The 539050-nt window shown below is 46.2% G+C and overlaps 1 protein-coding gene across 1 annotated transcript; it reads right to left on the bottom strand.

The window, feature by feature from the left end:
- Positions 1–260143: 260143 nt before the first annotated feature.
- On the bottom strand, positions 260144–538673 carry SETBP1 (SET binding protein 1). The gene is made up of 5 exons (XM_044431478.1): positions 538444–538673; positions 515595–516246; positions 339528–342978; positions 270746–270916; positions 260144–267783 (listed from the first exon to the last, which is right to left on the bottom strand). The coding sequence occupies exons 2-5, from the start codon at positions 516102–516104 to the stop codon at positions 267242–267244; spliced, it is 4674 nt and encodes a 1557-aa protein (XP_044287413.1). The 5' UTR covers positions 516105–516246; positions 538444–538673; the 3' UTR covers positions 260144–267241.
- Positions 538674–539050: the final 377 nt, after the last annotated feature.

Genomic DNA, 539050 nt, shown 5'->3' with positions numbered 1-539050 from the left:
TCTCTCTCTCTCTCTCTCTCTCTCTTTGTGTGTGTGTGTGTGTGTGTGTGTGTGTGTGTTAGGGGGGTTGCCCTCACTCTCTTTGCCTGGTGGCCTTTCCTTCTGCCTTAAGCTCCACTTCCCAGTGCAAACCAACTGAGAGCATGTCCAAGATACAATTTCACCTGCGAGTTGAAAGGGGGTCCCTCAAGCCTTCCAGAGAGGGAAAAGGGGAAATGAGTCAGGGAGCCCAGGAAAGGGGTTGGCAGGCATTTGACAAAGCAGCAGGCCAGTGGGATAGCTCAGGGAGAGCTAAGAAAGGAAGACTGGAACAAGAAGTTGTTTGGGATAAAGGATAGAAGATTGGAGTCCAAGGGGAGAGAAGCATGGGAGACAGAAGAGTAAAAAAGCTTGTGTGAATGTGTGCGCGCGCACGCGCGCGTGCGCACACACACTTATGATCTGGGGCCTTAGAATCCAGGAAGGCTGACATTCATGTATTGCATTGGAATAGCCAAGAATGTAAGAATAAAAGAGAGATGGCAGAAAAGCCATGCTGGATCCATCTGAAGATGTGCCTAGCAAAGCATTCTAGTCACCACATGCCACTGGGAAGCCCTCTAGGAGAAACATAAGCATAGAAACAGAACGAGTCAGAAGGGGTCTCCTGGGCCATCTAGTCTGACCCCCGGCTCCAGCCAGCTCCTCTCACGACATGACCACCATGCTCATGTCCAGCCTATCCTTGAACACCTGCACCGATGGGGCCCCAACCACCTCCCGTGGAAGCCCATTCCACACCCTCGGGGCCCTAACTGTCAGGAAGTACCTCCCGGCATCCAAATTGAACCTTGGTTCCCTGAGCTTTGCTCCGTTGGAGAAGATGAGAGCAACAACCTTGCTATGAGATACTGTCTGAGTACTGCAGATGGATTTCGTATTCTCACCAGTATGGGGGCATCATTCAAATTTTCTGCACTGAGATGGCCCGGGATCAACCTGAAGATGCATTTTTGTTTAGCAAAACATTAGTTGAGCTTCAGAGATAGAGAAGTGTGATTAGATCCAGCATGGCTGGACAAACCTTCAGCTCCTGAGCCATGTGGCGATGGCCAGTGGTTCAAGGTCACATACCTATGGTGAGCATGACCAAAAGGTGGTGAATGTGGCCAGGACCACCTTCCTCTCACCCCACCCACCCATTTTTACATGTGGTCCAGAATAGATCATTCTGTCGGTGCCAGGCGAGCCTCTTCAGAAGAAGGCAACCCATAAATGGGGCAGCACAACGAAGAAGGCCCATTTTCTTGCAGCTGCCCACCTAACTTCCTTGGGTGGGGGCACCTGAAGGTAACATAAGGGTCTGAGCAGACACAGGTGGGAAGAGATGTCCCTTTAGATGCTCTGTTTTCTAGCTGATTAGAGCTTCAAAAGTCAACACCAACATTTTGTATTGGCCCTGGAAATGGGCTTGGAGCCAGGGCCGCATTGGCAACTCGGTAGCCTGCCAGCGCTGCCTGGAATGCTGTGACGCTTCTGAGCCATCCTCAACGGCAGCGAATGCCCAACACGGTCCAGTAACGAAACTGGAAGCTCCTCAGGGCGTGGGTCACTGTCGCCAGTCTGGTTCTGCCTAGATATGGTCACCCTTGGTCTATCAACCTACCTCTTTCCCACCGTCCCCCCAGTTTCCAGCATCGGTTGACAGGGCAGGGGATGAGTTGGCGAAGGTGGCGGGGCTGGGGGCAGTGGTGTAGCAGCGACTTTGCTCGAGGAGGACCTGAGAGGCAGGCCAGGTCTGCACATGCGTGAACGTGCCTCGCTCTCCATGCATCCGATGCCTGCCCGCCCAGTGGCTGGACTGAGTCCCTCTAGAGGCCTTGAGTCCGATGGGCTCAGGCATTCCGTGGGTGGGGCGTTATCTGTGCCGACCCACCCAGGCAAGCCAGACTGAGTCAACATCACACCACAAAGTGGTCCATGTGCCAACATGGGCCAGCCCTTCTGGGTCCCTGTGAGTATCAACGCGTCTTGGAGCTGCCTGACCTCTCACAGCCTTTTCATTTCCTTGTGAAGGTAAGTGGCTGACATCTCTAGTTCACTGGGAGGCTGAGAATTGGGCGAAATTTCTCGGGGTGCAGGGCTTCTGCACTTACCTTACAGGGAAGCACTGGGGCCTGGCCTCCTGAGAAATCTCTCCCAAATGCTCACCCCTGCCCCCAAATTTTGGGTGTGGTTTCCTTGGCACGGAGCTAGGGGCGAATAACAGCTGAACAGAATGCACACAAACTTAGAATTCACAGGTGGAAAACACCAGATAATGCTGTCTGTTTGGCTGATAGATTAACCTTTGGCTCTAACAGGCTTGACATTAAAAGAAATGGCTGTACCTTGGTGGAGAACAGCACGTTTAATAAACAAAAGAAGCACAGAGGTCTGTTCTCTCCACAACAACCCAGACTCGAGCTGAATTGTGCGGACTGTCAATCCATCCCCTTTCAGAAAGACCAATTTATTTTTTAATGTACTTCAGCTATCGCTCCAACCTGCCAAACCAGATGTCTACTCTCCATGCTGCAGTCCATAAAAATAAAAGGTCAGCTATTAATTGCCTTCAGATTAGCTTTCGTGACTTCAAGATAGACCTTTTCACAGCCACCGTGTTTAATTTATTTCTTATATTCAGAAAACTCGCTATCCAAAAAACAGAACTGTCTGCTTCTCCCCACCTCCTGGCCCCCCGTCACTGATTTCCATCAAAGAGATCATAAAAGCAAAATGAGCGTGGAGATGCAAATGGAGAAACGATGGCGGGGAAGTAATAAACATTACAATGATATTATATATAAACAACCCCATAAACCTCCCCAAACCCTGAAGATATCTGAAGTGTATCATTTCATTTTTATAACTTGCACTTCCTAATGCATCACTTCCAAAGAAAATGAATTTAATTATGCCACTAACCTTACCTAACCCCAATCAAGTCCTAGGTAGTAATGAAAGCAATTACGCTCATCCATGGCAAGAAGACTGGAGAGTTTATAATGGGGTGGGGAGAGGGAAAGAGAGAGAGAAAGAGAGATTTGGGTCACAGTCCACCACTAAGGTTAGTGGGCACAGCTAGCTTCCTAAGGGCTGAGGCAGGAATGATTGCTTTAGAGACGGGTGGCAGATTTGGAAGCGTCTCCTCTGCAAATTCATTCCAAATGCACCTTTCTCTTCCCATGACTGAGCTCCAGGGTGGAGAAGCAGCCATGGCTGGTGTGGACGGAGCAGTGCCTGGGATGTCACCAAGACACCCAGTCCCCCAGTCCCTGGTTTAGCAGTGTTTGCACAGGAATGGATAGCTTTTCTTTTAAACATTGGGGCAAAAGGTGGGTCAAAAAATAAAGAAGGGGGTCAACACACCTCAGTCATGGAAGGAGGGTCAAGGCTGATTGTTAGAATGGCGCTTGAGATGCCTGTCATTCAAGGGTCCAAATTGGCTGAGGAATCCTCTGCCTTACATATGTCTTATGTCAGTCTTTATCCTCTGGGGCGGGCAGGATGTCTGTCTGTCTGTCTGTCCGTCCCTCTGTCTGTCCTCCTCCCTCCCGCCTCTCTCATGTACACCCTCGGCTCCATTCTTCAAGGAATGGGAATGGCCAATATGTGGCTGGCAGGACTCACGGAAGACATGTGGGCACTTTCGCAGCCCTCCACAACTCCTGAAATTGGCACAGTAGCAGCAAACATTTGCTGTGATTTGGCAAGGAAAGAAGCCGTGTTTTGTGACCAGAGTCACAGAGTATTTTACTTTGGTGATGAAAAACTCTAGTGTTAACACATGGGGCATTTGACTGAGAAACATAGAAACAGAGCGAGTCAGAAGGGGCCTCCCGGGCCATCTAGTCTGACCTCCGGCACCAGCTGGCTCCACTCACGACATGCCCACCATGTGCATGTCCAGCCTATCCTTGAACACCCACACCGATGGGGCCTCAACAACCTCTCGTGGAAGCCCATTCCACACCCTCGGGGTCCTGACTGTCAGAAAGGGCTTCCTGGCATCCAAATGGAACCTTGGCTCCCTGAGCTTTGCTCTGTTGGAGCGTGTCCTGCCTTCCTCTGCAGGGGAGAACAGGTCTCTACCCACCTCCGTGTGACGTCCCCTCACATACCTGTATGTCGCCAACAGATCCCCTTTGAGTCTCCTCCTCTCCAGGCTGAAAAGACCCAGTTCCCTCAGTCTCACCTCATACCCCGTCACCTGCAAACTGGCCACCATCCTTGTGGCCCTACACTGCACTGACTCTAACCTGGCTCAATCCTTCTTGTAATGAGGAGCCCAGAACTGAACACAGTTGTGGGCACATCAGGGTCATATAGAGTGGCAGTAATACCTCTCTCGATCTAGAAGCCACACTTCTGGCTATGCAACCAAGGGTGGCATTCACCCCCTTGACCACCACATCACACTGCTGACTCATGTTTAGCCTGCAGTCAACCAGCACCCCGAGGTCCCTTTCACAAGTGCTCCCCCTCCTCTTCTTATGGCAGTGGAGCAAGGTTCTGAAAGTGATTGGCTGATTGCTGTGATGGCATAGAATGACCATAATTTGAGTTGTTGAACTGCTGAAGGGAGCATGCCTTGCTGGCAGAACTGCTGGTCACATCTGACATGGTTGGGAACCTGCTGAAGAAAGGGAGTGGGAGTGAGGAAAGCGGGAGGAATTGGATAGGGGGATGATGATTTGACTGAGTGCCGAAGAACTGAGGCCTTTGAATTGTGATGCTGGAGGAGACTCCTGCGAGTCCCTTGGACCGCAAGGCGATCCAACCGATCAGTCCTAGAGGAGATCAACCCAGACTGCTCTTTAGAAGGCCAGAACCTGAAGATGAAACTCAGATACTGTGGCCACCGAATGAGAAGGAAGGACTCCCTGGAGAAGACCCTGATGCTGGGAACAACTGATGGCAAAAGGAGAAGGGGACGGCAGAGGATGAGGTGGCTGGATGGAGTCACTGAAGCAGTCGGCATGAGCTTGAGTGAACTCCGGGGGTTGGTGGAGGACAGGAAGGCCTGGAGGTTTGTTGCCTTGGGGTAGCGATGGGTTGGACACTACTTCACGACTAACAACAACAACAACTACAAATTATGATTCAATGGGTTTCCATGATTCTGTCTGCCAGGTTCTGGTTCTGAGCTGGTGCTGACTCATGGTGGTATGAATTATGCCAGCTTGTGGACTTCTAAGACAGACAGCAATTTCCACATTTTTTTCCATCCAATTTTGTACAAATAGCATGAGATCCATTTGGTTTTCAGGTGTTTGTTTATATAAATATCATTAGTGGCTTAAAATGTGCAAATTGTAGTCCAATTTAGAGATGGAAGTCTGCAAGAACCAACCAACCAACCAACCAATGAAAAAGGAAAACAGAAAACATTGCAGCTGGTGAAAATTACCTGGCAAAATATCTGGGGAGATCCCTATTTTAGGCTCTTGAAGAAAAAAAGGTGTTTTGGGGTGAGGTGCATTATAAGGAATGTTCCCCATCTTTCCCAGTAGAGGGCTAGCTATATCTCTAGTGCTTTTATCAAGGATGCCTGTGATGGGCTTAGCCATTCAGCTCGATTTTCCATACTTTTCCATAAATGAGGAGGTCTGGAGGAAGCTCGGCTAAACTCAGCCCTGGCCAAGGCTGAATATCCAGCCTAGTGACAAAAGAAACATCTTGCTCTCTCACTGCAGTCCTACTTTTGATTGCTTTGCTCCCTGGCACAAGAAGGATGCCTCTTGTAAGATGATCTAGATCTCATGAAGGACCACCAGGAAAACCCGATTTGGCTTGCGCCTACTCATCAGATCAGAAATGGGCAGGAAAGCTGCTGAGCTGCTGTCATCACCTCCCTTCAGGAAGGAGAGAACCAGACTGTTGGATATGCAGGACTTCAAAATTTATGCCAGGGCCCCTTCAAGGGCAGGCCAGGACATCCATCACTGGGGTTGACGCCACAGGAAGCATGCTCGGGATTGCAGCCTGAGGGCCAAACCACAGGGCACGTTAAGCAGGCTTTTAAAGAAGAAGCCTGCTAAATGCCTCCACGTTTTATCCTGAAGGAAAGGCAGCTCCACCGGACCTCGAGCATTGCCCCAGAAGGCAATTTGTTCCCAACGAAGCTATTTGCAGTAATTAGGGGTAGGGGAACGTTTCTGGCAGAAAACCCATCCTAGCATTCCACACACACAATCCAGATGAGCCTAGCAAGTTCAACTTCCGTTCGAAAGCTCAGTGGTAGGGCCACGCATGCCTTAATGCGCCGTTTCCCCATATCCTAGAGGACACGATCCAGCCTGTGTTCCAATGCTGATGGCAATGACTCCTGGCCTTAATTGTTGGAAGCCACCCATGGGGACCCTGTACAATGAGTGCATATTACCTAAAGCACATGAGGATTTTACTTGCAGGATCAGAGCACAGGACTCGAGGTATCTGCTCTTTTTGATTCTTTGCAGCCTGAAAGCTTACAGTTTCAATTCATTTTCGTTTCCAGCAGACATTTTTTTTCCTAAGTCCTTTTAAAGGAGGCATTATTAAAATCCTTACATCTCCGGGTATCGTATGATTTGCACATGTGAGTGATTGTAATTGCCTGTATCCCAGGGATAGTTTTAACAACAAAGTGATTCACCTCAAGGGACTTCCTTCTTTCTGCCATTAAAACTGGAAAAAAAGAAAAAGAAGCAACAACTTTGCATGTTATGCTTTTTATGATGTGAGTTATAGCTCAATAGGAAATGAACAAAGAATATCAAACTGCTTTCAGTCAAATAGGGAGTTTCTGTATTAAGAGGTGCTTTTCTTGGACTATTTGGCCTCCGCTTTTAGTTAGAGACAAGTGGGTTGAAGATTAGTACATTCCAAAAGGGGAAAGGTCAGCTTTCATTCTGCTGAACATCAGGAGTCCGTGTGGATTTTAATTGCTCACGAGGCTGTTGTGAATGCAGAATATAAAAAGGCCATAGGAAAACAAAGCATAAGACGCCAGACTTAGGCCAAAAATAAGTTCTGCATTGATTCAGAAACTGCAAACACACACATTCAATGAAGTGGAAAGCAGGGGAATCATGCAATCTGCTCTAAGGAGTAACTGTCAAGCTAACCTTTCAACAAGGTGAAGTCATTTCAAATCCATTTTGCCCTGTCAGGTTTGCATGACTATTGAAGCTATCCCTGTATGGTCACAATTAACATTTCTCTTATTGGAGGACAGGCTTACTATGTTCACTAGTGAACTAGTGAACATTTTCAGTGCCAAAGTGTGGTTTCAGTGGGCATGATATTGTCCCAGAACTGTTCTGAAATATTCACCTTTTTGTATTGTTGCATGGTTCTTTGTTGCTTTTTTTGACAATGTGAAGCCATCAGTATTTTTTGCTTGGGAAACAGGGCTGTTCCCTTCCTGTTGGCCATGTGACTCCATCTGATTAAAGTTCCCTTTACCAATTAAATAAATTGCATTGCTGTGTGGCCAGTCAGATTTGACTTTGTGGTGCCACACAAAAGTACTTGAAAGGCTGTCACAAAGAGGAAGGCCAGAATCTCCTCCCATCATCCCAAACGGTAGGCCATGAAATAACAGGCTCAAGATACAGGAAGGCAGATTCCTGTTAGATATCAGGACAAATTTCCTGACATTGAGAGTGGTATGTTAATGGAAAGGATGGCCTGGGGAGGTGGTGGGCTCTCCCACACTCAAGATGGACAGTCAGCTGAGAGGAACGGGAGTCCTGCACTGAGCAGGGGTTGGACCCGATGGCCCTCTGGCCCCTTCCAACTCTGCTGTTCTATGAGTCTATGAATCCAACTCAGAGTAAGGGCAAAGTTCCCTGCTATCACTCTGAATTGGCTTTTGTGATTGTGCTATGTAACTAATAGGATTGACTCTTATTCTGAATGGTCAAAGACTTTTACCACTGTTAATCACCTCTCTGCAAAGTGCCAGAAATGTGGAGCGAGGGCAACATTAAATGTTTGTAAAAAGTACCTCTTGTTTCATCTCAGCTTTGCCACTAGCTCACTCCTGACACGGAAAATGCAACCTGCTACCATATTGGGGTAGAAATGTGCACTACACAACACTGTCTTTCCTTTCAGTTACAAGCACTCTCTTAGGGCACCATCCTGGGTCTACTCAGAAGTAAGACCTATTGTGTTCAATGGACTTTCTTTCAGGTAAGTGTGCATAGAAGTACAATCTTTGTGCTTCGACTTGTTATCGGGGAGTGCCAGAAATCCCTAACCAAACATTGAGATAAAATATGTTGGGACAAATGCCTTTTAAAAGAGGGAACTGTCATAAGGAGATGCACCATCTATGTACTTTTGTTCTTTTTATTACTATTCACATGACACATTCCTGTGCATTTCATTTAGGCATATTTATTTAGTAATAAGGAGCTTGCACTTCCTCTGTAGACACGACACAAAAGGGCTTCTGCCTACAGTGGAGATCTGGAAAAAGTGCACAATTCTCTTCATTGATTAAAAAAAGCTTTATTATGTTTAATAAAACCAGTTATTAACAATATCAAGCATGCAGACAGCAGAGTTCTTCCTGCAAAAGGACAGGCACCTTGGGAACATCAAGGGGCTCAAAGGAACCCAAAGTTTAGCTCCCAGAACATTATGCCTCACTGGCTCCTAGTGACTTCTTAAACATCGGAGTTGCCGCTAAATTTCACCTCAAGAGAAATTTGGGTGAATTTGGAGGGTGGTTTCCAGCCAGAACATCTGTGGGAATGCTGAGCCATGTCCAATGAATATACATAGAATTAAGGAAAGGTCTCAGGGGAGTTCTGTGCACATCAGCCAGACATTCTGTGGTTGTGTTGGAAACAGCCAGGTGTGTGGAGAGAAGGGATAAAGGCAGACATTGGAGGATTCTGGGGTTTCTTCATTGCAGTTGGACAGGAAAATAAAACAAAACAGAACATCATAGCCGGAAGGGAAGCTGCTGCTGCTTAGAGCTTTCTCACATTTTCTATCACTCTCATTCTGGGTGGTGTTGGTGGGAAAAAGGAAATGGCACTGCGGGATGGGCAAAGGCCAGCCAGGCTGGTGGAAATCGCATGGCAGTGGACCTGGAAAGGGTTAAGAAAGTGGGAGACTCGCCGCTTCTACAACCTGGTGCCCCACTGATCATAGAATCACAGAAGAGCTGAGCTGGAAGGGGCCATGAAGGCCGTCAAGCGCAACCCCTGCTGTTGCAGGACACCAACTCCCACCCTCCCACTCGGATGCCTGGGCCTAGAATGCTGATCAGTTCTTCCCAGACCCAAATGGAAGCCAAGCACCCACCTTTCCCTATGTCATCTGCAGGTCCAAAGGGTCACGGTCTTTTCTGGAATTGCTCTGGATTCCAGCCATTGCTCCTTGGGGTAGGTTACGATCCAACTCTTTTGGCATTAGGGTGGATACAGGGCACAACTTGAGGGGAGAACTCCTGCTGGTATCCCATTAAATTGGATAGGACATGTGCAAGAGAGCAGTAACTTTCTATACCTTGCAGTGGCCCATGTGCACGAGTCTTGTGCTGGCTCTTAGCCCAGATAAGCAGACACCAGGAATACCTTTTAGGGTACCATCTCTCCTTTGTGTCAGGATGGAACTCTCCAGATAACTTTTTGGACTACTTACAGCCACAGTGATCAGCTTCAAGGTATGGGCAATCCGGGCCACAGAGCAATTAAAAGAGCAAAAGGAAAAACAACAACACCACCACAAAGCTATATATAATCACACCTAATATTGGGCCACTGAGAAACAGGAGCTTCACCGTACTTCGGAAAATCCAAAGTTTTGCAAAGAGAATATTTAAAAGCAAACAAATGGGCAACCTCCCACCAATAATGGCCCGATGGGAGCCAGGCATGATCAGGGGCCATCCAGTGTTGGTGGTCCTTTGAGAGGCTGTCTGGAAGTCTACATAGATGTGATTCTGCCAGGGTATTCCCTTGTCAAATGAAATATATTATTTCATACAGCAGGGAAACAGCCCCCAAGAGGCCAGCATGGCTTGTGGAAGGTGGGCCTGAGCATTGCTGAGATGATTTATTGATTTGCATTTATTTCAAGTTTTTATAGTCCATCACTATAGCCACATGGCTTTCCGGACTGTTTACAGCAAAGTGGTGGCATTTCTCCATATGGGCCAAACCGTATGTTGTTTGGGATATGGGCAGAATTTGTAGCCATGGGAAACAGGTTGGAGTTTCCTGTTGTTGATTGTTAACTGTCCATTCAGTTTCCTCAGAAGTATTGGGAATGGAAGGATAGGATCATAGAATCACAGAATAGGGTTGAAAGGGGCCAAGAAGGCCATTGGGTCCAACTCCCTGCTGTTGCAGGTCACCAATCTCACTCAGAGGGCTGTCCAGTTTCTTTTTGAATGTCTCTAGAGTAGGAGAGCTTATCACCTTTCCAGGCAACTGGTCCCACTGTCATACCTGTTGTCACAACCTGAGTTGATTATTCCATGCCCTACATTCCAGTACCAGCGAGAAGAAGTCTTTTCCTCCTCTTTGTGACAGCCTTTGAGGTACTTGTAGAGGGATACCATGTTCCCCTCAGCCTTCTCTTCTCAAGGTTGAACATGCCCAGTTCTCCCAGTCTCTCCTCATAGGGCAGTGTTGCCAAACTCTGGATCATTTTTCGTGCTCTCCTCTGGTCCCTTTCTAATTTTTCTTCATCTTTCTTAAATCGTGGTGCCCAGAACTAGACACAGATGAGGTCCTACTAGTGAAGACTACAAGGGAACTAGTGCTTCTCCTAATAGTTTTATGCATTCATTAAACATATTCCTGGCAGAACATTTAATGCAGTTGCTAAGGAACGGCAGCGTGTCTCCGTGTCTTATAGGCCAGTGGCCCAGTGCGACGTGGCTCTCCTTGGGTTAACACCCATGACAGTCAGAGGAAGAAACAGGAGGAGGAATCTGGAGACTAAGTTGTCCTGAAAGGGGAAGCACAAACTTAATTCACTCTTCCTGAACACAGCATATGCAAAGCTTCACTTCTGACATCATAGAAGGGAATGGCAGCCATTTATTTACATGGGAAAAGTCAGGAGGTGCACTGTGGAGCAGTTCTTGTGATTGAGCAGTACCTCTCCTGTGTGTGTGGTGGACCCGGCATCCGGGGTGAGGGGCATGTTTTAGCCCAGAAGTCACCTTGGAGGCTTGGGTGGAAGGAAAGGAAGTGGAACCGGTCCCCACCTCTCTGCCGCACCCACCCATCTGCGTGGCTCCATCCCGGGCTCTGATCCTTGGAGCAGTGGAGTGTTTGGAGAATCGTGAGCTTTTAGCAGCAGGATCAAGAGATCAAATGTTGAGAACTGGCTATTCTATATTGTGATCATCTAATAAACAATATGATAAAGTAGAGCAATCTGGAATATAAAAGAGCCAGCTAAATTCAATCTTCAGGGATAGTTCAATAGAAAGTTACCCTGGAAAAAATGCAGTGTATCGTATTTCATGCCTTTAATAGGGTTTTCATGATTTTACAAAGTGCTTCAACCAGACAGACTCAGCTGGAGGTTACACAGCGGGAGACCCTAAAAACAGTGCATCTGTGTTTTTCAACTCCTGCCAAGATCTCTTGAATCTGATCCGGAATGACTATGCATCTTTGGAATGCACCTTCACTTTTCTTCAGCCTTGTCCAAATAATAAGAGAGAGAGAGGGAGGGAGGGAAGGAGGGAGGAAGAGAGGAGAGAGAGGAGGAGAGGAGAGGAGAAGGGAGAGGAGAGGAGAAGAGAAGAGAAGAGAGGAGAAGGGAGAGGAGAGGAGAGGAGAGGAGAGGAGAGGAGAGGAGAGGAGAATCGTGGGAGAATTCCATATGGAAACACTAAACCAACATTATAAAGGATTTCCTATAAACAAAATTATGGCCACAAAATTTGGATGTGGACCATGTTGAAAACAAAGGCCTCTTTGTGGTTCTTTTTTATATAGATGACAGATATACAGAGAGACACACACAGAGTCATCTAGAGGTTCACTTGTAGCCTCCCATTTCTGAAGATTGTCAAAGTGTTCTTAACAAGAAGAAACTTTAATCGTTCTGTGCATTAAATCGCTTGAAAATAAATATCCAGAGGAACTTTAAAAAACCCCTTAATTAGAATCACATGTGCTATGCTACACATTTCTGACTGTGGCAGGCAGCCAAGTTGTAATTTAATGATCTGCAGTAAATATTAGCTATAATGAACAGACTTTGCCTTACACTCCTGTGTGTCAGATAGTAACATTCATTTACTGTCTGGTTTTGTTCAAGCATCAAATCTTTAAGATAAGTTCCCTTGTGCCTACAATTAAAGGACAAACACAAACACACAAAAGCAGGTCTAATAGGAAAAGTGGATGATCATTATGGTAAAGAGAATGACACTTTTGGTTTGAACTGGATATATCCTGCGATTCCATACCCACTTCCTTGGAATAAGATCCACTGAATCCAGGGGCTCTTATTTCTGAGCAAACATATAGAATTGCACTGTCAGTTGTGCTTAGATTGGGTCAGTTAAAATCAGTGGATCTTAACTTAGTCATGATTAGCACATCCCATTGATTTCAGTAGGTCTATCTTAACCTTGGCTAATCTGGATCCAACCCCTTGTAGTTAATTTGCTGCAGTTTTGCAACATAGCAATAAGTACATGTCTGAAACAGAAGGTGGCAGAACAAGGGTAAGTAGAGAGAGGGTACTAAAACATTAAGCAGTTATGCTTAAAAGAATTTTTTTAAAATTACATATTATAATGATACCTACATAACCGTTGCAAATTATCACTAGCAACAGAAAGCAGGTAAAAAGGGGGTTTAGGTTCAGTCAGGACTGAGTATGGGTTGTTGAATTGTATGCATGAACAAGCCATAGTTTGGTAGTGTGGCTGGATTCACACAACACAGCAAGCCAGGATGCAGTGACAGCCCATGATTCAGCAACAGTGAGACTCAATTCCATAATCTGGGTTGCCAGTCACTGCTGGGTAACTAGTAGGGTAGGTAATACAGACCTCTTTCAAGTGGCCAGGGACTACTCCCTCAGAAGAAGGCATTAATCACCTCCTTGACCACTTCAAAACCCCGAACATTGAAAAGCCCATCACAGAGTACCACAAAACTGGGACAACATGTTTGCCCAAGTTCTGTGGTAGTCTCAAGATGTGACTTTCACTTGGTGTTATGTAAAAAAAAGTGTGTTGGTGAAGTTCTACCATCCTGGTCCGTACACATTTCCCTGGATAATCATGAAATGATTTGGGAACCGACTGGGCTGCCTGTTACTAGAATGGGTGAGGAACAGGACTAAGTCCCCAGTGCTGCTTCAGCCAAGTTCACTTCAACCATTATTATTATTATTATTATTATTATTATTATTATTATTATTATTATTAAACATTTCTATGCCGCCCCTTGCCGAAACCTCGGGGCGGCTTACAACCTTGCTGGTGAGATCACGAGGGGACCAAATCCCATACTCCGTATGTACTCTATTCAGCTTTTCTAGCTAGGGCAGTCACTTAAGGTTTACCAAAAAAGAGGGCAAAACATGACAGTGATTCGAATGACAATTGCATATGCTAATTTGTACACACAAATATACATATAGAAACAATTATATTTGATTTAGGTGTACAGTGTGTCTTATCATACCATGAAGGCCTGCAGCCAGGTGACCAATTTTCTTGCTTGTTCAACCTATTGCCCGGGTGCTAACAGTGGATGGTATTCAATTCTGATAGTTTTTCATTTTCAAATTGGTCATGGACAAGACAGCCCTTCAACAGAGGACTGTTCTCTGCAAAGAAGTCACCCAAATACCCTAGACCTTCCACAGAATCACAGAAGGCACAGATTCCCCCTGGTCATTCTTCCATCTGATCTTATGATAGAGCCATCAAAAGGGCACTTTGAAGAAGTGAGCTCTTGCTCGCAGGTCTGGCTGCAGCCACCCTAGAAACAGGATGGCCGCATGGTTCCTTCTTTAGCAAAGAGGTCGGGAAGAAGTTTGGGGCAAGCTGATTTCACGCTGTAGGGCTTGCTTCAAGATTCAGAGCATTGGCTCAAATGTTTCAATAGGATTAATCTCTTCGATAATATAAAAACCCTTGTAAACATTACAGATAAGATGTCTTTCTTTGGGCTTCTTTCAGAAAAGTGCTCTACAGAAGATACCGAGAAGAGAGCTATAACAGCTCTTCTTTGCCACCCTGCAATTTTCATTGTCTTTTCACTTTTCTAGAATTCAACCAGCATCCACAAGGAAATGTCATTGTACTGACCTTTTATATTATTATTATTATTATTATTATTATTATTTAATTTTCGTGGTCATTGTCATCATTCTTTTTACTTGCTGTCAAGTTGTGTCCAGCTTATGGCCACCCCATGAATGAGTATTCTGCAGAATGTTCTTTCTTTGGCAGCTCTGCTCAGCTTTTGTGGACTCAAGGCTGTGGCTCCCATCTCATTTTGTTATTTTTTATTATTTTTATTCTGCCTTCAACATGATTGACTTCTCCAGTGAGTCTTTCCGTCCCATAATATGCCCAAATTATGACAAGTGCAGTTTCCAAGGCAAGTTTTGGGTTGATTTGGTCTAGAACCCACATGTTTTCCTTCCTGTCAGTCTAGAGTAGAATAGTAGAATCACAGAATAGTAGAGTTGGAAGGCCAGTGGGTTCAACTGCCTGCACAGTGCAGGACACCAAGTTATATGCCCTTCCACCCCTTGAGATTGGCGACAGAGGCCCTCCTCCGGGAACCCTCCGTGAAAGACATTGGGAGAATGAGTACCCAGAGGAGGGCTTTCTCTGCGGTGGCACCCTACCTATGGAATGCGCTCCCCAGAGAGGTCCGCCTGGTGCCATCGTTACTTATTTTTTGGTGCCAGGCCAATACCTTTTTATTTAAAAGTTATTTTAATGTTTAATTATGGATTGTATTTATTGGGTTTTTATGCTTGTGCTGTGATGTTTCTGGATTTTTTATGACTAATTATATGATTGTTTATTTATTTTGTAAGCCACCCCAAGGCTTTTTGCGAATGGGGTGGCATAGAAATGGTCTAAATAAATAAATAAACCATTCCTCTCAGATGGCTGTCTAGTTGCATCTTGAATGCCTCCAATGTGGGAGAGCTCACAACCTCCCTGGGTCATCAGTTCCAATGTCATAGTGCTCTAACAGGCAGGAATTTTTTCCTGTCCTCCTTCTTTGTGACAGCCTTTCAAGGACTGAGAAAATAGAAACAGAGTGAGTCAGAAGGTGCCTCCCAGGCAATCTAGTCTGACCCCTGGCTTCAGCTGGCTCTACTCATGACATGCCTACCAAGAAGAGTGTTATTTTGAACAGTGCTATCCTCAGTCTTCTCTAGGCTAAACATGCCCCGTTCTTTCCATCTTTCCCCACAGGGCTCTTTTTCCAGTCTTGCTGCCCTCCTCTGAACCCTGTGATTCGGAAGTGATACTTCTGTTAATGCAACCAAAAATAGAGTTTGCCCTTTTTGTAGCCACATCACATCGTTAACTCATATTCGGCTTCTGATCTGAAAAAATTCCAAGATTGTTTTCAGTTGCAGGACTGTTGAGCCAAGGATTCCCCAGCTTGTAATGATGCATTTGGTTTCTTTTTCCTAAGCAGAGAACTTTTCCCCTGCTGAATTTCATTCTGTTGCTTTCAGCCCAGTGCTCCAACCTTTCAAGATCCCCTTGAATCTTTTTTCTGTCTTCCAAAGTTTTAGCTATGGCACTCAGTTGGATGAGCACTTCCTCATCCAAATCATTAATAAACACGTTGAAGAGCACTGGGCCCAGGACTGGACCCTGCGGGACCCCACTTGCTACCTCTCCCCAGTCCGAGAAGGTGCCGTTGATGAGCACTCCTTGAGTCCCGTTCTGTCGCCAACTGTGGATCCACCTGATGGTTGTTCCATCAAGCCCAATTTAGCTACTTTGCTAATCAGGAGATCATGGGGCACTTTGTCCAAAGCTTTGCTAAAGTCAAGATAGATTATGGCCACAGCATTCCCACAGTCCATCAGGGAGGTTACTCAATTAAAAAAAAAATCAGATCGGACTGGCAGGATTTGTTCTTGAGAAATCCATGTTGGCTTCTAGGAATCACTGCATTGTCTTCAAGGTGTTTGCAGATGGACTGCTTTATAATCTGCTCCAGAGTTTTCCCAGGGAAAGATGTCAGACTGACTGCTCTGTGGTTCCCAGGTTCTTCTTTTTTCCTTTCCTGAAGATGGGGACAACATTTGCTCTTCTCCAGTCATGTGGCACTTTCACTGTACTCCATGGTAACACACAATAGTACTGAGTTTTTTCACCAGCTCCTTTATGACTCTAGGATGGAGTTCATTGGGCCTTGGGGATTTGAACTCATTCAGTCCTATAGATAATCTTTGACTATTTGCCTATCAATCTTGCGCTTCCACCCTGCTCCATCAGCTTGTAGTTTCCCTTCTTCAGGGAGGTCATAGATCCTTTTTTGGGAAAGGACTGAGCCAAAGTATCGAGCAATTCTACCTATCCTTTGTCACCTGTTATCATTGCAAACCTCTCCTCCAGTACCATGTTTTGAACACATCAGTTTTCTTCCTTCCAGCTTTCTTCACTGTCCAGCTTTCATATCCAAGCTTAGCAACTCAGGATGTAATAGTGTGGATGACCTGGACTCAGCATAGCATGGATTATCCAAAACATCCTTCCACTTGATGCTCTTTTCTATTTCCTTCACTGCTGCCCTTCCAAGCATCAACCTTCTTCTCATTTCTTGGCCGCAGTCTCAGTTTGAACTGCGTCAAGGTATGAAAAAGCTTTCACAATTTCTTAATCGTGACCATTAAAGTCGTGGAATTCTTCTGGAGTCATGCTTTTCACTTTCTTAATCTTCACGTTTATATTGCTGAAGAGCCAAAGCTCTCTGGGCGGTTTACAATGATTTAGATATTTTCTCAGCTGCATCATTTTGGCTTAGACAATATTTAAACAACTGTGCACTGCCAGTCAGATATGTGTGAATCCACATGTTTAATTCATACACATGGATGGAGTCTTTTGGAGTCAACACGCACTACTTGGAAAAGGCAGGTTCCATAAGAGAAGGAAATTAGAAACAAGGATTCAACAACAACAACAGCAGGGTTTTTTTTAGAGTCACAGAAGGTAAAACAGCAGATTTAAGCTTTAAATGAGAACTTATATTTACAGAGCTAAAAATACCACACACACACACACACACACACATATATATAATTTATTTTATTTATTTAAAACATTTCTATGCTGCCCCATTCACCGAAGCCTTGAGCTCACAACATAAAATTAAAATATAATCCAAATATACAACAAATTAACAATATAAAATAAGTCTCCCTGGCCAGATAAAATAAGCAAATAATATTAACAATTAAAATGACGTTTAAATAAAAAGGTCTTTGTCTGGAGCCGAAAAACAAGTATGCATTAACAGAGAGATTTGTGAATTAGCAAAACCTGTTTGTCCATGTCCTCTGAATCCCATCCTTCATTCTGTTCTAACTCAGTCTCTATCAGATTGCAAACTTAGTTTTATCTGCTTGTACAAAAAAATCACGTTCATTTTCTTGTACATTTCCCCAACTGTACACTTTAATTCTGCACCTTTTTGGAACACATACATTTTCCTCCCATTATAGCATGTTTGTAAGGTCTGGGGTGAGAGTGGCAGGTAAGCTACAACAGGAATGCCAGGGCCAGGTTGCAGGTGCTGGGCGGAGCCTGTGGTGGGTTCAGGGGACCAGAGGCAAGAGGGACATTTGTGCAACGGTCCAGAGTGAAGCCAGGAAGATGAAAGATTCCACGATTTCACAGGCCAAAAGCACAGTCCATGGATTGAGTTCCAGAAAAGCAAGGAAAGGTCAGGGAGGATGGGTGAAGGTACTTGGAATGGCAGGGTTGGGCTGGAGACAAGGACTGGAGGAAGAACAGGCTGGAGAAAGGCAGAGGGCAGGTGGGCAGGCACTGGGATTTAGGCAAGGCAGTGCAGGAGCCGAGCACAAGGGAGTCACCAAGACGGCTCGTGTTGCGGTGGCGAAGGGCAGCAGTGCAGGGAGGCCTCCGAGGCTGTTTTCCAGGTCCTCCTGTTGCCCTGGATCATTGCTCCTCACCTGCTCCCTGCAAGCGTCTGCAAAGGTGACCCAGGTTCTGCAGGCACTTGCAGGGTCCCTGGGCTGTGATCTTGACAAAGTTTGAGTACATGTTTCAAAAGTGCAAATTTTTCAGACTTATTTTTCTGTGTTGAGGAATGCATTTCTGAGGGTTTCTAAATCACGTCCCAAGCTAGCAATCTGCAACCCTTATCTGTGGATTATATTTATATCTACATTTGGGTCAATGAATTTATTCAGAATTTGGATAAATTCTGGTCAAACCTAAACTGAAGGGAGTGTCTTGTGCATCCCTACAGAAGAATGATTTGGTAGAAAGAGGGAGAGATCCCTGTTTTTGGCTTTTTAAGAAAAAATAGTGCTTTTGGGGGGGGTGGAGGAGGCAAAATATAAGCAATGCTCCCCATCTTTCTATCTCTCTAGTGCTTTTCTCGAGGATGCCTGTGATGGGCTTAGCCATTCAGCAAAATTTTCCATACTTTTCCATAAATGAGGAGGTCTGGAGGAAGCTTGGCTAACTTCAGCCCTGGCCAAGGCTGAAAATCCAGTCGAGTATCAAAAGAAACATTTTGCTTTCTCACTGCAGTCCTACTTTTGATAGCTTAGCTCCCTGGCACAAGAAGGATGTCTCTTTTAAGATGATCTAGATATCATCAAGGACCATCAGCTCAGCTTAACGGGTCCTGCCGGTGAGATAAATCGCCTGGCGGAGAGCTGCCTTGGCATCCCTTATAAAGAATGCTGTCCATGTCATGCTTTGCTTAGCCTGCTAATCAAAACGTGTCGCTCTGAGCACTTCTCATTTACGGCGGCATATGAAAATCAAGCTTCATTATGGCTGCCTGACGCATTATCAGCCAACAGCCGGATAATGGGCAAAACCCGTCACTGGGTTTCGAGTGAGCACGGCTCTGAATTGTTATGTAGGGGGGGAAATAATAATAATAAGCGCCAGAGATGTAGCTGGTTATTCATTAGATGCATTCGACGCAATGTACTGAAAGCAGTAAAGAATACATTTCAATTAATAAAGTTGGTTAGGCATGGAATTCATCAAAAGCAAGACATGACACGTCGTGGCGAAGATTCTGAGAGAGAGAAAGGGAGCTCAGCTTCTCCGGTTTTGGAAAAGGAAGGGAGAACATTCTCTGGGCGAAGATGAAGGCAGGCCCAAGAGGCAGTGGTGTTTTTGTCTTCTTTAGAAGAGTGGCGCAAAGAAAGAGATGGGTTGGGTGTGGGTTATTATTAAGATTAACATGTTGTCTGAATGCAGTTGTTAACCACAAACAACGCATGAAGAAAGTCCATGTTATATTGCTGGGTTGTGAACTATGGGTTGTTTACGGTGGTTTCTTATCTTGGCTTGATGCAGACAACATGACAACCATGTTTCAAGAAGAAGCCACGATTCCATAACAAGTCACACTTGTGTCATCTGCGGAATCCATTCACCATCTTACAAGCGCTTGTTAAAACCCCTGGCATTTCCAAACTGGGTTGCCATGTGCGATGGGAGGGGCACTGTTTGGAAAGCCCCAGCCTAAAATCCTCTCCTGCATTGCAGAATGAGTTGTTTGGTTCTTAAGTGTTGTCTTTTCAAAGTAGTGGCTACTCTGAGTAGAAATTTGTGGCTGCTCCTGAGAAAGGGAGCTGGTGAAAGATGCTTATGATGTTCTTAATACCCATAACCTGAATAATAAGATGCAATTAAGACAAATAAGAAAATTAAATGTTGGATCAAGTAGACATTTTGGAAATGATATGAGGATGAGAAAAATGCCCTTTTATTTTACGAAGAGGGGAAAAAAAGTCCAACAAAAGCATAGCTATCAGAATGGAGTTGGTAATCAAAGCTATGTTTCATGGAGACTGGGAAAATAATTAGCCATGGGTAAGTTATAAGTACATTTCAGTCCATGCTTCAGTGCTCCAAAGCTTACTTTGACCAAAGGGGTCCCATCTCATCACAAATGGATCTATCACAAATGCAAAAATGTAATAATTTTTGATTTTGAAAGTCTTTGTGTTTCAGGAGGTTATATATACTACACATACACATATACATGTGTTCATGTGCACACACACACACACACACACAGAGAACACTATCATATCTTAAGGAAATTATTAGTTGCTCAGAAAGAAATTTAGAGCTAAGTAGTGAAAATTAAGGAAGAAGAGGGCTTTCAAAGAGAGTTTCAGAAGCTCAGGAAAGCCCTCAGCTATTTTGATTTATATTTAAACATTTAAAAGATTGGCACTTTTGATTAGTTCAGACTCTCCCAGGTTCTTACTCAGGACTGATTTACGGGATGACTGAATCTTAGCAAAATGAAAGCTAAATGAGGATTTCTTAAAAAAAAAAAAAAAAACTTTGAATGCTTAAAGAAGTCAAAGAAGAGGGCGGCCTGGATAACACCAAGATGAAAGGGAATGGAATATGGAAACATCCACTTTTAAAATCCAAAGGCTTTCAACTATCGGGGTGAAAAAGTATATAAGGATGATTCAAAGGACTGCATATGGTGTGTGTGTGTGTGTGTGTATGGTTATTATCTATGAAAAGAGCAATCAATGGCCTAGAAAGGGTTCAGGCAATTCACTACTTTGCTCGAAGAGGAATAATGTATGGATTGGTTTAATTCTGAGTGTAGGCAACTTAAACAAAGGGTCACATCATCATGAACTACAACCCAGCACTGATATCATACCTTTAAAGCTTCTCTTGCACCTGTGCTTTGGACGGATGGTGTTCTTTGAGGGTGTAGCAGGGTTAAAATTTTGCTTGGATACTAAATATGTCTCCAGAACCTAAAAGGAGTCAAGAAGCACCCACCCCTGGCCCAGCTTTTTTTTTTTACCTAGACCACTGAATATTTGGTACTTTCCTGGCTTTTTTGTAGATCCCCCCCCCGCCCGATTCAAAAAAGTTGAAATGTTTCCATTAAGATTTATCTGCTAGCAAGAAGAGTTTCACACTGCAATATTCTGGCATGTTGTGAAATTGGCCCCTCTCATCTTGCCTTCAGCCCCACTCACTGCTGGAATGCAGCCCCCGGGGGCTTCTCCAGAATTTAATTTGGCCCTTGAGTCGAAGGGTTCCTCACCCCTGCTTTAGCTGGTGTAAGCGTGTGTCATTATCCTCAGGCTGTGATGGGAACCTCATTTACACGGTTCTCAACTGGTCCTCCTTATGGGTGTTCATCAACCTCCCCTGGTTTGACAAGGAGAGCCATTTCTGCTTCAGAAAATATTCACCACGTGGAGCCGGCCTGTTTCGACTTGATACCAGTGAGTGGGGAGGAGGTTTAGTCACCAGGAATGGCAGCTGGGGATGGCTGCTGGTGGTCCACGAGCATTCGCTGACTTCCTCTTAGCTTGGTTTACTTGCTGGACCAGGCTAAGCACACAAGGAAGTCCATGGATTCTGGAGGGATGGATTCTGAAAGGATTCATCCCAACCCAACTGTCACGTTCCCTTCCACTCACGTTCTCATCTTTCCAAGTTCATTTCATACAATTTTCACAGCCATTTGTGCCTTCATGTCACCGAAAATGATGCATTTTCCAAATTAGGTGCATTATTTGTTTTTGAAGACATTTTCCTCTGAGAGAAAGCCTTCTTGTGTGTGCTTTTGTATGCATTATTTCTGCACTTTCTGGAGTGCATTTTGAGATGTGTGAACTTTGGTTGCAACATTCAGAAAATACAGATACTGACATATAATTGCATTCCATTTCATGTATGGCTCCAAGTAATGCCAAGCTGGTATGCTTGCATAAACATGTTGGGATGGGATATGTGAAGACTGGACATCCCAGGGGCTACCCTGACCCAAAGCAGAGACAACACTGGTAGCTTTAGGATGAGCTGGTGTGTAAAGCCTTTGCTTAGCTCTCAGAATGGAGTTTGATTCCACAGGCCTTGAGGTCTCCTCCTTTTGTATTAAGTCCTGTCTCAAGCCCCCATCCTAGTAAAACTCTACCCCCCCCCCCAATTTAAATGTCTGGGAAACAGGGAGCTGTCTTGTCCCTCATGTCCAGTCCTCAGGATATGGGCAAACAATGGCATTCCACTTAAAAAACAAAACATCAGCAAAGTATCAGTGCTATTGATCCCTAAAGACAAAGCTTCCCCTTTCCTACCATGGACTAGATGTGCCAGTGGAAGCCACACTTCAAAGGAGTAGGAGTTCCACAAAGATGCAACCATTTGAGAGTGTTGCACTATAATCCTGTCCCAGTTAGAATGACAGCACATTTGGTGTGTGGAAATATTCTCCGGCCAGCAGGTGGCAGCAGAAAGGTTGATTTGGTTTGGTCACTCTGCCACTCCAAGCCAACAGGACTGGTAGTGCCAGATCAGAACTGCCAGGGTAGGTTAACACCTGCCATCCGACTATCGATTCCAGCCAGGAAGGAGAAGTGCAGTTATATGTGATTTCAGTCAATAGGCAGGCAGGTGTGCGATGTCTAAAGCAACGCTTGAGCAGCTCTGCATTTCAGGATCCCACTATGATAGTCTCTACATGGCAGCGGCCATCACAAGATTCCACACACCAGTCAACACTAATCACCACTTCACAAAGGTAAAGGAACCTTCCGTGCTTCAGCCTCTTTTCCTGACCTGGTCTGCAAGCGCGGTGTTCCCAGGTCTCTTTGTGTGCGATGGCAACCCTGAACCTGAACTTTTGCTCACTGAGGGTGGTTGGGGAGAAGGCAAGAATGCCACTGATACAATGCAACATGATGCTCTGTGAACACTTTTTGATGATTGCAATAATGCATAAAGTGCACCTCCATCCAACATGCAAAGGGACTCATTCCAGGGATGCAGCTGGGGTTTTTTACATTGTGGAAAGGTAACAGATTACCTGCACACCTGCTGAAGCAATAACTATATACTACTTCTCCCCCTTACTTTCTTTCTCTCCATTGCTTCCTCCTTGTCTACCCATTTGCACACCTGGATGCATGCATGTGCACGCGTGCACACGCGCACACACACACACACACACACACACACACACTGACCTACAAAAATAATGTGTCACTAGTAGCATCCCTTCCTCTCTCACACAGAGCTTTAATAGTTAGAAGCAAATGACTATTGTGTAAGAATACATTTTATTATAAGTTCTTTCTTTTTTCCTTTCTTCTCTCCCACATCTCTTCCTTGCTTTCCTTACCCCATTCTTGTTGTTTTGGTATTCTTGCATTTGAAAATAATGTAAAAAAGTATATAAAGCCAGACAGTGACAAATTGACCAGGTTTCGACCATGTGGTAACTGACATCAAGAGCTGTATGTGCAATGTTGTTGAACTGTGGGTTGTTCTTGAAACATGGCTTATCATGTGGTCTGAACCCAGTGAGATAACAAACCATGGTGAACAACCAATAGCACAGAACCCAGCACCAAGTCATGGGTTCTCTTCATAGGTTGTTGATAGTTAACAATTCATGGCTTGTTAGCACAGTGGAGTTTGAACAACATGATAACCTACAGCTGATGGCAACCCACACTCAACCCATGTTCAAGCCTTCAGTGGCAACCCACACTCAACCCATGTTCAAGCCTTCAGTGGCAACCCACACTCAACCCATGGCCAAGCCTTCAGTGGCAACCCACACTCAACCCATGTTCATGCCTTCAGTTACTGTGCCGCCTGAACCCCCCCTACTTTGTCATTGCCTAGCTCCATGTTCCAAGCTTTCCCCACTTTTTGCTATTTGCATTTTTCTTTTATTGCCTGTTATGGAGTTCTCTCATTCTTTGAGCTACAGGAAAGTTTAGCGAGACTTGTCAGTGATTAAATCTTGCAATATTTATTGAAATTCTGCATGACTGGAGAACAGATTATTTAAACATTTCCTTTTGCAGCTGGATACCCACAGAAGTAAAGGGATGTGAATCATTGCAAATATGATGTAATCTCATTTAATGAATGGAGGACTAGGCTTGTTTAGGACTTGTGCCTTAAAGTGGTATTTCCTTTGGGATAATTATGTATTTCCAGCCTTGTTTTGTTTCTTCTCCCATTCTTCTCCTGTGGTCCTTCTGGGGGTGTCATTTGCCTCACCTAAAGCACCTCTAGTTCAATTCCAGTTAATGTAAAATTCTATCCCTTTCCATATTTTTAAAGAAATGAGAAACAGGTGTAGCTTTTTGTTCATTCCAGAGAAAATTATCCAGCAAATTCTATCCTTAATCCATCTTGATTTGGAATTGGAGGGCTGGCATCGAATTCAGTTGGCTGTGGCTACCAGGGGAATAAACACGATAAGGATAATAATAGATATCCATAGTCAATAATAGTGGATATAGTATATCTATGTACTTTTTCTTATAAAAACCAAAGAAGTCAGTATTCATGACATAAGCATTAAGATGTGTGTTACGGCAAAATCCCAACTTCAGTATTGATGGGATCTGAGCTAGGAACTACTGAGCAGGAAAGCTGTCTTGGGATAGTGGTGGACATGTCAGCCCAGGGCGCAACTGCCATGAAAAAGGTAAATTCCATGCTAGGCACAATTAGGAATGGAACCTAAAATAAAACTGCCGAAATCTTACTTTCCTTATACAAATCTTTGGTGTGACCAGTTAGAATATTGTGTTCAGTTCTGGTTGCCTTACCTGGAAAAGGGCAGTGTTGAGTTGGAAAAACTATGGAGAAAGGAAAAAAAGGTCAGGAAGCTGGAGCAACTCCTTTGCAAGGAGTGGTTACAACCATTTGGATTGTTCAGCTTAGAAAAGAGGCAAGAAAGGGGAGACGTGATGGAGGCTGTTCAAGTTCATGCAAGGTGTGCAGAAAGTAGAGAGGGAGACATTATTCTCCTTGCGCCGTAACTCAAACCCAGGGCCAACCCTTGAAGTGGGTTGGTGTGAGGCTTAGGAGAGATAAAAGGAAGTACTTCTTCACCGAATGCACTATGGAATTCCCTGCCATGGGAAGTGGTGATGGCCCCCGACTTGGATGGCTTTAAAAGGGGACTGGAGAGATTCCAGAAGGAAGAGGCTACCTGTGGCTACTAGCCCTGCTGGCTAAGTGCTTCCTCCTCTGGCAGAAGTGGCTTTTCTTATGTCCTTCTTATGTTTTAAGCTCATCTACCTATTTATGCTAAAGCTTCTATCAGCACTGGAATTAACAATGACAGGCTTTCGCCAGAGGGAATGCTTTAGCCTTCTTTCTCAATTCTAATGGGTTAGACATTTGCATGCGTCACTAATGGTGGGTTTCTTTAAAAATGGGGCAACCAATGAAAAGAACCTCTTCCTTGTCCTTCCAGATACAATTTTTCATGGAAGAACTCAGAACTGGGTGGCCTCTGTGGATGGAACGGCTCCTTTGGCCTCAGCCCTTCATGTTGCAGAAACTTCCAGGTTAGACTACTGTAATTACTTCCATTTGGGGCTCCTCTTGAAGACAGAGTCCACAGTCTTCAATTGCTTCAAGTATGTAGTCGCCAAAGATCTGATTTTATTATGCCAGTGCTTTACTGGCTGCTAATAAGGTTCATTTTTAAATACTTATGTAAACTTAACAATGAGTTTTCTAGCTTTTGAAAGCAGTTTGTAAAGCGATGATGATAATGATGAACCTCCAGTAAGACAAACCAATCAAATCAACAAAATAAACTCTATAAAGGAGGGGGTGGCAATGCTGCAGCACCATTCAAATCTTGGAAAAGCACGGCATCCTACACAGACCTGATCTGCGGCATGCATGTTAGGTATTTGTTTTAGCCTTATTGATTGGTTAGGGCTGCAGACACCTAGCGCAGCAGCCCTGCTAGGAATGTGTCTGAGAAACGCTGTTCTTCACCCCACGGGAAGAAATTCCAGCAAGGGGCACTTCTTGTTCTATAGATTAAACAGCATAGTCAATATGTACACAAAGGGCTGCATTTTATAACTTTTATTGACTGAAAGTGGCACAGAAATATTAATACGTGACAAATGTAAAGGAACAAGCACCAAGGGATTGTTTAATACAGGGTAGAACAGGTGATGAATGTAAGTTGAAAGGAAACATAGTTCACAAATGACTCGTTACAGCAATTTCTAGAGTGACAACCCCCTGCCCGGAGAGAACCTTACATTCTCCTTCTGTTCTGTATTTATTTTATTCATTTATTTGGAACATTTATATGCCGCCCCATTCGCAACAGCCTCGGGGCGGCTTCCAAAACAAATAAACAACTATACAATTACATTAAAATCAGGAGACATCTCGGCACAGGTATAAAATCAATAAATACATTTAACAATTAAAATAACATTTAAATAGAAAGGTCTTGGCCTGGCGCTGAAAAACAAATAATGATGGCGCCAGGCGGACCTCTCTGGGGAGCGCATTCCATAGATGAGGTGCCACCACAGAGAAGGCCCTCCTCTGGGTACTCACCCTCCTAATATCTTTCACGGAGGGCTCCCGGAGAAGGGCCTCTGCCACCAATCTCAGGCGGTGGGAGGGCAAATAGGGATGCAGGTGCTCCTTTAGATAACCAGGCCCCAAGCCGTTAAGGGCTTTATAGGTGATAACCAGCACCTTGAATTGGGCCCGGACTTCGATGGGGAACCAGTGAAGCTGATGGAGGACTGGGGTTATATGAGAACAACACCCAGTCCCCACCAGCAGCCTGGCAGCTCTATTCTGCACCAACTGAAGTATCCGGACCATCTTCAAGGGTAGCCCCATGTAGAGCACGTTACAGAAGTCTAATCGGGAAGTTACCAGGGCATGTGTCACTGTTGCCAGGCAATCATTTGCCAGGTAGGGACGCAGCTGATGGATCAGCCGAAGCTGATGGAAAGTGCTCCTCGCCACCTCCGACACTTGAGCTTCCAAAGTCAGCTCTGGGTCGAGGAGCACTCCCAAGCTGCGGACCCTGTCCTTAAGAGGGAGTGCAACCCCATTCAGGACAAGGTCCAGGTCCCCCACCCCGAAGCCCGACCCGCCTACTAACAGGACCTCCGTCTTGTCTGGATTGAGCTTCAGTTTATTGGCCCTCATCCAGCCCATTACCTCGGCCAGGCACCGGTTCAGTACAGCCACTGCCTCACCTGGATTGGTGGAAAATGAGAGGTAGAGCTTGAAGGGTCTGATCCTGCCTAATCTTGGCTGCTAAGCAGGGTCGGACCTGGTTGAAATTGGGATGGCAGACTTAAATGTTGTGAACTGCCCAGAGAGCTTTGGCTAAGGGCAGTACAGGCATGTAATGTAATAATAATAATTCCTTAATTTACTTTTCCCTGGAAGTAAAATTTGTTTATGGCATCTCTTTCAATCAAAGATTATTCTAGCCCATCTATACTTCTATCCTCCACATGTCAACATTTTTCACCTCATCTCCAGTCTCTGGATTTCTTTGCCCAGACTTGCTCTCTCACCAGTTACCACCTCCCCATCTGTGGTTTTTAAGCTTTTTGTACTATCCATACCATTTCCATACTGTTCTGTCTCTTCAGTGTTCTGAGTGTGGTTATTAAAGTCCTGGAAGCCGGAAAAATGGATATGTTGACAGATGCCAGCTGGAGAAGTTCTGGATCTCACTGACTTCATGGGCACCTGGACTGTTGTTCTTGTTATATGCTGTCACATCATCTCAATTTATGGTGACCATGTGAATGAGTGCACTGGTCATTAATTGCAGGAATATGTATTGTGACAATACAGGACTGGGGAGAAATGTGTTTATGCAGCTCTCACTGGATCTGTTTTGTCTTGGAGATTTGATAAAGAGGGAAAGGGCATGCAAGGGTTCATAGGAAGCCCCCATATTCCAGGTGAGGCCACTGGTCCACCTGGCTCAGCCACTATGTCAGGGTAGCCCTGTGTGGTCCTTCACAAGGGCCCGCAGGTGATGGGAGCAAGACATGGAGATCAGGCCCAACTGGCCTGTAAAAGATGTCAGGGGATGTCACATGAAGGTGGGCCGAGACCTCCCCTGCAGAGGAAGGCAGGACGCGCCCCAACGGAGCAAAGCTCAGGGAGCCAAGGTTCCATTTAGATGCCAGGAAGCACTTCCTGACAGTCAGGACCCCCAGGGTGTGGAATGGGCTTCCACGAGAGGTCGTTGAGGCCCCATCAGTGAGGGTGTTCAAGGATAGGCTGGACGTCCACATGGTGGGCATGTCGTGAACAGAGCCGGGTGGAGCCGGGGATCAGACTAGATGACTCAGGAGACCCCTTCTGACTTGCATTGTTTCTATGTTTTTTTCTATGTTTCACTTGTCTTGTGCTCAGAACACACCGCCTACATTTCCTGGGCAGTTCTTACAACGAACCTGCAAGGAAGTCAATGCCATGATTGACGGAGGCTGAGAGAGAATTGCTTGCTGAAGTCCACTTGGAAAGTTCACAGAAGAGCCAAGATTCAGAATGGGGCCCTCTTGCTTTGCAGCCTCAGCTCTTAACCACTATGGTGTTGTAGATGGACAACTTCAAGACCCAGCTCTCCCTCTTTATCTTTAAATCGAACTTGGATTGGATAGTCCTTCAGACAGAGGGCAGCTTTGAAGCCTTTAAATGGGGACACACGGAAGTCACCGTCTGAACCTCTAAATAGAGGAGACAACAGAAAGGAGAAAAGTAGGGGCCAAACCGAGAAAAATAAGGGCAAGAAGGAAATACCATGTGCTAATCCATACATCTGTTGCTTTTTATATGCAGCAGTTACATAGTGCCCATAATTAATGTTTGCATGCATTCACTGTTTTTAATACCAAGTTTATTGTTCTAAAGTGTCATTGTTTTAAATTGTTGCAGACTGCCTTGGTTGCTTTTTTGCAGAAATGGCAGTATTTATATGTTAATTAATAAACAAGGGTTGGATCCCAGATCTGCCTTCAGAGAGTGGAGGGGACCTATGCCCAAGTTTGGGGGATCCCCCCTCTCTCCCACACCCCAGTTCACCCAGTACAGCCAGCTGTCTTGATTCTCTGAGTAGCACTTTCAGGAGGCTGGATTGCTGGATCAAGTTAGAGGAATGTTCACAGGAAGGAAAGGGAAGAGAAATCTACTTCTGTCAGGGCTGTGGATTCAGCGTAAATCTGGATTCAGCCTTAAATGCACGGAGAACTTTGTTTCTGCCTGGGCATGGGGAAGACTGAGGAATGAAGCCAACATTCCTGGAGGAGATGGGTTTTAGGCTGGGATCTAGCAAAAGAGCAAGGGAGATGTTTATGGCGTAAGTGTCTGAAGCCAGATCTTCCCTTGCCACAAAATTTCCAGGGTGAAAAAAGCGGTCCTTCCTTGGAGTAACAGAAGATGCTGCAGAGCACCAGGAAAGAGCATCTCTTCTGAACAGGATGGGGTAGGTCATGTGAAATAATAGCAGCTTTCACGGTGTGTGTTGTGCATTAGGAACAGGGCCATTGTTTTGGGCCGGGGCTGAGTGGTCATCACAAAACTGTTTGACATTTTGATCTAATTGAGTGGCAGGACTGAGTGGAAAATGCACAAAGATGGCATGAGTTAAGAGCGGTGAAAGATGCTTTTGGAATGAACAAGCATCTCAGGAAAAGCAGCATAGCGCCTTTTGCTTTGCTCCCTCGTCATGTTTATAGATTTGTTCCATAATCCATCAAAGTCACTGGGATTCTACTCTCCCACCCACTAACTTTAATGGGCTTTTGGTCTGGCTGGCAACAGATGAAGTGCACAATTTCTTGGTGCGTCCAATCATTTTAACGTGTTAATGAGACTGATGCGCTTTTGTAAAGCAAAGTAGAGCAAACAAACAGCACGCATGCAAACAAGCCCTCTCCTCCGCATTCCCTGCTGGCAATTATTTCCTTCTCAAGTCGTCGCAGGTTGGTTGCAGGACGGCGGGTGGGTGATAAAAAGGCCAGGAAACAAATGTTTAAATTGAAAAGGAAAACTCTCAAAAGACTTAAGATCAACAAGGCCAAAAATCGGAATGGAACAATGTTGGTCTGAACAGGGCTCTTGAATGCTTGTTGGAAGTAATTTGACACTGCAGCTTTAAGACTGTAGGTGTGTGAGGTCAGCTGTGGGGCAGTGGAAATTTCTTCCAACACACTTACCCTTTTTTTTAAGCCCAATGAATATTTTCATTGTAAGTGGCTTTAACTGAAATATGAAGGCGCTCCAGGGAATTAGAAAAAGGGTTGGCCCCAAGTTGTCACTACCCCAACCTGCAAAATTCAGAATTCAGGCTGAATATTGATGTTCAGTCACTTCTGTGATCTGAAACTTCTTGTGACCATTCTGAAAACCACTATTTTTTCAACAAATCCATTTTAAGCCACACTGAGAGAGGGTCTTGATGATCCTGCATCTGATGTACTTTTCTTGCACTATTACAAAAAAACAGAAATGGAATCAAGGATCTTTATTTGCGCAGGTGAACCAGTCTGCTTATGCAACACCAAGACTACACAAACCATACTGCAGCGGCATTGCAACGAAAAGGAATGTGAGAATGGAATGAAACGGAATTTAATGAGGCAGATTGATTTTCTTTTCTACAGAAATCTAATAGCTGCACTGGCAACCTGAAAATGGCTTTCTTCCTGCAGCTTTTACACACGCCTAGCCTGGAGGACCTTGGTGCTGGGACTTGGTATCGTCTGGGATCGCATTTTGGTGGCCTTGCAAATGATATTTTTGGCACTACTTTGGCTTGTAACTGCTCTGCAATGGCAAGGCAGGAGTTGGAAGACACTCTCCCCTAGGGGTTTGGTTGCGTATTGTGGCTCAGGGTGGGCTATGAAAGGGACAATATGGGTAGATTTAAACTGATTTTAGGAGAAGGATGAAGAATGACGGGAACCCCTGGGCCTCACATCACAGAGGGCATGGGCTACCATCTGGTCCACAGACTTTTAGTCCAGAATTATGGGCCTTTGTCTGGAGCACAGGACGCCTTCACACACCTGGTTGTATCAGAACCAAAGTCTCCTTCAAGGAGACAGTTACTGGGGAGCACTGGTTGGCTGAGATGTTCTGAGGGCCCGTGGGACCAACCCCAGTCTGGCTGCAGGAACACAACTTGGAACGGAGAGTCTAAAACTGAGCCCAATGAAGCAGGGCTCATGGTCGCAGTCTGACAAGACTGGGGGTTCGAGGGATCCTTGAGGGCAGGGTGTGCACATTTGCACACATCCCCCACTCCTTTTAGCCCGGCCTGTGTTCTAGGTGGGTTCCTACTGCTTGGGCTGAGGAGCTGGGGTGACGCCAGTCAAATACCAAAATATCCTATGCTTGCACAAAACCTCCCATTAACCCGTCATGATTATTTATTTCATTAATTAACCTCTATGCCACCCAAGATCCAAAACCATCCACCAAACTTACAAACCACAAATACAAGGCAAAGGAAACAGTGTCGCATCTACCACAACAAAAGTTAAAGTAACAGAAATAGCAACACAATCCCATGGCCTCCCTACTTCATCTGGAGATCATGCTGGAGCAAGGCAGAGTGGGGAGAACGATCCGTCATGTGGGGCACTGCCATGGAGAGGACCTCCTCCTGGTTGCCACCTCTCAGGGCTTCTGATGCCAGTGGTAATGTTCTGGTTGGCTCGCCTCTCCTGCGGGTCCTCCACAAACTGTAAGCCAACCTTAGCTCTGTCCCTGCGTGCTGTGGAAGTCTTCCTGGTTCACAGGCAAAACCCTTTCCCACTCCCAACTTCCCGATCCGTTGAACAGGAGAGGCAGTCCACCCAACCCTACTCCAGAGGTGTAGAATCACTTTCAACCAACGTCAGAATTCCATCGTGGAGACATTCCTGGGCAGCATCCCAAGGGTAGGTGTGGCCAAAGGCAAAAGGGGTGGGGCTATACCCAAAGGGGCATGGCCAGAAAATGGAAACAGGATGTCACATTTTAGTTTAAAGCCCTAGGAAAGACATTTGACCCTTTAAGAAAAGGGGAAAACTACCAAAGCCAGGAAGCCACCAAACCACCAATGTTTGAGGAGCAGGGGTGAAGCCAGAGGAAGGGAGTTTCCTTCTGGGGAACCCCAGAAGTCCAGACTGACCACCCCAGAGAGGTGGATTGAACCTCGCGGCTTGGAAGTCTGCATCCCTGCCCTACGGGGCAAAATCGGCATAGCAGGGATAGATCTGGCTAGAACCCCTCCTTGGACTCCCCACATGGAGGGAATTTTTCTCCTCTTTCTTCGCTGGTATAGTTACTCACGTGAGCCCACATCTGCAGCCTAAAGTGGGAAATCCCAGGGACAAGTTAACCCCTCTGAGAGAGAGCTACACTTCTGTCCCTGCAGGGCAGGTTTTTTCCCATATCATACTTTCCAAAGATGTGTCCCCCTTCTTCAAGAATGCCTGCAAACCATTTCAGTGTAATTTATGTTCCCTTTACGTTTTCCTCGCCTTTCCTTCTTCCCCTGCCCCACACGCCATGTGCTTCTCATTTCAGCTTTTCTAATGAACTGGTCTTTGAGATCCCCTTTGCCTCTTCCACCCAGTCAATGGAGAGGCTCCCTTCTTCATTAGGGTGGCTTTAAAATCTGCCCAGAGCCCTTTTCCAGATGTGGATCTCGCACAGGCAGTAATTGCTCTGCGGTGATCACTTCCAGCTGCCAGCGAGCTCTTGCCAACAAATCCCCCGTAAGGCGTGCGTGGTTTGTGCCACAAATCAGGGAGAGCTTTGTAAAATGAGAATGTGTTACACTGTGCAGGACCTATGAGAATGATAGGCTTCATAACTGAACTAATTGGCTGGATGGGGGTGGGGTGGGGACCTGCAAGGTCAGAGGAGTGACAAAAAGATCCCCCCACCTCCAATACGTTGGACTGGTTTTTGTTTGTTGGTTTTTGCATGTGGAAAGACGATGGACCCTTTTGGGATGCTCATGAGCAATGATGGCTTGGCTTTGCCACTGCATGCGCCTCCTGGGACTGGAAGAGGAAGGTTTGATCCAACCATTAGACTGGCCAAACTGGGAGAAGGTGATTCTCACTTTTGCTCAAAGATTCTCATCTTTGTACAGAAAGACTTTGCCTGGGTGCAGATGGCAGAGTAAGCCAACATAATTTACTACCCAACCCAATTTCCCTGAGGTGACTGATTCATGGGCAACAACCCATGGGCTACAGGTGGGTATGCTGCATCCTGTGAACCTGGGCAACCCGTTCCATTGTGGGTGCATGGAATCGGCCCCTGAGCCCTGCAGCAAGAGTGGCAAAGCCCCCTTGGCAACCCAGGGAGATGCTAGTCAATGCAGTGTCAGCTGGAACAGCTGGCTTGTGCTTGCTCACACCCTGCTGTCCTCATAAGCTGTTTTGGGCTTGTTGTGGCTGCTTTCCCCACTCACTCTCTTCATAGAAACATAAAAACAGGGCAAGTCAGAAGGGGACTCCTGGGCCATCTACTCTGACCCCTGGCTCTAGCCAGCTTCATTCATGATATGCCTACCATAGGCATGACCACCCTATCCTTAAAAACTGTCCCTGAAGAGGCTTCAACCACCTCTCGTGGAAGCCCATTCCATACCCTAGGGGTCCTAACTGTCAGGAAGTACTTCCTGGCATCCATCTTGAATCTTGGTTCCCTGAGCTTTATTCCACTGGAACGCGTCCTGCCCTCCACTGCAGGGGGGAAAAGGTCACAACCCACCTATGCATGACACCCCCTCATATACCTGTATGTCACTAACAGGTCCCCTCTGAGCCTCCTCTTCTCAAGGCTGAAACGACCCAGCTCCCTCAGTCCTTCCTCATATGGCTTACCCAGCAAACCAGCTCCATCCTAGTGGCCCTTCGCTGCACTAATTCGAACTTTGCTACATCCCTCTTGTAATGAGGGGCCCAGAATTGAACACAATATTCCAGCTGTGGGCACACCTGAGTCGTTTAGGAATTACTCTCTGATAGAAGATAGAACATAGAAACAGGGTGAGTCAGAATAGGTCTCCTGGGCCATCTAGTCTGACCCCTGGCTCCCCTCGTGACATGCCCGCCATGTGCATGACCAGCCTATCCTTAAACACCCTCACTGATGGGGCTTCAAGCACCTCCCGTGGGAGCCCATTCCATGCTTCAAGGGGGCTGTTGGTGGTCCAACATGCGGACTGCAAGGGTTGGCTGCCAAGCTGATTTTCACAATCTCTTGGGGTCCAAAAAGGAAAGAAAAACAGCTGAAATTAAAAAGCGTGGTGAGCCAAAAATGGGAGTGGGGAGGCCACTTGGTTTTCCCACAATGCCCTCTGGATTACCCATGGGAGAACTGAGGGGGAGGCGGCAGGGAGGGGCCACCAACCCGTGGTGAGTCCCGTTGTTTGCCAGGCTCACTGTGGGATTTGCATGGCAACACGACCCCCCATGTGCATTATTGCGAGACTGTGTTAGCACAGGATGTGCAAATGTACCTTCCGTTGGGTACAACCGACTGCCACACTTTCCAATCGCTGCAGGGTGGCCCCTCATCGCTTCCTGTATCCCTGCTCCATCCAACTGATGGATCTCAAGAGACTATTAAAAAAAAGGAGATTGCATCAGCCTAAAGTCTCCCCTCCCCTTCCCTGAACAATAATCTCTCCTTAGTCTAGAGTATGGTCCGAAGGCATGTAGGACATTCACCATGTTGAAGCTAAGCAGGTCTGGGGATGGCCTAAGCTTGGAAGGGAGACCACCTGGGAACCGCCTGGAGCCACGCTGAGTTCCACAATGGGAGAAAGGTGGGATAGAAATGCAATAGAGAGAAAAATAAATAGTGTTCACAGTGGTTCACCTGCTGTCACATAGGCCTGTGGCCACTTTTGCTCTGTGCTACAGGCCCTTGTTAAAGCAGTCAAAAAATGTAGGCAGCTACAGTGCCCATAACAACTGCCCAGTTCTATCGATTTTTGTCTCTACCAGGGGCCAGTTTTCTCTGAAGCACATGAGTATTAATTGTCCCTTCACAACCAACCACTCCAAAGTGCTTTGCATTATGACGCGGAACAATTGTTGCTGGAAAAGTTCATTTCCCACAAATGTTCCAGCATGTTAATTAATTAATTAATTAATTAATTAATTTTTATACCACCCAATATCCAAAGCTGCCTGGGCAGATCACAGCTATTTATAAACCACAGGTACAGTAAAATGCAGCACAAGATATATCTTCAATAAATGACAACATACAAGTGTTGCTGTTAAAGTAATATATATTATTAAACCTGATCTCTGAATATTATGCTTTTTAACCAGTTTATATCACTGACCAATTTTTTAAAATAATTTTTGCTGCATGTCTTTTGGAATTATACAGAATGCAGCTTGAGTACAAGGGCTACGGATGAATTCAGGTGTTTTCGGGTGTGCGTGTGTTTTTTTAACAGCTAAAGGGGCAGAAAGCTATTTATTACAAGTATTGCTTCAATCAGTGCTGGCTTTAAGGACTTAGTTTTCTCTTCAATGATAATCCGAAACTTGATCACAAGTAAAGGAACAAGCAAGTTCTTAAGTTCTCCTGTTTGTCCTCCAGTGCTCGAGTTCTTCTGAAAGAGCAGTTCATGAACTGTACACCAGTAAAGGTCACTCTTGCCAGCTGCATTGCTAGCGGCAGAACTGGAAAGAGATGCTAGACTGGGTCTACAGCCACTCCAGAGAAGGCTGATGTATAAATAATAGATTTCTGAACATGGTGGGGATTCTGAAGAGTGTCCACTTATCACTTCTAAGCCAAAAAATCAATAGCAATTTTTCTCCTTGCTGAAAGGACAAAACTGTCCGCTCGCTTAGGCATAAACTGGCTTCACGACTGCTCCCCGCCAGGTGAGGTCCCCATCAAATGGGAATGGAGCCTGCAGAGGTGGGTTTGACGCAACCACCCTCAACAAGCCTCAATAGGAGGATTAGGACCGATGATTGGTTCAAATTAGAGAAGATGCTTCCATTACCTACCATGGACTAAAGGGGGGTGTGGTGGGGGGAGGAGAGGCTCTTGAAAATTAGAAAACCTTTGCACATTGCTTAGTTCCTTTAGCAGGACCTTTGTAGAAACATGACTACGTTAGATCATCTTCTCAAACATCTCTCTCTTCCCAACAGAAAGCTGTAATGTAGTGCAGCGCAGGGCCACAAGGATGGTGGCTGGATTGCAGGGGGAGCTGAGTGAGGCGAGACTGAGGGAACTGGGTCTCTTCAGCCTGGAGAAGAGGAGACTCCGAGGGGATCTGTTGGCAACATACAGGTATGTGAGGGGATGTCACATGGAGGTGGGTAGAGACCTGTTCTCCCCTGCAGAGGAAGGCAGGACGTGCCCCATCGGAGCAAAGCTCAGGGAACCAAGGTTCAGTTTGGATGCCAGGAAGCATTTTCTGACAGTTAGGACCCCGAGGGTGTGGAATGGGCTTCCACGAGAGGTCATTGAGGCCCCATCGGTGCGGGTGTTCAAGAATAGGCTGGACATGCACATGGTGGGCATGTCGTGAGCAGAGCTGGCTGGAGCCGGGGGTCAGACTAGATGGCCCAGGAGACCCCTTCTGACTTGCTCTGTTTCTATGCTTCTGTTTCTAATCTTGTACCATTGCCTTAGAAAGGGTGCCTCATCAAATGTAGAGCGCTATTGCAGAAGAGGCCATTCACAAGGACTGTGGCACCTATCCACAAAGCACCTGGCAGGGAGAGCACAAGGTACGTGATTTTAGAACCTGGATTTAATGGTCTTACGGGGATCCTGTTTAGACGGCCACATGTCTTCATTCAGCGGCGAAGCACGCAAACCACATTCCCCTCTTGCTGCCCCCACCCTCTTCACACCACGCCTCTTCTGAGTTTCACAAGCATTTCTGCAGTTCTGAGAGGGCAGAGCAAAACAAAGCAAAAATGAACAGACAAGCAGCAAAGCTGTTTGCCGAAGAAATGCATCCTGTTTTCTGAACTCACTTAGATCAGGGCACTATCAAGATTACAGGAATAAAAGGGAGTTTTCCTCTGCTGCCCCGATGCTAAAAGCATTAAACTGGGAAGAAGCACCATTTGGTTGTGAAAAAGGATAATTTCCCTTTTTGATAAAAGTCATATAACGGACATCTGGAGCCATGTACGAGGGTTCTTCAAAAAGTTTCCACACTTTTAAAAACTCTATTTATTAAGAATTTCAAAAACAAACTTTCTACATAATCATCTTCCATTGTGATGCATTTTCCCAGCATCGTACCAACTTTTAAAAGCAAAAAATATATAAAATATATTTATAAAATATTGAAGTGCAGAAACCTTTTGAAGACCCCTTGTACATGCCCAGTTATTATTACATTGTGCTTATATCCTACCTCCCCCTTCTTATGAGTAAACCAAGGTTGCTTACATAGCTCTATTTTATCCTCATTTTATCCCAACAACCCTGTGAGGTAGGGTGGGCTGAGAGTCTAGCACTGGCTCAGAGTTACCCAGCAAGCTTCATGGCCCAGTGGGGACTAGAACCTGGGTCTCCCAGCTGCCCAGTCCAATGCTTTCACCACCATGCCACATGGCTCCCAGTTGGATGTTCCCCAAATAGAAAATGTTCTCAGGAATGGAGGGAGGAGAGAAGGGGAAAGCAAGAGCAAGCTGCAGCTGGGTTTATTGCAGCCCCAATCCCCTGCCGCTCTCTGGGTGGCCATTGGGTCCCCCTGGGCTGCAGGAACCTGGACCTCACCTCCAGGCCTTGGCATATTGCTTTATCTTAGTATACCGCGTTCACCTTTCAGACCATCATGAATGGCTCTGTCTCCTTCCAAGACCACATTTTGGTAAGTTCTGATCAAAGCTGAACTGAAATTAAAATCTTGCCCGTGTCTTGGACTTGCATGTGGTGGGCATGGCATGAGCGGAGCTGGCTGGAGCCGGGGGTCAGACTAGATGGCCCAGGAGACCCCTTCTGACTCGCTTTGTCTATATGTCTCTGTGTCTACTGCTTGGTGATGCCAACTCCATGGTCATTTTTGAATAAAGAATCGAATAAGGACTCCTGCCATGTAGGTATCTTTCTGGGGAATTATTGGCATCTGATAATGCACAAACTGGCCCACCATGCCCTATTGGAGATCAAAGATGGGCAACCTGGCATTGAAAGATGTTCTGGACAATGGCAGGTATAATCCTGGGCGTGCTGGTTGGGTTTATGGGAGCCACAGTGTGGCCTTCCCTGATCTAGGTTTTCTAAGGAGGATGTGTGCTTATTCTTCTCTGGCTTCCGGCATTTCTCTCCTGCTAGTTCCTCCTCCCCACTGCACTTTTAATGGCTTGAAAGCTTGTGTGGCAGCCAGCTGATGCCGAGGGATCTTGCCATGCAGTATTTTAAGACAGAAGAAGCATTTTCAGCAAGAAAAAGTGACAAACGCTGTGAAATGGATTCTGACTCATGGCGAGGGTTGACATCAATCTTGGGAATATTTTTCCCGACATTGTGAGATGAAGGTTCCGTCAAGCGAGAATGGCTCTGCCTATTATTAGCTGCGGGGAGGACAGGAAGCAGTGGCCCTCCAGTTGTTTTGGACTTCAACTATCCGGACTATTCTACATGCTGGCTTTGGCTGATGGGAGTTGAAGTCCAAGATACCTGAGGGGTACCAGATTGGACAAAGTTCATTTAAGCGGAGTCATCTGCAGCTGTCAGAACTATGGCTGACTCCAAGATTCCTGGCTAAGTATGTGGGAATGAAATTTACTCCCCCTCCACAAATACATTAGGAAAACCCCAGGATACTTCAGGACAGGATGCCTGGATTTCTTTCAGCCATAAATTCATTCGGGAGAAGCTCTGGGGGCCCACACAGGGCTGAGGGCAAAAGAGATGGGGCAAAAGAGAGAGGATTTGGTCTCCAGGTGCCTCTTGCTTCAGAAGAACCTTTGGTCCAGGTGATGCTCTTTCCCTCTGCCTGTTCTTGCTGCTTCTTCTGCCATTTTTCCTGCTACGGTGTCCCAAAGGGATGCTGCATCTGGGCCATTCTGAGAAACAGAAGAACAAAGAACCATTGACCAGTGCTGACTTACAAATAAATCCATCCCCTGTCCCCAAATTTCCAAGATGACACCTCTGTCTCCATCCCCTGTTGTTATGTGCTGTCAAATTGTATCCAGCTTATGGTGACCCCCTGAGTGAAAGCCCTCCAAAAGGTCCTGTCCATTCAGCTCTTCCAAGGTCAAGGCTCTGGCTTCCTGTATGGATCCAATCGATCTCACATGTGGCCTTTCCCTTTGTCTTCTGCATCCAACTTTCTCTAACTCAATTATCTTCTTCAGTGAATGTTGCCTTCTCATGATGTGTCTGAAGACGGAAACCCCCGTTTTTGTTAGCTTTGCTTCTAGGGAAAGTTCTGGCTTGATATTGATCCAGGATCCATTTGTTTTTCCAGGATCCACTTAGGGTTGTCAGTTCAGGGTATTCACAATGACCCTGTGCCATAATCACCCTTCTTGGGAGCCACCAAAGAAAGCTCTTGGGAGCCACCCAAAAAGTAGGAGGGCAAATTTATCCATTCTGCAGACATTTTTAAGATACCAGTGTGACCTGTTCTTTAATTATTTGTTTGCAAAACCCTTGGTGGGGGGCGGCAAAAGCAATTTAGGAAGATCCAGAGCCCTCCAGATGACCCACAGCATGGCTGCAACTAGGCTGGTTTTCCATCCAAAAGGGCTCTAAAGATGTCCTCTTCAGGCTGGCCAGTGACAGTCCTTGTGGACCCTCTTCTGGTTGCCCAGTTCTGGCTTCCCTGTGTCTGCTCCTGAATCACTTGACCTCTGCCTGTGATTCAGCTCTGACACTTGCTGCCAAACTTTGCCCCAAGGAAAAAAAAAAGTAGCCCAGGGTTTGTGTTCCTATCATTAGGATGGAACAGTTCCAACTCCCGTCCCAAAGCTCCTGATGTGTTGTTATTGTTGTCATGTGGCATCAAGTCATCTCCAATTTATGGTGATCCTATGAATAGAAGCCCTCCATGACACCCCTGACCGGAAGGATGCGGCTTCGTTCATGGAGTCAAAGTTGGTCTGCCTCTTCTGTTTCATCCTTTGACTTTCCCTAGCATGATTGTCTTCTCCAGGGAGTCTTGCCTTCTCATGATATGTCTAAAGTCTCAGTTTTGTCCTTCTTGCTTCTGGGAAAAGCTTTGGTTTGGGTTGATCTAGGACCCACTCGTTCTTCTTTCGGTCAGCCCAGGATATTCACAAAGCTCTCCTCCAGCACCATATTTCAGACACATCTTCTGGTCAGCTTTCTTCCTTGTCCAGTTTTCACCCCCATACTTAGTGATCAGGAATACGATCATGTTAATGATCTTGGCCTTGGTCTCCAGGGAAACATCCCTACACTTGATGGTCTTTTCCAGTTCCTTCATCGCTGCCCTTCCAAGTCTCAGTCTTCTGGAATTTCTTGGCTGCAGTCTCCCTTGGAATTGACGACTGAGTCAAGCTGGTCCTGAAGTGAATTGGGGTCTCATTCACACACTTACTTTAGAGTAAGATAGAATGGCAGGCAGTATCCAGGACTGGCAGGCAACCTCTTTCAGTTTTGTTGTACTTACGGAAATTACCACTTGCACAATGGATAATTAGTCATTCTAAAGCAATCTAGAAACAAACAGAAATGCTCATTCCTGGAATGAGAGCTCTGCTTGTCTGCACCATTCCAGAAATGAGCATTTCCATTTTTTTTAGTTTGCTAGGTGCCTAGTATGCCAAAGGTGGGTCCCCCTGGGCACAGGTAGCACCAAATACTGCCCATTATTCAGAACTACTTGTTAAACAATTAATGTACCATATAGTTTGACCCTGAAAACCATTATGAGCATCTCATGCAAAGGTGGAAAAGCCCTGAAATGGGACGTTTTCTTTTACCTGTAGCTGAGCTTGAGAAAGATCTTGGCAAATTGGAGCAAGTTCAGGGTAGGAGAATCTAAAGGATCATGCAGCTGAAGGGACTGATTTATTAGGAAGGCTGAAAAAGAGCTAAAATACGTAGCTAGCTATTCAAAGAGGCAATTAAGGAGGAAGGCTATGAGAACAGTCAACAAGTATTTTTGAAGGGTGCTAACAATGTGGAAGAAGAGGAATTATTTAATGTGATAGATGGGAGCATAGCAGAGCAGCATGATTAAATTAAGAGAAGGAAAATTTATGCTGAGTACCAGGGAAAACATACTGACAGCAAGATGCATCTAAAATATGTTGCAGAATAATACGAAAGGAAAGTGGCAAATAGGAAGCTGGGGAAAGCAGAAGCACAGATAGAAATTCCCACACTAGCAGCCAGACCCTAGACTCAGACGTTCTGTTAAACTTGATGGGTCTTGATAGAATTAAAACTGCTGGTTTAAGATTAAGGCTCCATTACTTCCAATTAACAGATGGATGTGCATCTGGGATATATAGCATGCAGGTGGATACTCCACAAAGCTCCATAAATGCCCAAGAAGAGCTGGGCTGGATCACACCCAAAGGCTGGCTGGCCCAGGATCCTGTTTGCAACGATGTTTAGGAGATATGCATGGGAAGCCTATGACCAGGACCTGAGTGCAATGGCATTAGTGTCCAGGGCATGAGTGTCTGACCAGAACCAAGGCAGCGAAACCGAAGTCCATCCAAATTTTAACCCACTGTCCAAGTTCAGTGCCAGTAGTAGTAGAAGAGCATGGTAAGTCCAGTCCAAGAGGCAGAAGTGTAGTCAAGCAAGCCAGGGGTCAGGAAACAAAGGCATCAGCGTAGACAGAGCAGGGGTGTTTTTATTTATTTATTTACAATTTTTTTACCCGTCCTTTACAAATGTCCCAGGATGGCTTTCAACAGGACAATCGGGGGCCACGGACAGAAGCGAGGTTCAAGAGTCCAAGTCACAATGCACGAGAAGTTCAGCAAGACTGCAAACCCTTGTTGCCAAGGTAGCTTCTGGAAGGAAGAGCCCGGACTCCTAGGTGGTGCTCACGGGAGCCCTTGCAGATGCAGGAGACTGGTGGAGCAATCCTGCAACCACCAGGGCTGCTGTGCTGGTCCATGGCCAGCAGATGGAGCCCAGGAGCTGCCTCAGAGCCTGACACAATAGCACCCTTCTAGTCAGGCTCCTTAGCAAGTGCTGTTCAGAGAAATGCTGCCTCTGTTACTTGAGGAAGCATCTGGTCTCCATGACTACCAGCCATGGGTCGCCTTCTTCTCCTAGTCCCCTTCTGAAGCCACCTGGGTTGGTGGTCATCACTGCATCTTCTGGTAGCAACTTCCATTGTTTCGCTGTGTGGAAGGGCCCTTCCTTTGGATTCTGCTGAACCTCGCATCAATGGGCTTCATGGGACTGACCCTTGGGGTCCTACGATTACAAGAACTAGTGCTATCCACTTTCTCCAAAACCTTCTCATGCAACAAAGAAACGAACAACTCCAATGCACGCAGAAAACTAGAAAGCCCTGCTCCCTATCCTTCCAGGAAGGCAGTATAGCCCTAAACATTGGCATGTCCTTGGGCTTCTCCAATGAGAGAGGAACAGCTGTGTGTACTCTTTTACAGAAGATGGTCCTCTATATGGAATGTGTTTATGGTGCAGTCCAAAGGAGAGAAAAACTTGCCTTGCTGCAAGATATGTGAGGAGGAAGGCCCTCCTCCGTTTATCTCTAGCCACCATAGAACCCCTGAGAACTTTGGGCTCAGTCCTAAGCTACAGGCATGATTTGTAGCAAGTGGTGATTCTGGTGGAACATGTAAAGGGCCAAATCTTAGGTTGGGCCAGTGCCCAGTCTGCCGTGCTTGCTGGAGAAGAACCAACTTTTCTTTGACATAAACTTTCCAGTTCTTATTGCCCTAACTTGAATCTGATCCTTGCTCCATCTTTCTGCTTCTTCCTTTTCACTGTTATTTCTCAGTTGTTTTTTAAAGGTTGCTTTTTAATTTTGCCTTTCTTCTCAGATACATGAAATCATTTGCTTGTTAGTACATTCTGTTGTCTCCCCCGAAGGCTAGCCACTTGGCAGATGGATGCATTGTTTTTAATTAGTTTTTTTTGGAGGTGGGGGGAGGGAAGAAATAATTATTATTCTTGGCTTTTAGGAGATGATTGTTGTTCTTTTAATGATTATTCCTCCTGGTGTATTTTCAGTTTCCAATTACAATGTATGCATAGGCTCTAAACTCCTGTGTTATTTGAAAAAAATGGATGGAAGCATTCGTAGTTGACTTTGATTCCCTGGACATTTTCTTGGGAATGTGTTGTTGTTATTGTGAGTGCTGCTTGCAACTAATACATATTTTCCTCTTTATACCTATGAGCAAGTGCCATGTAATGGAGGAAAGGACTTGCCAAAATTCCTTTAGGAAGACAAATTTTGCACGTTAAAAAAGCAAGCCCATGTCCTCCTAGACAATGCTGGGAAGGGGTGGGCCAGGAGTCAGGGCATGTGGTCAGGGCCAAGCTTTGCAGTCACAATTTCAAAGGGGACCACCAAATACGAAGCCACGGCTCTGAACTGCTCCATGGCAACCATCTTTCTGGTGGTCAGAGCTCGGATCTTGGGAAGCATCCGAAGGAGGGATGGCGTGTGCCGGTGGGGTGGAATGGGGTGGGGTAGGTCGAAGCCATGCATTCACCAGGTCCAATAGACTCTTAGCCCTTTCTCCCCCCACCCCCCCAGCAGACCATCTCAGCCAGATGGGCCAAAGCCCACCAAGTCAAGAACTGCAGAAAAGGATCCAGAGGCCAAAAAGCCTCCGACTCCACTCCTGCCAAACTGGCTAAAGTCCAGCCTAACCCAAGGTGATCGGAAGCCCCTGGTCTCTGAGCTTTCTATAATTCAGGGATCAGCCCCATAGACTTTGCAGTGTGGGCAAATGCTACTTAATGATTTGACTGAGTGCATCGACTTGGTTTGCTGCGTGGGATGTGAGCTCCATTTCAACTGAGCCGCAGCGATGTGAGATGGTGCTGTCTGTGTGAGGCCAGTCTGGTGTAGTGGTTCGTGTTTTAGCTTAGACTGAGAGGCGAGGTTCAAATCCTTACTTCATAGGTCCTCAAACTATGGCCTGTGGGCCGGATCCAGTCCGCCATGCCCACTTATCCAGCCTGCCTCATCGGTTTTGGACATGCCGCGCCCGCCACCGCCAGCCTCGCCTTGGGGAGGCAGCAGCTTGCTTGTGCGGAGATCGTTTTGGGCTCGCTCAGAGAAAACGATCTCCAAGCAAGCAAGCAAGCGGCTGCCTCCGCACCGGCCCGTGTGCGCCGCCGGCACCAGCTTTCCAGCCCGCGCCCAGCACTGGCACCTTTCGACTGGCCCCCTGGTGAAAACGCTTGAGGACCCCTGCCTTACCTGGTCATGAATCCAGGGAGCAGTCTTCTCTCCCTCTCCCTCTCCTTGTGACTTACCTTACAGGACTGCTTGGGCGACCATGCTGAGCATTTTTGGACCCTGGAAGACAGAAGCAAAATGAGGTTGGAACACTGGGCTGAAAGCAGCAGAATGAAATTCAAGAGGGACAGATGCCAAGTTATGCACCTGGAAAAAGCAAATCAAATGCAACGTTACGTGATGCAGAATACTTGACTCAATAATACTGCGAATGAGAAGGATCTTGGGATTGTTGCAGATCAGATGCTGAATAAAAGTCAGTGAGGCGATGTGGGTGCAAAGAAGGCAAGTGCTATGTCGGGCGGCATGAAGGGAGAGGCACTTCTAAACCGTATGAACTTCTGGTCCCCTCCACTCAGCACTGGTCGGGCCTCATCCGGAGTGGCGTCCAGTTCTGGACACCACCGTTCAAGAAAGATGTAGACAAGCTGAACAGGGTTCAGAGGAGGGCAATGAGGGGAGAACTGGAAACAAAACCACGTGAGGAGAGCTTGGAAGAACTGACCATGCAAGCGAAGACAGAGGGGAGATGAGGTAGCATTTTACAAGTACTTGGAAGCCGTCACAAAGAGGAAGGCCGGGATCTGGAATCCCAAGGAGGTGTGCCTGGTCCCAACCCTTTGTACATTTCAGCACCCGGTTTTTTATTTGTCCGTTATTTTAATTGTTGAATAGGATGTTCTGTTTTTATATTAGTGTGTATTCATTGACGATTGGTGCTGTGGATTAGTTGTTATATTGTGTTATGCATTATTATTCTCCTCCTCCTTCTTCTCCTCCTGCTTAATTGTTGTTGATTATATTTGATCTTCTATTATTGTGTTATTGATATGATATGATTTGCTTTGTTTTAAATGTTTGGACTGATTGTGTACCCTTCTGAGAGTTTTAGCTATAGAAAAATACATAAATGTTCTAAATGAATAAATATTTTCTTGTGCATCTCAGAGTGCAGGACACAGAATAACAGACTTAAATTACAGGAAGCCAGATTCCAGCTAGATATCAGGAAAAACTTCCTGACAGCCAGAGCAGTACAACAATGGAACCCATGACCTAGGGGGGTTGTGGGCCCTCCCACACTGGAGGCACTCAAGATGCAGCTGGGCAGCCATTGGCAGGAATGGCTTGGGGTCCTACACTGACCAATGGTTAGACTCAATGGTCTTCTCACCACTTCCAACTCTACCAGTCTGATTCTTAACCTCAGTAATCTTATTCCATGATAATCCATTTCATCAAGGTTCCCATGAAGCTGAAATGTGCCATCCCATAGACTCATATGCCTGCTTTGGGATGGCACATGGCAAAGCAAGTGGAAGGCTAAAACACCAGAACATTTATCTATTTATGGGTTTACTACATTTTATGCCACCCAATAATTGAAGTTCTCTGGGCCTTTACGACAATCTGAGCACTGGTGGATCATCTCAAGGGTTCATCTCCTCCTGAATTCTGCTCACAGAGAGGCCAACTATCTGCCCAGGGGAAACCTAAAAGAGCACCCTCCTGTCCATGATCAACCAAAACAGGTGCATTGCCTCCGATCCTGAAAGTAGCGCAAAGCCATCAGAAGCGGCAGCCACGGATAACCTTTTCAACCAGGAATTTCTCCAATCCCCCCCCCCTTCAAGCCATCCAAATTGGTGGCCACCCGTGCATCACCAAAAGTGAATTCTGAGAAGTACTTCCTTTCTCTGTCCTGAATTTCGCACCAGTCACCTTCACAGGATACCCCAAGTTCATTTGTGAGAAGGAGAGCAAAAGAGCTCCTTCTAGTGTGGAATTATCCAAAGGTATGGATCTAGAGAGACCTTGTTTAAAACAGGGTTCAGAAGAGCTACCTTCAGGCTGATGGCATTCCTCCTTCCTCCAGCTATGCAGTTGCTACTTCCTGTGCCCGCTTGACTCGTCCTCCACTGGATGCCTCGCTCTGCAAAGGATGACAGTGATCAGGCATGGTCAGGATCTCCCACCTCCAAGGATCTTGTCCACATCCTCAGGCTGCAAAATTTGGAAAGCACCAACAGGACAAGCAGGAGCCAAAGATTCATTATTAGCATCTGCAGTAAGGACAGAATCCAAGAGGAACCAAGTACAAGTGATTTTATCCCAATAAGCATTTGTGTGCCTTTTTGTGTATTCTTCAAAAACGTGGATTTTTGTATGCATTTCAGCCTATTAGATGCATTGTGCAAGCACTTTCCCTATAATATAACATTATCATATCATAGATCAAAACTGCTAATGTTTTCCCCGCTATGCACATTTTTGTATATGTGTGTTTGGCTTAGAGATCGCCATTGCTAAATTTGTAGTGTGAATTTTGAAGGATAACTAGTTTGAGTTCTTACACTGGTTTGAAATTGCAAAATATTTCTCCTGCTAAATGTCAGACAGACAGACAGACAACTGCAGTTAAGTGTTCAACACAGGATGCAAGACATCCATCTTGCAGAGATCGCCCATGTGAAAAACACTTTTTCCTTATTGAATTTTCTGAATACTCTTTGCAGGACAAATAAAAGCTCTTTCTGAGCAGCTGTGAGAACTCTTTGGAGCTCTTTAAGACCAGATAACTACTTAGATCAGATTGGAAAGTGACATCCAAGATTTACCCAAACTTTGTTTGGTGATGAAGAGCACGTATTCCAGTAAATTCCCATTATCTGATCTGAGGCCATCAAAGCTTAAGTCATCGAAAAAGCAAGGGTCTTGATCTAGGTCCGAGGACTGGAATGTTTTAGGATAGGAGCCAAGTAGATACAAGAAAAAAGATGTTGGTTTTCCATTATCCCACCTCTTACTGGTGTTGTCTTTTCTCCAGCCAACCAGTATTATGAGAAATAGAAAAAAAAAAAAAAAAAAAAACCAAACTGATTCTCTAAAGGCTGGTCAGATCAGATGGTGGTGACAGAATGAATTTATTTATTATTTATTATTATTTTTATTAAAACATTTTTATGCCGCCCCATTCGCCGAAGCCTCGGGGCAGCTTACAACAATAAATTAAAATAATTATAATCTTAAATTAAAAAATATAAGCATTAAATTAAAAATACAAAAATAAAATATAAAATAAGCCGCCCTGGCCAGATAAAATCCAATAATATTAACAGTTAAAATGCCGCTTGAATAAAAAGGTCTTGGCCTGGCGCCGAAAAACAAATAATGACGGCGCCGGGCGGACCTCTCTGGGGAGCGCATTCCATAGATGGGGCGCCACCACAGAGAAGGCCTTCCTCCAAGTAGCCACCCTCCTAATTTCTTTGAATGGCAGTGGAGCGTGCATATCTGGTGGGTAAACAGCCGTGTATCAACTATTCACATATAAAATATACAGAATAATACATGGCATTTATATGAAGCTACAGGGTACTGTCCGGGTATTGATGTCCAGTTATTTGGGACAGCATGACCTGGGTAATCAATCGTAGATTTCTAACGATCGTTAATGAGTGACATGAAGATTTGCATTTTATCCCAAACCGAGCTGTGTCTGAATCAATATGAGGTGAAATGGGCTATATTCCAAAGGGCATGTTCCAGGTTGGACACCTGAACCCATCTGAAAAGTAAACAGGTAGTGGGATGGGAAATCTGGAGAAAGATCTGGCCCAGGATTCCCTGCTCAGAATAGGTAATACTGGACAGATGGACAAGCAGTCCCACCCGCCTTAACTCACCTGTTTCCATGCAACCTGATCCTGTCTGACCAGGCCTTGGGGGCACAACAATGGCTTAATTGGGTGCCAAAATAATAGTGATGAAGGTGCCACTTGGGTTTATTTGGGGGGGAACTTACATGAACATCTCAGGATTGCTGAAAATGCTTCACTCAAAGGTTCATCTCACCTTTGAGGACAGGCAATCCCTGGAGAAGGTAATTGTGGGTCACCTCACTAGATGGGGAAGAGAGTCCTCTAGCTCACCTTCTCCAACTGGATATGCTTCATGACATCTGCCATCCTGCCCAGCCCATTGTTTTCTGAGACCCTCTCAGATGTTGCCTTTTGACAAGGATTTGCGTACCTCTTTGCTGAGAATGAAGCTGACTAAACCAGAGTTGGGCTTTCATACCTGCCTTCATTTAGATCATAGTCCTACTCAGGATGTCAGCTGTGTTCAGCCCCATCAGGAACTTCTAAAAGCAGGGAAAGTGTGGAAAGTGGGGTAGAATCTCTCTGGGAGTTCCAGCCAGTGGGTGAAAACTGCCCAATAGACTTGGATTCAGATAATACGAAATTATACACCTTCAGTCTGATGGCGGTGAAGGTCACCTTGTCAGAGGCTCCATATTTAACATATAGCCCACTCTTGCATTCATAACAATAGCAACAGCCATTCATCTGTTCCCCTGGCACCTTGATAATGGATTAAAATTTGCAATGTGGACCCAGCTCACGAAATATATTCAAATACGCTTCCCTCTGAAACCAGGAGCGACTCGGCAACAAATCAAGCACAACGGCAATACCTCCCCAGCCATCCCACTCCGTCTGGCTTTGATCCATGGACCACTCGCTCCCTAATGGAGCGGTGGAACCTGTGAACGACCCGGGTGCAGCCTTTTCTGCTGCAGTAGGCAACTTTAAATGTTGTCCTCCTCCCACCCAGGTCTTAATCATATTCTGAGCAGCATAACCCTGGCACATGAAATTAGCAAGAGCTGTCAAAGATAATCTTCTCTCATTTTAATTTGTAATGTGTCCGTCACTCCTCTACTCCCTTGGCCCTAACCTGCACTTGCAGGCCAAATGGGATGTCATTACATAAGTTGCAGTGATGTATCTTCCTTTTGCTTAATAAGTTACAGCTGTATGTGGGGATTATTCTTGCTAGGAAGGCCGTGTGTGGGGTGGGAAGGCTCTCTTTTCCTGTGGAGATATAAGCACTTAGCATTGGCTTGCAAACAATCTGAGCAAGTCCTGTTTGGGCCCTGAAGACAGTCATAAGCAGGTGTCCATGAAAGGTTTTAGCAACACTTGGACATGTGCTTGCATTCAGTTTGCACCATTTTCCCAGTTTAGCTTCGTGCAAATTTGCACAAATTCCACTGTAGACTGTCAGCCCCACTTCAGCCTCCGAAGGAAAGTTCTACACATTTCCCTGTTCATGTTGAGTGAGCAATGATCACAAATGCACACAGGCCTGAGGATTAGCAGTGGTGTCAAACGGGGCTTGTTCACCCATCCCTGTGCCTTCCCTGGGTAACCAGAAGCAAAATCGTCCCACCCCACAAATCCTAATGACACCAATTAGAACGTTTCCCCTAAACTTTCTAGCTATGCAGAGAAGGGTAATTTTAATTCCAATTCCACTGGGAAAAGAAGACATATATCTCCCTTCTTGAGCAGCTACATTCTCAGTAAGGATCTCCGTCCCACGTAGCTGTAATTTATAAACAACAGAAGATGCATAGCTGTGGGCGGCATTCCAAGTGATCTCGTACTTTGTCCAAAGGCTCTGTCTTGAGGAAGGCAGCGGAAGGCAGATGGCAATGAACAGCCGTGTGGGCTAGCTGGGTGCGTCAACTCGTAGATGGATGGCCACGTTGCCTCTCCTTGCCCATCCGAGTGTGCCAGTCGTATCTTCCTTTCCAATCTATTTGCAGACCGGAGGGATACTTCTCTGGAACACTGGCATAGCAGGCTGCTTCCTCAGTTGCCTCTATCAGATGGCTGGCTCTGCTCCCCGGTTTGCTCTTTCTCGCGCCCCTAACCTGACTCAGTCCAGCAATGGGAGCAGGTTTGTGGCCCTCACCAAACCCCTTTTCCTTTCTCCTCCGAGAGAAAAACGGGGTGCACTCCAGGCCCTGCTTTGCCACCCTGCACCCAAGGGAGCCCCAGCACTGCTCTTCAGGAAGACTCCCAAATTATCTGCAGCCCCACGTGTCTGCGTCAACTTTTTATCCTATAAACTGCCTACCACACAGTTTGAGGACTCTCCCTCACCCTGCAGTCCTTTTGCATCTCCAACCGGAGCCCAAACGGCCAATGCAAGACCATTGCAACGTCTGACTTGTTGGCTTGCAGCTGCAGCTGGGGAGAACCACCCCATGCTCCTTCTTGGCTCTGCGTAGACCTCCATCCCTCCTCCAACACCATTCCACACAACACCATTCGGGTGCAAACGAGTTGTTGACTGTCTCCTCTCCTGCGCCAAAGTGCAAGCATGGGAAAGAGGTGTGCTTGTCTTGGGTGCAATTTTACTCTCCAAGGGGGTAAAATCTGGCCCACAATTGGAGGATAGGAAGTGTTAGATTTGATCCGGCGCTGCTGAAATGGGCGTGCACTTTTCCTCTGTGGCACAAAATGTACTCAAAAGCTCTGACTTACCTGGCCTCAAGCATTCCTTGCTGGTAACTGCCAAATCAGACCACTGTTTACATGGGGTTCCTTCTGAAGATGGTCTGGAAACTGTGGCTGATTCAAGCATTGCTGCAAGTTTGTTCATGTTTAGAATGCGAAACACACCTTTCAAGCCTTTAATGTCGTCATTTTTTAATTTAGGGAAGTTTGAATTTAGTGTCTCAATGGACTCTTCACTTCTGCTTCTCCACCAACCCCTCTTGTACATTTTCTTTTAAACTTGGGAAATGGTGATAGAACAAGATCATCTTGTGCTCAGTTCCTGTTCAGGCTTGAGATTGTCACTCGCTCTGCACAGATGGGAAATTTGTGCCGATCAAACCATGACTGAGTGTGCAATTTGTGCAACCCCCCCCCCACACATTGGTACACATTATCTCCCTAGATGAAAAGGGGGCCATCAGCCTGCTTTCTGGGTGAAGTTAGTACTCATGAAGCATTTGGGCAAATTCAGATAGAGAAAGCTGCACACACTAAATGTGAGCACATGTCCAGAAATTTGAGATTGCAGTAGATGTTGGTTCATGTTTGAGGCTTTCAGTCTGGTGCATTCACATGTTCTGTGATGAAAAAAATGGATCCTCAAGCATTCCTGTTCTTACTTTCTTGTTTGTCTGGGAACATGGGAAGCTGCCATAAGCCAGATCAGGTTATTGGCTCAACAGATTTGTCTCTTCTGCTGAGATCTTGAAGCAGAAACACCTCTGAGATGGAAGGATCTCACAAGTGTTGTAGCTGGAATAGAGGTTACTATTTTGTCAAGACTTTGGTTTTTGGTATGATTCCCTGCTCAAGGAGGAGTCTTTCTGGGATCTGAGTGACAAGGATGTTCCCTGAACTAATAGATACACAGCAAATCTATAACCCCAGGCATTAAGATCTTCATCAGAGATTCACAATCTTTTTCTTACCAGTTAGCCAAATGTATCATCATTGGGTGCCATGTGAAGAACACATTGCTTATTAAGCAGACTTAAAAAAGCAAAGCAAAACAGCATTTAGGCTTTTCCAGCAGAAATGGTAGTTGCTGTAAATATGCTGTTTTAATTGTGCAACAACAGCAACAGCATAAATATCAAACACTGGGTGATAATGCCAGATAATCAGTTGGATTTTGGGTTGCATATAATTTCCCCAGATCCCTTTTTAAAGTTGATTCTACATGGCAGAATTTGGAACTGCCCCCAGAAAATTAGTGCCCAGAGCTCAGAAGGTCACCACAGTTAAGAAGACTTCTCTCTAATCAATTAATAAGTTTTCAACTGAGTCTCACTACATTCTTTGCACTGAATTCTCACTACTGCTGCATCTCCCCCCAGAAATTAGACATGCACAAAGAAACAGGCAACATGGTAGGAATGTTTCATCAAGAGGATAGAAAGGGGAATGATTCCACTGATATAGCACACCTCTCTTTTCTCTTTTTCTTTCTCAAAAACATGGAATGAATATTGGGATTGAATATAAGAGACCCAGTCTCCAATCACCGTTTATCACTTCTTGCATGGCTCTGGGCAAATCACATTAAATCTCAGCCTGATCTGCTTTGCAGGGTTGTGAGGAAAAGCAGGATTCAAAATAATAAGACATTTTGTAATGTGCATAAGAGTGCATGTATGCATAGAAACATAGAAAACAGAGCGAGTCAGAAGGGGTCTCCCGGGCCATCTAGTCTGGCCTCCAGCACCAGCTGGCTCCGCTCACAAAATGCCCACCATGTGGACGTCCAGCCTATCCTTGAACACCCGCACCGATGGGGCCTCAACGACCTCTCGTGGAAGCCCATTCCACACCCTCGGGGTCCTGACTGTCAGGAAGTGCTTCCTGGCATCCAAATGGAACCTTGGCTCCCTGAGCTTTGCTCCGTTGGAGCGCATTCTGCCTTCCTCCTCAGGGGAGAACAGGTCTCTACCCATCTCCATGTGACATCCCCTCACATACCTGTATGTTGCAAATGCATCTAGGAAGGAGAGAACGAATCAAACTGTTTTCAGGCCCAGATCTTTATTCTCCAAGCATTGTTTGTAATAAATGGAACCCAGGGCTGGGGGCAGGAAAACAACCTCTTCAAATGTGAATGCTGTTAAGAAGTTAGGTGATAGAAATAAAACTCAAAGTTCTGAAAAAGTGAAAGTTGACAAGCTGATACTTAAAGTTATTGTTTCATTTGCATATCAAGGAGTACATGTTAAGTTTTTAATTTTTTAAAGCAAAAGAAAGTCTAAAAATAGTTGCCCAGTATTTCCAAATATTGCATGCACCCATATCAAAAATACATCATAAAGTATGAAAGGTTTGGCTATCTTAAAAAGGTTGTGGCATTTCCAGAACTACCAGTTTTATGTGCAACTGCTGGAGAGTTTCGGGATGGAAGCCCCCCAAGCCCCCCTTTTTTTGCATAGTCACAAAGTCATGCCTGACCCATCGTGATCCCATGGACAACATTCCTCCAGGCTCTCCTGTCTTCCACCATCCCTCAGAGTCCTCTTGAGCTCACGCCGACTGCTTCAGGGACTCCATCCAGCCCCCTTATCCTCTGCCGTCTTCTGCGCCTTGTGCTGTCAATCGTTCCCAGCATCAAGCACCTTTTAGATGGCTGATAATCATTTCACAATGTGCCCCACTACCAGAAGCAGCACCATTTCAGGAACAGTGCACACTCAGACATGACTGCGTTGGGCTGTACCTCTTTCTAATTCCTCCAAAAAGGGAGCCCTTAATTAAGCATAAGGTGGCACCTGAACCCGAGAATCAGTCTCTGCCTACAGGTCTATGATGGCGAATTTGTTTGAGCATTTACACCAAAGCAGTGGCGGCAACCATGCTGCCAGTAGAAACTCCACTGGGTTCAAATGAATTTGGACTTCTATGAATCTAAATTACAGATTCTGGAGCAAGCTGGCTTTTCCTCTGCCCCATGGATTTTGTGGATGTGTGGACCATTTCCTTATTTGGGATTTGTGCAATTCTGTTCGTTCACACACTTGTGCTCATGTGACAATCCAAGAAACTCAGGCAGAATGAACTGAACAAAATCGGAGCTTTTGTAATGACAGCATGTTGCGCAGCAGGGTGATGCCGAGCGCAAGTCAGCAAGTGCCAACTGAGGTTGCCTTTTCCCTTGTTCAAAGCAAAGCATCGAAGGCTCCTGGAGCTGGGCGTGTTTTCTCCAAAGCTCTTCTCTGGATGGCACAGTGTGGTGCGTGCAGCTTTAGCTTCTCCTCCTCTACCTTTGAAAGGTTGCATCACAATCAGACTTCTTGTCAAGCACATCACAAACTCTTGGGGGATCACCCCCTTCTTCTGCCTTCAGGGACCTCAACCCTGGGAGCTCTTCACCCAATCCAGACACAGCCCTGTGCTGTCACATTGGCTGAGCCCAAAAGCAGGAGAGTCTCTCTCAGTCTTACCTGTTTATGAAGCATTCACCCCAGACTTTCTACCCTGCTTTCCTTCCCTCCATAGAAGAAGGTTAAACATGCACAGGAAATGGTGATAGATGGAGGACAGGTCTGGGCATTGTATAACATTGCTGATTCCAATCGAAACATCATGAAGCGCTCGGTGATCACTGATAGTGTGCAGAATCTAAAGTGTGCAACATGGCCTTTTGTGAAATGTCAGCTGGTAATAACATGGCGTGGTGCACCAGCGAACATGGAAGGTCGTGGTTGGGTGAGATCCATCTGCTGCTGCCTGATAAAGGAAATGTGTCCCAGCTTAAAAAACAAAACAGAAATTAGACGCAGCTCCTCTTGCAAAATGCTATTGCCAGCAATCCAGGAAAAAGAAAGGGGCATCTTGCCAGGGGGTTGTCCTGACATCTCCACTCACACAAACTGGAAGGCTGGAGGTCGGATATATTTCCCACAAGCCCCTGATGTAGCAGGGCATTGTGGGGAATTGCACTGGTGGTCCTAAGCCTCCAGCATGAAATGTCGCAGTGCTGCTCTCATCAAGGAACCTGCTGAGCACTAACAAGACATGCGGGGACCCATAGAGCATCTCCTTGAACCCTGAGCCAGCCCTGCCTATGTTGTGAGAATGGAAGAATATCCCAAAGCACCATGGTGCCACACTGCTGTAATACATGCCTATAGATTATGCTTTTTTCTTTACCAGCTTTCATTTGGTTTCTGGGTTCTAGAACAGTTAACATAAGTTAAGCACTCTGGGTTCTGGGTTCTAGAACAATTCCCATGAACAACTTTGCTCCTTGGGATCAGGTGAATAAAGAACAGTGTGTTATTTAGGATAACATGACGCCGTGTTGCCCGTGTGGCACAAACCAGGTGTGGTTTGTCAATTGCCAAGTTCTTGCAAGGCTCTATGGGGAAGATCCAACTCTGTGCTTTAAGGTGGCTGCCTCTGCCAGCTTCTTATGGGACCACATTCACTCCCCACCTTTCTGAGGCTCCAGTTTCATTTCCCAGATAGGGCTAGGAAGGAATCCTGCGGGGAATCTGGTGAATGGCAACCACACTGGTTTAGATGGACCATCTGGTTCAGAATTTGGCAGCTTTCAAGGCTGTCACATCCACAGAATGATGAAGCAATGAGTATTGGGATGGTTCTGCAGTAATTGCAGCTGGGAATCCTCATTTGGACTACTTGGAAAGGTCTGGAGCTGAATGGTGGAAAGAAGTGTAATGAGGTCAAAGCACAGGGAGATTCTCAGGAGCAAGGCCAGTGATGCAATTGTTCTCATTGCGATTGCAACCCCAAGGTCGAATGTTCCTTTAAGTGTGTTGCTGTTGTTACAGGATGTCAAATTGTCTCTGACTTATGGCGACCCTATGAATGGGGGCCCTCCACCAAGTCCTGTTCTTGACAGCCCTGCTCAGCTCCTGTCAGCTCAAGGCTGTGCTTCCTGTCCATCTCACAGATGGTGGTGGTGGTGGTGGTGGTCTTCTTCTTCTCCCTCCTCCTCCTCCCCCTTTCCCTAGCATGATTGCCTTCTTTGGAAAGCCTTGCCAAAGTACAACAGACTCAGTTTCAACATTTTTGCTTCCAGGGAAACGTCTAGCTTGATTTGATCTTGCACCCATTTTCTGGTCTTTCTTCAGTCTGGAGTATTTGCAAAGCTCTCCTCCAGCACCGTATTTTAATGCAACAATTTTCTTCTTATTGGCTTTCTTCACTGACCAGCTTTCACACCCTTTCATTGTTACCAGGAATACAATGGTGTGGACGATCTTGGCCTTGGTCTCCGGGGAAACAATCTTAGACTTGATGATCTCTCCTAGTTCCTTCATTGTGGCCCTTCCGAGTCTCAGTCTTCTAATTTCTTGGCTGCAGTCTCTCCTTGAATTGAGGATTGAGCTAAGGTATACATATGTTTTGCCTTCCCAAACTCACTCGTTAATATAAGGGAGCCTTATGGCTAATGGGGTGGGATAAAAATCTAATAAATCAATAGTAAATATTATTTTGGGAATGAAAGGATTTACACTTCTGACCATGTCTTCATCTCATGGAAGTCTGCCCCATTTCAGAGGAAGGGGTTAAGAGCCTCGTTAGGAGCTTGATTAACAATTGGCTTAACGCTTGGCCAGCCTGCCATGTAGCTTGGCAATCATTTTGTGTTTCTGTCATGTCTTCCTAACCCCAGTTCTGAAAACCCTGCAAATGAATAGCATAGTGGGAAATGGGGTGGGTGGGAAGTGCTTGGCTTAGATGGGCTGAAAACCCCTTGGCAGGTGGTGTTTCCCAAAGCAAAGGGGCATTTTTTTAAAAGTGACCCAGGACACAGGGCCGTTTCAATCCCAAACTGATGGGAGAGTTGGAACATACACTTCCCTAGGTCTGGGTTTGCAGTTAGTCATAAGACTGCTAACATATTACTAGGAATGGGGAGAAATTTTGTACCAAAATGCAAACTGAAGCTGAATTATCTGTTCTCTAGTTCAAATTTTGCAATGGAGTTATTTAAATGCAGTTTTTTAAAAAGTTATTTAATTTTTAAAAAGTATACAAAATCACATATCAAGGAAAATAATGTTAAAACGGGCATTATATGAGGGAAATGCCTGGTAAGAATGTGTATATTATGCAGGAACCACATATAAAATGCATATTTTAGTAGAAATATGCATGCAAATGAATTTTTCATACAGGTTTTCAAAAATGATGTTCAGGGTGAATCAGACTTAGGCTGGAGAAATCTGCGTTCAAACTGAAACAAATTTAAAATTGGAAAAATTGTTGTTAAGTTAATTTCTATACTGATCAATAGCTGAAGCTCTCTGGGCAATTTATAACTCCAAACAGAGAGAAATCAACCCTAATGAAACCCCAAAAGCAGCCTCGCCAGTTGAAAAGGATTGGAGGTAATTTCGGGGGAGACCAAAGAAAGTGCTTCTTTAAACAATGCCATACTTCATTATACAGATGAAGATATGTGGGGGGGGGGGGTAAAGAGGAGATCGTGACGTAGGGAAGGCACTAGGAAATTGCATGCAGGTAGCCCAGTTTGGTTCTTGGCATGAGTGCTACAAAACTCTTGCCAAGGTGGACTGGAAAGAGACAAGCACTGGAGAGCTGGGTCTTTCTCTGGAGATTTTCTGCAAAGTGGTGAGTCTGTTTCTGTACAGTGGTGTTTTGTTGCTTGCCTCCTTCTATTCTCAGCATGCAGCTACACAACGACACCCAGACATTACAAAGTGCCACCAACCTCGCTTGGTTGCCTGTGAGCTTGCCTCGTGTCGTGAGCGGTGTTTGTTTATTTATTTTAGACCGTCCCTTACTGAAGTCTCAGGGCAATTTAACAATAAGACAAAAAAATAAAACAAAACACAGCATCCTAATCGATTTCTGACAATAAAGTCATATTAAAATAACAGTCAAACCTTAAAATATTGGGAAAATAAAAAGGTTTTGGCCTGGAGCCAAAAAAGAATAAAGTGACGGTGCCAGGCAGACCTCCCTGGGAAGCGTACTCCACCGTTAGGCCTTTCCACTGAAGCAGAAGGGTGTTTTCCACCCTTTGTGCATTCAAAGCCACAGATCGTTCCTTTGTAAAACTTGTTCATTCAGCAAAGTATATCCAGTAAACTCAATCACCACAGAATGAATCTCGAGCACGCAGAGGGGCTTGCTCAACCAAAATTAGACAACTACTTCTGGAAACCCTCCTTCTGAGTATGTCCCATCCCAATCCCTTTGAGAGGGCCCATGCGGAGGTGAGCGTGACATTTCTCCTCCAGGTGGGTAGCTCTCTTCTCCCAACATCGCATCATGGGGTCAAGAGTCCTGCAGCTTCATCTCCCTCTGAGAGCTCCTCTCCCATGCCCTCTCCTGACACCTGTACCGCTTACCTTGGCACCTGCAGAGAATGGGCTTGAGATAAGCTCCTCTGAGACACCCATCTCAGAGTCTGAAGTTCTCACTCCCTGCGTCTGCTCCACCTCCTCCTCTGATGAGTCCGGATCAGTAAGACCTGGGAGTGTCCACCAAGCACCACTGTCCCTTCCATCCACCATACCTGCTCCTATGTAGTGCAAGTCAGTGTTGTTGTTGTTGTTGTTATATTTCTATACCACCCATAAGATGAAGCTGCCTGGGCAGTTTATAACAATCATCATAGACTCATACATTCAAGTCACCCATCCAGATTCTAAGCAGACCTGACCCTGCTTAGCTTCCAAGACTGGCTGAAGAACTGGACTAGTTCACTGAAACCCAATCTCACTTCCCCACTCTGCCACGGAGCACCCCTGAGTGACTTCCAGCCAGTCATATCCTCCGAGTTGACACCACCTTGCAGGGTTGTTTTCAGGGTCAAAGGAAGGAAAGCAGCACAGGCATAACCTTGAACACCTACAAGGAAAGGTACGTTGAAAAGTGATGCATGTGTATAAAAAAAGACATCCCTCCTTCCAAAGAATGCCCTCCCAAGGTGAAGCTTCTCACTGTCTGGGGAAGTGAGCACAGAAGACGCTGGTCCCTAGGAGTAGGCTGGGATATCTTGTGGAAAAGAACTGCTTAAAAATTATCCCTGTGTGAAATGCATTTAAGCAGGAGATGAAGGAGATGGAATGAAATGGGGAGGCTGAGGAATTCTTCCTGGATAATGATAAGGCAAGACTATCCGACCAAAACTAAAAAAGGAAACAGAGATGACATGCATTTTTTACAAGCCTTGCCTTGAGGGCTTTGGTTCCTGGTTGTTTACATCCTCAACTGTCAGAGCTTTTCCATACATGATTTATGGGTGAATAATAAAGATGTTGTGAGTCAGGAACTGATCTTGGATTTCCCAGCAGCACTGAAACAGAAGGTTTAAGAGAAATCTGCAAAGAGAATTCAGAGGGTAGATTCAGCATGGATAATAATAAGCAACATATTATAAGAGAAGTGAATCACACAAAGACATACACACTAATACTAACACATCCCAAAGACTGATTCTGAAATGGAAAAAAACAATTTCAACTTGGGGGAAAAAATCTGAGGGAAAAACGGGAATTGATAGATTTGTCTGCACCTTCTGTGAGCTTTCCATTTAAAAGCTCTCACTTGTTCGGGTTGGAGCAGATCACAGCCTGGAGTCATGTGCAGCCATTGCACTCCAGAATAGGCAACAAGAGGGATTGAACAAATGCAAAACCATCAGCAAGTGTGCCATCAACTTGTCGCTGACTTATGGTGACCCTATAAATGGGAAGGCCTCCAAAACATCCTGTCCTTAGCAGCCCCGCTTAGCTTTTGTAAACTCAAGGCCGTGGCTTCCAGTTTGGAGTCAATCCACCTCATAGTCGATCTCCTCCTCCTCCTTCTACTTCCGACTTTCCCTAGCATGATTGTCTCTTCCAGGGAGTCTTGGCTTCTCAGGAAGTGCCTGAAGTACAACAATAACCTCAGTTTTGTCATTTTTACTCATAGGGAACATTCTAGCTTACGCTGTGTAGAAACACTGACTATTCCCTCAATATATTTATTTTCAATTTATATCCTGCCTTTTTCCTACAAAAGACTCAAGGCAGCTTACATCTCTTCCTCCATCTTATCCCCACAACAACAACCCTGCGAGGTAGGTTGGGCTGAGAGTCTGCAACTGGCCCAAAGTCACCCACTTGGCTCCATGGCCGAGCGGGGACTAGAACCCAGATCATTTGAGTCCCAGTCCCATGCTCTTAACCACTACACCACACTGGCTCTCTAAGACAACGTCTTCATCCAGAGGTGGACTCTTCACCATTAAAATGGTGTTTTCCCTGAATGACATAACATTAAGCAGTGTTTAATAACATTCAGAAGTAAGTCCCGTTGAATTTAATCAAACTTGCTACCAAGTTTCAGTGGGGAAATTTCAGGCTGGGCCCAGCAAAACTTCTGCATTACAACTCTACCCCCCTGGCCACAAGTTCCAAGAAGATGAACAAATCTGAGAGTTTTATTTTCTTTGTAAAGGCTGAAACTCTTGACAAACAGTACATCTTGAAAGAATTTGGGAAGGAAGGACCCTTTTCCAACACAGATGTTTGCTGTGTGTCCTTCCACCCCAAACAGTCCTTGGTTAGAGCAGCCAACTGTTTTGCTTATGTGAGGAAACTGCTTATGCTCTTACACTGGCCCCAAAACACACAGTAAACACACATTCTGGAAACACAATTTTCAGAGGCTCCACAAGCATAGCTGTCACCTGTTTTTCAAATATTATTGGAAACAAAAGGCACATTTGCTATCCTCTTCGTATCCCTCTTTGCTCAGATGCATGGGAGAATGTAAGGATTTGCAAACCTTAGCAAACTCTTAAAGGGGGAAATACCTGACAGCAGTCAGCCTCCTCTCCTTCTGGAGACTAAGGCAGGGATGCACGAGAATTCCATTTGGAAGCTGAAAACTCAGCAGATTTTTCTGTTTCATTCTATTCTCCTCCACTAGCCTTGGTTTAATTTGTAACTAGTGGATGCAATGTCTGTTTTTGATTTTTAAAGACTCTCAGAGATCAGGTTTAATTACTTTGAAAAAGAATAGCAGTGTTGCACATGTGTATGATCACAACTTCACCTGTCTAATAGGGTAGCCATTGCAGCTTATTTGTCTTTTGTCAGTATCTTTGTCAGTTTTTATGGCTTCCATGCCCATCTTCCTTTAGTGCTGCAGCCGTATTCCCTTTGCAATGTGCAAGTCTCTACGTCAGGTAGCTTGCCAAGTTTGTTTTGTAGGTAATGTTCAAGGGCAACTTCAAGGCCCATCAAGCTCTTCCTTTGGATGGTTCTTGCTTCCTCTACCAGACTTTCATGTGTTGACCATGAAAAATGGGAGTTACGTTGCATGGCAAGAAGAAAAAGATATAGGAAACCTACAGGGATAGTCCAAAGAGTTAACCAGCAAGGTCTAAGTCATGGTGAAAAAGGGGAAAAGATAATTTCCCGGTAGCCTCTAAACTTATTTTAATTATCTTATACTGTACTTATTGGAGTCCTGGGGAAACAGTGTGCTGAGAAGCCCCCTGCCTGATGGAAGCAAAGCCGCAGGAGGAAAGGAGAAAGAGTACCTGCTGCTACCCCACTGAGCTTTTTCCAGAAAAGGCTCTGCTTTTAGGGCCTTCATTTCCTTTGAGAACTACCTGGAGGGTCAAATGGTAATGAAACACAAAAGCAGAATTCCATGGGAAATCCGGCTATTGCAAAACAGAAGAGCTTTAATTGTTTTCAAAAATGCTTCCCAGGATAGTCTTTGCCACGGAGTGACAGGAGTGCTTGCTCTTTGAGTGGCCCAGACAAGGATGCGAAGTGGACATCAACAATCATGTCATATATACCTGCCTGCCCCCTAAGATTTGGGTTGGAGGTCCTTCTTCAGGAGCCCCCTTTGAAAGAGATCAGAACAGTGGCTACCTGGAGAAGGAACATGTTACTGGAACATGCTCCCCAGAGAGGTGTGCCTGGCACTGATACTGTGCTCCTTTTGGTACCAGGCCAAACCCTTTTAATTTCCCCAATTTTTAAAGTGTTAAAGTGTTTTCAGATGGGTTTTTAGTTGAATGTGTTGCTGATGCTGCATTTTTACTTCACTGCACTACTGCCCTGGGACTTTTAGTGAAGGACGGTATATAAAAGCATTAAATAAATAAAATAAATAAATATTTGTCAGTTCTGAGAGCAATGTTCCTATTCATTATGCAATATTTCCCCAGTGGGTTAGATTGAGCAGGGCTGTACCTGTTCTTTCTGCCCCCCCACCCCAAACTTTCACAGATGCACCCTAAATGATTATGGGAGAAGCAGGATATACCTCCTTGTCCCTCGTCTGGGAATTAAATGCGGTTCTTGAAGCCAGGGGAGGAGGCTGTAGATTCTGGTCTGAATGTAGCTTGCCCGGCCTGTTCAATTCTGAGAGCAGCTCTCACCACTTGTGGAATGGCATCTTGGTGAAAGACGCTGGCCAGCAACAACCAGAAGGTCTGGAGCTTCTTGGCACAGGTTTTTCTAATACGCATCATGAAAAAAAGAGGAAATGAATGATAAAAAGGGCATGGATTTGCATGCAATTTGCATGTGGTAATTTATATGTAGTGATGCCAACTTAGGAATGTTGGTAGTTGCAAAGTCGTGCCCGATCCATCACAACTCCATGGACAACATTTCTCAAGGCTCTCCTGTCCTCCACTGTCCCCCGGAGTCCACCTAAGCTCATGCTGACTGCTTCAGTGACTCCATCCAGCCACCTCATCCTCTGCCGTCCCCTTCTTCTTTTGCCCTCAATTGTTCCCAGCATTAGGCTCTTCTCCAGGGAGTCCTTCCTTCTCGTTAGGTGGCCAAAGTATTTGAGTTTCATCTTAAGGATCTGGCCTTCTAAAGAGCAGTCAGGGTTGATCTCTTCTAGGACTGACCGGTTTGATCACCTTGTGGTCCAAGGGACTCGCAGGAGTCTCCTCCGGCACCACAATTCAAAGGCCTCAATTCTTCAGTGCTCAGCCTTCCTTAAGGTCCAGCTTTCCCAGCCATACATTGCAACTGTGTGAAATGAAAACCATAGCTTTGAAATGTAGGAATAATTCTCCTAATTTATTTATTTATTATTTATTAAAAGCTTTTGTATGCCATCCTATTATACAAGATCTCAGAATTTAAAGAGAAATGAAATACATCTCACCGTCTTGGGGATGACCCTGACGAGATGGCCTGCTTTCTGCTATCTAAATTGTAACGACTGATGGGAAACCCCAAGGCTGCTGCTCTTCCCTTTTGGGGTTCTTCCTCTTTGAACTGGACAGCACTCGGAACAGAGAACACCTTCCAAAAGAGGACTGTCTGGCATGGTCACCGTGCTTCCTAAGTAGGAACAGTGTTTCTGGCAGGAGGAACTTAACATTCAGCATCAGAATTCTCCAGAGTCACCAACCATTCTCAACTTGCTCCGGGGGTGATGGAAATATAAAATTCAGGTTTGGTCCCAGGATTGCAATGACTACTTCCATTAACAGCATTTTTTTAAATTTTCCAAAATATGTTTTTGGCTAACGTCACTAAAGATGATGATGTAGATCAAACATGGGCCTTGAATGCTTTGGGCTTATTCGAAAGGTGAGATTTCTTCACAAAAGTCATTACACTTAATATTGTAAAACCAATCATAATTAGGCTTTGGATTTGGGGAAGGCAAGCTCTAAAATAAACACAGTTGCTTGTGCTCGCCTTCCCACCTGAATACAGCACAGACCCGTCTTTTCATAACACAGCTGTGTAGCATTTACCCTGTATGAAAACCATTTTCTTTCTACCAATTCTGGCTGGAGCTCTTACAAATCCAGAAGAGTAACAAACAGATGTGGGATCCTTTCCATTCCTGGGTCCAGCTGAAACAGAAGTTGATCACAGAGCTAGAACAGCGATGGCTTTGATGTCCCATAAAAAGGAATAGAACTAGCTGAAAACATTCAATGGGATGGATCAGTTTGATTCATTCTTCAGGCCAGTGAACTAAAAATCTTGCCATAGAAATGTCTGTCCTTCTAATGAAGTGATTAGAAGGTTGGTTGAATTTTGGATTGTAAACCTTTGAGGAGAGGGTATTGGTATTACCTGGTCCACCGATATGAACAATACATTAGTAATGGAGAAATACTGTGCCATGAAAGGTACCAGAGAGTTATACAGCAGTGTTGTATGCATGGTTCAGGCATTGCAATGACCTTCCCACCAGTGGCTGGATGATGGCAGGCATGCTAAGTGACGGAATAAGGACAAGTGCCCTGAACACAAAATTGGAATGAAGTGGCTGACACAGGAGAGACCAACAGACCTCAGTACCTGATGGAACACTTCTCCTGACCTCCGTCTACCTGGATCCTATGATCTTCATCTAGAACCTTCCTCCAACTGCCACCTCTAAGGGAGGCCCAGAAGTGGGCAACCAGGAGAAGATCCTTAGAGTGGCCCCTGAAGTGTGGAGTGGTGTCCCCACTGAGGCCCACCTGGTGCCAACGTTGCCATCTTTTCAGCTTCAAGTTAAAATTGCTCTCTATGCCAGGCATTGAACGGCATATTATGGGGTCTGTCAGCTGTCCTAAATAGGTCTGGTTCTTAATGGAAATGTTTTAGATGTTAAACTGCTTTTTATTTTTCCGTTTTGGAATGTTTAGCCATTTTAAATTTGCATGTTGGAATGTATACTGTGTTTTCTTGCATCTATGTTTCTATTGTATTTGATTAATTGTTGTGAAGTGCCCAGAGCACTTTGGTATTGGGTGGCATAGAAATGAATGGATGAATGATTTAAAAAAGGAAGCCTATGAAAGAAGGGGATCTGTTCATGCATCTCAAAGCTGCTTGATATTCACATCTCTTTGAGCATCCTTGTGATGTGCAGCAAAGATGTGGAGTGAAAGAAAGGAAGGGGTGGCACAGAGGGCAGAGGTCCCATCAGCCTCTCCGAATGGCTGCCAGGCCTCCCTTCTCTTTTCCAGGTTTCTGTCACTCCCAGACTCTTCCTTCTGCCCCTGCCTCTTCACACCACTTTTCTGACAGCCAGCTTTGCTTTCTTAGTCTTGTGTTCCTTGGAGGAGCCCCTGCCTGCCAAGCCCATCATTCTGGTCAGAGACATTCAGCCAGGGATTGCCTGAAAGCCGGAGGGGGTGTTAGGCAGTGGCAGAGTGCAAGCCGTAGGCAGAGAGCACCTCTGTTCGCAGCACTGAGACCCCCTTGAAAAATGGCACGGCTGAGACATGGTCATGTTGAGCATTTCCCTGCCTCTCTCCCAGCCCATCCCCAACTCAGGGGATGGGGAAAAGTGGAACAAGATGCCGTGACATCATGGGCCCATTTACTAGGCATTGCCTGAGACGCTGGGGCTGGCAGGCACCGAGCATCTCCTGTATTGTTGAATTAGGTCCGGTGTCGATCACTGCCAGGAATTTCATCATTGTTTGTGTGTATGAAATGGAAACACCCATGTCAGGATTACAAAGCTTAACACACTGCTGTAATGATGGAGGCAATGGAGAATGCACCAGCATTGCCAAATGGATGCGCACATCCAACGCTTATTCCTCCTCTCTGAATAGGTTTGCTCTTCTCCCTCTTGTAATTCTCTCTCTCCCCTTTTGCACCCCTCCTTGCTGGTGGATCAGAATTGCTCCATGCCTGTGACTGTGTGCAGCAGAAGGCAGAAAGGGGTTATTCGATCTGAAAAAGATGGACTCCGCCAAGCTACTCTCCGTCTTTCCCACTGACGGCAATTATCCGGAGTTTGGCATCCGTCCCAGAAACCTGCAGCTCGGCAATCCTGCTGCCGGGGGCGGGGGCTGCTCCACAAAGCCAGCAGTCCTGAGGGGATCGCTTGGTGTGGTGCCCAGGAAATGACAAACAGAAAAGGTCACACATTCTCCAAAAAGATATACTGCTCGGCAAATGTAATTGACATTGTGAGGTTTCTCTCTCCCCCCTGCCTCGTTCCCCCTCCCCTCCACACCACCCTGCCCGTCCTCTTTGCCACTAACATCTCTGTAAGTGCACAGAGACTTCCTAACATTTCGCAGATGCAGCTAACAACAGCTAAACAGCAGGCCTTGAAAATAAATTATAATTTTTTAAATACGCACGCACACTCCTCACATTGCTTGCTCTCATTCCTACAGGAAATAATTTCACACTTGGATAATATACTTAGTACGTTTGCAATGGCTAATGTGTTGTTGCCACAGCCGCGGCTTATAAATTGGTCAAGCTTTCTGTCTTTCTTGTTGCATCCCAGCTTTTAAATCGACACATTCTCGCCGAGGGGGACGCTCCCTGTCTTTCCTGATAGCAAACTCAGAATCACCTAAACATGCCTGCAGTGATTCTGTGTCAAGAGCATGCTAGCCTGTGCATTGGGTGTTCCCTGGAAATTATCCTGCCATAAGCCAGTGCTCTTTGGTCCCAGAGAGAGCTTTGCATCTTTGGGTCCCCCCTGCCTTTATAGCGAAACATGTGGAAGTCGGACAAGGTATCTCGCACCTGCAACAACATGGGGATGGTGGCAGAGGAAGAGCAAAAGGGATCAATGTGAAGAGAGAAGCGCCTTCAGTGTTTAGATGACACACAGTTTCCATTTGTTTGAATGCCATTATGTGCACGGCAATTAAAAACCACGGTTGGACTGTTTTTCCTTCCACCCTGCCAAATCCGGATGGATTGGCAGACTGGGAGACACCACTAAAATCATGAAAGCAAACCGAGAACAGAGGACAAAGAGAGCGCATAATGTGCTAAAACACAAAATGATTCTCAGCATGATTGGCTGAAATTTTGGAAGGCCTGGTGGAAGTTTTTATTGCTGGGATGACAGCATGAATATTACAGGTTAATAGGCAGTTACTGGTGGTACATCAAGGTGTTTTTCCTCTTTTTATTTTTCAGCAAAGGCTTAAGGCAAGATGCAGGGTAGGTTGCCTTTAAAAACGGCATTCACAGAGTCCACTTAATTGGCCCAGGGTGGTAATGGATGCAAGCACAACAGCTGGGTCTTGCTGTCAGATCGGCCCACTCTCTCCCTCTTTCTCCTGCAATCCCACCTTTTCTGTGAAGCCCTGGTTAATTGTTGCTAGCTGCCCAAGTGATACATAAGCACCAGATGGATGGCAAATAAATTTTCCTATGTAGAGGAACAAACAACCCAAAAACAAACACAAACAAACCAACAATCCTTTAGTTCTCAACTAACAAGAAGTCTAAATATGTGTAAATGAGGGGACATGGTATCCCTCAAAGGCTGTCACAAAGAGGAAGGTCAAGATCTCTTCTCGCTGATGCCAGAGTGTAGGACATGGAGAGCCAGTGTGGTACAGTGGTTAAGAGCATGGGACTGGGAATCAGGAGATCCGGGTTCCAGTCCCCTGCTCAGCCATGGAGCCAACTGGGTGACTTTGGGCCAGTCATAGACTCTCAGCCCAACCTACCTCACAGGGTTGTTGTTGTGGGGATAAGATGGAGGAGGAGAATGATGTAAGCTGCCTTGAGCACTTTGTAGGAAAAAGGCAGGATATAAATTGAAAAATAAATAAATAAATAAAAACTCAAGTTGTGACAACCCAGATTCAGGTTGGACATCAGGAAGAGCTTCCTCACTGTCAGACAGTGGAACCAGCTGCCTGGAGAGGTGGTGGGCTCTCCCACACTGGAGACATTCAAGAGGAAACTGGGCAGCCATCTGACTGGGATGGTGTAACATGGCGTCCTGCAACAGCTGGGGGTTGGACTCGATGGCCTTCATGGCCCCTTCCAACTCTACTCTTCTATGATTCATTCACAAAGACTTCTGCCTTTACTGGTTCTTCTACTCAGCACTGGTCCAAGATATTTTGCTACCTGAAATGGAGCCAACATGGAATCCTCACCCACCTCACCCCAGCTGGGCTCAGCACTTTCAAGGATCCTACTGTGCCATCTGGATCTGAATCCTTCTGCTGCATCTCCAGGTTGCTTCATCCTTTGCTGTGGCAGGACCAGCGTGTGGGAATTTATTGCAGTCTCCTTGGAGCAGGAAACTGTGGTGTTGTCGTTGGCCTTGCTATGCTGTAATGTGATTATCAGATTCTCATGCTGATGCTGTTGATCATTTCTGCAAAAGTTAGTCCTTTCAAGCAGGCACTAGGCCTTACTCTTTTGTTCTGAAATGAGAAGAGCTAAGGGCCCATATAGTTTTTGATACAGCGGTTGAATGCCTTATAGTAAAATATATTATGGCAAGTTAAACTTGTCAGATGGATACATGTTTCTAAAAACTTTTGAATATGGCATGAAGTCTCTGTGTATTTATCTGCCCTTTTCAAAGTAAAGGCCAAAGTGCACCATTATGAGGCCAAGATGTTGAAGTGAGAATATCACTTAAAGAAATCATGAATTTCGGTGATTGCTTCAGATTCACACGTCCCACCCCGGCTGGGTGCAGCATTGCCGATATATTCGGGAAGCTTTTTCAGCTTTGCATACTGAATTAAAGGTTGCAGCTCTCTTGTGAGGTTGCGTTTCATCCAGGCTCGACCTGCTTCTCTCCTCTTTCAAAGGCACTTTGTGAAAAATGAATCAAAATGAATGTCAGGTTAAAAGAGGCAACTTTCCTCGCACTGCCCTGTTGTCTCTTGTGCAGTGACTGTGAAGATGACTTGAGTAGTTTAATTAACACCCACTCTGGCTAGTGGGGGGACAAGGCCTTCCAAAATACCCAGCTACCTTTGTCACCAGAGTTGTGGAGAAAGTGGCAGGGAAGCCTATGGGAGAAATCAGGCGCTGCTTGCTGGCATTTTGATTCTATCATGATGCGACTGATCTGTGCCAAAATTATGCCTTTTGAACGTTTGATCAACACATACATGTTCGAAGACACAGAACATTCCATCAAATGAAGCTCAGCCAAAAGCAGGGTGAGGTCTGTTACCCATCCCATGAGCAGGAGGAGTGTTCTGATGGGAATAGAGGAAGCGGGAGGCTATTTCAGCCTAAATGTGGAATTCCATTTCGGAGAAATTTGGGGGCTCTGTATTCCAACAGCAGATGAAGCCAAAGGCAAAAGGGTGGGGATGAAATACCAAAAATACCAGTGCATTTTAACGTAAAGCTTTTACTGCCAGAAGCTGTACCTTGGGAAAGGGATTTCAGCCTTTTAGAACAGGGAGAGAATTGTGCCAGAATTGACAAACCACTGAGTTTTGAGAAAGGGAGTGGGACCAGAGTGGCAAGACATGGATGGCTGCATGGTGCCCTGGGTAGACCAGATTGGGCTCACAGAGATGAAGCGCTGCTTCCTGGAGATAAAGGGACTCCTCCCCAGCTTTCATTCAGACAGTTTAGTGAGCTTGGCTGAGCTCCTGTGATCCCATGGCTTGCAGTAGGGTTGTGATGAATCTGAATCCGGCTTACTTACGTTCATCAGGCATCTTTCTCATGCTCAGTCCTGGCTTAGGAAGTAAGCCAAGCTGAGCAGAAGTCTGTGAATGCTCACAAATGCTAGCGGAACTCGTCTTGTGCAAAAAAGCATGTGAGTCATGCATGGAGGAGGAACATGCGTGTGCATCATTTGTGCAAGCACCCATCCAGCATGCTCAGGGCCAAGTTGGACTCTGCAGGCCAGAGTCCATTGAGTTGAGCTGAGGGAACCTGGTGGATTCCCCCACCCAAACTGGATTCCTCACACATCCTGAGCTAGGAGCCTTCTGGAAACCGTGCCTTAGCCTGTGGATTAAGAAATAAGGAGCTTTTTGAAACAGGGAAGATGAGAATTATCCCCACTCCCCTCTTAATGTGCAAGGAGCGTTCATCCGAATAGCCCCCTGGAGAAGGCGTGAAGAATCCCTTTCAGTCTGAGGGCTTCATTTCCTTTGGGAGAAATGGGGTCTGTGTTCCATTGGTGGGCAGGGCTGGAGGCAAAGGAGGGAGGAGCCAAAGTGAAAAGGGGCGGGGCTACACTGGTGCATGCTGTCATATTGTTGTATGTTGTAAGCCGCCCCGAGGCTTCGGCGAATGGGGCGGCATAAAAATGTTTTAATAAATAAATAAATAAATAAATATTGTCACTTGAAGGGCGGGCTGCTGTTAATTAACCCTTGGGGCAGGCCTTCTAGGACAGCCGTAAAAAATGGCACAAAAACCAGGAAACTAATTTGTGGTTGTGGGAAAGGGGGGTTGGCAAGGTCTCCATCTGGGGAACTCTGGAAGTCTAGTCTGGGACTGCAGGTGGGCTGGTTTGGGACCCAAGGAATGATATTCTGCACTGATGCCGCGTGCCCTGAATTAATAGAAAGTTGGCTTAGCAACTCCTTTGCATCCCCTGCCCCTGGAAATAAAAGCAACATTTTAATACATTGAAAAGCAGCACGAATGGATTCAGCATGCTGACTGAACGTCCTCCTCCAAAGTATTAGGCCTGCGCTCAGCACATTTCCATGCAAAATAGCAGCATTATGTCTTGCTGTGCTGGAAATGTCAAGTTATTATTTTGAAGAAGCCACAGAAAACAAGACCCTGAAATGGCAGTTTAAGAAGATTTCTAGCACCTAGAGAGCTGATTTTGGACATGGCTCCAAGGCATATGCTGGAGGTTCAACCTCCTTTGGGCCTGATGGTCACTGCTATGGTCATTCGCAGTCTTGACTGTACCACGTCCAATGACAGAACACAGTTTGCATGGCTGAGTGCTTTTCCATATAAAAATAACATAAAATGAAAAACCCTTGCACAGAGAAAACTAGCATGTTAGACAGGAAGCTAGGTTTGCATCCATCTCCCTTACAGGGTAGCTTCTGGGCTGCAAGGAGTTCTATCATGTAAACCCTGATCTTCAGAATCAAGCACTACAGTCCCAGACAGAGGTGGGCATCTCAGTGAGAACTAGATCCCTGTCCTAGACAGAAAGGTGCTCTGTATATGCTCACTTTTCTATCTTTCCACTCCTTTGCTCTTTTCAGAACTGAGCCCGAGCACCCAGACTCCCCACATCTAACCCATGGTTCATGTAATGCTTGTTTCCACCAAATAGTCTCTTCATTTGCAGTTTTGGTAGCTTCTCTGGGTGTTTCATAAGCATAGCTGGCTGGAGCCGGGGGTCAGACTAAATGGCCTGGGAGCCCCTTCTGACTCACCATGTTTCTGCTTCAATGTTTCTATGTCTTAAGGATGCACCTTTTGCAAATGGAAGGGATTGTTCCACAATGTTCCCTGCATTTCATATGCCATGTACTGGTTTGAAGAATTCTTCCATAAAGTGACTGGGTTCGGACAACACCACAAAACCATGGTGGATTTTTGCTATGGTTGGCCTGCTGCGTTGTCCAAATCTAGGTGTGGTGTTTCACCATGGTAAGCCTGGGCTTTAGGAACCGTGATAAGAAACAAAGGATTGTTCGATAGTTTCTCTGAACCACCATGGTTTGTCGTGCTGTCTGAACCCAGGATTGTGGTTTCCACATTCCTGGTACACAAAGAGCAGCAATTGCACAATTGTAGCAGCTTCTCCAGCCATCCAGCCGCTGCATGTGGACCACAGAGGCAGATGACAAAACCTAGGACAATGCATTTTGGGACTGAATTTTAGGTGCAGATACATGCAGTTTTGCACGTTTGAATGTTATTTTCCTAGTACAGGCATTCTGGGTCTGCACGTTTTGATTGGAAAATTCCACTGCAACATTGAAAGAAATGCAGTTTTTGAAGGAGAGCTAAGTTTTGGCACACACAGTAGTTCAGCCCTACAACATGTGGTACATTTGCATTAAAATGTGAACTGAATTAATTTCACATTTGTTCCTACATCTAACATACATTCCCCTGATACCAATTTCCCCCCACTTCTCCCAATACACGGAACCACTTCAGAGCAGTGATTTTCCTCAGTATTACAGCAGGTGAAGAAAGGAGTCCTAACAGCTTCCACTTAGTTGTGATCCTGAAAATTAGCTGATATTATTTCCATTTTTTTTGCACGCATTGGATGGAAAGATGCATGCAACATTACCCCAAGTTTAATTAAGAAGTTATAAACAGCCAGGAGCAAAGGGAAGAAGCATGAGACCTCCAAATCCAGGCAGTGTCATGGAATGCCAGGAGGAGGAAAATGTGCTAACGGTATACTGATGGGGTTTTTTTGAATTTTGTTGTTAAATAACCAAAGGGAACTGCAAAATATATTGCAGTCTTATTCGCTTTGTTGGAGGATTGGAGCATTCTCTTCCTGTCTCTGTCTTTCTCAGCTGCATTCTCTGATGATCAGCCCTGTAGTAATGTTTATAAGCTCTCAGACTCAGGGGGTTGTGGAAGGGTTGGAATGAACCTTTCCAGAATCCATCCCTCCAGCACCTGTGGGCTTCCTCTTGTGTTTGGCCCAGTCCCGCTAAGCAAGGCAGGTCAAGAGGAAGTGGACCTCCGTTTGCTCGACGAGAAGACCTCCCCCTCAGGAGCCGCTGCTGGAAAAGGGGCACCATGAATGGACATCTCACTACCATTCCTGGCGGCCAACCTTCCTTTCTTCTCACAGCTGCACTGCTTGTATTCAGTTTTCATATGATTTCTCCAAGGCTTGGCAGCTGAAATCTGAAGATCCAGGACACAAAAGATCAGAAGCAGCGGCAGAGTCCAATATTAAAACGGGCATTTTGAAAGTAAAAGCTAAATTTGAAATGGGCATTTTGAAAGTAGAAGTAAAGGTAGAATTAAACTGGCTGTGAAAATAACCCCATCACAGCTATCCAGTGTAGAATGTCTGGGAGAGAAGGACTCGTCTCTCCGTGTATCGTCTTTAACGTTTTAGTGATAATTAATATGTTAACACAATCTACCAAGACAACTGTGACTGTTTTCAAACATAGGCCATGGTTATTTGATAAAATCTGAAAGCTCCTGCGCCCCATCCCTGTTGCTGTCCATCACTTATTACTTGCCTAATAAATACTTTAATTACATTTAATAAATAATGTATCCTGGCTCACTGAAATGGTAATTCTTTTAAATTAATTATTAACTGCAAGCAAAAAGGTTTATTGCAAGTACTACGAAAGGAAATTTCTGCCTTTAATCTAACGTGATCATTCATTATGCACAGTAAAGCCTCCATTTGCATATTATTAGCAAGGTAACCTTTCGCCTTTCCGGCAACCATTACAACGTGTCTTAATAGTGAAGTGCATTAGTGGCCCTGATCAGGGTTCCAATCCACACACAATGATAAACAATATGTTTTAACGGCATTGTTTATGGGCTTCTGCCAGCCGCTTTTTAACAAAAGTATCTCCTTAATATACTGCAATGACAAAATGTCCAGTAAATGTATTATGTCAAGTAGTTAAAGGTGGAGCTGCAGATGGTAAATTGATGAGAAGCAGTAAATGCTGGGCTGTTTAATTCCCTGGAGGGGCTCCACAGTAAAATAATCCCAACAAGGTTTAAAGCAAAAACCGTTTAATGGACTTTGAAGTACTGGGTTGCCCCATGCAAGTTTGATTATGCCTTGCCAATTACACAGATCCATCGCTGGCGGGGTTCCAGGGAAGTGCATGTCCCTTGCGCATTTCTCAAAGGTGGCAAAGCATGCAGGCAGCAGACTCGAGGGGCAAATGCCCTGTCCTTTACCTTTGGAGACTGTTGGGGTGGGATTGCATTTGACTGCTCCTTCATTCTTATTTTTAATATCCCCAGGAATACGAAAAGCGGGGGGTGGGCAAGCCTGGAGCAGCCGTGTTTACTGTTCCACCTTCAGTAGCTGACACCGCCCATTTGGGATGCCAGCAGAGACCTTGCTTAAAGTTGGCTCTGGTTGGAATAGATCAGATTCCCTCGGTCCCTGATGTGCTGGATGACAATTCCCATTATCCCCAGTCACAACCATGTTGGAATAGTTGTACCAGACTAGATCTTAAATTCAGCAAGATGGCTCAGAAAGAGTGAGCGCTAGAAGGTCTTAGCCGGTCCTTTTGGTTTGATGCAGTCATTTGGTATGGCTAGGGCTGGGGTGGGAGGTATTAGATCAGGGGTCTCAGACTCAACTGACCTGGGGGCTGCTGGAAGGAGAGCCTGGGTGAGGCTGGGCCGCATCAAGTATTCCACCACCGCGGCGGTGGTGGTGGGGGGCCGCTCGCCCCGCGGCCGGCGCTTTGAAGGCCGCAGGGCCCCTCCCCCGTGCCCCACCCATCCCAGCAATTGACCCGCGGGCCGCGCATTGGAGACCCCTGTATTAGATAATGGAACATCCCAAGATGGGAGTCCACTGCCTACAGTCTAGGGCGGTCCAGTCCACAGAGCATCCAAAATGGCACAGTCTGATTGCTATGCTGATTGCTTCCTTCTGTCCATAGAGACAAAGTCCTAAATGGCTGGAAACCCTTCTTCCAGAAATGCTGCAGAGCTGCTGCCAGTCCGTGTCTGCAGTGCTGGGTTGCATGGCCAGCCATGTGTCAGGCAGCGTCCAATATTCCTATGAGCTGCAGCACTGGATTGGCCAGAGCTAAGGAAAGGAGTGCCTTTTCTGAATGCTGAGCCTCTGAAACCCTTTGACAAGCACTTGAGATCTTTGGCCCCAGCAGTGGCTTAGGGGACTCATCCATCCTGATGTGGGGAGGATTTCTGTTGAATTCACCTCGCTTCTTATAGAATCATAGGACAGTAGAGTTGGAAGGGGCCATGAAGGCCGTCGAGTCCAACCCCCTGCTGCTGCAGGACACCATGTTACACCATCCCACTCAGATAGCTGTCCAGTTTCACCTTGAATGTCTCTCGTGTGGGAGAGCCCACCACATCTCTGAGCAGCTGGTTCCACCGTTGTATTGCTCTGGCAGTGAGGAAGCTTTTCCTGATGTCCAGCCTGAATCTGGGTTGTTGCAAGTTGAATTCATTATTCCATGTCCTACACTCTGGCATCAGCAAGAAGAGATCTTGACCTTCCGCTTTGTGACAGCATTTGAGGCACTTATAGAGGGATATCATGTCCCCACTCAGGCTTCTCTTCTGAAGGCTGAACTTGCCCAGTTCTCTCTGTTTCTCCTCACAGTGCAGTGTTTCCAAAGCCTGGATCATTTCTGTTACCCTCTGCTGGACCCTTTCTAATTTTCCTGCATCTTTCTTAAATCTTGGTGCCCAGAACTGGACATAATATTCCAGGTGAGGTCTGATGAGTAAGGAGTATAGAGGAACTACTACTACTCATGATTTGGAAGTGATACTTCTGTTAATGCATCCCAAAATAGCATCCACCCTTTTGGCAGCTGTCTGTTTTTCACTGCCATTGCACATGAGTCTGCTGCCACCTTTGAAAACTATTTTCTTACCATGTTGTTCTAAGAAAATGGCAAATGCTGTTCTTATTTGTCTGCACAGTGTCTAGTACCAGTTAGAGTTTTGGACTGGGGACCTAGAAGATCTGGGTTCTAGTCCTCACTTGGGCATGAAGCTCACTCGGTGACTTTGAGCCAACCACAGATGCTCCGCCTAACCTATCTCCCAGGGTAGTCATTGTGGGGATAAAGCAGAGTGGAGAAAAACAATGCAAGCCCACCCCCGCAACCCATATCTGTCTGCGGACTTTAGAGGCATAGGGTGCTCCCTGAGGGCTGCCCTCCTGTGCCCCATGGGAGGAAAGGAGAGCCTCTACTAAGAGGGGCAGGTACAATGTCTTCCATGATCTGAGGTCCTCCATAAAGTCTCAGAAGGTGCATCCCTCCAAACCAGGGGTGTGCAAACCTGAAGGCCACACCAGGTACACATGTGTGCACACATGGATGCAGTGCTTGTACACACTTGCACGCAGATTCATATACAACTCATGTGCTTCGTATACACACAACACTCGAATCCAGCTCTAGCGGTCCAAGGGCATCTCTACATTCCGATCCTCAGGAAAGGAGATGCTAAAGAGACATCGCCACACTCATTTCCCACACAAGTACACGGATGCTCAAGGTGTTGCAGTGAAGAATTTTCCCTGACAGGGAATGAGAAATTCTGAGTTGGATGCTGAAAAGGAGGAGGCATTCAGGAGCATATTGCAAATCTACTTTGGCTACTGGGGTGCCACAAAGATTTCAGAAGAGCATGCCTTACAGATGACTGCAAAGTCTTTGACTGCATGAGCCACGAGAAGCTCCTTTCAGATTGTCCCGACGTGTAACCCAGCATCAGGGACAAGAAGCCGCTGTTAAGACAGATATGGAGCAGCAGAATGGATCCCTATAGGCAAAGCATCCGGCATAGGTGCCTTTCATCTCCCTCTCTGTTCGGTCTGTACACAGAATGTGTTTTAAGGAAAGCTGGATTAGGATCGGAGGAATAAATTAAAAGAAGTGGACGGCATCAATAATTTAAGATATGCAGATGATATGATCTTACTGGCAGAAAGCAGCAGTGCGTTGAAATGTGTCCTCTTGAAAAAGAAAGTCCAAAAGCAGGACTGCAGCTGAATAGAAAGGAAAAAATCACGACTACAGAAGAGTTACAGAATTTTACTGTTAACAATGAAGAAACTGAAATTGTGAATGATTTTGGTCACTTCGGCTCAGTCATCAGTTCAGGTGAAGACTATGGTCAAGAAATCAAAGGCTGCGGCTCGGAAGGAGAAGCAGCGATGAATGGATCATTGTGTGTGTGCACATCATAGGACAGAAGAAAAGGAAGGACGGATAGGAGATGGCCGGTCCCCTTAAGGAAGCCACAGCCTTGCATTTAGAAGAGCTGAGCAGAGTTGTCCCGAATGGGACATTTTGGAGGATTCTCATTCATAGGGTCAACCTACGTCGGGGACCGTGTGATGGCACATGACAACCACAAGGAGCATCTCGGAGAAGTGATGCGTGAGAAATCCGTTAGAGACCATGTGCATACGGTTGTGAGGATAGGTGGTCTCCGTTCAGACAGCACAGACATCAGGGATGGCCTGCAAATCCTGTTGCCCCCTTTGAAATGCCATGTGGGCAGTTACGCTGTGTGAATAGGGCTCATGGTGGAGTTTATGGGTCCCCCTAGGACTCAGGCCAATGGGGGTGCCCCGAGCCCTCTGAACAGGGGTGACCTTCCCCTCCTGCTCTGCTCCTCCTGCTTTGCAAAGTGGCCACATGGGCCGATTCTGGCCATTCGTCTGTGGTGCTTCGCAGTGTGAGGGAAGGAGGTTGTGGAGCTGCTAGGATGCAAGACTTCCCAGCAGCGCCCTCTTCTCCCCAGTCCCTGGAACATCCTGTGAACCCCGTCTGCGAGATCGCTGTGAGGACTTCAGAGAAGCTGCTGGTGGGGAAAAGGGACCGAAGAGTTGATCTCCCAGTCCAAGGTGGAGCTTCTGGCCCTGATCCAATTCCGCATCTCCCCTGATGCCATCTCCCTGATCAGCACTGGGTCTTCCAACAGGACTTGGTTTTCCTCAGTCCTGAAAATGATGGGGCTTCAACCGGAGGTGTTCTGCATACAGAATATGTGCTCCATCTGTGAGCTACAGCCCTCTGCCCCATGTTCTCCTCATACCAATATCCCCTAAACCTACCTTCTTTTCTCACCCCACCCCTTCCTTTCTCTGCTTTTCATTTTAATAGAGAAATCCCTTTAGCGGGAAAGAAATCACTGTGGGACAATTTGTTTGCTTGCCACACGTACATTAGCTATAAAGTAGCCAAAAGCACATTGCACATTAGAAAGGACTTCAGAGAAATGTAATGCCACTGATTGTCCCTAAAGGGGTTTTAAGATGATGAGACACCAAGCCAATTAAATTTATTTGCCTTATAGAAAATTGGTTGAATCATGTTCAGGTTTCCAATATTTGCATTTGGGGACCTTGCAACATCTGTGTAATGCCAGAGATTTATTTGTGAAAAAGTATAATTGTCTACGGATATATGTATCACAGTCATTCAGTTTCCTCTTGGGAAAAGAAGAAACATTTTATGGTCTGCCATACTTGGGGTAGGGGTGGGGGTGAGGTTGGGGGGGGTGGATCGCACCTACAATTTTTATGACAAACTAGAAAATCTCCATGCATGGGCAAAAAGCGATTGTGAGAACAAAGCAATGCCAGAACAAAACTGTGATTAACTCCACAAAACTAAAGGTTCTTGGGGTTTGCATTCTGAGTGACAAAATCGATCTTATGTTAAAATTCGTTATTGCAGCTAAAATGAAAGAGAGTTTGATTCTAGGAATCTGACCTGTGGATTATTCAGAAAAAAAAAATTGGGGGGTCATATCACAGGAAGGCAAAGTTCACTGAAGAAGATAATCATGCTAGGGAAAGTCAAAGGCAGAAGGAGAATGGGAAGGCATAGAAACAGAGAAACAGAGCGAGTCAGAAGGGGCCTCCCAGGCCATCTAGTCTGACCCCCGGCTCCAGCCGGCTCCGCTCACCATATGCCCACCACGTGCATATCTAGCCTATCCTTGAACACCCGCACCGATGGGGCCTCAACGACCTCCCGTGGAAGCCCATTCCACACCCTCGGGGTCCCAACTGTCAGGAAGTGCTTCCTGGCATCTAAATGGAACCTTGGAAATAGACCAAATACTTTTATGACCAAATATGATATGGCTTGAACCAGTGAAGGAAGTCACAGCATTGAATTTAGGAGTGGGGCTGTCATGAATGGGCCATTTTGAGGGTTTTCATTCATGGACAAGTCAGAGATGACTTGATGCCACTTAACAGGAACAACAACATGAATTCTGTGGACAAGAAGACATTTAAAAAACAAAACAAACAAAAATACATTTCCACTTGCACAAATGCACACTAGGGCTAATGCACACTTGTGTGAGTAGGATGAAATTGCCCCTTCACTGTAATTAGCAACACAGACTTAAAATAAATGAAAAACACTGAAGTTTTCATGTGTGAGGAAGTGGCAGAAGGTCAGCCTGGGAACCAGATTACTTTTTAAGGACGCATGTGAATTTCATGCCTCTTGCACAAGTGTGCAGGAGTGCTTAATGTGGATTTGTGCAAGTGCAAATTTGCACAAATCCCCCTAAGTTGTTTTTAAATGCTCTTCAAGTCCACAGCATCCTTAGGATTGCGCCCCCCCCCCCAAAAAAAAAAATTCCCCTCCAAACTCTCTGAATTCCACAGAGATTCCAGCTCTGTGTGGAATCCACAGGTCATATTCCTAGAAATCCAAACTTACTAGGCTCTGTGGCAGATTTCTCAAGATACCTGCCTGCACCCTCTGGATGCACATTGACGGATTCTAGCTCTCTTTTATTTTATCATGGACAAGGAATTCTACACACCTTTGACCATGAGAATGCAAAGGAATGCCACCTTCCACCTGCAGATTCACTGCCCCTGTGGTTGAACATCCTCAGCCAGGAAGCCATTGTGGGAAGGACGCTGCTCAGTGAGGCCTTTTCTGCCCAGCTGTCCTGCCTGGCTCATGGAATTTTACAAATCTTCCATTTGTTGCCCTTCCAAGATGTTTGGACTGGGACTGAGAGGCGCTTTCCAGTCTCGTGTGCATCCCCAGTGTGGCCTCTTATTCCTGAAACTGCTTGGACCTTGGAGTAGGTTGGGGCAGAGAACTTGCTCAGCCTTGCAAATCTTGCTGGACTGTAACTCCCATCTGCCCCAGCCAGCAGGCCAGTGGCGAAGGATGCTGTCAGTGATTAGTACCACTGTCATTCCGTGTTTTTGTGTACACGAGTTGCTGAACAACATGGGCAAACAACAGGGCATCCATGGCCTGCCTGCAACTTCCCATGGGCAGCTGGTGGCTACAGTGTGACCAAAATCATAGCATCATAGGATAGTAGAGTTGGCAGGATTCAAGAAGGCCATTGGGTCCAACCCCCTGCTGTTGCAGGACACCAATTTACACCATACTGTCCAGTTTCTTTCTGAATGTCTCCAGTGTGGGAGAGCCCACCACCTCTCCAGGCAGCTGGCCCCACCGCTGCATTGCTCCGACAGTGAGGAAGCTCTTCCTGATGTCCAGCCTGAATCTGGGTTGTCACCACTTGAACTGATTATTTCGTGTCCTACACTCTGGCATCAGCGGCAAGAGATCTTGACCTTGCTCTCTGTGACAGACTTTGGAGTACTTATAGAGTACATACTTATCTCGAACCCCCTCAACCTTCTCTTCTCAAGGCTGAACGTGCCCAGTCCTCCCAGTCTCTCCTCACAGGGCAGTGTTTCCAAACCCTGGATCATTTTTGTTGCCCTCCTCTGGACCCTTTCTAACTGTTCTGCATCTTTCTTAATGCTGGACTAGAAGGGCACTTGGTCTGATCCGTTGGGGCGTGTCTTACATTCTTTTGTTCTAACATCAGAAGGGCCTCATGTTCCAATCCCCTGCCCTGGATGGTGGTGCAACCCACTTTCACTGTTGGATTTATTTCTCTGCCCATCAACAGCAACTGTTTTGACTTTTGGAAACATCCAGTCAGCAGACAACTCTTCAGATATTTTTAGAAATGTTCCCTGAAGAAAGCCCTGGTGGGGTGAAATGCTGGGCTTATTAAAAGTATATCTTTCAGCACCCTGACATTGGTTTTTCTTCTGCCACCCCACCCCTTCAATCTGACGTCATGAACAGGCATCCTAAATTGTGGGGGATTAGAGCCCTCATAACCCCCAGATGCACACCATGCTGGTGGGGATTTTTTTTTTTACCCTCCTTTTAATTTTTTTTTAATACAGAGAAAAAAAAACATAAATACAAACATCTGAAATACAAATATCCAAAATAATAATATAACACATAAAACCAAACTAATGAGTAAAAAAGTAACTCTGTGCCCCACCACCCATGAGACCAATAATACCTCCATTTCATTTCATATATTATAACAATTAACAGTATATAATATACTTCAATTATATGCACATCCCCCCACCCCACAATTTCATATAATTTTGATTAGGCTTACGACATTTACCTTCTACCAATACACGCTGGTGTGGATGATGGGAATTGCAGTCCTCCACATCCAGAAGGCAGCAGCTTGCCTACCCCTGAATTTCTATCATTCTCAATTGGGTAAACCTCTCTTGTGTCCTTTGTTCTTTTTCCTTTCTCTCAGCTAAAAAACACCACATGCTTTTTTTGCCTTTCTTCATAAGACATGCACCATATACTGTGCTTTCTTTGGCTCCTTTTGAATAATTTTCCTCGTGGAAGGCCTTTTCCTCCCCCGGCATCTCCAGGCTCAGATACACCTTTGGCTATTTTTAGAAATGGCTTCACCGTGTGTATCACACCAACCTTTCCCTCTCTGGGACACGAGGCCTTAATTTGTATGAATTATGTTCATCCCCTGAAGCAAAAAGATAGGCGCCGGGCAATAAATTCTAACTACCTTGGAGGAGATGCAGTACTGGAAAGGCAAAGGGGATTGCCCCACCTCGTGCTGACCCTTCCAGACCGGAGCACCAGGGAATACACTAACGACGCCCTCAGAACAGAGGCTTCGATTCCAGGCTGCTTGGAATGCCTCCTCCGGGGAAGCAAGCCATCGATTCGCAATGCTAGATTAGAATTTGGATCAACGCATCCATCAGCCAAGGTGCCAGGGCTGGGCCACGGGCAACAGGGTGAGGTGAACACAGAGTCAAGCTTTCTGGGCCCATGGCTCCTTTGGCGCCACCCCAAAATGCCACGGGAGGCGTGGCGACCAGCAAACCACACCTGTCCCAATGAGCACCCACGAGGCAGAGGTCGGGCTTCCTCTGAGGGTTAGTTAGGGCAGGAAGCCAGACAGAAGGAGCCTTTGCAGCTTTCCATTGCCTCTGCACCTTCAGGCTGGGAGAGGAGCAGCCTGGGGTGGCCAGAGCAATGCTGAAACTTTGACAGAGTCGGCCTGCCATTTCTCACAGTAGCAGCAGGAGGAAGACGGCAGCCCCGTGGTGGGAAACTGCAGCCTCTCAGCCCAGGCATCTTTAAAGCCCTACAACGACTTGGGAGCCATCCCATCCCTTTCAGGCTTCCTCCATGTAGGACCCATTCCTGGGTTAGCAACACTGTTACCCTGGGATAACGGCGAAGTGCAGGACTGGGGCTTGAGAGGACCAGATTCTAGTCCCCATTGAGTCATGCAACTCACAGGACGACGTTGGGCCAGTCACAGACTCTCAGCCCAACCTACCTCAGAGGGTTGTTGTTGTGAGGATATGATTGAGGGGAGGAGGAGAATTATGGAAACTGCCTCGAGCTCCTTGAAAGAAAAAAAAGACAGGATATAAATGTATTTATTTATTTAACATTTTTCTATAGTCTCAATCTTTTAAAAAACTCATGATGGTTTACACATTTTTTAAAAAAAACCCAATTACATCAACAATAAAACAATTAAAATCTCCTCGGTGCCAGTACTTGATCCTAAAATAATTAAAATATTTAACAATTTAAAAACTGGGAAAATAAAATGGTTTTGACCTAGCACTGGAACAAATAGATGGAAGGAGACGTTCCCTTAGATAAACCATGTTGGGCTTTATGGGTCATCATTAGCACCTTAAATAAGGCCTGGACTCCCACTGGCAGCCAACGTAGCTGATACAGGACTGGCATAATACGTGTACAGGTCCCAGTCAGCAATGTGGTAGCTCTTTTTTGAACCAACTGCAGGGAGAAATGTTTCTCCCTCTTAGAATGGGAGATAAACCATGCCAAAGCCAGAGAGCCAACAACTGGCAGTGGAGGAAAGGGGCTGGGGCCAGAGGAAGGGGCGTGTGGCCATCTGACCCCCCCTATGTTGGGACCTCAGGTAGGCTGGTCATGGGGCAGTGGGGATGGGTGAGAAAGCAACTTGTCCAAGCTAGCAGTGCCATGGTTTGTTGCTACAGAGCTAGCAAGGACTATGAGCCATGGAGGCCACTCTCTTCAACCTTAACCACCCTTTCCTCTGATATGGAGCCATGACTGTGGGCCAAGTGCCAGAAGCTCTAGGAGATGAGCTTTTAGCAGGTATGGGACCTGCATTTCACAGTGCCCCCTGCACCTGCTCTGCAGTATTCCACTGGACAGGTAAAAGGAAGAGAAAATCCTCCCTCTTTTGTCCATCTCACTTCTGCCCCCAGATTTAGGAAAAAGGAAAACTGGAGAGAGATTGGAATGGACAGATCCAGCCTCCTGAGGCGGGGCTGCCCAGGGAGCCTGATCCCCTTACAGGGGCAGCATGAGACAAGACAGATACACCTGGACCAGGGCAAGACAGAGCCCAAACTCCTACAGCGAAATTCAACAGCAAGTCCAAGTCATAGTCACAGAATAGGCCAAGGTCAGGAATCAGAAGCACAGTTCGGGAAAAGACAAGGTCCCCGACCTGAGCAAGCCAAAGGTAAGGAACCAGGAAGGTACACAGAGCTGTGGGTACCATGAGGCAGGACAGGACACAGAGCAAGGGTCAGGCAAGAGGAGGCAGAAGCTGAACCACAACTTGCAGGAAGCCCTGTTGCTGAGGAAAGACAGCAAGGCAAGATAAATACAAAGGGCAGGGCACTAAGGCAAACGGGAAGACTTGTGTGGTCCAGAAAAGCTCTGGAAGGATGAGCTGGCTCTTGGATCACTCTTCTCCCAGGGCTCTCAGCCAGTGCTCATCAGGGGGCTGAGAGCTCCAGCAGGGCCTGGGATCAGCTCTGCAAATACTGAGGTGGGTGTCCTGGTTCCGGCCACCACATGGAGCCCCAGAGCAGCCTAGATCCTGAGGGCCATGCTCCAGGTTGGAGGTGACTTGGGCAGGGGAGGGCATCTTGGGAGCCACACTCCAATAATGAGCAGATCCAAGAGCAGAAGGAGCAGAACAAAAATACAAAACAATGCCAGCATCATCTAACTTAGCAACTAAGTCTCAGGAGAAGCATCTTGTTACTTTAGGCTGCAAAACATGCACAAATTTTAGGAACTACCAAGGGGATGTGACCTTCTAAGGAACCCCCGGGGCTAGATCTGGACCCCCATCAGGCTGGATTTCACCCCAGGAATGAAGTTCTGCTGCATCCACAGACAATGGCTTTCTCAAGGACATTAATATTTTTCTGTTTCTTAGAATAAAAACAAAGATATGGGAAATGCTCTTTTGAAGAATGTCATGGAAATGGAATAGAAATTATTCTCCTGACCACCTTCCCTCTCCAAAGTACCAGGCCTTCTGCTTGCAATGGAACACCAGCCAATTTTAAAATTTAAAGTGTGGTATCTCAAAAGAGCAATTTATTTTGAGTAGGTGGCAATTTCCTGGCCTCCCCTCACTGAAAAGTGTAATATTTTAAAGCTATTTGCCTCTTGTCAGTTTTCATCCAGATTATTATTTTAAAAACCCATGGCAGCCTTTCAGGCATTCGGGTATTTTCAACTGGAGTCTTTCTGAGCTTTTCAATCTCTTTTCAACTGTTGCACAAATTGCCTGATATCCAGGAATCTATCACCATCTCGATTCTGTGGATATTTTTTTGCCCTCCAGAGATGTAATTAGTGGCTTGACCTGCTCCACATGTTAGGTATCTCTATACTGAGGTGATTTCTGCATTGTTCTCACCTGGGCCGGTGCTGCAGTTGGGCTGTAGCTCTGATCTGTGGCTGCTGCAGGCTGGGATCCTTTCCTCTCTGGTTCTTCTCTTTGCTCCATCGCTGGCTGTCTGATACGGTGAAGGTGAGGGCTGGGACGGACCCTCCTGGAATCTGTCCCTTTAAGCAGTTGCAGGCTTGCTTCTGTGCTCATCCTGGGCTTCCAAAGTGAGCTGAGCTGAGGGGCAACCTGTGAATGTTTGCAGAGCCCTCGTTGAGCAAGAGTCCAGGGTGCTGAGACCACGACTGATGCCCAGCCCTGGATGGATTCATCACACATCCCCATTGATGGCGTCAACTCATGTGCTTGGTCACAGATAGACAGTGCCATCTGTAGGTGTAGGTTTTGTGTAGGTTTTGCAGAGCTCTTAGACAAGGCCCCCCCTCCTTAGTGGCCCCCCTCAGTGAGTCCACCTTTGCACTGCCATTGTGATTACTGCAATGCACTCTGTGTGGGGCTGCCCTTGAAGACCATCTGGAAGCCGCAACTTGTGCAAAACACAGCTGCCAGACTAATAACAAGGACCAGGACGTCTGATCATACAACACCAGTTCTGGCCCTCTTGCACTGCCTGCTTACATGCTTCCTAGCACAATTCAAGGGGTTGGTTTTAAGCAACACAGCTTAGTAACACAATACCTGGCAGAACGCCTCTCCCAGCCACCATATCACTGGACACCACAATCCACCTCTGGGCCTGCCTGCCTCCAGCTCACACCTCCAGGGGAGACTTGGTTGGTGGCTACAAGGAGAAGGGCCTTTTCAGTGGTGGCTCCTCAGTCATGGAACAAGCTCCCCACAGTGACCCGCCTGGGGCAACCTTGCTGTCTTTTCAGCACCCGGTCAAGACTTTCCCCTACCTCAGGGCATTAAATTAGTTGGGGTTTTGTTATTTTTTCTAAATCCAGGTCAAACAGATTTCATCTCGTTGTCATAATTTTATATTTAAATGTGGTATTATTATTTTATTTATTTATTTATTATTTTATTTTTTCATTCATATCCTGCCTTTTTCCTACAAAGGGCTCAAGGCAGCTTACATCTCCTCCTCCGTCTTACCCCCACAACAACAACCCTGTGAGGTAGGTTGGGCTGAGAGTCTGTGACTGGCCCAAAGTCACCCAGTTGGCTCCATGGCTGAGCGGGGACTCGAACCCAGATCGTCTGAGTCCCAGTCCCATGCTCTTAACCACCACGCCACACTGGCTATTACATTTTGTTTGATAGGGAAATTTCCTCCCCCTACCCCGTGTTTTTATATCGTGGTGCATTTTAGACTGTGTTTTCATGGAATGTTGTAAACTGCCCAGAAAGCTTCCGCTGTTGGGTGGTATAGAAATGGAAGAAATAGAACAAATAATCTCCACCAGCTCTGCCTGCCCCTGCCCCCTTTCTTCTTCACTGCCATCACTTCTGCGTGTGCCAGGCAGGGGCATCTCCTCCCCCTCCTCTTCTTCACCAGCAACGGTATTTGAGCCCGAGTCAAAGGCTGGAGAAGAGGCAGGTTGCCATGCCGAAGAAGAGGGGCAGTTCCAGGAGGCCTGGTGTCAGCATCCGGGACATAGGCAGCTGACTAAACGACACGGGCAGCAGGATCCAGACAACCAGGCTAATGCCTAAGCTCCAATCCCAAACAATTCTGAGTCCTTGTCCAGCAGCCAGAGTCAGCACCAGGAGTAGACAGAGAAACGGGGTAAGTCCAGTCCAAGAGGCAAAACTGCAGTCCAGCAGGCCAGGGGCTGAAGCAGAGGAAACAACATGAACAAGAACAGGTACCATAGGGCTGAAGAAGAGCATGAGCAGGGCCAGGGGTGACAAGCAGGGTGAGATCCAGGAGCAGGAACAGGAATGGGAGCAAGGTCTAGGAGTTCCTCGCAAGGAGCACCAGAGCCAGTCAGGAACCCCTCATTGCTGAGGCAGCTTCTGGAGGGAAGAGCCAATTCTTATACTGAACTTCCCCCAGGTGGCTCCCAGGTGCTGCTCATGAGGGCCCTGAAAACCGCAGTCTATTGGGGGAGTAATCCTGCAACTACCAGGGCTGCTATGCTGGTCCATGGCCAGCAGATGGAGCTCTGGAACTACCTCTGATCCTGACACTTTCTCAGCATGCCTCCCCTTGGATGCGGGCCCTTGGAAGGGCCCAATCATGTTGACCCTTGACAGCAGCTCTTTGTCCTTTGAGAACTGCCTTCTCTGAGACTCTCCCTCTTTCTTATTGTCACCCAGGGGATGGGTTCACACCACATGACAAGCCATGGTGGTATATCTCGGTTTTAGAAACCATGGTGAGACACTATGGAAGCATGGTTTCCATGCTTCACCATGGTTTTTCTGGTTGCCCCAACCTGGCATGATGGTTTCCATGGTCCTAGCATGCAACTATCACAGATGCCCCTGGAAAGAGCCACGGCTTCAGGAGCTGCTCCAGCGATCCAGTGCCAGGTTGAATGTTAGGTGTGGGGGTTGCCAGCAGCAGGAGGCCAAGCAAGGAGGGTGGAAACCATGCTAGCGTAACAGCCACTTGATCTGTAATCAGGCACATCCAGGCCAAAAACTGCCTTCCATGGAAACCACGGAGGAGGAGGCTGGCGGCATCTGGAGCAAGTCTAGCTCCTTGCCCTGAATGTGACAAAGAACTATGAGCAGGAGCATATAATCGCCTTTCTTTGTACACAAAGAAAAGTGGGGAGGAGTCTACAAGCTAGGGGTTTTCTGCTTTTATTTTATTTATTTTTCCATTTTTTCTCATAATGCATTTCTTCTCACTTTTCATTCTCACAATGCAAATCCTGCTTTGAATTGCCTTCTACTTCTGTGTTTTCAAGAGGAACTTGCAACAACAAATATCTTACTTACAGGAATGAAAGTATCCTCTCCACTTTCCCCCACCACAATATCTTGAGAAGGTGAAACTGATCTCAATTAGGTTTCCATCAGTAAAATACCTTTCTCTTTGTTCAGAAGAAACATCAAGAAGTCTTTGATTTGTTGGGTTATTGGCTAACGATCCTCAGTCAATAAGCAGTAATTAGCCTCTGTCTTACCTTCACCTTTACCCAAAGGGTCACATTTCATTTCATTTTCAATTGCTGCTCTAGGTCAGTGAATTGATATCAGCCATACTTCATAATGTGCCATGTGAGACGAAGGTGGAACTTGGGGGATTATGACAAACATGGTAAAATGCAAGCAGCAAACTGCTTCTTCTTTTCAGAGAAGCCACTCATTGTAGACAAAAGGATTTTGATTCTGTCTTTATATTCCATAAGAGCAACGGCAGCACAAAGGCTGAGTGTGTGTGTGTGTGCGCAATTCCAGTTAGCCATGCTCTGCGTAGTCTCGTCATTCTCCCTCGATTTATTTCCCACTGCGTTTTAGCCTGGGATCTTGGTTCCTCCGAATGCATGCCAGCCATTGCTTCACTTGCAGAAATTGTGCATTCAGAGTGAAGCCAGAAGCTATAGCCTGCCGGGTAGATGAACCATGCGAGTTCCTTGCAGGGCACCAGGTTTTGAGGGCCTCCTGAGCAAGGGACCCCAGTGGCCCTCCAGAATTAAAAGGAGCTTTGGCAGAGCAGGTGGCTCCCCACCATCTACAGATGGTGAACTGCAGTGAGAAAAGGAGGTCAATGTGGCTGCCCTGCCACCCTCATTTCTATGTCCCCAGAATCCCTCCGGGTTCCTTGAATTGTGCGCTGGGCAGGACCCAGAGGCGTCGCTGGTAATGGAGATGATTTATTTGCTTATTTAATTTGCAGCCCAGATTAAGGCACTCAAGGTGGACATGCACATGGTGGGCGTGTCATGAGTGGAGCTGGCTGACTAGATAACCCAGGAGGCCCCTTCTGGCTTGCTGTGTTTCTAAGGTGGCTTGCAACCAAAGATTTAAAAAAATGCCTGGACAGGATTAAGAGAGTCGCATTAAAAGACAGCATTTCCAACAGCCTGGCACATCTCATCAGAGTGCTGGGCCATGAAGACGTCAACAATATGGCAGGAAGTTCCTCAAGATGTGGTGATGGACACCAGCCAGCTTGGATTTGGGCTATTGCTGTCCATTCAGAGCTTTCTTTTATTTTCTTGGGTGAGTAAATGTGCGCTTTACTCACTGCCTTTCGGGGGCAGAGTGGCCACGTTAATCAGCTCTGAGAGGCCACGTTAGACAGCCTGTGAGGAAGAGGACACTTAGCATGAGGATGCATCACGACATGACGCACTGTGTGTTTCCAGACTGCAGCTCCCAAGATGCACCTTGATATTGTACATGCACAAAAGTTCACTCACCTGAGCCGACATGGGTGCCTTTGTCATGACGTACCTGAGAAAATCTCAGATCCACCGGGAATAAATTTGCCCATCATTAGCTGATGATCATCAGTGACAATATAATCATCATTCACTATTGATGATGATGATCATTCTTCTGCAGTATTAGTAAAGGTGTGTGTGTGTGTGTGTGTGTGTGTGTGTGTGTGTGTGTGTGTGTGTGGAGGGGGCTGCCTTCTTCATCTGTCTACCCTGTGTTTGAGTCCTGCAGTCCCTGGCTTTGGTGGTGCTCCATGGATCAGGACCAGGGTTCAAATGTTCTCAGCTGAAAAGACAATTTGCATCTCATGCCACTAGAGCTTATTGCTTTCTTTTCCAGACTTGGTGTCCTCCCCATGAATTGGACCATAACTCCCATTATTCCTAGCCAGTTCGGTCTAGTTACTCTTGGAAGTAGACACTTTCTGACAATAGGGTAAGGGAAGGAATGCCACCCTCCTCCTCCTCCTCCTCCTCCTCCTCCTCCTCCTCCTCCTCCTCCTCCTCTTCTTCAAGGCAAGGCTGTTCACACTCCGATGATGGTAGATGCTGGGGACACCTGTGAAGAAGCTCTCTTCCCATGCTGGAGAGCCAACTGGCGCAGAATGCCTTTTTAAATTAAACCTCCTCCTCTTGACATTTAGCTGCTGCCAGCATGTAAGCGCTCGTGCTTCAGACTCACCCTGTGCCAGCGGTTTGAGAAAGCTCACTGTGGAACCAGAAGAATTGGACAGGACAGCAAGCAGATTGCTGTCAGATGCTTCTATGCAGGGAGGGGGCAGCAAAGAGGGCTTTGGTGGCATCCCACAACATGGGTGGAGAGACCACGGAAGCAACAGCAGGATCAGAAGCAAAAAAGGGGCTGCATACTCTTATTTCAGGAATAGCATATAATATACCCTAGAATAACATATCTGGGTATATTTCTGCAAATGAATGCATCCAGAAGAATCACAGTACTGGAAATTTCCACCCCTATCACTTTATTCTTGGGATTTTTCTAACGTACCTCTGAAATTCACTAAATTCCTGTCGTCACCAACACCACCACCATCATGAAGTGGGACCCGAAACAAAACATTGCTGTGAGGAATGTTCCTTGTTAGAGAGAGCCAGCCAGCCATGCCCTGCTCCAGAGGTGAGCTGTAGAGGGAACCCCAGATGTTTCGAACTTCAATTTCCAGAAGGCCCTGTCAGCATGGGCAATGGCAGGAGTGCTGGGAGTTGAAGTCCAAATGTCTGGAGATTTTCTCCCTATTCCTTCTCCCCTGGCTTTCCTTCCCAGAGCCAGCTGGATTTCTATGAACACTGAATGTGTGCCATCTTGTTTTGGGTGCTCCCTCCCCTCCCCTCCCCTCCACGGATGCTCTTTTCAGTGCCATCTGGTCAAGGACGTTAGGATAGGGAGTGCTGGACCACATATAAGCCACTGGTCTAATCCAGCAGGGTTCTTCTTATGGTCCTGGTAGTTCTCCAGTCATTCATACAGTCTTCATGCTTATGTGTGGTGAACCTATTGGAACCTTCCTCCATGGGATGAAGGTCAGTACATCTGGTACCAGTCTGAGTAGCCAAGATGAGGACAAAGGAGGGTACTGGTGGGACCGCAGAATGGCCGATGGCATCCATGTTGGGTCTTGTGGCACAAATGCTGCACGAGTCACTCCCTGTACCTCAGCCTTGCTTTACCCCAGAGTCCCCCAAATTTACCCTGACGGGACACCGGGGTGGGGCATCTGCCCTCCCAGCCCGGTCCAGGAACTTTGGCACACCAAGCAGGTGCAGCATCAATGAATCAGAACTCATCCTTATTCCTGTTATTTATGCATAATCAGAATGTTACTAAATATTACTAAGTAAACTCTTTACAGGGTGAAAACCGGAGTTAAAGATAGACACCCAGGGCAAGCACTGAAAGTGTAACAGAGATCAAAAGAAATTATCTGATGAGGAGATCCATAGCTAGATATCCTGCGTTTCTCATCAGTTACTCCTTTCTACCCTTCTCATAACTTTTTGCCAGGGTTGGTGTGTGGCAAGGAATTTTCCTGACCTCTGGGCAACCCCCAGTTCTCCTGCAAGCTACACAACAAGGGTTTGTGCTTGCCCAGTGCAGCGTGCGCACCTGAAGCTGGGTCACCCCCTCAAAGCCATCGCTCTGTGTTCTGTTTTGCCATGTCATTGGAAAGCTCACCTGTGCTTTCATTGGGCCTAGATTCTGGATTACAAGCATGAAGTAAAACAGGCTCTGCAGAATTTCCTAGCAACTGATTGATTAAGTACAAAGCCATTGTGTGTGTGTGTGTGTGTGTGTGTTGGGTTTCCTGAAAGCTTTGGGAGAATGTCTTTGGAGAAGTGCACACGCCCAGCTCTTTCTGTCCTGTTGTCCCCCCCCCCCACTACTGTCATTGCTATAAATCTATTGAAGATAAGCTATTAAAAGCACAGTTTACAAAGAAGTATCTGAGTGCCATAAAAAGGGTTGAGATAAATGTTTCTCATTCATTTTCTCATCTGATTTGCTCCGTATAAGATATCTGCTTAGAATTAGGTCACTGTCTGTGCATTTCTTTGCTCTTTTCCATTCACCGTATTAACCTTTCATGTTTTCAGATTCTGCCCTACAGTTTTAAACATGTGAACTTTTCACTTTTCCTTCCAGACATGCCTTCCATCGTATCCAATTTTCGCAAGACGCGCGGCTCCCCTCGATGGCAGTTGAACTTGATTTTCGAACCGTTTGGCCTGTCTTTCAAATGCCACTTCAAGCAAACAGCTTTCAGCAATGACAGGGCAGCACAATAAACCGACTGTAAAATGGATCATAAAAATATGAAGGCGGCTTTTGTGTTATGTGCTTTCAATTAAAGATCTTTGATAGCAGTTTCACACCAGTTTTAGGAAGGGGCATCAGGATAACATGTGCTAAAAACAGAGTCCTGAGCACAGAGGACAAGGCGGCTTGCTGGAGGGGGGCTCCCAGGGACAAAGTGCCAGCACTGCTTTACTGGCAGGGTCGCCGCTGCCATTCGCCACCCTCTCAGGATTCCCTGCTCCTTCTTAACTTAGCTGCCATCTATGCAGTAGCTGGGAGGAAATAGCAACCATATATTGTTCGCTTATGTGATGCAACACACACACACACACTTGTGCCAGGAGAAATACCTGCTCCTGGAAGAGATGCAAACTGTAAGAAGGGTGGAGATGGGCCAGGAGTATCTGCACTTCAAGTGCTCCACCACTGAGAAAAGGAGTCCAGGATCTCTTTCCGACTGAGGCCAAGATCCTATCCTGGAAAAGCTCTCAGGTACCAGAATCCAGCAGTGGACAGGGGCTGAAGCAAACAGGGAAGAATCAAAGTCAGAAGAGTAAAATACCCTAAACTCTTTCCACCCTAAACTCTTTTAGCTTAAAGGTCTCACTGCCATCAACTAGCACTTAAGATGGATAACACAACCATCTGAAGCGGGGAAAACATGAAACCACTGAGTGATTCGTGGTTGGGAGAAAGGGGATGTGACCAGAGGGAGTGCCAAGGAGGGAGGTCTCCACCTTTAGACTTCTGCAGCAGATCATGGTGACAGGCAGAATTCCTCATTCTGCCGAGGAAATGACAGAGAGGATCCAAAGCTTTCCTCACAAGTCCAACAAAAATTCCCATGGGAGCTCAATAACTCTTGGATACCCCAGTCCATGTTATTCCTGGACTGATACATACAACTTCTGCAATGTCTCTTGTGTTTGCACCTAACTGTGACCTACAAGAGCTCGACATCCATGGTTTGAGAACATCAAACTGGAAGAAACACTGTGATTCTCCTTAAAACAAGTTGTGACCAGCTTTGAGTCCTGTCACTCCCCCTCCCCCCGTTGAAGTGGGGATACATCAGGGAACTTGGTTTTCTTGGAAGAAGCAAATGCTTCTTTCAAATGAAGGGATATGCCAACCAGGGCAGAATTGAGTTGATTCACTAGTTTGAGAAGAATGATGGAGGTATGATATTACACCAATCACTAATCCCTCAGAAGTCTCTAATCCCCTGCCCCCAATCAAAACTACCCATTAGAAACACACTGTTGTTCTAGGATGTGTTTTCAAACATGAACATCTGAGGAAAGTCAGGTTAAACTTGTTTCCTTGCTCGTACAAGGATTCCTGCTGGGTCACTTGAACTATCCGTTGGGAACAGCAGTGGCAATCAGTGTGGAACTTTACCATGGGCTTCACCAATTTCCTTTAAAATAACCCCAGAAATTCCACTTCTCATAAAAGATGGTTGCAAGAAGCAAGAAAATCTTTCCCAGGCCAGCTTTGCAATGACGTCTCCCCAGCAGTTATGGGATGAGAGGATCTTTGATGGATCAATTACTAGGAGGAGATTTTTCTCCCTCACTCATAGTACTGGAAGGCGGAGGGGTCAACCCATGAATCTAATGGGTGGGAGTTTCGGGTCGGATAAAGGGAAGGACTTCTCCATACACTGCACAATTGGAGTCCACTTCTGTAAGGTGTCCCCCTTTGGACAGCTCTAAAAGAGGATTGCACAAACACATGGAGAAGAAGGAGAACAGTGGTTCTATGCTACATCCACTGTCAGAGACAGTGTGCCTATGGACACCAGTTGCTGGGGAAGATGGGCAGGAGGGTGCTGCAACATTCATGTCCCACTTTTGAATCTCCAGAGGTGGTTTGTTAGGAATGGCAGAAGCAGAACGCTGGACTTGACGTACCCTGGGCCTGACCCAGTGTGGCTAATCTGATGTTCTTAAAGAAGCAGAAGCAGGGAGCAGGTGGGGTAAATGGAGGATTCTCACCAAGGAAGGGAGCAAGAAACAGGATTCTTCAACACCTGTATTTGGAACAGTCCTTCCTTCTAGCCGTACAAGGAAGGGATTAGCCACTGGGCTTGGTCTAGCAGTGCTGTGCACAACTGGAGCTGTCCTAAAACCTGCACCTTAGCTAGAAGTCCTGCAAGTTATGTGTCCATGTGCCTGAGAAGGTGCTCTATGAAATTGCACAGGGTCTGTGCTTGCACAGATCAGGTATGTATGGATGCCAGGAGTCAAGAACATGGGCAGCCACCAAGGTCCCTGATAGCATCTGCCAAGACTGCTTCTTCACCTGCTGTTCTCTCGGTCAGCCTCCCCTTCAATATTTCACCTCTGCCGCGTCTCCCTCTCTCAGCATCCAGAAAGCTGGAGGCTGGCAGCCCAGAGATGCTGGAGGCTGGAGGCCATGGGCTGGGCTGGGCGGGCAAAAGGTGGTGCAAAAGAGGCAGCAGGGCAAGAGGAGGACGGGCATGGGTGCAGGCAGGCAGGAGGTGCAGGTGGGTGTTGGGATCCTGGTTCTCCTCTTATAGCCTTCAGGTTCTAAAATACCAGATGAGTCTCTGTGCAGTGCAGATCTTCGTTGGCACCCCACAGCTACAAGGCAAAGTAACTCTAGAAAACACTCTAGTGAGCTGGAAGATAAATCCCTGCTCATCTTAGGAGTGTTGAACCCAAACTTGGGAATGCTTCCCAAATCCATCCCTTTCAGTAGCCTTGTGGATTCCACCCTTGGGAGCTCCCATGGCTGAAGGGCCAGCCAGAAACACCTACACAAGCCCTCCAACTGGGCAGCTCATCTCTCCTGGTGCCTCATCATGGGGTCAGGGATGAGCAAGGCAACATCTCCCTCCTCCCCTTCTTTGACCTCTCCCATCCCTTCCAAAACTCCCTGCTTTCCTTGTTGGCCTGGGAGCCTGTGGACAGTGACCTGAGGGTGCTTCAAAGGCCTGCGCCTCCCCTGGGTTCCCGGAACTCCCATCTTGTCTTCATCAGAATCCTAGTCACAGTGACCTGGGATGTCCATCAGGGTGGCAGCCGCCTTCACTCACTGCGGTAGATGAGCGTGGCCATGGCAGTGTGGAAAGGAGATGGTAGGTGGGCCAGGAGAAGGAGGAGGAGGTGGAAGCAGCCAATGTCCCTGCCGGTCCATAAGGGAATGCGCTCCTGCAGGACAAGTGTGGACGCACTCTGGCAGATTCATGCATGTGCACTTCTAATGTCCAACTCTCCCAGCAGTTGTGTAATCTCCATTTAGCGCCATCTGAGCCTGGCGTAGGCAGAAGGCACATGGGCATCTGCTGGGAGAGCTCCAGCGGATTTCAAGTCGATGGGCACAAATGCCTTCCTCCTATCTGATTGTTAATCAACAGCACAACTGAACAACTCCCCCTGCTCCACCCATGCCAGATTAAAGGGCCGGCATGAAGAAAAGCTTGTGCTAGATAGGAATATTCTATGAGGAAGGACGGGGGCGAGGGGAGGGGTCCATCTAGATCTGGTATTCCAAGCAAATCCCTGAGCTCAGAATTTTTTGATTATAAGCAGATCTCTTTTGCATGAATGCCATAATCTCGGGGTTCTAATAAAGAAACAAACAGGCCCTGTAAACCAGAAGTCGGTGTAGCCCTGAGCTAAGTACTCTGTGAGCACAGACAGATCAGGGAACAGGACTGGGGAAGATATCTGCCCAAGTCCAAGGACTTCCTGAATGTTTGAGCAAAACAACAATGGTGCCCATGACCCAGGGAGGTGGGGGGCTCTCCCACACTGGAGGTATTCAGGATGCAGCTGGACAGCCATCTGAAAGGGATGGATTAAGTTGGCCCCTTCTTGGCCGCTTCCATCGCTAGTATTCTACGGTTCTAAGTCCTTGGAGAGCTGTTGCCAAAGTACGTTCCCAAAGCATCAGCCCCTCATTTCTACACCACACGATAGCGGAAGCTGTTAAAGAGGCACTTCCGCTGCATGTTTGCCAGTGGATGTTTGTGGTTCCAATGTTCATCTGCTCCAGATTTCATGCCAAATGTTCCAGGAGTTCTCCAGGGTGCTGAACCTAAAGGGGGTTGTTTCAGCACTTGGATAGCTCCTTTGGAGCTCAGGCAAAAGTCTGGTGGATAGAGAGCACCACCAATCCTCAGCAGTGGCCAACAGGGATTCCACCAAGCCCTCGCTTTTATCCCTCGATGAAGATTCAGGAGAGCTGGGGAGCTCTTGGAACATGGCCTTACCTGGAGGGCTGTATTCTCTGGTTCTCCTCTTATAGCCTTCAGGTATGTTCTGGAGGGCTGTATTCATCTTTGTGGGTATCCTGAGTTGTGAAGCCCCAATGCCATTAACCCTCAGCTGGCTGGGCCAGTGAGAAGTGCTGATGAGAACAGCCATCCTGGCAAGTTGGGGCTAGTCAAGAGGGAGGCTGAGCTGCTTTCCATCCAAGTCAGGGGGCTCGATAATTTGGGATGCGGACTCATACCACTGCAGGCTGGGAGCGATGAATATGCAGGCAGCCCTCCTGCTGTGTCGGCAATGAGCACGCAGAGCAGCCCCGCACCTGATGATGTGAGTGTGATAAATGCACACATGACCAAGGTTATTTGGTGCAGAGCCGCTGGAGTGGTTGCCACGGCAACCAGTCCACTCTGCCCATTAATCTGGCATGTAGTTATCCTAACTGCGTATGTAAAATGCACCCATACACAAAAGCAAATCGATTCCTTTCTATTCTGTTCCTTCACAAGGAGTGTGTGTGTGTGTGTAGAGAGAGAGAGCGCGCGCAAGTGAGCAAGAATGAGCGAGAGCAAACAATCTCATGAAAGCCAAGCATGCTCTGGCTAATTATTAAAATGTGGCATCACACATGCACACACGGGAATTGTGGTTTGTGGGGGAAATTATCCAGGGGAGAGAGGGATGTCATAGTATCCAGGACCAGTGTCTGCAGTGTCTCTCATGTGTTCAACCTCCTGGTGACAGAGACCGTGGGATCCAGCCTCACCTGCTGCCAGCCTGCTTCCAGTAAAGGTGAGAAGATGCTCATGGCATTCACACATGCTCTGACTTCCTTTGTGCAGCTCAGTGAGGGGCACCTGGGCAGCTTCAGGCACTGCATTTGCATTGGGTCCCTCCTCACACCTGCCAGGCTGGTGGGAAAGGGGCCAGGGGCTCTGGCTGGCAGGTGCTGCCCCACACACCTTTCAACCCCTTTCCTTCTGATATGCAAACTGAATACTCAGTGCTGGCAAATAGTTTCTCAAGGAAGCAGCAAAGCTTGGGACTATTGCTATCCGGTCTCTCCCTCATTCTTTTTCTCTCTATGTGTCTGAGTTGAGGCAGGAGTTAATTCCATCCATTCTGCTCAAACGGAAAGATGGTAGAGAAAAATTACAAATCCAGAAAAATCTAAGGTTTTTATTTGGGATTGTATAAAAGAGGATCTGAGAATGCCAGTCCCCCACCCCGTTTCCAATGTATATCTGGGTCCCATCACACACATTGTAGTTTTCGGTCCATTAGTCTCCAAACTCCCCCTGTTGTGCCAAGCTGCTTAAGTTCCAGGCTTTTGCAGAAAAACTATTTCCAAGAGGGCTCTTGCCGCACACCGAGAAAAATCCATTTTTTCTGCTGTCACCAGTTTGGGCAGAAATCCACCAAATGCCTGGCATCCATCAATGCATGTGGGTGGTCTTTAACTGGTAATGTAAATTGCATCATCTGGTGTGAATGGATGTCTAGAGGAAGGGGTAGGAACATAGCAAAGAAATTGTCTTGGAGTAGAAAGTGAATGCATTTATCTTCCCTGCGTGATAACTCTTCCATAAGTATCTGTTAAATTTAACACTGAGTTGCACCTAAAAGGAAATTTTAAGGTGGATTTGGAGGGTCCTGCCTGCATGAGAAACAGCCTTAGAAGGCAGCAGATGCACTTCAGAGCTGCTGAAAGAGTTGCACCTTCCTTCTTTTACCTCTCATCTCCCTCTCTCTGCTCCAAGCCCTCTCTGGGTGTCCTCAGCAGGGGCTCCTTAAAACTAAGCAAGTTAGTCGACAAGAAGCTGTCATGAACATCCACCTGGAGGTCTGCCTGCAGATGAAAGTGCATTAAATTCCCCCCAAGTGGGAGGGAATATGTTGCCTGAAGTGAGCTTCTGCACAAAGTGAAATTGAGTACTTCAAAGCTGTCCCATTCTGTTCAATGGCTTGGCACCTTCGACATTGCGTTCAAGATTCAGGATGTGGAAACCAGCAAAAGTGGAGATGACTGATGTTCTCCAGTTTCCTCCTGGAAGCTTGGTCTGCCTCAAGTCTATCACCAGGGTTGGGAGCCTCTTTCAATCTGTGAGAGGATTTCCATATCAGAGAAGCTCTCGGGAGAGTCACTTCAAGAATGCAAAGCATATCAGCACACGGTAGCTTAATGTTCATAGCGCTGGTCAGTAAGACTGGCTTTGGGCAATATGGATAACTCACATTCATGGGTAGATTGTGGGATAAACATGAGCAGTTGTTGAACTTGGGTTTATCATTGAGACTGGGCTATTGTACTGTCTGAACCCAGCTATGCTAACCAACCGTAGCTCCTTAACCATGAACAGCCCATGAGATGAACCCATGGTTTGTTGTTGGGTTGCAAACTGAGGGTTGCTTATAGCTAATAAACCATGGTTGGTTAGCATGGCTGAGTTCAGACAACACAATAATCCATGTTTGAACAACAGTCCATGATTCAGCAACAATCTGGATTCAAGTCATATTCATTCCTTGACTGAGGGTCCTGATGTCTAAGAAAGGGATTTTCACCTTTTAGAAAGGGGGAAAGAGCAAACAAGCTTGGAAACAGTTAGTGGTTCAGGGAAATGGTTTGGGCGGAGAAAAGCGAATGTGCTGATCTGGAGAGCCACACAAGGGAGGTGGATAAAGCACCCAGACAAGTGTGCATTCAGGAAACCCATTGATTAAAGTATCATTGCATGCATTTTTTCAAAGTATGCATTTTAATTCACTGATATTATTTCACATTTATATTCCACCTGATCTGCTAAAAAGCCAGCAAGGTTGTGTATCAAAATGAAAAACACAATAAAGCAGTAATGCAGACAAAGAGGATTAAATAGCACATTAAAGCAGACCATCAGCAGAAACCATGGCTGGGCCTCTCAGGGAAGTCCCCCTGAAGGATGTTTTCTGGAGCTGCTGGAAACGACAGTGTTGCTGCCAGATGGACCTCCCGAGGCAGGGAGGTCTCACAGCAGAGGAGCCACCGCTGGTGGGCTCCATAGGTCCATGCAGATCAGCCAGCAGAGGCCGATATGGGAGAATAGATGCATTTTTCTAATGCATGCATTTGTGAAACACATCTCCTTGCCCCCTGTGAACAGTGTTGCACAACTGGGAAGGTATGAATTTTGCTCTGAGTGCATTTGGGTCAAGGATCAGGAGGTGTGAATGGGATGAATTCTGCTCATGAACACACCAAAATGAATTTCTTCTACATCCCTATTAATGATAGACCAGTGAAACCTGCTCATGTTCTGCAGATTCATTCTCTGTTTATGGTTCACCAGATACTCCTTGCCCCAGATACTGGTTCAACACCCTGGCGTATCTTCCACATCTCTCACAGAAAGGAGAGGAGGATCCCAGCATTGGCCTGTGTCCTGGAGTCAAGCAAATCCACCCTCCCTGTTAAGATTTAATTTGGGGATAGACCAATAGGATCCCTGGGTGTGTGCCTGTAAGCAAGAGCATCCTTGGGCCAGGTTCCCCTTATTCCATGTGAACATGCCCCCAGTGGAATTCGCTTCCCATTCCTTCCTGCAGATAGTGCCTGCCCAAGATCCGTGAAGGCAAAAGTCTTCTCTGCCCACTCCAACAGACCTGGCAATTGAGTCTTCTTTCAATGCTGGTGGTAGGAGAAATGCCTTTAATGGAGGACTTCAGACTAGGTAGAGAATGTACCAGGCAGGGCAAGTGGCACGCAGCCATGTCTGTCCCGAGCCCATCAGCAATGTACAAATGTCATTTTGCACTTTCTTTAAACTCAGACTTGCCTCCTCTGCACCTCCGAATGCCAACACAACCATGTGTGCATTCTGGAATTCAACATTTCCCAGAAAAATATTCAGGTGTCTTTGTATTTGCATTAAAAATGTGCAACTCAAAAGAAAATGCACTTTTAAAATGCATTTTTTTAAAAAAAGAGAGCATTTTACTCATTCAGCTAAGGAGGAAATGTGCATTTGGGTGCACACTTTCAGAATGTGTTCCAAAATGTCCCCTTCTCCCACTTGAATGTTAAAAAAGAGCCAATTTTAATCAGAAGCAAAGGTAAGGTGACCCAGGGTTTGAGGTGGAGCTCCAAGGTTCTTGAGGAGTTTACCTCCAAGAGTCTGCTACAAATGAGGTGATCAAGGAGAGGACGCTTTCATTGGTGGAGCCCTGGTTATCGAATAAACCCCCTAACAGCAGGTTTGGTTAGCATTAATGCTTTCATCAGCCCAGATAACCGGCTGTTCCATTTTGCAAAGAACTGCACTCTCCGAGGCTTTTAGTGGTGCTTTGTGGTCACTGCCTTTATTGATCTGGTTTTCTGATTTTATTTGACTGTCAGTTGCTGCTGCTGTTTGCAGCTGCCGCTCTTCAAATTATTTTATGATGGCATTCCTTTGAATAGTGATCCCAGGAATTTCAAAAGCATATGTAAATATTTTAAATAAATACCTATGTTCTGGAAGAAGGGGCCCTAACATTTCCCTCCGAGATGTAAAGAAGGAGAGCATTTTATTATGAAACAGGGCCAGAAGTAGGAGCAGCCACTGGTAAACCAGCCTCCAACCACAGCCCATGTATTCTGGAGCAGCCCTGTTTAATCTAGAGTCAACAAGATTCACTTTGGTCAGCCTTCACGTTCTCCGATTAACCTTTGGTTGCTCTGTGCTTTGGAAAAAGTCTCTCAGATTCCTGGAAGGAAGCAATGATTACCCACAGGGAAAGGCATGCGGTATGAAGAAGAAAATGGCTGGAAACCAATCCTGTGTCCTCTGATGATAACCGCATCGAATAGAGCCAGGGATCGTTCTGCAGATGCTCGGGTGGCGCATGGTGCAAGCAGAGGGGCGGGAGGGGCTGCAGAATGTTTAAACAGCTGTCCAGACTTTCCCAGAAGAATCCTATGTGGCTCTCCCATATATGGGCTGGAGGCCCTGGGGTACCGTGCCTGATAAGGCAGGGGGCATGTGGCATGTCAGTTCCTTCACAGCTGGGAATGGGAAAATAAGATACCTTCTGTCCCTGACGGACAAACCCGCTCCTTCTTTTTATATTACCGTAACAACCACTCTAAACGTATGAGCTCATACAGGCCTGTGTTACCAAAATAGCAAGTGTGTGGAGATGTGATCTTGCCCTGCTTGCGAGGCATCTGAGATGCGGGTGGCCTTGGAAGCACAACTGGCTCCCATGGATAGCTAGCCTCCACTCTGATGAATGGGGATGCTCCAGCCATCAGACTGGGATGTACTCAGCTGCCTCGGTGATGTGGAGCCCACGGTCCTCTAGATGCTGTTGGAGTACAAGTCCCACAGTCCCTGTCCTTGGACTGGTGCAACAGCTGGAAGGCAGAGCCACCCTGGACCTGATCAGCATAGTCCAGTATTCAGTCTTTGGGAGCCCATGAAAATATAAGAGCATTGGAGGCATCGGGGACAAAGCAGGAAGTCCTTCTTGTTTGTTGTCTGACCGTGAGAGGGACAGACGACACCAGCAAATAATTCCATTTTAAAAAGACTCCTTATTGTAGGTGCACAGTAGCAATATGGAGTGAGCATATCACGTCCACAGTCATCATACATAGTGAATTCATACAGTGATTAAAAACAGAAAACGTTGCAGCAGAAAACATTCAGTTATTTTTCTACATGGTTATCATAAACTACAAGTCTTTCAAGGACATTTAGTGTTGAAACATGAGCTTCCAGGCTTATCTGTACAAAATCTGACTCTCTTGACAGAGGTTTATTTTATATTCTCAACCCTTTTGTGTCTCTCTGGTAAAGCACTAAGTAACTGACCCCTTGTTGTTTGGTTAATGGGGAAAATTATTTTCTTTGGAAGAGGAATCAGACTGACAGTCCACCAAGCCCAGCATTCTGTCCACCAGCCTCCAACCAGCTTCCCACAAGGAATCCATGAGCAGCGGATGAGTGGAACAACCCAAACCCTAGCTCATGCTCCTTAGCAACAGGTGTACAAAGGTTACTGCCATGGAAATAGCATGTGGCCATCGGGACTAGTAGCCACTGAGCACCCGTTCTTCCATGAATTTGTCCAATTCCCATTTAAAGCTATCCAAAATGGTGGGCATGACTACATCTCATGGAAGCAAATTCTATAGTTCAAGTGTAAGTGGTGTGGAGGAGGTCTTTCTTGCATCTCTCATCCATCACCTTCATTGGCTACCCCAGGTTCTAGTATTATGGGAGAGGGAGAGGGAGAAAAAGTTCTTCCTCCACACCATCCATGGTTCTGTGCATCTCCAACTGCTCTCTTGCAAGGCCTCCCAACCGGTTTTCCTACTTTTGCAAGGCGGTGTTGAGAGGAGAGTTTGTGCACAGGTGGCATCTCAAAATTCCCCACCCTATTTGTGGGCTGAGACCCTGGGGGAAGAATTTTCCAGGAGAAGGAGGAATTCTCAAGCGGTTCCTTGGAGATGGTTCCCCCCACGAGCAGTGACTGCAAACTTCTTTCCTTTCTCTTCAGGGCTTTTGTGATTGTGCTCCTGCTGCACATCAACACCAGAAAACATGTGGGTCGTCTGCTCAGCATCTTACAGCCTTGTCTAGCACCATCAAGGGCTTTGAAAGTGGATCATGACCACAGTGCCTGCTCTTTCGTAATAATGAAGATAGAAATTGAACCTTGGTTCCAACGGAGCCAAACTCAAGGAACCAAGATTCAGTTTGGATGCCAGGAAGAACTTCCTGACAGTTTGGACCCCAAGGGGATGGAATGGGCTTCCATGGGAGGTGGTTGAAGCCTCATTGGTGAGGGTGTTCAAGGATAGGCTGGACATGCACATGGTAGGCATGTCGCAAGCGGAGCCGGCTGGAGCCAGGGGTCAGACTAGATGGCCTGGGAGACCCCCCTTTGACTTGCTCTGTTTCTCTGTTTTTAAATTCTCTGTATTCAAAGTCATGTCTGGCATGGTCCTGATACTAGAGGTCATGGGTGGCTTTTATGGTTAATAGATCTCCCTAGCCTTATCCTTCAAATAGCTCAGGGCCTTCTGAGTCCCTAAAATGGCATTGGCTAGGGAAGGGCCAGAGCATCCTTATGTCCTGGTGCCCATTCTTGCTACAACAATATGTTTTCAGAGCAAACGGCTTAGCATCAGAGGCTCCCAAGAGCTTTTTCCCAAGAGGGATGACTTGCCCAAGCTAGGCATCAAGTGTGGGCAGAAATTGTTCCAACTTTTCATTAGCCATTGAAAATAGTCCTGTAATAGTAATAATCTGAAGGTTTTATTATTTTTTAAAATGAAAAGACTATTTAATGCAAGATTGGAGTCAATTCCTTCTTCACTTTGGTTTAGTCTTGTCAGGGGAAATGAAGAATATAGGATGGCTGAACTAGATTTGGTCAATCTGAAGATGCCGAAATACTCATGGGCAATCGCATTACACAGAAAGCAACTAAGATGGACTTCTCTGGTACATCAAAGAATCACACACTTATTGCAGGCTGGCTAGTCTTTCAAGCACTCAGGTTCACCTCATCGTACATGAGTTATTATTTTACTTATATATTTATGGTATTTGTATACCATTCCCTATCCAAGCAAATTCTGGAGTGGTGAACTATACAAAGTTAAAATAAACACATTAAAAACAACATAGTATTTAAACCATGGCTGGCCATCAAGAAAGGATCCCTGGAACAAGATGTTTTTAGCAGCAGTGGAAAACAGCCTGACCTCTGAGGCAAGGAATTCCATAGAAATGGGACTACTGGCCAAAGGCTCTTGTTCTCTGTGGCTGGAACTTGCTGGGAATTATAGGACTTCCTTCTGTCTAAGCACGCATATGATTGCACCCTAAATAAATCAGTAAGGAAACATTCATTCTGACACACAAACACACAGGAAACAAAACACAAGGATTTCCCCACCTTTTTAGTTCATACTAATGTTATGAATATATTGGTTTGTATACTAAATATTGGAAGTGTTTATTAGGGCTGGGTTGTTGGAAAAGCCTTACAGAAAAAAATGAGTTCTCTTTCACTGTCTCCCAATATTGAAACATAGAAACAGAGCGAGTCAAAAGGGGTCTCCTGGGCCATCTAGTCTGACTCCCGGCTCCACCTGGCTCTGCTCATGACATGCCCACCATGTGCACGTCCAGCCTATCTTTGAACACCCTCACTGATGGGGCCTCCACGATCTCTCGTGGAAGCCCATTCCACGCCCTCGGAGTCCTAACAGTCAGGAAGTGCTTCCTGGCATCTAAATGGCACCTTGGTTCCCTGAGCTTTGCCCCGTTGGAGGGCGTCCTGCCTTCCTCTGCAGGGGAGAACAGCTCTCTCCCCACCTCCGTGTGACACCCCCTCACATACCTGTATGTTGCCAACATATCCCTTCTGAGTGTCCTCTTCTCCAGGCTGAAGAGATCCAGTTCCCTCAGTCTCGCCTCATACGGCATCCCCTGCGAACCGGCCACCAACCTTGTGGCCCTACACTGCACTGACTAACCTGGATGAATCCTTCCTGTAATGTGGAGAAATGCAGCTTTCGTATTTTCTAGGGAGGCTGTAAAAACTATCCCAAAGGTGTTGAGCCTCTTTCAGAATGAAGACCAGATTCACTTGGGGGGGGGGGCACATGACAACGGTGGCAGTCAGTCCTTCCCAAAGTGTGTGCTAGTTCTTGTGTGGACGGAGGCTGAAAGCAAGAGAGGTGCCAGTGACAGTCTACCTAATTAATGCAATGTACTTTTTGACTTGGAAATTTTCAACCCACAGAAGGAAAAAAAAATGCAAATCTTGCCTGTAGCAGTTAGACCAAGCCCATAATTTATGCACTGAGACAGAATTAGTTCACTCCCTTACTGAAGTATTGGGGCCCACGTTGGGATAGGGGACAAATTTTTGTCCTAAGGCTGAGTTGGCACCCTGGAGAGGTATCCAGGGGTCATGCCAGCAGGAAGTGGGGCCACAACTCAAATGGAGATGCCACTTCTGCATGCATATCCACCATTCATATTGGGTGAATGTGGCCAGGAGCTCCAGATCTCTCTCAACAATATTGCATAAAGACTTCAAAATAGTTTGGGCAGAAATAGAACATCCTAGAGAAAATTTCTTACATTGTTTCTTCTTGCCCAGCACTGACAGCAATACATCCACATTACAAAACGCTTTTTAAAATTCCAATTTGCCGATTTGGAATAAATGGGGCAAATATTTAATGCCCCGAATTTTACCACTTATGTAAGCCCCTTTGTATCCATCCTCCCCGCCCTTTTCCCACCCAGATAAAATAGCTCAATTTACTGGTTGGGTAAAATTACATAAGTTGTTTGATTGCCTTCCAAAGAGATTATTTTTAACAGGGCAACAAATGAAAGATAGGATTTTTAGTCTCTTTAATACATGGCTCCAAGTCCACTAAATACCTCACTTTTTAAAGCTTCCATTGGTTGTACAGCCAGCTACAAGACAGCTTACACAGTCTGAAACTTACCTCCTTAGGCATGCATTGGCATCTAAAGGAATTGTCTCAAAATCTAAAAATGCCACCTTGATATTGTTAATTATAAGCTAAGACATTTAAAGATAGCCTGAGAGCAAGATCTTGGATACGACATAAATGATAAAAACTGGCAAACAGTTGGTCTTCCCATCCACTGAAATCAATCTCAGCACATACTAGAGAAAGTTCAATCAAGGTGATCTATAGATGGCATTTTACTCTGGTGAACTTGCAATTACTAAATTACAAAAAGTAATTCTCCATTATGTTGGAGTGGGTATAGAGTGTTAAGTATGTACTTTCCCCATTGGTTGATATGCCCATTTGCTTAACACTTCTGGGGAAAGTTTAAGAATGAAATTAATAAAATCACTAACCAATCAATCATTCTAGATCCAGGTTATGCTTTGCATAAAGTAGCTAATGAACTTGACATTAAATATTTGCAGAAAGATCTGATTTATTTTCTGTTGTTGCCTGCTACACAAATTTTTGTCCAAAGTTGGAAAGGAGATAGAATTAGATAGCTCTAATGGAGAAACTGACCCAGCTAGTTAAGTATCTAAAACATCATTTCAATATTGACACATGTGAGCGTATCTGGTCACCTTTTATGAACTTCATGGACTGAGAAGGCGATGGAATTTGCTGTGTCCCAGAAACACATGGCAAGATATGGAGAGGGGATTTGCACATTTTTAATTGCCGTTTTGATTTTGTGTACTTTTCTGTGCTAAATTTGCAGAAAAATAGGCCAAGTATAAATTGGTTTACAAGCCTCATGCACTCTGCATGACCTGAGTCAGCTGATCTGCTACAGAATCCTTGGGCGCTGAGAAACCTCCACTTGTTTTAGTCCGTGGCAGATTTCTCTGGCATCCCTAATCAAAACAAGCACAGGACTGAGTCTTTACTGACTTGTGCCCTGAGAGTTGGATAGTCACATTTCTTGTTTTTTCCCCGGGAAAGTCAAGTCCACATGGGCTCTTGTGGAATGAAGAGAATAAATGCTATGGAAGACCAGAACCAAACAAGGGACAAAAGTTTTTCTGAACTACAGAAGCCTGAAAATGTTGTCTTCATCCCATGATCAGGTCATGGGATGCTACAGTTTTGTTGGGAGAGAAACCAAGGCAAATCAAGAAACCAAATCAAACAGAAGAGATCAAAAGGGATGGGAACAGAAGGCCATTCCCAAAGGGCTGAGCCTGTGAAAGACGGTGCGGAAAAGACACATTTGTTATTGTCTGCTAGGCCTCTTGGTTCATTTTTCTTAGGAGCCGAGTGGCACCCGCTAACATTTGATGGCTGTTGCAGGCATCAAATGGAAGAATAGACCCCCTAAGAAAACATTAATTCATACCTGAAGACATTGTTCATATTTTACAGTTTTGTGGAGGCCGGCTGCAAAATCCCATATCGATTTCAAGGTTTTTATGGCTTTCTTTTTAAGCCACTCAGTGGTTGTGGGCCAATATTTCTGATGGATCTTTTGTCACCAAGCACTCCTGAGGTTAGAATCAGCAGGGTTATTAAGTCTGTGCAAACGATAGCCTTCAGGGAGCAATTCACTGCCTAGTTACTCAGTGTAGTCCTACTGAAGTCAATAGAAATCACACTTCTGGAAAGGGGTCCTTTTATGAGAGCTAAACCTTTCAGAAGCAGAGGCTTCTGGCTCTGACTGGGCAGCATCATGAAGGGAACTTCTTGGAAACACTTCGAACTTCTGCGGAAATGTGAGGGACGGGCAAGGCAGCTCTGCCATTTACCTACCTGAAGTGTATGAACATAGATTCTAAATGGGGTGCTTTTGAGATAATCTCCATTTATATTAGTTGTTAATTGTGCAGCTTTTTGATTATAAATGTATGCAATATTTTACAGTTATGGAATTTTTAGACATAAGTGATGTTATTGATTTTATTGTATTCTGTATTTCTTGACCTATTGGATGGTATTATTGTTGTGGTTTTTAAAATTCTTCCCTGTTTTGAGAAGCTGATCTTATAGTTACAGATTAGCTTGTAATGTGATTGGCTTTATTGATCTTCAGCTTAGCTATGCTTTGATGAATTGCTTGATAGATTCTCTGCTACATTCTTTAAATTAAACATGTGGGGATTTAATTTAATAGATTTTTTAAAAATGTATCTACTGTATTTAAAATATGTACATAATTAGTTCATTTAAACTATTGGTATAACTATGTGAATACAATGAAATCAGTTTATTTTTACTTTCTATTTCTTTTCACTGGCTCCCTTTTACTTTTACATTCAATTTAAGATTTTGCCACACATGTACCTTCAAAATCATTAGTTCTCAGGTCCCTGGTTGTTGTTCACATTTAATTTTTCTGTAGGCTTTCCTTTGATGCCTTCTGAAGCTCTGTTGCTTGTCATGCTCCATATCTCTTCCTCCATTTCATGCGGACATGGTAAGCCACAAATGACTCTCTCTCTCTCTCTCTCTCTCTCTCTCTCTCTCTCTCTCTCTCTCAAATGCCTTGAGATACATTTCTTTCAGCCAGCCACCGTCTAATGACTTTTCGTCTTCTCCAGTTAGATGATCTTATTTTTAGCTTTACTTCTGACACCATTTTTTCCTCAAGTAGTTTGTGCACTTTGGCTTTTTACGTGCTTGCAGCCCAGTATTTTAGCACCTCCAAACTGACGTCAGTCCCTTCCAATACAGCCTTCCAGTGTCTTGACTCCGACGACTGTATGGCTGGAAAGGCAGCACCAGTCACAGAAGATGAGGGGGTCCCTCTGTTTTCTGCAGATCCTCATAGTCGCAGCTCCCTGAGCTTTACTGATGGACTGCCACCCCTCAGCAACAGCAAAGGACACTCAGCCCAAGCGAAGTCCTGACCTGGACAGTTCCAAGAACCCTAAGAAGGGAGATCCTTGCAGTTGTCCATCGCCAGTAAACACCTGAGCAAGAGACAGGGCAGGCCTACAAGCCGCCTGGTTGTTGTCTTCTCTGTTGCGGTGAGCTGTTTTTCATTTATATTTCTATTTAAATTATAGCAGTTCTCTCCAAATTTGCATCTATAACTACAACGTATAGAGTGTGATGCTAACAGGTGGCTTTTAAATAAATCCAATGAACCAATAAATGACTTGCATATGCAGTTTTATGTAAAATTGTTACCGCTGTTTGTTCTCCTTTTGGATGTTACAAAAGCTGTTACCCTTGGCCTGATCCAGTTCAGGCAAATTGTGAATAGGATGATTATGATTTATCATTTATTTAATTTGTATTTATTAGATTTTTGGCCTACCCAATTATCCATAAGGCTCCCTGGGTGAGTTACAGATAAGAATAGAATCATAGAATAAAACATTAAAATTACAATATTAAAATCTAATCATAAGACAGTTTAAAAATGCACTAGTAACAGAAACCAGGATTATATAAAGGGCAAGACCCCCACTCTGTAACAGAATACAAAATTTTAAGACCATTCTAACAATTGAAATACCTGGAAACTAAAATGGGTTTTGCCCATCGCTGAAAAGAATTCAAAGAAGGCATCTGGTGAACCTCTCTGGGAAGTTCCTTCCAAATTATATTAATGATATTTAAGGTAAAGGCAAAGGTTTCCCCTTGACAAGAAGTCCAGTCATGCCTGACTCTCAGGGGCAGTGGTCATCTCCGTTTCCTAGCCGAGGCAGCCAGCGTTTGTCCGCAGACAGTCTCCGTGGTCATGTGGCCGGCATGATTAAACACGGAAACTCACCCCGTTGTTCAGTTTCGAACCAGCGACCTTTCGATCAACCAGCCCAGCAGCCCAGCAGTTTAAATCACCGCGCCACCTGCAGTCCAGGATATTTATTAGGGAGCAATTCCACTGAATGTTGTGAGCCCCAAACATCCTTCGGATTATGCTGCATGTCCCACTGAAAGCAATGGGACTTAACTAATTCCAGGTGACTCAGGGTGTAACGGGAATTTTGCTACTGTACCCTTAGTCTACAATCCTATATGCACTTACTTGAGTGTGTTTCCCCACAAAATTAGGTGGATGTGCATCCTAGCAAGCATGCATAGGTTTGAGTTCTGTGGCATAACTCTATTTTAGCTAGTTCTGAACCAACTTACTTTATGAAAGTGACATTTTGTGCCCAAGGAAATTTCCATCTGCCAAACTCCAGTTTTAAAACTATGAGCTTCAGGACACAGAACAATCTGGCTGTAAACATATTATCCCAAAAAACCCTCTTTTCAAGTGTAAAAATGGTTAAGTTGCCTGTATCAGTCACCTGTTACTGAAATAGTTTTAAGCTTTCCTTCTTACTTATAGATATCTGGATGGTAACACAGGGCATGCTCAATCCTTAAGCATGCCAATAAAAGGAAAGAAATATTCAATACAATAATACAATATTGGGGAAAAGTATGGGCATGCCAATAGCTTTATAGGAGTGTATTCCATTGGCAGGATGTGAGCACCAGAAAAACTCTTTTCCTATTGTTATGAAATGTACATCACCTGGCAAAGCTACTCAGCGAATATTAAGTGCAGATCTTAAGGCAAAAGCAAGTTTGGTATAGGGAGAAGGACCTATTCAGGTAATTGGGAAGCAAGCCATTTAGTGCCTGAGATGTAAGGACCAGAATCATGAATTGAAGGGTGTAAAAGAATTTTGCTGGAAGCCAGACTTGCTGGTGAGTAGCAATGAACTGCAAAGAGATCGGATCAGTCAATCCTAAAGGAAATCAGCCCTGACTGCTCTTTAGAAGGTCAGGTTCTAAAGCTGAAGCTCAAATACTTTGGCCACCTAATGAAAAGGAAGGACTCTCTGGAGAAGAGCCTAATGCTGGGAACAACTGATGGCAAAAGAAGGAGATGGCAGCAGTTGAGGTGGCTGGATGGGGTCACTGGAGAGGAGGGTGTGGGCTTGGGTGAACTCCAGGGGATGGTGGAGGACAGGAGAGCCTGGAGGAATGGTGTCCATGGGGTCGTGAAGAGTCGGGCACAGCTTTGCGACTGAGCAACAACAACCAAGCAATGAATGCTGAATGACCCTAAGAACCACAACAGTGTGCGAGTAGCTTGCCAGAGCCTGGCCTATATACATAACCTGCAAAACAGGTCGCTCAAGGGATTCCTGCGGAGTGTCAAGGACATGCAATTGTTAGGGTGACTCAAGCTTTAGACAGGTGCTTGAAACGTCTAAACCTGTGATTTTGGGGTATGCACAATCCGACTATAGAGGGATTGTGCAAATACAATTGCAACATCAAAGAAACTGAAATTGTGAAAGGTTTTGCATATTTTGGCTCAGTCCCCAGTTCAAAGGGAGACTGCAGCCAAGAAATTAGAAGAAGACTGAGACTCGGAAGGGCCACAATGAAGGAACTAGGAGATATCATCAAGTCTAAGGATGTTTCCCCGGAGACCAAGGCCAAGATCATCCACACCATTGTATTCCTGGTAACAACGAAAGGGTGTGAAAGCTGGAAAGCTCATGGGGGGTGGGGGGATGGCTTAATTTGGATAATGGTGCAAGGGGAGAGCTTTGTGAATACCCTGGACCAACAAGAAGATGAACAGGTGGGTCATAGATCAAAGCAAGCCAAAGCTCTTCCTGGAAGGAAGATTGACAAAACCGAGGCTCCTGTGTTTTAGAAGGGAAGACTCACTGGGGCAAGTTGCAGAAGAGCACAGAAACACAGAAACTGAGCGAGTCAGAAGGGGCCTCCCGGACCATCCAATCCTGACCTGATTTTCCAGTATAAAAACAGCAATGGCAATTGTAGATGTTAAATTCATGGATTCCCAGCCATCTTGTCTAATAGGCTTAATTTGGCAGGAATTGCTCACTAGACATTGGAGCTCCTTTGATTTGGACTTTCCCCTGCAGTGTCTACAGCATTGGAAGAGTTCTGTGCACTTTAACATGTGTATAACCTTGTTATTTAACTAGAAAGTCAAGGGCAGATTAAAAGCACTAGAGAAGCTGCTATACTTTCCATTTTCCTGTGCATGGGCTTCCAAAATACATAAATGGAGAAACAAGGGAGCAGTTGAAGAAGGAATTCAACATCAGGCTGCAACAAGATGGACCAGTTTGACTTTCCAAGATCTGATATCTGTCTCTAATGTGTGTCAGGCTTTTGTTCCTGATGATGATGATGATGATGGTGGTGGTATAAAAGAAAGCTAAGAAAAATGTTGGGCTCCTTTAAGCTGTGAAAACAAACAGTTTGAAAAACACCATTCTTTCTACTTGGTGGTTTCTATTAAATGCAGAAAGACCTGGGCAGAGAGGCAAGATTCCATTTTGAGATGGACATGAGACCCTGATGAGAGTTTGAGGCAATGTATCTGTTTCATTCATGATTTTGGTATTTGGGGTGTGGGTGCTTTTGTTTAATTTATCACATGCTTACTGAGCATGCTCACTACAATCGTTGTGTTTTTGTTTTTGCTTTAATGAATCTTGACTTTCAGCTTAAACCTTTTAAGGAGAAGCTTTTCCAGGATGAGAAAGCTGGGTCCAAATGAACCCCACGGCATCTTAGACTTTGTTCTGTGATGACTTTTGGCCAAAAAGCCCTCCTCCCCCTCCCCAGGGGCTGCTCACAAAGGTTAATATAAATATGACATTCAAACAATGCAAGAAAATCAACCAACAACTAATTTAAAACAGTGCTTTAAAACCAACCAACAAAAAACTTTAAACACAAACACATCTTCCCTCTACACAAGAGCTGAAAACAGAAAGGGGGAGAGGAGGGGAGGGGAGGGGAGGGGAGAGGAAAAGCAAAGAGTCAAGAGCCAAGAGTACTTCAAAGGACTGCTCATTGACAGATGTCTTCCAGTTAGCAGCTTTTCCAGAAAGATGCAGGTGGGTGTGGTGGGGGACTAGAACATGTGGGAAAACTGAGGGCGGGGTGGGGGGGTCTCTTTTTTCTCTTTTCTACCTGCAATGCGTGATGAAGCCCATTTCCTGGATGTGTCGTCTCAAGGAACTTAATAATCAAATGTGTCTTGTTACTGGAGAATTGACAGGTAGAAGTGAATTAATGCCCCCCTCCCCAAATTGCTTAAAATTCAGTGTATAATCCAGGCATCTTTAGACAGAAAATGTTTCCACAACTCCCACAAAGTGGATGGATGCTGGATACACCCCAGGGAAACTTTGTAATCCAGTTTCTCTGAGCTCCTAAAAGTCTTATATGTAAAACACAAACACATTTGAGCAGTTGAAAAGCAGGGCATTAAAAGACAATGTAAGAAACACTGACAAGAAAATCTAAAAATTATAGCTAGAAAGATAAAAATATATGAAAAGCTTGGCAGAATAAAAGTATTAAGAGCCAATGGGGGTGCTGGTGAGAGTGATGGATTAGCAACCTGGGAGACGTGGGTTCTAGCCCCCACCCATCCATGAAGCTTTCTGGGCAGCTTGGTTCAGAGTATCAGCCCAGTGTTCCTCACCTTGTTGTTCTGAGGCTAAAATCACAAGGGAAAAAAGCAAAATACGAATGCAGTGTAATAATCCTGACCACACATCTAGCAGACAACAGAGATGGGGCTGCTCTAATCTTCTTTAGGGAGGAATTCCTCAGCTGGGGGCACCCACCAAAGAATATCTGCTCAGCAGTCCAGTCTGTCAGAGTTCTCTTGGCCGTGGAACATGATCCAGGATCTTTGAAGACGCCTCCAACCAACAGGCAGACTGGGGAGACAGAGGCAGGTTTTGGGAGAACCTGGACCTTTCCAGTTGGGACATTGTCTGCAATAACCAGAACGTTTCATGAAACCTGATCACTTCAGAAACCAGTAGAATTGGGTGTAAAACAGTCAGAAAAGACGACCCCAGAAATGGCTGTGTCAGCAAAGCTTTTCTCAGCACTTTTCCAGGGTGCACAGGCATACAGGGCATTGTAGTCATCGGAACAACACTCGGAGAGGGCAAATGGAGCAGAAAGGTCTGCTCTCTGCAGCGAGGGACACAATGGGGCCGTGGTGCAGCCTCGGCATAATCTATCTAGACTTCAGCAGAGCCTTTGACAAAGTGCCCCATGACATTCTGACGACCAAACTAGCAGAAAGCAGGCTAGACAGGGGAGCCATTCGGTGGCTGCGAAATCAGACTCAAAGCGTGCTCATCGGTGGCACATTCTCAAACCGAGGCAAAGTGACAGGTAGGAGTCCGTCCTGGGACCAGCGCTCTTCAACAATTTCATTATTGATTTAGATGAGAAAGTACAAGGAAAGATAATTAAATTTGCAGATGACACAAAGCTGGGTGGAATAGCAAATATCCTGGAAGACAGAGATAGGATACACAGCGATCTGGATAGAGAAGAATGCTGGGCAGAGACACACAGAACAAAATCCAGTAGGGACAAATGCCAAAGTTCTCCTCTTAGGAACAAGAAACCAAATGTACTGCTACAAGATGAGGAACGCTTACGGGAAGAGCTGCCACATAGCCTGAAGTGCCCAATCCTGCCTAAACTTGGAAGCTAAGCAGGATTCGGCCTGGTTAGAATCTGGATGAGTGACTTGAGTGTATGCTTCTATGATTACTGTTGTAAACTGTCCAGAGAGCTTCTGCTATGGGTGGTATAGAAATGTTAATACTAACAACAATAACACTTGGCTCAACAATACTGCAGATGAGAAGGATCTTGGGGTTGTTGTAGATCACAAGCTAAATACAAGCCACCAATGTAATGTGGCTTCAAAATGGCAATTTAAGAGAAGTATCACCTCAAAGCATGTGAAGTACTAGTTCCTCGGACCTTACCCAGAGTCCTGTGTCCAGTTCTAGGCACCTAAGTTTTAAAAAGATGCAGAAAAGCTGGAAAGGGTAGAGAGGAGGGCAGCAATGTTGATTCAGGGACTGGAGACAAGCCTTGTGTGGAGAGATGGAAAGAGCTGGGCATGTTTAGCCTTGATACGAGAAAATTGAAGGGAGGTAACATAGCACTCTACACATCCTTGAAAGGCTGTCACAAAGAGGAAGGCCACGATCTCTTCTTGATGACCTAGAGTGAAAGACATGGGATAACTGGCTCAAGTTACACGAAGCCAGAACCCTGCTAAATATCAGGAAAAATTCCTGACGGCTAGGGTAAGACCTAGGTTGTGGGAGGCTGTGAGCTCTCCCACACTGAAGGTATTCAAGATGCAACTGGACAGCCATCTAAGAAGGATTTAACTGGTTTAACTGGGAGTCCTGCACTGAACAGAGGGTTGGACCCAGTGGCCTTTTGGCCCCTTCCAACTCTACTATTCTATACTTCCATGATTCTTTTAAAATGTGGAAAGATTGAGAGAACTGGGCATGGTCAGCCTTGGGAAGGGAAGACTGATGGGAGATGCGATGACACTCTATAAGTACCTGAAAGGCTGTCACAAAGAGGAAGGCCACGATCTCTTCTTGTTCATTCCAGAGTAAAGGACATGGAATAATGGACTTACATTAAAAGAAGCCAGACTTAGACTAGACACCGGGAAGAATTTCCTCACTGTCAGAGCAGCATGACAGTGGAAGCTTTTACCTGGGGGAGTTGTGGCCCTCCCTTGCTGGAGACATGCAAAAAGTGTTTGGGCATTCATCTGAATTGAATGGTGTGACGTGGTGTCCTGCAGCAGCAGGGCGCTGGACCTGATGGCCTTCCGGCCCCTTCCAGCTCCAGCATTCTACGATTCCATGACCTTCGGAGACCGGAATGGAACCCTCCCTCCAAACGGACTGCACTTCCTCTGCACGGGGTGTAAGTGAAGGCAGGTTAGAAGTTGCAGAACGAGGCAGCTGCTTGTACTGAGCTCCACTCACACCACCAGCCACCATGGAGACGCCCCAGTCCCAAGCACTCTCCATCCAGCGGACCAAAGACCCCCCCCGGCTCCTTCGTGCTGGGCTTCTTTGCGGCCCATCCATGTCCTTAAAGGAGCACAGAGAGGGTGCAGGTGGCACTGGGCACATGGGTGTTGCCACGGTGTGGTGTGACTCTGAAACTTGGGGAACCTTTTGGGGACCTCCCCCCTTTTAACTCTCCTCCCAAAAAAAAAAAAAAAGCACAGGGTCTGGGTTGTGGTGAAAACAGGGTAAGAGTTTTATTTAAGGTTAAGGACAAAGGTACAGAGCTGGGAGAAGGTTGGTCAGATCCTGGGCCCAAAACAAGACACAGTTTAAAATAGAAAACTATTTTGTGCAAAGGACAAGCAAAAGGGAGAAATACTGGCCGACTTGCACAGCCACACACTAAACTGTATCCTCGACTCCTTGTCCATGATGAAGCTCTCCTGGTGCCTGAACCAGGCTTTTCCTTCCTTTGGCTGGGAGAACCTACACCTGGGTTCCTGTGCTGGGAACCTTGGAAAAGACCTTCTGAGACGTGCTCCTGGCGCTGGACAGACCTCCTGGCCCGATTTCCTTCTCCATGGAGTCCAACTCATCTGGCCACTCTTCTCCTGCTTGGGTGGAGATTTCAGAGGAACCTTTCGTCTTTGTGTGTTGTGTGTCCTCTCCTGGGGTGGAGGGTGGAGGCTTCCTTTTGCTCAGTCTTCTCAGGACTTCACGTCACTAGGTGGCAGTGCTTGGCCTACGAGGGACCTCAGCCGGGTCATCTGCATTGGAAAAGAGAGTCTCATGGATCAGGGCAAGATGGAATCTGTAAAGTTCAGGTGGACCATAACTCCCTATCAGAGGATACTGATCAGGGCTGGGAGGAAACTCAGCAGAATCCATCCCTGTCGCGTTTCAGGATTCCCCATGTCCGGCCCTGCTCTTAGAGAGCCAGCTGGACAGAGGCGAAGCCCCGCAGCATCCTTCTTCCACATCAGGTGGAGCAGCAAGGTTGCTGGGTGTAGCACAGGTGTTGCTAGTGCAGTACGGGAGGCTCAGTCACGGGAGTCCCCATGAGTATGGGGGGCACTCACCAAGGACTTGGTCCCAGGGTCGTGACCAAGTGGACTGGATTCCAGCCAGCTGAGCCCAGGGAATGTGATGGAGCCCTGCTTTCAGAATGGGTTCCTCACACTGCCCTAGTGCACATGAGTGAGTCTATGGCTCGAGCACAGCATCAGTACCGGAGAGAAGGGAAACCATCTCACTGTGCGGAGGTATTTTGGAAACGTGATTCACTGATGCTTCAAACACATTTTGAGACATGCAGAGAAGCTCCACTGCAGAGGATGCCGAGCGCTCCGTGGAATCGCTCGTCTTTCCTCCCCCTTGTTCCTCCTAAGCAGTGGTGAATAGCTGACATTCCTTCACGACCTTCTTCAGAGGGACCGCTGTGGGTTGTTTCTTTCCAGCAGCCTCTCAGCTGACAATGCGAAGATGCTTTTCCCACATCCCTGAAAGGGATTTCTGATTATGTGCAAAGGATGACAGCGGCAGCAATGGCTTGGATGTCATCCAAGCACTGCTGGATGTGCAGATGCCGCTTCAGGCTTCTCCCCAGCCCCCACGGCCCTGTTATTTGTGAGCTTTCTGCTCCCTTTTTCTGAACAAGATTTCTGGAGATAATGCGCTGCAGATAAGATGGCCTAGTTTTATAGCCTGAAGGACATGGCTTGAAGCAGAAGAGAGTTTTCTTTTGGGAGTTGATGATGATGATAGCTTTATTTTGGGTTCTACCTTTGGATAGTCATTTCTGGCCCCGTGAATTGCATGGCAACTGAACTGTGCTGCCATGTATGACCCTGAACTGTTCTGCAAAGGTTGATCACTTGCTGTTTGCTTTTAAGAAGAACTGAGGGAGCAGGCCAAGAGAATATCAGGCTTGCTTCAGCTGGACTGATGGTTCCACCTGGGGGCAAACTCAATATCAATCAGCAGCAGGAGCAAAACAGGGCCATTCCACCAGCCCAGCCGAAAATCTGCTTTCCTCTTTCCTCTGCAAATTCCTTTTTCTTTGTGTGCTGTATCATTTAGATTGTATGCCAGTGGGCAGTTGTTGTTATGTGACATCCATTTTTCTCTGACTTATGGTGACTTTATGAATGGAAGTCCTAAAATGTCCCATCCATGACTGCTCCATTCAGCTCTTCTAAGCTCAAGGCTGTGACTTCTTTTACGGAGTCCATCCATCTCATATTTGGTCTTTCCTTTTGTCTTTCCCTAGCATGGTCTTCAGGGAAAGTTCTGGCTTGATTGATCCAGGACGCACTTGTTTGCCTCTGTGCCAGGTCAGGATATTTTCAAAGTTCTCCTCCAGCACCATGTTTTGAATACATCCATTTTTTTCCTGTCTGCTTTCTTTACTGTCCAGCTTTCATACCCATAGTTTGTGATTGGGAATACAATAGCTTGGATGATCTTTACCTTGGTCTGCAGGTCAAGATTATATAGATTGCTCGTGGACAGCTTTGGGAGCCCTTCTGGAAGCTGAGGAGCAGCTTAAAAATAGTTCAGGTGGATAACCCAGATAAAGTTATGGAAGTTATTTGTTTTTTGGAGCCAGGCAAAGACCTTTTTATTTAAGCAACATTTTAATTTTTAATACCACTGAATTTTATCTGGCCAGGGCGGCTTATTTTATATTGTGTGTTTTAAATTATTATGATTATTTATATGTCTATTTTAACTTATTGGTTTTATTTATTGTTGTAAGCCGCCCCGAGGCTTCGGCAAATGGGGCGGCATAAAAATCTTTTAATAAATAAAATAAAATAAATAAAATATTTAGGGTGGTTCTTGTGCATCAGAAGCACACAGAAGCCTGGAGAAGAGGTCCTTCTGAGTTTTCTGGACATTTTGCCTTCTGTTAAAGAAGAAAGCGGCAGATGCCCCAGCCGGCATTCCCCAAAAGTGGCCACTGACGTCCCTTCTGTCTGAGTCCCCAAATCATTCCTCTGGTCTGTGGGTGCAGATCCCAATGTGGGAGTGAAATGGATGTGCTCCGATCCTGAGCTGAGAGGATTTCGCTTGGTGCCACTGGAACTACTGCACGATTTCATCACTCGTTGCTCTGTTAGTTGTATGAGTCTGAGTGGATGAATAGATCATTTCACTGATTAAACCAGCATACATTCCCCAGTGAGTGAAACAATGGCCGAAAGGAAGAGAATACTTTATCTGGTAAGATCCATGCATGTGTTGTACTGGGCCTCATCATGCCGAAACTTAAACAAGCCTTTCCTTCATGTGCTGAGGAGATTAGTACTCATAGATGCTTCCTTCTGCGAGGCTGCCTGCAATTACTCACAAAGGGTTCTTTGTTTATATCCGTATGAAAAATCACTTCTTTGAAAAAATGTTGTGCCTGAATAATCAGCAACATCTTTTGAGTTGAGTGATGGGTTTAATCAAGTGATTTTCAGATTAATTTTCATTTCAAAATCTCCAGGCCCTTTTTTGTAAAGAACACCAAAGGGAAAGACTTTCCATGGTTTGAAACAGTTCCTCTGCTACTTTTCCCAAACAGAAGAAAACAGGCAAGATCCGGCGAAACCTGTTCTAGGACCACAACTTGCAGGGTGCAATCCTGCGAGGAAGAGCACAAGTCCCTGAACCGGAAACTTCATGGGTATCCAGGGCTGAACTGTGAATGCAATCTTCCCCTTTCTATTCCTTATTATTTATTTAGAATTTTTGTATGCCGTCCCTTTCGCATGAGCCTTGGGACGGCTTACATACAATAAATAAACAAAATACAAATAGTGCACATAAAATCCAGATTCACCCTGGCTACAAAATAAAAACCTATAGATGATGTTAAAATTGTTAAAATATTGTTTAAATAAAAAGGTCTTAGCCTGGTACTGAAAAACAAATAGGACTTAGCCTCCTAATGTCTTTCATGGAGGGTTCCCGGAGGAGGGCCTCTGCTGCCGATCCCGGGGGGCGGGAGGGCAAACATGGACAATATTCCTTCCGCTGCACATGTTGATAAGCCTTAGGAGAGGCATTTCAGAGGGAGAGGGAAAGAGGGTGGAGAATCCCCAAGATGGCCTTGTTTCCTGGCCTCCTGTATCATCTCCTCCCATCGCAATCCCTGAGAGGCAGCACAGACGGTTCTTCCCATCCTGGTTGTGAGGGGCTGGTGGAGGGCACAGAAAGCTCAACAGCTAGTAGAACTATCTCCATCGAGAATCCAAGCTCTCCTAATGGCTGCTCAGACGGCTAAGGGATTGTCCCTGTACCAAATGTGTGCTTAGATTAAGCACTGCATAACGAAGAGATCCTAAGGCAGGGTGAGAAGGTCTGTCCCTCAAGAAGTTGTGGGACTCCAACTTTTCCTCTCGCCACTGCTGCAGGCAGTATTCTGAGCTTGCAGGGATGCTCCATCGGGTTGGCTTGGCTAAAAGCACCCTTTATAGTTTAAAGAAAAGAGAAATAAATGTTGAGCCACAGCATTAGAAATAGGTTGACTTTCATGATTTCTTGTCATAAATGCTTTTTTAGGGAAAGGGCTGAGAGGTGGGGAAGATGGTTTTTAGAAAAGCCAACTTGGTTGTGTTTTCAGATGGAAGTAGGGAAAGGATCACAGGGAAAAGGACAGAAAGAGAATTACTTCTTTCTAGGTGGTTCTTTTCAGCTTGGAAGTAGAGACCACACATGGGAAGTGGCGGAGGGGAAAACCAGCCCATACCACTATATGACCAGAAACAAAATATTTACTGGATGGGCAATAAACTTTGTGCTAGCAGGTAGTGCCAATAAAAATGTGTTCTTGATGTGTTCAGTGCTTATTGGTAGAAGCATTAAAACCATCTATCAGAATTTGGAGACCTAGTAAAAATGTAGTCTTTTAAAACGAGGTTTATAATATGAGGGTATAGGGAAGGCATGTGAAGGGCCAGTCTTAAACTCCTGATTGGAAGGTCCACTGCAGAAGTCTCTGTGTGTGGGTGGTCAGGGAAAGGCACACGAGGGACAGATTTAACTCTGGACATATAAACCAGCAAGGTGAACTTTGGAACCAACTCCAGTTAAAGTACAATATTTCCAGTGCAGTATTTCCACCTCCTCTTCCTCTTGTGCCTGGATCTTTTCTGCAGGGATGGGTTCAGACAACCACAATAATCCACATTCAAGGGTTGAGTATCTGTGAATTCTTGTTGAAAGGTAGGTTCTTGTATTGTCTGAGTCCAGCTGTGCTCACAAGCCATGGGTTGTTAACCAGGATGGATCCACACCAAGAACCCCTGGTTGTTGTCAGGTTGTGAACTGCGGGTTGCTCACCAGGATCCATTATCTTGGCTGGGTTTAGCCAACACAATGTCCACATTTCAACAGTAACTTGTGGTTCAACAACAACCTGCAACCTAATCTTACTCAGTCCTTTGGTGTGAGTTACTGTGTTTTTGGAGTGCAATCTACTGTATGTTGTATCTGATTGTTTATATTTTTTTATTCTGTTTATCCTGTCTTTCAACAAAGATCTCAAAAAACAACTTGTAACAAAAAGTTCTTCCTATAAGGAAAAAGAAATCCCTCTGCACTTAGAAAATCACAATATCAGAGAGGAAAGTGTAGTCCAGAGATGCTCTGATTATGACTGGTCTTTATCTCTGGACAGTAACAGTAGTTTTCCATCTTCTTTGGGGGGGGGTGCTTTTATCTGTGATCCAGCAGGAAGTTGTTAGGTTCAGTTACGGTCAGGATTAGTTTGGTTAGGCTGTCTGAATAGTGAGCTCAAACAGCTAAGTTGGTTGCTTATCTGGCCTTCAAGAATAAAGAGGGTTCTTGGAGTCATCCTGACCCCTGCTGCTTCTTGGCCATCTGGAAGAAAGTTAGAAGGTCACGTTATACAGTGGCCCAGTTGGTCTGATGAGTGTGGCCAGAATGAGGCTTAATTGTCCATGGTGACTTACTTAAGTTGTGAAGCATATCAGGTGCCGTTTCTCTTTCCAGCTCACCTCTGAAACATCCAAGGTCTGCAATTGGACTCTACAAATGTTGCTTCCCCCTCCAACAAGCCATGTCCCCTGGGTTCAGTCAACACAACAATCCATGCCTGGTTGCATAATTAGGTAATTAGTGCTTGGCGCAAGCTGCAATTTAAACAGGCCCCCGCGACGAGCATTCCCCTGCAAACTCACAGAACTAACCAGGAAACAGCACAAAAGTTATTTTTATTTATTTTTTATTTATTTAAAGTTTTATATGCCGTCCCCTTGCTACATAGCCTCAGGATGGCTCACAGAAATAAATAAATAAATAAGACAATAACAGTTAAAACCTGGAAACACACTGGCTGCACAATTAAAATATATAAATATTAAACATTATTAAAATACTGTTTGAATAAAAAGGCCAAATTTTTTTTGGCCTGGCGCCGAAAAACAAATAATGACAGCACCAGGCAGACCTCTCTGGGGAGCGCATTCCACAGATGGGGTGCCACCACAGAGAAAGCTCTCCTCCGGGTACTTTGCTTCCTGATATCTCTCACAGAAGGCTCCCGGAGGAGAACCTCTGCTGCCGATCTCAAGGGGCAGGAGGGCAAATATGGCCACAGGCGTTCCTTTAGGTTCCTTTAGGAAGAAGTTAGCCTTCTTCCTGACTTCTGGTCATCAATAAGCAAAGCATAGTTTTGTTCTGCTCACAGAGATTCCAGTGGGTGAGCTGTACCTGCCCCCATGCACTGGTGCAGCAACATATCAGAGCTTAGCAACTTGAGCCTGGAGCATCTTTGAACAAGCATTGCTCCCTGCTCTGGTGGTGCGAAGTAGCGCTTTGTCTAGTGACATCATGGGGCCCGGGTATCCGTCCATTTTGGGCTTTACAGGGTTAAGAGCCAGCCCATTCCATGGCATTAAAGCTGCCATCTTCATTGGTTTGGCCCAGAGAAGCACCTGCAGGACTACCAAATCTATTTCAGGCTCCCGGAACCATGAAATAAAATACTGAAACCTTGCTCAGCTATAACTCATTTTAATGTTTCCCTCACAGACTATTAAAAGTGAAACTTTATGAAATATGTACAGCTGCTTTCTCACTGCAGGTGTTGAGGCTGGGTGTTAGCATTCCATCAACTCATAATATGGCTGAAATCCCCCCTCACCACCCACCTGAATTCACCCACCTTTCAGGTGAACTCCTTTTAAGATTAAGCAAATGCCCATTTTCCCATTATGCATGGCAGGGAGAGAACAAAATGGAGAGTGGATTGGCATCTTTGTATAATTTCACAGCCTAGGTGCAGAGCAGACTGTTCTGCATTTGGGTCATGAAGAGAAAAGCGGAGAGATGATATATCTCCTGCTTTTGCTCACTGTTTGGAGCTGCAGCATAGGAGTCCTGTCCTGTCGGCTTCCTACTTTGACCAGAGCGGAACTTCAACCAGGGCTGGGATCACGAGACCTTCTTAGAACAGAAGGTTCTTACCATCAGCTCTGGCATACACAGAAATTCAGAGGAATCAGCGGACAGAGATAAATCCCCTGGTATTACCATCCAGTGATATTACCTCTTCCTCTTGGGGAGGCTGCAGATATATGGGGAGCCAATGGTTCCAGAACTTCCAAATTCATCCTGAGGATCCAAGCTGCAGGCACAGCACTGAGTCCCATCAGAAGCTCAAAACCAAAAGCACAGTGCCTGTCTGGCAGTGCAGGGCCTCTTTCCCAGAACCCTGCTCAAGAGATGGAAGCCAAAACCAACATCTGGTCCAGATCAGGGCCCTGCTGAGCTCCAGGAAAGGGTGGGATTGCAGGGTGAGCCATTAAGTTCCTCAGTTGGTCTGCAGCCATTGATGATGCAACACCTCATGTGACTTGGCCCACTGTGACTCTGTTGCTGGGCAGCTTCCCAGCTCTCTTGGAGCTCGTGCTTTCCGATCTGTTGGACAGCTTCTTGGTTGGCCACTATGGAGAAAATCTAAGCTTTGCAGTTGCAGGGATGGAAAGGGAGCATAGAAGGTTGCCAACTTCTGACTTCCAACATATTGCCCCTCTAAACAGGGCCACGGACTGGAGCTCAAAAATGGAGGGTTTTAGAGAGAACCTGAAAGAATATGAACTGGGTTTCCTTTTCAGTTGCCAAGTAGGACATAGTTCTCATAGTTTTGGCCGGGAGAATATTGGCTGTTTTTTTCCCTCCTGGGAAAAAGGCTGAGGTGGGTGGGTGGGTTGGTTTCAAACTGTTGGAGAGGCTGCCCAATTTGACTACTTGGCTGCACTTGGCTGGGTGGGACACAAGATGGTTCGGCTTCCTAGAAGGCCAGTGTGGGGAGCAGCAGAGGGCTGAATGGATGGCTCAGCCAAGACATGGCATGCAGACTGATGTCTTTGTCCATCCCAAAAAGGAGAGCAAAAGAAATGACTGCTTTGCCCCGCAGGGTCTAGCCTGCCTACCGTGGTCATTAGTGGAAGACTTGGGTTGTTCTACCATGATTAGATGGTCACTTGGAGGTGTAGTAGGACATAACATTTCTTCAGAAGCTGCACCTGGGCTATGATGCTCCATGCTCCAGGTTTCTGCAACTGTGGTGCTGAGACCTTATTTCACTGTTCTTTGGAGCTGGCTTGGTTCTTCTTTCCCTTCTGATGATTTCAGCTGCTGACTTTTAGCTTGTTTGTATGCCTTTAGCAGATAAATACATTCGTGTGTGTGGGAGAGAGAGTGCTAGAGAGAGTGAGTCTGTCCCAGCTGTTCTTGGCAAGGGAGAAAGTCAGAATGGCAAGGGAAAATGCCAACTAGGAAATTTTGACGTCAGATTTCTAGGATCTAGGTGTGATCAAAGATCAAGCAGGCAACAGGGCCAGGCTGCACAGGGAAGTGGGTGTGAGAGTGATACGCCTTTGCTCAGATTGGCCCTCCAGAGCATGGGCGCATTGCTGAATTTTGCACAAATGTTCTGGTCTGTCTGGGGATGATGGACTGAGTTGCAGCTCACCCTCGCAGCAAGGAAATTTATTTATTTATTTATTTAAAACTTTGATATGCTGTCACCACACGCCTCAGCATCTCGGAACGGCTTACAAATGCCACTCAGGGAAACTTACAACATAGCAATGAATTCTTATTTCTGACTTATATGCAAACATATTGTGTGAACTGGCTTGGAGACCAAAAGAAATAGACCTGGAGTCTGGCCAAAGTGTTAGCGGTGGCCACTGGGGAATAACAACAGCTGCCATTGTGATGATCGGGGCAACAATAGGAAGGGACAATGACAACCTGTGCTGAACCCTAGACTATGGTTATCCCATTGACTAAATGCAGTCATGGACTGGAGGCGTTGCAGGGCCTCAGCTGGGATTTTTCAACCCAAGCAGGAGATACCTGGGCCTTCTACATAAAAAACAGGTTCTGCATTGAGCGCCAGTCTGATCCTGCTTGAAGCAGAGAGACAATGCTGACATTACCCACATTGCCCTGGAGTGATGTAAAAACTGGAAAGGTGGCTCTGTGAAAGCACAGTTGTTGCCTCTTGCTTCCACTGCCAGGGGGAAACCCACCAATGCCAGGAGATCCACTAGAAGCCCCCTTAGATCTGAAGCTGACCCTGTGAAATGGTAGCACCAAACACTGACAACGACACTGCATGGGAGGACGCGGGGTGTGCATCCGGTGACCAGGCGCCATTCCACAGCTTGGATGGCTACTGAGGACAACCTTCTGGGAGGAGTGACCCAACAATTCCTTTCCGTCATACATACATCTTCTCTGCAGAAATGACATCAGCCAGATTGATGGAGACAGAATCAAACAGCGACCAATGGGCAGATGTGCCTAGTAGGCAATGCCCCTGCTCAGTTTCAGCCACCTAAATGTTCTCCTCTTCCTCAGGAGGGGTAAGGCACTGCCTGGATTTGGTGGGAGGCCGCGTTGGTTTGCCCTCCCTTCCCAACACTTCTCCCAAGGACGGTCATCTGCCTTTGGGGACTCAGCTGGAATGGAAGCAACAGTGCTCTCTGACAGGGTGGAGGGCGGGCACATTGCTACCTCAGAAAGTTTTGCCTTTTCCTACATTTTTTGTCTTCATCTTCGCTTTGGGTTTTGCATTTGAGTTTGTTTGCTACCAGCACCAAGGGACAATGAATCAGTCACAGGTATTTTAATCCTACTGGTTCCTTCAGAAGCCTTGCAAATGACGGAGGTGTGTGATGCCCGGTGTAGAACTATGACTTCTTAAATGGGTCATAGTAGGAAAATATGAATAATTCTGGACATTTATAAGATCTCTTTAAACCTTCCAGTATATGTAATCATGTCAGAGGCGTCTGAGTGGATTTTCTGAACTATTAGTAAGACTTTCAAGTGAGATTAAAACCACCTCGGGGCATTCTGCATTTAACTTGAAAGTGGGACAAAAGGAATGTTGTTACTCTTACAGCTATAAAATTGAGATCTGTTGTTAGCATATTTTAGTTACGTAGCTGAAATTGGTGTCTTCATGGGAACAAGAGAAGAACTGAAGCAGGGGAGCTACAATACCCACTTTTTGGCAAAAGTGACATCAGGAAAAGTTAGCGCTTACTGACAGTCAGAAAGGTCTTGTGCAGCTATTTCGGTGTTTTTTATTAAAAGGAAAAAGTTGTGAAAGCATGGGAGGGTCTCAGACCGAAGACTCCATCATCCAGCACCACACCAAGCTGCAAAATAAACCCCTTGTCCAGAACCCCTCTTCGCTGTGCAGTCTTTACATGGCCTTCCCCAGCCTGAGACTTTCCAGAAGGGCCATATTGCAAATCCCATCATCTGCAGCTATCATGGTCATTGGCCATGCTAGGTAGGGAAGGTGGGAGTTGTAGTCCAGCAGAGCTGGAAAGACTGGACTGGGAAAGAGAATTATCTTGTCAGTGTGCGGTTGGCTCTGATTTTGCTATTTGTCTGGTGGAAGGTGTCAGGTCAATTCACACATGACAAACTTCACGGTGCACACCTCTGATTTTTTCAGGTACACCTGGAATGCAATATGGGCATGGGATGCTTGCATTAGGGTGCCATAGTTCCTAGGAAACATGGCATGTTGGTTAGAGCTCAGGATTGGGACTCAGGAGTTCTGGGTTCTAGCCCCCAGGCAACCATGGAGCTCACTGGCAACTTTGGGTCAGTCCCAGTCTGGCCTACCTCAGAGGGTGTTTGTGAGGGTAAAATGAAGAGGACAACGATGATGATGATGATGATGATATGGTCCATAGCTGAAGTTCTCCAGGTGGCTCACAACAAGGGTTAACTATAGTACATAAACAGTTAACTATAGTACATAAAACAATGCTAAAAGTTAAAAAATAGTGTAAAACAGCATTAAAATACAATGAAAATACAATAAAAAGACCTGGCTAAGAAGAAAGGAAAAAGGCACCTGGATAAACTCATCAGGTCCCGGGATGACCAGGGAGATCTTTAAAGTCCACTGCAAAGAAGGCTGCCTTAACCTGGCACCAAAAAATAGCAAATTTGGGGGCTGGCACTTGGAGGAAGGCCCCAAAGTTTGAGCAGAGTGTCCAGAATTATGTAAAGATTATGTACACTGCCTTGGGTTCCTGGCAGGAAAAAGGTGGGGTGTAGATATAACAAATAAATAAGATAAATGAACTCCAGTATTTATGAACAATGATAGATCAACTCAATTACCATTGGCCATAGAACTACAATTGACTAGCAAGTGCATCTCTGGTATGTTCCTCAGCATATCAGCTCGTGCACAATTTGCACTTCCCAGCACTGGCTAGAGAACTTGCAACTTTGGCGACAAGAAGACCCAAAGCCTCCTTTGCGGGGCTGGTGAGTCTTGCGAATGTGCCCTTCTTTGCTGTTCCAGACCTCCCGACATGTTGAGGCGACCTGATGGACACCCAGCACCCAGGGAGTCATGACTGAGTCGCAGGCTTGCATCTGAGTAATGTGCCAGCCAAACCCAGCACAAGCCCCTCGGAACCTCACGAGAGCCATACATTTTGCAGCGTTCCTTCTTCATTTTCCATCTGCATCATTTACCTCGATGGCAGTTCTCTGAAGATTAAGGTTTACCACTCATTAGCATGGGCGGCCAAGGACACGATTTATTGCCTTTTGTGTTACAGTACATCTGCCAGAAAGAAACCTCAGCGGAGCCTCTATCTTGCTCTTCAAACCACATATTGCCTCATTTATATTCTGCAAACTTTCCCAGTATTTTTTTAAATCCCGTCTCCTTTCCTATGAAGCAGGCATTTCATTGAGTCTGCAATGGTACAATTTAGAAATGAAACGGTGATTGCTATTCAGAGGCTGAATCAATTCTCACAAGCTTCTCAAGCCAGAGCTTAAGCCTTTTAGCTCCCCGCCTCTTTGTCTTGTAAAGTTCGTAGTGGCCGGAGTGCCAAGTTCAGGAAGGTTCCGATTCCCCAGGGTTTCACAGGGACTGCCTATTAGGAGCTTTCTATTTCTGAAACTATAGAAACAATTATGAGGAATTCTCTTGCTTTCACTTTTTTGTATGGCCATATTGAATGAAGGTATAAATGGAGATTCTAAGACCGAGAAAGTGAGATACTTAATAGAAGTTCAGCTTCTGTAGTTAATTAGATTTGGATGGCTTTAGCAGAGCAGCTGTTTTTTTCTTTCTCTTTTTTTCTTTTTAAAGAAAAGTGAGTTTAAAAAGGGACTTTCAATGTAAATCAGGAAAGGGAAGAGGGATGGGATATAAGAAAGTCACTCAGAAAAGGAGTTTGGGAATCCCACCTTCTCTACTTTCTCTTCCATCTTTCTCTTTACCTTCCTTTTTCAAAAAGAAATGAGCAGGGTGGGCCAGGAAAGGTCACATCCCTGTAGAGGAAATAACTTTTGCAAAAATAATGCTGCATTGGAGAAGGAATAGGCAGCAGACACAAATCATACTACAAGACTTCTGCTTCAGAAACAGTTACCTGGAAGACACCTGACTCCAGAGATGGAGTTCTGAATAAGGATGGGGGTGGATTCCAATTTGCCTATATTTCTGAGTGAGCCCACTTAATTTGCAGTTCCGGGAGATCTGTATGGCTCAGAATGCAGATCATCAGCTTGTCTCAACATTGCAATGCAGTGTGTGCTCCAGAGAACATGTACAAAAATCCTTCTTTTAGGGAAAATGGAACACAAAAATAAACGAACATTTCCATTGATTTTTTAAATCATATACTGCTGTGGAAATGGTATAGCATGCACTTGGATGAAATTAACATGGACCAATTCATTCATGTGTAGCAGTAAATATTATGGACTGGAGGAACCCAATTCAAGCTTTTCTGGGTGGGGTTGTACTCTCCCTAAAGGACAAGGTTTGTCTATCTATCACAAGTGTGCTCGGTGGCACGGAGCACCTTTTATCAGTGGAAACTGGCGTATCAGCTACAACCCTGCCTGGACAGAGATAGTCTTGCTGCAGTTCTCCACTCTCTGGTAGCCCCTTGTTTGGACTACAGCAATGCACCATGCAAGGGGCTGCCTTTGAAAATGCTCCGGAGACTGCAGCTCATCCAAAACAAGGCGGTGGGGCTGCTAATGGGCACTGGCTGGTTCACACATTGCACTGGTCCTCTTCCAACTGCATTGGCTGCCAGTGGAAGTCTGGGCTCGATTCGAAGTACCAGTAGCCCTAACTGGGCTGGGCCCAGGTTATCTGAGGGGACGCCTTGTCCTGTATGAACCTGTCTGGACCCAAAGCTAGGCTTCAGGGGTCCTTCTCCAGGAGTCCCCTCCAAAGGAAGTAAGGAGGGTGGCTACCAGGGGAAGGGCATTTTGGGTTGTGGCACCCCAGCTATGGAATGAGCTCTCCAGGGTGTGCTTGGTGCTTACTCTCCATTCCTTTCAGCAGCAGGTGAAAACCGTTTTATTTGTCCAGCTTTTTAGTAGTAGACTTTCAAACTTTTTAAAAACAATATTTCATTTTATATTGTACCACTGCTATACCTCTGGGCTGATTTGGATGCCATTGCTGCAGTTTTACTGTCTCATGTCTTTTTTGCCTGTGTTGCTTTAAACGTTTGTTAACTGCCCAGAGAGCTCTGGCCATTGGATGGTATAAAAATAAATAAATACATACATAAATTAATAGCCTAAATTTGGTATCTTGACTTTATAGGCCTGACTCTCTAGTAGGTCACATTACACACCTCAAACTGTCCTTGTGCCAGGACTGATATTATGTCCCAGATGTTTAAAGACCAGTCGTGCAGGTTTCATTTCCCCCATGGAACATATTTCAGTGTGTGCTAAATTTGTGGTACTGCTCTGTGTGGGTGGTGGGACGGAGTGGGTTCGATGTATTGGCCCAGCAGGAGGAAGTCTCCATTTTTGACAAGTTGATCGACCTTTTGTAATTTTCTTAACTCCTTTGATCCCCCCCCTGGACTTGCCCGAGTGAACCGGAGAATGAATGCAATGCTGTTAGCTGCTTCCCTCCCTTTTCCTTTTCCTTTGAATAATTGAATAATTTATTTTTTTTTCTTTTCTTATATTTTGTATTGTTAAACCATCCTGAGACTTCGGTAATTGGATGAGCTACAAAAGTTTAAAATAAATAAATAACATTTGCAATGTCTTTTCAAGTCTTTCCAATTCTCTCTTTTGTCCTCTTATCTCAAGGAACAACTAGCTGAAACATATGTCTATTCAGAAGTAAATCACATTGCGTTTATGACCTTACATAGAAGAAAATCCATTGGGTTCACTGTGGGAAAGTCAGCATGGGACAAGGGTGGATGGGAATGGGGGTTCTGGACCTGCTGGCTTCCCTCCCTGGAAGGACTGTCTCAAGTACTACCATAGTTTCTCTGTCACTGCTCTCTTCCCCTTCCCCTTGACTTTTTGTGAGGGAGCAAAAGAAGCTGCAATTCCCCTTTCTTTTTTTAAGTCGCCACTCCTTTGCACTTGCACCTAGCTGATAAGTTTTTAAAGCCCTTCTTCCATCCCCTTTCCAGCTCCTTCTACTTCTTACACATTTATATTTGTGTGTCACACAAAATCACGTTTCACCACAGTGGAAACCGCTCTGTATTCCTTAGCATGTGCCCCAACAGTGACACACATTTTGCATAAATGCTGCAACCGTGTCCCATCATCAGCCCAAGGGAGCCTGGTGCAGCGTTCCCCCAGGTGCCTTTGTAGAATCAGTAAAATCTTTCAGAGGGCCTGCGGTTTATAAATAGGCTAACATTCCATAACTCCAAAAGCAAAGACAATAATAGATCCTTCTACATTATACTGTCTGAATGGGAATAGGAAGCTGATTCCAAAATGGAGGACCCCCACCTGCCTGCCTTCCCCAAAAGGCTTGGCTCCATCCTCAGGGAGGTTGTGCTCCTCCAGGGCCAGATGGACATGACTCCACTGACCTGCTCCTTTGGCCTGATGACTTATCTCGGGGTTGAGCCCCTCCGTCTCAGACCTTCCTTGTTCTGCAGTGCCTCCCCCAAACCAGAGGCAGCGTGGTTCTCACCAGTCACTCAGCTAACCTTGGTTGTTAACCTTGACATTTCAGTAACACATTCCAACGCCTCCTCTCCTTCAACTAACTCACTTTCCAAGGCTGAACTTCCTATCTTGGAATGCTGGAGTTTGGGAGAAGCAGGCCCGATCCCTTTGCACTGGCTTCTCTAAGAGCTACACTAGAGACCACACTTCCGACTCTTAGCAGTTCCATTCCATCAGCTGTAGCTATTATACATCTCCAGCAGAATGTTTGGTAGCTGAGGGTATTTCAGTCTGAAATGGGAGAATGAAAATATTATATGTAATTCCATCCTTACAGGAGGAAACCAGGCACGTCAGTGCCTTGCTGATTGCAGTATTGGACACAGATGACTCTGTGACCCAAAACTGCAGACGCTTTCTTTACCTTTGCAATATAAGAACCCTGATTCCTTCCTTGCATTAATCAGTGGCCTTGTACACCCATTAGAAACTGCGACCCAGGACTAACAAGCAGTAGAAAAATCAATATGGAATGGTAAACTTGTAACAAAGGCTAAAACCAGATAGGTTTCCTGCAATTTCCTGCTTTCACCAGCCACATTACTTATTAGTAATAAGCCCTTGCGCAAGTCTGAGAAAGCTATGCAGAAAGAACATGCAACAACGTACAGACTAAATGAGTGCCAAAGGGGGAAAAAGTAACTTCATAATAAAGTTTTTTTTTTTTAATCCAACAGGCCTTACTACTAATCCTGGCCTATTCTAGCTTGGTTTCTCATTCCCCTGCTAAGGATAATTCTTTGGTGATTCCCACTCCCAGGAGTGGTGAAACCTCAGAAGAGTTTGTACAGAATCAGGAGAAAGGAGCATAGACACCCATGGTAGCCGTTACAATGATTGGGCTGTTTATGAGTGTACCCGTTGATCCGGCATCACCCAAGGGATTCAGACACAAGCAGCAGCTATTCTTGTATGACTTCAACACTGGCAAACAGAAATCCATTGCTTCCAAGGCATCCTCTTACCATAGCAGGGGTTTTCCCAGCCCTTGTTCACATGCGCTCAGTTCACTCCAGTGTCTTGGGGAAGTGAGTACCTTCCCACACTAACTGACCATTACTGAGCGTGCACTGCCCCATACATTTTCACTCTGCGTCAGAACTGAGAAAGGTGCAAATGCACAGAAAAACTTGGATGGCCGTAGCAATCTTGATCCCTAGGAGCACTCCACCGAGACAGCTCTTAATAACTCCCTAGCTCTTCGTACTGCCACATCTCAGTGCTTCTACTCCACCCTTGATCTCTTTGGCCTTTCTGAAGCCTTTGAGACAGGTGATTAGCCTCTTCTGCTTGAGTGCTTTCTCGCCTTAGTTTTCTGCGACCCTGTTCTTCGTAGCTCTTTTGCTTATTGGTCAAATCTATTCATTTAATGGTTCCACTCGGAGAAACTCCTCTGCTGGCTTTCCCCTTACTTTTGGGTCCTGCGGCATTCTGTTCTGCCTTTGTCAAAAACTAAACACACCTGGACTATAGAAGTCCTTCTGCAAAGCAAAAACAAACAGGGCTTTCAGAGTTTTAGAAAATCCCTATTCATGCTTGCAGCAGCAGAGAGCTCTCTGCAGAGACATTCAGGAGCTTCTGCAAGGCTGCAAGCCTTTCTGCAGACAGCTGCTGCAAGGCCCTGTAATGGCCCCATTTGTTCTTGCTTGCAACAGCCTGGGATTCTGCAGCCCATCCTGAATGCCTATGAAAAAGGGTGATGCCATGTGGTCATGAGGAAGTCCTGCCAGGTTGGAAAAGCCTCTCTGTAAAGCATCTTGTGCTGTTGCAAGTGCATGAAACATTTTGAAATGGGAGGGGGGATAAAAATAACATTTATCCACCTCCTAAAGTTAAAAATGGTATGTGGAAATCCTGTTCCCCTTCCCAGGAGGAATAAATATTCAAAATTCTCCCTTTCCTGTGACGGAGGCAATAAAAACAGCATCTCTTTACAGGGATAGGGAAACATCCTGATAAAAGAAGCAGTGCTCAGCCCAACTCTACTCAAATACCAGCTCTGGGTGGGGCTATTCCTGGGCTAGGCTGTCGCCTACACAATCCAAGGCTCCTAAAGACTCCAGCCCCAGTGCCATGTCCTTTGCCTTTCATCTCTCTAGAGACTTTCTGCCTGCTTGCCTGTTTCCCTCCCTCCCTCCCTCCTTCCTTCCTTCCGTCCTTCCTTCCTTCCCTCTCTATACACACATTTCAGTGTGGCTGGCACTGCTGAAATTGGTACAGTGGCAGCAAAAATCTGCTGTGATAAAGACGGTGTGTTTTGTGAGCAGAGGCACAGAGTGTGTTATTGGGCTGACCGCCACCAGTTCTAAGAAGATCAGGCGAGCCCTGCTGGATCCCAGTGGCCAGGCAGCTGTCCACAGGATCCCACAAGCAGGACAGGAGTGCAGCAGTCACACTGCCTCTGATATGGGGGCAACACAGAGCCAAGTGGCCATTGATAGCCCCTTTCTGCATGGATTTCCCAGTCCCCGTTTAAAGCTATCAGAACTGGTGGCTGCCTCTGTCATGTGGACAGTGCTGAGCACATGGGAAAAATCTGTTTCCAGTGCCAGTGTGGAAGCAGACACTGACTTCTTTCTTGGCCCCTAAGCGGCCAGCTCATCTTAGACTATAACATTAAGGTGTGTGGGTGCTTGGGACACCAAGAAGAGGCAAAAAGAAGTTGGCTACAGTCAGGATTCAATTCAATACGATGCGATGCTGTGCAATGCAATTTGGCTCAGCCTGGCTCGGCTCGGCTCAACTCATCTTGGTTCAGTTCAGTTCAGTTCAGTTCGACTCTATTCTGTTCTCTGCCTGCCTGCCTGCCTGCCTGCCTGCCTGCCTTCCTGCCTTCCTTCCTTCCATCCGTTAGTCCTTTTAGATCTATTCTGCCGAAAGCTGAAGTTTCTTGGGTGGGTCACAATAATGGTTTTGTATGAACTGCCCAAACTCTGCTCCCAGTCAGTGTTGGGATAGAATATGTACCTGCATGTTCTCCCCACCAGAACTCCAACCCATCCTAGCTGGCCACAAGATTGGTCCAGTTCAAACCTGTCATTATTTATTCTTTGGGGCTCACTCCAATTGGATCCCCCCACCCCACAACCTCCATGGGGCTAAGGGATGCCAACTGCCCCATGGGTTAGAGGAAGGAACAAGGAAGACAGGAGCAAGCAAGAGAAACTTCCTGTCCTGACCCAATGTGACCTTCCCTGGAAGAGGAGAGAGGGAGGAAGACCATGCCACCGCTCCTCCTGACTTAACTAATTTTTACTTCTTCCTTAATTCCTTCTTCCTTCTTCTACTTAATTTTTCTTTTTCCCTGCGGATCCTCTTTCCCTTTCATGTTGTGACTTTTTAAATTATAAACCTGCAAACAAGAATTGCCTTTTTAAATGACAGATTGTAAGCCACTCTGGCAGCCTTTTAGGCTGAGAAATGGGAGGGGGAAATTAATTGATTACATAAATAAATAATACTAGTAAGAACAACAAGGCAACCCCTGAGCATACTTAAATTAACAAACTGAGGAATTAAACCAACCAGTTCTGGTGCAGCAGCATCATACCAGCTGAGTGGAGAATCCAACCGAGGGCTTCCCTTGGGCCAGTCTGAAATGCAAAGACTCTGCCTGGGAACATGGCACATGCTTAATGCGCAGAGAATTTCCCTTTCGGCAGGCAGCTGCTGTGTGAAAAGGAGAATCGCATTCCAGCCTGGTTTTCCTGGGTTTCTCAGCAGGAGCAAATGTGTGGCAAGGTTCTCCTTACTGCATGTGAGGCTGGTGGTTGGAGCTTTACTACTCCATGAATGGTTTCATTTATGTTGTAGTAGGTTTCAGGCATATGAAAGGCATACAAAATCTGTCCCCCCTGCCCCACCTCGCTCGCTCTCGCGCTCTCTCTCTCTCTCTCTCTCTCTCTCTCTCTCTCTCTCTCTGTGTGTGTGTGTGTGTGTGTCTGTGTGTGTTTCTAATGCACATTCAAAGGAGTATGGAAGAATGGGAGGAAGAGAGATGCCTCTGTACTAATAAAGATATTTGCTTCCCCAGAAATATTCTGGAGAATTTGTGGAGGAAAATGTTGGCAACTACATTCACTGGATTTCTGGTCCTGAGGTGGTTCTAGTATCCTATATTTTCACATGGTTTTCTTGGGGGCTGCCTTATTAATTTGCTTAGCATTTTGCTTTGGGAAGGAAGGAAGGAAGGTAGGCAGGCAGGCAGGAGAGGAACAATCTGTAACTTGCCCAGTTCAGGATTAATGCAGGGGTGGCCAAAAAGGCCCAGGAAGAAAGAAAGCCTCTCTTTGCTCTGCTATTTAAACCCCGCATCGTATGTGACCTTCTGCCAGGACTGGAAAATGAAACAAGACTGCAGGAATCATTGTGGGTTGAGCAGTCGCAGGCCTACCCACAGGAAGATATGTTGGTGGGACAAAAATAATAGCTCAAAAGGTTTTTCAGCTAGGGGTGAAGGGTGGGAGATCTTGATGGCCAGGAGTGTTGTTCATGGGGAGAGAACAACCTCCTCTTTTTTCTAAGCCCTTCTAAAAGGGTGGCTGACCTTGCAGTTGAATGGTTTCTATGAATGTGAAGAAAAAGAGGGAATTTCAGCAAGCCTGACTTGTTATGGAAAGTCTTGAGGGCCAAGATATTTTCCTTTACATACTTTCGAACAAACTGGAGTCTTGGGCTGCTAACCTGTGCACACATTTCTTGGAGTCAATGCCATGGAATACCATGGCACTTTGAGAATCGTAGAGAATCATAGAATAGTAGAGTTGGAAGGGGACATGAAGGCCATTGGCTCCAACCCCCTGCTATTGCAGGACACCAGGTCACACCATCCCACTCAGAGGGCTGCCCAGATTCACCTTGAATGCTTCCAGTGTGGGAGAGCCCACCACCTCTCTGGTCCCACTGTTGAATTGCTCTGACACTGAGGAAGCTTTTCCTGATGTTCAGCCTGAATCTGGGTTGTTGCATCAGCAAGAAGCGATCTTAATTTGGGGTAAGCATGCCAGATTAATTTATCTGATAACGCTGAGAAATTAGTGTGTCCTGCCATAGGATCACCCACCTATGTGGATGAAGAGTGGTCTAGAAAATATTAAAACAAATAAACTAAAATAGACAGAAGCCCCCTTTTGCCAGTGTTCTTTGTACATTTTCACATGGTTTTCTTGGGGGCTGCCTTATTAATTTGCTTAGCATTTTGCTTTGGGAAGACAGGCAGGCAGGCAGGCAGGAGAGGAACAATCTGTAACTTGCCCAGTTCAGGATTAATGCAGGGGTGGCCAAAAAGGCCCAGGAAGAAAGAAAGCCTCTCTTTGCTCTGCTATCTAAACCTCGCATCGGATGTGACCTTTGCAATGGACATTTGCAAGTACAATGAATCTGCTTTGGCAAAGGAGCATTGCAGGACCGTAGTCTGTCGAGCGTTGCAATGCATCTGCCAAGTGCCAGGGCAATTTCTTCTGACCTTCGGATGAGCACACCTAGGCTGAGCCTCTAATGCCCCTCCTCAAGCCACTCACACTGGCGATTCCCCAGTGGGACTGCGGCCACTGAGTCCAAACACCTCATCAAACTGCCTCTGCACTATGTCTGAGGGCCTTTGGGCAAGACCCCCGCAATGGGTGCCCTCTTTCAGCGAGTCCCAGTTCTCACCTTCTCTTCACTTCACTGCCATGCCTCCTCTGCCTCTTTCTGGTCATTGGCTCTGCCTGCTTGCAGAGCAGGGAGCCAGTGGGCAAGGAGCCCATGGGATGATCCGCTTTCTCACCACCACTGGTGCCTGAGTTGTAGAGAGCTTCAGGTGACCAAGCACAGAGAGGTGTCACACGGAGAAGGTGTTTGACCATCAGTGCCTGACAGCAGACAAGGATGACCGCGGAGATAGGCTGGCAAATGACTCCAGTGAAGCCTTCTGGGTTTCAAGACCCTTTGGTTCTATGTGGACATCCACCAGACAGCTGGGGCTGTCATTTCACATCTGCAGCTTTCCAGGACTTGCTCAACGATTGCATGCTTATCAAACACAAGTCACTGATAGTTGAGCTCCATAAAAGACTCTGACCCATGCGATCACGGCGCAAGCAGCATCCCTCTTCCACGCCTTTGTGCTGCTGTGTCTGACACAGAAGAAGGTTCCTGGTAAGGCAACCTTCCTTCTGCAAATGTTCTGATTGGTCTGATCTTCTTATGTTTTGTGGATGCTTCCTAAAGCAATGAGGGACCAAGACGAGATGCAGCATCTTCAGTGATCCCTGAGATATAATCAGTGCTCAGCCAGCCCTAAGTACGTACCAGTTACTTCCTTATATCAGACTGAAAGAAGATACCCCTCTCCTTGCTTCGCACAACCAAAGCAGCGTGTCTGTAATACAGTTGCGGTCCTGTTTTGCTGAGTGCAACAAGGCTCTTTAAAACATTCCACTGCTGTTAGATAAAGTACAGTGTGGCCTCTAGGTAACAGAAACACGCAATTAACAGAATTAGAAGGCTGAAACAACTAAACAGCTATCACTTGGCACACTGTGAGGAGAGGGAAAGTACGATAATTGCCCCCAGGCATGTTTGAAGGATGGTACGTGAAGAGGTGAAGGTTCCTCAGAGGGAGGCAATTAGACGTAATAGAATAAGATAAAGCACTGAAGAATTGATGCTATCGTGGGAAAAAGAATGCTAGCAGAGGGGTCATTGCTGGAATCCCAAGTCTTCACATCAAGTTTTGTTAGGGATAAGTGGAATGCAAGTTCACATCCCTGGCTTTGCTAGTTACACCAATGGTCCTGCACAATATCCGAGGGGCAATGCCTTCCCAAAGACCTCCCACATGATCAGGCACAGGAAGGAGAAAATACATGTGCAGCCTGGCATAGAATCATGGAATCATAGAATAGTAGAGTTAGAAGGAGCCATGAAGGTCATCGGGTCCAACCCCCCACTCAGATGGCTGTCTAGTTTCTTTCTGAATGTCTCCAGTGTGGGAGAGCCCACCACCTCTCCAGGCAGCTGGTTCCACTGTTGAATTGCTCTGACTGTGAGGAAGCTTTTCCTGATGTTCAGCCTGAATTCGAGTTGTTGCAATTTGACATGATAATTCCGTGTCCTACACTCTGGCATCAGCAAGATCTTGACCTTTCTCTTTCTGTCAGCCTTTATTTATTTATTTTTTAAATGTATATTGCGATTTATATCCTGCTTTTTTCCTACAAAGGGCTCAAGGCAGCTTACATCATCTCCTCCTCCATCTTATCCCCACAACAACCCTGTGAGGTAGGTTGGGCTGAGAGTCTGTGACTGGCCCAGAGTCACCCAGTTGGCTCCATGGCTGAGTGGGGACTAGAACCCAGATCCTCTGAGTCCCAGTCCCATGCTCTTAACCACTACACCACACTGGCTCACCACACAGCCTTTGAGGTACTTCTAGGGGAGGGGTCTCAAACTCGCGGCCCGCAGGCCAATTGCTGGGACAGGTGGGGCACGGTGAGGGGCCCTGCAGCCTTCAAAGCGCCGGCCACAGGATGAGCGGCCCACCACCACCGCGGGAGTGGAATGCTTGATGCGGCCCAGCCTCACCCAGACTCTCCTTCCAGTGGCCCCCAGGTAAGTTGAGTTTGAGACCATAAATTCCTCCAAGGGTTCACGTCCAACCATTTCCTGAAGGAATCTCTACTTTCAGCTCGGATCTGTGATCAGGGACAACAGAAGGATTCACTCTGTGCTCTGATAGAGGGTGGATAATAGCTGGAGTTCCAACTGGGATGAGGAGAGGCATGGAAAGCAAGCATTCCTTGATGATGGGATGAGTCAGAATGTATGGAAATCCATTGGTTTGGTTTTAATCAGGATTTACCCAGTTCACACCTTCCAGACTAATCTCACGCTTGGGTACAACCTGCAGTTGAGTTCCATAATTTTCAGCCTTGGGATCTGTGGATCCCAAAAGTGTGCTTCACAGCATACCTGCACTTGAAATATGCATACAAAAATGCACAGTTTTGAAGAAAATGAACTTAACCATGGTTTGATCAATGGGCAATGATGTCCACATCATGAAGATCCATACAATGAATATGTATGATTAGGTGAAATATTCCTGATGTCGTGAACTAGGCATTCCCTCCCAAGCAAAACAGACTCTCCTGCATATTTTGTAAGATCTTTATTCTGAATAGAAGACTCTAAGCATACACAAGTCGCTGAGCATACACACAGTGAGATGTTGAACCCTTTCTGCCCCCCTTTACTCAAAGCTTTGCTTATGGGCACTTTGGGGGACCTGTCTCTGGAAGGAGGGGTGCTGTGGAACTGGACATGCCTGCTTTCTGCATTCTGAGCCCCTAATTGGGCCAGCCTGTGGCTGTGAAGATGGATCCTTAGCTCCTCAGGAGGCTGGTGTTCTCCATCTGAGAGACTACCCATTTCCAAATGGGCATGTCATGAGTGGAACTGGCTGGAGCCGGAGGACAGACTAGGTGGCCCGGGAGTTCTTTTCTGACTCGCTTTGTTTCTATGTTTCTGTATCTCTTCCCTCTGAATGCTTTTGTCCTTCTTCTCCCTCATTACCACAGGCAGGGGGACTGGGACTCAAGGGTGTCCTTGAGCTTCTTTAATCCAGAGCAGGCTCAGACTAGTACTGAGAGACTGGGCCTGCAGGCGCAGACCTGCCTGTTACAACCACAAGATCGTTATCTGAGTTTGAGCTCTGGTCTTCATCTGGTTCAGCCAGCTCCGGTCATCCTGAGACTCTGAGCTATCAGTCCCACCAAGATGCTCAGCTTCTCATGCGTGTCTGGGAATCTCATCAGAGTGCATGCACACGGTACCTGAAGTTTTGTGTGAAAAGAAAAGACAACCTAATCGATGGAATGAGCTTCAGCATGGAACATAGGCAGACTTGCCAGGCTGATTCGCACTTCCCAAGGGCGTTCCGTGCCACGTGGAGAGAAGCAAAATGGCCAGCTGGGGTCATGGCATCAGTGGGCAAAGCCAATGCAGCACGTGGAAGGCCAGAGGGGAACAGTTTGGCTCCATCACCTTAAAATGTGCAGGCCGGTGATTCCTATGTCAGAGGGGTGCCCAATCCATTGCAGAGCCTATTGGAAGAGGGGGTTCAGAACCATGGATAGCTCTGATAAAGCTCAAGAGAAAAGCTGCAATGAATCAGGAGCTCCACTGATATAGCAGTAACCAGCCACCCCTGGGAAGTATTCAGCTCATTGCTTTTGTTGGTATTATGTACATTGATATTTATTGCTTTGTTTATTAATTGTTATAATTCTTGCAAGCTGTCCTGAGATGATTTTTGTATAGGATGGGTAGAAATATTTTAAATAAATAAACAAACAAATAAATAAATGTCACCCTTAAAAAATAGGACACTTTCCACTCTCTTCTGTTGGGGAGAATGTAGTTGTAGAGAGTTGTAATGGATAGCTTGGGCCAGCCTACCCTTACTCAAATCAATGTTGGGTTATGTAATCAAGGACAGTTTCATTCCATGAAAGTAACTAAAGAGTCAAAGGAAGGAAGTGAACGTGCATGGACAAAGTTACTGTGCTCAAGCTGTACAGAATCCTGGACTTCAGTAGAGTTGGAGGGCCTGTAGGCCCTTGAGTCCAACCCCCTGCTCAATGCAGGACTCGGGGTTCAAGTCTGCCTGCAGGTGGCTGTCAAGCTGCTTCTTGGATGCCTCCAAGGGCATCGATTCCATTGCTGTACTGTTCAAACACTCAAGAAGTGTTTCCTAATTTCCAGCCGGAATCTGGATTCCCATAATGCGATCCCATTTTTCTGCATCCTGCACTCTGGGATCAGTGAGAAGAGAGCCTCTCCTTCCTCGTCATGGCAGCCTTCCAAGTATTTCAACAGTGCTACCCTATCTCCCCTCTGCCGTTTCTCCTCTAGGCTAAACATGCCCAGTTTTTCAATCTCTCTTCACAGGGCTTTGTTTCCAGTCTGTTGAATGAATGCCACAGTTCTGGCTTCAGTACACATCGGGCTGTGTATCTTATCCAGGCAGTTAAACTCACTCACGATCCGCCTGTGTGTGACTCAGAAACTTCATCTTAACCACAACCCAACGTGAACAACAAACAACTAATCGATGCTTAATAGCTGAGGCTGATGTACAGATGAGCCGGATGGATGGCTGAGCTGAGATGATGAGGACTGCTGGAGTGAAAAGGCAATACATGGCAGCCTCCGAGCCACAATTTAGAGCAGCAACAGAGCACCAGGCCTGAGGAAGGATTCTTCCAGAACTGCAAAAGAGCTGGTACCAACTGGAGAGTAATTCTCCCTGGGGACAACTAATCAATGTGTGGCATCAAGACCTGATCAGGTGGCAACTGATACATAGAAAGTCAATTATAAATGCCAGGCCTTGGAGCAACATAACGAAAGAATATAATGCCCCATTGGAGCAAAATAACTGACCACACAGACCCCAAACAGGAGCAATGGACCACCAAAAGAGCGGAAAAGAAAAAAAGGCAAGCTGGAAACTTGTGATATAGGCCACGGATATGGTCCCAAGCCCATCCATGTTAATTGGAAGCAAGCTTCCAGGTTAGTGGGTATCATATTGCAGGTTTACTTATGAGCAGAACAAAAGTGTTTGCATAATCGAGCTTAGCCTCAATTGCACGCATGCACAATGAGCAGACTAGCTTGACTTCCCAAACTGCTTGTTATGTGTTCTGAGATCCTCGTGGATCCTCATGATTCCTCAGCCAAAAGCCATGGGACTTGCAGGCACTGAAAACAAGTCTGGTAGCAATGGTGGATACATTTTTGCTTGCAACCCCAATTTCTGCATTTCTTTCTGTTTCTGGGCAGATGGGGCCATGATCTCTCTCCCCACCCCCATGTGCTTCGCATATTGACATGTGCTCAGAACTGCATCACAGCACTGAAGGAGAGGTGCAGTTGAGCGCATAACCAGCTCCGCATCTACTCCGAGGTCTGAGAAGTGCAAATGCTTTATTTGTTTTTTGGCACCAGGCTAAGACCTTTTTATTTAAAACTTATTTTGATTGTTAAATTATTTGAATTAATAGGATTTTAATAGGATTAACAATTGTTAATTGTTAAATTATTTGAATTAATAGGATTTTAAATTTTTAGCCGAGATGCACTGGGGGCTTTTAAACGATTTTTATTTTTTTAATTGTTATATTATTATTATTTATGTAGTTATGTATTTATCTACTTTGTATCCTGCTGTGAGCCACCCCGAGGCTTCATTGCAATGGGGGCAGCATAAAAATGTTTTAAATAAATAAATAAATAAATTGAGATAGTTCCTCTTGGAATTCACAAAAGATGAGTTCTGCCAAGTACAGATAAGGATATTAAGGGTCCCACCCTCCACATATTTAGATAGAAAAAAAGCTCTACACTTCTTAGCAGTGCTTTTTTTGTCATAGAATGCACCGGAATGGAGTTCCGGCACCTTTTTTCGACACATTTTCCAAGTTTTAAAAGTAACTTTTGAAAATTTGATGTTTGGTCCATGTGGATTTGAATCGCCCTGTCGAGCGTAGCAGGTCGGCAGCAAAATCATTAAAACGGCGCATGTGGGCTGCTTGTGTGTCGAATCCGATGCGTGCGCACTTCATCTGCGCGGGTTGTGATGGCGCTGCTCGGCTTGTGATTGGTCGTGTGGTTGAGCACTGAGTGCTTACAGTGGGTGGCAACCGTTATGTTTCGTTACACAACTGAAGTGTGTGGGTGTGTGTACAGGGATTGACTACATGCGAAAGGTAAATAATTCCATGAGTTCCAGCACCTTTTTTCTTACAAAAAAAGCACTGCTTCTCAGTATTCCCCAGTCAGCCGTGCAGGCTGGCAAATGCTGGGAACTGAAGGACATTATTTTCCTGTCTAGACAGGCATAAGGTTGCACCCTAGTCCCTTCCTTTCCTCCTTAGCTTGGTTCGTCTTTCTTCTACTTCCACCATTTCTCTGATTTTCTTTAACTTCCCCATTCTCTTAAAAAGGCGATCGCACTAAGATAACCCCAGCTGCAGGTCACCACCAGCTGAAAACTGGAGAAGTACCAGAGAAAGGCAAAGGGGAACCATCTAAAATGGAAGAAAGAGAAGATTTTAACAGACATTTAAATCCAATGTTTCCCTTGCCGGGACCAAGATGGTACAGCTACAAAGTAGTCTTTGTTTACAGGTTGGTCATCTTGTTGCCTTTGAAGCCTCATGGCTATTGATACCACCACCAGCACCACCACCATCTTCATCTTCATCCAAGGTCCCCTCTTTTTAGCCAGGAAGGAGGCTAAAGGGAAGAGGTTACTTCTCAGGTTGGCTCCAGAGCCAACTGGCATTTGGTCTAAATGTCAATAAATACCTAGATAATGATGAGTGGCCAAGTGATCTTGGCGAACACTCAGATTCCCCTTCTGCCTCCTTCTAGAAGCTCGCCTTCTTTCATTTCCAGTGTCCTTTTCTCTCTGTTTTTCATTTTGATTGAATTGTTAACATTGCCCTTCAAATGGCAAAACATGCTTTTTATTTAGAAAAAATGTACCAAATATGCACACTCCCCACCCCCAGTACCGAATCTGAAATGTAAGCCTTTTAGAAATGTAGACCTTTGAAGTACACGTGGATGTTACAAATTTGTGAGCATTTTCGAAGAAGACGGTTTTCTGCTCACAGGGTTGCAAATGGGAGACGACTGCATGTTTTGCAAACATAAGGAAACTCATCCATCCCTGTTTCAGGAAGGTGCAGGGAGAAATGCCTGTAGGAAGCTCTGGGGAGCAGAGATGTTTGGACTAGAATAGAAGCATTTCAAAAAAACAATTACAAGTGCCATTCCCGGAAAGGCTCAGCCATTCCCCTGCACCCTTCCAAAGTCATTCCATCTTCGTCCAAGGCTACCTAGACCACAGACTGAGACTTTCCAGCCTGGCCCAACAAGCTTCTGTGGGAGAGGCTTTCCAGTAGAAGAGGCTATTCTGTTGGGAAAGCCACAGTGGGACGACGGACAATGCCATGTGGCCTGATGATCCTCCAAGTTCCCACCAGAGTGCAGCTCAGCAGTTGGGGCCCTGTGCCCCAGCGTTTCCCCAGCCCCTGACTTAGGGAATAAAGCATCACAAAGGTTCCCCCATGATAATCCTTCATGTGACCATAACCTTCTCTTGAGTAGAGCTCTCCGGGCACATTTCCACCTGCAAGCTTCATTCAATTCCATCAGTGCTCCTCTACTTTCTCCAAGCTGGAGAGGAGCAAAATCTTTGGGATTAGTCTGCAGCATCTGAGCTTTTTGCACTCAAGGCCTGTGCCCAAGCAGCTAGAACTGGGTTTGCTTCGGGCCAACCAAGCCCTGTTCCTTGCCTTCATTGGCTGCAGCTGCTCTCATGTAAAGTAAGATCAGGTGGCATGCAAGGTCTAAATCCTGTGCAAAGGCCTTCAGGGGGATAAAATCTAGGTAGAGGTCCCCTGACGCTTTTTGCTAGTGATAATTCGCCTGCTACATTTTTCAAGCACTATTGGACATGCCAACTAGATAGAATGCCCATGTTTGGAAGAGCCTTGCTGCTTCCTACCAAAGGACTGCCTAGCGGAGGATTCTTCTTGCATGGTCACCAGCCCACTGCCTTTGTCTTGTGATGTTTGGTCGCAAAGTCGTGTCCGACCCATCGCGACCCCATGGACAACATTCCCCCAGGCCATCCTGTCCTCCACCATACCCCGGAGTCCACCCAAGCCCATACCCAGCGCCCCAGTGACTCCATCCAGCCACCTCATTCTCTGTCGTCCCCTTCTTCTTTTGCCATCAATTGTTCCCAGCATCAGGGTCTTCTCCAGGGAGTCCTTCCTTCTCATTAGATGAACAAAGTATTTGAGCTTCATCTTCAGGATCTGGCCTTCTAAAGAGCAGTCAGGGTTGATCTCCTCTAGGACTGACTGGTTTGATCGCCTTGTGGTCCAAGGGACTCGCAGGAGTCTCCTCCAGCACAATTCAAAGGCCGCAATTCTTCGGCGCTCAACCTTCCTTATGGTCCAACTCTCACAGCCTTACATTGCAACTGGGGAAACCATCGCCTTGACTATACGCACTTTTGTTGGCAGGGTGATGTCTCTGCTTTTTAGTATGCTGTCTAGATTTGCCATAGCTTTCCTGCCCAGGAGCAAGCGTCTTTTAATTTCTTGGCTGCAGTTGCCATCTGAGGTGATCTTGGAGCCCAGGAAAATAAAATCTGTCACTGCCTCCATTTCTTCCCCATCTCTTTGCTAGGAAGTGAGAGGACCGGATGCCATGATCTTAGTTTCAAGTTGAGTTTCAAGCCAACTTTTGCACTCTCCTCCTTCACCCACATCAAGAGGCTCTTTAGTTCCTCTGAAGAGGACACATGTTCCTAAGGAACTATTCTATATAGGTATCCTGCCCCCAGCACTGAAAGTTGCATAGAACATAACTTAATAGAATCATAGAATAGTAAAGATGGAAGGGGTCATGAAGGCCATCGGGTCCAAACCCTGCTATTGCAGGACACCACGTTACACCATCCCGCTCAGCTGGCTGTCCAGTTTCACCTTGAATGTCTCCAGTGTGGGAGAGCCCTCCACCTCTCTGGTTCCATGGTTGTATTGCTCTGACCATACAACCATGGACCGCGCCGAGGCTTTGTTGCGATGGGGGCGGCATAGAAATGTTTTAAATGAATGAATGAATGAATGAATGAATGAATGAATGAATGAATGAGGGATCTTTTCCTGATGTCCAGTCTGAATCTGGGCTGTTGCAACCTGAATTGATTATTCCATGCCCTGCACTCTGGCTTCAGCAAGAAGAGATCTTGACCTTCCTCCTTGGGACAGCCTTTGAGGTACTGAGAGAGAGATATCATGTCCCCGCTCAGTCTTCTCTTCTCAAGGCTGAACGTGCCCAGTTCCTTCAGTCTCTCCTCACAGGGCAGTGTTTCCAAACCCTGGACCCTTTTTGTTGCTCTCTGCTGAAGCTTTTCTAATTTGCCTGCATCTTTCCTAAATCCTGGTGCCCAGAATTTCCTCCTGTCCATCTCCTGTGGCCATCTACCACATTCCTGCTCTGGAAGCCACCGCCAAAGGACATGGAATGGTTGTCATTTTCCCTTGTGGCACTTGCATCCTGCCATGGGCTTCCCCGGGCCTCTCTCTGTTCAGCGCCAGGCACTTCAGCAGAGCAGTTCTGTATTAAATCTGGCACTGTATTTAGGTGCTAGTTCTACTTGGTTATTATTTCGATTTTAAATGTTTTAGACGTTGCGCTGGTCGTTTGTCATGTCGCATTTGTGGATTTTAATTGTTTTGAATCTCCTGGAGCACTTCAGCTATTGGGTGGTATAGAAATGCGATAAGTAAATAAATAAACATAGTCGTGGTGACCAGTAGCCACTGACTGCCTTATCATTCAGGCATGTGCATGGATATTCCATGCGGACCAGGCAGGGAAACTTTCCATTGCCAATAGTGACCAGAAAGAGACTTTCAAGTGACCCCAAGCAGCCTTCGAAGATCATGGCCCTCCACTCCAGTTTGTCTTTCGGAGATGCACTGCGCTGCTTCCAAACCTGGCAGCCCCACGGAGGGCATCTCTTCCGTCCACCAGCTTCACTCACCCACCCAGGCTAGTGGCCCTCTCTTTTTCTTATGGTAAGTGAATTGTTTACATTAATGAATCATCCAGTGAGTCTACAATTTGAAATGCAACAACTTCCTGTTCAGCAACTTCCTAAGGCTTTTGCTTTTGAGCATGACAATTGTGGCTGACTCTCATCATTTTCTTCAGCTTCCGGACTTGAGGACTAGAGCACCCAAAGGGGAATGCGGGAGATGGGTCTGAGCAGAGTCCCACATCCTGAGGTTTTTCCAGATGTGCTGAACTGCAGCTCCCATAATCCCACAAAACTACTGCCTTAATTATGGGAATTGTAGTCCATTATATCTCCAAGACACCTGGTTGGAAAGGCTGTTCTGATTTTATCTGTTTCTTGGTCTTTCAGAACTGACAGTATCAACTCTTTGATTAGGCAAAGAAGGAGGTTATGGGAAACATCTCTCTAGGTCAGTCATTCTTAAGTGATACGAAAGTGGAGCAGGTTAAAAAAGGCGGGGATGCATACAGATAGAACCTTTCAAGGAAAAATTAAATCAGGGCATTCCTTTTTTATAATCAGTAACTCTCCGTCACCCCTCTCTTCAACACCATCATGAAAATCCAGAAAGTGGGAATCCAATTACAAAGGCTAGATAAAAGGGGGAGATAGTAAAATCATAATAATACTAATTGGATGGTAAAGACATGGAATGTGTGCTAGTGAGAGCTCCTTTCGCGCTGGTTTCACAGCTCCGGGAGCAAAAGGTCACTGCAGATGGAAAGATAAGTCAGCGGAGAAATCGAGGGATTGCCACTCCAGCCCTCCATCAAAAGGCGCTGCTTGGATGCTTAGCAGAATCAATTCCTTTTTGGATAATAGTGGCCAAACGAAATCAGGTTGCACTATTATTTTATTTCATTTATTATTTTACTTCATTCTATTCTATTGATCTGTTCACCTACTAAAAAGGAACAGTCCAACTGGAGCTGAGGGGAAGTGGAAATACCTGCATTCTGAATATCAGATTTCACTGCAACGTTCATAGTGGCACCTTGGATCCTTCCCCGTGGAGCAGCACAGGCCTGCAGCTCACAACGAGCTGAAAGGCCCACCAGAGAGCTGCAAACAGGCCCAGCTTCAGGGTCTGGGTCATCCCTCCTCCTCCTCCTCCTCCTCCTCCATACATTTCATAGTCGGGGCTGGCTAGCTGGGCATGCATATTGGTCCAGGTGCTCATTTAATTATTTTTGCTTTAAAATATAGTATTCATTTCTTCAGCAAAGCACTTATTCCTATGTATGTATGTAGGTTTTATGATGCTAAAATTTAGATCCCACTTCCCCCCTGTCCTTGCAAAGAACCCAAGGCAGCTAGCTGTGGAGGTCCCATTCCTCTCCATTTTCACTTCACAACAACCCTGCAAGGTAGGTTGCGGTGAGAGTCAGTGACTAGAGCAAAGGTACTGATTGGACCAGTGGGGCAAGATCCAGCCCAACTGCTACATCACCCTGGCCTAGCGGGAATCAGGGCAGCTGCAGAAAAGTCGATTTCATAATGCGGCTCACAGGGGTTCTGCGACTGAAATAAGCTTAAAAGGAGAAGCTAAGCATCTTGCAGGGCCTCCTTTCTGTCCCTGTTAGAGGGACATGTGGCCAGAATTGCAGATGTTCCAGATGCTGTGGCACGGTGACACAGCAACTATCACAAACAGTGAGTCAAATGCTAGAGGTCGATGTATAACCAGACAAGTACTATCAGCTTCTTCATACTACTAAATGCCATTGCATGCACAGCACCTAATCCTATTCACTATTGCATGCCAACAAACTCATACGTCAAAGTGTTGTTGTGTGGCAACTGTCCATTGCTGTCAGGTGTGGCTATTCCATGTCAACTATTGCAATAATATCAATTGCTGAAAAGTATTTTCTGCCAACTACCCCAAGTAGCCAAAAAGGAGCCAGAGAATTTACGAAGATTATTTCAGGGGGAAATTCTGCAGAGGAGAATTTACAAGGAGCACGTATTCATTTTGGCTCTGGAACACAATATTTTGATTTCCCTCGCAAAAATACCTGGTGGGCAAAAATGTCACAAACTGATTTTTTTATAAAGAAAATGGAAGATTCTCAAGCAACCTGCCATGTACAAAAATCATAGAAATGCGTGGACTTGTGATAAGGCAAACAAAAAAAAAATTGGGCTAAAATACATTATAGCTTGAGGGAATCTTACAAAAATCTTTAATATTTAAACCTGAAGTTTTCTTATTAGGCATGGTACCTGATGATGTTGATAATCAAGCAATGTATTTGACTCTGCATGTAACTGCTGAGGCGAGGATTGCATTTGCCCAACATTGGAGGAGTGAAGAGCCACCTACCAACAAACTGATTCTAAAAAAGATCTTGGACTGTGCAGAAATGGACAGATTGACGTTGTCTTTGAAGGAGGAAGAGGATACAGACTTCTATCAAACTTGGAATTCCTTTTATTATTGGCTAGAGAAACAGGACTATGCATAGCTCTAAATATGTTTACGGATTGCTATTAAAAAAAAGTACGGGGGGCTGGCCCAGTAGGTCTGATGTTTCTGATGACTGATGTTTTTTAGTTTCTTTTTGTTAGTTGGTAGAAAACTAATAATAAAACTTACTTTAAAAAGATGATACAAATGCAAAAATGGTTAAAAGGGCCAAGGAGCATTCACACGCAACCTGCTGCCCACTACTTCACTTGAAAACCTCTCTGCTCAACACACCCCAGCACTTTTAACAGGCCTTTGGTGCCCACAAGTCGTACCCAACTCTCGGCAACCCCAGTGCAGCATCAAACATCAGCCAGCAGGGGGCAGTGTAGCCTAATGAGAGGAAGCTTAGGCTAGGCCTGGGGACCAAAACAAATGAGCATTTCACACTTCCAAAGGATACCTCTTGGCAAAACCCAGCCTCACGCTGCTTGGCCGTCTTCTGCTCTGGACCTCGGCAGCTTGTGACCCACCTTGCTGTCAATCATGGTGAAACAGGAACATGTCTCCTAAAATGGCCAGTCTCATCCAAATGGAAATGGGAATTGCAGAGGACAATGGCAGAAGGCAAAAAGTGGCATTGATCTGAAAAACAAAACATAGGTTGGGACAAAAGGGACACATCAAGGTTCAGTACAGTACTTCCTTCCACTCGCTGACTCATTCCTTGGAAATATGTATGACTCACTTATCCACTAGACATCCCAAAGTGACGCTCAGTGGCAAGCATTGCAATTCTCTTTTAAAAACATCTGAAATGAAAGCTTCCCAAATAAATCTAGAAGAATGGAGTGAATCCTAACAACAAGGAGGCCTAGGATAACTGCATCATTGGTATGTTTAAGGGGGATATTCCAAAGATGGGAAGCCACTAAGGGACCTTCTTCCTCATTGTCCACTCTGTCTAGTGGGCACAGTCCTTGTACAGGATGTGGGAGACATTGGTTCAGACTGCTGTTCAATCCTGAATCATGTGGCCTTCAAGTTGGCCATAGGTTGCCCAAAGAACATTCAAGGCTGACATGATGAGTTATTGTTTGGAAGAGTTGTTGTTGTTGTTGTTGTTGTATGCTATCAAGTCATCTCTGACTTATGGTGACCCTCTCGGATGCCCTGTCATGACAGCTCCGTTCGGCTCTTCCAAGTTCAGGGCTGTGGAGTCCATCCATCTCATATTTCATCTTCCCTTTCATCTCTTGCCTTTGACATTCCCTAGCATGATGGTCTCCAGGGAGTCTTGCCTTCTCATGATGTGTCTGAAGTACGACAGCTTCAGTTCTGTCATTGTTGCTTTTAGGAAAAGCTCTGGCTTGATTTGATCTGGGACCTGCTTGTTTGTCTGCTGGACCAGGATATTCACAAAGCTCTCCTCCAGCACCATGTTTCAAATGCATCCATTTTCTTCCTTTTGACTTTCTTCACTGTCCAGCTTCCACACCAATAGATTGTGATTGGGAATACAATAGTTTGGATGATATTGACCTTGATTTCCAGAAAAACATTCTTGGAAGAAATGCATAGTACATAGTAGTCTCCATGACTACAAACTCAAAAGCAAAAATTAATAGGGGTTTGGCCTACCACCCTAACAAACCATCTCTTGCCCATGTCATCTCTGACCTAGAATGCTGCAGTCTCCTCCTTCTTGGTCTTTTGTAGTCTCACCTGGATCCTGTCAGAGCTAAATAGTACTTGGCTGTAAAAAACCATCCAGCCTTCTTGGTCTCTCATCCTATGGTGCCCCATGAAATCCTTATGTTGGCTCATTGTCCACTCCTGATTCTTGTACAAATTTACTGTCCTTGAACTTCTAAAGTCCTCTGCAGCTCCCCCAGTCTCTGTCTCTCTGCCCTCATGTCCCGATCCATCTCTTCTTCAAGATACATCTGCAGTACCTGCCCTGTGCTTATTGAATGCTTTCAAGAAAATAAAATTGTAAATAAGACAATGTATGATTTTTAAGGTACTATATACTCAGTAGTTACTGACTTAGTAAATTCAGTTTCTTAAAAGTAAGCCATATTGGGTGAGGAAAGGAAAACAAGTCTCTTGTTCAATCAAGCAAGCATCAGTGGAAACCTTCGACTGTTGACTGGCTTGACTGTCAGAGAGAGATAACTCCCAGAATTCCCCTTTCTAATGCAATCAAATGATCCGTTCCACTAAACTCTGTCCCTTGACTACACTGAGAATTTTGGCTTCTCCCTTTGTCCTTTAGCTAGACTACACAACTCTGCCTTAACCCTTCACCGGACAATCAATTTAAAAATCCTCTCTGCAGATTTCGCAACCTTTTGTCACCTAGCGCAGCAGCAGAGATAGTGACAACAGCCGCTCAAGCTTCACACAACCGTTATTTTCTGGATCAGGATAAGAGGCAGGTGAACAAGCAGGTTGCAGCGGTGGTGAGGAGGGGCAGATCCAGAGGTCTCTTGTCGGCGGACCTCTGCTGGCGTGTGAACCCCTTGCAGGTGCCGTCCTGGATTCTCCCTTGATGCTCGCCCTGCCTCTAACAAAGACTAGGCAGGTGTCCATGAGACGCCTTGTATCTCTGTCTGCCTCTGCCTCCACTTCCCCCCTGTTCCTTTATCCTCCCCTTTCAACTTGTGGATTGCTAGTTCCTTGAGGCAGGGATTTGTCCTTTTGAATTCTGCAAACTACTATGCACAGCGATGGTGCGGTAAAAGTCTGTCAGTTCATCCACCCGCCCACCCACCCATCATCTATCTGCCAGCCAGCCAACCTTTATAATAAATATAAACACTACTTTTTGACTTCATTGTTATTGACCTTGACTTGGGGTAGAAATCTTTAAGGCCGTCACATCCCGTTCAAAGGACATGATTGTGGTGTTGCACTGAAGAGTAAGTCCTATTGAAGTCAATGGGACCGATTTGGATTGGTCTGTGCCTTTTCGTTCCCCTCCTCCACATTTGCTCTGCTTGCAGTTTTCAAATATTTTAAACTCCATTTGCATTGTGGAATGAAGATCAAATGATATGCCGGTTCTACGGCATTGTTTCCAGTTCCATCCCTTTCCTGAAACAAAGCTTCGGAAACCCAAACAAGGAGACTCACAAGAGAGCAAGGATTCTGCAGAGTTTTTGAAAAATGCCACTGAAGGGTGGATGAACTGACAGAAAATGAGGGCATGAGGAGCGACGAAATAGGCAAATTTGTCTGCTGTCGTGGCTTCTGTCAAAGAAACTTGCAAACTGCAGTTTGTGAGGATGTTAGAAAGACCTTAGAATAAGGCTGGTGATGTGTGTGCTACAGACGAGCAAGGACAACTCTTGTCCAATCCAGGAATTGGTGATCTGCCAGTCGATCGATGGATTGATTGAGTGATAACTTTTATAACCCATCCACCACGGAAGTCTCGGGAAGACTTACAACAAAAGCAACAAATGAAATAAATAAATAAATAAATAAATAAATAAATAAATAAAATATAGCAAAGCAAAGCAATGCGATAAAACAAAGCACAGCGTCTGACATCTCAACGTGAGATGCAATGGATACAAGTGAAAGTCTTGTACCACTGAAAAGAACAGAAGAACAGTCCTGATGGATCAGAGGACAGGTGGAAATGGTCGTTTCGCTGTGTCTTTTGAATATGCTTTTTACCAGGTGGCTCTTGCAATTGTATCTTCTGATTCTAAGGGCTTTTAATAGAATCATGGAAGTATAGAATAGTCGAGCTGGAAGGGGCCAGAAGGCCATTGGGTTCCACGCTCTGTTCAGTGCAGGACTGCCAGTTAAACCATCCCTCTCAGTCGGCTGTCCAGTTGCATCTTGAATACCTTCACTATGGGAGAGCCCATCACCTCCCCAATTCATGCTGTAGCTGTCAGGATTTTTTTTCTTGATATCTAGCTGGAATCCGGCTTCCTGTAACTTGAGCCGGTTTTTCCATGTCCTGACTCTGGGGAGATCAAGAAGAGATCCTGGCCTTCCTCTCTGTGACAGCCTTTCAAGTAGTTGTCTATCTTGCTCCAGTCTTCTCTTCGCAAGACCAAGCAAGTCCAGCTCTTTCCATCTCTGCTCACAGGGCTTTGTCTCCAGTCCCTGGATCACCCTCATTGCTCTCCTCTGGACCCTTTCCAGCCTGTCTGCATCTTTCTTCAACTGTGGTGCCCAGCACTGAACACGGCACTCCAGACGAGGCAAAAGTCAGTGCTGAGTAGAGGAGAACTAGCCCTTTACATGATTTTAGCCTTGCATGTCTTATTTATAAATACGATTCCACTCTATTATGACATTTAAGGTCCTGTATTTATTTTTAATTCTTTTGATTCCTTGCAATCCTTAAAGGCCCCGAGCTGAGGTGGGTAATAGAAATCTACTAGAAAAATAAAGCTCCGTCTAGAATAGGTTGCCCCAGCCTGGTGCTTTGCAGATGTGTCAAACTAAAACTCCCAGCTGGGTGAGAGTTGCAGCTGGAAGGCAACAGGTTGGGGCAGGCCAAACTGGAAGGACGATCTTCTAGGGACAGATAAGCCTATCCGTTTCATTCCCTCACATATTCAAATGCTTAAAATCTTGAGTTCTTTTTTCCCAATTATAAAGGAGTGTTACCTTTTCTGGTATTGCTTTGAATGCACAGAACTGGCATTCTCATCCATCTACAGTGGCCAAATTCAGGAGATGGAGCTTTTTCTGACATGGAAAGGACCACTCCATACTTGCCTCTGGATAAACCAGTGCAAGATGAGGAACCTTTCAGAAGAAAAGAGATGGAGACACTAACTACTAACATAGTTGAATATACAAGGATTCAGATCCAGAATTTTTAAAGCTAAGGCTCAAACTAGAGGGTTAAAATTGCCAGTTTGTTTTTCTTACATTCATAGGTAAACACACCAGCACACGCACGCACACTCACACGCAGACGGGTGTGAAAACTGATCAGGGAAGAAAACTGATGGGAAGAAAATCGATGTATTTGAAACATGGTGCTGGGAGAGAAATTTGTGAATATCCTGGACTTGACAGAAAGATGAACAAGTGGGTCCTAGATAATAACAAGTCAAAACATTCTCTGGGATCAAAAATGAAAATAATTGAGGCTGTAGCATTTTGGGCACATCATAAGAAGGTAAGGCTCTCTGGAAAAGACAATTATGCTAGGGAGAGTCGAAGGCAGAAAAAGAGGAGAAAGGCCAGCAATGAAATGGGTTATAGCAGTAGCCAGAGCCCTGGGTGTATATGAGTGGAACAGGGCTTTTATGGACAGGACATTCCGGAGGGCTTTCAATCACGGGGCCACCATAAGTAGGAGACAACTTGATGCCATATAACAGCAACATAATCTTGAATGGAGGGGTTGTCCTGAATATGGGGAATTTTGTCCAAACTGAACTCAAATGAAATTCTCATCCATCCCTTCCCGTTTCCCATAATAGAGGCCAATGACTTGAGCTTGAAGGCTGTTTGGTCCTCATAAATAGTACTGCTAATTGGGATGCAGGAAGCTGCCTTGATGAACATGATGTCACAAGCTTGGAAGAAAGGTCTGTTAGAAGAAGATGCTGTTGGACCTGGCCAAGATGTGGATTGAGAGAGAGCTGGGCATTCATCTTTCCCTGGTTTTCCTGTTGACTGAAAGCAAGGGAGGAAAGCTGATCCTTCTTGAGGACTGCCAGACCAGGCCATGGAGAAACATCTGGAGGTCTCAAGCAGGTGGGTATCCCTTGATAAGGGAGCAAAAGTCAGATTTGACCAAGCTCAGTGTTGTCTTGTACAGAATGATGCCGACTTAATAGACAAGAGGAGAGGAGACCAACCCAATGATCACATTTTCAGCCTAAGTGTTCCAACCAAGTTGGATGAACAAGCAAGGATCTCCAGTTGATCTGCTCTTCATAAAAACATGAAGGCAAAACTGTTTTGTGAATACAGAGTTGCTACGACCAGATATTTCTTTGCCTGGAATTCTCAAATTCTGTGCTTGGGACCCTGCTTTGGATTGCAAAGCTGGACTTCCAGATCCTGTCATTCCAAGGTCAAAATGACTCTGCAACCTAACAACCACTTCCCAAAATATGTCAGGGCTCAGTTGAGGCCTACAGAACAAAACTTCAATTTGAGCTATAGATTCAAACTTTGGCTCTGATAGCTATTGCGCTGTATGCATCTGCAAAACTCCTCTTTATAGGAAAAAAAACTTATGGCAAGTTCACAAAGACTTTTCCCTTAAATACACTCTATTATATTGCCTTTTAAATTCCTTCACTAACCCAGAGATGCCAAGAATTGAAGCCGGTCCTTTCAGCAGCATACAGAGCTGTAACCTTGACTTTCCTGTTAAATATCTCTCAAATTGCAGCCCTGATTTGGTTATGGGTAACAAGCTGGCAAATCCCATGTTGTTTTTTAACAGAAACTCTTGTACTTATTTAATTCTTTTCACTCCTTATTCCATTTGTTCTTTGCAAGGTATCCACTCTCCTCTGAAAATACTCTTTCTGTTTATAAGCAGATTTCTCCCCTAGATATGTCTGCACAGTGGTGCTTGGACTATGCGTCATTTTTATAGGCTCTTAAACTTGGATTTAGTCTAAGTATCTGGTTAAAGTTTTCTGCAACCATTCAGACTTTCTTGTTAGATCATGGCTGCAGGAACTGTTGGTTTCTGCAGCATTTTCTCTCTGGGATTTAGCTCTTGACAATAACTTTCTAAACTATTACACTCCGGGGATTTAGCTCTCTCCACTGTGTGTCCTTGTTTCGGCTTCAGCTGATGATTTATGAGTTTAAATGATGACCTGAGTGAATAAAACAAAAATAAAAAACAAATGGGTAGCATTTACTGCTCCGCACCCAGATGCTTAACTCATGTGCCTGGTTCTCTTCTTGTTTTTGTTTTTTGTTTTTGCCTTGACACTTTATCACCAGAGCTTCTCCTCAGCTCCACAGACAATGCGTAAAGACAGAGTAACGATGGAAAAGAATTGCAAAAACCAAAATGCAACTTTGTCCATTGAATGGATGCTGAAATGAGTGTGATCTTCATAAACTGGTTACAATGCAAGAATGTTTTGATAACAAAAATGAAATTTATGCATTGCCATTTATCTAATTCACTTATATTCCACCTTGGAGCCAGAAAATCTTCCAGATGACTTAAGGATTCAATACAATAATAACAAGGAATTCCCTACCATCAGGTTCATAGTCTTTTCTTTTCTGACTGTACAGAAAAAAAGGGATGGAACAATGCAGAGAAAGGAAACTCTTGTCAAGGGGTTGGAGTGACCCTGATACTGGGAAAGATTACAATGGCTGGGGTTGACTAGCTTGGGAAAAAAGTGGGAATAAGGGGAGACAGAAGAAAGATGCATAAAATTACTCAAGGTTTGGAGAAGGTGAATATGGAGACAACATTCTCCCTCTCTCATGAACCAGGGGGCCTTTCCATGCAGGTGTTGGGCAGCAGATTCAGGGCAGAGAAAAGGACGACTTCTTCATGCAATGCTTAGTTAAACTATGCAATGCACTTTCACAAGATGCATCAACGACCATCCCTTTGGACAGTCTTGTGCAAATTCATGATGGAGAAGGCCGTCCATGGCTACTAGTCCTGGTGGCTCTCTGCTCCCTCCAGGGCCAGAGGTGATGTGCCCGGGCACCCCAATTGCTGGGGAAGATGGGTGGGACAGTGCTGTAACCCACATGTCCTGCTTGTGGGCTTCCAGCGGGCAGGCGCTGGCCCCTGTGTGAAAAGAATGCTGGTCAGATGGATTCTTGGTTCAATTCCACAGGAAGCTTCTTATGGTAACGGAATCCCTGCAGATTTTATTCCGTATAGCCAGCAGCTCATAGGGGGCAGTGCTCATCTCCATTTCTAAGGCTGTGAGCCAGCATAGTCTGAAGATGATCCCCTGGTCCTGTGGCCAGCATGGCACCACAGGGGCTCTTTCCTTCCCACTGAAGTGGCACCGATTTATCTACTCCCACTGCATGCTTTTGAATGGCTACATCGGCTAGAAGCTAGGGGTGAATGATGGGAGCTCACTCCGTCTGGCGGAGGCTGGGCTCGAACCACTGGAATGCCGACCATTTCTGGCCTGATAGTACCAGTGTCATTAAGCCGCTGCACCACTGCTTCCCCTTCTTATGGAGGAGAAAGGAAAATGTGAAAAGCAAGGACTTAGCTCTTAATCTAATACAGGTTGTATAATAAGCAGGCATAACACTGCAACGATTTTGATGGAGATGGGCATTGTTGGCCTTCTTAACACAACTGGTTAGAGCCAAACTGTTCAGAAAGAGGAGGCGGTAATGTGGCTTGTCTCATAGCTGAACCAGCAGAGGGACTTCCTCTCTCCAGGCTGATGAGTGCCATGGAAACTGGAGAAGATGGAAGGCCTGATGGAGATGGCCTCCAAGCCGAGCTGGCAGTGGCCCGCCTTCCTTGTCTGCCCTTACGGCAACTTGGTCACGGTCGTTACTGTTATCGTCATTGTCATCGTCCTCATTGTCGTCCTCATTATATTTCTTTACTACCCAATAGCTGAAACTCTCTATGCTTAAAAATGAACCCGGTCTATTGTCTTGAATGCCCTCAGTGAAAACAGAGGAAGCTGTGGAGATGGAGAATTTTCCTGGTACTCTGGGAAAATCTGGAAAAAATTAAACTTGTGAGATAGAACGGAGGTGAACAAAGTGTGGGGAGAAAGAAGAAATGCACACAGGAGTTTTTACTGCTATGTTTTGAAGGACCAGAAACCTTTTTAATAGCATGCACAAAAGCATGGAGATGTTTGTTACTATAAAATGAGAGAAGTTAAAAATAGCCTCTAGTTTCACCCACTGAAGTAAAGCAGAATATAGCAACACACACACACACACACACACACACACACAGAGAGAGAGAGAGAGAGAGAGAGAGAGAGAGACTCTTACTGCCACCCCCAACCATCACAATTTTCCATCATAGTTTAGATGGTCTCCGTTTTCTCCAAACTTTGGAAAGAATGTGAGTTTTTGCTCCTTTGAAAACATTTGGAATGAATTATGGCTACTTCTGGAATCTCAATAAAGGAAAAGTTGCTCTCAAAGGAGAAATAGCAACGCAGAATTGGATTCCCAGAAGGTTTGTGGATTGTCCCTTAAAACAATTTTAAAGAAATAGAGACAGAAGCAACCCAAGAAGAGTTTTAGCATGTCAGAAACTGCTATCAAGAGCACAGTTGTTGAAAACATGGGAAGTCTTCGCTATCCATCTCTGGAAAATCCCAGGTAATCCAGTCTGTCTGTAGGTCTCCTGCAGGTCAGAAATTCTGGGATGAAATGATATGGGGCAGCTAACAGGTGACCTGCGCTTCTGCCCAGGGACTCCCCATCCTGCTAGGAGCTATCTGGATATGTGCATGTTCCAAAGTCATACTGCATAAGTGGAAGGCATCTGAAAGCCAAATAGGTGTATCTCAGCAAGGTCAAATGCTCCTAGTTCTTTGGAAGACTAACTTTACTCTGGAAGTAGTGTTGCTGAAATCTCATCCAGAGTTCCCAGCTGTTCTCAAAGAAGCCATCACTCAGCCAGCTCCAACCGGTTGTGCTCCAATGCACATCATCCCACTCGTGGTGTGATCTTCGATTGCGTGGGTTTGCCCATGTGGCAACTTCAGGAAGAATGAGGCACCTGGGATGCAGTAGCACTGAAGCACCAACTGCTGGGAGAAACTATTATGGAACCGGACGGAGAAAGAATGCATAGTCACAAGATCTCTCCTGTCCTTTCTCTCGGTGTGCAATCGCTACCCCATGGAACTTCCAACATTCTACAGAAAACGTCCAATGCTTTTGCATGATCAGTTTAAGCTTGCATCTCTCTCCTGCTAACCCCTCCATCCAAAATTGCAGATTTGTTTTCTTAGCCCGCTCGCTAAGTCAGGAAACACTTTCTGCCCTTTGTCCAAGTTCCCGGAGTTGTTGCTTTGCATCTGTTAAATTAGGGTTTGCTGTTTGGTCGTACGTTCTTGCTGCTTCAGCTGATGAAAAAAAAAAAAAAACCTGTACCTCAGAATCTTCATCTGTGCCCAAAGCTGCCCTTCAGCTAACGAGATGGCTGTCACCTAAATTCTCATTGTTTTAAGAGCAAGTGGCTGCTGACAGTTCTCTTTCAAGCTTGAATGATGAAAGGGAAACGCCACATGGCCTCATCTGGGTAGCTTGCTGGGAGCTAACGAGCCCACGGCTGCACCCATCTTTGCGAGCCTGTCATGACCCCACGTCTGCTAATGCACAGGGAAGGAGTGAAAAATGTACTGCTAGTTCTCTTCAACAGTCCCCTGGGGATATCTTGAATGTGCCAAACAATTTAGTAAATAGATATTGAGTTACTGTGTCGAAACGCAGCCGGCATATTGCAACACTGAACAGCTCAATTGAAAGATCATACTTTAGTTTTAGGTGCAAAACACATTTGTTAAAAAACGTAATTGATAACCAAAACCAAGATGAAAATCCCTGGTATGTGTCTCTTTTCCTCCTTGACTGCATAAAAGAAATTAATTAGGAATCGAATCCCTGTACTCTATGGAAGCTCCCATTGGATCTGCTGGGTAGAAAAGTAAATTCGCAGCAACAAGAACAACAGGTTTCTTGCAATGTTTTCACTTGAAATCTAACTGGGCAGACCAGGTAGATACTTGATTATTTCAGCACGGAAAAAGGAGGCCAACACAGCTGAGAGAATGCAGTAGATAGAGGAAGGATAATGAATGCCAAATGCAGCAGTTCTGTTCAGCTGTTGCCCAATATGCATGGAGAATGGACTGGGAATGAGCTTATGCCTGTAAGTCCCACCCTGATGCTAAACTCAGATTGGCCCGATCTATTGACCTGCACTTGTGCAATAGTAAGGGCACCAATGCGCCCACCGTGGGGTAACAATTCCCGTTTATGCTCATTCAGCAAGGGAAGAGGAAGTTTCTGATGGGAATCAAGCCAGAAGCATGAAGTAAAACCTGGTAGCTGGTCCAAGAGCTAAAGGGTCTCACGTGAAAAGACACAGGTCAGAGAGCCTGGGAGAGACATTTCCATGTAGAAGTGTGCTGGTGTTTCTATGTTGCACTGGAGTTTGCATGCTGATGCTAGACGTTTCTGAGCCAAGCCAAGAGACCCTGATAGGTTTCAGCTGGGCTAATGTGGACCTCAACAGGAAACTCAAACCCTTGCACTTTAAGAGGACACAATAAAGTTTATGAGCAGATATTTCTGCACAACTATTTATTTTCTGGGGAAGTGCATGTTGTTAAAGGAGAAAGTAGATACAGTTGGCGTACTGGAAGCCTGGTAGAATGGAGATAACCACTGGGAGAACATCATCTCTGGTTATCAATACTGTAGGAAGGACAGAAAATGGATTATTGGAGTAGTGTTGCTGTCTGTAAAAGATGGCGTCTCCTTCTCGTCTCCTTCGCCTTCTCCTCCTCCTCCTCCTCTATCCCTGCTTCTTTTCCTCAAAGAAACCCAAGATACATTACCCAAGGTCCTCTCCATGTCAGTTTCATAATAAGGTAGGTTAAACAGAGTCAGTGATTGGCTCAGAGTTACCCTTTGTGTTTCATGGACACGTGGAGACTAGAACCTGGATCAATCAAGTCCCAGATCTCATGCTATAACCACTACTAAAGCTAACTAAAAAGTGGGCCACGTTCTCTACAGAATCTCTGTGGGTAGCAATACCAGGCTATTAAAATAATTTAGTAAGGAGGACATGGCATTATCCCCTGTGTGGTTGAGACTGAAACCACGGAGGCATCCAAATGTTGTATCCAAGTATTGCAGCAATGGATGAGTTACATTACTGTCATGCAGGCTAGATAAATGCATGTTTCAGGTAAAAGGAAGCAGTTCTTCATATAACCCATAGTTAAAATGTGGAAGACATCACCAAAAGTTGTTGAGATGGCCACCAAACTGAAAAGCTTTAAAATGAGGATTAGACGAATTCCTCAGCTTGTCAATGGCTACTAGTCATGTTGACTACATACTGCCTGCAGTACAAGGTTGTCAAGTGTAAGGGTGTTCCACTGGAGACCAAGAGCAAGATCACCCAAACTATTGCATTCCCAGTTACTATGTATACATGTGAAAGCTGGACAGTGAAGATGGCTGACGGGGAGAAAACGGAGGTGTTCAAAACATGGTGCTGAAAGGGAGCTTTGCAAATACTCTTGACTGACAGAAAAACAAACAAACAAGGCCTAGATCAAATCAACCCAAAACTAGTCCTGGGAGCAAAAATGATGAAACTGAGGCTGTTTGTTGTACTTCAAGAACTTCATGAGAAGGTAAGACTCATAATTACGCTAGGGCAAATTGAAGGAGAAAGCGGAGGTGGAGGCGGAGGAGACCCTCTATGAGATGGATCGGTTCCGTAAAGGAAGCCACAATCTTGAAAGTTCACAAGAGCTGAGCAGGGTTGTTAAGGGCAGGACATTTGGGAAGTCACTCACCCATGGAGTCGCCATAAGCATTAATGAATGCTTCTTTGTACCAGTTGATGGGGAACATGAGTGGGATGGTCCTGTCCCACTTGTGGGCCACCAATAGGCAGCTGGTTGGCCAATGTGGCATGAAAATGCTGGATCAGGTTGGCCTTTGCTCTGATCTAGCACGGCTTTTTACTCGTACTTTAATCTTTATGTACTTGCTCTGCTTCCCAGCAATGGGAGCCGCCATTGCATTTTGGTTTGGTTTGCGGATTCATCTATCAGTAGACAGAAATGGGGGTTGTGCGTTCTATTGATCATTATTCGGGTTAACAAGCTTGGCAAAATGTGATCCCCTACCCTCTTATTTTTCTGTTCAGACAGCGGAAATATTTGTAATGAATTCTTTCAGCTAGATTTGCCCACTTTGCATTTCACTTCCATAAATGCAGTCCTAATCCATGCTATCTGTTTCATATTTTCTTCAAATACCCCTTTCAAAATATAAAGTATCTCTCGCTTGCTCACTTTCTCCCCATTGAACGAATATTCAGCTCTGAGACCGAACGTGTTGAAAATAAACAGAAACACATTCTCTAACAACCCCCTGCTCTGAGGTATCCCATCAAGCCAAAGCACCCATTCTTAAAACTACATTGGAAGGAAGTGGATTTTGCCACAGGAATAAGGCAATATGTACTTAGCAAAACCATCACACAGCTGCAAATGATTCTGCATGCAATGCCTGCCCCGCATCCTCCCATCGCATGGTGAAAATAAAGCATATCAATTTTGGATGGGTGGGCAGGTTGCCCAAGGCATCGGATCACTCCCAGAACCTCCAGAATCAGGATTGGATTGGCGAGACAGCCAACAAAGGGCTCAGGGGGCAAGGGGCAGCAAGGGCTATACCATCCTCAGTATGTTCACCAAAATAACACCACTGAACTGAATAGAGATTCTGTGGAAGAGCACCCCAAGGTTTATATCCTGAAACATTTGGGACCTGTGTCCCCCAGAGTTAAATTGGATTAAGAATAATTTCCTCCATGTAGGGACAGTTACTCGGTAGATTTAGAACCCTTAATCCATCACTGCCTTGCCCCAGGGAAGCTTGGGGATTGTAATTCTTGGATAAGGGAATATGCCTTCTCTATGGAGAATCCTGAGTCCTCTCAACTAACTACAGCTCCCAGAAGTCTCTTGAGAGAGCCATGGTGTTAAGCTGATATCAATCTCGTCACTTTAGATTGGTACAAAATCAATCAACATTTGTAGTGTGGATATTTTTTGAGATGGCATGAGGGAACCTCATGGGTCAAACTGAGACCACCAGGATTCTGGATCTCTGAAACTCTTGAGACATCTTTGGCCCAGTTTCAAGTTTTATTGTTATTATTTATGCCATCTACCAGCTTCAAAGTACAAGGAAAGAACCTTCCATCCATTAAGGAAGGTGAATGCTAAGGATGAGCAATTATTTCAGTGTGTGTTATGACCAGGATTTACCAAATTTACAACCTCTAGGCTATACACAGACTTGGAGATCATGGTCAGCCTCAGTACAGTTCTGAGCTTGCGATGTGATGCATGGACTCCCAAATTCATTTGCGGGTATTGTGTAGATGTAGAAAATGTCAGGAAATAACATGTGAAAATATACTTTAGTCATTGGGGAAGAATTTGTAGATTTCAAAGATGCACACAATTGATGCACACATTTTGAAAAATATGCACAAAAGAAAAAAAAAGAACAGCTCACAATCTGATATGGAATTGGATCAGAACAAACTGTGTGATAGAATATGAGGAACTTTGATGAGCTTGAGTTTTGCTAATTTGCTAATTATTCTGCTTGGGCCTGCAAGTTGTGAAACAGGCCTTAAGATTTTCTTCAAGTGATTCATCTATTTTAAATTAAGTTTTAAATTTTGTATTTAAACAGTCTAGAAGGCGTGAGCAGCCCACAAAAGTCTTCAATTGGCTTTAGTTTCCTGCTGAGACAACATCTTCCTATTAAGAAGAGCAGAATCCTAGCCAGCAGGACTTGGAGCTAGTCAAGGTCCTACGTTCTTTCTGCCTAGATCTTGCTACCAGCTTAGCTACTGGACCTAGAATATTTGGTATAAGAATCAACTGTTGGCACATCCATAGCATCCTGAGTAAGAGCGTACATGACTTCCTAACAGAATAGCAGGATGCCCTCAGACAGATGTAACCCAGTGTCAGTTATGTAGTAGGTCAAATCGATTGTCAACTTTCTTGGGACAACAGAGTGCCCCCTCCCATTTTCTTTACTGTTAACTTCCACCAGGTACTCATTTTGAATCTGCTGTGCTTAGTACGTGGCACAACCCAGTTGGAGTAGCGGTTATCTCTGTAATTTGATTTTGCTTTAATGTAAAAAGACATCAAGTAATTAAAGTCACATGCTTTCAGAGAAATTTGGGAAGTATTTTATTATATTAATTAGTGACCATGTACACATAACTGGCTACCTTTAGGAAGAAAGTTCATTTAGCACATGGGATTCAAATAGACTGTAAATATATGGGAAGTAGGGCTGCTCTGAAAGACAGCCTAGAAATATTTTAAATACATCTTAATTAATCTGAAAATTTACATTGCAATAAGACTAAAAATATGGCTGAATATCTGTTTATATCTGGCTACCACATATATAGGACTGCAGGTGGCACAGTGGCTTAAACCGCTGTGCTGCTGGGCTGGTTGATCGAAAGGTCATCAGTTCGAATCTGCACAATGGGGTGAGTTCCCATTGCTCCGTCCCAGCTCCTGCCAACCTTGCAGCTCAAAAGCAAGCAAATGCAAGTAGATAAAAAGGTACCACTTCGGTGGGCAGGTAACAGCGCCCTGTGCACTTTGGTGTTTAGTCATGCCAGCCACATGACCATGGAGACTGTCTGCGGACAAACGCTGGCTCCCTTGGCTAGGAAATGGAGATGAGCACCCCCCCCTAGAGTCAGGCATGACTGGACTTAATGTCAAGGGGAAACCTTTACCTTTATCTTTACCACATATATAGCAGACCCAAAGAGAAATCTTACATTGATCCTATTGACCCAAAGTTGGTAAGAATTTTAAAATTAAAAAGCAACCACAACGAATATGGTTCTTGGTTCTCTCTGTTGTTACTACCCAGAATGAGGCTGGTGGACTGGCAGCTGAAAAGGTTTACATTTGCTCCTCAAGGTCATTTTATTTGGGCCATGGTAGCTCAGCAAAAACTGGATCAAGGTATGGTAAATGTTTCACTTTCAATGTTATCTAGGAAGGACTTTCATGGCATCTTAATAATAGCTGAGCATCTGATTTGCACATATAAGGACATATTAGTTCAAGGGCTGAATTCAGTTTTGGAGAAGATCATGGCATCTGGTCCTATCACTTCCTGGCAAATAGATGGGGAAGGAATGGAGGTAGTGACAGAATTTATTTTCCTGGGCTCCAAGAATACCGCAGACGGGGACTGCATCCAAGAAATTAAAAGACACTTGCTCCTGGGGAAGAAAGGTATGGCAAATCTAAACAGCATACTAAAAAGCAGAGACATCACCCTGCCGACAAAAGTGCGTATAGTCAAGGCTATGGTTTTCCCAGTTGCAATGTATGGCTGTGAAAGCTGGACCATAAGGAAGGCTGAGTGCCAAAGAATTGAAGCCTTTGAATTGTGGTGCTGGAGGAGACTCCTGCGAGTCCCTTGGATAGCAAGGCAATCAAACCAGTCAGTCCTAGAGAAGATCAACCCTGACTCCTCTTTAGAAGTCCAGATACTGAAGATGAAACTCAAATACTTTGACCACTTAATGAGAAGGAAGGACTCCCTGGAGAAGAGCCTAATGCTGGGAACAATTGATGGCAAAAGAAGAAGGGGACGGCAGAGAATGAGGTGGCTGGATGGAGTCACTGAAGCAGTTGGTGTGAGCTTAAGTGGACTCCGGGGGATGGTGGAGGACAGGAAGGTCTGGAGGAATGTTGTCCATGGGGTCGCGATGGGTCAAACATGACTTCGTGACTAATAACAGCAGCAGGAACTGCATTCCATTGTGGATGGAGCTGAGGACAAAATGCTAATACTACTGGAATATTTTAGTGGAAAGCTTTTACTACCAGATATTAAGCCTTAGAAGGGGCATTTCAATTTATCATGAGAAAAAAATCACCACGCAAAAGCTGCAAAACTCTGTTACAAGATCAGCTAACTCTTGTTTGGAAAGCAGACCAAGCCAAGTCCAGTTCCCACCCCCAGGTTCACTTCCTTTCCAGTAAACTTTCTGCTACAATGAAGAGGAATTCCTTATTTTTCCTGGCTACCAATGTGGGATTTTGCCTTTTAGAGTTTCCTAAAAAGTATTGTTATTAGGGAAAAAGTTTCTTGGCATTTGTGTGCTTACAACAGGCATATACATACCCAAACCCATAAGGTAAGAAAATAACCAAGAAAAAAGCATCCAATTAAACTTCACTAGGTAGTGCCACTATTTTCTAAGTTCTCCCCAGAAATATTTCACATTTAGAGATGATTATTATTGTAATATTTATCCTGTCTGTTCCTAGTATTGGACCTTTACGTGGTTTTGGAAAGTTTGCAGCTTCTCCTAAGCAGCTCTCTGAGTTTCCCTTTCTTCCAATCATTCTTTCTCTTTCAACTTTCCTCTACCAAATCTTCCTTCTTGTCTCAAAGTTTATATGTTGAAGCTATAATGCGCTCTTGTCATTCTAGCCAATCAGGGCTCACTTTTGCCCTGCACATCTTCTGCTGAGCTCTTTGCAATAATATTTGCAGAAAGGAAACTTGTTTTGATCTACAGATATTTTGACACCATAATTTACATAAAACTCTCACTACTAGCTCCTTCATCATCATCATCTGGACAATTTCGTACCTTCTTCTTGATTTCCAGACCTTGTGGCATGGCTCAATGCAATATTTGTTGAACCTTTAACCATCTGGGCCCTACACTGAGTGATACACAAAGAAGAACACACACATTAGACTCCTAATACCAAAACCAAACTGCATACAAAATCAGCAAGTCGTTCCGTTCCTTCACACCATATCTAGTTGGGAAAGAAGGTGGGCCTTCTGGAGAACTTGGGAAGAGCCAGATCAGCAATCCAGGCAGAACTGAAATTCAGTGACCCTTCTCTAGCGGTCCAGCTAACACCTTGAAGCAACATGTTTTAATTATGAAGGGATTTTTCTATTGTTGTGTTCCTGTAATTGCATTACAGGATAGTTGATAGTAAATGGATTGTAAGTGTCTCTACATAGCATGAAAAGTGGTAGAAAGATATATTCTTAATATATAGATTTGCAGGAATAAATAGGAAGGTGAGAAGCTGGGCCAGGACATTGGTCAGTGTATCTCAGTATTGTTGACGAGGAGTAGCAGAAGTTCTTCAGCCACTGGGCCATAGACTGGAGTCTAAGAATCCCAAGATGGTGACTATCTCTGGCCTGAATGGGACATTTCCAAAAGATGCTCCAGGTTGATATTGGAGATTGCTAAAGGTAAGGGCTTTAAGTGGCTTAAGGTGTGCCCCCGTACATGTCTAGACTCAAACATGATCTGGCTTTCCCTGCCTATGGAAGGGTGGGGACTAGAGGGCTCTTTTCATCTAACCAGGCATAAAATCATTGAATTATCAGATCTTAGAGTAGTAGAGTTGGAAGGGTCCGACTCATTGCTATTGCAGGACTCCAAATTCAGGCATCCGCAAGAGATGGCTGTCCAGCTGCCTCTTGAATGCCACCAGTGTGGGAGAGCCCACAACCTCCCTAGGTCATAGGTTCCATTTCGTACTGCTCTAATAGTCAGGAAATTTTTCCTGATCTCTACCCAGTATCTGGCCTCCTGTAACCTGAGCCAGATTGGGATTGCGCCCTTAATCTTAAACCGTGCTGCAAGTTATGAATGACCATCCTTGGCCCATCTCAGGGCATGCAAAGGAGGAATGGAAAAAGACCCATCTTTAGGGGGCTCATGAAATCTTCACACTTTCAAGAGTGACAGAAACTTGCATTTGTAATGGGCATTCACAGAGGAATCTTTCTCTGCCCCTTTCCACCCCTTTGCTTTTTAAAGCACGTTTCCTTGCCCCAGCAGTGGACGAATGGTGCCTGGTCTGCATATTTAAGCAAATCGACAGAATTCACACTTCCTGTGCTCATACACAAATCAGGATGCCGATGTCATACGGACTGCACATTCTTTTAGCTATCATGATGCAGCCCCCAGTTTAAAAATGCACACAGAAATGTGCACCTTGGGGAGAAATGAGTACATAAATATGTCTTTTAGGGACACTGCATGTAAAATGTGTCTTTAGGGGGAAATGCATTCAATTAAGGGACGGGCAAATAAGTGATGTTTGCATTCACCTTAAACATGACTCTCTAAACATTAGCTTAATGCTCTTCTTCTCATTGGATTCTGTGAGTGTTTATGATCACTCTTCAATTTCCACAGGGAGGGAAATTACACAAATCAGACCTGATTGAATGGGAAAATTATATCAAAGAACTGAGTATTTTTCAAAGGTGTGCAACTTTCCCTAGTAGACTACAGTGTGAAATTGTGCGTTATTGCAATTACATGAATTCCAAATGCACCCTAGAATCCTAGAAGAGTAGAGTTGGAAAGGGCCAGAGGGCCATCAGGTCCAAATCCCTGCCCTGTGCAGAACACCAAGTTAACCATCCCTCTCAGATGTTGTCCAGGAGTCTCTTGAATTTCTCCAGTGTGGGATAGCCCACCACTTCCCCAGATCAAGAGTTCCATTGTCATACTGCTCTAACAGTTAGGACATTTTTCCTGATATTTAGCCTGAATCTAAGCCATCCTTTGCCCTGCACTCTAGGATGATCAAGAAGAGATCTTGTCCCTTTTTGTGGCAGCTTTTCAACTTCAAAGAGTGCTTCACATGTCCCCCAGTCTTCTTTCTCTTCTCTTCTCTTCTCTTCTCTTCTCTTCTCTTCTCTTCTCTTCTCTTCTCTTCTCTTCTCCTCTCCTCTCCTCTCCTCTCCTCTCCTCTCCTCTCCTCTCCTCTCCTCTCCTCTCCTCCAGGGTAAGCATGGCCAATTCATCCGTTCTCTCCTCACAGGGTTTTGTTTCCAGTTCCCAGTTCATCCTTTGTTGCCCTTCTTTGAACCCTTTCCAGCTTGTCTGTATCTTTCTTAAACTGTAATGAATATACAGTAGAGGTGACAAATAGATTTAAGGAATTAGATCTGAAAGACAGCGTGCCTGAAGAACTATGGATGGAGGTGCGCAACATTGTACAAGAGGTAGCAACTAAAACCATCCCAAAGAAAAAGAAATGCAAGAAAGCAAAATGGCTGTCTGAGGAAGCTTTACAAATAGCTGAGGAAAGAAGGGAAGTGAAAGGCAAGGGAGAAAGAGAAAAATACACCCAATTGAATGCAGAATTCCAGAGAATAGCTAGAAGAGATAAGAATGCCTTCTTAAATGAACAGTGCAAAGAAACAGAAGAAAACAGTAGAATAGGGAGGACCAGAGATTTCTTCAAGAAAATTGGAGATATGAAGGGAAGGTCTCATGAAAAGATGATGATAAAGGACCAAAATGGCAGGGACCTAACAGAGGCAGAAGAGATTAAGAAGAGGTGGCAAGATTACACAGAAGAACTATTCAAGAAAGAGCTTAACATCCCTGATGATCACGATGGGGTAGTCACTGACCTCGAGCCAGACATCCTGGAATGTGAAGTCAAATGGGCCTTAGGAAGTCTAAGCAACAACAAAACTAGTGGAGGTGACAGTATTCCAGCTGAGCTATTCAAAATCCTAAAAGACGATGCAGTAAAAGCGCTACACTCAATATGCCAGCAAATTTGGAAAACTCAGCAGTGGCCACAGGATTGGAAAAGGTCAGTTTACATTCCGATCCCAAAGAAGGACAATGCCAAAGAATGTTCAAACTACCGCACCATTGCACTCATTTCACATGCTAGCAAAGTTATGCTCACAATCCTACAAGCCAGGCTCCAGCAGTATGTGGACCGAGAACTATCAGAAGTACAGGCAGGGTTTCGAAGAGGCAGAGGAAGTAGAGATCAAATTGCCAACATATGCTGGATCATGGCTCACAACAAATTGTGGCAAGTTCTTAAAGAGATGGGAGTACTAGACCATCTTATTTGTTTCTCGAAAAACCTGTATGCAGGTCAAGAAGCAACAGTGAGAACCGGACATGGAACTACTGATTGGTTCAAAATTGAGAAAGGAGTTCGGCAAGGCTGTATACTCTCACCCTGCCTATTTAACTTATGTGCAGAACACATCATGTGAAAGGCCAGGCTGGATGAATCACAAGTCAGAATTAAGGTTGCTGGGAGAAATATCAACAACCTCAGATATGCAGACTTACCACTCTAGTTCCTCTTCACTTTCTGCCATTAGAGCCTCTTGAAAAGGGTGAAAGAGGAGAGTGCAAACATTGGTTTGAAACTCAACATTAAGAAAACTAAGATCACGGCGTCCGGTCCTATCATTTCCTGGCAAATAGATGGGGAAGAAATGGAGGCAGTGACAGATTTTATTTTCCTGGGCTCCAAGATCACTGCAGATGGGGACTGCAGTCAAAAAATTAAAAGACACTTGCTTCTTGGGAGGAAAGCTATGGCAAATCTTGACAACATACAAAACAGCAGGGACATCACCCTGCTGAAAAAAGTGCGCATAGTCAGGGCTATGGTTTTCCCAGTTGCAATGTATGGCTGTGAGAGTTGGAACATAAGGAAGGCTGAGCACTGAAGAATTGAGGCCTTTGAATTGTGTTGCTGGAGGAGACTCCTGCGAGTCCCTAGGCCTGCAAAGAGATCAGACCAGTCAATCTTAAAGGAGATCAACCCTGACTGCTCTTTAGAAGGCCACATCCTGAAGATGAAACCCAAATACTTTGGCCACTTAATGAGAAGGAAGGACTCACTGGAGAAGACCCTAATTCTGGAAACAATTGACGGGAACAGAAGACAGGGACAGCAGAGGATGAGGGGGCTGGATGGGGTCACTGAAGCAGTTGGTGTGAGCTTAAGTGGACTCCAGGGGATGGTAGAGGACAGGAAGGCCTGGAGGAATGTTGTCCATGGGGTCATGATGAGTCAGGAACAACTTCATGCCTCACAACACTTTAATCTAGGCAAGAAACTTGCAGACTCTTGTAAATGTACAGAAACTTGGAAAATGTTTGCACAGGAGAGTGAAATAGTGGTAAGAGTGTTGGACTGGGACAAGCAAGCACCGCTGCTTTGCCCATCCCTAAAAGCTCTACCAAGAAATCTGCTGCATCCCTTGCACAACCAAATTTCTTTTCAAGTGTGCACAGAAAGAGACCTTTGATGCACTTCTCAGAGTACAGGACCATTGGCAGGGGTGATGGCGGCCTTTCAAGTTACCTGAACCCAAAGAGTTTAGGACTTCCAATACCAGGACTCTAAATGCCCCCCACAAATGCCCCAGCAGACAATGAAACTGGTACATGTACATTGAATGACTTTACAGCGGTCCATCCTGATCCCACCTGAGCATAGATAACTGAAACGCAACCACCCTGCCTTGGCAGGACAGAAGTCGGCCCACATGTATGAACCGAGGAAGCTGCCCCAAGCCGCTTCTAGGCTGGCTGCTCAGGTGTGCCGGCAGAGAGCAATGCGTCGATCAACTGCTCTTTGGTCCTTTTAACTGGGGGTTCTATTAGGGATCAAACCTGGCAGCTTCTGGGTGCGAGGTGTGTGCTCAGTCACTGAACTACACCCCTCCCAAGGAAGTGGTGAAAAGTCTGGCTGCTGAGCACGAGTGCCATCTTTTCAACCTCTTCACCGCTGGGGACCGGCAAAAACAGGAAAAGCACCTCGGGGACCACTGAGGCAGAAACAAAAGGCACCCTACACATAATACAGTATCCCGAGTATTAGTTTCCAAACACAACACCAAAAATGAAAATTCTCCAAACAACTGGAAACCGAGCAACGAAAAATGCCAACGAAAGAACAAAATACCGAAATCTGAGCAGCATGGCTCCCAGCCAACTCCCACAGAGCAGTCTCTCCCCTCCCTGCTGCCCCCCCCAGTGGCATTGGTGCACCCCCATGAATGTGATGCCAACCAAGGGAGAGGTGGTGGAGCACAGCAAGCCCCCATGCTGGTTTGCAGCGAGTGGGATGGGCTCCCCTATGGACTGGCACTGGTCTACAGACCGGTGCTTGAAAACCACTGCTCAACAGGAAGGGCTGCCCAGTCCTAGCCCAGCTCAGAGCCACAGAACTGCATGATGGGAGAGCCCTGGAGGTGCCACCAACCGTTAGCAGGCACAGAGCTCACCTGGGCACAGAGTTCCCTCTCAGGATGCTGTCCTTTTGCTTAGATCGTAGCAATTATTCCTCCGTTTGCTTCTGCACCCGCAAAACAGCATCTCCAAAGTGATGCCAGGCAGTGCCGTCTTCCAGCCCCAATTTTGGCAATTCGAAGTGGCCTCCTGGCCATCCGAAAGCAGGGCCGTTCTTGCATGGGCATCCTCCCCTCTCCGGATCAGTATGTGCCGCACGCGAAGAGCAGGTGCGCTGTGTGAATTGTCACCAAGAGCAGCCGATTCATCACCGAAAGGACAGAAAATGACAAATGTTGTAAATATTACCAACATGCAGAATCAATAGATCACATCATTGCCGGTTGGCCTGGACTGTCAAGTATTGATTACCTGGTGAGAGGCACCCAAGTAGCAAAAAAATAATATCCATGATCAACTGGGCAGACATCGTCATCTTCAGATGTGAGTGCCCTCTATGTCTTCGATCCCAAAGCCCACTTTGGAAAAAAGATTTATACTCATTTTAATGGGACAAGCCAGTGATTATTGACAAGTCAACGAGCTGCAAAACAGATGAAAAGGGTGTTTATAGACAACATTTCCATCAAGTGAGGCAGCCATAGAGCATTTCCACTCATTTGATGGAAGACCAAAATGAAGGGAACGATGTCAGACAGAAAAATATTTCCACTGAAATAAAAAGATTGTGTAGAGAGCTGGAGTTAAGAGGGATTTCCCCAGTTCTTACTCCTTCTTACTCCATTGGTTCCTTCTAGATGATCTGGTTGCTTCCAGATATTGTTGTCTACAACTCCCATCAGCCCCACTCAGTATGAGTAATATTGGGGATAATAGGAATTGTAGGTCAAAATAGATGTTCCATTAATGTAAAAAGTGACTTATTGCTGAATGCATTCCATACAGATTCAGGGAAACAATAAAATCACTGAGAGGAGGTTCAGACCGTAAAATTAATACACGGAGAATAGGTTTTGCTATCACAATTAATAGGCAAACCCCTTCCATGAAATGGGTTTAGCCAAGGCGTCTTCCTATGGTCATATTTTCTTTCTTTTCTTTCTTTTTTCTTTTAGAGTGAGTCAGAAGGGTCCTCCTAGGCCATCTAGTTTGACCCCCGGTTCCAGCCAGCTCCACTCATGACACGCCTGCCATGTGCTTGTCCAGCCTGTCCTTGAACACCCTCACCGTTGGGGCTTCAACCACCTCCCGTGGGAGCCCCTTCCATGCCCTAGGGCAGGGGTCCTCAGACTTTTTCTAAAGGGGGCCAGTTGACAGGTGCCAGTGGTGGGCGCAGGCCACCAAGGCAGTGCTGGTGGGGGGGGGGCAAGCGGGGCAAGGTGCTCACTTGCTCGTGAGGAGATTGTTTTCTCCGAGCAAGTCCAAAACGGCCTCCTTGCAAGCAAGCCGCGCACCTGTGCACACCTGCATGCCCGGCAAGTGCAAACCCTGTGGGGCGGGCTGGTTAAATGGGCATGGCGGGCTGGATCTGCCCCATGGGCCTTAGTGTGAGGACCCATGCCCTCGGGGTCCTAACTGTCAGGAAATACTCCCTGGCATCCACCCTAAATCTTAGTTCCCTGAGCTTTGTTCCATTGGAATGTGTCCTGCCCTCCCCTGCAGGGGAAAAAAGGTCACGTCCCACCTCTGCATGGCACCCCCTCACATACCTGTATGTCGCTAACAGGTCCCCTCCAGGTCTCCTCCTTTCAAGGCTGAAATGACCCAGCTCTCTCCATCACTCCTCATATGGCTCCCCTGCAAACCAGCCACCATCCTTGCGGCCCTTTGCTGCACTGATTCCAACCTGGCTACATCCCTCTTGTAATGAGGGGCCCAGAACCGAGCACAATACTCCAGCTGCAGGCACACCAGAGTCCTATAGAGTGGCAGTAATACCTCTCTCGATCTAGAAGCCACGCTTCTGGCTATGCAACCAAGGGTGGTGTTCGCCCTCTTGGACGCTGCATCACACCGCTGGCACTGCATCACACCACCGGCAGTCGACCGGCACCCCGAGGTCCCTTTCACAAGTGCTGTTGCTCAGCCACTTGTCCCCTAACCTGTACTTAGGACACCCATACCTATGTCCCAAGTGCAAGACCTTGCCCTTATCTGCATTGAACGCCATCCTGTTGTCTCTGACCCACTTCCATAGTCTGTCCAGATCCTTTTGGATCTGAAGTACCTGCTCCTCAGTTGTAGCCACAGCCCCCATTTTAGTATCATCTGTAAATTTGACGGTCAGACTTGTCCCCCACTCCTCCACGTCATTGATGAAAATTTCTAACTGCATACTCCTTCCTCCTCTGTTCTTGAGGGAATATCTCTACTATGATTTCTCCTTGTAAGAATGTAGTTCTTGTCTATAGCTTTGGGGGAAATTAACCTCCAACATCCTATGGCTTCTCAGATACTTTCTCGGGGTCACTGCTTGCTAAGTGTTCCTCTCATGTACGAATCCATGAACAAGCATTATCTGAGAGCATTAGGTTTCTCTGAAGATTTCCTCTCTTCCTGTCACAAGCCCAGTTCCTGTTCCCATTTGCAATGGCTGCAATTTCACAGAAATGGGAAACAGCACAACTGAGTGGTGATTAGACATGACATTGGCATGAATTGCCTAATTTGTGCAATTCTTTTCCATAGACCAGAGCAGTGCTTATTCAGTCTACAGGGAAAATTTGTGCAAATTGAATACAAATGCATACCCAGCAATTTGCAAACGTTTTCAGCAGTTGTGGGTTGTTGTCATATTTGGGACTGCAAATGGGGCACGCTCACTTGTTTTCTGGGGGGAAAAAGGGTATTTTTTCATATATTTGTATATGAGAAAATTACAAAGGTTGAGGTATGTTCTAATAGACCCAGAGAAGGAACAGAAGAGTTAAAAAAGAGAAACAGTTCCTTTAATGATTTCCCAAAGTACTTTCTTGTCTATTGGATGTTATCTACAATATTTGTAAATGTTGCTCAAAATATCCATGGAGGATATTCCCTTTTGCCTCTAATGGAAAAAATTAGACAAGCACATGGGGGCAACTCTGTGTAACAACTCTGTGTAAAGCCATTGGCCTTTTTAACGCAGGATCTGGACCATCATCTTGAGAAGCATATTATAATAAATGGTTGCACTCCAAAACTTAATAAAATTACAAATCAGAATATCACCAGTGAAATTAACGAGCCAAAATATTACAGTCGGGCAGAAGTCAGTGAATTTTGAAGGTCATTTTGAGCTATAAAAAAAGAAAGATCAGTTAAATGTTTTATGCCTTGGAAGAATAATAAGGCTGAAAAGATATTTGGCAGTGGCGGAGGTGAGGGGCAAGGATGCCTTTCCATTTTATAGTGAAGTTAATTTCATATTAAAACTCCAAATAATGACTTTCAAACTCCACTAATGGGATTTCAAGATGGTGTGGATGTTGGAAACCGGAATTCCTGGATGCGGCTCAGCAGTGTGATCTGACAGTGGTGCTGTAAAGTCCGGACTTCCAGCAGCCACGTCCAGCGCCTGCTATGCCACCAAGCCAGGCTGAGATCGCCTCTTAGCAGGTGGGCTTCCATCAGCCAGTTGCCCAGGGTCAGCGGATGCGGCACGCCAGTCAGAATCCACTAGACCTTCTGAAGCCCTCACTGCAGCCACTGGGTCTCCAAGCTGGCCCACTTCGCTTGGTGATTAGCCACATGGCTTAGCCCTGCCTTGACTGAGAAGCCACTTAGTGGCCATGTGCCCTCTTTTTTTTTTGGTCCCCTTGAAGCGCAGCTTTGCCAGGTGCTCAGCTGTCTCTGCACTTGTGCCTTGATACTCTGCTGCAACTGTGAAGGCATCAGTAGTGCCCTTCCGACACATAAGAATGTTTCTTGCGGTAGCCCTGGGCATCTCCTGACCCTTTCCTGCTCAAGCTGCCCTTCTAATTGGCTTATAGCAAGTTCCTGTCACAGAAATTATCCCACTCTGTCATGTGGAAAGCCAGCTCTGCCAGCACCCAGAGCACAAACTGCAGGAGAATCATAGAATAGCAGAGTTGGAAAGGGCCAGGAAGGTCATCGGGTCCACCTGCCTGCTGTTGCAGGACACCACGTCACACCATCCCACTCAGAGGGCTGCCCAGTTTCACCTTGAATGTCTCCAGTGTGGGAGAGCCCACCACCTCTCCAGGCAGCTGGTCTCACCGCTGCATTGCTCCGACAGTGAGGAAGCATTTCCTGAAGTCCAGCCTGGATCTGGGTTGTTGCAACTTGAGTTGATTATTCCGTGCCCCACAGGCTGGCATCAGCAAAAAGAGATCTTGGCCTTCCTCTTTGTGGTAGCCTTTGAGGGACTTCTAGCATGATCTCATGCCCCACCTCAGTCTTCTCTCCTCAAGGCAGAGCATGCCCAGTTCTCCCAGTCTCTCCTCAGAGGGCAGTACTTCCAAACCCTGGATCATTTTTGTTGCCCTCCTCTGCACCCTTTCTAGCTTTCATTTCTATATTGCCCATAACTGAAAGGTCTTTGCCTGCTTTACATCAATGTATAAAACAGAAGACTAAAATACAATGCAGATACCATGGAAAAACAATGATAAAATGAATTGAAAATGAATTTAAAATAGCTAAAAAGATGCAGTTAAAAGATCTGCAAAAGAGAAGAATCAGAGAATCAAAGAACAGTAGAGTTGGGAGGGGCCATGAAGGCCATGGGGTCCAACCCCCTGCTAGTGCAGGACACCACGTTACACCATCCCACTCAGAGGGCTGTCCAGTTTTTTGAATGTCCCTAGTGTGGGAGAGCCCATCACCTCTAGGCGGCCAGGCGAAGGCCAGGCAGTGCATTCAGTGGCTGTTTTCCTGAGGCCTGTGGTAGGGGCTTAGGGACCTCCCCCCTAACCTTGTGGAAAACCAAAGTTTGGGAGGTTGCAGCACAATTGGTTCGACTTCTGTTGAATTGGTGCGGCCAGAACGGCACCGATGCAAAATTCCAGAGAGCTGGTGTGATGCGGTCCATTGGTGGAAGGGAGCCCTGGGCCATGAGACTCAGCCCGAGCATGCAACCCGCCTGTGAATGCACGTATGCACAGACGCACGCACACGCACACACACACACACACTGGCTGAAAGCTTGTAAGGCACCAGCAGAGGAGGCTGGCTAGGCCATTCTGTCAGGCTGCCTCTCTCCTTAAAAGCATCCTTGCCATGCGGCTTTTTCTCCCCTGGGGAAACTATGTATTTATTTGCTGTAAAATTTATCAACTGCTTTACATCAGAAGATATTGGAGTGCTGCACAATAAATTAGAATACAAAAAGTTACAGTAAGGCCAACTAGATCAATAAAACCGTTGCTGGAATTCGCTCATCATTCAGGAAATGCTTCCAGAAGAGAAATGATGCCAGCATCCCAAAGAGCTTTGGCTATTGGGTGGCACAGAAATACAATTAATAATAATAACATGCCGTGATTTTTTCTGCTAGACAGGGGCAGGGGAGGTCATATGGAGTGCAAATCTTTAAACATAAAAATCAAGGGAAGTAGCACCCAGTAATGTTTGGTCTTAGGGTCTACCTAGTTATTATGATCTTGCAATGCAGTTTTGTGTCTTCTTCTAAGACAAGCTGTGGTGTAATTTCAGTTGGATGCTGCCTGGAGTCCTTGCAATGTTTTACTGATGCCCCCAAGTTTAGAATTCCCTAATGCAAATTTATCTCCTTCTGCCCCAGAGTCCAAACCACTACCTGTCAGGATAGTGTTGGAGATGCCCGAGTTCCTTAGGAAAAAACGAGAACAGGTATACGTTGGAGCTGCAACAGAATGTTGCAGCATGGGATGCTGTTGCACAGGGTTCCAGCTGCCGGATTTCCCCTCCCAGAAAGTCTTCCATAGATTTCCTCAACAGCCTCTGGCCACCCATCACCCAGTTCTTACAGGACTGCCTTTTTCATCATCTGTGTTGTTCTTTTCCTGAAATATTTCATGAGTTCCTGGAAGCTGCTGATACCTCCTTTTGTGAATGGCTGGCTCTTTGTTTACATAAGTAATGATGTTCGACTCAAACACTGGAAATAGGAGGAGGAAGAAGAGGGAAGAGGAGAAATACGATTCTTCTCATTTCTTTTTGCTCGGGTCTTTTGCTCCAGACTCTTGGAACATTGCACTTCACGTCACCTGGAATTAAGAAAAAACAGAGAGAGGGTGCAGTCTTATTACGGAGCAAAACATGATGGCCATCCCAAGACCCTACGCAGCTAGGGGCCCTTGATGGGCTTTCTCTTTCACGTCCGCAGCTCACACCTGTGAGCTTGGCCTGTCGGAGTGTCACAGCCCCTCACAACCACACCACACCTTGAATCAAGATGACCAGTTCGGAAAACATTTAGGCCTATGAATAGCTCAGATCCCTTCCAATCTGGTGCTTGCTTGCTTGTTTGCCATATGATGCTCCCTCACACCACAAATCACCAATAAAACTGTGGCTGATGGGAACCTATGCAAATCAAATCCAGCTTTGATTTTCATGCTTACTTTTCTGCTCATCCCAGTTGTAAAGCTAAGCCGTAATTAATACATAAGCGGCTGGTGATTATGCAGGCTTACAGCTGAATGTATAGAGAGAGCATCCAGTATTAGGTGCCCTTTTGCAATAAAGATCAGGCACCTTGAAGATCAGGCACCGGATCTTCAAGGAGGGCTCCTGTAAGCAGGCTGATAAGGGGTCTAAATCCATGGCCACCCTTCCCTCCGTGTTGGTGTCGTGTTTTTGATAAACGGATGGTTGCTTCCACACAGGTGAGCTCACAGCTGATTCCAAGGCATCTGCTAGGAACTGGTTCACACATGCTTTCTCAACACTTTGTAAGCCTCTTAGCACATCTCCTTGCTGAGAATCAGATTGTCCTGAAGCTGGCTGGAGAATGCTGACTTTAGTGAATGGCTGGTGAATGGTTCCTCTCAGCCTAAAGACGGGCCTCAGGATGTTCAGCTTCCGGTTTAGAGTCTCTGCTGAGGCTAGGGGCGAGGAACAGCATCCGGAATGATCCACAACCGTTTTTGGAACCCAGAGTGGATGTTGCAAGAAGGAGAACCAAAAGACCTTCTCCATGTGCAGCTATCTGTCAGCACTTCCAAAGAACTCCATGTGCCTTGTAATGCATATATCCATCTAACAGCCTTTTCTGGGGGAGGGTAGAAACCCCCAAAAGCCTTGGTAGTTGTTTCAGGATGGGGAGTAGAGCTGATTTCTCCCAGGTAGCAAAAATGGCAATTGTCAATTAGAACAGGGGGGTAGGAAAAGGGGGCAAGGAAGAAAAAGTGAGTGGCCACAATGCTTTCCACTTCGATTTAATCCTGCCTCCCCCAAAGTTCAATCCAATGTTTTTCCACCATGGAACTTGAGGAAGTACCTCCTTCTACATTCCAGAATAAAGTGACCCCATCCATATAGATTGGAAATTGCCTGGGCACTGAATTTTGAATCGCTGCAAATGTTGTGATTCCATTTCTAGTACTCAGAATGTATCAAAATGCCCTTTAAATGCATGCTATTTCAATGCATTTTAATATGCATTATGAGACACACTGGAATTAAAAATACAATGTTTGCAAATGAATGCAGGAATGCAAAAGAATGGAATATCATCAAGAATGTGGATTTATACAAGTTAAGGCAGTAACCTATCTTTTGTATGCGCTATTGTTCAAAGTTTGTTACTGAGTAAATGTGTGTGTGTGTGTGTGTGTGTGTGTGTGTGTGTGTGTGTGAGAGAGAGAGAGAGAGAGAGAGAGAGAGAGAGAGAGAGAGAGAGAGAGAGAGAGAGAGAGAGAGTCTTGCATTAACCAGGATCTATTTCATTTAATCTCTGGAACTCCAAAAGGTTAGCTTTTGCATGCTGAGCGCATTGGCATGCACATCTCCCTGTACCATTTCCATTGCACCCTAATGAGATCATGTGTGGAAAGCCAAAATTATGCTAATTTCCTTCCTTCCTTCCTTCCTTCCTTCCTTCCTTCCTTCCTTCCTTCCTTCCTTCCTTCCTTCCTCTCTCTCTCTCTCTCTTCCTCTCTCTCTCTCCTTTCTTTCTTTTTTTTAAAGCTCTGCTAATCCCACTGAAATATTCCTGGAGTGTATACTTGACAACCTCAAAGTACATTTCGCACTGCTAATGACTTCATCACGAGCGCAATTGTCATGAGTCAAGCGGTTGCCACGGCAACGGCCTGGTACAGCTGTTTACCCGCGGAAATGCGCTGCAGCTCTTTAGCTGAGTATACAGGCGGATCAGTAGATTCCTAGGTAGCGAAATTGAAATAATTCAATTTTCAACGTCTCTCTTTATGAAGTGATTTTGCCAGCTATAAGTATTAGCATATCAATGTGACTTTGACGGGCGGCTGTTGCAAGAGAGATATTTTTATTTTCTTTCTTTTTTTGTTTTGCTTTTTAGTTGCTCACACTTCATGTCAATTAGAGCCCTAACGGTTTCATGGAATAATCATTCCTGCCAGATTAAGGTCAGGCAGGAAGGTAATTTAATTGGTGCAATTATATCCAGGAGGGGAGGAGGGGGGATCGCTAATAAAGTGCACATGCATACCGAGGCTGACAGAAGAGGAGTCGGTGTCTCATGGCATTAAAGGGAACTGCCTGCCTCTCAAAAGTCCAGGGCCAAAACCCTTGGAGAGAGAGCAGACTTGCGACGGTGACCATGTCAGTTGCTTTGCTTCAGGGCGTGAGAAGGAAAAGCTCCAAGCAGTTCACTGAACGCAAAGCTGCTCTTCTCCCTGAAGGGTTCTCTCTCCCCGAGATGAAACCCAGGCCATGCGTTATGGCTAGCACTGGAGAGGAACTGGTCTTCAAGCACTTCCTGTGCTTCTGTCCCTACCTGTTGAAGGATGGGCATGATGCCCACCTACCGTGGCTGATAGTCCAGTGGAAGAACCGCTGCCCATCCCTCAACCTCCTGATCCCCTTTCCTCTCCTCCTGCCTGTTCACCTTTCATACATTCCACTTTGAAATGTGCTCCTCACACAGGAGTCGCATCCTCCATTTTAAATAAACACATGTCTGCTGCCAGTCACAGTCCATTCAAGGGAGTGTTGATGAGGTGGGATGGATTCAGTAACACCATTTGGTTCTTCAGCTTCCTACTTTCCACTGGAGTTGCTTACTTCTTTGTGCACTCAGATGCTTATTCTATTTCTTTCCCCTCTTCCTTTTAGGTCATCTGGCTAATCCAAGGAGGTTTAATCTTGGAAGACTCCTGGGCTTTTAATTCCTCTTTATGAGAGTAGGTATCATCTTAGACATTTACATATTGCACACAGTAACATCAATGAGACGTTTCTTCCATTTTCTCCTGTAGTAATTAACAATATGTAAAGATTTCAGCTCTGTACTTTGCAAGTTTTCCTCTACACCTCTTGAATAGTTCTCGACTCTGTCTTAGTACTGTTCCGCTGTCACAATGATATCTATTGATCTGTCAATTTAATCCAGCCTATTTGGAGATTTATAACGTCAACATTACTAAAAGCAATCAGGTTGCCTCACTTAAAGCCTCATCATGGAAGCGTGCATGGTCAATACTTATTTCCAAGTTGGCCGTCTCCAGCAAAGTTGTTGTTGCAAGGAGCAAAATGTCAAGGGAGCAATCTTACACCGGAGATAAAGATTCGTCCTCATCAGACAAAGCACGAGAGCGAAAACTGACGACGTAAGCCAGGAGTTAGTCCATTTTTGTAGCAGATCTGACCGCTTTTGCAGCTTGGGTGGATCCAGAGACAAGGAGGCCCATGGCCAGGTGCCTTCTGGGGAGCCTCCTCCCACATAATTACCCCTTTCCTCAGGAATGGAAGTAGTGATGGGCAGATGGGTAGATACGGACCAGTGACACTTGCATCCTGCTTGGTCCATGGCAACACCCTCTACATGGGGCCACTTTCAAGTGAGTTCCGCTGGTTTGGAATGTGGTAGCCAGGCTGGTGACCAGGGCTAGTTATAGGGAACATGTGACTCCCTGGTTGCAATGGCACTGGCTGCTGGTTTCTGCTCGTTATCAAAGGGCTGGTTGCAATCAGCAAAAGCCCAGTGTGGGTTGGAACCAACCCTTGGAACGGCCGTGTTGTCCTATGTGAGCCCTCCCAAAGTCTGAGACTTTGGGAAGGAGCCCTTTCCACATCTCACCACTGTCAGGGGAGCAACCGGGGGAAGCTACCCAAATGGGAAGGAGCTTTCTGAGGACTGCTCCCAGATTCCAGACTACCTTCTCACAAAGGCCAGGCTGGGTCCTTCCTTGTTTTCCTTCTACTGGCAGGCAACATTTGTATGGAGGCAGACTTGCTGTCGAAGCTGAGTTGCTACTAAAGTGGGTGTTTCTGCTGTGGGTTGCTAGTGATTCTTCTGAATTCAAGGAGCTTTTAAAGGAAGAGGTTTATTTATTTATTTATTTATTTATTTAAAACCTTTCTAGACCATCCCTTACCAAAGTCTCAGGATGGTTAAACAATACAACAATGCAGAATAAAGCACAGCATCCTAAAAAAAGTCAACTAACACTTAAACCCCAATTAAAACAATCAGATCTTAAAACATTGGGAAAATAAAAAGGTTTTGGCCTGGCACCGAAAAGAATAAAGTGACAGCGCCAGGCGAAACTCTCTGGGAAGCGAATTCCACAATTGGGGCGCCACTGCGGGTTGCCCAGAACCTTCCAAATTTGGAGAGCTGTGGAGATCTTTGCATGGCAGAGGTAGTTCCAGTGCAAAGGCTGCCTCTGCTCTGTCACCCGCAAAACACGTCCAGACTTCTGAGTGTGGTCCCACGGAGCATGAGAGGAGGAAGGTGTGTAGATGTGGATCCTGGTGGAGCGCATCTTCTCTCCTCACTCTTACGACCTCAGAGTCATGAACAAGGATGGTCATGAGGGTAGGAGGAGGCACTCCAAGCTTAGAGAGGGGACACCAAATTATTGAGGAGAGATGTGATCGCACTCTTCAAGTACCTGAAAGGTTGTCCTACAGAGGAGGGCCAGGATCTCTTCTCAATCATCCTGAGTGCAGGACATGGAATAACAGTGACAAGAAACCAGGCTCTGGCTGAACTTCAGGGAAAATTTCCCAACTTTGAGGGCAGGACGACAATGGAGCCAGTGACCGAGGTATGTTGTGGGTTCTCCCACAATGGGGGTGTTCAAGATGCTCCTGGACAGTCATCTGAGAGGAATGGCTTAACTGGGAGTCCTGCACTGAGCAGAGGTTGGACCTGATGACCTCTCTTGGTCCCTTCCAGATCTACTGTTCTGTGATTCTGTCATTCTAGGCAGGCCCTCGAAGCAGCAGAAACCAGTAGATCTAGGGTGGTATTTTCTTCAAAAGGCATCTCAGTAGAGTTCATACTGCGGTGCCCAGAATGGTGGGAAAATCATGGCTAGGAAAACGTAAATAGAAGAAAGGAAGTCTGTGTTTATTGGTTCATGGTCAAGTGCATTACAGAAGTTTTGCACGTAGACATTTCAGCTGCAAGAACTGGTACCACATTTGCAGTTTGCAAGGTTTCTTATTCATGAAAAAGAAGAATCCATGACTACCATCAAGGACCGCAATCATAATATGGATCTATATCTGTAATTGATGAACCTAGTGACCTAATGCATAGAGAAAATGTAATCTTACACTTTCTCTTTTACAACAAGCCTATGTGACAAATATTCCTTTAAGGAGTCCTGCACTTCCAGTTGCTTAGAACTTAGATCTGGAACTTAGGTTCTGGATTAGAACTTAGGTTCTGGATTAGAATCTGGGCAGAGCTCTGGCGTACCAGCTGAAGTTGGTGTCTACCCACTCCAGTCCTTGCCCCAGTCCATGACTGGAGTGGGCCAGTCATGGAACTGTGCGAACATGTGCCTCTTACCCATGCGAATTACCAATGTTGGAGCAAGGCTGTGTCAGCCATAATTGTAGCAAGAAAACAGCAAACATTTTGTTAGTCTGATAATATGTTCCAGGTCCTTGTTATACTTCAGCTCAAACTAATCCAGAAGGATCGACCAGCCAAGACTTGGAACTTTTGGATTAAAATTGCTATACTCTATAAATTTTTATTCTATAAAAGACTGTGTTCACCTTGGAGCCCTTTGTACATTCCTTCTCCTTCCAAGTGGATCATGAGATTAGGCTGACATGAACTACCTGGCCTGAACTCTTTTGCTTTTGGTTTTTCCTCCACAAGATTGGGTTTTCCCATTCACTGGCCACTGAAACACACAATTTAGACATGTGGATTAAACACACATGCTGTGGATCACAGTCATTTATTAAACATCAAGAAACTCATCACAAAGAGCTTGTGCCGTCTTTGTGCAAAGCGACATGAGCCAAGCAAGTGTCGATCTACCTTCGGCCACTCCAACATGGCACTTGGCTGAGCATTATTTGCAAATCATCCACTGTGGGCCAGACCACAGTTTCCCTCAGTAACTGATCCCTCAGAATCTGTTCCCAAGCCAGGACTGCCTGCTGAGAAGTTCTCATGGCACTTCCCACCACCGTGTCTGGAATCCTTAAATTCATATATGAAGAATAGAAGCTGACAGTCTTTCCCAATTCTGAAAACCTTAGCTCTTGACTTTTGCTCTGGCCTGACCTGACACCGGAAAGTGCTACCTGAAATATCTTCCTTGAGCTGGAAGAAGTTTGACAGCCTTGCTCTTCCTACTATGCCTGACCATTGGCTCTATTGGCCGGGACTGATGGGAGAGGAAGAAAACATCTGGAAATCCATATTTACCATCCCTGGTGTAATCAGTGCTTTCCTAGATGGATGAGTAAAGCACCATCCATAAATCTATTCCATTGTGCTATGGAGGGTGTTATATGCATGAAAGAGCCAAACGATCCCTTCCGATGATCACAGAAGATACTCTGTCACACCCTCCTATGTTCTTGTATAGTTATTTACCCATTTGTACAGAGATGATGGCATCAAGTTTCTTTCAGCACATTATTCTGCTGCTGGAAAATGTTATTTGGTGTCCTGGTGAAACACTGCGCAAAGAGAATCTTGCGTCTCTGGGCAAAGCAAATGCTCCTATTATTCCAATTACATTCATCTTTCAAAATACTATTCGAACAGTGTAAACATCGAAACACAAGACTGGTTGTAAAAGCTGATTTCTTTTCTTTCTTTTTTCCGGGAAGGTGTTTTAGCAGCTTTATTTCAGTGTGCTACCACATACGATCTGTTTTACAAGAGCTTCATGACACCGAAAGTGGAAAGGCACAAAAGAAGAAAGCAGAAGACATTTCTTAAAACAGAGGATTGTTTGCAAATGTCATTGCCTATAATGACCAAATATAGCTACTTTAATACGACCACAGAAGTTAAAATGAAATACTGCATGTATATTATGTAGCATATTGTATTGCCCATCAAGAGGAGGAGGATGCCAATTAATCAAAAAGTTTTAAAATACAGATGGTCATCGCACATCATAAAGTAGACTTAGGACAGTGATGGCGTTGAGCTCTTTCAATCCAAGTACAGCGTATTTCCATATCATCTGCAATTTGTCCTTTTGTAGTTTTGTATAGAACAGCCTTTCATGACTAGGCGGAGCAAAGTGATCTTGTATCCACTGGATTCATGCTTGGGGTCCTTGTGGGTTTCCAGTTAGGTAGTCAGTTTTGTCTTAGGGAACTTTTCTCCACCACCCTCTGCCATGTCCTAAAGAAATGGCCACCAGGGTCTGTGCATCCCCTGTCGTGTGTGGGGCTTCAAGGCTCATATGATGCAGACACTTCCTTCAGGAAGGGAACAGCCTCTGAGGAGGTACACAAAAGATGGGTCTGGCCTACATGTGAGTGTATGCAGGTCAGAAGCAGAACAATTTCCAGTGTCCCAGGCCTTCTTCCTCTACCACCAAATTTCTGCCAAGTTCCACTCTTCCTTGCAGCTTTGGTGTAGGACGGGCTCAGGTGCTACCTGGATAGTGTGCTCTGTACACTCTCATTCCCCACTCTGAGGGCTCAGGGATTTCCCAAGTGCGTGAGCAGGAAGGGTTGGCACACTCACTAGCCCTGCTCCTAATGGCCTATCGTCTGTGCCATGACCTAAACATCTGCAGAAGCGAAGCTTTTGCGCTCGCATCTCCACCCACACGATCAAATTCTTCCAACCAGAGTAAAGTGCCCAAATGTTGAAACGTTTGGAATTTCACATTTTGAAACGGAAAATTCGTTATTTGTTTTTCGGCGCCAGGCGAAGACCTTTTTATTCAAATGTTATTTTAATTGTTAATATTATTTATTCATTATATTCTTTGGCCAGGGCGACTGAATTTATATTGTTAATTTATATTATTCCATCTTGAAGTTTATTTATGGTTGTGAGTCGCCTCGAGGCTTCGGAGAATGGGGAGGCATAGAAATCTCCTAAATAAATAAATAAATAAATAAAAATTCTGGTCCAAGCATTCCAAGTATTTGCAAGTGTTCATTCCAGCTAGTTTACAGCTCAAAGTTAGACATATTCTGAAATATCTCTTAGACCTTTGCTCTCTATGTATTAATCATCCTGAATCTTTTGGGTGTTTGGTCTGTCAAGGAATTCATTGCAGCTGCTTGTACCTTAACAGGGAAGGATGTTGAAGGAGAGAGAGAGGGAAGAAGTACCTACTATATATGCACAACATATTTTTCAAGCCAGCTCCACCATTTGGGGTTAGAAAGGATCATTGCGAAGAAGCCGGCAGCTGCAATAGCCTGATATTTTCGTCTACATTCATACCGCTGGCATTTAGAGTCAGGTAAAATTCCAGTCTCCATTTCTGCAGATTACTTTATTATCAGGGCAATATGCAGACCTATCTGGAAAGGAAATAATTTGAACGTGTCTGGCATGGGGAAGGCGAAAGTAATGGACCATGTGTTGGTTTCAAAGTTAAAAAGAATGGGCCCAAATGCAAGGAGCATGCATAATAAGAAGGATGAATTGGAGGCATGCCGTTATGTGCTGGTAGCTTAAGCCTGGAAGAAGAAGGAAAAGATTACTTGGAATTAAATCCGGAAAGTGAGGAGAAGCGAGAGGCAAAATAAATTGGTAGGAGATCTAACAGGATGATCAGAGGGCAAGTGAGAAATACGACTGCCATTTTAATGGCTGAGAAAGAGGGAAGTTATGCTGGCAATGCCACAAACAGGGAACGGTACAAGGAAGTGTTGGGCTGGGGTTAAAGAAGCAGAAGCCCATATTTGCCCAAGAGACTTGCCCGCACGTAGACGCACACCAGTTCTGCGAGAAGCATTTGGGTGCAAGAGGAGCCCACCCTGACCAAGTTGCCTGCCCCAACTCTCCATGAACAATCCACCCTGAATGCCTTGAACGCCTTGAAGTCGCCTTGAATCATCTACCACTGCCTTCCTCTCCCAGCATGTTCTTCATCTTTGCCTGTAATCACGGGGATTGAACTACAGTTCCCATCATGCCCAGTGGAAAAAGCCAATGACTGGGGTGGGGTGAACATGGTAGCTCAGCCTCAGTGATTCTAGGCAGATCACTGACACCCTTCAGAGAAATACAGGGGAAGGAGGAGAGCCTGACTTCCATCCAAAATGGCAGCAGGCTGGAGCTGACCACTAGGGACCACTGCTCAGTCTTGTGCCCTGGGTAATCCCTTCCCATCTCTTCTGCTACATGCCCTCCCACCCCTTAAGATCTGCAGCAGAGGCCCCGCTCTGGGAACCCTCCTGGAAGGAGATTAGGAGGCAGAACACCCAGAGGAGGGCTTTCTCTGTGGTGGCGACCCGGCTATGGAATGCGCTCCCCAGAGAGGTCTGTCTGGCACCGACATTATATAATTTTGGCACCAGGTCAAGACCTTTTTATTCACTCAGTATTTTAAAGTTTAAAAAATTTAACTGTGTTTTTAAATACCAATTGTGGGCTATTAGTGTTATTAATATTATTATTGTTTGGGCTATTAATACGATGTTTTACATTGTTCTATTTATTGTTCATTGGTGTAAGCCGTCCAGAGACATGTAGTGATTGGATGAATTAGAAATATCCCAAATAAATAAATAAATAAAATAGATAATGTTCTCTGCCTTGAGAACCAGAACTGGCTGGTGGGGGTCCCAATCAGGTGTTCTCAAACAGCCTAATCAAACATCTGTCTCTCCCCGACAGTTGGATTCAGCTCCGATTCACTGTCAGGAAAAGTAGCCTTCCGCGAGGGCACTCCTGAAGCATTTCTTTATTGAATTGCTTAGCCAAAAACATGTGCGCACACCCTCTTCCTCTCAAAGAACGCTTCGAACAAATAATACGTCTCTTCAACTGAATCTGCAGCATTGCCATTAAGCGTCATCTGCTCATTAGGAGTCCGGCCTGGGTCCTCCTGAGCTCCACTCACACAGTCCCCTAATGCTCTGCCCTGAGATGACAAGACCTTGACTCCGTCTTCTCTTTTTGCCCTTCTTCTCCCTCAGTAATGAGTAAATTCCTTGCCAAGCCGTTTCTGCAGATTACCTCTATTTATTCTTTTGTTCCTCTTTCCGAGAACACATCTTCAGAGTCAACTCGAGGTTCAATGCATGGCAATTACTACAGAAATAAAATATTATTACCCTCGGCATTTTGGCTGCGTTCTTCTTTGGCTCTTCTATTTTCAAAATCGAATGTACGCTGCTCCTCCAGTGCCCTTGAAGAAGTGCTTGTTAACTTGATGCATGCATTATTCCATAGATGATTGGGGTGGGGAGGGATGGAATATCAGCTTTCAATTTATGAATCGTGCTTATCTGTACTCCTCACCTTTACGTCTCTTTGTGTTTCTCCCTCTTCAGATCTTCCGAATTATTTCTGGTCTATCACAATGCCATGGATTTAGGAATCTTATTTATCTCTCACAGGACTTGGTTTTTTAAAAAAAATTCAGACCCTTTTTCTGTGGTACAAGCACCACCATTGGGCCCCCTCTCTAACCTCATTTCCTTGGGAAGAAATCTACTTTTAATCCTCCTCCTTTCTTTCCCCAGGAATTATTAGAATGTGCATTCCAGTGATGGAAGCAGCCTTGAATGGACCAGCAGGTTTAAGAGTGGGAGTCCTCTCCAAAATTGTTGAATTGCTCATTGCCTAGGAATGTTAGGCTTTAAGAAGGTGAAAACTATGTGCGGACTGGAGTATGCGCACAGCATTGTGAATTCCAGGTGGCTATTGGCTGGGTTGATGGCTTGCTGCAAGTCCAGGTTGGCTTTTCATCAATGGAGAAAATAGTGGCAGTGTTCTTTGGAGAGTTGGGAATCTCTGTCCAGCTTCTGAAATCAGAGCATAAGGACCTCAGTGATCCTATAGCCCCACCCTTTGTCCAATGAAGGTTCTGCAGAGTGCAGCTTAGACATCTGAAGAAGCCACCGCCTCCCAAAGCGAGCTAAACAGCTCTTTGGGAAACTTCTCCCAACAGAAATCCTCATCCCCGCTATTCCTACGCAGGGCTTCTAGTCCTGCCCCCAGAATAAGTCCGCCCCAGTTTCATTTATTAATTTGAAATATTTCTGGGCTACCTCTCAGGGCAGAAACGCTCCCATGGCGGGTCAACACAGTAAAACTCATAAAATTAAAAATGATATGAGAATAAGGCAGCAAACTTCGACAAAGCAACAGTGGTCAGCAATAAAATGATTAAAAAGCTATGGCATAGTTGCAGCCCGAACCCAGGGAAAAAAATGTCAGGGGAAGGCCAGAGGAAAGAAGTCAGGCTTCAGGCCTTGATGCTCCTCCAAATGCAACTCATTGCAGAGCCAAGGTGCCGCAGGAAATTCTGTCTGTCTCACACCTGCCCATGTACCTGCCCTCTGAGGTTGGGCGGGTGAGATGCACCTCTCTTGCTGATCTTCAGGTGTGAGCAGGTTGATACAACCAGAGGTGGGTATTTGGATTCGGCTCTCAGATCTCTCCCTGAGCTTAGTTTCTCCCGGCTTTATGCACTGTTCTTTCAACGATTCCTGAGAGGTTTCCCACAAGCAGGACAGCAGCTGCTCATCCATGCTGCCCAGGAACTGGTGTATGTAGGCACAGTGTTTCAACTATTGGAGGAAGCTTAGAGCCATGAGGACCAGCAGCCTGGGAGGGCCTTCTCTTCCAGGAATCTGTCCAGTCTTTATTCCTGGCAAACCCTGGCTGACTCCTAGCCATCAGCATATTATTCACAGACTGGCTACTCTCTGAGAAGTTTGCCTTTGGCTGGCCCATCATTTACTGGGTCTACCATCTTGAAGATTGGGTCAACATTTGTGCATCTCCAATCTTCTCCAGGAGTGATCAGCACTGACATACCCAGGGCCTGAAAGAATGTCTGCAAGGTCCTTCAGTATCCAGGGATAGAAGCCTTCTGGCTCTTGGGCCTCCAACTCACTTAAACCAGCAACATTATTTCTGAGCATATCCTGGGAGGCAAATGACTCCTTCAGGGAGCTCTCCTTGTTCCTGGTCTGAAAACAAATCCCATTGTGGGAGAAGACTCTGGCAAAATTCAAAGTTATTTTAACTTTTTTAAAAACTTAAAACTTTTAACTTTTTAAAAAAATTTTAAATAATTTTAAAATAAAATTAAAAGTTATTTTAATTGTTAACTGTTGATTATTTATTTATGGGGTTTTATATCATGCAGAGATGTCTCCGGGTTTAAAATTTAATTGTGAATATAGTTTGTTTTGTAAGCCGCCCCGAGGCTCTTTGCGAATGGGGCGGCATAGAAATGTTTTAAATAAATAAATAAATAAAATATGACTTGTGCAGTTCTCTGTCTCTCTGCCACCTGTTGATAATTCACCAGCTTCCCAAAGCAGCAAATCTGTCCTTCCCTTGACCTTGCTATTGACCTGGCCAAATAAGTCTCGGGGTGCTGGCGTTTGCCTCCATGGCCTGCCTCAGCTTTCTGGGCCTCCTGTTCCCTGTGCTGTCACACTGTCCTGGATCCTCAGCTCCTCAGAGGACGCTCGTGCCACCGCCCAGACTTCCAGATAAGCCCTAGAGCCTGCACCGACAACACTTCCAGAGTTGGAGTTGGAGGATGTTTGCAACGTGAACTGAGAGCCTGTTGGAGAAACTTTTGGGGCACAAGTTTTCCTGGAGGAGGAACAGCCTCGGGATGCCCTACTTGCTTCCCTGCTTGCTCACCCGCTTTTCTGGGATGTCCGTGCGGGATTGGAAGCCGTGCTGACTGCCCCAAATGATTGTCCACTGGAGGCAAAGGGCAAGCGAATGGTTCCTTCTGCGCTGGCCATCGGCACAGGATTCTGCGCTGCTGGCTCACGGGGTGACTTCAGGCCCGCCATGGCCTCCCAGCCTGACTGACTTCATAGGGTTGTTCGGATGATAAAGCGGAGAGGAAGAGAAGGCCTCTGTGGAGTCCTGATGGGAAAGAAGGCTGTGGGCGTGCGTGTCTGCCTAGGCTCTTGGCCTGAAATCTGGTCCTGGGACGTCACAGGAGATGCTGCACATTGCATTGTCTTGCTGTTTTAATTAGGTGGTTGGAGGCATTAATTATTATGTATGATGAAACCTCTTTATGTGTTGTGTACAACATGGGGCTGCTTTGGTTGGAGGGGTGGCATATGAAATCAATTTTTAAAAGGTTTCCACTGTGCTCTGCCTCCTAGCATCAGCCACACGAGCTCTCTCTCTCTCTCACTCTCTCTCTCTCTCTCTCTCTCTCTCTCTCTCTCTCTCTCTCTCTCTCACACACACACACACACACACTTACTCACTCACTCACTCACTCACTCTCGCTCTCTGCCCAATGCTAGAGTAAGCTTTGTGCTTCACTTGCATACCTGTAAATTATACAAATATTCTGGAGATCTCTTATGCCTGGAACCCTGAGCAAGCCTGTTAAGGATCGCACCTCACTGGATGGAGCTGTTGGGTTTACCTCCGAGTAAACATGTTTAGGTCGGTGAGTTGCAGGATATTTTGTCACTCATCCAAAGGACACGGAGCTCTGCAACTTTCCCCGTGGAACTTCTCACCATTCCAGGGGGTGATGTGGCACTTCTATCAAGGCTTACGATGACGCATGCGCAAGGAAATGGAGCATGGGCACTTCTGGAGGCAGCATGAGCTTCATAGAGCATGCCTACTTCAATTGGGCCAATTGTTTCTGGGAATATAACAATTAGCATGGTTGATTTTCTTATTTCATCACTCCAAGAACTGACATTGCTGCCTAGGATAAAAGAGGAGTTAACAGGAGATATCCATGCCCTGACAGCCCATTCCGTATTGTTAGTTTTTAACAACTAACAGTACATTTTGAAATCCCTGTGGTTATATGGCCAGAAAAATGCTGCTTCATATCCTTCGAGGGCTGCACGGACGTTGTGATGGTCTGTAAGGGCTCAGGTTAAAAGCAGGAGCCCATGCGGGTCAAGTGAGGGTCAAGTGACTATTGGGAAAAGCAGAACAGAGGAGAAAACTGTCCAAGCCAATTAGGGATGTGTGAGAAATTAATATCAGGTTGTTTTGGATCAGGGAGGGTCCAGGTCACACCGTCTGGAGGGTGGACTGAGACTCTGCAGTGAAAGTCCATCCCTTTCTAAGTTTGCAATGGGATTTTCAGGAATCTCCCAAAAGACACCTTCAGCAGCATGCCTATGTTAGAAAAATGTGTGTGGAAAGCTTCATGTTTTGGAAAAATATCATAACCCTGTCATTCTTTTTTCCTGCAGCTCTGAGGGGCAGAACCCCATGGGGGCCAAGAAAGCAAAGACCAAAACTTCCCTGTCTTAGGTCTGGTAGGCCTTGGGAAACAGAGACTAGGAGGCTGTCCCAGAGTCCTGGATCTGAGGAAGCCAAGATGATTGCAAGAAAAACAAAACTTGCTAGTCTAAAGACAGGGGAGCTTGTTCTGCTGGAAGAAGGGGGTGCAGATACGGGAGGGAAATAGCTGCAAGGGAAATAAACAAGCCCATTCTTGGCAATGGGTCTCCTGAAAAAATCATTTGGCTGCCCGAACGATCTCTCTCCCATGTTTGTTTTTCTCCTTCTTTTTTGTGCAAAGCAGCAGGAGGAAAAAGATGCATGCTAAGAATGCTAAAAATGGCCCAGCTATGAGGCCTGAGCCACAAATGCTGGAAAGGCAACACTTCAGAAGTGAATTTGGATGCAAAAGCAAGCTGGAAGATGGAGGGTCAGCAGCCAATGCAAAAATCCATCCTAAAACTCAAGGGACCTTTTCAGCAATGCTCCCATGGGCTTGGTGGAGGGATCCAGCTACTTCTCCTTAATGTTATGTGCGACAATGACCCAGATGATGAAGATGACTGGAATTGGGAAGGCTGTTGCTAGTGAAGGAAAAAATCAGCAAAGGTTGGAATGCAAAGGAGAGAAAGTGTGAAGGAAAGCAATGGTTGCATTTGAGGCATGTTGACTTGTCTTGCCTTTTCCCCTAACGGATCTGCAAGGGAAGCTGGGTGCTTTATCATCTATTAAGGTTCTTGCTTATGGGGACAGACACATAGAGAGAGCATCAAGGGTTGGGGGAGAGAGAGAAAGAGAAAGAGCGAATGAAAGAGAAGTCTTTTTGCTGCGTTTGGCCAGTATTACTTAGTACTTCACGACCCTGCCAGCATGGAGACTGCACCACTGCAATTAATTGGGAGAATGCGCAGCAATGCGCAGGCAAGCAGGGAACTCCAGAGGCCATGCAGAACCTGTCTTGTTGCTGGGAGGCTATTTGTCAGAGTCATGACAGTGCACAAACATGTTCCTCAGGTCTTGCAAGGTGGTGGAGGGGATGGCCCTGTTTTGCTCTTCTTGTCTTTCTGGCAACCCAAGATGGAAACTTGGGATTATTTCATAGAAAAGTTGAAGCAGAGCGAGTCAGAAGGGGTCTCCCGGGCCATCTAGTCTGACCCCCGGCTCCAGTTGGCTTTGCTCACAACATGCCGACCATGTGCATGTCCAGCCTATCCTTGAACACCCGCACCGATGGGGCCTCAACCACCTCCTGTGGAAGCCCATTCCACACCCTCGGGGTCCTGACTGTCAGGAAGTACTTAAGATCCCTCCCAAGGGCATCTCAGGATGCGGTCATTTTGGGGGGATGCAAGGCATGCAGAGAGATGGCGCTGGCACTTTTGGACCGGGAGGCGCGCTGGTACATCCTCCCCATACACTCTCCTCAGAAGTCCCTGTTCCATCGGCCCTTAATTGCAATCCGGACAGTAGTTGGAGCTGCAGGAGTGTTTTCCCAGCAAGCGTCTTTTTCCCATTGAAATACAACATATTTTGCGGTGACTCACTCTTGAATGGGCAATTGAGGTCCACTGGCTTTACAGAAGACTTGCTTCTCATGGAGATGGGAACCGCCAGCATGGGTTTGTGGATGTGGATCTGTGTCCCTGTCTCCGAGTCAGGACACTGGGGGAGTTGTGTGTGGGGTGGGGGGACATTCCCAATGTGTTAGCCAGAGAAGGGAAAACTTCAATGAGTTTGCTCCATCTCTTCTTGCTGGAAAGAACAGGCAGCTCCACCTGACAGTTCCTGCAGCTTTCCTAATAAGGATCCTGGGAGAATGAACCCACGGCTTCCCAAGATAAACATCACAGCAAAGGGCATCAGCCAGAGCAAGAAAGCTGGTAGGGGGCTTGTTTCTCCCTTCCCTGCCAGAAGGAACACTTGTAAGAACTTTAAAAGACAGAAGTGGTCCCTGGGTTCTGCTTTTGCTTCTTCCATCAAAGCCCTTTCCCTTTTGTGTCATGTCTTTTAGATGGTGAGCTTGAAAGGACTAAAAGCCTTCCATACATGCCTGCCCACCCCCTAAGATCTGGGCTGCAGGCTCTTCTTCGAGAGCCCTCTTTGAAGGAGATCAGAAGAGTGGCTACCTGGAGAAGGGACTCCTCTGTGGTGGCTCCCTTAATTGTTGTTTTAACTGGGTTTTATCTGAAGATGGATGATGCTGTGCCCCATATTATAGTACCATCCTGAGACTTTTGTGATAGGAGGGTATAAAAAAGCTTTTAATAAATAAATAAACGAGCAAACCAATACAAACCTGGAGTCCTTATTTCACATGAACCTTGAAATAAAATGCCTATTCCTCAGTTGTGGAACCTAAGAAAAGTGATCACAGTTCCATATCAGTTTGCGATAATAATATCTCTCCTGCACCCGAATCCTGCCTTCCCAAAGAGCAGGAAAGTGATTTGGGAAAGCATGTGGAGGAAGAGCAAGTACTGATAGAATCCAGGAGTGATTGAATATCTCACAGCTATCTTGTTGTACGGAAGCATGATAGCCTCTGTCTTTTTCCTTTCCTGCCAGATATTCTCTGAAATCCTATTTAATAAAAGTAGGATTAAGAAAACCAGCCTAGCTGACATGGTACATGTTGGGACTCATCTGATCCTATATCACCCACCCACTGACCCCCTGGCTTACTTCTTAGATTTGGTGAAATGCACCAGGGTGCAAAACAGAACTGGTATTTGGTTGGTTTGGAGGAAAAAGACAGTGCAAAGACCCATCGGGTGGTTCACTGGAGAAGTTAATTTGGACAGGGAATATCTGCACCGATCCATCATCTCCACTAGCGACCGTCCATTTAGCTTCTGTCTTCTTCACTGCAGAGGACATAGGGCCTCCCTGAAGTAACAAAGCCCACGGAGAAGAGGGTGTGCATTAACTTCCCACCACCACTAGAGGGAGCAATGGAAGATCCATGGACATACTGGGGAGCAGTGCTGGTACATGGCACCGGAGTTCACTGGGGATCGTGAAAATATTTGCCCATCCCACAGTGGTCCTAACAGATTTCTTCCACAGGTCCCCTTCATCTGCCACATCCCAGCCTTCCCTTCCAGTAACCGTTCCTCCTCTTTCTTCCCCTTTGCACTAGGGTGGTACACGCCTTCCCACTGCAACATTGCTGCCTTTACCCTTCCTTCATGGAACACACCGGACTGATGTAGGATTTCATTGAAAGCAGGGCTGAGGAACCTCTTTGCAGCCCAACATCCACACTGCCCTGCAGCCCTCCGGTCTACCTGGAGAAGGGCCGTTTTGGCCGTGGCACCCTGGTCGTGGAACTGGCCCCCAGAGAGGAGTGCCTGGAGACACAATACATCTTTCAGCACTGGGCAAAACTCTTTTTCCTTTCACGATATTTTAATTGTTAACATTTAATATTTTTGGTTTGTCTATTTTATATGACACTGTGGCTATTTGCCTTGTTAAATCTGCTTTGACTCTTTTTCTTTTCACGATATTTTAATTGTTAACATTTAATATTTTGGTTTATTTTATATGACACTGCGGCTATTTGCCTTGTTAATTCTGCTTTGACTCCATTAATTTTATAACTATTTCTATTAGATCATTTCTCTGCTTTTATACTTTTCTTATTAATGTGATTTTACTGGTTTTATCTTTGACCGCCGAATTGTGTACGATAGTGCTTATTATGTTTTTAGTTTTTAATACATTGTGAACCCTCTTGAGAGTCATAGACTAAACAGGAACAGTATAGAAATGTTTTAAATAATTAAGGAAACAAACATCCAGTCTGGGGAAGCTCTTAGGGACTGCAGCCTCATGGTAGAGGAATGGGTAAAGGCAGAAGCGATGGAGATAACTTTCAAAGAATGCCAGAAACAACTTCAGTAGCAGTAACTGAGCCTTTTAGCCTCTTAAAGGTGGGGAAACTTCACAACTATTGGGAAGCCACCAATGGATCAGTTAAATTGCTCATTTCATTGAATAAGCACCGATCTCAGGAGTGATGCTTGCTCTAGCAAGGGGTATGGATTCCAGATTCCTTACACTCCGGGAGGTTCCTAACGTAATCACATCACTCATACACACCTTTTAGAGAATGATAACCTAGAGACCAGATGAAGGAAGTTCTGTGCCTAAGGCATCTCTATCATATCAAAACCTTTTGGATTTCGGGAGTGACACTCCAGATATCCATGCAACCTGGCACTCCTGCTTTGCATTTTGAAGGAAACCCCCTTTCTCAAAACACATTTTTAAAAGAAAGGCTTTTTCATTTGCAAGTGAATTTGTCACCTATCCTACAAACAATGAAGTTTCTGTCCCTTAACTAGCAAGAATTATTCCGTTGCACCTGCTTTTGCTACGTAACACTCATGAACTGCCTCGGAGATCAAGAAGCTGGACATTTGGTTTGTCCCATGTCCTTGGCTATGTAAGGTTTAAATGGACCTATAAGGGGTTTGCATTCCATCGGGTTAGCGCCAAATCTCGGAAGAGTGCTCTTGGGTGGCCCACCTTACTATTTTTCCTGTCACCAACCAGTGGGAATGCATAAGAATGTCATTTTATTTAAAAATCTGTTTGCAATAGCGGATGGGAACATGAATGGGAGCCTATTTTCTGCAAACATGAATGCAAATTCCTGAACTTGCATTCATGTTCACAGAACACATTCCTAAAAAAATGTACCACTTTCTCAAAAGCCCAGATTTGTCAAACTGTCCAGGTTTTTTATCACCCACACTTTAGTCTCTGGAGGAAACTTGCACATACTTTGTTCTAAGGGAATTAAAAACAACAACAACATGGCACAACTTTCATGCTTGATAACCGCTCAGCTTGCTCAATTTTTAAAAATTTGCACAATGTAAACACTGAATATAAGCATGAGTGCAAAGTGAGGAAAGAAATGCTGTGAACTGATGTTGGAGAAACTTGACAAGCTCCAACGCAGCTCAGTTGCCCATTCCTGCCCAACAAGCTGCTACTTAATTAAAAGTGATGGGGTTTTAAATACACCGGGCTGCAGATTTATGTATTTATTTAAGGCATTTGTATGCCGTCCTTTGCAAGAGCCTCAGGACGGCTTACATGAATAAAACTTCAAAATACATAACAATGTAATATTAGAAATAACATAAAAAACATTCCACAATATATCCTCTCTTAATTAATAAAAGTAGTAAAAAATAAAAATGCAACTGTATGCAAATTAGCAGCATTAATAAAATAGTGTTAGTTGTTAGAATGAAGGTTAAATAAAAAGGTCTTCACCTGTTGCTGAAAAGAGTAGAGGGTTGGCGCCAGGTGGACCGCTCTGGGGAGCATGTTGTTGTTATTGTTATTATTATTATTATTATTATTATTATTATTATATTTCTATACCACCCATAGCCAAAGCTCTCTGGGTGGTTCACAACACTGAAGTCCCCCATCCAGATTCCATGTTCCATAGTCTGGGTGCCTCCACAGAGAAGGCCCTCCCCTGAGTGGATACCCTCTAGACCTCCCTCAAAGAGGGTTCCCGGAGTAAGGCTTCCCCTGTCAATCTTAAGGGGCATGAGGGCATACAGGGGAAGAGGAGTTCCTTCAGGTATCCAGGACTCAAGCTGATTAGGGCTTTATAGGTGAGTACCAGCACCTTGAATGGGGCCCGGACTTCAACTGGGAGCTAGTGAAGCTGGTAGAGGACTGGCGTTATATGAGAATAACGCCCAGTCCCCGTCAGCAGCCTGGCAGCAATATTTTGCACCAATTGAAGTATCCGGACCGTTTTCAGGTGCTGGGAAATGGCAGCAAGGTACGGGAAGTGAAAATGGTAGGCCATCTCTCCTGCCCCCAAGTTAGCCTGCTGGCTTGCTAGCAATGGAAGATGCAGCTGCAGTGCGGGTCTTGAAGAACGATTCAACTGCCTGCCCAGTTGGTTTCTGTGCATGGCATGGGGGACCATCTTTTCCTTCAGCTCAGCTAACAAAATATCTCAGGCTATACCAACCCCAAACAAACTTCATAGCTCTAGGCACTTCATAGCTCTAGGCGTCTTCTTTATGAAGATGCACAAGATTCTGCCAGCTCCCCATTTTCAGAAGTTACAATATATTCCTTTCTCCAAAACAGTTCCCAGCCTCCCTCACCCATCGAAAAGACATTCCTGTTTTCTATGCTGTTTAAAGGTTTTAGGGGCTTACTCCATCAATCACTCACTCCGAGGCACTCACTGCGTAGGTTCGTGGACAATTCAGACATTTCCTGTGGAGTGAGAACAAACTTTCTGAACTATTCTTGCTCGGGGGCATCTAATCTTGGAAGTTATGTGTACTGTTGAAATTGGCTTTCAAATCTTGGAGCTCAGGCTGTGAGGGAGTCATTTCTTTCCTCTTCGTTAAGAAAAAAAGTTACAGAATCGTAGAGCCTCGAGCCAAAAGGAATAGTTGTATGGGCAAGTCTCCTGCATGAAATGAGGGAAAACACGCACGGTGGAGAGGTGTCTCCTAGGGGTAAGATGGGCCTCCCATGTGTTTTGGCCTCCCTCTATGACTCACTGAGCTGACAAGATGAAGATGCAGCCCTTGAGTGGCCCAGTTGCATAGCTCAGGGTTGTGGCAGCAGGAAACCTCAGTGCTGCCGTAACTCACATTTTTTTAATAAATAAAATTATAAATGAAAATTCATTAGGCCCCGAGAGCCTTAGGCCTCTGGTCTTCAGGGCCTGCAAAAGGCCCTTATCTGTTCCCCTCCCCCCTCACCATTTCCCAGAAGGAGAAGGTAGAAACCATGCTTGGACGATTAGCCAGCCATGTGCCTTCCATTACTGTTAATTTGTACCCTTCTTGATTCTATTTCCCCATCCTTCTGATGAAATGAGAACCTAACTGGTCTGGAATTGTCTTTTTAATTTCCATAACATATCCCAGAAAGACAGCACGCTAAGAGCATCATGGGGGTTTGGATGGAGGCTTTCCCAGAACTTGAGTGCTTCCCCTGTTGGTGCCCACTGTCTGGCAAGACCCATCAACAAGTAGGGGGTCCTCCCCAAGACCACTATGCAGGCCCTCTCAAGTGAGAAACTGTCACTGGAGGGAAGGACCATTATGAGATTTGTTCTGGAGCAGCCAAGCAAGGACTTGAGGAACCAGAAACATTTGCGTATGTCTTCAAAGCTGGGCAATTGGGGAAGAAGAGCTTGGGCAATGTTTCTCACCAGAGACAAAGGGATGGGCAAGAGGCTACACAGGGCTACACAGAAGACAGAGACACACATGAGAAGGAGATGCAGAAGTCACTGTGGTCCACTGGAACCCCTTGGAGGCTCTTGCCAAAGAGAATGGCTTCGTGCTTCCAGAGGAAAATCAAGAGATGGGACAGGAAGGAAGATGCTGTAGCCCTGGGGACAGGTGGGATGGATTCATTTCCTTCAGGAGGTGACTTCCTGAGCCCAAACTTGAAGGGGCTATGTGCCAGCCAGACCCATTCCATGGAGAAGTATGTTGACTTCCAGGAAGAGTGATGAAACAGCTGGCCAAGTTCATCTAACCTGCTGAGGGTTATCCCCTACAGCTTATCCACGTGGGAATGAATGATACTGCCAAGCACAGCTGTGACTCCATGGTATTGGATCACAAAGCTCTAGGAAGCAACTCAAAGACTCTGCAGCTCAAGCAGTCTTCTCATCCATCCTTCCAGTCCATGGAAAGAGGGGGAAGAGAAGTGATTCAGGTGAAACATTGGTTATGAAGATGGTGTCCCAGGGAGAGATTTGGCATCTGAGGCCTTGAATTACACCTTCTGGCTGAAGGGCTACTTGCAGGAGATGGACTGCATCTCACAAAGACTGGGAAGAATCACTTTAGCTAACCAGTGCTGAGTTTGATTAGGAGACCTTTACACTGGATCCTGTGGGGGATGGAGATGAAAGCCTTCTGTGAAGCACTACAGATAAAGGCTCATGCACTACAGCAGGAACCAGAAGAGCAGTTGCAGTGCAGCCTCTGAACCCTCTTAATAAGAATTCAGAGCAACCATTGGAGCATAAAGCTCACGGCTTTCCGTGCCTTTATACTAGAGCTCGGAGTATGGGAAATAAGCAGGATGAGCTTGAGCTCTCAATTCGAGAAGGTATCTGTGGGTGATTAGGTATGAGTGAGACTTGATGGATGACTCCTATGAATGGAACACAGCAGCTAAGGAATTGTAACTGGTTCAAGAAAGGGAAGAGGAATTGCACTATAGGTTAGAAATGTGCACATCTGCACAGAAATTCAAGAGAATGGGCATGGTGACCGTCTTGAAAGCATCTGGGTGAAATTAAATGCGGAAAGGAACAAAAGTCCTACTGTGGTGGAGTCTACTATTGACCACCCAACCAAGGAGAATGTGTGAATCAAGCTTTCTAAACTGCAGATAGTACCAGGGATCATGAAACAGAGGCAATGAAGAATGTTGCCCTGACGCATGTTGGGAAGCAAGCTTTGCCAGGTGTGGTCTCTAAAGGCAATTCCAACTTGCAGTGTTTACAACATATTGCTTTCACCCCAGGATGATACGGGAAGGACCCAGAGAGGTCCGCCTGTTTTTCGGCGCCAGGTGAAGACCTTTTTATTTAAACATCATTTTAACTGTTAACAATATTCACTTATTCATCTGGCCAGGGCGACTTCTTTCCTTTCCTTTTCTTTTCTTCTTTTCTTTTATAACTTTTATAACTTCTTTTATATCGTTTATATTTTATTTATTTATTTTATATTATTAATCTTAATTTTATATTGTTATTTTGTATTGTATTGTATCTTATTGTGTTGTAAGCCGCCCCGAGGCTTCGGCAAGGGGCGGCATAGAAATGTTCTAATAATAATAATAATATCAGCAATTGTTGACTTGAGGTTGACCAATGAAAAAGAATTAGCTGGGATTAGCAGGGACTTTGGGAGGTGGGGACGGCCATGTCACGCTTGTGTGTATGATTTTAAGGAAAAACAAATCAGAGTCTAGTCAGTCATGTGCCTTGCACTTCAGGAAAGCTGATCTTAAATAACTCATAAGCCCAGGATAATGGTAAGTGGTATTCCATGAGAGGAAATCCTAAAGGGAAGAGCTGTTTGAGAGGGATGACCACTCCTAAAAAGGAGATACCAAAGGGACAATCGGAAATCGACCTAATGAGGCACAACATGGAAAACAATGGAAGAAGTCAGTGTGGATGTACAAAAAAGCTTAGTGATGATCCGAAAATCAAGAGGACATGTGGGGTTCAGGAACTTTCACAGTGCAGCCTGAAGTTGGCAGAGAAATAATCAGGGAATATCTAAACACCTTGAGTAAGTTCAAGTCCTCAGATCCAGATGAACTAAATCCTAGGTTGTTGGAGAAGCTAGCAGATGGACTCCTGGAACTTGTACCTATTATCTTTGAGTATCCTGAAGAATGGGTGAAGTATTGGAGTGCTTGAGGTGGACAAATGCTGTCCCTTGTCCTTAGTAAGGACAAAACAAGAAACAAAACTAATCAAAACATCCAGTGAATTATAGACCAGTCAGGCTGACTTCAATACCTGGGAAGATTCTAGATCAGGTTATAAAGCTTTCAGTCTGTAGACAACATGACACAAATGTGGTAAGCATGGGAATGCACCATGGATTCGACAAGAGTACACCTTGTCAGAATGTGTATCGGATTTGCAGATGATGCAAACTTGAATGGAATAGCTAATACCCGAGAAGACGGCAACAGAATTCAAAATTATCATGATAGGTTAGAAGATGGGGTGGAAAAGCAGAATGCAGTTTAACGAGACAAGTGCAATGTTGTTGTTTTCCATTTAGGAAAAACAAATTTTAGAAAAACTCAGGTTTATGATGGGGGAATACCTGTCTTGGCAATAGTCCATGTGAAAAGGATCCTGGATTTGTGGTTGACTACCAAGCAGGGTGATGTCACAGCAAAGATGGGGGGAGCCTTTATAAGGTGCATTAATTCTGCAGAAGCAGAATTTCAAAAGCATGGTAAGCAACAATCTCACTGTACTCTGCTCTGGTTAGACCTCACCTCCAATACTGTGTCCGGTTCTGGATGCCTGCTTTACGAAGGATGGAGATGAGCTGGAACAAGTTCAGATGACCAAGGCACCATGTTCTAAGCGGTCAACCCATGGAGCCACATGCTTGGGGGTGCAGTTGGATCACCATCACAGGAGGTCCTGAAGCTCAGATGGGGCAGCCACCTTCCAGGGATGCTTTAAACTGGATTCCTGCAGGGAACAGGGGGTTGGATCCAGCAGCCTAAATGGCCTCTTCTAACTCTGTGATTCTACATTTCTTTGTCTGAAGAACAAGCTCTGAGGTTGGGGTTTTATCGAACTTGGTGGGCAGTGACTGGCCTTTCAGGTGAGCTGATGGAAGGCTGAGGCTGTCTGATATTGCATCGTAGATGGGACCCTCGAAGCACAGAGCATTTCTGGCAGAGCAAGTGCTAGGGAAGGAAGCACTGGAGCCCCAGGTGATGGGGAAAATCTCGCCACTCTTCTGTGCCCAATTAACAGTCTGGCGAAGAGCCCGATTGGCAAGTCACCGCTTGGTACATGACTTTCTGTTTTTATTCCCAGCATGTAGACAGGGCCAATTCAGTCCAACAGAGAGGAGAGGCAAGCTGCCTGGGGCAACAGAATTCAAAGGAATTTAGGTTGATTAGGAAACTCCTGAAAGCAGAACTTCGCCACTCTCACACCAGATTGCTGGACAGCAAGATGTGCAATGTGTCTCATTCTGTTTTCCCAAATAATATTCCCGTCCCTCACCCTACAGAATTGGCCTTCCTCCAAATGCCATCTCCACGGGAGGCTTGGAGGGTGGCCACAGTGGGGAAGGCTTTCTTTGTGTTGGCTCCCAATCTCTGGAACAACCTCCTCCCTGAGGCCCACCTGGCACCAAATTGGTCATCTTTTCAGCACCAGCTCAAGATGGTCCTTTATGCTGAAGCTTTTAAAGATGTGCTCAGATATCCAGGGGCTTGAGAGGGTTATCCATCCCCAGTGACTTTGTTTTTCCTTTTACAGGTCAGTAGTATTGTATATTTTAGTTATTTAAACTCTATTTATTGCGGCTTTTATGATAATCGCATTGCATTGCTTCATTATTATGCATTGTTGTAAACTGCCAAAAGAAACTTGACTTTGGGGTGGTACAGAAATAATTAAATACATGCATACATATTAGCAAAGTAGTCATTCACTTACATGGAGCAGGGAAAAAGCGTTGCAATCCTGAAAACATGTAAAAAGATGAGAGAGAAAGTAAGCCCATCCCAACTGGAAATCCTTGTTAAGAAGGAAGCAACTCCCTTCCCCTCCACCCCCAGCATACAAGCAGACATAAAATTAATTTTCAGCTAAAGCAGCAAATTGGCCGCATGCTGGCAAGGGATGCTTCTTCTTCCACTTTTTAGAAATGAATTTGCAGGTGCAACAAAATACGATCTTCCGGGCAAAATAGCACGGGCTGGCTATGCTCTCCAAGTTTCGGTAATGCTTGAAAGTACAGTCCAAAGGATGTTAAAGGCACGCAGTGGTCAAAGCTAGATGAACCTGGCCCAGTGTCGGGGTGACTTCCATGAGATCAAACATCCCATCTCCCTGACTGACCAGAATATGAGATAGTATCTAGTCTCTTTGTGCGTGTGTGTGTGTGTGCGCGCATGCGCAGGGGATGAAACACAAGACCCTAACAAGATTGTGCAATGGTGAAATTATCTGCAGACGAATTTATCCAGAGCAAAACGGCAATGTAATGAGAGTAATATGTGAAGGGGCCATTAAGTTTGGAGGATAATAGAAGACGGGGAGAAGTCGCTTGCTAAATTTAAGATGCTTTTTTGCGGTGGGTAAAAATAATGTGATATGCCAATGCAGCAGGATGATAAGATATTGTGTCCTGAGGAACTAAATGCAAATGGTAGCCTTGTCTTAAGGGTGACGGTCACACCAAATGTGGGTCTGCCCATTTGTGATTTCCCAAGGAATTGTAGTCAACAAAACCAGCAGGTAGTGGACAAGGACTGCCGTGTTTGCACCCCGGTAAGCACCCCGGATTGGGCCAAGGGCTCATTGCGTTGAACGTCCTGTTCCCACAGTGGCCCACGAAGAACAAATGGGAACCCCAGAAGTAGCCCGTCAGTGCAGGAGCACCCCACCCCAGTTATGTTCCCCAGCAGCTGGTTTATGTAGTCTTGCCATCTCTGATACAGGAGGTAGCAGATAGACCTCCAGAGTGGTCTGCATGGAGGGCCTTTTTCCATCCGTTTGTCAACCCTCCCTTTGAAGCCACCCAGATGGGGGCCAGCACTACGCTTGTGCTAGTGAATCCCAGAGTTTTTGCACTTGTGAAGAAGGCCATCCTTTAGTCTCCATGTGAACCCCTGAAACCAAATGCACAGGTCCTGATGCTAAGAGCACCTTCAAGAGAAACTTCTCATGAAGCAGGTGACAGGGAAAAGTGGAAGAAAGGTCTGGCTGATGCTGCTACTCTGGGGCAGAGGGCAGAGTAGAAGAAATGAAGAAACCTGCATGTGTGCTGAGAAGAGGTTAGTCCTTCAGAGGAAGACTTGACTGCTAAGGTTCGTGATGTGGAAGGAATCTCTTTTGTGTGGAAAACCCATTGGATTCCTGGCTTCAGCTTCCTGGACTTCGGTCTGCTTAGCAGTGGCCCAGCGTCCAGGTTCCTGGTGAGCACACCCAGGGCCACTCACCGGAAAGCGAGCCCCATGTAGCGTGCAAGAAGAGCCAGCTGCCCACACGTGCCATGGCCACCAGCAGCAGCAACTGGGCAAGGAGGCTGGCTGCTAGGAATGGCGGCTGGGGAAGGCCTCCCTTGCACGACAGGGGCTCGTGAGCATTTGTGGACTTCTTGGCTTGACTCACTTTCGCAGGAATTTTAAAAAAAATTGGCCCTGCTTTGCAACAGACTGCATGCTGACATGGATTGCTTTCCAGGATCAAATGGAGTGAAGGAACATCCTCGTGATCTGGTGCAGAAGGCCAATGGATACTGCCATATGCAGCAAGACCTGAAGCATCCCAAAAACACCGAGCACGAAAGGGAGCTGGTCCGAAGCACATAGGTCAGACATCACCCTGAGCCCTGAGCTTCATTCCAGGAAGATCCAGACCTGAGGAAATAAATCGGCTTGTGCTCAGAGGAGGACCACTCTTTTGGAAGGAGGTCTGTGCCTGCCATTGTTGCATGACAGATAGAAAACAATAGGCAAGCTTCCCTCCACTCATGCATCTTCATTCAGATGATTGCTTATGAGTTTGGGGGTTGTCTTAATTGTTTTAATGTGCTGTAATTTTATTGGGTTGCTTTTTTATTAGGGATTTTATTAGCTTCCAGATTTTGTACTTCGGTGTTTTATTATGATGTAAGCAGTCTTGTGGGTCCTGTTACAGGCTAAATGGCAGGATGGAAATAAAATCAATAAATAATGGCTGGGGAACATGGCAGCAGTTCAATTGCTGTCTGTCACAGGCTGGAGGAACTCCACTATTCATGGCCTAGAGGAAAGCATTTGGTGACGGAAGTGAAGTGGGTAGGGGAGTAGATTGGAAAGGCTCCCACATTTTAAAAGATTGTGGTGCGCAACGGTGCCCTTGCATAGCCTCCCTTTCACTCTTCTGCAGCTTGCAAAGGAGAGACCCGGAGGGACAGGGCCCCGGACACGAATGACACGGACATCCGGAAGGGTCCTGTAAGATTGAACCAGGGATCCAGCACATCCAGCGCTGTGTTTCCAGCAGCTGCAATCCAGGCCACCACAATAGTTTGTCCTCTAGGAAAACGTCACTTAGAGTTACCTCTAAAAATGGAGGTTCCATTTAGATCCCACAGCGAATGACTCTTGATGGGTAGATCCACATACCTTCGTCTCACTCCATTCGAAGGCCCTCTAAGCCCATGAAGAGAGCCATGTTCTGTGGTAGTGAAATCCACAAGGAAGGGATGCAGACAACCCCCCGCTGCCGCCACCCCCCCCCCCCCCAGGCAGCCCAATTGAGCCCGTGGCTCCTCCATTGTTATCTCCAGTCTCAGGTCTGATGCTGCAATAGCCTAAGCAGTGGAGGCTGGTACAGTCACTGAGCTCACACGAACTGCAAAGGAAACTTGGTACTGAACACCCCCCCAAGACAGTTTTGGCATAATGGATTGTTGTTGTTAGTCGCGAAGTCATGTCCGACCCATCGCAACCCCATGGACAACATCCCTCCAGGCCGTCCTGTCCTCCACCATCCCCTGGAGTCCACCCAAGTCCACACCCACTGCCCCAGGGACCCCTTTCAGCCACCTCATTCTCTCCCACCCCCTTCATCTTTTGCCCTTTATTGTTCCCAGCATTAGGCTCTTCTCCAGGGAGTCCTTCCTTCTCATTAGGTGGCCAAAGTATTTGAGTTTCATCTTCACTATCTGGCCTTCTAAAGAGCAGTCAGGGTTGATCTCCTCTAGGACTGACTGGTTTGATTGCCTTGCAGTCCAAGGGACTCTCAGGAGTCTACGCCAGCACCACAATTCAAAGGCCTCGATCCTTTGGCGCTCAGCCTTCCTCATGGTCCAGCTTTCACAGCCATACACTGCAAGGCGTAATGGATAGCTCATTAAAAGTTTGGAGTAAAATCCAGAGAGGATACACAGCCCAGCTGGGATTGGAGCAACCAGTCTCTTGGCCTAAAGTAATTCTGGATTCCAAGAGGAAGTCCTTTAACTGGCTTGTCCTGAACCTACCATGATTCCATCTCGTTGGGTGCCATCAACTTCTAAAATAACAGGTGAGCTTATTCGATCGGTCTCTTCCTTGCCATCATGTATTTGAACAAGTCCAAGCTTCTTGAAGATGGAGGAAAAATTATGTTTAGGTGTCAACTCCTTATTCTTGCTCACCATTGCGCTATAGCAACTTTTATGGCCTGTTTGCAGTTCACGATTCACTGCGCGTTGTGGAAAGCTGTGCTTTGAGACAGGTGCTGTAGATGCGGTGGGCTGCAGCACCTTTTTTGTAATTTCCCTGCAACAGAGAATTGGAGCCCATTAAAGCTCCCTTCCATATTTATGACCTGCTTCCATCCTGAAATGTTACCATGTTACATTTCTATTTAACTTATGCACTTCAGATGTTGTAAAAGTAACCATAAAAGTCAATAAAAACGCAATATCACCACGTCAGTCAAAAGCAATGGGGCAATCGCTATTGAGCAAACAATTGGGAAACTGCTTCTAAGACTCAATTGTACCGCGTTGCAATTGATTAAAGATATGAATCAGTAAATTAAAGGGGCTCCTTTTGTTTTAGTTATTACTGGGTTGCCTAATTTATGGAGCAATTATGCTGATCCTTATCTAGGGCTCCCAAAACTGTACAGGAAAGATACTGCTCGGTGGCGCTTTTATTATTAATACAGATTGCCCAAGATCAGCCTAAACGATTCCGAGGGATTTTTTATGCACATTTGCTTTCATTCTGCCTATTATGCCCACAGAGATAGCAGGTTTTGCTCATGATTTGCAGGCAGCCGGTGCTGCTACCTATGCTGGGCCTACCGTAATTCGGTGACCCACCAAGCTGAATAAAGCTGACCTCTTGGTTTCTGCCCTCCTCTTGTCGGATGGGCCCCGGAGCAGAAAAACGTGAATTCACAGGGGTGCTGTTGTGCTTTGGAGGTGCTCTATTATTTTATTCATGTCCTTGATATACCACATCTCAGCGGAAGCTCTCAGGGTGTCGTGAGCCGGGCATCCCTTCCCAGTGAAGACAATCACTCCAACAGTTGTTAAAAGAGTCTTTATTCCATACAGCTGCAAACTCTGAAAACACACTCAAAGCAGAAAGTCGACCTCTCGCTCTGACTGGCATCACCCCAGACTTTGCTCATGAACCCTTGGGGGCCAGTCTCCGGAGGGACGTGCGCTCTGGACATGCACTCACCACTGTTCCTCCCATCAAGTCTCCGATTGCCCAGGCTGGTGAGTGCATCTGGGTGACTGAACATCCCAAACTCCGCGGGACCCTCCCCAGACCGTTCTCTGTCCACTTCCCCACGATCAGCGATGTGAGGGGGGCTCAGGGCTTTGATCCTGCGCTGTCTCAGGCCGGCTCTCTGGGGGCAGCTGGCCACCTGGTGCCCCACTAGTCTCAACGACTCCAATATCAGGGTGGGAACTCTGAGCCCCTATTGGGACGACTATCACCTCCTCTTCTTCTGAGCCTAAGCCATCGTTCCCACCAGGGGCCTCCACCTCTCGCGCACACGACACTGGGAGCTTTACCACAACGCATGCATGAAATACAATACAAGCATCACAAAAATCAAGGAGGCATTGAAACAGATTTAAAACAGCTAAAACTTCCAGTGAAAATGAAGCTGTGAAAGGAAAAACACCTTGGATGAGTACTCCCCACAGTTCCCTGGGTAGCTAAGTAATTCTTGAAGACCTCAGCAGAAAGGGCTGCTGAACCTGGCACTGCAAAAATGAAAGGCTTGGTGCTGGCCAGGCTGCAGTGGGGAGTTTGCTCCTTGGATGGGGAGCCACCACAGTGAAAGCCCTGCCTCTTGCTGTGACTCCCGGAGCCTCCCCAGAGTTGGTACGAATGCGGAGATGGCCAGAGCATCGATTACCAAGGCCAGGCTGTCCCTGTCTAGGCAGGAGTGTGGCTGGACTGCCCATCAAAGCTGTATCACTGGGACCACCTGTGCCACAAGTGGATCAAGGAGCACTTTTCCATTGGCTTGGTCTTTTTAATTGTCCTTATGTTCTTTGAAATGAATTTTTAATTCTTAATGTTTTTATCTATTGTATTTTATTGTTCTGATGCTTCTTTATAGACCACCCAGAGAGCTTCAGCTATGGGCCATATAGAAATGAACGAATGAAAGAATGAATGAATGAATGAATGAAAGCATTTATATCCCACCTTCCTCCCATTGTGGAACACAAGGTGGCTACAGGCAGTTCCCAGGTGGTCCCCCCTCCAAGCTCAGGCCAGCCCCAGACTCACTTAGCTTCAACAAGGGGGATGCCTTCTGTGTCTCCAAACCATGTTCTGGTCAACACATCATCTCTTCTTTTCTGCGTTTCTCCTTCTGTCCAACCACAATGTTGTTTTTGAATATTTAACTGAATTATCTGATTCTTTTCCTTTTGTACATTTTTGGAATGTTTTAATTGTACAAATGTTTAATGTGCTGAGCCTCCTTGAGTCCCAGTCACTGGAAATAGGCAAGGTGATGATGATAAAACTAAACATGGGAATTTCTCCCAAATTTCTTCTCCTTTGAATTCCATTTTTGTAACCAATTTCCTTTCTCTCAAAGAATGAATTCAGGGGAAAAAGTGGGAGAAATTTCTGGCACAGCTCTATTTTTGTTTTTCCCACTTTAAAAAGTGCTGTTCTCAAGAGCTGTCTTTTATTTGTGTATCTTGGGGGTGGGAGGGTCTGCTTGTTTTCAGTTTTCCAGCAGACTGAAAGTGCTATTTTTCAAAGTGAATCAATGACCATTCATCATCATCTCTGCGAAAGTTGCTTATCTGCCTTGGCAGTGAGTCAGTTCCCAAAGGAAGCAATCCTATGGTTTCCTGACATTGCCTGGCAGACCCTAGAATTCTTCCAGTTCCCAGTCCCAAGTTCCTGGGTTTTCAGATCTGGGATTCCAGAAGTGAAGCCCCCCCTGCCCCCCACCCATGGCTGAGGCCTCAGCTGGGCCTCAGAGATGAAAAACAGGACTGCACTGGGGGCCAGGAGAGGAGGAGAGGAGCACTGAAGATGCAGGCAATTCCAATCAGCAATCCCCGTCCTTCTCTGCACTTCCCCCTTGCCAATTCCAGCCACCTGCAGAAAATGCAGGGCCTGCAATGTGGTGGAAGAAATTTCCACTCTGCTCCGTTCCTTGCATAGAATCATGGAATAGCAGAGTTGGAAGGGGCCATGAAGGCCATCGAGTCCAACCCCTGCTGTTGCAGGACACCAAGGTACACCATCCCGCTCAGAGGGCTGCCCAGTTTCACCTTGAATGTCTCTCGTGTGGGAGAGCCCTGACAGTGCTCTGACAGTGAGGAAGCTTTTCCTGATGTTCAGCCTGAATCTGGGTTGAAACCACTTGAACTGATTATTCTGTGTCTTACACTCTGGTATCAGCAGGAAGAGATCTTGACCCTCCTCTTTGGGACAGCCTTTGAAGTACTTCTAGAGGGATATCATGCCCACCCTCAGCCTTCTCTTCTCAAGGCTGAACATGCCCGGTTCTCTCAGTCTCTCCTCATAGCACAGTGTTTCCAAACCCTGGATCATTTCTGTTGCCCTCCTCTGGACCCCTTCTAATTTACCTGCATCTTTCTTAAATCTTGGTGCCCAGAACTGGGCACAATATTCCAGGTGAGGTCTGACTAGTGAGGAGTATAGAGGAACTACAACTTCTCGTGATTTGGAAGTAATACTTCTGTTAATGCATCCCAAAATAGCATTTGCCCTTTTGGCAGCTGCATCACATTGTTGGCTCATGTTTAGCTTTTTGTCCACAATTACTCTGAGATCTTTTTCTTTTTCAGTTCTGTTGAGCCACGTATTTCCCACCTTGTATCGATGCCTTTGGTTTCTTTTTCCTAGGTTGATTACTTGGCACTTACTGATTCTTGTTCTGTTGCTTTGAGCCCAGAGTTCAAGTTTATCAAGATTGCCTTGAATGCTCATGGGTAGGGTTGGGAGGAGCCCTTTCGGAACCCCTCCCTCCAGAGTCCGCAGACTTCTTTTTGTGCTTGGCCCAGCCCTAAAAAGTAAACCAAGTCAAGAGAAAGTTTGCAATCACCTGTGGAACTCCAGGTGCGCAATCAGCAGCCTTCTGCATCAGGAGTGGCTGCAGGATGCAAAGGAAGGGAGCTTGGAGTACCAGCACCAGTCGTCACTCCTGGTGGCAAACCTTCTTCCCAACTCAAGGCTGCCAACTCCGGAAGAATGGCACAGCTTATGCAGCATATGGGACACGGTTCCTGCCGAGCACCCCGTGAATGCTGGGCGCACTTGGACTCTGGGCTGCCGCAAAGCACACCAAAGCCCATGAAGGCGGAACCGGGGAATCCAATGGATTTTCAGCACAAAAGAGATTCCTTGCACATCCTTACTCATGAACTCCAAACTTGCAGGCGTATGAGCATCTGCTCTGGGGAAAGTGGAAACAGCAGAAAAAATAGGGAAACAGACTTTGCCTATCCCCAGGATGTGAACCGTTTCTGCTAATCTTTGCTTTTGCCTTGGAGATGCATAAACTAGCATCTGTCATAAAAACAACAAGAAAACATCGAGTGGCTCCTTAAAGACTATCAAATTTACTATGGCATGAGCCTGCATAGACTGAAATCCACTTCATCAGGCCCGTGGAGTGTTATCTGAAGTCAGAGCTGCACATGTGCAGGCGGCTGGCGGAGGAAAGTGCGGTCAGAGGGAGAAGGGAAGCAGACGGTGCAGATGTAAAGCACATAATCATAAATAAAACCTTCAATGAACCTGGAAAAAGTAAACAGATCTACTGAGGACCTTTGTCCCCAGTGGCAAAGAAAGCCTGAATCATGTGGTTTCTGGTACATGGACTTTTATTATTTCTTTTTGTCTTGTTTAACAAAACCACACAGAACTCCCCATATTATTGTCCGGGATGAGTTTCTAGAAGTAGTAACCAGGAAATGAGTAAATCCTTAAGGGGAATTTGAACGCACAAGAATGCCAAAGCTGAGAGACTGTGGAGAGGGTTGGAGGACAGGATCAGTTTCCTCCCTTGTCATCCTGGGAAGACACATATTCCAGGAAGAGTTGTACCATGGAAGCGGAGTCATAGAATCCTAGAATAGTGGAAGATGCCAATAAAGCCACCAGGTCCAACCTCCCACCCCACACGGAACCCCCAGCTTAAAGCATCCCTAACAGATGGGTATCCTGCTGCGTCCTGAATGTTTCCATAGTTCAAGAGCCCACAACCTCCCTAGGCCATTGGTTCTATCCCCGTTCTGCTGTAACAGTCATGAAATTTTCCTTATATCTAGTTGGAATCTGGCCTCCTGTAGCTTGAGCCGATCCTTGCCCTCCTCTGTGTGACAACCTTTCTAGTCCTTGGACAGTGCAATCACATCTCTCCTCGGTCTCTTCTCAAGGCTAAACAGGCCCAGTTCTTTCCATCACTCCTTGCAGGGCTTTGTTCCCAGTTCCCAGTTCCTCTTTGTTGTCTTCCTTAACCTTTTCCTGCTTGCCTACAGCTTTCTGCAACTGCAGTGCCCAGAACGGGACACAGGATTCCAGATGAGGCCTAAGCAGTGCTGAGTGGAAGCAACCTAAACTGAACATGATTTGGAAGTGACACTTCTATGAATGCCACCCCAAGTAGCATGAGCCTTTCCTGTCCCACATCACATGGTTGATGCCTATTCAGCTCGTGATCTATGGCAGATCCAAGATCCTTCTCACTTGCAATATTGTCGAGCCAAGTATCTCCCATCTTGTAACTGTGCATTTGGGCTGGTATGTACATTAAGGCCACCATAAGGTCACTCCATGTGGTCGACGAGATGCTTGAAGGTGTTGGCAGGAGGACAGTGTGTCGAGATCTGCTGATGGTGGGGCTAAGACATTGGCCTTGCCCCTCATTCTGGTCTTGCTCCAGCTGCAAATTCATTCAGCCCTGACAAGGCAAGGGCTAGCCTGACCTTCCCCATTTTGCTCTGGTATCTGCCTTTGGAGGATGCCTTCTGAGACCCTGGAGTTGTTCACAGTTGCTTGAGTTGTCCTTGTTTACCATGCAGCTTCCTCTGTAGGATCTCAAGATGTTTCCTTCTGGCATGCTGCTTTCATGTGTAGCTGCTTGCATTTATTTTGAATCTGTCATAAGGACGTCTTGTTCTTTTTCTTTTTAAGCATATGTTTAACCAAACAGAGCAAACACTTCCCTGTATTTTAAACCAGATCAGTTACAGAGTAAACATTAAGCACAATGATATGATATTATATGATGATATACGATATATGATGTGATGTGACATGGCATGATATGATATGATACAATACTATAACCAAGTTACACCTCTGCTGACAAACTCAAGGATTTGGTGAGCACACAGTGCTGTGTGGCCCATGAACTAGCAGGTCATATGGCCAACAGAAAGGGATCAAAAGTTCTCCAAAGCATTCCAAACAGCGCAGAAATGTGCATTTCCAAGAAGGCAAAGGCCTGCAGTGCTTACGGAAGAGTGCACCACTGACCTGCTGCATCCTAGAACTAAGCCTTGCTACTTGTTCAGAGATGATGTTTGGAAGAACTGGTCCCTCTTGCACAGGCAGCATAGAAATATTCTAATAATAATAATAATAATTCTGCTCATGCAGAGAAACCCAGAGCTCTTTTAAGACATGCGCCTGGCATTGAAATCAAGAGCATGCTTGGTGCATGAGACTAGAGAGCAAGAGGTAAGGAGATTTGATTGTGTGCCTTAGGGACTCAATAGGGACTACGGTTTCTATGCACATTATGAAGTCATTTAAGGCACCCATGCGTGTGTATTATACATTATGCAAAGGCCTGTGGCTGGAAGAAGTTGTAGTGGTTGATGGGACTTGCTTATGTTGATGCATTCCTTCTTAATTGGGCCTACTCTCTTCTTGCTTGGATGGTCCACTAACTGTGTTGCTTCTTCCACTTTCTATTTGTGTAATTTGGTGAAATTCTGCTTGACCTACAAAAGATAGAAACACTACATGAATATTTTGACATCCTGTCCCCCAACCCTCACTCAGGTGATGTGTTAAAGAACTGAGGGCACTGCAGAAAATAATGCCCTAAACAGCTTAGGGTCTGTTTACCTGAAGGAGCGTCTCCTTCCATATGTGCCTTCCCACTTGTTAAGATGTGGGGCAGAGGTCCTTCCCGGGAGCCCTCCCTGAAGGTGATTAGGAGGGTGACTACCCAGAGAAGGGCCTTCTCTGCGGTGGCACCCTGATTGTGCAATTCACTCCCCAGAGAGGTCTGCCTGGCACCGTCACTTTATTCTTTTTGGCACCAGGCTAAACCCTTTTTATTTTCCCTAAGATTTGATTGTTTTAATAGGGGTTTTATTGTTGATTGGAAATTTTATATTAGGATGCTTTGTTTTATTTTATTTTGACTTATTGTTAAACTGTCCCAAGACCACGGTAAGGGACAGTCTAGAAAAGTTTTAGATAGATAGATAGATAGATAGATAGATAGATAGATAGATAGATTACTTGGTGGATCTATTAAACAATTCCAAATGTGTACAATTGTGCTTTTACTCCGAGAAGAGGATATGCCTCCCATCTTTCTGCTGATAATTGTTTATCTTATTAGAACGCAAGCTCCTTGAGTTACGAAAAATGTTTGAGAACCTGGTTTTCCATTTAATACACTGGCAATTTAATGAAGAGGTATTTTCTGGTTGAAAAAAAATATTTGCAGCTTACTTTACTTATATTCTTGGTCAGAAATCATATTCCAGGTCACAACCAGAAAGATAAAGCTGATACCCTACACAATACATTGCAGCCTTGTTGAAAATGCACCGTTCCACCATAAATGCAACATGATGAGAACACAAATTATCATTAGCAAAAGAATCCAAGCAGAAAATCAGTCCGGAAGACTAGCCTAAGCCAGCAGATGAAGACAAAGGACGTCTGTGTCTCTGATTCACCATCTTAATATGGAGCAATTGATACAGTGAAAAGCAAGAGCAATATCAATGTTTGGAATTTGGGGTGCGGGGTGAAAAGAAGATTGTTAGCACTGCCTGCTGTAAGAAAAGCATGCTGGATTTAAAGCCATGGAGAAATGCTCTTTTATCAGTATGATTCCTGACAGAGAAAGTGAACAGGAAGAAACGGTTCACTCTTTTTCAGAGAGTAGTATCTGAAGCATCTTTCATGCTGGCAGAACCTGCCAGTCCCCCTGTCTTTTCTTCAAACACAGAAAAATATGTTAAGCAGGGAAAGAGTGGGATAGAAGCAAGTCTTTCTGCAGGTGCAGATAGGAAAATGCACAATTAAGTCGCAGTGGGAGGAGGCCTCCTGGAGAAGAGAGGGGGAGGTGGTGTGCTGGGGATCTCCCTCTCTTCCCTGCCGCATGGTTTTGCATTTCTGTTTGCAGACATAGTTCAGAGCTTGTGCGCCCTTTCCTGTGTTCGGTCTCCTCTTGATTTTTCCAGCAGGGAGGCTGCTTCAAAATGTCAACGGAAGGGAATTCCTTGCAATCCATGGGGTCGAGATAAGGACAGAGCAGCTCTGCACCCAACACGGTGCAGACGGAATATGGAAAGGTACACAGGTGGGAAATGTCCCCATTCTCCTTAAGTGGTCACTTGCACTGTTGCTTGAAGCTTACAAGAGGAAAGCCCCGGGCAATCTCTCTCCCCCCCTCTCTCTCTCAATCTGCAAACAAAGTTAGCACTAGGAGTTTTCCATAGTGAAACTTCCTTAGATTACTGTAATTCACACATACTGGACTGCCTCTGAAAAGCATCTGGTCACCATCATGGGTCTGAATATCAACTGGAATTGGTAGCAGGCGGCCCGCTGCACCATTCACAAGGAGCGAGTGCCAGTTCCATAATCCACTCGCATTTCACAGAGAAGAATGAGAGCGTGCGATGCATGAGGCACCACTGTGCTCATCCGTGATGCCCGGGATGTTGCTGGGGCAGGCACCCTGAAAGTGTGCCCTGCGGAGGCGTCACGGCAGCCTTCCCTCTCCTGGTACCCTCCAGATATGTGGGGCTACAGGGCACCCCGGCGCTGGGAGCGGCACTCGATGCAGGCCTTGGCAGGCTGGGGAAGGCGGCTCTGCTCTGTGGCGTGTGCTGGAAGTGTCCTGCATTCACCAAAAAGCAGAGAAGGTGTTTGTTCTTCCAGTCCTGTTTGGGTCTTTTTTAATTAGGAAGAAAAGGCAAATTAAGCACGACATGATAGATGTACAGAAATAGACATGTGCAGAAAGGGCAGTGGCAGAGCCCACCCCAGGACTTAAACACAGGGTACACCATGGCAGGGGATTCAGGAGAAACAAAAGGCATTAGGCCTTTGTGTGTCCGTGCTGTGTGTCCGTGCTGATTGTGAGGGCGCTGCTCAGCTTGGGACAGGGCTCAGCTTGGGATCGGTCATGTGGTCGCGCGCTGAGTGCTTCCTACCGGCGGTGACCATTATGTTTATGTGTGTGTAGAGTGACTGGCTACGTGCAAAAGGTAAATTAGTTCTTTATTTCAAAAAAAGTTGGTGAATTGGAAATCTTTTTTAGTGTAAAAGTGTGACTCCAAGACGTGAGTTCCGGCACCTTTTTTTTTTTTTTTTACAGAAAAAGCACTGAAAGGCACAAACTAGGGAAAGCGCATCCACAAGAAGCAGCGACAGTTGCATCCGCTTGGACAGTGGCAGAAGGAGAATTAGATAATTGCAGGGAGGAGAAGGGCAATCAATGGGCACTAGTTACAATGACTCAACCCTGACTGCTCTTTAGAAGGCCAGATACTGCAGATGAAACTCCAATACTTTGGCCACCTAATGAGAAGGAAGGGCTCCCTGGAGAAGAGCCTGATGCCGGGAACGATTGATGGCAAAAGGAGAAGGGGACGGCAGAGGATGAGGTGGCTGGATGGGGTCACTGGGGTGGTGGATGTGGGGTTGGGTGGACTCAAGGAATGGTGGGGACAGGAAAGCCTGGAGGAATGTCGTCCAAATATTGCACAGCGTGGCTTGCACAAGCCTTCACATAGCTTCTGTTCTGTCCACTCCAAAATGCCTTTTGCTGAAGTGTGGAGACACTGCCTTAGAACATCACTCTCCTGGGAGAGTGAAATGCGCACCCGCTGAAGTCTGTCTGTTGCCATTCTTAATGTGCCATTGGTGTGCATTCCCTTCCTTGTTTATCCTCTGTAAACCAATTTTAATTAAATTAACATTTCTATCGTGCCATTGGCCCATGAAAGCTCCTTAAGGTGGCTTTACAGCATAATAAAAACATAAACATCCATCGCAACACCTGAGGATCAACTCCATGGCTACAATCAGAATAAATGTTACTAGGACCCCATTCTTCTCATGTGCTTCATGCTACTGATTTTAAAGTCCTACTTACTGGCTTGTTTTCCTGTTCTTTCTGTTTTTATAGCATTTCATTTCTTTTGATACGGTGTTTTTATTGCTTTGAAGATTTACTTTTGTGTAAGCTAAATCTTTATTACATTTTTAAAACCTTGCAACTGTGGAAGCGCACTGCAACATACGAGGTTCTTCCACCTGCCCGTCTTCTCTCACGCCAGCAGCGGATGTATAATGTGCAGTCACCAAATGGCTGAGTGGGGATTCGATCCTGCCTCTTCCCGGTTCTTCTCCAGGCCTCTAACTGGGACCAGGGGAGTGTTCCAAGCAGGAGTGTTTGCATATGGAAGCCCCCTCGTGCAGCAGGCCCACCCCTCAAATTCAGGTCTGGGTCTCTGGCTCCTACGAAAGGAGGGCTTGCTTGGCCTGGGTGAGCTCTAGCTACCTGGTCCGTTTTAATTAAACGGCAGCACCTCTGTTATCTTTTCCTGGCCCCACCTGAGTGCCTTTGTAACAGGAGATACCCTCTTGGCTTGGACAGAGACAAGCATGCCACTGTCTTCTCCTTGAGCTCATCCCGAATCAGCCTTGCGTATACCCGCCTGCCTTCACGGAAGAAGCAGCTGCTGAGCGGATGCACTGCTGGTTAGCTGACTCAGGCTATGCCCGGTCATCTCGGCACCCTCAGCTAAGAGGAGACCCCGGACTAGAGGTCTCAGCAGGCCAAACAGGGACCCTCCGCACCTATCATGCCTTCTGACTCCCTGCACCTTGGCTTTTGTGCACTCAGTCTCTAAGCTCTGCCAATAAGGGCAACAAACATGATCCAGGGTTTCAAAACAACCTCGAGAGCCTGAGAGAACTGGGCATGTTCAGCCTTGAGAAGAGAAGGCTGAGGGGGGACATGAGCTCCCTCCATAAGTACCTCAGAGGCTGTCACAAAGAGGAAGGTCAAGATCTCTTCTTGCTGATTCCAGACTACAGGACACGGAATAATCCATTCAAGTTGCGACAACCCAGATTCAGGCTGGGCATCAGGAAGAGCTTCCTCACTGTCAGAGCAATACGGCAGTGGGACCAGCTGCCTGGAGAGGTGGAGGGCTCTCCCACACTGGAGACATTCAGGAAGAAACTGGGCAGCCCTCTGAGTGGGATGGTGTGACTGTGTGTCCTGCAATGGCAGGGGGGTGGATTGATGGCCTTCATGGCCCCTTCCAGCTCTACTGGTCTATGATTCTATTATTCATGCCTCTGCAACATACTTTGCTGCGTGTCATGCAGCAAACATGCCCTCCATGACAAGCTAGCTGTTTCCCTTGTACTTTTGCTCAGATTGTTTCGAGGAGGCCCGGCTGACCTCGTCCTCTCCAGCTGATGAGAGCCTACCTTGCAGGGGTCGCTGTGTACGCGATGTGCTGCTAAATGTTTTGGGGGCCCAGTAGTGTCTTCTTTGTTGGTGTGTGTCCTTGTAAGCAAGCCCGGAAGCTGGCAGGTTCACTTCCCAGGGGTGACAGAAACCTCTTGCCCCCAGCCGGGGCAACGCACCCTGTTTGAATGGCTGCAATCAACACCGAGGAGACCTGGATTCCTGCAGCCCCTGGCATGCCCATTCCTGCATGTTTCTGCAAACAGAAGCGTTTTCATCTGGGGCGTGTTGAACTGGGCAGCGGAACTGCCCCGTGCTGGTGCAGTGGGGTGTGTCCCATCCTAAGATGGGACTGCAAAGTGGGGCAAGGTATGTCTGGAAGTGCAGACACTCATCACGTAGCCCCACTCTGCAAGGCAAGTCCAACCTAGTGGGAAGCTGGGTTGAGCTATCTCAGCCAACCAGTGCTCGGCGGTTTCATCTGCCATTCCAAATTCTTGTAACAAGAAGCACTATTTGTTGCTGGGAGAATTAATTTCTCCCCTGCTACTGTGACCACTGCAGCGAAGCTCAGAGGGAATGGAGAATTCTGACTGGAGACAAATACAATCAGGGTCTCTGAAGGCCCTGCTTCAGCTGCAAAGCTCATGTGGCCCAAGTAACTGGGGGACAGAGTTGGCATCAGGGCTTGTAAACTTGAAACGCTGCCAGTTCCTCTCCATCAAAGCAGATTGGTTCTATTTCTAAGATGGTTAGAAATTAAATTCTATTTTTCATATGGCACCCAATGGAATATTACAGACCAGTGCAGAAGGTCGCATTAATTTTAGGGGAACACGTGTGGTAGCCAAGGCAGTGCAAATGTCAGCACATGACAGCATTTGCAAAATTATAATTCAGAATGTATTATTAGTTTTCCTTTTTGTTCTCTTATGCTTGTTCAATAGGGAGAAGGAAAATCAAAATATCTTTCATTCTTTCCAAAGGCAGATTCTAAATGAAAGTTTAGTTTTCTGTAGGAATGTTCTAATTTTCACAATATTTTGTTTATAAGGCGTTTGTGTTAAATATTTCATAATTAGTGTGTGAGCTGCATAGAAGCTAATCAGCTGAGAGGTCAATTTGTTCGTTCTCAGTGGAATTAATATGAATTATTAAAATGGCCTCTTCTGAGGCCTCCACAATTCAGCTATCAAATCTGGGAACTTTTCAAGAGTATTAAGTCAACATTTCCCTTCTTTTGTTTCCAGGCACATAAAATTATTTTGTTCCAAATATATAATTTCAGGACAAATAAACTTAATAATTATATCAATGTGGAGGAGCAGATTTTGCTTCAGGGCATGGGAATGAGGGTTGGTAGATTGAATGGCTTTGTCCAGCCCAACCTATCAGCAACAGCAGGTGGTATTAATTGCATATGGCCTCAGTTTCTGGTATTGCAGTAACCTCCTTGGCCATCAGAATTTCAACAGTTTAAGATTGGGTAGTTGCCAGCATAATGTGAGGAGGCAACAAGAAGAAGGTGTGTTTACTGTAATTTGGTGGAACAGGTGTCATGGATCCCTGATTGGCTATATCTGGTTATGTGCCATTTCTTTGCTAGATCACTGCTGGCAGGTTGGATGCATGAAGGATGGGGGAAAGGCGGAAGGGATAATGGAAGTATCCTAAACTATTGAAATGGTGGAGGCATGCTCAAACTAGGTTGGACAAATCTGCTAATTTAACTTTCTTTCACTTTCTTATTTTGTCTGATCTTATAATTGGTTCATTCCAAACTATGAGAATTTCTCCAGTCCCAAGTTCAATTTATCCCAAACATCGAGGTCAGGTTTTGTTTGTTTTTTAAAGGTTGGGTAAAACTTCTCAAGCTTTTTTTGTGAACATTTTTGCAAAAATATGTATTTTTATATTTAATCTTTTTGTGAGAACTGCACACTTTTTGTAAGCTGTTTTCCTGAAACAATGCATATTTGAAAATTATCTATTAAAATATATACATTATTGACTACATTTTTTATTGCCAAACCAATCTATTTCAAAAGTTTGAAAAGTCTGAATTTTGAAGGGATTTTGAATTTAGGTTCTTGGAGTGATCCCAAGCACTCAGTGGATAGAACAAGGATGGATCCAAGGATAACTCAGGTTTCCAGCTCCCAAATCAGAAAATCAGTTAGACCTTGCAGCTGGGAGAACCCCATTTCTCCTCCGTGCAGCTACAGTCAAAGAACCGTGCCAGCTGCTTCTCTGAGATTACAAACCAACCTCAGAGAGGGGTTTAGGAAGCAATAAACTTCTAAAACCAAGAGGGGAATGTGATCAAAAGGCATCTGTGCACTAACTTCTGGAAAGAGAGTTTTCGTTTTACTGCTCTGGTCAGTTCCTAAATCCTTGCATTCCCCCATCAGCAAAAACATGCAACAGTGCATAACGTAGGAGAACTTCTCATGCAATTTACTGTCCTGTGTTAGGGATATCTATTGAAATAAGCACGGACAAAAGCTTCGTCATTTGTCATTTCTGCCAAGAGAGTATAGAGTGACAACTCTATTAAAGCTCGAAGGCACGGCCAAGTATACAAATTCTGCTGTGACAAACTGGCAGTTGGGAAGAAAAATTATGGGCTTGTTGTGTGTGTGATCCCCTAATTATGCATAGGCAGGAGGGAAATTGAGAAGCCGCTTATCAAGGATGAGCAAGCGCTAGACTATAAGGGGGCATGCAGTCTCTCCAGAGGAGGCAGGGAACGGAAGAGGCTTTGAAATTGACAGATCAGATCTGAGGAATTGACAAGCAATGTAATTTGAATTCACTCACTCCAGCAACTGGCTTTGTTTGAGTCTAAGTCCTTTAATACTCAAATGCACAGTCCGGTCCAGCTTTGTTACAGGGAATCTGAACGTCCTCAGTAAGAGAAAAGGCTAAGGCAGGGGCCGGCAACCTTTAACACTCAAGGAGCCATTTGGGCCCATTTCCCACAGAAAAGAAAACACCGGGAGCCACAAACCTCTTTTGACATCTAAAATAAAGATAACACTGCATATATTGTTTTTTACCTTTATGCTATGTATAAAAAAACTATGGTGTGTTGCATTTATGAAATCAATGTACTGCTACAGAGAAAACAAAATTTTATTTCTGCATGCAACAAAAACATTTTGAATGCCGAAAAAAAAAGACGCTGGGTTGAAAGTTACTTTCAAATAAAATACTCAATGTCTATGAGTCCTCCTTGTATTTATGAAATAAAAAGCCGAACTTACATTATCCACTAGCAGCAAACCAAACATGCCACCTGCAGCAAACCAAATATGCCATCTGCTTCTGTGTGCCCTCATCCTTTTATCACATGGTGAAATATTGAACAAACATCCCTCTCCCAATGTAATAATGTTGCTGGATTTTTTATAAGACTCTTCTTAAAACAAAGAAGTAGATCTATAACTTCATTATGATTTAGCTGCAGCTCTTGTACATGTACTAAAAACTGTTATTTTTAATCTTACATTATAAACTAGTAGGATTCCTTTCATCTGTTTTGAATAGGAGAACAGCTTCCTGCAGAGTCAAAGTCAGTGCTAAAGGGCTGCGTGCATTAAACAGCAAACCCCATAAGTTCGTCAGCAGTAAAAGCAAATGAATCTACCCACGTACCATTAAACGTTCGGTTTTCTTCAGAAACTTTTCTTCAGATTTATCCATGGTTGGAGGGGGGGAAAGCTCAGTAAATAGGTGCAGGTTGCAGGTACAGGTGTGTTTAGTGACTGATTAGCAGATAAACAGTCAAGTGCTGAGAATTGTGACAGGTCCCAAGAGCAGCTTTTAACATTCGGAAGAAGGAGATGACATTGGGACAAAGAGAATCCTTTCAGCAGCTTTCCTGTAACCTGAGAGCCTGCAGGAAGCTTGTTTAGCAGAGGAATGTAGCGATTTACTTCACTAGCTGATTTACTTAACCAGGTAGCCCTGTGTTCCTGAGTGGAGCTTCGAGCAGACCAGCGGCTGTGCCGGCGCGTGTTTTGAGCGACGGAGCCGCAGCAGAGGGGTTCAAGAACCACATGCGGCTCCGGAGCCATGGGTTGCCGACCCCTGGGCTAAGGGATGCATCTTTTGTTTCGAGTGTTTTTGTTTCTTAAGACAGACAATTAAGGATGGGAGACATTGCCCACACACGGTTCGTATTTCATCCTTCCCCAATCAGAAATAGGGATGGGTGGAAATTTCATTCAGTGCAGTTTTAATAAGAATTTTACAAACTTTGCCAATGTCTCCTGATTCAGGATATAAAGAACTAGAGAATGATTGATTTACCTGTGCATTTAAGAATAGATTTGGGAGAAACTGAAACCGAAAAATTTGTCCATCCAATCTCAGTGCCTAGACTGCTTTGCTTTTTAAAAGCATGGGCCTGAATTCTTGTGAATTCAACCAGGTTCATCCTTAATTGGGGTTTCTATCTCTTCTTTCCTTAAAAATGTGTTATTTCAACAGTTCCATGGAAGACAAGGCCATGCTGATCCTTTCCGCACAGAGGACCTATTCCGATAACTATTTTCTGATTGCAGATAAGCATTCACGGTTCATTTCTGACAGAATTTTACCAAATCTGCGAACCTTGTTCATATTCATCAGGAAAAAAAATGTGAGAGTTTTAAAATTCAGTAAAAACATCAAACCCTACTCAGAAATGAACCAAGCTATTTAAAAAATCACCAACCCAGGGGAATAACTCGCCCTGTTTTCTAAACTGATCCAAATTTCAGATTGTTCTGTCCTGCTTTAAGCTAAAGCTTCACAGATGCTCTTGAGTGAATTCCTGATTTTCTTAAATCAGGAAAGGGTACGATCTGCCATTTGTCTACCAATTCTACGCCCGAGATTCTTGGGTTTTCAAATCAGTCAAGCAAATGCAGACCCATGTGTGTTTATATGTCCATGCGATCAAGGAAGAATGGTAACAAAGGCCCTTGCCCCAAGGAACTTTCAGTTAAGGTTTGACACTGGCCAAGAAATAGCAAGAGTAGAGGAAGAAAGAAGAAAAGCTAAGAGTTGCGTGCTTTTTGGCATAGTGTAGGCAGGGAGCGAGATCTACTATATCACCTTGGCATTCTTGCTCTGAACTCTGATCGCTGCACTGTCTCTCCTCTTACATGGGAAATCTTTCCTGCCACCGCTACATAAATCAGCAACAAAAAGGCCTTTTTTATTCTACCTTCTCTTTTAAGAGGCTCCCAATAGCAACAAGTGCTACAAAAGCACCAGAAAAGGTTAACGTGGAGGAAAGATCATGACCTCTGAATGCTGTGAGTATCAGAGGCAATTGTTCCAAGGAAAACAATCTTTTTTTTTCAATTGTTGTCTTCTCAATTGTTTATTTCTTTTAGCCTCTGACCCCAAAGAATAAAGGGAAAGAAATGTACATTTGAACCTAGAAATAAAGAAGGTATTTCTCTCTCTCTCTCTGTTTTTTTCTCTTAAGTTTTTTTTTAACTCTGCAATAGTCAGACAGGCATTGTTATAGCAAAAAAAAAAAAAAACCATTTCCAATCCCAGATGGTGTGCCTGATCTTCCAGAGAGTGAGAGATCCTTTTTAACACAGGGGATGCTTGTCCCGTACGTGTCATGGGCACCCAGGAACTGAGCAGCTCCTGCAAATAGGAACAGGAGCTTTGGGAAAGCGAAGAACTATTTTGGTGTTCCAGGTTTTTCACAGGCATCATCCAAGGAAGCTTTGTAGAAAGCCAGTAAACTGGGTCAGTTGGGATAGCATCCCCCCCTCACCTGTCCCGCCATATCAGAAGTTACCTTAAGAGTGTCAGAGAAGGCAAGAGACCGGATCTTCTCACTGGCCCAGCCTCCTGGCAGGGGCTCCCATGAAGGCAAGGAGAGATACCAGATTAAGATGCATCCACTATCTTCAGGTGTAACGGTCCCATCAGCAGAAGAGAAAGTATCTTTCTAATGGTGATGGGGCAGAGCAACTACGGAAGGGCTGCAAGCCAAATTGAGAGGGGATCTGCCAGGCAGCCGTGGGGACACCCAAGCGAACTCTGGGAAGAACTGTGCAGAAGAAGACACAGCTTTGAAAACCCAGAATGAAGCAGTAGTGCTGGAAGATGGGAGACTCAGGTTGGAAGGCACTCAGCCAGCTGCTGGGGAGGAGCAAAGGACAGGCATGAATGGCACAGGCAGCAATGAGGCAACGAGGGCAAAGCCCAGAGGAAGGAGAGTGACTGAGCTGCACAGAGGTGAAAGGAAAGCCTGACGGTGCGCCTCATGGCCAATCTGAAGATGAGGCATGAGAAATATGAATCAAGGCAAAGTGGAAATTGTAGAGCAAAAAAATGGATTGGTTAAACATCACTGTACATTTATTTTGTGTAAATAAAAAGAACTGGGGTGGGACTTCTTCATTCCAATGGAGAATTTTACTCTGGAAGGGAGAAGTTCAGAAGGAATGGGGTGGCTCAAAGACCAAGGAAAGGTGCAGCATAGGCAGGGAAAGCTATCGTGCAAAGTTTGACTGAATCATGTCAGTCTGAATTCTCAGAAAACCTATCAAAATAACCATCATTCACGTCTACATTCCAACAGATGCTGAATAAAAAGAAATGGAAAGCTATTATGCAGGCATCCAAGAGAAAATTGATAACACACCAAAGCAAGACATGCTGCTATTCCTAGGGGACTGGAATGCAGAAGTAGGAGAGAAAGCAGAATCCAATGCAGTAGGGCAATTTGACCTAGGGATCAGAAATGAAGCAGGAGATTGACCCATAGAATTCCGTGAAGCCAACACGGCTTATTGCAAATATATACTTCCAGCAAGCAGTCAGATCTCTATAAGCACGGGCATCATCCAAGGGCTGATACAGAAATCAAACAGACTAATGCAATTGGAATCAGGAGATGGAGAAGCTGCATTCTCTCTGCCAAACAAGGCCAGGAGCAGATTGCAATAGTGACCAAGGAATTCTTGATATCAGAAATAAGAGTCAGACTGGAGAGGATAACCAACAGAAATATAGCACCAAGCCACAACTCCAATAACATGCCTAAGGAATTTAAAGTCCACATAAAGAACAGATTTGCATTACTCAGCTTAATTGGCTGAAAGCAAGAACTGTGGACTGCAACCAGAGACGTAACTAGGGAAGAATGCCAGAAGACAATTCCTGTAGCAAAACAAGAGAAAGGGCTTAGATGAGGACAGAAGAAACACTCACTGTTGTAAAAGAATAGGCAAGAAGCAAAAGCAAAGGGTGAAAGGAATAAGGTCAGATAGGGTCAGAATACTGAATGCAAATTTTCAGTGACTGTCATGTAGAGAAAAAAAGAACTATTACAGTGACTGTTAAAATTACAAAGAAATAGAAGAGAGCAACAAAAGAGGAGAAACAAGAGGTTTCTTCTAGAAGATCCAAGAAATCAAAGGGAAATTGAAATCTAGGAATGTTAAAATGCAAACACGGGAACATGCTATCTCACCAGGAGAAAGGAAAGAGAAGGAAGAAAGGAAATATGGAAGAACTATGCAGAAGACACTTTGAATTGCCATGTTCTCATGGTGTGTGTGTTGTGCAGTGCTGGACTTTTCTTTTGCCTCTGTGCATCTCTGCCACAAAACTTCCTTTTGGCTTTGATCTAGAAACACAGAAACAGAGTGAGTCAGAAGGGGCCTCCCAGGCCATCTAGTCTGACCCCTGGCTCAAGCTGACTCCACTCATGACATGCCCACCATGTGCATGTCCAGCCTATCCTTGCGCACCCTCACCGATGGGGCTTCAACCACCTCCCATGGAAGCCCATTCCACACCCTTGGGGTCCTGACTGTCAGGAAGTACTTCCTGGCATCCACCTTGAATCTTGGTTCTCTGTGCTTTGCTAGGGAGCATCTAGTTGCAACATTAATGATAGTGCTATTTGTGTTTGCTCTTTGCTCTTCCCCAGAAGCTGGTTGAGTGCCTTCTGACCTGGGAGTCTCATCTTCTGGCATCACCGCTTGCTGCGTTTTGGATTGTCCCAGATTTTGCCTCACGGGTGAGAAAACTGGGAGAGCACAGCCATTGGATGCAGCCAGGTTGGGTCAAGCAGGGCGAAGGGGTCTTGGGTTCCAATCCCCATTCAGTTATAAAACCCACTGAGTTCTGCATCTTCCTTAGCCTGAACTTCTTCACGGGGCTTTTGTGAGAGCAACATGAAATGTGTGCAGGGAAGAATTACCTTGGCCAGCTGCACTCTGTCTAAGGAGTGTAGGATCTAAAAGGACAGAAGCGTGAGCCTTGCTTTTGGTGGAACCCCATGACTCCTGTAACATGAAGCCGTCCCTGTAACCACGATGCAGACCCAGCTCACTGCAGTGCCTCAAAACATGGTCCTAATTAATGAAGTCATCAAAAGCTCAGCAGCGAGCAACATTAATAATTCCAGCTCGCACTTGGCAAAGCCAGCTTCCCCGACCAGCCCACGCTCCTTAATATCTCAATTTGCAACTTGTAACATTTAACAGGCATGACCGTTCTCGGGCCCAAGCCTGACGCTTGCCAGAAGAACATGCCATGGCGATCACTGGGCCATTTCCCATCGGAATAACGCAACCTCGAATGTCTACTTCTCTCTCAGGTGAAAGGTGGAAGGGAGAGAGAGAACACAAATGCAGTCGCCATATGGTTGGGCTGTGTACTTATTGACTAGGCACTTAAAATTCAAAGGACAGCATAGGAAAAATAGGAATAAAATATGCAGAACTCTGCCAGAACTATTCAGAACCTAATGGCCTCCAGATGGGTTGGACTACAGTATACTTGATACTATTGTCTATGCTGGCTGGAGCTGATGGGAATTGATGTCCAAAATATCTGGATCATGCCAGGCTAGAGAGGACTGTCTTCCACAGTACCAATGCAGTTCCACAGCCCTGGACATGAATTGCATTTGGGCTACTAGTGAAATGACTGGAAGTATAGCTTTTACGAGTGCAGGACTGGAACTCAAGCAATCTGGGTTCTAGTCCCTGCTCAGCCGTGGAGCTCACAGGGTTAAGCTGGGCCAGTCACAGACTATCAGGCCCATCTTCCTCACAGGGTTGTTGCTGTGAGGATAAGACTGAGTGGAGGAGGAGAATTATGTATGCCGCCTTGAGGTCCTTGGAAGGAAAGAAGGCAGGATATGAGCACAATAAATAATAATGAACAGTGATAATATTTATCCGTGAAGTATCAACATGTGTGGATGATATGTGCATGCATATGCAAGAGTATGAGAACATTGGACGATCTAGTCCAGTATACTTTTCAATCAGGGACTAGCCAGCTCCCCACACACAGACATGTGCACATGAATCCCCTCATAATATTTTGGTCCAGTCTCACGGTGCAGCTTCGGAACTGTAAAATGTGGGTTGCGCTGGTAGAAAAGCTGGATGCAACATGTTGCCGAAACTACTGTGCAATCATCCTATTGGTCATATGTCACAAGTCCTGTCTCTGATTGGCTGCTGTAGTGCTGGCCAGGCATCAGAAGCTCTGGCAGCAGTGGTGGCAGCCCTCTTGCCCCAGAATAGATGGGCACCAGCCAAAGAAGATGGGCATCTGCTCCAGGTGGAAGTGGAGACTAGCCCTAGGAAGCAATCGTGTGGGTTCCCAATGGAAATGGGAAATGTGGCGACAGGTCGTAGGACTTGGACTGAATGTATTTGATTGATGATCTACTCAAGGTGATGACAGTAATATAAAAACAGAGCCCTGCAACGGGGCATCCCTAAAATCGTGTTATTTTGGGAAGTATCAACTCTTACCTGGATTGGGGGCAGCAGGTTCCATTCCTGTCTTGCAGAAAGATGGGTGATGTGTTCCCTACTTTACGAAGCACAGCATGTTCAGGAGAGGCTACATTCTCAATGTCTTCTGCACTTGTCTAATGGAGCTGCAATCTCCAAAGAAAGTTGCATCTCTGGTATTCCACACCAGAGGAGCAAATGAGTGATGGATCAAATCAAGCCAGAACTTTCCCTGGAAGCAAAATTGATGAAACTGAAGCTGTCATACCTCATACTTATCACGAGAAGGTAGGGCTCCCTGGAGAAGACCATCATGCTAAAGGTTCTTGTCCTCTAATGTGTGTTCCAGTGGTGCAGTATGGAGGTTCTGTTGCGTTGATGGTTTAGTTTTGGGTTTTCTGAAAGTAACCGGTTGACACAGGTACAGATTCCCAAACTAGATGGGCCTGCGCTGCTCTTGGAAAGGTAAGTTGACATCAGTACCAGGCAGGTAGAGAAAAATAAACAGTTAGTAGTGCATGGATGAATAACCAGGAGAAAGAGATCAAAGCTGGGGAGAGAGACTGGATTGAATAGGAATAAAGCAAGAATTAGCACTTGTGATATGCCCGCATGCTCTGCGGTGCCAGAAAGTCTGAAAACAGGAAAGGCAAGCTTCTTGTAGGAGCAGGTGAGAGATTCAGTCACTCACAGCCAGGGAAGGTAGTGCAAAACAAAGTGACGGTTAATGTCCCATTGGCCTGTGGTGGTGGTCTTCCTCCTCTTCTTCCTCTTCTTCCTCCTCCTCCTTCTCCTCCTCCTCCTCCTCCTCTTCTTCTTCTTCCTTCAGAGACCACCCAAGTTTACATCCACTGCCCCAGTGACTCTGTCTAGCCACCTCATCCTCTGCTGTCCCCTTTGCCATCAATCATTCCTAGTATCAGGGTCTTCTCCAGGGAGTCCTTCCTTCTCAAAGTATTTGAGTTTCATCTTCAGTAACTGGCCTTCTAAAGAGCAGTCAGGGCTGATCTCCTCTAGGATGGACTGGTCTGATCTCTTTGCACTGTGGTTTTCTACAGAGATGCAATAGCTGAAGGAGCAGAACTCTAGGCTTGGGCAACCTGTTCTCTAAGAGCCCGTGCTGCTGAGAGTCTTGAAGTCGCTGGCCTTTAGGTGCACTCCACCCACAGCGCCATGACTTTACTGGGCTGAGACATTCTCCTGTCTTCTGAATTGCACAATAGCTAACTTCATCTGAGCACCATCCCCAGCTCTCTCACATCCTGAATATTGGCTTTGCTCATACTGCTGCACTTAATTCAAGGAGACAAGAAGTCCCGCAGCACCGGACAATTAACATTTTGAACTGTAAACCAGTGACATGCATCAAGGTTGTTTTTAGAATGGCCCTCTCCCCCTCAATCCCCATGTTCACAATTGTCCTTCTGCGGCACTCTACAAGTCTTAGCAAACGGAAGTCACATCAGGTTGTCTTCAGGTAGCGCCCTTCAATGCCCCTCCAGGGAGAAATAACTGAGTCACTTTTTTCTTTTCTGTAATTCCAGTTTCTCTTCTCATCAGCCACAGTGTCCATTCCTCCCCACTCTTCAACTCTTAGATTCCTTCCCTGAGGAGGTTTCTCCTTGAAGGAAATCTTTTTGACTCAACAAGCACTTGGCATAGCTGGACTAGGACCACAAATGGTTTCTCCATGGCTCTGTCCTCTTGCTAAGCTTTAAGTCAACCACAGCTCCACTCCAAATCTACTGCAGGTTATTATTTATCCAAATATTGATTTTATCCCATTGTCCAGACAAATAGTTCAAATGAGCATGCCAGGTTCTCCCACTATCACCCTGATTCCCACAAAACTCCTCTGAAATCAGTTAAGCTAAGAAGCCATGGCTGGTCCAAGGTCATGCCAACCATCAGTGAAGGTGAGCGGTGATTTTAAAGCTGGGGTGGCTTTCCTTCAGTGGAGGAATTAGGAGCCAGCCCAGGAACTGGAACAGAGAATGCAAGGTGGAGGTGGAGGAAGAGAAGAGGCTACGAACTCTGATGTGCTTCTCACGTTGGAGGCAGTGTGTTTGTGGATGTTGATACCTGGAGAGCACAACCAGGGAGGGCCCATTGCCTGTGTCCTACTTCAACTTTTCTCACAGGCAGAGGGTTGGCCCATGCGTGAACTGGATGCTGGACTAGATGGACCTTGGTTGATTCTGGCATGGCTCTTCTCATGTTATTAGGAAGGAGCAACATGTGGCTGTAAACCCAGATTAGAGAGATGGAATCTTGGAGAAAGAAGGCAGAAATAATAGATAGGTAGGCAGCCAACCCTAGGCTGGCCCAGGGTTACAGACCTCTCCTCTCAACAGATTTTAAAAAAGATTCCGGACTGTGCAGAAATGGACAGACTGACTCTGTCATTGAAGGAGAAAGAAGATACTGACTTCTGTCAAACTTGGGACCTTTTTTATGACTGGCTGGAGAAATGGGACTAGGCTTAGATTTAAAGATGTTTTTAAATTTTTATAAATCGATTTGAATATGATTATAGAATGTTAAAAAGATATGTTGTAGGGGGCTGACCCAGTTCTGATGTATTTGATGAATGATGTTTTTAGTTTAAAATTTTAATAAAAATCTTTATAAAAAAAAAGAAGACCTCTCCTCTCCAGGCTGCTGGAGTTTCTGCTGGCTGAGTCACTCAGGAAGTTCACACAACCTACCAACCTAAGGATGCTGATATTAAAGATTTCTTTGTCACCGAGCCTGAAAAGGGTGCTCCCATCAGTGCAGAAAAGCCAGTCCCAGCCTTGGAGTCTGAGCAGGGATGTATGAATCATATATTTCTGTTTGGTCTCCAGCAGAATTTACCCAGTTCTTAACTCCCAGAGCTGAATGCAGCCCAGATGCAATCTGTAGTTGCAATGCAATTCATGGAAGAGAAAATGAAACTGGAATTGAAAAATGTGTGCATTTGAAAAAAGTGCATTTTAAAAATACACACAATTACCTATATGTGGAGGAAATGCACCACAAAATATGTGTGGGTTTTCATGAGAAACATGAAACAAAACCAAGCTCATGGTATGATGTGGCCATAAGTCAGGATGAACTTTGAAGTGGAAATCAGAGAATCAGAACAAGCTTGAGTTTTGCTGATTTGCACAACGCAAATTCTGACCTCCTGGATTGAGTTTCACCTGTCCCGGCCTCTAAGAGGGATGGGAATGTGGAACAGGCCAGATGCTCTGAAACAGAGTGGGCATCTTGTTTTGAAATACCATCTTGCTTTATTCCATTACCTCTCCTTTTGTGGGCCCCAGGTGCTAACTCGGGGCCTGAATGACATGCCACAGGTTGGAATGTGCTCCGAGACAGAACTGGATGAACCTTTGGAAATAGTTCAAGCCTTCACTTTTGCAGCTTAACAAATTCCCCTCTGGACTGGATTGGGGTCCCAGTATGTTGAACAGGGGCCACTAACCCTGTGACTACACAGTGATCCTGTCTGAAGTGGGCTTCCCACACCTGCAACTTGCATTGCAAAAGGAGAAAAGGGGGAATCTGTTCACCTTGGTGGATTCTCTTTTGCCAGTGCAAATTAAGGTTTTGGGGTACCTATGTGGGTCAGGAGTGCAGGGGGAGGGGCAAGAGTGCAGGTGGGAGGCAAAAGCTTACAGACCCGGACTTTCCAGGCTAGGGTTGCAATCCGGATCCAGACCCCACAAGGGCAATTGGTAAAAGCAAACGAAAAATCGAAACCCTGCTTGCAAGACCAGAAGACGCTAGGAAAGGTAATTCAGCCTGAGTCTCTCAACTCAGCTTTTTCATCACTTTTCTGAACAATTTTGGCTTGCTCCCCCTGGGCCATTCCCATGATGGAAAGGGGCATGCGCTGCCGGACTGCGCAGGGGGGTGTTGTACCCAGCAGAGGAGTGTCGGCTGGCCTCAAAATGGTAGAGCGAAAAGCCATCAAGCTGGCAGGCAAACATTCTGCCAGGAAACCTTACACCGCTCTAAATCTGCAATTCTAATATGGTGATTTTTCAGTGGTGGATGGTTCCTATTCCATGACAAGTAAAGCACAACTAGAAATTTCCATACTAGCAACATTTGGGTTCATTGCAGTTTTCCAAGTCTCTCCTCGAAGCTTATAACATCTCATTTCTATATCAGAGCACAATCTTCATTTTTTTCTTTTTGCATGAACATTGGTGTGTATTTTCATGTATATTTTCATGCACATCTTTAAAATGTATGCATTCCTTTTGCATTGGTTAAAGTTATGCTTTGAGACTCCAAATTACTTGCTGTGTTTTGTTTTTGCACAAAAACGCATTGCAAACTCAAAAAGTCTTGGTCTTCAGCTGCAAATTTTGTCTGAGTTTGTGGATGGAAGATGCAAACTAGGTGGATCAAGTGCTGGTTAAAATGAACCAAAATCATCCCTAAACACACCCAGTTGTTGACAGTTTCCCTTCCCCTAGTTTTCTCCTGGACAGATTAGATGGTTTTAAGCACTGTCGTTATTCGTCTGTCATGCTTTTCCCTTTCAAAGGCTCCTCTCCTATTCACTGAGGCCTTCTTAGGCTTGGTGCGTGTTAAAACCTACCAGGGCTACCAGGGCAGTATTTCTCTGGCTGTGATGATGCATAATAAAACCCTTAAATTTGAATAAGGAGATGCCAAAATAGCATCTCCAAGACACGCACATACTTGAGTCTATCTTTTGGCAAGGCCGCTTAGAGCACACAATGCCAAGAACTTGCATTCCTGGGGAAGTGTTCCAGATGGTGCATCGTCTGTGTAATTCCCCCAGTTTGTGTTAGCTGCCATAGCACTATAAATCACAGAAGAGTAGAGCTGGAAGAGGCCTAGAAGGCAATTGGGTCCAGCCCTTTGCTCAGCGCAGGGCTCAAGTCTCCCACCCAGGTCCTAGCCAGGTCTGACTCTTCTTAGCTTTCAAGATTAGGCAGAACCAGGCACATCAGGCTATTCAGACACCAATATTTCTTGGAAGAGATGAAAGCAGAAGAGCACCTTCAAGTCTGCGTCATTTGCTTGAGGACATTGAATCAGCAACATTCAGGCTTTCTAAGGAGACAATGAATCATAATCCAGCTGAAGAAGATGCAGATAAAAGTTAACAGAGGGTAAGGATAGGTAAAATGGTTTCTTTGCCTTCCTTCTCTCTGTGCTATCCTTGCAACACACCTCTGAAGTAGGTTAGGGTAAGAGTCACTGGCTGGTCCAACATGGAAAATCATGGCTGAATGGAGACTCGAACCTGACTTCCCCAGAGGGAACATGCCACAATTGTTTGGAAAAATGGCAAAAGGATGCTTTGATGAGAGACCCAGGCTAAACTACTTTTCCTAGCCATTTCTGGTCCTGAAAGCCAGGTTTTTCTTTTTTTCCCTTTGCAAATTGCCCACATGGCAGCTAGATCTGGACTGAAACCCTAGTTCAGAGAATAGGGGTCTGTAACCTTTTGCTCCTCCCTGCCCCCTTGCCCCCCTGCACTCCTGATCCACATCCGTACCCCACACGTGTAATTTGCATTGCCAAAGGAGAGTCCACAGTAGTGAATGGGTCCCCCAAGGGCTGGATTCATTTTGGGTTTCTGGGGTCCACATTCCACCAGAAAACAGGGCCAAAGGGAAAATGGCAGGGCCCGAGACAAAAGGGGAAAGACTAAAACATCAATCGTACCAGCATATTTTAGGTTAAAGAGCTTCCTGTGCATAACAACACCTTTGCAGAGGGATTTCAACCTATTACTGTGCAGAAGTCAGGAAACCTCCCAACACTCGTTGGAGCGCCTCCCCCTCCATGATCTACTTGGATTCCATGTCCAGCCACTGGGACCTTCCTCCCTGTGCGAACTCCAAATCTTTGCAATACAGCTTAATTTTGCTCTGGTTTTAAAATTTCATTTTTGCTGACGTTTTAACATTGTCTATGATATTTTACAGTGTATATTGTTGTGAACCACCCAGAGAGCATCAGCTACTAGGTAGTATGCAAATGTAATAAATAAATACACAAATACCTATGTACCTGCCCAGTTCCTAAGGTCATCATCTGAGATCTGGGAGCCTGCTATGAAGGACATAAGGAAGATGGCTACCTGGAGAAGGGCCTTTTCTGCAGTGGCACCTTGTGTGTGGAACCAGCTCCCCAGAGAGGTGTGCCTGGTGCCCACAATATAACCTTTGGCACCCAGCCAATCCTTTTTATTTTCACAGTATTTTAACTGTGAATAATTTTACATGTTTAGCTTATTTATTTTATATGATACTGGAGTTATTTGTTTGTTTAATTTGCTTTTGATCTTAATTGTATATTAATTTCTATTAGATTTCTATTTCTATTCATTTAATTATTTATAATTATTTCTATTAGATTACATTTCTGATTTTATACTGTTTTATTCATACTAATGTGATATTTTCATTGGTTTTATCTTGTGATTGTTTACATTTGTCTGGGAATGTATGTTGTGTTTTAAGTTTTTAGTACGTTATAAACTGTTGTGAGAGTCACTGAATGAATAGGAATGGTATAAAAATGTGTTAAATAAATAAATAACTGGCATGATCTGTTATTTCTGTTATTAGAAACTGTATACTATACTATGCATTGGATTTGGCCAAGTCTTGAACTGGCTGGTCTGCTTCAGAAAGAATGTGGAGCTTCCCAAACTAAATCAAAGTCCCTTCGGAGCAGAATCAACCTGATTCTGAGCACTCGTGAAGTTTGGGGATTTGGACAAAGACCAAGGCATGGCATGTCTCCAAGAATGAATACTCTTCTCCCCAGGCTCTTCAGGCAGAAAGGCAGCCGGGTGCAGACAAAAGGGGAATTCCTTGTTTCTGGGAGCTCTAACTTCTGATCACAGCAAATGTTTTCGCCAGGGATCTCTGATCCAGTTCCTTGCAGGCAGGGAGAGATGTTGAAGCAATATCCCGCAGGAGTGACCCAGCATTCTGCATTCTCTGCTGGTTCTCCCTCCCACAAGGACCTCTTCTCCCATTAGAAGAGGTTTTTGTGGAGTTTGTGGGAACTTGCAGGGTGTTGCTCTGGGTATTGCTTGGAAATGGCAATGCCTTGCACACAATTAAATGTAGGGTGTGTTCATGAATTACAAGGCTACCAATGGCTAACTCCCAGTTATATGATATCTCTAGTATCAGATATACTGAAGACCATTTGCTAAACAACATGAGGAGGAAAATATCCTAAACTTCGTGTCCTTCTCCTTGGCATCTGGGGGACGAGTTGTGGCATAGTGGTAAGTCTGGTGAAGTCCCAGGTTCATCCCCTGCTGTAGGAATTTGGCCCCTTCTCTCAAAATACAGAATTCCAAAGTACATACATCAGACTGATTCACAGCTGGAAGAAGAGGAGGGATGGAGATGCTTGGCTGAAATGCCAAGGCCAGTGAGATAACCCAAGTGGCTGGTGAGAGCCAAAATGTCTCTGGTTTCCTTCCAGAAGACCCTGTGGAATTTTTTGAACCTTGTGGAATTCTATGACAAGATTTCGAGGGGGTAGATGGAGGGGATGCAGTGGATGTAGTATACCTGGATTTCAGCAAGGCCTTTGACAAAGTGCCCCATGATATCCTGGTGGAGAAACTGAGGAGTTTTGGGATACACCAAAGCACTGTCTGGTGAATTAGGGCATGGTTGACTGACCAAAAGCAGAAGGTAACCATTAACGGGGAATCATTGGGATGACAGCCAGTGACAAGCGGGGTCCCCCAGGGCTCTGTCCTTGGACCGATCCTGTTTAATATTTTCATCAATGACAACAGTCTGCTGATCAAATTCGCAGATGATACTAAAACTGGAGCAGTGGCCACAACTGAGGAGCAGATACTCCAGATTCAAAAGGATCTGGACGGACTATGGAAGTGGGCAGGAGACAACAGGATGGCATACAATGTGGATAAGTGCAAGGTCTTGCACTTGGGCATGGGAATGGGTGTCATAAGTACAGGTTAGGGGACAAGAGGCTGGGGAGCAGCACTTGTGAAAGGGATATCGAGGTGCTGGTTGACTGCTGGCTAAACACAAGTCAGCAGTGTGACGGAGCGGTGAAGAGGCTGAACACCAACCTAGCATGCATAGATCAAGAGAGGTATTACTGCCACTCTATATGATTCTGGTGTGCCTGCAGCTAGAATATTGTGTTCAGTTCTGGGCCACTCATTACAAGAGGGATGTAGCAAGGTTGGAATTGGTGCAGTGAAGGGCCACAAGGATGGTGGCTGGTTTGCAGAGTAAGCCATATGAGGCGAGACTGAGGAAACTGGGTCTTTTCAGCCTTGAGAAGAGACTCAGAGGGAACCTGTTAGTGACATACAAATATGTGAGGAGGTGCCATGCAGAGGTAGGTCGTGACCATTTTTCCTCTGTGGTGGAGGGCAGGATGCATTCCAATGGAGCCAAGCTCAAGGAACCAAGTTTCAAGTTAGATGTCAGGAAGTACTTCCTGATGATTAGGACACCTAGGGTATGGAATGGGCTTCCAAGGGAGGTGGTTGAAGCCTCATTGGTGAGAATGTTCAAGGATAGGCTGAATATGCACATGGTAGGCATGTCTTGAGTGGAGCCAGAGGTCAGAGTAGATGGCCCAGGAGACCCCTTCTGACTCACTCTGTTTCTATGCTTCTATGTTTCTATGGTTTAGGAAGAAGAGGAAGGGGTAGAGGAGGAGGGGCATAACTTGTTTGGTCCAGTTGTCTGGCACCAGGAAAAAGGAGCTGACCAATTAAGTAGTACCTGGTGTTCTTGCTGTTTGGCCTCAAGCAGAACAACCTCCCTGAAGGTGGAGCTAACTCTTTTTGGTGAGAAAGGGAGGACATAGATTAAATTGGAATTAACTTCTAGCCTAAGCAGAATTCAAGTCACAATTAATGGGCTTATTAACTCAATGGATGTTTGTTGCTAAAAGCCTTGATTTTACCTTCTTTGTATTAGAAAGCCAGTCCTGGCTGCCAGCTTTAGCGTAATAAAAGACTGTAGTTATAAGCCTCTTGTCTTGATCTGCTGGGAAGACAAAATGAGAGAGGTAGGCAAGGAGAGAGACAAGCTTAGGACATTGGGCAGCTCCAGGTAGGGCTGGAAAAGGGGTCTCCCTGAAGTCCCAGAGAGCCACGTACAGTCCGTGCTGACAATCCTGGGTCAGATCAGCCCATGATCTGTTCCCCCACAAACTCTTCTGATCTGATGGTTCTTCATGGTGGCTACCCCATCCTTTTGAAAGCAATTTCCTTTTGCTTTCAGAGGTTGCTTGCTAATGGTCAGCCAAGGAGCTTCTTCCAGATAACACAGAACAACACACTGTATTTAATGTTGACACTGCTCAGCGAAACAATTATTACAATCAATTTGACTTCTAATGCAACTTTCCTTGTAAATCTCTGGGTCATTAACCTTAACAATGTCAATGTACTGTCAGAATCCAATTTCGCCAAATTAGTGTCTAAGGTAATAAGAAAAAGAATGTATTAGAACATTATTGGTGACTAATAAAGACAGCCATCCCTCTAATGTACTAGGAGGGAACAGTGGAAGCATGGGGGAGAGAGAAACTCTGCAGAGGGGGCCAGGGGGCAACTCTAGAGGGGAAGAGAGATGTGGTGTGGTTCAGCAGAGGTCCCTGTTATAGACGTTCTGCAGCTTGACCTCCGTCCCTCTGCAGCAGGAGGAGCAGGCCGGAAGAGAGTCCCTTGGCAAGTGATAGATGATGCGCTTCTCTTTCTCTCAGGACACAGAAGCAACCTCACAACCGCTTCCCAGTTTAAGCAACACGGTCACCTGGGTTTCAATCCCAGATTTTCCAAGGGTCTGCTGCTGCCCGGAGAGAAAGGTGAAGGGGCCCAAAGGCAGGATCCTGGTAAACAGGAGGTCAAGGTGAAATAGTTCAGGCTGTGAGGAATTCTCAGGTCTTTTGAAGAATTGCATAACGTCGAGAAAATAGACTTTTCTGTCATTGATTATATGCTCCAAGGTTCTTGCTGAAAATGGGACAATGCTGTGCGTGTGTGTTTGAGAGAGAGAGATCTATGCAGAGATGCATTTTGTTCTCACTGCTTAAAAGCCTGGTTTAGAGATGGATGTTCATTTAGTTAGTTATCATATTTATATCCCAACTTTTTCCCTGCAAGGAACACAAGGTGGCTTACATAATCCTCCTTTCCACAATTATCCTCACAACAACCCTGTGAGGAAGACCAGATGGACGGTCAGTGGCTAGCCCAAAGTCACTAAGTGAGCCTTATGCCTTGATGGACTAGAACCTGAATCTCCCAAGTCCCAGTCCAACATTCTAACCACTTCGCTCCCTTGGCTTTTGTTTTTTGCTTTTTCAGTTTCTCATTTTTCCAGTGTGAAGTTTGGGTCATTGCAAACTTGGATAATTATGGTCAGTTTGTCCCAAATGTTGAGAATTTCTTTTGGAAAAGTTTACATGAGAAATTATAAGTCTTTGCATATATGTTTGTTTTAATGCATACAATTTAGGATGCATTTTCACTCAACAGATCCATGTTTGCAAGCAATTGTGCTAATATAATGCGTGTTTGGATGCCATATTTCCTAATAAATGTATTTTATACACACTTTTGATTGAAGAACTCTGTCAAAAAATTCAGAGGACCCTGAATGTCAAAGGATAACTGAGTTGAGGATTGCACAGAAGTTCAAAGGTGCTTAATCAGATAAATCCGCATTGATGTGAGAACTGCGTTTCTTCCCTGGACCTACCCAGCCATCTAAGGTCAGAACTCTCCCCTCCCTATTCTCCAGCCCAGAGAATCCCATTCCCTGATTGGCTGGCTCAGGAGTCAAAACGTTGTGTCAAAAAGACACAATGTTAAAATTGCAGTGTCAGTATAAGTCCCATGAATGGTAAGGCATATTTGCTTTCCATTAATTAACAAAGGAAGGCCTTTGAAAAAGGATCCTAGTGCTGTGTGGCTTCTTTGATGTCTATATAGGGCATTCACAAAATGGCTGTAGCTTTCCACTCGCATCTACCTGGGAATTTCCCAGGCCCTGAAGTGGTCATGAATAGAATTCGGGCTTCCTCAGTGATGTCCTGGGGTGAAACTCTGTGATGCAGCCACTCTTGTGGTGCAGGTGAAAGGCTGCATATGTATGGGGAAGGTTTGAAAGAAGGTTTGGTTGATCTCCAGTGGGCACCTGGTTGGACATTGCATGGAAAGAAGATGGACCTTGCTATGTTTTCATATGCTTAAGTGGTGCCCCAAACACCAAAAACGGTCAGCCTCTTATATTTTAAGGGCACTGTCTGGTTGATGGCTCCCTTGATGCTTGTAGGCACCAAATCCAGGGTCTTGGAACCATCCAAAGCAGGCTAGAGGAAGAGGGGAGACCAACTCTCAGCTGAGTAGCTGAGCTGCTTGGGAAGGGAAAGGAAGGGAAGGGGACCCTGGACCATCATCAGGATTGCTCACCCTTTGGCAACCCCAGGTTCCTCCCCTCCCAACCCCTAAAACAGCCCTCTTAACTCCTTCTCTGATGTTGATTCTCTGAGCATGATGAGGAGGAAGGAGTGGCTCTTTCCACTCTGGCTGTGAGGGGGCAGGGACTGCATCCCAGCTCTGAAGGAGGGGACTGCCTGCAACTGTAGGGCATGGGCCAGTCTCTTGCTCATCGCAGGCTGCACAGTGGGAGTCATTGTCACTTTTGAAGTGGTGGTGGTGCAGGAAGAGGAGGAGGAGGAGGAGAGGGGCAGGAGCAAGGGGGAGGAACTTCCACGTAGCCTGAAGTGCCTGCTCCTGCCTAATCTTGGAAGCTAAGAAGGATCAGGCCTGGGCAGAAGTGGGATGGGTGACTTGAGTGTATGATTCTATGATTATTGCTGTCAACTGCCTAGAGAGCTTTGGCTATGGGCAGTATAAAAATGTAATAATAATAATAATAATAACAACAACAACAACAACAACCTTTTGAAACTCCTCCAAGTTTGCCTGGAGAAGAGGCAATTTGTTTCAGAAGACATGGAAGGGTTCTGGGGAGGAAAGAAAGAGCAGGTGTGGAACCCAGTCCTTGATCTGCCTCTTCATCACAGGGCTAGGAATGAACCTTTCTGCTCCCATGTTCAAAACTCTCTGTAAGAATTGACCACTCGCCCAGATTTGATTGCCAAGGATCACCACGTGGTCAATTTCTGATTTTGTAATAAGGGTACACAGTCAGTGCTCGAAATAATTGCTGGTCTTACCAGATTTGCCATCTCTGCAGTTGAGAATTGGTCACGGCAATTGCCCCATAATGGGGAGCCATTTATACTCCCAGGATGTGGGGCTATCCTGACACCAGAGCTGTGGTGCGGTGGAGCCACATTTCGTGGGGGTGAGGCAGCACCACCTTCTTATTAGCGGGGATGCTGGAATCACCTGCCACTCAGCTGTGGTTTGGTCCTTATTTTTCCCCTCTGCAATTCTCACTGTGTTGGGGGAAAAGGAATTTTCCCATCAACAATGTTCCTTGTTCCTTGACATGCATGCAAAGTATTTGGGGCTGTTTTACTCTTCAGTGGGCAATGAAGTGCATTAGCTTTGTAAAGGAACTGCTCCTAGCAGATGAAAATGGCTAGAGCTGCTTTGATGCTACTGATCACCACTGCTGCCTGAAATGTCAAACTTTCTTTGGGAGATGACTGTACTTCAAAATTTATCACTGGTCTGAGGAAGGGATAATTCTTGAATCCAGCAATGCACATGCATCCAGAATCAAACCCCAATATTCTGAGTTAGAAGATAACCTTTTCCCCCTTAACAATTGTGGAAAAATCTATTAAATACCAAGTGAATTCCAGACTGAACTGAACGGAGTTAACTCACTGCTAATTGCAATCCTGTATCTTCTGCTATTGCAAAGAGATCAAACGAGTCAATCTTGAAGGAGATCAACCCTGACTGCTCTTTAGAAGGCCAGATGCTGAAGATGAAACTCAAAAACTTTGGCCACCTAATGAGAAGGAAGGACTCACTGGAGAAGAGCCTGATGCTGGGAATGATTGATGGCAAAGGGAGAAGGGGACGGCAGAGAATGAGGTGGCTGGATGGGGTCACTGGGGCGGTGGGTGTGGGCTTGGGTGGACTCCAGGGGATGGTGGAGGACTGGAAAGCCTGGAGGAACGTTGTCCACAGGGTCGTAATGGGTCAGGTATGACTTTGCGACTAACCAACAACAATCTTCTGCTATGGATACTACAGAATTATACTCCTGGACTAAACAATCCTAGGCATTCTCCTGCGGGGCATAGATTAGTTTGGCTTTCCAGTCCTGAAGTTGGAGTCGGACTCCATCCTTGGGACCAGAAATCAAAGGTCTGATAACCCTTCACTGTCCCCTCTCAGCCAGAACAGAAAGAATTGTACCAGCTGCTCTTTGAGGTTGAGGAGGGGGCAGAAGGAGGGGAAAGATGGAGAATAGATTGGAGCAGCCAGGACATGAGGCATCCCTCCAACCTCCCAACCAACACTGGGCAGCCAAAATTGGCCTTCTAGTCAAAACACAGAGTGTGAGAGGCAAAGATAGCCTCATCTGCTCCTTCCCGTGGGGTTGGAGGAGCACCAGCCGCCAAATTCCAGGGCTCCCATTCATCTCGGTGGAGCTGTGCCCTCAATGGGCCGTTCAGGTCCCTCTCTCATGGGCCAAGAAAGCTGACGGTGCAGCTGTGACAGAATCGTGGTTCGAAAGCCTCATGTTGCCACAGCAGCTGCAGCTTGGATGCTTGTGCCTGGAGACAGCAAAGGAGCCTTCCGCCCCAATCACAGGATGAGTGAAGAAGATGCCGGATGGCGCCCCCCCTAATACTGCTCATTAAGGGTGCCACAGACGTCGGATAATCCGCAGCCTCCTTTGGATGCCAGAGCAGAGCTGATCCCGGTTTCTTTCACACTGCAAGGACACCGGCTTTGACAGCCGGGGTGTTGTTCTTGCCTTGGGCCAAAGGGAAGGGGAAGAAAAGGAGGGGCCAATTGGAAAGAACATTTCCACCGCTGACAACTGCAGCCCCGAAGACTCAGCATGACACGCCGGGACTTTATCAGCTATGCAGATTTTGCATCCGGAGGCTGTTTCCATAAATTATAAATACCAAAGAAATGTGACCGCCAATGTTCTTGACAGCAAGCACTGAAACGTCTGCTCACTCGCTCGCTCTCTCTACACACACATGCGCGCGCACACACATACGGTAATAAACACACATCGTAGTGCAATTTTCAACTTGCCAGTGTGTTGCAGCAACTGCACACAGATACTCAACGTGACTGCAATAGGAAATTGTGCCGAGAGCCCATGTGGGGCAGCGGTTAAGAGCATAGGATGGGAACTCCAGAGATCCATCTGCTTCCCTCTCAGCCATGGAACTCTGGGAGACTTTGGGCCTGTCACAGACTCTCAGCCTGGAGCCTAGCCTTCCTCACAGGGTTGCTTATTTATTTATTTAAAATATTTCTACATGAAAATCGTCCCAGGATGGTTTACAAGAATTTGAACAATAAATAGACAAAGGATAAATTATAATAAATAACAGCATACATACTACTAACAAAAAACAAAGTACGACTGTACATATTAAAACCAATTAAAATTCCTTAATCCTTAAAATAGTGGATAAATACAAAGGTTTTTACCTGGTGTCGACAGGAATATAACGTCGGCGCCAGGTGAACCTCTCTGGAGATCGCATTCCAGAGTCTGGGTGCCACCACAGAGAAGGCCCTCCTCCAGGTAGAGACCTCCTTTACCTCCTTCAGGGAGGGTTCCCGGAGCAGAGCCCCTCCCGCAGATCGTAGGGGGCACAAGGGCATATAGGGAAGGAGACGTTCCTTCAGGTATCCTGGTCCCAAGCCGTTTAGGGCTTTATAGGTTAACACCAGCACCTTAAATTGGGCCCGGACTTCAGTCGAAAGCCATTGTAGTTGATAGAGGACCTCTGTCTATTGTTGTGAAGCTCACCTGGATGAGAGGAGAAGGAGAATGATACAACCTGTCTTGAATTCCTTGAAAGAAGGAGGGATATAAATATAATAAATAAAGACACATTAACATAATTAAGGCACCTGTGTGAAGGGGCTGACGCAGAAGAGCTAAGATCAGGGGTCAGAATCACTGGGCTGTTGCCTGAGCTAGGGCTTCAGTAGGGCACCCACTGACCACCCTGGGGGCTCCCACCCTAGTGACTGGCCCCCTTGCCATCTTGGGCTTCACTTGCCTTCTGAGTGGGCAGTGAGTTGAGTGAGGAGAAGCACCCACTGCTTTCCCTCTGTCTTGGGTGCAGCTCAGGTTTGCTTCAGCTGAGTCCATGAACAGCATCAGCAAGGAGGAGTATCTTACTAAGCAAGTATCTTACACAGTAACACCACCCACGTCCTTAAGAACATTGGGCAGGCACCTGTGGTTGGGTCTGGCTCATCACCCCCGGCGTATATGATGGGACACAGAGTTCCTAGGGTGCTGGCATCCAGAACGCCTTCTCCATTGTTCCCAGGTATTGGACACCCCCCCACTCCACCCCAACTCATTGGCCCTGATGTTCTTGACAAATGATTGGGGTCCTTGGTGGCTTTCTCCTCCCTCTGCTCTCATTGCTCCACAGGTGATCCAGAAGAACCTACCTTGTCCCCAGAACTCTCTAAAAGATTCTTCAGGAAGTATCGAAATAGTTTCAAAAAGACGATGAAGAACTTTCTTTCTGTTTGCCCAATCACTGGAGCTCTCTGGGCAGTCTACAACAGGTGAAGTCCACAGGTAATGCAGACAACAGTATAAAAATCAAACTAGCCCACTGCCTCCCCTCACTTGCCACCCACCGGCCCTTCTGCCTCTCTCGGTAACATCCCTTTCATATCAATTAACCTACAAAGGGACGGAGAGACATTTTTGGCAGTAGCTTGAGACTGGCCTGCAGCAGAAATTAAGTTCTATTCACCACTCAGCCCCAAATATCTTAAAATATTAAAGAAAGACAATATGGCAGTCTGCTTTCAGCTTCTTCTTCCTTCCCTGGCCCTGTGTTGTTCTTCTTTTTTTCCCCAGTGCCTGAGGACAGATATTCAAAACACTTGCTTTGTGAAGTTATCACATAAGGCCTGGCAGAGACATCTGAGTCCAGCCTATTCCCTTTGGTTTAACAGCAAGGATTTTTCTCTTTGCAGTGCCTTGCATTTTGAGGAGTTTCATTTCCTGGTGTGAGCATGGCTGAATACAAATCAGAGTCTTCAGCCAATCCCTGGACATGTTGCCCAGTATCTCACCTGGTACCTTCCAACCCTGCCATGTCATCTTTTAGAAAAGCTTCTCTCCTGTTGCTGCCGAGAGAAGCACCTCTTCTGTTCTGTGGAAGGGAAACAGGGGAAGAAGCTTGAGGAAGGAGGGCAAGGCACCCAGGCCAACGACCTCTCTGGGTGGAAGGTACAGGCAGTTGTTCATAAGGGCCCCGGTGTGCTCCTTACACTCTCAGAGTGTCTATCCATCAGTGCAACACACAGGAATAAGCAAGGGAGGTAATGGGGACATCTGGTTGAACTGCCAGCCCCCACAAGGAATGAGGGAGGAAGCAAGGCTCTTCCACTTGCCCTGCTGAAAGCCTGCTTCATTTTCTTCCTCTTCCCTCCCCAGCCCTATTTCCTTGTGTGTTGTGTCTTCTCAGAATTCAGAAGAGATTTAACATTTAGACAATAAGCCTGTGGGGGAGAGACTCTGTTCTTTTAGCCCCATTGGGGAGGGTGCTCAAGGATAGGCTAGACATGCACATGGTGGGCATGTCGTGAGCAGAGCCGGCTGGAGCCAGGGGCAGACTAGATGTCCCAGGAGGACCCTTCTGACCCGCTCTGTTTCGGTGTTTCTGTTAAAATTTGCACTCTGGTTAAGGTACCCAAGAATAAAACAGCACAGAATTTTGAAGGACAAATGGGATGTAGAAACCTCTCAAAGGGCTTCTATCCTGAAACACAGGCTGGAAAGCTCAGCAATAAATAATAAGAAAAATCCTACCTTTTTTGGCCCTTGTGGAAAAGGGACAATTTTAGACTGTTCAGTGTGTGTGTGTGTGTGTGGGGGGGGGTTTGTGTGGTTGTTGACATCAATTCCCCCATCCTGCCACTGCCCCATTATCCAGAATAGTGCCAAGTCTGGGGCATTGGCAGCATCGCAACATCAGCAAAAAGAACAGCAATCCCTTGGGAGTCTGGGAAGAAGTTTACCCACTTCTGGTCATCATCCAGGCCCCCCAGAAATAAATGCAACATTTCTCTCCCCCCTTCAAATTTTCTACCTGTAGCTGGGGTGAGGAATTTTGGAGACTCATTTTTTCCCTTATTTTTTTCAAGCTGGCCCACCTTTCCAGTTCCTGGGCAAATTTGGGATGTTGTGACAGGGCTCTGGGCAGTCCCACAAAATGGATGAGTCTCATTGCTTCATGAAATCACCACCATAATAGGCATGGTCAGTCACAAAACCTTCATTTGCCAGAAGGCAAAGTAGCCAAGTGGGGTGGGGGGGAAGGAATTTGCTGGGATAACCAAGCTCCACAATGTAAAAACTCTGTTTTAAACCCTAATAAATATGGCGCTCGAGGGCAGAGTCTGGATTTTCAGCATGCTGGTCTCTAAGTTTCTTCTTCCTCTTCCTCTTCCTCTTCCTCTTCTTCTTCTTCATCATCTTGAAACTAAAATCCAAGAAGGCAAGAAGCTTGCTGGGCGCTGAGAGAGGCATCCATGGGTACACTGGAGAGATCAGCCCCAGACATAGATGCAGCCTTTGGCCCCCATGAAACACACAGGGATAGGGGTTAGATGAGGGATAAAGGAAAAAGCAGTAACTGGGGAGCCCATTCGTGCTTCAGAACCACGCAATGCTGCATGTTCTCCATGGTGTATTTGCCCGGATGTGTCCGGCAGATGACCAAGTGGCTTCCCTGCGAGTGTGGCTTCGGCCATCCCCCTCTACTTACAGTTGCAGTGTTGGCCTCTTTTTAACGTTGTTAGCTGCTCAGAGAGCCCTTGGAGGGCTATTTAGGGCTTAGGAACGTGGAAATAAATAAAGATAATAAATAAATATTGGTGTTCCAACCCAGGGAGACTGGGAATGGGGTGAAGCAAAATAAAGGGAAAAGCACGCAACTCCGAAAGGTCATTTAGGGAAGTCTTTGGATGCATAGGCTTCAGAGCCCACCCAGTTCTCAGACACCTTCGCCCCATTACACGGGGGAAATTTACTGTGCAAATAATTCCCTTCCTTGCTTGCAATGGGCATGGATGAGTTGATTTAAAAAGGGGAGAAATGGCACTTCTCCCTTCCTTCCACCTGGCCACCTGGCCAGACATCTGAGGGGATGGTTTTAATGAGAGTCCTACACCAAGCAGGGGCCTTGGAGCAGATGCCCTGTGCCTCCTTTCAATTCTACTCTTCTAGGATTCTATGATTCTTGGCTGTTCTGGCCTTGTTCGGATTGAAGGTGAAGGTTTCGAATTCAGCACTTTTGCAGCCAAAGGTAGGATGGCTTTATAATATTTGGGTGGGGGATAGACAGGAAGGGTTGTACCTCAGTGGTGAAAAACATGCTTTTCAGACAAAAGCTCCTCGTCCAATCTCTTGTATCTCCAGGAAGGGCTTTGAGAAACCCCAGGCGAAACCTTGGAAAGAAGCTACCAGTCAGGGATGACCAGGCTGGGGGAAAGCTGCGCCACTCAGTGTTCTTGGACTTCACCTCCCATCATCCCTGGCCATCTGCCCTGATGACTGAGGCTGATGGGAGTTAGAATCAAGTGACTTCTGGAAGACGACACATTCTTCAGCCCATGATATAGCCAGGGCCAAACAAGATGATTCTATGTTAGCCTCTGGCACCTTCCTGTGTTCTGGCAGTGCTGGTGTCATGCAATCCCTGGTCTTATGCCATTTTTACAGGTTACGTTGAGATTGTACAGTTTTACACTTTTACTGCAAGCTGTCAAGAGGGCTTCACTTCTCTGGTGATACTTAGACATGTTGTTCCACTGACAGAAGCAGCTCCGTCCGTGAGAAAGGGAGGGGTGCAATTCCCCTCCAAGACACAGCTGCCCTGTGCACCCTAAGCATCTGGCCCCAATGGCTGCGGGCCCTCTGGAGCCGAGCGGTAGGCTGCGGGGAGGAGGAGGCAAACAGCGCTAGCACTGGATTGCCCGATGGAAGTGACAAAAGAATCCCACCGTCTGTACGGCTGGACAGTCCGAGGGAGATATGAAGCCCCGCCAGGCTCATGGGGACAAACAGAGTGAGCAGATGCTGTGGCATTTCGCGGATGCATCCCCGGCCTTCCAGATCATTTCCCCGCTCGCTTCTGAGGTCCCTCCCAGGGAGTGCAGCGGAGCTCATGGAGATCAGCCATAGGGTTGGTGGAGAGTTGGCATGGATTGGGCAGGGCCACATGCTGCGGTGATGGGGAGAATGGGTTCCTGCAGCTCCAAGCCTTCCCCGGTACATCCGTGGAATGCTCCCGGGAGGAAGAAGCCGAAGCATCCAGTGGCTCCTGGGACAGCACCTCAGGTCAAAACCCTGCAGCTGTCGCAGATCCAGAATCCCCGTAGGCCCCTTTTCTCCCCTTCCACCCCCACGCTCAACAGCCGCCGTAACAGCTTGCCTTCTTTCAGCCCCTTTCAGTGTTCCCGCTCCATAATTCTAGCCTCGCGGCCTTCCAGCAATGCCTCCGCTGAGATTCACAGCCCTGTGTAGCACCTCGCAATTTAAGAAGTGACAGTTTCCCCCACTGGTAAAAGTAATGAAATGCCACCCACCCAGGAAAATTGCAGGCCATTTTGGGTGACAATTGATCATCCAGTGTGTTCCCAAGAGCCATTTCCCATAATGTTCCTGTTTCTTTTCAGCACTCAAAACATCTTGAAAGGATATAATCACTCACATCATCAAGAGCTGTCATGAGGTAGGTGGCATTTGCCATGCTAGGGCTTCTCGGCAAAGGAGGATGAAAGAACTCGCTGTTGGCTCAGAGCCTCACTTGTTCAGCTCTGGGGCCTGCAAGAAAGACAACCCAGCCCCAGACTCAACCGGAATCTGTGCTCACAACAAACCTCACCTCTGCATGCACCGCCCAGTCTCTCCCACCCCTAAGGGCTTCTGGAGACACGTGGGCCCTTCCATCACACAGTTGAAGCAGCTGGTGTTGGAAGAAACAGAGAAACTGAGCAGGTCAGAAGGGGCCTCCCAGGCCATCTAGTCTGCCCCCCCCCCCCCCCGGCTCCAGCCGGCTCTGCTCATAGAAACACAGAAACAGAGTGAGTCAGAAGGGGCCTCCCGGGCCATCTAGTCTGCCCCCCGGCTCCAGCCGGCTCTGCTCATAGAAACACAGAAACTGAGCGAGTCAGAAGGGGCCTCCCGGGCCATCTAGTCTGCCCCCGGCTCCAGCTGGCTCTGCTCATAGAAACACAGAAACTGAGCGAGTTAGAAGGGGTCTCCCGGGCCATCTAGTCTGCCCCCTGGCTCCAGCCGGCTCCGCTCACAACATGCCTGCCATGTGTACGTCCAGCCTGTCCTTGAACACCCTCACCAGTGGGGCTTCAACCACCTCCACACCCTCGGGGTCCTAACTGTCAGGAAGTGCTTCCTGGCATCCATACTGAACCTTGGTTCCATGGCCATCTCACAGTCCCATTCTTGTTTCTGAAGCAAGGGATTGGAATCTGCTAAGTCCCAACTGGGAAAAGCTCTCATCCTGGCATTCTTATTTATTTCCTCCCTCCTGCACGACCCCAGGGGAGAGGAGTTGGAGTTGCGTAGAGTTGTTGTTGCATGTTGTCCAGTCATCTGCAAGGTATGGTGACCCTGTGGGTGGAAGCCCCTTCACAGTGCCTTTCCGTGACAGTCCTGCTTGTCTCTTCTAAATGCAGGCCTCTGGACTCAGTCCAACCCATATCTGGGCTTCCTCTTCTTCTTCTGCCTTTGACTTTCCAGAGCATGACTGTCTTCTCCAAGGGATTTTGCCTTCTCAAGATGTGCCCACGTTTTGTCATTTGTCAATGAGGGGCGACAACCAACCAGCTGATCTAAAAGTTATACAATTTGAACAGAAGTCCAACTTTTCACCACTTCAGTCTCAGGTGGACAGAAGTTAGTTGCAGTTACTTCATGATGCAAGAAAGTAGGATGGATAAACCTGAAATGTTTAGAACCCCCCAAGTTCTCCAAATTCTTCCTTGAATCTCAGGAAACTTCATTTGTATTCCTGAACTCACTATTTTTTTCCTATCATCATGAAAAAAACATGTCTGATCATGAAAAAATGCACACTTTTCCCAGTTAAATATTCAGCAGATTGAAAAGAAATGTGCAAACTGAAAATATCCTCTTCTCCCAAGAGGGAGGAGGGCATGCCCAGATTTTGAGGGGAGATGCGCATTCATGCGAGGGTGCTTTTTGGGAGTGTGCATTCACACTTTGGAATGCAATGCAAGCTTGCAAAATTGCAAGATTTTCTCAAGCATTGTGTCCCTGTTCAGTGTGTTTGGGGTTGCAAACTGGTCATGCTTGCAGGATCTGTGAATTCAAATGAAATTCTCATGCATCTATATGAGAAAAGTACTCTATAGCCATTCTAGGCACTCTCATCCGCTGTGAGGTGGGAATTCAAGCAATCCAGTCTTTAGAGGAAAGGCAAGATGACCAATTTTCCAGCATTGTCAGGCTTCAGGAGCAAAGGTCCTGGGTCAGCCCTGCAGAAGCATCCAGCAAGGGCAAAATTTGTTCCTCAAGCCCGTGGCAATGAGACTCACCCACAATGCATTGCATTTTACTTTCTGTCTTACTCCTAAACCACTCAACTAATTGGGAGCTGGATAGCAAAAGAAACATCATCTCCTATTTTTCCACATCCAAGGTCCTCTTCAGTTTGCCCCCTCAGCTGTTTTTCAATCATGGTGCCAGTCCTATGGACCTTTCCAGAGGACTGAAAAGGGCCTTTTCAGTGGTGATACCAATCCTGTGGACTCCCTCCCCTTCACGGAATGGCCCACCTGAACCCCGGGATAGGCAAATCTGTACACTTTTTACAATGTGTAAAATGCCCCTTTTCCCCCTTTCGTTCAAACACAGGTTGGATACATACCACTTCCACAACAGTTTGAAAAGGGATTGATTCTTAAGAGTTCACACAAAAGTTTGTATGCCTTTTTGGGCACACAAAAATGGTACACCATTTGCTGAACATGCACATTTCTGGGACAACTGCATCCAAGCATTTTAAGAAGAGTATCGGAAGAAGCAGAAGAAGATGATGACAGGATAACAGTGTTCCAGTCTGTGTATTAGTTCAGAAAATGATACCCGGACAGTTCATATTAAAATGCAAATCACACGTTTCTTCTTCCACCCTATGTGTCTTCAGATGCCTCTCTAGCCCTAGCCCTGACCCTGACCCTGACCCTGACCCTCTTTAAATAGGTCCTTGAAGTTGGCTAATCTTACTCAGCGCTTTCTGTTTTCTTTTTCTTTTTAAGTATACAATGGTGAGGGTATTTAAGGATACGCTGGACATGCACATGGTAGGCATGTCATGAGTGGAGCCGGCTGGAGCCAGGGGTCAGACTAGATGGCCTGGGAGACCCCTTCTGACTCGCTCTGTTTCTATGTTTCTGTATCCTCCCTTTTTCCCTTTTGTCAGGTCTCCAGGCAGCTGATGTGTCCTCTTCCTTTACAGCCCTGAGAGGTAGGCTAGGCTGAGAGTCTGCGTCTGGACCAAAACCATTGAGTGACTGCATGCCCCCTCCCCCCCACCTTGATCCCAGTCCCCTGAGCTGAGTCCAATGTTCCAGCTGTTCTACACCGGCTTTCTGTGTTCTCCCTCTGTGGTTTGTTTCTTGCTTTGCCAATCTGGCAGTAGAATTCTGGCAAGTGACCTGAATTTTTACTGGTGACCATTTAAAAAGGTTGACTGTTTTAACGGACTTGGTTGTGAGCAGTTTTGAATGCTTTAAGAAAATTGGGAGGGAAACTCGCAATCCATAAATAAGCAAGCAAGAGCCCTGCCGTGCTCAAAGTGGCTAAATAGGGATTCCCGTTTTGTGTGGCCACGTTGGCAAAACCCGCAAGTCTGAGGGAAGGCTCGGCCTGGAAAAACCTACCCGCAAAAACTCTGATGCAGAGCTACGAGGACATAGGAAGGAACAGCAGAAGCTGCTTTTTTAAAAATAGAGAAATGATCTTATTCTAAAAATAAACTCTCCTTTTTCAGATGGAAATGTCAGAGATGGAAATGTCACAGATTGCAGTGCAGCAAAGTCTCGGCCTCAAGGCCTGGCACACAGTCCGGACTGCTTTTCTCTCTTAAAACATCCATGGCTCTTGTTTTCTTATTCCACCCCTTCCGAGATGCTGCCCCATAACAAATAATGGCGTTTGAGATCTGCGTGTAATGACACAGTGGTTTGACTCCCAGCATTCCTAAAACAGAAAACGGAAGGTGACACAGGGAGAAGGAAATCCTGCACAAACATTTAAAAACATATTGGGCACTACTGACCAAGGCCAAGGAGACAAAATCATCACCAGGCCCTCATTTTATTTCCTCGTCTTCCCCTCACTAAAGTGCCTCATTTACAACGGCTGCCCTGGAAGACAGTCTCCCTTCTCACTGGGTTATGTGGCAATTTGATGGATGCTGACCCTAGTATGTTCCAGGATGCGTCATTTTCATCTGGACTGCACTAATTGCATTGGCTACCCATTTATTCTGGCCCTGATTTTTTATTATTATTATTATTATTATTATTATTATTATTATTATTATTATTAACATTTCTATGCCGCCCCTTGCCGAAACCTCGGGGCAGCTTACAACATGATAAAATACATTGAAATACAATAGTACATAATAAATTACCATTAAATACAAAAATACAAAAAATACATTGATTTACAATTATAAAATTAAAATTATCAGTATAAAATAAAAATATAGGAGGAGAAAGAGAAGGAAGAAGAAGTTGCCCTGGCCAGATCATATGTTTTAACAATTGAAATGATGTTTAAATAAAAAGGTCTTTACCTGGCGCCGAAAAACCAGTAACGACGGTGCCAGGCGGACCTCTTAAAGCCCTTAATTTTGGATCAGGTTATCCGAAGGACTGCCTATGTGCCCAGGTTCTAAGGTCAACCACAGTGGCCTACCCTTAAGATTCATGAGAATAGAAACATAGAAACAGAGCGAGTCAGAAGGGGTCTCCCGGGCCATCTAGTCTGACCTCCGGCACCAGCCGGCTCCGCTCACGACATGCCCACCATGTGCATGTCCAGCCTATCCTTGAACACCCGCACCAATGTGTCCTTCCAGTGGTGACTCCATCATGGAACTCACTTCCTTGATCATTTTCCTCTTGGATGTTTGACAGCAGGCCCAAAAGACCTGGTTATCTCAGGTTACTGTTAAGTGAGCAAGTCCTTGGTCCATGGTTTTTACGGTGGCTACTTCTAAGGGTCTAGTTTTATTTAAAGCTTTTAAAAACTATATAGCCAAAGATCATGGGTGTTTTTTTCTGGGGTGGTGGTGCAGGATGGTTCTCTTCCTTTTCTTCCATTCTGTGGGGCTTTCTTTGTTTCTTGTGATGGGTTCTTTGACTTGGACAGGTGGCATCTGAATAATAAAGGTTGGGTCACTGGAGCCAGGTCTGCAGCTTCACCCATCCTGTCTTCCCAAGGGAGGCCATCACACATGTCTAAAGGTACCCAGTAGGAAGTTGTCTTCCGTACCTACCAGCAGAAGCAAAGCGTGTCTGGATTGGAAGGGGCAGATTAGATCAGTGGTCATGAAGGACCAGTGTGGGTGTCCGAAGCTGATGCCTTAAGTCAACGTTGCCCTTTAAGGACCATGGCACACCTCTGTGCTTGGTGGCCTGTCCCGTCCTATGCAGAAGGGACTGCACAGATGTTCCTTGGCCTCTTGCAGTGGAGGTGCACAAGCGGCACACAGGATATGGACCTGGACTTCAACCCAGCAATCACAGACCGCTCATCTAAGCCCGCTGCAAAGGAGAATGCAGACTTGTGCAGGCCGTTGGCGCCGTCAGTGCATTGCAGACTGCGTCAGCATTGTTTTCATGCTTTTGCTAAGTACCTGGGAACTGATTCTCTGCTCTGTGGCATGGTTTATCCAGAGGAGCCTCTTGGTGCACCACTGACACGTACAATTTCCTTCCACCCTCCGCCATAAGGACCTTGCAAACAATGCACTTGGCAAGCACACTTTTAAATGTTGCTTCTGGCTCAGGAATTCCTCTTTTTAGCAATTTAATAATATCATGCCATCAGCAGATCAAATCATTTAACAACATCTGGTGAGTTTTCTTTATGCGCTCTCTCTCTCTCTCTCTCTCTCTCTCTCTCTCTCTGTGTGTGTGTGTGTGTGTGTGTGTGTGTGTGTGTGTGTGTTTGTGTGTTTGCTTGTTTTAAATGTGGTTTTCCTCCCTCCCCTTCTCTGTTTATTTCCAGCAAAAGCCTGGAAGGCACCAGAAACAGTAAAGCATAAAATACATTTGATTTCGTTGGCAGCACATGGCCACTTGCATCAGAAGAAATTAACCTCCAATAGAGCAAGATGTCTAGGAAACAGAACAGATCCTTTTGAGGCTTTTTGTTACACAGCTATTTCCTGGAACGGTGGCAAAGGCACAGGTTGTTAGAGGCTGGGAAAGGCCAATGGATTTATGGGTAAGCCCTTATTTGTAAAAGGATTTTTTCACATATGCAAAGAAAAGAAATCCCAGCAGTCCCTGTCGCCAGGCTGAAGAACCAATACAGTGTATAATGCAGGCCCGACACCAGGTTTTGAATCCCCCTGGACAAGCTGCTTTTAGGACACCTCCAGCCCTGCCACAAGGATCAGAGAAAAAATGCACCACCTAAAGATAGGATAAAAGAGGCCACCTATTTGTCTGCTTTTAGAATGTGCTGATTTATACCTATGGATGCAAATTTAGGCAAAAGTATTCTATTTCAAATAGAAAGACAATATACCTCACCTTAGTGCGAAGGAACAGGACTGGAGAACTGTCTGTCTGTTGCAGCCTGCTGTCCAGGAATCTGCTTATTTAGGACTTTCCTTGCCTCCTTATCATTCTTAAATCGCTGGATACAAGCCATGAAACATGATAACACAATGCAGCATTGATTTAGGAGGCACCATCCAATTGAGGAGAACATTAGCAGATGGACAATGAGTCCGTTGATGGGAAACTTCAAGGTCCAGCTCTTCTGGATGGTTTGCTCTCTTTCCACCAGTCCTGGGCTGGGTGACATGACAGATCAGGTTCTTGGCCACCAAGCTCCCCATGGCAGAGACAGTGGCATGGACAGGGACTGGGGATGGCTGTGAAGGTGGCTTAAAAAGTGGCTCACGTAGCTCCATCAGCCCTGAGAGGTAATTAGCTGAGATTAAGTGACTATTTCAGAGTCTCCCAGGAAACTCCATGGCTGAGAGGGGGCATGAACTTGGATCTTCCAGGTACCCAGTTCTACGCTCTCACCATGACACCACGCTGGTTCGCTCCATAATACATATCTCTGCATAAAATGCATGCAACTTTCTAGGAACTATACATAGGCACCAACAAAACAGCATGAAATATCCCAATGGGTATCAATTTGAAGTTGGCCTCTATATGCCATGCTCAAAAGTGCTGTAAGGTGTTTAGTCCTGCACACACTTCAGGAGGTGAGAGTTTTAATATTCATTGCTGAATATTAAAACTGTTCCAGGACAAAATTTAACTGCATAATAACCTGCATAATTGCAGACCTGTTGGCCTTACGTCCATTGTAGGAAAAACAACGGAAAAGCTCATAATAGAGAGAGATCTAGCGATGCTAGATAGGGAAGGGAGGCTGGCAGCCACACAACACGGCTTCCGCAAAAACAGGTCCTGCCAGACAAACCTTGTGGAATTCTATGACAAGGTTTTGAGATGGCTGGATGGAGGGGATGCAGTGGATGTGGTTTACCTGGATTTCAGCAAGGCCGTTGACCAAGTGCCCCATGATATCCTGGTGGAGAAACTGAGGAGTTTTGGGATACACCAAAGCACTGTCCAATGGATTAGGGCATGGTTGACTGACCGAAAGCAGAGGGTAACCATTAGTGGGGAATCATCGGAATGGCGGCCAGTGACAAGCGGGGTCCCCCAGGGCTCTCTCCTGGGGCCGATCCTGTTTAATCTTTTCATTAACGACATGGAAGAAGGGGTGAACAGTCTGCTGATCAAATTCGCAGACGACACTAAAACTGGAGCAGTGGCCACAACTGAGGAGCAGGTACTCCAAATCCAAAAGGATCTGGACAGACTATGGAAGTGGGCAGGAGACAACAGGATGGCGTTCAATGTGGATAAGTGCAAGGTCTTGCACTTGGGGCATAGGAATATGTGTCATAAGTACAGGTTAGGTGACAAGTGGCTGGAGAGCAGCACTTGTGAAAGGGACCTTGGGGTACTGGTTGACTGCAGGCTGAACATGAGCCAGCAGTGTGATGCGGTGGTCAAGAGGGCGAATGCCACCCTTGGTTGCATAGCCAGAAGTGTGGCTTCTAGTTCAAGAGAGGTATTACTACCACTCTACATGACTCTAGTATGCCTGCAACTGGAGTATCGTGTTCAGTTTTGGGCCTCTCATTACAGAAAGGATATAGCCAGGTTGGAGTCAGTGCAGCGTAGGGCCACAAGGTTGGTGGTCAGTTTGCAGGGGATGCCGTATGAGGCGAGACTGAGGGAACTGGGTCTCTCCAGCCTGGAGGAGACTCCGAGGGGATCTGTTGGTGACATACAGGTATGTGAGGGGACGTCACATGGAGGTGGGTAGAGACCTGTTCTCCCCTGCAGAGGAAGGCAGAATGCACTCCAACGGAGCAAAGCTCAGGGAGCCAAGGTTTCGTTTGGATGCCAGGAAGCACTTCCTGATAGTCAGGAACCCAAGGGTGTGGAATGGGCTTCCACGAGAGGTTGTTGAGGCCCCATCGGTGCGGGTGTGCAAGGGTAGGCTGGATGTCCACATGGTGGGCATGTCGTGAGCGAAGCCGGCTGGTGCCGGAGGTCAGACTAGATGGCCTGGGAGGTCCCTTCTGACTCGTTCTGTTTTCTGTGTTTCTATTTTTGCCAAACAAATGGTAGGTGAAATATAACGTCCTCTATTGCTCGATTTTGGGGGTGAGGTTTTTTTGTAAAGGTCTGCAATGAGTTCAGTATGTGGACTTTACATTTTTTCAGGAATGTTATTTAAGTTGTATTTTGGCAGTATGTTTTTGTTTCTGATCTGCAAAAGATTTTGATATTAAGAGTCCATGTTCACTCCCTTATCTGCTCCTGGTCTTGTTTTGGCAGCAAAAATACAGCTTCTTCATCTCCTACTTCCAGTTACTTGATTTCTCTATAACGCCCAACAATATTGCTGTCTTATCATGATATAGGTGTATATCTGGCCATTTTGTCTATGTTTGTCTAAGAACATAAGACAAGCCACGCCTGATCAGAGGAAAGGTCCATCTAGTCCAGCACGCCATACACACAGTGGCAAACCAGCTGCCCACAGGCTCCCTTCAGCAGGATGAGACCTCCCCCTGCCCAGCTCCTCAGCAACGGATGTATGCAAGCAGGCCATCCCTGAAGGAGCAGCCCTTGGCCAGCAAGGCCAGTAGCCACTGATCGCGTCCTTCTTCATGACTGCCTTTAGGGAAGTTAAGGTGCAGTCCTATGCATATTTAGGCAGAAAAAGGTCCTCTAATTCCCAGCAGGAATACTGGGAATTACAGGGGTTTTTTCCCCTCCAAACATGCATAGGATTGCAGCCTTAGCAGCTGAATGGAAGACAAAGGAATTTGGAGAAAATGTACCAGTGGCACAACAGGTATTAAGTCCTGCACATTGAGGATGGGGTTGTTACTGAGTCTAAGTAAAAGGCAGGTGAGAGATGCCCCCATCAGCTTGCGGCTAGCATCGCTGCTTCTTTTTAAAGAAGACTTTCGCTGCCACGATTAACATCACCACACCCAGCAAAGACACACAGCTTTGTCCTTTGGCATGCCCATGGTGGGCATGTCATGAGTGGAGCGGGCTGGAGCCGGGGGTCAGACTAGATGGCCTGGGAGACCCCTTCTGACTCGCGCTGTTTCTCTGTTGCGTGGCTCCAAAAAGGTAGTGATGGGGAAAGCCACAGGGTGGGAGAATCCAGACAATCCCAGTGTGACACAAACAGGATTAAAATACAGAAAGAAGGGGTGCTTCTCCAGAAAAGACTGCCCTCCTGCACCCTGTATCTGCTGGTCTGGCAAGGGGAGGCAGGGATGGAAAGGAATGGGCCTGTTGGAAGGAAGGCAAAGGCTGTAAACTGAGTCTCTGGGCCCAAGTGACAAGAAGATGCAGTGGCACAAAACCACTGATGAGAGAAGCAGAAATTCTGAAGCCCTCGGAAACTGTCCAAAATTCATTTGAGGCTCCTTTTGGTTCATGGCTGTTCTTATTTGTTGCGTGTTTGTCTTGGCTCATTCAGATGGGAAACGTGCACAGTTTGAACAGAGAAAATGCGCATTTACCTGCAGAGTTTTCAGACGTGTGCTTTCCCTTATGGGCTAAAGGAGGGATGTGCACGTTTTTGGAAAAATGCACCTCTCCAAGAGTGCAATTTTTTTTAAGGTTCTCTCTCTCCCCACCCTGCCCCAGTATAGGAAACCATAGATCCAGTGATGCTGTTGAGGCTGATCCAGTAACCCTTCAAATCCATTCAGGGCTGGTCGTATCATGATAGAATAGTCCTGCAAACCAGCCTCTTTTCCAGAACTGGCAGAGAGAAAGCAAAGCTTTCCAGAGTGTATGAAGCGAAGCCACTGGAAAGCAATCTCGGATTTGGATGGACAAATCTGCCAGTTCTGGTTTCTCCCAGTTTCCAGATCACAAGTTCAGTTCATCCTGAACTCCATCTTTTGTTCCTTCTGTCTCCTAATGCATGTGATTTTGGGTGTAAGTTGGTTTAACCAGCAAGGTGGTGTTTGCATTTCTCCCTTGTGTGTGTTTTAAATGTTATTTTAATGAATCTTTTCTCACAACCTGCTTTCTCGCAACCTTTTCTGCTTTTAACAATCTTTTCTTGCAACCTTTTCTGCTTTTTTAAAATTTGTGACTGGGGACCCGCAACAATGGGAGAAGTGCCAATTTTGAATTTCAGGGTGTGTATTGGTTTGGAAGCATGGAACTGAACGACTGCATGAATGTGAGAAATGAATTAATTTCACCTACATGTCTAGTCTGGTGCTTATAATAAAGGACGTGGTTTTATGATCTAGCAGAGAGTGTGGGAAGCAACTCAACCTTAGTATGTGTAGCTCAGTCAGGCCCACTTCCCAATGATTGTCTGCTTAATGGGGAAACAGGTGGGGTTCACAAAGATGCACTATCAGGTTCCTGGATTAGGCTGGGGGCTCCCATGTGCTGCACCCCAGTTTCCAGATGGCAATGGCCTGGTCTACCTGCACATCACAATGAGGCGGCCCAAGGTTACATCAGAATGGAGGCAGGGAAGGTCCCAGCGAGTTCCCGTGTGTCTCAGGGAACACATTTCACCTCGAGTCTCAGACTCGATCCACAGCACCTCCAGGCTGGGCTAGAAATGCCCAGGACAGACGGACCAAGGGTCTAGCCTACCACGCGGCTGTTCCAGACATTCCTAAATCCAGGCCAGCAGAACTCTTCCAGCAAGGACGATGTGGTTGGGTTTTCCTTGGCTTCTAACCTACAAGGATTAATTGGCACAGGATGGACCCCCCCCCCAGCTCTATTGCATTATGATTCAACCATCGAATTCTGCTGGGCAGACTAGGTGAGCGTGGTGCACAGTGGAATAGCCTGGGAACGATCCACCTGCCAAGGGACACGCAAGCCGCTCGCAGGCAACCGCAGTCACCAAAGGACAGGCACCTGCGCAGGCACTGAGCTGGACGTGGGCAGATTTCCCTGCGTTCCTCTTTCCAGCAGCTGCCCATTACCAGCAGCTGATCCATCCAGTTGCAGCAGATGAAGAGAAGGAAAGATGAAAGAGAATGAACCTAGCGAGCCCCTCCATTCACCTTGCTGAGGTCCCTGGGCTACCCTTTCCCTGGACTACTTCTAGTCCTGGTGATGGTTGCAAGAACCTTTGTGGCATTTTCTGAACTGCCACCGACATGTCCTTAATTTCCTCTTCCCTCAGCATCGCCTCTCCTTTTCTGCTGTGTCTCAGATTGTAAACAGGCAGGCATGAGCTGTCTTTGCCTCCTCTCCCAAAAGCTCTGCGTCCGCAGGGCGAAGTGAGAAGGCGGCAAATCAATAATCACGCTGAAAAATAACAGAGGAGGAGAGTGGCTTGCGGACATGCTGGAGAACCATCTGCCACTTTGCCATGCCCTTGCAGAAGATGGCTTACTCTACCTTAAAAAAAAGCTTTCATTTTAAGGGCCATAAAAAAGAATACAAAGAAAAGAAAAAGGAACTACATGCCAGATTTATCCATGACCACAAAAGAGAACTGGTGAGAGTGTGTATTTGTATCCCCAGAGCTATTAAACTCCTCAGTGATGTGAACCAGATGGAAAATAAGACAAAAGAATTCACAACTCATGGTAGACTGATTTGAATTCCTTTAATTTCACACAATGAATAACATATGAATAGGATTAACTTTTTTTTTCTTTTTTCTGGTTTTTTTAATAGTTAAGTGCTCTATACTGTGCTAACCTGATTTGGTAGCGAAAAGACTGGAGCTTCCTTTTAGAAAAAAATGTTTAAAAACCAACATCTAAAATCATGAAAAAGCATGACATTTTAGCATGCCAGATGTACCTAACCCTCGAATAACAGCAAGTCCGTATCCATTTTTTTAATGTACAAAAATGCTTCATGAATAAAAACTGTTACAAAAAGAACATTTCAAACAAATGTACAAGTTTTTTTTGTCTTGCCTCTATATTCAATAAAATACAAATACATTTTTGCTCTAAAATATGTTTACATACAATCAAAGTAGAACATGCAAATTACACATTAAAAAAGGCTTTTAAAAACCACTTATGAATAGAAACTAAAAAGTAGCCAGCACGAATTAGAGAACAATCTTGTGCCCCGTTCATTTTTGTAGGATTTTTTTTAAATTTTTGAAATACATTATATACATATTTAACACTTTGTGTGCATTTAGTATTATTATTTAAGAAACAGCAATTTAAAAAAAAATAAACCGATCAACATGGGCTGGTACCATTTCTTTCCCAAGTTGACAAAATCAGCATCACCTTTCCTTTCTTCCTCTCTCTCTCTCTCTTTCTCTCCATCTGAAAGGGGCAGGAGGGAGGCTTCTAAGTGGCATCTTCTTCGTTATTAAATAGACAGGCATTTCATGGAAACCTCGAATCTGTTTCCTCAGGAGAAATGTATTTCTGATGAACAAACCCAATCCTAAGACTTGCTGTGCTAGCGACTGAACCGCTTGAATGAAGGAAACGCAGAGGTGACACCCGCGTCAAGCAAAGCTTAGGACAGTGCTCAGAGGATGGGCAAATATATATGATTTTTAGGACTGGGATGTCAATCAGTCCTGGTTGCATGTCCATGCTGTGGACGGGTGACACGTCTAAGCTGAATATTACTCTCTCTCTGTTAGAACGAGGCCTCATTCTGGGAAAAGGTTGCACTGGGAACGGAAGGAAGCATGTCCTTACCACAATACAGAGCTCTGAAAAATATACGGTATATTGGCTCTGTTGAAATTTATTCGGGAAACAAAAAGCAGGTAGTGGGTGGACTTTAGGGTGACATGGCCAACAACAGAAATCGCATACAGGAGTGGGACTGCTCTTGGACCAACATTGCATCTTGTGTCCTATCACTGATGCCGACGCTTGAATGGTTCAACATTTTGGTTTGCACAGCCAACTAGCCTTTTCACTGAGACTGATTTCTGTAAGGACCGACTCTTTCCTCTTCTATCCCAAAAGAAATACCAGAAGCATTTTGAAATGACTGTATAATTTGTTAAGCATTAACACTGGTACATTAATGCATTCTAGGAGCATGATTGCCCTGATCCAGTGAGGGCTTTCTGCACACTGAACATCACCATGGACATCTGAAGTGTTTATTCCCATTAACATTTTCATCTGTGTGCCTTTAAAAGGACTTTACTCTAGATGCAGAAATGGCACAGGGCCAGATACCTGCACATCATCTTAGGTATGTTTTAAACATGCTTGGTAGTGAGGAATGAATTTGGGGAATTTAAACATTGCCTGAATTGGATCATCAAGGAGATGGAATTGATTTTTTAAAAAAATCCGTCTTATTCAAAGATGGTGTAGCACCGTGCAGCCTTGAATCTCAATATTAAAAATCCTTAATCTGCACGCAGCACATTCTTTCTTATGTGTCTTCTGCCTGTGACTTTTATGTGGCACTGACAAAGTACACAAAGTGCAGTCAAGCTGCCACTGAGCCGCCTTGCCTTGCTCTTGTACGGACTGTCCTTCCTAAGTTTGCCATCTGAGCCAAAATCTGAATTCGCTGGTCATTAGCCAAACGTAGACGTCAGCACCCCCTTGCTCTCCTTGGATGTCTGCTGGCAGGTTTTGGGGGAAAAGGTTGCCCCGGAATGCCTTCTGGGGTGGGGGGTGGGGTTGCTGTGGAATTTGGGAGCTACGGCTCAAAGCCCAGCTGCATATCTGATGGAAACCGGTCATGGCTTCCTCTCTTGCTTTAAAACATAAATAAGACATTGAATATGGTGAAGCTTTTGCAGCTCAGGTCTTACATGGCAAGTGTAGACCGAAATAACCTAAGGATGTTGCTAACATGATTTGCCAGTGCAAATCAGCTCGAAGGTTTCATCAGACCCTTTCAGTCCCATCGCATGCAAGGGACTCAGAAGTCAGCCCCACTGGGTTCAGTGGGACTTACCCCCAGGTAGGGCTACCCAGAATTTCAGCTTCCGTATTCTTTGAGGTGCTAACTCCCATTTTAGGGAAGGAAGGTCTTGGATCGCTTCCTGGTGGAAGAATGGCGCGTGGAAAACATGGCGGAACAGCTTTGCCTGCCCTGCAGTGGCCACGGCTGCCTCCTTTTCACCCAGCATGAAGTGGCATCCGGCTTTGCATCTCTGTAAAACACCTGCTTGCAGTTCTGAGTGTGAATGCAAAATATTTTACGGATATATTTTGAGAAAAGATATATCCAGTGGCTGACAGTGATAAAATGTCCATCCTCTGCAACATCATAGCAAGCCTTTGCTGACAAGCACCAAAACCATCCAAACCGTGCGCTGGCCCTGTGACAGCTGCTCATGGGCACGAGTGTTGCCAACATGTGCCAAAGTGATGGGAGTTAAGTTGTCCACTACAGTGATGCTGAAAGGACCAAATCTGACTTAAAAAGTTTTGGTGTTGGTGGTGAGAATCAGAAGACAATATTCACCTGTATCTCAAATTCTTCTCTGTATTAAATCTTTCAGGGGTGCCAAGAGGTTCCTATTTTGAGAATTACTATTTGCATTCAGAGATATCGGTGCCTTTCAGTGTTAGGATCAAGGAATCACTCAGAAGATATCCAATGGATTGAGACCAGTCTCTGCCTATAAAACAGACAGGTGTAGCTGTCAAGTCAAATGGTGGCTCCACCTAGCAAGGGTTTGATAAATCTACTGGGTTTATCACAGCAGGACACACACCTTGAGAGGAGGACTCCTTAACTGTCTATTCTGGTCTGGACCACACCATCAACCAACTGTGCTATACATGGCGTTCTCTGAAATTAGAAACCCAGAAACACAGGTATGGTCTCATCCTTGTTAGAACTGAATGCAAGACTTTGTGATAAAGCCTGTGAGAGCTGGATAGAAAAAGGGGCTTTGCAATCTTGGGTGGACATGAGACCTAGAGTGCAGAGCAGCAGAAAGTATGGGCTTGACTCATGTGGTTTCTGTTTTCATGTGATGCTAGATCACACTAAAGGGGCTCCCATACCATAGCTTCTGTATAGCCTCAAGTTCCTCATTCTGCTCATCACCCTGCCTAATCTTGGAAGCTAAGCAGGGTCAGGCCTGGTTGAAATCTGGAGGGGTGACTTAAAGTGGTGAACTATCCAGAGAGCATTGGCCACAGGTGGTAAAGAAATGTAATTAATAATAATACCATAAAGTTTGGGGTGGGTCTCAGAAACCTGTCAGTGGATTGGAGTCTGCCAGTGCAACTCGACAAATGAGGGTTCTAAGCACCCCACATTCATTTGATGGAACAGACTTGAGAAGAGAAGACAAGACTGGGTGGGGGATATGTTAGCGCTTTTCAGAAAAGAGCTGGGAACTGTTCTCTACTAGGCAAGGCTGTAGGACACAAGGTATATTTTGGCTGAACATCCAGAAAAATTCCCTGGTGTTCACAGCAGTCAGACAATGGAACCAGCTACTTCGGGAGGATGGTGGGATCTAAAGCACTGACTGAAGACCCATCTGCCAGGGATGTTTTAAACAAGATTCTGAGACTTAAACTGGGGCTGCACTCAATAGCTTACATGGATCCTTCAAACTCTGCGATCCTATGCAGATGCATGTCATGGAATCCTGTTTCTGGTATACTTACGGCATTCAAAATGAGCACAGAGGAAGGCCACACCTGGAAGCTCTGCTATATTCTAGGCCACATAACACACCAACCCTGGTATAAGCAGCTGCAGCGAGTAGCTGCGTCATCTGAACACAGCAGAATTTCCGAGGAGCACTTGACATATATTTTCAAGAACATGGCTTGTTTATGGGTTGTTCTTGCCTATGATGGCTTCTTGTGCTGTCCAAACCCAGCAGGGCCATTTTATTGTGGGTTGTGGGGAATGGCTACAGAGCCACGTGACAAGGGCCGCAACTGCCTCTACCGCCCACTTTCGTGATCTTGCCCGTCATGGCCCTTCTATCAATGACAAAATGGCAGGAAAAACTAACACTCATTTCTCAGCCTTGATAACTTGATTTTTGAGGCCAAAATTGAAGGTGATATTAATGCAAAAATGTAATAGTAAGAGAAAACAGAGGGGGCATTTGCGCATCTAAGAAACTTGACTGTTACTGCAGCTGCTTAAATTCCCCCTCCAATTTCCTTCCCAGCCTTTCAATGTGTGCATTGTTCAGAGTTTGGCTGGATGCACCACGGAACCACGGGGTGAGGGTGTAGTGTCGCCCCTTTTGGGAGCGGTCACTCCAGCCTTAAACGTTGAGAAGGTTGTAATCCTGCACTTTTTGGGTGCACTTTTCATTCTACTCCCTCCGCCCCTTTTGTAGCTATGTTTGACTGACGGCTGGGCACTCAGATGGGTCAGCAGTGCTCAAAATAGCTGGAAAGTAAATAGAGAGTCGTCTTCTTTTTGACAGCAGAAACTGACAATGAAATTGACTGGGCAAGACTACACAGAGCGGATTAGCCCTTACATGTGCACTGAGAAAATTGACGACAAATTTTTAAAAATCAGGTGCAAAAAAGGGTCTTCAAATAAGCATTTTTTAAAGCTCAAAATAAACTCCCCCAAAATAGGAGGGAATGAAAAGCGGTAGCAACTGGACCACTAAGGGGGAGACAAGACAGGCTGTGCTGGGAAGGGCTGCTGGGAAGGAGAATAAAACCTGCTGACTCTGAAGAAGCTGAGTTGGGTTGTCCATCCACTGGAGAGAGGCTTAGCGTGACACGCAAGCCAGTCAACTGTTTGTGGAACGTTGCGTCACACATGTGTGAAGAGTTTCATCTTCCCATACTGGCGATGAGACTGACTACATGTAACACAAAAACAGGCTTAAACCTAAGTTGCAAAAAAGTCACAGGAAAGCTGCAAATAGCAGAGGCAAGGAAAAGCTTTAAAAAAGCTTCTGCATCTTATTTCAAATATTGCTAACATATGTATTTTTTTCTGAATTCAGACTACAATTATCTTGATTATCACTGAACCACTGTTTCTCCGCATGACCACAAAATGGTCACAGCTATGCCAGGTTAAGATCTTTCTACCACAATAAGATTGATAAGGGAAAGGAAAGGACTGTTTTAAATTTCAGCAACTTATTTTTTAAAGAAAGTATCATTGCTGCAACGATATAATACTTTCTCGAAAAATGTTTGCATTTTATCGGAATAGTTTTGCTTTTTCACTTTGAAAGCAAAATTATGATGATAATTTCTAGATTTGACTACGCTAAGTTGCCTCAGAACTTTAAAAAATCTTGGTGGATAAAAGTACACTTGAATCTGAACTGACAATTTAAAGAGATGATTTGTCACGCACATCCTCCATGCAGACTGATTTTTCCCTCCTTTTTAATAATTACATTATGTACAAAAGAAAAAAAACCAAAATTATTTTTCAGTTTATTAAGGCAACCACATCTTGGAAAAAAAGCCATGTCCAATGCGGTATTAATACAACATTATTAATACCCTTTGAACATCTAGATTATTATAATTTTAGATAAGAACACTTATTCCTCTTTCATGTTAATTTAGGAAATGCCTTTCATGAAATGACATATTTCTTCTGCTCCTTTTACTTTCAGCATGGTTTCTATTTCAACCAACTGCTACTGTTTTCCATATAAAAAACCAAGTCATGGCATTGCTCCACTGCTTGGACACACACAAAAAACTGTCCCTAAGTTTTCCACTGACTTGCCTTGGACAGCAAATATTTTGTAGGCTTGCATCCTGTCTGATTCACTTCTTCCCTGTATTTCCTCTGATCTTTGCTGATATGTTTCAAATAATCTTCTGTTCCCCAAATAGACTAGGCTATTGGGAACCCTTGCTTCTATCATCAATGGGAACACCCAGTTACTTCATGGGAAAACCTTTAAAAGAAAAGCTGGGCTTTGTTGTCCTGTGAAATACTAAGCTATTTTGCTATACTTACTTTTTGCATCGGACAAAATATTGACAAGGGTGGTGGCGGACGGGGGACTGTCAGATTTGGAGTTAGCGATTCAGGTCACTTGGGATCCATGTTGCCCCAAAGTTTCAAACCAAATAAATCCGAACTTGATAAATAGTATTTTCAAAACAAATAAAACCAAGAGCACAGTTGGGGAATTTGTGTTATTTTTGAAGTGGAAGTCCAAGGATTGTCAACTGTGTTCTTGGAAGAGGCCCACGTTCCTTAATGTCTGCCTGGCCAGGAGGAATCTGGTAAGTGCAATTTTTCCTTTCCTGCAACAGCGGCAACTGGAAAAGTAGCTGCTGGTGAATTTCTCCTGGCCACGTATCTCTTGCAAAGGAGCAGGGGCCCCCGTTAAGAAAGCTGCTGACTTGCCTAGGAGGGATACGGTTAATCCTGCCATGGGTGATGCTCAAGAGACTTGGTGTGAACCCCTTTCCTTTCTGAGACACAAGAAAAATGCTGGCTTTTGTTCAGAGAAGCTCTGCAAAAGAGATGCCTTCACTCGGCCTTACGATCTGCCTCTGCATCCCCTCCACCACACTTAACCCAAGGGCTATTGCCAATGATTTGTCACTGTTGTAATTATCATCATCATCATTACTGGTCATTCCTGTCTGAATTCTTAATGGCTGATGTGCTACTGACTACACAGCAAGTCTGATGCTGTACAAGGTATGGAGCAGACCTGCCCAACGGAGCGCTCCGGTCCATCGGCCCCAGAGCGCGACCCATCCAGCGGGGCCCTCTCGTCGGCCAGGCGTGCTCCTAGGGAAGGGATTCGCTTTCACTCCCTCGAGTCTTCCGGTGCCTTTTCACCTTCACGTCATCCTCCTCTTCCTCAGGATGCTGCTGCGATTTGTTTTTCCTTTTCCCGACCCTCACTGTCCGTAAAGGAGGCGGCGGCGGAGCGGGTGGCTCGGAGGTCTCTCGGGCCATATGGATAACAGCCTCAATGGTGGCAGCAATTGTATCTTGACTTGATGCTTGTTCCAACATTACAGGATTCAGAGTGAATCTTTGACCTCGTTTGCAAGGCAGGTCAACACATTTTTCCAAAACTGGCATTTGGTCTCTGGAGTCTTCATCAAAAGAGAGGGGCTGCTTCCGGGGACGCCCTCGCTTCTTCTTGACAAAGTTATTGCCCGTCTTTGATTGTCTCTGCAGCCGCTTGGCTTTCAGGATTTTGTTCACGTGATCCAAGTTCTTCTTTGTGGAGAGAATCTTGGTGTAGTTGCACATTTTGCGCACCTCACACTGGATTGCTTCGATTTCACAGCGCTTGAATCGTTTTTTGAGCGGTGAGCTGGCTGCAATGGGGAGGAAACAATCATGATTGAGTTCACAATCAACTGGAATTGTCACACTGGCCCGCAAAAGAGCTGTTGAGATACGATTAACGCCCGCTAATAAAAAGATTTGCTGGGGTTGCAGATTAGGAATAATGGTGAGAAGATGGGGCACTGCACAGAAAATAGATAACTGAAGCTATTTCAGAATTATTTGTTATAAGGGCAGGCAGTCATAGAAAAATGGACATTTATGTTGTATGCGTATAAACTTGCTGTTGCTATGACCTTAGTATACTGGCCAAATTAATTAAATAAAATCAGTAAGACTGTAGCAATGAGATCCTGTTCCCATTTCTTAATAGCCTTCAGCATAATCTTCTTAAGCAGTAGGAACTTTTGCAGCACCGAGTACCTTGCTTTCTTTTTACAGCTGTTTTGTTTAAATATGATTTTAAGAGTTCTACTTATTAATATTTAACTGTATTTAAATACTATCTGTTGTATAAAGAAGGGTCCCTTTTTTCTGCCCCCAGATTTAAAAAGTAACAAAGAGAGGAATCCTGGGATCCCTGGAAAAATTATATAGGTACCATATGTTGGTGCGGACTCCCTGCCCTTCCAAGGGTGTATTCGCTATAACCCGGTGCTGGAAGTGGGAGAGTTTGGAGTGGGGATTGTGGCCTTGGAAGAGGGGCAGAGATGAGGGGAAGGAGGTGGGATGGTGGATGAGGAAAGCTTCTTCCCACCTGTCCAGAACCACAGCAAGGTAAGCAAGCTAGAAATGCCTGTAAGGTGTAATTCACACCTCTGTTGTTACACCTTCCTTGTCTGCACAGAAAGGGGTGGGGAGGAAGGCTCTGGAAGGGGGACAGGTTCTGGCCTTGCAGCCTCTGACTGGATGGAACTCTAAGTTGTACCTATTGCTGTTTGCCAGATGCTGTTTTCTTGCGGGACCTATTTTGTTTCTCCCTACAATTCCTCCTCCTGACTGGAGCCGGGCACTAAATGGCGGCCGGAGTAGCGTTGCTGCCCATTCTTCAGGGATTCTCCATATGACTAACGCCTCCTCAGCCGCTCCAGTGAGCGTTGCTATTACAGATGTGGAATACGGAGGCTGAGAGAGGGGGAACTGGCACCAGCCATGGCAGAATTGTACTGCGACTGATTTACCTCCTGGCTCTGCTCACAGCTGGAGATCACGTACAAGCTACCCAGAGGTCTACCAGCGCGATAGTTTGCCCACTCCCGGCCTGGAGGAACGTGAAGATGGGTACAGGGATTTCAGTATTACTGGGTGGCTGAGAATCAGTGTTTCAGAGGCGCTGCTCCGCACGTGCCACCCCTCCCCCACGTTTGGGAGGCCCTTAGAGTGGAATTCCGTGAGGTTGTGGGAATCGGCCCCCAGAGCCCCCCCCCCCGCAAATATGCATGAAATACCCTTTCTAGTCATGCTTTTCAGTCATGCACAGGTGGGGGCGGAGAGACCCAAGCCGCTGTTTAAGCTAACTGTCCAAATAGTATGAGAAAGGAGGTAAGGGAGACAAAAGACAATGGAACCTCCGGTCGTTTTTAGCTCCTGAGGGACCGCACAGCGGAAGAGCCACTGTGCCCTTCAGCCGTGAAAATCACCCGGAAAAGGGAAAGATCCAATGCGGCGCAAAATTCCCCTTCTTTGGTGGGCCTATTTGCCTCCTGCTTTTGTGTCGAGGGTTTTTTCAGTGACAAGGGGCCGTCGGGCAAACTCTACTGGTTTTATGGGTGTGTCAGTAGCTTTCTCTGGATCGTCCTTTTCATTGCCCTTTTTACTAGTCCCCTCCGTTTTAGACTATACCTCTTCTGACGTCAAATGTGCCTGCGCTGAACTTCCCTGGCGATTTGACTCATCCACAGAAATTACATGGCTAACACCATGGCTGCTACTTTGAACTGGTTCTGTGACCTTAACGTTTCTTAGAAGATTATGGGTATGTGTTCCAATGGACGCATTCCAATGGAGCCAAGCTCAGGGAAGGCTCAATTTCGATGCCAGGAAGTACTTCCTGACAGTTCGGACCCCTTGAGTATGGAATGGGCTTCCCCGGGAGGTGGTTGAGGCCCCATCGGTGCGGGTGTTCAAGGATAGGCTGGACATGCACATGGTGGGCATGTCGTGAGCAGAGCTGGCTGGAGCTAGGGGTCAGACTAGATGGCCCGGGAGGCCCCTTCTGACTCGCTCTGTTTCTATGTACCACTTAGGATTAAGTCTTGGGTGCCTTCCTCCCTGTTTCGTCTGTCCAACAGTTCCAGGACAATTGCTAGGCTATCTAGAAATGTGACTTCTTGGTCCTGCACTGAAAATGCACTTGAGTCAGCCTATATGAGGGTAACTGCAATCACCCATTTATTGTCTGCCACCTGCAAGGGAGGGTCTAGGGAAGAGGGACTTCTAGTGGTGGCCCCCAGTGCTGGAATGAACTCCCCACACAAGCGTGCCTGGCACCCACACTGCCATCTTTTTGGTGCCAGAGTCAGACTGCGCTCTTCCAGGTGTTCTCTGGCAACCACTGGGACGTGCCAATTGTTTTAATGAGATTGGTCTTCACTGAAATTGTTTGAAGGGGCTGAAACTTGGCATATTGGCATTTTGTGCTGTATTTTATCGCATCTGCAAGATTGCATATTGGACCGCACAGATGGATTGCAGAGAGCCACTCAGGGAGCTCCCGCTATTGGATAGTAATGACTGTGGTCCAGCTGAATATTCATGACCTTGGAATTTAATACCCACTTGTGTTTGGACCAAGTTTTTGTCCCTGAGCTCGCTGCATGGGGACAGGGAAGGGCTGCATGTATGGACTGCACTAGGGGATTCCGTGTATCCTGAATCTTGGCTCTATTCTTGCGGAGGTGGGGGAGAATGGGAAACAAAGCACCCCTGGCAGGCACGGAATGAGCGATGCTTCCGGCAATTCTGCAAAGCATTTAATGGCCGATCAGTTACCTGCTTCCGACACGGCTGCTGTTGAAGGTAAGAGGGAGAATCCTGGGGCTGAGGACATGGCAATGCCATCAAGAGTGGCTGGTTTCTGACGGGTCGTCACGGATGACGCTGATCCCTCATGTTTATTGTGAAGGGAGGTCTGGTCTGATTTTAGGTGGGAATTGGTAATTCCTGGAAAAAAAAATAATGGTAATGACTGGGTGAATGGGACTGCTCAGAAATGCCCAATAAACGCCCTGCTGTGTTTCAAAGGAAAACTAGGCACCCCAGCTTTTCCCACTTGTAAATGTGTTTCTAATAATGCAGGTTTGATACCAGTGAAGATTATGAATTCTTTTATTGGGTTTCAGTCATTTTGCCTCAGGACATAACATAAACATTGATTCCCAGCCAACACATTATTGCCTCACAAATCTATTTTTAAAACAATATAAAGAAAGATTGTAATCACATCTCTATTTGGTGTTTTTTTCTACGTGCCTCCATGCACTTTGCTATATATCCCAGGGATGAAACCAGATGGGAATATCGTCAGGGTCCAACCATTTATCCCAAGACAAGGTCCTCCACACATTCCCGGCCCAATGGACAGGTTCCCAGTAAGCCCGTGACTCCGCTGATTCCCCCTTCACGCAATGCTTCCTTGCACAGGCTCTGCACTTTATTTCCTCCAGTTTTTCCTACTGTTTTCCTCTGGTGCCAACATTTTGTATCCCACACTTTCTGCAAGGCAGTTGGGGTGGTGGACCTTGGAGATATTCTATGCGATCCTAACAACAGTTGTGAAGTTGGGCCGAGATACTGTGCCTGGCTCATGGGTACCCAGAGTTGCTTCCTGCCTGAACAGGAATTTGTGAGCAGGTTTTTCTGGCACTACACTTTATCCCCTAACCCCACGGATTCTCTTTCTTTTTCAACTGAAGAACACAAATTGGCAACATCCCACATTCTACAGCAGCTTAAATGAAAGTAAAAAGTGATCTTTCAAAACATTGTGCTTCCCACTGGTGGCCAGCTTACAGGTTCTGGATGTCAAGGAGAGTTAACACAGAAGCTAACTGAGTAGTTTCAAGTCAGACCACAGTGCAGGACCTGGAAAGGCAAGTCAAGAACCTTAACATTCACGTGCAGATCAATCAAAGTGAGGGAGATAAAACCACGGGCAGCACTCAGCATCCCTTAACCATGTGTGTGCTAAGCTTTAAAACTGGACAAACCCCCCACCCCCTCTATCCACTGCTTATATAATTTGGGCAGACTCCCAATGAAATGGGATCTTGGTGCTTCTTATCTAGCTGAACTTGGCTGGCTACTAGGCAAAGCTTACTGAAAGGTATTTGAGAAACTTCCCCTCCCTGCAGAAAGATTCAGGTATGCACCTCTAGGTCACAGCACAGATAGCATCTTCTTTTTAGTTCTCTTTGACGCTTTCCTGCAGGTTTGGCGGTGTTGAAATCTAAAATGGGTGCCATCTGCACATTAGCAGTTGGGGTTAAAGTCTGGGCGAGGTTGCATGAACCAGCGAGCGGGAGATGGCCAAAGCATTACAGTAAGTATTTAAAAATGGGCCCCTGTATCAAAGACGGATGTTAAGTATAGGTCTTGGACATAGAAAGATTAAGACCAGTACGTAGACTCATTTTTAAGTACAGTTATGCAATACTTTAAAACTCGTTACATTAGAACTTGACTATCTTCCAACATGCTTCCAACCCAATGGCTAAAAAATGGGCTGCTGGGTTCTCCCCTAGCTTCTGTGAAATTGCTCCAACTACTCGTGCAAGCTTGGAGCTGAGAACTCTGCACCTGTGATGCCATTTGCACAAACTGGGCCCAACCCGTTAAATTCTAATTATCGTGGTTCTTGGAACAACTCACATGCGGAGTATGAAACATCCTGGGCTTATGACTGAAGCACACCCTCCCTCCACCTTGGCTTCCCTGGATTTCCCGAGAGTTAATTTCAGATTTGTGCAAAACTGGGGGCATTGCTCCAGAATTCTGCAGATTTACCGAGCGGAGAGCTGAATTTTGCATAGACCTTCAGGCTTAAAAACCAACCAACCAACCAACCAACCAACCAACCAACCAACCAACCAACCACAGATTGTACCCTATGTTAAAGATGAAGTCTCTGTGTCTGATAAAGTCAACACCCCTGTGGGGATAGCAGAATGGAATCTGTGGCACTGAACTGAGAAAATCCTTCACATTTTCACTTCCCTATTGGATTCCTCACACATTCCCACTTGGAAGTATTCTCCTATATGGTTGCATTATGTTTTCTTCTGCAGAATTTGAAAGCCCAGATTGTGAGCCTTGAGATGGGTCCTTTTCCTTCACAAACTTCAGATAACAAAGCTGAGTGTGCAGACAGTGACCAACTGCAAAAATGTGCAACAGGTCAGAGTTGTGCCAATAGTTCAAAGATGGGAAAAATAGTGTGTGTACATCTGCTTGTGTGTATGGGTGTGTATATGCACGTGCATGATAGAAAGAAAGAGCTTGTACATCCAGAATATCACAACACTAACCACCTCCTGGTACCAACATCTGTTGATAATTAAGCTGAAGATCCTGTATAAAAAGCTCTATGAAAACCAGCAGCTGCAACCTCTTGACCTTTATTGATAAAAAACACACACCCAGCCCCCAGTTTCCATCCCTCCCTCTTTAACCCGGGCCTCTGCGAAACCGCGCTTCACCGGATCAAGAGGCAGCCATCCATTTTTCAAAGGTAATCCCTCGCAAGCCACTTATCCTCTGAAAATCTCTGCCTGCACACCGTGTATGCATTAGGGACCCTTGATTTATGGATCCCCGATTCCTGGATGCTGAGGCCTACATCCTGTTGCCGTGGTTACTTGGATCTTGGTTCAAGGTTAAACTACTCTCCACTCAAAAACAGTGGCAGGTCCAAGCTAGCAGCCAGATTTTATTGACTTGCCTAGGCTGCTTCAAAGGTCAAAGACCAAAGTGCTGCTTACTGCCTTTGGGGGCAGTCAATACTTTCAATATTTTTATTTGGCTTCCTCTGAAGAAGTTGGGCCGTGCAGATGTGCTCCGTTGCCACCTAGCTGAGCTTAGCAAGGTCACACGGATTGTGGAGAAACAGCGTTCTCCTGGGGAGCTGCTACAAATTTGACAAACGACTTCAAAGAATGCTTCGTCCACCCTTCAGCTCATCATTAGCTCTCCACAGGGCCACTGGAGTCCGCGCCTCGAGAGTTCACTTTTGTTTCTAATTTATCTCAGCCCCGTTTGGAAATGAAGGAAACCCATGCCTTCCTCGGTGCTCAGCTCCAGATGGTGGTATGCTAGGGACGTATTTAAGAAGTAACCAGATGAAATGAGAGAAAGAAAGCCTGGCAAATATTAATACGCCAACCATTAGGTAGGATGTGTGGAACCAGTAAACTCCTGTTTGAACTTCATAGCTTTTGGCACATTTCCAACCATACCACTAATAGTTGGCCAAGTTGTTGTTGCTTTGGCTTCTGTGACAGTGCTTGAAATACTCGCGCAGATGAGAGGTGTATTACCTCTAGTCCAATTTGCGCAAATGGCAACTTGTGTAAATCAGAACTGACATGTCAGAGTTGAATTGCTGCAGCATCTAATGTTACTTCTCTCATGCCATTCACAGGCACATCTTGGCCATCTTGACTTTCCTCACAATTTATTGCAGATTTGTGCAAAATGTGAGCCTCTGCTCCACAGTTTCCACAAATATACACACTGTGTGAAAATGTATACAATTTGCACAAATGTACACAAAACATCGAATGGAGATGTTGTATTCAGTGTAAATATCCTCAGCTTTAAAAAAAAGACATGCAAATCACAACCCTCTTAGAAGCAGAGATTTGGTGGACTGTACTTGATGGCAGTAATGCCAGAAAGTGAAGAGGAACTAAAGAGCCTCTTGATGTGGGTGAAGGAGGAGAGCGCAAAAGTTGGCTTGAAACTCAACATTAAGAAAACCAAGATCATGGCATCCGGTCCTCTCACTTCCTGGCAAAGAGATGGGGAAGAAGTGGAGGTAGTGGCAGATTTTATTTTCCTGGGCTCCAAGATCACCGCAGACGGGGACTGCAGCCAAGAAATTAAGAGACGCTTGCTCCTGGGCAGGAAAGCTATGGCAAATCTAGACAGCATACTAAAAAGCAGAGACATCACCCTGCCAACAAAAGTGCGTATAGTCAAGGCGATGGTTTCCCCAGTTGCAATGTAAGGCTGTGAGAGTTGGACCATAAGGAAGGTTGAGCGCCGAAGAATTGCGGCCTTTGAATTGTGGTCCTGCAGGAGACTCCTGCCAGTCCCTTGGACTGCAAAGAGATCAAACCTGTCCGTCCAAGAGGAGATCAACCCTAACTGCTCGAGAAGGCCAGATCCTGAAGATGAAACTCAAATACTTTGGCCACCTAATTAGAAGGAAGGACTCCCTGGAGAAGACCCTGATGCTGGGAACAATTGGTGGCAAAAGAAGAAAGGGATGGCAGAGGATGAGGTGGCTGGATGGCGTCACTGAAGCAGTTGGCGTGAGCTTGAGTGGCCTCCGGGGGATGGTGGAGGACAGGAAGGCCTGGAGGAATGTTGTCCATCGGGTCGCGATGGGTTGGACATGACTTCACAACTTACAACAACAACAACAACAACAACAACAACAACTTGATGGCAGATCAAACTGTTACCAGTACAGGACAGATCAGGTTGTCGACCTCTTTCAGCGTTAGAGTCAATTTGGAAAAACGTTAGGAATCACATTCTGGTAGTGAATGGGGAAGAAGACAAAAGCGACAAGCCCCCAAAGACCAGAATATTTTAACTTAAAGAGAGAACACAAGTACAGCCTAGTGGTTAGGGCCACTTCATTTATTTATTTGAAGTTTTTATAAACTGTTCTTTAACAGACACTCTCAGAACTGACTCTTAGCCTAAGTTCCACTTCACAAGATTGTTGTGAGTAAAAAAAAAAAATCAGAGAGGAAAACACCACGTAAGCCATTATAACATGGAAAACGTGGAATGCAAATATGGTAACAATTGCCGTAGCCATGGTTTTGTACTGCTGGCCGCTTTAAGGAAGGCATGGGAAATGGGAAAAAATTCAAAAGCTTGGAAATCAGCATTAGCAGTCGGTGGGAAAGTAACTTGCTTGGGTCTCCCTGGAGGCCAGACCGGGGCTCCCGAGCAGGTCAGACTTGGCTTTAGGTTCAATGTCCCAAAGCTATAGGACAAACAGTCCTGCCAGGTGTAAGGCAGATTCCTATAAAAAGGTGTCAGGCTTCTGAAAGTTTGTTGAGAACTGGCATGCCGATGGGGGCGCAGGAAGGCTGCCCATGGTGCAGGTGTGCACCTTTCACTGGTTTCTGATGAGCCACCTGGGGCTTTAATTCTCAACTAAGCTGCACTTAGTCTGACTCATCAAGTCACATCTTCCTTTCCGAAGCACAAAAGCTTGCTTAGGACAACGGAACACAGATTACGCCAAACCCGATCAGAAATCCTGAAGGCAGTGACGGACTGCAGGCACCGGAGGTCACAGATGAGCTGACACCCACCCACTCCAGTTGCAATGAATGCTGTGTGTGGTATGGCAAACATGAAAGGACAACTCGGGGCCAAAGACAGGTTGTTGACAAGTTCTGAATAAGCCAACTCGGCGTGCAGACAGACATCCTACGTGAAGTGTGGGGAAAGTGCCGTGAACACATGGCTGCTGTCCCGAAAAGAGATATTTTGGAAGGCAGCCAGCAAAACCAGTGGCCACACACTTAAGCTAACAGGCCTTCTTCTTTGTCTTCTGCTGCTTCTTTGTTGTCTTCCTCCTCCTCCATTGCTGCCCTTCTAAGTCCTCCATGACCTTCCCCAAACCCCTTTATCTATTTATACTATTATATTCCAATACTTCCATGTTTGTAAGTTTTGTTCCTGCAGCACCTCCACTGTCTGCTGTCTGAAGGTCTCCCACTCCTTCAGAAAGACTTCATTTTACTCTTCTCCCTTGCTGCCTGGATGCATTCACTCATCTCCCCTGCTTCAACTGCTCCCCTCTGAGACCAAGCTTTTTTGAGTTCCACACACCTCATTAATTCATGTAAACACTTTGCAATATAATGCACTTCAAAACATTAGCTTAGTGACAGCATTTGCATTTAAATTCGTAGCTTGAATACAGAGTAAGATGAAATATGGTATCTATGAACTCTGTTCAAAAAAAGTAGTAAAGAAAGAAAGATGGAATAAGGACAGTCTTCAGTGTATCATACAGAGCAATGGTTGGCTTCACAGTCCAGAAGTGAGAGTAGAATTACTATTTGATAAATGCAAGCAAGAGATGCAATTCTTCTTAAAGTAATGCTCTCTCCACCCCATATCTCATGCCCCATCACTCTGAAATAGCTAAAAATTTAAAATGCAGTGAGAATAATCCTTTTGATCTTCTGCAGGTTCAGCAGCATCACGGAAAGAAGGGAAGGTGGCAGACGAATCGGCATGGTTAAGCACAGAGGTCCACCATGTACAACAAAACGGTCCCACTTCGTTTTCAGTCTGGATTTACCCATTTTGCCCCTTCTGTACTGAATAAGGACCAGGTGCAATCTGCAGTTGAAGTCCGCACATTTCCCAGCTTGTTATGTGATTCACAGACACCCCCAAAGGAGCGCCTGCGTCCATATATGCCCTCCTGCCCCGAGATCAGAGGCAGAGGCCCTTCTCCGGGAGCCCTCCGTAAAGGATATTAGGAGGGTGAATACCCGGAGGAGGGCTTTCTCTGCGGTGGCGCCCAACCTATGGAATGCACTCCCCAGTGAGGTCCGCCTGGTGCTGTCGTTATTTGTTTTTCGGCACCAGGCCGAGACCTTTTTATTTAAACGCTATTTTAACTGTTAATGGTGTATTTGTTGATTTTAAATTGACCAGGTTGTGTCCACTATTTTATTTTATGTATTTTATTTATTTGATGAATTTTTTTTTGGTATTTTATGTGGGATTTTATGATCGTAAGCCACCCTGAGGCTCATGTGATGAGGCGGCATATAAGTTGTTTAAATAAAATAAATACATAATAAATGTCTACATTTCTCACTTACATTTGACAAATGTAAGTGAGAAAAATGTACATTTGAACAATGCATCAAAACAACCCTGTTTTAATCACCGGGAATACATACATTCCAAAGACGCACAAAACTGATGGGTCCATTGGGGAAAAATACACCTGGAAAGGCACATGGATCTTCTTGAGAAAAAAACAAAGCTTTTAACTGGATGAGGACTCTAGTCCGAACGAGAATGGAGGTAGAATTCAGAAACTGTTGGCAAAGTGGAGTTTTGTTGCTTCGTGTTTCACAGGAACAGTGAAGCTGTGCGGCATCAGCTAACCCTTTCTCTATCCTTGCTCACCTAACCTTACAGGGATTGTATCCATGCCCCGCAAGAAGGGCTTCCATCTTCTTCTCCACAGGTCATCCCATGAAACAGGTTCTCCTGACTTGCTATGTAACATTTTTCCGGTGATGGAGAGGCGAGCGAGAGATTGAGGAGATGGAGAAGTCTGCTCTGCCCAACACAGTTGATCTGCCATAAATAAACCCAATGAAGGATACACCAAACTGGGACAGCTTTCCCAATCTGGACCTCTCCAGATAAAGATAGCAATACCCATCCTTCCCATTGGCTGTACGGGCTGGGAAGGATGGGCATTGGAATCCACCACACCGGGGGGGTGGGGTACCAGGTGAGGGAAGGCTAAAATGAGAGAATTAAAGCTGTATGCTTTCCCTGTGGTGCCTTGGGTGGCAACAACTTTCGATGGAAAGTTTTGCAGACTCTAATAATAGTCTCACAATATTCTCTTGCAAGGAGGATAGAGGCAATCGCGGTGCAAACACTCCATTTACAAAACAGTAATTTATGATGTAAGCATGTTAATGTTTAACATAGCAACTCGATTAACATCCTGTTGGTTGGCGGATCGGGTTTCGGAGAGGGTGGATTTGACCTGGTCCTGAATGGTGCAACACTCCCTCTTAGGGATAAGGTCCGCAGCTTAGGAGTACTCCTCGACCCGGAGCTCTCTTTGGAAGCTCAGGTGACAGCGGTAGCGAGGAACGCCTTCCTTCAGCTTCGGCTGATTAATCAGCTGCGCCCCTACCTGGAGTACGACTGCCTGGCGACGGTGACACACGCGCTGGTGACTTCCTGCCTAGACTTCTGTAATGCGCTTTACGTGGGGCTTCCCCTGAAGACAGTCCGAACACTTCAATTGGTGCAAAATAGAGCTGCCAGGTTGCTGACGGGGACGGGGCGTTATGCTCACATGACTCCAGTCCTCCATCAGCTTCACTGGCTTCCCATTGAAGCCCGGGCCCAATTCAAGGTGTTGATTATGACCTACAAAGCCCTAAACGGCTTGGGTCCTGGCTACCTGAATGAGCGCTTACGTCCGTATATGCCCGACCGCCCTTTGAGATCTGCGGGAGAGTCCCTTCTCCGGGAACCCTCCATGAAAGAAATTAGGAGAGTAAGTACCCGGAGGAGGGCTTTCTCTGCGGTGGCACCCAACCTATGGAATTCACTCCCCAAAGAGGTCCGCCTGGCACCGTCGTTACTGGTTTTTCGGCGCCAGGTAAAGACCTTTTTATTTAAACATCATTTCAATTGTTAAAACATATGATCTGGCCTGGGCAACTTCTTCTTCCTTCTCTTTCTCCTCCTATATTTTTATTTTATACTGATAATTTTAATTTTGTATTTGTAAATCAATGTATTTTTTTGTATTTTTATATTTAATGGTAATTTATTATGTACTATTGTATTTCAATGTATTTTATCATGTTGTAAGCCGCCCCGAGGTTTCGGCAAGGGGCGGCATAGAAATGTAATAATAATAATAATAATAATAATAATAATAATAATAATAATAATAATATTAGCATTAAACCAAAAGGAAAGGAATGGAATCCAATTCACCACAAAGAAACACATTACAGCCCATCTCTTAAGACACAAGCAGACACCAGAAAGGAAATGCATGCTCTCTTGGCAAACAAACTACCAGTCCTCTACCAGCTACACTGGCTTCCCATCAAAGTCCGGGCTCAATTCAAGGTGCTGGTTATTACCTATAAAGCCCTTAACAGCTTGGGACCTGGATACCTGAAGGTATACCTTCTTCCGTATTTGCCCTCCCGCCCCGAGATCGGCAGCAGAGGCCCTCCTCCGGGAACCCTCCGTGAAAGACATCAGGAGGCAAAGTACCTGGAGGAGGGCCTTCTCTGCGGTGGCGCCCCACCTATGGAATATGCCCCCCAGAGAGGTCCACCTGGCACTGTCGTTATTTGTTTTTCAGCACCAGGTTAAGACCTTTTTATTCCAGCGATATTTTAATAAGTTTTAATATTGTCTTTTCTATGTTTTTTAACTGCAGCCAGTGTGGGTTGGGAATTTTATTTATGTTATATTTTTGCAATGTATGGCTGTGAAAGCTGGACCATAAGGAAGACTGAGCGCAAAAGGATTGAGGCCTTTGAATTGTGCTGCTGGAGGAGACTCCTGAGAGTCCCTTGGACCGCAAAGTGATCAAACCGGTCAGTCCTAGAGGAGATCAACCCTGACTGCTCTTTTGAAGGCCAGATCCTGAAGATGAAACTCAAATACTTTGGCCACCTAATGAGAAGGAAGGACTCCCTGGAGAAGAGCCTAATGCTGGGAACAATTGATGGCAAAAGAAGAAGGGGAGGGCAGAGGATGAGGTGGCTGGATGGCGTCACTGGGGCAGTCGGTGTGGGGTTGGGTGGACTCTGGGGGGTGGTGGAGGACAGGAAGGCCTGGAGGAATGTTGTCCATGGGGTCGCGATGGGTCGGACACGACTTCGCTACTAACAACAACAACAACGTTGTATTTTATTTTGTAAGCTGTCCTGAGGCTTTTTGTGTGAATAGGACGGCATATAAACATACATACATACATACATACATACATACATACATACATACATAAATGCTTCTCCGCATGCTGCTTCCCAAATCCAGAACTGGTATCATGCTGTCGCTTTCCGCAAGAGCACTGATAGCAGCTTTGGTGCAGTGAGGACTTACAATAAAGCAGTTTTTCTGAACCTGGTACCCTCTAAATGTTTTTTGTGCAAATACAATTAGCCAGCTCATCAGTCATGCTGGCTGGGGCCAATGAGAACTGAAGTGCAGAACAACCAACGGACAAGTCAAGGTAGACAATGCAAGGAGAAACAGTTACATAACCAATCTCCTAGCATACTTCCTCTAATCAAAAGGAGGGTCTTCCTTGCCTATCACCCCCCCCTTCAGAATAGCTGCTTTCATGTATTTGTTTATGTATTTAAGGGGCAATCTGATGCACGTTTAGTCAGAGAAAAGTTCCAGAACACCCAACAAGTGCTAGGCTCCCATGAGATCGGCTGATGCTGGGACACCTCGCTCCTTCGCACTTGCTGGACTTCAAGACCCCTTCCGAGTTGATGACTGGAATTAGGCCGATTGGAGGGGTTTTGGCCCACTTTGGTCTCTAAGAGAAGCTGTGGATTATGCATTGCTTTCTTTAAGTGCTTAAGCAAATATGGGAAAATGTTACTTTTTGCACCAACCGGGGGGAAAGCTGCATCGAGTGCTGGTGCCATTTGCACGAATCATACCAGAGTTGAACAGTTTTTGAGTTCCCACTGGCACGAGGACTGTGATTTGCAGTTTTCTTCGTACTTAAAAAAGAACAGACCAAGCACAGGCTGTCTTGGAGCTGACACAACTCTCATGGCGGTGAGTCAGCCCAGGACTAACAAACCAGAACCCAAGGTGCCAAATTACGGATTTCTGTCGGATTTTCACCCCCACACTGGATTTCTCACAGATCCCTAACTGTGCTCTTAGTTACTTATGTAGATACCCTGCCTTTTCATCAAGAAAATGTACCAAAGTCAGCTTGTATTCATGGAGAAAGAAAAGACTGATTAGAACCACAATGAAATAAAATACATTGACACACACAATTTTAAACACATCAACACAATAAAATAGTGCCCAACTCAAGAGGCCCGCTTGTATCTCCAAGGCCTACTTGAACAGGCCTGACAGAAAAAGTGAGAATTAAGCAATGAGGAAATCCAGTTATGGATTTTCAGTATCAGCCACAGTTCCTTTGGTTTTCCTCCCCTTGCCAGGAGTTACTTTCTGTAGGGGGAGATCCTTCAGGGACTGCACGCTGCTGGGGAGCTGGGACAAAGCCAGTTGTAGGTGTGGCCAGAGCCAAAGCTGGGTGGGCGAGTCTCCCCTTCCAGTCCTCTCCCCACCACGGGCTGCCAAAGAAAGGACAGCACTCTCGTTCCAGTGGTCTGTACTTGAAAATGGCTTTGGAAACCGATCTGAGGATTGCAAGCTGCCCACCTATTACACCAAATTACCAGAGAATAACCCCATTAGTTCAATGGGCCGCAATTCTGAAGATGGCTTGCACAGGATTGTGTGGCAGGTCTGAAGAGCGATTATTTAAGGCCCGTAAAGCCATTTCTCAGCTGTTGCATGAGAGACTTCTAGCTGTTTCATGCAACGCATGATGACTTCCAGTGAAGCGACATGCGCATCCTGATTTGCGGCCATAGCACCCAGGAAGTTCATAACAGCAGCATTTCCTGCTTAAGTTCTATGCCTTTGGTGGCAAAATATTACAGCCCAGCAATCGCCCTGCTTTTTATCCGTTTGGTGAGGGGGGCAATAGCTAAAGGAGCTGAACAAGTACAAAAGGAGTCCAGATTTAGTTTCCCTCCCTCTCCATAATTTAAGAAGCATGATTTAACACCCCATTGTATTTCTTCATGCTGAATGGTGGCGGATGTGTTTGATGCATGCGTGATTATCATGTGTTGGTTTAATATTTGCATGGAATATTATTTCCCCAAAAAATATGTTAAAAAGGAAGGATGCTGTACCGCAGACTGAGTGCAATGGGTTGACTGACAGTTGTCTGGCAGCTGAAAATAATCATTAAGTGTTATGCAGATTATGTTAATTACATGCAAATTAGTCGTGGCTCCCTTGCTCATACTGTGTTCCTCAGTGATGAAAACATCACTTATCCTTGTTGCAGGGAGAACCATCATTAGCTAGATCTCCTGATCTTTATCTCTCTTAGTACACCCAGAAGAACTAATGCCACAATGATCGCTTTGAGATGCCTCTTAGGAATTGGATGAAGTGATAGCCATGAACTCCCAAGCTAATAAAGAAAAAGCGGTTATTGCCGCTGGATAATCAATTCCTGGATGTCCCGAGGCCTGCGTGACAGAGTCGATACACTCGCCTCACTAATAAAGCCGAAGCCCAATATCAGATTAGAACAGAGGCCTACTCCTTAAAGAAGCGGCACCAAGGACGGCGTGGTGGCACATGGATGCTGGGAGGTGAGCTGTTCTTATCTCCTGCCTCCTTCTGCCACGGACAAGCCGCTGCTCGATTGCTCCTTTCCTGTGCTGAACTCAAGCGGGCCTATTTGCAGTTCTCGTGGTGGGTTCATGCAGCCATTTAGACACTTAATTTGTCATCTTGTTAGTGGAAATTTAATGCAATGATCTAAAACAACTCTTATGCATGATGATAAACTTTAGTCCCTTCAGGGCGCTTCCTTTTCCCTACGACTTATTTCTCATCCCGTCTATTATGCAAATGAGGTGTGGAAACGGTTCTTTCCTATTGCATCCCAACACTGATGGATTATGCAGAGTCAGCCTAGATGAAACTAATGAGGTTAAATACGTTTTGCCATTCCTTTCTACTTCATTGGGCCCAGCGACCGACTTCAAGAAACCCGGATACACTCCCATTATAAGATTTCCGAGAGATACCAGCCTGATTCAGGCTTTTAAGATCTCTGCATGAAGCCTCTCCCGCCTCATTCATTTCTGTCACCCTGCACATGTGTAGGGCAGTGGTCCAGAGACGAGAGCCTCCGGAACCCATGCAAGATCCTCAGGTGATCCAGGACCCTGTGACACCAGCATCTTGTCTTGCACTGACATGGGAAACCGGGATGAGGAATCTGCAAGGGGCTAAGGAACTCTTTTTCCGCACACGCTGTTTCTGCACAGCTTGCCAGTGTCTAAAAATAGCTACATTCTTTCATCAGAAAACACAAGCACTGCTTTCAGCGCGACGGTCGTTCAGCAGCAAGCGCCAGTCTCCAGGGTGAATTGGCACTTTGAACCCCTAGCAGCTTCTAACAGCAGGGCTGGCTGAAACCCTCAAAGGCTCCTTCTTGGAACAAGGTGGTTGGCATGCATGTTTTCATCCTAAGCGACACCCTGACCCCGTGCATGTTCACTCACTGAGTTCAATGAGGATTGCACACTCAGGCCGATGCCAAACACTTTTTAAAAGCCTCGGTTAGACTTTGTTATCTTATCCAAGTCCATTCCAGGTTTAACGCTGATTTATCATTAAAGCGTGTGTTTGCCTTATCTATGCAGAGAGCAGAAATAATATACATTGAGTCTTTATCTTTCTATTAATACTCCAGGCTGATAAAGCTTTTGATTCCTTTGCTTCAGTTATGGAAATGTATTAACTCACGACTGCTTCTTTCTTGCACATCTGAGGGGGGAAAGCGTGGAATCATTAGTAAAGGCCGCAGATTGAATTGATAACGGCGAATAGCTACAAAGCCTCTGGGCAGAGATCTTTTTTTTGTCATCCATGTGTTGTGTACAATTTTTGGCATGAAATAAATGTAAAATAGCATGCAGAGAATAATTCAGGATGCATATGTTTATCATGTGTTGCAACTCTACGTAGGGTGCACCACCAGAAACCTCCGAGTCGGCTGTTGAAAACCTGCTCTCCTCCTACCTGTGAGTAAGTTATGCTGCTCTGACCTCCTATGGAAGGTTCTTCTGGGCTACATCTCATTGCATCTCATTTGCCGTTTGCTTTTTTCTTTCAATGGATGCCCAAGTATGGAAGCACTACTTGCGGGAAAACCATGGGAAACAGGAGAATCCGTCTTAAACCCTACTTTATGACAGGGAAGAGGCATCCCTGGGAGGCACGGACAATGCAACTCGTGTTGGGCTTATTCTGGCCCCTTCCCCTGTACCTGCTTGGGTCCCATCTCTGGGGGGAGAGGTCTTCCCCTATCAGAGATTGCAAAGGTGATCTCTCACATTAGGTGCCTCTCTGGTGTTCAGGAGGAGGAAAAGCTCGACTCCACCACCGAGTTTGGCTCCCTCCCACTGAAAATAGGCGATCAACCAAACCCCTGTGCACCCCTCTCTTTATAGCAAATGCACATAGTCTTGTCTGTCAGCCAGCACTGGAAAAAACCTTCTCCGTTTGCTCAGCACTGGTTAAAGAAAGACTAAGTATTTGCACAAATGCAGGAGATTCCCAGTCTGAAATCTGGACGTGGAACTGGAATGATGATGCTACACCCAGCATTGTGTATGGTGTTTGCCGCTCTTTTCTCAAACACCCCTCCCTCCATCAATCCATCCCCTCTTAGAGAGTGCTCCCAAGTTGCTTGAAAGCCAAATCAGCCACTTTGGTTGTTTATGGCATCTATAACATGAAACGGCATCATTTATGTCTCAAGGAATGCAAATCACACCACAGGTACCTATAGACAAGCAAAAAAGCTCCTTCTTCCTTCACTCTTCCAGGCACATATCAATGCAATACTGTGACTGGATTTTGAAAGTATTAACGACAACAACAAAAGTCCATTCAATATTATTGGTCCCAGTAACCTACCTACCCCTGGTGTCTCCCCCACCCCTTCTACCCCTAGTTTAAGGCTTGCAGTGGCTGTACATGGTATTAACTTTTATGCCTTCATCTATATGTACAATACAGCTCTGTTACTGTTGCTCAGGGAACCCTGGTGTTTGCATAAATTTTAATTTCCTGTCTTTTGTTTGCTTTCTTCATCACTGTCCTAAAGGGAAAAAATATTCCTCTGCTTGCAAAATTATCCCTAGCATATTGCGATGGTGTACCTAGCAGGCACCCCTTGCACCGTGCCGTCTCAGCAGTGCTGTGTCCGTTTCGCATGCCTGCCAAGCCGGGTGGCCCGACATCAGGTCTTCGCCTGTTCCCCACCCCACCAAAGGTTTCTGACGCAATCTGCAAAGCGTGGGTTTCTCACAAGCATGTTGAAACATCCCTCTTGTTTCTCCAGGTCCCTGCACTGGCTAAAGACTTGCTGGCACCACAGTCTGTGTCCGCTATCAGAAGGAGTGATGAGTTTAAAAGGGCCTTAGTCCAATACAGGGAGGAAATGTCCAGCGAAGGCTATGAATCTTGATGGCCAACATGGGCTCCTTGATAAGGCACTTCTTTCATATTTTGGGCACCTCCCGTAAAGGAAAGACACGCTGGAGAAGACAATCAGGCTAGCAAAAGTTGATGCCAGAAGAAGAAAAGGAGGACCAAAGAAGAGATGACTTAGCTCCATAAAGGAAGTCACTACCTTGAATTCACAAAAGCCGAATATGGCCGACATGGAGGGCAGTTTGGAGGGCTCCCATACACAGGGCCGCCGTGAGTCAGAGACAACCTGACGGCACATCCCAACATGTAAAACACGCCCAGTGGGTCCCCTTGTTCAGAGGATCTGTTTGTCACTGGCTGTTCTTGCTCACCATCTCATTTCTCATTATCGCTGCCATGGGAAGGGGGCCAGTGAGCCCACAGGCATGGTACCTGCTGCTCCTCCTCCTCACTAGCAACACTTTCTGGGCCAGAGCGAGAGCCAGGAGAAGATGCAGGTGCAATGGTGAACAGCAGACACACGTCCCTGGAGATCTTGGCAGAGGTCTCCTGCTGGCTCTGGGCTCTTTGTCAGTGCCCAACCTTGCTGGGCCTTGGTGCTGGGCTGGACAATGGTGTTAAGAAGCCTCCACCTTCAGATGCTCATGGAACAAGACTTGTGGCAAAACAAGCACAGACAAGGGCCACTGCCACTGCTTGTGAGCTCTCAAAGGCACCCCGTGGGGGATGGGACCTACCTTTTGGCTGGTCCAACCGGGCTCTTCCGTGAAGGAGTTGCCTAGCCATTTTAAACAGAGAGCAACACCAGAAGCGCCTTCTTCTGTAGTGCCCCTGCTAGCAGGCATATGAGAAATGCGCTTTAGTTCATTTTCACAAGGTTGCCCCTCTCGGGAGTGTACATGCACCCAAGGGGGGTGAAGAATGCACATGTCCGAGTTGGCAGCAGTGTAGGCCGACCAATCTCAACAAAGCGTGGTTCTAAAATGTGGGCCTTTCCATGGGAGAAAAAGGTGCAGAGCTGGTGCGTACAGGTGGGAAAAAAGGAACACAAAAAGAGACATTTTCATGCTAAAGGATGAAATAACCACCTGATAGGGCAAAGGCTGGAGTGAACTTTGAGCAGGGATTTAGGGACTCTCAGTGAGTTTGGGATCTATTGATGCACACCTTCTTAGTTGTGCATCTGCTTGAACAGCTCTCTGGACAACTTGGATCCTGCGCGGTGCAAGCATCTCTCAGGTGGCGCGCTGGCTTGCGCACAGTTGCCACAATTAAGCACCAAAAAGGCTATGTGAGTGATGATGGCTGCAGCCCACGGGTCGGAGTAAAGGGTCACGAGCAGCATCAGTGCAGGTCGGAGGCCCATCCCCTTCCCGACAGATCGGGAGTTCAGGCCTGGCAAGGGTGAAGTCCCGCTTCCCCCCGTGCAGCTGTTTTCAAAGCATCAGCCTGAACATGATACTGCAATCCTGCTTGCAACTGGGTGTGGAAACCTTTCCCAAGTCAAGCGGGAAAGGAGCCCTTTCCATAGTGAAAAATAAAGGTTTTCTCAGAGCAATTCAATATGCATCTTCTAATCAGGATTGTTAAGTTTCCAAATCTACAGCTTTTAAATCAGGAAGAGAGAGAGAGAGAGAGAGAGAGAGAGAGAGCGAGAGAGAGCGAGAGAGAGCGAGAGAGAGCGAGAGAGCGAGAGAGCGAGAGAGCGAGAGAGAGAGAGCGAGCTTGATATCGCAGCGCTGTCATGTGCCCACTTGTGTGCACACACACTGTGGCTTAGTTACAAAGGAATGCAATGCTTATATACTTTTATTTTTCAAAGAAACGCACTAGAGATAGGACCAAAGGCAGACAATGTATGTCTTTAAGAATGAAACAAAGGAAGAGGAGGAGGAAGAAACACACACTTAGAAGGGAACCGTAACAGGTTCAGGCTTTAGGTGGTGACAATGAACAGACTCGATTTTTTCTGTGGCTTGAATAACAAAGGATTTTTGCTCATTTTGAACAGTGTCGAAGCTTGAAAACACCCCCTTATGATTTTATGTGACTGTTAAGATCCTGAAAAGAATTAAGAGGTGGGCTGGTGAGGAGAGAGCGCAAAGACCACTTCAAATAGCACAGGGCAGATTCATTAAAATTGCTGGCTGCATTCCAGCAGTTAAAATTAAGCCAGTGTATTCATTGTGTTTTGCTCAAATAAATCTGGAAATGTGTGAATCATATCCCAGAGAGAGAGAGAGAGAGAGAGAGAGAGAGAGAGAGAGAGAGAGAGAGAAATGGGAGGATGAGGTTACAAAAATGACCACCAAAGCCAGAACGCGTCCTTAAAATCAGAATGCAACCCCAAACATGGCTGGTGGTTATTTAATGACTCTCTCGCTTTGCATTCTTGGTGCGTGCATGCTCTTCTTTTGTTTTGGAGGGCAAATAGAGGCCCCGTTTTCTACCCTGGTGCTGTTCTTGCAGCCTCACATATCTGACTGGATGCTCCCCTTGCTTCCCTCCACCGACGGTTAATATTCCTCAGTTTGGCTGGTTCTGCTTTCTGGTTCCCCTCCGCCCCTCTTCAGATGCTCTCTGCAGCGTTGGCACCTCTCCCCGATAGGCACTGTGTTCAGCTGGGATTCAATTATAGCCTGGCTTACAAAAGCAGATTGCTTTCTCAAAGATAGTGTGGGATTCAGAAAGGGCGGGGGGAGGAAAGGGGGCTGCTTATTATTTTCCTGATGTTTCCCGCAAGCATTATTTTTAAAAAATGTTATTACTGCGATGGAGAGGAAGGGTTGCTGTCTTGAAATGGTGATGATGCATTACTGTGCTTGGCCTCGGTTCTAGCCAAAGGGACAGTCCATCTGTGGCACCAATTCAGAGGACGGGCAGAGACAAACAGCAGGTAGAGGGCAGGTGTGTGGTCTCTTTTCAGTTTCCAAGAGGCACCATGCTGTCTTACGGAGTGCCCGACTGCATTCAGCTGAGGCGTTCAAAAAGCTGCATGGGGTGCAGGCACTTAGTTATGGGGGCAACTGGCATGCACCCTACACGTTTTAAGAATGGAACCTGGGAAGTGAAACAACCCCAAAAGAAATCCCACTGGGAACAGAAAGACAATGGGCAGAGCTCACTGGAACTTGTAACTAAAAGGATCTTGAGTTGGGCCTTGGGAACAGTGCTTATCCATTGCAGGTAAAGGAAGGTTACGCTTTCAGAACACCGAATGAGAAGGAAGGACTCCCTGGAGAAGACCCTGATCTGGGAACGATTGATGGCAAAAGGAGAAGGGGGCGGCAGAGGATGAGGTGGCTGGTTGGGGTCACTGGGGTGGTGGGTGTGGCGTTGGGTGGACTCTGGGGGATGGTGGAGGACAGGAGAGCCTGGAGGAATGTTGTCCATGGGGTTGTGATGGGTCGGGCACGACTTTGTGACTAACAGCAAATGTTTTCAGAAACAAAAAGAAGTCCTTTTTAATCCAGTACAGGACGACAAAGTCCACACTCTTATAGGCAAGGATACTTATATTTGAATCCAAGTGTATGGAACTCTAGATCTGATGCAAAAGGAGGTCAACTTGGCTGGATGATTTGTTAAAAAATGTGCATCCATATAAGAGACATCCTTTGTTTATGTTGCAGAAACGAGTGTCACAAAATGGCACAGAGCTCCTTGGAGAATCCTTCATTCCCGAGGCTGACGATACAACAAACCTCTTGCCACATGTGATCACAAGGATGGTGGAAAATGGAGAAATAAAGATGCTGCAGTCACTGCCACGGAACTTTCTCTTAAGGGATCTCTAGCCCTTCTTGGGCCTGTCATTAGCCCTATGACATAGCCTGTCCAGCTACAATCCCTTCATTTAGTTGTTTGCAGCTCCCCAAACAGCCACAGGCATTCACAAGTGGGAGACGGGGTTGAAGAGCAACCATATACCAAAGGAGTTGACAGAAACCTGTTCATATTCCTCAGTACCTGAAAGCAGACCATTAAGAGATACCTGTTACCTCTGATCAGAGATAACACCAGGGATTTCCTTAGTGTGCTAGGGAGCATCCTAGATGAGAGGAGGAGGGTGGGCTAAGTCCTCCAGCAGCCCCATGTCCTCCCCGTGGTGACAGAAGGCACAGAGAGGGCAAAATTGTGTCCTTGATTGAAACACCATCTGGAGGAGCTTCAGCTGCTACGCTTGCTGGGGTCTGGATGACATCACAGGGCAGGCTCACTGATGTCATCTGGCCCATTGGAGGGTTACCCACTCCTGCTCCATCCAGGTCCCCTTCCCCTAGCCTAGGGGATTCTAATAGAACAGAATCAGAAAATTTTAGAGTTGGATGGGGGCATGAAGGCCATCGAGTCCAAGCCCCTGCTGTTGCAGGACACCAACTTACACCATTCCACTCAGAGGGCTGTCCAGTTCCTTTCCGAGTATCTCCAGTGTGGGAGAGCCCACCACCTCCCCAGGCAGCTGGTCCCACTGTCATATTGCTCTGACAGTGAAGAAGCTTTTCCTGATGTCCAGCCTGAATCTGATGTCCAACCTCATTCAGGGGGACCGTTGGGCAGCAAGGTGGTCATGACACCAATGGAACCCCACTTCTACCAGAAGACAGAAGAGCAAACCCTAAAAATGCAGTGACTGCCAGCAGGGCACCTGGTCAGCAAGACTCCACCACAGACCTCAGTGATTCCACATCTTCTGCCTTTGAGACGGCTGCTTCGTGGAGAAACCTGGTCAACAACGGTGGACCAAACCATCTCCTCCAGCTCTGTTTAGCCACACCTCTGTAACAGCTTGCTCATCTAGACAGCACTGGGTTCTGTACTTACTGATCTGCAACCGAGTCACAGCATATTCTAGTCTGGAAGGCTCTGACCACTCACTACCCTCTATTCTTTGAATGCTGCCGAATGAGCAGATTCATAATTTAAAATACTTTCCCTCCCCAACACTGCCCCTCCTGTGTCAGTTTTGGGATTGTAAATCTGGGCCTTTTTGTTCTTCTGCTAAGAAGCACGACTCACATGAAACCAACAGTACTGAAATATGATAAGTCTCCAACTAAACCAAAGACACTAACTCACGAGGCGCAAAACCAAGCTAAACCGTTCGGACTGATTTCACTGTAAGTTTTGTACCAACCATTCGGCTTGGGACTGACATTTATGAGCTCTAAGCAGGGCTGTAGCTACAGCAGTAAAACAAAACAAAACAAAAACACAGAAGCTAAATTTAGTGCCTGCTTCCCCCATCCCCAATCCACCCTCCCGAAGTTGCATGGCATATTTCCTGCCATCTGTGAATTCAAAATGGTGCATTAACAGACCTCTGAAAAAGAAAAAAAGACACATGATTTATAATGCTGGTGCCAACTGACCCTTGACTGTGGAGAAGCTAAGTGGTCTCCACTTTTAAAACCATCACCTATTGATTTCAAGCCCTCCAGTTTTGAACAAGTCTTAGAACAAGTTTTCAGAGCAGTTTTCTTCACTGACAATTCTGCCTGCTTTAAAAATAATTGGTCTTCAGTTGAGATGTAATCAAAATAGGGGTGACTTCAGCCCAATTGGGGGTTGTGAAGGCTTCAATAACTGCTTTTGGGTGGTTCTTTTTTGGTCCTGCTCAGCCACACAAGCAGACTTCTGTTAGAGCATTCTCACAGTATGTTACATAGATGACAAAGCGAAAGCATGGCTAAGTGAGTTTGATAAATTACCGAAACAAACAGCATTTAATGATCTGCATTTGTGGAGCTACTTTCACAGTAAAACTGTATAATTCTAGAAAGAGTTTTGTTTTTGTTTTTTACATTAAGTGACAGTCCATGTAGTAAATCCCAAAGATTCCATGGGAAGTTGATGCATTGAGTTTTTATTTATTCTAGCTTGCTGATTTGATGGATGGATGGATGATGAGCTTCGGGAGGATAAAAGAAAGGTCTTGGAGTCTTCTCCCTTATGCTTGAATTATGGTTTCTTCCTCAGTTTCCAGCTTCCTAAGACCAAATGAAGATCCCTGCTGAACCAGCCCGAAAGTCTATCTAAGCCAATACTTGAGTTCCAACCCAGATGCCACGGTGGAGGAGATCACAAGCCCAGAATAAGGCCAATGGATCCTAATCTGGCATTAAGAGATCAACTGCTTCTTGGAAGGAGGTACCACTTGACTTTCATTCTTGGTATTTACGGACAAACCATTCCTCCTTGACTGGGTCATCTAAGCTAGCTGCTGGAATCACCGTCTTTGCAGTAAATCTGCAAGTTAACCAGAAGGGAGAACAGCTCAGAGCCACCCTGAAGCTGGTTCCGCCCCTTCCCAGTTGTGCACTAGCCAGCCTTCAGTTTCCATCCATATGGCCATGGACCTCTTCCATGTGAAGGAGGCTCTGACCAGCCTAAATGGATATGACTGGTGTGGGCACAGCTGAGGTTCTGCAGCACGAATCTGCAACCCTTTAATGCATTCATTCTGGGCACAGCATTAATTTGGCCTTCTTGGTATTGATGCTCCTGGAACTATGGACAATTGAAGACAAGGAATCCTTTTCATTATCCTTGAGATGCAGAGCCTAAAGGTGGGAGGACAAATTAGGCCTGCTTGAGATCTCAACTCAGCCTCCCAGGTTCTCCAAGTAACGATGTCCTGTCCCCTGGCCCCACAGACTTTCCAATGTACCCCTACCAACGGGTAGTCTCTTGGCTTCTGCAGCTGTGTCCCTTCCTTGCAAGCTGAAATGCCTCTCCAAGGGCTTACTTACAAGGTTTGCAAATGAAACTAGTCTGCTGCTTTCGGTGCTGAGCACCACTGGAATACAGTTTCCAAAGGGCTTCTCCACTGTGGAATCTGGGCCCTTGGGGTGGGAACATTCAGTACCCCTGCCTTATACCTTCATTTACCCCATGTGCTCATGGGTGCCTGAAATATGAAGAGCTTTCTTTATGACAGGTTAGTCTTCTGTATGCTCGTAGTTTGGATGTGAAGCAGCTTTCTTCACATATGAAACCCCTGGCCTAGAATAGCAGAATTAGAAGGGGCCATGAAGGCCATCCAACCTCCTCTTGGTACAGGACACCAACTAACACCAACCAATCCAATTTACACCGATTCTGAAGTGATACAGTCCCAAACAGACAATATTACGCAGTTTATCTGAAGGCAGATGGGCAGGCAATAATAACTAAAACAGATGTGAATTGTAAGGAGAACAGTTAAGTGGCCACGGGTGCAACCCTACATATGTTTAGACCGAAATAAGTCCAACACTCCCAGCATGTCCCAACCAGTGTTGAACTGTTTTCTGTCCAATCGTGCATGGCACTGGACCTGAAATGACACATGGTGTCATCCCTGAGGAAGGCATCTCATGTGCCAAACTTCCGCATGTTCTGCACACGTGTTGCACTGCAGAGCTACAGTTCTTCCTGTTGGGAAGGCCTGCTGTGAAAGTCCGTCTAAAATTAATTTGTATCCTGTCAATAGGGGTGTGTGAGGATCCAATAGAAGGTGACAGGCGGACAATTTGCACAGTTCACACACCTCTGGATTCCAGTTTGTTAGCCTGGTGCTGACCGCAACTCGTTGTGGTGCAAGATATTATTTAATTAATTGCACTTCTATGCCATCCATAGCTGAAGCTCTCTGGGCGATTCGCAACATTTAAGTCACCCATCTGCATTTCAACCAGCTTACAAGATTAGGCAGGATCAGGCACTTCAGGCTATACAGAAGCTATACGACCAGCTCACAGATTTCTGTCTTTAAACTGGACTGTGATTTGCGCATTTTTAACAGCTGCTTTATACAAATTGCAACTTGAGCAAATGGGCTCCTATTTCGATTTTGAGCAAATGGAGATGTGTAAAAATTGGCTGATTTTGTGCAAATTGTAATAGAGTGATGTGGTTTTCAGGTACTTATTTGCACAAATTTCATTAGCAATTTAAAAAATGCAGAAACTGCCATCTGTTTTGGGACAAAAGTCCATGAAAAAGAACTCAACTTGCCAGGAACTTCATTGAACTCAACCTGATCTCCTTATTTCTGTGCATCCCAACCTGACTGCTGAGAGAAAGAAAGCACCTTTCCCATGTTCTTATACCAACTTTTCATTCAGGCTGCTGCAACAGGGACATGTGGCTGTCAAGAATTTCTCACAGAGAGCATGTCCCGGCATCAAGATTGGCTGGTCCAGGTTGCCATGCGGAGGAGAAAGCGGAGCATGACTCCAAAAGGCCCTGTGACGTGTGTCACTCAGAGTGACCCTGACAAGAATGACTAACCTTGCATTCACCTGAGTTGCCATGGAAACATGGCTGTCATTACCTGCTACCTCTGTAAAATGAGCTCAATTCCTGGCTGAATGAAAAAGAACGGCAGAAACAGAAAATACATTTGTGCCAAAGCCGGGCTGGTAGCCATGATGTAAGGGGAATGTACGTAGGTGTGGGGAATCACACCTACCGCATTTTTTTCCCTCTTCCCTTGAACATATTTGAAGAAGGAAAGCTCCTAAAACAAGACGCTGGCAGTTCAGCAGCCTGGATTCATGGCAGCCCGATTCATGCAATCGTCATGTGTGCTTTTGGAGGCCCTTCGGTCAGACTGATAGCACGGGCTTGCCCTGAAAACCTCCTTATGGCAGAGAACATGATGGCTTCCTTAAACCTTCAGCTTGGCAAGTGCATGGGGCGGCTAGGTGTCCTCTTTTAGAGATGGCCATCCTCTGTTGGAAAGGCTGTGCTGTCCAGTTCTGGGTGAAAGACACTGCCCCATCCATAGTTACCCCTGGCAAGCAAGTTGAAGTGGAGGCACCCAGTTCACCCGACACAGATTTGCCCTCCGCGTGATGCTGCATGAACAACGAGGACACTTTCTCAGGTGCACCATGCAAACAGTGTACGCACCACTCCCCTCTTCGGATCTCTCTTTCAGGGATGCAATGCCTCTTCTTTGACAATTCATAAGTGCCGGTACCTCCAACAGCATCACCAGGGGTCACCAAGGAGGAGTAGGGCTAGGATGTTCTAGGATGGCCCTGCACTGTGGACCTGATGTGGGGGGAAGGCAGTGGGACCACGCCTGTCCATCCCCTGTTGGAGCAGCAGCTCAGAAAGGGCGCCTGCATGATTCCGTTCTGTGTGATCACATGCTCCCCAGATCAGAAACCCTTCCCCAACGGCATGTGGTTCACCATCACATGCAGAGCCTACATGGACAGGCATGCCTCTTTCTGACCTTCTGACTTGGGAGAGGATGGCTGGGAGGGGCACAGGCAGTGCGGGTGGGGGGCAGCCTTCCCCCTTTGCGTGTGAGGTCTCCAACCGAACACCCGCAACGCAGCTGGGCCTGTGATGATTCCTCACCCCACTGCAACTGGCCGATTTTAGACCCCGGATTTAATGATCTCAGAGCCCATCCTCCCCATCAGATGGCCAGCTGAATTGCTCCACTCATGAAGCACAAAAGCCGTTTTTCTCTTAACTCCTCCCCTCTGCAGGCTAAACTCACCCAAGTCATTGCATCCACACCACAACACGAGGAAAACAGAATGCAACGGCTCTGCGGCCCTGATGCAAAAAGCAATCAGCTTGCATGGACCGGGCTACATTTCAGCTGTCTTCTGTGGCTGGCATGGTCAAATATTTTAAAAGTTGCATCCACAGACGGAGCACCAGCAACCATGAAGATGTTTCAAAGTGGGGATGGCTGTGTGGCCCATGCCGTTTGCTCCCAGGGGTCTCCAGATGCCCATGCTGGCTGCCACTGCCCTAGGTACCTGCTGAGCGCCAGCTGGCATTCGGGGTCTCCCGGGACTCTGGTCCAGCTCTTGCTGCATGGCTGTGCTTTTACAACTGACCCTGCAGCGTTCAATTCACAGTATTTTTAAAAACCACACGGGCTCCCCTCCCTTTATTTCTTTTTTTGGGGAGGGGGATCCCTTCATCTCCTTCACCTCACTTTCACATCTGCTCCAATGTTAGGAAAAAGGAAGGAAGAAACTGAACTTGTCTGTTGTAACTAAAAAGGAGCTTTAGAGCAAATTCGGATTCACAGGGAAAGCAGCTAGCGATATATTAGATGGTGGTGCTGCTGATTTAATAGCTAATTGTTCCCAACTTACTGGATTTCATATATGCATTTGAATCTAAAACAATCATTGCAGTAATAAAAAGGGATTCGAGTTCTTCCCCATTTCATCGAAGGATTTGATTTTGTTCCTTCCTCACAAGAGGGAGAGGGCACACGCTCGAGCGTGTGAACAGAAGGGTGGGGGCAAAGCCACCCGCAGTCCAACGACCAGAAACCTTAAAACCTGGCAGTAGCTTTGGAAACATTTGTGCTTTACAGACATAACGAGGAAGGTGGAGGGGGGACGTGACCCATTCAGGAATGAAACCACAGTTGAAATGTCTTATTGTCATTAATACCAGGGTATTAAATTAAATCCCCCTCCTCTTCCTCCTTCAGCCCCCAGGAATAAAAAGGGATATGCTGAAACAAAAACAAAATTCCACCAGATTATTTTCTTTTTTTCTGTTTTGCAAATGGCTGCGCCTGTGTGCAAAAAGAATAATTCATCGCTCCTGCAAATGTTTCCAACTAGGAAATAATTGGAATCAGAAGTCTGTCCTTTTCCACCAAAAAGGGCAGGCAGAGAATGTTAGGATTCTCAGCAAATCCTGACAGGTTCTTGTTTTTAGCTAGCAGGAGGAAACAAAAGACCAGAATTACCCTGAAGCTATGTGCCCCCCCCAACCCCAGCCAGCCCTGCCTCCTGCCTAATTCTAACTACCACACGCTTTGGTGGGAGGTTGCATGCGCTGCTAAACCACCCCTGAGAACCAGTTACACATTGCAAATATTCCAAACGGTTTAATCCCCCCCCCCCATACCCCTGAAATCAACTGGGGGGGGAGCACAAAACGATGGTGCAAATGACAGGCCAGCACTAGCAGCACTGACACTCCCCCCCCAGCCCCCCATGGGCATTACTAACTTCACCCCATTCGGCTCTTTTTAAAGATCAGGCAGTTGCAAGAGGAAGTGCTTCGAAAAAGAGCAAGAAAGGTGATCAAATGCTGCCTGTTGGAGTAGCTGGAGAATATTGAAAAGGTGGAGGATACGGAGAAGTAGCAGTTCCACACTTGGAAGTGAGAGGATCGCGTTGCTGTTGTTCCCCGCCACCGTTTTTGGCGTGCTCACTTCCTTTCTTCCTCCTGACCCCTTCTCCTAGGGCTCCTCCTTTCTCTTGCTGTTATTTCCACCTCTGGCCTTCTCCAACTGGGCACATCTTAGCCCCTATCTAGTCAATTTCTTTGTCTATTACCGATGTCAGGGCTCCTTTTGACAGCTGAAACAGACATGGAAATTGACAGGGAAAGACTATACATATCATATGGCCATCAGCTGTCAATAATATTAAGATGACCACCCCATTTATGCATTTTTGAGGCTGCACAAGCACTTGTTGGTCTTTCCAAAGTGTTCTCTCAGCCCCGGTGGAAGGACAGTCACTGGCGACATAGCAAGACGTGAGCAACTTGGTGCGGGGAGGGGGTGCAGCTCTTGTCAAGCAGCTCTGTGGGGATGCCTTAAAGCAAGGCTGTAAGGAAGAAAAATGGGATGCATCTAGAGAAATGAGAGTGTGCAGAAGGAAATTTCTACGGAGGAGTGCACATACAGAGCACGGATTTTTAGAGGCACAAGGAATGGGTGGGGGTATAACAGCAGGGGCAGATGCAAACAAGTTGCCAAAGCTTGCAGGCAGAGTTTCGGAAGAGCCAACGTTCTCACTGAATTTAGGATTGAAAGCGGCATTGAAAATAGCAAAGGGTAGAGACTGGGGAAAAACAAGGAAAGGGTAAAGCCAAATCAAGATGCAGAAAAGACGATGGAGAGAAGACAGAACCACTGCCTAACTTCATTCTCCTCCACAAGAGAAATCATACCTGATCAGGCAAAAATAGATCAAATGATGAATGGAAGGAGCTGCAGACCAAAATGGGCAAGTGCTGGTAAAAGAGCACCTGGGCACTCTGCATGATTTAAAGTCTTTCAGTCCAAGCAAATTACATCCTATAGTAATAAAAGACTTTGTCAAAGTAATCTCAAACTCTCTGTAATTTTTGAAAGTTCTTGCAGAAGAGGTGGTATTCCGCAAGATTGGAGATAGTCAAACACCCCCATCTTCCAAAGGGGCAAAAAGAGGATCCAGGTAACTGCCTACAAAGATTCAAGTATATCTTGAATCGTTTTCAAGACAGTATGAGCTGTATCACAACGGAATAGACAGTGCTGCAAGGTAGTGAATTCTCCTTTGTTACAGGCCTTCAGGCAGAAGCTCAATGAGGTAGGTTTTGTGTGACAGTGAGGAACCTTGAAGGCATTCCAGGTCTGTGCTCTACGGGTTGGACCAGGAAGGGCTGTGTGTGGCCATTCCCAAATCTAAATCTAGCATAGGTACAAAACGAAGCTGGCTCCTGAAGCCAGCTGCCTCCTGGAGGTGATGCCCTGTTAGCCAGGCAAGGAAAGGACTCTCTGCTTTTGCCAGTCCAGGGGCAGCTACTGGTAACTGAGCACTCCTCTTCTCTTTGGTGACCGAGCAAGTCCGCAAGCCAGGTGCCAGCCACAGGGTCCTCATTCAAGCTCGGGGTCCCCAGAAACTTATCCTGCCTTTCTAATAGAAAAGAGCCAGTCCCAGAGCCTTCAGTGAGGAATACTGATTTTGCAAACTACTGATCTTGAATAAACAACTTAAGGGAACTGCATGCCAAGGGCAGGACAGGATGGTATCCAATGGCTGCAAATTTTGAATGAGGGAGTTTCTCTAATACAACTAACTCTCCGATTAGATGCGTTGCTGAAAGGCTTTAAGTTAGCTAGCCTGAGGCATGTTTACACAACAAAAGCAGCATAAGCAAGGTGGATGAGCTACATGCCATGAAATGGACAATTCGATTTTCAATTTGCATTGTTCTTGCAACTATTAGACATATGACTTGACATGATGGTGGGGGGATAGGCCCAAGGTTTTAGCCAGTTACCATCTTCCTGTTCTCAAAGAACCCCTTCCATCTGAATGCCCGAGGATCTCTTTTGTATCAGACCAGGCTATGGGGAGAATTCTAGCCCACTCAAGTCATTCTGGTTGCTGGTCTTCGTAATATTGTTGACACGGTCACAAAAAAGCTTGCCCTGAAAATACATGAGCCTCTACACCTGAGCCCTCTCTCAAAGGGGTCTTCTGGTGAAAAGAATCCATTAAGGGGCCCGATCTGTGCAACTGTTTGTCTCTGTCGCCCAATGGAGAAAAAACCATCCACCATCTTTATCTCTGGGAGGGTGGCTGAGGCAACAGTTGAAGAAGTCCATCAGAACTTAGGAGAGGCCCACTGGGCGTCTCCTACTCCATTACCAGCAGCGAGGAACATGTCTTTCCAGAGTAGAAGCACATCAGTTCAATGGCATGGCCATCCACCATGCCTCAAGTGGTGTGCCATCCCCCCCACCCCAGTTCTGCTTGGCAGAATTCAAGAAGGGGCGCATGATTTTTCCAATATGGTATCTCTGAAGCCAAGAGGCCATGCTACAGAAAAGAACAAATCAAGGTCCCCAGGGCAGATATAACTGGGGGTGGGATTCTTTCTTGGCCTGCAGGTATGTTGATGGAGAAGGAGATGAGCATCTGGGAAACATCCGGTCATCCCTTGGGAAAAAATAATCGAGCAGAACAACAGTGTTCCGTGTTACGATCCAGCTTTCCTCACAAGTGACTGGCCATTCGGAATAACTACCAGCTCCACAATGGGGTGCCCCGGTCATTGCACTGAGCAGCCCTGCATAAGGATCTCCACGCTTGCGCAAGTATCTCCAGGTGTGCCAGTTTCAAATGCCCCAGAAGATGGGGGAGCCTCACCACTCCAGGAGGCAGAGGATTCTATCCGGTTTCCTTGTGGTTTGCAGGGGAGGTGCAGAGGCGGAGGTTGGACAAACCCTTGAGATGAAAGACAGTGGGGGAGATGCACGTGCATCTGATAAGACTGCAGGAAACGGAAACCGCCAACGATGTGCGGAATCGCCTGCCCTTTCAGGAAGGGTGAATCTCGGCGGCACACTGCACGACCTCGCATGTGGGCATGCTGGAGGGGAAGCTCTGCACAGCGCAGCAACGACCACAGTTCCGATGCTGCACTCGTTTGGCCCATTTAGCTCTTCTTTAGAACAGAACGTTGCCAAAGCAATTTCTGATTTCCAGGGGGCATATTTTCATGCTCTTTTGCAAAACCAAAAAGAAAGGGAACGATTTTATCCCCCTTGCTTTAGTGGAGTTTCGAAATGGAAACCATATCTTTAATGCTAATTAGACACCACATTACTTAGTCTTCCTGTCCCCATGTAAATAACAATTAGCAATAATTTAGCAGTTGTATGCTCTGGCATCTTCTCTAAACCATGCCATTGTATCCCACTCCAGATTCCTTTGCATTAATTAGGATCATAAGCCAATCAGAGCTAATTAAGAAGAAAATAAGTATAATAATAAATGAAACAAAGCTAGTGATTTGTATCTGTTTAGTAGTTCTCTCTCCCTCTGCAGTTCATCAAATAGCCGTGATGCATAGGAACTTCTTCTAATTGAAACTAATTATGAGGTTTCCCTTGCTAGTTTGAGCTCCATGTTGAAATCCCTCAAAGCTCATTAAATAAGTAACAAATGCTGGAATCTTTAGCACATATTGCAACTGGTGTCACATTAATTGGCATCTTGTTCTGAAGGTAACATGTGGGTTTAAGGAAAAAACTACCTATGCGGATGTTCTTCACTGGCATGAAGAGCCCCGTGTCAGATACACCAGCGGCAGCTTGAACAGAAAGGAATCCTGGAGGCAAAGGTCCATCTCTCTTTCCCAGCAAGAAGGTTCCAATGGAACTAGACATACGAAGGTGCTTTTGGGTGGAGGTGAGGGTGTTCCTCAGATTTTGGGTGGAGGTGAGGGATCCCCATGACATCCGTGAGATTTTGGGTGGAGGGAACGTGCCTGTTCTCTGCTCATCCTTACGATGTGAGCAGATTTATCTGAAGGCAAAGGTTGAGGGGAATTTTGATGTTCTTCTCAGGCACCACAAAGAAAATCCATTCCTTTGTGGAACAGATCCATTCCATGAATGAAAACCATGGAATGAAAATCCATCCCTTTCACCTTCCTCTGAAGTTCAGGCCTTTTTATCAGTTGTCTTTGTCAGCCCCCTTCTTTCCTAAGGAAGGTGACTTTTGCAGGGATGGCAGCCTGGGGGGAACACCAGCAACCGCATTTCTAAGGCTCTTCCTGCAAGGGCACTATTCCTATGATTCTGTGAAGCTGACCGGACACGGAAGGCCTGCGCTACAATTTCTCGGCACCTGGCAATAGCGGATGCTCCTGCACAATGCTTGTGACTGCGGTCAAGTCCTTAAGGAAAGGCTCTCCATCTCGCAGTGGCTTCCCTTCCCCTCTGCAAGGTCACGACTGCTTGCTTTCTCCCACTGAAAGGCCAATGCGAGTGTCTGAAACCTCAAAAATACAACCTGATACAAGGAGTGCTTTGGGAGGATGGTGGCGCTGTCCCTTTAGATGGGATAAAGGTAAGCCTTAAGAAGTTTTAGACTTTAACTTGCAGGATTGCTGGCTGGGGATCATGGGAATTGTATCATATCCTTGCTCCTCCTCCTCCTATTATTATTATTACATTGAATTTGTATCCTGCCTTTTTTCCTGTTGCAGGGAGCCCTCTGGGGCTCCTACAGGTCTACCCCTCCTCCCCTTCCCCCAGTCCCCTTCCCCACCAACCATTCACTGGCTTCCTAAAATGTGTGCCAGCTTTTGCCTTTCTGAGAGGTATTATTATTATTAGAACATTTCTATGCCGCCCCTTGCCTAAGTACTATTTCTCCTGAAGGGCTGGATGCTGGCAGGAAGATCTTGAATCTAAATAGGCTTGTATTGGGATGAAAAAGGTTCAACAGCCCTGCATTAGGGGATACACTGCTAGTCCACACAGTGGTTCCACCCAGTACTCATGTGGGACACTGGTCTGTCTCCTGAGCTGGGAGCAGGTGGCCGATGGGGAGACACCAAAGCCAGGTCCACAGGCCTTCCTGGTCTTGTCCAAGACCAACACAGATCTTCCTGTCCTCTTCAAAGCACCCAAGGAGGAAGCTGGACACTTCTCTCCAAGCGTGGACACTCTTTGTCCTTTCATGTCTTCCCTGGAGTACATATTCCCCATCCCTGCCTCTTACTGCGGTAAGGACCAAATCAGACAGCACTTGAGTTCCCTCAGAAGTGACTACTGTGCCAATTTGGGGGTGCCCAAATTGGAGCTCCACAGCGTATTTCTGAGGGGTCCTTGGACGCTCAGCTCTCCTCCTTCCAACCCCTGAGCTAAGCTAAGCCTGATTGCAAACTGGGGACCTCCCCGCTAAGATTCTCGAGTTCCCAAATCTAATTCTGTGGCTGAGTCACCATGCGGTTTGGGTAATAGTTTAAATCTGTGTTTCAATTTCCCTGACTGCTCAAAATGAATACGACAATATTCTATCTTGTTAATCTCTTGACACTTATCTCTGGATTAGAGTTACTCACCTGCCTCTCAACATCGTCCCGAGGATTCATTAGCGTAATGTTCATACAACTCTTTGAATATGTGAAGGGCCTGGTGAAGAGGAAGTTTTGTAATCATTTCACTGTTTAGTGAAAAGGATTTCTTTGATCTCGGAGCAGTGGCTGCAGGCTGATTGCGGAGAGCCAAACAGGGGTCGGCTCATTTCAAACCCTTTGCTTGATATTTTATTTTTGCAGGAATCCTGAATGAGGAGGATGCTCTAAGTCAACTGTGGTGCATAAGCATATGGAAACACCGAAAACACTCTGACCCACACCCTAGGGAAAAGCAAGAGTGGAGGCCCCATCTGGATCAGAAGCCAATCTGGATCAAAAGTGAAACCCTGTGCGAGGGTCCCAATCTGGATTGGGGGGCAAGGGAACCACAGCTGCTGAAATAAATCTGAGCACGCTCTTCAACAATTGCCTCGCTACTTCATTTCCCACTCCTTATACGTGCAAGTTATGCATTTTTTCCTCCAAGATAAGAATTTCAGGCACTGGAATTCTTTCTACTTATTGGGTAACAAAACCCAGAAACAAAAACAAAACAAAACCCTACACGTCTTTCAGAGGATCATGACCTGAGCCAAACTTTTTTCTTCTCCCGGCCTCTTACATAGCTCAGTAGCAAAGGAATAGCTTAAAATGACCTAACAGGTCTTTTCTACCCGATTTCCATGGCTTTAGGAAAAGTCACATTCTACACACTTTGTGACTCTGTGGAGAAAACATTATTCTTGGCTTCCTGTTTCCATTTGAAAGATAGCACAGACCAGCTCGGCTTCTGTTTTCCCCCCCTCCGTTTCCTTGGTTGGAAAAGGAGCAAGGACGGCAGAGACTTGCTTTCTGTAAACGGCTCTGTCTGTGCTTCATGGACAAGCTCGTGGATTTTCTGTCAGTAAGTTAAATTTTGCCTTAAAAAATAATTTAGATTAGCATGATACAGCTAGGAAACTGTCAGAAGAAGAAGAATGCCGGTGGAAAACTCACACACACTTCATTTACCAGAGATGTGTCAGAAACCTTTCTGACGAATTTCAGTAAGGGGCCCTCCTCCATCTTAGGAGAACGTAAGATTTCCTCAGTAATGCAGCCAGTTTCCTTTTTTTTCCAACCCAGAAGTTATTTTTAATTAGACCACTGTTTACAGGCCTGCCCATAAAGTTCTACTGAGGGGCCTTACTCACAGAAAAGGAGATATAAGATGGCAGCCTGTAAGTCATGGGTTATGAATGTGGCCACAACTTCATTCTGCCCTTGCAAAGCTGTAAGAGATAATGTTAAAGTAACCATGATGATGAAAACTTCTAACTCAGAAACCATTCTGAAATAAATTGCAATGCCAATGGAATCGACCACACAGGATAAAAGCAGCAGAAAACACAGATGCTAATTAAAACTTGGAAATTAGGATGGACTAAGGTTGTGGACTAAATGAAAACAACTGAAGGCACCTGGGTGAATCTCCATATGGAAGAAATTCCAAAGATGGGCTGCAACTCAGAGAATGCACTTACTCCAGTGTCATTGATACACTGCACTTACAATATTGCAGTTTTTCCTCTTGCGAGGAACCCCGAGAAGTCTGTGCAGCTCTCCTGCACCCCATTTTTATCCAGGGAGGTAGGTCAGGCAGAGAGGGAGTGACTGGCCTTAGGGAGCTTCCTACCTGAGCGGGGAGTTGAGCCTAGGTTGCCCACTTCCTAGCCCAACACTCGAACCGCTGTGCCACATGGGTAGGCACCTACCTTAACTGAAAGCACAGAAATATTGAAAATGGACTTGGAGGATTACTCGGTGGAGATTTGGGCTGTGGCATCTTCACTAGGAGAATGGCACTGAGCTGGACTTTCTTCTCCGTGTACAAGCCCAGGCACCCTGCCTGGAGGGATGGACTCAACCTGCCCAATGTACAGGACGCTGCTCCTACTTGGGCTGCAATTTGATCAACATGGGGCTGCCTCTGAAGAAACCTTCACTAACGCACAATGCTATCACCAGGAAATTGCTCCTCGACCCAGAGCTGTCCCTGGAAGCTCAGGTGACTGCGGTGGCGAGGAGCGCTTTCCTTCTGCTTCGGCTGATCCATCAGCTGCGTCCCTACCTGGAGGACAATTGCCTAGCGACAGTGACACATGCATTGGTTATTTATTTATTTAGTTATAACATAACATAACATTTCTATGCTGCCCCCATCGCAACAAAGCCTCGGGGCGGCTCACAACAAACTTCCCGGTTGGATTTCTGTAACACGCTCTACTTGGGGCTGCCCCTGAAGACAGTCTGGATACTTCAGATGGTGCAAAACAGAGCAGCCAGGTTGCTGATGGGGACTGGGCGTTACTCTCGTATAACCCCAGTCCTCTACCAGCTTCACTGGCTTCCCATTGAAGTCCGGGCTCAATTCATGGTGCTGGTTATTACCTATAAAGCCCTTAACAGCTTGGGACCTGGATACCTGAAAGAATGCCTTCTTCCATATTTGCCCTCCCGCCCCTTGAGATCTGCGGGAGAGGCCCTTCTCCGGGAACCCTCCATGAAGGAAATAAGGAGGGTAAGTACTCGGAGGAGGGCTTTCTCTGCGGTGGCGCCCCGCCTATGGAATGCGCTCCCCAGAGAGGTCCGCCTGGCACCGTCCTTATTTGTTTTTCAGTGCCAGGCTAAGACCTTTTTATTTCAATAATATTTTAATAACTTTTAACATTAGCTACATAGGTTTTAATCTGCAGCATGGGTGGATTTGGATTTTATTTGTATTATGTTTTATTTTATTCTTCTTATTTATGCAAGCTGTCCTGAGGCGATGTGAAAGGACGGATACAAATACTCTAAATGATAAATAAATAAATAAAATTGGTTGAGTCCAGGTGGCAAGAACAGGGATCCCAATGCAATACCAGTAATATATTAAACACCCGCTGTCCAGGGTCTGGGTTGCAAGGGAGTAATGCATTGAGAAACTCTCAGAGAACCCTGCTCAACCCCTTTCAGCTCCAACCCACACTGCCATTTCCCTGCATTCCTATCAAAATCAGAGGTGTGTTATGATCCCAGGCTCTTTCTCCAAGCAGGGGTCCTGCTATCTGCATGGCTGTTGCAGGGATTTCACCGGAGAGCTCCAGCCCCATTGCTAGTGAGAAGATCCGGTTACTGCCTCCACCCCAAGCCCAACCGTGCAAGCAGCACAACCGTGCCAGGAGAATTTTAGAAATTATAAGCAGGGTTTATTGCAGAAAGAAGGGAACATAAATACTTTACTACAAATATTTCCCCCGCCCCCGCAAGCCTTCTGATTGCGTTATGGTATCTGAATGCCCTGTTCAACACTTTGGGCCTTGGGTTAAGAGCTGGTATAAAAATAAACGGCTGCTATAATAAACCCCGTTAGATGGGAAAGAGACGCAACTTCCGTAGCCAGGTCCATGCCATTTCCCCAATTCTCCCGAAAAGCAGATGCGCTCTATGGAGTGCTTAACGCCTGCTTTTTTATGAGGGCGTTGAATGGGATAAACAAATGGATATCCACCACAAGGCCCTCTCCTCTCCTCTCCTCTCCTCTCCTCTCCTCTCCTCTCCTCTCCTCTCCTGGCCACTAAGATGCAAGCATTATGGGATGGCTTACAGACACTGAGTAGGACGGAGCGGTAAAAGAACTTGTGTTACTCCTGTTAAGGTTGCCACTTCTGAATCACCACAAAAAGAGGAAATGGATCAGCCCCAAAGAGGGCAAAATGGGGCACAGATTTGCACAGAATTTGTACATGCAAATATGTATGTCCAGACACCACTCCAGACATACCGTCTGTCTGCCCACAGTGTGGAGGACTATGAGGAAATGACCTGTGTACCTGTATACTCACTCCTCTGCTCAGGACAGTCCTTTGTGAAGGTCAAAGAGGGCCACCCAACAGAGCAACCTCCGCTTAGAGGCATTTGATGGCCCTTCCATACATGGGCCATGATGTTCCAAACTGTACTCCTAAAACGGGATAGAGATCACCTGCCCAACATATCCTTGACCTGGAACAGTCCCTACCAAAATGGCCATCTGGGTAAAGATGGGTGAAAGAACAGTTTTCCTTCTGGCGGAATGCATTCGTTACGGCTTCCACCTAATTAATAGCAAAGGGAAACCCTGCTCCAGCGATTGCATCCCTCTTTGCTTCCTTTTATTGCTATTTATTCTAAATTAAGACAGGAAAACTGCAAGGATGGAAGCTTAACCATTTCCCTGTTGCAGCATGAAATGCGCAGTGTCAAATAATATCCTCCAAGCCGATTAGGCCTAATTCTGCAGGATGCTAAATATGGATTATCAAAGCAATTACTGCCAATTCTGAAAGGCAGCTTGTAGAGCTGCAGCACTGGAATCTTTCCCCAGAGCGAGCGAGCGAGCGAGCGAGCGAGCGAGCGAGCGAGCGAGCAAGCAAGCAAGCAAGGAAGCAAGCAAGAAGACAGAAACACGGAAGAGCCTGCTGGCTCAGACTGAAGGGCTACCTAGTCCTGCTTCTGTATAGGATCGCTCAAGCAGGACGGGTGCAAGACCTCCACCTGCCCAAGCTCCTCATCACCTGGTGTATACATTACTGCAGGTGAGTAATGCTCACAGCTTCTGATCATCTCTACTTCCACAGACCTGCCCAATCCCTTTTGACGCCTTCTAGATTTGTAGCCATCACTGCTTCCCATAGTGGTGCTTCCATGATTTAATTATTCCTGTTATGAAGAAGTACTTTCTCTTCCCTGTCCTAAACCGCCCCTGAGTCGGCTTCATAGGATGACCCTGGGTTTGAATGTTATGGGAGAGGAAGAAAAATGTCGCCCTCTCCATTTCTCCACTCTGTACATTATTTTATACCTTTCTATAATGCCTTCCTTTACTGGCCTTTTTGTAAGCTGAACAGTCCCGGTTTTTGCAGCCAGTCCACCTCCCTAATCATTTCTGTGGCCCTTCTCTGCATTTTGCCCTATTCATTAATGTCCTTACCCAGGTGAGGTGACCAGAAATAAACACAATACTCTTAAGTGTGGTCACACCAAAGATTTGTAGAAAGGGAGTAATATCTTGGCAGTTCTATTTTCTATTCTGTTTGGAATTATGCCTAGTATGGAGTTTGTCTTTTTTTCAGTGGCTGAGCAATGGGCTGACGTTTTCATTGAACTGTCCACTACAACCCCAAGATCCCTCTCATGCTCTGTCACCGCTAGTTCTGCTCCCATCTGTGTGTAAGTATAATTGGGATTTTTTTGACCCAACAAGCATTAGTTTACAGTTACGTATATTGAACTGCATTTTGCCATCCCCAGCATGGAGATACTCCTTTGGAGCACCTCACAATCCCTTTTGGATTTAACCACCCTAAAAAGTTGAGTGTCATCAGCAAACATGGCCACTTTACTACTTACTCCTAATTCCAGATCATATGAATAGCTTGAAAAGCACTGGTCCCAATGCAGAACCTCGTGGGACTCCATTGAGCACAGCTCTCCACTGGGAGAAATAACTATTTATTCCCTCACTCTGCCTTCTGCTCTTCAACCAGTTAGTGATCCATAAAAGGACCCCCCCCCCCCACCCACCCCCCTCGCTTTTTGATCCATGACAGCTTAGTCTGCTCAGGAACCTCTGGTGAGGGACTTTGTCAAATGCCCTTGGGAAGTTCCAAGGGAACAGCGCGTATTGGATCATCTCCATCTATGTGTTTACTGACACTCTCAAGAAACTTGCAACATGTTTGTGCAACAAGGCTTCTCTTTGCAGAAGCCATGCTGATTTTTTCTCATCCTGGATTGTCCTTCTGTATGTTCACTGATTCTATTTTTAATTATGCTTTCAAGCAGCTTACCCAGAAGGGATGTTCAGTGCCTGCAATTTCCCAGTTCATTTCCCTGCTGAGCCCTACTTAAGCATTTTTGCTACACTGGACATTTTCCAATCTTTTGGTACAAGGGCTGTTTTTAGGGATATATTAACTATTTTGGTAAAAAGGTCAGCAATTCCGTGTTTTAGTTTTTTAAGGATTCTAGGCCGGATATAGTCTGGACCAGGTGATGTGATGACATTCAGATTATCAGTAAGGTTGAGAACTGCTTCTGTGGTCACTACATAAGCTCAGGGGTAGGTCTGTGCTCTTGCCAAGAGGCTTTGGGGCCCAAAATAGGCCTTAACATTATTTGGTCTTATTTTTCTCGTGTTTTCACAATCTGCTCCAGGAAGATGGAGAAGTGTGTGGCTAGCTGTAGGGTGGCCAGGTGTTTTAATTTAAAGAGGACTGTCCTTTATTTTGAAGAGATGCCAGAAGAGCTGAGAAATCGCTCCAAGTCTGGTTTAAAGTCAAAGAAGCTGTAAGGAAGGACAGCCTGGAGGCCTTGATTTCCCTGCTCATGCTGGGCACCTGAAGGGCAAACTGAGCAGAAATATGTAAGGCCTAGTCAATTTTCTCTACTTTGGTGAGCTGTGTTTTTTCAGCTTCCGGCATAGCAGTTACTACTATGTGTGAACTTATACATACCCATCTTTTTTGTTTGTTTGGTCGCAAAGTCATGCCCGACCCATCACAACCCCATGGACAACATTCCTCCAGGCCTTCCTGTCCTCCACCACCCCCCAGAGTCCACCCAACCCCACACCGACTGCCCCAGTGACGCCATCCAGCCACCTCATCCTCTGCCGTCCCCTTCTCCTTTTGCCGTCACTTGTCCCCAGCATTAGGCTCTTCTCCAGTGAGTCCTTCCTTCTCATTAGGAGGCCCAAGTATTCGAGTTTCCTCTTCAGTATCTGGCCTTCTAAAGAGCAGTCAGGGTTGATCTCCTCCAAGACTGACTGGTTTGATCTCTTGGCAACATACCCATCTGCAAATATGTAAATCAGAATCCTGTTCTCCACTCTTTCTGGACAACAAAGCAGGGCACCCTACCCCTTTTGTATGGGACTGGGGGGTTAGGAATACTACGGTATTAGCTCTGGAGTTAGGAGGTCTACCTGGACCCTTGGCCCACACGGCCCAGTATTACTAGCAACAATGGCGACTTTCCTCACCAGGGACGTTCTGCACGGAAGCACAAACATGGTCACTGACGTACAGGCAGCTACATGGACCTCTCTGGGGCCAATCACACCTGTCAAACCTTAGGAAAGGAAAATTCTCCTGAATGTAAATTGGGATAGCCATATTTGGAAGAACCAAGTTTATTTATTTATTTATTTATTTAGAAAATTTCTAGGCCGCCCCATTCGCCGAAGCCTCGGGGCGGCTTACAAATAAAGTTTAGAAGGAAAATTCAACGTGCAGGACACCGTGCAAAACCCGAAGTGCTCTCATCAGCACTGACGATTTCCTGGCTTAGTTAGAGGGGGAGAAAGATATATATTTGAGATGTTCCTTTTCAACATCAGGCCCTAGGAAGCGCATACCGAAAAGAGCCAAGTGGCACAATTAAATTATCTTCCGTTTGTGGCATTTAAGATAATCAAATTAAGCTCCTGGCCTGCAGAATACAATACACAGGGCCATCTTTCACAGGCAGATAAGAGCTGGATGAGATGATTTAATAATTTCCATCATTCCTATTCACATTTGGACAAATTGCCTGCCAAGAATAGATTTCTCTTTAAAATCAAATCTGGTTTTGCGTTATTAGATCCAGAAAGGGTAACTTCATTCAGCATTTTGTAGGACTTAAAAGCTGGTGCATCCGCTTGACAAGCAAGGGAAATGTTGTTTGGTGATGACCCTGTGAAAGCTTTCGTGCTGGCAGGGACGGTTATTGTCAGAAAGATGAATGATAAAACAATTTCATATTGTACGAAGCACCAGATTTTATTGACAAGGGCATCAGGTGCAGGATGGGCCCAATTCTCCGAAGATTTGAACTATATTCAGCAAGCTTTGATTAATCAGCCTCTTCCCCACTCCCAATTCTAACATCCATATATCCTGGATAAGCAAATGCCACAATGAATACCGGGCTAAACCTAATGACAAGGTTGTTGCCAAAAAGAGAGATTGAAGATGTTGCCTCGAGGCGAGAAGCAGATGTGCAAAGTGGATGCCGCAGAGTTCAAAAACCTTCCCAGTCCAGCAGTCATGGCTGGCCTCCAACCAAGTCAGCCCTGCCCATCGGGAAGCAGGGTTCAAACAAGGCATCCCCTTGATGATTTTGCGAGGTGGAGGCAAGCGTGCTCCCGTGCCATGCAGACAAAGTGAGAGCAGGAGTCCATGGACGGATAAATTGAAATGCACCTATTGCTGTGGGCATGTTTTGTGGCAGAGAAGGTTCAGGCATGCTGGCTCCCGGTTCACACGTACAGATTTCCTGCTCAGCAGCATGACACGTTGGCCTAGGAAGGCAGAGTTGCCTTCTCCTTTAGTCCGTTTTGTGACACTCAGCACTCCCCTTGTGCATCTGGGAGTGGGCATACTAGCCAAGTTATCTTGCTCCACTACGAGAAAGGTGCATGCATGTGTCTCCAAGTCATTTTTTTCTGAAAGGAGTCTGTGCTTTTGCATTTGTGCAGCAAAGGCCTCTAAGCAAATTGTTCCCCAACCTGGAAGCTGTGATTCTCCACTTGTGTGAGCACAACACGGTGTGTGAGACCAGTGTGCATGCACACCTTTGGCTAAAAGGCTCCCGTGGTGCATGTGAATACATACTAGTTGTGTGTGTGTGTGCATGTGTGCATGCGCGTGCGTGCATGCATCAAAGTGGATGCATTGCAACAGTTCAGCTGCAGGTGGATTGTTTTAGTTCAAGGGTCTTGGACAGGTTCAAGCAATTACTTCTGCATTTAGATGTGGAAGAACAAGGAAAAACATCAAATCTGCAGATGATGCAAAACTGGGTGGTAAAGTGGATACTGTGGAAGATAGAATGAAGATCTAGGGAAAACTTGATAGGCTTGAATGTTGGGCTGAAAGCAACAAAATGAGATTCAATATGGACAAATGCCAAGTTCTCCACCTAGCAAAAAGAAACAAAGGCATCAATTCAAGATGGGGAATACATGGCTCAACAGAACTGAAAAAGAAAAAGACCTTGGAGTTATTATTGACAACAGGCTAAACATGAGCCAACAATGCAATGCAGCCACAAAAAGTGCAAACGCTATTTTGGGATGCATTAATAGAAGTATTACTTTCAAATCACGAGAAGTAATAGATCCCCTATACTTCTCGCTAGTCAGAAACCATCTGGAATACTGTGTCCAGTTCTGGGCATGAAGACTGAATAAAGATGCAAAAAAATTAGAACAGGTCCAGAGGAGGACAACAAAAATGATCCAGGGTTTGGAAACACTGCCCTATCAGGACAGACTGTGAGAGCTGGGCACGTTCAGCTTTGAGAAGGGAAGACTGAAGGGGGACATGACAGAAGCACCTCCAAGGCCGTCACAAAGAGGAAGGTCGAGATCTCTTTGCTCTGATGCCAGAGTATAGGGCATGGAATAATCAATTCAAGTTGTGACAACCCAGATTCAGGCTGGACATCAGGAAAAGCTTCTTTGCTGTCAGAGCAATGCGACAGTGGAACCAGCTGCCTGGAGAGGTGGGGGGCTCTCCCACACTGGAGACATTCAGGAGGAATCTGGACAGCCCTCTGAGTGGGATGGTGTAACGTGGTGTCCTGCAACAGCAGGGGGGTGGACCTGATGGCTTTCATGGCCCCTTCCAACTCTACTATTCTATGGAAGGGCCACTCAACTGGACTGCATAAGTGATTAATGTCCCCTGCAAGACAGTTCTCCTGCCATCTAGAATAGGCAGTAGTAAGACCATTCCTGAAGAATTTTTTTCTGGATTTGAAAAATCTCGGTAATTCGAGGTTGGTGACAAATCCGTCCCCTCCACTTTCTGGGCAAGGTCCTTGACTGGGTGGCGGCCAGTCAGCTCCAGGCCCTCTTGGATGAGTGTGTCTGGATCCATTACTGGCCATCAGCAGTATTTTCTTCTTGTTGTACCCATGTGCATTCAAGGCGGCATCTCCCCCACGCCATCTTGAATGTCAACCTCCAACTAGGAAATGCAAGTGGGACCTAGAACTGTTTCTGTCCAAACCCTCCTCAGAACAGGGGGGAAATGTCTCTTCTGTGTCTCACTTTGTTACAGTCTCCAAACAAGGATTAAAAGCAGCATTTCATGAAAACAGCATCCCTTTGGCAGGGTGTAGCTAGTGTAAGACACCAGGGTCTTGAGTGGAAGACTCCAGCAGGCACACACTGGTGCCTTATTCTCAGGGTCTGCTGACACTTTAGTAGTGAAATTCCATACACATCTGCTCAGAAATAAACCCAATGGCGTTCAGGCTTACGATCAGAACTGCAGCACAAGGCACCTGATGCCACTGGTTGCCATTGGTTCTGGACAGACAGGCGGAGACACTGAAAGGGATCTGATGCATCCCAGCCAACAAAGGAGTCACTCTTGCCTTATACATCCCTGGAACTTAGTGTGCGCAACTTCTTTCCGCAGGGTAAACTGAACAACTCAATGGACCTGAAAGTCAGCATACATCCAGCCAAGACCACCAAAAACTCTTGCTGGTCTCCCAGAACAGACACCATCGCAAATGAATATTTTCAGTGATGGCTTCTCCACCACACGCCTCTTCTGCATTGCTCTAGAAAATAACTGGTTATAGGGCTGCCCTATAGATTTCTAGACAAGGCTTCCCAGATTTGATCGAGTCTTCATCTTGCTGGCCCTGACACCTGGATTAAAAATGATTAAGAGTGAGGCTGCCATGACCGTGTCGCTTCTAACAGCGACCCTAGCCAATGGGAAAGCTAGTGTGAAGCACGCTATTGTCTGGCTTCCATTGTGAACTGCAGCTGTGTACTCAATTTCAGAGCCATCTGTCACTCCCAGAGTGTTCGTCCCTACCTACAAAATCCATACTCACTACTGCATGGAATCAATGCCTGCAGTCAGCCTGTATCTAAACAAATTGAATCAACCTACGGATCTTTGAAGATAGCCCCTGTTTATTTATCTCCCAACAAGCACAGAGACTTCCGGTATTTCTGCTGCTGACACTTTGGTCAATAAAATCTGCAGGTTGCACAATACAAAGGTGTTTTATATTTCATCTTGCTGACAATAATGGCACCTTCAAGCAGGGAAGCTTTACGAGGTTATCGCCAAAATGCTGATTGCCTTGGTCGAGTGGAGACTGGGGATATTACAATGGGGAAAAAATCCTGGGTCGTAAGTCTTTTCTCTTGGAGTTTGGTACGACAGAGCCTTATTCCAGGACTCCTTAGGTCAGGAAACAATTCTAGATTCTTTTTAGGAGCTGGATTGCAGGTTAGATGAGGAAGCTGGTTGGAGGAAAAGGGACATGAATGAGTGGTAGAAAACACACTTTGGGTGCATTTATTTATTTGATGCATAAAACTGTGCTCAATAGTCCCAAATGCTGAAAAGGATGAGGGTGCAGGTGCTGGGAAACCTCTTGACTTCAGATCATGGGTGTTGCCGCCAGACAGAACAGACAATACTAGGCTGCATGGAGAAATAGTCCAGCCAGGCATAAGGACAACTCACACCCAGTGTGGTGCAGTGGTTAAGAGAGCAACTGGGACTCAGGAGATCCGGGTTCCAGTCCCCACTCAGCCATGAAGCTCGCTGGGCCAGCAGAGACTCAGCCCAACCTACCTCACTGGGTTGTAGGGATAAGATGGAAGAGGAGGAGCATTATTACATAAGCTGCCTTCAGTTCCTTGAAAGGAAAAGGGTGGGATAGAAAGATAATAAATAAATATCTTCTCAAACTGTGAAGTGGGCTCAAACACTGTGGAGTAAAGCAGTCCTTGTCCAGAGAGTCAGCTAATGCCAGATCTGAATTTCTTCAGCCTGCTCTAGCCTCTGCTTCTAGGCAAGACATCAATTCTCCCTTGCTCTTCTAGGCTGATTCCACTCCTTTGACCAGCTTGCGCAATGGACTGCTGGGATTCCTGGCCAGCTGTTCAACTCTAGAGACAGCTGGGACTTTTGCCTGCCCTCCAAACTCCTCCAACCCTTGTCTACTTCCAACAACCGGAAGTTTCGCCATCTGTTGGGAACTAACACCAGCAGCACGCCTGACACTTCTTCCTGGCCCTACTGGAAACACAGAAACAGAGCGAGTCAGAAGGGGCCTCCCAGGCTATCTAGTCTGACCCCCAGCTCCATCTGGCTCCACTCATGACATGCCCACCACGAGCAGGTCCACCACATCTATTCAAGGGGAAGAAACCCCTTTGCAGGGCTGACCATGTTATTAACAAACAAACCCCTACGGGAACATACGATGGGAAAGCATCAGGCCCAGCTTGTCCACAAACTGTGCACTAGATGCTCACAGCTTTATGTATCATATTCCAGAAGGCACCTGGAAGTTCGTGGGTGGTTTTTTGAAATCGGCAATGAACTGTAGCATCAGTGAGGAGGCCTACTGGTTCGGGGAAGGATGTTAGCCTGTTCTAAATGGGGTTGTGCTCTCTTTAAAAGATCCGGCCTGCAGCTTGGGAAATCTCAAGGGGCAGAAGAGAGAGGTAATCTCTTTAAAATATAAATACAAGGGTGCCATCTGTTGCTTACCCATGGCCACTGGGTGATCAATGCAACATGCAGTCATGGAGGGTGGAATGCTTGCCAATGCAGTCAGTTTTTGCAAGCTGACCCTTTAGTGCATTAGTGTTTAGTGTTCATGGCCTTCACGACATCCCATAGCAAAGGATTCTGTGGTAGCAGCACGGCTCCCCTGTGGGATCCTACTGGTATTTTGACGGTCTTAGCATGGTTTAGATCTGCAGCTCTGAGGTCAGAAAATCACCCCAATCTCAAAGCTGCAGAGCCATGCTTGATACTTTTAAACTGGGCTTCAATTTATGTGTGGGTGTCTTAAAAGCAGGGGCATTTTTGTAAACTCCACTACAATTTGCATAAATTCCAGCTTGATTTTGCATAAAAGCTGGCTGCGATTTGTGTGAATTGCCAATGGAATTTATGCCATTTGCACAAACTATAGCCAGGATTTATGCAAATGTCTGTGGCTGAACGCAAGCAAGCAGACAAGGAAAAACACTGCATACTGTGTATGATTTTGGAAGTGGAAGGCGTGCAGAAAAACCTCAACTTGGCCTACTTTCAGCTCTCAAGTCACCAAGCAGCTGAAAATCCACCGAAGGCAAGTGGGACCAGTTTCTCAGAGTCGCTCATCCCTAATTTTGTCAGCCAGGGTAAAGTACACATCTCTTTTATTTGGCGTTGCCTTTCCCCCCTCCAGTAAGAACACAAACTCGCTTTTTCCCCTAGAGGACTTTGCATTTTCCAGTACCAGAATTACCATTGTGGGGCTAATGCTCAATACAAATGACAGTCCAATCAGAAATTCCCATTCAAGCCAGTTTCACATCTCAAAAGTGGATATTCTGGATTTACCTCCTGAAAAGAGTCTAAAAAATCCATATTTTAGGTGTGCAATGTACGAAGAAGAACTGGTTTTTTCCTACCTTGAATAGGTTGCGCGCAACTCTGATGGGGCAAAACACGACTGATTGCTCATCTCCATAATTCACATTTATCCCAAGCACCACACTGGGACTTAAGTAGGCTTAATGTTATATTGGATTGAAGCCATAATAATCCTGTTTCGGCTATATTAAGACTGCTAGGAAGTTAAGTATTTGGGGGGAAACAAGTATTTTGAATAGGGTTAGTAGAGTGTCTCCTGCACTGGCATTTCTGGCAAAAATGCAACTTCTGGTAGGGTCAGAAACTTTTCTGCACGGGGGCCGTATCTTGCTGATATCTAGGTTCTGTACTGCCCCCAGAAAATCAGGGAAGTCTCTAAGCTGGCAGAGGGAACTTCTATGCTCGCTGCCTGCCTTAGGGATGACAGACAATCTGTTTCTTCCACATTTCATATGTTGTCACAGGCTTCTTGTCCTGTCTCCTACTCCATGAAGGAATTGGGATTTGTGGAAATGCCTTTGTGTAAATTCACGTACCTGAAGGCGTGTGAATCCTACCCACGTGCAAATCCATGAAAAAGTATATTTTCATGTTTTAGCATTGTTATTTTTATGTTTTTTTGTGTTATTTTTATGTTTTTAAAAGCTAAATTTGTGGACATGGTGGAAATAAATTTAAGAACTTGTCTGCATGTCTATAAAATCCATGCAACTCTGTAAATGTTGGCCCACCGTGGAATCCATGGATCAGATTCTTAGAAATTCTAAAACATTTGAGTCTGTTGCCAAAGGTCTCAGATCATGCAAGAAGTTTGGCTAGCATATCTTCCTTGGTGTGGAATAAACAGCAGGAGAGATTTCTGAATTCTGGCAGAGCAGAATCCCCACCAAATCCCAAGAAGGTGGAACTTAATGATGTAACTCATGCTTAACTGTAGTTATAAAAATAAGAGAAACAATTCAAATAATTAAAAACCTTTTAAAAAGTGACTTTTATGTGTCCTGGGACAAAGGTTGCTACGGAACCAAGATTAAGTACATGTATATGATTTTTTCTTCTGCCAAATTGCTAGATAAGTTGGCTGAATTATTTCGGAAAGCAGAGCAAGGCAAGGCATCTAGGATGTTCCAAACAAGTAGATAATAACTCCAAGGACTTTTTGTCATAGACATCTTTCTCTTTTATTGCATGAGAAAACGAAGAATTTCACATGAATAACTGTAAATGTTTCATGTCTTCTCACTGAAATGTGAGCCTTAAAAAAACCCGGCAACCTGAACTGTATTATAAATCCAATATTGATTAGTTTATTAAAACTCACTCATCCACAATTGGGCCCGATCAGGAAGGTTACAAATGGTTGGAGAGGGAGAGGAATGGATTGTTCCATTCCCCATTCTGAAAATTTGTATAAATCCATTTTTTTGCCTGAAACTACCTGACTCATGATTTCAAACAATTGCCTGGCGGTTTTTTTAGTGACTGAAGGCCAGTAATATAACTTAACAGGAAGAAGACAGTCAGGATAAATAAATACTCTTCTGAGCTTACCTGATGAGCTTTTCTCAATTACAATTCACTTTCAGGGTTGCAGCCTTGCTCCAGAATGGACATGCCCCAGGATTTGAAATCCAGCATCGTTCACTATGCTCGGTATCATTTTGTATTCTCTCCAGCAGCAAACGAGCTCAGGGACATAAGGAGCACCAGGGAAATGCTCTGCCAACATCCATGGCTGTGTCCAGACTGTTGGAAGAGGCTTTTGGGAATTCATCTCATTCCATTTTGTCATTGGTCTTCCCTAACCCGGCTTTTGGATATTTCTTCCTCATTCACCCAAATTCATCAGCAAGGTTTCTTTCTTCATATAAATGTACATTTTTTGTGGTGTACAATGAAGGGAAAAGACCAATTAATGCACGACCAGGAATAAATGTCAAGTTTCTAGCAATTGAGAAACGCTAGAGAAGCTGTTTGCACGGAGCTTTGGTTGCAATCTCATTATTAGCATCACTCCAGGTGACATTAAGCATCTGGCTGACTATTTATTGCCCGATCACGTCTTCCTTTCCTTGCTCTCCACCGAGAAATCATGGCTGCCCCGAAACTGCCCTCGGGCAAAACAGCTTTTCATCGGAACTGCTCAGACAAAAAGACCTAGCACCCACTTACGTTAACTTTATAAGCCACACAACTGACAATGCTTGTGCATTGATAGCATCTGCAGAATATCAAGAGGAGATGCCAGGCACAGACTTGGCACTGTTCCGTAATCTAGAAGGGAGAAATCTAAACTCTGGCTGGCTTACTCATGTAATTCATTATTTTCTTATTTAATAAGAGAATCTATTCAAGATATATGGGAAAGGCTGGCTAGAAGAGTGGGGGTGGAAACTATTAATAATGCAGGGACACAACCAGCCCAGAAATACCCACATGGTCCCTGGAAACAAATTAGGAACTCATCTGTTGGTGCCAGTGTGGTGTGGTGGACGGCATGCGGGGTTTAGATGTGGAGAAACCATGTTGGGAAGAGCTGCTGCAACCCAAAAGGCAGGCAGGCAGGCAACTTATAGGGTAGCCCAGTAGATTGTCAACAGCAAACTAGGAGATCCTTCTTTTCCTTCTAGTCTACTGAAGTAGAAGGGACTAACTTTCCTTGATTCAGAATGTTTGGCCAACTGGCTCTATTGATTTGCTCTGATAGCGGGTCTCCAAAATTTCCTAAGCCCCATGCCTCTAACGTCAGAATCAAGCACAGGGCCTCATATGCCCGTGTGCTCTGCGAGCCAGCAATGGCCATCCCCTTGGGTCAAGACCGTATCTGTTGCTATGAAGAACCCTGGGCTCCCTTGGGAGCATCGGTATTCCACAGCCTCTCTTTTCTTTCAGGCTTGTCGTGAGGATAAATGAGCAAAAAATGACAAACTGCATTTAATCGCAGTAGAGATAATTGAGAACCATTTTTGTTCTGATTGTTTCTTGAGTCTGGAATGGAACTAGTCTCCCTCCAGAACAACGACACAACACCACATCTCTTCCTTCTGCTCACTCCACAAAGCCCACTGCTTTTACAAAGTGATTGCCACATAAACCCTCATCTCTAACTCAAAGGAAACCCAAACGCAGGGAATTCCAGCCGTGCACTTTCACCTTCCGTCTTCCACTGCCTGATCAGAATTTTAATTATCTATGGGCAGAGTTTCAACTGCAAGCACTTTGGAGCCGAGACTGGTCCTGGTTGCTTACCCACTTAGGGTTGGAGCAAGATGGCGGGCTCGGGCAAGCGTTCCCGCCAGATACATACTGTGCTAATTCTGCCTATTCTGATTCCGAAGCAGAATTGGAATATTTCAGAGGGACTGAAGAATTGGCCAAGGTCCTGGGATACTGCAGGGAGAGAAGGCACCAGAGATTAGCTTAGGGGCAGAAGAGGGGGAACTCTGGAACAGGATGGAGATACAGGAAGTTGACGGGGATGTTGAGACCGGGGATCTTCAAAAGGAGGTCAGCTGCCCCCTTCAGAGGCTAGGCGGCGGCGGCTGCAGCGAGAAGCACAAGTGGTTGAGAAACGTATGGAGAAAAGGTGTGTGCACTTTCAGTGTCCCATCCCAAGGGTTCGGTCACAAGCAGGTTCTTAAAAAGACATCTGGGAAATAATCACCAGGTTGGGGTCCACAAACCACTTTGTGCATGCTCAGAGACTTGACTGGATGATTCACGGGTAGAAACAATCAAGAGAGTTTTGCTGAGAATGGCTCCAGGCTGGTGACTGTCCAGAGGAGGAGCTGCGGCTTATGACATTCACTAGCTTTGTTGCCCATTCTGTGTGTTATGTTCGGAGTAGCTTACACAGTCATTTCTCCAAACGTTAATAGCCCTACTCCAGGGATGCTTGTGTGGGCATCCTTTGGTGGTCCAGCGGCTGCTCTCACACCTCCCGACCACACTTCACAGGGCAAGGGGGGGATGGAACGGGAGCTTAATCAATACCATGTAGCTGGATCCCACCCTTCAAGAGCTCTGTGATGGCTTGAAAACAGTCTCCATTTGACCCTTTAAGTGCTCTGCAGTGTTAAGACCACTGGGCTTTTCCTCCGGCGGGTTTCCCACCAATAATAATGATAATAATAATAAAAATAAATTTAGCAGGATTGTTATTATACTAAAAGACTCCTGCCTTCCTCCTGAGCAAGTGAAGCATCCATCCGTCCTATAAACAAACTGCCAAGTCTCCATGCTAATCTCAGGATTGTGTTTTCAATGCTAGCTTTCCCCCACTGCGACTACAGTTCAGCGCAGGATTGCCAGATGGCTCAAAGCCCGAAGCCTCACAGCAATTTCTGGCTGACATAAAATTTCACAGTGGGAAAAAGGACCAAGCAGACGTTCAGATCAAACCCTCACATTTAGTCATGGCAGTGAGATGGGTGGGCTCCGAAATTGTAGTTCCATAGGAATATTAGTATTCAATCTACGCTTGGATCCAAAGTTGTCTAGGTTTGTTCTTTTGGTCAAAGGGGGTGATTTCAGGATGGGGGATCAAGGGACCCCGGCCAATACAGGCACACAGCCTGGAATGGGGAAACATCAGGCTGCTACCCAACCAATCAGATGAGATTATTTGCTGGCATGGCTAAAAGCAAGTGGATCCAATCTCTAATGAAAAGAAAACAAAATATTTGCAGGCATTTTGTTTTTAAAGAAAAAACAGTTGCATTTTTTTCTTGCAGAAATCACAGAAAGAAGGCAACCTGCGTGTTTTTTGGAACCCCTTACCCATCAGCCACACTTTTGGCTGAGTGCCAATCCGACGGCAGTCCCTGCGTGTGTTGTAGCAGGTACCACAACTGCCTAGCAAATCGGCTCTAAGGATCCACCTCTTGCTCCAAATGGAAGGATGGAGGCTTCCCCTCCCACGTTTTCCTTGCAGGCAATGTTAATGTCTCCCGATGAGGCAATAAGGAGAAGTCCCTGACCCTCAATGGGATCTTCACAAGATGGCTATTTATCCTATATTGCAGTCCTCTGTCTGAAGGCATCCTCTATGTGGGAAACCTAATCCAAGGGTTAAAGGAATATACAAATTTTAAAACTTAAAACTGGCTCCCATTTGTACTGGGGCTAAGACGGGGTCCCGTGTATGGAAAGCGTGAAGACTGCTTCACTGGAGCATCTCCTAATAGGCTTCTGGGACCTTGGGAGCTCTCTCTTATCCAAGAGGAATTAAGCAATGTCCTATTAAGCCAGAACAACTTGAGACGTCCGGGGGTGGTTAAGGGACAGGCCTTTCCAAAGAATGAAGCCATACAATAGTTGGAGGGAATATGTATACAGAAGTTGGGACCCAGCTCTGGGATTCTCTTTGGTGGAATAACAAACGTAGAAAATGCACAACCGCAGAACAGATGAAAGGGACCCAAAAGACATTCTCTAGCTTTTTTTTTGGGGGGGGGGCGTTAAAAATGGAGGTTTTGTAAATGTGTTCAAAGCCAGACAGTGGCGAGTTCATCGTCCATCTTTCTTTGGAACGAGTGTCGAGCCTTCAACCAGAAGAAGCAGGGCCAGACATTTAGCACAACGCCTATACTTCAATTTGCAAAAACTAAACGCTGTGATTTATACCTTTTGGAAGGGAAGGGGAAAAATGCTAAAAGAACATTCTGTGTAACATTAGCATTTTGCCAGAAGCCTGTGGGTTGGATGAGGAGATGCATTCCTAAAGCCTAGACATCACTGAACATTATTTTTTTATATATACAGAAACAAACAAAATGGCAAGAAATTCAAAATTTCCCTGAAGGACAGCTTGTCCTGGTTTCCTTTCAGCTTTTGATTATGTAAATACATTTATATAAAGGATAAATGTAGTTTTATTTTCAAGCAACAGGTCTGGGTTGAAATGGAGGATACTTAGGAAGACAGCATCAAAGAATTCTCAAGTGCTGAACATTTGCTCCAGTTGAGTGTGATTTTTATAACCCTTTCAGTCTTTTCTTTCACAGACTGTATTATTCCAAGTTCCAGCTAGCATGCATTTCCTAAACCCCCAAGGGCCTTCCCTGATAATAACATTTCCCTAATTGTATTCTAAATATTCATGAAAAGAGACGGCCATGAATGGCTGCGGATTGCCAGAGTTCAGCTACTTCTTCCTCCATTCAGCTACTGCTAAGGTAACTTCTCAGCCCAAAGCCCTCCTACCTCTCAGGGCTGGCTTGGTGGACCTGGGGCAGCAGAACTCGTCCTCCTGCCCCCCCTCAAATCACCATGCCCTTTTTCAGGGTTCCATCCCTTCCCCCCAAAACACCCACAGTTTGGGTGTTTCCCAGTTTTTGTGCCACTATTTACCCATTGTAAATGGTTGCTACCCTCCCCTGAGGTTAAATTTGTTTCTAATAATAAGCAACCGTTCCCCCCCTCCCTGGAAACTTATCTAATCCTCTTGTTTCTCTCACTATTATCCCTACAACAACCCAGTGAGGCAAGGCTGAGAATCCAGGGATGGCTCAGAGTCCCCCAGGGAACTTCATGGCTGAAGGGAGACTAGAACCCAGATCCCCTGGATCCCAAGCCCACACCCCAACTGCTATCCCAGACTGGTTCTCAGCTACTGGCGACAATAGGCTGATATTTTTGGTCTGATTCCTTTTGCCTTTGGTCCTCATCACCACTGAAGTATGGTCCTCAAGAACTTCCTCCTTGGTCTGAAAGAGGTGCTCCACCCATGTTCGACAGGGTGTTCCTACTTGTCCTCATCCTGATTCCTTTCAATGTTTTGCTTAGAGAAGGTAGGGAATAAGTCAGCAAAGACAAGGGGGTGGAGGGAAATACTGTGCCCACTGGCTCCCAGGATTGGCAGTGAGCCTTTTACTGGGGTCCCACCTGGTCAAGCCATCACTGGGTCGGCTTCCATCAGCCTCCCCCAGCTGCTCCCCCGCAGAAGTTCTGAACTTCAACGCTTATCAGCTCCAGTCAGCATGAACAACTGCTGGGACCCTTGGCATTGCAGTCTAAAACATCTAATTTAATCAGGAAACTGTGGAAAACTAGCAGCAAAGGTGATGTAAGACTTTCTGAGAAGATCCTGCACAGCTGCTTCTCTTGCATGTATTCCCCCCACTTTTCATATGGGGGCAATACGCAAGCAGGCCTGTTTTTACAAACTGTCATTTCTACTCAGGCTTTATCTTCCAGGGCCTTGGTAGAAGCAAGATAATCCTATGGACAATTTTCTGGTTGGATTGTGATATACATCATATAAACAATGCCATTTGGATGAAAGGAAGCTGCTTAAAAACACCCTTGGAAGCAGGCAGGAAAGGTTGTGGGGAAAGACCATCACATCTGCCTGGATGGCTGCAATTTAGTTGTCGAAGGTAAAATATTAGGAGGTGTATGATGGATTTGGTGCATTTCTAGCTACTAAAAAGCAAAACGGCTGCTTTCTTCAGGCTATTCATATATATAACTAACGCAGCAATGATCCTTCTGGTGAATTTTATATTCCCTGTGAAATCCCTTTACTGAGCTTTAATGCAGTGCAAGAGTTAGAAGGTTAGGAAAGTTCTCCTATGCAGGGGAAAAATGTTTGACCCACAACAATGATTTAAAACACAAAAGGCATCTTTGCCAGCTGCATGACAAGAACACTGCTCCAAGAAAAGTCTCATGTGAATTCATAAGCCTGGAGAAACCAGCATGTGTAAGCACAGGGGTCATTCAAGAAGAAAGGAATGCAGCATCACTACATTAGCCGTCTTACAATATACTGAGGACTGGTATCATGGTGTCATGGCTGGGTTAGGGCTACTGACCTGGTAAAGAGGGATTGGATGAGAGCGACTGGTCCTGGTAAGACCAGGTAAGCTTGATGAAACTGCAGGGGTGGGTGGTCCATGGGAGGTCGTTGAGGCCCCATCGGTGCGGGTGTTCAAAGACAGGCTGGACATGCCCATGGTGGGCATGTTGTGAGCAGAGCCGGCTGGTGCCGCAGGTCAGACTAGATGGCCCGGGAGGCCCCTTCTGACTTGCTCTGTTTCTATGTTTCTCAAGTCCTGGAAGAGGGTCCTTTATCTGTCCGGGATGTGGCAGCAGTCCGTTGAAGGAAGAGGTTCATGCCTGGGGGTTACTTATGGATCCATCTTTGTTACTGGTCCACCCCAGGGACTTGGGGTGTCCATTACAACTTTGGCTGGTAAGACAACTAAGCAGTTTCCTGGGTAGTTAAGGACCACCTTGCCATGAACTGGGAAACTCACAGCCAGCTCAGAGCATGCACTGGAAGTTGGGTCACCCTTGCGTGGAAACTACGGCCGGTGCAGAAGGTGTTCAGTGGGATAACCAGCTGGATATCCATTCAATACAGCTTCCGTATAGCCTGAAGTGCCTGATCCTGCCTCATCTTGGAAGCTAAGCAGAGTCAGGCCTGGCTGAAATCTGGATGGATGACTTAGATGTAGTGAACTGCCCAGAGAACTTCGGCTGTGGGCGGTACAGAAAAGTAATGTATTCTTCTTCATCATCATCATCATCATCATCAATCCACAGCTAAAAGAACCACACTGATCTGGGAAGCAGCAGTGCCTTTTAAACCCCTTCAACTGCCATCGGGCTGAGCCTTCCTGGAATTTATGCGAGACAGTTGCAGCAATGGTGGAGAAATAAATTTCCTTCATTCCTATTCATAACCCCAGGGCCACACCTGTGTTTCAGCATTCTCACAGCGCATTTTCTGCTCTCATGAACTAGTCGCTGGCCCACACGTTTCCTGGTGCTCTGCAACTTGCCCTGCTAAGGAACTGAGCCAGCTCAATAATATGGACCTTTTGGAACATCTGCATTGCTAACATGGGCCCACGGCCTCATTCCAGGTTGTGACCACAGATTCAGCAGCGTCAGAAACAGCATTTTATTGGACCTTCCTTGGGACAAAAGGTGAGGAACACTTTCAACAAAGTGAATTAATTAATTAATGAATTAATTAATTCATTCATTAATTCTGAAATGAATTAATAAAGGTCAATTCCAGTAAGAAGTGACTTGATCTGGTCACTTCTCAAAACATACACACTGGAGCTGCCTGTATCGTCCTGTCATGGAAGGAATTCTATCTATGGGAAAGGTGCAATGCTTCAATCTCAAAAAAGAGAGTTGTGGTGGGCCCAACTCCAGGGTGCCCTCCTGAGTGAAGTATGCTCGGCACCAATGCTGAAATTGTTATGGTGCTAGGGTAAAAAGGCTTCTATTTGCCGGGGGTCTTAAATGAATTGTATTCCTTAGTTGGATGAAATGTTCTAATACCTCTCAATTGCATTATTTATTATTTACTGCATTATTTTTTTTGAAAATATACTGTATGTTTGGAGTACTGTGCGTGCTGCTCTGAAATCCATATTTGAGAGAGACGTGGTTTATACAGTTTTAATGAATAAAAGAACATGCATAGCTATCCATCAAATTGCACATCTTTAAATATTGTGCTACAACATTTACATCCGAACTCTGCAGGGAAACACACCTTTAAACACATGTTAACATATATATTCGAATACATATGTAGTGAGAATTTTTGAAACATAATTTATGGCAGAAACAGAAGTGTTGTGCATAAAAGCAGGCAAAAGGGACCTGGGCCAGATATAAGTCAAATTTATCTACCATTACTCAAAATCAATCAGCTTAATACTGGCACAAAGCCGAACGCGTTAATTTCTTTGCAAGCCAGATTTTCCCACACAGTGAAGGTGAGGCCGGTAGTGATTAGAGTTCCCTGCCTGCGTGTTGGTATGCATATTTGCAGAAAACAGTTCAGAACTAGCTGCATTCTGAGATGTTTGTGGCCGGATGGCTTAGGGCCACCCAAAGTCACTGGGGCCCCACCATGAATCTATGCCAACACAGTTTATTTATTTATTTATGGGTTTATATCCTGCCTTTTTCCTACAAAGGGCTCAAGGCAGCTTACATCTCCTCCTCCATCTTATCCCCACAACAACCCTGTGAGGTAGGTTGGGCTGAGAGTCTGTGACTGGCCCAAAGTCACCCAGTTGGCTCCATGGCTGAGCGGGGACTAGAACCCAGTTCGTCCGAGTCCCAGTCCCGTGCTCTTAACCACTATGCCACATTGGCTCTCCAGTGTGAGAGGGAGGGCATTAAAAGAGCTAGTATGTTTCTCTGGACAAACCTTGCCAAGAGGCTGAGTTGTCAGGATCAAGTTACCAGCAAATATAACATTAAAACAGAGGAATAAAAGCCAGAAAAGAGGTAACATTCTCAAAGCACCTGGCATAAATGGCTCTGACCCTGGGGAGCAATTAGGCATTCTGCAAATTGCCAGGGGATATTATATTTCCATTTGACCTGTTGCACGTTCATTCCGAGCTCTGAACACCAAGCAAAGGTTTGTTCTGGGCCCGACACAGCAATGTGTGGACACATCTTCCGTGTGCTGATAAAAAGCTACATGAAAGACATGACACAAGTATTGATAAGCAAAGGGACTAGAAGATTGGGCCTCAACTTCATCAACCGTTTTCCTAACCTGCCCCCTACTTGCCTACATGCAGCTGAGCCAGTGCTGATAAAATTAGTACATTATTTTTTTGAAAATAAGGAATACTATAAAATAACTTTGGAAGAATTTTTTTTTAAATAAAGGTACTGCATGAATTATTGGTACCACCCTGTCAGAAATGAACACTTCCTATTGGTAGAAATTCCTACTGATTTAATGCTCCGGATGCAGTCAGACTTGAGTCAGTCCGTGAATACAGCCAACTGGAACTCCCTGATGCTTTGCAAGCCAGCTTTTGTAATACTCACATCTCGCCTACTCAAGTGCACATCAAAAGAGGCCTTGAGCTAAAGAACGGGGTGGGTGAAGGAGTCCTGGAACTCAGCCCCTATGGGCTGCCCTGGTGAGGCAGCATTCCAAGGTTCTCCAGCATGTCCCTACTCCGGTTCTGGGAAGTCTGCACCACAGGGGCTCTTCAAAGCCCAGCTGAGTTTCTGGCCAGTAAGTCCTGGGAATGGCCAGTATGGCGCACTCAAGGGGACGCTGCGGATCTCGACTGACTAATGTGCTCTCTCTGGGAACAGGTCCTTTCAGCTGTTTTTCCCTCATGGGCCACTGGCTCACACAATCCTTTCCTTAATGTGTCCACTTAACAGCGAATCTGCCCTCTTCCTTGCTCCGGTGATCCCCAGGGGACGGTAAGGCAAAGAAAAACCAAACCCAACAGGCATGGCATTCACAGCACTTGGGAAGCCAAGTGGACCCCTCGGCTGGATGGGTCGTTGCATCACCGCCGTGTCAACGGGTGCCTTGAACTTTCACAGACTGGGATCTCAACCAGTGAACTGCAGGAGTGGAACTCTCTCTAAATGCCCTTGCTGCTTTCTTATTGCCCTCGATCTCCTTGTCAGTGAGCACCACCCAGTTGCCCCCCATGCCTGCACTCTGGTGGGTGGCTGCCCTTAGCCAGATTTGATGCTGCTCCCCAGAAAACCAACCAACCAACCAACAAAAGGGGGGGGGGAAGCAGGGCAGAAAAGGGAGACAAGCCGTTGCAAATTAATGGACAGACTAGCACATGCATGAACTGAATGCTGGTCGAGGCCTGTCCGTCATGCCCCGTCTCACCCCCAGCAGGGTGGCCACGTGTGGATCACTTAGAAAGAGGACATGCATCATTCCAAAAAGAGGGCGAAAGAAGACAGTGAGCTGCACGCAATGTGTATGCTAATTTGCATGTAGAGATGTAAATTTAGAAATGATGATGATGATGATGATGATGATTTAAAGAGGAATACAATCAGTCTCATACCAGCGTGGAAGGTTGTGACAGGTTGACCCAAATGCCTTGCTTACTTTGCTGTGCAAATGATAAATATTGGGGATACTTCAAGGCCCAGCTCTTTCTTTGGACATTTCTTTGTTTTTAGTCAGACTTGGGCTGGAGAGCCTTCCAAATAGAGGACACTCCTCTGGCAGCCCTCCAAAGAGAGGACTCTCCTCTGTAAAAGAGGACACAGGACCAGCCTATGAGCCACCCTGCAGCTGGATGCCTTGGAGAACGTTCAGATGAATCTCCTTACATATTATATAATGCCCCAAAGGTATCTGATGATTGCTCAGCCTATTTTTTGATTCAATTGTCATGCAATACCAGGGGTTTACATTTGGAAACGCAATAAATTTCCCACTATTGGAAAGAAGAGATGCACAAGCTGCTTCCTATCACCAGAGCATGTATACATTCGCTTTCCGGAACTTCTTTTGTGGAGGTCTCCCACAGCTCACGCAGCCCTTCAGTATAATTTTCTAAAACACTCTTGGATTCCCTTTTAAATACCCATGCCTTGGGAGAACTAATGAAAAGCTAATTAGAGAGGGCAGTCAACTTTGCCATGCTTGGATATCAAACCAGCTTTAGGGAATCCCTGCATTTTGCAGAAGACTCTAGAGAACGGCACTGTGAGAAATGGTCACAGCAGGCATGAAATGCAGCCCATCGAGGGATGCGTGAGGCAAGAAGATGTCTTGAAAATAAATGATGTTTGGGATTATTTCTTACACAACTTCTTGTTGTTGTTTCTGAGAGCAGACCCATCATTAATAATAATAATCCACTGCCATTTCAGAGGTTGTCCACCTGCATGAGGTTCGAAGGGCCATTGGAGCTGGTTCAGCACAAGGCATCAAGGTATTCTGGACTGGTCCTGCCCACTTGACATTCACATCTTCAGCGAGATGTCTAAGCACACATTTCCAGATGTCAAGGAACTGGCGGTATTCAGGAATTCCCATTCCCCTTTCTCCATACCAACCTCGTACTTCCAAAAACCACCGAAACATGCTACTTCATTCAGAGTTTAATGCTCAAACCTCAACTCATTTGCTTGAGTGTTTATTTATTCATCCTATATTCTGCTATACTAGTCCAAAGACTCTCCAAGTGGATTACTATATTAAGTAAAATAACAATATTTCATAAAATAACAATACAATAACCTACAATAAAACAGGAAAATAAGCAGCTCAGGTCAGATAGCAATAAGTTAAAAAACCTTAAAAGTAAAAACAGTATAAATAATATCCAAGTATAAAATCAATTATTAAAATGCTGGAGAAGAGAACTGTTTTTGCCTGGAGTAAAGATGGTGCCAGGCAAACTACTTTCGGAAGTGATAGTCCTGTTGATTTCATACACTTATAAAAGTCATAAAAGTTTAAAGGGTCCCAAAGTTCAACTTCACACAACCAAAAGGGGCCATCTACACACATGTAGATGCTCCTCTGGAGAGCTCCATGACGTCAGATTAGAGAGAACTCTGCAGAATGTAATTTTTAAATCAAGTGTTGGATTTCCAGTGGATCACATCAGTCTCCTGAAATGACTGGTCAACCCATCTGAAACGACACATTCCTGAACAGCATGTAAGGTCTCTTTGAAGGACAGGGGATCTGTGCAGCCCCTGAGTGGATCAGAAAAGCTTACACATGAGATGCAAAGTTCATTTAGGGCAGCAAACCTATTTTCCTGCTAAAAAGAATACGGCTCCACAAACTGCACTTCAAAGCTGTTCTCAGGGCAACAAAGATGGTACAGGGTCTGGAAGTGAAGTCTTATGACAAGAGGCTGAAAGAACTGGGCCTGTTTAGCCTTGGGAAAAGGAGACAACTAGGTGTCAAGAAGACGACAAGGTGTACCAGCAGTTGTACTCTACAAGAACTTCCAAGGATGCCACAAAGAAGAAGGAAAAGACCCCCTCTCACATATCCCCGAGTGTAGGATAGGGAACAATGAACTGAAACTACAGTATGCCAGGGGCAGGCTGGACCCAAGGACGAGGTTCCTCGTTGCCAGAGCAATGCAACAGTGGCACCAATTGCCGAGAGAAATTGTGTGCTCTCCCACACCAGAGACATTCAAGAAGATGCTAGACAGTTGTCTGGATGGAATAGTGTAACCGACATCCCGCACCAGCAGGGGGTTGGATCCGCTGGCCTTCTTGGCCCCTTCCAACCCTACTATTCTATGACTCTGTTATGAATTCTTTCCTTGGAAAGATTCCTTCTCTAAAGAAAAACTTGAACCCAGCTGTTCAAAAGAGATCTTTGCTACATGGTTTATGGTGTCTCAAACAACGGGAACCTGTTATGAAGAATATGGCTGTCATCTGATGAAATTATGATCAGTCCTTTAAATATACCTATCTACCAAACCAAGGTAGAACAGAAATCAGTTGCCTTATGGAAACCTGCAGGTGACCTGATCTTTCTCTTGTTCCCACAGATTTTACTTCATGTAGCTTCCCTTGGAAACAGGGCCTTATTCATACAGGAGAGTCCCAAGACGATACTGTGAGAAGAGCACCTTCTGGAGCACAAAATATAGACACCACCATTCCATCAACCAGCCACTGAAAAGATGAACATGTCAGACCAGTACAATTTAGCACTTCTCAGAAGATGGAAGATTAAGGCCTCTGAGACACCCAGACTCCGTAAGGAATAATACTGCTAGGAATGCTACAGTGGTTATTTATTATATCCCATGTGGATTCCATCAACCTCATCATCAACATCTGTACACAGAGCTCTTAAAGGTTCATCGTATGAAGAAAAAGCAAATCTGCACTTCAGAATGATGGGGTAAGAGGGGGAGGGAAATCATGGGAAAAACATTTGGAAAAAAAGCCACGAGTGAAATCAGGAGCTTTCGCTTCTATGCTTGTTGTTCATTCTTGTTCCTGAACCATAACATGCGGTCAGCCTTAACTAGGGTATGCTGAAACAAGCTAGCTACATAATCCATCACCTGAAGTAATCTCACTTGAAACAAACTATAGATAAGATTAACCCCAGTTTGTTGCGTTCAGGCAAACAGGCAAGCAGCTGTTCAAGAAGGAAGGAGCAAATACAAAGCTTACCAAGTTTTGCTCCCATCGTGATGTCTACACCAGTTCTTGGTGCTTACATTAACTGACTTTACATATGCAAGTTGTCTAAACACACACAGAGACACACACACAGTGTTGTACAGAATCATAAACGGAGGTCAGTGAACACCTAGCCAGAGTTCAGGGCAACAGCGATAGGCTCTCCAAGGGCTTGGGCTCCTTTTCTCGGTTTGGAAAATTAAGCAATGCCTGGTATTTGAAAACACTCGCAAACCCAGCTTAAGAGCACATCTCACATTACGTTTTCAGGCATGCAAAAGTTTTCTTTTCAAAGTGGAGCCCTGAAGAAGGACTGTGTGAATGCCAGAAATGAAGATTTGAGAACATGTGTATTAAATATGTGCGACAAAGTAGCTGGCAGCTCCTGTTGAGCCTCAGAACTTCAGAACCAAACTACGTGTTATGCAAAGTGTGTAGCCGATCCTGAGTAGTAGGCATTCTCGGGTGAATAGGTGCAGGTTCAACTTGGATTGGGACCACGACACTCCCTCCCAAAACCCTACTGTCCACAGCAGGGGCAAGAGAACACCATTTCTCCTTTGAATGCTTTTTTGCCCCGAGGGGAACTGGGAGAGAAAACAGGTTTAATCTTCTTCACTGGGAGAGCAGCCATTCCAGTCCTGAACAGGGCCATGAACATTTACATGAGCATTAAAAAATCTGTAAGCCTCCAAGATGCAACAACATGCAACTTGGTTTTCCGTGGCAAAACCAGGATCTATTGCTGCAGAATGTGTGAAACAAGCCTGCGATTCTTGTTGAAGGACAAAAGTCAAAAGCAAATGTGGAGTCTTGGCTCAGACAATCATCAACAGGCAGATATTCATAGAGTTTAATGAGCACTCTTGGCTCTAAATTTTCTTGGCAGGGCTTGTTTTAGTTTTAATATATTTTTCTTTTCCTCCTTGTTGTACAAAGTATGGCTCTGGTTAGCTCAGCGCTGATGACTTTTCCATCCAAATAATACTTTTGACAATGAACAAACCGACCTCATAATCTGCAGCTTGATGGATTAGATCATGGGCAGCCACACATATTTGCAGACATGAAAATAAACATACAGTTTTCAAAAAGCTGGAACAACAGACCCAGTCAAGCTAGAGCTCAAGGAAAGACAGCTTTTTTCCATTCATGAGTAATTGTTGTATTTTTAAATCCTCTGAAGAAATGTTGAAACTTCACTGCCCCAGTTGCCGAGGACCTGTTTTTTAAGAAACAATGCTTACAGACATTCCTAACTGAACAAAGCCTCTGGGGAAGGCCATTTGTCCTGTGCTGCGCCTTTTCTCAAGAATATCCCTGTGCCGAAAAACCCATCCATGGAGACCCTCTGAAAACCGAAGTGGGGAATACCAATTATCACCACATGGAGGAGCTTTAGAAAGTTTATTCTTGCTGTGCATTAGCGATGGAGGAAAGCCACCTTGCGGTAGGTTCTCTGTGTCATTTTGGGGGTGGGAGGGGGGAAGTAATGGGAGTAACAACAACAACAACAACAACAATTTTAGGCACCTTTCTCAGGAAGCCTTGAGATGACTTACAACAAAATTAAAGCATACAATGTCTAAGGTCGCTAAATACCTGTTCCTGGCAGGTATAGCTTAGAAACTGTGGTCCACACACATGTAACTTCAAGACAAAACTGGAGGTGTTTGCAGTAGGTGCTCAGTGTAGCACCCAGCCACGCTTCCAGGTAGGGATGGTTGAGGCATCTGTTTTACGCAGAAAAACTTCCCCGATTCCCCTGGTCTGTTTTGCAGCGGCTCAGAGTCCAAGAGGTGAGCAGGCCCTGGGTGACTGCCAGGAATCGAGCCCAGAGGCCGGAAATGGTGGCTGGCAGCGCTCCTTGCATGGACCGTCGCCGAAAGCAGCAGTGCGCAGGAAAGAACGTTGGCCACCAGGAATGCCGGCTGGGGAAGGTTGCTGCTTGTGCAACCAGGGGGCCACAAGAGTTCACAGACTTCTTGGCCCGGTTCGATCTTGAGAGGAAGTCTGTGGATTCTGGAGGACTGGATTCCGAAAGGGTTTGTCCCAACCTTGCTGTACACCTGCCTCACAAGACCTGTACTGACTACGGATCAGCTATGGAGTCAATTTCTTTCGGATGCACAAAGCCCTAAACAATGCAGAAGTGAGATATCTAGTAGACTGCCTTCTCCACTGACTTATCTGGTCTTGCTAATCATCTCATTAAGTAACATCTCTGTATGGGTAGCCGCCCCCTCACCGCTGTGAGTTCGGGAGGAAGAACATGCAGCATTTTGTAACACCTCTTGAAGACACATGCGCTCATGCAGAATTTTTCTAAGTTATAATTAATAGTCTCTAAATATGACCCTGCTTCATTTAACCAGTTTTACTCTTTTTTGCATTGCTTTTTATTATATGGTCATCATGGCTTTTAGTGGTACATTCTAAATAGCGATTTTCAATACTGTTCTGCATACAGATTTATATTAAGTAAGGTATCTGCAGGTAGTATGTATGAATTCATGATTAGTATTTTGCCATCTTCTCACACCCTCTTTCTAAAACCTAGGACAGGATGGTACAGGTCCCAGCATGTGACCATACTAGACCATCACAACTGCACTGGTTCATTTAGATCTCAGAGATGTTGTTTGTTCCATCTATGCCTAGCAAGGACAAAACCCATGAATGCTTGCAAACGATGCCCAGGGGTTTAACTGGTGGCTTGGAGGTGCCCTGGGTAACAATGATCCCTGCTGATGTACGTGTTATACGGAAAGAGTGATGTCTAAACACAGCACGGACTATTCAGTTGACTCGATCTGTGTGTGTGTGTGTGTGTGTGTCGGGGGGGTTATATGCAAACACATAATGTGCGAATGAGCTTTGAAGGGGTGGAAGCTGAGGCGTGGATGCATCACGGCGACCTTCAGAGCCACCTATCCATGGGATTACTTCAGGTCAGGAGATTCGAGTCTCCCGTTTCTATTTGCCCCTTGGTAATCATGTCTGGGACAGCAGACCAGGCAAGCCGAGCATCAGCTTCACTGGCTGGTCCTGCACTCGGCATGCGGCAGTTGCTAAGCAACCACACCTGGTCCCCACTTCTCCCTGCCGTAGCGAAAGCAGACCGGCCTAGCAGAGGAAAGCCAGTTAAGGGAGGGTAACGGATAGCTTGGCCTGCGTAGACACAAAGGTGTGCCAAGCATCCATCAGGTGGTGAAGCTGCTTCCCTGAGAGCGCGTGGACGCTGTGTGAGGCACTCTGGAGCCAGGCAACTTTGATCAGCGGCGGGCTTCCCCACGGCATCCACTTCATCGTCCCGCAGGCTGTTCCTGGAAGGACGGTCAGTAGCCCTCTCGGGACATCATGCGCAACATGTGCCCAGGGCACGTGAGCGGGAGCAGGGCCAGGGTGGCCGGTCCCTTCCTTGACGCCCGAGCGTTCAGTGACAGGGAAGCCCCAGATGTGTGGGCAGCAACCTCTTAGGCACAAGCGGGAACAGACATCACACTGAGCTTGCTTCCGCAGGGTTTTCCTGTGGGATGGATTTCCCACGGAGGCCCCCTGTGCCGGTTAGCACTTGGCAGTGCACTTAAGGTAGACTGCGCTGGCACGGGGGTGCGTAACTTCCAGGGGTCGGATCTTTCCATCCTGGGCTCTCAGTTGGTCCTCTGGGATTCCTGAGAAGGGTGTGCAACCGTCCTTCAGCTCCACCACCCGACTGCTGATATTTGATGCTTCCCAGCTTTTGCACAGGTGTTCCCCTGCACCCCCCTCTATTTCCAACCCTAAAGGTCTCTAAGGCTTAATTACTGGCAATAAGAGTATAAGCTACTCGTATACGAGTATTTTTTGATATTTTTTCTTCATCCCCATGTCCAAAGCTGTCCTACATGTGCTCAACTGTGTGTTGCAAAGTCTGAAACAATGCCTGGGAAACTGGTCTGGCAGCAACTACCAACAAGTTCAGTCTTGAAGCATGCCTGTTTGGATCTAGTTAGGTCTTGCTCTTACATTTGTCTGGATACTGCACTTCTCGGTGTATGCAGAGAATAAAACGAAAATAAGGCTACAGCAAGGGGATTGCTTTTTCTGCACAATGTTTATGAGCTGAGGAAAGCATTCCTGCCTAGTGAAGTTGAAAGTTCTGAAAATGTGGATTTTCTAATGCTTTTCTGGATGCCACATTTTCTCAAGTCCACTTTACCCTGGGAAACACAGGAGGGAGTAATCTCTTCATTGACTAAAGTGTCTGCTCTTGGTTTTGTGGAGCACAGCCTGTTTTCATATGCTGGAATATAACTTCCATTGTCCAATCCAGTCTTACTTCTGTATAATCATTTCAAATCTGAATCAGAGAAGGAAGGAACGCCAAAACAAAACAACCCTAGTTTTTCTGCCCAGTTCATGTATGTATGTATTTAAAACATTTAGATCCCATCCTACATGGGAAAAATGTCCCAGGATGGATGAATGGCTCAACACAAGGGAATTCTGTTGAATTTTGGAAGGTGAAGGCAAAATCCTTCCACCCACCCCAGGCTGTGGTTACTGAGAAGATGGACGATCATTTCTTTCTTTCTTTCCATAATGCCCGTATAAGTGATACCGAAGAATTCTGGAAGGAATGGGAGGAATTCTGGGAGGAATGCTATCCTGTGAAGTATTTGAAAGCAGAATATTTCGGTTCCCCAATTGGTCTGAAAACTCAAACTTTCAACCCATTTTTACTTTGTGTCCTTGGGGAAGTATTTTACGCATGTCCAACCAGGGCAGCTTTCTACAACCCAGTGCCTTCTAGATGTCTGGAACTACAACGGCTAGCACTCCTGACCCCTGGCTATGCTGCCTGGGCTCATGGGAGTTGAAGTCCAAAGCATAGGGAGGGCACAAGGTTGGAGAAGGCTAAAGTGGGATGCTTGGCTGGAAGTCTTCCTTCATAGCTGAATGAAGGGGGTCTTCCAATGTGGCAAGAAGGTGTGAAAGCAGCCCAGCTGTGGTCCCAGTCCTGCCTCTCATGCTATGCTCATCTACCCAGCTGCCCCTGGAGCATCAGGTACTGGCAGTGGCCAGGTGCGCTTTCCTTCAGCTTTGGCTACATCAGCTGCATCCCTGCCTGGATGAGCAGTGCCTGGCAACGGTGACCCACGCTCTGGTAACCTCCCGTTTGGACTATTGCAGTGCGTTCTACATGGGGCTACCTTTGAAGACAGTCCAGATACTTCAATTGGTCCAGAATAGAGCTGCCAGGTTATTAACAGAGACTGGCAGATATTCCCATATCATGCCAGTCCTGTATTGCTTACACTGGCTCCCCACTGAAGTTTGGGCCTGATTTAAGGTGTTGGTAATGACCTATAAGGTCCGAAATGGCGTGGGTCCTGGATGCCTGAAGGAGCGCCTTCTTCCCTATGTGCCGGCCCCCTTGAGACCTGAGGTGGAGGCCCTTATCCGGGAGCCCTCCTTGAAGGAAATCAGGAGGGTAGTTACTCAGAGAAGGGCCTTTTCAGCAGTGGCGCCCCGACTGTGGAACATGCTCCCCAGGGAGCGTATTTGCCTGGTGCCGTCGCCCTATTCTTTTCAGCGTCGGGCAAAAACCTTTTAATTTTCCCGGTATTTTAACAATTAATTGGTTTTATCCTTGTTTTTAATCACTATTTTTAGATGTGGTGCGCTGTGCGTTGTTGTTGTGGTTTTTGTTCTTTGGGTTTTTTCATTCTTCGTAAGCCATCCAGAAACTTTTAGTAATGGGACGGCAGAGAAAACCTTGAAATAAATAAACACCCAGAAAGGCATCTCCTCCCTTGCCCACTGGTCTGCCAGAGGCCCTGAAAGAAAGGAAAGCTCCAGGTGCGCGCCCTTTTCTCAGCTGCTGCACAGGATGCTGGGGAGGGACTGCTTCTGCAGTGCGCATGCCATGGGGTACGCTGGCGGCAGCCTCGGTCCCTCCCCGGTTTCTACTGTGAGCAAGGAATTAATGTCGCCGTTGTAACACAGCAACTACAAGGGAAGCACCTCTGAATCTTGGCTGTTTAAACAACCCTTTCGCTACAGATACCTGCCTGGTCTTCAGAACTCCTCTGGAAAACGACTGCTGCTTGCTTTATGGCTAGGCTTGTTTTTCATTTTGTTGTGACTGTATCAGAGGCTGCCTTGCTTCTGATTTTATCACAGGGTAGTGGGATATAAATGTCCAAACAAAGAGCCATTTGTTTCACATTATTCCTGCTAAGTTTGATGGAGACAAACATTGCCGGGATTAGCCAGTTCAGGGCTACCGGTCTCTTTTGCCGCTTATCCGGGGGGGGGGGGGAATGCACAGATGGAGTGCACACACAAGCTGTGTTGAAACAAAAGGCGTTTTCTCAGCAGCTGTGCAAGCCGATTCGCTCCCACTGCCGAGGTGGCGACTTAGTGTTGCTTCAGTTCAAAACGGAACGCGTTTCTTTGCCATCAGGATCTAGGCAATGCAAACTATTTTCAGCTAAGTGGTATTAGGATCACAGGGTAAATCGTGACTTTTCAGCCTGGTTTGGCATTTCAATTTGCCAGCACGGGGCTTCTGGTTTGTGGAGAGCTAAACTACAACTGAGCATGGCTTAGAACCTCCAACCAGATCATATGGAGTTGCTTCAAGGCGTTTTTCCAAGAAGATAATACAGCAGGCCATCAATGCGAGTCCAGAGACCGTAGAAAGCTGTTGGGCCATTGTCTTCCCCCAAGTTACAGGGACGGCAAAGGAATCAGCCTAAGCAAAGCAAAACCGCTTCTACGATCTATTATTTCTGCGCTTTATGTTGTTACTGGTATCCTTTTAGTAAGGATTGTCTTCATGGGACGGCCTTCTTAGGGGTACCTGAAAACCACTTCCGAGTTTATATATTTATTAAAAACTTTTATATGCCGTCCTTTATATAAATATCTCAGGATGGCTAACAGCAAATTAAAAAACAATTTAAAACATCTGATAACATCCCATAACAGTTTAAACCAGTAATACTCTATGAAACAATGAATAAACAGCAAATGAATCAAACTGAATCAAAATAAAACAAAGCAAAAGCGACTGGAAGAATCATTAAAACTATTAACGTTTAAAATACTGCTTAAATAAAAAGGTTTGACCAGGCGTACCTCTCTAGGGAGTGCATTCCAGGGTCTGGGTGCCACTGGAGAAAAATTTGTGACTTCCCATGCCACTGCATGTAGAAGCTTCCGGCTGCAGCAGGGGGAATTCCCCATGGCATCAGCATACAGTGCTCATTTTAGGCTGCACTTTTATCCTGCCCTTCGAATAACACAGTTTGCATGCAAGGAACAATAATTAAATAGAGCAGGTAAGTGCAGCAGACAAAGCAATCTACTTGAAATGAAAAGTCCCTGCACAGCCAAGGAAAAGTAAATGGGGTTTCCCTACAGTCCAAAAGATATTTCAATGTATGCACCAGGAGAACTTCTCTGGGGAGAGCATTTCACAGGCTGCAAACTGGAAGAAGGCTTTCCCCTCAGTTGTTTCCAGGTATATATTGTTCCATGGGGGGCACGGGGCAGAGCCTCTGGCAATGGCTTTAGGGAACGGGCAGTCTCATATGGAGATTGGGTGATCCATGTGGTGGAGATACTTGCCCATGCCCTTGGGTCAGTGTGCACAGAAAAAGACTTATGAATGGCCACTACGTGGAACAACCTGTCATAGGAGTGACTTCTGAGAACCACCATCTGGGGGAGACATTATGGTGCCACCTCCACTGGCCTGGGTTTGCCTCTAGAGGCTCACTTCAGGAAGCTTCCTAGGAATGCATGAAGCTACCAGCCAGTGCGTTGGACCATTCATCCACTTAGTTTAGGTCCGACTGCTCCGATCAGCAGCGACTTACCAAGCTCTCATCTCCTTCAGCGCCGCCTGGAAATGCCAAAGGTTGAGCTCAAAACCTTCTCCACGAAAACATTTGCTTAGCAGTGAACAATGCCCCCTCCCCAAAGAAATTACTCATTTAACTGTACTTGGGCTTTTCCACTGTAAGAGTCTTTTGGACGAACTCATTGTGTTAAGAGCATTTTCCCACTCGGAAGCATCTGGGTCAAGAGTGATGTCAGCAAGCACAAACTGACCGCCTGGTTCCTCCATCAGGTTGGTGCAGACCAACATTGATTTGGCTTTTCCCCTCTCCCAGGACTGTCGCAGTCATTATGTAGGGTTTTCTTTTTCAGTATAACAATACAAAATAGATATTCTCTGAATTTATTAGCTTTCTCCTAACCTTCCTATCCCCTTCCCTTTCCCTACTTTAGTCATCAGACTGCAAGCCAATACTTAAACTAGTAAGTCACTGTGGATGGATTGTCAGAACAACCATAGCGCAATGCAACAAAAAGCCACAAAATGCCCAGTTGCAAGAGGGTGGGGAACAACAGCTCACAAAGAAAGAAGCATGTCTTTTTCAGAGTCTTACCTGAAGTGGCTGAGGAATCAAAGGCATTCCTGTCCTTCCTACTCGTTCTGAAGGTCTGCAGGTCCTTCTCCCTGTACGTTCCGAATCCTTCAAAACTCCTCCTTTTGCTTCCACTCCCGTCATTGTCCCGCTTTTCACTCAAGGAATTAATCTCGCCAAACACGTCCAAGGACTCGGATCTTGTGCTGCTCTCGTTGTTCCCAGAGTACCTCTTCAAGCACGAGTCAACAGGATCATTACTCAAGTCGCCTTTATCCTTACTCGGCACCCACTGCTGGGCATCAGAGAGCGACAGCGTAGACAAGGTATCCACTTCAAAGCTGCTCTTGGAAACTTTGTGCCCCACTTCACAATGCTGGTGCTTCTGCTTCTCTTTATGCTTGCTTTTCTCATTCAGCAAGGAGAGGTCTTTGTCTGAGACATTTAATCTTTCACTTACTGAGTGGTTAGAGAAGCCAGCTGACTTGCTCGCAAAGAGACTGCTCAGGTCATCGTGGGCCCCCAGTATCCGCTCGTCCTTGTGCTTGTGCTTGTGTTTGTGTTTCCTTTTGTGGAGTCGGCCACTTGGCATGTTTGTCCCTGCGACCTTTGCTGAGGCCAGGGAGGGGTGCACCTCTCCAAGGCCCATCCCCACCGGGCTTTGCAGATGGACGCCATGCTTCACTTTATGCTTGGCTGTATTGGGCATCTTCATGTGGGGGCTGGCGTGGAACTGGGGAGGGGGAACAGCAGGTCTCATAAATGGAGAGGCGGCTCCGAGCGTGTGGGACAGGTACAAGGGAGCTGGGTACTGACTGTAGTAACCAAGATTCATCATAGGCATTGACGTGTAAGGCATTCCATAGGGTGCATAGTAACTCCCACTGGGAATAGGGTAACCAAACCCTTGTAAGAAAGGCACCTTCGTCATGGTGTCATTGGTTTTGGCAGGTCTACCACGCTTCTTCTTAGACTTCATGTCAGAGGTCCTGCGAAGATACAGCAATGGGTCATACTGGATATATGGCACAGGGTAATAGTGATCGAAGTTAATCCTAAAAATGCTGGGATATGGATTTTCATGGTAAAATGTGTAGCTCCTGTGAGAAATTCTGAAGACTTGAAACTTGCTGATAAGCTCTTCCAAATCCGCCAGGAACTGGAGGTCATCTCTGTTCTGCAGGTTTTTCCTCTTCCTCTTGTGCTTTGGTTTTTTCATGGCCTCATGGGAGAGGAAGTTATCAACGATCAGGTGCTTCTGCCGGTGACTATGCCTGTTTTTAGTGCTGGTGTCAGACTGGATGGCCTCCGGATTGTCCAGGCTGCAGAAGTCGAACGAGTATCTTCTACGAGATTCCGAAGTCTTCTCTGCTTGGTCAGAAGTGCTGTTGTTGTCAGTTCCAATCCCACTGTCACTCGGTATGGTTTCCTCACTGTGAGATTCACTCACTGGAGACAGCGTGACTTCCTTCAGGGAACCGATATCGCAAAGGTGGGACGGAGAATTTGCCATGAGCCTGGGTGGGGACAACTTCCAAGTCCCGCTGTGTATTCCTTTCTGGGTTTTTGTGGGAAGAGCGCTGATGGGCTGCAGATTTGGCATAGTCTTTAACTCGGAAAAGTTGGTTTCAGTGCTGGCAGGGCTTAGGTTGCCGCTGGATCCAACTAACTGTGTCGAGAGCGGATGAAGAACTGCTGGTGACGTCGCCACGAGAGACTGCAGGGTGGAAGGCACTGCTGGCTTTTCTGGCTGGCTGGATACAGGCCTCAAATGCTTGATGGCTGTTTTCGGTTCTTCCATTGGGGGCTGCAACTCAGACCTGGGCTTCCTTCCCCTTTTCTTGCCAATGTAGATAGTCCCCCTCTTGCTCACATTTATTTGCTTCCCGAGCCGGGCGTCAATGGTTGGAGACCCCGTACTGGCTGGTGGCTGCACTTTCGTTTTCAGAGCAATATTACTGGAGCAGGATAAGATCTGGCTCAAAAGGTTCTTCCTCTTGAGGGTCTTCATTTTGTTGATGGTCTTGATGGTCTTCTTGTCCAACACACCAAGCTTGCCAACCTTTTTGTGGAATTTCAGCTCACTGATGGAACTCTCCTCACCTGGAGCCATCTGGGCCAGCTTCACCAAGTTCCGTCGCCTCTTCCTTTTTTTGGTACCAGGAAATTCCCGACTGATGGGACTGACCGGGCTGGTGGATGTTCCTTCATGGATGGTCTCAACCGTGAGCAAAGGTTGTTTCTTTGGTCGCCCCCTCTTCTTCTTGATGGGAGTAATCACAGTAAGACTGTCTGTATTGGTATACAGAGGACTCGATGGCGTTATGGGATATGCTGAGGGAGGTTCTACCATCAGTTTCTCAGAGGGGCCCAGGGAAGGTTCCTGGAGCATATTTTTAGGTTTGCTGCAAGTCCACCTTCGTTTTGCTGAAAACTTTGGGTGCTGAACCGGTGGCTTGCTGGCCATAGGGATATCAGTGGTCCCTGGGGCAGATGTCACCGCTGTGGACTTCCGGAGTCTGGTCGCATTGGGTGTGGGAGACTTACTGATCAATTCGGTACTTTCCATTGGCGCTAACGCAGGCTCACTCTCAGTGGGTTTGACTTGCTTTGTGACTTGCAGTTCTTTCTTGCACGCCTCTGACGGCGAGTGGGTTCTACTGCCTACATCGCTGCTCACAGAATGCCCAGAAAGTGGGGGTTTCTCTGTGACATTCCTGTCCATAGGCATTTTCGCAGACTGCCGTTTCTTTCTCTTGTGACCGGGCAGCTCCGCCGTGGGTGTCTTGACGGGGATCGTGATCCGCACATGACTGACGTTGTTTTCCGAACTGCCGGCGGTGTTTGGGCTTTGCCTGGGGGGTGATGGTTTGGTTGCACTGGATTCCTTTTTCCCTTCCATGCTGTCATGGGTTTTGGCTTCAAACGGCTTCTGCACACTTTTCACCCACTCTATTTCTGCGGTTTGGACGGTTTGGTTGATTAAGTCTTTTTTGCTGGATTTCTTCTTTGTGCTGCCAGCAGGCTGGTCGAGGCTGTCCGCTTTCCCCCCTCCCTCTTGACTCCCGAGTGGTGAAAAGCCATTGCAATCAGGTAGAGCGTTAGGCTGGGAAGTTACACTGAGTGGATTTGAGGCCGGGGCTGCACTGCAGATGATGTGGTCTTTGCTACTACTGCTTGGCAACTGACCCCACGTGTTGCTGGCATTGGATTTCTTAGCTTGGGACTTGCTGAACGATACACCCGGCTCCAAAGTAGGGATCTTGATGGCACTGGCAGCTTCCCGGTTTGGCTCGGGGGCCATGAAGCAGGTTTGGGAGGCTGCTCCGGATTCAGAGCTCATTGGCCAATCGATATGATGCTGGTTGTTGCTTTTTTGCTGGTGCCGTGATTTTAAGGGGTCACTGGTGAAGTCCTGCGGCAGGCCTGGATCGTAACGCACAGCAGAATGCTTCTGCAGCCTTTCGTAAACCTGGGAAGGAGAAGAAAGAGGAAAGTTAGTCTTCCGAACCCCTCTGGGTATCCTGAATTGACATTTCTGCCTTGCAGTTGAATAATGCAACAATCTGGATACACTCTTCCTAGAAGCATTGCTAAATTTCTATCCTAAATAGAAAGAAGCAATGCAAGAGGCCTTCACATTGAACAGCAAGACAAAAAGGACACATCAGTGCTGAGTTCACGTGAAGAGAGCAACGGCAGTACTTCTGTAGGGAAGAGTGCATTAAGAAAGCTCCTTTCTTCTGAATTATTATTATTACTATTATTTTTATTGCATCACATGTATATCCCACCTTTTTTCCTCTTGTGAGGAACCCAAGGCAACTTCCGGAGCTGCATTTTATCCTCACAGCAGCAACCTGTGAGGTAGGCTGGGCTGAGAGACTGTGGCTGGGTATTATTCACAAGCTCCTTTGATAATGAATCCAACACAAAGAGTTTCCTTGGTGAGGGATATGCCTCCTCCTCATAGGGTTCCCTTTTTCTTCCAAAGGCCCATGCAATCCCCCGCTGCTGGTACAACATGCATGTACTGGAGGACCCAGCCATAAGAAATCGATAGGTAGGAACACCTATCGATTCTACGGTTGATCAATAGACAGGCAATGATAGAAGAGCACTGCTCAGCAAGTTCTTAGATGTTCTTCAGATCCCCCACTCCAAAAATTTCAAGGGCCCCTGAAACAACCAACATGAACGATGGGACAATTGCAGAGGAAATACTTGAATGAATCAAGGACCTCTGGAGCACACACAAAAGATCAGGGCCTACGCAGAGAAACAGGCCTTCCTCCTTCCAAAATACTTATTATCTACCATGTAATACGTTTTATAAAATTTCTTTAAACTGAAGCGATGAATTCATCTTTAGACAACCCAAAAATAGGCTTCTGTTTCATGAGCCACCATGCCTCATGCACGATGCCAGGTTTTGCCAGTTTCTCTTCCTCCAGAACTGGCATGACCAACGACTGGAAAACAAGGACTCAAAAGAAGGGAAGTAGGTGAGATTTGAAGTTGGTTCCTTATGCAATATCCTACTGCATTTCCAGGATTTACTGACTGACTACTGAGACCATCACGGTCATTCCATGGCCTCCGGGCCTAAGTTACAACAATTAGCCCCATGTTCATCAAATTACACAATTTTTGACCAACCTCCCCCAATTTGGTGCACGCCAGTTATTTCAGACTAAGCTCCCAGAGGAAGGCAGAAATTGCCACCCCAAACATCTGGCAGGCACCAAGCTGGCGAGGGCGGCACAGACAAATCAGATGCCAAACATTCCGACCGACTCATCCAAGTTCATCCTCTGCCTCCAAAGGTTGCCACTCTGCTCCTTTCTGGCAGACTGGGGTACAGGGTTCTCTTTCAGCCCTTTGCTCTTAACATCCTCCCCAGAGTTTCCAGGATTGCCTATTCTGGGAAGGGGGAGGGGAAGAGGAAAACAACAACGAAGATGACGACAAAGAAGAGGAAGACCAGGAAAAAGAGGAAGCAGCAGCAAAAGACTTTCCACGCATTTTTGCTGCTGCATGGTAACCACTGATCCGCTGGCTTGGAGCGGCTTCTGATACATGCAGATTGTTTACACAAAATGCCTGGTGAAGCAAGAGCAAATGATGTACTCCGAGTCTGTCTGGCTCCCGGTAGACCCACCTGGCTCTCTGCTCGATCCTAATCTTTTGCCTCGACTTTGACCTGCAGGTAAACCCTGCCCAAAGCTGGGGCCCACCAGGTCCTTTGGCCAGCAGTGCCCAGAATGCTGACCACTGGCCATACTGGCTGGGGTTTGGGGGAATTTACTACTTATCTGGTACATTCCTGTCCTGCCTTTCCACTGAGGAGAGCAGGTCCCTCTCTCTCCATTGTATCCTCCTACCAGTCCTCCAAGGTGGGTGAGGCCAAAGGGCAGAGACTGAGTGTTTGGCGGGGGTCTACCATGAAGCCACCCCACTGGGTGACTCTGGGCCAGTCACTCACCACAGGAGGAAGATGGAAGCCGCTATATAAATGACGCAAACAAGCAAACTAACAATAATAAAAACCCTTGATTCATGTTAATGCCTGTATCGGCAGGGGTGTCTCTGGGGCTTAAAGTGGGAACGAAACTTTGCCCTTGGCTGCACTATGAAGCAGCAAAGAGCTTGTGATGAGAACCAGCACAAAGGATGGGCAGAGCTGTATCCTTCGCATTTGGTCCCCGGGGGAAGTGGAAAGGGACTTACTTCGGGGTCTGAGACTGAAGGCAGCTTTCTTGAGTACTTGATTAAAAGCAATGCCTCATCTTTTAGGCTTGTTCAGTGTCCCTAAGCCGGAGAAATTATTTTGGTTAGCTACCCCATGGATTAGCTTAATGCCTCAGGAGGGAGCCTATCTAACGATCCTGCATTCAAGGCTGTTCTTCTCGCTCTTAACTGTTTTAAGCGACACCTCCGGCTGAGCCATGGATGTATCCCAGCCAAAGGAAGACGCTCTGTAATCCACAGCTCAAGCATGCAAGGAAGAACAGGGTCCACGCGCTGTTTCTTTAAGGGAGGAGGCTACTGGCTCCTAACCTGCAAGTTACCCCAGGCTCTAATTCCAAAAATCCACCTTCCGGAGAAGGCATCCCCTGGATTGCATGATAGGATGCTGGCTCGCAAGTCAAAGTTAATACCTCCACTCTCCCTTCTGTAAAGCATTAGGCGATCCATCTGCAAAAACGGTTCCTCGAGTGTAATTCCGTATTAAGAAGCTTTATCTGGATAGATAAGCAGCTGTTCCTCGTGTTGCTAATTGCTGTCTGCTGTGATTTTAAAACATCTGCACCACCGTGCTTGTCATTTTCATATTCTAATCACCCTGAATCTTGGAAGGGAGAAAAGAAAAATAAAAAGGCCCATCACTGATGGTTTCTCTGGGTTAATGAATTCTGTCTCCTTGCGGGAGGTACTGAAGGGTAAATGGCTCAGATTGGTGTATTTGATTCAAGAAAGTGTTAGCAGTGGATGAATGGAGACTGGACTGTGCATCTGCAACATGTCTCTAGAGCAAGTTGCCATGGCAGGGCCAGAGCAGGTGACTTTCAATCCCTGTCCAAAAAAAAAAAAAAAAAGTCTTTTTTATTGTTACTCTGTGGGAGATGCTGGCCAACCTGGTGCATGGGGTCTTTTAAGGACTGGACTGCTCCCCTGCCTTGCATGTTCTCTAAAATTAAAAAAAAAAAACCAGAAAGGTTGTGGCTGCTAGATTTAAGGAAAAGCCTGTTTGGCTCTTTTAAAGAAACCAAAGGCATTGATACAAGATGGGGAATATGTAGCTCAACGGAACTGAAAAAGAAAAAGATCTTAGATTAATTGTGGACAATAGGCTAAACATGAGCCAACGATGTGGTGCAGCCGCTAAAAGGGCAAATGCTATTTTGGCATGCATTGACAGAAGCATTACTTCCAAATCACGAGAAGTAGTAGTTCCTCTATACTCCCCATTAGTCAGACCTCACCTGGAATATTGTGTCCAGTTCTGGGCATCAAGATTTAAGAAAGATGCGGGTAAAGTAGAAAGGGTACAGTGGAGAGCAACAAAAATGATCCAGGGTTTGGAAACCCTGCCCTATGAGGAAAGACAGAGAGAACTGGGCATGTTCAGCCTTGAGAAGAAAAGACTGAGGGGGGACATGAGATCCCTCTATGAGTACCTCAAAGGATGTCACAAAGAGGAAGGTTAAGATCTGTTCTTGATGATGCCAGAGTGTAGGACACAGAATAATCAATTCAAGTTGCAACTTCCCAGATTCAGGCTGGACATCAAGAAAAGCTTCCTCACAGTCAGAGCAACACGACAGAGGAACCAGCTGCCTGGAGGGGTGGTGGGCTCTCCCACACTGGAGACATTCAAAAGAAACTGGGCAGCCTTCTGAGTGGGATGGTGTACCTTGGTGTCCTGCAACAGCAGAAATTGGACTGGATGGCCTTCATGGCCCCTTCCAAATCTACTATTCTATGATTCTGCGAAACGCCAGCCAAAGCTTTAAAAACAAACCAAATAAACTAAGAATAAAAAACAGAAGGTTCTACATGAGGAATCTCACACTGCCTGAAATGCTACCATTACGAGAGCCATCCCTCAACGAGATGAGAACAGTGGCAACCAGGTGAAGGGCCTTTTCTGCTGCTGTTTCCCATCTTTGGAACTCCCTCCCTAGGGAAATTCGTCTGGTACCATCTCTATATTCCTTTTGGCACCAGACGAAGCCATAGTGTTTTAGAAATTTTTTTAATGCTTAGCCCCTGAATGTTGTGGCACTTTTTATACTGCTATTATATATGTTTTAATTTGTTAGTGTTTTAATAGGTTTTCAATGTGCTTTATTATGTTTTAATATGTTTAATGTACTGTATGCCACCTAGGAAGGCCTTGGCAGTTATGGGCAGCCTATAAAGATGTGTTTTAATAAATAAATGACAGCTGTAATACAATCACGTATTTTCCTTCCCAAGGAAACTATTTAAAGGTCTCTGAAAGGAGTTTTAGCACTTAAAATTGCTGCAAGTCCAGGAGTACAAGATGAAAAACATGCATCCTGATGACTCTCAGAACAATATCCAGAGATGCTCAGCTCGGAAGCATTTGGAAGAGTTTGAATCTGGCCGCTATCAGGACAACAGACACCTGCCTGGTGATCCTGCCGGCATTTTTGCCATCCGGGAAATGGAGCCCACCTCTCTCGGTGCTCCTTAGAGATACACCATTCGCTCCGTTTCTCCATGGAAAAACGTTTACCAGCGACAGGCAGTATGAATTTGCAACACAAACTCTAACTAGGGGGATGCAGAAATGTGCCAGCTGCAACTGAGCGCAGCTCTGCCCAGTGGGGAATGAAGTCCCCGCCTCTCAGCTTCTCCAGAGCAGCTTCCTCCAGAGCTCTTGAACTACATAATTGCGGGAGCTGAAGGCTGGCTTACCTGGGAGGCACCAGGACAGGGACAGGTATCTTATGTCCAAAGGGAATTCCCCAGAGGTGAGGGTGCACAGGATGGAAGGGGCAGTGGCTAGATTTCTCCAGCTAATCCACCTGCTGATAAGCAGTTTGCTTCCCTTCTTAAAACAGGGAGGCACTTCTTGCACAACGGTGGCATTTACCTGTTCTTCTTTCATCTGTGCACCTGCCCGTCATTGGAATCCAGCCTCTGGCAGCCAGGCCTGTGACAAAGGAATTGCGGGAATTGTCCCTCTAGCATCCGTGGGCTTCCTCTCAAGTCTTACAATGTGGGCCGAGCAGAGAGGGGGCCCGCAAACAGCCACAGAGCGAGGGACGCTGCACGCGACACGGAAGAGGGTGCTGCTTGTGCCAAGTTTGAGCAAGGGTCAATTCCCGGCAAGCACCGTGCCAAGGAGTGCTTTACATCCATATATGCCCGGCCGCCCCTTGAGATCGGCGGGAGAGGCCCTTCTCCGGGAACCCTCCGTGAAAGAAAGTAGGAGGGTGGGTACCCGGAGGAGGGCCTTCGCTGCGGTGGCGCCTAAGTTATGGAATGCGCTCCCCAGAGAGGTCCGCCTGGTGCCGTCGTTATTTGTTTTTCGGCGCCAAGCAAAGACCTTTTTATTTAAGCGGCATTTTAATTGTTAATATTATTGGATTTTATCTGGCCAGGGAGACTTATTTTACATTGGTATTTTTGTATTTTTAACTTAATGTTTATATTTTTTAATTTAATGTTATAATTATTTTTTCACTTATTGTTGTAAGCCGCCCCGAGGCTTCGGTGAATGGGGCGGCATAAAAATGTTTAAATAAATGAATGAATGAATGAATGAATGCTAGGTGTGAGCACCCTGAGCTTGCACACGTGGCTGTGACAAAGCAGACCAGAGGCTGGGGAGCTCAGCCCAGGGAATCCGACAGATTCCCACCCCCAAAATGGAAGCCTCGCTCATCCGTACCGGGAGCTTCCCTGAAACCGAATCTGGCAGTTGTGCAGAAGAAAGTCCTTCAGCATTAACTGGAGGACCCCACAGACCTGCGGCATTTTCCCTGTGACTGAGGAGGGATCCTTAGCAGCAGTTTCAGGATCACGTGTAGGCCCTGAGCTGTGTGTTCTGTGATCTGTTTAATTTTAATCTGCTTGAGTAAACCTGGCCAGATATTTCCAAATTTGGCTTTCCTGCAGCCAGGCAGGGCAGCTTTGCCCCGTCCACTTCTTCCGCGCTGTCCTCCTCTATGTGTTTTCTTCTTCAGAGACTTGCATTAGCAAGAGAGTCTGGGAAAAGTCGGAACAATGGAATTCTTCTGTCAGCTTCTACAAAGGACCCATCACTGCTGACATAACAAATCCATTTAAATATTGCGCCTGAGCGCAACACAGTTTGGCGGTTCGGGTTTTCGGCAGCTGTGTGCAAACAATCAGACCTTAAATACAGTACAACGGCCCTCCTCGCCAGCCCTGGACCCCTCCCACACCAAGCGGATCTCCCCCTGTTGAACAATGTGGCCATGTCAAGCCGCTTTAAATGGCCTTCTATACTGTTTAGAAATCTCAAATTCGGCCACTGTAGGAAAGGAGCAAAGAGCTCGGGGCGACTCACAGAAGAGCTGCTTCTCTCCACACTATTCCACAGCATAGGCAACTCTATAATGCCACACTTGAAAGGAGCAAATGGGTGTAATCACAGCTTGGCTGGGGAGCCGAAAGTTTCACAGTGAATGTCCTGCAATTCCAAAGCCTTTGGAGTTACAGAAGAAGTCATTGCTAGGCTGCCGTTATTATTACTACTAGTAGTATTAATTGTCATTATTCAGTTCTGTACGATGCCATAGCTGAAGTTCCCTCAGATAAGGAAAAAAAAATTATCCTAGGCCTTTCCGGTCCTTAAAGACACATACCTGCCATTTTACTGCATTTCACAGGAAGTTTCTAAGCAGAGTGAAGGATGGCGTGAAAAAGCTTCCAAGAAACAATGCTTATCTCTGCCCCTTGCAAAGAACCCAGAGTGGCTTGCAAGGTTCCCCTTCCCTCTAGTCTATCTTCACAACAACAACCCTGTGAGGTAGGTTAGGCTGAGGGGCACTGCCTGGTCCAGTGGGCTTCAAGGCAGAGTAAGGAGTACAACCCAGATCTCTTGAGTCCCCACCTAGCAACATCTGACAGAAATTATAGTTGTTTTTCTTTTTGGTGGGGAAAGATTTTGATCTGTGCATACAAATGCTAACACGAAAGCAAAGAGACACATTTTGGATGTTCATTAATATTAACAAGTTTTGAACTGCACATTTGTTCCCTTCCAAGAAATTCAGCAATGTTTGTTTGTGTTTGAAGATGCGTGCGGGAGTCTTTGATCATTCTGTGGTACTCCGGGCTGCTCACCTATATTCAGTCATTTGTTTGCATTTGTTCATTTGCATTTTGTTCAACTCTGGAATTTAGGAAGACGGCTTTCCGGGATGCTGAAGACTGCTTGCTGTCAAAGGCACTCAACAGGCTGCAGCAAGAAGCAGCGATCGGCACGTGTAAAAGGATGCACAAGACCGCGAGAATTGGGCCCTCGTGGCCTCTACCCAGCTGGAAAAACAGAGCTGGGAACTGCAGGCAGGCAAACCAGCTGCTACTCAACTAACACAAATTGGACCAAGAAGCTTTTTAGGTCCCTACCAAGTCCAGGAATTAAGAGTATGCAGGATGCCACGAGGGCCACCCCTTTGGGACACATCCATGGAGAAGGAGGCTATTCACAGTTCCTAGTCCTGATGGCCGCAGGCTGCCTCCATGATCCAAGGCACTGTGCCTCCATGTAGCAGTTGCTGGGGAACATGGGTGGAAGGATGCTGCATCCGATGGGCGGGTGTTCCCACAGGCAGCAGCTTGACCACCGATGATGGACCAATGCAAGTGCTGATGCCATGTTCCATGATCCCCTCATGGTCTCCTGTTGACCCAGCTGCAAGCTGTACTGGATAAACCCTATCTATAATCAGGAAGACGGCTGCGTGAGTTTTCTGTTCTATCACACCCTTGCCTGCTGCAGACCTCTTGTGAATCTCTGAACAACAACGTGGCATTTAGCGCATTCCTTATGAGGCCGGGCAAGCCCTGTATCAATTTCGGCTGTTTCTCTTCTGCCGCTTGCTAGCTAAAATAAACAGAAAGAACTTGCCTGTATCATAAACCTGCTCTGCTTACTGAAGGAAAGTTCTCCGGGGGGGATTTTTCCAGGTACTTTTGTACATAGCAAAACCCATATTTGCTGGTGTGAAAGAAAAGGGGAGAGCGACGGCAAATGTTGCAAACGCCGAAACGTGGCTCAGCCTGTGTAAATATTTAAACATCGGGTGTATGAAACAGGAGCACTGGCGAGAGGCTTTGTGTGAAAGAAAAGAAGGACGAGAGTTAATCTTTCATACACCAAACCTTCAGTCGCTTCTTCACCAAACAATGAACAAACCCCTGTGTGAGCTTCTGCTGGGAACCCGTACACACACGCTCAGTAATCCATCTTGGTTTAGACTTCAGCAATTCTGCTCACCAGATTTGCCATGGCACCCCTTCATCGGGATCCAGATCTGGGATTCTCAGGTCCAGATCTCCTCTCCACTTCGAAGAGGCACAATGGATCCAGCCGTTTAGGGGCAATTCCTGCAACACCAATGACTTGGGAGGAAATACAAGCATTGACTGGCCCTGCGTGGCCAGGAACATGGGAGAGCTTCCCTCTCCCTGCATCTGGTGGGGAGCGGGGCCAGCTGCACCCTCCTCCCCACGCTGCCCACCTCGACCTCAGCTGGTACTGCTGCTGGTGGGAAAAGCGTTGATACCACCGAAAAGGCGAGGTGGGGAGAGAGAGAGAGGTGGAGCCAGTGAAAGTTACATTTTATTTTTGCTTTATCCTATGTATTATACTGTTGTATTAAGGATTCCTGTTCCGATTTCTGCATTGCTTTTGTAATTAATATTGCATTTTGTATGTTTGCTTTGATTGCAGTATTGCATTTTGTAACAGAATCCATATTATTTCTGGGTTATTGTAAGCGTCCCAGAGAACCCTATGGGCTATGGGGTGGCATACAAGTGGAATAATGAAACTGATCATGATCATCACATGACTGCACTGCCCTTCCTGATCCAGAAATGGAAATGGGGTAGTAAAGACGTACGAACAGCTGGCTGGCTGCTCGGTGGACAAAATGCTGAACGAGGCAGATATGTGGTTCGATCCAGCAGGGCTCTCCTTGTGCATTTTCCACGTTGCTCTCGGTAAGCTCAACTACTTCCTTCATGATCAAGCAAGGATGGCCCAGGCTTTGTGGAGAGCCAGAGGGTGGAAAGCCATCTTTGCCTGGTGAGAGTCAGTATGGTCTGGGACCTGGGAGATCCAAGTTCTAGTCCCCGCTCAGCCCCAGAAATCACTTGATAACGTTGGACCAGTCATGGACTCTCAGCCTAGCCTACCTCATAGGGTTGTTGTGAGGATAAAATGGACTTTGAAGCAGCCCTGAATTCCTTGAAGGAGAAAGAAAGATGGAATATACATGTAATCATCATCATTTACTCATGAGTTTGTCATACATCAACCCTGACTACTACTTAGAAGGCCAGATACTGAAGATGAAACTCAAATACTTCGGCCACCTAATGAGAAGGAAGGAGTCCCTGGAGAAGACCCTGATGCTGGGAACAATTGGTGGCAAAAGAAGAAGGGGGCGGCAGAGGATGAGGTGGCTGGATGGGGTCTCTGGGGCGGTGGGTGTGGGCTTGGGTGGTCTCTGAGGGATGGTGGAGGACAGGAGAGCCTGGAGGAATGTTGTCCATGGGGTCAAGCACGACTTTACAACTAAACAAAAACAATGCCATACTGACCTAGATGGATAAGCAGCCGGAACAGCAGGTGGTTCTGAAAACAATGCATCTGTTTTAGCACAACAGTATGATCAGAAGGAAGAGCTGAAGAAATGCTTTCTGGGTAGGGATGCTTGAAGAACTGGATCTTAATTCAACTCAGTATGAACTGATCTTATGCAAACCTCCCAGAATAATCCGGGAATTATACTATAATTCTTCACCCAATTAGGCACTTCCCATAAAATGCATTAAAGAGTCTTTCTGAGAGAAAATATGCATTAAAAATACTGTTGGAAATGTATATTTTAAATGGAATATGTTATACATATAAATGCAAAATTTCATTCAAATGTTTTAAATCTGCAGATTATTTACTATATCTCACCACTTTTCCTGCAAGGAATCTAAGGAAGTTCATACAAATCTGGGAGGTAGGGTAGACTGAGAGTCAGTGGCACCTGGTCACCAAAGTCACCTGGTGACTTTGGTGGCCAAGTGAGGATTAGAATCCTGACCTCCCAAGTGCTCATCCAAAACGCTAATCGCTATACCACACTGGCTCTCATTTTGCGGAATGATATCGTTGAGGGTCAGAGCAGATTTATGGGTAATAAATGCAAAAGCAATGTGGACCAGAAATAAGACGGATTGGTCCATACCTGTTTACAGAAACAACCAACTGGTAGGCTTGTTGATTGATGTAAGATTCTTCCCTGCAATCTATCCCCCAAAAGGGAGTTTGAGTATTGCGATACGACAATCTATTTTTCTTCTCAGTGTATTTCAGTGAGCTCAGACCAGAATGCACCGTGGGAGGGAGGGAGGGAGGGAGGGAGGGGTCTGACTTTTGGGTTCCAGTTCGTTTGCTAGTGAAATAGAAATTATAAAACTGAAAGCTCAGACAAGATGCACGCTGAAGCAAACCCGCTGGCCGTGGTGACAGATATCCATTTGGAAGCGGTTCACTCCTTAGGGGAACTAAAATCTATTTCATCTTACCAGACACTACCAAAGGTTTATCTTTGTCCCTTGCTCTTTATGCATGCAGAGATTGATGATGGAGATGTTCAAACCCCTTGCAAAGCAGCAAGGTACAGGCACAGACGGAAAGCATAGCTGAAAGTGAGTCATCTACTTTCGCTGACATGCACCACTCTGAAAATGATCTGCTCCCCCACTGAGCTGGGCTGCTGTTCCCGAGTTATCACAGAGGCTTCGCCTCCCCACGATCGTTTCGCAAATGTAGGCCGCAAGGCCACGATGGACTTCCTGCCACATGGTCTGCGGTCACCTCACACACCCTGTCCAGTAGTTCAGCCCTACTTATCTTTGACAAGATGGAGACAAGGCCTGTCTCTTCCTGGCAAACAGCCATTCTCATCTCCGAAAGGTCAGTCCAGAGATGCCTATTAAATTGCACCGTTTCCACTCCAAAATGGATTTTTTTCCCCTAGCGTGAATTCACATGCAATAAAATTTGCAAAATTGCATTTTATTTTGGCACATAAATATGCAGCGCCGTGTAGCTTCCTGGGGTACAAAAGCCCAGAGAAAGAACTGGTCTACCAGAAAGCTTGCTGCAGAGAAAATGACGCGGAGCTCCTTTTATGATCTGAGAAATGACTGTTTTTATGGCATACTAAATAAAACCTACTATTGGAGCAAGAGGGCTCTAATTGAAGATGCTTCTGCTCTTGCTGAGAAGAAGGGAGGCACAGAGTGCTTGGAAATGGCCAGGGATTCCAGTCTGACACTGCCATACACGGCACACACCCTTGCGCAACACTGCCCGGGGGAACCGAGGTGCAGAAACTACCAAAAATGCTTCTCCCTGAGCTCTGGAGAGCCACCCCATGGCAGCCGGTGTATGAGAGCAGAGCTGGAGGTGGGGGACTTTTATTTTTCCCCCTCCCTCAAACATGCATCAAAAGCAAGCTTCCTTTCATGGGTATGTGCACATCACCCTAGAAAACCCCTACCGATTACTCTTTGGTAGCGCTTTCTCTGTATGCACATGTTCCCCTTAATTCACTGCTTTTTGGCACTGTTTCTAAATATACTTTGAACAGGGGCACTTTTTTCTCTTTTTCAGCTTAACAGGGACCTTGTTCTGAGCATGCTTGTTCCAGGCATCATCCCTCTTCCACAGTCCTAATGCTCAATCCCATTGAAAGCAATATAGTGTGGACGGACAGCACGCTCTCTGGGATCTATTCTGATGAGCAAGCAAACTGTTTTGCCCTGCCACACTTGTGTCGTTGCCGCAGTGCAGTGTGACAAAACATGCAATGGAGTGTGGCGGCCGGAACAACAGAGAGGTGTTTTGTCTTCCGAATTGATTGCCGCCCTATTAGAAAGGCCAGAGGAACCTTCCCTGGCTTCAAATGAGTTCAGATTTCATAGAAACATAGAAACAGAGCGAGTCAGAAGGGGCCTCCTGGGCCAGCCGGCTCCGCTCACGACATGCCCACCATGTGCATGTCTGTGAATCCAACCAAGCCAGACCAGCTTTGCCCAAGTTCTGTGGGCTTGTGAACTGGTTTTTAATTCCTGAATGGGATTTGTGCAAAAATGTGCATTTGCAAACAAGAATGGAATGCAAAAGAAATCCCTAACAATATGATTCTGTCCTTGAGTAGATGGCGCAACGAAAGGCACCTGGCAACCCACCAAATGCACATGGGATGATTTATCACAACCCATACATTCCAAAACGGACGTGAGGAATCCATCTGGGGGCATCCCTCAGATTCCCTGGGCTTAGCTCCCTGGACCGAGTTCCGGAGTGTTCTCCAGGAAGGCCGCCATGCAAGCAACATCCTTCTTGCCCCCCACGAACCACTGCTCAGACGGCAGCTGCTCCTGGGGCCAGAGCAGAGTGACTGCAAGGGGCTTGCCAGGCAAGCAGCCCCCCAGGACCACCGCTCAAGCACAGGCCCTCTTCTGCTCCAGCTGCAGCCATCTTTTGGAGACCTCTGCACTGTGAAGATGCAGCGGTTCCCTGAAATTGGAAATGGCCTTTGTAGGCAGGGGCCATTCAGTAAAAATTGCTATTCAAGGGGGACAGAAAAGTACACACTTCTGCAGGCTTTTAGTGCAAGTCCGTAACCTCCTTGCTTGGCCCCGTATGGATTTTAATGTGATGTGATTCTTGGCGTAAGAAAGCATCTTTGGCCCAGTTGCTTTGGAAGAAGCTTGATTCTCTGCTTGTCCCCTTCCTCCCACCAGGCACCGATCCCTCTCTGCTGTTCCTTATGGATGAACCCAGCCCTTCTCAGCCTGGCTTAGCACTCGATGAAACATTCTGCTGATCACCAAAGCCCGTTTATTTTTATGAATTCAGTCCGATTTGAATGGCAGATTCTGTTTTCCTTCAGTTCTTATCCTAGGATATCCAAAACCCATTGATTATATATCAGCTAATTTTTATGTGCTGCACCCAAGAGCTGCCTTCTTGTTTCCATCTTCCTTTTTTCATACACCCAAACTTTCTATTTTAAGTCATTTTATCCCCTGCTGCACTGTAGTTTAGTTTTGCAAAAGACAATTAGTAATAGCTGCTGAATGAGGGGCCCAGTAATAAATGAACGCACAAATAAAACTATGAGCAAAGTTAATACAGTTCATGGCTTTCTTTGCCGTTTCTTAACATCTTTCTGTGTTTCCTTGGCATTTCAGGTGGCATCCCACCCATGTTGAGACAGAACAAAGGTCCCAGCATTCTCTAATCAGTATAGCCGGCTGAGGTACGCTGGGAGTTGTAGGCATACCTTTTTCTGCAAACAGTGACTCCTTCTCCAATCCAGTTATCATTTATTAGATTTATGTGCTGCTTTTTTTCTTTCTTAAAGAACTCAATGCTGCTTACCTCATTCTCCTCCTGCTCTCAGTCTTACCCCCACAACAACAACCCTGCAAGGTAGGCTGGGTGGCGAGTTTGTGATGGGCCCCAGGTTGGCTCCATGGCTGGGGGGGGGGGACTAGAACGAGGACACCTGAGTCCCAGGTCCTGTGCTCTGAACCACCATACTGCACTGACTCTCAACAACCATATCGCTGAAAGCTTTTCTTTCAAAGCATTTCTATGTCGGAAGGGAATCTCTGGGCACAGTTTTTGCTTTGCTTCAAAGGGGTTTCATTGATGCATCATCAGCAGATAAACTACTGCAGCCCGACATGAACCCTCTTCAAACTATGGTTTCAGTCGCTGCTTTATGAAGGAACTATATATCAGGGGCACGGGGCAGAACGAGGTTGCTCCGAGGAGGTCGTCTGGAAAGACACGTTCCTGCATTGCCCCTGAGCCCAGAGTTACGATTTGGCTGAAACTGTTCTTCTTCTCCACTCAGTCCATTCACACATGTCACCGACAGACTAGTTTGGGAATAGCACAGAGTTCCATAAACTTTTTATTTCCGTACTTCAGAGATTCCCACATGAAATCATCCGGCTAAAATTGTACTGGGGCAGCAGAAGGAGGGGGGGAAGGGACAGACGATCCTGCCCGAAAGGTAAAACCATTTAGAGATAAAGTAGGTTTTCTAAGGATATAAATATCTCAAATCTTTAGATCTAGGATTATCTGCAAGTTGCATATTCCATTAAGAAAATGGACTGTCTTCCGCCCAGTGGTATGGAAGTCCCATTTGTTGCACAAAATATCAGACATTAAAAGCATGACATTTTTATGGATGGGAACGCTGATACAGGAATTAAGCTCATCCACATTAAGCTCTGGTTATGTAAAAATCTTTACTGTGGGAATTAAAAGGAAATCCCATAATATTTGATGAGACAAAGGAAAACATTCTTCCCCCCTCAACAGACACTGGTCTTACTTTATTTTTTCTTCATAATGGCAGCTGGGTGATGCTACAAGAGGAAAGACGGGGATGTTGCGCAAAGGCCCAGAGAGGGAGGCAAAGGAAGGAGAGATTCTGCAGCTTTCCTTTCCACAGGACCTATGTGGATATTTGCAAGATTCCACATAGGAAATGGTGTTCTCCTCTGGACCGAAATTCTAAGTCATGTACTATCTGTTTTAAACAACGGCAAAAACAATTCTTTATAAAGTCCCGCTCTGGTTCCCTTGGCAATGAACAGGATGAGCTCAGCATGGCATTTATTGATTGTTTGCTTATTTCTAAAATGTATTAGTCACCCTATAGCTACAAGGTCTCGGGGCAGGATACAATAAAAGCAAAGATAAAACTCAAATGCTACAATAAAGCACAGCAAACAGCAAAATAAATGATCAATTAAAAGCAGCAGGGGCACCAGGAAAAGTATGAAAAGCAATTTTTTTGGTAAACTGTTGTGTTAGATGGTATATAAAAGCAATGAATGGATGGATGAATATCATTGTTGTTATGTGACGTCAAGTTGACTCAGACTTACGGTGACCCTATTAATGGAAGCCCTCCAAAGTGTCCTTTCCATGACAGCCCTGCTCTAAATTCAAGGCTGTGGCTTCGTTGATGGAGCCCATCCATTTAATATCTGGTGTTCCTTTTTGTCTTCTGACTTTTTCTAGTATGATTGTCTTCTCAGTGAGTCCTTCCCACTCAAGATGGGCCCAAAGTAAGTTAAACGCAAGGATATAAAGCACTAGAAGGCTCAAAGTAATAAAAATGGCAGAATTTGTACTGAAAAGATAACAAAGTAGGCACTGGAAGAACTTCCCCACGGAAAATATTCCATAATGCAGGGGATACTCCTGCTGCAAGGGCCATCACCAACCCCAGCAAGAGATTCCGCTAGGAGCAGGGCTCCATGGACCATGTGAGGCCTCAGGTAAGAATATACCTGGGGGAAGGATCCAAGCTATGACGGGCCTGACTTGACAAAAACCTGCTGAAGAAGTCAAAACACCCAACTTTGACTTTTTGGGCAATATTTTCATTCTGGCCATCAACAAACCCAACTCTGAGGTGGACTGATTCCACAAAGGAAGGCCCAGCCTTGAATCCGCAAGTGCTGAGCAGGGATGAGAAGGAAGGACACTTTGTAGGATATATACAGTAAACTCACCTGCAGGTTTACTGTAGTTAAAAGGTAAAGGTTTTCCCATGACATTAAAGTCCAGTCATGCCTGACTCTCGGAGGCGGTGCTCATCTCCGTTTCCTAGCCGAGGGAGCCAGCGTTTGTCCACAGACAGTCTCTGTGGTCATGTGGCCGGCATGACTAAACACCGAGGTGCAGGAACGCTGTTACCTGCCCACCAAAGAGGTACCTTTTTATCTACTTGCATTTGCATGCTTTTGAACTGCAAGGTTGGCAGGAGCTGGGACGGAGCAACGGGAACACACCCCGTTGTGCAGATCCGAACCGGCGACCTTTCAATCAACCAGCCAGTGGTTTAAACCACTGCGGCACCTGCAGTCCCTTTATGAACCCATACAATACGAACACGTAAGTGAAAGAATGGAAGTGACTGCATTTTAAGCAGGGCCGCCTCCCAACTCATTCACCTGCTGCACCGAGGGGAGGAGAAATTCATTTTCGAAGCTGAGTTTGCATCTCTATCACGGACAACCATGTTTACTGCAAAGTTATCTGGAAGTATTCCAAGTAGGGGAGGAGGTGAGCCCTGACACTGGTGTGTGTGAGCAAACAAATCTTCCCACTCCCTTAAAAATAAAGAGTAAATCGTTTCATGTTGATCCTGACCCACTGAGTGATCCTGGAATCAGGCTGGGATTTCTGGACTTCTTGCCTGTTCTCCTTATAATCTGCAAGCTAAATAAACCAATACCTTGACCTTTGGCGAGCGTGAATGCACCTGGTGGCATTCTGGATCCCCACCCCAGCTGGCTGCCAGAGAGGCGAATGGGCCAGCCCATTTCAGAGCCTACACGCCATTCGCAAGAATGCCATCAGCTCAGAAAACGTACCAGCCAGTCCACCCTGCATACCCACCTCTGTCCACACAGAGAACGTCAGCTGTTGGGTGGTATAGAAATTGAATAAACAGGCAAATAAATGGCGCCACTGGTAATGACCCAAGCACGGCAGGTAGCTGGAGCTTGCTTCGGCAACCAGGAAGCAGCTGAAACCAACCCTTCTGCAATGGAAGAAGCTGACAGTCTTTGCAGAAGGCATCTGAGTGGGGCGGTGGAATGTGGTGTCCTGCAGCAGCAGGGGTCGGACCCGATGGCCTTCACGGCCCCTTCCAGCTCTGCTATTCTTTGCTTCTACGATTCCGTCTCTGTTGGCCTGTCCCACTGAAAGCACACTGAGCTCTCTCGTGCTGCGGCAGGTACTAACTTCCCACCACCCAGCAGCGATTCCGACCGATGCAACCTGATGAGTGCTGGCAGCCAGCCATATTCTCCTGCGTCTGCACAGAACGGGGAAGCTCATTAGCGACGGGCAACTTGTCCTTCCAGAAAGCTTGACAGCCGTTATTGATCTTCTAATTTCAGTACCCTTGATAAACACCTGAGTTCTTTCCCACCGTTGTCCAGAAATCACTGAGCCAAGCAGCTTTGCTTATATTTTTTATTTTATATAACATTCAGAGCTTGTACTAGCTGCTCCCTCCCTTTCTCTCCTGAGCTTTGATCAGGCCTTGTGCACCGAGGTTCACAGTTTACTCATGGGTAAAGCTACGGCAAGCAAGAAATGTGCAAACTATGTAGGACACAACATTTTAGTTGCGATGCCATAAGGCATGCAAGAAACACGAGAAACATTCAGGCATGTGTGAGGGATGTGTGAGGAATCTATTAGGGAGTGGGAACTGACTGGATTCCCTGGCCTTGGCTCCCAGTCCGCTTTCTTGCAGCCCTAAGTCCAAGTTCCGGGCGAACAAGTCCAGAATTTGCACAGTGCTTGCCGGGGATCAACCCCTGCAGGAATTCTGTGCAAGTGGAACATTGCACCTTTCTTTGTGTTGCAGTGATGTTGCTGGTTGCACAACCTTCATCCTGCAAAAGCTGGAGGGATGGATTCTGCAGAGCTTCCTCACAACCCTGGTCTTGGAGTCTTTCCTTCCCTCCATTTTTTTGTTAATCTTAAACCAATGCAGAAGGAATCCCTGTCTGCTTTAGCAGATCAGTGCCCAGAAAGATTGTCTCAAAGATTACCCTAATTATAAATAGCTCATTAAAAAGAAAAGGCTAGGAACAACCTGCTTTAGTCTCCCCCAGGCAGGTGCTCTTTAGATGCTTTGGACTATGATTTCCAGCATTGGCCATGCTAGAATTTCTGACCATGTCTGGGACTGATAGGACCCGGCATCCAAACAATCTGAAGGCTGAAACTGAAGGATGGCGGCTGAAGATGAAGGCACCAGGAAACATTTAAAGAAATTTTTAAATAAATAAAAATATTTTAAATAAATAAAAATAAATAAATTAAATAAATAAATAAAGCTGATGGGATTCCAATCTGGCATCATGGTGACTTGGCCATCTACCCCAAAGGGATGGCCAAAGGCCTGGCCGATTGCATCAGGGTCAGAAGCACAACTTATCTGTTAGTCAATGGTGGAAGCATATAAGTGGAAAGTGGGGAGGTGAAAAGACAACTGACTCGCCGAAAATTCTGAATTCAAAACCGAGGTGGGTCCTGAACCCCAAACACTCTTCCGAAACCACAATGTCCTGCTCCAGCTTACTACTTCTTGTACAGAAATGCAAGTCCATGAATGTTCTCAAATCACTTTTAAAATTTGATTAATTATTTCCCAAAGTTAGTAAGAAGATTATTTTCAACCACCCATGGGATTCCTGTGCCCACAATATAAACACACAAGAATCAAGAACCTGCAAAATTTCATCTCCACGAAGCCAAATGTGCTTGATAAACTATTTTCCAGTCCTGTTTAAGCATCATGAAGAGGATTCATGGGTTGTGTTTGGCTTGGAAGACCCCAATTTTTGCAGGCATTAATTTAGCTGGAATAATGTGGTAGACCACATCACTGGTGACTGGTAATGGGACCAGAAGCTGTGATCATCTTTACAGATGTCTCTCGTGTGGCTTACAATTAGAGCAAATCACATAGGGTTGGATCTGTCCATGTGGAGGCCATTCCGTGATTCCCAAGGTCTGAAAATTCCCTTCTGTATGAGTCACCCACCACTCGAGCAAGGGTGATTTAGAGCTTCCAAGGACAAGTGTTCCCAACAGCAAAAACATTAACTTCTGGAAAGAGCTCCCATAGGAAAACTCTACTGATTTGTCCCACTCTAGAAACAAACACTTCTGCTCTGGTTAGGCTGCCCAGAAGCACTAAATCTCTGTTCTGTGAGTGGCTAGGCAACATGTGGAAGGAAACTGATGGGGATGTTTGCTTGCAGGTGGTCCCCTTTGGTCACCCAAAGGAAGGGGAGGCCTCCAAAGCATTCCTTCCTGCCCTGCCCGGCCCTGCCCATCCAGAAATGAAGATCTCTCACTGCAGTATTTTCTTGCTGCAAAGAGGAGGCACTGGAGAGTTTGGGGGTCGGGGTAGAGATACTTGCAATTTTTCCACTTTCACAGGGGTCCTGCAGCCCTAACCCCACCCCCCATGCCCCCAAAAAAGTGGAGGGCCAACTCCACGTGATCTGACTTACACACACATTTGATTTAAAGTTGATTTTCCGTTTTCTCAGGAGTGGAGCTCATTCGTAATGTGGGAACTGTCAGTACAGAGCTGCAGAATCTGCTTCTTGTTTTATTAACTTCTGAATAAGTTTGCAATTTATTCCCCTTTCTTATCAGTTTACTCCCTTGGGGAGCAAGCCGATGGTCCCTGGACAATGTTGGGTGGTCATGGAGGCACAGGATAGTGTGTGCCCCAGCTCCAAAATCAGAGATCAGAATGATCTCAATAGATTGTACCCTTAAGGGACTGAAAAGAGCAACTGGACTTTCTCTCCCCACCCACTTTAATCTCACCCACTTTGCATTTTCATGTGCGATTATCTCCTTCTCCTGCAGAGCTTGGAAAAACAGGAGACGTGCAAGGACAGAAATGTATAAAATCGGGGAATATGGGAGAACATTGTGAAAGGCAACCTCCCAAATGTGGGATGTTCAACATGGGACTGATCTGCTTGCTGTCCTCCTGGTCCATTTGTATCGGGGCCGAGATGCTCTAGAGAGAAGCCTGAACGGAAACAAACGCAGACTTTGTTCTTGACGCAACAAAGTTCTGGCCAATCTCAGGTTGCACAACTTCCGTCCCTGCTGCTGCCTTCCTAGGAAACACGTCCTCTTTCTAGTACCTGGGTAAAATTTGGTGGTGGGAGGAGAGGAAAGGAGGAATGCCTGGAGAGTCCCGTTTTAGATCCACATGGGTACACCTGTTGCCATATCCATTCACACCTTCTGAGGGTATACAATTGCAGGGTACTCACTGAAGTGAGCTGCCAAGTCTGGAAAAGAAATCAGTGGCATCCTAGTTCTGTGAATAAAAAATAATCTGTGTTTTGTGTTTTAGGTTTTGTTTTTCCTTTACTGATGAAGGAAATCAGTAAGAATACCAAGCTGATGCCTTGGCCAAGGATTATTTAGTTTTATGGCACAGCCCTAATTGCTGATGTTATCTCCTTAAGAAAATTAAGCAAGGGACTCAAAATATGAAGCAGCTGACAGACTGGAGGTTTCACTCGGGATGCAACCAGCGTAATGACTTCTAAACATTGCTTTAGGTCTGAGGTGACAAGAGGAAAACAAGGGAAGGGGAGGAAAACAAGGAGAGGTGAGCTTCAAACTGGCAATCCCAGGATGATGGAGGCATCCTGGCATGATTATCCTCTAGTGAAACAGAAATCAAGGATGGATCAGTTTTCTCCTTCCTCTGCATTCTCAGTGAGTCTGCCCCACATCCCAAATCATGAACAAGAGCTAGAAGAGCATCAAGAACAGATCTGGAAGAAGAGCAAGGGAAGTGCATCTGTGCAACACTGGAAGAGAGGATCTTCACTCTCTCCCCATTACTCCCTGGACACTGATTTTACATTTGGTACCACTGGTGGGAGCCAGATTAACTTCCCTTGGGGCCCAGATCTGACCTGCCAGTGTCTCTTTGTTCCTACATGGCTTATTTCCTCTCCATCAGGACAAGCAACTGCTGTGGAGAACTCAGAGAACTTCCTACTATGTGGGGCAAAATCGGATTTGCTCCTTGTAGTAGCAAAATCTGTGTTTAACCTTTCTGACCCCTAGGATAAATTAAGGAATCTAATTGACCCCATAAATGCTGTTTTCTGCTAACAAATGATACAGAAATAATTGATTCCAACTGTCTGGAGGATAAGAAAAACAAAAGAATGCACCCGGGGGTGACAATAACCATAAATTCAGATCCACCATGGGGGTGTAGTTTAAACATGAGCCATTGAAAAGAGACATTTTAGTTCTAAATCTGCAGAATTTGAAATATGAGATATTTTGGGACTACTGGATAATCAAATATTTCTGTTCCACTGCAGGGAGAAATCTAGTAGGCAGAAACCTTCATCCACACAGAAAGCATAAGATAATCCGATTGTGCTTTCATATGCTTCCTAATTCTGCTATTTTATCTGATTTCACTGGTGTTTCTGTGCAAACTGCACCCATCAAATCTTGACATTTAAACCGGCTATAAATAGAAATGCCCTGCAATGTCTTTTTAAGATGGTACCTTGGAGAAGTTTTCTTAAGGGTGTCCCTTTTACTTCCTACTATAAACACACACAACACTGAGGCAGAGAGCGAAAGGGAGAGAAAGAAACTGTGCATTATTTCTCCTTTTAAAGTTAGGCATGAGAAAACTTGCCAGGGGGAATTAAGAGGTGGCTTTGAAACACTCACTCAAAGCTACGGGCCGCATCATGAAACAAACAGCTGCTGTAAAAGCTATCAAATGGCTGAGAACGGAAACCTAGTGTTTTTTTGAAACTCAGGAGTGGTTAAAAGCAACCCACAGTCAAAGCAGCTGACAACGGGTGGGGAGTCGAGAACCCAATGGGAACATCTGGTGACTGGCGTACGGGCAGGAGACCAGCTCTTGGCTGCTTGCCTTAATAACAAGAAAACCACAGCTTCATAAGTTGTCATTTAGATAGGTATGCTGATATTCCTTTCTCCAAACCCAATATACCCTGTCCTCCATCTCAACAGTCTTCTAAACAAACTATTTCGCTGTGGACTGGATGTTAGAAAAGCAAGATGACCTTCAGAGAACTTTTGTTCTGGACAACCTACCTTTGTCTCTGACTGCCATCAGATTCCGAGCAGGAACATAACCTAACCATTAAAAGTTACGTTATCTTTGCACTACGGGAATGACCTTTGCCTGCTATTCCATGAACCACACAAAAGTGAAGAGGGAAGAATGTTCATAATCACATTTTTTATTACTGTCCCTCCTCCCTCTTTTTCGGCTTGCCTCTTGTAGACTTAAAAAAACCCCCCATACTCTTGAAGAGGAAAATAACCCTATTTACCAAGCACGACTGCAGTATTGTCACTACATTTCACCAAGATCTGGCATTCAAAGCAAATACACATGCTTCTGCTCGGGAGAAAATGAAGACAAAACACCAATAGAAACTCTGAGGGAAATGAAAAGCACCTTTGTTAAGATTTCAAACTTTCTCTTGGGTGTGTGTGTCTGGAATGAGACAAGCCCACAGGAGGGGGGACGGCAAAGGGCTGTAGTTTTTGGAAGGGTCTGTACCTGAGTAGTGTAGTCAAGCTCTGTAGTCAAGGCATTTGGTTGTCTGAGGTGGCATTCCTGTTGACCCTCCCTTCACATGATGCTTCATCTCCAGTATCAGGTTATTTTGGCAAGCTGGAGCAGAAAAACCCACAAGCTTCACTCCCCGTACTTGGCAGTAAAACACAATAGCAGGAATGTAAAACAGTATTGGGTTTCAAAGAGTTGTTTTGTTCCTTCTCATGGCCCCAAAATCAGGTGTCCGAGGCACCTGCCACATTCTATTGAGGGGTGAGGTGGGTCTTGCTCATGCTTTGCCTGAAGAAGGTACCAGGTTCGGGCTTCGGCATCTCCAGCTAAAGGGGTCAGGAGATGGGGGACTGGTCATCTGGAGATGCGCTGGGTGTCAGAGGAGACCTCTGCCCAAGGAACACTTCCTGCCAGGTCGAGTAAAAGTATAATGAAGAATTTTTCCAGTTTTGTTCTGGCAATAACATGGGATCAGTATTTTTGAAAGAGCTTTTTCCCCTCAGCAGCCTCCCTGGTGATTGAGGTCCCCAGAGGACATGTTCCTTGGTGTTCCAGATGGACCTAAGGTGCAACTGATGCCCACCCCAAAGAAGAGCTTTGTAAGAACTTCATGACTTCAGAATTCCTTGTCTCCAGAAGCCAAGCAGGTGCTAAACTGTATTTCTTTTGGTCCCTCATTTCAGGAAGACTTCGTGAACCAACCAGCTGTGGTTGCATTGATTATTGCTTGTAATGTGCTGCTTTATCTGTTTTACCTTTGATGGTTGGATACATTGGGATCTCCCTATCAAATATGGAGTGGTATTCCACTCTAGCAAAAGAAATAAACTGGATAAACAAATCATCTGACCCAGTACAGTGCCGCTTCTTGGATACTTTAATCTAATGGATTAAAGTATTTTGGAACTAATCTCATAATCTAATCTCATCTCATACACTATGTTAGAAATTGCCAACAAAGGTCAGGGGACATGGATAGGAAATGGTTGAAGATGGCCTTGCAGCAGATAAGCAAATTTGTAACTTAATACCGCAATATGCTTTTGGATTTTTAAAGAACACACTTCACTAGACGATCGGGGTTCAAAAGGAACCATCAATAAATCTGTTTGTTGATGTTAGCCTTTTCTTATTTTTGTATCCCCAATAACTGTTGCCATTTGGGCAAAATTTTTTAGCAGTGAGCATGGTGTTTATTAACGGAAGCTCTTCACAAGTATAAAAGTCTTGTCTAAACTGATCCCATGCTAATTCTGACTTTTAATTCAGATGAAAGTGTAAACATCTTTAGAGATTCTGTGGGAAGCAAAATGAATTTAAATTTAATTAGAGAGATTAACCTTTTCAGAGAAAAGCTTTTAGTAGCCACAAATAATAAAGGGTTTATATAATTGGTATATTTTTAAACCTCATTAATTATTATATAATCATTTTTAGTGAAGCTATTGACTGACCTTAGGGCATGGCTAGCAAGAAATGGAAAATTAATTAAATGCCTGAAAGGTGAGCAGATCTATGGAAGGACTTGAGAAGAATATAAATAGATCTATGAATTAACATATGAGGCGTATGGATGTATGGATTTTGTTAAATCTGTGCCATTTGTGCTTCATTGATTGACAAGAGCCGCCCATTCCACTCTCTGCTCATTGATGGGATCACATGTTTGTCCCAAATTTTCACTTCCAGAAATGGGCATATCCCCCCCTCTATGCGTATATCCATGCTTTAGCCTATGGGAAAATTCACAATTCCAGCTGGTGTCCGTTGGGGTTTTGTATTTCTCTATGACTAAATCTGAATAAAACTCCAGAAATAAAAGAAAAGACTGCAAGCTATGCATTTCATCCATGTTGCAAAATACTGCAGATTCTACATGTTACATTTCTAGAACTCAAAACCTGCCTGACTCTGTTGCAGGTTTTCTCAGACATCTCTGTAAGGTATTCCCTGTGATTCACTGATTCATGGCCTAATTATTCTGTTGCAGAATAAACATACATAAAATTATCTTCTGGAACACTGATCTCAAAACCATGGTAGATCTATTGGGATTTATTGGATCCACTGGGAGATCTCTAGGGAATTACAATGGGTTGACAAAAGCTTCTGATTCCCAATAATTTAACAATAGTGAGAAAAACTGCAAGAAATGGATTACGAAAAAGAAATTTCTGCCTTGGCAGACTTTGTGTTATTCTTTACACTCAGAATTCTTTACTTAGAAACTGAGGATCTACAGGCCTGACTCTTTAGCCATTCTGTTGGCCAGTTTTGCTGTTCTGAGTTAGAATACCTGGTCCTTTGGAACTACTCTAACATAGATTTCTATCTAAGTATGTAGGTAATACCAATGGATGGTCCATGGCGAACATCAGTTGACTGGTCTTAACCCTACAACCAGCATTTTCTATCAGCTGGTTGTAGGGTTCTCCAAAGCCAATATTTTGTATCCACAATTCCAGTAAAAAAAGAGATAAAAGGAAATTTGGATGTTGGAAGTGGATTCTGTCCAGGCTTGGTTTATTGTATCTTACAGCCTTCTGGATGTCATAAAACATCACAAGGAAGTCCAGATTTTGTACTCTAGTCTGGTAGATCCAGCCCTTAATTCCACATCCTCTCCATGTGCTGACAATTAAGGATGAACAAATGTAGCATCTCAATCTCTATGGGATCAAGCTCATTCCACCCCTTTTTACACAAATTTTTACATTTTAGTACATGCATTTGCATATGTTAATGTGTACAGAAATTTGAACACATTTTTCACCTGTAGAAATGTAGGAACGTTTAGAAGAAAGACAGACCCACAATTCTCAAGGTATTAACCCCGCAGCTCTGCAATTGTGGGTTACACATTCAGCTTCATAGTATGGTGTCTTGATTAAATCGAAGGGGCTCCTCTGCTGAAAAAAATTCCCAAAATGATATTCTGGATCATCCATAGTTTTCTGGGAACAGCATTTGAAGACCTTTGCCTTAAAGCAGCATCTAAATGCTTCGATGATGTACTGGCTTCCTTTCCCACAACATGAGAAAAGTAAAAACTCATGAACAGAAAGGGAGCTGATGCATGCAAACACAGATGTGTGCATAAGGCCCATTGGCTCGAACAGCTCATTTTTTTAAAAAAGGTTGCATAACAGACATAGAAACCACAAGAAATGCCTCTCAGTTTCAGCAGCTTCGTACTTTTTGGCAGCCTGTGATGTTTTCCCCAAGCATGGCAGTTCTTATGCACACGAAATGGTAGATGCAAACACGGCCATTGTTTACTTCCGTTCTCTCTTCCTCTAAGTTTGTGGTTTGCGTATCTAATATTGCTTAAGCACTTTAATTCTAGCAAACACACGTGAAATGGAGAAGACAGAGGGGAAAACAGCCTGACGACTATACATCTATCTCGACTTATTGATCTGTAAAGCTGCTGTTTACATTATGTGGTGGAGGTCTTTTCTCCCTTTTAAAAAGTAAACCTTACCGGTCATAAAATAACATGAACGACTGATTTAATCAGGGCCACGGGGGTGAAAAACAGTTATCTGCATCAGATTCTAAAAAGATGCAAAATGGCCCTTCCTGCTCCTTCGACATGACTGCCTCCCACACCGAGACCATAAACAAAACCACGAGACTTCACAGTGCGTGACTTAGTCGAGTGAAGCTGTACTAAAACCAAATGTCAGATTTCGGCACCTCTGGGAAAGGGCAGGCCGTGCTGTGACTCTGCAAAGAGCTAGTTCCATTAGGCAGGCCTGTTTTACATCATAAGGGGCAAAGAGTCCACCCCTCTTTAGGCAGGAGGGTTCAGAGACGAAATTTCTCTGCAGTTAAATGGGGGAAAGATGGAGAAAGACACAACAGCCTGACCTAAATGAGGATCTTTCTTAAGGAAAAAGCATCACAATCCCCACATTTCACGTAAGACTTGTGGCAACTGCAGTCCAGTTCTCGGAGGGAAGACAACACAGGAGGTCCATGTGAATGCTGCTGCCCCTGTTTAGAGCACTGCAGGACATCTGTCCTAGCCAAAAGGAGTAAATAAATAATACAGGTGTAGAGGGAAACTAAATTTAAAAAAAAGGAGGACTTTTGAGCCCACTCAATCTTTTGCTGCAGGGAAATTCTGAGGGTCGCTTTGTGGCCAGACCTGTGCCTTGCCTGGCTTATTGTTCAAAATCCATGTAGCCTTTCTCCATTTTTTAAAATGCTGACACTTTAGCAAGAGATATTTGGGGTAATCCTGGGAATGCTATTAGGGCATTGTCCCTGAATCTGCCCTCATTCTATGTGAGATGCAGTGGGCGAGGACTGTAATTCAAAACTTCTGAAATCCAACTTGCTCTGCAGTGCTGAACAGACACATGAAGCTTGTTTGCAGCCAAAAAAGGTGAATTTTAGTGAGGAATGCTGTTGTTTTGTACTTGTTCTAGCGCTTTTTTAAAAAAAATTTGGTCGTGTTGGGGCCAGCAGCCGGCAACCAAGGGTTGAACAAGACTGCATGCAGCTTACAAACTTCAAAGCCCACCTGTTTTGCGGACTCCAAATCTGTCTTGCTAGTCCAAGCCTTTCACTCATCGTAACCTGAGGATTGCTCAGGTGTCTTGACATGTGACAGTCCCATTGTTCTGAAATTGTTTTGTCTTTGGGGCAGCGTGAACTGAGAGCAGGTGACTGACTGTACTCGGTGGATGGTACAGCTTTCATTAGCTTCCTTCACCCTAGTTTTGATGGCTGTTCCTAGATATTGTTATTGTTTTAGGGTTTTATGTTTGCTCTCATTAGGAACAGAGACTGTTATATATGTTTCAATCTAATTAGGTTATTTAATTTTTTTAAAAAATCAAAATCCCCTGGGGAAACCTTAGCAATACAGACAGTGTTTAGCCATGTGTGATATACGTTTTTGAGAATCCATACCCTACATTATAGTATTTATGAATAATGTTCCTATTCCATTATTCTGTTTCTGAAAAAAATTTTTTACTGCCTTTGCTTGCACTAGACCACCCTACAAGGGAGGCCTTTATTATTCCCATTTCACAGTTGGGCACAACTGAGGCTCTGACCTACTGCCTTGCCCCAGAGTTACAGGAGCACAGGAAGTATCTAATAGACAGGGATAAGAATAACCATTTACAGAGAAAGTGTTGAGTATTCAAAGCATTGCCCAACACTTCTTGGCTAATGCATTAAACTAATAACTAATGATGTATTCAGAAGCGGGGTTGAAAAGATAGTTTGCCAAGCAAAACAAGTGAGTTGAAATTTGAGGGGGGCATGTGCATTGTAGCTCCCCCACCTTTGCCATACATTTCTCCAGCCACCTGCTTTGTGTTATCGCCCGCTTATGGCAAGGAAAATGCCACATTCAGGTCTATGAAACCAGCCTCTACATGATGCTCTTAGCCCACTTTTGGGGCCAACTCAACTACGAACTAGCTTTTGTCACCAAAACATTAACTTTGCTGCCAGTTCCTGACTATTTAATGGCATCTCCGAAACATAAAGTAAGATTTGCTTCTTGTTTCTCTCACACACAATCATGTTGGCAGTCGCTGTTTGATACGAGCTATGCGGAGTTCAGTCTGTGGGAGCCGTTTATCAGAAATGGACCTGTTCCAGCAAGCACCGTTTCCGCCACTCATAGAAGGAGCAGTTGAAATAAGAGTCTGCCACAAGCTGAGCAACCCCATCTAATGTATGGAGAACGCTCAAGTTACTGTGCAATGGGAAAGGCTATTGAGTGGCAAGACCTCGTCTCATGGCATCCTCTAGCAGCCTCCTTGGACAGCCAATGGCCTCACCTGCAGGATGTATCTGACCCCAGCCTCCAGGTGTTTCCGCATCTCCTTTGTCAGAGGATGCTTCTTCAAGGGGAATTCCCAGGAAAGGTCATTCGGTGAACTTTTTGGAACATGCCACCTCAATGATGCTTTGCTTATAACTTTTCCAGATCTGGCATTCAAACCCTCCCGCTGATTACTCTCAAGAATGTGGGATCTGTGTGCATGCGCGCGCACACACACACACTCATCCTGAGCATTTAATCCCCTCAAATATTTTTCAATAACTTCCTTTAATTACTGGGAAAACACGTCGAGTGATGGATGCATTGAAGAGACTCCTCTCCCTCTCCTGTTTAATGAAGAACTTGAATCACTTTTGAGCTCTTTAATCCTCTAATCCTGGAAGGAATTTGCTCTCTTCCCAAACCTTAGGGGTGGCTAACGTATGCTTAGTACTGTACACCCTGGAGATATTTCAATGGGAAATTTCTCCTGGGATATCTCAAAATACCTGCGGTCTGAAGCCCTCGCATGAATAACACTGAATGCCATGAGGCAACAGTGTACATTCACTGCAAGTGTAATTCCAAATGTTAATTTCAACATACCACAAATATCAATGCAACCAAGGAATAAGTACAGGGAAGTTCTTAGAAGTAATCCAAGACTGCAATTCCCCAGAGTCTCCAGAGAAAATGTGGTCTATCACTTGATTAGAACAGTCTCAATCAATTAATCATAGGAATTGTGGACTGTTAATCAGCCAGGCAATCAAACAAATCTGCAGAAACTAGTCCATGAATAAACTTCAGCTGAAAAGCAACAGCATGGGAGTTGTCATATCCAGCCATACTTAGAAATAAACGAAGTGGAACTGAAGCTTCAATGCGCTTATTCTAAGCATGGCCAAGTCTGAATCCAACTCCACCTCACCTTTAGATTTGACACCATGCGTATGTGCCACATCGGATATTCTAGTGTGCATGAAAGAGAACGGGGAATGCTCCTTCTACAGAGATGTTTGCTATGCACAATTTATACATTTCTTGCATTAAAAATTCTGTCCAGAAGCACCTTGTTTACCTATCCAAAGGGCTTTAATGTGGAACATGCACATATCAACTGATACCGGAGCCCTAGAAGAACAGAATCTGTTAGGTATCTGTCTTTTTTCCTATCTCTAGACAAGCATCAGCTAGCAATGCCCAGATGTGAGATTTTGAACACTACAAACTGGGATAATAAAGGCAGAGGAGTCTGTTTGTAGGGATGCGGGGAAGGGGTCCTTTTTTCTTTAATTCATTCTGAAATACAAGGACAAGGATCTGTATGAATGTGTGTGCATTTTTCTAATGCTTCCTGATAATTTAAGTATATTATTATTATTATTATTATTATTATTATTATTATTATTATTATTATTTGCAAGTGACACACCTGCACAAAGCACATCTTTTCTGTGGTGCCCTTCTTATTGATTTTCACATTTTTTCTCATCTGAAGACCCTTTTAGCTTTGACTATTGACTGGGGATGAGTGAAGAATTTGGTCTGGGGTGGGCACTGGCTGGACTCCCTGGACTCAGCTCCCTGGAGTGCGGGCCACCTTCTCGTGGCACCCAGGTGAGTGCACTGAGCATCCACACGCGTCCACCGGGAGGTGAGCTGCCACGAATGCTGGCGAACGGCCTCCCTCTTGCAGGCTTTGCCTGTGCTGCACATGACGGGGAGCAAGGCTGCTGGCTGCACAAGGAAAGCTGCGAGAGTGTTGTGGACTTCCTCTCGACTCAGCTGGGACGGGGCTGAGCGCGAGATGAAGTACATGCACCAAAGAGGGACGGATGCTGGAGATCTTTGTTGCAACACTCCCGCTGATTACTTTTCCTGCTACATTTTTTAAAAATAATAAAGGTAACTCCAAGTAATCGCTCCATCTCTAGACATGGGTGTCCGCTTTGCTAGATGCAAAATAAATGAATAGAAGGGAAGGAGCATTTCACATGCCTATTCAGTTGGGATAGTGGATTATCAGATTGGAAAAGATCTGAAAAGAGAGGAACAACTTCTTTCTGTAAATGCTTGGTGGCAATTCCTACGACTCAGGGCTGCCTGTGAAGGCATTTCAAAAGTATCGGTGGCAAGAATGCAGCAGATCAGGTGCAGACAGAAGGGAGACCTCTGACCCTTCTGTACCAGTTCTGGAACGTCATTGGCTACCTATTTATACTGGTGCCCAATTCAAAGTGCTGGCAATAATCCTTAGTAGTTTAAAGCCAAAGGAAGCTCTTATACCCATATGCACCTCCTAAGTATTAAGAGCAGCTTACGGAGGTCCTACCGGTGTGTCTACCCAAAGGGATGACAAGTCTGTTTGGCGTAAGAGAGAGAACCATTAGATCCTATGAGAGATCTGATTAGCTTTCTCCCTGTCTTCTTGCAGGTGGATGTGTTTTCATTTCAGACTAGTCTGAATTAAGAAGATAGATTAATACCTGGACTTTACTCTTAGCAGCTGTGCTTTTAGGTTTCAGGACATAATACCAAGCTATAAATGAAATGATTCTTATTGATCTTATTTATTCCTCAGCTTGTTTTAAGGTTAACTTTCATGTTTGCTTTTGTTATTTTTCTCCTATTTCGTACATCATTTGGAGAAAAATAATCTATTCTGAAAGGCAGCTTAGAAATCTTTCTGGCTGAAAAAGGACTGCACTCTCCTTCAAAAGGGATTGTTGGAGAATATACTTCAGCTTCCATTTCTGATAAAGCACCACTTTTCTGCAAACAAAGCCCCCAAGCTATGGCAACCTGTGTGTAGCTCTGATAATCTGGTTAAAGGAGGGCGTAATTAAATATCTTTGGTCTAAAGTTCTAACAGTGCATCTGCAAGACCCTGCTGCTCTTTGCCATGATACACTTCAGTTCATTTATTACTGCTTTGCATAGACATCTGGGAATGAGTTCAGCCCGAGGCTGTAACTCATCTCCATCCTTAATGACTACAAATACCAACTTCCTACTCTCGCTGCAGCCCTTTCCACCACTGCCGCACTTGCAAGAGCGTGAATGCGCAGCCCTGTCAGTCATTTCAGGGTCTGAACTGGAAACCCTTGAGCATGGCCCTAACAGGGCTGGAAGCAGAAGTCCACCCAGTTCACATTTTAATCTGCACCTATTTGCATTTTGGAACCACCGTGTGAACCAACACTCCTTTATCCTTTGAAATACACACTCTTCGGAATTTGACAGTAGAGTTTTCCAATCAAGAATTGTGTGCAAAGTTATGTAGATCATGGAAAATTTACCCTAAAATGCATTATATTAGGAAAATGTGTATCAAACAAAAATAGCAAAATATGTTCATTCGAAGAGTTATCACAAACATGTTTATGCATTTTTCTACAAGGTTTTTTGAAGACTTTCTCAAACTTATGACTGGCTAAATTCTCAAAGCTCAAGATGAACCAAATTTAAGATTTAAAACGAGGAGGAACAGAGAGCGTAGGAACTGACAGATTTGTTCATCTCTAGCAACAGTGAGTGGTCCCAGATAGAGATGCACATAGCTAGACCCTCTACGATGGAGCCATCCACCTCCTTGCAACCTGGAAAGGTAAAAAGGGTGCATGTTCACATTCAGATGTGTGCATGGAAGCACACTGAAGCATACAAGGTGTGTCCAGAAAGCAACGTGAATGCTATTTAAAAAATTCTTTTATTGAAAAATTTTATGATCGAACATTGTCTCCTTCAAAGTGTGCACCTTCTGAGTGTACACAACGCTCCCAGCGATTTTTCCATTCTTCAGAGCATCCCCGGAAGTCTTCAAGTGGGGTGGCGTTCAGAGCCTGCAGAGTGGCTCTTTGGACATTATCCACATGACCAAAACGGTGTCCTTCCAAACCGTTCTTCATCTTTGGGAGGATGGAAAAGTTGCAAGGAGCCAAGTTGGGGCTGTCGGGTGGATGCGGAAGCACCGTGACGTGTTTTTCAGCCCAAAACTCTGACAGTCAAAAGCACTGTGGCTCGGTAAATTGTCGCAATGAAGGATCCAAGTTGGGCTGATCTCAACTTGTGCCATCGGTGAACTTGTACAGATGATAGCGCAGCTTCTCCATCAGCTTTCCTCACCATTTCCAAAGTTTCTGGTGCACTTTTACCCAATTTCACACAACCTTTTATCATGTTCCACCATTCCAAACTTGCTTGTATATTTCTTAATAGAAGGCACTGGAACAGGATGTCACAAACAAGAACGTCTCGACTCTGACGGGGCTGGAATGCAACTGATCAATGTTTTAACGTATACTTGGCACCCCACCCCAAGCAACCTTGGCCAGCTTCTCCCTTCACAAAGCCCTTCTCGAGCACAGGGACTTCGTTCTCATTACTTTCTGGACACACCTCGTACGTATATTGCGATGTAGGCCCACATGAGTTTCCCACACCAGGTGCACGTCCCAACTGGGCATTAGTGGCTTGCCTTTCTGTCTAAATGTGCACAGGAATGAATCTGCAGGCAATGCGGTTCTGCTCTGCTTTGTTTTTGGATTTTAAGGGAAAGAGTTACAAAATCTAAAAGCATCCTGGATTATTTTTATCCTGATGGGGAAGTCGGGCAAAACCTTGCTGTCTGACTTTCATTTCCATCATGCACCTCCTTTCTAATGCTCAGAGCAGCATCTTGAGCTCCCTCAAGATCAAGCTGTGAGATTCCTGCTCATCCCCAGGGCACTAATTGAAGATGTGTGAATGCCATCACCCTGCAAGTTTATTTTGAAGATGTGGAGAAGTGCCGGGTACAAGCAAGTCACACACACACAACGATGTTGATTTTTCATGGGGTGGTGGGACATTCTTTGCCTCAGCTTTTCAAAAAGGAAGACCATGAATCCCCTACCCCCAAATGTTCTTGAGATGTATCCTCTCCTCTGAAAGCAGCCACCCTATTTTTTATAAGGTATTTATAAATTATATTCTGGTGCTGTATTAGTTTAAACTGTTTTTGTTTTATTTGTACTCATTTTGCTGGTGTGTGACTATAATAAACATACTGAGGCAAAACGCGTGTAGGCAGACTTTCTATACTGGGGTTTGAACAAAGATGCGAGAAAAATACAGAACATTTTGAAGGAAGCTACTTTCTCGTGAAAAGCAAAGCAGGTTGAGCACGCGCAGAAAAATGTCCACTGGAAGGAAATGGAACTAACGGAACTATGACAAAAAGGAAGTCCTCATGAAAGACCAAGCGTGGATTTGCAGAAATACTCCCATAAGAAAAGAAATAATGGGATGCACTTTCATGCTCAAATGATACGGCTGCCGATATCTCCTTGGTCTTCTATTTCTACATTACCCAAACCTATTCCTTCCCACCTCCTCAAGCACTGAATTGCGTATCAAAGTTGTGGAAATGGGTTTGGGAAGCTGCTGAACTCCGTGGAATCCTGCATACCTACTTCTAAAATGTCAGGTCTTCCCACTGCCCGACCGGCTCTTCCCCTCCTCGAAGGATGAAATGCTAAGTAAATACCACTGTAAGAAAGCCAGCCTGTGTGTCCATTTTAAAGCAAACCCCAAAGCCCGGCACAAGTCAATGAAACACCGCTGGCCCTCTCCTCCCACGGCAAGCAAGGATTTTGGGGTAGGGGCTGCCGCAGATCTATTTTATTTATATTTATTCACACAAGAGATTTATACCTGTCGTTCCTTTTCTAAAAAGGAAAAAAAAATCTTCAGAAAAGCCTATGGGGAAAATAATTCAAATAATATTATGGTGTAAACAAATACAGACAGCAGTATTGAACAAAACCCAGGAAACCAGAGGGAGGCATAAAAACCATGATTATTAATTGAAAATACTGTCTTTATTATGATTTAGGCAGGAGGAGAAGGGAAGGGCTAGGAAGGACTTTCAAAGGCATGGTGTCTCCACTCAACCAGTCCCATCCCAACCATCTGCCTGATGTCTGAAGTCTGGGAAAAGCCTCAGCTGATTATCTTACCTGATGTGCATGTTGTACAGAATACTTTGGAATCCCCTGGTCCAAGACCGTGTAAGACTCACACGGGTATGTGAGGACAACCAGGCAATTAATTAATTAAGGTGAGCTAATACATTTTATGGACTGCCTCAAGTGACATGACACAACGTACCTGAAACTACTGATATGCTTCCCCATTACACAAGACTGTGTAGCTTTTATCCCAGTTGCTGTCACAACAACCCCATGTGGATGGTCGCCAGCTTTCCCATTTTGCAGATGGGAAACTGAGGTGGAGGCTGCCTTACTGAAGCCCACGTGCAATGGTTGGACAGGGTTTTTGGATGGCAGGCTTTCTGGACTGTTAAAACATGTTAAAATATTTTAAAAACAAAACTGGCCCTGTATGCAGAAAGCCAGCATGACTGCTCAAAAGATTCTCACTCTAGATTTGTATTTTCTATGTGCAAAGAATTGGAGAATTGTTTTTTTTTCTCATTTGTTTTATAAGTTTTATAAAAGCAGGTATGCATGAGCAGGGTACCATTTTTCCTGATGTTTTCCCTCTTGAAGCTAACGAGGTCCTCCTTTCCATTCTGTTTCACAGCAACATTCTTGTGAGGTAAGCAAGGCTGAGAGCACAGGGATGGCTCAAAGGCACCCAGAATCCGGATCGCCTGCATCCCAGGCCAATGTTCGGACCACTGCACTGGCTCTCGGACGCATTCAGAAGCAGAAAAGTCCTAGCAGCTCTCTATCCCCTGATCATGCAACCGACAAGAGCGAGGACAGCAAACACTCCCCTTGCTTTCCCCGCTCATGCCAACCAGTATTTAATGGCATACTGCTGCGGAACATGGAAGCTCTATCTATCCAACGTGGTAAATGGCCATCAACAGATTCCCATGCCGCCCGCCCATGAATTGTCTGATCATTCCCCTTTAAAGCCACAGATTAAAGCGTCCTCTTGTCAAGACAGTACTTCTAATTGCAATATCCACATTCATCCACCACCAGATGCAACTGGATCCAGCTGAACAACAACCACATCCACACCAAGAAGGATTTATAAAATGTTTTGCGCTAAATGGCACGAACTAAGAAGATGCAACGCAAACACGCACGAGCATGCACAGAGTGCATTAACGACAAGTGGCTCACACAGTCGAGCCAATCCACACCTGGTCCGGAAGAAAGTAGAACAGGATGGCTAGGCAGACGCCAGCAGACACTGAGCAATCTGCCTGTTTGTGGACGGGTGACCCAGTGCTGTTCCCCAGCCTGACCAGCACCTGCGCTTGGTGATGGCAGGATGGGTGCAGACGGCCACTCAACCGTGGGGCACAGCAGCTGCAATGCCAAGCTCCAGGCAGCCTTTCCCCTTCCCATCCCAGGCGGAACTGCTTTCATGGCTTGACGCAGAATCTAGAAGCAGATGTAGCCCAGAGACATGGAGGAGGAGGAGGAGGAGGAGGAGGAGGCGGAAGAGGAAGAGTGGAGGGGGGAATGGGCCACTGAAGTGAGCAAACTTGCAAATCTCATTCAGGAAAAGCCTGCAAGTTGCAAATCTCATTCAGGAAAAGCCTGCAAGTTGTGGTCAAAACCCCTGCAGGCAAAATGGAGAAAACAAAGCTACACAGCAAGCCAAGGACCGGAGAGTCTTCCCCAGCTCCTGAGTGGAGGGAGGGGCGGATGAAAATATTTGGAATAAAACCATACACTTCACTCATCATGACTCGTCTGTCCTGCTAACCATAGCAGTTTGTCTAACAAGTGGAAAGGGAGGGTCACCTTTGCCAATTCCCCCAACCACAAAAAGACTCCTGGACCGGCAAGGTAAGCGGCAAGGCCAGCGTCGTGCAGCAAACTGTGCAGTGGGCAACCATGAGAGAGCATGGGAGCCAAAGGACGCCCCACCTGCATGTGGGGAGAGGGGAAAGCCCTGTGATCTGGGATGATTTTCTCTTGGCCTGAACGCGGGGAGCGCAGGCGATGCCCAGCACTGTCTTCCTGGCACCAGTGAGAGTTCGCAGCATGGACCAGCAAGCAGATGAATGCCTGTAGCCCTGCAGGGATGAACGCTCAGGTCGCAAGAAGCCTCCATACTGGGAGTGAGAAGGATGGCTGGACTGAAGGGCTGCTGGCTGGAATGGAGGAGGAGGAGGAGGAGGAAGAGTGCCACGGAGGCAGGGGGTGGTTGGGATGTGGGCCAATTCCAGACACTGGGATGAGAGAAGCAGAGACGCTTCTCCAAAGGCCAGATGCTCTCAGTGGGCAGGCAGTCCTGGGAATGACCACGATGGACGGCGGTGCAGGGGACTCAGAGCAGGCGAGTTTCTCAGACGCAGGCAAGGTGAGCACAGCTCTTGACCCCATGATCAGCAGAGAAGATGGCCCAATCAGAGGATCGGCCCCAAAGGGATGGGGCCCAGGCATGCTCATAAGGAGAGTTCCTGGAAGTGAATACTAGACAGGGTTCAATGGACCACTCTGTGCATGCTCAGAGATTCATTCTGGGTGCTAGTGCATCTGGAAAGCACTTTGGCCAATAAAGAACATTTTGCAAGAAACGTCTGTGGCTTTGAATGTGCGGGGGGTGAGGGAGAGGAATCCTAGCTCATGACACTCCAGAATAAATCCAGTCGTGTTCAGATGTACTCTATAAATCTGCTTATGTACATACGATCTGTTGAAAAGGAGGAAAACCAACCAAGTGTGCTCGCTCGATGTGGATTACGGGGGTTGTGCTGCAGTGTGGAGAGAGATCACTACCACAGGTAGGTGGGGCAATATCAGAATGGCAGCCACTGGCGCCACCTACCTTGGAGGACCAGCTCGAGGTGCGAAGACGTATTGCACGGACGGAGCTCACAAAGCCGGTACGAAGTGGAGCAGAGCTGCCGGAAAGACTTGGCGGGGTGTGATGAACATGAGGAGGCTCCCCAGAGGATGCTGCCGGAGTAGAAGCGATCCAGCCCCTCTCAAGCTGCCCACCCAGTGCAACTCCTCACAGGGACAAAGGGCAGAGGCACACTTTAAACAATTCATGGGGCAGGGAAGCTGAGCAAAGGGCTACTGGGTGTCTCTCCACTGGCAACGGTGAAACTGAGAGCCTCGGCCGGCACGGAGAAGGCAACCTGAGCTCCTTGGTGCTGTGTGATACGTTTCATGCTGTCTTGGGTGCCGAGGGTCTCTCTGGTGCCCCAGCAGAATTGCAAGAAGAAAAAATGCAGGGAAGACTCTGTCATATCGACAGTACGAGCAGCGGATCAGCAACGGAAAGGGCTGGTTTTAATCCTCCTTTCCCCCCTTTTAAGCCAACGGCACCTGTTTCAAGTGGGGGCTGCCAAGAAGACAAGAGCAAATGCCCTTATACCTGCATGGATTATGCAATTATCCTGCAAACCTACAGTCAGAAAAGGGCAAAGAGTAAACACCTCGCTCTGGCTTTGCCTGCTTGCACATTTTGTCAGAAGAGTAACAGCCTTTGCTCAAGCCAGGTGAAAAGTAACAGGGGGCCCAGGTGTGAAACCAAAACAGGTTGGGAGGTGGAAAGAGAAGCATCCAATGCACGAAAGAGGCCAGATGGGGTTGGAAGGGGAGAAAATAGAGCGTCCGGCAAGCTGCTAAGTGTGATTATTCTTATGAGTGGGTAAGATAGCAGCAACATTGGTCTAAGAGGAGAAAGATGTGCTAAGAAGAGCCCACTGGGAAGGGCTTGGGTGTGATGGGAGGAGGCCACTGATCCTGTTTGTGCAACACTACTTTAGTGTTCACACAGGAAATTGTGCAGAGCAAGCAGGTGGACACTTGCCCTTTGACACTCGCTTCGCTGTGAGGACTGTGGTGGCACAGCTTGTGCGGTGTACCTTGGCTGTGGCCCACCGTTGTGACCAACCCGTGCTGCAAAGTCACAAGTGGAAGGGGTTGCTCACGCAGCCACACACTAAAGAGAAAATGCACACTGCTTGATATCAAGTCCAACCGTCAGCGGATCTCAAGGCACAAGGCTGGAAAGGGCCTCTGCCCGAGACCCGGAGAAGTTTGGTGCTGGACACCCGAAGCAATTAGCACATCGGACACATCGGACACTGTTTGAATGGGGAAACTGGTGGAGAAATAGCCCAGCAGGTCGCATGCCCAGCAGTAAGCAAGTCACACAGGTACTGCACACAGGTCCGTGCTTATGCTGGAAGTACCAGCACGGAAACTGCTCTCTTCCCAATTCTGGATTGACAGAGAGATGAATGAGTGCGTCCTAGATCAAATCAGGCCAGAAATTCCCCTGGAAGCAAAAACGGCAAAACTAACGCCGTTGCACTCTGAGCACGCCACGGGCACCCCCTGGCTCACTGGAGAAGACCACTGTGCTAGGGAGCGTGAAAGGCAGGGAAAGAAGAGGAAGACGGACCATGCGAGGGACCCATTCCATAGAGGAAGCTACGGTCTTGCGTCTAGAAGAGCTGAGAAGGACTGCCAAGGACAGGAGACAACTTGGCGGCACATCAACAACACAGACAAATCTCTTGAACATGTAGTGGCCCTTCTGGGCAGGCTGCACCCAAGGCAATAGCCCGCGATGTTGCACCTCTCCACCAGAAACGTATTTTGATCACGGAATACCATTCATCCCCAAGAACTGCCAATCCCCTTGGACAAGTCTGTAACCTGTGACAAGATGCTCCTCTTTTAAGAGCTCCAAGGGAAGATGCAGATGCATCTGGGAATCTACAGCTGGAAGCTTGAGGCGACCCGAGTGGCAGAGAATCAGAGGGAGAACGAGAGCGAAGAAAGAGAACGAGAGAGCAAGGTAGAATGGAGATGGCCAGGGCAAATAACTAGAATGTGGAGGCAGGGTGCAGCTGAACCCTTTCAGAATCTGTCCTGCCAGAGCTGGCGGACTTCTTCTCATGCTTGGGCCAGTCCTGGAAAGCAAGCCATGCCCTGGCTGGACAACCGGAAACCTTCCCCAGCCTCCGTTACCAGCAGCCAGCATTCTTCCCTGCTCACTGAAACGGATTCCTTGGACATTCCTACGAGGATGCCAAGAGAGCTGGGCAGCGGTGTGGTGAATGAACACAGCAATCTGCACAACCCAGTAAGGGAGGCCGTGCCATTTTGCTTCGGGTCTGTCTTGATAAGAATATACCAACATTTTGCAAAGTGTGCCATATTTGGGATAAAAATAACTGGGGAACCATAAAAAGAGGGAAAATGTGGGAAAACCCAAAACCGATTCATCCTTCCAACCTCAGGACTTTGGAGTCTGGATTTCAATCCCCATATTTTCAACCATTACTGCTTAATTTGAGTTTCTGTCTCTTTTTGTCCCCAACAAACTCCTCATTTATAGCAGGCAGGTACAATACAGTCCTTTCAGTGCTGGGAATGGCTGCACTTATTGAATTTGGCTGATGCAAAAGGGCGAGAATTTTATTTCAGTTTGGTTTGGATTAAAAAAATACCAAAACACACAGAGTTCTTCATTTTCAGCTGTAAAAGAACATGGAATTCTTCGTGAGAGAAAAGCAAAATGAGGGATTTGCCCATTCCAAGCCCAATCAGAGATCATATGCCCATCGACAGCGGTTGCTTTCCTTGCTCCCAGTCTGGTAACATGATGACACTTTTCACAGAATCATAGAAGAGTAGAGTTGGAAGGGGCCATGAAGGCCATCTAGTCCAGCCCTCTGCTGTTGCAGGACACCAAGTCACACCATCCCGCTCAGAGGGCTGCCCAGTTTCTCTCTGCATGTCTCTAGTGTGGGAATGCCCACCACCTCGCCAGGCAGCTGGTTCCACTGTTGTGTTGCACACCTTGGTGTCTTTGCTAGTTCAGGAAGGGATAGTGGTAGTGCACCACACGTTCAGTCCTTTCTACCTGCTGTAAAAAGCATCGGCCACAGGTGCTGGGAAGCATCTGCCTGGCCTGAGATCCTGAACACCTCTAAGACAGTCAAACTACTGTGCTGAGCTCCTGTTCAGATGCTCAGGCTGCAGATGGGACTCTGAATCCTGTAGACACACAGCCCTTTTTATGTTATGGGAGCTGTACTTAGTTACACAGACAAAAGGAGGTGCCAGGGATCATGGAAAGCCATCCTTGAAAGAGGTACTGGTGTCCCCGACTTCGGAACCACCCAAAAAACATCTTCCTTCTCCATGGCAGAAGGTAATCCTTCCAACAGAAACAAACTCAAATGGATGCACACAAGCAATGCTAAATCTTACGGCCTCTCCATCTGCGATGAGGAACACAGGGAAGAAAGGGGGAAATTAAATCAGCGTTTACAAAGAACCCCAGTAACCACAGCACTCGTTTGCATGTGCATTGTCAATCAAGCAGATGTATCCTGTCAATGTCCATGATTAGCTCTCTTCCCCAATTAGTGGGAGAAGAATCACAGCTCTTGTTCGAAGTGGGTGCAGAGGCACACCCATTAATTTCCAAAGGACGAGCATGAAAACAGTAATGAAAGTTTCAACTCACTTTCCAGAAATAAGGGGAAAGTATTTGCAAACCGTTTCAGCCGTAAAGGGACTATCTGTGCATACACTGGTCACATTCTCGTATCACACTAAACCATGGTTTAGCATGACGGGCACACAATGAAGCAAGCCTTGGACTCCCCAGTTCCTCCTCCTCCTCCTGCAAGACCAGAAGACGACTTAGCAGCATTCACTCCCACTTGCAGTTAGCCACAACTGGCCACCATCATCTGGACCAGCAACTGCAGCTCACTAGGAATTATGGTCAGTTTCAATAAGCCAACTTCAGAAACCATGCTCTGAAATTGAAACTGGCCATTGTTAGGGTTAACCACAATTTGCCACACCAGCCCAGATGGCAAACCATGGTTAGTTAAGACTGGAAACAAGAGCTTCCAAGCCTTCCGTCAGGCTGTGCAGGAGGATAAAAGCAACGGGCCGGGGGATATATTCAAATATAAGTCTTAATAGATCAATTGCTTAGAATTAGGTTGTGCGGTTTGTCTTCCCACGTAACTAAAGAACATCACTGATGACCACAATCTTTCTTTGTGTCCGGTGGAGCTGCAACTCATTTGGAACTGCAGCGAACCGCATGATCAGAGATGTCGCTGGCAGAAATTTCAATGCATGTCTTGCTGGCAGGAGGTGTGATTTTTGGCTATACTGACAAGTTCACACTAGGGATAGACAAACTTGTTAATTTCTGATCAGTGCTAGATTCAAGTGAATTTATAAGTCCATCCCATCCCATTTTCACATTTCGCGACAGGTTAAAAAGTTCACACAGTACACACTCGCACATCAGTGCCTGCTCACTTGCGTAGTTAAAAATGTGTGAGCAAGCTTGGAGTCACTTAAACATTTTCGACACACTTGGAATCCATGGAAAATACACCTATGTTGGTGCGTTTTATTTATTAAATGCATTTTCATCCTGCCTTAAGCATCACCACTCACTATTTCAGCATGTAGCTGTGAATTCTGGAGACACATGTAGCTGCCTGGACTTTATACATCACAGTACCAGAATTTCAAAGGGATGAGATCTGAAGAGAGCGCCTTCAACTGAAGCCTGTAGGATTGACAGGGGACCGCAGAACAGGGCTGAACTGCATGGAGTTCAATTGATTAAATAATTGCTTGTTTGCTTTAATCAACTTGTCTGTACATATGTCTGTATGCACTGAAGATGCCTTTCAGTGGCTGTTCAGCCGACATTATGAGCAGCATACAAAGGTAATGTATTTGCTCTTTCGATTTATATTCCATCTTTCCACCTGACAGTGACGATGGAGGCTGATGACGCATACAATGGCACAGCGTTCAACGACCCTACCAAACAGAAATCAGCATGCAAAACGAGTCGGTTCAGAAAAAGATCAGTAAAAGAGCCAGTGAGAGACAAGTGCCAGCAACCCTTGACACCAAATCAGCTCAACACATCCCAAAGCATCCAAGCCAGCCACCCTCAACCTGGTGCCCTTTCGATATATTGGGCTAGAACTCCCATCATCCACCAGCCAGCTGTCCATGCCATACGGAAGGTGTTCAAGACACTGAAAGCAAACTTAACCAGAACTCCACCCATGCACCACTGTCTACTTTTGTCATATCCATTTCCTAAGAAAGAGCATTCTTGTTTGGGGAGGTTCCATTTCATGGGAAGTATTCCACCACTAATGTTGCTACTCATCACTATCTTTGCTCCCAGTCCTACTTCGATCTGCCTTTTCTGCATATCTTCTATATACCTGCCCACCTGTTCAGAAAGCAAAAGTACTCTCTTTACCTTTCATAGCAAGCCCACACCATTGTCAGCAACTTCAAATACTCTTGCTACCAGTGAGCAGAATATTCTTATCGCCCAACTGATGGTTCATCTATAAAGACTTGGGGTATGGAGTAGACAGAGAGTCGTTACTGAGTGCTAAGTAATTTAAGAGCTGCCATCCACAACATTTCAAGCCCTGGGTGCCACAAGTCTTGCGGATGCAGGAGGGAAAGATGCTAGAGCAAAGGCAAGGAAGGCCGGATGTGATCAGCGGGTGCAACATGAGGGCTGGGACTTTTTTGGAGGGGGCGACAAGCTGGGGGGGGGGAGAACGCAGCATCTGGATCAAGGCACAGCTGTGGGGTCTGAACTCCAAGAGGTCCTCCACACGGCAGTGTTTTTTGGTGTGTTTTATTCTAAACCACACAGGCAGAAAATGATCAAAAGGGAACACTGAAGGGACATTCTGGGTTTGCAAAATCAGACACTGAAGGTGAGCAGAAACAGGGACAAGAAGATGGGTGTGGAGAAAGGGAGGGAGGGAAGGGGAGGGAAGAGCTGCAGCATGAATATTCAGGATAAACAAAGGCACGGAGCCCAGGCCAGGAGTCCAGCATATGATTGTGCTAAACAAATACTGACAGATTCAGCAATTGGCAGAGTAATTGGCGTTATTACAGCTGATGGGGGATTTCGGATGCTGCCCGTGTTCTCCTCTGCAATCTACATGCCACCATTTAATTTGCTCAGCTTTCATGTGTCTGATTGCTCTTTTTTCATCTTCTGGAGATCATCAGGAATAAACGGACTGTCTCTCTGTAGACTTCGGAAGTTCCTGCACAGAGGCTCAGCTTTCTCAACCTGTTCCTCCATAAATCCCTTGCAAAGCTTTTCCCTGGAGCTGCCCCAATCCTAGGGATGGAGAGGTGACTGTTCTGATTCAGTTGGATTTCTTCTTCCACAATCATGCAGCAAGTTCCTGCAATGGACTTACGGGGCTGTGGCAAGAAGGGGCCCACACAAGGGCTACCACAGAGGGCCCTGAAGCTAGGGAGCATGAGCTCAGATGGAAACAACATTTCTGTTGACCTGGCATTGCATCAGTGCGGCCACGGGTATTTGCACGATCACGAACGCAGCATCCTTTGAACAACAGAAAAAGCTGTGGGCATCAGCACCCCTTGCTACTTCTGGGTCAAGTCGACCAGACTGGTTTAGAGAGCACAGCCTCCTTAAGAAGACAACTTCTAAATGGGGGACATTATCGCAACTCAGCGAGTTTAATATCCGACAAAGATATTATCATTTCACTAGAGTAGAAAACGATTGCAAACCCAACTAATGCCCAGTTCAAGGAGGCTTCCTTCCTACTTGGAGGCAAAAACACTCAAGGAGTACATGTACACACACTTTTGCGAGAGATTTTAAGAACGAAAATGCACCTTTGGATTCTGAACACACAGACCATTGCAGCTTGGTCACCCTGGCGATTCTTCTTCTAACCTGGGTCTTAGGATTGTCTTCCACGCCCCCTCTCTGTGCATTCCTACGAGATGAAGTGAGCCAGGTAGCTACGAAGTTTGGGGACTTTTTGGTGGTGGAACTTGACTATGGAATACCTTCCTCAGAGAGGCTTACTTGGTGCCTCCCTGAGGGTATTTCTGGGACCAGAGAAACTCTACTGCATTCAGCCAGGCCTTTTAAAAGCAAAGTAATGTTCCAAGCAATATTTAGGTTCTCACTGCTTCTATGTATTAGAAATACCCCATTCTGAGCAGCTATTTTGTTTGTTTCTCCACCAGAAAAAAATGTGTTGCATGTTTATGATTTGTTTTTTCTAATGATCGTACACTGCATCTTATATTCTATTGGTGTTGCTTTTCTGTTCTCTAGGTTGCCCAGGGGATATTTGTTGAAGACTGACAAATGTGGCCAGGCTGAAAGTTTAGTTGCCAGACAATATTAATTTATTTAAAATGCTTCTTTTAAATGGTTTTATTATTAACTGACTGTTCAATTTTGCCGTTATTCTATCCTGTTTTATACTTTTATTGTTCTATTATTTTATTATTTAAACTGAATGGCTTAATTGGTGTTGTACTGATGTCTTTGTAAGCCACCCAGAGAGCTGAGAAGTGTGGCATATTAAGTGCAATAAATAATTAAATATACTTGTACCTATTTACATACATAAATAGACACTGTCTTTTTAGATGCAGATTTCAATCCCAGTTCAGTTTATGCCAGCAAGTGTTGAAAAGCAGATGCATGAGGAGCGAGCGCAACCCCCGTGGAAATAATGGTCCAATGACATTTACCCCCACTGTGAACTCTCATGATGAAGCCAACCTTTGGGGAGCTTTTCAGCTTGAAGGCAGTCACTCCACTAGCCGCACTAAAGATCTACCATCCAGACTTCTCTGGGTGAATCTAATCTCCATCAGTGCCTTGTTTAGAACTGACTGGAAATCAATTGTCACTGCCACGGGATGTCCAATCAAAGGCAGCTTCGGTTCTTCTCCTGATGGAGAATGGCACCTGCCTTACACTGCCCCTCGATAATAGTTAATTTCCAAACCAAAATTCTATTATGTTTTTACATGGTTGGTTTGGAGGCCAAACACAGCTAGGGCCTCTCATCACAACACCTATTACAACGACAAGGAATTCCACATTAAACTTACAATCGGGAGCTGAATCTTAATTCTTTGAAAGGTTGTCCTTCCTGGGTGTGGTGCGAGGAGATCTGCTTCTAGCCCATTCACAAGCTCCCAAAGTTTAAAGGCAGGTGGCATTTCCAAAGCTTCTTCAGGCTTTGTAGACCAAAGGAGGGGAGAAACCCATTTGTATCCCAACGGATACAAGAGACCAAGAAAATGCCACCTGGAACAAGGATTCTTCCCTGCATCTACCCAATTCTGGTACACAGTTCTAACAACTAGCCCATGTTTTCCCTGTAGTATGGAAGTCTTGTTGCTGGACCAGAACCAGCAAGTCAAGCTTCCTTTTGCAAGCTCTGCTGTCCTGATTCTCAAAAGAAACAGGATGCGCTCCTTCCTGGCTGTGTCAAGAGCCACTCGCTCCTCATTGAGCACGTCTAACAGGACTGCTGGCATATGGGCACCATGGCAGACCAGCTTCAGGCTGCTGCACTTTCCTGTAATAGTTTTACAAAAGCTGACATCTCAAGGGAAATGCACCGGTCCCGATGAGATTTTCTTGTGGCGGTTGAAGCACTGGGAGGCAAGAACTAGCTGGAATTCAGTAGTTAACCCTTCTCCCCACCTTCAAACACACAACCCGTCCCTTCTGCTCCTTCCAGTTTGTGGGGAGGTCTGTGGGAGAAGAAACTGGTGGGTGGAGGAAGGCCCAAGCACCCTTCCCTCCTGCAGTAATGCCCTCTGGCCCCACACTTCCTCTGCTCCCCAAACATGCCTTTGACACGTGCCTTTGCCCGCACAACCTACCGTTTGTGCTCACGTCAGGGCTGATCCAGGAAACCTCACACAGCATTTTGCTAGCCAAACGCAGCAGACACGCTGGCCTAACTGAAGAAAGAAACAGACAAGTCCTTCTAGCCCGCTCACTTAAATTACTGACAGCAGCTTTTCTTGCACGCACGTCTTGAAGAGGGCTCGTAAATCTTCCAAACATGCCAATGTCTTTTTCAGGAACATCACAAATGCTAGCCAAAAATAAGACAGGGCGGCTCACTTGGAACGATATTTTCTCAGGAAGTCTGGAGAGTCTTTTGGAGAATAAGATCCTCGAAGTTGGGGCTGCAGTGTATTTATTCAAAGACCACCTTGACCACACGTTCTTCAGCCAGCTTTGCCACAGAGTTGGGCTTCTTGGGAAGTTGGCCAGTTTAGTCCATCTAAACCAGTTGGGTGATATGTGGCTGGTATTCGACCTGTTCTGGATGGGGTTGCACCCCAGCCCCCCGAGGGACAAGGTCCATAGATTGGGGGTGTGCCTGGACTTTATGGCGTTACAACTTGAAGCACAAGTGAACTTGGTGGCACAAAGCTTAAGGTGATGTACCAACTACGACCCTACCTGGGCAGAGGGATCCTAGCTACAGCTGCCCATGCTCTAGTAACCTCTCGTTGGACCACAGCAACGCACTGTGCATGGGGCTGCCTCTGGAAAAGCCCAGAAACTTCACCTGATCCAAAACAGGGCAGCAAGACTCTTAATGGGGAAGGGTTCACGAGAACGCATTATACGGGTCCTCTCCTTCCTGCACTTGCTTCTGGCTGAAGTCTGGGCCAGGTTCAAAGTGCCGGTACTGGCATCCAAAGCCCGAAATGGCTAGGGGCCGGGTTATCTGAAGGATGGCCTCCTCCCATAGGTACCTACCTGAACCGTGAGGGCATCTCCTTCTCCTGGAGCCCCTTCGAAAGAAAGTGAGACAGGTGACCACTGGGGAAGGGCCTTTTTGGTTATGGCACCCCAATTGTGGAAAGAGTGTTTCAAAGAGGTGCACCTGGCACCTACTTTATATTATCTTTAGCAACAAGTAAAAACTTTTTTTTATTTTCTCAGCATTTTAACAGATTAACCTTTTAACTTAATTTCTCCATACTGTATTTTATTCCATACCACTGCTCTGCTTCTATGCTGTTTCAATTGCAATTTCTGCCGTGGTTTACTTGCTTTAAAATAAATTTGTTCACGTGTGCATCTTTTAAAACTTTTGTTCACCGCACAGAGAGCCTTGGCTAAGTACTGGCCAGCATAAACATGAAATCAATCAGTCCGTCCGTCAAAGTGCCCTGCCTCAGCGTGCACGGAAAGCAGGGGATGCTGGTCCCAGCCGTCCTGCCTGAAATGCCACTCAACACTTCCTCTGAGGTCGGCTTGCAACTTCGGAGAAGCAGCCCACACGGCCTCAGTTCTAACTTTAGGCAAGTTCCCAATATTGAAGCTGGAACGCTCAACCATACTGTGGCCATCTGGATGCTATCCAGCAGTCATACGATTGTGAGACCCGTCATAATCTGTGTTGTATCTTGCCATATCCATTTCTCTTCCCTTTTCTGTTTCTACATCTTCTGTCCCTCCTCTCTTTTCTTCTACTCGCTCCTTTTGGCCAACCAAACACACACATACCCCTTAACCAAATGGAAATGGTGGTCCTGATGGAAAATCGTTTAGGTCAGGAGAGATCACCCACCACACACCACACACAAAAGCTTCTGTAGCTGCATCCCAATGGCACTTTAGACATGCTTTGGTAAGCTGGTCCTTTGAGAAGTAAAGCCATGGCACCTTCTCTACCTTCACATCCATTCTTACCCCAAATCCAAAAGAAGCTTAGCTAGAAGTGATCACCTCTGTCTGCATCCTGACTTTCTCCATTCGTATTTTATTTATTTATACATGTATTTATAAGTATTTATATGACTGCTGAGGCCTTCCTAGATAGCTTGCATTACATAAAAGATATTAACAAAATAAAACCAATTGAAACACAATGAATTAAAACATCTATGAAAGCAATATGAAAAGGGCCACAGCATACAGGCTAAACATTAAAAAATTTCCTAAAAAGATACATCTTCGCCTGGCGTCGAAAGGAAAATAGAGACGGCGCCAGGCGACTTTCCCTGGGGAGGGAGTTCCAGAGATGGGGAGCAGCAGCGGAAAAGGCCCTTCGCCTGGTTGCCACCCCTCTCATCTCCCTGAAGGGCGGTTCTCCTAGAAGGGCCGCCTGAGCTGATCTAAGGGGACAGGTAGGTGTATATGGGTGCAGACGGTCCTTTAGACAATTCTCTTTGTCAAAACTGTAGGCTCCTGGGGGACAGGGACCCTCCTTTCTTTCTTCTCCATCACAAGTTCACAGTTATGTATAATTCTTTGGTATCCTGATGCTTCAGGAAACAATGAAGCAAAGCATCTCTTGACTGCACCTCTGGTGTAACTCATGGATGAACTCAGACACCACTGAGGACAACTTGGAAACTACACAAAGGACCCGCTCGGTTTCCAAGGAAGCTGCAGCGGACGGCGAGAGAAGGGGAAATCTATGGGAATCTCCGTCTGAACTGAAAACTCAAACAAAAGGATGGGGCTGCAGTAAAAGAAGATGCTGCTACACCTGGGAAGATGCAGCTCTTAACTCGGGTCCCTGCGGGCATCAGGAGAGCGCCCGGACGGCCAATCAGGGGGCCTGCGATGCAATCAAAATTCAAGGGTTTTCTCCAGGCGTGGAGGGCGGGTTGCTCCTTGCTCTCGTCTCCTCTTTCCCAGCATAAAACCGGCATTATGCTGAGAGGAGAATTAACTGCCGAGTCAGGTTAGGGCTGAGGGAGGGAAAGGTGGTTTCTCAGCCACAGGCACCATCCTCATTAGAAAAAAAAGAAAGAAAGGGAGAAAGAAAGAAAGAAAGCCCCCCTCCCCTCCCCCCTCACATTTCCTGAGCTAAAATGATGCAGTAATTGCACATGACCCGGTGTCATCATTTGCTTTTCCCAGAGAATTACAATATTACCCCCCACATTTCAGCTCCTCTTGAGTTGCAGCTGAAGCCGGGTGAGAAAGACGATAAATCTCATGTGCTTCAAAAGCGGTCGCCTGAACCCGAGCGGATTCTGAAGCTCATCTAATGAGCCAATTTGGGAGCTGGGGGGAAAGCTGCACTTGCAGCTGGGATGCTGGTGCGGAGGTCAGCTCTTCCCTCAAAATGCTAAACAGGGGCGAGAAGGCCCAGACAAACCCCACATTGTGCTTCTCCCGCCTTCGCATCAACAGACAATAGGCCAGGAGCGATTTTTTAAAAACAGGAATGAGGCGAGCGACGGATTTCGTTCACTGTATTTGGCCGTTGATGTAAAAGGAGGGCTGTGAGAAGGCAGCTCTGTCCCAGCTGAGGGCTGCTATTAATTAATGGGCTTTGTAGGCATGGGCGCAGTGCTGACAGCAAGGACCCACTGCATTTTAAGTACCGTGGAAAGGAGGACTAGGACCACACCCCACTGCGGAAGTTAAATCGGCTGAGCAGTTCCAGCTCTCATGGCTTCCAGCGATGGAGCTGGACACAGTGGGCCGGGGAGATCCTTGAGACAGCGAGCCCCCAGCACCCCTGGTGTTCCTTGAGGGAAGTCATGACAATTCATGCAGCTGCAATGAGATTTAAGCGTCGAATGGCACTAGGAGTTCCTGAAGCTGTTAAGATCCCAGCTGGCAACTGGGTGGAAGTCAGCTGTCTGTTCAGTGCCTATGAGCCATGATGGCGACACACAACCCGCTGCTGAGAGACAACACGCCCTTGGAGACCAGATGCTGGGAGAAGACGATTGCAGCTGGTGACTGGGAGAAGCAGGACTCTCAACTGAACGCATCTCTAGTCTAAAGCAGGGCTGCTTCCATGATCTTACAACTGCTGAGAGAGCCAGGGCAGAGTTGGGGAGCAGCCCAGTAGGGCTGAAGTCCCACATCTCAGTGAGGCAGCTGCTCCACTACCCAGATATCCATAGGCACTTGCTGAATGAAAGGGACGGGGCTCTGAGGATCTCAGCTGGCTTTGGGCCCACATGTGGTTCACCTCCTGCTATCCCCACTGAAGGCTTTCTGCCTGAGAGCATTTGCTTCCTGGCCAGACAACCCTTTTCACAAACAACGGCGTCCTTAAGGATCTTTTAATGCACAGAGAAGATTTAGTACAAATGCGAATGAGAATATGGTCTTGGGTTCCCTTCCTTCCGTCCTTCCTTCCTTCTGATCCAATGATTCCAGTACACAGCAGCAGTCCCATGAGAGGAAGAGCAGGAGGGTTGCAGGAGCAACCGCCAGATGAGATGATTATCTTTGACATGGGAGAGAACATGAAACGTTCCAAGACGTTTCTTCCATGTGAGCACGGTAAGACACCTCCTGACTGCTTTCGTCAGGTCTTGTAAGAACTGTCAGATAATTTATAAGGCAGGTAAAACGTCTTGGAGAGCAGCCATGTTTCTCAGCCTTGTGAATAGGTTCAGCATGTGCTCAGATCACAGAACAAGGTGAGCAGAAAGATCTCCAGATGTTTTGGATGTGAACTCCTAATGTTCCTGACCACTGATTGTGCTGGCTTCTGGCAGGTGACATCTAAAACATCTGGAGATCTTCTGCCTACTGTGAGTTCAACTACACCTGGAGGTACTGAACACTGGCTGTTCCACAATCTGGGGGAGGGAAGGTTGTGTTCAAGAAGAATAAATATGTGTGCAAATAAATATCTACCTTAGGATGCCTGGGGGGGAACAAAATTAAGCCTTCAACTAAAAACCTTATATTTGATTGCGCAACTTCATCTGCGGTTATTTCCTCAAGAAGAAGCAAAACACAGATCAGGTCAGAATGTAAAAAGAGAGACCTGAGGGAGCAGACTGAGCGCCCACGCAGACTTGATTTTAACAGTGGCCTGACAAATATTTCCAGGAAGCTCAGCAGCCAGGCGGAAAGATACAAATGCCAATGACGAACACTGGTATTCAGAGATATACTGCCTCTAACTAGGGAGGTTCCATATAGCCACCAAGGCCAATGCCACTGGCTGATCCTCATGGGACTGCCAAATCCTATTTAAAGGGTGGGTAGTGATAAGTTCTCGCCATCACCTTAAGGGGATTCTCCATCCTGCAATTTGCCCAACAACACCAGAAATCTGTCCATACAGAGGTGTGAATTTGGGGCAGGGGGACGGAAACTACTTGAGTCAACATATCTCAGAATATCAGCATGACGACTGCTGTTGAGGACATGCAAATGAGCCGTACATCTATTTGAAAATGTCTTCCAGTCAGAAATGTTGGTGACTGATAAATGACCGTGACAGAGCCATGCTGGCGTGATCTAGCATCCGTGCGTGTGTGTTCTGCGTGCTCAAAGGTTACACCCTGGAGGGTATCCTGCATTTAGCAGCTCGGGAGGCGAAGGCTTTCAAGGGAAAACACAAAACCCGGGCTCTCACATGTACCAACTTTGATGTTCGACAGCTTTGTTTAGATTGACAGTTTGATCGCAACAGCGCTGCTTCTGCTTCCAGGGCATACTCATCTATCACGGGTATTGATTATTTGGAGATACAGCCATGCACTGATACTCGAGAGCAACTCAGCCACTGGGAGAGAGGGGATGGGGAAAGCCAGGCTTGCAAGCACAGCAACAACAGCACAGGTGGACCTCCAGATCTCTATTTATAGTGTCTTGATTTATGCACCCCATTCCTTTCTAACGCACGTGCATTGCTCAGAGCAGCTTGCTGCAAAGGGGAGGATGAAAGCTTAGACAACTGATAAAAGGGGAGAATCAATGATCAGCTGGGCGGCAGTCTTACCAAGGGCACTGAGGGAACACAGGAAGTGGCCTTAAATTAAATTAAACCAAGGGCGGTCCTACTTTGGGCCCATCACAAGAAGGCAAGGCTCACTGGAGAAGACAATCATGCCAGGGAATGTCAAAGGCAGAAGAAGAAAAGGAAGACCAAATACAAGATCACAGAAGAGTACAGTTGGAAGGGGCCATGAAGGCCATCTAGTCCAGTCCCCTGTTGTTGTAGGACACCAAGTCACACCATCCCACTCAGAGGGCTGTCCAGTTTCTTCTGAATGTCTCCAGTGTGGGAGAGCCCACCACCTCTCCAGGCAGCTGGTTCCACTGTTGAATTGCTCTGACAGTCAGGAAGCTTTTCCTGACGTCCAGCCTGAATCTGGGTTGTTGCAACTTGAACTGATGATGCTGTGTCTTACGCTATGGCACCAGCAAGAAGAGATCTTGACCTTCCTCTTTGAGACAGCCTTTGAGGGACTTATAGAGGATCATGTCCCCCCGCAGAGAAAAATGGACTCTGTAAAGGAAGCCACAGTCTTGGATTTGAAAGAGCTGAGCAGGGTTGCCACTGATAAGTAATTTTGGAAGGCTTTCATTCGAAAGTCCAAGATGCCTTGATGGCACATAAAAACAACAAACCATGAGGCCTGAAAATGGTTGCAATGGATCTGATATGGACCTGCAAAGGATTTGATATGCCACTTTTTTGTGGGTCTTTCCAAACCATCAGAATGATTAATGCACGCAAGGTTGCTTCTTTTCCCAACCAAGAGAAGGGAAACTGCTCTGTCATTCCATGCTTGCAGCTCAGTTGGGACACTGCTCCCCTCTCACGCGTGCCTGCATCTCCCCACCACCTGGTAAAAGCTACCATATGGTGTGGATGGCAATGGGAATCAGAGGGGTCACTCCCCGTCCTCAATTCATGTAACTGAGACACAGATGGACTGTATCCAATATTAGTCTAATTTGAATCCCATTCATTGCAAATGGTTTCCTGTATGCAGGACTAAAATTGGATGCTGACCAGCATCTTCTCTAAAACTTCCATGAACCCACTTCATGAACTGACTACACCGATCCATCATGCTGGGAAAGTACACTCACTCCAGAAAGCCGTTGTTTGTAATCCGGTAGGAAAGAATTTATGGAGAAGAGAGTCCTTTTCCTTCAAAGGAAAGGACTCCAGGGTCTGCTGGAAGATCTTGGGGTGATCTGCAGTGGAACCTCAAGTAACTCTGCATCTCAATTGTGTTAACATCATCATCATATTTATACCCCACTTTGTTCTGGCAAAGGATCCAAGGTGCCTTACAATGTTTTCCTCTTCCCTTTTTATTGTCCCAACAACAGGCCTGTGGGGGAGGCTAGCTGGAGAGTCTGGTGCAAAGTCACACTGTGAGCTTCATGACTGAATGGAGAGTAGAACCTGGCGATCTCAGATCCCGAGTCCAACACTCACCACCATCACACCGAGTCACAACAAAACAAAAGGTTTTGAAACAAAGCGAGTGTAGTTAGTGGAGTGATGGGGTTCTGTGTGAGCACCAAACGATTGGTGCTGATACTGAATTCACAAATATATGGATGATTATGTGCCTATAATTAATACAAGCATCCTTGTCCTTAATTCTAATTGTACATCTAGGCCAGTATTTTAGATCTGACTCTGTCTGGTGGACCTGGGATTCCAGTAAAAATCCAGTATATCCTACAGCCTGAAGTCTGTTCCTTGTCCCATAAAAACACCCTGAAGTAAATTATGTTTGGAGAGCAACCAATTAATCCCCACCACATCTGAAACGAAACTACACAAAGACGCACAAAGGAAGTGCCTCTTTTCCACTTGTTTGCCACGCCAAGGACTTCATTACAGCAGATCCAGAAGGGTCACCTTCAGCATTGAAAAATACAAGATGCTTGCTCGAGAGTAGATCCTTCATCCCGTTTTCAGTCCCAACAGGTTTATAATAATCTCTCACATCTGCAAGTCTTAGGAGATGGAGAGAAGCTTCCATAAATGCAACCCGGAAGCTAACAACTATCCTTATCTTTTTGACTGGCACACACAGGATGTAGGATGTCAAACACAAGACTGAAGATTAGGTCTGTCTAAAATCTTAGGCAAGCTGCACAGACAACCAGATGTTGCAGATTTATGAATCGTGAAGGCTTTGGCCATAAGCAGCTGCAAGTTATAAACAAATTGCTTCACTACTACCTTTCAGAAAACCACTTCAGTGTTCTCCATAAACATCTGGCTTGCCGAGGGTTTTGGCGATGTGACCTTGAGCTTCCCATATTCTCTTCCACAAAGGATTTGTTGTAAACAAATGTGTCTCCCCAGAGCTTAGACATTTCACAGATTCAGGTGCCCCAAGTGCAATGCAGACATCATCTGTGGGCTGTTCATACATGAACAGGGAGCACAATGGAGACGCACCAGAAATGCCTCTATAGCCACCTCACTGGTTTGCCAGATAGGCTAGGTGGAAATGTCCCAAGTGCTTGGGATCGGGATTTCAGGGCAAACACTAAAGCATAAGAAGACTGGTAATGGCAAAGGCCACCAGCAGGAGTCTCCTTCCCTCTTTTTCTCTCCAAAACACTTTGATGAGACTTTAGGAGCACGGTGCCTTTCTTATAACAGATTATAAAACATCGTAAGTTGTGTTCTGCTGAGATACAGGAGATGCATCTACCCATGAGAAGAGCTGGATCCAAGCTGAAACATCCCCTCCTTCCTCCCTTTCAGGGACTCCCCCTCAAACGCTTCCCTGTGAAATGTCCCCCTCCTCTCCCATGGCGGGTTGGTTCTTACACTCTGCCTAAATCTTCTCTTTCCTAGATCAGCTGGAAATGCAAAGCACATCCTCTGCCCACTTCTGCCCCTCCAGCCTCCCCCTTGGGCTCAGGCAAAACCATCTGAGCAGAGTGGGTGCATCTCTTCAGCAACAGCCGCTCGCCCAGCACTCCTGATCTTCGACCACGGTGCCTGGCCTCAACAGACAAGCAAACTCCTCGGTCACATTCTCGGTTCCACAGGCTAGCAGGGAAGCTAACCTGTTGGACCAGTTCCTGCATGACACATGCATCCTAAACATATTTCAGATTCTTTGCAATCTGCTGGAATGTCATCCAAAGGCACACACATTCCTTTAAGTAATGAAAAGGGGGCTTCCTAAAGGCTTGTGCGTCACTTGTATGTTCCAGGAATGGCCAAGTTTCCAGATGTTCTCAGGGGAAGGGTGTGTAGATGGATATTCCTCAATTGGAGCAGGAAATGGAAGAAGGTTAGTGGTCCCCAAACATTGAGAGACGAGTTACATGCCAGTTATCATTGAGGAATGAGCTTGCTTACTCATGAAACAGTTTTCATTCCCCGTGGGAACAGCCAGACACCAAGAATTGTTTCCCTGAAGCCAAACTGATGGGACTAACAGACGACAAAACAGGGATGGGGGAGTCTGGGTTCAGACAACAGCTCACACTCAAGCCTTGCGCTACTGTGACTGTGGCTTGTTGAAATGTGACTTAGCTCATCTGTACCCAACTGCATTAACAAACCATGGTCTTTTAACCACACAAACAACGCCTTCTAAAAGCAAACAAACAAAAAACAAGTAAAGACCCCCAGGTTTGCTGCCACATGGTGAACTGTGGGCTGTTCATCATGGTTTGTTATTGTGGCCTAGTTCCAATAGCACAACAATCCGTTTTTCAGCAACAGCCTATGGTACAATAAAAAAACCACACTCAACCAATACTCAGCTCCTGAATATGGATTACCAGGTTTCCGAACCCAGGTACAGTTTGTGCTCCAAAACAAAAACGGAGTTCACCGAACCTGAGCACTAACTGTCACTGGGGCTCAGCATTTGTTATAAGCATGGCAACCTTTCAGTTAAAAACAAATAAAGAACACAAAGTACTGAAGAAATAAGATTAAATTCTGGACTGGCAGTGAGTCTGGTGGGTACCAAGAGTGGTCCAAAGACAGCATGTTAGAAATGCCAGAAATAAATAAATACTGCCTTTTGTAATTCCAAGATGCAGGAGAACTAAAGTGGTCAGAATTAGCCATAGCTAAAGGGAACTGTGCCACGGCAGTACCTAGAGATGTAAGGAATCTGACAAGGAGTAACATCTGATAGATTTTCTTAACTCAGCTCCATGGACTCCATTCTGTCAACTAACTTAAAAAAAGAGAAACTTGGCGTAGAATTTGGGCCTCTGCTCCGACCTTTGCATAAATTTGTGGAAACTGTGTAGCAGGAGCTTGAAGTTAGTCTAAATCAGAAAGTGACTGTCAGAGAAGTCAAGGAGACCAAGGTGAAGTGTGACATATGCAGTGAGAAGACAATTCCTCTGTATTGCTCATGCTACAACAAGAACAACAGTGACCCAATCTAACAAGTCATTCCCAATTTGCAAAATTTCACTGGAGACACACAGTCCTCAGTTCCAACTCTGCACAAGTATTTCAAGCAATTTTGCAGAAGCTGAAGAGTATTGCCCAAACTTAGCCTGCGTGTGGCCATCAGGTCAGAAATGTGTCACAGGTCCATCAAACTGAAGCAGAATGGGCTGTCCAGCATCCTGCCTTTCTAGTAACACCTAACATTCTGAAACATGGTTTTTCAAAGGCCTGGGTACCATTCACATGCATAACAGAGTTTTAATCAATAAACACTTTAGTCCATGAATGCTTGTTGGTTCATCCATGCCCATCCAGGTGGGCTCTTTCCACAGAGAATGGAATTAAAGTGCTACAAAACCTCCATTGGTTTTGCACGGCTAATTAAAAAACAGCCAAATGGCTTGATGCTACGGTAATCATGTGAACACATCTTGGGAACCAGCCTGCAGACAAACTGACTCATCAGAGCAGGAAACCCATCCCCACAACCACTCTTTCAACCTTGACCTAGCTGGTGAGCAAACCAGGTTTTTACCTGTAAAAATCATCTCAACAGGACGTGTGATGGAATCAATTCAGGAATTTGCCTCCACCTGTAAGCCACACACGTGTGCACTGAGAAGGATTGTACATACCAGCCTCACCTGTATTGTGCAAGCAGATGTCACCCAAAGCCTGTGTGTTGAGAACTGGCATCTGCAAAAGGGCAGGTGCTTAAGTGTAGACACGTCACTTAATTGGGGGTCCTGATTCTGTGGAGAATCAACAAGTGAAGCTGCCAAGAAGTAAACATCCCTTTGAAGACATCCAAGCCCAACATGTGGACATGCAATGCTTAACATAGTGGTGGGGAAGATGGGGACCTCAGATGTTGTCACACTGAAAGTTCCATCAGCCCTTGACAACATCAAGGGCTGAGAGGGAACCGGGTATGTCCAGCCTTGAGAAGATAGGACTGAGGGGGACGTGATATCCCTCTATAAGTAGCTCAAAGGCTGTCCCAAAGAAGCAGGTCAAGATCTCTTCCTGCTGATGCCAGAGCATAGGACATGGAATAATCCATTCAAGTTGTGACAACCGAGGTTCAGGCTGGACATCGGGAAAAGCTGCCCGTCTGTCAGAGCAGTATGACAGTGGAACCAGCTAAGAGGTCACGGGCTTTCCCACACTGGAGACATTCAAGGCAAAACTGGAGAAGCACCTGCGTGGGATGGTGGGAACTGGTGTCCTGCAACAGCCGTGGGTGGGACCAGATGGCCTTCCAACTCTGCTATTCTATGATTCTATGAACACGGCCAAGGGGAGATGAAGGCCAGCAACACCTGCAGAGCCACTTGGCCCTGAGCCCCAGGCAAAGGAGTTGAAGGGAACATCTGTACCATGATAACATCAGCAGCATATGTGGACTTTAGAACAGATGACAGAAATCCATGGAACTCATGAATAACGAAGGTGATAAATCAAGGAGGGACAAGAACGATAGGGGCATCCGACTCCTTTCAATCAAGGAATTTCAGCCTGCTTGCTGAAATGCCCTCGGCTTTTCTGGAAACTCTTCTTCAGCTTAAAGAACATTCACATACTCCAAATTGGACTTCAGGCAAACTTGGTGACTTTGAAGGAGGAGTCAGAGTTCAGTGTTAGAAGTTCCCAGTTTCAATTCCTGACACTTCCACTTTGAAATGGAATGGCAGAAGTCAGCATGAATGACATTTGCTCCGGGCCTTGGAGAATCACTGCCAGTCAGAGTATATAACACTGGACTATGAGGGCACATAGTTTGAATTTGCTAAAGGGTGGGTGGAATGCCACTTGGCTTCCCAGGTCTTCTGCCTGAGAGCCTGCTGCAAAATTGGAACTTTACTTTTTGTTCTGATGCTATATTAAGAGCGGTGGCTTTCCTCGCCTTCCCAGCCCCTCATATAAAACCTCACTGCAAACCAGCACAGAGAAACTGTCTTGCTCTTGCACTGCCTTGTCCCTTCAGAAATGAAGAGTGAAGGCACACTGGTGCAGGCAGAAACATTGCACCTGGCAGAGATATGCATGTCCTACAAGTAACCTTGGCTCGTGCCAGAGAAGAGAAAAGGGTCACCTTAAGATGCTTTGGGGAAGAACAGCAGAAAAGCCAGGAGATGGGAACCACCCAACGAACAAAACCAGCATCTTTCCGCTTGACGTCCGAGACCCAGACGAGTGTACACAGCTGGGGGCGATTCTGGTAGGCGTTTTCTACTGTCCCTTTCCCCTACAGTCCCTAAGAAAGGCAGCCATCAGATGGCACAAGAAGGATTAAAATGAAGAGAGCTGGGGGCTTAGCATGCTTTGTGGCGGGGAGAGAAAGACCCTCCCGCTTTCCGTGAGTCATTTTATCTTCTGTGAAACATTTCCTGCATCAGATGTGAATAGGAAGCGAGGAACAGGCGGGCACGGGAGCGCAGATGCGGAGTGGCACGGCTGCAGGGCGACTCTCTGGCTCCGATAAAGCGGCAAACAGCAGCCTGTGCCCTGCACCCACCTCGTGCAACGCCCGGCGCGTTTTGCAGGCGTCGTGGCACTGCAGACCTGTGCAGAAAAGGCAGCGGACAAGGTGCTGATGAAATCGTCTAATCTGGCTTGGGAACCCTCCCCTCCCTCCCTCCCCCTCCCCGCAACATTAGCAGCACCGTGGCCTGGGCTGTTCGTATTCCTGGCACGTCGGCGTGGCGCTCTCCCAAACAGTTCTGCTTCAAAATATCAGTGCAGCACAGAACGTGATGTTTGAGTTGCAGCAGCTCCTTCTTGGCACCCATTCAGCTTTTTGTCTTTTTGCTTCCCTTCCAAAGCCCCAAAAAGCGGGGGGTGGGGAGGGGGAGAGGGAGAGGGAGGAAGCGATAAACAAACCCCGCTTCCCTGGGCTGCGAGGCCAGAGGCATGGGCCACCCTACTGCTTCTCCTGCTTTTTGCCACTCTCCCCAGCAACAAAAAACACCCCGCAGATGTGAATCAGGGCGTATTTCCACCCCTCTGGCTCGGCCATCGTGCGCCACCCCTCCCAGTCCTGCTCCACGTCCAGCTGCCCCTTCCAGGTCGGCACGCATCCGCCACCCGCCTCCACTCATCCCAAACGCTGTCACGGCCCCTGCCAAGACAGTGGCATCTCTCCAGGCGCAGGAACCCAATGGTACCTGAACGGCTCCACAATGCCGGAATTTGGTGCTCGCCCGGCTCTGTGCCAGGATAAAGGCACGCAACACTCCCGCGGATGCCCACGTGTGCAGTGGGGCTTCTTACATGGCAGCCCCCCTTCCTTTAGTTGAAATGCGGGGGGATGCTCACACGGTGCGGTGTTGGACCCTGTCACACCTGCTCTTCCTTCCACAGAACGAGAGCCGTGGAACGAACATCACACAAAGACGGCCTGGTGAACCTTTGGCAGTTTCGTCTCAAGCTCAGCCACGGCGCTGGCAAGCAGCCCTCTTCCACGCCTGGCACCGCTTTCGTTTTATGCCTCCTCCTCTGCCACTGCCCTGCTCCCACGTCGCAGAGTTTTTGATCTCTTACTGTGTTTCACAAGATGGGGCGCCTCCTATGCCCCCCCCCCGCCATGCTTGCAAATCCAAAGCCGTTTCTGCAAGAGCAGAACCTCTGAGACAAGGAATGAAATATGATGCAATGTCCTCCGTGTTTAAGAAAGTAAGAAAGACTTGGGCATTACGTGACCTTGTGTGCACGAAAATTGAGAAGAACTTTTATCGCCAGAGGTGGGAGGAAGAAACCCGTGTTTGCACGTAGGGATGAGGAAACCCATGTCCAACACAAAAGAAAAGAGACGGAGATATCCAGCTGCAACTCACCAGAGATATGCCAATCTATGTTCCATAAGCTAGACAGGCATATCTGGAAAAGGCACTGTAATGCCTACATCCCGCCATGAATGTTTGGAAGCGAAGAATAAGGCTGACCTCCCTGTTCCTCCGTTTCAAATTTCAGTGTCAATGCTCTACCTTCACTTGAGGAAAGAAACAGGTTCTATTCTAACAGATTCGGGTGCCCTCTTTTTCTGGCCCTAGGCCCCGCGACTTGCAACCTTCCCAGCTGCTGTTGGCATGTCCGTCCATCCACACATGCACAGTCCTAGTTAGGGCTCCCGTCCATCCCATCAGGCACCACACGCAAGTGCGCGTCTGGTGGGAAGAGTACTGGACTGAGGACCTGTGAGACACGGGCTCCAGCCCCCAGCCAGCCTCGCACTCACCCTCAGCCTCCCTCGCAGGGTTGTTGTGAAGACAGTATGTAAGGCGCTGTGGGCTCCTGACAGGATAAAAGGTATACATGTTGCGATGATGATGATGATGAAATCAGCATCACCATCACTGCAGGGCCTCATAGGCTACTAGATACATCTAAGGGAAGGATCCATCACTGTACAGAAGAACTGCCGAATCCACAGGGATAGGTTCCAAGAGCCCCACTGGACACCGAAGCTGCCAATGCAACCCTGTCCATGCCCTACGTCCCTGGTGTTAGGTCTAATTTATTAATTAGGAATAATAAGGCCTTGTACCGCAAGCCTAGAAAATGCCAGTGGCATCGGAAGGGCTTCCAGATCTCCACGTATCAGCCAAGCCTGGGTCTCAGCTCATCCTTCCTCTCTCCTGCCCCACATGCAGACCTCTTCCCCAGCACCAGTCCCCCACCACACCCGCTACAGCAGGGGTGGACCTGATGGCCTCCTGGAGCCCCTCCAACGCTACGACCCATGACTGGATGATTCAGCTCCCTCGACCCCAACCACCCAATGCATGTACCGGGGCGGGCAGAGGGAGCCTCACGAGGCGCATGCGCATCTCTGGGCTCATCTTGCCTCTCGCTGCTGCCGCCCGTGGGCGCCCACTCGCGGCTCTCTAACACCTGGCATTTGCCACCACAGCCCACCGTGGTTGAGCAGGAAAGCCCACGGAGGCCTCTCTGACACTTCAGTGGAAAAGGAAAGCTGGGAAGAAGCTCTCAAGGCAGCGCACTCCCTGCCACGGAGCGGGGGCAGCTTTCCATGGGCTTTCCATCCAGTTGGCCACTGCTGAAAACTGAATACTGACTATGGTCCGATCCAGTACAGCTCTTCTTTGCTTATCCCGGCATTTCAGGGTAGGGTTGGAGAGCAGAGGAACCGCCAGCCACAGGGTTGCCACCTTGCCAGGATTCAGCTCACAGGTAAACAACGGAACGGGTGGGCACGCAGTGTAGTGTTGGCCACCCACTTGGCAAGCTTTATCAGGGATGAGATGAATCCATGGAGAATAAGGCCATCCGTACCAACCGGTTCCAATGGCTCTCTGCTACATGTAGGACCAGAGGCAGCGTGTGCGTACACACCAGTTGCTGCGGAACATGGGTGTGAGCGTGCAGTTTGATGCCTTGCTTGAACAATTTCCTGTGAGCTCCTGTGTGATGCTCTTCTGAATGCAGCTGGAGCATGTAAATTCACATCCCTTGTGGCTCCATTTCTTCAGTCCGGCACGAGCACTACCCCGTGCTGCCTTCCTTCGCCATACTGTTTTTTCTCAAGTGATAAACTGGCCTTAGGCTGTTTACAGAAACGCCGAAGAACTGCAAGATCTCCTGAATTTAAAGACCCACCCAATTTAGAGTAAGTTTTGCTCACTAAAGCGAGAGCAAAAGCAAAAGCTAGACAAAATCACAAACAGGGACGTTACTCCTACTTTGAAAAACAGCGTAAGGCTGAGGAGTTTGTTTTGGATGCAAGAGAAAGACCTTCAAACCTGCTATGAAAACCTGCTTCCTCTAAAATGAAACTGGCCACCCCAAATCTTTGTAGAATCTTCTATTAAAACCGATTTCTTTTTCTAAGCTTTCCACTTGATTAATAAGGGGCAGATTTTTGACTGATTGAAAGGCTGGCTTTGATTCTAACAGGCCCTGGTGAAGAAGCCACTAAGGAATGCCATACCAAAGATGGTCGCGAGTAGAGTGGGAGGGGGCCCAGAAGGCCATCAGGTCCACCCTCCCTGCTCAGTGCAGGACTCGGAGTTAACCCATCCCTCTCAAATGCCTGTCCTTGAATATCTGAATATTTACATCTCATACAAACAGGGGGATGGATTTCTTCACCATTTATGCTACTTTTACTCTATATATGTGGAAACCAGAACATATTCGTATTGGTTTTTCATCACGCAGAGTGTTATGTGTGCCCAAGAAACTAGGATAACTGGAAAGTTGGGTTTATTTAAGCATGTTTCCACAGGTAAAATTTAGCAGATTGCACTGCACAGGTGCAAAGCTCACCAGACAAAGTCACACTTAATGTAGGAAAGAGGAAAGAAAAGGTCATTCTGACACTTGTTTGCCAAGGAAACTATTTAGAAAAGGGGAATTGACTAGGTGTGTTTGCCATCCAAACCTGTCCTCACTTGCAATGTGACGAAGACACGCGCCCAGCATCTGAAAAGCGGAATCGCCCATCTCTTACCTAAATTTGCCCGGGGGAAGGACTCCCATAATCAGTGTTCACAATGAGGATATCACAGGAACATTTGCACAGATGGTCACTCTTATTGGTGCTTTTATTAGATTTCCAGGGAGGCCGAGAGAAGATCCTCAGTCGTTCAGAAAAATAAACAGCCTGCCAATTCGAAGGGCGTTTATGTTAACTGCCAGAAGAGCTGGCACATCCATTGCTGGTATTAGACCGAGCATTGTTTGCACAACATCTTAAGTGGTGCCACCTTGCTCTGGAGTGGTGGCTTCTTCTACTGGTCTTAGGGGTGTGCAAATCATTGAATCTCGAGCTTCTTGAAGCTCATGGTAACTTGTGTTGTACTGTTTCTTGTTTTGCAAGAAAGCCCGTTATTGTTTCCGAACATACTTTCTGAATGTATGCATTGCTCACACATATCCTTGGAATGTATGCATTCTTCCCACCCTTCCTCACACCATGATTAGATATGTATTTGGACCTATTTTTCAAAACTATGCATTCTTTATGCACTTTTCTCAAATGAACACATATTGTTTGCCCCACTGGGGAGGCGGTGTCTTTGGATCACACTGAAAGTAAATAGGTGCATGGGATTTGACTGCACATTGTGTACCAGTCTGTGTTGAGTCCAGAAGGTCCAAACCATGCCGATCCCAATCAAAAATGACCTGAGATGAATTTTTCACATGTTCCTAGGCTCTGATCACTGTCCAGAAGAGGTTACGACTTGCAAGTGGCATTTATTACTTTATTTTCTCCAGAACCCAAAGAAGAAACTGACATTAAGGTGAAGTAAAATTGTGTATTTATTTAAAACTTTTGTAGAGTGCCCCATTACTGAAGTCTCGGGAAGGTTTAACAATACAAAATGTAGTAAATAAAAAAAGCAGCATCCTAACTCTTAGCTGGTAATAAAACCCCAATTAAAACAGTCAGGTCTTAAAACATTGGGAAAATTAAAAGGTTTTGGCCTGGTGCCAAAAAGAATAAAGGGCCAGCACCAGGTGAACCTCTCTGGGGAGCAAATTCCACAACTGGGGCACCACTGCAGAGAAGGCCCTTTCCAGGTAGTCACCCTTCTAATCACCTTCAGGGAGGGTACCCAGAGAAGGGCATCTGCCCCAGATCTTAAGGGGCAAGGCAAGCACATATGGAGGGAGACGCTCCTTCAGGCTGTTGTTGTTGTTAGTCACAAAGTCGCACCTGACCCATCGTGACTCCATGGGCAACATTCCTCCAGGCCGTCCTGTCTTCCACCATCTCCTGGAGTCCACCTAAGCTCACACCAACTGCCCCAGTGACTCCATCCAGCCCCTCATTCTCTGCCGCCCCCTTCTTCTTTTGCCCTCTATTGTTCCCAGCATTAGGCTCTTCTCCAGGGAGTCCTTCCTTCTCATTAGGTGGCCAAAGTACTTGAGTTTCATCTTCAGGATCTGGCCTTCCAAAGAGCAGTCAGGGTTGATCTCCTTTAGGACTGACCGGTTTGATCACCTTGCGGTCCAAGGGACTCGCAGGAGTCTCCTCCAGTACCACGATTCAAAGGCCTCAATTCTTTGGTGCTCAGCCTTCCTTATGATCCAGCTTTCACAGTCATACACTGCATCTGGGAAAACCATCAACCAGGCCCTAAGCCGTAAAATGGACTCTGCCCATGTCCTGTTTCTAGTGGTGTAAAGAGGGAGTTCCAGGAAATCTGTCAGGGTCAGTGGCAGCACAAAATCCAAACACAGGGAGTTCCAGAAGAAAGTGAGTTTAGCAGAGGAGGACAAGACAAGATCCTAAGAACTGGTACACCAACAGTATTAGGCAATGGGTGCCCAGAATGGAAGGCTTTTGAGCCTGAAGTGGCAGTATCCATGGGACCCCGTACCTTGCTCGTGGTATACCTGTGCGGCATTTAGGATCCTGCCCTCCTGCTGACTAAATGGCTGCTTGTCATCTGCTTAGAAGCCCGGGAGAGAACTACCTCAAGTGGGGGGACTCATATTTGTCTCTCTAAGGGCCTATGATCCCCTAGAACTGGAGCAAGATCTCCTGGCCAGGGCATGCTCTATGAAATTTGGGGTGGGAAGCTCAGGAACTGTCCAAAGAGGGGGTCACCAGAGATGCCATGGCCACGGACCCATTCCAGTCAGGCAATGAAGATGTAATGCCTTTGTCCCAAATACTTCCACTCCAAATATTTGTGCAAAATAGTGCTGGACTGGGACTGGAGATCCTGGTGCACTCAGCCATGGAACTCCCTGAGTAATGCTGGGCCAGTCATGGGCTGTCAGCTTAGCCTACTCACAGGGCTGTTGTGAGGATAAACAGAAAGGAGGAGGAGGAGGAAGAGGAGGAGGAGGAGGAGGATCAGAGCTGCCTTGGGTTCCCTGGAGGAAAAAAAGGCAGGATGCAACTAAAATAAATAGATGAGCAAGCCACAACAGATCCAAAACGACCTTCAGAAGGACACTGGATCCTTTCCATCCGTGACTTCTTGAGCTTGAGCGACGGAGGGTTGACAGGGGGCAACAACGGGCATTTCGGCAAGTGCGAGTTGCCAGATCTGGAAACCACCCGGGAGAGAGAGCCCTTGTTACTCAGTGGGGAGACTCCTTTTGCTCCTTGGGTAAACCCGAAGTGCAGCTTCAATTGCAACAGGCCCTGAGCAGAAAAACACGGACAAAGAGCTATCGGCGAAACCGTCAGTAACGGTTGAGGGAAACGGGACTTCGATTTGACTAGACAAAGCTGTCCACTGTACGGGGTGACCTTTCGCCCCGTCCCTGGCGCAACACAATTCTCTCCGTGTCTGTTGCCGTCCACAGGGACTCGAAGTAGAACGGCTGCTAGAATAATCAGAACATCGCTTAATGACAGGCCCTTGAACAAGCTTCTTGATTATGCGCCAGCAGAAACGGGGCCTCCGACTCCGGAGGAGAAAGGGGGGGAGGCTCCTCACACTCCAAAGCAAACGAAGCAGTGAGATTATCACACAATGTTGCGAGCTGATATTAATTTGTTTTCTGTAATTTGTTACGACAGAAACCAAAAAGAAGCAAGCGCAGAGGGCAGCCAAGAGAGCAAGCTCATCTCCTGATCCAGTGAAGGCGAGATCAAATCCAAAATTTTGACAAAAACTGTTCTTAAAAAATAGGATGCGTTCTGCACGTACACGATAAAGGTACTTCGGGACCATCCAGATATGCAAGTCCAGCACAGAACATTTGATGGGATCCGTGGTTGAAAATACAGAGAAAGCCAAGGCTAGCGCACTGGATGGCTTCTTCTGTGAAGCGCACAAATGTGCCACACTACTTGTCAATGCCTGACTGCCTGCGGTACTTGATGTGCACGTACTTAGCACACACAACAATGACAATGATCTCAATCAACAGTGCATAAATGCATAGCGACTAGCTTGTTGAACAGAGAAACAGACACTGGGCCTGCAAAGGCCCAATTCTCAAGAGGTTTCCAATGTTCTCCCCTGCCAAAAGGACAACAAACAAACAAACAAACAAAGAAGGAAGGAACCACACACACACACACACACACACACACTTTCTTTGAGTTTCGGGCCCATTTCTTTATTACCATGCCATGTGCTCAAGCACAAGGCATGCATGCGAGCCTCAGGCTTTGGGATGTAGTCGCCCTGAGCTTCCCAGCCCTGTCCACATGGGTCCAGCAACACCTTGCCCTGACCTCCACGTAGGTCTGAAAGGGGCCCCTTCTCAAATGCAACTTTTCAGACCGGCTGACGAGCGCAAGGGCCGGGGCCGGGGCCGGGGCAGTGGTGCTGTTGTGGGAATACACAAGGGAGCTTCTGAAAAGACTCTTGTGCACTCTTACGCACAGTCCAAACAGGCATTTCCTCTCCTCTTCTCTGAATCTGCTGCTAATCAATACCAGTGGGTAAGCACAACTTTATGATATGCGAGAGGATCAATGCAGGACTCCCAGTTCAAGCAACCCTGGCAGAGGGCTGTCCCATCGCCTCTTGAATGCCCCCAGTGTGGGAGAACCCACAGCCTCCCTAAGTCCTTGGATCCATGGCCACATTGCTCTAACAGTCAGCAAATAATTCCCGACGCTCAGCCAGAATCTGGTATTCTGTAACTCAAGTCTGCTATTCCGTGTCCTGCACTTGGACTCTATCTCCCCTCAACCTTCTCTTTCGTTGTTGCTCCTCTAACCTCAGAAGCCCCACAGTTAAAGGAAAGACAACACGGATACCTTAAAACGCTCAACTTTACCATGGCTGCCAGTACACCTCACCAGATGCACGGAATGCTCTCCTGCAGCATTTTGAGCTTCGAATCTTGGTTGCTTTTACTGGAAAAGGCTGGCCTGCGGTGCTTCTGAGACCTACTGGGAGGTGATCCAACTTGACCAGAACTAATATGGCTACACCATGAATTTATAAAAGTATTTCAGTATTGATCTCACTGCTAGAGTTTATGGAAAGAACATAGCACAGACTTCAGGAACCTCCAGTCTCTGAGCAAGATGCAGGCCTCTTTCCAGCTTCATTAGTCCCAATCTGGGTTGTTATTAATCTTATTTCCTTCATCCTTCTCTGGCCCCAGCTAAAAAACTGGCAGCAGAAACTGCAGAAGCTGGAGAAGAAGAACATTTCTTGTTCACTGAGCAAATTTAAGAGCCATGTCTGTAAATATGACCTCTTCTGGATCTGGTACCACCCGTTTTCCCTGGCCACATGCCCAGCTGGAATGCAGACCCTGGCAGGTTCTGAAGAGGAAACGCAGCCTTAGAAAGGACAAAGATTCAGCAGCATTGGCATGGTAGTCAGCTGACTTGTTCAGCAAAGAGGAGGGGTTGCAGGTAGCAGGAAGGACCTTTGTCTACGAACTTCAAGGGAGTAGGCGGCAGGGGAATCGGTGGATCAATGTGTGTAGTCAACTTAAGGCAGCTTCACAGGTTCCCTGACTTAAGAGAAGAGTGCACGGGAAACTACAGTACGGTAGTGCAGGGACGGGTGCGCAAGCAAAACTTGTTCAGCCTCTTTGAGGTCCTCCAGATTCTACTTTAGATCTTCCTCTAGCATGTGTCCATCTCAGACTGCAGCCTTTCTGTCTTTGTTTTCTATGGATTGTGCACATATTTTCTTCAAAGTTATGCATGAATGGTACACATCTTTGCAATGCACACATTGTTCTCCCTTTCATTAAAGTGTGCTTGCATGCTGTTTTTCAAAGCTCACATCTTTCAACTGTACACTTGTGCGTACATTTTTAGTTTGATTCCTAGATCGACTTGCAAGCTCAGATATGCATGCATATGCAGACTTCATCAAGTCTGTGTTCGGTGCAATCTGGGTAAAACCTAATAAAATCAAACTGACATGCATTTCTTCTAATCTCTGCCAGACCGTCTAGCAGAAGCGTGTTTTGAATTGCACCCAGGACCACCAAAGCACTATCCTGAGCTGATGTTGGAAATGTTCTTCACCTTTAGTCTGGCCACTCTTGACCTGCCTACTTCAAATGTGGGATCTCTTCCAGTATTTGCATTGGTTTGATTATTTTGCTAACAAAGAGGAAGAAGATTTCAAATTTCCCAGAAAGAAGAGTCCTCCTGCAATTCGTATGACACACACCGAGGTTCTATTTCTGGATCAAGACTGCATGACGACTTGGGAGGCAGTTTCATGATGAGGAGAAACAGAACAGTAGCCCACTGAGCTGTGGGTCGCTCTTGAATTGAACGAATTGTTAATGTGCTAATGGGTTTATTTTAGCATGTATGGAGAAAGCCAAGAAGTGCATCAAAAGGCAGGCATGGTCAGCAGTCTTTGCTTAGGTGACCTCCAGGTTCCAGTGTGGTGTAGTGGTTCAGAGTGTGGGACTGGGACTCCGGCGATCCGGGTTCTAGTCCCCGCGCGGCCATGGAGCCAACTGGGTGACTCTGGGCCAGTCACAGACTCTCAGCCCAACCTACCTCACAGGGTTGTTGTTGTGGGGATAAGATGGAGGAGGAGAATGATGTAAGCTGCCTTGAGCCCTTTGTAGGAAAAAGGCAGGATATAAATCGAAAAATAAATAAATAAAATTACTGCAAGGCAGTCATTTGCTGCCTTCCGAAGCTGTCATACGTGCAAGAGGCAGCAGACAGAATGGTAACAGGGACAAGAAGGTTCAGACACGTTTGTGGTCTGCAGCTGGACACAATGAAAGCTGGAAGTGATGTTATGTGTGAATCAGGCTGCTGTGTGTGGGTCTTTGGGTGAACAACCCTCAAGGAAGCCACTGGGGGGATAGGGCTGGTGTCTCGTCTTTAATTCTTTGAACAGGTCCTGGTTGCTGTAGACCACCACTTTCTTCCCATCTTTTCCCACTGACCTACCAATACTGCGCGGTGGGGTGAAGGGGCAGCATCTTTGTGGAACGGAGAGTCCACCTGAGAAAACTCCAGCTTCTGCCCTCAAACACAGACAAGAGCAAACAACCCGTCCTACGGAGGTTATTAAGGAGAACCCCACTCCAAGCAGAGGGGAGCTGTCCTTCCCATAGAATTATCATAGTGGGAAGAAGATCCAGGGCTAGTTTTTTCCTTGGCATGGGGTTTATTCACTGGGGGAACTGAATTTTCTGTGGGGAGAGAGGTCATGCAGAGGTCCGTTGCCTCTGAGCAATTAGGCGACGGCGCTGTCATTATCCCTCTCCAGTGCCTGGTGGCATGCAGCCAGGAGGGCCAAAAGCTGGGACAGGCAAGGAACCGATCCGAGTCGCTCAGTTCGTCCAAGCAGGATCCCTTTTGTTCAGTGGGTGCTCTGCGTCAGAATCAATTGGCTCCTGTTCCCTGAACCGCCATGATCCCGAAGTACCAACCCAGCCCTGGGCTTTTTCCAGAGCTGCCGACACGCGCTCCCTTACTCCGCAGCAGGGAGCTCTTCCAGAAGTTGTACAACCTGCAGATCTGCGCTGCATTAATTCATTCTACAGCGGGCTTTCCTCCTGAGCTCGGAGTAGAAGGCAATTAATTAACAGCCATTTGTTTTCCCAACTGGATTAAAATACATGAAATAACAGAAGGAAAGACCGCCTTGGCTGAAGGAAGTGTGACTGGTACAGCTTTGCTTTCCATCCCTCAGTCACCAGGAGCCGATGCTGCACGGGTGCAGCCAGGTTTACAGGCCCCGCTTCCGAGAGACTGTCTCCGATTCGCTCATAGGCATGGCTGAGGAAAACCCAAAGCCAATTCCCAGAAGTAAGTGCTGCATACTAATGGCGGGTAAGGGGACCACATTTTCCCCTCAAACGCTTGGGGAATTAACACAACAGCATCCTTTACTGTTAATGAAAGCCATGCAGGGACCTGGTGGAAGCTCCTGATAGAGGAACCAGAGGCCATCTGAGAATAACTCTGGAGTACAGACACTTATGGGAGTGACTGTCATTAATATGGTTAATGTATTAGAACGTCCTTCCCTTCCGCATGAACTGAATTAGGAGTTCATCTCTCTTTCATCCTCAGCCCCTCCATCCACATGGAGAGGCCAGACTGGTGCAATCTCACCATCACCCCACATAAATAGGGAGCATGCGCCCTATGGCCAACCCAACCCTCTCCCGCAGCACGGGGCAGAATGCAATCTGTCCATCTGGGAAGCTTCTGTGCCATTAAGAAGTCCTTGCTAATGGTGTCCCATCAATCCAGGAGATCCCACGGACTACAGTCCCCAAACCTCTATTTGGGGACTGCTCTACAGCTCTATTTGCTGTAAAGCATTATTTCCAGACCCAGGAGTCACACAGAAGCACAACCTGCAATAAACGGGGTGGATGTGGAGAGACCAAAAAGAGAGGAACCACGTCTAAGAAAGGCTTAAAATTTGAGGGGTTCCATCTGGACTTTTCTGTTCTTTGATCTACATCTATCTCCCTACCCTTCTGTGCTCAACACTACTCAGAATAGATAAAAGGATCTTGCTTCTTCTTGAAGTAGAAAACAAAGTTTGTTTCTCAAGCCTGAGAAAGTCATTGAGCCAAAACAATATGGCAGTGTGGCCAACTTCTACAATGCAGACAGTATGAAGAGAGGGAGAGAGGAAGGTGCTTGTGTAATATCAGTGGTTAGTGTTGGATGGACACCCAGGGCTCTGGGTTCTACTTCCCACTTGGCCCAGTCGCTGACACTCACCCTAACCTACCTCATAGGGGTGTTGTAAGAATAAAATGGAGAGGGGGATCGTGCAAGCCAGCTTGGATCCTTCGCAAGGTGGGACGTAAACGTAATTCATCATACTTGGACATAAAGGCACAGCCCTACCAAAATATCTAGAACAAAAATCCATATGCATGGTTGTTGGCTGTGATGGACATGACAATACTCAGACCTTTTCATGTGCATCTTGGTGGGCACATGTGCCCAGAGGGAGATCTCAGCAGATGAAAGCTGCGACAAGATCAGCTGCGCATTCTGGTCTTCTCCCTTGCGAGAGGGTCACCTGCTACAATTGCCATGTAACCGAATACCGCCTTTCCCACAAACCCTGAGATTTTCTGGCACCGTAGAGCTCGGTGCTGGAGTCGCGTTAAATATGCCTCCCAGGCTGCTTCAGGAGCACATGTGTTTTGACTTCAGCCATTCTTGCCATGAGACCAGAAAGGCCCACTGATCTAACGCAGCCATATGTGACTCGAAGCAGCCCTCCACACTCTGCCATTTCTAGCGGCAATCGATGAAAAGCAATCAGATGGGCCTCCGACAAAGCTCCCCCCCCCCCCGGCCTATTGGAAGGAGGATGCGTCTCTTCTGGTAACATCTATAATTTATCACGATTTCACTGCGATTGTCATAATGCCTCCGAAAGCAGAAAGTGCACACCGACTCAGAAGAGCCGCAGACCTTTCCTCTGCTGCCGTCTCTTTATCATGTTTCTCGTAGGGTTTGTTTTTGCCTTCCAGGAGCCATTATGCCGTGGCAGCGATTTCATACGCTTGGGGCAGTTGTGGAGAGAAGATTAACCTCATCTCCTGCCCAGCGAGGAATACTGCAATGTGGCGTTCGTCATCGTCAATTTCTGCAATCCCCTTTGTGTTTCCTTCCATTTGCTCTCCTTCGCTGCTCGCGGTTTCCTTGCCCTGTTTCTCAGTTCTCTTCCTCTCTTGCTTCCCTGCCGCACCATACTTGTGCCCTAAAGAGAAAAAGGCATCCGGCATGTCGAACCACCCTTCCTGCTTAATATGTGAGACCCAGAGAAAGCCAAGTGCCACTCATATCTGGAATGTCCTTTATCAAAATAACACAATGATAAATCTTTCTCACACGCCGATAGCCCTGGCTATAAAAGGCACAGTCAGTAGGAAGCTGACCGGGAAAATCACATTGTCTGCGGTAGCCCTTTTGGCACATGATCCTGCAAAGTTGTGTAAGGTAATCCAGACTTTCTAAGGATGCAAATGAGAGGGAGAAAGGGCCGTTCGGCCAGCAGGTGCTGCTTCTGCAACAGAACACTGAGGACTGCCAATGAATTCTCAACAAAAGGAGAACCTCGTGTGTCTTGGAGGATGAGCAGAAACCCAAGAGAAAGAGACTCTGGACATCAGCTGGGAAAAGTCTCCCTTTTCCAAAAGGCTCGCCAAAATAAATAAATAAAGGCCCTGGGTTAAGAGCTAACCAGATTCCAGAGGCTGGACAGCTTCCAAGCAAATTAAAGGAGCAATTCGTCCTTCTCAGCTGGCAGGGCCAAGGATTAAGACAAACGGGATAAAAGCAAAATCCCTATAAAGGACTTACCCACTGGACAATGGGAAAGCAGCATGAGCTGCAGAGATAACAAGCACTAATCGGTCCCTTCGTTGCCTTCTTATTCCACATTTTAACAGAAGTTCCGATCAGTCGGTACTATAATCATCAGGAAATGGAGGCGTGAAGAAGCACCAGCCCGGGCAGGCCAGCAACTTCGGAACAATATGTCCACTGCAGCTGGCTATGCCCTTTTGCACCATGGGACAGAAAGATGGTTTCTGGCTAACACCTCCAGCTAGGCCCAGGCGCAAGGAATACATGAACCAACAAAGACACAAACAACTAAAAGTCAAACTTAAGCTCAGACTCCCAGGGGCTTGGAGATAACACTCCCAATGGCGTGTCATTTCACTTTCCATCTCCAAATAGGACCGTGCAGCTGGAACAGGTGTTCCAAAACTGGGCTTTGCTAGGCCACAGCTCAATGGTAATGCAGGTGCCCAGGTTCATCCTTTGGTACCTCCACGTAGCGCTGGGAAATATTTCGGCTGAAATGCTAGGGAAGTGCTGCCAGTCAGAGTCAACTCTGCTCATCTTGGTGGGCCAAAAGACTGAGTCGGTATAAGGCTGTGTCTTGCACAGAGCTCTGGGCAGCAGCTTCACACTTCCTTGGGAACATGTGCAAGCCATGTTGCAGATAAGGAGCCAGTGGCGACACGAGGCAGCCTTGAATGGGTCATGCCCAAGGACCGTGATCTCGAACGTGGCCTGGTCAATGTGATTATAAAACACAACGAGAAATGCTTTCCAAACTGGGGCGGGAGGGAAAGAAAGGGGATAAACGGTGCCTGGCTTACATAACATCATGGATTTGTGTTTCCAGCCTAAACAGAGGCTGAGAGTCAACCAGATGTTTTCCATTTTGACAGCGAGGGCTGCTGAGAAAGAAATGGAGAGCAAGCGAGAGCCAAACATCACATCAGGTTGGCATGCACAATTGTAATCGGAGCTCCGTAAAGGATACACTCAGTCCAGACCCCTGGAGAGGCAGGGCAACGACTCATTTTCTTAAACGAAGGCTACATGGCTGTCCAGCAGAGCAGCAGTGGGACCCCCTCCCACCCAAGGGTGGGGCCCAACCACAAATTTCTCCACCAACACCCTTTAGTGTTCTCTCCCTTATTAATGCTTCCCTTGCTGCTTTTTGGAACAATGATTCCTTCTTTGTGTTTACATTCCCGGTATGAATTCCCGGTATTTCTGGGATGTACAATCCTTAATGGGATTGTTGTGACGGGTCACAATGCACGGGCAGCTCTGACATCTGTCAATTATATTTGCATGCAGAGGCAGGTAAAAGGAGTTAACACAGATGTGCTTTCATAGACGTATCTTTGACACATGCGTGGGCCAGCTATATGGGTGAAGCGTGTTAGAGACATCAAGGTGGAGCAAATACATCAAGCCCAGTGGGCCTGTGGTGTGATGCAGATACTAGGTTTCCAGCTGCTGTAGCCTTCCCCAAGCTGCCTCCAGGCATGCTAATCTACAAGTTCCATCATCCCCATCTCAGGCATGCTGGGAGTTTAAATACAACCTGCTTGAAGGGCATCAGATGGGGGCAGCCTCATTTATGAGAATGGAAGTCCTTTATCTCTGGTTAGTTTGCTTACACAATTGCTACTAACTGACCTGGTTTCAGGTACACCAAAGGGCTGCAGCTCAGCTACATAGAAGGTGCTTTGGGAGCAGAATGGCTCTGTCCAGTCCTTGGCACTTCCAGATTGGGCTGGAGTGATTCCAGAGAGCCAGTGACCTAGGAGGACCAACACTTTTTCGGGATAAGGAATCCTATCTTTTTAAGACCAGAAATTGTCTTTAAACACCATTTAATCTGACTGAAACCTAGACTTGGCCTTTGGACCTTCACATCAATCTTGCCTGTCACTGCTGGATTCTCTTTGCCCTATCCAACTGAACTTCAACATTCAGGCCCATCTTTATTTCTTTTGCTTTTATGCAAAGCATCAGGCAAAGTCACTTTAGCATTGTTTTAAGAGCCCAAAGGGCATAAGAAGGTGGACATTGTGCCAACAAAACACTCAATATTTCAACTTTTGCAAAATGTATCTTTCCTTTTCCCCGGGGGAAGAAAAGATGCTAAAAAAGGAAATGTGCATATGTTTATCTTTGCTCGATTTGCAAGGTGGATGGGTTTGAGTGAAAAATCCTCTTTGACTTTCCAAAATAGTAGCATCTCAACTGAGAAGCACTGCAGAGCTCCTAAAAATATGATAAAATCTCTGTTGTGAGTTGCATCAAGGGCAGTAAAACTTGGTGGAAAAAATAGACTACAAATCCTATTCATAATCCTCTAAAATATATAGGCCTGCTTCTCCGGAGAGAAATCCATTTGTGGAATGCCCAGTAAATAGTTCACTTTATTGTCATTAGTAAAAGAATTTGCCACACATATTTTGTTTCCTTGACTGAACTCTACCATCTATTTATCTCTTTTAATGCATTTCAGCACAAATCATTCATGGGCCTTTTGATGTAAGAAGCACCAGGGGACATTTGTCAGCAGGAAGGGATGTCATGGCACCTCCTCAGAGGACCACAATTTAGATACTTCAGGTCACGTTCGTCTTGAAATTTATGGTCATCCACTTCGGCCATCCTTCAGTTGTACTGAGCTGCCTTATGCCGATTCAAAACTATATGTATTAATCCCAACAAGGTGTTCAGGGCATCTGTAGCATCTCCCTTTCATCTTCACAAAAACCCGCAGAGAATGGAGAGAAAGAAAGGAAGACTGGTCCAAGGTAACCCAGTGAGCCTTGGGAGCAGAGATGGGCGAATCTGTCAATTTTGCTTTTCCATACATTCATTTCTCTCATGAAAAAAGAAAGAAAAGAAAATCAGGCTCCTTCTCCCCTGAATACGAAGAACTTCATAAGTGTAGGTAAACCCAAACTGAAATGGATTTCTTTGCAAAATAAAATTCTGATCCATCATACTTTGGGTGGACATGGATGCGTGCCCTTGTCTCTCAGGTTCTAAGCTAGAAGGTAAACCACAGCACCTTAAATGCTTGCTATTCTGCTGTTTTGCAGAAAGGTCAATACCAAACTTGCTGTGTTCATCTGGAAATACTTGGAAACAGCCCTAAAACTGCACCGTCAAACCATGTGTTCTGTCACAGACCTGAAGGGTCACCATCACAAGAATATGGCTGGATTCCTAAGCTCCTCTCCAACTGTCCAGTGAGGTTCATGGAAGGAACTCTGAAGCTGTGACGAGTTTGTTCAAGGCCCCTGGAAAAGGACTTTTGGATTCCCTAGGATGTTTAAAACGCTGACCTGCTGATACTGTCCCTCTGTTGCTGCATCTGTTGATGTTGCTATCGTATCTGTTTGGCTGTTTTAATGTTTGTCATATTATTTTGATTTATTATTGTAAACTCTGTAAGCTGGGAAACGTGGAAGTTGTTTTTTAAATAAACAGGATTTTTAAAATGCCAGGGAGGGAGGGAGGGAGGACGGATGGATAGAAAGCTAACACACCGTCTTCCCACCTTACTCCCACCATGTCTCTGGTCTTCAGCCAGCGGAATACCCCAAATGTGTAGCATGAGGGGCTTAAGCATAATACACGAAATGATGAGAAAAGGCCTGCTCCATCACGGGAGGTACATCATGAAGGTACTTCCTAGTTCTGACAAGGCTGAGAAGGACTGCTCTCATCCATAAAAAACACACACTGTAGCATGAGATCCTAGCAGTGGATGAAGACACAAGGAATGATCCTAAAGCCCCAGACACTGTCTGAGGTTCAGATGCCAAGCCAGAGTTGGAGGCAGTGCTTTGATCTTGAAGCTGAGACCTGGAGTACTGATGCTCAGCTTCCGCCTGCTTGCAGCCAGCACTGAAAGAACCATGACGGCTGCTTTCGGAGGTTGGGAAAGCAACCCAGAGAGGGGTAAAAGAAGGAGTTTAAGGCAGTGGAGGAGGGAAGAGACTGGGGTGACCAGGATACATGGCATGTTAAGCTTGACCCATTGCCTTTCTAAGCGTCTCTGAAATCCATCTGCCTAGCAAAATGGCGGAGCAGGAAGAGAAGGGATGACAACCGTTTCTGCCCTTTCTTCTGCTCTGCAAGTGTAAGCTTCTGAGCTCAGGGGCTCACACTCACCAGTATGGGATGGTGCCATCCATCACACCTGGAGCAGACCCACTGAAATCTCAGAATCATGGAACAGTAGAGTTGGACGGGCCAGAAGCCCATCAGGCTCCTGGAATGAAGGCTCTGCACCCAGCAACACTCTTCCATTCACCCAAAGGATGCCGCACGTGACGCCGAAGAGGGACTCCACCTGAGCGGCGGTTGCATGGAGCTTAGTTCCCGGAAGGAGCTGCAGAAATGTCGGACAAGTTCGCCAGGAACTTTGATTCACAGGTTGCTGATGGGGATGGGGCGTTATGTTCACATGACTCCAGTCCTCCGTCAGCTTCACTGGCTTCCCATTGAAGTCCAGGCCCAATTCAAGATGTTGGTTATGACCTATTAAGCCCTAAACGGCTTGGGTCATGGTTACCTAAAGGAGCGCTTACATCCATACACGCCCGCCCGCCCCCTGAGATCAGCGGGAGAGGCCCTTCTCCGGGAACCCTCCGTGAAAGAAATTAGGAGGGTAGGTACCCGGAGGAGGGCTTTCTCTGCGGTGGCACCCAATCTATGGAATGTGTGCCCCAGAGAGGTCCGCCTGGCGCCGTCGTTATTTGTTTTCCGGTGCCAGGTGAAGACCTTTTTATTTAAACGTCATTTTAATTGTTAACAATATTTGCTTATTTATCTGGCCAGGGCGACTTCTTTTATCTTTTATCTTTTTTATTTATTTTATATTGTTAATTTTAATTTTATATTGTTATTTTTGTATTTTATTGTGTTGTAAGCCGCCCCGAGGCTTCGGCAAGGGGCAGCATAGAAATGTTCTAATAAATAAATAAAACAAAGCAGGCCAGAGTTTGGAGAGCTGAGCCCTGGGGATCCAGCGGACACCGACCCTCACAGTGGATTCCTCACACATACCCAGCCTAGGATGCGGCACTGGTCCTCTTTTCCACGGACCTCCTTTGTCTGATGAGTCCAAATCTGCCTGACCTTGGAGTGTGCCAAGAGTAACTGTCCCTTTCCTTCCCAACAGTTTGCATTGCTTGCTGTATATAAACCAAAACAGATGTCAGAGAATGGCCAGATCCGAGTACATCCTTGGCATGGTTCTAATCGCCCTTTGCCAAAACATGCATGCGGAATCAGCCAGCAGACTCCTCCTACCCACACACATAAACACCATGGCTTTGAGCAGTGTGGTGTAGGGCACAGACCCTCTTCCGGCAGCTCAGGACCAGGTATCCATGCCTGCACAGCCATGCGTGCTGATTCTGGGCACGCTCAATCGCCCTGATTTATGCTGTGAGGCATTCCAAGGTCTGTGTGCTAATTTGAATAGGGAGGGGCAAACAAGCGATGCCTGAATGGGGCAAAATTTCTGCCCATCAGCTACCTACTTCTCTCTCCTTGACTTGTGCTTGGGATAAGGCCCGCATTTTGTGTGAACAGGAAAATTGCAGAAAACAAATGATTCTCGGACATGGAAGCTGTGCAAACATTTTCCAAAGTGGTACAGATTTCCTGCATAGAACAATGTACAGGTGACTTACAAGGTGCACCTGCTGAGAAAGTTGTGCATGCTAAGAAAGATGTACATCTGGAAAAGCTGTGTGCTTTAAGGAATCTGTGCATTTTGAAAATTTTCAAGTCCATGAAGGTATGTTTTGGGAATCTGCAGACGTGCTCCTGTTTGCACGCAAGTTTCCAAATGGGGCACCTCTCAGTGACTTGCGAATTGGAATGACATCCATAATCTTGAGCCCCTTGGAAGTAAGGTGAGTGGATAATGGAACTTCGTATCCTAAGTTATCCTAACTTATCCTAAGTGCCCTGTTCCCTCACAGCCACGTTGGCACCTGAGGGCATTAATCAATTGGACAACCTGTACAGGGAGAGGAGAGTGTGTGGGTGTGTTTGCGTACCTGATTGTGTGACCATCCAAGACCGATTCGGAAGTGATACCCCACACACTGCAAGAACGCAAGAAGGAAGGATGGAGTGGGGAAATACGCCTGCAGCATCCTTCTTAGCTCCACTTCCAGCCTTCATGTGTTAAGAGGGAAGGTCTGAAGGGAGCCAACCAGCTCCTCACTGCAACAGGAATTGCCGTTTTGCACAGTTGCCCTCCATGGACAAATTTCAGGCAACGTGAGCCAGACATGTGAAGATTCCTTGTTCAGACATTCCCTCTCAAGGTGCAAAGTTTAAGAATGGAGCCAGTGGGAGTACTGGGTATATGGATGGGCAAATATTGTTTCAGTCTGATAAGACTAGATCACCATTCACAACCTTTTCAGTCTTGCAGACAAGATGAATGTAAGGCTGAAACTAACTGAATGCGGGAGAAGTCCAGGTAGACAAATTCATTCATTCATCCAGGGCCAGAGCCTTGAGAGCTTTGCTCATAAAAATATGGGTTTGAATCCATGTGTATTCGAATGTTTGTCCGTCCGTCCCCTCTCTCTGGATATCTTATCTTAAGAGACAAGGGACACGCAGTGACATCACTGAGCTTCAGGAATAGCTATACCCATTGAATTTGGCTAGTGCAGATGGCTAAGAATTTCATTTCCATTTTTATTTGGTAAGAATTTACTAGAATTTGCAAAGTTCTTATTTGGGAGAGAAAGAACATGGGACTTAACAAAGATGCATGTGCATTAGGAAGCGATACAGAGATTTCTTCGTCCTTGGCTGGTGTGGCATGCCTGTCCAGCTCCCCCCGCTCCGGACATCCCCTGAACATGGGGGTGGGGACGCAATGGCATCTAAAAGAAGTTTTGCTCTTTTTTCATGCTATTTCTCACTTTTAAAGCCCACATAGGTAATTGCATAGCAAGAAAGATATAGTGCAGTGCAAAAACTGGAAAATAAGTGCACGCACGCACACACGCACGCACACACACACAGAAGCCTCTTTGTCTGTGGCGCTGCATGTCGTCTTCCCCAATATTCAGCCCTTCATTCTTTGTGCAACCTTCCCCTTCCAGCCCTCTCTCTCTCTCTGCTCTTTCTTCTAGAAATTTATTCTTGTTCTTTAATCTGCATGCAGTTGGGCAGATGTCCAAAAAAATAAGGGGGGGCCCACAACGCACAAAACCCTTCCCTTCAACAAAGACAACAAGAAGATGGGTGAGGAGGGAGGGTGGAATTCCTTCACTCAAGCCAGAGAGGCTGGGCTTTCTTTGCCTCTGCCTCCAAAGCACTTGGAGGGCTTGGAAGTGCCTCCTCCTTGATTTGCCATTGGCTGTGAGGGCCTTGCTCACTTGGCACCTTTGTCTGTCTAGCAAAGCAGATCTCCCCATCCAAAAAGTGAAGAGACACCTATCTGGGACTGTTCTCTGCTGTTTATTTGATTGCTTCTTTCGTTCGTCCATTCGCTCTCGTTCTTTCTTTCTGCTTTGAAGTGGGAGGTGAACTTGAAAAGCCCTTGATTATATGCCAACAGGTCCAAAGCAAACAAACAGCCTGAACGAGGAACACAAGAGGCTTTCTGTACAACTCTTTCTCTTCCTCCTTAGTTTGCCGTCTGTCAGGGCGAGGAGAACCAAATGAAATCGTAATAGGAAGCAGAAGACCAGGGAAAGGAGTTTATGAGGCCGACTTTTCCACTCGCCTGAAAGGAAGGCAGGGTAGAAGGCTGAACCAGCAAAGGTATAACTGAAGAAATCACTCATCTGACGGGGTGGACTCTCGTCCACAGAAGCGAGGCATGCCAGTTTTTCCAGCAGGAGCAGTCACTCGCCCGTAGGCGATGCATGATGACTTAGGACTACATCTCTCCAGGAGACTTACTTCCAAGCAATCGTCCGCTGCACAGCTCTGCTGGCTGGTTCTGCTGCAACAAGCTAAGCTGGCCAGCTCGCTCAGGAATGGAAAGACTTCTACAACATGAACCTCTGCCTGCCATACCAAAAAAAGATTACAATTGCACTGAACACCGGAGATTTGATCTTTTATACTCAGCAAATGATGTACTTTCTTAGAGACCAGAGGTACACTAAAGGCATCTTCTCCAAGCTGGGGACCTCCAAAGGTGCAGGACTGCAGTTACCATCATCCCCAACCAGCATACACTAAGGCTGTGATGTTACTAAGGCAGGGCCTAGGCTTCCCCTCCCTGCTGGCATGCCAGCTTTCTCTGCAAAGGGGGCTTGTTTGGCTGGTGGGGGGCATTTGGTTATCACCCCACATACATTTCCTCAGTGCTCCACCCAGCTGGCCGATTCAGACCAAAAGTTGCCGCGGCTGTTCTCCCACTGTTAATTTCCAGGGGCTGTGAGCTTCCCCTAAGCAGCGGTCAGAAGGGACCTGCTTGAGGTTCATCCGGCCTTTTGCAGAACGTGGCACTTTAGACCCCAGAGAAAAAATACAATAAACTGTAAAAACAGGAAAATCTGAGAGGCACACAAGCTCCTGCACTGACTGCCTTCAGCGCAAGCAATCACAATATTTCCAATGGGGAGGGCAGGTCATAGCCAAATAGCCACCCCATGAGCATACTGAAACATAAACGCCAAAACAATACCGGAAGAGGTACGTCAGGGCAATTTGGTTTCCGGCCCTGTGCACGTCCACCCATCACACAGGGATCAGGAAGACCCAGAAGCTGGAGCAACCTCTGCATCCGCCCCGTCCTAGTTTCTCTCTCCAGCATAGAGACTGGAATGTTTTGTTCTTTCACACCACCTAGGAAGATTTTGTATTACACAGTCAAAGGGCCAGAAGCTGGATAGCCGGCATGTATTCATGATTGCCAGAAACAGTTGGGACATGGGGAGAAATAAGAGTGTATTGCCGTTCTTCTAAGCGGACCACATCAAGGAGATGGCTTGTCTAGGCACACGGGGTTGCAGGAAGAGAGACCCTCACCCTACACTGGTTGCAATCGCTGGTCCAGCTGGCTTATTTATTTATTTAACCTGCATGTCCCCCCATTAGCCATAGTTTTCTGGGAGACTTCCAACGTAATTGCTGAGCACGCACTGACCGTTGGAAGCTTTTCTGAGGGTCTCGGGCAAGGATCTAAACAACCCCTTCTTGGAGATGCTGAAAACTGAAATGCCAGCAAGTGACGGTGTGGATCAGCCCTAAACTTCCGCATCGTTGTGCTTAGGCTCATCCTCACTGTGTTATCCCATTCATAGGTGAGCCTTCTTTGATCAACTTCTGAACGTGGCATTCACCTCCACAGCTGTCCCATGAAAAGAGGAAGCGGTAGTTCGGAGGTGGAAAGCACGCTCTGCATGCAGACAGTCCCGGGTTCAAATCCTGGAATCTTCAGGTAGGGATGGAAAAACATGTTCCTGAAACCCCGGAGAGTCAAGGCCAGCCAGCGTCAGCAACAGTAAGCAAGATGGATTCAAGGTCTACCACACCATAAGGCAGCTTCTTGTGTTCCTCTGGAATCAGCCTGGCCCTGCAAAGTCCTCTTATAAATGTCTAGAATTCCTCTGGTTTGTCATTAACTCCATGGAGGGTCAGAGAGAGAAAGCAACCAATGCATCTTGATGCCTGAGGCAGAAAGTCCAAGAACTACTACCTTTGTGGCCAAAACTAAATAAAGCCGTAAATCCGTGATGGTTTGCAACTCTTTAATGGTACCCCAAAGCCATACATCTGTGTTGAGCCAGGCCAACAGTCGGGCCTTTACTGTCTCATGGATATTAATGCAAATGGCCGAACTCCTAAACTGGCCCAGCATCCTTTGAGGCCCAGCTGTGCTCTCTGATAACAGCCCTGAGACGGAACCACCCATGAAGAAGAGAGTCGTGCTGTCACTTGGTGGCATCTGCTGGAGCTGTTCAGTCCAGGTCCTTGGAGACCCCAACGCAGAGAGCAGACGTGCCACAAAAATGGCTTGAAGGAAAACTGGCTCATGAAGAATGCTCTAAGCTGTGATACTCTGCAACAGTGCAGGATCTTTGGTTGGTAACAATCTTCCACTAGACTCCCCGGAAGCTATCCTGGACTGCACAGAGGAGGATTGGAGCTTTCAATGTGTTACCTTGCACTGTATGATAAAGGCCCTCTCTAATGGGGCAGGTGGCTATCAACTTCTGAGTCCCCCAGATGCTTCCCAGTCCTAAGTGACGTCTTATTTAATCCTGACTCTTCCTGGGCCAATATTAATGTTCCGTTGCAGAAAGCAAGGCAGCCCCGTCACACACGCTGCCCCGTCATGCTGGTTTGCGCCTTTAGAAGACCCTCAGGCATCTCTCAAGCTTGGACGCTGAACGCTGCAGAGAAAGGCTGGAGTCACGGAGAATTCAAAGCAGCAGCTGAGTCTGCTCCCTGGTCTGTAAGATTTCCAAGAAGGGTGTCATTTCCTCGGGAGTAAACATCTGAACTGACACCTCAGCTGGGCACCAGCCTGGCCCAGCTGTTCTTGAACAATCCCAATTTTCCAGCCCAGCTCTCAATTTTAACCCGAGGGGTCAATATACCCCAGAATGGTTTGCACAACTCTTGCCCTACAGAAGCAAACCATCTGGTGTTGGCTTTATTTATTTATTTTATATCCATCTTTTATCCCTTCACAGGAAAACCAAAGAAGCTAACATAAATCAAAAGCATGGAAAGTAAAGCACAAAACCCAAACAAACCGAAGACGCTATTGCAAAGGCAAAGCCAGGAGCTGGTTGCTTATGTGAGAGAAGTGGGGAAGGGTTAAACAAAAACAGAAAAGTCAGTGGACAACACAGCAAAAAACAAGTAAGTAAGGAGGAAATTGGATCTTGCCGGGTTTGGAGTTCCACAGCCTTTACTCTGCGTCCGGATGTAACCTCTCCCATGTCCCAGCCGACCAGACCTCCAAAGGGAATAAGAATTAAAATGGAGCCTCAGAGAAACATCGCTCAGAGAGTGATCACATCCCTAAGTGATCAGTCATTAGGGATGTTATGAGAATCATTCTGATTGCGACTCACCAGAGCTTGCCTCCCTTGTAACCCCACACACGAGTGGGAGTACATTTTTCATTAAAAGCTTGCAAATTCCCAAATGTAGGACCATGTTTGAAAAATGTGTACCTTTTTAAAAATGTCTGCTTTAAAATGCACATTTTCCAGAAACAAAACCAAAGTATTTTCTCACTTCAGTGCTTCTGAAAATGCACATGGAAATGCATTTTTCCCATTCAAAATGCACACAAAATGTAAAGGAAAACAGAAGCCAAGCCAAGTGGAGTTCAGAGAACCTTGGCAAACTTGAGCATTCCATATTCTCCAATCCCAAAAGTAATGTGGAAGAAGGTGACATATTTTGGTCCCAAACCTTTTGGGGCAGAGGTACAGAACTCCTGATCATGAGTGGTTTCTGCCCCTTGTAAAGGTAAAAATGCCCCTTGTAAGGCTTAGTTCAAAGCTTTTAAGCTGAAACGTGCTGATATTCCCAGTATTGTGGTCCTACTACCTTTGCCTTTGGCCCTGTCCCGTTTGCCTGAAGCCCCACCGGCCACTGGAACAAAGCTCCTGAAGGCTTCTCTGAAACTGAGCTTGGTGCAGCTGCAGAAAGATGCTCAGTACCCTTGATCCCAGGCTTCCTAGGCAATAGCCAGCACTGACGTGTGCTCCCCGTCAACTGAGGACCTTGCATGAGTAGAAGTCTCCAACCATGTTTGGAGACAAACTCTCACAGCCTGAGCTGCAAGTCACAGTCATCTCATCAGCTGTCACCAAGGCAGGAACCCACAGCCAAGCCATGGGTGTGCAAATACCCATGCAGAAACCTGTATTTTGGTACCCTGACTTTTGCTCCTATGAAGGAAGACCTCAGAGTTCAGGCCTTGCAACTTGCAAGCAGTTCCTTGCCTCAGCTTAAGCAGCCAGTAAGATTGCAACCAATGCAGGAGAGAGCCAGCAGTCAAAGCAAACATGGAGTAAGCCCTGCCAAGTGTAGCTAACTGGCAGTTCACACAACCCTTTGCACACATGACTTCCAAGACATCCTCATGTACCAAGCACAGTCTGAACCAGTCCGCAAGTGCCTGCCCACAACAATCTTCCCATCTGGGAAAAAAACAGAATGGAAGATGAACCTGTACGAAACTCCACATGGTACAGTCTTTGAGACACTCGATCACTCAGAATCCAGGTGGGGCACTTACATGATTGAATGCGTCCGCATATTAAAAGCCCCGTGTTTATATAAAACTGCCATGCCAAGAAGAAAGGGGCAAGCTTGTTTTGTTTTAATGATGGATTTAAGCCTGTGTTTTCATCATCCTCATTCTGAAGTAGTCCATTCCCAGGATAACTAAGAGAAGTTGGCAGAGAAATCTTCCAGCTGCAATCAGATGCTGTAGGTGAAATTCTGGTTTTGACGAAATGCTCGGCAATGCTGTTCAGGTGTGCTACTTATGTCAAGAAGTGACATGAGAGAAGGGAGCACAAAGGCAGGGGTCCAAGTTCCCCCCATCCCATCACCCTATTGCCCTTCATGATAGGGAGGGGTAAGTTGTCCAGAGAAGGGGCCATTTATTTATTTAAAACATTTCTATACCACGTTTAAAAAAAACCCAAACCAGTTTACAAGGTAAAAACGTATTACTAGAATAACCAAGAGAAGATGGAAATTGCAATGTATGGTAGTTCGGGTTCTGTCTGTCAAAACTGTCTGGATAAATCTCTTGCCCAATTGCTACCCAACTAGCACAAATTTCCCGTCCATGCAAAACAAGCCATAATTGCAAACACAAATAGGAATCTGGCATGAGACAAGTGCCAAGGCAACTTTTGGAGAAAGTCAGTGATCTCGAACACCATTCACTCAGCCCTACCTGGCAATTTGACTGGGCAGGGGAAATGCCAATGCAAACAAATACGTCCTGAGCTCTTAGTGGAGATATTCCACACTCAGAGGTCACCTGATCTTAACTGGGAGACAATTCCCCACGGTGAGCACCACAACAGAGGAAGCCCTGATCTGCTGTTGTTCCGTTTATGTACTGTCATGTCATCTCCAACTTGGGCTGACTCTGTCAGAAATGTCCTACCCCTGATAGCCCGGCTGAGCTCTTCATCAACTCAAGGCTATGAGTTGATAAAGAGTTGACCAATCCATCTCACTGTTGGTCTTCTTCCTCTTCCTCTTCTTCTGCCTTTGACTGTCCCCAGCACGACTGTCTTCTCCAGGGAGTCTTGCCTTGTGCCCAAAGTATGATAGGTTCAATTTGATCAGAGGTGCATTCAGGGCAAGTTCTGGCTGATTTGATCTAGGGCCCATTTGTTTGTCCTTCTGTCAGTCCAGAGTATTTGCAAAATTCTCCTCCAGCACCAGGCTGCATATGCACCAGTCTTCTTCCTGCCAGCTTCCCTTCGCATCCATACAACCAGAAATACAAAGAGGTAGGTGAGCTTAGCCTTGGTCTTTTGATCTATACCATGGCAAAATCATTGGCTGGTTGCACAAATTCATCAGGTGGTTCAGAAACCTGATTGCTGAATTGTGGAAGGAGCCTCTATGATTACAGAAGCGTCTTTCTGCAGAAGGTTTTTTCCCCCAATACCCCAGAGGGTGATGGAAGTGGTAATGCAGGAAGGGAGTGACTGCCTCATACCCAGCTTCCCCTGCAAACTGACTCTACACAGAAGCAGAACATGAAATAGAGGCAGCATCATGTAAATACAGCATGCTGTTTCCAAGGCTAGTCTGTCCCTTGCTCATTCGTGCTCCATTTTACCAAGCCATTTGGAATGCCAAGGGAATTAAGGTCACTGAGGTGCAAGAAGGGAGACAAGGCCGGAGGGAGAGGAGAGCCAGCCCCCAACACGGGTGCGATGATGGGCACCTCTGTGCTTTGCCTGTCGTTTTAAGAGTAACTTTATCATGCAAGGCCTAGACGCGCCCACCAGTGCGGCTGCTAGAAGATCGAAGGCAACATTTACAACCTGGCTTTCCTGGCCTGACTGAAAGTCAATTTAGACCTCTATGGGAAGAAGACAATTTTACTTTCTACCCTCTCAGCAGAAGAGTAAAGGACATGTTACTGTCCAGCTAGACAAAGAGCAACACGCAAGAAATGTCACACATCACACATGCCCACTCAGGAATGTAAGAAGCACAACTGGATGGGTACTCTGAGACTCCAAAAAAGGATGGGTTTTGACAGAGAAGAGGATTATATTATACAGACAAGAGGCAAAGGCAGCGGGCTCTCCGATGCAGGCAGAAAAAACACACGTTCAGAAAGGACAGGCGCTCCCGGTGCAGACTCATTCTACTGCAGAATGCAAGACGATCAGAGCAGAAGCCCACCAGTCCATTCAGCATACTTGCCGTGGTGGACCGTGCACCAGCTCTGTCAAGCATGACAAGCTCCCACCATCCCCCTGCCCGGCTGATGTGGTATCCCCCAAAAAGCTCAGCATCGGAACACACAAGCACCATCCCAAATCGTCTCCTTCACCTTAGATCTGGGAACATTCCTGCAGCTGTTCTGTCCTGAGGCTCTCAGAACCACACGGTAAGCGCAGAGATGACTTCCCTTCACACGGCAGCCCTCCGAGCTTGGGAGAAGGGTTGAAGTTTGTCATGTTCATGTTGTGCTTCCAAGGCATCCCCTTGGAACTGGGAAGAGACCAGAGACTGTTCCTGGCTGTGTGCGGAACTGGAAAGGTATGATATTAGACTCTGCTCCTTAAAGGAGGTGCAAGGTCCACGATTTCAGGGCATCTACCAAGGCCGACCAAAAGATGACTCTTGGATTGAGGCGAGCCCTGGCGACAAAAACCACAGAATTGGGGGCTGCTACTCATGCATCAGCCTGTCCATGCAAAGTTGCCCAATGGCTTAGGCTCCTAAGATGTGCAAAGCACTGAGAGAAGAATTGCATGCAGCTGAAAGGGCCACTTAGCAGGATGAAGAGGGCACACACAGGTGCAGACTCTTTTTCAAGCTGCTGTGAGAAGTGGAAAGTTATCTGTCCTTGATTTGCACTGGCTGGTTTTAAATTCAAAAGTCTCATTTTCCCCGACAGCCAGAGAAAACAAGAGTCCGTTTGTAAACTGGTTTGAAGAAGAACGTGTGGAGAAAGAAAAAAGAAAAACAGTGCAACGGAGCAAGAACCAGGGTGAAGATGAAACTCTGAACTGAGACGAGATTCCGGAGAATCACATTTCCCTAACTTTATTACGGTCTGGGAACTCTTCCCAAAATGCTAAAAGAAAAACCAGTGGAACGAAGCCAATGGCCTGGGACAGACAGGAAACAACTGAATTGGGTTTGTGGACCATCCTAGGCAAAAGATTACATTTCAAGGAGCAAATCCTTTCCGCAGCCATCTTTCAGCCCTAAGAAGTAAAATTCAGGTGGGTGGGGGATGGACAGAGACATAAAACTGGCAACATCTGAAGGCAGGCGGTCTCCCCACTTTTACTCCCCATCACCCAACACGCACACACGCCTGTTCTACAGAAGTAAAAACGGTATGGTGCAGTTATTCCAAGTGCACAGAAAGGCATGAAGCTAAGCAGTCCTGCACCGTTGCTTTGGCCCACTATGTTTCCATTCATGGGTTTGGGGAACACTTCACTTTTGTTGAAATAACCTGTGAATCTACTTGACCAGCGATGACCAGAGGACAAAATTCATTGTAATGGGCATCACAGAGTAATGCCCATATTGGATCACTTCCAGCTCTTCTGTGGACGACCAGCTGCCCGTCCCGCCCATGGCTGCATTTTTAAGTCCAGAACACAGGATGGCAAAGTGCGGAGCCCTATAAAATAAGGCCAGTTTAACAGACTTGCTAGTGACCAGAAACTGGGCACCATTAAAGAGCGGAGACAAAGGTTGGATAGCTCTGCAGGCAAGCAAAGAGCAGGGCATTCAGGTGGATACGTAACTTGCTATGCCCACTTCTGGGAAGAATGCAAACAGAGGCAAAAGACCCAGTTTCATCAGTGCAACGGAAAAGCAACTGAACAGCCCCCAGCTGAGCATCTTTTAAAAATAAAAATATTTGCTTAGTCACAAGATAGTCTCTTTATTGTATCGCATAAATGCCAAGCTCCAATATCACTGCAGATGGGGACTGCAGCCAGAAGACACTTGCTTCTGGGGAGGAACGCTATGGCAGATCTAGACAGCATTCTAAAAAGCAGAGACATCACCCGGCCAACAAAAGTGCGTATAGTCAAGGCTATGATTTTCCCAGTTGCAATGTATGGCTGTGAACGTTGGACCATAAGGAAGGCTGAGCGCCGAAGGATTGAGGCCTTTGAATTGTGGTGCTGGAGGAGACTCCTGCGAGTCCCTTGGACCGCAAGGCGATCAAACCAGTCAGTCCTAGAGGAGATCAACCCTGACTGCTCTTTAGAAGGCCAGGTACCGAAGATGAAACTCAAATACTTTGGCCACCTAATGAGAAGGAACAACTCACCGGAGAAGATCCTGATGCTGGGAACAATAGATGGCAAAAGGAGAAGGGGGCGGCAGAGGATGAGGTGGCTGGATGGAGTCACTGGGGCAGTCGGCGTGAGCCTAAGTGGATTCCAAGAGATGGAGGAGGACAGGGAGGCCTGGAGGAATGTTGTCCATAGGGTTGCAATGGGTCAGACATGACTTCGCGACTAACAACAACAAAATCCCAAGCTCTGAAGCTGCGGGTGTGTCTGGCCAGGGGTCCAAGTGATGGCGGCTGCCCAGAATGAACTTGCCCAAAAGGGGATCAGGTACTGCAGCAAATGCTGGCAAGATCCAGTTTGTCCATTCAGGTTCCCAGGATGAAAGAATGCGGAGCAGCTTTGGCGGCATCCCCACCATCCCTTCAGCTTCCGAGTATTGAATGTCCTTCATCCTGCAGTGTCCCATTCAACTCATGCTGGCCGATCCAGTAGTGGATGAGGCTGAGTAAAAGAGGGAGATCCAAACAGCAAAAAGATCTGCGTGTTTTCAATTAAAGCTCTTCCTAGGGATGTCCCCATTCCGTTAGAGCCATTCTGCCCGTACTTCATGGATTTTCAGGTGTCTTCTTTCTGTTCCATCATCTGCTCAATCATGGGACTGGGATTTTTTAGAATGGGGAGGAGGAAGGAATGGCTAGGAAGCCAACAAGCAACTGGTTGCTGGGGGAAAGGAATGGCCTATCCGGGGAACTCTGGAAGGCCATAGAATGACACCCAGTGGGTCATATTCAGCCTACAGGCCTCAGGTTCAACACTCCGGCTTGAATTTATCCAGTGTGGCCGGAAACAAAGCAGATGTGACTTTGCCCACCTATTTCTCCCATGAAACTATTACCCAACACCACCTTCCCACCGCTTAGCACACCAAAAAGAAGAGATGATGGCTCGAACCACAGGAGAGTGTACCCAGCTCTACGGATATCTATGTAAGAGATACTACATTTTGCAAGCACCCACATTTCCATCTGAAATGATTAGCTGAAACCATTATCTGAATCAGTCAGCAAAGAGATCATATGCAACATTTTCTAGTTCACTTAATGGAATGCTATAAAGCCCCCGGTTCATACCAGAGGGTGTTTCAGTATCGCAAGCACTAATGTTTAAAATGGCTAGCAGACAAGTTGAGTGGAGCATGCATTTTTCATCAGGATAATATGTAAATGGCTGCTGTGTTTACCATAATTAGACAGCACATTAGCACGATTAAGCAAGCTCTGGGGATCAAAGTGGCAAGGAACTTAGGATCCCTTCAAAAGCCCTTAACTCCGGGAGAAGCTTTCACCTTGCCGTGTGATCCTGATGAAGGCTTTCTGCCCTGACCTTTCAGAGAAGCAGTGTTTGAATCTTGGAGAAAGCAACAAATTCCAAAACCAGAACAGTCACTGACATCCTAAATGTATTTAAATGCAAAGGACTGTCAGCTTCAAAACCCACAAATTAGCAGAATTCCAATGTATGCTAGGAAGTAAGCCAATAGTTGCATTGAAATGTTCCCATTTGGGCTATTCTTACAGGGGGAGGGGTAGAAAAAGGGGACAGGATGTTGGCTGGGTTCACTCACCACAACAAACCATGGTGGGTTTTTTACCATTGTTGGTCTGTTGTGTTGTCCAAACCCAGTTGTGGTATTTCACCATGGTAAGTCTGGTCTTTAGAAACTATCATAAGAAACAATGGTTTGCTTTATCTTTTCTTTATGCCACCATGGTTTGCCATGTTGCCCAAACCCAGGATTGTGGTTTCCAAGGTCCTGCTATTTAACTACCACAGATTTCCTTGGAAAACGCAGCAATTGCAGGAGCCACTCCACCCACCCATGCAGACCAATCAGGAAGAAGCAGGTAACATAGGCAGGGGGCAGTGCACCTTGGGATGAATTTCAGGCACAGTGGCTGATGGGATACATGCCAACAGTGGGAGGACTGAACAGAGAAGACGAAAAGTACAATAACATAGAATCCACTTGATTGGCTGACAGCTAGTTCAGGGTACAAAACTGTGAACCACGCAGACCTGCTTCTCATGTGTAGTCCTCCAAGCTGGTATTCCTCCACGCTGATAAAAAACCATACTTAAAATCCCGCAATGCCCTGGAATTACGAAAAGTCATGACATAGCAGCATTATAGAGATTTCAACATGTCAGTCAGTGGAACAGAAGATCTGGGAGAGTGCCTGAGAATTTTCCAACCCCTTGACCCTCAAAGTTGCCTATGCATCCTGAAACGTAAAAAAGGGAGAAACAGCTTTGCCCTGTGTGTCAGCTTGCTGCCAAACTCCACACCCACCCCAGAAGCACACAAAATGTGTTGAGCAAACAACAATTTGGCCTCTCCAACAGCCTCACCCATTTCACACATTACCATCCCCTGCACTGAAGTCTTAGGGAAAAAGCGTTGCCGATACAGAAAGACCCAAGTTGGTATGGTTGCTTGTGCATCTTATTCTGTACACTGCTGCACACGAAGTCTGAGGAGCCAAAAGCCTGCCCATGCATGCACAGCGAAGAAGAAAAATGCAACAATTGATGTGCAGCTTTCATTATGTAGAGGCCCTTTCCCCAGTGCACTGAATACCCCAGAATCACTTTAAGACAGCTTAGCACTATCCCTCAGAAACGGCACTCGTGATTCATAAATAGGCGATCAGCACCAAGTTACTCAAGACTGACTGAAATAAATCCCAGGGACCTTTTAACCAGGCACCTCAAAAGTCTGGTATCAGCACACAGGAATTCTGCCGTTTTCTCCACTTAGGATAAGGCTTAGCTCTCCGAAAAGGCGATACTGGCTCTGACAAAGCAGTTGAGCACTCGGTACATGAAAACACTCTTTTTCCAGTTCCGTAAGGAAAAGCTGCACCTATCTCTCTCAAGGCGATGGCATCCTGCCCCTAAGCGGGTCATGCTCCCCGCTACATGTGAGCAATCAGTATGTGGTCTCTCTCTCTCTCTCTCTCTCGCTCTCCCCCGCTTTCTGGCACTCCTAAGCCCCATGGATTTTAGGAGAGTTATGCTCATGCTTGAGTTCCCAAATTAAATCAATGAGTGTTTCGTTGGGACTGGATTTGATCACTAGTATATATGCTCTGTGCACACCTGGATTTTAGGTTGCGACAGTGAGAAGCGTGGGACCCCAGGCACCCCTTTCTGGGGTTCCACAGCTGTGTTTCTTTTGCAAAGAGCCCACAGAGCCTTGCAGGAGAGGAAAAGTGCTGGAGGAGAAAACAGGCAGGCGGAGGAAGCTGAGTCTCCCTCCTCCGAGGTACAAGCTGCCCCTCAAACTGATTCCCTGCAGCAGTTCAGCTGAGGCACAGTCAGCCACTGAAGGAAGCCCTGGAAAAAGGGCTGAGACGGATTTAAGTATCTGTTGTATCCATTGCCTTGGGCTTCTTCATAGCAACCTTCCCGATTCCCAGCTGAATCTGCTGTGCTCGTCAGCTCCACCTCCTCGCAGAGCCTTTCCCTTCAAAGTCAGATCAGAAGACCACAGCCAGCATGAGCTGCGAACGAGATGGGCGAGATCAGAATCCGGCCCTCAAGCGCTGGCAACGATCCTGAGCGCCAGCTTGGAAGTGGGGCCGTGCTTCCTGGGCCTCCTGCGAGGTTCTGAGGCTGGCGTCCTCCGGCTCCTGCGCACCTGGTCGTGGAGCCGGCTCCCAGGTGCTATGGGAGGTTAGCCCATTTCCCCTCCTACCTGCAGTCGGAACTTCAGAGGCACAGCAGGAGCTCTGCTGAGTCCGACTACAGAGCTGGAAGGAGAGCAGGTTCCCTTTGTGGCCTGGAGACGGCTGTGTCTCCTCCACACTTGTGCTCATTCATGGAGTTCTTCAAAGCAGCAACCGGCTGAGTCAGAGCGGCGGTGTGGGAATGAGCAGGGCTGGGTCCCCGAGCACTGCAGCAAGCAGCGGCCCTTCCCTCCACGGTGGGGACAAGACGGGGCCGAACCGCCTGCCCTGCAAGGAGGCGCAAAGCTCGTGTGCGGTCACAAGATCGGCAGCGAGTGGCCAGGGAGAGCCCTGCCTGCCAGTGATATATTGTGCGTCTCTAATCTAGCAAAGCTTTTTATCTAGCGAGGTCAGGCATCAGAGAGGGAATCTGCCGGAGCACTGGGACTTGCGGACATCCATCATCTGCTACAGGCGCATGGCTCCCGCAGGACCGGCCGCTGGCCAGGGACGGGGCCTCGCTCTGTGGGATCCCCTTCCGCTCATGGCCTAGCCCAGAATTTAATTATTCTCACCCTTTAATCCTAGAGTATAAATCTAGCTTTCAGTGCCTAACAGGGCATCTCTCCCAGGGGCTGGGAGAAAGAAATACAGCCACTTCTGCTCAAAGGAAGCGCGGCTTCCCAGGAAGGAAACGGGCAGCCAAGGGGACTCACAGGGGTCCAGATGGCCAAGAGGCTGTGAAACGCTTCTTCATCACCCCTGCCTTCAGTAACCATCTCTTGGTCAAGAGGAGGATGACTGTGGAAGCCACTTGGATTCCTCAGAAGAGCTACCCGGGTTGAGATATCACCATAATGTAAAAATAAGAATAATAATACACCTTGCAAAGCAACAGAGGCCACTGCAACACCATGGAACAGGGCAGATATAAAACCCTATGAAAGAACAACGCCCCAAACAGGCAGAAGCATCTTGTTAGTGGCCAGTGGCCTACAGATGAGGAGTTTGTAGGCCAATTTAATCCACCGGAATATTGTATTCAACCCATTACTAAAATGCTTGGAGTTCCCTGGTACAGACCCTGGCGATCCCTAATCCCTGTTCCCTACAATCTGGGTGCTTCTAGCAGGAGAGAGAATTTGTCTGGTGGCTGGTACCAACAAGCGCTAAACTAGACTGCAGGACATATGTGTGAGGAGTTAGTCCCTTTCACATGGGGTACTGGCTCATGGCCCACAATGCCCCTATATCTGGAGGCAGGGTGTTTCTAAGCCAATAGCTGGGGGTCTAACCACTGGAGCAGGGTGTCCACTTCATCCGCTTCACCAATTCAAGGTGTTGGTTATGACCTATAAAGCCCTTAACGGCTTGGGACCTGGATATCTAAAGGAACGCTTGCGCCCATATATGCCCTCCCGCCCCTTGAGATCATCAACAGATGCCCTTCTCCGGGAGCCCTCCGTGAAAGATATTAGGAGGGTGAGTACCTGGAGGAGGGCTTTCTCTGTGGTGGCGCCCCATCTATGGAATGGGCTCCCCAGAGAGGTCCGCCTGGCGCCGTCATTATTTGTTTTTCGGCGCCAGGCTAAGACCTTTCTATTTAAATCTTATTTTAATTGTTATTGTATTTATTAGGATTTTAAATTAGCCGAGAATGCAGCAGGGGGGCTTTAAATGTTTTTTTTTAATATATATATATATATATATATATATTAAATATGTGAACCGCCCCGAGGCTTTGTTGCGATGGGGGCGGCATAGATATGTTTTAATAAATAAATAAATAAATAAATAAATAAATAAATGTTTAAAGGACCGTCTGCACCCATATATACCTACCCGCCCCCTTAGATCAGCCCAGGAGGCCCTTCTTGGAGAACCGCCCTTCAGGGAGATGAGAGGGGTGGCAACCGGGCGAAGGGCCTTTGCTGCTCCCCATCTCTGGAACTCCCTCCCCAGGGAAAGTCGCCTGGCGCCGTCTCTATTTCCCTTTCGACGCCAGGCGAAGACATATCTTTAGGAAATTTTTAAACGTTTAGTCTGTATGCTGTGGCCCTTTTCATACTGCTTTCATAGATGTTTTAATTCACTGTGTTTTAATTGGATTTATTTTGTTACTATGTTTTATTTATTGGAAACTGCCTTGGCAGTTATAGGTGGCCTATAAATGCCCGTATAAACAAACAAACAAACAAACAAACAAACAAACAAACGTCTCATGGGAGAAGGCACCAGAAGTATTTATGTATTCATATGAATATCCCACCTTTTTCCACCATGGATCCCAAGGTAGCTTGCGCAATCTTCTTCCTCTTCCTGCTCCATGCTCACAACAACCCTGTGAGGTAGGCAGGCAGGGACAGGCCCAAGCTGCCCAGTGAGCTCCATGGCTGAGAGGAGGATGAGGACTCAGATCTCCAAGTCCCAGTCCAGCACTCTCACCACATCACCGCACGGGATGCCACGCTGCCAACAGAACGCAGAACTGGCCAGACCTCCTCTATGTAGAAACAGTGCCAGATTTCTGGAGAGGAATTCCTCCCATCCAAAGCCCAGCGCCAGTGATGAGCAGAGTCAGATCCCACCGTGCTTCGCCACCTGCGATTTCCAGACTTCTCCTGGCTCAGCCTCACCCCTCCCCTCCCCTCTGAAGCACGCTTTGGAGGAGTGGAGAAGAGGGTGGGGGACCAGTCGCCTGGAAAGCTGGGGTCAAGCAGGGACTCATTTTTGGCTTCCCACATCATCAGCACCTTAAGAAAAGCTAATAAGCAGCCGGGAGACCTTCAATGTGTCACTAGAATCTGCAGCTGTCCATCCTCCTGACTCAGTGCAGAATTCAATCGACTAGCCAGCTTGGGTTCCTTGAAAGGAAAAAAAGGCAGGATCTAAAAGTAACACATTGAGATCCTCCAAACTGTTCCCAGTTACAACGTATGGGCAGGAAAGCTGGACAGTGAAGGAACCCGACAGGAAGAAAATGGATGCATTTGAAATGTTGTGCTGGAGGAAAGTTTTGCAAATTCTCTGGACTGACAGAAAGACATACAAGTAAGTCCCAGATCAAATCAAGAGAGAATTTGCCTGGAAGCAAAACATGACAAAATGAAGCTGTTGTACTTATTATTAGAAAGTAAGGCTCACTGGAGAAGACAATCACGCTAGGGAAAGTTGACAGCGGAGGAAAAGGAAGACGAATGATGAGATGGGCGGACTCCATCAAGGAAGCCACAGCCCTGAATTTAGAAGCGCTGAACAGGGCTGCATGGAAAGACATTTTGGAAGATTTCATCCATAGGGTCGCCGTAAGTCACGGATGACTTGAAGGCAAAGAACAACAACCAAAGTAATGAATGAATGAATGAACTCAGCTGTTCATGTAGGCTCTGAAGCGAGTTCTGCATCCTAACAGAGAAGGCTGGCATGTGTGTGTGTTTGTGTGTGTGTGTGTTTTACAACTGCAAATGCCAGTCGGAATTGATTCGGGAATTAATCCATGGAAAGCTCATTAGTTTATCCGTACACATGTGTACCTACTCAGGAACCACTAAGTGGCGTCCCCAAGGAGCCAATCACAACATGGTGGAGCGCATGTGAGCATCTCAACCACGAGCCAAGGTCCTGTGGGTCATTTCCAGGGGCTTGGCATCCTCACTCCACCAGAGTGGCTGCTGGAAAACCCAGAGTCCACATGCCTGTGCTCTTGCAATACCCATGCATGCACTTGAGTGGCATGGAACCTCTCCATGGTGAAGCAGCCCCCGCAGATGACGAATGATGGAGCCTTCAACAAATGTCTCCTTCTATCGCCCGTACCACAGAGCAAGGACTGCAAGGCATTCTGCATAGATCAGCAACAAGGTTATGATCCATACATTCCTAAGAGTGCACACTCATTTGTGTATCCAACGCATTTCCCAAGGAACAGCCAGCCAGATGCACTTGCACCATCAGAACAGCCTCATTAAAAATAAAAAACGCCACATGCCTTGACAAGGAATTGCAAGAAGAGAGGAGAGGAGATTAGAGGAAGCGAAGGGCAGAGCAAACATTGTCCTGGCTGGCTTAGGCAAAGCCATGGCATCCCTGCAGACACGCCTAATTTTTGGCATTATTCTACCAGCTGGACCTTTGCACACAGAAAAATCACGTGCACACTCCAGAGCAAGCGTGCTGTCCTTTACACCCATCATAAGGGCAGGCACTATTCTGAGCATTAGGAAGTACAGTCAAGTTTAAAGATACAATAAAATTCTATTAGCTCCACTGTTATCCTCATTAAAAACAAAAATAGAGCGTATCAACTGGAAAACACTTGTTTTTCACTCTGTCCAGGGTTTATTATTAGAGACGAACAGTATGCCGAGGAAAGCTGAAGTCAATGGAATGGAAGGGGGAGAAATGAAGGAAGGCTGCACTGAAAAAAAAAATGACTGGGTGAAAGTAAACGAATCAGCGAACAAAAACACAAGTCACAGGGGTTTTCATCCACCCGAAATACCCATCTGCAATTAAGGATCTTGGACAGAGCAAGAGACACGAGGATGGAGAATCCTTCCAAAACTCTTCTCATCTCAGTCTCAAAGTTCTCCTCCCTTGATCTCGTTTCCAGTGGAACTGCTCTATCAGCGATTGTTCCCTGTTTCACTGGCAAAGGGGTGGAGGATCACAGTGTGTGGATTGCAATGCAAAAAGCAACTATCTTGATGGAATTATTTTAATTACATTACATTGTATTAGCATCACAATTCTCTTCCATGCATTTTTTTTCTCCTTTTGGTCAATGCACAGGGGCATATGTGTGATTTAGTAAAACAGCACACAAAAAGTATCCTGATGCATAAAAAATGATGCTTTCATATTTATAGGTGCATTAAGATGGCTTCTCTGTAGTGTTTTATCAATATGCATACATTTGCACACCTGTGTGCACCCACAAACACACACTGGTAACATGAGGGTGGGGAAGAAGTGAAATCTTCTGCCAACTGCAATTCCACAATGTTGGTTAGATATTTGTAGGGTCAAACGGAAATTAAGGTAGAGTGCAACACAACAGAGCTAGACATAAAACAAGAATAAAGGATCAGGATGATGGAAATCCATTCATCCTTATGGAGGGAAGGCCACCCAAATGGTAGAGTCCTCTGCACACTGCTGTTCCTCTAAAGGTTAACAACACACAACACGCCACACGCAACTGCACAGCATAGGACAAAAGTGCCTGAAAAACAAACAGTTCCCAATGACTCACACACGTGCGCCATGCTACACAGAAGTCGAAAATATTTGGTAGACTGTTCTGAACACTGGTGTTTGTTGGTTTATTTTTAAGAGAGAGTTAGCATAGCAGGAAATGGAGAAAACGAGGAAGTCCCAATTCAGATCTCACTAGAAATACCGTGTTCGTAACAGTGTAAATATAAATATGGGAATATTAACCAAGCCTACCATGAAGGTCAGAATTATTAATGTAACTGCTCTCATACATGAAGCATTCCAAGCTCCCTAAAGCACTGCGTAAGTACTAAATATGCTTATTAATAAATGTACCTAGGTCAAAAGATCTGAATCCTAAGGTTTGTTGAAACAGAACTGCTCCCCTTTCAATTACAAGAGGGCATGGGATGCTTTTTCACAGCCTTCCCCAACATCGCTAGCCAGGATGTGGTGTGGTTCAACGCATCTGGAGGGCCCCAGGCTGCCCCCCTGCATTGTGTGTGTGTGTGTGTGTGTGTAAGAAACCTGCAAGTCCCTAAGGAATGCTGTTAAAGGAACAATGCTGGAGATCTGTTCCTCTGACCAGCACATTCTGTCCCGGGATGAAACATGTGACCTTCTCTGTGTACATTACGCTGCGTTCCAAATTTAGTCCCTGATGCAGCTAAAGTCACTAGTGCTCCTTTAAGTCCTCTTTGGCTGCGGCGGCTGCCAAAGTCCTCAACAGGGTCCTACAATCCCCTCCGGGCCCTCTCATGTGTCAACATTCAGGAGAGCAAGTGAGCAATGGAAACCCCGATGTGTTCATGCATAAGCGAGCCCAGCTCTGGCCTGAAATTATATGGCTGCTAGCATACTTCGAGAGTTTGCAATTTCTTTGGGAGTCAAGATGTTCAAGGTTCTAGGAGGGCTCCTTTCCTCAGTGTTGCCAAAGAGTTCTGGTTATCTTTAGTCTTCTGAATATACAGTTCCTGGGAGGTATGCTCAAGTGAGTCCCAGCAAGGTAAGACAGTCTTCAGACCAAGTCCAGAGAAACTGAGCCTATGGCATTGCCCCGTACCAAGGTGGACTGGCTGAGGGTCCACCAGACCCAGTCCTGTCTGCTCTGGTTGGTGGAGATGCCATCCAGCTCAGCATCTGCACCCAAACGACATGGCTGGCAACAAAGTCTTCCTGCCCTTTTCTCAAGTGCGATTTGGGGAAATCAGAGGCTCGAGCGGAGACGACGAGGCATCAGCCCTTGGCTCCCAGCTGTGCTGTGGTGTATCTTACTCGGCCTTGCCATCCCAGCGCCCCAAAGTGACCCAACGGAACAGAGAGCACTGGTGGGCAATGGAAATTAAAGGTATAGGGACCTGGGAAAGCAGCAGGAAACAAAGAGCTAAGAGTCCCAACTCACATGATAGGGTCCCAAAGCAGAGCACCCCCCAGGCTTACTCTAGAGTAAGTGAGAAAGAAAGGAAGGCAATGCAGCGAGCTCTATCTTCAAAAGGCTGAGATGGGCATTCCATCAAATCTGAGTCTAGTATCTCCTTTTCACATTTGCTTTAGAGTTTGCACAGGACACCTGATCCGATCTTAAAAGTTCCTTCACCACCAAGGCTGCAGTCTTACGTGGGACTGGCACCCTTGGCCTACTCTAGAGTAAAAAAAGATGTAGCTGTGAGACACGGTAATGGCTACTTGGCCAGAAGAAATTTAGAACTTGGACATGAATTCACCAGAACCTGGAGCCAACGGCCTGCAACGCCAGTGCTTGTCCACTGCACTTCTGCAGCCAAAAATAGCCAATTCTGAAGGCAGTGCTTACCTGCCCCTGGAGAGCAGCACTTTCCAAGCAAGTTAACAGCCAAAAATAGCCAATTCTGAAGGCAGTGCTTACCTGCCCCTGGAGAGCAGCACTTTCCAAGCAAGTTAACAGCAAGCACCACACAGAGAGCAAGCTGCAAGGAAAACCTTTTGATCTGCTGCAATGGCCAGAAGTTCCTGCAGAAGCAAGGGATGAGCCACCTGGCCCCAGTCACTGGACAGGTAGCCATGGACCTCTGTGTTTCAACCCATCACCACCCCAGCAAGAACACCAGAAGACAAGCCAGCACCTGGCTTTAAATACCTACTGTACAACTCACCTCAAGTTCTGATGTTCTCCAAGCTCCGATTTAACGCCTCCCCCTCCCTGCTACTACATTATGAGATTGAGATGGGACAGGAGATTTCGCTAAGATTTAGGGTCACCACCTGGTTCCTGTGACTCTCTAGAAACAGCTCCTCCTCCTAACCATCACTTTCTGCAATATTATCCTATGCAGAGGGTGAGTGTACTGTGGGAGGGGATGCATGGTCAAAAGGGACCATGAACTTATCTCGGTGACCCAGTCAGAAATCAGCGCTTCTCAGGTGTGAGGATGCAGGCCAGAGAATCAGATTATCAGCTCTCCTGGGGCTTTTAAGAGAGCAGGGCTCATGTTAGTTGTGCTACGATGCCAAAGCCCCCCTATTCCCTGGGCTTGTCCCAGTGGAATGCTAGCGGGAGACAGGCAAGGGACACTGGGACGGGGACACTGTGTCTGAAGACAGGGAGGCAGCAGGAGCACAGCAGGGCAAGCAGATGATTTCCACTTCTCAAGGCGTCGGTTGAGAAAACCATGCCATCACTAGCCGCTTCTATGCCCAAGGCACTTGATGCCACTCCTCCTCACCTACAGGTTGTTCCCACCTGGAGAACGACATCAAAGAGTGCTAGCAACCAGGGTGCACGTCCAAGGATGCTGCCACTGAAATTCTTGCTGCTGAGACAGAAGGGTTCTACTCAAGAGCTCCTGTGCAAAAAGTGGGCTAGCTAAGGCGATTGCATGTTGCCAAACATGCTGGCCTGTTTGGACAGCGCGCATGTCCAAAGAGAAGCTGTGGGGCGCCTCCCTGTCTAGACTGCAGCCTTCCTTAAACCTTCGGGCAAACCGATGCCTAATTGTTCCATACTGAAAAGAAAACATGACTCAGCTGATTAGGCGACGTGTGAGTTTTGGTTTAATCTAGGCATTGTTTGGCATTCCATTTCTGAATCTGCCATTAACTGTTGGATGCTGAGATGCTAAAATGAAACCAGGGACGCACGTTCCGCCACAATTCTGCACCTAAAGTTCAAATACGAAGGCACTTGTTTTCAGACAAGGCAGGGAAATGCATTTCTATGCAATTTATTTCTGGAGGGGAGAGACATTAAAGAGGGTGTTGGAGTGTCTGTTTAAGGGAGTGCTCTGTGTTTCACCCTTGGCAACCCCGTGGCCCATTTTCAAAGGGACACGGTACACTCTTGATGACCGAGGCATGCATCCTCCATCCACACTACAGCTGTTCCAAACCCCTGCCCTGCTTTTGGGTTCATGCTGAGAGGTCCCACTCCAACACCTTATTAACTTCCATTGCTGTCTTTTCATTCCGTAACCAGGGCGGCCTACTTGCCTTCCCTTGAAGAACCATGACACAACTGTAGCAGACTTTCCACTGCCCAGGCAAACAAACACACAGCACACTTTCAGGTTGTTGCCGTAGTACTTCTAACAGAAGGACACACAAACACCTGCTTATTAGAAGACAAAGAGCATCTCCACTGACCCGCCAGCACTGTCACTGGCCATCTCCACTGAAATATTATTTGGAGCTTTGATAACCTCTCGTAACTCTGTCTCTCCTCCTTATATCTCAGTTCTACTTTAGAAACTCCTTGGAAGCATATTTATTAACCAGGACAGGTAATGATTAATGATTATCAATTGCCTACAAATGATTTAATACATACAGTTGCAGGGTTAAGAAGCATTTTCTATAACCCTCTTACTGGTAGTCACTCTAAGAGAAAGGCTATGAGAAGAAGGATGCTGTAACCTAGCGCTAACAGTCAGAAGATATGGAGAAGAAATTGGGTCCTTTTTCCCTTCTATGATTTTCCACATAAGAAAAAGATATACTTAGGAAGCATGAGAAGGCCAAGGGTGAAAGTCCACCACCCCTCACAGAAAATTCCATGAATAAGGAGACATGAGAACATGCAAAAGCTTCATCAGGGAACACAGGTTCAAGACATAGTCCAATTGCCTAAGCCAGCCTTCCGCAATCCGGTGGCCTTCAGAACCATTTGGACCGTAACTCCCAGAATTCCTAACCAGTAGGGCAACTGACTAGAAATTCTGGGTGCTGCAGAGCAAATGTGTCTGGAAGGTAGATTTAAGCCTTTTCTTTGTGCAATCAGCCTATAGTTAATTAGAAAAACACTTTAACAGACCATTAGGAGATTCTGAGGAGATGCCATTCTGGCTTATCTCTCAGAAATGTTTTGCTGCCCTCCCAAAGCTCAAACTGTGTCCTAAATAAGGAAGCATCTTACCTCCCCATACCACCACCTCTATCCTTGGAGAAAAAAAGGGTCAAGCTGCCGATGAGGAGAACTGGCTTGGCCAAAAGGTCTGGGGAGCAAAAAACACTGGGCTGAATGGACCACTAGTCTGGCCAAGTAGAAGCCAACTTCAAATGTTCATAGAGATGTCCCTTCCCTTGTAAATCATGGGAAACAATCAGGCAAGCTCTTCTTCTAAGACACAGGTTCACTAAGAACTTACTGATTGTCTTCTGGAGGGGCTCCTATGCCTCCTAGAATGCTCTAGAGAAAGACAGCTGTGTTGACTTCTGTGGCCTATGAAAACAACCTTCCCTACCCAGGTGCCCCCTCAGCCAGGCTGTAGGATTATGGGAACTGTAACCCAACACACCTGCAGGGCGGCAGGTTGGAGAATGTTGAGCTAAAAAGTGCTGGAACATACCAACTTGGTGCATAAGCCCTACTACCACGTTAGACCACCTCGACCTGATCTGTCAGAGCTCAGCAGAATCTCCTTGGGAACTGGGCTCCTGGCGTCCTTCCTGCTTGGTAACAACATGACAACAGTGCCAGGAACAACAGAAGCAGCTGAAAAGTGAATGTGAACTACAGAACTTGCATACTCAAGCCTAGCATACAAGCCTGTGATTGACATTAATCTCAGCTCCGAACATCTGCAATTTGAGCATTTTCAGCAACTCCAACACCTCTGAAGTGATCTTTTCTCAGTCCCGCCTTTCCCATTTCTTTAGGAAGCTGAACTCCCTCCCATCTGAGCAGGCCAACTTCTTTTTACAGCCAGACCAGGAAGAAATCCTTACTGTGCAGTTGCTAGGTCGCTGGTCCTGTTTTTCTAGTTAAGCATTAACATTTAAGAAGACCGGCTTGCAACTGCTCGTTAGTCTGCTACGCTCCAGCTAATTAATATATCACTAGGAGAGCTGGTCCAAAGCTGGCGCAAACAGAGCAAATATGAAAGACATTTCTCAGCCTGCAAGAACCAACCTTTCATAATATTTGGAGAGCGGGGGAAGAACGAAAGGGACTCTGCATACCCTTCTACATCCCATCTCTCTTCAGTTTACTCCAAGTTCAGAACACGATGTGTGAAATATGTTCAGTAGCAAAAGGGATGTGGCAATAATCCAGGAATATCAGTTTCTAAAGCATTTATTGCAATTCCATTGGTCTGGACAACAATCCAGACCCACTTTCTATCAAATTCTATGAAACCCAGCTGCATTCTTCTTAGGTTCTTAAGCCGTATTTAGGAATTCCAACTGCTCTACTTTCTATCAAAATGTGCATGCATCAGACAGCTGAAGAAAGGAAATAAGAATGGGGACACGTATCAAAACATGCCATCTTTATTTATGTGTAAGGTTTCTACCTTGTCTTCCTGCCAATGCCTTCAAGGCAATTTAAAATGACTGTTTTGGCCATGAAAATGACATAAAATAACAGTATTACTGATTAAAACTTCAACAAGTGGACAGTCAGAAGTAAAAGAGGCTCATACTTTGTTAAAAGGCATTACGCCACAGGACTGGGCGGACTTCAACTCGTGCCAGAAGGAGAACAAAGCTAATAGGCACAGACATTTAAGATGCCATCACTGACAAGAGATCGCACTTTGGCAGACATTTGCCTAAACTTTGGAAGTGGGAAGTTCTGGAGGAGGAAGGCCAAAGAGGACCTCAGTGGGTAGACAGCTTCATCCGGGAGAAGCTGATCCTTCCCAAATGCCCAGCTCAGAACATTTAGCGTTTTGAGAGTTAAAACTAGTCGTTTGACCTGAGCCAAGCAACTAAAGCAATGTTGCCGTCTGCATGATGAAACATGCGCAGGTTACCTGCAGACCCTTTCCAGATAGAAACACAAGACACCCCATGAAATGCTCATGGATACCAGAAACAAAAGGGCAGAAAAGTGGTGAACACCACAAAAATAAAAGCATGGGTCTCGTGCCTCCTTCAGCGACGACCTCCGGAAAAACAGCACTGACCGTCTTCTCTGCATAAGCCTAAACTGAGTGCACAAGAGACTTCAGACGAAAATTCATGAAAAGCGAGTGCTCAGCTACACAGATGTGTTTGGCTTCCTGGCAATTTGTATGATTTTGGAAAAGAAAGGCCTCATCTGCTCGGGCATCATCATCATTAGATGTGTCAAAATCTGAATTCAAATAAAGCAGCAACCGAGAATGCAATCAAGCTAACCATGGCAACCATTCGTTAAATCCATCCCAGGAAAACAGCAACAAGGCTGGCTGGGAAGGAGCACATGCAAACACTGGCACTGCATCTCACAGATGTTTTCGAACAAAGCAGATGAACTTCTTCTGGGAGGAGGATGGAAGGGCTCGATCCTGTGGACGGAATCTGCAAATATGAGAAGAGCTTGGGACATTCCCCAGGAATGGTTTTGCTCTGGAACAACGCCACTGTGTTGCTGGATTCTGCAGGAGGAATACATTGTGCAGCCTAAGCGATTCTGCATATTCTCTTGTCGCGAGGAACAAGGAGGGTGAAGTCAACACCGCCAATCTGGTTCGGTCCACACATTTTGTCCACACACACATTCAAGGCTATTCTGTAGCCCTGAAGATGAGAAAGTTGGTTTGTTGTTTGTTTGCTTTTTAACAAAGGAGTAAAACTGAGATTCACACCACCACAATTCATGGGCAGAACATCTAATTGAGAACCCAAGGCAAATCTAAAGTTGTACTGCTGGGCGGGGGGGGGGGGGGAGATACTAAGAAACAGGCAGTCACCTCCAAGGTTTGCCTCTTGAGAACAGCTTCTGGGCACACCCCATCTCTGAAAACTGCATGCTGGTGCTAGTGGTAAACCACAACCCAGGAGAGACACACAAGTTGTCACTGGGACTGCCACCAGTGGCACACTCATGCAGCCACACTCCAGAGAGAGCCTTCCACAGCTGCAGCCCACAATGAAGAGGAAGGACTTCATATTCCCTGCAAGAATATACTGTAATTTTGAGAAGTGGGAAAACCCGTAGCTTCAAAGTAAAAGAGTTCCTTGGGGGAAGATGTCTGTTTATCCTGGAATAAATGAGCAATAATTCGTTGAGTCCTGGCAAAGGGATAACCTTGCAATGTTCCCCCCAGTAAGGCCCAGGGAAGTCTCAAAACAGGATGAGGAAGAGGAGGAAGACAACAATGGAGGAACAGGAGAAGAGCTGCAGCAGTTTCTTCGGAAATGCCCAAAAGCTGACTAATTAATGACACCTACATTAGCCAGCAAGTTTTGGTCCTGAGTTTTGGTCTGAGCAACATCTGCTCCGTTTACGCCAACTGACAGGCAGGTCTTACAGAAGCAGATCAGAGCTGCAGGTAAGCCTGCAAGATTCAGAGTCTGTTGGAAAGTTATGGAATGTCTGAGATGTCTCATTGCCCACTGGATAAACAAAACCTTAAAAGGATGCCCGGAAAAGGAAGTGGGGAAAGTGCAGGCCCAACCAGTTCTGTCTATCCATTTGTCCGCCGCCCTCTCTCGTGCACGCACAAATGCGCACCCACACACTCACAGGCCCCAACAGACCTTACCTTGTTCACGAAACAGTCCTTCTGCTGGAATGTGAAACACTAGCGCACCGGCTGTGTATATGACTAATCTGAGGGAAAGGTCGCCAAAGGTATGTGTCCGGCATTCACTTTGAAACACCCTATAAGGAGAATTTCATTCCTTTTTTCTCTCATTCTATCTGACAGGAACAAACCTCTTCTCCTTTTTCACTCTGAAATCCTCCAGGGTGTCAAGTGATCCAACAAACCACACACTTAGGTTTTCAAAGGACTTTCCTCAAGCTTAAAGTTGTGGGATAATGGAACCATCTCCTAGAACAGTGGTAGTGAACCTACGGCATTTTTGAGGCTGGGGTACGATGCGCACTGTAAGCTCAGAAATGTATGGTCTTTTGCTGAAGACTGCAACTGAGTCTGTGTGCAGTCCAGAAACTGCAAACTGGGGAAAACCTACTTGAAAAGAAACTGAAAAGAACTTTTCATGCATCCCTACATAAAATCCACAACACGAGGTACAGCAGAGGAGATGACTGCATCTTCCAAACTATGCACAGGAATGGCTAGTGAAACCACCCATATTAGACCTGCTAGCGCCCTGCTCGAAATGCAGAAAAACACTTTAAACCGGTGGGACTTGAACATTACAAAGAGGTAATGTTCCTCTTCCTAGAGACATCCAGAAATGCAGTATGTGTGGATTGATGTCTTCATGCACTTAGTTTCTCCGTCCCCATCTTACTTCACCAGCTGCCTGTGTGGCCAGAAGGACTTGGACCGCGATGGCGTAATGTTGTACACTGCGTATTAATCAATATTGTGGAAGAAAAGAAGAGGTGGAAACCCAGAGACACTGTTTTTCATGCCGGGCACACAAGCTCCTTAATATCACATTCTGAGTTAAGAGAAGTCTCTGCATGATTGTTCCAAAGAACAGCAGCATATTTTGCACTGATAAACTATCTATGGGTAGATTCATATATAAATTTGTACAGACTGCATGTTAAAAATGAATGCCTTATTTTATTTCTGTTTTCATTTTCTGATTTTGTTTTGCTTTTTGAAACACATAATAAAATTAATGTTAACTGCTGGTTTGTGAAGCAACTCTTTCCTGTAGTTCAAAGAATGTTTTAGCCTTCCATTTTGGCCTTCAAGAAAATTCCACGTGCTACAGAAGCCTATGACTGTCTAAATTTGTGAGGCTTCCTTCTGAACCTTGTGTTCTGATCTTGGGTTCCAAGTATCTCAATGGACAGCTGCTTCTGGATCAAGCTGCCCATCTTCCAAGGTCCTCTCTGTACCTTTCTCTGAATCCCAACAAGGCAGCCAACTAGCACCTTCTTCTTGCTCACTGGGGCCCCTGATTACCCATGGTTTATTCACCTAAATGTCTGAGTTATATCGGTTGGGTATAATTGGGCTTATTTGCTGCTGTTCTATTGTTGTTTAAGTGGATGTGTTCATTTCTCTGTTCTTTGTTTATTCGATTGTAAACAGCCGTGAAGGGTTGCATGAATGATTCCAAAGCCAACCAGTCATTGAAATATTTATGGGCAAAAACGGCTGAGTTCCTCCATTTATTAAAATACGGAGTCAGGCAGTCAGGTGCTTGCTAAATAAGGTTTCGGCACAGCTCACTTTGGCTGAAGGACATGAATGAACCAAGGTATGTTCGAAACTCACTTCTGGTGACCAACCTAGATCCTCTGGAGCCACATGGCTCTCCCTTGCCCACCAGCAGCATCCACTCCTGATTTCCAACTCTTCTCCCTGCTTCCTTTGGGACCACCTAATGCAGACTGTTGACTTTAGGTGAGCGTGATGGACCAACAGCTAAACTTCAATAGGAGTTACCATCTGGGATAGAGCAGCTGCATCTATGCTACAACACTGGCTTTGCCTTGTGGTCCATATTACGGCAGCCTGAAGCCCCTCTTCACCAGAATGAACTAGAACAGTCCCTTTGGCAGAGTTTTCCCATTATTTTCCACGCCAGATGCTCACTTGCATTTGCTTCATTCCATTCACATCCTGGTTCATTCACGGCAGAAAGGGTTGAAGTACAAAACACGAGAAAGTTGTTTCAAAGTCCTGGAGCGGTTCAAACTGTCCAAGAAAGGCTTTATTGACCGTGTCTCATCTTAAGTGAGCTGAAGAGTGGGATGCATTTGGAGATTCAGGGGTATGAAGGCATCTGATTATGTTCCTGGCCTTCAGCAAGAGCGACAAGCCACTTTGAACTTGAGGGCTAAACACAGTTTTGGAGAATTTCCCGGTGGTGACGGGTGGTGGTCAGGGCCAAAGAAAAACAGGCGGAGTCCCAAACACTAGTGTACCATTGCTTAAAGCCCCAAACACCAATGTATCATGCCAGGGCGACTTATTTTATATTGTTATTTTTTGTATTTTAACTTAATGTTGTATTTTACAAACATTTTAACTTAATGTTAAGTTAATGTTTTAACTTAATGTTTGTATTTTAAGTTAATGTTGTGAGCCGCCCCGAGGCTTCGGCGAATGGGGCGGCATAGAAATGTTTTAATTAATAAATAAAATAAATAATTGCTAATACTTAAGCCTTTGGTGATGCATTTCAGCCTCTTAGAATAAGAAAAGTCTGCACAGGAGGTGGGAAACAATTGGTGGTTGGGGAAAGGGGTGTGGGGACAGGTTAAGAGGATGTGCCCAGCTGGGGAACCACAAAGAAAACTTCCAGCAGGCTCCATCCACCTGCGGGACTGAGGTCCGTCCCCTCTCGTGCACAGGCGCTGCTCCGGGCTTGCCACTTCAGTGTCCAGTCTCTGGCCACCCCGTGAATTCTGCAGCATAGCCTTTGTAAAGGAAGACCCCCCTTTCTGCAAGATGGGAGCATTTTTCAGAGTTTGTAGAAGTGCAGCATAAGGGTTAGCATGCTGGACCGGGAGTCAGGAGGTTCAAGGTCTGGTTGCTGCTTGACCATGAAGCTCCCTGGGCAACTTTGGGCCAGTTATGGATTCTTGGCCTACCCTAGCTCAGTGTGAGGATAAACTGCAGAGCAGGAGCAAGTAACCAACTTGCCTTGAGCTCCTTGCAGGAAAAGAGGCAAGGTATCAAAACTTATCTCCTCTCTTCCTCCCTCTCTCTTTCAGCTGATTTTGAAGCTAAAAGGCACACTTAGCTAAAATATTACGGCCCATGTAGCCTCATTGCCACTTAATACTCTTTTGAATATGTGCTTCTTAAGCTACTGTTATCCACCTTCAGCCTTTGGGACGGCATGGGCAAAAAGTCCAGCATATAATGAAAGGCAGCCAGCCAATACTAACACAACTACAGAAGTCGTGGCTTTGCCTAATCTCGCCAAGTGTGTGTTATCCCAAGATACATGCCAATACCCATCTTGCAAGGAGTTGAAGTTAGCCACAAAGCAAAGGGACCTTTTAATCCGCCCTTACTATTCAAGAAAGATTAAACCCGGCCAGAACGCTCTGCTTCACCAAACCAAATGAAAAATAAATAAAAATCGGTAAGGGTGGTTTGCCAGAATCAACAAGTGCCAACTGCCAGCTCAGCTGCACGCTGACAAGTCAACACCTTCTTGTCTGGGCCTCCTGAAGACCTCCCTTTCCGCCCACCTAGTCTGGGGTGCAAATGTATTTTCGCCTAGATTACCTCACTGAAACTGGATTGTGTTCCAAGGCAAAATAAATGCACTTCATTCACACCGGCAAGCTTGGTTTGGAACCATCTCAGCACACTCCCTCCCCTCCCCTCCCTTCTTCACACGTTATACATTCTTGTCTGTGGCATATTCTGAACCTTTGCCCACAGCATTTCCATACCAGCCTTGTTCATATTTTACGAACTGTCAGGAAACCTCCCTCCCTAAGCCTTTTTTCTCATGCGTTCTCTCCATCTTCCCTTCTTTCTTTCTTGTGGTCTCCCCTTCCCGGTCTTTCTCTCTCCCTATGCAATTCCAAAGCAAGCTGCTTAAAACCGATTCTTAGAGCAAGTGTGGAAAGCAAAAGTACATTTTGCCATGACTCCATCATTAGCACAGTTCAAGTCACCCAAGACTTTCATGTTAAGATGCAGTTTGGCATCCCACAGACTTAAAAGCACTTTCAACAGAGGTTGGAGTTCTCTGCCCTGAGGATCAGAATCAGGGCCATGCATGTGTGGAAAAGAATGACCCCGATGTCACCATGGATTCGTGCATTTCTTAGGTGAAGGCACTCCTAAACTGGCAATACTGAAGTAACACAGAAATGTCCTCAATGGGAAATCAATGTGAGCTTTAAAATGCTATTTTGTATTTTGGTTTTTTGTTTCTGTTTTGTTTACTTTTTTCTTTTAAGCATAGCAGGGGAAAAGAACAGTGACCGAGAAGGAGCACCACTGGATAAGTGGAAAAAGAAGAAGAAAGAAAAGAAACATTCAGAGAAGAGGGAAACAAAAAGAACGTTTGCTAAATTTATATCCCACTTTTTTTCTTTCCAGGGAACTCAAGGTGGCTTACGTAATTCTCCTCCAAGCAATCACCCATTCTGAGCTTGGGATCCATACAGAAAAGGGAATGCTGATGTTCAGGTAACATCTTTTAAGAAGAACTAATGGCTGGAGTCAAGTAGACATCTCTCTGGAATGTAGGAAGGAGAGCTCCCAACTGGGAAGGTGACCAGTTGGGCGCTGGTGTGAAACAGAGGAGGAAAGAAGAAAAGGAAGAAGTCTGGAGGAGAGCTGGAAATGGAGTGCAAAGCAGAGCATTAAAGGAATGCTGAGAACAACACAAGCGACTTCCCCTTTTCCTCAATGGACGTCTTATGTGAAGCCACACACCCCTGGACTGGCAGGAGATGCAACACTGTCTGTCTCCACCTTTCACTCCGTGTGCATAAAACGTGATGGGGTGTAGCCAGCAGATCACTACGAAACCACTAGGATTAACTGGCTGCTGTACCTCCAAGGCTCCACCTGCTTTGCCTTGAAGGGGGTGTTCCTTAGCCCCCCAGGGGACGCGTGTGCCTTACGGAATGTCACGGACGCGGACAGTCACTGTCCCACAGGGTGCCAAAACAGAGCCTCTAAAGAAGAGTTTGTTGATTTCCTAGTTGTCACAAATGAAGCAAAAAATTATATCTGTAACTTAGATATACGTTTATAATGCTATAAAGCATTTTGCATGTCATGTTTTTATTCCTGTGTGTTTTTATTGAAGCGTGATGTGAATGTGCCATACGATAGACAAACAAACAAACAAACAAACACTCTGTGCACATTTGCACAAATGCTGCAGAAATACGTCAGGCCCCTCCTGTGCTCTCTCCTCCAAAGGAAGGGATCGTGGCTCAAGCATGTGTTGAATGCAGAAGGCTGGAAAGCAGAGCACACCAAGGTGACTCATTCTCCCCCATGCCAACCAGGTGATCTCTTCTCCTGCTCATCCACACCTCACTAGTGCCAGGATTGGGGGGGGGGGGTCCGTGGAATTTGGGGAACAATCCTGCACACTGATTCTGACCTAGATATGGGCCATGCACCCTTACTTCTGAGTATTCTATCCAGAGGGGTGCCAAGTACATGCTACGTACTTAACCAAACAGGCGCCTTGATTCTGAGCTGTGCGGGAAGCAGGTCTTCTCCGTCCCTTTAAATGGGAGGGGACCTGTTATGCTGCCCCCCCCCCCCCCGTTACCTACACAGACATGTTCACCCAGCAGGAAGCAGGTAAGAGATTCTTCACCAACAAACAAGAAAGGACTGGATCCCTAAATCACCAGTTCTAATATCTTCTGCTCTGTCGCAGACAAACCCAGATGACAGAGCGCTGTAACAATCAGCTGGCTGTGCTCTATAAAGACCCTGGAATGGCACACCCGTGCACCTGTGGGTCTTTTGCACCCACAATGCCGGGAAACGCGAGGGTCCACCTCCCCACGCATCCTCCTCTGCATCCTCCTCTGCTGCAGACGTAAGCTTTCGAAGGGCAAGCGGAAGGACGGCCAAGTGTGGGGCTCGATCCAGATTTGTTCAGAGAGTTTCCAACCGTGTGCTCTCTTGAACTTTTTGTGCTTTAGTGATTTTCTTACGGACAAGTGGAAGCGTGTAGCAGGGAGCCAGCAAAGAAAGGCCAAGTCAGTCTCTTTAAAGTCCTGCATATATCACACTCATCTTCGGAGCACAGCATCGGAACACACAACGCACTCTCACTTTGGATACTGACAACTGGTTATTTAAACAGTGTGATGTGTTTGACTCATGAAACAAGCCGGAAACTGCTAGTGTTTCAATGCATGCAAAACTTGACTTTTTTTTTTACAAGATTATTTGAATTAGCTCTTTGTCCAGTCTGCCTCTTTTACTCTTCAATGAACTCCTTCAAATGTCAAGGAACCTTACCATCACATAAACTTTTGTTATGATCAAAAGATTGTGCAGGTTTTGCTCCAAATTTGAGTCAACCTGAGTCAGGTAGTTTGAAGCTCTCCTAAATAAATGAAGCTGCCTTTTTTAAAGCATTTCTCATCTGCTTCCTTGGACTTTGTCCTGTCTTAACCAAAAGAGAGGTTGTTTTGAAGATTTACACAGAGCCAATAAAGTTAATTTATAATGTAATTAAGGGTTTAGGTTTGCAGTTTGTCTAAGCTCTGGATTTTTAATTCATTATTCAGCAAGAGGAGCAATCAAAACACACGACCATTAACAAAAGTCAAATATTTTCTCTCTCTCTTTTTCCTGCCTGACATGAAAGTAGAAGTCAAACTTGCAGAAGGATAAATAAAATTGTTTCTTCTCGGGAGGTCTGAGAAATAGAAAACGATGAGGGCTGATGAAACAGTGAAGTTTGAACAGGCTTTTTTGTTTAGTTTTTTTTTTTCTTAGAGAAGATCCTTAAAATTACCGACTTTGAGACACATCATAATAACAGGCTTAAGGGCAATTAACATGATTGGCTGAAGCAGTAATTTTGAGGAGGGAGGATATTAAATTTGGGAAGGAAAATCTTCTGGCACATTGATTTACAGGTATACAGTGTAATGATGTTAGAATTGTGCTGGATGAGACCCAGGGTCTACTTAACCCAGCAGGCTGTTCCCACAGTGGCTAACCAGCTGCGCATGGGAAAACCACAAGTAGGAAATGCATGAAAAAGCGCCCTCTTCTTCATGTTCCCCATCAACTGGTACAAAATGGCGCACTTCAGGTAATATACAGCCATCATGCCTAGCAGCCACTGATGAGCTTACCCACCATCCATTTATTTAACTTCCTATAAATTGTTCCAAATTGGCAGCCTTCCCTATACCTTGCAGAAGTAAATCCCATAGTTGGAGTACTTCTCTGTACTTGTCCATCTGCTCTGCATCTCCTGTTGTTGATTTGCGTTGGGTGGCCCTGGCTTTGAGTATTACAAGGCAGGGAAAAGATGTCTTCCCAACATCCCTTTAGGGATGTCTTCCCTAAATGGCTTGGTAAAGTCCTAAACGGCTTGGGACCAGCATACCTAAAGGAACGCCTTCTTCCCTATTTGCCCTCCTGCCCCCTGAGATCAGCAGCAGAAGCCCTCCTCCGGGAACCCCCGTAAAAGATATTAGGAGACAGAGTACCCGGAGGAGGGCTTTCTCTGAGGTGGTGCTGCGTCTATGGAATGCGCTCCCTAAAGAGGTCCGCCTGGCGCCATCATTATATGTTTTTTGGTGCCAGGTCAAGACCTTTTTATTTAATCAATATTTTAACAAGTTTTAATATTGAATTTTATTACCATATTTTAATTGCAGCCAGAGTGGGTCATTAATTTATTTATGTTATACTTTTATGTATAGGTATTGTATTTGTGTAAGCTGTCCTGAGGCTCTTGCAAAGGACAGCATACAAATATCTTGAATGCATGAATGCATGAATGCATGAATGCATGAATGCATGAATGAATGCATGAATGAATGCATGAATGAATGCATGAATGAATGCATGAATGAATGAATGAATGAATGAATGAATGAATGCCCACTCTATCTTTGCTGTGCAGGTGGGCCCTAACATGCCTGGCCCATTATGCAAATGTAGGAATACCTACCATTTACCCTCCCCTTTCTGCTCATAACCAGCTGTCTACACAAGCTAGATGTGGAACAGACACTTCACCACCCAGACATGTGGGCAGGTCTAAAAGTTAAATCCACCTTCTAGTATTTTGACTTAGCGCATGGTGACTTCGCTTGTTTCCAACATGCATCCAAAGCAAGTGGGATTTCCTGCTTTTCACCCTGAGAATTTTGTGCTAATTTGGCATGCTTTCCCACAAATGTGGCAAGGATAATAATGTTTGCCTTACGTTCCTTATGGAACATGGCTTCAAGGGGAAGCTATTTCCACGCTAGGGCACTCTGTCCAGGGGCCAGGATGGCCAAATGTGAGAGGGAGAACACTTCTTGCTTTGTGGCTGCCTTCCGCAAAGAGCAAGGAGAGAGGAGGCAAACCTACAGAAACAGGCAGCAGAAACCGTCGTTAAGACTGCCAATGGCTACTGAAATATGTTTCCACAATGCACACAGCAGAGCTCCTACAGCAATGCCAACCACCGCCAAGACCAAGCACTGCCTTTGCAGAAGTTCGTATTATGCAGCCAGGCTGTGCTACCTGTGCCATGTTATTCTGCAAGCAGAAAGGAGATCTTATTGCACAAAAGTCACCTCCAGATAGTGTTGCGACAACACTCCACAGATTAGCACTTCCATGGAAGTCAAGCACTGGAAGACTTCCTCCTTCTGCTCGGCCTCGCCTCGGATGACAGAGCGGAGTCAAGAGCAGGTCCGTAAATGCTCATGGGACAAAGACTGCGCTACCAGCCGTCTTGCACATCATGTGCAGCACCGCAAACTGAAACGGCTGGGTGTGATGAGGAAGAAGATGCTGTGGTCGCACAGGGCTCGACTCTGAGCAAGCACCGCATGAACTCACCAGGAACTCAGATCTGCAGGAATCCAAGCTGGAAGCCAGGGAACCCAACAGATTCCCTCCCCAAATGCAAATTCCTTACACATCCTTATCTCCAGATGATTGCACAGGATTGAGGTAGCAAACAGGTGGACCTTAAGAACCATCTGCACATGGCGTCCCAACCATATTCTCAGCTGGCTTCAGATCCCCGATGAAGTAAGACACCCTCTCCAACACACAGATGCACTGTGCTGCGACCCTCATCATCCTCAGCCAGCATGGCCATCCAACACATCTGGAGGTCAACCAGCTGAGCCACACTGCAACGGGCTCCTGTCCACCACAACTCATGCCATCGGTAGCTATTTGGGCTCTCATGGGCTACAGCTTCCAGAGCACGGAGGTTCTCATGGTAGCCTGGGAGAGATACACAGACATCTGTGCTACTCTTTGACCCGAAGTTTCTCCATCTCCCGCAGTGACAGCGTAACCAAAGCAGCTACCCACCATTCACTAATATCTATTACTTCTTAATAAAGGCTAGCATTTAGGCCCAGGATGTGGTTACTGTCAGAAAGGTCATGGTTAATAATGATTAATCTGAGTCTTCCCAACACAAACTGCATGCGCCAGTCCCTAAATAATTGCTCAGCGGCATGGATATAATTTCCAGAGGAGATGGGTTAGGAAGGGCTACATCTATCATAGCAAAATCAAACCGAAAAATGAAACCCGAGGAAGGAAAAGCAGATGCTCAACTCCTGGGAGCCAAAAGAAACCCACAAAGCAAGTGCCATCTGAGCCAGTGATACGGAACGGTGGGTGCTTAACCGAAGAAGCTGAATTAACCATGTGCTGAAAATAGCCTCAGTTGTTTTATTCTGTTTGCATCTGATAACATCTCAACCTATCTTCCACCATGTAATTAATAATGTTGAATAAATGATTAACTTTATCATTATTTAATCACTTTTTCTCCATTCCACTTTAAAAACACACACTCCCTTTTATCCAATTAAGCAACACTTAATGTATTTTAAAAAATAGCAAAACTCTCAGACAGCTGAAAATGGATCTACACACAATGAGAAATGCATCCCCACAGCTGAAAACAAGGAAACACCAAGAGCAAGAAGTCACTTCATGCTTTGTCAGAGGAGAGTGGGCAGGAGTTAAAGTTACTCCCACTCAGCAGCTGGTTCTGTATTTCACAGAGAAGGAAAGCTGTTGCTTCTCTTTGAGACCTGAGAGAGAGATGGGAGGATTTGCAGAAGGAGGGATGTGTGAGTAATCTGTTTCGGAGGTGGGTCTGTGTTTGGCTCCCAGGGCTGCAGGTCACGTTCCTGTGACTGTGAGATCAACGCTGGGGTACATGCACCAAGCATTCCTGCAACACTGGCAGGAATTATGCCCCACATGACAGCTACCCAAGCAGCATCCCTCCTTCCACACACCTGACTTGGAGCTCTTGTTCGTGCTGCAAGCGACGCAGAAGAAAGCTGCCAGGTGTGCAAGTGGACGTCAGCGCGAATTTGCGACCTCTTCTGAGCTCGGCTCACTTTTGGAGACAGGCCTGAGCGCAAGAGGAAGCCCACAAACTGAAGAAGGACGGATTCTGCAGAGCTCACAGGTGTGTGGATTTGTTCAGATCTTTTTCTAGAACCCTTGTCTTTGATGGCCTACAATGGCTTCCACCAGGAATCATTCAAGCCACTGCAGAGTGCAGTGAGGAAACCCAGCCACCCAAGTTTCTGACAGACTTATTATACTTTTTCCTCTGTGGATTATTTTGGAATTACTTATACTGTCCATGGGACTGCAGGTGGCACAGTGGGTTAAACCGCTGTGCTGCTGGGCTGGTGGATCGAAAGGTCGCCGGTTCGAATCCGCACAACGGGGTGAGTTCCCGTTGCTCCGTCCCAGCTCCTGCCAACCTTGCAGTTCGAAAGCGTGCAAATGCAGGTAGATGAAAAGGTACCACTTGGGTGGGCAGGTAACAGTGTTCTGTGCACTTCGGTGTTTAGTCATGCCGGCCACATGCCCACGGAGACTGTCTGTGGACAAACGCTGGCTCCCTCGGCTAGGAAACGGAGATGAGCACTGCCCCCAAGAGTCAGGCATGGCTGGACTTCATGTCGAGGGAAAACCTTGACCTTTTATACTGTCCATATTGGTGATCGCTATAGGATTTCTCAAGGATGATCAAGCTTATACTGCAAGTTTTGCAGCGACAAAATTGTCTCCAGGATTTGGCATGTCAGAATGCAAGTGTGTGCTGGTAGGATCGAGCCCATGACATGCATCACAAAACGGAAGAGAAAAGTTCCCAGATGCCCAAAATAATAAAAACAATAATTGATGAAGATGATGATGATGATTCAGCCTAATATGTTTAGAAAAAAATCCTTCCTCCAGTCTGCTACATTTTCTTCTAACATCATCATCATCATCCTAATTATTACTATATTACTGCTAGTATCATTGTTAATTTATTTCATTTCTATACTACCCCACAGCCAAAGCTCTCTGGATGAGTAACACATACATGTGTATTCTGCCTTTTGCTCTTGCAAGGAACCCAAGGTGGCGTCCTCCTCCTCTCCATTTTATCCTCACAACAACAGCCCTGTGAGGTGGGTCAGGCAGAGAGTCAGTCACTAACCAACATCAAGCAGTGGCTTCAGGGCCAAGTGGGGACTAGAACCTGGATCTCCCGAGTCCCAGTCCAACACTCCAACCACTACACCAAACCACCTCTCTGAGTGAGCGAGCAGTGCAGAACCATCTCTAGGCTAATGCCCAGAGATATATGCCCAGCCGCCCCCTGAGATCTGCAGGAGAGGCCCTTCTCCGGGAGCCCTCCGTGGAAGAAGTTAGGAGGGTGGTTACTCGGAGGAGGGCTTTCTCAGCGGTGGCGCCTAAGTTATGGAATGCGCTCCCCAGAGAGGTCCGCCTGGCGCCGTCGTTATTTGTTTTTCGGTGCCAGGCCAAGACCTTTTTATTTAAGCAGTATTTTAAATGTTAATATTACTGAATTTTATCTGGCCAGGGCAGCTTGTTTTATATTGTATGTTTTATATAGTATATTTGTATTTTAATGTATATATTTTAAAATGTTATTTTAATTTATTGTTGTAAGCCACCCCAAGGCTTTGGCGAATGGGGCGGCATAAAAATGTTTTAATAAATAAATAAAAATAAATAAATAATGCAGGAAACCCAGAACCGGCACCCCGCTGTCTCCTGAGCCCGTTTTCTCTTCTGTTTTGTGCAGCTGCAGCCTTGTGCCTCCTTGCCTTCTCTCCATGGAATTCAAACAACAGACATTCAAGACGGCAGGGTCAGACTCCGAGCGGTTTTGCCCCCAAAGCACGAACCAAGGACTGGGTTTGCATGAGATGCTGAGGGAGCGCCAAAGCTGCCACGCCTTAGCATGGTATCTAAACTCCGTGGAGTGGCTTCTCCATGGCTATGCAGCCATCCCAACAAACCATGGTTTCTTGTATGCTTCCACAGCCAGTCCTGGGCTTGCCATGTCCTCCAAGCCCAGAGGACACCCCAAAGACTTCACAGCCACTTGGCAGGAACGGCAGAAAGCTTTGGCACTCTTGGCAAACGCTTCGAACAGCAGAGCTGTTGGCAGCTTTCCTGCTACTGTGTGCTGATTCCCCAAGTCCAGCCTGGGCTTTGACAAGGCTGCTTACACCAGAGTAGATGCCTTCCTCACTCACTGCAATGGCTGCCCCCTGGAGGTCGGGCAGGGTTGCCCTGGTCCTCCTCGGCAAGAAGACCCATGGGAATGTGGCTTGGACCTTGGCAGAAAGGTGGAGGATGCCCAAGAGGGGAGACCAAGGAGGAAGAAGGTGCCTCAGGACCTCCATTGTGCCCAATTATCTATCCAGCACATCCATCCCATCCCTCAATCCATCCATCCATGCATCCAAGGCTTTTATAAACCATCCCTCTACTAGCATCTCAGGATGGTTTACAACAAACAAGAAAAATATTAATTAAAATGGCCCAGCGTGCAATTAATACAATAATATAAAACACATTAAAACCACTTAAACATTAAAATACCGGGAAAATAAAAAGGTTTTTCACCTGGCGCTGAAAAGAAAAAAGTGTTGGCTCTAGGCGACCCTCTCTGGGGAGCGTGTTCCATACTCGGGGCGCCACGGCAGAGAAGGCCCTCCTCCACATAACCGCCCTCCTCATCGCTTTTAAGGAGGGCTCCCAAAGGACATTGCCATCCCTGGGGCAAACAAGTCATACCGTGTCACTTTCTAGACACACAGCGTAGCGCATCACACAACCCTGCCCAGTGAAGTGAAGAAAGAATAACACAATCTACAGGCAACGCAATCTCCACTACACCTCCATCCTGCCCCATCAAGCACAGAGGGGGCTTTGCCAAGGGCAGCGGTACTTGCTCTTGCACAGCGAGAGGGGGCAGGGAGAGCGGAGACAGTCCTGGGGGCCCAAAGCGATGGTGGCAATCCCAAAAGGAAGCTGGAGATTGCGAGGTTAATCAAATGAGCAGGACTGAGAGATCGGCTTCTAAATTGCATCATTAGAAATTCAAATAGTTCCAGTTCAACGAATTAATATGCACCTTTTTCACAATTTCAGTGAAATGACACAATGTCACATCATTAAAAAACCCTATCTGTGAAAAGGTTTTGTGAGTTCATTTTTTTAATTAATATTCAGCAGCAGAAGCTTAAAATTTAAATTGTCCCTGTTGCTTCAGCCTTGCCACCACAACAAATGTACTACAGCCTATCTGAGTTTGTGAATTTTCCCATATGCTAATACTTTATGGAATGAAGGAAGGGAAGGAGAAATCTTGGCTCATAAATAAATGTACAACCTAATTTGCAGTGCAAATCTAGGTCTATTTACTCATAAGTAAATTCCTCCAAATAGGAATTATTCTCCGACAGAAAATAGAACACAGAAACAGAGCAAGTCAGAAAGGGTCTCCCAGGCCATCTAGTCTGACCCCCGGCTCTAGCCAGCTTCATTCATGATATGCCTACCATAGGCATGACCACCCTATCCTTAAATACCCTCCCTGAAGAGGCTTCAACCACCTCTCGTGGAAGCCCATTCCATACCCTAGGGGTCCTAACTGTCAGGAAGTACTTCCTGGCATCCATCTTGAATCTTGGTTCCCTGAGCTTTATTCCACTGGAGCGCGTCCTGCCTTCCTCTACAAGGGAGAACAGGTCTCTACCCATTTCCATGTGACACCCCCTCACATACCTGTTTGTCGCCAACAGATCCCCTCTGAGTGTCCTCCTCTCCAGGCTGAAGAGACCCAGTTCCCTCAGTCTCGCCTCATACAGCATCCCCTGCAATCCGGCCACCAACCTTGTGGCCCTATGCTGCACTGACTCCAATCTAGCTATATCCTTTCTGTAATGAGGGGCTCAAAACTGAACACAATACTCCAATTACGAGCGCACCAGAGTCGTGTAGAGTGGTAGTAATACCTCTCTTGATCTAGAAGCCACACTTCTGCCTATGCAACCAAGGGTGGCGTTCGCCCTCTTGACCGCCGCATCACACTGCTGACTCATGTTTAGCCTGCAGTCGACCAGCACCCTGAGGTCCCTTTCACAAGTGCTGCTCTCCAGCCATTTGTCCTCTAACCTGTACGTATGGCACCCATTCCTATGCCCCAAGTGCAAGACCATTTTAGTATCAACTGCTAATCTGATCAGCAGACTGGTCACCCCCTCTTCCAGGTCATTGATGAAAAGATTGAACAGGATCAGCCCCAGCACCTGGGGGATCTCGCTCATCACCAGCCACCATCTCAGTGATTCCCCACTGATAGTTACCCTCTGCTTTCGGTCCATCAACCATGCCCTAATCCACTGGACAGTGCTTTGGTGTATCCCAAAACTCCTCAGTTTCTCAACCATCATGGGGCACTTTGTCAGAGGCCTTGCTGAAATCCAGGTATACCACATCCACTGCATCCCCTCCATCCAGCCATCGCGAAACCTTGTCATAGAATTCCACAAGGTTTGTCTGGCAGGACCCGTTTTTGTGGAAGCCGTGCTGTGTGGCCACCAAACTCCTTTCCCTATCTAGTGTCACTGGATCTCTCCCTATTATGAGCCTTCCCACCCAGAACAAGCAGCTCGAGCTGTAACTGACTGGGAACAACCTACCAGGTCCTTCAGGTTACCCACCACATCCCAGCCTCTGCTCTGCAGGCATTTTGGAGGTACTAAAACTGACCTACCTGTTGTAAAGATTAGTGAAGAAATGAATATGAAGCACTTAGAACATACTTTAAATGTTTTATGTGAATTTAAATCATAATTGTTTGGGGATGAATAGAAAGGTACAAGCATTGCCAATCATCAAACACACATGTTTAGTAGGGTGAAAAATTTGCTCTGAGCATCTGTTTCCATCATAGTCTAGGTTTCTAGTTACAGAAATGTTGGATTGGCCAGAGTGAGGCCAACATGTCCCTCCTTGTTAAAGAAATAGTTTGAAGAAAGCACATTATTATTCAAGTTTCAGAACACTCAAAGACAAGCAAAACAAAGAAGTAACATAAAAAAGTGCCTTTGAGCATCTTAGAGTACAAAAACGTGAGTCCAGAAAATGGCAGAATTTCATGTTTCTCAAACAGTGTGCTCCTCTTTCCTGCTTGCAAATACACCCACAGAAATGTTCCCCATAAGTTATTTTATTTGCACTTCTTCCCAGATGTAATCTTGTCAGGTCATGAATGGCAAATTCACAGCCAAGGATGGAATGTGGGTTCTAATAAGCATCTGTGTCTCCATGTAAAAGCTCTCCAACCAGCTTCTTGGAAGAAAATATTCTTCCTTGCCACAGGTAACCAGGTGAATGGAATAGATGGGGAATCACAGTCGTGGACGGGTGTGATAGGCCTCATCATGGAGCCTCCTTCCTTGATCAGGAAACCCAGAGATGGAGATGGAAGGACCTCCACTGAAGGAGGTCTTTCAAAGGAGGAGGAAGACCTCCACTGAAAAGGAGTTCAACCCTCGAAGTGGCTCCACTGTCGTACGGGACTTGCCACGTGAATATTTCTCCTCATGTTCAACCAAAATCCCCCATCCCATAATTCAGGCCTGGGAGAATCGGCTCTGTGCAAGTTCATCCAGATTCTCGGTGCCCCACCTTGAAGCTCAGTCTACCTGGCTCCTATTGGTGATGACAATCCGCTTCTCTCCCCAGTTGAGCAGGAAGCAGGAGTATTCTGGAAATGCAGAACAGAATGCAGAACTGCTTCTTGCAAGAGCCCGTGCCCAAGGAAATGGAGGATTTATTTCCCCCTGCACATTATAAGCATGGGAGCTTCAGATGGCAAACAGGGCCACGACAGCACGGGTCAACCAGTGTGACCTCCCTAGCCACAAAACTAGTCCCAATCCAGATTGAGTCCGGGATGATTACTTCTGATTAATCTAAAAGTGCCGACATAATTCCATGCATATTGAAATCCCCCTCTTGGATGCACACCTTAACATGGTAAGGGGGTTTGAGAGTGTCAGAGAAGCCAAGAACAATGCCACTGGAAATCCAGATCTTCTCACTAGATTGGAAGGAGAGTCTGGGAGAAGAAATTTACAAATATCCTGGACCAACAGAAAGAAAGTCCTAGATCAGATCAAGCCAAAACTTTCCCTGGAAGCAAAATATTTATTTATTTATTTATTTATTTATTTAGGAGACTTCTATGCCGCCCCATCCATAAATAAACTTCCATAGAATAATATAAATTAACAGTATAAATTAAGTCGCCCTGGGCAAAGAATAAAATGAATAAATACTATTAACAATTAAAATGACATTTGAATAAAAAGGTCTTCGCCTGGCGCCGAAAAACAAATAACAACGGCACCAGGTAGAACTCTCTGGGGAGCACATTCCATAGATTGGGCGCCACCGCAGAGAAAGCCCTCCTCCGAGTAATATGACAAACTTAAGCTCTCATACTTTGGGGAGGTCATGAGAAGTCAAGACTCACTGGAGAAGGCAATCATGCCAGGTAAAATTGAAGGCAGAAGAGAGAGGAAGACCAAATATAGATGGATTGACTCCGTAAAGGAATTTTGAATTTGAATCCACCTTGAATTTATAAGCACTGTGCAGGCCTATGAAGGGCAGGACAATGAGGTTATTCATTCATAGGATCACTGTAAGTTGATGACTTGATGGCAAATAGCAAACACACTGCGGGAACATGAGCGCCCCTAATTTAAATGTCATCTCTAAAATCAAGGGCGCAAAGTGGCCCTTGAGTTCCTGCCTTGACCCGTCTATCTGCAATCTGGGCATGCCACTTTGATCAAAAAGAAAATCTCCATAAAAATAATTTTTTCCCGTTATGTTGTTGTTACATGCTGTCAAGTCATCTCAGGCTTGCAAGGACCCTCTAAAAGAAACCCTTTCTCCACTCCTTGACAGTCCTACTCAGTTCTTGTGAATTCAAGGCTGTAGTCCTCTTTATGGAAAGGAACCATCAAAGCTCAGTACAAAATTTGTATTAAAGAACCAGAACTTTATGAAAGTCCCTATGCGAGATGCACAGAGACCATGAAGAAGAACCTTTTCGTCCAAAGCAGCATACAGCAGAGACACCCTTCTCTGAGTATCCTAGCCGTGGTGACCAGCTTCCCCCCACAGATGCCAGGGCTACCAACTTTCGATTCTGTTTTGTGCCAGGTCCACATCTACAGTCAAGGCATTTGACTTGTGGGTGCACTGGACCAGTTTTGGACAACTTCTCCCTGTTTGTTGGTGCACATTATGGTTTAATAAGCTTTTTCTAAAACTGCATTTTGTAAACTCCCTTGGTACCGTAAGAAAAAAGGTGGTACGAAAAGGTTAAAATCATTGTTCCAAACAGATAAATAAAACAGTTCTCTTGCATCATTACCTGAATGCGAAAAGGAAGTTATGGGGAAAGGGGACCCTGACTGAAAAGACTAAATGGCTAAGCAACATGAGATGTTCGCAGTGGGCAGAATCCAAGGGGGATCTTTTGCTCACGCCAACACCTTCCATTTGGCCAATTCTCTTCCACAAGTGGTCGGTCCTGAAAATTTTGTTCTGCAAGTGGGATTTGGCATTTCCTAAAGGAAGCTTCAAAATGAGTGATTCTGCTCGTTCTGACTTGCCCCGGCAGTGCTACAGCGCTGCTGAACCATCGGGGTCACTTCCACAACGCAACTGGCAGGGTGGAAAAGACTCAGCAGGGGTAATAAGCCCTGCTCCCTGCAGAATCTTATTCTTGTTGGAATATCCTCATGCATCATCGCATGGATTGATCAAACTGGTCAATGGAATCTTTTATCCTGGTAAATTCTTACCCACTTTTGCACTTCTGGACAGCGTTGGCTATAAATAAAAGGGATGCACAGCTGAGTCAGGAAAATAACCCAGAGTTCACGCAGCGCTGCTGGAAATCAGAAGATGTGCCTTGCTCCTCTTCATTAAGGACCTGTCCTGAATGGAAACTGAATCACCATCCGACATGGGCTGTCGCCGCTGAAAATAAACCCTGAACAAATCCTGATCAAGCAGCTGTGCTATATGCAGCATATTTTTGGAGACGGCTCCCTGGAACGTGCAACAGCCTTGGGAGACTGACCTGACTTGACTCCGGCAAGCACGAAACAGGAGCACTTTTGGTATTCTAAGAATGCTTGCTTAGCACCTACCAAATTTGCTTTTTCTGCTAAGGCATCGAGGCCCTAAACCATTTTTCTTTTAAACCCATCCAGGGAATCAAGGTTCATTTCACCACAGATCTCCAGTCCATCTCCATAAACAACCTCTTACCCGATTTTTAAGAACAGGCAGACATCTCACTCTTTTGGGGCATTCGCTGCCAGCAAGATGAGATAAAACATGCTGTTTGCAGAGTGCAAGGGAAAGAGACATTCCACTTGCTTTGAAGATGAGGCGAGAAGGTGGAAAAGGGAGAGTCGGATTTATATGGAAAAAGGATATTGTGGCATTAAAGAGGTTAACGAGTTTGGCAAGGCGGAAACTTGATGCCCTAATTGGTGGGGAGGGCGGAAGATTCTTTGAAAGGAATTGCATCCATTTCTCAACTTCAGGTCATGGTAAAGAGGTGACCCCCCCCCCCCCCCGGTGTCACTCATTATAAACAGGAAGGTAGATTCCACTGCAAGCTTCTGGAATCTGGCTGCAACTCTAAAAATGCCTGATCCTACTCTTCATAGTTTTACTTTTACCTGCGGTTCAAAGAAAACTGGAAGAAAGATACCATCAAAGGGTCTGCTCAGGACCAGCTACATATCTATCCACACTTGAAATTTTAATTAGGAATGCCAGGTCTACATTTGAAACTGAACAAAGGGGGGTAGCGACTGTGTATCCATGTTCTACAGAGAAGCAAGATTCTGTGTGATGTACCTAATCAGAAAAACAAATTTATTATTAAGTTGTTTGAGAAATGTGTCAGGCACCTTTCATAGTGGAATACAATTAAAAGAATAGCACAATTTTAAAAGATGAACATGGGGAACGGCATCTTTGATTCAATCTATCAATATCAACAGAAAACAATTGGCACTGTAGTATCTACCAAATGTTATTCAAATATGGAGAAGGTACTTGGTCCATGATTTTGGCCATGAAGAGCCAAGATCGAGATATTCCCTATGCTGGTAGCACCTTTCTCTCTGGATTTTAGCAATATGCAGCCATTACCACCACAAAGAAATGTGTTTTTAATCTTAGCTAATGTCTTGTGGTTTCTTTTGAAAACCCTTGAGTATTTCACCCACCCTTTTGTTTTAGGTAGGCCTTGGCGGAAACTCTGAGATATTTTCCAATATGTGTTGGCCATACGGTTTATGCCAACCGGTGAATCTTCACTGCAGAGTTGCACTAATTTTATTATAAAGCCTGCAGAGCCCAACAACAGAAAAAAATGTTCTATTTAAAAGTAATGTTTTGGGACAGAACTTAAAATCAGAGGTTTCACCAGTGGCATTGCAAACCCTATTTTCAAGACAGCATTAGCAGCTGGTTAAGTGGTACTTGGGACGTGAAAAATAAGACCTGCTGAAGTTTCACTCTGCCACAACCTGTGCTACTTGTAAATTCAGAGCAGTTACTTGCATCACAAATACGGAGGTTAAAAAGCTATATTATTCATAAAATTCAGGCATTTGTGCATCTAAGAACTTAAGCAGACAGCAGAAAACTGAAGGCCAAAACAGGTCCGCTCAGGAAGCACACAGGCTGCCTCTGCCTTTTTGAGCCAGGAATCTGCCAGGAAAAGTCTATTGAAATGTATTTTTCTCCTAAAAGTGACAATAACAGAAAGGTGATTCCCACAGTTGGCTGGAAAGATAACATTTACAGGGGGTTTCCGAAGTCCAGGCACATAGGCCACGTGATCCAAGTCACTGCTGCCTTGATCCACCGATTTCTTATGCACACACAGAGTTCCTCTTGCAACGGTACACAAGGTCTGTTCCTTGGCCGCAAATGTTCTTTGCTTCTATCATTCTGGGTTTTAACTACGCATCTCCTTCCTTTGCCCAGAGCTGAGTCCGGGACTCTTAAAAACAAATTATGCTGCAGACTGGAAAAGAGATGAGCTGGGATGCCCTGAGGAAGGAAGTAAATATAGCAACTTGATCTCACAGAGAACCAAAACCTTCGCCACTCATGCATGGAGTACCACGCTCAATTTTCGTGTCTGTGTAACTCTCCAGGCAAAAATGGCATTGTTTTTGACAGAATGGTCCCTGGAAGAGAGGGGTGAGGGTTAAAGGACAAAGCAGTGTTCTTCTGTGCCTTCATATACAGGAACGTTAGCTATTAAAAGCCGCTGCATTATGTATACTATGATTTTATTATAATATCCTCACCCTCCTCCCCTCCCCTCACCCCATGTACACACATTTCTGTCAGCTCAAAGATTTAGTTTCTGGCAGGGGAACAAAAGGAACTCCGTCAATCTGTGCTAATGTTTTTAGTTCACTTTCAAGAGTCACTTTTCCTCTTCAGGTTATTCATGGTCCATTACACCCTTAAAGTGGATTTCAAAAACAACCCTTCCACCCATGTTGCCGATCTTAAATATAGAAATTGAAGGTGGCTTTGCACAACCAAATTGGCATGCTAAGGATGTGGGCCAAGCACAGAAATGCAGCAGTTTGTGAACCCGTAGCTTTGCGACGGTTTCACACCAAGTACCAAGTTGCGATTAGGTGTTTATGGACTCTGATGTGCCCTAATGCATTTTGGGCACCTCTGAAATTATATAGCATCTGCAGGTCAAGTTCCAAGATGGAACTTTGCTAGAAACCATCATAGGACCTCTTCACCGATGAAGAATTTTTGGTAAGTACACTCAGCCAATCGTGTTGAATATCTTATCATGGTGAATAGGCCATAAGCTTTTGTTCTTCACCTCTGATGCGGGTCTTAAACACCCTTCTTATTCTATGCTAGTGTAACTCTGATCTTCTCATTGATCACCTGCCGCTCTTAACTGTGGCTGGACTGAAGCAACCTCCCTACCCGAATGTAAAAATAAACCAACAAAAAACAATACATGGAGGATTTTTGTGGTCAAGAACTGATCAAAACATTATGAAACGGATTGCCTGATCAGGCCCAGCAAAATATACACCCCTTGTGCCCAGAAATACTTGCCGTGGAATCCATCACTTAAATATATTACACGGATTGAAGAAAATGTGGAGCGGCAAGAGGGAGCTGTGAACATACCTGACAGCTTTCACTCAAATGAATAGCGAAGATACAGATGAAAATAGAACATTTTAGCAACAAAACCTGGGACACAATCCAGCAAAGCCCACTGAAATCAGTGAACGAGTGTACAATGTTTTCCTTTCCACAACCGAGTGGGTGGAAGTGACAAATTTTGGGACACGAGGAAATGACCCATTCCACAAATAATTTAGACTCTATGAAAAAAAAAAAGAAACAAATCCCAACACCTTAGAAACATAGAAACAGAGCAAGGCAGAAGGGGCCTCCCAGACCACCATGTGGACGTCCAGCCTATCCTTGAACACCCTCACCGATGGGGCCTCAACGACCTCTCGTGGAAGCCCATTCCACACCCTCGGGGTCCTGACTGTCAGGAAGTGCTTCCTGGCATCCAAATTGAACCTGGGTTGCCTGAGCTTGGCTCTGTTGGAGAGCGTCCTGCCTTCCTCTGCAGGGGAGAGCAGGTCTCTACCCACCTCCGTGTGACACCCTCTCACACACCTGTATGTATCCAACAGGTCCCCTCTGAGTCTCCTCTTCTCCAGGCTGAAGAGACCCAGTTCCCTCAGTCTCGCCTCATACCCCATCCCCTGCAAACCGGCCACCAACCTTGTGGCCCTGCGCTGCACTGACTCCAACCTGGCTATATCCTTTCTGTAATAAGGGGCCCAAATCGAGCACAATACTCCAGTTGTGGGTGCACCAGAGTCGTATAGAGTGGTAGTAACACCTTCTCTGAATGTTGGACCTATCCAGAAACACTGGTGCAAATCTAACCCACGCATCACCTTATCTTCTTCCTTGGGGGATAACACTTTTGATATAACTGGTGATTCTGGTGTTGGGGTTTTTTAAGGCCTTTTTAAGTATACACAAATGAGCTTAAAACGAGTCACTGAAAATCAGTGAGCTCTTTCCAGAATTGTGTACATCAGGGTGTACAACACTCTTTCTATTTCCCTCTCATTGTCTGAGGTTCTCTGGGTTTGACTTCTTTTCTTTAGCTGTTAACTGAGAAGTCCAACAGACAAGGACGAGGAAGCAAATGCGAAGGTACTGAATTCTGACTCCCTCTATTTTTGCCGAACTTCTGTTTTTCTTGCCATTCCCTTCAAAATGACTGGGAAACAGCAGGCCTCTCTTGAGCTCCCAAACTGGGGTTATCCCTTGTGTAGATGGGCAGCGGAAGGGCACGGAGGGAGGCTGGACACGGACAGGGAAGCCGAGGCCGACCGCAACGGCAGTGCAACAGACAGCTGGCGTTTGGGTGGTGGCAAATCACCCTGAAAGGAGCCTCTTCGCTTGGCTCAATGAGGCCGAAATAACAAAGGGAGGCACAGCTTGGAGCCGGACAGCCCGCTAGCGAGCCATTGACACACATGACAGCTTCATTCAGGGGCCGGGAATCAATACAAAAGCTTCGAAATCAATCCGACATCCCGCTACCTCAGACAATGGCCCAGATCTTCTCAGAATTGGAGCCCCAAATGAGGAGACAGCATTCAAGGGAGATCAAAACCACAGTGCTGGCATTGAAAGGGGCTGAAGTAAAAGAAGAAGCCCCCCTCCCTTTTTAAGGGGGCAGAGAATGCTGTTGGATTGTCAATGGTATGGTCAGTCCACTGCATCCCAGTTGCTGTGAGTTACATTCATAAGAACGGGGATGGGTTGCACGTTTTATGCAAAAAAGTGCGAGTTCTCGCTGGACAGCCTCTTATATGTGTGTATGTTCTCTCCCCTTCAAACTAGGATTGTTCATAATTGATTTTTCCTGTATCAATACCCCACCTTGGGGTTTTCCTCCCCAAGCACCCAACAAGCAAGAAAAAACATACAATCATACAACTCAGGTACCGTCCTGCGTGAAAGAATAACCAAATAGATACACAGATTGCATGTGAAACCAGGCAGTTGCGATACTATTATTTATTTATTTAGGGAACTTCTATGCCGCCCCATTCACCGAAGCCTCGGGGCGGCTCACAAACATAAATATGAAAATCACTCGGCACTAGTTTGGACATTTCCTAGAGTATGGTTCAGTCAGATGCACCCTTTTAAGTCCCATGGATAGTTTTATGTATATACTTAGCAAGCAGCTAGAATTAGTGGGACACAGAAATACTCAGCCTTAGCTGCCCTGCAATGCTCGAAAGCATCACATGTATGAGGCGAGGGACTTTTTGGACAGCCTCGGAAAGAAAGTCCATGTGTTTCATCAGTACTTCACCCAGAAGGCCAAAAAGCATCCACTCAGTTCATGACCAAAGCGACATTTCCTGGCTTGCGTCTTCACCATCTTAGCTCCTAAGCTAAGCCGGTTTTCGAGCAATTAACTGTCTCTAGTCAACAAAGTTGTCTGAACACTGAACTCTGCAGCTTCCTACCATCCATGTTTTTAAGTTCATTAAATGCACATACTGCTGTTAGGCAGCAAAGCTTCTGCAGAACTGCAAACGAAGACAGTAGCTTGCCGCTATTAGACCTCATTTATATAATGTCTTAGCCGAAAAAGGCTCTCAGGAAGATTGAGGCAATGCTTCAATATTTACACATGTGTACAGATATGCCCCCTCCCTGGCACTGCCCCTCCACACACAAAGACCACCCACCCACTGAAAAAGAGAAGACCATCCTCGTCGCTGTAAGGTGATTGCAGCCACCTTCTGGCCCTCATGAGTTCAGGAACAAAGGCAAGATGGTATAACCAGTGGGCCTTGCCTCCTTCCTCCGCCGTGAGGGGCCACATGTGCTGTCTCATGGGAGGGGCGGGGGGAGGAAACACTGGGATCATCCATTCTGGGAAGTGTATACAGTCAGACTCAGTGTATACTTCCCTGAGCTCCTTGCGATGAAGGCAACACACTTGTGCATACGTGTCCGTGAGACTCTTAGTATGTGGTTAGCCTGTCAGAATTGGAGGGGAGGGGTATTTTGGGAAACCCCTCATGATGATGGAGGTGTCAATCTTCCCCTCCTGGTACAGAGCAGTCCCAATCCACATTTGGACATACATGAGAATAAAGTGCAAGGTATAGTGTGGGGGGGGGGGAGGAGAGAGAGAGAGAGAGAGAGATTCCATATTGCTACTGGACTGTCTATACATTCCAGAAAGAGTGGGGAATGGGCAAGCCCCAGATGCTAGTAGACTAAAACTCCCATCAGCCTTAGCCAGCATAGCTAGTGCTAAGGGATGTTGGGAGTTGTAGTTCAAGACACCTGGAGGGCATAACATACCCCAACCCTGGTCAAAAGTCATTACTTTAGATTCAGAAAAGATGATACAATCCCACTGGAAGAGAAAGAGAGAGGGGGAGAGGGCATTATTTATACAACAGTCTGCAGAGTGCAAATGCTACGTAGTATTACTCTCTCTCTGAACAGCAAACTGAGAAAACAAGTAGTTCCCATTGCCAAATAGTGTTGGTGTGCATATACGATGCCATGACTCATAGTTAAAGTGGCCATGAAGAAGCGCTGCACCAATATCACTCCCCTGGATTTTTCTTTTGCTTCTTTCTCGCTGTACCACAGGCGTGAATCCCTATTTTCCCATGCCTGATTTGAGATTCGTCAGCTTGTTGAGACTAGCAGAATCAACAGGTATGCATACTGCACCCGGGACACAGTAAAAACAGGTGCTCCGTACCTGGGAAGCGCTAGGTTAAATTTGGCTAAGTTAAATGTTCCTTTGCAGAGAAAGGAGTCTTCTGAAATGTAACAAGAACTTCTTTATCATGCTTAAAATGTGAACCTGTTTGGTGTCTACCACATTCATCCATCATCCAAAATAGTAAGGGAAGAGGAATTCTTTCAATGCAAGTCTTGCCTAATTTTGGACTTTCAAACCTATACACAAACCGAGTCAAGCCGAGCCAAGCCAGAGATATCCATTAAAACTGACACATCTAAAAACTTTGCAGTTGAGTTCTCTAATCCAAAATGTATACCAACAAATGTGCATGCTAGGTCAATGGACACATATGTGAAAATAGTGAAATAACACTAAAAAGCATCTTATTCAGAAAATTAATTACAAAAATTGATATATCAGGTAAAATGCATGTATTAGAAGATATGAGAACATATTTTCATGTAAACATTTTTTAAATTCCAATGGTCAGGAAGAAGCAAAATTAAGGTTGGAAAACTGAGAAAAGGGCAGAAAATGAAATTTACAGATTTATGAGACCAGAAGCCAAAGAATCTCATCTAAATGTTTCAATAGGTTTTCTGCTGATAAATAATCATCACTTGTGTATATTTTCACCAGCTGCCTGACAGGTCTTCTTTCACTAAGATTCATGGCCTAATAAAAGTTATTCTATCATTAAAGCAAACAACTTTGATAATGTATTTTGTACCACCCATCAGAATATAGCCTTCAAGGAATAAGCAATTGATAAGCCCTTTCTCTACTGGATTATCATGGGGCACCAACACACTGTTTAATATTTTCCTCACTTGCAAACAGGATGTTAGGAAAGTGCCATTCGACACAATCAAAACCCTTTGCAGCACAAATACTAAGAAACTGCTGGAATTTGATTTTTTTCATGATTGGTTATAGTCGACATATGTAACAATATGGTGAATATCCTTCAATTTATTAATACAATTTTCCAAGTGCATCTAAATCCTATACTTGTAAGTCCTCCTCTAATTTTCAGCTCTGAGATCTCTATTAGTCAAACAATAGCAAACTAGTTAAAGTGCAATGTTTTTTGCACTTACCTATGTACCACTGAGGAAACAATTCTCAAATGCTATAATGAACAAATTGTGAGTTCTCTTTATACCTAGGCATTGGATTAAACAGTCATAACAAAAGCTGCATATGTCTAGGTGACTATGGAAAGAGAATCCCAAGATGAAGAATGCTTGCAGAAACAGCAACCTTTCCTGGATTTGATGCAAGATCTTTCAAGATGTGGAGGAGTTCTAGAGTGCATTCATACACAGCTTTAAGACAAGTCTGAGAAAGGATTGGTGGTAAATGCTACTGGTCTGTGTATTGTCTTGGACATTTTGGAAGGAGGAGGACAGAATGAAGAACATGTGACAAATTCAGTCTTTATTAATTCCTGTACAAAATTACTAAAACTGCATTTTATGTGTGGTTCTTGAAAGTTTTTAATAGCAGCAGCTTTTAAACTTGGACTGCAATTCCAAACCCTGTGGCTCACAATAACAATTCTCCATCCCATTCCTGCCAAGGACCAACACTGGTCTCTGCACTGCTAACTAACCAGGTCAGAGAGGCCATTTCTAGCCTGTGCATCCACTTTGATTTCAAGCTGATTTAATTTTTCTGTCTTGTTCAAAGCCATTAACTACAGTGTCCCTGTTTCCATATAATATCCAAAGCTAACTATAGGATAGAATGGATCAGTTACATTCCTGTTACCTGAAGACATCCTGGCTTATTTCCTGGCTTGCACAAGAGACTACATGTGGGGGCAAAAAGTATCCTTATATTGCAGCTGAAGTCAAAAATGTGATCCTCTAAACTCTCCCAGTTTATGAACCCTTGACACCCTACAATGAATCAACATGCAATATGGCAGTGGAACCGGTTCCCTGGAGAGGTCATGGGCTCTCCCACACTATAGACTCTCAAGGCGAAATTGGGCAGTCCTCCGAGTAGGATGGTGTAAACTGGTCTCCTGCAGCAGCAGGGGGTCGGACCTGATGGCCTTGTCCCCATCCAACTTTACTATTCTATGATTCTATGAATCCGGGAAGCCCTTGAGTTGGAGAAATGCCATGTGTTTCTCTGACCTGCACCTGGAAAAGATCATTATTGGCTGACAAGGTTGCACCATGGCCTGAAATAATATTGCCTGAGCTGCCTTTGTTGTGATTTTTAAGAGGCTGGTGAAAACTACTTTGGCCATAGCACTGCGGGAATTATCCCTCAGTCTTGATCACCTTCATTAGAGCATCTGCAGCGGAGTCAAAATTATGCCAACATAGATAAAACAGCGACAACTAAAAGAGCATATGTAAATCCTTGTTGGCAGTTTTCCCTGCAGGGCAGGTGCAAAAAGAGTGCAATCACCAAAAGGATCAATGTAATTTCCTAAAATTACTGCACAGTGGTTAAAAACTACAGAGCGATTGACGAGAAAAAATTAAGCCAGTCATCTTCTGGGTTAACAACCCTTCAGACATTCCCACTGGCCACAAAGGAAACTTCAACCAGAATGCTATTGTGGTAGTCGTTATGAAACGTACAGCAAAGTGCTTGAGCATATTTCAGGCACAAACAATCCATTAATATTTCAGACCTCCCTAGGATCCTATTCTAGATGCCAGAATGAAGGCCCCACTGCTTTTTCTCATTAAACTGGACTGTAACCTAAGCATCTCTCGCTCGCTCTCAGACACTCTCGCGTTGGAAAGGCATTTTCCCCTTTCTTTCTTTCTTTCTTTCTTTCTTTCTTTCGTTCGTTCGTTCGTTCGTTCGTTTTTCCGCCCCCTTTTAAGAGCAGAAGCTTACTTCATTAGTCCTTCCTATCCAACGTTCAGACACAAAAGGTCAGTGACAACAGCATTCCATGCATACACTTGTGTCAACCTGGAAGTGTCCTGCATCCATCATAAGCTCAAGGCTGGTTGGGAGCGGAGGGGAGGTGGAAACTGGAGACACGTCTCCTTCCTCCCTTCTGCTGATGCATTTCAGGGCAGACAACTCCATCTTCACCCTCTCCTTCGCCCCTCTTTCTCCGTGCAGCTGACAAGGCATCCACGGCTAAGTGACCCTATGGGAGGCAGCCAGTTTGCTGCGCTGTGATGGGAATTCATCCTCTCCTCGCCCTTCTCCAAACCTGGGCCACCATCAGGCCTAGGCCATGTCTCCCAGGAGGAGCAGAAAAACTTGTTTTCCAGTGCGGGGCTTCGAAGCTGCAGCAGGCAAAACAAATCCAATCCCTCATCCACCTGAAGCAAACAGGATGATCTGGGATGCCACAACATGTACATGCCCACATGTTAAATGTGGACCACCAGTTATTCTAATATTCCCATTTTTCTGCCTCAATTACTCTTCCCCTTCCTGTGGTCCTCAGTGATCTCTATCATAGCTGTGCCAATGCCACAACGTAAAGCCACAGTTTGTATTTGGATGCAAATATTTTGTTTGTTCAGTCACTGGAAAAGTGAGATGATTCTCACAACTACACTGTCAAACTGAAAGGTGTTATTGAAAAGCCGGAGAAATCACAATCCTTAGTAAAGCTATTCTCCAGCTGCATATAGAGATCAACAATATACTTTGGCAATTGCACAAAAATCATTTTGTAGTTCCAAGGTTCCTCAGTCCTTTGTTTTTGTTTATTTTCTTATTTTCTCCCCTAGTTTATAAAAATTGTGGACCAAAGAATGTCTTTCTGCCTCACAGAATTCTAGAGCTTAACGAGAGTGTTCTGTAGGGGCACAAGCCATATATACAAATCCCCAGTACAGATCCTTAAATTTTCACCTTTCAGTGAGAAGGCAAAAGGCACATTTCTAACTATTCTACTTTCAGCAAGCTAAGGAAAAAAAGATATGCAGAAGTCTACTCATCAATTCAATGAGAAAAAAGTTTTTGTATGTAGAAAACCTGCATATATGAGATCAATGAACAAGAGTTAGACTGCTGATCCTGCCACCCCGGTCATTTCTGCTATAGCCCTCCCTAACCCAGGATCCTCCAGGTGTGTGGGACTGCATTTCCCATCACCCTGTCTCACTGTGGGTGATGGGAGATGTGGCCCGGCATATCTAGCGGATGCCGGGTTGGGAAATGCTATCTCACTAGCAACCTCTCCAAGGTCTCAGGAAGGCAGGAATGGATTCTTCTCCTTTTCCTAGCCTCAGTCGTACCCCTGATGGAACACTCCTGCTCCATCACCGAGCTGTCCAGCTCAGCACAAACACATGGCACCATCTATTACCTCGCGCCCCCTTGCTTAAGGTGAGACATCTGACCTGGGAGGCCCAGTGGAAGTGACCACTGGTCTGCCTAGGAGCCATCCTGCTCTTCAGCCTCAGCCCAGGCATCCGCAAAGCGCTTCTTCCTAGCCCGCTTCAGCTGAAGCAAACACGGCATGAAGACATGCTCCTGGTTCCACAGAACACTTTGCCTGGGAAGCCCCTTGCAGGAAGCATCCAGAGAGCAAGCAAAGCGTGTTCGGTCCCAGACGATTTTGAAAATAACTTTATGACTCTGCACGTATCACACACAAAATTGTCACTATGATTTTTTGCAGAATTTAATGGCTCATTATTAAGGTTTTATTATTGGAAGAGAGAGACGCACTGGGCAGTCTAGAGCAGCATTCTGCATCCTGACAAGAGCTTCAAGAGCAGACTTGACGCCGCGTGAAATGCATCTTTGCATTTCATGGGCAGGCTTTTAAAAATGCAGGAAGGGGTTTGATTTTTATCAAGGCTTAAACCAAGGGAAAGGGACACCAGAAGTCCTTCCTATCCAGCTGAGATCCAGGAGAAAATTCCTCCTTGAATGGTGTGATTTGCACAGGGGTAGAGGAAACTCTCTTTTGTGGAGCAGAACAGTCCCTCCAGGATACTCTGCACATGCTCAGAGCAGAACTGGGGATGGGCGTTACACTTTCTGCAGACTCCAGGGTCTGCCAGCCACTCTTTCAGGGTGGACAGTGACCACTTCCAACCCACTTCCTCTCGCTCCTCCCTGCCCCATTGTCTCTGCACGATCTCCATCCAAAATCCATCCTCCTTTGCTTCCATAGCCTCCCCCAACCGGCCCAGGAATTAAACAGGCCGTCCATATGCCTGCCTTCTCTTCGCTCTGGCTCTCCCCGCCATCTGGCCTATTTGAACAAGATGGGGGGGGGGGAGAAGACAGAATAAGGAGAAAGGTAAAGTCAGACACAAAGAGGAGGAGGAGGAGGAGCAGGAGGAGGAAGAGAGACGCTGCCTTTCCCATCTGCTCCTTGGCCAGACTCCCGGATATATCAGTAACGGAGAGCGGCAGAACCAGTGACGATTAACCCAAACAGAGGCCAGCTTATTTAACCTGCTCAGATAGATCAACTCAGACATGGTTCCCTTGGCAAAGAGAACGGGGTCCTCCCCATCACAGAGCTTCCCACAGTGAAGCCTTTGGCCATACAAGGAGAGGCGAAAGGATTTCCCTTTCTCACGGAGAGAGCCCAGCTGAACTGACAAGGGCTGGCTTACGCAAGGTCACTGCAGGGGCCGGGAGTCTCTGTCTTGCCTAGAGACAGGAAGGGATGCCACTTCGCAGGAGAGGAGGAGGAAGCAAAATTACCGGGAGTATTCTGCCTTTGCCTAGTCTTCTTTCTCCTGTCTCAGGCGGGAAGAGCTCAAATTCTTAGAACACATTGGGAGAATATAATGGCACAACTTCCTGTGCATGGTGAGCCATGTTTTGTACGGGGAATGGACCGGCACGGAGATGCCCATTCCCTATACAAGCAGGCCTACAACTGGGTAGGACAACAGGGGTCACTGAGTAGGCATGGAACTCAGGTCACTGGTCTCTGAGTTAGCAGATGGTGGCCACAGGATCCAAGTACTGGGGGCCTTCTCCAAACCCACATGCTCCCAGTGGTTTGGACTGGAAAGGCCAGCCTCTCAAGCATGGGCCGTTCTGACTGAGGCGGAGAGGAGGCGAAGTCCAACCCATCTGGGGGGACTGGGCTTGGGAAGGCTGAACAGCGGTTTTGCAGCCTGAAATGCAACATGCCAGTGAGGACACGGAATCCTTTTCTTTTCCTGACCAGAAAATTAAGCTGAGAAATTACCTTAAGGAGAAGGAAAATGAGCCACCGAGAAGCACTGCCTGTGCATGAACATAACATTTCATGTGACTGGAAAACGGGAAGCATGCTAAATTCCCAAGTTGGGAGGTGGGTATTGCTGAAGAAAAGGGCCAACTTCCCTCGAATGAAACCATGCTCTTCAGGTGGCTGAACATGGAATGGCAAGATAAAACATGCCCCGTACATGCTCAGCATCACCATTCTTTATTCAAGACCAGTCTGAGTCCTTTGAAGGAGTGACTGAAGAGAAGGTATTCCATGGGCATGGCTAAAAGGTAAAGTGGTGAGCCTACATTGCTGCTGCTGCTTTTTCATTTCATTTCATTTCATTTCATTTCATTTCAAAGACCAGCTGGGAAAAAACAGGAAACCATGAAGAAGACCCCAGACTCATGAGGATCCCAGCACTTGGCGATAGTTGAGGAGGAATGACCCACAAAAGGCGTATCCTGGATTGGGCCAGAAGAAAGCTGAGTCTCCTTTCATCCCAGAACTTGAGTGCCATGGGAAACCAAACCTGCACAGCAAAGACGCTTGCCTTAACCTTGCATTTGCCTGCACAGACTAAGTTCTTTAAGACCGTGCATGGACCCAAACGATGGCTCCACTGCACCTCCGGACAAATGTGAGCATCTCAAACAAGGACCGCAGGCCAGCCGAAAGGAGAAGCCGCGGCAAGGTGCCCTCGGCTCCTGTAAGGTGGGCCACACCGACTCCGAGCTCCGGAGAGCGGCTGTAAGCCCTGCGTCAGACCATGGCCAGGGGCAGCTCCTCCCACTGAAGTGGCAGCTGCAGCGAAGGCGCAGCCTGCTCAGCAAGCAGGCAGAGGCGACTCGGGCTGCATGCAAATGAGCAGGGTCCCAGGTGCTGCCTCCCCTTGGGGGGATAAGCCGGCCGGGGGGATGGGGGCACCGGGAAGCGAGGGAAGGGCCGCACATTATTGTTCATTATGTGTTTACCGCGAGCTCCCGCTCCCCAAGCCATGGGAACCTTTGAAATCTGCAGCATGGCTTCTCAGCCAGGGAGCTGGGCTGCTTCAAAGACGCCATGGAAGGAGCGAGCGAGGGAAGGGTGGACCCGCTGGCTGTCGACGCCAAAGCAGCTCTCGGCTCTGCCTCGAGAGAGAAGCTTCCCTGCTTTTATTTTGGGGGAACCAGGCATCTGGGGTGGGGGGCTATGCAGAGTACAGGACGGCACGAGGAGGCTTTCAGACAGACGCTCTGGCGGTGCTGCGGAATGGCTCCGTTATTCCTTCCTGGATGGATTTTCCTTCCCCAGTGGCAGGAAGGTGTGCGGGCCACGCATGTGCCATAAGACCCGGGGGAGTTTAACTGGAGGAGTGCGCATGGGGGACGAGCTGGCGCAGAAGCACTGGGGGCAGAAGTCTCATAACATGGTGGGGAAGTGGCCATGCATTCTCTCCATCCGCCTCCTGTGGACGTGAAGGAGAGGGAGGGCCCCACAAAACGGTTTCCTATGTCGAGACGGCCTTGTGGGGCTCCGGTATCGCCCCTTCCTCGGAGGGCCGTGTGGCAAGGAGTGAACTCACCACACCTCCACAGAAGGACTGCTGTTCTGGCCATACATTTCTAAACCAGGTCGCAGACGCAAAAGGTTGCCTCCAATCCTACCTGGCAACCAGTAAAATGGAAACTACACACAGAACCGTTTGGCATCCCACTGCGGTTCCCTCTGCACGCCCCACTTCTGCTCTGGAGGCTTGGGGGACCTTCTGGAGCGGGTTTAGAAGACACACACAGGGGTCCATGAGGGGGTGGAAAGCAGAGGAAATGGACCGAAGCCAAGGCTGGGAATGCACCTGAAGCTGAGTGAATCTAGCCACTTCCTGCATCTTCACACCACACACGGCGCTGCCCTGCCCATTCAATTCCACGTGCCGTGAGCAAGCAGCCAGAGAAAACGAGGACCATCAGACTCGTTTGGAGAAGAGCTCTCTGGGGTGATGCAGAAATGAACTAAACAGCAGCAGCTGTTCAGCGTGGAGCAGAGGGGGATCCTTGGTCGGGGGGCCAAATCAAACTCCAGGGTCACCCAGACCACACACCACCTTGTCTGGGCTGCACTCCAATTTGCACAGTCAACAGGCATTTCTCCCTATTTTATCAGACAGAAATGTCTCCAGACTTAAAAGTTTTGTTTCCAACAGCTTTAGGCTGCAATACGCAGGTGTTTTTCTGTATTTTGGCCTTGCCCATTGTCCTTTAGTCCCATGCAGCAAGAATCTATCCTACATGGAGTCAAGCTTTCACTGAAAGGGGGATCTCCAGCCAAACTGGACCAATGGTCAGGTGTGACATGGGACAGCTTTCTAAACTAAGGTATCCGTGCAGCAGATGGTTTCCAGATGACTCACGGAAGCAGGTTGTCTCCCTCAAAGCCAAAATCACTTCTGGCTGTGAGCACAGCCTTCGGTGGAAGTGGGCCCATAAATCAAGAACCCCCCACTGAGGCTACCCGATCAGAACACCCCGAGGAAGCTCAGAGGCTCACCCACCAGCTGCACTTGGTTGTGGCCATTCCAGGAGGCAGAGAGGAAGCGCCAACGTGGGGAAGGGAAGGAAAACCCATCGTGGCTGTATGCCAGAGCTGAGCCCCCCGAGTTGTATTAAAAAGGAAGCACGCTTCATTAAAAGTTGTGTCCTGAAGGGCAGCAATAAAAACATTGGGTAGGGTGGTGATGGTGGTGTGACACACCTAGGTCCGCCATGGCTCCTTCTCTTCCGGGCTGCCTCCATAAGCTCTTTACAATGAACTAGCCTGTCCACAGCATGAGAGCCGCGTCCCCGTGCACTGAATCTGGCGAGCAGTTTGTACCCCGTTCAAGAGTTCCCTCTTGCCTCACCTGAGGAGGACCCATCTCATGATGCCGGCAACCTTTCCTGGGTTCAGGGCTAGCTGTGTGCAGCAGGAACACTCTTCCACTCAATTAAGCTCCTCACACAATTTGGAACAGTGCAAGAGCTTTTCCCCTTTTTTATATTATTATTGTTTTTATTACGCTTTTTCAAATTTTTAGGGTGTTGAAGGGCTCTCTAAGGGGTAACAACATTAAAATATGTTAACTGCAAATAATCCATTAAATTAATCAATTAAACATTACAACAGTAAGTAGAGGGGGGAAGAGTCTGCTGGAGCAGAGCAGACCCTACAATCAGGTCTTAAAATCAGGTCTCGAATTATCTTCGAAAGAGGCCAGTTTTTGCCTGGTGCCAAAATAACAGCACCAGGTGGGCTTCTTTAGGAAACCCATTACAAAGCAGGGGGCAGCCACTGAGAAGACCCTGCTAACCGCCAACCCCTTTACTTCCTTTAGGAATGGCTCACTCAGAAGGACCTCATTCCCAGATATCAATGGGTCAGCAGGAGTTTACTGGAAAAGGCGGTCCTTCAAGCAACCAGGTACCAAGCCATTTAGGGCTTTGTACGTTAAAACAAGCACGTTAAATCAGGCCTGGGCTTCAACTGGCAACTAGTGGAACTTACGCAGAATAGGTGCTATGTGGGCACACGCACTGATACACAACTCCAGGTGTGCAACCCTCCTTTGGGCCAGCTGGAGTCTCCGGACCGTCTTCAAAGGCCACTCCATGCAGCCCGCATTGCAGTGATTCAGCCAGGTACACATGCAACCATGGTCAGGGTCTGCCTATCCAGGCAAGGCTGTAGGTGTCATCTTCACTGCAGCTGGAAAAAGGCCCACTCCTGGCCACCAAGTCCACCTGAGACGCCAGTGAGAGTTTTGGGCCGGGGGCACTCCCAAGTGGCAGACCCCGTCCTTGAGGGGAAGTGCGACTCCATCCAAGGCAGGACCATGGCCACCTAATCCATCAGACAGACATCCACCTACAGCACTTCCCTCTCACCTGGACTGAGTTTCAGCTGATTGGTCCTCATCCAGTCCAGTATCTAACTCAGACTCTGGCTCAGCACAGAGAGCGCCTCACCTGGATTCACCCTAATATACACCTGTCTCTATATAGCTTCTTCCAGATTCGGAGACATGCCCGATCCAGAGGAAAGCACTGTTCTGATCAGTGCTTTCCTCCTGGAATGCATAGTGGTTAGAGGGCGGGACTGGGACCTGGAAGATCTGGATGCTACGCCTCATCCAGCCATGGAGCTCTCTGGGTGACTCTGGGCCAGCCCTTTCCTCTTGGCCTAGCTTACCTCACAGGCTGTTGCTGTTGTGAGCCTAACATGAGTCGAAGAACCCTGTAAGCCAACCTGAGTTGCTTGCAAAAGGGAAAAAGTGGGTTAAATTAGTAACATGATGATGAAAATGCAGCCTGAATTTAATTCCCCTGTCCCTACGCAGGACTGAAACAAACACCAGGAGAATGAAGCTGACCCTGCCTGACCAATTCAACACTGCCTTCATGCATTCCCAACATCCGTTTCAGTGCTGAGACCAAACATCTAACGCAGGCCTGTATTTGGACCCACGTCCCCAGCTTGCCTGTGTTGGAAAGATCCATGCAAACTGACTTTCCACATGATTAGTCTGCAAGCATACAACTTAATCCATAAACTGCAATCTCTCTTTTAAAAATAATACAACAACACTGTTGCACTCCAAATTAAATAGAAGCATAAAAACACAGAAACCTAGAAACTAAGCAGGTCAAAAGGGACCTCCTGGGCCATCTAGTCTGACCCTCGGCTCCAGCTGGCTCTGCTTACATGTTGTGTCACCAAAAACCCCCGAAACTAGCTCTGTTATCCAGCTAACCCTTTCCATTTCCTGTCTCCACTAAAGAGTTTCTTACAGACCCAATGCTACTGCTCCGCCATCCTTTTTCTCATTTCCTCGACATTTTATTCCAATTTATTGCAATCATACTGGGGGACTCCTGGCTTGGGCTGTGTGTGATGACAATCCACTTTCCCTCCGCTTCTTGAAAGATGAAATACAACCTTCTGTAGTTTCTCATTTGGGTTACAATAACGAGGAGGTGCGTGTGGTGGGAATGGAATCAGGCTGGCCTTTCTGGTTTGAATAAAAAGCATTTCCCATCTACGGAGGTATTTCCTTCCCACTGGTTACACAACCTGTGGAAGATGGAGGAAATTGACCCAAAGGGTGACAACTATTGGGGATACAAGCACTCAGCTCTAGGAAATTTCTTCTGCTGTGAGAGCGCTGTGGAAGCAATTATGGCGACAATAATGGATGGGTTGGCCTGAGACAAAGAAAGAACCCCATGGTAGAGCGGAACCTTCTGGTGAGATCATAAACCACAAAAAGCAGGAGTGGTTTATGATGTCAGCAGATTCCCTGGATGGAGCAAATTCATTTTCTCAAATCATTTGTTATACCTCATTATGAGGGGGCTTTTCCTTCCAATCGGTCTCCTTGTCTGCAATGATATATTATTGACCTCAAACTGTCAGCTTCAACTTTTCTGAGTTCAGGCTGCGCAGAGCCGAAGGGAGCCGCTTCCTTCCCTTCCAAGCAGCCTCACCAGAATGAATTCCACATGCCCCAAACAAGAGAACTCCCAGCACGCTCGGTTCTCTGTCCCGCCTAGCAGCTGAACCGATCCCCACTCTGCAGATCTTGGTCCATGCACCCCAAAACTCACCGGTGTGGTTCTTTCCTGGTTAGTATCGCACTGCTTAGAGTTGTGGCTTCCCTTATAATTTGATCCATCGCTGTGTTTATGTAATTATGTAAAACTGACATCCCCCAGGACATATGCTAGAAAGACAGGCAAGATGCAAAACTGGTGGAGCCTTTGGGAGCTGCGGCAGGAAACACCAACGACAGTCGGAGGAACACAATACTACTTCTGCTTCTGCAGAGACTTGCCAAGTGTATCTCGTGCCAGTGAGCGAAATGTCCATCCTTTGCCATCCCTCAAGGAGGGGAATACCGATGCCTCGTGGAAAGATGTTCTACCCCACAAGGAAAGGGATTTCAGCAACCTATTTGGGTAGGAGAGCTAAAGCAGCCCCATTCCAGTAACGTTCTCACAGCCGAACGAGAACACATATTCTTCTTTAAAGTGAGGCATTCTCTTTGCAATTTCCTTCAATTCTCCTCTCAGGACTGACTTTGCCTGACATAATCAACTGGCAAAGAATGTGATGAATTGGATGCAAATGTGCAGATGGTCTGGAGAGGAAAGGTATTTCTGAAAGTATTCCCTATAGAAAGAACAGCTGCCACCTCCCTGGAGCAGAAATCAAGGTGGGAAACTGTTCCTTGATTTGCTAGCTTTCTAGCTGCAGGGAGTTTTCCTTTCTATATCTAGAAAGCCACTCGCCTATTTGAATGGTGCAAAGGGTACAGTCCAGAATCAAAATGTTTCATTCTGCTGATCTTGCCAGGAGGCCTTTTGCCTGACAGTTACTGGAGCGGTGGAAAAGCTTTCCGCACATAACACATTACCACATCCTGGAAGCTTCTGGAGAATTTAAGTGTGTGGTCAGTGTGTTTTTCTGAGATGCTTTCAGAAGCCCGCCTCATTAAGTACGAAGGCACAGCTTACCTCATGGTTGTTTTGTTCCCTTAAAAAATGACCGTGTAAGACTGGCAGCCAGTCCTGAAAACAGGAATTAGTGAAGAGGAACGCTGAGCAGAAAGAACGCGTAACACAACCAGGGCTTCCTATGCGGGCCTGCCACAGTTGTGTCACAAGATGTGGGAGTGTCGACACGCCGCTGGAAGACCAGCGGCTAATGCACACCGGTAGGACCTGATTGCCTGGCAAGGTTTGGTGAGAGAAATACGCACCCTGCAATCCAGAGGGCAGCTCAGGCCAAAGTCCTCCTGTTTGACTACATGAGACATTTGCCACAGCACTGGCACTCATTAGTACAACATCATCATAATCGCTCATGTCCTTTTTAGTACAGTATCGTTTCCATTTTCTCCAGTTTGGCTGGTGCGCACGGCTCGATTCCAACAACTCAGGGATTCACAGATGTCCCAGTATCTGCCCCTTTTATCACTGCATTTATTCCATCTTTTTCCCCTCCTGCAAGGGAACCAGAGTGCTCCACACACATCACTTCTGCACCAGAATCCAAGCAAGTCAACCACGTGGAAGAAAGAGGGTGGTTACCTGCCCAGAGAGCTTCAGCTACAGGATGTTACAGAAATGAAATGATAGGAATATTGACAGCCAGCGTAGCGTTGTGGTTACTATGCTGGATTGGGACTCAGGAGTTCTGGGTCCTAGTCCCTGCTTGGCCATGATGTCCACATGGTGACTTTGAGCCAGTCACTGCCTCTCAGCCCAGCCTACCTCACAGGGTTGTTGTTGTGGGGATAAAACTGAGGGCAGAAGGAGAAGAATGATGCAAGTGCCACCCTTGCAAATGGAAAAAGAAGTTGGATTTGAATGTATATAACAGTAAAAGTAATAATGAGAAATTAATGCACATCCCTCAAAGATGGGGTATTTTGTCCACAACTGTTGGGAGCTAGATTCAACGGCAGTCAGTACTCTCTCCAACATTCGGGAGAGGAGAAGTACAGCATCTTTCCTGACACAGACTGCAGAAACAGCCAAGTCTGTGCATCCTGAAGGCATTCCAAACAGACGTCTTCAAATCCCACAGCTAACGCCCACCATTTTTCTTGTGGAAGTCAAACAGCCATGGCCGTTCATTCCTCACAACTGGGCTTCCCGTGCGCACGTGCGTAAGCCAGCGGTATCTGCAAGCCTTCTGACAAACATTGGCTGCTTTAACAAAACCCACACTTGACCGTAAAAGCTTCGGAGCTTCTCTGGGGTCTCTTTAAGGAGCTAAGAGCCTCTGAGACCCCAGATGTAACGTTATATGTGGCCCATGGCTATTCTGCCGCTTGCCAAAAGCCCTTCCCTGCTCTTGCTTTTATTAGCAAACACGGCGTTCTGCCGAAAATGTTTTTACAAGTTCATTTTGGAGTTTATGAGCGCAAAAGCAAACTGAACTGGCTATGTTTTCTCATTTCTTCACCTATTGGCCCAAGGAGTTGTGGTGAATTTCTCTTCTCTGGCTTTGTTTACTCCTCCTTCATTCTCACTTCACTTTCCCCTACCTTCTCTACTGACCACAGATCTCTAGATAGACAGGAAATTGCAGCAACTCAAGTCCCTCACTGTCTTTTATCAGCTTTGATCCAGAGAAGTTTTAAGGCTGGGGGGATTTCTGGAGGAATTCTGAGTCACTACTTCCTAGAAGCTGAGAGTCAGAGCAAAAGATGCTTTGAGAGATTACAGTGACACACACGACTCTGAATGGAATTTCCTCTGTTTAAGGTGTGTGTTGTGAGTGGGCGAGGCGAGATCCATGCACAGATGAAAAATTTGCACATTTAACTGATTTTGTGGTGCATCAGGGAAACAATGCTTTCTTCCAGATCTGTCTTTTTCTATGATCTCATCAATATAGGACCTTCCAGATTTACAAGAGCAGATGTTATTTCCTGGCCATTCCACTTCCACAATTCCACACAGAATTCCACACAGTTCACCATAGAAATTTGGTATCCATTGCCAAATTCCCTATAAACTGCAACCTAGTTCTATGATGAAGCTCCACAGAATTCGTACCTCTAGGTTTGCGAATTAGGTTTGTGACACCATACTTCCTAAAAGCCAGTGGAAGGAGTTTTGGAATGAAGGCATTTCATCTTTCATAGTCTCTTCCCATGCTGCTCTAGGGAACTTCAAGGGTTCTTGGGACAAACCGCAATCTCCCAGAATCCCCCAGCGGGCCACATCTCCACATCTCGCCCATTTTTGTTGGCGGCAGCAGGAACAGAACTGACCACGTACCACTGAATGGAGGTGGTCATGACACAAGATGGGCTTAGAACACCAATTTTGGCTTCCAAAGAAGATGCCCATGCCATGGCAGGAAATCCTACAGAGGGCAGGGGCTGCATTTAACTCCCCATTGCAGGGTGAGAGTGTGGGTCTTGACCCAGTTCCCCTGGTGCCTTTTTCTCCCGCACCTGCACCATTCTGTCCAACTGTTCCATCTGCTTGATTCTGATGGATGATCACAGGAACAAGGACAGGCATTTATACCATCTGCACGTCTAGCCTCGTATTATCACCCTGGTTGGCAACAGTTCTGGTTGGCAGGAGCAGTATTTCCAGTTTCCTAAAGAGATGCCCAAGTCTGAACGTCACACCTTTGGAAGGCAAAGCGTGTCTTAACTGCTGAGCTACCGATGAGTTGCTACCCGTGGCGACTCTATTAGGTTGATCTGGCCAGCCACATATTTGTGGGGGTAGAAAGAAAAAACGGGAAGATGGAGGGGCTCAGGTAGCAGGTGATGTCCAAAACCTTTGTCTGAAATTCTGGAGAGCTATGCAGGGAAAGACTGGGATAGATGGACACAAAAGTCTGACTTTCAGTTAGGCACCAACCTTCTTTTGTTCTCCTGATTTTGGAGCTTTAGGATTCAATCCTAAAAGTCTTACAACTCCTAGCATGGTTGGCTGGGAGCATTCTGGAAGTTCGAGGGCTCTTTTCACCACCTAAAGATGCACAGAACTGCACCCTGAATACATTTAGCCGGCTGAAACAAGTGTATTGGTAAAATTTGCCCCTGGAAGCTACCTAGCGTGGACACATACTCCCTTCCTCCCTATCTCGCTCGCTCTCATTTTGATTCATTATGCAGTCTGCCTGAATACCACTCAAATTATTTTTTCTCAATTAGGAGAGAAAACAGAATTTGCCACTTGTCTGCCTCCATTCTGCAGCTGTCAACATTCAACAAATATTTCAATCACAGCTCGGTGCTTGCTGCTAACTTCCCTCGTTTACCCTTTGACCTTCTCCTGGTCTAATCCACTGGCCTTTATGGCCAAGGTCAAGTCCTGGCAGCCACAAAATGACTAAAGGACAGGCTTGGGGACAGGTTGGGGTTCGACTTCAAGAGGGAGATGGAGCAGGGCAAAGCAAGAGATCTTGACCAGCTCATTGGAAGCTGCAAGGGGACACGAGGGGCTTGCTGCCATGTTCCACAGGAACCCGGGAGGAAAGTGTTTATGCCCAGCATGGTTCTTCAGAGCCTATATCCCCATCTGTAAGATATCCAACTGTCAATTGGTTGTGAGAAACAGTAGTCCCTCTTTAATTCATGCTCTTGTCAAAGTCAGGCAACACAGATTGCGGCTTCTGGGACACAAATCATGGTGATCAATGTGATCTGAAGAGGAACCAACTGTTGATACTTCTGACCTTAGGAGAGAGCATCTATTAATTAAGGAGAGCCTTGCTAAACACTGAGGAATGTGACTAGGTGAGTGAACAAAGGAGTTTTCTTGCAAGAATCCGAAGAGCTCATAACGAGGACGCTTTTTTGATTTGGATTTCAGGAATCTGGTAAATTGAGTGGTGAAACACCCCCAGTTTAGTTGGATTTCAAATGAAAGATTCTTGCAGCATTGATGGGGCTTATTTTTAATGAGCATGCATGCGTGCATCCCAGAATACTGTGGCACTGCTCTTAGGATTCCATCCCTAGATCAAATGAGACTGATTAGTATTTAGAGAGGAAAGTTCTCTGTGGTTATGCCAATATCACACTGATTCCCCCTGCAGAAATTCTGCTGGACAGGACCGGGGGGGGCTGATCCAGCATTCTATTTCCAAGGGTAGCTAGCTAAAAGTTTCCTCAAATCTCATAGCAGGCCTAAAGGCAACAGCCCTCTTCCACTGAAAGCATCCTCTTCATACTGCTGAACCTGGAGTTCCTACAGAGACATAAAGCTGGTTGAGCTACAGGGACTGCACTCTCCTCCTTGAATTTCTCCAATCACCTTTTAAAAGCCTCCAGCCATCACTGCATCTTATGTCATTCACGCTACCAGGGCACAATTCCAGGCGCCCACATCTATTCAAGACAGGAAAAAGTCCCATAACTCCGGCATTTCCCAGGTTGGCTGCAGAATAATGAAAGCTGTAGAACACTCTTCTTTCTAAACATGCACAGCACTGGAGCCTAAATGCTACAATGCAACCTGCTGTGTGCTCAGCATTCCACAGGCAACAGGTGGCTGTGAAGTTCTGAAAGCTGCAAACTTTATCCTGCCTAAACATGCAAAGAATTGAACCCAAATGAACGGTGTGTTCTGTTTACCAGATCCATCTTATCAGCAGGCCTTTGAAGATCCAAGTTGGAGAAAGGATGCCCTCTGTTTCAGAGAATGCTACTTCTCGTACGCAAGTCTTTGGGTTTGAGTACAAATTTTAAACAGCAATCTTGAGTTATTTATGCAACTGATATCATTGATAGTTGTCATGAGTTGCCTTGAGAGACCAATGTATAGAAAGCAGGATATATCTCAGAACTTTAAAAAGCTGTCTTTTTATAAGACAACTCATCGAATATGAGTTGGCTGTTTCCAAAAGCAAACCGCATGTAGCCAGTTTTTATATCAGCTCAGAATTAAGTCTTATTGGGTTGGACATGATAACATGTGTGCGGAATGCAGACCTAATGATTTGTACTCTCCTCCATTTTCCCACCTTTTCAATCACAGCAAGCCCGAAATTTTTGAAAACCCACAATTCTGTTTTCAGAATGTCTGCCCAACCAATGCTATTTTCTGTTTCCTACAGATAATCAATCAGAAGGCTGTTAAGAGACTTTGGAGGTCCTCTTTTAAAGTCCTCCACACAACGCAAGTTCTGCAACACTGGATGATTGGCAGCGTCCCTGACAGACAGGCATGTGATGTGGCACCTCTGTTTAAATATTCCCACATCTGTCCAGACAGTCTCTTCCAGTGTCAATGGAGCTCTTATGATTTAGAAATGCCTTTGATGTCCAGTCAAAATCTGTCTCCCTGCCCTTTCCACTCACTGGCCCAAGTCCTGGCCAACAGACAAGTTTGCCACGTTTTCTGCTTAACAGTAGACACTCGCTTCCACATCTCATCTTCATTTCCTTCTCCCCGGCAACTTGTCACACTGCAGTCTGGACCATTTTTAGAATAAGAATTTCATTGTGTTCTGGCTGTAACAAAAAATCACCACTATTTGCCAGGTTCTCCATATTCAGGAAAAAAAAGAACTTAAGATTTTCCAGAGGGAGGGAGGGATGAAACTGGAACTAAAAGATTTGTCCCTTCAAGCTTGGTTCTTAAAATCCGGTCCAGGATCCACATGCACTGAACCATGCTGGTGCTCAGGTCTGATGTGTTCCACATCTTCACCAGCTATATGGTAGGCAGCTTCATCGTGGCCTTCTCCAGGCTGAAAATAGTTGTCCCTAAAGGATTTGGCTAGTGCAGATGAGTGAAAACGTCGTTCTGCTGATCGTCAATCACAGTTTACCAAAATCCACAAATGACTTCTGCTTAGGGTTAAACAATTTCAGTGTGGAAGAAAGCAAACCTCAGACAATCTGCTCTGCTTTAAGCTTAAAACTTTCCTTTTGTAAAGTTCAAGACAGCACAGAAAAGTTGCCTTGCCATCTCCTGTCCAGCCGCTAAACCAAACAAGACCCCATAACTTCAGCAAAGTAGCTCCATCAGTTTGCTTTGCTTTGCTTTTTGCTTTGCTATAAATAAATTATGGCCCTGGTTTGTTCGTTCTAAAGAAAACAAGCCTCTTGGTTTACCAGGAGTTTGAATTTAATCCACAGTAGCATCTTTAGCAGCTATAGCAATAATGCAAAGCCCATGACCCGTTGGCCAGGGCCCCCCAGTCCTTTCCTGTGTCCCTAGAGGTGCTCTCACACCGCTACCACAGCCAGTTCTCCCCTGCCTCTGCTTTCCACTGCTTCTCCCCAAGATCTCCAAACAATTCCCTCTTTCTCAAATTGAGAGCAGTGGTAAAGCAATCCCAGCTTGCATCAGGACCACTCACACCTGGGGCTGCAAAAGGTAAGCACTCCTCCTGTAATCTCTTAAAACTGGTTCATGGACCAGACAGATTGGCTTAAAGAGAGCTACTCTGGAGCTTTGATGCAATGAACTGGGAACGGAGTTCCAGCTGTAGAAAAAGACTTCTGCATCTCCTTCTCTCCTGCGGAATCCTAAAAACCAATCATGGGGTTCAGGGAACTATCTGGAAAAGCGTTCAATAGTGCACCAAGATGGCAGAGGGACCATGTGTTTGCATGCACCCGCACCCTATCAGAGATGCCACCCACATATGTTAGGCTCCATTAGATCCATTAAGCCTTAGAAAGACAAACCGGGGCGCAACCTTACTCAGCAATAAGTCCTACTTCCAGCACACATGTTCACTGGTCTGCAGACCTGGTGCTCAAGTCCGTGATCCTGTTTCACAGACTCCCATGTCTACAGAAATATCCAAACAAAAAATAAGCCTGCTCTTGTCTCCATGCTGGTGTAAGTTCGCAGCCCATGTGGGTTTGTGACCAAAGGTTTTCAATTATACTCCCAGGTTACAGAGGGGGTCCTCTGGATCCCAAACCAGCTATCTCATAACCATCCCGGCTCCCAGAAACATGTATACTGGCCCAGGACATACATGTGTCAATCAATTGAGGATGTGACCAAAATCAATCCTCCCTCTCTTTTTTCCCCTGCGGTCATGAAGGGAGCTGCCATGATATCTATCAGCTCGACCTGCACCGTATGAAATTAAAAAGAGTGACTGACCTCTCATTCACATGGCCAGATTGTTTGTAGGGTCTGGGGTTCTCTGTGCCGAAGACAGTTGGCTGCCTGTTATCTGTCCTTCACATGCAATTAACCATGCCTGGCTTCTAACTCATTAGAAAGTGGCTTCCCTGTCCTGTACCCCCCTCCCGCCACCCCGCTTCCACCACATGATGGGCCCAGTGAGTATTATATAGGTTAAATCATGTTTAAGTAACTACATAAATAGTAGGTCAGTGTTTCCTTTTGTCTGCTCCATTGAGGCTGTTCGGTGGCTCATTGCTCATTCATTCCTAATGAATCTTCTGCATTCGGGGTGGGGCAGGGGTGGCTTCTTTTACAGTTATATCTTGCTCTCTCTTTTTAATCCCAGAGCTGCTTGTGTGGCTTTTTCTAGCAGCTTCCCAGCCGGGCACACACTGGTCAGATCTCCATCTGCGTCGCTTCAGCAATGCTGATCAGTCCACGCTTCCCAGATCATTCACCAGCATATGGCAGAAGGGAGAGAAGCTGCCCCCAACACAGCTTCAAGATACATGGGGTCTGTACCCACTCGCTGTGTCCCTGCTACGTGTCTGCATTGAGATTTGCCCATGAGATTTACTCCCAGGACAGTACATGCAGCACTGCAACCTTTCAAAATCTGTGCTAACAGCACCATCCCATATACGTGGGGTATATCCCACTGTACACCTAATTCAGCAGCATCTACTCCTGGGTAACTGTGTGTGAAATGTCATGGGCACATCTGAAATTTCATATCTGTGGTTACAATTCAGAACAAAAACCATTTAATGGAGGTGATGGATTCATATTAAGGCGCTAGGGATGGTTCTTATTTTGGGTGAAATCCAATGCACCTGAGTAGCCTTCTGCTGGAGCATCAGGACTTTGCTCGCCTTCCCTCTGCTGTCCCTGGACATGCCCCCAATCTGCCCCAGAGGATCCACCAACCCTCTGGCATAGACTTGGATGGCAGGGAGAAACGGGGACTTCAAACAGGAAGGATTTTTTTTCCACTGGAACTGCTTGTTCTGCTGGTGGACGGAGATTACTAGATGCAAACCAACAGTGCTGTGGCAGAGGGGGGATCAGACTGGAACCCAGTAGCCCCGGTTTTAGATGCACACTCAGCCACTGGCTGACCCTGCCCCAAACACCCTCAACTTCTGCTCAGCTGAAGTTCTTGCCAAGGTCAAATGGTGGTGGAACTATGTAAGCCAACTGGAGTTTCTCCCTTCAGCAAGGATGAGCTGAACAGCACACAGATGCGTTCCTGCTGCATTATATAGTACTGGAAGGTGCAGAGAGCAAATGGACTAGTCACACGAGAATGCTGCATTCCTGCAATCTCCCATTTTATCTTGCTAAATCTGCTCATCCTTAAAGACAGAGGTCGGAAGCTCTGGGTTTCACACATGCATTTCCAGCACCCGAAGCGCCTACATGCCAAACAAGAGGAGAGGGGATGGACATGAAGATGGAGCAGCATTCTCTTCTTCTCCCCCTTCCATCCCTTTTAAAACAATGGGAGACATCACAGGGAGGTGGACAATGAAAAAAGCAGGCCTCTGCTTCAGCAAATGAGGAACCCAAATGATATGGAAAGTGGCATCCGGGTTAATTGGCAAGGCCTAAAATTGGGAGCAAAGGGCACACATAATCTAAAGGAAAGAAACTCGATCATCCAGAAGGTCAACCATCCACAGAGGCCCTGCGGCAGATGCATCTTCAAATGAGGAGACACAAGTGTATTGCAAAGTCACTTGTAAGACACGGCACAAGCCCGCCCCAAGTCCCCCAGGAGCACGGAACAGCCGAAGGACGTTAGTGCCTACAGCTGTCAGAGATCTGCGATACGTCCGAAGCAAGATAACGGCTGACTTCATCCTCAGAAGTCACACCAAAGTGGCATTTCCCATCGCAACAGCCCTGCTCAGCCCACAGGGGAAGCCAGCGGTGCATCTACAAGCTGCGCCAGAAATAGGTCTGAAAATTACGACGTGTTCCCTTGATCAGCACAGGACGGAGCTGTCTTTAGAAGCAGCCTAGAAACTCCACAGAGTGGCGAAACACAGCAAGGCCATAGTTACATCTTTGCAGCCAGCTTATGTGTTCCAGGATTGATTTAGGAAGTCTGAAAACAGGTTACCTCAGAAACGGATGGCTCCCGTGTGCACCTCCCCAGCCTCCGAGTCTGCATGTGAGGTCAGGTGGACAGGGAAGGAGTTAAGAGCATCTTGGGAATGGGCCCATGACTGGAGAATTTCCTACTGAGAGTGCTTTGCTGGGCTCTCTCTCTTTTTCTTAAAATAAATCAACTAGCAGCTCATCAGTAACCTGTTTTGAGTATTCATTCTACTGGTCCATAGCATTTTCCCTCCACCCAGGAATTAATGTTCTTTGGGTGGAGTCCAAACGGGTAAAGACTAAACTGCCCCGTGGTCTGCGGGAAAGGGCCAGAGAACTGTTTTCAGGAGGAGGGGGTCATCCCCCACCCCTCCTGCTCAAGCGTGGCCATGTTGAGCTTAAGCTCCTCTTACGCGACTGGGTGAGAATTCAACAGGAACTTGGTCATGCCACGTGGCCCATCTTGTTTCAGGAAGGGCGGACCAAGCCTCCTTCTCATCCATGTGTTCATTCATAAATCTCTCCCTCCGTCTCATCTCTGCATTCATCTATTTTTAAATGTATTTGAAAACGTCATATTTAAGTGCATGTTCTCACCAAATAAACATTTCTAAACATATTTTTCTCTCAACATATGCACTTCTAAATGTATCTCATCCCAAAATAGTATTTTGAGATGCTTTGGAGTAAGATCTCAGCTGAGAACAACATTCAGCAAAGTGCTGATCGCCACCCTAAGCCAGGAGATGGGGATAAGATCCTTGCCGTTGGACCTCATAAGGACCTAATTAAATCCCAGAACACCCCCACCTGCAGCCCTAGCAAGCCCCCAGAACCCTTAAACTTTCTCAAAGAGGCCAGAAATTTTGAGCCTGGAAGGTGGGAAGGCTAAAGGGATGGGATCATTTCTGCTTTTCAGCCAGGAGAGTAACACAGCCATAGAAGTCATTTATTTGTGTGTGTGTGTGTGTGTGTGTGTGTGTGTGTTAAACTGGAGGGACTCCCTTTCCCAGCTGACAGCAGCAGCTGCAACCTGTGACATGTTTGCCGAATGACAGGGAATCGAATTCAAGACAAGAAGAAGAAGAAAGAAGACAACTTTTCCATGGGGAGCAGGAGACACAATACAAGCCCGTCTTTAAAAAAAAAGAAAAGAAAAGAACAAAAGAGAGAAAGCTTCAAATACTGGTCTGATTTGAGTTTCCTTTTGGAACAAAAGAGAAAATGCCTTAAAGAGAAAGCAAGAAAGGAGCAGCTTCTCTGAATCAGCAGATGGTTCTTTCCATGCGCAAGCAGGAGTGTCTGGGGGTGGCGAGCTGTCACGATTCAAATCCGTGGGATGTGACCGGAGTAGGCAGGACAGGGCAGCCTCCAACGCAGACTTTGGACAAAGGGCCATTAAAGCACACGAATGAATAGGGTTCCTGGTACATACAGTGTGCAGCTGCTGTTTTCCATAGCAGCACTTCAAGCCTTATGAAAGCGGAACGGGGAAGATGATTAGATGGCTAGATTGATGGATAGAGAGATAAACGAATAGACAGCAATAGTTAATTATGAAAACAGGGTATGAGAAACTCAACTCGCCATTAAAAGAAGAGGATCAAGGAGAGCGTTAAATACGTATTTATTTAAGGTTTGTTTCTGCTCCCAGCTTTCCACTGAAAAAGCCGGCCATGGCAGCTAAAGGGAAAACAAGGCAGGCAGGCCTCTTTTCTGTTGGGCAGTTTAAAACAAAATAAATACAAGAGGTGGCCTTCTTTGCAATCAACTTGCAGATTCCTTAGTCTGCCCCAGTAAGTATTCAGCATCTCAGTAAAAATGGACCAAATGAACACCTTGAAACATTTACCTTAAAAAAAAAGAGCGCTCCTCCAAATAGTTTGAGCAAGTACTCCAACCAAGCAGGGGGAAAAGAGCTTTAATACGCTGCTTGCCAGCAAGCATCATTCCTGGGTTTGTATCGTCAGGGCAATTGAGGAAAACAAGCTCAGCACAGATGCCACTCTTACCACTTACGCTGGACAGATGCGTAGGAATCCAAATGCCTGCAACTCCAAGCACACTTCCCCACTGCTGTACATGTGCGCTCTGTCCCATGTTCACCCAAACATGTGCATATCTTCTGAGTCATTCGTAAGGCTTCTGTCTAACTCTCTGGATTTCTTGACCTTGCAAATGACATTTCTGGAGGCATTCACCAAAGAATGGCTGCAACTTCATACTGAAAAACCGGGCCATGCATCACACCGGTGTGTATTAATGGTGCAGTGAACTGGGTGAAATGGGAAGCCTATATATACAGCAGGGCCTTTTCTGCAATGGTACCTCCATTCTCTGTTCAGGGAAGCGATCTGCCAAGCCGTTAAGCTGACAACAAAAGCAAAGAGAAGACAGCTCAGTTCATATGAGCTTTTCCTTTTATTAATGGTCTAGCTGTTTCTTGGCTCTATTTTAATGTATGTTTTGCTGTTTTAAAGCAGAGTATTTTGAAGCGAGTGCTATTTTTAATTCTTCTGACTCGATTAGTGGTTACTTTAAGTTGTTGTGAGTAGCTTTTAAGAGAAAAACCATTTGTAAAAGCATTTGATTATTATTGCTGTCTTTATTAATAGATGGTTTCTTTTAGTCTGTTTAACACCACAATTCCATTATGTGATAAATGCCAAGAAGTCAATGTGTGACTTTCATTGTGACAGTCAGGGCTGGGGCTCCCTCAGCAACACTTGCTCTGAGCTTTCACTTTTGAAGGTCTTCAGGGTTTCACCTGTGTACACACAACCATCCTAAAATTATGAATCAGCACCACCTCACTATAAATAAACCACATGCCTTTGGAGTCTCCTTTCACCTGGGTTCCCCATCTCACGCCTCCATTGTGGCTTTGATGAGAGTCTTAATTTTAGCCTGAACTCTGCTGTTCACAGGTCATTAGATCAGGAAATGACACACCTGCCGCACCTCAGACAATAGATTTTAGCTGCCTCTCCCCATAAAGTAGAAGGGACACTTCCTAAAGACGGTCCCAACCGCAGCTCTCAGAGATACAAGTCTGTCTACATTCACATTGTAAACCTGCGTTTCAAAGAGCTTTATTACACCCAACCATAAATGGCAACCTAGGCTGAGTTTTAGTACACAAGACCTCATCCGAGAAACATTTATCTCTCGCCCTCTCTCTCTCTCTTCACTTTCTATTTAATATTAGTCATAAAGCAACAAGTCCTGTCTTTGGGGGAAATGTTTAAACATTTGCATCATAAAAAGTCATTTAAATATTGTCCCATTTAGAGCACATCCAAGCAGAAAGGGTCAGAATACATGAGAATGCAATTTCAGTTTGGCTGCTTGCTTTTTATGAGAATGTTTGCTTGTTACAAGAAATGACCAAAATTCATGCATTTCTGCATATCCAGCTTCCAAAGAACTTGCGATCAAAAATTTGGAAAGGTGGGAGAAGCTAAAGCACATTCCAGGGCCGGCGCGTCAAACATTTGGCTCTTAAAAACCCTGAATTTGGCCTCTAATGGCAGGCAGACATCACACGGTGCTTGCCATGACTATCCCGACTGAACTAGTTCGTTCAGAGGAATAATTAGTATTGTATTTTTCCTTTCCTTTCCATACTGCCCAATGCAGCAAGCTTTGTGGCTCATTCACAACAATGAAGAAAAGTACAATAGAAAGCCACGTAAAAATCTTCATTCAGAGAATTTTAAAGCAATTTAACAGCAAGAACGATTTCAGTACAAGGTAGCCCTGTTAAAAAACCAGCTGGTGTAATTGTCCTATCATGCAATGAAATGCCTAGGAAAAGAAGGAAGAAGTTCCGCCAGGATGCCGCTGCAACTTCTTGGTTGCTGTCCTGGCTCCTTTTACAGGTGAGTCAGCTAACAGGGCCACTGCTTCCCCCAGGCAGAAAATGAAAAAGGAGAGCTGGTAGGCCAAGTAAGTCAAGGTGCATCCACCCACAAAGTTTTTTTTTTTTGTTTTTAAAGCAAGTTCACATTCTGGAAAACATAGAAACATAGTGAATCAGAAGGGGACTCTTGGGTCATCTAGTCTGACCCTCGGCTACCAGCCAGGAACCCTCTCAAGCTTCCAAATCAGCTCCTGAACCCCTCCGTAAGATGACACACAGTAGCCCCTTGGGATCTGCACTTTTCTGGACTTGGCAATCCACTAAGTCTGGAAAAAATGGAAAAGGGAAAATGCAGATTTTAGAAAAATGCCCACAAGAAGTACGTGCAAAAAAGAGCGTACTTCTGTGCAGAATTTTTGAAGGGGACAAACAAGTGCATAGATGTAAAAGGGGATGGAATGAGTACAATCCTGAAAATCTGCAATGAGACCACCAGGTCTGTCCTTAGAGGCAACAGGATTCCGGGAGGCATCAAACGATGCGACGCCAACCTCCCGTCACTCTCAACCATCATGGCCAATGATCAGGAATTCTGGGAGCTGTAGTCCAAAGCATCTGTAGTACAAAGCACCCGGGAATGCCTTATGCATGCCTCAACGAGGCACTCATGCAAGATCTAAGACGCCAATGCAAGGGGGGGATTTTTGGGCAGAAAAAATCCGAAATGCTTCCTGCATGGGCTGACCTTGCCACACAGCCTCGATGAAACAAGCACGGTCAAGCTGCGACCCGCTCAGCTGAGAATGACCCACCACCCAAGTCTGGTGGCCTGCCAAGGTCTCAATTAACTCCCCTTTTTTGCTGCTGCCCAAGGCTGCAGAAACAGAGGGGAGGTCAAGCGCCTTGAAGCTTGCAACGCACGGCTCGCCGGGTCACCAGCTACACATGTTTGCCTTCCAACGTTATGCCCGGAGGAGGAAAAAATTAAAAAATAAAATGGCCCGTCTCACCTATTAGCCTTCTCTCTCTCCTTTTCACATGATGTGATGGGAGAAACACTGGCTAGGAGATGCTATCTCCGAACGGCAAGCTGCGGTGCTCTCTGCCCTCAGCCGCCCTTAACCAGTTCCAATTACTTCCTGACCGAAGTAGCTCATAAATACACAAAGCAGCGGAGGGGCATTTTGTTTTCCAGGTGGCAGAGAGACTGGAGCTCTATTTAAAGGCACAGGGATGCAGAGGGGTCAGGAAAGCAGGAAACCCAATGCAGGGGACTCAGTGCAAGTATGCAGGAGAGGAGGAGCTGCAGAAAAGAGAGGGGGAGCCCTCACAGTCAAGGAATCAAAGAGGATTACCTTGAGGGAGGGGGCGTCTTCCCACGGTTTACCAAGAGCCACTGACACTGGAAATATAGATTTGTCTATTTTCTGGAACTAGGGCGAGGTTTTCACTGTGGAGCTTCGCACTGGATAACAGGACAAAAGCACCAATTAACTATTCCAACTTGACTGTCCACTCCTTGCCTGTCTCAAGCAACTCGACATTTTTAAGTCCTGTGTCTTGAAGGAGGTACAGAGGGCTGATAGAAGCATTACTAACCCAGTGTCCAGCCCGGCCAAAACGGCTCCCACACAATGGCAGTGCACACAGTAGGTTGTGATGATTAGATCCTTCATGGTGGTAGCAGACACAAAATCCCCGCTCCAGCACCCTTCACTGGGGATGGGGGAGAAAATTGTCTGGTTCGCCTTTTAATATGGACCAACACAATTCGCAGCTCCTGAACTAACGCACGACAAACCAGAATGCAACTATCCTCTGGTATTTACGACAGGGTAAATTTTGCATCACAGCTCTCCAAGCAAGGGCTGTGTTAAAAATGAGTACATTGGGGGAACAGAATACACACACATTTATATATGCACACATAATGCGTGAAAACCTGTGCAAGCTAAGGGGAATTGGCTAGAAGACATGAGTGTGCGTTTTCATGAGGACTTTTGCAAAGTGGTGCAGAAGCTCAAATGGAAGGAACTTGTGACTGGAGAAAATGAAGTTATAGAAGTAAACGGACAGGTTGTTCCATGATTAGCATCCCCTGCAAGCAATATTGGATTTTGCTGGGTTGTGGCGGCACAATGGGCCAAATATACGGAAAAGGGCTTTGGCTGATGACCAGGCCATATGGGATGTCCATGCGCACTGGAGAAGTCTCTCATACACAACACGTTCAGGTTGCATACAGCTTCACAGGGCAACCTGGTGGCAAGTACTAGTGAGCCACATATATTCTGCATAATAAAGAGATAACTGATTCTCCTTCACTCCCATTTGCATAAACCATGATCTAACCTGTGTTCTCCATCTGCATAGAAACACAGAAACAAAGCGAGTCAGAAGGGGCCTCTTGGGCCATCTAGTCTGACCCCTGGCTCTAGCCGGCTGCACTCACAACATGCCTACCATGTGCATGTCCAGCCTATCCTTGAACACCCTCACCGATGGGGCTTCAACCCCCTCCTGTGGAAGCCCATTCCATACCCTCGGGGTCCTGACTGTCAGGAAGTGCTTCCTGGCCTCCAAACTGAACCTTGGTTCCCTGAGCTTGGCTCCACTGGAATACGTCCTGCCTTCCTCTGCAGGGGAGAACAGGTCTCTCCCCACCTCCATGCGACACCCCTCACGTATGTGTATGTTGCCAACAGATCCCCTTGGAGTCTCCTCTTCTCCAGGCTGAAAAGTCACCTCTTAGTGCCCCTCTGAATGAACACTCCTCAAATGCCCTGCTCTTCACAGCCCTGCTCAGCTCTTGTAAACCCCAGGCTGTGGCTTCCTTTGTGGACGGCATGTCGGGAGCGGAGCCGGCTGGAGCCAGGGGTCAGACTAGATGGCCCAGGGGACACCTCCCGACTCACTCTGCTTCTATGCTCTATGGAACTGATCCATCCCATCGCTGGTCTTCCTCTTCTCTTCTGCATTCGACTTTCCCTAGTGTGACCGTCTTCTCCAGTCAGCCTTGCCTTTTGATGATGTGCCCAAAGCAGGACAGCCTCCGTTTCGTCATTTTTGCTTCCAGGACAAGTTTTGGCTCGATCTGATCCAGGACCTGCTTCTCTGTTCTCCCATCTTTACCTGTTAACCAGAAACTTGTGCGACTTCCACTCCATGGCCTTTCTAGATTAAATCTTTTCAGCAGTGCTAATCAGAACAGCAATAATCATTACGTTTTTAGCCTTTCTTCTGACATGGAACCTTTCTGTTTTTCGTTACTCCTATTTCTGTACAGAAGTGAATCACAGCGAAACTAGACGCAAGTTTCGCTTCCTGGTTTTTATGTCAAAAAATGCATGCGTCACAGGTGCACGAGAATCGGTAAGCGATATGTTTAAGCTATGTGCCCAAGAACAGATTCTCCTATACCCGAAACACATACTATTGGTGCCTGTCAGATCCAAGGCTCAATTTAAATATTATGCCAAACAGTGGTTAAGAAACCTAGGGCAATTGCCCAGTTCAGATCATTGTCCAAACCATAGTTTAAATGATCAGTTCATGAGCTCTCCTCTACTGACTTCTTTCACACATAAGACTAAATGCTTCCATTTTTAACTAAGACTACACCACAGATTCCAATTGAATAAAAACTTGAAGAAATTCCAATTGTATTTCTGTAAGATAAATAAGGTCCAACATGTACTTTGATATCTTGGCTTCTTAATGGGAAACTCTAAAAGGAAGAATAGGAAGGGGTGATGGAGAGACATAAAAACCTTAGGCTCACCACAGAATTGATCGGCTGCAATTTGCAATCGATTGTAATGAATTCATTCATTTATTCATTCATTTCTATTAATACATGACCCAACAGCCAAAGCTCTCTGAGCAGTTCACAACCAGGATCAGACACCATGGTTTGAGGTGGGACTGCAAATCATGATTTGTGCTACTGTTTGGTGTAATGTCTAAACAGGCAAACCAGAGTTCTGTCATTTTTTGTTGAGTTCTTTGCACCCACTGACTAGTGTGCCAAACAGAGGAAAGTGAAAGTGAGCAAGCATCTCAAAATTGTGGTTTGCCTTCTCAACTATGACTGGCACAAGTCAAGGTTTTCCTTGATGTCAGAACTGAGCTAGAATTTGCCAGGGAGGGATCTTCTCAAGTATCTTTAAACAAGCTTTAAGGGCAATGCATAAAGCAACCCAACAGCACATGCAAATGGAACGGAAGCAAGCTGAACTCACCGACACGCCAGCCTCCCACTGCTTTTTGAGGAACACATGAAAAGATCCCCCAGAGTGCCCAAAGCAACTCAGCTTCATTGCCGAGCCAGAAATGAGAACTCCAACGTCTCTGCAACTAACCTGAGAGCACTGCTCACCGCAGTTGCGGGATGGATTGTGCCCATCTGCTCTCAGGCTCTTCAGGAGCTGCTGGCTCCATGCATCGTTCAGAAAAACCAGAAACGCACAGCCAAAGAGTTGGCTGTTTTCTTCCAATCAATGCATGAGCTCCTTCTCAGGCCAAGTGCTCGTGGCCTTTCAGGCCTTTCTGAGTCCCCCCTCCAGATGCCTAACTGTCTCCTTCTATGTGTCTCTGGGAAACTCCTCAGTGCAAGAGCCAACCTGGGTCTTGGAACCTTCCTGGCTCACTGCGTCGGTCAACCTGACGCTTCTCCACTAGAGTCCTAGGAACTGCCACCTTCTAGGACTGGAGCTTTTCAAAGTCGTTCTCTGCTGGTCAAGATGTACCGTTTTCTAAAAACTGGGAAGGAGTGAACCGCCACTTTTGCTCCTAGTTCAAAACAAGAAGAGGAGGAGAAATCTCCACTCTTAGGTTCTATGCCCCCACCCAAGAAAAACAGAGCAAGAAATCTGCACATAGTTTGGTACACCATTTTCAAAATCTGCACACTTAGTGCACATTTTTAATGTATACATTTCTAGACACCTACCCAAATCAGCTAAAATGTGTTTCTTCACATTTTACTAATGGGCATCTTTTTCTTTGCATATTTTCCAAAGGTGTGTATGTTGTCAAATACTCCTACCCTCATTTTCTTTCACAGAATGTATCACAAACTTGGAAGTGTACCGACTGCCAAACACAAAGTACAACTGGGTCTCTCTTCAGTTCCAGGAGGTGTAAATGTATAAGCTCTTGTATGAAAATCGAGACTCAACAAATTTCTCACTTACTTCTAATCATCCATCACCAGTGAATATTAATCAAGGATGGAAAACAGGGATTTCCCACCACTTGATATACCAACTTTCTTGGGTATCAAGGAATGGATTTTTTTCCAGACAAAACCAAAACCCGCAGCTTCCTTTGGAGAAAAAGCAGGAAGTTTACGCTGGCTTCCAGTCCAACATCAGACCCCAATGGGGAACAACACATACTCAAAGGGACCCTGAAACAAGTTGCCCTTTTCAAAAGGAAGCCACCATGGACTGTGAATCTCCAGACCCTTCCCACATGCAATTCCCAGGGGAACAGAAAATGGCAGAGGGCTATTTGATGGTGGAAACCAAATGCACACAAGGGCCCACAAGGAGCTGGGTGGTAGGAAAGAAAATGGGTAAGCACGGATGTGGAAGGAAAGCAGTGACGAAACTCATTCTCCACAGGGCCTTCTGCAAAGTTGAGTAGTGCATCCTTGGGGAGCAAGATATGGGGTAGAAAGCCACTGTGGGCTGGGGGAAAGGGTATGTTCAAAATAATGGAATCTAAGGGAAAAAACGGTGCCTACAAAAGAAAGAGCTATTGAAGACTCTTTCTACAGAACATGTGGAAGTGAGACCAAAACAAAGAATAGAGTTCATCTCTTCTAGCCGTGCAAGCCACTGGGCCTGCTGGGGAAGAGGCTGAGCATCACGATGCAGAACGTCCACCAAAACCTCATTCATTCATTCATTTCATTTTTACACCACACAACGACTCTCTGAAGAAGTCGCCTTCCTGGAAACACCTCCGGCCCACACCCCACTTGCACCAAGCTAGGCTAAGCCGTGTTCCAGGAACAGGAAGTGGCTGCCATTCTTGGCCAGAAAGGTGTTTCGCTTTGTCTTTTAAGGTCACTGTGAACTCTGCCTGCTCACACTCCACAGAGGCGAACGATCCCCAGCCAGTCATTCTGACAGGCTGAAAAATACCCAAACAGCTGTGGAAACCCGCGCACTGCCCATGAAGTAGTTTCATTTGCATGACCTCAAGAAACATGCCAGCTGATCTTCGCCACAGAAGGTGATGTCATGAGATATGTATCTTCTCTGAAAACTTCCAAAATAGATGCAGCTCGTTATCGGCAGCTGACGACCTTAGCCACTCTTCCCACACTTATTTATGCATTTCCCCCCAAGTGAGCCCCAAATGTGGATCTCCTGGAGTTCTAAGCTGAATGAAGTCAAAGACCTTGAATGAAAATCTGGCAAGCTGCACTTTAAAAGAAAAAAAAAAAAAACTTTAAAAAAAGTTTCCCAGGGCAGGAGTCACAGGGAGAGTGATGAAAGCAAAGGAGGCAAGCAGAGAGAAGCGGAGAAGTCTTGTCGCTTTTGCACAAGACAACACAGGCCTGGATGAACTGCTTTAACACCATGGCTACAAATGCCTGGCTTGCACTGGCGCTCTCAATGCAACGTCTCTGTTATGAGAGGCGCTCGGATGACTGTAACAGCTCTCTGTTTTCACAGGCGTTACAGTCACCTTCAATGGTGCCAACTTCCCAGTGGCTCACCTGTGCACTCGCTCACACTCGGAACCTTCTTCTTCTTTCCCGGACTTGCAAGAACGAGATTAGCCCAATGATCACAGGTGAAGACTCGAAAGAGACTCCGCAAGCATGGCTATAAGAATAAAACCTGCCACCATCATCAAGAGCTTCCCTCAACACAAGGACTAATGAGCACGTGGTCACCTTGGATGCAAAGTGTCAGAGAGGACACTACAGCATCTGGCTTGGAGCTTTCCCATCTTCTCCATCAACCCTGCCAACCTCTGTTCTGCCCCATTTCTAATTTTTCCTACACTGAGATATTATTTATTCATTAGATTTATATCCCGTCCTTTTCCTTTTTTTTAAGAACTCCAAGAGGCTGACATCATTCTCCTCTTCCTGAGAGGACCCCAGACCGCCCAAGTCCCAGTCCCATTAAGCCTGTAAGCATTACACCACACTGGCTCCCATAAGTTCATTCTGTTCCATTGTTTGCAGCAGCTTGGACGACTGGGGGAGGGGGGAACCCACATGGAAATCTGTACATGCTCTTGTGCACATTTTGCAAATGTACATGCTGTAGCCACTTTTCCAAGGAGCAAGTGATTCCCCTATTATGGCTGTGTTGCACCTTCTTATGCAGCATGTTACATTCACTTTCTCCCAATCAAATGCATTTTTGTACAATTTTATTTGCAAACTGCATTGCGATATCAGGGAAAGTATGCCTATTTCCTTATTTAGTTAACTTCTATACAACCCAACATCTGAAACTCTCTGGGCAGTTCACAAAATACACCACCAATCAGTTTATGCATAGGTGGATCAGGTAATCTTGCATTAAAATACGAACCTAGGAGATTTCTCATATTCCCTGTACTCCGCCGTTCATATATAATAGAAACCACCAAAAAATCATGTTCTCTCAGGAGTAGTATGTTTGATTTAAAGACATCCAAATGTTGCAATTCATATATGCAAAACCCCTCATTTGTCCTGAAGAAGTTGTATCGGCGATTGTAGAAGCTATGTGGATGTAAGAATGCTTTAGTTTATGCTTGAAGAACAGGCTCACAACAGAGCGGCAATGAAGGAATTGCACTCCAACCCTGACCCCCTTCCAAAACGGAACAACATACAGACCCTAATTTCATATGTGTAGGTTATCTTGGAAGAGATGGATACTAAATCCCAGACCGAATTAATTTTCCATTTATTGGTAACAGCCGGAATCCTAGCAACTCAAAATTGGAAGACTAATCTTGGCCCTTCCATTCATGCTTGGTTGGTTAATGTCCAGGCAACCCTGAAATAGATGAAATTAACATACTGTATCAGGTTTAGAGAGGGAAGATTACAGCCCTTTGATTTGGGAGATGAATTTAGCAAATTCACTCTATATAAAAGGCAACACTCTCATGGCAATTCAGTGGGGTTGCTGAACAATCAAGTTTACATTTCATAGGACTTGGCAAGTGGACATTCTCGTAAATATTTTTAAAAGCGAACCTTAAAAAAGACAGCAGGTTTTTGAAGTTTCCAGCCAACTTCTTGGCATTTCCAGTTTACTGCATAAATACCAAACCCCAAAGACTAGAGGCTACAGTTCAGATGCATCCGGAGATAAGAGCACTGTAATACACGTTGCTGTCTATTTTATTTTAATCTTTTTATTTTACAACAGCTGAATGAAGGATTAAGTAGATGCTGAAACATTTGGATGACCTAACCCAGGAACATGTCTGCACTGGCAATTTACCACTGAATTACTCCTGGAAGGCCTCTTCCTGTTGCGCTGAACACTCTAGATCAGTAGCATTTGGGGTGTTCAATAACTGCGGAAAGGTCTATTGGTAATTCCCTGCTGTTTTCCCTTGGATGCTTGAAAGAGGCAATTGTGGAGTTCAGCTGGGCTACTTCTGCTTTCCTGGGTAGAAACAGGATACCCTTGCAAAAGGCAGCAACAGGGGCTGTGAAATTTACAGCTCAAAGAGCTTTTGCCTTCTCCTTACCTGTAAAGTTTGCCACATCCTCAGACCATCCGATTGCTCCTTGCACGCGGTTTGGTATTTCTCCCGCCATGCCTTTTCTCCCTCCGCCTCTTCCGCCCTACCTGCCTCCAGGTCCTTAAACAACTCTACCTGCATTCTCCTGCGGTCCAGAATGAGTTTGGGCAACTCTGAATATGGCAACAAGCCCCTGGTCCATCACGTAAGCTTGCACTCGCATTGGTTTTGGTATTTCCAAAAGGATATGCAGATAAAAGACCTCATGGACAATTCACTTAATCTGCATGTTACATGCTTCATTCCCGTGGAAGGAAAATGCGAATCAAATACAAATGGAAGCAACGGGTTGGTATGGTGCATACCAACGCTAATCAAGCACAAATGGATCCAGGAGTCACTTTTCTGCAAAGGCAAGGCCCATTCCATGCTCCTGGTTCGGACAGTGCCCTCAAACACCACGCATCCCCTCCATGCTCAACCACTGCCCAAATGGTTTACTGCTCCAGGGTAGGAATCTGCACAATGGCCACCAAACAACGAAAGCAAGTGAAGTAAATTACCGTATTTTCCCGTGTATAAGACGATACTTTTTCTTAAAACTATTTACTTCAAAATGGAAGGGCGTCTTATACACGGGGGGCAGAGAGAAGAACTGCGTCAAGGTGGCACGCACGTGTGAGGGGGCAGCAAAAGCAGTAGCGGCTTGCTCACTCGGAGATGGGTAAGAAAAGTGGGGGGTGCCCTATACACGGGGACGTCTTATAGACAGAAAAATACGGTGTGCCGAGTGGTCCAATCGACCACTTTCAGGGCTGATCGACAAGGATAGCTGCTGAAGGAGACGTCGACCCGTGCTTCCTGCAGCCACGCACCATGAACACGAGCGCATGTTTTCAAACCAGTGGCAGTCAGGGTTCCAGATGCACATTCGTGCCAGAATGGCATCCCAGTGCTTCACCTGTCTGACACTGTATTCCCTGCCGGAAGCTTAACATGTGTAGCTGTCTCACACACCAGAATAAAATGCGGAGAACAGCGATTGCTGGATGACTGCCTGAAACTCAGCTCACCTCCACAGCCACAACGCCAGCGATCAGCAGAGTATCTGTATAACAAGGAACCACACCTTGGGAGCAAGGGAGAGTGCCTCCTCCGATCGCATCCCCTCCCCGTCCATGATGCTCACACAACCCCCGCGGGGCAATTAGAGCGAACGGCTCTCACATGGAAAAGCAGGAGGAATGTGGTTACCGAACGTGTCTGCTGAGCGTCTTGCCATGTAGCAGCACAAAAGGGGCCGGCAAGGAAGACAGGTGTGCCTCCCGCCCGGCCCAGTGGCAAGCTTTAGGAGATGCAGGAACCCACGGCTTCGTTCTCCAGGTCCCCTCAGGTCCTGACCGGCGCTCAGCCCGGCCTCCTCAATGAATCACAGCAAGGAGGGACCTCAGAGGCCGCTGGACTCCATGCCGATGCAAGAAATTCACTACTAACCCTGGTAAGTAGCCATCTAGCCATTCTTACAAGAGTCTCACTGAGCGGTGGGAAGACCTCAGCTTTCCAGGATCTACTTTGGTTTTGTTTGCTTGGTTTGTTTTAGCAGAACCACAAAATTCTTCAATGGCGAAAGGCATACTCTTGGAATTAAAACACTCTGAGATCGGGAACTAGCTGTTCTGACTACCAGAACAGAATGGGCACCACTGTCTTTCTACATCAAAATCCACTTCTGGTTACTCCAAGCTTTCTTCGGGTCAGGGAAAAACTTAGGGAGACAGGCAAGGGAGGCAGGCTGTTGCTCTTTTTAAACAAATGCCAGTCAGAAATCGTCAATCTACTGTAAATGATCCAGAAATCTACCAGTAGATCCGAAAATACGTTCTGCATAATACTTGTCTAACCTCCAACACATACACAATTGAACCTTACCCAATATGTAAGTGAAAACTAGACAACAACAAAATACACAGATTCCATAATCCGTAATTTAATTTATAGAGCTACGAGATCTGACATAATCCTGGTATTTCCCATGGGTGCAATCAGACTTTCCAGTTATTTATTTATTTTTGGCATGCCATTGGCAACTGCAGATCTGTAAGTTCACTGGGCAGTTCATACCAAAAATGGGCAACAAGTTTTAAAAGTCCTTTGACTTAATGTACAATGTTAGTTTCTATCACCTTGATTTACTATTTATTTGTAGGATTTTTATCCCGTACTTCAGCCGAACAGAGTCCCAGAGCAGCCTAGAAAGGTCAGAAATAGGACAGTCTCTGTTTGAAAACTCAAAGGCATGACTGGAAGAAAAAAGGAGAAAGCAGGCATTCCAGGTCCTTGGAATGCAATCTGGACCCCACCCCCCGGTTTTGTTAGCTGGCGGGCTTTCTAATGGTATGCTGGTGGTCCTCCACAGAAGGCCCAATGAAAAAAACCACCTCCCCTTCTTCCCTTGTGGTCACAATGCCTTACGTTGACTCGGCAGTGTCCCATCAACCCCAATACTGATGGCCCTGACTGGGAAAAGTTCTCCAGAACTTTAGGCAAGGTTCTTCCCAACCCTACTTGGAGAAGCTGGTGACCAAGCTGGGATCTTCTGCATGCTCCACTACTGAGGCACAAACCCTGCTCAGGTGTGAGCCAAGAGGGCTTGCGGTTTGGTGGGAGCAATACCACATTTATCCTCTGGAGTCCCCTGGAGGTTGCTCTGGCAGTTCCCAGTCATGGAGTTAACTTTAACAGTCATGGCGCCATCTTGGAATGCCAAAAGGACTGTTTCTTCTTGTCCTCTGAAACCTTCAAAATTGGTGGGTACCCAGAGGCCTCTCAACTAGAGCCATTCCCAAGCACAGTGGAGGGAGCTCCTTCCTGTGTTTATCATCAGAATTGAGACAAGACATAGCCAATGAGACAGATTTCAGCTCAGAGCCTGTTCTTACCTTTGCCATCCTAGCACCTTGAGAACCCACTGCAGGGTCAAACACTAATAAGTCATCTAATGATCTAGTAACTCAGTTAAAACTGCTGAGGTCTTCCCTCCTTCACTTGAAAGTTTTCATGGACCAAAGTCCAGGTGGCGTGATAAATGATGTGATGTTGTCACTGATTTGTCCGGATGGACACACACATACACAGAAGCATCCATCTAATGCATGAGCTTATCTCTAACCCAAAGGAAGGATTACCTACTCAAGAGGAGCAAGTTTCCAAGAACATTTAAGATACAAGAGTTCCAGGTAAGTTAGAAAGAATAAGAAAGAATCAACACAAGCGCAACCATGAGTGAATGTTGACAGAATAATCCTGATTCAGTAACTACCTGCTTCTTTTCAAAACACTAGATGCTGCCTCCTCTATTCCTCTGGAATATGGTTTCAATATAATTACCTTTGTTCTGGTGCTTTTACTTAAGAGAGAGCAGAGGATTGGACCCGAAAGCCTTTTTGGCCCCTTCCAATTCTATTATTATTTGATTCTACAATTCAATTGACCAGGCAGTTGAACATGGAAAAGATTTCTGGCTGTTTCCCATCAAAAAGGGCCCACAGGTAAGAAATCCTGGAAAGCGTAATCCTTACATATAGCTATAGCTGATGAAAGAGAAGCTGGCAACAGAAGGTACGGATGACAGGCAAGGAAGATAATGAAAGAGGAGTCCTCAAGAGTAGTGACCTAGAGTGGACAGACAGACAGACAGACAGAAATATGAAACAGGACCTGGCACACAGATTATCTAACAGACTCAGTTGACTCAGTCAATGAACCATTCATCCTTCCCCAACCTGGAAGTTGCGATGGGATTTGGAGAACACAAAGTTGGCGAAATAGTATTCCATGTAAGTGGACTCTGAAAGTAAAAGAGAAAAGAAATCCACTGACCTAGAAAAACATTGAGATCTTAACCCCCTCCTCATACTCAGGAGAAACTGGAAATAAAGCTTGAAGATGCCAACTGGGAGAAAAGATGGTGGTGGGATTTGGGTAAAAAGTGGAAGTGCTGATCTGGCATCTAAGAAGAACAACACTGGGGAAAAATATCCGGGTTTTATATGGAACTCATGCAATTTCTATTCCTGTACCAGACCATGAGTGATTTTTGTTTGGATATGGGGGACAATAAAAGTGCAATATAAAATTTCTAAATTAAATGAATGCATTTTAGAAGTCTCGTCTCCTAAAAGCACATTTTATTATTTTAACCTCGTTCTGCTGTTGCTTAAAACTTGTTGCTTATACTAGCATTCTTTCACTGTACCTACTTCGTTTGACCTCTCGGATTGAGTCTGGTTGGAAACCGGACTGTACAAGGTGGTTTTGCCAGCTGCATATATTAATGCTGTTTTATGTTTCCAGATTTTAGGTACCAGTTTTACCACTGGAACTGAGGACTAGAAAAGTTGCAACTGCAAAAGCGTGGAGAGGATACCTATGCGAACAGCGGCTTGCTTGTGGAAGCCCATTATGTCCTCAGTGAACATTACATGGGCAGTTTGCAAATTATAACTCTGAATGTTCAGGGCCCTGGAAATCCTATACAGAGGAAAATGTCTCGGAAAGGTTATAAGAAAGGCTAGGCCAGCTGTGCTTACTGTTTGTTTTTACAGGAGGTCTCTCATAAAAATATAGATGAGAGGTTATTAAAACACAGTTGGTTTGGTGATCACTGTTCAGACCCAGGAACTCCAAAGTCACGCGCCACAGCTATAAATCAATACAGAAAATTGAATTGTACCTCTTTAGTAAAAAAAAGGGGGGTTAAAATAAAACCAACGCCCCCCACGCTTTTTAGCACTGAGTGCGATACATGGGCCTAATGAGAGGCAGTCATACTTTGAGGGATGAAGCAGGTTTTAAAGAGGGGAAACTCTACTGGGAGGGTGTTTAAATATAGAGCATGATCTTAAAGTACACAGAAAAGCCTCTAATTTGGAAAGATACAATGCTCCAAGGCATCTGGATGCTTATATCCAGATGAACAAATACCTTGTGCTATTCCGTATACCCACTATTTCGATCAACACAAGACGTATTCTTAGCAACACACAACTTCATCTCAAAGAACTACTTCCTTAGCTAGCTTAGAGGAAAATAATGCGCTTTTTTTTTTTTTTTTAGGCAGGCTGGTTAAAATGCTGCTGATTCCCCAGGAAAACAGCATCAAACTTTTAAGGCTGTGCAGGAATTTTGGGGGTTCTGGACTAGCATGGGAAGGCAGAACTGACACATTCCCAGGCACCAAGAGTAAACTTGAAGGTAACTAATTCACCCGAGGCCTGGAATTTGGCTAGTCTTACTTACAGACCCAGTCTCAGGGCATCCCTGAAGGCTACCACCTCTAGTTCCTGGAATCCGACCTTCAACAGGTGCACCTATTCCCATCGGACTGTCCCTGTTGGGCAGTGAATATGCCGGGTGGATTTCCGTCTGTTCATGGATGCTAAAGGCACAGAACCACCAAGGCCCTGCCAGATGGGAAATAAAGAATTGGAAATGCATCACTTGCTGCCATTTATTTCATCTGATCCCTTATGCATGGCTCCCTCACTTTTTTCAAGGCCCCCGGCATTCAGAATGCATCCTTCCACTTGGGATGAAGTATCTCTAATGGTGCCCGGTTAAAAACCGGGGATTCTAGAGGAGGTGGTCCACAGTGCATGGCTTAATTTTACAAGAGGAATGACCCTCACTCTGGAACCGCACGAAAGAACAGGGAAAAAATCTCCTAAAAGAAGCAATGCCAGAACTTCACACCAATGTTCCACATCAAATGGTGCTTGCTGCAGCTGCAGCTCTTCTTTGCAAATGGTCTCCTGCCCGGCTTTGCACCACTGGGTGATTCATGGAAGGGTCATATGCAACGTCTTCACCCCACCCCAAAATGCATCATGTGGACACACTGCAGGAAACACCTTCAGACTGTACTCCATCCTCTCAAGAGAAGGTCGCTATGAAATGGACTTTCTTTCTACACCTGGGCACCTACAGCCCAAGGGACTGAAACTCACTCCTGTGTTCTTCCAGCTCTCCCAAATGATTTCCCATCTGCCAAAACCAACAATTTATTATCCTGCTGGATGTGTAATGCTTGTGCTTCCAAAGACTTTTCCCACGAATCTTTCAGTTAGATGCTTTCCATCTCCAATGCCGGATGGAGGCCCTGGAAACCGAAAGGACTGTGGGGGGCCGTGGATTCAAGCAGTCCTGGAAGCAGCGACCTGCAAAGGGCATTTCCCCACCCCCAGGGTGGCTGGACCTTTCGGGAAAGCACCATGCAGCCCGGGCCTTGCTAATAACGCACCCCAATGATGCTCACGCCTGGAAATCCTTCTCTCCCCCTTGCCAACAGAACCTGGAAGAACTTGCTCAAAAATAAGCGGAGCAGTAAGGAAAGTACAGCAAAAGCACCCGCAGCGGTACCGAGCGGCCTTCACACTGCGTGTGATCTTCCGGTTTACAGGCGCAATTTCTGTCCGCGTAGCACTAACAGGACCATTACATCGCCCTTCAAACGGCTCTTTCAAACACCCTTGCGCGGAGCTCCCAACAATGGGAAAGCAGCTGGTGTGCAGCGACCATTCCGCCTTCTTATGCTAATGGGTGCCCCCCGTTGTCTCGCTAGGCCCCCACCCTTGCCACCTCCATCTGCTTATCCTGTCCACCTGTTGCAACGCATTTAGCTTTCAAAACCCCCTCTGGCGCACGGATTGTCTCGTGGGCTCCTGGAACCCAGCAAGGAGAGCTTTCAGCAACCCCGAGATGAAAAAGGGCCGCCCTGAGACACTGTCAAGGGCGGGAGACAAAATTTTAAATTTTAGATAAATAAAAATATATTCCCAGTTTAAGGAAATGGCGGAGCACCAAGAAGGAAGGCATACAAATTGCGATGCAAAGCTCAGGAGCTGTGAGAGAGAGAAAGGAGGAGAAAAGGGGTCGCTTACCTTCTTCTTGGAGTGTTGTCTGTCTTCCTCTTTAGCTGCTTTGCTATTTTTCCCAGCTCTGGAAAGTTTTTGCTCCCCGGACTGTTTAATGGTGATTTTGATCTCGGGTGGGCATATATAGTTCTCCAGGTTCTTGGGGGGCTTCTTGGCTCTCTTTGTCGTCTGGATTTTCAACTTAAGGCTTCCCTCTGTGAAGTTAGCTTCCTTGATGGAAAACTCCTGTTCCTCCAGACCATCTCCAGCCACCCACTTCTCACTGTCTGCATTGGAAGTGGAATCCACATCTCGTCCGGAGCAAAGTTCATCCTCTTCTTCGGCCTCCATACGATCACCGCTCACCGGGATTCCTTTTGCAGAGGCCGAGCAGGACAGCAGAGGCTCTCCCGCACCACCAGGAGCAGGTGGGGCCTTTGCAGAAGCAATGGCGGATCCCAAGAAATCCGTCTCGCCTCCCCTTTGCCGGGAAGTGCCCAGGTTCTCCCGTGGCTCCATGGCAATCCCCCGGTCCATGGTAGGTTTCCTTGGGTGGAGGGGGAACGTTGGGAAGAAAAAGGGGGACACCCCAGGCAGTGAACGATGGCTCTCAGTAGAGTCTCTTAGAGTCCCAATAGTCCAACCACTGTGAAGAGCTCAGAAGCATTCAGGTCCACAACTGAAGAGAACACAGAGCAAGAAAGAAAAGACATCAGCATTTCAGCAGCTACTGATCTGCACACTAACACCTAAGGTCACTTCTTGATTTATCGCATCCATACCTTGCCTCTTCTCCAGGTGCTCAAGGCAACGTACATGGTCTTACCCATCTTCCCATTTTTATCCCTCTGGGGCAGCCCAGGATGAAAACTGGTGACTGACCCAAGGTGAGCCAGTGTGCTTCACGGGATGCTAATTCAGGGCTCTCTAGATCTTAGATGTACTGGGCTTTAATGTGTGGACTAGGAATGGCAGGAGGTCACAGTGCAACATATCTGGATGGAGCACCATAATGAGGAATCCTGCTCTACCTACAATACTGAAGTTCAGAATTTTTATTCCATAGCCTGAATTCTTAGGGATATCTAAGTTTTGACATACAAACATTCTGAATTTGGAATCCTGGTATTTTATGCTTCAAAGCACAATACAGGGACAAACTGGGATTGGACTATGCATTTCAAAATCTGAAGCTTTTCTTCTTCTCTGACTGAAACATTTGAACTTACATTGTGTTTGAGGGAATCCTCATTTTAGGTTCCATAACTTTTAGACTAAGAAATGTTGCATATTTTGCATTTTCACTACTCTATAAGTTGATTTTCTAGCAATCAAAGATATCCAAAATACAGAAAGGTGGGGATAAGGTGGGAGGTCTTTTTCCATTTTTTAAAACACACACACACACACACACACACACACACAAAACGTTTGAATAAGAACCACAAACTCTCTTGTATGTCACAAGAGACAGACAGTTAGAATGGCTATTCGCCAAGACTGAGCCGACAATTCCCAGAAGCTGTGATGCTCACCAATTTCAAACTCATGGTCTTTAAGCTCACCTTATTACTAAAGTCCCAGTTTCATATGCTGTGATACCTTAGGTCTACTCCAAGAAAAGTTAGCATCAAGAATACTTGGACAGTTATTCAACCCAGCGAGGAACAGGGGTCATGGCACCTTTTTAAAAAAATACTGACAGCTCTCAGAAAAATGAGCACAACACGGAACTACAGATACTGCTTTAGAGGATATAACTTCATTCAAGTAGGTCAACCCATGAGTTCAGAGCTGCATATTTTATCTGCATCAGTATCCTACCTTTCTGTAAATGAGCTCAGAACCACTTCTCACATTACGCATCAGATCGGAGATACTTATGGATTAGCAGAGATGAGCCAGCTCTGCCTACGTGCCTGGTAGAAAGCTGCAGACGGAGGAGAAACTCAGCACACAACTCCATTCCAGCCTTCCCCAAACTAGTTTCCCCAAACCGGAAACTTTGGACTACAAGCCACATCCCTAAAATGGCCTGCAATCAGGGATGATGGGAGCTGTTGTCCCAAAACTCCTGGTGGTCCCTAAGTTGGGGAAGGCTGTTCTACTCTATAACTACACAACCATGCTTTCTTTTAAATATTTGATTACTGAATAGATAGTTGGATGTCTCAATTTCTGAGCAGTTGTATCTGAAGTACCATTAGACACGATTAGGTTCTTATTATGGAACCTAATAAAGAATACAAATGTTTCTTAAGAACTAGAAATCTCTCTGCTGCGGTCTACCACTGGAGATAAGCCAACGCAGGAACCGTGATAGGTTGAATTGAGTTGAAATGTGGAGGCAGAGACAACCAAAGCTGCTTAGGTTGTACATTTATTACCTCGGGGTGAAGGAACACCTGGAAGTATTTGTGGCCTGTTTGCCTTCCTCCTGCATTCAAATGCTTAAAATCTCCAGTTCTCTTCTGAGAAGATCTGGGCAAATCTGGGGAAATTCTTCCTGGGCCAGCCCTGCCATGATCCCACCTGCCTCAGGCAGCAGGAGAGTGGGAAATAACTCCACTCACCTGGCCAGGAGGGGCCACCATGGCCTCCAGCGCATGCATGGGAGAGTTCTGCCAGTGGCTGTCCCACTGTGCCATCGCTATGGCAAAGAGAGTACTCACGGTGCTCTCTGGATCAACCTGACAGGTGCACCAACAGGTTCTGCTTCTTCTCCTTTCGCTCGGATGGCCACCCACTTCTGCTAGCCCAGCCCTGCAACTGGGGCACAAGGCAGAAATGACAGGGTGGATAGGAGGAGAGGTCAGCAGGGCCAACTGGCTGCGCAGGTGCCAGTGGCAGGCAGACTAGCCAAGCCGGGGGGTACAAGGGGTGCTGGCGGCAAGAAACACTGAGCTGGGCCTGAATCCGTCTGAAAAATAGCCAATGGCCGAGGCTGTTTGCTCTACGATGTCAGCAAAAAGATGATGCTGGGAAACTGACCCACGATTCTAGCCATGAAGACAACTCCACACTCCTTCCAACTCCAACATTCCGTGATTCTATTATTCCAGCCATGAAGACAACTCCACTCCACTGCCGCCAAGCATCCTCAGTCAGTGTGGAGGTAGAAGCCACACTCCTACTTAAGGCTCAGGCATGACCTGCTGCTTGCTGGAGCAAGACGGGGACCGGTCAGTCTGGCATCTTGGCCCTGGATCACTTGGCGTTCCCTGTGTTGCTATCGTATTCCCTCCTTCCTTCCTTCCTTCCTTCCTTCCTTCCTTCCTTCCTTCCTTCCTTCCTTCCTGGGTTACCTGCCTTGTCCCAGACTGTGGTAAACATTCAATCCCTAGTAGAACTTTATACTCCAGACCGTGACAGCATCCGATTATACTTTTGCCATAACCAAGGCAGAAGAGAATCCTTCAAAAATTTCAGGTGAGGAAATGGCTCAGCAGTGGTATCATGAGCCTTTAATTTAAAAAAAGGAAAAACTATTTTAGCATTGCTGCCAGAATAACAGTTTGTAGTTACCACAAACTTTCCAAAGAGCTTACACAACCCCACATTCATGAATACCTCCTTCCACAAAAAGATGACCTATACAGAGGATGTTGGCTTACTAATTCCCATGAAACCACAGCAAGCTGCCTCTGGACCAGGTCCTGTTCTGTTGGAACTTTGCCAGACTACAGTGCGCAGGGCTCCCTTGGTGTTGGCACCTGCACACCCTAAGGAAGTCCACCTGGTTGATCTTTATTTTAACTGCCACATTAAAAATGGATAGTTCCAGTAAACCCTCAAGGAGGCTAGTATTTCTGTGGATTCTGCTTCTTTGCGCTACGTTGTCCATATTGTTTAGCTTTGGGCCTGTGCAGTTTTCAGTGTGCTGCTTGCTTTTTTAATGCTGCGAGCTGCTTTTTAATTTAGTGCTTAATTGTGTTTTATACTGTTACATTTTACCCTGCCTTCCTTGCAAACAGCTTTAGATTATTTTAAAGAAAAGTGGGGGTGACTGCTTTAATACATCGCAAATGAGAAGGGATTTCAACAGAGACGAATCAGGACAAGGTAAGAGGGAGGAAAGCGGCAGGAAAGAAAACTGTTTAATGTGGCTAGAATTTGCTTTTTAAACTCTATTTAAACCATGGTTATTTGTGTATAAAATAATCATGGATTTGTGTATAGAATGTCTGCTCTCACCTGGCTGCAGTACCACCACCTGAACTAATAACAATAAATCTGGATTTCACCTCCTGAATTAAAGAGACTGGTGATCTGCCAAGAAACTGTTTCATGATCCCTCATCCAAAAACCTTCCTCAAGCTTGCAGCACACCAGAAATTCAGGCAAAAGGGCTTAAGATTTTAGAATGCTCTGAGGTAATGTTTGAAAGGAGCCTTAACGGGGACTGCAAATTGGTTTGATGATTATCCTTAGAGTGAAGAAATTCTGCTTCCAGTTCAGGGATGGGATTTCTGACTTAGAAGGCGCATCAGTTTCTCCCAACACCAGTGCAAAATGTCGTTGCAAGATTTCTTCCCCAAGTTCATGCATTAGTGGAGCGGTTACCTTTGAAATGCACTGCTCAATGGGGCAGCCTCCACTGCCCACACCTTCAAGCAGAATCCCAAATAAACAATCCTGCTCTGGAACCGGGAACCTTTTATCATATGTGGTGGACTTGTGATAAGGCAAAAAAAAAAAAAAATGAGCTAAATATATGGCTTGAGGAAATGTTGCAAAAATCTTTAATATTTAAATCCGAAGTCTTCTAAGTAGGCATTGTGCCTGATGTTGATAAACAAGCAATGTATTTGATTCTACATGTCATTACTGCGGCGAGGATTGCATTTGCCCAACATTGGAGGAGTGAAGAACCAGCCACTGACGAACTGATTTTAAAAATGATTCTGGATTGCGCTGAAATGGACAGATTGACTTTGTCTCTGAAGGAGAAAGAGAATACAGACTTCTATCAACTCTTTTTATCACTGGCTAGAGAGATGGGACTATGTGTAGACTTGAATATATTTACGGATTGCTATTAAAAAAAATGGAGGGCTGACCCAGCAGGTCTGATGTTTCTGATGACTGATGTTTTTTAGTTTCTTTTTTTTTTAGTTTGTAAAAATAATAATACAATTTATTCAAAAAACAACAACAAACCCACTCTGGAAAGAAGCAAGTCTGCTGTGACGCAACAGCCTCAAGATCCCCTTGACAAGCACTGCAAAGCCCCGTGTTCGAACGGGTATTGCTCACAGCAATATACTTCTGCTGGGAAATTCATTTTCCTCTGCACCTTCAGCTACTGTGAAGAATGCAACCCTGCCCAGAGGTTCTGGGGAACTCCAAGGGGGTGGTGCTTGACCTCCATGCCCTTGTAGTACAAACAGTGCGAGCGCACAACACTGCACAACACTGTTGGTATTATGTAAAGAGAAGGGAAATTCCTTCCAAAGTAACAAGCTTAACAAGCTGTCATTACAGGGGGTGGTGCAGTGGTTAAGACTATGGGACCGGGACTCAGCCACTCACTTGGCCAGCTGCAGACTCTTAGCCTGGCCTACCTCACAGGGTGGTTGTTGTGAGGATCAGGTGGAGAGGACAAGTTGAATAATGTACGCTGCCTTTAGTTCCTTGGAAAAATAAAAATGTATAAAAATAATAAATGAGTGCGAGAGTGAATGCGGCTAGCTTATTACATGGTTAATTTCGGGTTAACCATTTAATGAGAGGGCCAACAGCAGATTTTTCTTAATTTAAACTACACCTATCCATCAGTTAGAACAACCTAGTCAATCCGAGAAGCCCAAGTCTTATCCCCCAACACGTTGTTCATCCAATATTGGCTCTCCCCGCGAAATAAAATTCTCAGCATGAGCCTCTCCTGAAGCCCACCGTATGTTATACAAACCCAAAGAAGATGGAACTCGATCCGACCTTTCACTGACCACACAATTTGGAAGCAGTTTTCAGCACAGATGTGACATTTCTGCTGCAAACAGCAAAGCTGTTCAGAGCAACAGTTCTGCTCACTACTCAAGATGCCTGGGGACTCGGCTTCGAAGAGGGTTGGGCTATTTGGTCTTCCATTCCCTTGCAATGTCATGATTTTTGCCACAAATGTGCATAACTGTATACGTTTCTCCCACTCATTTTTGTTCTTGTTTGCTCTCCAAGTTCTTGCACCTTTTGTCCTAAGGGAAATGTTCCAGCCTGCTTGTTTGTCTTAGAGCTCTGTCTGTATGTTCTACAAATATCCTTTGAAGCCAATTACTGTGTGAAGGAATGAATCATATAAAGCCCCAAAACAGAAAACTGGATGGTAGTAAAACCTTATCCATTTAAACAAGTTAGACCCAACATTCTATGGCCATCCTTGGCGAAGATACCCATAATCACAAAGAAAAGTGATGAAAATCCAAGTTCCCTGCGTTCTAGACACCTAGAAATGTTATGCTGGGGCTTAGAAATTAAAAATACTCTCCCTTCCGTGCATATGCACATGTCAACTCTTCAGTCGGACAGGCAACAGGAAGAACAACCTTGCACAACATGACCTTAATCTGTGGAATCACTGCCACAGGATGCAGTGACGAGTCCCAATCTGGGTGTCTTGAAAGGTGGAGTGGACAAATTCAACAGACTATCGATGGCTGTTGTGTATTCCATCCAGCTGGGTGGATATGTGGAGATACTTGAGATACTATGCCTCCGAACACCAGCTACCAGGAAATGGGACCAAAAGGAAGCAGTTAAGTCATTCCCTGCTTGTGGCCTTTTGCAGTCCTCCGTTTGGCCATTATGGAAACAGACATTTGGCCTGAGTGGGTGCTTTCAATGAGCCTTGGCCCACAACTCCCGTTAGCAAGAACTATGACCAGGGCTCATGCAAAGTGCACTCTGGAAGCCCACAGGGAATCATTTTGGAGAAAGCAGAGCTGAGCTTTTGCTCTGGTGCCGCATGAGTCTTCTTACATCCTTACATTCATCTTCAGGCACATGAGAAGAACATGCATGTGCTTTAGCCAATCTCTTCCTGATGGCCAGGTGCCAAGCAGCGGATTACAGAATCACATTTGACGCTGCAATTAGGTTTCAGATGCCATGATTAGATCAGAGAGTTACCTGTCCATGTAAGTAGCTAATCACATTACAGGGGAGGGGAGGGGAGGGCAACTGACGAAACAACTGATGCCCCCATAAATCACAAGGTCCATACAAGCAACGTGGTCTACGGTTCCAGCAGGCCAGTAAACATGGAACACCATGCAGAGCTGGAATTAGCTGATGTTCAAGGGTAACCTCAGATACCAGGGTCACGACAAGGGGATTATTTCACACCTCATTTTGCTTCAGCTTGCATGACCTAGTCAGCATGGAGCACAGGAAAACGTAGAAGCATATACCTGCTGAGCAAGACAATGTCAGATTTTGAATGCATCAGCTTGGCTACATGATCACAAGCCCAGCCCATCATAAGTGTATAAAATGTGGATGGTGGAGGAGAGGAAAAGGTATGGGTTCTTCCTACACTGTGTGGAGAGGAATACTGGCCGAGTGGGTAGATGAACCCACTACAAGCCATAAGGGAAGCTACAACATGGCAACTGGTCAGACCCAGAGTCTACTGAGCAATATACTCTGATTGGACTCAATGCTGTGCCATTCACAGCACCCTCTGCAATCAAAAACGGCCCAGACGTCTTCATTCCCACAGCAATCCTGTGAGCGATACTGGACTGTTTCTATTTTATAGATAAGGAATTGAAAATGACAGTGAGTGCCTTGCCCAAAACCATCATTGGTCCAGATATTGTGTAACACTAAACCTTGTTTGGTTGAGCCATGGTTTAGCATCATTCTGCAGCAAAGCCCAGGTTCTTTCTCCTCAAGCATGGATGTAACTAAGATTAGAAGTTTCCATTCTTGTCTCAGCATTAGATCTCAACCCAAAACTGTGAATCATATTATCCATGGTCTTCTTTATTTACTATGGTTTGAAGTTGTCTTGTCAGGGTAAACCCAGTTGGTTTAAGGCTAAACCAAATCTCTCCAAGCTTTTACTGCAGAACAAGGTGCAGACAGTCTAAAAGAGAAGAGGAAACTTCCAAATATAACTCCAAGCTATGCTGGAGGAGAAAAGAGAACCCACACAAGCCTCAGGCAGTCAATGAATTCAAATGCAGCCAGTCAATTCACAAGTTGGCAGGAAGCACAGCTCGGGTCATCCAATTTCACCCAACATTCTGGGCCATGTTCAGAGCCTGTTTTCCATGCTGTAATGTGGAGTGATACACACTGCCATATGCATGCTGCATATGAAGTTCAAGGTGTCATACGCTCATTCCTGAAACTGTGACACTCATCCATGCAAAACCTTGCATGCACTGGGGAAAGATGGTGGGCTATGCTGTGGGGATAGAGGGATCCGTTCCTGAGTTTTAGATCACATGCGATTATTTCGCAGGAACATTTTCAGCTCCAGTCATGATGAAATCTAAGCCAGTAACTTGCATACCTCTTGATGAATAATTCAGGCCAATTCTTAAGCTTGGCTATGGTTTGATGTACACCAGAAGAAGTGGAAATAGTTATAGTACCTGCATGCAAGTCCGAAAAGCTTCATAGACCTCTCCAGTACACCTGTGGGCATACTGCCAACTCAGGTAAGGTCATTCTCTTAGATAGTTTAGGTACACTGCAGGGGTAAAATACATTTCAAATACTACCAGTAATAGTAATAGCACTAGAAATAGGAGAAATCCTAGGAGCAGCCAGCATGGAAGAGCTACTTCTACTACAAGATCCATCATGGCTTTCCAAGATGCTAAGCTCAGAGATGAAAGTCTGCAAAATATTTTCCCAACTTTAATGAGGCTACAAAGACGCAAATTTTCAACTAGCCTGGATGTGAAATTGAAGTCTACTTCATTTGAACTTGCCGTACATGTTTCACGGCCATGTTTCCTTATCAAAAACCTTCATTGGCCTGCAAAGATGGCATTTCATGCATTTTTGTCCAGTATGGACGTCCTTCGTTCCAAGAAGACACATGTGAGAAATATGGGCAACAGGACAGCCTAAACCAGCTCCTAAACCACATACAGTGCACTGAAACCAGACATGTTGGAGACAACTGCAGTGGATTTCAATGAACTGGATTTCTTTAGATTTGATGTGTGGATTCCGGGGCAGACTGGCTTTTTCCTGAGTCATGTGGATTCAGTGGCCTTGCAGACCTTTTTTTCCCTCGAGAGGAAGGATTTGTGCCAATCAGCCTCAGTGCTAACTGCTTTAACTAATGCAAATGTGCACTAGAAGAAGAGAATTTGGGTGCAAAAAAATCCACTGAGATGATGTCTAACAATCCATGAATTCAACAAAATCTGTCTCTCCTTAACTGGGAAGTACCGGAGCTGCAGACCAGCAGATCTGGAGGGTGCTAGGTTTGCAAAGAACTCCTCAAAGGCCAGTTCTGTAATTTTATTTATTTAAGCTACCAAGTTATTTATCTAAGTTACCAAGTTATTTATCTAAGTTACCAAGGCGAACCTTTCAAAACTCCTCTCATTAAACTGAAGCTAACCAAATTCCAAAGGCAGTCTGCTATCAACAGAGAGATTATAGAACAATTCTGCGTTAAAGCACACAGATCTTAATCAACTAGCCTCTTATCAGGATGACAATTCTTCCAACCACAATGACCATTCACACCTCCAAGGAGTGGCATGGGGGGGGGGCGGGCAGGCAGGAATGGCTCTTGCAAGTGATTGAGTCAAGAGTCAAAATCAAAGCACATCTTCTAAGCCCAAACCCAAACTTTAGCTTGCAAGAAAATGAGGAGGTGGGAGGAAAGCCCCCCAAGGAGGAAGATAAAGCAGAGGGGATTAGACCCCTCTGAGTAAGGGAATGCTCTGAGGAGAGCAGAATTCTCCCTGCCTGTGGGATGCGCCAAACATTTTATAACTTATGGAAACTTTGCTGATAAGAAGTATACATAATATAGGCCACGGGTTACATTGCAACCTATGCCAAGCATTAGAAGTGCTTGCATGCGTGGCGTTTCCTCACATTCTGAAATGAGAAGTAAGCCGTTCTTAGATAGATCGCCTTGCCATTCACCCCTTCAGCCCTCCATCTGGCTGGCTTCCAGAAAGAGATTAAAGCCCTTGTTCCTGGCTCCATCTTATTCTAAGCTTTCAACAGAGTTTGATGCTCTGGCTACTTCCAACAATAACTATGGATTGTGTGAAGTACTGGGATCTTCTATATTGATCATTTCCACATCTTCAACCTCATTTGGTAATCTTTGTGGAGAAGCTGAGAGCTGTGGTGATGCGACTGCTGGGCTGAGGACTTGGAAGATCTGGGTTCTAGTCCCCACTCGACCATGGAGCTCACCTGGACGCCCTGGGCCACTCTGGCCAACCTACCTCACAAGCCTGTCGTTGTGAGGATAAAATGGAGCTCTGTTGGCAACACTGGGTTCCTCAAGAGAGGAGAAAAAAGCAGTATAAATCCAATATAATAATGATAAAATAATGCAATGAGGAGGCAGAATATAACATTATAAATGAATAAATCTCAGAAGATGGGTTAGATTTGAGTTCCTTCTTGTATGGAAAACTGACCGACAAACAGCTTCTCTTGCTACCTATAATTTGGGGGTGCACATCCCAGACTTACAATTTTCCCTGGAGTTGTGATGCCCAAAACCATGATGGGGCTTGATCCACTAACATTACAGTGTCAAGAGCAACACGCTACAGCCCACAGGTTCAACCATGTAATTTTGCAGCTAGCTCCCATCTTTGGATGCAGAGGAGGAAAAACTCTGAGGTTTTCGGGGCTCAGTTTCTATACTTAAACCTAGAGATCAAAGTACAACCAATCAGAATAATATTTCCTGAACAAGTACATAGACTTTTCCATAGTTTGGTTTGATGAATTAAGCTTGAGATGGTGCAAAGTTTTTACATGAGGACTAGAAGGTGAGAACAACTTTTAAGAACCAGTGTGGTGCAGTGGTTAAGACCAACGTTCCAGTCCCTGCTCAATCATGGAGCCCGCTGGGTGACTTTGGGCCCGTCACAGTGCCTGCCTCACAGGGTCATTGCTTCAGGGATAAGACTGAGAGCAGAAGAAGAATTATGTAAGCTGCTCTGCGCGCTTTAAAAAAGAAAAAGCTGGGATAGAAATCTAATAAAGAAATAAAATAAGACTGGCCAAGTTTCTGCATTCAAGTGGACTGATTCTCATTTCCTGCAAATTCCCAACTGTGCTCCCAGACTAGCAACACGGTTTTGAGCCTCACACCTCAGGGAAAAGAATTAAGCCTGGGATGTGCACCCAAACATCAATTACAAATACTGCATTAAAATTCTGCACCAAGAATTCTGTTAGTCATATAAAGTTTAATAATTAAGCGGGCCTGCATAGGCCAATTTTGTGTAATTTATTCTGCTTCTGGTAGACATGAAAAGGGACAAAGACCTTATAAAAGCTAAAATAGCTCCATCTCTTAATATCGGGGACCCTGTTTGGTCCATCTGGGACTTCTGACATCCCACTTCACATTTTCCAAACTATCTTTGCAGCCACGAGTAGGGTTGCTGCATGTTGAGCTGGAGATTCCCACAAATTACTTAAGAGGTACACCTCCCCATATAAAATGCCAGCAGTTGTCACATGTCACCACGAATCTCTGGGTTGCAACATGGCAACCCTGGTCATGATGAACAGAAACCTGCATTTCTATTTTTAATGGGAGGACGTCCCAGGCACGGACACCTTCACCCACAATCTGCAAAGATCACAGCCCTTCCAGAGTCTGAGCTTAAGTGCTATGGGAACAACTTTCTCCCAGTCCTTTGTGACCCGAAAGGCCTTGCATTATGACTGTTTATTTACACAGCACTTTCAAAGGCTTTTGCAGTGTTGTGATCCATTGTTCCCAACCTGCCTACTGTAACGAGGCACTGCACAACTAAAAATACAGGTCTTGTCCTTGACAAGTTTATAATCCGAGATACTCAGCACACAGGGAAGGGAAATGGAGGGAAACAATATGACTCCTGCCTAGCCCGTCCTGTTCAGACATGTCATCAACACAACCATGGAAACAGTGGCTGAAAGTCAGTGGTTTGGCCATGCTTCTCCAAAAACCCCACAACGTGGGATCCTCCGTCACCCACCCACCTCCCTCTGGTGCAAGATACGGGCCGGGTTTGGTGGAAAGGACCGAAGGCTACCAAGCCTGAAAAGGTGGGGGACAAGCATTTATTTCAGCGTTAAAATAAGACCGCTTTACACATGGACGGGGCAGGCGTGTTGTGACAAACTGCAACAGGTGCCAACTGCACATCAAATTTAGCTCTGATGCACAGAAATTTAGCGGTGCCTCTCTTCCCACCACTTTTCTTCTCCACGCTAGGAAAACCCTCACTTCTATCAGGTGCACCCAGATGGCAGGGCAGGCCATGCCCAGCGTGTCCTTTAACCAGGAAAGGGGAGGAAACATTGGGAGGTGACCAAGTTTCTAAGCCTGCAAATGTGAGTAGCGCAAGACGTCTTATGTGCCTGCTCTGTTCTTGCAAAATGGTGAACGAAAATAAAAATACCTAAAAGTTAAAAATCGCAAGTCCATGTGGCAAGGAGAAAGGGAGTGCCTGGCTTCTCCTTCGCAAGTCAGCTGTATTGGAGGTAACAGAGAAGTGGGGCACTTTGCCTAGGAGCACAAGCACAATCCACCACGGGGGTGGACATTCACCTGAATTTCACAGCTTGGCCCCACGGATAACATTCCAACAACCAGAGTTGCAATGAAGCTCCATGAAATCCATCTCTCTTTAGCTCGCAGACTTCTCTCCTGGATGTCCCTGTCTTAGAAAGCAAGCCAAACTAAGAGGAAGTACACAAAAGCTCAAGGAAGTCCAAGCTGCACAACCAACAACCTTCTTCCCCATCAGGCGCAGCAGAGGAATGAAGACCGCAAGTTATGCGCAGAAGACTGCACACAGTTTGCACGAGACTCGATTACTGGTGAGTGCTGTGTGAATGCTGGGCCTGCTTGCCAGGAAGTCGGACTCACAAGTGCGGGCCCAAGTCCAGGGAGCTGCTGTCAGGAACTCCAATGACTTCCCATCCCCGTAACAGATTCCTCACACATCCCTGTGATGGAGCTGACTCAGTCCAACACAACTTCACCGAGCTTGTGGACTCCAGACACAATTTGCCCCCCCCCCCAAAAAAAAGACATGGAAACAGGCACAAAAAATGGGACTGCTCCTCCCTGACAGGCACACATTTTGCTCAGTGGAAGCTTGAATTTTGCGCAAATTTGCCAGGAAGGTTACAGCAGAATGCCTGCATATGCATTGGAAGCTGTGCATTTCCATCCTACACAAGCTAAATGCTAAAACAAAATGATCCGCAATGACTCAAAGCAAGTAAGCTGGCCCCCGTGTCCACAAGTGGCACTAGTGGAGCCCTTGGCTCCGAATTTGCACAAATACACTGCGTAATGTTGCAGAAGTAAACAAACGAAGAAACAAAACAAACATCCAAAGCAATTCAGCCCCCTTTGGGCTGTAAGCACAGGAGCGTGCTGGAAGTCCACCGAGTTCAAACAAAACCTTTTTTCTAGTGTCACACATCCCTGGCTCTGCCACTGGCTTCTTTACTAGCTGTAGAGAGATCAAAGCCCTTTCCTCAGTGGCCACCACTGAAACTGGATTGGCTAGCAAAGGAGGGGCTGGCCATGGACTCTGCATGTGCGACTTCCTCCACAGCCTGCAAGAAAACCAAGCAAGACTTTTAAAAGGGGCTGCTTCTTTCAGCCCCTCATTCACCAGCCCGCTCACTTGCATGGAGGGGACCTTCATAAGACTTTGATGGTGACAATGCACGTACACTTTAAAGTGTGCCAGAGGGGGTCTGAGCACACATTTGCAGTCCTGAAATCAAGGCCTTGGAATGCAGAAGATGTGTGCCCATCACATTGAAAAGCTATGACTCCCCTTGCTTCCTTGAGATCTGAAGGTGTTTATTTTCTGTTTTTAAGATGGGCAGACTTTTGACTTCACCGTAAGACAGACAAAGCAGCACCCAAGGAGTTCTGGAATTACTTCCAAGGAAAGCTGCTAGTAATTCCTGGTTTGTTTTTGGCACCTACTTCTGGGAAAGAAGGCCCTGGCAGTGTGCCAACACATTTGCTCACACATTCATTGAAAGCATGAAGGGACAGTGGGACTGTGCCCTTGGCCACAGCTCTGCAGGGCGGCCACAGCTATGAGGATTTCTTGTTGCATTCAGCTGCATAGGTGGACAAGGAAGCTTGGCGGCCTTCCAGGGTGAAGGAGCAGTGAACATGCAGGGCCCCTCTCTCACCAATGCTCAGTGTGCAAGCACCTTCCCGTGCATGCTGAATACACAACCTCAGGTGGTTCTGCATTTGGTAGGAGCTGAGAAAATGGCCCTGTGGGTCGGCCATCTCCATAAGCAAGAACCCTGATTGGCTATGATTCCCATAGCCAATCAGGGTTCCCATAAGGCTGACCACTGTGGGAGAGGCTTTGGTCAGCACAGAAGTGGCATGGCCAACAGACCAGCTTCCACTATTCCCTTGCATATTCATTGAATGTGCAGATGAGGTTTGTTTAAACACTCTTCTCATGACCACTACAGGAACAAGCTGCCAGCCACCAGCTGCTGTGGGCGAAAGTTGTGGATTAACATCTCCGTGACCTCCACTCACCATGATCTCCAGGAACACACAGCATTAGCTTCTCAGTGTTCCACCAAACATTACCAGAAGTGAAAATGTTTGGTGAAGTTTCTTGCACAGTACATAAATAGCAGCGGTCTTTCTCTCTCCACACTGGTCTGAGGACTAATTGTGGCTTTTTGTGAAGGTTCAACAATTGGCTTACGTTTTTTAAAAAAGAACAGAAAGAACAAAGTAGTGGAAAAGGAAGAATATGGAATAGTAAAATCCAGGCCTTACCTCCCTTCTACTTCTTATCATAAATAGCCAACTCCATTTATTTAATGTGATCTCCTCCTAATGAATGCAATTTGTAGGATGCTTTCAGAAGCAATCTTGGATAAGGAAGTATGAGAAACTTGTTTCAGTTCATTTTAGACTAGTATTTACACTAGTAAATACACCTCCCAAACCTAAATTCAATCTGCAGCTGCAGTCCTTACACTTCCAAGTTTACAATGCAATGCAAGCTTGAAAGGAGCATGCATTAGAAACGTGTACATTTGAAAAATACACACACAAAGGGCCACGGTTTTGCAAGATGCACACTATTGTGCTTTAATCCACAAAAGAGAATGTGCACTTTTCCCAAACTGCTCACAACAGATGCACATTTTTTGACAATGTGCACATGTGAATTTTTTGAACATGTGCACACACTGTTTTGAATCTGATATGGACATTAGCCAGAGCGAGCTTTGTGAAAGTCAAGAGACCTTGACAGGCTTGTGTTTTATTTCCCTGCATATTGCCAAACCTGGATGAAATATAAACAAATAACGCAAACACAAATTCTTCCGTTTTTATTCTGGGTTTGGAGAGCAAAAGCCGCAGGAAAATTTTCGAAGCTAGTGTTATGCACTGTACACTGTCCCTCTTAGTCGTTTTGGCCACTACCAGGGAATGCTGATTCATGGGAAATCTGTCAGCTGAGGATGTACGTCACCTCTTATCTACCCACCAGGCTGACAGCTGAGAATGCTCCACCTGGGTGTGTGCATTTCTCAGGAAGGGACAAGGAAGAGACCGTCTGCATTCAGCTAGAGGAAGAGAAAGGAATTGCAAGGTTTTGCATCTGGCCTGCAAGAAGCACCTGTAGGAGCTACAGTTGCTTTTGGAGCACTGAATTAGGCTTCCAGAATTAGGACTGCGCCTCCAGGCAATCTGCTTCTTCCACATGTAGCTCTGTAAATCAACAGAACCAAGCAGGGAAAATATTCAAGGAGGGGCACGTGGGCAAAAAGGAGATCCCCATCCTTTTACCATCCCCTGCTTCCTCACGCTGCATGTCTTCACCAAGCCCAGGTCCACAAGAAAGGGCTGTGGTCTCCACACAGAGGGGATATTCCTGAGTCAACTCAGCAGAGTGGACTCCAAGAGACCTAAAGCAACTCGCTTTCCACTGCAGCTGCCCCAGACATCATGGGGCTCGTCCCAGGATGAACGGGGAGAAACCTAGAGGCACATGGCCTTCTCCAAGGTTTACTGCCCACACGCTTCACTGGACAGATTCATCATACTGCAAGCAGGCAGTCTTCAGATACCTTGAGGAACTGCTTGGCTATACTGTCCGATTTCCAAGGAATCACAGTGCCAAGCAATGGTTCTGGGTCATGCTAATGAGACGCTGCAGCTGAACTTTGGGAAAGGCTGCTCAGGATTCATAATTAGCTTGGCAGTTCAGAGCTGAAGAAGTTTGTTCTCCAAACTGTCCTAATTCTGAATTCTGATAGGTTCACTAACAAGGACCGAAGTGTGCTTTAAAAAAAGGAAATGCCTACAACCCACCACATACCACCCTTGCATGCCAAAACCTTTCACCAAGTGGTCCCAGTGACCCTTCTCCCCCTGCAAATCTGAGCATACAGGTGCAGCTCACATGTCCTCCTGCAATGGCGCCATTAGGGATGGACCACGGGGCCCCGGTCTGGGCCTCAAGCCCCCCACAAGCAACTCCTTCTTCCCCGCACAACTGCTGCTTAGCAAACTGTCATGGCAGCCAGGGTCACTCAGAGCACAAGCTCTGATGGGAGCCATGAGCAATAGATATATAATTTTGTGGGAGGGGCCTGCGCCCACTAATTCTGCCTTTGGATGGGGGAGGATTCAGCCTAGGAGAACAACACACAGGCTGGCCCATCGCTGGCCCAATTCCCCCACTGGTCACGTGCCCACAAAGGTGGCATCCAGGTGGCTTGGCCTCAGCTTGCTGCTGCATAAAGTTACCAAAGGAGGAAAATGAGCGTGTGTATATTTGCAAAGGTGCCTGGCAAGGCTGCATCCTCAACTGATCAGCCAGTCGTTACTGGGGCACCTTCCTCTGGCCACCGGCTAGGAGCAGGACAAGCATCACAAGGTGAAGGAAAGCCAGCCAGATTCACCTTGGAAGCTTGGCCCAGGGAGGGCCTGCTCCCCAAAAACACCCTGGACAAGGCCCTTCAAACCAGGGAGGATTTATTTAAAGCACAATTTAAATCACTAGTAAGGCTAGATTTAAATCATGGCTGTCTACATAATTTGCATGCATGCATGCCCTACCCTTAGGTAGAGGAACTTCACTAAAATATTCACAAATTGGGTCTCTTTTATGGCCTGCTGTCATTAAAGGTTTTCTCTTCCAGGAAAAAATAGCACAATAAACCTCAGACTATACATGAAAAGATCCAAAGACCTGTGGAGTTTTCTGCTCAAATGGTTTCACTTTCATTTTTACTGCTTGCCCCTCCCTCCTCACAGTTAGCTTCTTGCGCAGATCTATTCCACTCCTAACAATCTTCTTCTATTCATTGAATGTTTTGAAACTCAGCACTTAAGAGTTAAGAGGTTGATTCTGTCTGCATAGATTTGCAAAGGAACAGTGGCATAGTGCTCTTTTTCTTAACTTTTAATGTTTATAACATTTTTGCTGTGAAGAAGAGGCATGTTATCTCTGCAAACATGAATTCACAGTTCTGAGAACTGTAAAACCTAGCATCTGTGATAATATCTTCTAGACAGAAAAACTGCCCAATAAGCTTACAGAAATCTCTGGAAGAGCATGACATTGTGAACAGATTAATAAAATTCATTTAACAAAAAGTTTAAACATTGCATGAATATGCAGCCTCATGCTACATATTCTATATCGGAAACTAATCCTTATTCCATGATGAATATAACTTAAATAAGAAATGATATTTAGATAGCTTTTCCCCAAAAAGCATTTTATTCTAAAAATCCAATTTAAATAAAAATAAATTTTAAATTATCCATTTTATTTTTAAAAATGGATTCTTTTATCCACCTTGCTTCAAACTCATTGGCAACCACTGGCATGCCAGTTTTGATCCATCTGATCTTCTTCCCTTTGCCAACTCAAGATTTGATGGAGAGGGCACTCAAGTAAGACGCCACTCTGCAAAGTCGCCCCTCAGCTCTGAGGGGGCAGATAAGCCCCAGCAGGTACCTGGCAGTGCTGACCCCCAACATCAACTCTACCTGTTGCATGCTGGGAAGATGCTCCCCCCGCCTCTGCTCTGGGTCTCCATTAAGGAGAGGTACCCATGACCCATTTTCCATGGCTGCAGAGTGTATCTTCCACACACACAGCCAGGTGATATGGAACTGCCGAGAAACCTGCAGGAAGAGCTGCTGATCAGCCCCTGTGGAGGTTTCACTCCCTGCTGCCTCCAAGGCCTGCCCTTCCTCAGCTTCCAATCAGTCCAATGTGGAGAAAGAAATTCAACCACCCAGGTCCGTCCTGTTGAATTACTTTCCGCCTCCCTCCTTTTCCACAGATGCCACCAGAAACCCCTCAGGCGAAGCTTTCCTCCATCACTGTACAGCCAGGCTAGAAGAAATACTGGCTGCTGAACCTGTTGTCAAGGCTTTTTAGGGTCCGAGGGTGCTGACAGAAAGGTAACAAATCTGGGAGTTAAGAAATAAAAGCAGATTATCAATAGGCCACAGATCAGTGGTAGAGTATGTGCTTTGCACACAGAAGTTCCCAAGTCCAATCCCACGGACAGGAAGGAAAGGTAGAGACCTCTGCTGAAAACCCTGAAAAGTGGGTCCTATTGATGAAGCTAAGCTAGAGCCCAGGATTACAACTTTCAAAAAGGAGAAATAAGGAGGGTATAAAACCAAAGTAAAGTGTTGAAAAGGTATGCAGACATAGGGCAACAGAAAACAAACTAACAAAAAACCTTTGCCGTATGTAATTAAAAGTTTGGAAAATAGAGGAGGTTCTTCCCATTATCCCTCAATGGTACCAGTGAGAAGCATTTAAAAAAAATCTTTCTGCTCTGAAATCCCAGGCACTGGATTACTTTCGACCTCCTTCCTCTGGCAGATTCCAGCTATGCACGTTTGCAACCACTTTGCTTTGGAGATGCAGGGTGAGTTTAAAAAATAACCCAGCCGCTGAAACCATTCCCATTGGGTTCTGAATACTGAGGCATCCTCAGTTTGGAAAATCTTCCTGTCAGTATGGAAGGGATCGGATTACTTCCCTTCCACTCCCCAGGCAAGAAGACAGGAGGGTCGCCTGTGAGGGCCATTCAAACTCCACAGATGGACTTATAAGGCAATGGCGTGGTGGCTGCCCCCCCCCCCCGCCGGACTGGCCAGCTTAGCTCACTTGTTCCACTGCTTACAAACACCGCAGGCCAGCAAGCACCACTGCCCACCCTTCTGGGCTGCTTACTTCCTACAGTTAATGAAACACCTCTGCCTTGGATAGAAAGGAAGAGAAGAGGAGTGGCAGGAGGAAGGGAGGAAGCGGGCTCTGCATGCTTTTCCTTCGTGCAGTTCTCCGCCGCCTCTTTCTCCCAGGGCTCAGCCTGGACTACCCTCTGGCCTTTCCCCATTTAAGTCAGAGAGGGGGTCTAAGCCACCCCCTTCCTCCTCCAAGTGCCAGGCACAACTGCTTTCCAAACTCAAGTCAGCTTTCACAGGGATCTCTCCTCATGCCAGTTCCCTCCAGCCCTCTTTTCTCTGAGCAGATGAAGTTTGCCTTCCTGGAGAAGCAGAACCCACATGAGAATCTGGCCCGAGGGGCTGGGGGGGGGGCAGGGGAGTCACGTCAGAATACAAGACGTCATGCATGGATTCCGTATACTACACAGGCCTGCCCCAGCTGGAGCTGGCCAGATGGGATGGACACAGCTACCTTGCCAGCGAGAATACAGGGAACATGGAAGATGCCAGTTCAACCTCTTTAGAGGACACCAGCTTGCCCAAGGACGGCCGGCAAGATGCATATGAGGTCTCTCCAGTTCTAGGATTCGGCCAAGACCAAGAAGGAACAAGCAGCACAAGGAGAAATGGGTCAAGTGACCCACGGACTCTCCAGCTCACTAAGCATCCTGCTAAACCAGCATGGATTGGAAACATCCTGAAAAATGCTTTCTTCTGTGGGAATCCATGCCTCGGTAGGCTTTCGTGGAAGGGAAACATTACACACTGGAAATCGGCCCTCTGCTGTTGATTTTTTCTCTTCCTCTCTTGGAAAATGGAGCCTCGCTGATTTAAAACATCGTAAACACACCAGACCACATGCACGCACCTCCGTACACACGCGCGCGCCTGCGCGCGCCCTCACGGCGGCTTGCACTTCAGCTTCTCCAGGCAAAGAGGAAATGGGCAGGGAGGCGAGGTGGGTCTCCGACAAACCGTCCGCGGAGGTGTCACCGAGCCCGCCCTACAGGAACTGACCTGGCCTTTGACGGCCGCCCGAGCGGGTCGACATCCGCGCGCCCTCCCCGCCCCACGCTGCTCCCCCACAGGCCAGCTCCCCGCCTTCCAACAAAGCAATCCAGCCCCGCGCATGCAAACCACGCTTCCCCGCCACACACCCCCGCTCCCAGAACCTGCTCCAGTCTGGAGGGAAAGGACACAGGGTGGAAAAGCTTTGCATGGTGGGTGTGTGTGTGCGTGTGCGCGCGCGGAGGGGGGTAGACAGATCAACTGCTCTTCTCCAAGAAGCCCCGGGAGGTTTGGGTGCTCTCAACCTGGCAAAGTTTCTCTTTTGCAAACGGGTTGGAACATGATCCGCTGCCACGAACACATCAAGATGAACAAACAGTACGAAAGCCAGTTCTACTGCAAGTGAAGAATCTTTGCTTCCCAGGAACCATGACGGGGTCCCTAAACCATCGCTTCTGCGGTAGTATCTAAGGCAGGGAGAAGCCCTAATAAAGCGGTAGCTGCTTTGCAAAACACAAGCCCCCTAACCGAATTCTGCACACCCCTCGCTTTCTGGACGCAGCACGTCCCTTGCCTTGTGGTTAGACCTTTCTTCTATGACCCTGCCATAACCACACACTGCACTGAAAAGGGGACACGCTTACACACACACACAAAGTGCGAGGTTTCTATTTGATCGCAAACCGCAGCTACCACTACCAGCCAAGAAAAAATTAACGTAGCCTTTAAAACACAAGTCTTTTAAAAGAAAGGGATGAGTAAAGGAAGGGGAAAGGCAAGCTGGAAGACCACCATCCCCCTATGTTGCCAGTCTTTCTGCCTTTGCTTCATGTCTTTCCCTCCTTTTTAACCTTCAGCATCTTCCTGATGGATCTTGCCAAAGCAACAAACCAAAAATCGCCTAGCTCTGTGAGCGCAGGAGTCTTTGCAAGATCTCCAAGCATGGCTCCAGGGAGAGACAGACAGACAGACAGACAGTGCGATTTGCTGTTTGTTGCGCGGGGGAAGGGTGTTTTTTTTTTTTTTTAAGAAAGCTAAGAAAAGGGAGGCTGGCTGAAGGGTAATCCTGGATTTATTAGTAGTAGGTCTATTAACGAGGTTGACTCCGACACAAACAGGAGAGGAGGAGGAGGAGGGGCAGGGGGTGTTGCTAAAAAGAAACCCTGCATTGTTAATTATGCAGACCCTCTGCTGTTTATGGCTGCAAGCTGGAGTTACTGGACGCGTCCTTTTGCCAATGTCAAAATAGCACCAGTGGCTCAATCGGCCTGGCTGGAGGGGTGGCGCGTTTTGTTGGGCTTTCTGGGGGCACTCCGTTTTGCAGAAAGCAAAAATTACGTATCGACAGGCTTAAAGCACTGTTTCCACCACCTCCCCTTCGGCATCCCCGCCAGACACAAGCCCGCGCAAAGCGGGCTTGCTCCCGCGGAACCGCGCCGAGGCTACAACCCAGACGGAATGGCTATTTTGCGCCCGCTTTGCCCGCGTCTGACACGCCGAGTCCGCCACCTCGCCATGCCTCGCCGCCCAGCCCGTGCTACCGTCAAGGGTTACGGGGGGGACACACCTCCAGGCGAACGTATTCTCTGCTAAGGGGAGGGGAGTTGGATCGCGCGGGGAGGGGAGGGAACAGCCCGATCCGGCTCAGGTTTACTCGGGAGCAAGCCGCACCGGCTTGCCAACGGAGCCGACTCTCCAGGAAGTGGCTTCTGCAACGCGATCCTTTGCAGCTCGAGCCGAAAGGAACCCCCCGCCCCCGCCTTGTGAGAGCGCAGCTTTCTCGCAAGGAAGCCTGCCCCGCACGGCAGTTTCTGCTGCCGGATCCCCACAGCACGTTGACTCTTCAAATAAGTCCCGCCGTGTTTCCGTGAGTGCACGCAAAGGGACGGCCGCCGCAGCTAAGCCGGTTTACTCGGAGTCAACTGCCTGGAGCGGGCTCTGCTCCCAGAGCAAGCGCCTCCAGCATGGCGACCCGATCCGGGGTCTGATGTGGTGGGGGGGGGCTTGCTCTTATTTCAAGGTAACGAGTCGGGGGAGGCAAGCCTGCTCCACGCGTATGTAGCCACCCCCTCCCCGTGGAATACGGCGCGGCTTACTCGCGAGTAAGCACAGCTCGGACCGCGGCACAGCCCGAGACCTTGGGCCAACTCCTTGCCAACCCCACATGTTTCTCCGCCCCCCTTGGATTTTAAGCAGATCCACCCCCCACCCCCCAAATGCTATCTATACACGAGAGAAGACTTTGAACAAAACACGCGCCGAGACCCTTAAGGAGCGGGGAACCCTTTTCCCGCGTCACCCCTTCCCGCAAAGAGCAACTTTGAAGCACGCCCACGCTTCGGGCATCCCTCCAATCCGCCCCCAGAGCCCCCACCACTTCGCAGCAGCCCCCTTTGCCCGGGAGCCCCGATCCCGGGAAGCACTCACCCATCTCTTGGGGCCAACCGAGCGAGACTTCGGGCTGCCTCTCGCCCTCTCTGCTTTCCGCGGCTCTGAAAACCGGACCGCGATGCGTGTCAAGGTCCGGGGCTCGGGGAGGCGTGTGCACGGGGGCCGCGGGACCGGGGAGGGGGCGCGGGAAGAGGAGGAGGGGTGGGGGCTTAGATTTTGGTCCCAGTCCCTTGCAAGAGCCCCCTAAGGTATTGCTCCTTCGGCTGCTGCTGCTTCTGTCGCTGGTTTTGGTGCACGAAAGCCATGGCGCTGGGAACTGTCAGATGGGGGGGAGCGAAGGACGGGGGGAGGAAGGAGGGATGGCTGTGCAGGAGACACACGCAGCACGGGGGGAGGGAGGGAGGGAGCGAGCGAGGGGGAGGGGGGAGGCCGGAGGGAGGGCGAAGAAAAGAAGGAGGCGATGCACACGACCACGAAAATAGGAGAGAGGTTTGCCCGGAGATGAAAAATGGCGTCTCTCAAATAATTAGGGGTGTGTGTGCGAGCGTGCGCATGGAAAAAAATCAAATTAAAAAATCACACATATGCCAAGGGTGCGGGCGGAGAGGGAACGCGATCGCTGCTAGTAATTACCGGCGGGGGG

This window comes from Varanus komodoensis, unplaced genomic scaffold (genome assembly GCF_004798865.1).
Source record: "Varanus komodoensis strain SLA01 unplaced genomic scaffold, ASM479886v1 scaffold22, whole genome shotgun sequence".
In the NCBI taxonomy this organism is placed as follows: domain Eukaryota; kingdom Metazoa; phylum Chordata; class Lepidosauria; order Squamata; family Varanidae; genus Varanus; species Varanus komodoensis.
The sequence above is the reverse complement of the archived record's forward strand: the minus strand, read 5'-3'. Positions and strand labels throughout refer to the sequence as shown.

Bases quoted from the DNA above. Each gene is read 5' to 3' on its own strand.
- SETBP1 (XM_044431478.1), bottom strand. From the start codon at position 516,104: ATGGACCGGGGGATTGCCATGGAGCCACGGGAGAACCTGGGCACTTCC. The intron at 342,979-515,594 runs GTAAGCGACCCC...TCTCCTTCCCAG, and splicing joins GACAACACTCCAAGAAGAAG to GTTTACGAAAGGCTGCAGAA. The intron at 267,784-270,745 runs GTAACTGATCGG...TCCCCATTGCAG, and splicing joins AGCAGCCGTGTCGGAAGCAG to CCAGCTCACCGCTCAAAAAA.